Genomic DNA, 460,427 nt, shown 5'->3' on the forward strand with positions numbered 1-460,427 from the left:
GCAGTTCAGGGAGCAAGTAAGACAAGGCTGCTAGAGCCAGCCCAGCCCTGTGTAACTGGAGCTGCCAGTGTGGGTCCCAATGCCATGACCCAGCCATAACTCTGGGAACTCAGCAGGGCCTTCCTTCCCATCAGGCTGCAATTCTGGGGCCAGGAGACCCACCGCAGATTCACTGCTTTGGACTTTCGCTTCCCCTTTCTGAACCTGTTTCTCTACATGTCACATGAGAATAAAATAATGCCTATCTCACAGGGTTCTGGAGAATATTAAGCGAGATACCTTAAACTTAATGACTAGCACAAAGAAGGTGACCACTAAAATAGAGTTCTTACTCATTCACTCATAATATATTGTGACAAATGTTCAGGGACAGGGGTCAGGTACGGTGGCTCACGCCTGTAATCCCAGGACTTTGGGAGGCCAAGGCGGGTGGATCGCTTTAGGCCAGGAGTTCAAGAACAGCCTGGCCAACATGGTGAAACCCTGTCTCTACTAAAAATACAAAAATCAGCAGGGTGTGATGGTGCACACTTGTAATCCCAGCTACTTGGGAGGCTGAGGCAGGAGAATCACTTGAACCCAGGAGGCGGAGGTTGCAGTGAGCTGAGATCACGCCACTGCACTCCAGCATGGATGACAGAGCAGGACTCCATCTCAAAGAAAAAAAAAGAAAAATTATTCAGGGACAGTGCTAGGTGTTGGCCATTTAATTGTGAACAGAATGGAACCTGGCTCTGCTCTCAGAGAGATCCCTGTTAGAGGGGGAGACAGGCAGTGATAGCAATAACAGCATGGTAAGTGGTGGGGCACCTGGCCTGGGTCTTCGAGGACCCATGGTGGGGAGCCAGAAGCAGGGGGCACTGTGGGCAGAGGGAGCAGCAAGAGGCAACAGGAGGCTGGTCAGAGGTGAGAGGTGAGGCAGAGAGGCAGGGAGGCTGGAGTGGCAGGCTAGAGAGCTAGGCTTTATCCAGAGGATGGTGGAGCCACCAGAGAGTGTAAGGCAGGGTATGGCATCAAGGGGCAACAGAGACACCACTGTACCCTGGGAAGGGGGGATTGGAGCCTGGGCCAGGGCAGAGGCTTCATCCCCAGCATGCATTTTCAGAGCAAGTTTTCCCAGGGGCAATGAGAGAAGTTGAGAGAAGGAGGATGAAAAGGCCTGAATGAGCCAAATACCTCCTCAGGGCTGGAGAGACAGGAAGCCTCCTAATACATGGGAGAAGCTGAGGCTGGAACTTTGCCCTTCCCCTCCTGATCTGCTACTGCTAATGGAACCCTCCTCCCGCCCCCATGGTTCCATTACCCACCTCCAGGGGACCATTACTGTGCCTGGGCCTTCACCATTAGCCTGCCTTGGCTGCTTGGTTCCAGGGAGACTCCCTCGATGCTATTCCAGCCTTTCAGATGGCCTGTTGTGTGACGCTGGCTGTGTCTCAATTTCCGGTTTGATCAATGGTTTTACATTACTTCAGCCACAAAATCTTTCATGTGCTTGCAACAAATTCTTACCAGGAAATGTAAATAAATAAAAATACAAAGGCAAAGGTGCTCAAGTTGAAGTGGGATGGGAGTTCCCCAGGCAGCCCCAGGTAAGGGGGACTCTGTTGGGGGATTTGAAGCCTGCTGGGCTTGATGGCCTCTGAAACCCAGCGATGGGACTGCCTGGGGAGGATGTCAGGAGACGAAACTTCTAGGCCCTCATTGCATGGGATACTAACGCCTTGAGCCCAGACAGCTTGGGATGATGAATAAAACCATGAAAAAAGAATTTAAGGATAGGGTGCAGGGGCTCATGCCTGGAATCCCAGCACTTTGGGAGGCCGAGGCAGGAGGACTGCTTGGACTCAGCAGTTTGAGACCAGCCTGGTCAACACAGGGAGATCCCATCTCTACAAAAAATTTACAAATTAGCCCGGCATGGTGGCATGTGCCTGTATTCCCAGCTACTTGGGAGGCTGAGATGGGAGGATCCCTTGGCCCTGGGACATAGAGACTGTAGTGTGCTGTGATCATGCCACTGCACTACGGCCTGGGTGACAGAGTGAGGCCCTTTCTCAAAAAATTTAAGACAGGCCAGCAAGTGAGAGATTAGTATTACTCCCTTTTGCAAAAGAGGAAACTCAGGCTCAGAGAGGAGTCATAGGACAGGTGAGGTAAGACTGGAATCTAAACCCAAGGCTATGGGGTTCAAGGACTAGGCCCCTTCCTCTGCTCCTCAAGCCTCACTAAGTCACCTGTGTGGTAGCTGAAACGCTGTATGTCTCAGGAATGCAGTTTCCTCAGCTGTAAAGTAAGGGAATTGGGCCAGAGCAGGGGCAGAGCCCTGGGCAGGCCACCAACCAGATTTGCCCGCTGAAGGCTAAGGTCGAGCCTGGGTCCTCAACTTGGCGTCAAAGAAACTTGTTTCTCCTGGGCTAAATGGCAGTGACAGTATAAGGTTTGAAGTTTTGGAAGAGGGGAGAGAAAGAGAGGGTTGGCTGGAGTTCCAGTGCCCAAAGGGTCTTCCCCACACTGGAACCTGAAGGCCTAGGCCCTATAACTCGGGCTATGAGGATACTTAGGTCCCTGGAAGGTGCGTGGCCCAGCTTAGACAATAGGCGCAGGAGGCTAGACAAGGGGCCTTTGTGTCTCCCAAGCAAAGGCCCCAGCAGGACTGCAGAGGCGGCTCAGCCACTATGGGCTGTGTGTCCACTCTGCTACTGCTCCTGGTGGGGCTGCAGCCAGCACCCTTCCTGGCAGCCAGGCCCAGTCAGCTGATATGGAGCCCAAGAGGGCCCAAGGCCCCGAAGGCCCGGGGCAAGTTCCTTGGCTACAGGAAGAGGCCTCCTCTGCACTTGTCCAGCCAGCGGAGCGATTGGCTCCATTTCACAGGAAAGAAGACCCTGCCAGGGAATGGAACTGGGTCAAGGTCTCCCAGAGTCAGTGCTGAAGCCAGACAGGAACCTACACTCCTGATTCCTAGACCAGAAATGAGAGAGAGGCGGGGTGCTCATTCATTCATCCATTCACACCTTCAAGGATTGAGCACCTCCCAGGACCTCTAGGACAGCAGCAGGAAGAAGGCAGACCTGGTTCCTGCCCTCGGGAGCTCACAGTCTCCGAACGGGTCAGACATGCAGCCGGTAGCCCGACCAGGGAAGGCCATTAGAGTGGGGTTGACGACAGAGAAGAGAGGTAAAGCAGCTCAAGATAAGGGGCCAGAGTGGGGAGTTCAGGGAGCTGCTGATAAGATTAAGGCAGGGAAAGTGGGGAGCACGGGAGAGGCGGGATCCTGAGTACCCTGCTTTCCTAACCACGGTAATGGAGAGAGGCACCCCCTTCCCCCACTTTCAAGCAAGGGAGGTACGTCCTTAGCCTGGGGTTCCGAGCAGGTATCTCCCAGTAGGTCCCTTCCTGGCCAGCCGGGCTGGGGCAGGGGCGGGACAGGGGTAGGGTGGCGCGGTGGCTGGGCGCAAAGGTCCCGCAGTGGGCCACGCAGGCACCGGGCTGACCTGGCAAAACTTTGGCGTCTCTGAAAACCTCTGGTAACCAGCTCCCTTCTAGCGTGAGGGAGCCGGGAGGCCTCCTTCTGGCCCGGCAGTGAGAGCGTCGCCGCCCGACCCTCCCGTTGCAGCACCGGTACAGACACGCTGACCCCGCGGCCTTGTCGCTGGGCGGCGTCCCGGAGCGGGTGGCGCGGTGTCTACCCGGGCGGGTTGAGGGCGGTGCCAGGGTCAGTCAAAAGTCCGCCCCGCCCCCTGCCTGGCCCGGCTTCGGGGTTGGGGAACAGCGCAGGGAGGTGGGTAGCCGGGCTCCCAGGCACGTGGGTCTCTGCGGCTGCGGCGGGACCCGGGCACTGGCACCCGGGAGCGGCGGCGACGGCACCCTGAGAGGAGAAGCGCAGCGCAGTGGCGAGAGGTGGGGTGGGGCGTCTGGAGGGAACAAGGCGCTGGGAGAGGCCCGGGGAAGCGGCGGGCCAGACTGGCGCAGGTGCGGACTGGGCGCGGGGCAGGGGAGGGCGCTGTGGAGCGGCTGTCGCCCCGGGGCACAGTTGCGAGCCGGCGTGTAGCGCATAACTGGACGGCTTGAACGCGCCTGTGGGTCCGTGGTTGAACTTTGTCTCCACGGGAGCGTCGGTCTCGGTGAGTGTGGACGGGCGCCCCAGTAGTGAGGCTGTGCGCGTCAGCGTACTGGGGAGGTCTGCGTGTTAGCGGGTGAGTGTGTGCGCCCCTCGGGGCGACTGGCCAAGCCTGCGGAACTTGTCTGTGTGTGCTCCGATGTGAGCGTCCCCGTGGCGTGAGGCGGTGGCCGGTGCCCAGAGACGCGAACCCCTGGAGACCCCCTACCACTGTCCTAACCCCAGGGTCACTCTGGGTGGCCACCTACCATTGGTAATGTTGAGGGGGCAGTTGCAGGGAGTGGGCGGGGGAGGAGGGAGTGGCCAGAAAGGACAGTTAAGCCTCTGTCCCCGGGCTTTTAATCTGGCAAATGGTGCGGTAGAAAGGGTCAGTCAGGAGAAAGGCGATACCCCACCCCCCAACCCGAAGGCTGCCAGTGGCCCTCTTGGGGTCCTCCAGGAGCGCAGCCCAAGGGTTGGGGACTGCTGGAGACCAGAATTGCCAGCTCGGGATTTGTGGGGTCCATGGCTGCTGTTCCTCTCAGCATGGCATCCCCAGCTTCCCAGGACCACAGCCTGATCTGCCTGGTTTGTTTTGGATCTAAGCTGAAATAATTATGAGTTTTGAGGATCTGGGTGGAGACCCAGGCAAGTTTATTACCTGTGGGTGGAAGTGGAAGGAAGAAGATTCTCTGAGCAGACAGGTCCACAAGAGAGCTCTGGAGACTCAGAGATCTATGTTCCAATCCTGTCTTGGCCACTGTGTGGCCTGGGCAAGCCGTCCTTTCTCTGAGCCTCAGTGGCCTCGTCTGTAAGAAGGGACTAATGATAAGGAATTTGAGGGCTGTTGAGGAGCTGATGAGTGTGTCATGTTCAGCACCAGTGTCCCCCCATGGGCAGGCTCACAGCTTGGGGATGGGAAGTCAGTCCCTGGAAGGAGCCTCCCAGAACCAGAATCCCAACTGTGCCCCTCCCTAGGGCACAAGCCTTCCACAGGACCAAGCCTGAACCCTGTAGCCTGGGACTTAAGGTATTTGATAACTGGGGCCTGCCAGCCTTTCCAGCCACCTCTCCCGCCTGACTCTTTACCTTGCAGCAGCTGCCTGGAGTCTCTCATTTCTTGCCCCTGGCCTGTTGCATATTCTACACTCCCTCTCTGATAAGCCCTCCTACTCTCACCTTCCTCAACTGGAGAACTACCCAGACTTGGGACCCAGCTCAGATGTCCTCTCCTCTGGAAAGCCTTCCTTGATCCCTACAGCTGGGTTGGAGCCTCTTCTAGGCCCCTACAGGCCTGGGGCTGACAGCCCTGGTCCCACCTGAACCGTCATGATCTATGTCTGTCTCCTCCTTTCCTCTTCCCAGGTCTAGGGGCTCCTGGAGGGCAGAAACTGGGTCTTATTATTTCTGTGTTGCCAGCACCCTGCACAGGGCTGAGCTGAACTGAGAGAGCAGCAGTGGCGCCCATCCCCTGTCTCTGGCACCAGCTTCTCCAGTAAAGGCCCGGCTGCAGGGGAGCTCCATGTCACTACAAAGAAGGGCAAACCAGAATCTGGTTATCAAAGTGGGTGGCACAGTTTGCCAGAACAGTGTGATCTGGGACACTGTAGGACCTAGAGTGCCCAGGCTAAAGACCTAGAGATTTTATCCTGAAGGCAATAGGGAGCCATGGAAATTTATGAGCAGAGGTGTTTCATGGTCAGAGCGGCATTTCAGAAAGCGCTCTCTGGCTGCAGGATGGAGAATGGATCAAGTATTGCCAAGTGCAGGGAGGTCAGGGCATTTGTGATGTCAACACTAGAACTGTCCCAGGAGTTGTTTGAACCCTAATTGAGCCCTTGCCCCTTGGCCAAACACTTTTCCCTGAGCCTTCAGATGCTCCTGCTGAGGAATTTGGGGACCTGCAATTGATCTCATCCCAGCTCTGTTCCCAGCTGGTTGAATGACCAGTTCCTGCCCTGCCAGGCTCTAAAAGGAGGCCAGAACAAGTAAGATCCTGCATGGGAGAGTATGTGTGTGGGGAGGCTCTGGCACAAAAGGCTTGTCGCTCTTTCTCCTCTTCTCCCTGCCTTGGGCTGTCTTGGAGTCTGGTCAGAGGGGTTGGGGATCCCAGTGGGCAACCCTCAGAAATGACTACCAAGCTTGGGCTGTGGAGTGAGGCTGTGACTCCTCTGTTTCTGTCTCCCTCCTGCCCTGGATGCATGGGGCTCTAAGGCTGTGGATCCCCCAAGGACCAGCTAAGAAGGTGTGAGGGTATCACCAGGGCCTCATGAGTGACCCCATGAGAGCTTTGACTTAATGGCTATAGTCTTTAGAGAGGCCATTGTCCCTCTCTAGGTGTCAGTTCTGCCATTTGTAAATTGAGAATGGTGATCCTTGCTTCTTTGAGAGCAGAGTTGCTACGAGGATTAAGATAGTGACCAGGGAAGAGCTTTATAAGCCTTAAACTGCAGTGCTCAGAGGAGGAATGTGACACTTGTAGACTTAAATCCATTTTGAAGACTATAAGAGAACATGGGTGCAATAGCAAGGGATTGTGCTTGTTATTGAAATTTGATTACTGAATGCCTTCCTCCCCCACCCCCTCTGCAGAGATGGCTTCACTAGTAACGATTTACAACAATCCATTTTGTCTTCCTATAGCCCTGTGAGGGAGGAATTGTATCTCCATTTTGCAGATCAGGAAATAGAGGCATGGATTGTATCCTGCCCAGGGTCACCAAGCTGAGGTGAAACCTGGGGCTCCAGTCCACCTGCCAGCTTAGCCCTCCCCATCTGAGACAGAGCCCTGTTAGGGTTAGGCCTGGTCCTCTGGCTTCCAGGCTGAGGGGAGTTTGAATTCTGCCCTGGGAACCTGTGTTTGGGGCTTTCTTGTGGCCAGATTACCCAACTGCTGATAAGGTAACGCCTGCCCAGACCTGCCCACGGGACCAGAGATGCCTTGTTGATCTGGTGAGGGGAGTGGGGGTTGCCCCTCATGCCTTCCACCCAAACCGCCTCTCCCCAAACTGCTTTCTGTAGGCCTGCTTGCTATACCCTCTGGGCCACACCTCCTCTTGGTTGTCCTTGGGTCCTGAGGCCTGGCCTTCCCTTATTACTGGGCCCTGATAGGAGGAGGCTGGCTGTGTGGGCCACTCTGACCTCTGTACTCATCCAGCGGCCAGTTGCAGGACTAGGCTAGGCCATACCTGCTTTCTCTCTCTGTCCCCATCAGCCACCACAGGTTGGGCTCAGAGCAGCTGCCAGTGGGTCTTTGGGAAATGAGTGGCCAGGCGGGAGTAGGCATGGAGTAGAAGGGGAGGCTTTGCTCCACGGAGTGCCATAGTTGGTTCTGGAGCAGAGGAGTTCCTCCACCCCATCACCCCATCTCCTAGGCCTGAGTCTTTCCTGGTCCAAGATGAGTAGCGGGAGTTTCTGGTAGGAGGGTGAGCAGCCTGGGCCCCGTGGAACAACTCCTTGACCCTCTGCCCTGGTACCTTGTCACTGTCATTGTAGCTCCTGAATGAGAGGCCTGGGTGCTGGAGTGAGGGAAAGGGACCTCCCTCAGACTTCTGGGGCTTTATGTGGCCTCTCCCTCCCCAGGTCTGAGGAGAGCCTCTGGGTGTCGACCTGGCTTCCTGGTGAGTGCCCAGCCACCCAGCCCTGGCTTGTAGGAGGGGGACTCTTGCCATGGCTGGGCTGTTGCAGGAAATCCAGGGCCAAGGGACCTGCTCCTCTCATGGCACCACCGTATGTGTCGTCTCCTCCTTGGTCTCCCTCCCTCCAGACTCCCTGTCCCATCTACCTTCCATGTGGCACCATCTTTGTAAAGGTTGACTCTGACCATGTCCTTCCCCTCTTAAGCCTTCCATGGCTCCTCAGTGTCCTTAGAATAGAGGCCAAGCTTTTCAGCCTGGCATTTGAGCCTTTTCAAGTGAATTCCTCAGGCTCCCACACATTCCATGCCACCTCACCCTCCACAGTAGCCGTATAAGACCTCCCAGCCTTTTTCCAGCAGGTCACACTTTCATCCACCAAGTCTTTGCTCATGCCTCTCCTGCCTTCAGAGCCCTCCTCCCTCTTTGCCCACCTGACAAACTCCTAATCATCTACCAGTTTCCAGCTCAGATGACCCCTCCTCTGCAGAAGCACTCCCTGACCACCTCCCCCAGGCCAGGTAGGAGTTGCTGTGTGCTCCATAACCCCTGGGCTTGCCTTGGTTATGGTTTATTCACCCAAGTGGATTTGGTCCATGTCTGTGTCTTTTTCCTCAGCCTGACTGGGTACTCCTCAAGGGCCCAGCAGAGTGCAATCTGAGTCTGAGTTCACAAGGTCCATCTGAGGCCAGGTGCACCAGAGCATTGGCAAGTGTTTGCTGGGACTTTGTGGTTCCTGGGAATGTGATTTAAGATTTCATTACTCTGAATCCAGACCCCTGTGGCTCTGAGAATCTCAAAACCAAAGGCTATCAGGAGCAACGAGTAATAGAATTGAAGAAACACAGCCTTCACACCCGGAACCAGAGCCTCTTGGAATTAGACTGCGAGAACCAGGGAACTCAGAATCCTGGAGGTACCTGGAGGGGCCATCTCAGAATCAGAGGCTCATGTGGTTCCTGGTTGATGCTTTCATCCCCCTTTCCACCTTGGATTCTCCATCCACCTTCTTTCCTCCCAAGCTGGACCCTTCCTGCTCCTCCTCAAATCTTATCACAGTTCCCCTTCCAGGGACCTTGCCTGACTGCTCTGACCATGACCTCTGTCCCTCTGCTGGGGAACACCTGGGAGGGCCTCCCTACCAAGCAGTGTCATGGGCTCCTGAATTTCAGTGTCTCCCTGTTGTGACAGGCAGACACAGCCTCCACATTAGGACAGTTCATGATTTGCTAGCGCCAAGGTGCACCCACCTGCCCCCTTGTCTTATTCCTCATGAGCTGTCCCATGCAGCAGTGATTCTCCCCATCTGACCACTGAAGAACCCGAGGCTCTGAGAAGGGGGGCTGACTTCACCAAGACTGCACAGCACAGGTGGCTCCAAGTTAGAGCCTGAACTCACGGTTCTTGCCTCTTGAAGCTGGAGGCATTTGGCTGTGATAGGTTGGGGTGGTGTCCAGGACGTTGTGGTTCTGAGCCTGTTTAATTTAGTAGCATGTCTCTGTAGCCCTGTTCTGGGCTATGCTGGGTTCCAGGTGAGATGGGTGGTTTGGGGTCCTGCTCTATGTTGGGGGTGAGGTGGTCAAACCCACACTGACAATAATTGGAACACTAGACCTTGAGTAAGGCCCTTCCTCTTTAGAGGTCTTGGCTTTCTGATCTGTAAGCCTGGTTGATCTGAGACTTACCCACTCTGATGCTGCTCTGAGCTCAGCCTTGGTGAGTGGCCTCCACAGCCAGGATCCTAGGGGGGTCCCAAAGAGGGAGAGAACATCTGGGAGGGGGTAGAGAGCCCAAGGGCCTCCTGAAGGGGGTGCCTAACACCACAACAGCACCGGCTGATAGCATCTGAGGTTACCCCTTAGCCATTTCCTCAGACCGGCCCTGGTGCTCCCGGTGCAGAAGCATGTCAGGCAAGGCAGGGGGCCTGCTGGCTTTCAGCCCCTTGAAGGACATTGGGGAGGAGCCAGCGTGACTTCTAAGCTCCTCAGCCTGTGCACTCTAGCCTTGCCCTCTCCACTCCCCTCAAGCCACCAGGATGATGAGCAGTTCCTCAAACGTGTCATGTCATCTCTTGTTCATCCTCACTCTGCTCCTCTTCTCTCTCCAACCACCTGACTCCTCGTCTTCCAAAATGCAGGTCAGGCGCTCTCTCCTCCAGGAAGCCTTCCCTCATCACCCCTCCAATCCTGTTAGGGGCCTCCTTGGCTTCCTCCAGGCCTGATCACCCTGTGTTATCATCGCCTGTTTCTGAGTGTGCCTCCCCTGACGTTGACAGTGAATTCCTTGAGATCTGACCTACCTCAGAGTCCCCAGGTGCCCTGCCCAGCAGTGGGCATAGATGTGGCAACCTTTGTGAAGGGTGAGCGAGTGAAAGAGTATGGTGGCTATCTGGCTTCTGCTGGGGAATCCCTGGACTGCCTTCCCCCTGAGGATGGCCTTCAGTGTGGGAGACCTGATCTGTGGTTTTTCTGGTTGTGACCTTCCTGTATCCCCTTCCCATAATTCCTGCGAAGCTTCCTGCCCTTCTTGTCTTCCTGAGATAACCCCACCCTCCATGCCTTCTTTACCTGCTGAAATATTCTCTCTTACTATTTCATAAAATAAGCCTAAATCATCTAACTAGCTCAACAACCTTCTGAGGCAGGTACTGTTCTGATATTGAGAGGAAATTGAGATCTGGGTTTTGGAGTTAAGAGACTTGTCTTACCACTGGAAAGAGGAGAACTCGGATTTCCCACCTGCCTAGTGCCTCTCTTGCCCCCTCAATGAGGTTCTGGCACTAGGTCCTCTGTTTTCCCTCACAGCACCCAACTCCTGGCAGAGATAGGCAGCAGGGGTCTCCACAGTGGTGACAGCACATTCTCCCCTACCAGGCTAGACAGGGTCTGCCACCAGCCAGGGAGGCACATTCCAGAGCCACTCTAGTGGAGGGGCTGGAATGTCATCCAACCACCCTGGAAATTCTGCAGTGGCCTGGGAGCTGCCCAGCTCCTCCTCCTGACTTTGGCCTCACTAGCCTAGAACCACAAAGAGAAAGGCCCAGACTGGGGTAGGGGCAGAGCCAGGTCAGGGGGTTACAGGTCTGCATGCTAGGCTTGGCTCTGCCCTTGGCTCACTGGTGACCTTGGGTGAGACCTTGAGCTACCCCTTTCTGGCCTTAGTTTTTCTACCTGTGAGATGGGTGCAATAACCACCCATCTGAAAAGAGTAAATCCTGAGCCCTGCCAATTGGCATTCCTCTGGCAGAGAACTGAGCAGACAGGCAGAGAGCTGTGGGGCCAAAAAGGGATGGTCAGGCAGCTTCCTGGGAGAGGGCCGGGGCCTTGCAGGGCAGGAGGTAGTGGTCAGGGGCACAGCCTCTGAAATCAGACAGCCCAGAGTGGCTATGCCGTTTGCTAATTCAGGATTCAACGAGAGGAGGTATATGAAGCCACCTAACACAGAACTTGGCACAGGGACAGCACTAAACTCTTGTTGTGATATAGGTGTTAGATGATAAGGGAGGCCGTCTCTGAGCAATGATATGACCATGGGACTGCTTTTGTTGTGCCTGAGACAGGAAGATGAGGGCAGGGACAGAGAGGATGGGCTTTCTGGAGGGATGGTGGGTACCAGATCAGCCAGGGCCTGAGTGCCAGGCTGAGGAGCTGGGACAGTTGCCTGAGGGCACTAGGGAGCCACAAACATGGCTCAACAATGTATGGTAGGATTCGTGTTTCAGGAAACTACATGACTGCAGTGTGAAAGGTGGACAGACGGGGCAGGGGTGGAGGCACGGAGGCCAGTGAGGAGGCTGCTGCTGTGGACTGTGGAAGCACAGGCCTCGGGCTGCAGTGTGGGGACCGCGTAGTGCATGTCCGAGGAATTTCACTGGTTGGACTAACAGGGCTTGGTGAGTGGTGGGCTTCCAGCAGGGTGGGGAAGAGGGAGGTTGTCCAGGCTGTATCAGAGGTTTGAAACCTGGAAGGATGGTGGGGGCCCTTCTCAGAAATGAGAACCACTTGTGGAAAGTGATATTCTCCATTTTAGCCTGTTGAGTCAAGGCATTTTCTAAGGAGGAGGAGACAGGGTGTGCACCTGGGTGCAGCAGGGTGAAAAGGCTGACCATCCCTCACCTTGTCATAGTCTCTAGAGTAGATCAGTGGGGAGCTACCAGCCCACCGGCCTTGTCAATCTGAGACCACCAGGCAAGGTGCACTCAGTAAGCAGTGGCCCAGAGGCATTTCCCGTGTGCACCCACGCCCCCCGTACCCAAGCTATTCCTGCAGTGCCCCCATCTCCTCTCCCACATCCCCCCAGCCTTGTACTGCACTTCCAGCTTGGGAACCTGGGCTCAGCTGTCGCAGGCCCACTCCTCCATCCTAGGCAAATGAAGATGGAAAAAGAAAAACTCAGGAGGTGCATGTTCTATTTCTCCTGTGAGGTACCTGAGGTGCTGGTGGAGGGTGGGACCTGCCCACACAGAAGGTCCCCTCCACCAGGCAACTGTCCCCTCCCTGAAACCCTGTGCTTGGTGTGCACAAGGGGCTCCAAGGTGAGACAAAAACCACGGCCAGAATTCGGGAGGGCTGGGCTCTAGTCTTGGCTCTGTCCCTGACTTACTGTGAGGCTTGGGCCTCAGTTTCCTCCTCTGTGAAACAGGGTTTGACACAGGAGATTTCTTTTTTTTCTATATATATATACTTTAAGTTCTGGGTTACATGTTCAGAACGTACAGTTTTGTTACACAGGTATACACATGCCCTGGTGGTTTGCTGCACCCATCAACCCATCACCTACATTAGGTATTTCTCCTAATGTTATCCCTCCCCTAGCCCCACAACCCCAACAGGCCCTGGTGTATGATGTTCCCCTCCCTGTGTCCATGTGTTCTCATTGTTCAACTCCCACTTATAAGTGAGAACATGCGGTGTTTAGTTTTCTTATCTTGTGATAGTTTGCTGAGAATGATGGTTTCCAGCTTCATCCATGTCCCTGCAAAGGGCAGGAACTCATCCTTTTTTATGACTGCAAGTATTCCACGTTGTATATGTGGCACAGGAGATTTCTAAATGCCATTTTAGGCCCTGATGGTCTAGACTGTGTGTGTGTGTGTGTGTGCATCCGTTTGCGTCCACTGCATGTACACCTTAGTGTGACTCTGCATGCCTCTGTGTATCCGTGTGTCTTGGTGTGTCTGTGCCAGTGTGTGTTCAGGTGTGGCATATGTGTGTTTATAACACCTAACGAGGAATGCTTAGAGGTAGGAGTGGGGAGGAGGGGGTCTCTAGATAGAAACCTAGCTTGGGCAAAATTGTATTGGCAGAAGGGCAAAAGTGTGTTGGCAGAAGGACAATAGAATGCACACTGGGCAAAGAGGGTATTGACTTTTCCTGCTATGGGGCCAAAGCACAGAACCAGGACCGAGGGAAGGGACACTGGAGGCTTGGAGGCTTGGCTCAGCTGTACAGGACATGGGGGAGACCTTCCTCCAGGCAGGGCCACCCCTCTGTGAAAGGCGGCCTGGGGAAGGGGGTTGTGGATAACCCATTCCTGGAATGCATGAGCTGGGGTTTGGGTGTACAGAAGGCACTCAGACCAGGACAAACACCAGGCCACCTCTCTGCCTCCTTCTGGTTAAGGTTACCACAAAGGAGGTGGCCCTGGGGGGGATTGACCTGGGTAGGTTTCCATGACCCTGAGACCGCACTTTCTCTACCTCCCTCTGTCTGCAGGAGCCCCTTGTGGCAGCAGCACTACCTGCCCAGAAAAATGCTGGAGGCTGGGCGTGGCCCCAGGCCTGGGGACCTGTTTTTCCTGTTTCCCGCAGAGTTCCCTGCAGCCCGGTCCAGGTCCAGGCGTGTGCATTCATGAGTGAGGAACCCGTGCAGGCGCTGAGCATCCTGACCTGGAGAGCAGGGGCTGGTCAGGTACGTGGGGTGGGGGTGGGGGGGAGCGGGTACGCTGGCCGGGAGGTGAGGGCGGGTGTGCTGTCTTGCCTGTGTCTGCCCTGAACTGGCTTAGATCAAGCGGATCTGAAGGCAGGTGCCCTGCCCTGCTCCCCCATCCCAGGCTGTGATGAATTCAGGCTTTGAAGCCAGATAGCTCTGGGTGTCAAGCCTAATTTTTCCAATGCCCGGCAGTGTGACCTTGTACAAATAGCTTAACCTCTATGGCAATATCTACCAAGGGATGGAGGTGGGGGATGAAGATGCTGTGTGAAAGCTGCTCAGCCCAGGTCTGGCCCTTACAAAGCAGGGTGGGTAGAGAATCCTGATCAGACCTATTGAGGTCCTGAGCCAGGCCTCAGACAGCCAATCCATCTCCAGAGCGCCCATGTCCAATCCCCTCCCACTGGCACTTCCCTGACCTGTCCAGAGAAAGGCAGAGTCTCCTGGGCTCCTGTGGCAGTTGAAGGAGAGACAGTCTAGAGACATAAGCAGGTTCCAGGTGGACCAGAACCCCTAGAGGGGCTGGGTTGTCCCCTGGTTACTTAGGGTCAGCAGCTAAGAAACCTTTAAGCATTTTTGTCCTTGAGAGGCCCTCAGAGGAGCAAGTAATTTGTAAGTAACTTGATCAAGGTTACACCACGGGGGATGGGCTGCAATTCCTATTCAGGTCCATCCCACAGTGGAAGTGGCTGCAGGAGGTAGGTAGTGAACTCCCTGTTTATGGGAGTGTGCAGAGGCTGCAGAGGGCTTGTGCCTGTGTGTGCCTCCTCTGGGCCCCCATAGCCTCTTGTGCTTGCTTCATTCATTCATTCATTCATTCATTCATTCTCTCATTCCTGTAATACCTCCTGTGGTCAGGCCTCCTGCTGGATGATAGGGACAGAGAAAAGCATCAGATGGACCCAGCCCTCAAGGAGCACCTGAAATGTGTTGGGGTAGAGGATGGAAGGACAAATTACCAACTGGCTGAGAAACGTCCTGAGGGGTGATGGAAGGGAGAACTTCAGAGATTAGAAGATCCTTTGGGACCTACAATGGGGTGCAGTGTGGGTGGGTTCGGGGAAGGCTTTCCAGTGAGAAAGAACAGCATGAACACAGGCAGGGGAGCCTGGAAGGGTCTTACAAGGCTCACATCTCCCCTCCAGACTGGGAGCTCCTTGGGGCAGGGCCAGCCAGACCAGGGCGCAGCGGGGCTGGTGAGCGTTGGATAGTCAGGTGGAGCCGTCTCTAGTCCCAGGGGCATCAGGGTCAGGAGAGGCAGAAGGGAGACTTAAGGGAGGGGGCTGGGGACTTGGCTGTCCCTCTAAGGCAGGGGCTGTCCCTCTAAGGCAGGGCTAGGAAAGATATACTCACAGGTTGGTGAGCCAGCCTGTAGAATGAGAGGGCGGGAGGGGTGAGTCTGGCCCAGGGCCACGGCGATGGAGTCCCCAGCTGGCCTGGGAGGGTGGGGGCCAGGGTGTCTTAAAACAGGCGGAAGGGGCAGCTCTCTTAATTCAAGGGAGACAGGGAAGTCTCCACCCCTCATCTCAGTGTCAGAGATTCCACTGTTAGGGATTAGCAGGAAACTCTTCATGCAGGGTGATGAGATGTTTATGTTGACTGTGAAGGGAAGTCAGGCCTCGGCACGGGGGCAGAAACAGAGCAGTGGCGTGAAGGGGAGACTGGGTGTGTGTGTCTGCATCATGGAGGAAGCCCCCTCCCTGTCCAAGTGGGGCAGAGGACCTCCCGGGGATATTTTGGGGCTGCAGTTCTCAAGGCTGTGGGATTTGACTAGTGTCTGAGACTTGGGAGGGAAGGAAATGCTTGATGTCACCTGGCGTTTTGTGGCAGAGCTAGACTCGAACCTCGGCTTACTGATACCCAGGGGAGGCTCTGTCCTGGGAAGGAATGTGGCCTCTCCGTAGCTCCTTAGTCTCGCAAGGGGGCCTCTCCTTGCTCCTCCTGCAGCTTCTGTGAGCCAGCGACTCTCAGCTGGCCTTCCAAAGCTCCAGACCTGAGGGACCCAGCCTGTGCCCATCCCCATACTTGCCATGGCTGACACTGCATTCCTCCTCCCCACCGTTCCTCCATCAGGGAACAGTCTCCAGAGCCTCCCTCCCAAACATCTCTCCCCTCACAGGGCCCAAGGCCTTCCCCTGCTTGGCTCTCAGTGTCACTCCCCTGGCTCACCACAATCACCTCCACAGCCTCCAGTCCCACCTCCACTGTGGCCAAAGGTTTCTGGAAAAGGCCACCGCTAGCTGAACCTTGGCACTCATAACACCACCGTGGGCCTACTGTGTGCCAGGCTCTACTCCAGACATTTTATGCAAATGACTCGACCCTCACAGCAGTCCCATGGTGGAGATTCTAGTAATTGTCCCATTTTACAGCTGAGGAAACAGAAGCAGTCTGGCTCCAGCGCCCAGGTTCTTAATCACTGGGTTCTCTGCACTGAGGGATAAAGAGCCGTGAGTTTAACAGGTGGAGACGAGGGCTATGAATGAACTCCAGGTAGAAGAAGCAGCAGCAACTAAGGCTGGGAGGGGAGAGTCTTGGGCACATTCAAGAAACTGCAGGTCACAGGGGTTGGGGCGGGTGAGGTTGGCAGAGGCTCAGTTATGAAAACCTCAGGCACCAGACTTGAGGGCTGGGCTTTCTCCTGAAACAGGGTAGGAGCGGCAGGAGGATTTCAAGTAGGGGGATGCTTTCTTTGAGAAAGGCCACTCTGGATTTTTGTGGGTGGGTGGGTGGGGGTGGCGCTGGAGGAGGGAAGCCAGTGCAGTGGTTCCAGCAACAAGAGGTAGAGCCTGGAACGAAGTTGGCAGCAGGAACTGTCCTGACCCTGGGTAAGACGGGTCTCAGCCACTTGACCTGCCAGAGCCCCAGCATCTACCTGTCTCTTCTTAACTTGGCACCACATAAGCATCTCCCGGCCTCCTCGCCCTGGTTTTGCCCTGGCTCCTGGGGAGCCATCTGTGTCCATGGCAGGGGGAACAAGGGTGCAGGCCCCCTTCCTTCTGAGTAAACATTTGCTGACAATAGGAGAAAGAGAAGATCTGGGAGTCTTGGTGAAAGAAGGGAAACTGGCCAGGCGCCATGGCCCACACCTGTAATCCCAGCACTTTAGGAGGCCGAGGTGGGTGGATTGCTTGAGGTCAGGAATTCGAGACCAATGTGGGCGACATGGCAAAACCCCATCTCTACTAAAAAATACAAAAAAAAAAAAAAAAAAGCTAGGTGAGGTGGCACACACCCGTAATCCCAGCTACTTGGGAGGCTGAGACATGAGAATTGCTTGAACCCAGGAGACAGAGGTTGCAGGAAGCTGAGATCACGCCACTGCATTCCAGTCTGGGTGATGGAGTGAGAATCTGTCTCAAAAAGAAAAAAAAAAAAGAAAGAAAAAAAGAAGGGAAATTGAAGGATCTCTACACCCCCCAGCACCCCTAATCTCAGCCTCTTGGGCCTTGAACTGCCTCCGGGAAGCCAGGGCTGGAAAAGCAGCTCAGGGTCTATGGGAGTAGAGGTTGCAGGCCCTGCAGAGTCCCCCAGTCCCTTAGAACTCCAGGATCTAAAATAAAGGGAATTATTCCAGGCATGATGGCTCACACCTGTAATCCCAGCACTTTGAGAGACTAAGGCGGGCAGATCACTTGAGGTCAGGAGTTCGAGACCAGCCTGGCCAACATGGTGAAACCCCATCTCTACTAAAAATATAAAAATTAGCCAGGTGTGGTAGCATGTGCCTGTAATCCCAACTACTCAGGAGGCTGAGACAGGAGAATCGCTTGAACCTGGGAGGCAGAGGTTGCAGTGAGCCGAGATCAGGCCATTGTACTCCAGCCTTGGCAACAGAGGTGGACTCCGTCTAAAAATTAAAAATTAAAAATAAACAAATAAAATAAAATAAAGGGAATTATACGGCCCCAGATTCTCAGGATGAGGAGGACTCACTCTTCATCTGCCCTTTCCACCCTCCCAGACACACCCCCACACAGGCACAAGCCCTTCTGCAGCCTCTGCTAGAGAGCCACTTGCATACTCCCATAAACAGGGAGTTCACTACCACCCTCCTACAGCCACTTCCAGGGGCTGGACCTGGACAGATATTGCAGCCCATCCCCAGTGGCATGACCTTGACCAAATAACTTACATGATCTGTATCTTAGCCTCTTGATTGGAGAACTGGGGATGGTGACTTGGCCCCCAGAACACATCATATGGATAAAGTGTAGTAACTTTTTTTTTTCTGAGACAGAGTCTTGCTGTGTCACCCAGGCTGGAGTACAGTGGCATGATTTTAGCTCACTGCAACCTCCACCTCCTGGGCCCAGGTGATCCTCCCACCTCAGACTTCCGAGTAGCTGGGACTACCACCACACCAGGCTAATTTTGTGTGTGTGTATTTTTAGTAGAGACAGGGTTTCTCCATGTTGGCCAGGTTGGTCTTGAACTCCTGGCCTCAAGTGATCCACCCGCCTCAGCCTCCCAAAGTGGTGGGATTACAGGTGTGAGCCACCGCGCCCGGCCTAAGTGAATAACTTTTAGAAAGCATGCTTAGTAGTAGGGTTTGAAAAATGTTAGCTCCTCCTGCCCCTTCACACTGCTAGAAAGTGCTTTTTTGTGTTTTTCTCAAACTTGCCCACCCAGGACTTCTGCTATGATTTCCAACCTGCCTCCTGGGACGTTAGGCACGTCTTTGTCTTCCAGGCCGGGATGTCTGTCCTCTACCTCCCAGCTGCGAGAGAGCTCTTAATTGGTCACCTGGGTAGGGGTAAGGAGGAGAGGGAGGGGACAAGCTGCTCCCTGGGCACTCACTGTCTGTTGGATGGTCAGTCCCCATGGGTGTGTTATATGCTCAGTGGGGACAAGGTTGGGGGGGACACCATGATACTGACGATATGCAGAGAGAAACTGGATAGGCATGGAAGAAGCTGCATTTACCACACAAAAGAAGATCCCTTGGCCCCCTATCCCTATCTCCAACCCAGATTTCCCTGGACTCTTCACGGGGGTTACTTCAGGGGGATTCCCTGGTAGCCTCACAGGCTCAGGGGCAGGACTGCTGTTGATAGATATAGAAAGTGCCAGAATAGAGGAAGATGTAAAAAGTGAAGGAATAACTGAAGAAGGAGACCCTTGGAAATACTTCCTCAAATACCAGAACACTAGGCATGGGCCCAGAGCCTCCCAGAGAGTGGGAAAATGAGCTGGAGAGAACTCTGTAATGCCTGCAGGGGGCTGTTGGATGCCCACTGGCCAGAAATGCCTCTGCAGGCAGTAGGCATTGGGTGTGAAGCAGGGCCAGCCAGCCTCAAAGGCCCCTTCCCATGAACTCAAAATTACCTGCTCTGGCACCCCCAGGTCCTCAGATTCTAGAGCTCAGAATCCTAGATCTAAAACTCTGATCCTGAGGTTCTAGAGAGGGGTAAGAAAACTTCAAGTAGCTGGGACTACGGGTGTGTGCCAGCATGCCTGGCTAATTTTTAAAAGAATTTTGTAGAGATGGGGTCTCACTTTGTTGCCTAGGCTGGGCTTAAACACCTGGTTTCTGCCTTGGCCTCCTGAGTGGCTAGGATTATAGGCATGAGCCACCGTAGCCAGCTTGAGCTAACTTTTTTTAAAGGTCAGATAGTGAATATTTTAGACTTCACAGGCCATATGGTCTTTATCACAACTACTCAACTCTTTGTAAACAGATGGGCACCGTTGTGTTCCAACAAAGCTGAATTTACAAAAGCAGACTGGATCTGGCCTTTGGACTATAGTTTGTCTACCCCTGTTCTCAAGTTTGACAATTGTGTGATCCTGATATTTATTCATTGATCTCATGCATTCTCAAGGTTCCAGAGCTTGGAGGTTCCAGGTCCAGATCCAAGTCAGATGGCAATGAAAGCCCTGGTCAGGTGGCTGTGTCAGGTCCCCTAGGGGCGCTCCGGCCACAACCCTGATGGCCCCACCCCTCCCTTCCCTGCAGGGCGATGGCAGCAGACCTGGGCCCCTGGAATGACACCATCAATGGCACCTGGGATGGGGATGAGCTGGGCTACAGGTGCCGCTTCAACGAGGACTTCAAGTACGTGCTGCTGCCTGTGTCCTACGGCGTGGTGTGCGTGCCTGGGCTGTGTCTGAACGCCGTGGCGCTCTACATCTTCTTGTGCCGCCTCAAGACCTGGAATGCGTCCACCACATATATGTTCCACCTGGCTGTGTCTGATGCACTGTATGCGGCCTCCCTGCCGCTGCTGGTCTATTACTACGCCCGCGGCGACCACTGGCCCTTCAGCACGGTGCTCTGCAAGCTGGTGCGCTTCCTCTTCTACACCAACCTTTACTGCAGCATCCTCTTCCTCACCTGCATCAGCGTGCACCGGTGTCTGGGCGTCTTACGACCTCTGCGCTCCCTGCGCTGGGGCCGGGCCCGCTACGCTCGCCGGGTGGCCGGGGCCGTGTGGGTGTTGGTGCTGGCCTGCCAGGCCCCCGTGCTCTACTTTGTCACCACCAGCGCGCGCGGGGGCCGCGTAACCTGCCACGACACCTCGGCACCCGAGCTCTTCAGCCGCTTCGTGGCCTACAGCTCAGTCATGCTGGGCCTGCTCTTCGCGGTGCCCTTTGCCGTCATCCTTGTCTGTTACGTGCTCATGGCTCGGCGACTGCTAAAGCCAGCCTACGGGACCTCGGGCGGCCTGCCTAGGGCCAAGCGCAAGTCCGTGCGCACCATCGCCGTGGTGCTGGCTGTCTTCGCCCTCTGCTTCCTGCCATTCCACGTCACCCGCACCCTCTACTACTCCTTCCGCTCGCTGGACCTCAGCTGCCACACCCTCAACGCCATCAACATGGCCTACAAGGTTACCCGGCCGCTGGCCAGTGCTAACAGTTGCCTTGACCCCGTGCTCTACTTCCTGGCTGGGCAGAGGCTCGTACGCTTTGCCCGAGATGCCAAGCCACCCACTGGCCCCAGCCCTGCCACCCCGGCTCGCCGCAGGCTGGGCCTGCGCAGATCCGACAGAACTGACATGCAGAGGATAGAAGATGTGTTGGGCAGCAGTGAGGACTCTAGGCGGACAGAGTCCACGCCGGCTGGTAGCGAGAACACTAAGGACATTCGGCTGTAGGAGCAGAACACTTCAGCCTGTGCAGGTTTATATTGGGAAGCTGTAGAGGACCAGGACTTGTGCAGACGCCACAGTCTCCCCAGATATGGACCATCAGTGACTCATGCTGGATGACCCCATGCTCCGTCATTTGACAGGGGCTCAGGATATTCACTCTGTGGTCCAGAGTCAACTGTTCCCATAACCCCTAGTCATCGTTTGTGTGTATAAGTTGGGGGAATTAAGTTTCAAGAAAGGCAAGAGCTCAAGGTCAATGACACCCCTGGCCTGACTCCCATGCAAGTAGCTGGCTGTACTGCCAAGGTACCTAGGTTGGAGTCCAGCCTAATCAAGTCAAATGGAGAAACAGGCCCAGAGAGGAAGGTGGCTTACCAAGATCACATACCAGAGTCTGGAGCTGAGCTACCTGGGGTGGGGGCCAAGTCACAGGTTGGCCAGAAAACCCTGGTAAGTAATGAGGGCTGAGTTTGCACAGTGGTCTGGAATGGACTGGGTGCCACGGTGGACTTAGCTCTGAGGAGTACCCCCAGCCCAAGAGATGAACATCTGGGGACTAATATCATAGACCCATCTGGAGGCTCCCATGGGCTAGGAGCCAGTGTGAGGCTGTAACTTATACTAAAGGTTGTGTTGCCTGCTGAGCTGTGCCCTATTGTGTGGTCGGGGGATGAGGATATGGCAGGGAAGCTTTCACCAGCCACACAAGGGTCCTTTCTCCAATCCGTTCCCTTCTGCCACCTGCCTTCTCACTAGCTGTCTCAGGAGTAGTCTCATATCAGGGATCCTCTCTCCAGGCCCCAGGTCATCCCCCACTGTAAAGCCAGTTGGCTTCTGTGCCTGACTCTGTGCTGAGCACAGAGAAAAGTCAGGTGCAGTCCCAGTCCTTGAGATTTCCCAGTTTAGGTGATGGCCAGTCATGTGCTGGTAAATGTTAAGCCATTTAACTGGAGCTCCGATTTAACTGGGAACCCCTTCTTTGTAGAACTGCCCATTTCCATGGTGCAAAAACTCTTATGGCCAAATTCAAACTATAAACATGATGTCAACTTCCTTGTAAAATTCCTGAAAATTTAACAATTGGTTCTTGCAAGCAGGTACAAGTCACTCTAGCACACCACTGGATAATGCCGAGTGGCTGGGGCTGTGAGCCAGGGGGTCAGGGAAGGGTTCCTGGAGTGGGAGACTCCTGAGCTGTAGCTTCTGAGAAAAGCAGCTCACCGGAAGAACATCCACACACAGGATGCATCCCAGGCAAAGACATGGGGCAAGAGGGCAGGGTGTGCATGAGCCATAAGCAGGCTGGACAGCTGACTCCAGGCTCAAGGCAGGGTTGGGGCTGGGTCACAAGGAGGCCAAGTTAGGGCTCCCTCCTTGCCCTGACCCTGAGGCTTCCTTTGCACTGGGGGTAAATATGAAAGAGATTCACTCCTCCTCCTGTCCATCGTCTGCCTTCTGGGAAAATCCCAGAATGGCAGGGTGGTGCTCAGGCTGGGTCAGGACTTAGTATGGGGGAGATGGGTCTCACCTATGATAGGTTCTGAGTCTAGCCAGGACCACTCTGGGCTGACGTGTGGCGCTCAGCTGGACAGGGCCCCGCCCTAGCCTTTGGAAAGGGACAGGGCAAAGCTGACAGGCCTCACTCTTGATCTCAAGGACAGGGACTCCCTCCTCTCCCTCTGGGAGAGCCCTCGCCCTGTGGCCCACTCTGCCTGCCCCCTCTGACCTCTCCACCCTTCCCACTCTGCCTTGTGAAAGGCAGGACATCCCCAAAGCTTGCTGTATTTGGAGCCTGACTCCACAGCGCCCTCATGTGACAGAGACCCATCACAGACCATGACCCAAATGATTACTCTGTACTGTGCCAGGTGGGTGACCTGCCCAGAATAGTGTGAGCTATTCACCTCTCACCTTCTAGGTTCTATACTTCTGTTAATGTAGCCGATGTCCTTCTGAGTTTTTTTTTTCTTTTTGAGACGAAGTCTTGTTCTGTCACCCAGGCTGGAAGTGCAGTGCTGCGGTCTTGGCTCACTGCAACTCTCTGCCTCCCGGGTTCAAGCAATTCTCCTGCCTCAGTTTCCCAAGTAGCTGGGATTACAGGTATGCGCCACCACACCTGGCTAATTTTTGTATTTTTAATAGAGACAGGGTTTCGCCATGTTGGCCAGGCTGGTCTCAAACTCCTGACCTCAAGTGATCCACCTGCCTCAGCCTCCCAAAGTGCTGGGATTACAGGTATGAGCCACCGCACCCGGCCCCTCTTGAGCTTTCTTAATGATTGCCTGTTACAAACCACCCTTGAGCCTTTCCCACAGGCCCGAGCCACTCCACAAGGACACAGGAGGGGCTCGTTCACCATCTAATCCTGTGGCAGGCACAGGTGGGGGTGGATACTGGAGACCCTGGGTGAACCAGGGGCACCTCTGGAACCCAGTTGGACTGCCTGGCCCCTTGGTATGCACGTCCCACCTTGCTGCTCAGTGCCCAGGCCACTTGCCTTGTGGGTGAAGTTCCTGCCCTGATGCCTCATGCTATTTTCAGCCCAAGTAAGACCATAATTTTCCACTCCTGGCCCCAGACCATTGTCCAGCAGTGACGTGAGGGGATCTGCCTGCCCTCAAAATATCTCCTATTACCCTCCAATATTCCCTGCCCCCTTCACACCTCCCTAACCTGACATCACTTCCTGGGCTGTTGACTCATGAAGGCCACTGTGAAAGGGCACGTGAGTTGCCCATCCACTGAGCAGACCCCAGGGATTATCCAGCCCAGCTGCAGACTCAAGGCCAGAGATGGGCAGGGCTGAGCCCAAGGTCATTCAGCAGGTCAGCGTGGCGCCTGGATGTAAGCAAGTGCCTTGGTGACGATCCTGCTGTCACTCACACTGCCCAGCTCTTCCTGCCCAGGGTGACTGGGATGGAGCCATAGACCTGAGGCCAGGGACAGGACAGGGATGGGAGGAAAGGGAGGGTAGAGAGTTGAGTGTCAGGGAGTAAATGTCTGCTGATGTGCCTGCAGCAGCTGTTCTCAATGAACTGCATGACATCAGGGCAGGGTCCCTGGCACACAGGGGTCTCTGCCCTGGGTGGCAGGTGTCCCAGGGTCCAGGAGGGATGGAGGAACCCCAGGGTACATTCCCACTTTCACCCCCTGAGGTTAGAAGAGGCCCTAAGCAACATGTTATCCACACATGGTTGCTCCAGGTCAAGTCACCAAAGCTACCTCTCTGTCACCCTTGTCATGGCAGATTTGGGCTGCTCTGTTTAGAATCAGGCACATGAGGGAGGGAAGTCGTGTATTGACCCATGTCCCACGCACCCTCTCATCTATGTTATATGGTGGATGCTTCACAGAAGCCCTGGGAAGTAGATGCTATGATCCTATTTAGCAGATGAGGAAACAGGAGAAGGGCGTGAGAAGTGAGGACTTGTTCCAGGTTATCCAGGCTGTCAGGGTGAGTCAGAGTGAGTCCAGGTTCACCTGATGGCCAGAATCATGCCCTTTATAGTGCCCCACGACACTCACAGCCCTGCAGGGCAGAAGGGTCTATAAGTGGCCCCTCGCATGATTCAAGATGACAGAGGCAGTGTAGCAAGGATGTGAGAACACAGATGCTCCACCCAGACCACCTCAGTGTCAATATTGTCCCCACTTTCCTGGCTGGGGTCTCTTGGGCAAGTTACCTAATCTTGCAGCACCTCAGTTTTCCCATTTCTAAAGTGTGCTGCTACCTTCCATGCAGGGCGTTGAGGGGCTTCCCTACGTTATTACGCACAAAGTCCTCCTCACAGTGCCTGGTGTGTGGTCAGCATTTATATGCCTGGCACCAGGCCGGGGGCTATGGAGGCAAATCAGCTGGGCCCTGCCCTCACAGAGTTGACATCACTTAGTACGTAACCACATTGGGATACATGTTTTGAAGGAGAGGACAGTGTGTCTGGCCAGTGAGCAACAGTGGGCCATACGTCTCCAGGGAACCCCCGTGGGGTGTGGGAGGAGGGAAGCAGGTCTGTCCTGGGGGAATGTGTGGGACCACCTCTGCCCTGCTTGGCAGTAGGTGGATTTCAGGACCATGGGCCTGTGCTGTTTACAGAACCTTGTCCAGGTGCCCAGCTGTGGGAGGGCAGCATGGAGAGGAGGAAGAGGGGGCCCCTAGTAGCAAGCTTCAGAAACTTGCCACTTCAGGCTAGAGAGCTCGCACCCTCCCACGGCAGCAGGGTAGCCATTTCTCCCTGACTGGGGTGTCCACCATGGTGCTCTGCAGCCACCTCTCACTTCATTAAGAGTCCACAGATCTAGGAGCAGAGGACTGGTCTGGAGCTGGGCAAGGGCAGGCAGCAAATGGGGAGTTTTTGCTGTGTGACCTGAGGTCACTTGCCTGCCTTCTCTGGACTGCACTGTAGGGCCTGGAGACCTGTTCCCCTGTTCCAATTTCCCCACCTCAGTGAAGGCACAACCAACAGCTGCTCCCCGGGCATTTCCAAGACCCTCCAGGCCCCCAGCTCTGAGGACTAGGGTGGAGGCAGTGTTTCTCCCCAGCATCAAGTGACCAGAGAAGTGAAGTGACCCCACTGCCGCCACACAGAGCCACACAGTGCGATGTCTGGAGCTCCTGCCTCCTGCAAGGTGGAGGGTGGGGCTTGGCCAGGAGTGACCAGACTACAGAGTGAGGGGTGTGCTTGTGGGGGTGAAGGGTTGGGGTGAGAACTGAGCCCGAGTCGAACTCATCCTCCTCTGCCCTGATGCACTGTGCAACTTGGGGGAGTCACTGTCCCTCTCTGGGCCTCGCTTTCCCCATCTTCGATAGGACTTGGCTCTGCCTGGCCACTCCTCCTCCAATGGGGGAATTCCTGGGCTTGCCTCTGTCTTGGCTCCAGCTCAGGTGTCAGTCTCAGCCCTGTCCCAGCCAGGAACAATGGGCCAGGCAGGGCCAGTCACCCCCTGTCCCTGGGGGCTCCACCCACGGCCCTGGACTATTTTCAGCCCTTGCAGATGGAGTCAGAAGAGGATTTTCCACTCCCAGTACAATGACTGCCCTGGACCATTGTCCAGCAGTGACGCGGGGGACCTGCCTGCCCCAAAATATCTCCTGCCCCTAGTTTCCAAGCCTCTTTGCCCTGCTCCTCACCTCCTGGCCCTGCTCCTTACCTCCCCACCCTGATGTCATTTCCTGGGGCTCTTAACTCCTGAAGGCCATTGTGAAACATCACGTGAGACTCCTGGGAGACACAACCAGTTGGAATGAGTTTTCCCTCCTGGCAGGGACCCCAGGGATTGTTTGGCTGCTTAGTGGGACTGGTGGCCCAGAGAGGGCTGTGCCTTACCCAGTCACACAGCAGTCAGTGTGAAGCTTAGGTGTAAGCCCAGGGCTCTTTGGCTGCTCCCACTGCCTCAGCCAACTTCATTAGCTCCAGTCTGTGGCTCCTGGACTGGAGCTACAGTGGTGAGAGCTCACCACTGAGCTTCCTGGGATGGGCACCTGGGATAGCAGCCCAAGTGGTGTGGGTGGAGAGGTGCAGCTCATGCTCTGACCTTGGAGTGAGCCCAGTGCAGGGGCCTGACCTTAAACCCTTTCTCCCCACTGAGTCCCATTTTTACCAAATGTGGCTGTTAGGAACTGAATGTTTGTGTCCCCCGCCCCACAAATCCATATGTCAAAATCCCAACTGCCAAGGTGATGGTATTAGAAGGTGGGGCCTTTGGGAAGTAACCAGGTCCTAAGGGTGCAGCCCTCATGAATGGGTTTAGTGCCCTTACAGAATGGACCCCAGAGAGCTCCTCACCCTCTTTCCACCATGTGAGGATATAATGAGAAGTTGGCAGTCTGCAACCTGGAAGAGGTCCCTCACCAGATCCCAACCATGCTGGCACCCCGATCTTAGACTTCCAGTCTTCAGAATGGTGAGAAATAAATGTCTCTTGTTTCTAATCCACCCAGTCGGTGGCATTTTGTTATAGCAGCCCACGCTGACTGTGACTGAACTCAGGGTGACAGAGCAGCAGCTCTGGGGCAAAGGGGAGGGTGGGGGCCACAGGGCAGCTGATGCAGGAGCAGGGCTCTGGCACAGTTCAGCCATCACCAATTCTGGGACTGCAAATTCAGTTTCTTCATCTGGAAAATTGAACTGGTAATACCAATACCTCTTTTCCCGGTTTACTAGACAGAGACAATGCAGTGAGGCACAAACATGCAACTGTTTGATTTTCCTCCCACCCATGCTCCCTGCTCAGTGACGTGTGATTTTCCTTTCCCATCCATAAACTGCGCATTTGGCAAACTCCAAACTTTTGAGTCACTTTTGGGTAACAAAGTCAGGTTTAAGATTTCCATCGCCTGCTTAATTGAATGCTCACCTGTCCTCTTCCCCCATGCTGTGAGGACCTTCATCACTCCTCTTCTGGGTCCCTCTCTCCTCTAGGTGTTGGGGCAGGGTGGGGAGGAAAGGGACCAATGTGTCTTTCCTGGTGATGCTACAGCCCTCTCTTGCTGACCTTGCTTCCTGGGCCATCAGTGCCCCCTGCACAGAACTCTCCAAACATCAGTCCACACCTTTGTAAAAACAGTCTCTCCGCTAAGCTATCCCAAAATGACCTGATTAGAGTGTGCAACGTCTTTCCTGCTGGGACTCTGACTGATACCCTGGTCTCCCTGAGTGATTTTCCTGCACACCCTGCTGGGGATGTGGAAGCCTGTCCCCCTCCCACCCCACACCCCACACTTGGCTGAGATCTCACAGTGGCAAAGATGTCTTTGAATCCATGGTGCCCAGGGTTCAGCGTGTAGAGTGAGGTGGGGTGTGTAGAGAGCTGGGGCAAGGAACCCTGAGAAGATGTCTTACCCCAGTTGTTTCCAGGTTTCTTTAGAAAGCGGGCTATTTTACCCCATGTGTCCTCAGATTTATGTCCTGGAACCAAATTCCAAATCAGCAGCCACATGAAAAGTCCCCTCCTCTCTGGCGTGGAATTAAACTGTTAGACCTGCCTTTGTGACCAAAGCAATTGTAAAACGTGGGGGAGGAAATTAAAAGCCTGCCACCTTAGTCCACACAGTGTGTGCTGTCTCTGTGTGTGTGCACGTGTGTTTATGTGTGTGTTGAATGATCACATGTTCCAGGGAGGATGGTGAGGGGCGAGGGGCAGTCCTGGCAGGTACCAAGTGGACACTCAGAGACAGAAGGGCTGCAGGTGGGCAGCCAGGCCAGAGGGGGGCAACAAGGGGCTGCCAGGAGTCAGACTAAACCCCGGAAGTGGAAGTGGAATGGCAGGAAGAGATGGGAATGGAGAGAGGGTCCAGCTGCCAGCTCTGTGGCACCCCCTCTCCTTCCCTCCCTCCCACTCTAACTCCCTTTCCCTCCCCACTCCCCATCACCCTCCCCTTTTGCTCCCTGTCCCCAGAATCCTTGGGAGCAAAGGGAGGCGGACAGGGACAGTCCACTCTGTGCTCTGCCCTGGCTGTTTAGTCTACGAAGGGCCCCAGGTTGGTTGGTGCTGCTCTGCTTCCCCCTGGTGGCCAAAGCTGGCAGCAGTGGCAGGAAACGGGGGCTGGGATCCAGACCTTCGCCTATGGGGTGATAAGAAAATGATCCGGCTGCAGCCAGGCTGTTGAGTGTGAGGGTCCGGGGGGAGAGCTGACAATTGAAACAGAGAACACAATTTGCATACAGTGACTTGCCAACATGCCCTGACTTGCCAACAAGGTGACGGTGCCTGGCCCAAACCATGATGTCCGTCTCCTGCACCCCAGCCAGGGGTAGAGATCATTCCCTGCTGAGCAATCCCTTTTCCTGTGGAAGACCACTCTTCACAGGGTCCTGCGCCTCCCCAGCTCAGACTCAGGGACACAGCACATCTGCCTAGGGCAGCCGTGGAAGGACATGGAAGGGTGTAACCATGCTCTTTCCAAAGAATGGGCACCCCTAACTCTCTCTTCTACCCCACTCCGGTAACCCCATCCTCACCAGAGACCCCTGCCCTCCGCACGCCCCTAGAAGTCCTTGTCTTCTCACAGGACAGCCTTCAAAACTGCACTCCATGCCCCGGAGAAGTGTGACTAGCACAGCCGGTTCTCCCAGGAACTCCATCTGGGAAGAAGTTGGGGTTCATCCACCACACCTGAGATGCCTGTAATTTGGATCCCACCAGCATGTCCGTAGGTAAGATGTGTCTGACTCCTGTGGAAGTCATGTGGAAAGGGAGGCCTGAGTTCGGGGTCCTTGTGTGGATCCAGAAGCAGAGGTAAGATGGGAAGCCTCAGCCAGCCTCCTAAGCCGTCCTCTCAGATCTCTGCACACCTCTCACCCACAAGCTTTTACTCCACATAAACCCAGATGCCCTCATTCACAGCACAGAAAGCACACAAATCCTGGAGTCAGAGGGACTTGCGTTTGAATCCCAGCTCTGCCACTCATCAATCAGGCGACCTTGGGTACCTGTTTTCTCATCATAAACAAAGGGGGTAACTGGCCGGGCATGGCAGCTCACACCTGTAATCCCAGCACTTTGGGAGATCGAGGCGGGTGGATCACTTGAGCTCAGGAGTTTGAGACCAGCCTGGCCAACATGGTGAAACCCCATCTCTACTAAAATACAAAAATTAGCTGGGAATGGTGGCACGTGCCTGTAATCCCAGCTACCTGGGAGGCTGAGGCAGGAGAATTCCTTGAACCCGGGAGGCAGGAGGCGGAGGTTGCAGTGAGCCGAGATTGTGCCACTGTACTGCAGCCTGGGCAACAGAGCGAGACTCCATCTCAAATTAAAAAAAAAAAAGTGGGGGGGGATGGTAACCATACTCACATCATAGTTTATTTATGCTGTTTCTCCTTGCTAGAATGAAAGTTCCCAAAAGGCAGGGATCTGTTTTGGTCACTGCTTTATCCTCCGTGCCCATCAGTGCCCGGCACATTCCTTTCCTTTGCAAAGGAAATAAATTAATTATTTTACAAGTTTCACAATGGCCCTTTGAGGCAGGAACCTTATTATCACCCACTCATTCATTCATTTATTCAACAAATATTTAGTAAGTACCTACTATGTGCCAGGTACTGCTCTGTGTAATGTCCGTAAATCATCAGTGAATTAAAAAAACAAAGACAGCCAGGTGTGGTGGCTCACGCCTGTAATTCTAGCACTTTGGGAGGCCGAGGCAGGCAGATTGCCTGAGCTCAGGAGTTTGAGACCAGCCTGGGCAACATGGTGAAACCTCGTCTATACTAAAATACAAAAGAAATTAGCTGGGTGTGGTGGCAGGCGCCTGTAGTCCCAGCCACTCGGGAGGCTAAGGCAGAAGAATTGCTCAAACTCAGGAGGCAGAGGTTGCACTGAGCCGAGATCATGCCACTGCACTCCAGCCTGGGAGACACAGCGAGACTCTGTCTCTTTAAAAAAAAAAAAAAAAAAAAAAAAAGACAAAGACGATGCCCTTGAGCTCACATTCTAGTAGGGGGAGAGAGATAATAAGCAGTGAACATAATAGAATGTAAATTATATGGTGTGTTAAAAGGTGACAAGCTCTGTAGGAGGCAAAAAACAACAGGAAGAGGGATTGTGAGGACATGAAGGTTGCAATTTTAAATAGGGTGGTTGGGTGAAAAGGAGGCATTTGGGCAAATACTTGAAGGAGGTGTGGGAGTTAGCCAAATGGAAAAGAGCTCCCAGAAAGAGGGACCAGTAAGTGCAAAGCCCTAGGGCCTGCAGCTGGGGTGGAGTGGGCCTGGAGGGGAGGAGGGGAGGCCAGAGGTCGGGGGAGATCTGGTAGGACATTGAATGAGAAGGGAAGCCATGCAAGGTCTGAGGAGGAGACAGAATCTGACTTACATTTTAGAAGGATTGGTCTGTCTGCTGTGCTGAGAATAGACCACAGTGGGGCAAGGTCAGAAGTAATGACTACAGGGAGGAGCTGTTGCAGAAATCCAGGTGAGAGCTCAGGCTGAGGACTGGGACCAGGTGGTAGCAATGGAGGTGGGGAGAAGTGGACCAATGCCAGATGTATTCTGAAGGAAGAGTGAATGGGATCCTTTATGGATTGGATGGAAGGAGGTGATAAAAGAAGAGGGGGTGCAGAGGATGCCTACAATGTTTTGTAGACAGTGACCCTGAGATCTAGAGAAGATGTAGTGTGAGGCCACACAGCTAGTCAGTGGGTGGGGGTGGAGGAGAGGAGGATGGGACCAGGGTGGCGGGAAGGTCCTCAGGTCTAGGACAGCATCTGGGAGAGGATAGGGGGAAGGACTCTGGCATAGCTGGTCACAAACCAGCCCCAGGGCAACTGAGCATTGATTTGATCAATGGCTTTTTCCTCTTCCCTTGAATTCCCCTATGATGGCCTTTTAATTGGGTCCATTTGTTCCAAGGCCGTGGGCTGAGCTGAGCAGACGCCAAATGATATGCCTATTATTAAATAGATTAGGAAATGGCCCTACATCTTGGGCGGCCAGAAAAACCAGAGTGACTGAACAGTGTCCCTGAGGAGTAACACGTGTATTGTGGAATACTGGATGTATTGCAGAATCCCTTCCAGGCACCTTGCCTTTCCTATGCTGTCCCTGCGTCTACAGAATCCTTCTGACTTCCTTGCTCACCTGAAATGTGTCTCCTCCTCCAAGATTCACTTCAAATCCCCTCCTCGGTGAAGGAGCTGAAGGAGCGCGCTAATCGCCACCCCTCCCTCAGCCTGCCTGAGCTACTGCCACAGAGAACTCACACATCTGCCTGGCAAGAGATCCAACCTGAATTGGAGGGTCTGCCCTAGGGGACACTGTCCAAGTCAGGGTTGTCCAGGGAACAGGATTACCCAAAGAACATTTAAATAACAATCCCACTTCAGTAAAAAAAAAAAAAAAGATGTCTCCATTTCCTGAGCTGGAGTCAAAAAGGGTGGCTGGGAGGCAGCAGAGAAGAGGAGTGAGTGTAAATTCCGTGTGATGGAAATGAGTGGCAATTTAAATTCGACTGGAGAAAAAGAAAACTTTCATGTCAGTATCAAACTCAGACCATTTTTAAAAATCGGTTTCTTCCATTTTAGACATTATATACTGGTTTCCTTTTGTGAAATGAGGCTTTAGTTCTCTTCCTTCTCTCATTCTCCCATTGCAATTTTTGATTAAATATTCAGTGCTTCCATTTTTATGATGTCAAAAATGTTGCTCACAGTGACATCTTAGGGCATTCTATGTTTATATTTTCTTTCTTGCATAACTTTTTGTTTTTCCTGGAATTAATAACTGCCTCACTGTACATTCCTAAGAAGGACATATTCTAAGGACAAAGAGAACTAACTCTAAAGAAATCTGAAGCAGTCTTTGTAATCATATTACAAGTACGGTTACCCCTGAACATCATGGGCTTGAACTGCATGGGTCCACATATATGCAGATTTTCTTCTGCCTCTGCCACTCCGGAGATAGCAAGACCAATCCCCACCTTCCACCTTTTCCTCAGCCTACTCAATATGAAGATGAGAGGGATGAAGAACTTTATGATGATCCACCTCCACTTAATGAGCAGTAAATATATTTTCTCTTCCTTATGTTTTCTTAATAACATTTTCTTTTCTCTAGCTTAATTTATTATAAGAATACAGTATATGATATATGCAACATACAAAATATGTGTTAATCAACTATTTATATTTTCGGTAAGGCTTTGGTCAACAGTAGAATATTGGTAGTTAAGTTTTGGGGGAGTCAAAAGTTATATGTGGATTTTCAACTGCGTGAGGGGTTGACATCCCTAACCCCTGCACTGTTCAAGGGTCAACTTTAATACTATTGATGGTGTTAGTTTGAAACTATTACATGTAGTAGGATATAATGAAAATCTAATTATGTTAATGTCACTGGAAACCAACATTTTCAACATAAGAGAAAAGAGATACGAATATAAAATCAAAGAAGAAAAAACTACTATCAGTATAGTCTTGGATTTGGAAACATCTGTATAAACTCATGATGCTTTTTTCTCTTTAAAAAGTATTCTCTATTTCTAACTTCTAAAAAGGCCTGGGAACAATAACTAGCCCTGTGATGCTGAGCACCTCTAGTACCCGCTTCAAAGGTTCTAAATGTATTTCCTATTAAAAGGAACAAGGGCTTCTTGGAGAAATGGCTGATTCTGGGTTCGTGGCAGGAAATGCATAAGATGGGTTCAGAATATTTTGTCATACAAAAAGCAAGTTGTCAGCACTACTAACGTTGTGTTTAAAGGACATAAAAACCAACTTGAGGACTGTGCTGCACAAAGATGGGGTATTTTAAGTATCAAAAAGAATAATGCCTACGATGGATTGAAACATACAAATCTGAAACTTGTGTTTCAATCTATGAGTTTATAATGATACTAAGAGCAAACAAACAAGCAAACGTGTAGGTCTGTTCTGTAGGTTGGTAGCTTATCAATGTATTATTCTGAAAGGCAGGTTAAAAGGAAAAGAATCTGTCTTTCCTATACAAACTGTATTTCAGAGTAACTAAATAGACACCGAGGAAAATTCTTCTTTACTGAACTCCAGCCAATAAATGAAGAAGGTATCACAGAATTAAATATCATCATTTTGCATGCCCTAATCAATTAATGCCTGTAGGCCTGGGGTGTCCAATGTGGCAGCCACTACCCACAAGTGCCTACTGAACATTTGAAATGTGGCTTATCGGAATTGATATGTGGTATAAGTGTAAAATACACACTAGATTTTTGAAGACTTAATACAGAAAAGAAAGATTGTAAAATATCTTGGTTTTTATATAATATTTTTGATATAACAGATTAAATAAAATATATTATTTAAATTAATCTCAGTATTTCTGATTACTTTTTTAATGTGCTTACTTTAACATTAAAAAATATACCTATATGCTTTGCTTTCTATTTCTACAGGCAAGTCTGAGCAGTAATCATCCCAATGGTTGCTAGTCTGATAACACCAGAACCCAATGGCCAATATTAACATCACAAAAAAGAGAGAGAACTAGACATTATGTCCTGCTTTATGGGGTACAAAGAAGTACACACCACCTCCTATGAAGAATTCATAGGTGAACCTGAATTTGATCAAACCTCTAGATCTAACTACCAGTTTTCAGAAAATACAGGTGACTGAGGAAGTTGAGATAGCAATAGGTGATGAAATTAACCAAATCCAGAATTTGAGAACCTTTATAGGATACACGACTCAGTTTCTTTAATGGCAAATTAAAAAAAAAAATAAGTGTGGAGGAGGAGTAGACATCAGAATGGAGGTCAAAGCCAAGGTTCCATCTCTTCTCCCTGCTACAGAGATATGAGGCCCCAACTCCCTAAATACTCAGAAGCCACCTCAGAGGAAACAGGGAGAAAATCTGAAACAGAAGAGAGACTGGACAACATTTTTCTCCAGCCCTCTGTGGGGCAGGCACACATGAGAATCAGCAGATCTGTTACAGGCAACAAAGGAGCTGTGTTTTCTTGGGGTATATATTCCCAAAGGCGATGCCTGCTGGAAATGACTCCTCTGGGCCTGCATTTACTCTTGCTAGGTTGACAAGTTGTCTCCATGGTGGGGAACCTGGCCTTGATTGCTCTAATTGGCTGAAATTCATACCTTCCCACCCCCAAGCTCTGTTTTCTTTCACCCAGTCCTTCCCTGATCTCTATTGTCCTGTTTGCACCCCCAGAATGCTCATGACTTTTGTATCAAAGAAAAACATCTTCTATGTCAGGTGCATGACTCAGCTGTTTTTCTTTTTATTTTAAACACTTTCTTTAAAGACAGGGTCTTCTTGTTCTGTCACCCAAGCTGGAGTGCAGTGGCACAATCATAGCTCACTGCAACCTTGAACTCCTGGCTCAAGTGATCCTCCCACCTCAGCCTCCCAGGTAAGTATGACGATAGGATACCACGTAAAACCACACCTGGCTAATTTTTTAAATTTTTGTAGACATGAGGTCTTGCTATGTTGCCCAGGCAGTCTTGATCTTCCGGACTCAAGTGATCCTCCCACCTCAGTCTCCCAAAGTGCTGGGATTACAGGCGTGAGCCATCGCACCCGGCCTCGCAGCTTTTCTTTCTCTTTATTGTCCTCTCTATAAATACCACGTGTTGATGTTCATAGCCTGTGGTTGCTTTGTGGCCATCTACAATCCATCATTGCATGAGGTCACCATGTCTCCTCAGGTGAGAGAGAGAGAGAGACTGGATTTGCTGGAACCACTCCCACACAGGGCACATACTTAGGCCGACCTTTTGTAGTATTGATGTCATCAACCATCATCTTATGACAGCCTCTTGGTCCTCTAAGTTTCTTGTACCAGCACCTGTGCCAATGAAGTAGTGGTTTTCACTGTGGTGGGTATTAATAGTACAGTATCCAGTCTTTGCTTCTCTTACTTTCATTTAACTTGCTCAAGGCAAACTAAAACCTTTCAGCACCTGCAGCTTTCACGTCAATGCCATTTCTGTTTTCTTTGAGTCAGTGGCATTCATGTATCTCAAATATTTTTCTCCAGGGTCTATGAACCAGGAGATGTTGCTTTCTGTTTTCTGTTACAATTTGAGGTCTGTGCTGAACTCCCTGTTTAAAGCCTGAGGAACAAGAAGAATGCTGGTTAAAAATCCAGGAAAGTGGTGATAATGTAGGGAGATCTGTGATGGTTAATTATATGTGTCAACCTGACCGGGCTAACGAATGCCCAGATGGCTGGTAAAACATTGTCTGTGAGAATGCTTCTCAAAGAAATTAGCATGTGAGTAGGCGAACTGAGTAAATCAAATGGCCCTCCCCAAGGTGGGTAGTCATCATCCAACCCATTGAGGATGTGAATTAAAGAAAAGGTGGAGAAAGGACAAATTCACTCTCTCTTTCTCACTCTCTTTTTTTTTTTTTTTTTTTTTTTTTGAGACAGAACCTTGCTCTGTTGCTCAGGCTGAAGTGCAGTGGCGCAATCTTGGCTCATTGCTGCAAATTCTGCCTCCTGGGCACAAGTAATTCTCCCACTTCAGCCTCCTAAGTAGTTAGGACTACAGGCGTGGACCACCACCCCTGGCTAATTTTTGTATTTTTTTGTAGAGACAGGGTCTTGCCACATTGCCCAGGCTGGTCTTGAACTCCTGGGTTCTTGAACTCCTGGGTTCCAGCAATCTGCCTGCCTTGGCCTCCCAAAGTGTTGGAATTATAGGTGTGAGCCACTGCACCCCACTTTTTTTTATTTTAGAAACAGATGCTCTGTTTCCCAGAGCGATCATAGCTCACTGCATAGCTCACTGCAGCCTCGAACTCCTGGGTTCAAGCAATCCTTCCACCCCAGCCCTTGAGTAGCTAGGACTACAGGTGTGAACCACCACACTTGGCTAATTTAAAAACTCTTTTTTATAGAAACAAGGTATCGCTTTGTTGCCCAGGCTGGTCTCGAACTCCTTGACTGCAGTGATCCTCCCGCCTAGGTCTCCCAAAATGTTTGGATTATAGGCATGACCCACCGCACTCAGCATGCTCTCTTTTTGAGAGGGAACATCCACCTTCTCCTGCCCTTGGAAATTGGGGTTCTGGTCCTTGGGCCTTCAGACTTGGCCTAAATGACACCAACAGCTTTCCTGGTTTTCCAATTTACAGACAGACAGTAGATCATGAGACTTCTCAGATTCCATAATCCTGTGAGCCAGTTCCTAAAGTAAATAAATAAATAAATATGTAATTATTTCCTATACTTCCTTCAAATATAAATATATAATATATATTTTATATTTATATATTTATATATATAAATATATAATATATATTATATATTTATATATATAAATATATAATATATATTATATATTTATATATAAATATATATTATATATTTTATATTATATATTATATAAAATATATAATATATATTTTATATTATATATTTATATATATTTTATATTTTTTATATATTTTTATATATATAAAAATATATATATATTTATATATAAAATATAATATATATAATATAATATTATATATTTTTATATATAATATATAATATAATATTATATATTATTTATATATAATATATAATATTATATTATATATTATTTATATATAATATATAATATTATATTATATATTATTTATATATAATATATAATATTATATTATATATTATTTATATATAATATATAATATATTATTTATTTCTATAAAATATATAATATATTATATATTATTTATATAAACTATATAATATATTATATATAATATATTATATATTGTATATATAATATATGATATATATAATATATAATATATAATATATATAATATACTATATATTATATATATTATATATTATATATTATATATAATATATAGTATATTATATTATATATTATTTATATATATAATATATTATATATTATTTATAGATATAATATATTATATATTATTTATAGATATAATATATTATATATTATTTATAGATATAATATATTATATATTATTTATAGATATAATATATTATATATTATTTATAGATATAATATATTATATATTATTTATAGATATAATATATTATATATTATTTATAGATATAATATATTATATATTATTTATAGATATAATATATTATATATTATTTATAGATATAATATATTATATATTATTTATAGATATAATATATTATATATAAAATATATATTAAAAATAATTAGGCCGGGCACGGTGGCTCACGCCTGTAATCCCAGCACTTTGGGAGGCCGAGGCAGGGCGGATCACGAGGTCAGGAGATCGAGACCATCTTGGCTAACATGGTGAAACCCCGTCTCTACTAAAAATACAAAAAATTAGCCGGGCGCGGTGGCGGGCGCCTGTAATCCCAGCTACTCAGGAGGCTGAGGCCGGAGAATGGCGTGAACCCGGAAGGCGGAGCTTGCAGTGAGCCGAGATAGCGCCACTGCAGTCCGGCCTGGGCGAAAGAGCAAGACTCCGTCTCAAAAAAAAAAAAAAATTAAATATTTTGTATTTAAATATTTAAAATATTTAAATATATATTAAAATAATTAAATATATATGTAAATAATTAAATATATATTTAAAATATTTTAATATATATTTAAAATAATTAAATATATATTTAAAATAATTAAATATTAAAATAAATATTATATATTATGTATTTTATGTATTATATATTTTATATATAATTTTATATATATATAATTGTTTCTGTTTCTCTGGAGAGCCCTAATACAAGATCCCCACTTTTTTTTTTTGGTGTTTTTTCATTGCAAGATTTTGTTTCTAACTATATTTATTCTTTAGATGGAAGAATGTTCAGTCTCTCTTCAAATAGGGTCTTTTTATCACTTCCCTAATAGGTAATCCTGGTTCATTCCTTGCTTTCTCACCTCCTGAACATCTTGCAGACAGCTTTTACTGGGTTGTTGTTCATACAAGGGACCTAGACACTTTTCATTATAGTTTGGGACCCCTCCGTCTCCTGCTCTTTTCCAAATCCTAGGCATATACCACAAGTCCATAAGTTGCCTGGAGAAAAGCTGGGCGCCAAAGTCTGCTTACCTAAACCCAGAAGTGCCAAGTCCTTTGGAAGGGGTCTCTTTCTTTTCAGTTTTGTTTCTGCAAGAGGCAGCAGAATTTCGATGAAGTGTCTCCCTTCCAGCCTGTGACAGCTCCAGGTGGACCTAAACCACCTCAATCTCGTCCTTTTGTATTATTAACCTTACTGCCTTTGCTTTTGTTCTTCTGGCCTCTCTTGTCCCCTTCTGAGAGTGACAAAACCTAAGAGCATCTGCCTGCCACATCCTCAAGTGGTGACAGGTGGAAGTGTTTCCAACCAAACCAAGCTCCCTGGTGAGGAAGCACACTTGTGGCCCTCTCCACAAGACAGAAAGAAGTCAGGGCTTTTCCCTTTGAGATAAGTGTTACATTCCCTTATTCTAAAACATTGGGAAAAATAATAATAATGAACTGCAATGAACAATTCTGCTGTTTCTTTTTTAATTTAAATTTTTATTTTTAATTGACAAATAATAATTGTATATACTTATGGGGCACAATGTGATATATTTTTTATGTTGGTTTTTGTTTGTTTGAAACAGGGTCTCACTCTCCCACCCAGGCTGGAGTGCAGTGGCGTGAAGGCTCACTGCAGCCTTGACTTCCTGGGCTCAAGTTATGCTCCTGGCTCAGCCTCCCAAGTAGCTGGGACCACAGGTGCGTGCCATCATGCCTGGATACATACATACATACACATATATATATATATATATATATATATATATATATATATAGTAGGGATGGGGCCTTGCTATGTTGCCCAGGCAGGTCTTGAACCCCTGGGCTCAAGTGATACTCCCACCTTACCCTCACCACAAGATGCTGGGATTTCAGGCATGAACCACCATGTCTGGCTCAGTGTGGTGTTTTAATATATGTGTACACTGTGGAATGTCTGCTGTTCCTTACATGATAATTTTTAATGAAGTTCATCACTAATCTGTTACTATTTTTCCAGTCTGCGAATTGCCAGAAGCCCAGTCTGCGAATTGCCAGAAGCCCAAAGTGAGTATCATGTATGTCAGTACAATTAATCATTAGATAATGAAGAGAACACATGGCAGTGCCACCATTTTGGCACCATTAATGCCAAAAGCAGCATGGATGCGGGATGATTGGAGGAGAACTGGATATGTGCCTCTGTTAGGGTGGAACACAGTTGGTGATACAAGTTATGCACAACGTCATTTAAAATGGCTTCAAATATTCTGAAAAAAACAACATTTAGTTCTTACTGTGAATTTTGTCACGTATTGAAAACCACTGCACATAAAATTGGATGAACAATCCATCTGCATTTTAATTTTACAATGAGGTTAGCATAGAAAAATAAACTGAATATTGACAGTAATAAACTGTATTCCTAGAAAGGCTGTGTGGGCCTACTTAAAGGTTGTCTCACCAATAAAACCATAAGCATCTTTTAGGGCAAAGGTGGTTTCCTATACTTCCTTCAATTCTCCAATGCTTCTCCTCTTCTTAATTTATGAGGCAGGCATATAGGGAATTCAAGAACTATAGGGAGTTCAGTTGAATTAAAATATCTGGTTCTGCCGGGAGGTGGAGGTTGCAGTGAACCGAGATTGTGCCACTGCACTCCATCCTGGGTGACAGAGTGAGACTCCATCTCAACAACAACAACAACAACAACAATCTCGTTCTGTTATTTAAAGAAAACACTTCAACAGTTAGAAATTTTGATTGTTTGTGGCAGGCACTGTACTGAGAGTTTTACATACACTATTCCAGTTAAAACTCAAACCACTTGGGAGGACAGAATTATTATCCCCGTTGTACAGGTGACCAGAGCTCTGAGAATGAAAGGAACTTGGCTTGGCCACACAGCTATGAGTGGAAGAGCCAGAATTCAACTTAGGCCTGTCCCTGCCCAGGGTGTGCTTGAACCCCTGCATTAGCCCAGGGGTCTTCCTGGGTGGACTCTGTTCTGCGCTCTCCTTTGTTCCTGTGGTCGGGCTCCCAGATTCCATCCAGGACCAGCTCCTTTACTTACAGATGGGGGAGCCTTGGGCAAGACCACTGACCTCTCTGAGCCTCAGTTTCCCCCTCTGAAAAATTGAAATAATCAACTGTCCCTAATAAGGCTTAAGAAGGTTAATATCTTTTTTTCTTTTTTTTTTTTTTTTGAGACAGGGTCTCTGTCACCCAGGCTGGATTGTATTGGCACGATCTCAGCTCACTGCAGCCTTAATCTCCCAGGCTCAAGTGATCCTCCCACCTCAGCTTCCTGAGTAGCTGGGACTACAGGCATGTGCCACCATGCCCAGCTAATTTTTGTATTTTTTTTTTTTTGTAGAGATGGGTTTTTGCCATGTTGCCCAGGCTGAAGAAAGTTAATGTCTAAATTTATGCACAACTACTTAGAAAACAGTAAATCCCTATATCAATCTTTGTTGATAAAAACATTCCATTTTTCTCATCATTGGAACCTTGTCACGCCTCAACATTTGGGGCACCTTTACTAAATGTGACATCTTGATTTTTAAAAGTGATCTGTTTCTTTTTCATTTAATTTTCAACTAAATAATGTATTCACTTGGTTCAAACAAACAAACAAAAAAAGGTAAACAGTGAAGGATCTCCCTGTTATTGGCCCTAATAAGTAACCCAGTCAGTGGTTGCTTCTTTATGTTTCCAGGTAACTATATGTATATACAAATCCTAAAAGTAGTGTTTTTTTTCTTCCTTCATACACAAAAGTTTGCATACTACTACATACATATTTCTACACCTAGCTTTCTTCTGAAAATTCCTTTTTAAATTTATTTTTATTTTATTCTTTTTTTTTTTTTTTTTTTTTTTGAGATGGAGTCTCCCTCTGTCCCCCAGTCCGGAGTGCAGTGGCACTATCTCTCCCGGGTTCAAGCAATTTTTCTGCCTCAGCCTCCCCTGTAGCTGGGACTACAGGCGCGTGCCACCACACCCAGCTAATTTTTGTTTGTTTGTTTTTTGGTGTTTTTGTTGTTGTTTTTGTTTTGATTCAGAGTCTCGCTCTTGTCGCCCAGGCTGGAGTGCAGCGGTGCGATCTAGGCTCACCACAACCTCCACTTTCCGAGTTCAAGTGATTCTCCTGCCTCAGCCTCCTGAGTAGCTGGGACTACAGGCATGTGTCACCATGCCCAACTAATTTTTGTATAATTTTTAGTGGAGACAAGGTTTCACCATGTTGGCCAGGCTGGTCTTGAACTCCTGACCTTGTGATCCCCCTGCCTTGGCCTCCAAAGTGCTGGGATTACAGGTGTCAGCCATCACGCCTGGCTATTTTATTCTATTTTTTTAGAGACAGGGTCTCACTATGTTGCCCAGGCTGCTCTTGAACTCCCAGGCTCAAGCGATCCCCCTGCCTTGGCCTCTAAGTGCTGGAATTACAGGCATGAGCCACCATGCCTGGCCCTGAAGTTTTCTTAAAGGTCTTTCTACATAAAAACTCCCCTGTTCTGTTTTAACAACCATGATTTATTTAACCAGTTCCCTATGAATAGACAGGTCATTTCCAATATTTCAGTTTTGATTTGTTGATTTCTTAAAGAGCTGAAATAAATGAAAACACCAACTTTTTCTTCATTATGAACATAGTTTAGACTATTTACTAGACAATAATGTCTGCTTGAATCTCAGATTCAGTAAATCTGTTTTAAAATGGACAGGGATCTGTTGGTACCAAGTGAAAGAATTGCCCCACTCCCAAGGGTTGACTCACATTAACTTGGCTTTTTTAAATTTTATTTTATTTTATTCTATTTTGAAATGGAGTTTCGCTCTTGCTGCCCAGACTAGAGTGCAATGGCGCAGTCTCAGCTCACTGCAGCCTCCACCTTCTGGTTTCAAGCGATTCTCCAGCCTCAGCCTCCCCAGTAGCTGGGATTACAGGCACCAGCCACCACGCCTGGCTAATTTTTTGTGTGTGTTTTCAGTAGAGACGGGGTTTTGCCATGTTGGCCAAGCTGTTCTTGAACTCCTGGCCTCAGGTGATCCGCCTGCCTCGGCCTCCCAAAGTGCTGGGATTACAGGCGTGAGCCACCGCGCCCGGCCTAACTTGGCTTTTTGTTCCATGTGTTGGTTTCATCACCCTCTCAGTGTCCCTACAGTCCCAAGGGCAGCAGGCAGTGTTGCAGAGGTCACAGGGCTCCACAGGTAGTGTGAGCAGCAGATCTCTGTGGACTATCACCTCCTCTGACATAGGCACTATGCTCCTTTATATACTGCCAGAAAGTATGTTAACATTTATAGCCAGGCATGATGGCTCACGCCTGTAATCCCAGCACCTTGGGAAGCCGAAGCAGGTGGATCACAAGGTCAGGAGTTCAAGACCAGCCTGGCCAACATGGTGAAACCCTGTCTCTACTAAAAATACAAAAAATTAGCCGGGTGTGGTGGAACACTCCTGTAATCCCAGCTACTCAGGAGGCTGAGGCAGGAGAATTGCTTGAACCCAGGAGAAGGAGGTTGCAGTGAGCCAAGATCATGCCATTGCACTCCAGCCTGGGCAACAGAGAAAGACTCCGTTTTGAAAATAAATAAGTAAACAAACAAACATTTGTACCAGGAGCAGCGCTGGTGGGCATGGGTCTGGTAGGAGGGAGCTAAATGGAGTGTCCCATCAGTGTGCTTAGAGGCAAGAGAGGAATCCAGAGCCCTGACTAAGAGCTGCCAGGGCAGGATTCCTGGCTCATGAATTTGTGAATCAACACTTGGTTGGGCAGCTGGAATGTGGTGGGAATGAGAAAGAGGCAAGTTCCAGGAAGAGGTTCTCCTGTTCAGAACAAGGGCTAGCTGTGGCTGGTGGACTGACAGGGCAAAGGGGAGCCATGTGGGGGCTCCTGGACCTCAGGAAGGAGGCTGGGGTCTTAGGACTATGGCTGGGGCTAAAAGAGCAGCCCCGGCCCTGAGAGGAGGCCACAGGGACACCAAGGCCAGGGGCTGACAGGGGGAGGGGATATCTCAAAAGTTGTTGGAAATGCCAGATATGGCTCATCCAGTGCCGGATCTTGCTGGGCACCTGCCAGCTGCTAAGGATTGTGAGGCCATGGCTGAAGCTGGGAGGGAGCGGAACAGGAGGAAGCAAATTAGCTGCCGGACACAGTTTAACCAAGGGCTCCTTGACCTCTCCTGGGGCCAGTGGGGGTGGGGCCTGGCTCCCAGGCCCAGCTCTGAGCCTGTGGCCTCCCTCCTTCTTCCAGGCCCATCTTCCCTTGGCCTGAGTGACACGGCACTGACCTGCTCCTGCTCTTACTGCTCTGGCTGCCCCCTACAGTTCCACTCCTGGGCATCTCTTCCCTCCTTTAACTGATGGCTCCATCTTAAAGAGAGTAGAAGTGACTTCACCCACCCTATGGCCTAGAGGCCCAAACATGAAGCTCCTGGGCAACAGGATTTGGTTTTATTAAAGAGCTGCCAAGTTCCTTTGCCTTGATGTGAGTATGGGGATCAGGCGGCCTGGCTAAGCTGGTCAGAGGGAGCATTTCCAGAGGTCAGAGCACAGTCTCCATGGAAACCAGGGCTCTGCATACCCAGGAGGACCCAGGGACAGCAGGAGGACCAGTGAGAAAGGTGGAGTGCTGAGGAGAGAACACTGGGGTGCAGGCAGGGCCATCAGGTTGAAACCCACCCCCACTTCCCCAACTCCTACACAGAGTCCCTCCTCCACCCAGCTGGGAGAACCAGAGCTCAGCCTACAGGGAACAGACAGGGCTCCTTTCATCCTGCAGCAGATGCTGTGCCTCCTACGCCCCTCCTGGGCCTCAGGAAGGGGGCTGGGGGTTCTAGGGCTATGGCTGGGGCTGAAAGAGCAGCCCCGGCCCTGAGAGGACCCACAGGGACACCAAGGCTGGGGGCTGCCTGTGCCACTTAGCACTCTCATCCCCACACCTCTGCAGCTTCTCACTGTGGGACCCTGGGTTTCTGCCCTGGGGTTTCTCTGGCCTTTGGAGCACACTTGGCCAGAAGTGCCAGAAAGTTTGAGGATCAGCCTTTAACCGATGACAGCTGGAGTTGGTGACCAACTGCTCCAGTTTCCTTGCCTTTTGGGTGGGACCTCCCTGTGGCAGGTTCTGCGCAGTCTCCCACGGGTTCCCCACAGGACTGACCCACAGTGATGACCTGCTCGGCAGCCACCATGGCTTTCTTCTTTTCCCTGGATCACCTCTGAAATAAATGATTTGTACTTAAATGTTTGCCTCAGGATCAGCTTCTGGAGGAACCCAAACTGAGAATCCCCTCTCTCTCCCTCACATTCGCATCCAATCTGCCTGATTCTGCTGATTCTACCTCCTTAAAAAGCCCTCAAGGCCAGGTGTGGTGGCTCATGCCTGTAATGCTACCACTCTGGGAAGCCGAGGTGGGAGGATCACTTGAGCCCAGGAGTTCAAGACCAGCCTGGGCAACACGGCAAAAGCCTATCTCTACCAAAAAAATTAAAAAAATAAAAAAATAAAAATTAGCCAGGCATGGTGGCATGCATCTGTAGTCCCAGCTACTTCTCGGGAGGCTGAGGTGGGAGGATCACCAGAGCCCGGGAGGCAGAGGTTGCAGTGAGCAGAGATTGTGACACTGCACTCCAGCCTGGGCAACAGAACCAGACCCCCATCTCAAAAGAAAAGTTCTCAAATCCACCTTCTAATCATCTCCCATATATCACTCCTCCTCCATCCCCACTGCCCTGGCCACCTGCCTGGACTACTGGCCCAGCCTCCTCACCGACCCACTGCCTCTGCACATCAGCCAGCATAAGTCAGCTTTCTAAAACACACCTCTGGGCCTCTCCCCAGGTCCCACCCTGCTTAAATCCTACCATGGTTCCCATTGCCCTCAGGATAAACCAAGCTTCCCAGCCTGGCATCGAGACCCTGAAAGGACTGGTCCCTGCCCTCTCTACAGCTCTCTTATGCCACTCCCCTCTTCCACTGGACTGCCCAGTAGGACTGAACTTCTTGAGGTTCTCAGAGTTGGCCATGATCAACCCCACCTCCTGGTCTTCACAAGCTGTCCCCTCTTGTAAACAGGAACATCTTCCTCCTACTTTACCCAAACAATTCTAGTTGTTCTTGAACACAGCCTAAGACACAACTTGTGCCTTAACCACCCCTGTTCTCCCTGCTCTAGGGCTGGGTGGGCTGGGGGTCCCTCAGAGCTCCTATGTATCTTCATGTCTCTCTGGCCCAATGCCCACCAGGTTCTGGTCTGTTCTCCTCCACACTGGGCATTTCTGAAGGACACTAGCCATGAACAACTCATCTTTTTTCTTCCCCGGGCCTAGGCACATAGCAGGTGTCAGAGAATAAATGAGTGATGATGATGACTTTAAATCTCCAAAGAATTATGCCCTGGAAAAACTCCTTGGCTGGTGGAGGAGAAGTGTGAAGAAAAACAACACCAGGCCAGAGTGATCAGGGTGTTACAAAGGCCAACACTTGGACTTGGGAGCCCAGAGGAGGCCTCAGCCCTGACTGGCAGAGAGGTAGCCAGAGAAGGCTTTGGAGGGGAGGTGGCTCCTCTGTGTGCTGGCCCTGCCCATCCTCTTTGTCTTTGCAGAGTGTGCTAGGGAGCTGGGGAGTCAGGAGGGAAATAGAAAGCAGCATAGATCCCACACAATCTCACCCCTTCCTTTTCCTCAAAGGTGACCTCTACCCTGGTGGTCATTCTTACACATGCCTTTGTATGATTTCTACATTATTGTATAGAAATATACAATAATTAAAACTTTATGTGCATAGTCTCATACTGTGTGTATCCTATATATTTCTTTTTTGGTCACATTATGCTTGTGTGATTTTAGCCTTCTTGATGTGGTTGCTCAAGTTTATTTTTTGTCTGCTATATAGTATTCCATTTAAGAACATACAGTCACTTTTACTGTTAGAATATAATTCATTCCTATAATCCCAGCACTTTGGGAGGCCAAGGCAGGTGGATCACGAGGTCAAGAGATCAAGACCATCCTGGCCAACATGGTGAAACCCCATCTCTACTAAAAATACAAAAATTAGCTGGGCACGGTGGCGCGTGCCTGCAGTTCCAGCTACTTGGGAGGCTGAGGCAGGAGAATCGCTTGAATCCAGGAGGCAGAGGTTGCAGTGAGCCGAGATTGTGCCACTGCACTCCAGCCTGGTGACAGAGCGAGACTCTGACAAAAAAAAAAAAAAAGAATATAATTTATTTCTGATAACAAATTTGTGAATAGTGAAAGCTTATATTCCCAGAAATTTAAAAAGGAAAAATGTGTCACCAGCTCATCCTAAGACCCTAATTTTCCCCAAATGCCATTAAAATTTTTAAAACTATTAACACTCAGCAATGATTTCTGCACAGTATAAAACTACACTATCAAATATGATATCTGTTAGTCACATAAGGCTATTTACATTTAAACGTAAATTAATTTGGAGTTAAAAATTCCATTCCTCCGTTGCCCTAGACACATTTCTACATGTGGCCAGAGGCTACCCTACTGGACAGCAGATATAGGATATTTCCATCATCACCAAAAGTTCTAAAGCATTTAAAATACTGACTACTTCATTATCTAATAATGAATGTGCTGCATTTTCTCACTCACAGAAGCGCTCCCACATATGGTGGGTGAGGATGAGTCTCACATCTCTCACATAAGCCAAGCTTACATCTTTCACTGTCCAGCCCTCCCAATGAGCTTTGTTACATCCACATTTTCTTCTAATAATAAATAGGCTTTTCTAGGTCTTTCAGGCTCAACTACTTTCTTCTCAGGCCTTTCCACTTTCTTAGAAGACAACTATACTTAATAATGAAGGGAAGAGGCTGGCATGGTGGCTAACGCCTGTAATCTCAGCACTTTAGGAGGCTGAAGCGGGTGGATCGCCTGAGGTCAGGAGTTTGAGACTAGCCTGGCCAACATGGTGAAACCCCGTCTCTACTAAAAATACAAAAATTAGCCGACGTGGTGGTGGGCACCTGTAATCCCAGCTACTTGGGAGGCTGAGGCAGGAGAATCACTTCAACCCAGGAGGCGGAGGTTGCAGTGAGCCGAGATCATGCCACTGCACTCCAGCCTGGGCAACAGAGACAGACTCCATCTCAAAAAATAAATAAATAAATAAATAAATAAAAATAAAAAGATACAGTGCTGTGATGTACATCTTTATACATGTGCAGGGGTTTCTCCTGATTATATGCCTTGAAGTGGAATGGTTCAGTTTTAAGCTATGCATTTTCACTTTTCCTAGATATTGACAGATTGTTCTTCAACTTGGTTGTGTTCCCAGCAGTATGTAAAAATTCCTGCCAATTCAAACAAAGTGCGTTTGGTTTCAACCAAATAATTGGTTTCAACGTTTGCTGAATAACCAATTATTGGTTGAAGCCAAGCCAATTTTGTTTTAATTGAGTAGAATCAGCAGAATCAGGAGCACTTCTGTATGTGAGAAAACGCAGCACATTCAGTGTTAGATAATGAAGTAGTCAGTGTTTTAAATGCTTTAGAACTTCCTGTGATGACGGAAATATCCTATATCTGCTGTCCAGTAGGGTACCCTCTGGCCACATGTAGAAGTGTGTCTAGGGCAATGGAGGAATGGAATTGGTTTCAACCAAACCAATTATCAAACTTTAAAAAGTTTGATAATCAGATATGCATGAAATGGTATCATTTCATTTGGTTTTAATTTAGATTTCCCTGGTTGATAGTCAGGTTGAACATATTTTCTTATGTGTATTGGCCATAATTGCTTTCTTTTCTGTGAAATGCCTGTTCATGTCTTTCAATCATTTTTCTGTTAGGTTGTTTAGCTTTTTCCTATTGACGTATAGGAGTTATTTTTATATACTGGATAATAATCCTTTGTTACATGCATTGCAATAATCTCCAGTCGGTAGTCTGTCTTCTTGCTTTTTTCCTTTTTTAGTGTTTTTGTACAAACATAACTTTTTATTACTCTGAGCTTATTAATATTTTCCTTTACAATTTTCTTTGTTTTTGCTGTTGTTGTTTAAAAAATTGTTCCTTAATCCTGGCAGATAGTGGAAATCCAACATTTGCTGAATAAAAGGAGAATAAGGAGAATGAGTGCCTTCCCCAGGGAGAACGTGCAGAGTGAGCAAGAAAAGGGTGGGGCAGAACCCTGGGGAGGACAGAGACAGAGCTACCTAGGGAAGAGTGTGAAGTGGAGGAAGAACAAGGAAGGGAGCTGTACAGCCCACATGGGGAATTTTGAAAGTGTCCGGTGGAGTGACTAAGATGTGTGCATTGCTTCAGAGACATGGAGGTCACTGGATACTTGGCAGGGCCGTCTTGTAGTTGCTACAGGAGCTGAGACCGGATAGGTGGGCAGGGCACTGCAGAGAAGAGTCCAAGAATTGTCACCTCTCTCAAGAACATTGACAGTGAAGGGAAGACCTGTCCTGTCTTGGGGCCTCAGTGTACTTTCTGCCTAGGATTCTCTTCCCCTTACCTTCACCTGGCTAAGTCTAACTCCTTCTCCTGGTTCAGCTTAAATGTCTCTTCCTCTGGGAAGCCTTCCCAGATCTCTCAGTTTAAATTAGATGGCCTCTTTCCCCATGACAGTCTTTCATCCAGTTCTTGACTTTTCCTTCTTAGCAGTTAACACAATATGCAACTATGTATGAAATTTGTGTGACTATTTGTTTGATGTCCGTGTTTCCCACTAGATTACCAACTCCACAAGGCCTGCACTGTCTGGAATGTTGTTCCAGTGCACCCTCAGTGCCTAGCACACAACCTGGCACAGTAATTGTTGAATAAAAAGCCACAATGGGGGCTGAGAGGAGGAGCTGGTTTGTATCTGGGGACAGCAGATCCAGGAGGTTTCAGAGATGAGGGAGTCAGAGGTCCCTGTCCACCAGCCAGATTTTAGGCGATAAAAGGGAAAAAGGGAAGGAGAGTGACAGTTAGGAGGAACACTGACATTGATGAGACACCAACTGTGTACCAGGCACTGTCCTGACACCATCCTGAGCATCACTCCCATCCCCACTCCCATCTTTAGTGTGATGTCCCACTAGCTGAGTGACCCAGAGCAAGCTAATCTCCCTGAGCCTCAGTTTCCTCATCTGTAAAATGGACTGGTAACACCAAGCTCCTGGGATTGTTATGAAGAGGAGGAAGCAGGGTATGGTGTGGAAAGTGTTACAAACCCACGCTTCAGGGGTACTTGGATTCTGGAGTCAGACCACCTGGCTTCAAATCTCAGGTCTGCCACTTACCAGCTGTGTGACCTTGAACAAGTCACTTCATTTCTGTGCCTCAGTTTCCCTGCCTGTAAAATATGAGTAATAATACCTCCAGAATTGCTATGAGGATTAAATGAGGTATGCATTAGAACACCTTAGCACAGTGCTTGGCACATAGTAGGTGCTCAAGGAAATAATAATTAAAATTATTCCTCCCTCCTCCCCACTATCCCAGAACTGCAGAATGTCAGAGCTGGAAAGATGGGAGAAATCACCATTTGATACCCAGCCCCCCCCCACACACATATCAATACAAAGAGGGAAACTGAGGCCAGGGAAAGGTAAAGTCGTGAAGGATTCTGGACTGGAGTCCACCGGTCCCAGGTCCCAGACCAGGAGCGGTCCCCAGAGGCCTGCAGCCTCTTCCAGACATCACCTCCCCGTCATCCCACGAGGGCGGGCCGCTGGGCGGGACTCCAGCGGTGCGGAGGCCGCTTGGCCACAGCCCCTCCCTGCCGCTTTGCTCTGGCTCCTCTGGGTTCCAGGGACGCTGGGGCCGGAGCTGCTGCCGCCGTCTACACGGTCCCCTCATTTGACGGGTTCGCCTCCTAGCAGCGCCTGGGCGAGTGACATCTGGGCCGGACCAGCTGGTGCTGCGCGGCGCAGGTAAGGGCGTGCGCGGGCAGGGACAGGGGTAAGGGGTGCCGGGGCGCGGGGATACAGGGAGGCCTGCCCACTCCAGGGTCGCGGCCAGTCAGGGCGGGTGCCGGGGGTGAGTCCCTGCATATGTGTGTAGTGTGGGCAATGTGTAAATGATTACTGTGAGCGCGATCTGCACTCCAGCCTGGGCGACAGAGCAAGACTCCGTCTAAAAAAAAAAAGAAATTACTGTGAGCAATGGGTTAATGGGTTGTATGCGGTTAGTGTGCGGTATGTGCAAGGTGTGACCCATGGATCACAGTGTGTGTCTGCCTGCAAGAAGTGTGCATTGCAACTCTCTATAGCTCTGAGTGACTGTGCTGGGGTAACACAGGGGTCCACGGTGCATGTACACTCTGTGGCGGGAGCCATGGCAGGGTGGTGCACTGGGTGTGCGTTGTGTGAATTGTGAGGTGTGTGTTTTGTGTGGCACATCCGTGGCCCCTGTGGTGTGCTGAGCTGGGTGATGGAAGGTGGGGCACATTTGTGCAGGGGTGACACTGACAGAATGTTTTCCGTGGTGGCTCTGCCTTTTCCACCCAGTGCCCGGGAGGGCTTGGGAGAGTGAAAGCTCACCCGGATCTGGGTGGAGAAAGTATGACAGGTCCCAGGCTCACCCTCTCACACATACAAACACATGCACATACAAGAGAAGCTGCTCCGAAATCTCATTTTTTTATCTTCCAAAATTCCTGTGGATTTTGCATTCTTCTATAATATTTCTGCATATAAAAACACTGTTCTGATAAATTACCATCCAATGAGTTGGCTCAAGTCTTGGAGGTAAGCTGGGTTTATCTTGTGGTGGGAATCCCCTGCCTGTCTCCCAAACTGAGATGTAAGAACTTGGACTCAGCAGGAGTGAGGCGGTGATGTTGGGTATGTGGTGTGTGCTGCAGGGCGGGGTGGGGGGGAGTTGTTTGGGTCACTCCTGGGGCAGGGGCAGGAGAGCTGGGCTTCTGAGGAGGAACCCTGACCATCAGTGAATTTCTTGCCTCTTCTCCACTGCCTGGGCAGGAAGGGGCTGCAGGACCCTGGGGACCACGAAGAAGGGGGTTCCCCTAGCAGGCTGCCTCCTGAGACAGTTAGGTGTTTGTGTCATCCAAGCTTGGTTCAAATTTGATTTAAGCAAACGCAGAAATATTAGAGAGGCTTCAAAAGGGCTCTGGCACTTTATCTGCAGAACTTTGGGCAAAACCTCACTGTGTCTCAGTTTCTTCCTTTGTAAAATGTAGATGTGGATAGTATTTGCCTCATAGGTTATTTTTAGGACTGACTGAGTGCCTGGATATTAAGTGGCTGGCACAATCTCTGATACATAGAAATCCTAACAGCTGGTGACAAAACTATGATGATAGTAATGGTGACCCCCACACAACTGGGTCCCTGCCCACCCCAGGAACTCTCAGTTTTCACAGAGCCAGTGATTCCAATAAGCTGTGTGGGTAGGAATCAGAGAGTCCCTATTTGAGTATCTCTGAGGGATCCTTTCCCATTCCCAGACTGAATCCTTGTTGAATTCTCAGTGACCACCTGCTTCCTGGGAAGATGCAGTCTGGGAGAGGACAATGCAGGTCTCTGTCAAAGCCTGGGATGGAGCGTGGGAGAGAGGTTGGGGGAGAAATGCAGGGGCAGCCATGGGCTTGGATGGAGGCTTCTCAGTCCTGACAAACCCTGGAGGAACCGAAAAATGCTGGCCCTGTGTATGTGTGTGTTTGGGAACTGGCAGGGGCAGGAGCCTGGGTTGCCCTCTGCCTGGAATGAGGAAAGTCCAGTACAGGATCAGGAATATTAGTCCCTGGACCAAGACAGGCCCTGAGAGCTGAAAGGGAGGCTGTGAGGTCAGCATTGAGCTGCAAGCAGAAGTGGACCAGGAGGCTCCCCGCAGGCTGAGCCTTGTTTCTGGGGCTAAAACTTCTGCATTGGCAGAGCAAGTGCCCCTGTTCCTGTTGACTTCATTGAGTCAGTTTAGAGGAGTTGCCCGGAGGCCTTGGAGGACAAGGGGACATAAAAGGCAGTGTTGGGAGCTGTGGAAACATCTGGGGAGGGAACCTAAATATATCTCATGGTGACGGGGTGCCATGATGGGCCAGTGCAACCTCGGGCACCACAGAGGCAAGCCACTGTCCCCACTGTCCCTAACAGGGAGTACTGCTGCCCCAGAGGCCCTGAGAGCTTCTCTGGAAGGTCTGGACAGAGCCCTCCTGGGGAGAAGGAGGCCTGGCCCAGCCCTGACTTTCTGAGTGATAAGGCCAGCTGTCTTCTTAGCTGTCAGGGAGGTGGGACCAAGTGATGCTGTCGTCACTTCTGGCCCTGATTTCCTTTAATCCCCAATTCTGGCTATAATTGTTTATAATTCCACACCCCTAGCCCTAAGAGTCTATAATTACTCAAACATTCTAGAAGTCTACAATTCGAACTCCAACTTTCTACACTCCAAAGCTGTAACATTCCCCAATTCTGGCTCCAATGTTGGAGGATTCTGGCCCTGGCTTTGGCAGTCTGACTCTTGTAAACTTATAAACTCCCAAGGAAGAGGTTACTTCAGCAGAATCATGTGAGAAGCCCCAGAAAAGGTCTCCTCCCTGCCTAAGCCAGCCTGGAGTAGAGGCAGGTGCCTGGTAAAATGGCCATATGCTCTCTGGGGTGGATGACAGTGAACCCAGAGGCCCCTCCTCATCAGAGCAGCAGAGTTGCTGGGAGTACCTCACAGCTCTCAGGGGACGGTGGCCCTAGAGCAGAGAAAGGTTCAGATCTTGGATTGTAGGCACCCCTCAGGATGAGGGAATTGTGGAGTCACTGGGCACCTTGCAAGGCCATCAAAAGGAAGGAGAGAGAGAACAAGAAATGGGGCTGAAGAGACCTCAAAGGCAAACCTCATTCTCTCTGAGAGACCTCAGGTTGTAGAAAAGACTCCTGTGGAGCCAGCAGGAGCAGCATCGTTGATGCACAGCCATGTCTGAACTCAGCATAGGCTGGGGGGTGGAGAGCTCCAAAATTCACAGTGATTAGCTTAAAACCTTGCCTTGAGCTGGCGACAAGCAGGACTGGTAGCTGACTGAGCAAGCTGGGGACAATCCTCCCATAGAAACCTTTGCCTACTTTCTGTGAGTATTCTGACCAGGACTTATGTGGGATGGCTGAAGAGGGTGAGCCAGACAAACCATCTGTGTTCTTGGGGAAACCTGTTAGCTTCTCTGGGAGGGGCAAAGGAAGGGCTTGGGCATCCAAGGACTCAGCTCTTCCTCTCCCATCTCTTTCCTGGTTATGAAAGCTCTTCACATGCAACTTGCTGCTGAGCTAAGCTAGAACACTATGTAAGCTGGCTGGAAGTGGGTCCATGCATGTGATGGTGCCTGCGTGCCTGCCGTGGGTGGTGTGTTCCCAAGTGTGGCAGGTGCCAGGGCACGTGTGCATATGTATGTGTGAACCTGTGTGAGTTATGTGGAGCTGTTTCCGGGGCTGGGTGTGCTGTGCATGCACCAGTGCAGAATTGCACCCACAGGCATGTGCTCCTTACAACTCTGTTAGGTCTCTGTGGCCTCTCTGTGGTTTCCTATGATGGAAGGCAAACAGCAGACCCCAGACTCTGGACAGTATGAGGGGCTCAGGCTGCAGAGAGGGAAAACCTCTGTGGCTCAGCAAGAAGGCCTAGCCCTGGCCAGACATGGTGGCTCACGTTTGTGATCCCAAAACTTTGGGAGGCTGAGGGAGGAGGATCGATTGAGACCAGGAGTTCGATACCAGCCTGTGCAAACTAGAAAGGCCCTGTCTCTACAAAAAAAAATACAAATTTAGCCAGGCGTAGTAGCTTATGCCTGTAGTGCCAACTACTTGGGAGGCTGAGGAGGATCATTTGAGCCCAGGAGGTCAAGGCTGTAGTGAGCTGTGTGTTTGCACCACTGCACTCCAGTCTGGGTGACAGAGTGAGACCCTGTCTGGAAAAAAAAGATGTCCAGTCTCCTCCTGTCCAAGGAGACCACCAACCATGCTTCCTGCAAGCTTGAAGTGGGCCAACTCTTTTTAGGATCTGATCTGAATCCCAGAGGGACCACATCTCCTCCCACGGACCAGGGCTAGGCAGCCTCCTGTTTCAGTCAAGAGGGCTGAAGGTGGTGTTTTCCCTCCTGACTCCTGGGAGCAGCAAGGGGCCAATGGGCGGTGGCCAGGGATGTGCACGAGACCATTCCTGCCTGCCAGGGGCCTCATTACAGGCTACAGAGACCCTTCTCAGCCCTTGACTCATGTGGATCGGAACAGCTCCATTCCACAGCTGAGAAAACCAAGGTTCAGGAAGGGGTGAGACCCACCCAAGGGAGTAGCCAGTACTGAACTGTGAGCCCAGCCCAGAGCCAGGAAGGAAGACACTAGGACTGAGCTAGCAGTGGCTGCCTGGCGGCAGGGCCTCGGGGGTAGGACGTGAAGGTCAGCCTGGCCAGCTAGTGGTGAGCATCACCCAGCAAGGGCATGTGGGGTGTAAACTGTAAAGCACCTGATTTATTGTAAAGGACCCAGGGGCTTCCTGCTGGTGACTGAGTGCAGGAGGGTGGCTGTGGAGGGGTCAGTGCCCACAGGCAACGGAGGGTCTAAGGGGCTTCAACCTTGGGCACTCCTCCCCTCCCCGTGAGGAGCCTACACCCTGGGCTGAGCTGGGAGAGCCTGCGCCTGAAAGTTAGCCCCTAAGGCTTCCTCCTCATCTTATGTAACTGCTTTTATTCCTGGGGAAAATCAAGAGCCTGGGAACCCCACAAATCTCCCGTGACATCTGGGACAGTTTGAAGATTATGATAAGGATTTCGGAGCCTGGGAAAATAAGGCCTGTGGACTAGGGGTTTGCGGGGCTCCCCAGGAGCAGCATGTGTGTGGAGCACATGCAGAGGCCCGGGCCTGGGCAAACAGGTATGTGAACAGGTGTACACACTCCAGAGCCACTCACAGAAACACACACACACATACTTAGGCACAATTCCAAACACCTGTGCCTTGTGAATGCATGCGCATCTTCCAGCACAGGTACACATGGCTGACAAGCCCCCAGGCAGACACTGTGCAACCAGCATTCATGTCCTCCCCCAGCCTGGGGGCCTGACTGGGGTTGGTGGCTCTCAAGGCTACCTCAGGGCTATGCCTCTGCCTCCCGGAACAAGCTTTCCCAGGCCTCCTTCCCAGCCTTGTCTCTTTCCCGTCTCTCCCCCCACACCTTCTTACCACAAGGACAGAGGAGGGGCCCTTCCTGTCAGCTGGCTGGGAGCAGAGGTGGCTTTGTCTTTTCGGAAGAACTGGTTCTGTGGAATTTGTGCTTATTTCCCATCAAGGATCAAGGACCTGCTCTGGGGCTACCTCAGGGCCCCACAGGATGAGGGGCTGGTTTTCAGATGAGTTTTCTGCTTGCCTGTCATCTGGATAGTGTCTAAAAATTTGCAAACTGCCTTCTTGTCAGTGTCTTGCTCATTCTTCATGACACTCCTGATATGTAAGTGCCTTCACTTCCTCTATTTGGCAGATGAGGGAGCTGAGGCCAGAGAGGGATGGGACTGCCTGGACTGCCTGAGGTCACACAGCAAGCTGAGGCAGGGTTGACCAAAACTCTCATGAGCTGGGGTTGCAAGGAAAATGCCTTCAGCTTCCTGGGGCTTGGGGTAGGAGAATTTGGCTGTCAGAGCCTGGAGGGTGGGGCAGGCTGGCACTACCAGGTGGGCCTGCCACAGAAACACCTCACACTCCTTTACCAGGAGCTGACGGGGGGCACAGCCAGCCCCTCACAGGCCAGCACTGTGCTGGGAGGCTCACCCCTGAACCTACCTTTGTGGACATGCCAAGAGAGGGCAGGAGAGGGAGCTCTGCCTTGCTGTGTGACCCAGGCAAGTCCCGACCCTCTCTGGGTCCAGCGCCCTCTCGCCTACTGGGATATTGGGATTGGGGATTGGTTGAGGGATGTGCTCCCTCTCTGGACCACAGAGGAAGCAGAGAGCTTCCCCAGGGCTGGGAGTGGGGCACAAGCTCGGGATGCTCCCTGCCAAAGCGTTGGTGGCCCTGAGTTGCTGCCTGTGCCCAGGGAGTCCCAGTCTTCGCACTAGCCTGCTGCTGAGATCCACTGAGGCAGAGCCTGGCACAGAGTGGGGGCTTGGGGCCTGGGGGAGGGTCTCCTCCAGGCTAGGTGGCTGGGAGAGGGTGATCTGGCAAATCTAGATGGGGCCTGTCCACCTGTCCGAGGCTGCAGCCCCCTAGCTCTCCGCCCCTTACCCTCCTTTATGTTTCTATATCGCTGCTCTTATCACTATCTGGCCTGCTATATATTTACTCATTAACCAAAAGAAACTAATCTCCCCTGCTAGACTACAGGTGTCTCAAGGGCAGGACTTTGTTTTTTGACCTCAAGTGCGTTGAACATTACCCGAACAGAGTAGGTGGCCAATAAGTACCTGTAAGAAAGAAGAGGAGGAGGAGGAAGCAGGAGAGTCATCTTACAGACGGGGAGGGCCCACCATGGGCCCAGGTAGAGCCGCCCGGGCTGCCTTCTCCTCATCAAGCCCAAGCTCAAGGATGGATTGGCGCTGGGGAGGGGAGGATTGCCTGGGGTCAGCCTTTCCCCCCCGGCATCACCCTCCATCTTCGGTGCTGTAGCAGGACGAGCCGCGGACAAAACCCTTCAGACACTGAGATAGTGAAGGGAGTGGCTTTAATCAGCTGGGAGCATCGGCAGGCTAGCATCTTAAAATCTGAGCTCGTCAGGTGCTCAACTTCTGTCCCTTTTAAGGGCTCACAGCTCTAAGGGGGTCCACGTGAGAGGGTCGTGATCAACTGAACAAGCCAGGGGGTACATGATAGGGACTGCGAGCACCGGTGGTCAGAGTGAAACAGAACAGAACGGGAGGTTTCACAATGTCCTTCCATACAATCTCTGGAATCTATAGATAACAACAGCTGCTAGGTCAGGGGTCGAATTTTAACTACCAGGCTTAGGTCAGGCAGGCCCAGGCCTGGTTTCGGGTCTGGTTCCTTGGTTTCGGGTCTGGTTCCTTGGTTTCAGGTCTGGTTTTTAGGCGCCGGGCTACCTGCCTTTAGTTTCGCTTCTCTTTCCTTTTCCGAGTATAAAACAGTATGAGAGGGTCTCTCTCCTCCCTCAGTGCCATCCTCATCCCTGGGTGGGAGTTGTCTGGATCCATAGGGTTGGAGCCACAGATAACAGAGCCATTAATCTCGGGGTCTCAGCCTCTCTTAACGGACCTTCCAGGCACTGCTGAGAAAACCAGGTTAATGGTTTCCTGCGGCAGCAATGAGCAGAAGCAGGGCCATCTCCAGACTCCAGAGAAGCCAGGAGAGGGCTGGGGTGATAATGGGGAGGAGGATAAAAAACAGCCACCCAATGCGTGCCTTCCCTGTGCCAGGCCCTTGTCCTGAAATGTTATCTCACTCCATCCTCCCAACAGTCCCTTGGGCTAAATTGGTGATGCTGCTTGTTTGAGTGAGCAAACAGAGGGTGAATGAAGTGACTTGCGGGCAGCTGGGTAGAGGATGAGTCAGCATTGGTGTAAAGGACTGGAGCTTCAGGGTTCTCGGGATTCGAGTCCTGGCCCTGCTGCTTGCCAGCTCTGTGCTGTGGCAAGTTACTTCCTCTCCCCAGGTCTCTCGGTTTCCTCATCTGCTGCCTCTCCAGACTTCTGCCAGAACATTGCACGCGACAGTTTCAGGCACAGAACTGACTGGCAGCAGGGGCTGCTCCACGAGTGGGAATTTGCTCCAGCACTTCACGGACTGCAAGCGAGGCACTTGCTAACTCTTGGGTGAGTTTTCTGGGTCCATGCCTGGAAGGGCTTGCGCCCCTCAGCTCCCCTAGGAGCTTCCTGAGTAACTGCAGTCCACTTGCAGCCACCGAGGCTCATCACAGGCAAGAGTGGCAGTAGGGCAGGCACTGGGGTCCTCCTCCTTCCTCCGCCTGGCTATGCCTGGAGCCTGCAGACTGCACAGCATGGAGGGACGAGGCACCGCAGGACGGGGTCAGTGGGGGCGGGGAGGAGATGGACACATTGGTGCTGCGCCGTGCCTTGCTGGAGAAGTGGAATAGCTCAGTCAGGATTCGGAGCCACAAAGGTCTTGGTTGGAGTGCAAATGGCTGGCAAGGGCACTTTTCCTCTCTGGGCCTCAATTTCTTACTCTCTAAAATGGGGGCAACCGTGGTCTCTCCCTGCGTATGTGAACACTGCTAAGTGTAGTATCTGGAGAGGGGTCCTCACGGAGGAGGCTGGGCCCTGCCCTCAGAGCTCCCCAGGAACTTTGGTTGAGGGAATGAGTAGGAAGGATTAGTGATCAAATAATTGTCCACAGAGGAGGCCCTTGGGAAGCCTCTCACCTCTGCCATTCCAGCTAAATCTTAAGACAGCCTGGAGCTGGCCCCGTGAGAGTGGTTTGGAAAAAAAAAAAAAAAAAGTCCCTGAGTCCAGGTGTGACTTGTTAAGGGTGAAAGGGCCTATCTGGGAGAGCTGGGTTAAAACTTTTCCAGAGTTTCTATTGCCATTCAGCTCTGCTGACACCGACACAGAGAAAACAGGCAGCCCAGCCCATGCGTTCAGCCCCGGCCTCTTGAAGATATTTGGGACTCTCATCTCTTGCCAGCTCTAGAATGGGTCATATTCAGGGAAACTCTCCACCCCTCAGTATCAATGAGATGAAAAATGAGAAGGCCCTTTGCAAACTATAAAGTGTTGTGCCCCAGAAGGTGCATCTGTGTGTGTGCCAAGCCCCTGGGTGTGTACGTGAGAGTGAGAATGCCCAGCTTCCAGTGTATGTGTGTGTGTGTGACTGGCTGGGTGGGTGGAACTCTACACTCCCCTCGACTCCCTGTGTGGCTGGGACTCTTCTAAAATTCTTACAATCTTTTTTTGCATTTCCTCACTGTTTGTCAGTTTATCAGAAAGGGAGGGGGCCATGGTCCAGAAACCTGGAAATCGTTTCTGAGCCTGCCGACTCTTCTCTCCTGCCCTTGCCTTATCCTGTGGCTGTCTCTGGAGACCTGACTGCCGGGAGCTCCCAGCATGGCCTGTTCTGCCAGAAGCTTGCCTGGCTTCTCTGTGCAGCCCATCCACCACCTGTTTTTCCATCTGTGGCTATGCACTGGCTGTTTTCACACCACTGTCCCACTGACGCTTTTTATTTTGGGATTTTTATTTTTTTTAAGATAGAGTCTTGCTCTGTCACCCAGGTTGGAGTACAGTGGCACTGTCATTGCTTACTGTAACCTTGAACTCCTGGGCTTAAGCAATCCTCCTGCCTCAACCTAAAAGTAGCTGGGACTACAGGCATGTATCACAATGTTCAACTAATTTTTAAAAATATTTTGTAGAGATGGGGTTTTGCTATGTTGCCCAGGCTGGTCTCAAACTGCTGGCCTCAAGTGCCACTGACTCTTTATAACATCCCAATGCCCTCCAGAGATGGTATTTACTGTTCCCATTTTACAGGAGAAGAAATGGAGGCTTGTTGAAGGGAAATGGCTCTCCCAGAGTTATCCAACCAACTAGCGGCAGTGCTAGGGTTTCAATTCTTACCTAACTCCAAAAACTTTATTAACTGTTGTGGCTTACCTAGTAGGTGTGTGTTGGCTCTTTGGCTGAATGAATAAATAAATGAAATAACGTGAATAAATCATTCCGTCAAAATTGAGCTGAAAGAGAAAGTTAAGCAATAATAGCAAGGTCTGTCATTGACTGAGCAACTACAATGTGTCAAGTGTTTTACACAAAAATGAAAGCATCAGGAGGCTGAGGCAGGAGAATCATTTGAACCCAGGAGGCAGAGGTTGCAGTGAGCTGAGATCATACCACTGCACTCCAGCCTGGGTGACAAGAGCGAGACTGTCTCAAAAAAAAAAAAAAAGAAAGAAAGAAAGAAAAGAAAAAGAAAAAGAAAGCAGTCAGAATTATTGTTATTCCTATTTTGCAGCAGAGGAAGCTAAGGCTCAGAGAAATTAAAGGATCCTGTCCAATGTGGGAGCTGGGACTATAATTTGTCAGTGTCCAGGCCCCAGAGCTCTGAACCTAGCTTTCCTGGTTCCTTAGTGTTAGAGTGAGTCGGCAGAACCTGGCAACAGGTGCCCATTACAGCAGAGGACCCGGGGCCTGTCGAGACTCTCAGGAAGCTGGGTGCAACAGCCCACCCTGCCCCCTCCTGCCTTGGGACCATTTCCCCATTTGTCTCTGAAATAGGTTTCTATTTCAGGCTGGGGTGGGGATCCGGCAGCCCAGGCTCTGGCTCTCCCTCTGTGACTGTTGGCTTGTCCAGTTAGGGCCAATGCCCCGGCATGGGGTGATATATTGCTGCTTCCCCTGTCCCAGGGCTGGCCCTGTCATTAATAGCTCCATGGGAGGGCAGGGTCTGAGCAAGACGCAGTCATTTGGTCTACGGAGATGGCGTAGGCTGGGTCAGTGGCTTCTGTGCCCAGCCCTGTGTGGATTCCAGGGACCCAGGGGCTAGTGGGTCCAGCTCTCCCCTTAGGAACTCAGGGGCTGGGTACTGAGCTCCAGGAAGACGAACTCTGCAGTAGCTGAGACAGAGCCTGGCATCCTGACTCCCAGGGCAGTGCCGGTTTTCATGGCCTGGGACGGAGTGGTGGCTGTCCTGTGGTACCAGGAGGCAGATCTCAACTCAGAGTGAGGGATAACCTTGTTTCTATCATGCCAGAGGGATGGGAACCAGCCTTTCAAATCAGCCCACAGTTCCTGAGTGTCCTATCCCTTCTATTGAGGGACAGGGGCATGACAGGGACAGACCTGCACAGGAGAAGGAGAGCCCATTGTCTAAGGGAGGAGAAATTCCCTCAGGCAGCGGCTAATCTGATGGTTGAGGCAAGAGACAGACTTGGAAGTGCCAGAACCTGTCCTGCAGATTCACTAGTACTTGACAGCATGGTGCAGTCTCATTCCTCATGCCTTCGCATTGTGGCCCGCCACGCTCCTGAGAAGGACACACCTCCATAGCATGGAGAGGAAACAGAGGCACAGAGAGGCTAATGTTTGGCACAGAAATGCCTCTGTTGTAAGAAGTTGCTGGAGTAAAGCAGGTTATAGATTAAAAGCTAAACAGTCCCCAGCCTAGGTATCCTCCCAGGCTGGAAATCTCCCCTTCTGACTCTTGGATTCATTGGTGAGATTCATGGAGGACTTGCTTTGTGCCAGGCCCACTCAGGGGATTTATTATAGATTTATCTTATAATAACAGCAACACCAAGAGCGGTTAATACTATAACTCACATAGAATAAGTGGGGAAACTGAGACTCAGAGAGTTAAATAACTTGCTTGAGGTCATATAACTAGTAGATGCAGAGGGGATCAAACCTAGGACTATCTGTCCCCGAAACTCATGACTCTCCCACTCCGTGGGGTACTTGTTCCACAAGATGTCAGGCCTCAGAGCATACCATTAAATGGTAAAATATGAATGACAACATAAGAAAAGGAGCAATTAGGGAAATGCAAATCAAAACCACAATATGATACCACTTTACACCCATTAAAATGGCTACAATGAAAAAGACAGACAATAACAAGTGTTGCCGAGGATGTGAAGAAATTGGAAATCTCATACACTGCTAGTGAGAATGAAAAAGTATACAGCCATTTTGGAGTGCAGTTAGGCAGCACCTCAAAAGTTTAAACATAGAGTTACCATATGACCCCCTGGTTCCATTCAAAGGTGTATACGCAAGGAAATTTAAAACACAAAAACTTCTACACAAATGTTCACAACAGCATTATTCATAATAGCCAAAAAGTGGGAATAACCCAAAATGCCATCAGTGGATGAACAGATAAACAATTATGTGGCTTATCCATATAATGGAATATTATTCAGCCATAAAAATGAAATTTTTATTTATGCTACAACACGGATGAACCCTGAAGACACGCTGAGTAAAATAAGTCAGACACAAAATGATACATATTGTATGATTCAATTTGCATAAAATGTCCAGAACAGGCAAATTCATAAATACAAAAAGGAGATTCGTAGTTTCCAGGAGGATGGGGATAAAAGGAATGGGGAGTAACTGCTATTGGGTACAGGATTTCTTTCTATGGTTATTAAAATGTTCTGAAATTGGATAGTGACGATGGTTGCACAATCTTGTGAATATGCTAAAAACCTCTGAATTGTCCACTTTGAAAGGCTGAATTTTATGGTATGTGAATTATGTCTTAATTTTGTTTAAATCCGGGAGCAGGAATATAGAAACTACATAGAAGCTTGAGATGAATGTTGGTCCTCAGGTAGGTGAAAGGGAAACTTCACTGTGAGTTTCCTGGCAGCTGGAGTGAAAAGGGAGAAGCAGCCTCCAAAATGAGGAAACCAACTCTTCAGGGGCTTAGGTCCAGGGCAAGATTCCTATAAACCCAAGTTGGCCCACTGCATCACTGCATCATAATGTCAGAAATACAGATTTTTTTTTTTTTTTGAGACACAGTTTCACTCTGTCGCCCAGGCTGAAGTGCAGTGGCACAATCTCAGCTCACTGCAACCTCTGCCTCCCAGGTTCAAGCGATTCTCCTGCCTCAGCCTCCCAAGTAGCTGGGATTACAGACATGCGCCACCACACCTGGCTAATTTTTGTATTTTTGGTAGAGACAGAGTTTCACCATGTTGGCCAGGCCAGTCTCAAACTCTGCCTCCCAAAGTGCTGGGATTACAGGCATGAGCTACTGGGCCCAGCTAGAAATACAGATTTTTATTTTCTCCCACCTGAGATTCCGATGCAAAAAGTATGAAGAAAGTGGGAAGGGCCTGTAATTTGACCACATTTCCAAGCCAATGAGTTGGCCTGCTACAGTTTCATAGATGCTGGCAGAAGACGCAAGACTTCTGGTTAAAGATAAAGAACTTTGTTCCTCACAATAGGATTAGCCCAAATATCAGCATTTGTCCCAATTCCTGCAGGACAATGCAAAGGGGGCCAGGTAATACCTTCACATGCAATGGCTTGCATGACAAGGTAAGGAACCTGGAGCTTAGGCAATCCGCATCTTTTATAAGGGGCAGCAAACCTACCTGAACTTTGCCCCAGAGGAAGACATCATATTTGTTATATTTGTTATACCAGACAGTCAATAAACCTGGTTTTGGCTCCAGAAGGGGACACTATCTCTATCTTTATCTTCCAAGGCTGTCTGCTCTACAGATATCCTCGAAAAGATCATCTGGAACAAAGGCAGTCTGTCTCTGCTCACAAGACTTGCAGAAATCTGAGTGGCCCTTGGAGAATTGTCTCCCAATACAGTAGATGTGCTGGTCAAGGCTGAGTTTTGTTTGTTTGTTTGTTTGTTTGTTGTTATTTTGTTTGTCTTTTATTATGATAAAATATACATAACAAAATGTATGATTTTAATCCTTTTTGATTGTACAATTCACTGGTACTAAGTATACGCACATTGTTGTGCAGCCATCACATCACCACCATGCATCTCCAGGACTGTTTTATTTATTTATTTATTTATTTATTTATTTATTTATTTATTTGAGATAGTGTCTTGCTCAGTCACCCAAGCTGGAGTGCAGTGGTGCGATCTCGGCTCATCGCAACCTCTGCCTTCCAGGTTCAAGTGATTCTTCTGCCTCAGCTGGGATTACAGGCACACACCACCACGGCCAGCTAATTTTTGTATTTTTAGTAGAGACGGAGTTTCACCATGTTGGTCAGGCTGGTCTCAAACTCCTGACCTCAGGTGATCTGCCCACCCGCCTAGGCCTCCCAAAATGCTGGGATTACAGGCATGAGCCACCGTGCCCAGCCCTCCAGGACTTTTTAAAGTCATCCACTGAAACTCTATGCCCATTAAATAATAACTCCCCATTCTCCCACCCTCTCAGCCCCTGGCAACCCCCACTCTACTTTCTGTCTCAATGAATTTGACTTTTCTAGGTACCTTATATAAGTGGAATCATACAGTATTTGTCCCTTTTGGACTGGCTTGTTGTACTTGGAATAAGGTTTCCAAGTTTCATCCACGTTGTAGTATGTATCAGAATTTCATTTTTTAAGGCTGAATAATAATCTATTGTATGTATATATCACATTTTATTTATCTATTCATCCATCTACAGCTGTTTGGCTTGTTTCTACCTTTGGGCTATTGTGAATAATGCTGCTATGAACATTGATGTATAAACTTCTGTTTGAGTCCTTGCCTTCAGTTCTTTTGGTTGGAATTCTAGGAGTAGAATTGCTGGATCATATGGTAATTTCATGCTTATTTTTTGATAAATAGCCATAATATTTTTCACAGAGACCACATCATTTTACATTTCCACAGTAATGCAAAGGTTTCCAGTTTCTCCACATCATCCCCAACAACTTATTTCCTAGGTTGGCCTTTTTTTTTTTTTTTAATAATAGCCATCCTAATGGGTGTGAAGTGTTATCGCATGGTTTTAATTTGCATTCCCTATTGATTAGTAATGTTGAGCATCTTTTCATATGCTTATTGGCCATTTGTATATCTTCTTTGGAAAAATGTCTAAGTCCTTTGCTGATTTTTGAATTGGGTTGTTTCTTTTGCTGTTTAGTTTGTAGGAGTTCTTTATACATTCTAGATATTAATACCTTATCAGACATATGGTTTGCAAATATTTGCTCCCATTCTGTAGGTTGCCTTCCAACTCTGTTGATAATGTCCTTTGATGTACAATAGTTTTAAATTTTGATAAATTTCAACTTATTTAATTTGCTGTTGTTGCTGTTCTTGCCTATGCTTTTGGTTCAGGGTGGTTAGGGATATTTTGGTTACAAGATACAAATGCAACTAGCTTAGGCAAGAAAATGTATATCAGTTTATATAAATAAAAAGCCCAAGGTAGACCTAGATCTGACATGGCTAGATCCAGCAGTTACAAGGATGCCATGAACATCTCTCTCCTGACTTTCCACTGGGTTCCTACATTCTCACTCAAGTTCCTTCCAGAAGCACCAGTCTTCCATGGTCTGCACAGCTAATAATCCAGGAGAAAAAGAGTGAGAGTCTTTCATGCTGGTTCCACAAAATTCCTGGGGCAAACTCTAATTGGTTGCCCCTGAACCAATCACTGGTGAAGGGTCTGGATGGATCCTGGGTCTGGTGACCACCTTGAATGAAGAAAATTGCCACTGAATGGGGCGAGAGTCTCCCAGTAGGAAGAGATGCAGGACAGGCAAACATTCCTCCCCAGAAAGAGTCCAGGAATCTGATGGGCAGCCAGGGTTGGGAAGCTCTGCTTAGAAGGGTGTCCCTTACCTTAGGCTTCCTGTGAGGGGCCTGGGAGAAGTAGAAGGAATCCTTCTATTTGATCACTGAAGATTTCCTAAAGGACGCAGCATTTATGAGGCCCTGTGACTGATGGAAGGGCAAGGCCAGGGCAAGCTGGGCCCCAGGCAGGTTGGGTCAGAACAGTAGAGGGACTGGATTTCCCTGCCACCTGAAATCCTTCCTACCCCAGTCCTGCTCTGTTGTAGGGGCTAAGAATATGCACTCTGGAACCAGGCTGCCTGGGTTCAGACTAGCCCAGGAGTCATTCTTTCTTCCTGTGCTACCTTGAGCTAATCTTTGTGGCTTGGTTTCCCCACCAGAAGTATAAAATGAAAATAATAACCAGTCCCACCTTGCGGGGTCCTTATGAGGATTAAATGGGGCAATGCACATCTGGCACACACTAAGGCTTCAATAATTGTATTATCATCATTATTAGTTTGGGCCTCTTTTCAAGCACATCCAGAGCAGCTCCAGCTCTGTTCACCATCCTTCAACAGGCCTCTCACAGACTCTGCCTTTTGCCTCTACATACACTTGACCATTTCACTGCCACCTCCTCACCAAGCCTTCTCTCCTGTGGAACCATCCCTCCATGCCTGTGTTCTGGTAGGACTCTGGGGCACTGACTCTGGGGCTTTGGGTTATAGATCTTCAGGTAGATGTCCCTTGTCCCCACTGAACACCTGTGGGCAGGACCTGGGCCTCCCCTGTCCCTGAGTTTACAATGGGAGTTGGCCAGCCACAGATGTGGGGAGAGGGAAGTCCAGTGGTGGAAACAGCACTGACGAGGGGCAAAAGAAGAGCAGGAACTGAAAGTAAATCAGAGTCCAGCAGGTCGCGTGCAAGGGGCAGGAATGGGAGCTGAGAGTGGAGAGGTCAGCAGGGACTGGGTTTGCCTTTATCCTCAGGCACTGGGAAGATATAGAGAGGGCGTAGAAAGAGAAACAATGAAGTCAGACTTTTGCTGAGCCAGGGTCCATCTGGCCACAGAAAGGGGCTGGAATGGCCCTGGAGATGGAAAACCAGAAAGCATGAGAAGGATGTGGTCTAGGTTGGGGGAGGGGCCGTGGGGTGAGAGAAGAGGAGTTTGAAATGTGAAAATGGAGCACAAACAGGGCTTGGTGATTGACATGAAGTGGGACCTCAGTTTTTCCACCAGAGAAATGACAAGTCCTGCCCATCTGGCCTCTCCAGGTGGGATTAGAGGACAGCGGGCTCTTGGCACTGACCACTCTAAATGGCCAGTAACTATGTCTGCTATATCAGCTCATCCGCGCCCTCAGCCCATCCTCATGCCCTGGTACAGTCCAGGTCAAGCACAGACCAGACACTCAGGGTGCTAGGTCAAGTCTGTAAGCTCCAAGAACCAGAGTTGGGCTTCACCACCCAAGCCCACCCTGGGAAAGCCAGTGGGGCACAGACTAGCTGAGCTGTGCTGAGGACATCTGGCTCCCTTGGGCAGGGTGGGGCCCAGGGTCCTCCATCCAAGAAGGGACCAGCCCACATTCACAGTGATCTGGAGCAGATGGCACACAGTTCCTTCCTGTTCTATTCTGCTCAGCCATGGCTTACAGACACAGGCTAGGATGGAAGGGAAGTGACCCCTGGGAACTGTGCTGGGCACAAGGGCCAAGCAGGAGCCAGACAGTGGTGCCATTAGAACTCCACCCCTCACCAGCTGAGTGTCCTCGGGAACTGTGAATCCAGCTGCCCAGGGGCAAGGCCAGGCCTGGGAACCAGGTACTCTGTCTCCCACAGCTGACATCCCATGTCCAGATGACTGTGCTATCCCAGGAGCCGAATGTCTCTCCTCTCTTGGCCTCAGTTACCCTCACTGCAAAATGGGTGCAAAGGTGAGGAGAGAACTCTGGAAGCTCTAAGGGCTCCCCTCCCCAGTCTGTCTGATGGAGGAGGGCCTGCATGGGTCTGGCAGTTGGAGCAAGTCATCCTTCTACTCCTCCAAGTCCCCTGCAACCAAAGCCATGCCTTTGCTGCCCCTGGCTGGAGCATCAGGCTTGATGACTGGACACAGAGATGGGAGGCTCCCCACCAGCTCCCTGCAGGGCTACAGCATCCTCTTGCCTGCTCTGGACCTCAGCTTTCCACCTGTGACCTGCGAGCTGGTGTGGAACATCTGTCTTTCCACTACTCTGGCTGTCAGGGCTTGTTAGGGGGCAGGGGAGACTGCTGTGAGCCTGCCATTTGAGACTGCTGTGAGCCTACCACTGGCTGGTCCCTGGAGCCTCCCCATCCCACGGCCACAACCCCATTTGAGGCTCTATTTTCTCTGAATCTAACCACAACCAATTCATCCTCCAACTAGCAGCCCAAGGGACCTTCTAAGTCTCAAATTTGATCATGCCTCTGCCCTGCTTTAGAAAGGGATCTCCCAATGAGGACTTTCTTCAGCTGGCACCCTCAATGCAGAGGCCACGTGTGTAGCCTGGCATTTTGAGGCCTGTTGGGCCTGGCCCTAATGACCCCACAGCCTTACCTCCTGCAAGGCCCCTCAGCACCTGCAAACACAAACACTTGCAGGTACTCTGAGGTCCCACATCTCCAGCAGGTCTCTCTGCCTGGAGCACCTGCCTTTTTCTTTCCACACTCCACCAAAGAATCACCTCCTCCAGGGAGCCTTGCTTGATACCACAGACAGGGTTAGAGGCCTCCTTTGTCTTCCCAGAGACCCATGTTTCTACATCTTCATCTGTCTTTTCCACTAATGGGAGCTCCTCAAAGGACAGAGCCCAGAGAGGTGCCTGCATATTGTAAGACTCCTTGTAAATGCACGGCAAATGAATGAATGAATGGAGGAGGGAGGGAGGGAGGAAGGGAGCAAAGGTTGCAAGGGAAGTCATTTCTCATGAGTTTGGCTGGTCTATGATAAAATTATGGGTGATAATAGAAGCCCCACTGAGCAAATACTTCCTGTGCACCAGGTATTGGGCTAGGTGATCTAGATCCATTATTTCATTTGAGCCCCCAGTGATGCTGTGACTGTTGACAATACTTAAAATTAAGGACTCAGAGGCTCAGAGAGGTAAAGTCACAGCTCATAAGCTGCAGAGTCAGGACGGGAACCCCCAGGTCTGTTGGGTGCCAAGCTTTGCAGAGGGAACAGTGATGGGTGACAGAGGGGTACAAATGCTGGGATTGGGCATTTGGATCTAATTCCATGGGCTGGGATTTGAAGAACTCTGGGTTTTCTGGGGAGCTCTGAGGAGAGACCTGTTCCAGGAGTGAATCCTCACATTTTGTATCCCCAGGGGCAGTAATCTGGGGAGCCCTGTACCCCAACCCTCACCTACTCCATAAGCAACGACCCCTCCTATTCTGTGACAGAAACCATTGATGTTTTCTCAAACCAGTGTCACAAGCTATGCAAAGGTATCATCCCAACCAGTCACCTCCCTAATCCCCTGCTACACAGATGTCCTGGAGGTGCCCCTGCCGGCCCTGATCCCCACCCACCTTCCAGGCAGAGTCCAGGCCCTTTCCTGGAAGCCAGAGAGGTGGCTCTCCTCCCCTAGCCCTGCACCAGCCCTGGGTGGTGCTCAGGGACGTCAAGCCCAGTCATGCTCAGTGGCCTGTTTTCTCCCCGAGGCCTGTGTTTTCAAGATCACTTTGGAGATTTCCTTGTGGATGGAGCTCAGACAGTTGCTGGCTCCTTGGTTCCATCTTGCCAGCCTCACCCAGAAGACAGAGTGCCCACTGCTCTTCCCGGAGCTGGGCTCAAAGGCTCCTTGCTCTGCCCTGGGCCTGACTGTAAGTGTGTGAGAAATGGGTGCAGGGAGGCAGGGCTTGTGGGTGACTCTTCCAGAAGCTTGATTGCGCAGGGAGGAAGAGGAACAGACGGAGAGGCACGAGGGGTCAAGGAAGACATTTTGCTCAGATGAGAGAGGGACTGGGGAGTGGGAAGTGTTTGGGCTGAGGGGAAGGAACCAGCAGATGCAGCACAGGGAAGGTGCTGAAGAGAGGGCAGGAGGTGGTACCTGGAGTCCCGCGGGGCTGTGGATGGGTGAGGAGAGAAGGTGCAGACACACGGGTTTATTTGGACAGTGGGAAGCTGAAGGCAGCCCCTCTGAAAGGCTGTCTGCTTTGAAGGAGGAGTTGAGGGCTGGTAGAGTTGAGGGTATGGGGCTGACAAGAAAGATGGGGCCAAGGCTTAGAAGACAGAGGAGGGAGGATGCCCTAGGACAGACAAAAGGTTGGGGACCCAGCCAAGTGGGGCAGTGACAGGGTCTGCAGGGCCTCAGGCACTCAACCAAGTCATGTCCTCCAGCTCTACTCAGCCCCACAGTGCAGGATGGAGCAGTCTGGTGTCACCATGAATGAGGGACACGAATTGACTTGTTGTGTTCATGGGAATCCTGGGTCCTGGTGGGGAGGCCTAGGCTGGCAAGGGGAGGGAGAGAAGCCAGGAAGATCCTTGGCCGGGCCCTGGTGCAGAGGGAGTGATCCTGTGCAGGGAGGTGAGAGTACCAGAGAAAACCTCAGGCAGGGCAGGAGGGAGATGCAGGCTGCCTAGCCCTGCCAGGCGAAGTTCTATTCACCCGTCTCAGCTGGGACTGTTCACAGCCCAAATCTCACACACACGGCCAGGCAGAAGCAGCCCCAGGGCTGGCTTAAAGGCCTTTGGTGCTCACGTTTAATCTCTATCTGCTCCCAATCCCCAATAAACACATACTCTTAAGTACAAACTACAGCTTGCTACATGAATAGCCTCAAGCCAAGACCCCCGTGCACCCAGTCCTCTCTGTGTAGACATAATTGAACCACGTCTGGAATTTATTTGTTCATTCACTCAACAAATATTTATTGAGAACCTACTATATGCCAGACACCGTCCTAAGTACATGCAGCAGTGAAAAAAAAACACGAAAACCCCTGCCCTGGTGGAGTTTATGTTCAGTCATGAGAGAGAGACAATAACCAATAAATAAGTAGAACAGTGTATTAAAAGATTTTAAATGCTAAGGAGAAAAATATAGCAGAGAAGGGGCGTAGGAATCACACATGCACATGCGTTGCGTAGGGGTTTATAATTTTAGCTTAGAGTGGTAGGAGAAGGTCCCATGGAGAAGGTATCATTCGAGTGACCACCTGAGGGGGTCTGTCCTACGTCCCTTTTTTGAGACAGGGTCTCGCTCTGTAGCCAAGGCTGGAATGCAGTGGTGTGATCATAGCTCACTGCAGCCTTGGCCTCCCAGGCTCAAGCGATTTTCCCACCTCAGCCTCCCAAGTAGCTGGGGTTACAGGCACACGCCAACACATCCAGTTAATTTTTAAACATTTTTTGGTAGAGACAGGCTTTCTCTATGTTGCCCAGCCTGGTCTCGAACTTCTGGGCTCAAGTGATCCTCCCGCCTTGGCCTCCCAAAGTGCTGAGATTCCAGGCGTGAGCCACCACACCCGGCCTGTCCTGTGTTCTTCATGCACACTCCACAGCAGGAGCCACTGTTGCCTGCTGACCTCCTACATTGCACTCTGAATGAGGTAGTTGCCCCTTACTTTGATCTCTTCCTCCCAGGCCACCCCTTGGACACCCACAAAGTCCTCTTCCTCCCACACTGGACTGGCCACAAACAGGCCAGTTTGAGGGTGAAGATTTGGGGTTTGGCGACAGGCAGTCCTGCTGATTGGAAGATCACTGACGGATTGGTGGCCCTGGCAAGTAACTAAGCTGTTGGGGGCCTTAGTTTCCTCCTCCCAAAAGAAGAGACTATGCCCCCCTTACAGGCCCCAGGCAGGCAATGAAACAGGACAGAGGGTAGCAAAGGGTTTTGTCTTCAGGTTTGAAAACAGCCACAGACCACGGCCTCATCCTTGAGGATCCACCACTAGGTCTCCTGGGACCTGGACATGTGCCTGAAATTGCCTGGTGAGAATGAAGACCAATAGATGGATGGTCTTGGGACAACCTCTGCAGGGTGTCCTGGGGCAGCCAAGCTATATGGCCCCAGAGGCAAGCTGGACTGGTGTGGGAGAGCAGTCACTAGGGACAGATCTTGGGGCTTGGTGTGACAAAGCATATCTCCCAGTGAGCTTTCTCAAGGTGGAATGCAGTGGCCTAGGAGAGGAGTGAGCTCCCTGCAATGGGAAGTATGCAGGCAGGGGCCAAACAAGCCCAGTCAGGGAGGCTTCAGAGAGCCCCCTTCTCTGAGGGGATGATGGGGAGACCTCTGGGTCAGGTGACCTTAAGGCCTCCCTAGCCCTGAGGGTCCAGAACTCAGAGGCCTGTCATTGACCCCTGGGTCCAGCTGGACGTCTTATCACTGCCAGGTGGGCTCAGGCCCCAGGAAGAGCTAGGGATGATCAGAACAGGAATCAAGGCAGGGGCTGCCTTTCACGGGAGGGGAGGAGTTCCCTGAGGCTCCCCTTCCACACCCAAACCTTACCTGTACGAGTTGTGGACAAAACTGCCTACCTTCGGGCCTCAGGGTCTGCCTGGGAAATGGGCAGGATCATAACCCACAATAACCACTTGGCGGGGTTAGTGGTCTGCCTTTCCTGAGGTGGGGACTGGGGGACCCAAGCAGTCTCAGAGGTGCTACTCCTGAACCCATTACCTTCATTCTCCTTGACAAATCTTCTCTGTCATCAGTCAAGACAAAGATTTAAAAAAAAAAAAAAAATGGAACCAGGCAGCACCGAGGACAGAGCCCCGGCGCTCATCTTTATAGACTGGATCCAGTCATCCAACATTTCCCAGTGCCTCTTGGGCCAAAGCCTATACTGGTCTCTGAGGCTCCAGAGGCAAAGCAGACCTTGTCCCCTGTTCCTAGCAGAGTTAGAGAAGGAAAGGGAGGGAGTCTGACACCGCCCCTTCGACTGGTCTTCTTCTCTGCCCTGACTCTTGACCTCCATTTCTTTGTCCTTTCTTAAGCCACTCTTCCTGAGAGACAGGGTATCATGGTGGATTTATAGTGCACTTTGGGCAAGTTCCTAACCTCTCTGGCCTCAGTTTTCTCGTAGGGAAATGTCACCTGTCTTCCTGGGCACAAGGTGCAGATCTACAGGCAGGACTCCTAGTTTCAAGTGACAGAATCCTAGGTTAAATGGATTGAGGCAAAAAGGGAGTTTATCAGCTCATGACACCAAAGGTAAAACCTCAGGCACAGCTGAAACCAGGCACTCAATGCTGTTCTCAGGAAACGATGCATCCCCATCTCTCATCTCTGCCATTCCTTGGCTTTCTATGTGGATAGTCTCCTCCCTGGTGGCAGTATCTCCGTCGCCCAGGACAATGCCTGGAACTTAGTTCACTTGGCTCCAGCAGCTCCTGCCTCACTTTCTACTAACTTTGCAAATATTGTGGAAGACCTGTCTCCTTCCTGATGCCCCAGTAAAAGCGCCAGAATTGACTCTGAGGCATGCAGTGAAGGTCACTCCTCCACCCTGAGCCAGTTACAGGCCTGAGGGGCCCACTCTTCTCTCATTGGTAGGCTTAGATCACAGACCCATCACTCCCAGATCCCCAAGACTCTAGAGGGGAGAAGGGGGATCCCCCAAAGGAAAATCAGAGGGCAGCGTCGTCATCATAAGAGGGGGTCTGGGAACTGGGTGGGAAGAAGCTACAGAGGGGCTGAACAATGACTGCCAGGCTAGCCAGGTGGCTGGACCTGGGCCATCTCTCCCCCCACGGACTGGAGCCTGGTTATCTGGGAGGATGGGCGGATCCTGAAGGCACTAACTGTGGCCATCAGCCAACTGCACTACTTGCAGCTAAGCAGCAGGTTCCTTCTCAAAGGGAGAACCAAGTGGCCTCTCCCACAAGGAGACAAACAAATGGGACAGCCTGGTTGTCCAGGCAAGGCACAGAGAGCTTCTCCCACTAGCTCCAGGGGAGAGTTTTTTAGGAGGCCCTGGGGATCTCCTGGAGCACTGGGTGGGAGGTGCAGTGGCCCTATAGGCGTGGACTTATACAGGCTGGGCACCACAGGCCGTCCCTCTGCTCACCGGGGGCTGCCCTGTCACAGCTGCTCCCTGGGCCTCTGTGCTATCCACACAGTTCCTCAGTCTCAGGGCTGCCCTTGACCTCTCAGCCCTGTGCCCACCGGGGCCGCGTGGTCTCTAACCCTCTTCATTCACATTCCCAAGAAAGAACCTCTTGCTAACTTTGCTATGCCTCAGTCACCTCATCTGTAAAGTGGAAACAGTAGTTGTGAAGAGTGAATGAGACACGGCACATCAAGCATTTTGCACAATGCTTGGTGCATCGTTAGTGCTCAATGAATACATGTGTCCAGGTTGTGGTGGGACTTGTGGGTGCACTCTTCGGCAACTGGGGCCCCTCATACATAGTGGGGTCTTGGGAGATGCAAGTTCCATCTTTGCTAAGCTTGAAGAGGCTGGAGAGAAACCAAAGGAAGCAGCCCCAACCCTCAAATTCCCCAAAGCTGCAGCTTCCTCTTCCTTTCACTGAAAATGGCTGTTTCAGTTTTAGCTTTAATTCCTGTTGAGTGGGAGGTTGAGAAGGGGAAGTGGGAAAGGAGTAGAAAAATCAGGGTCCCTGCCTTCCACGTTCCCTTCTGCCAGGTTTGTCCTTCTGTAGCCAGCCAGATGCCACAGGTAGGACCAGAACTCCTCCAGGTGAGAGGACTCTGCTTCCGGCCCTCTGTCTTCTGGGTGCCAGGGAGGCACTGGCTTTAGGAATCTGGCCTCAAGCTGGCCTCAGGTGGGCTCCAGGGGCAACCCTGCTTCAGGCTAGAGGCTGCCCAGAGTCAGGATTGGGTTGATGACTGGGGCACAGAGGGTATAGTGACCCTGTATAGTAGGTAGGTACCATAAGTAGCCCTGTTTACCCAGGCTCAGAGAGGGTAGGTGGCTCTCCCTAGGTCACACAGCAAGTTGGTGGTCGATCCCAGCCTGTCTGACTCCTCAGGGGAAGGAAGCGAACTCTTGACCCCTGACATCCTGTGCCCTTTCTGCTAACTCACCGGCCAGGGGCCAAGCAAGGGGGTTTCCAGGCCTTTATTTCCCAGCAGGCAGGCAGGCCAAGGTTAGGAAGCCTCTTCCACATCCAGCCTGGTCTGAGCTGGTTCCTGCCTCAGCTGGCTGGCAGACAGTGACTCAGGCTTCCAGCTCCTGCCTTTGGCCAACAGGTCCCCTCATCCATGCTAGATATGAAGGCCTCAGGGGATTGGGGAGGCTGTGGGGTCATGTAAAGTTTATCCTGAGACCATAGGATCTACGCAGCCTGAAGGGCTAGGCCCCTTGTCATTTCTTCCTATGTCCATACTGAGTCGCTCCTGCTCTAGAACTGACCCCATGGTTGTCGCCTGAACTGAAAAAAGGAAACTGGAAGAGGCTGTCTCTGCTGTGAGGGGAGGGGCTGCCGTGTTTTGCCAAAGGTGTACCCGGGTGGAGATGGGCGGTGGATGCTTGAGGCCAGGGCCTCTATGTCAGACAGACAGGGCGTGGTGCTGACCCTGTCGTCCCTGCCACGTCCCCAGTGGCTCCTGTGACCACATCGACCAGGGTGAGGACCTGAGAACGAGAGCTTCAGCTCATCTGGGGAGGGTGAGTGGAAGGAAGGTTGGAGAGTGGGTCAAGAGGAACTGAGACTGGAAACCCAGTCCGGAGGCTGCTCAGTGCCAGCCCCGAGGGGAGGCCCCCCACTGTGGGCAGACCAGCCTTGCCCTCACCCCTCCCTGGCTGTGTGACGGAACGGGGCTGGCTGTCCTCTGGCGCCATCTCATGGCTACAGGGTCTCAATGCAGGGAAGACCTAACTCCCCTGGGAATCCCCTGATCTGAGCATCCAAGCTCCGATTTTGGGGGGAACAATGGAGAAGGGGGCCTTAGGGTCAAGAAGAACATGTTGAAATGCCACCTGGCTGGGATAGCTTGGAAAACTCACTGGCCCTTCCTGAGCCTTAGTTTCTTCGTCTATAAAGGGGAGGGAATAATCCACCCCCCACCAAATTGCCCAGAACTGCAGATAAAACATCTGGCACAGAATAGGCATTTAAGAAACAATACTGGCCAGGCACGGTGGCTCACGCCTGTAATCCCAGCACTTCGCGAGGCCGAGGCAGGTGGATCACCTGAGGTCGGGAGTTAGAGACCAGCCTAACCAACATGGAGAAGCCCCATCTGTACTAAAAGTACAAAATTAGTCTGGTGTGGTGGCACATGCCTGTACATCCCAGTTACTTGGGAGGCTGAGGCAGGAGAATCGCTTGAACCTGGGAGGCGGAAGTTGCAGTGAGCCGAGATCGTGCCATTGTACTCCAGCCTGGGCAACAAGAGTGAAACTCCGTCAAAAAAAGAAAGAAAGAAAGAGAGAGTCAGAGAGAGAGAGGGGGAAAGAAAAGAAAGGAAGGAAAGAAAGAAAGAAAGAAAGAAAAGAAAGAAAGAAAGAAAGAAAGAAAGAAAGAAAGAAAGAAAGAAAGAAAGAAAGAAAGAAGGAAAGAAAGAGAAAGAAAGAAGGGAAGGAGGGAGACTGGCTGGGCACAGTGGTGCATGCCTGTAATCCCAACACTTTGGGAGGCCAAAGAGGGAGGATCTCTGCCAGAAGAAGGCTCTGCCTTGGAGGTTCATGATGGGCCAGCCCCTCTCAGGCCTCCCATCTGAGGCCCCCTCTTTGCAGAGCTCATCCATTGCTCTGGCTTCTGTATTTATTTATTTCTCACAGAGGTTAAGCTCATTCCCCACTTCTGTGCCTTTGCCCACACTGGGCCTCCTGTCTGCGATGCCCTCTTCAGCCTTGTTATGTGTCCAGGTCCCTCTGGCCCTTCAGTGCCCAGCAATGGACATGCTTTCTCCATGAGCTTTGCAGGTTACTCCCTCCCAGGTGCACCCATGACCCCTCAGACCTGAGTGTTCCCTCCCGGGCCCTGCCCCCTCCTCTAGGCCTAGCCAGGTCCATGGGCAAAGCTAAGGCCCGGTGAGAGCAAGGCAGTTCCTTGGCTCCGATTCAGTCATCCTTAGATTCTTTGAAGTCCCAAGCCCTAGGATGCTGTGGTTCCAAGGTCCTGAGGGCCCTCAAACCTAGACTCTGTTAGGAAGGCAAAGAACTAAAAGGCCGGTGGGTAATGGGTACTCAGTGGTTGTTGAGGTGCCAGGCCAGGCCTCTTGTATGTCCTTGAACCCCTGAGAAGAGGGTGAGGAAGGGGCAGCTGGCCTTAGTTTCTTTCTCCATCTGTCAAGTGGGACCCCATGAGCCTTTCCTTCCCCTCTGAGGTTAGTCCAAGTGCTCTTATCTGAGCAGAGCGGTGGGATTAGGGGTCTCCAGATCTGCACGTCTGGGTGGATAAGGCATGATAGGGACAGCTTTGTGTTTCCCATCCATCCAGGTTGCAGGGACTGAGACCACTTAGGCTTCTTACCCAAGCCTTGCCCTGCCCTGCCTTGGGGCCAACACCTCCCAGGAGTCCTCAGAGCTGTTCCCATTCCTGGGACAGTGACCCGCCCTGCTGGGAGTGGGTACGGGAGGTTGTCCCAGGGACCCAGCAAAGGACTGGCTGCTGAGCTGAAGGCCACCTTGCTCTCCTGGGCCACAGCACAGGTCAAATCCAACCAGGAGGTCCACACTCAGCTGGCAGAAGTGACCTCTTAGCACAGGCCTGAGCAAGCACTAGGTGCTCAACCTGTGCACAACTGACCAAGTGTTTACCAGAAGTTCAAACCTGATTTTTCTCAGTGTGATCCAAACTTTGGGTTCCCACTCTGTTCCTCAATCCCCTTGCCTGTAAAAATGGCTTTGGGGTGAGATCGATGCCTTTAAAGGCACCTTCAGCTCTGATGCTCTAGGCTCTAGGAGTCTCCTCTGCACCTCCCAGGGTAGAAGATGAGCCACCCTGAGTGGCACTTCATCCTCCCAGCACACTGGTGATCAGTATGACCATATTCTACCGAGGAGGCTCAGAGAAGGGAAGGGGCTTATCTAGTCAGTGATTGGGGGCAAAGGTGGAGTAAGAACCTGGGCCTCAAACTCCCAGGGCAGCATTCTTTCCCCACACCATCCTCCCATGCCACCTGCCTTGCTGCCTCAGCTGCTCCAAATCAAAGCCCACCTCCTCCAGGTCGCCCTCTTGGAATGCTGCTTCCCCCTCTGGAGCTGGCCTCCCTGGGACAGTGAGGAGCCACATCCCCTGCTCTGGTCTCCTAACAGCTCTGAGGCCAGTTTGGTGGTGAGGAGGGGCTGGGGTGGATGAGGCAGCTGGGTCCTCAGGGGCATCACATCTATCTCCACAGCCCACGTCCATCACTCCTCATGCGCTCTGCGCCTGCCGTGTGGAAGGGGCAGTCGCTGTGAAATGGGGGAATGTGGGAGGATCTGGTGACACATAGTAGGTACTCGATAAGTGTGTGTGGAGAAAAGAAGAAGAGGGAAGCGGGGGGAGAAGGCGGCTGAGTAAGTTTGTACGTAAGTGGATTGCCACATGGAGGGATGGGTAGATGGACATGTTGGTGAGTGAGCTATTGAATGAGGGAAGGCAGGCTAGATGGGTGAGTGAATGGCTGGGAGGAGGAATGGACACCCCGTGGCTCTGAGTGTTATAGCTAAAGGAGGAGCCATGAGCTCTCTAATCACTGCCCTACCCATTTGACAACTGAGAAGACTGAGAGAGGGCTGAGCAGAAAGAAAATTCCTGGTTCTGTGGGGCTGGCAGCCTCTGGTTCTCCCCTACCCCTCCTCCTCTGCCCCCATCCCCCTCTTTCCCCTGCTGGGGTAGGGGAGTATTCCGGGAAGGACGCCTTTTTTCCACCTCCTTGCTCCTCTAAGCCCAGTTTCCGCCAGGCACTAGGCGTGGTGTTGGGGATGGCAGGGAGCCGGTGGCCCCCACAGGGGCTCTTTTAGTCAGAGACAGCCCTGCCAGGAAACAGAGGAAGCTGCTCACTCTGTCAGAGAAGTTGCAGCCTAGCTGAGGGCAGGAGAGTGGGGAGCCTCAGGTCTGGCTTCCCTTTGCCCCAACACACTTGGGACCACCAGCGTGCTGCAGGGACAGGAGGCTGCCTGTGAGTGTCAGTGCATCTTGGGGCCATGGGCCAGTGCAGGGGTTGCGGGGGGTGGGGGGGGGAGGTGGACACAAGGAACTGTGACTTCGGGTAGGTAGGCTGGGTTCAGCATTGACTTAAAGGAGGGCCACAGAGTTAGGAGGCCCAGAGGAAGGGATTCCACCCAGCTGGGGGGATAAAAAAAGGAAGAAGCAAGGTGAGATCTGGAGCTAGATAGACACTTAGGGTTTTGATGAATGGAGATTAGTTGAATGGCATTTTGTGTGAAGGGAACAGTGGAGATGGGGAGGCTGGAAAGGGATTCTGGCTCTCTGGCTGCCACTGGCTGTGTGGGAGTCTCCATGTCTTGGGAATGTGTGACAAAAGAGGAAGGGGCAAGGGCAGAGTGGCCCTGGCGTACTTCAGATAGGACTGGAGGGCTTGGCAGGGGTCTTGAATGTCAGGAAAAGGGTTTGGGCTTTTCCCCCAAAGGGCAGAGGGATGCAGAGAAGGATGTAGTCAGAGCCACTTGTTAGCAAGCCCCCCACCATGGGCAGAGTCCAGCCCAGGAAGAGGCTGGGGTCTAGCCTGGTCCAGGACTTAGGACCCAAAAGCTAGTGACAGATGTCAGCGCCAAGGTCAGCTGCTGCCTGGAGGTGGGAGCCAAGAGCACCCTCCTTGAGGCCGGCCCCTGCCAGGAACTGGAAGAACAGCTCACCTCTCCTAGGTCCTCAGAAAGTAGACAAGAGAGCCCAGGCAATGGCCAGGTCTGTCTTTCCTGACACAGCCCTGAAGGTTTTCCCAGAGAGCTGTGCACCGGATCCCCTCCTGCAGCCCCCTGCCTCCTTCCAAGAGGGAGGGGAGGGGGTCCCAGGAGGATCAGTCTCACCAGGGTGTGGGAGCGGCACACTGCAGCCCCCAGTCATCTGAGACAGAGGGCTGTCCCTGGGGGTGGGATCTGAGGGTGCAGGCCTCCCAAAGGGAGGTTGAGGGATGCAGCACCCCTCTAGCATGTTCTCCTCCTCACCACAACCCTCTTCCCTTGCAGACTGGTCTCCTCAGACCCTGTGTGAGGAGAGGGGTCAGGGAGGGGCAGAGGCTGCCTCTTGAAGGCCAGCCCCACCGAACCAGCAGTTTTCTTTCTCCTCAGATTTCTTTGTCAGACCCTGTATGAGAGGAGATCAGTCTGCAAGGACAGAGGGTTATGGTGACGAGGGGAACATGATAGAGGGGTGCTATGTTCTTCAACCTTCCTCCTCACCCGGAGTGTCCTTACACCCTTTTCCACTCATGGAAATCCTCCTCAACCACCCAGGCCTTGCTCTGTCTTTCATTCTGCTCTGAAAAGTCTCTTCCATCAGGTGGCTCACACTGGTCTCCTCCATCAGACTAGCATATCTGTATCTGTATCCCCATATCTCCATGTCCACCTATACACTATGCCCTCATGTATCTAGCTGGCAGGGAGGACTCCGTGAATCCCTGTCATGTGAAAACAAGAGAATGAACATGTGAATGAGAATGGCCTGAACCAATGAATGAAGAGATGAGTGGACATTCTCTGCCTGTGCTAATCCTGGCTTCCTGGCTATGCTATGGTGGGCTGCTATGTTTCTTCCTCTGGCCTCCCCATTGTGCCTACCTTGTCCTAGCTGGGCACCCAGCACCCCTAGCATATGGGCTAAAGTCCCACAAAGAATCTTTGATAACTGAGAGTGACATGGGATGTGGGCTGCAGACTATAGAATCCAACATTATCATTTTGCCCAAAAATGGGATAAAATAGCTCCACCAAAATGAAATTGCAAGTTGGGACAAATGTATTTTTCTCTAATATAACTTTAAAAAATCCCATAACCTTACTTAGTAGGTACAGTAAGAACAGCAAACACTTGGCCCCATGCCAGGCACTGATCTTCACAACAATCTTATAAGGCAGGTACTATCTCATCTCATTTTACAGATGGGGAATCTGGAGAACAGAGGTTAACTAGTATGCCCAAGACCACAGAGCTCATCCATGGCATAGCTGGGACTTGAACCTGAGCATCTGGATCAGAGTCCATATACTTTGCCTGAACCCTTTACCACCCACTGAGTGCATTTGCAGGACTTCATATTTTTTCTGGGCTTCAGTTTTTCCATCTGTAAAATGGCAAGAGAGGAGGATTAGATTCACTATCTCAAAGGCCCATTGGATTTAAGTTGCAAATTTTCTCTAGACACCAGTAATATGGCAATGTCAGTTTCGAGGTGAGTGTCTAGGAGTCAGACTTACCCCATCAGGGAACCCCTTAGGGTATTTGTGCTGCTGGCTCTCCCAAAACCCAGCCCGAAAGAATGAGAGGAGGGACAAGATGTAGAATGCAATGGCATGGCATTTATTGAGCACTACTGAATGTCATCACCGCATATTTCACTGATGAGGACACTGTGACATAACCTGCTTCACACAGCATGGAAGTGGGGGAGCAACATTTAAACCCAGGCCTGCCTAGCTCTGAAGTTGGTCATGTAACCTCTACATCCCATGTCTGTGGGCTACACTAAGCTGTCTCTTCTGGATTGGGCAGTTGGGTTCTGGTTCTGACTCTGCTCTGAGTCACGAAGAAAGAAGGAGCAGTCCCTGCCCCTCACTGTGCCTGGATTTCCATCTCTGTAAACAAACGGTTGACTCGGTCCCTCACCCATCCGCCTTCAGGGACGCTGTTTTCACTCTGGGCACTAGGAGGCGCTGTGTTGTCAGAGGCTCTGCCAAACCTGCCTTTGTAGCCTCAAGTGGAAAGAAGCCTTGGGGAACTGGGTATCACCTCCTTCCCCTATTTTACAGATAACAAGACCTCTGCCAGAAGAACCATGGCTTTGGAAGGCGGAGTTCAGGCTGAGGAGATGGGTGCGGTCCTCAGTGAGCCCCTGGTGTGTGGACCCTTCGCATTGGTTAACTAAGAGTTATCAGGGCCCTTTTCCGCCCCAGACCCTGGGCGAAGATGCAGAGAGACACCAGACCTGGCCCCTGTTCTCAGGCAGGTCTCAGTCTCTGAGAGACATGCAGATCCACCATGACCAGAGTCTCCACACCCCAGTGAGCCCCTGGCAGCCCTGCACAGCATGATTTAGTGCTTCTAACCTCGTGACATCCCTGAGAGGCAGGTGCCGCATTCCCCCTTTTCTCGGGTGAAATGAAATCACCACCTCAAGGTCATATAGCAAATGCATAACAGAGTTGGGATTCAAACCCAAGTCCATCAATCTCCACTAACAGAGAAAGAAACATATGATCAGGGCTTTGAAGGATGAATAGAAGTTCACTAGGAAGGCTGAAGGAAAAAAAAAAATATATATATATATATATATATATAATATATAAACAAAATGAATCAGATTGCTCCCAAGAGTTAGCTTTATTGTATCCCAAGTTTTCTCAAAGTGAGGGCTCTGTGGGGCTTCACGGGGTGGTTAGAGTAGCCGAGTTGACAAAGTTAGTGCCCTCACTGTTCAGACAGGGAGATCAAGGCCCGAGGAGGGGCAGGGCCTGCTGGGTGGTGAGTGAGCATGTCACTGACAGGCTGTGTATTGCTTTCCCAGCCTCCCTGAACATAGGAAACCCACCTGGGCAGCCATGGAATGGGACAATGGCACAGGCCAGGCTCTGGGCTTGCCACCCACCACCTGTGTCTACCGCGAGAACTTCAAGCAACTGCTGCTGCCACCTGTGTATTCGGCGGTGCTGGCGGCTGGCCTGCCGCTGAACATCTGTGTCATTACCCAGATCTGCACGTCCCGCCGGGCCCTGACCCGCACGGCCGTGTACACCCTAAACCTTGCTCTGGCTGACCTGCTATATGCCTGCTCCCTGCCCCTGCTCATCTACAACTATGCCCAAGGTGATCACTGGCCCTTTGGCGACTTCGCCTGCCGCCTGGTCCGCTTCCTCTTCTATGCCAACCTGCACGGCAGCATCCTCTTCCTCACCTGCATCAGCTTCCAGCGCTACCTGGGCATCTGCCACCCGCTGGCCCCCTGGCACAAACGTGGGGGCCGCCGGGCTGCCTGGCTAGTGTGTGTAGCCGTGTGGCTGGCCGTGACAACCCAGTGCCTGCCCACAGCCATCTTCGCTGCCACAGGCATCCAGCGTAACCGCACTGTCTGCTATGACCTCAGCCCGCCTGCCCTGGCCACCCACTATATGCCCTATGGCATGGCTCTCACTGTCATCGGCTTCCTGCTGCCCTTTGCTGCCCTGCTGGCCTGCTACTGTCTCCTGGCCTGCCGCCTGTGCCGCCAGGATGGCCCGGCAGAGCCTGTGGCCCAGGAGCGGCGTGGCAAGGCGGCCCGCATGGCCGTGGTGGTGGCTGCTGCCTTTGCCATCAGCTTCCTGCCTTTTCACATCACCAAGACAGCCTACCTGGCAGTGCGCTCGACGCCGGGCGTCCCCTGCACTGTATTGGAGGCCTTTGCAGCGGCCTACAAAGGCACGCGGCCGTTTGCCAGTGCCAACAGCGTGCTGGACCCCATCCTCTTCTACTTCACCCAGAAGAAGTTCCGCCGGCGACCACATGAGCTCCTACAGAAACTCACAGCCAAATGGCAGAGGCAGGGTCGCTGAGTCCTCCAGGTCCTGGGCAGCCTTCATATTTGCCATTGTGTCCGGGGCACCAGGAGCCCCACCAACCCCAAACCATGCGGAGAATTAGAGTTCAGCTCAGCTGGGCATGGAGTTAAGATCCCTCACAGGACCCAGAAGCTCACCAAAAACTATTTCTTCAGCCCCTTCTCTGGCCCAGACCCTGTGGGCATGGAGATGGACAGACCTGGGCCTGGCTCTTGAGAGGTCCCAGTCAGCCATGGAGAGCTGGGGAAACCACATTAAGGTGCTCACAAAAATACAGTGTGACGTGTACTGTCATCAAGGGGTATGCTCCATGCTTTGAGTCACCAATGAAGCGGGTGAGGGAAGATGAGAGGGGGAGGTGAGAGCTTCTGGGAAGGGGCATTTGAGCTGGGTTTTGAGGGATGATTATGAGCTCTCTGGAGAGGAGTGATATTCCATTTATTTAGAAAGCCTTTACTGACACCTTGTGCTCAGGCCTGTGTTGGTTCTGGGGCCCTAGAAGAACCAGTCCTAGCCCTGGTCCATACGGGCTCCCAACTGCTGGAAGTACAGACTGGCACAGCAACATCAGGGTTGTGACAGAGGGAAGCATGGCTGGGGGGAGGGGGTACACAGACAGTGCCCATGACCCAGTCCAAGGAGTCAGGAAAGAGCTCTCTGAGGAGGGAGCATCTGAGCCAGATGTTGAGGGCTGAGTGGGAACTTGGCAAGCAGAAGTGGGGAGCACTTTAATGCAACCCAGGTATGCTCCATGCATATCCAGCTGGGCCAGCCTCGTGCTGGGCTCTGCCCTGGGCAGACAGGCAGAGGGCCAGAGCAGAGGACACATGGCCTTGCGTGTGTGAAAGCTGAGAAAATGGGAGCTGTGCTTCAGCTACCCTCCAGACAAGGGCAAGAGTTAGCCAGATGCTCCAGGCAGTGGGAAGCCAATGGAGGGATTAAGCGGCGGAAGCTTCTTAGAAGAGGCAGGGGGCGAAGTGCAGTGGCTCATGCCTGTAATCTCAGCAATTTGGGAGGCCAAGGAAGGAGGAATGCTTGAGCCCAAGAGTTTTAGACCAGCCTGGGCAACACAGTAAGACCCTGTTTCTACAAAAAAATATAAAAAATAGCCTGGTGTGGTGGTGTCTGACTGTAGTACTAACTACTCAGGAAGCTGAGGTGCTGAGTTCGAGATTACAGTGAGCTAGGAGTGATCCAGTGCATTCCAGCCTGAGCGACAGAGGGAGACACTGTCTCTAAAAAAATTAAAATAAATCGGGAGCAGTGGCTCACATCTGTAATCCCAGCACTTTGGGAGGCTGAAGCAGGTGGATCACTTGAGGTCAGGAATTTGAGACCAGCCTGGCCAACACAGTGAAACCCTGTCTCTACCGAAAATACAAAAATTAGCTGGGCATGGTGGCTGGTGCCTGTAATCCCAGCTACTCGGGAGGCTAAGGCAAGCGAATTGCTTGAACCTGGGAGGCGGAGGTTGCAGTGAGCCGAGATCACATCACTGCATTCCAGCCTGGGCGATGGAGCGAGAACCTGTCTCAAAAAAAACCCAAAACAAAACAAAATTAAATAATAACTAAGAAAAAAGAAAAGAAAAGAAGAAGGGATCAGCTTGAGCCAGGAGGAATTCAAAAAGCAGAGTGAAGCAGCTCTGGAGCTACTCCCAGTAGAAGGCATGGGCGTGATGTGTGCAAAACCCAGAGTTAGAAATGATCTGAGGGGCTGGGCATGGTAGCTCACACCTGTAATCCCAGCACTTTGGGAGGCCGAGGCAGGCAGATCACTTGCGGTCAGGAGTTTGAGACCAGCCTGGCCAACATGGCAAAAACTCATCTCTACTAAAAAATACAAAAATTAGCTGGGTATAGTGGCAGGTGCCCATAGTCCCAGCTACTCCAGAGGCTGAGGCATGGGAATCACTTGAACCTGGGAGGTGGAGGTTGTGGTCAACTAAGATTGCACCACTGCACTCCAGCCTGGGTGACAAAGCAAGACTCTGTCTCAAAAAAAAAAAAAAAAAAATTGGCTGTAAAGCAACAATGAGTTTCGATTAAATGGGGGGTAGGCGGGGTGGGGTGGGGCCTGGGTGTGTGGAAGGGGGTGGCCAGGAAAAGAGCTGGGTAGGGCCAGAGCATTCAATGCTAGGATGAGCCCCTGATCCACCTCTCCTTCATCTACCTCTTCAAGTGTGGCTCTTTCAACCTTAGGGTATCCTCTGTACCTGGGGTACCTCCACCAGGCCCCTAAGTGAGGGGAAACAACTGTTCAACATTGCTTCATTCTAAATGGAGGAGCCAGCAGCTTGAGAGCCTCAGGGCCACCAGGAAGCTGCTACATGGAGGTCCCACGGCTGGAAGCCTACTGACCAGTCTCATGACAGACTGTTCCCGCCGTGTTCCCCTCCTGCCCTCTCAGGCCCATCGTTCTGACGTGGGTACCCAGAGAGCTGCCTTGAGGCCATCTCATAAGGAGGCATGTCAAACGCAGATCCGAGCCTTTCAAAGCCTTGGAAAGGCATCTTTACCGAAGGTCCCTGGAGGAAGCAGCAAAGGGGACTGGTAGCACACAAGACCCCACACCCAGCCAGGTGTGGTGGCTCATGCCTGTAATCCTAACACTTCGGGAGGCTGAGGCAGGCGAATCATGAGGTCAGGAGATTGAGACCATCCTGGCCAACATGGTGAAACCCCGTCTCTACTAAAAATACAAAAATTAGCTGGGCATGGTGGTGGGCGCCTGTAGTCCCAGCTACTCATGAGGCTGAGGCAGGAGAATTGCTAGAACCCAGGAGGCGGAGATTGCAGTGAGCCAAGATTGCACCACTGTACTCCAGCCTGGGGACGGAGTGAGACTCCATCTCAAAAAAAAAAAAAAAAAAAAAAAGAAAGAAAGAAAGAAAGAAAAGAAAAGAAAAAAAAGACCCCACACCCTCCACCAAATCCTCTTCCCCTCCCAGAACCACCCCTCAGCCACTCCTTTGCAGCTCCTCATTCTCTCTGCCACTTTTTTTTTTCATTTCTTCTCCCCCTCACTTCTCCTCCAGTCCTTGTGCCCTCCTCCCAGATCTGTTTTTCTTATGTAGAACAATCTAGCCTGCCCTTGGCTGCTGGTGCACCATACAGAAACTGTCTTTTTGGAAGGCAGAGCAGGGAGGGGAAGGACTGTATAACTTATGCAATATTTTTCTTTTAGCCCCACCTAGTCCCCAAGCTGCTGGGCAATAGGGTCATTCAGAGAGGGGCAATGGAGGAGTTAAACACCATGGTAATGTCACAGGTGTGCTTGCAGCTGGCTGAGGAAGTTGGAAACCCAGGCCCAACCCACCCTGGGAGGCCATTCAAAGTGTCCTTGCTGGAGAGGCAGACCATTTGGACAGAAGGAACTTTGACTTGTGACCACAGCAAGACTGATTTATGTTAGAAGACAGAGGCTGGTTTTTATTCCCTGTACGGTGCCCCGCCGTGCCAAGCGGGGCACATAGGACCCACCTTGCATCTAGCTTTGAGTCTGAGACCAATCTTCTCAATTGCCTGGGATGGGGGCTAGGGGATAGTGAGAGCAAGGGCAGGGGACAGGGCCTCTGCTCGTAGCCCACCTGAGCCCCTGTAGAGAGTCCCAGATGACTGTCCCAGCTGACCTCCAAGAGCTGTGACCCTTTGCTTACTCTTCCAGGAGTGGAAATTGTGACCCACAGGTAAATTCCATTCCAAGCTTCCCTTTGTGAGGCCAAATAGCATGGAAGGTGCAGACTCCAGAGCCAGACCATCCTGGCATATGTCCTGGCTCTACCATTTACTAGCTGTGTTATGCTATGCAAGTTATTTATTTATTTTTTATTTTTAGTTTTTTAATTTCTTTTTTGAGACGGAGTCTTGCTCTGTCGCCAGGCTGGAATGCAGTTGTGCCATCTCAGCTCACTGCAACCTCCACCTCCTGGGTTCAAGCGATTCCCCTGCCTCAGCTTCCCGAGCAGTTGGGACTACAGGTGCGTGCCACCACACCTGACTAATTTTTTGTATTTTAGTAGAGACAGGGTTTCACCATGTTGGCCAGGATGGTCTCTATCTTCTAATCTCATGATCTGCCAGCCTCAGCCTCCCAAAGTGCTGGGATTACAGGCATGAGCCACCGTGCCTGGCCTATTTTTTATTTTTTATTTTTTTTGAGACGGAGTTTTGCTCTTGTTTTCTAGGCTGGAGTGCAATAGCGTGATCGTGGCTCACTGCAAAACTCCACTTCCTGAGTTCCAGCTATTCTCCTGCCTCAGCCTCCTGAGTAGCTGGGATTACAGGCACATGCCACCACGGCCAGCTAATTTTTATATTTTAGTAGAGATGGGGTTTCACCATGTTGGTCAGGATGGTCTCGAACTCCTGACCTCAGGTGATCTTCCCGCCTCAGCCTCCCAAAGTGCTGGGATTACAGGCATGAGCTACCGCATCCGGCCTGGGCAAGTTATTTCATCTCTCTGTGCCTCAGCTTCATTATTATTCCCATAACATTATTATAAATGTCTATCTTTTTAAAGCCACTAGTTTTGGGGGGGCTTTTGTGACCCACAGCCAAAACTAATACCTTTACTTGGGTTCCATCCTGGGATGGTGGACCTTAGGTGCAGGCGAGGCAGTGACCTGGACAGAGATGGGGCCAGGGTCTAGGCTGGAGTGGGAGCTAGGAGCCAACAAGGTCTAGGGACACCGGGAAGGCTGCTTAGAAAAGATGCAGAGCCTGGGGAATGGTCAGCCCCAAAGTGGCTTGAGCTCAAGTGGGTGGGTGGGCTTCATGAAAGAAAGAGTGGGAAGAGGGGAGTCGTTCTGGGAACTCCAAGATTAGGGAGCTGAGGAGAAGGAGCCACAGACGTGGAGGGCAGGAGCCCAGGGGTCTCTGAATGATGGTGGTATGAGGGGAGAGTGGAGCTGGGTGAGTGAGTGAGAGGTTTCAGGGAAGGAAGTAGGGGTAGTAGGCGGAGAAGAGAAGAGGGAGAAAGATTCCAAGAAAGGCCAGGCCCAGGGATGGAGTTTCCAGGACAAAGTTGTTGCTGAGAGTTGGCTGGTGGCAGTTGAGGGCAGAGAACCCGGGTGGGGTGGGGGTGGGGAGGTAGGAGCAAGGATTGGGAAGCTAGAAAGTCGGGAATCAGTGACTGTCTTGGGGAAATTTCCATTCCAAACAGGAAAAGCCCAGGAGCATTTGATCTGTCCTAGCAATGGACAAAGCTGGCCTCTTCCTCCCTCATTCATTTGTTCAATGAATATTGACTCTGTGTTTCTGAGACGAGCTCAGGTCCAGGCCCTAGTCTTGGGAAAGAATCCAAGGGGTTTGGGATGCAGACAAGGAAACAGTTCATCCAGTAAACAATACTTATTGGGCACCTCCTATATGCCAAGCATCATGCTGGGCCCTCAGGGAGCCCCTAGTCTGATGGAGGAGACAGGTAATAATGAAACATATACAGACCTGGATCATTACAGCTGGGGAAGAGAGCTCAGATCATAAAGAGGACCCAGGCAAGGAAGGTATCACTAGGGAGATGATGAGCTCCTGGAATGGTCCATGGCCAAGAAATGCTAAATACCAGAGGGGCCCTGACCTAGTTGAGGGGCAGAAAATGTATCTGAGTGAGGCCTAGAGCCTCAGAAGGCCTCAGAAGGCATTAGCTCAGTGCAGAAGGGCTGCAACAGAGTCTGTGACTTTGACCAAGCACCTTCACTCCTCTGAGCCTCTGTTTCCTTACCTGTAAAATACTAGACCTTCCTAAGCCACCAGGGATACCGAGGAATAGAAAAGTTAGAGCAGAAATTTCATAAAGTACTAAACATACTATAACCCAATAGAAAAATGAGCAAGAGGCACAAATAAGCACTTCATATGAAAGGAAACACAAGGCCAGGCGTGGTGGCTCATGCCTGTAATCCTAGCATTTTGGGAGGCTGAGATGGGCGGATCACAATGTCAGGAGTTTGAGACCAGCCTGACCAACATGGTGAAACCTTGTGTCTACTAAAATATAAAAATTAGCTGGGCGTGGTGGCATGCACCTGTAATCCCAGCTACTTGGGAGGCTGAGGCAGGAGAATTGCTTGAACCTGGGAGGCAGAGATTGCAATGAGCCAAGATCACACCATTGCACTCCAGCCTGGGCAATAAGAGAGAAACTCCGTCTCAAAAAAAAAAAAAAAAAAAAAAAAGGAAACACAGATGATTAAAAAACATAGACGAGAAATTAGATCCCAGCTTGACAATGCTTCCCAATGTTGATCAATTGCCTGCCCTATGCCCAAGCACTTCTGTCCATGTGTACCTGGAGTCATGCACAATGCTCAGCAAACACCTGGAAACACCCAAATGTGCATCAGCAAGACACTGGATCAACACACTGTGATATAGTCACACACTGAAATAGTCCACATGGCCAGAATGGAGTATAGAGGCATGCAACAATATGGGTAAATCTTTTCTTAATATTAAGAAAAAAGAAGTCCCAACAAATTTTGTAAAGCAAGAAACCCCCCTCCTTTTTTTTTTTTTTTTTTGAGACAGTCTTGCTCTGTTGCCCAGGCTGGAGTGCAGTGGTGTGATCTTGGCTCACTGCAACCTCCACCTCCTGGGTTCAAGTGATTCTCCTGCCTCAGCCTCCCAAGAAGCTGGGATTATAGGCATGCACCACCACGCCTGGCTAATTTTTGTATTTTTAACAGAGGCTGGGTTTCACCATGTTGGCCAGGCTGGTCTTGAACTCCTGGCCTCAAGCAATCCACCCGCCTCAGCCTCCCAAAGTGTTGGGATTACAGGCGTGAGCCACCACGTCCAGCAGGATGCCTTTTTTTTTTTTATAAAGTTAAGAACAACTAAAATGAAAAGATATAGTTTGAAGGAATATATAGTTTGAAGGAATATGTTTGAAGGAAAGCAAGAGAATGCTGAACACAGGATTTGAGATGATGATTTTCTGATTTTCTGTGTGGTGGGACAGCAGGAGGATGGGAGCAGAAGAACTGTATAATGAGATGTGAATTATTTTAAAGGTCCTAGTTGTATTGTTTTGTTTTTTGGCGAAAGCCAATTAAATAACTGATGAGAATGTATCATTATCAAAATATTATAAAGAATTTAATCCTGTGTGCTTAAGGTCTAATTATATAGGAAAGGGGGCAATCTCAGATAGTTTCTATTTGGCTTTGCAATGGAGTCAGAAGAGTCAGATTTCCCCCTAAGACAGCTCCTTCATGGAGCTCATTGCTTCTTGTCCCCGCACTCATCATTTCTCTCCCTCTTAAGTACAGTTGCTCCTCGACTTACGATGAGGTTACATCCCAATAAACCCACTGAAAATATTATAAGTCAAAAAGACATTTAATACACCTAGCCTACCAAACATCAGAGCTTAGCCTAACCCACCTTAAACAGGCCCAGAACACTTCCATAGCCTAGAGTTGGACAAAAATCATCTAACACAAAGCCTATTTTATAATAAAATGCTGAATATCTCATGTAATTTATTGAATACTGAAAGTGAAAAACAGAATGATTATATGTGTGCTCAAAGTATGGTTTCTACTGGATGTACATAGCTTTTGCATCATCATAAAGTCAAAAAATCATTAAGTTGAAATATCATGAGCTGGGGACTTATCTGTACCCGAAGCCCACCAAAGCCCATCACTGGCCATGACCTGTGACCTTCAAAACCTTCCCATCTTGATTTCCCCAAGGGATTCCACGGTCCTCACCTCACTAGATCACCATGACTCACTGGGTAGATGGGCTATTGTTTTCATTACCCTTTCATAGGTGAGGAGCCTGGGGCCCAGAGAAAAGGGGGTGAGCTGCGGAAGGTGAGCCTGGCTTCAAAACCCCAGCGTAGGGTTTCTCTCCACTCTGGTGCCCAGTGCTCCCAGCCCCCTATCAAATAAGTCTTCTTGGGGCTAAAAATTGCTGTACATAATTACCAAGCACCATTAAAATTCCAGATCTCTTCTGTTCATGGAAGATAACTTTGTCTTATACTGGATCATAAGGAGCTGGGGGTGGGAGGGTTCCTGAAGCACTGGAAGCAATCAAGCCACTCTCAGATTGGGTGAGCTTCCCTTTGGACAGAGACCCAGTCTAGATCCTTAAACACCCCCCTCCCCACCAAGGGGATTCCTGAGCCAAAGGCCCCAGCCAGCTCACCTCAAGGCCAAGCCACAGGACTCTGGGAGCCCATGACCTGAACCTCCACTCCTCTCTATCCACTTGCCCATCTGTGATATGGGATAAGGGTTTCTGTCCCAGAACTGACAGGGAGGTGGAAAAGTACAAATTTCAGATAGTAAGAGTCATCATTATGGGGGGAGAGAGTGACTCCTGGGATGAGAGTCCTGTCCCCCACCCCTCCACAACCCACCCCTCCACAACTCACCCCTCCACAACTCACCCCTCCCCAACTCACCCCTCCACAACTCACCCCACAGCACACACCAAAACTTGCCCCAAAGAGCAGAAAGAAAATACTAAAGGAGGTGAGAGTCTGACATCAAATGCCAGAGCCAGAGAGGGCACTCTTGGGGAACCTGAACCACTCCTCACTTTTCAGACACCCCACTCCTCACTTTTCAGACACCAGCAAGTGCAGGGATTTACCCAAGGTCACAGAGTAAGGCCGAACAGAGAGGCACAGGCCAGCAGGGCTCTCTTTTATCAATTTCCTAGAGAAAAGGGAGAGATTTACTCCTTGGCCCCCTTGAGGCAGAGCTGAGATGAGGTTGAGGTGAGGGACTCCCTGGATGCTGGTCTCAACACAGAGAGGAAGCACTTTCTTGCTACAGAGATATTCCACAACTCAAGAGGCTGCCCAGAGAGTGGAGAGTGACCTCCTCATCCTGTGGGGTATATGAGTAGCAAGCAGGTTCTGGAGTCCCGGCTGAGTCCTCTCTCTCTCATTCGGTAGTCAGGCAATCCCTGGGTGTCTACCATCCTTTCCTATCCTCCTGCCTGCCCCTCTCCTCTGAACCCCGTCTCCTAGCCTAGTCTGGCCCAGCTACATCTCCTTGGCTGGACCTGGTGGCAGTGGGGTTGGCTGGGTAATGCACAGACTGCTGACCTAACTATGTGTCCCCGAGGCCTTGCTACTGGGGGTTGGAGGGGCCAGGGCAGTTTGACCAGGCCTGAAGAAGGCTGGGCAGCGCTGGAGGGGCATGGGTCAGACCAGGTTATCCTCTGTTCCTGAGGAGAGTGAGCTCAGGCCCAAGGAGGAGAAGGAGGAGACTGGGGGCTCAAAGGAACGAGAACCTCCTTCTTCATCAGGATTTGGGGGTGCATCTCAGAGCTGGCTGGAGGAGCATGGTGTTTGAAGCCCCTGAAATCTGAATTTTAGCAGGAGCTGCTATTTCCTGACTTGCATAGTGGTCAAAGTTACTTCTCCTTCACGGTCCACAGAGAAGGGGTAATAATATTTGTCCCCAAGGGTGGTTTGTGGATTTTAAAAAATAAGTTAAATAATATTGCCCATACATTATAGGTACTCCATACATTTTCATTCGTTCGTTCATTCGTTAGTTGGGCCGGGAGGATGAATGGGATCTAGAGGCAGGTGGGAATGCGGAAGGGGATGATGCCCCAATACCGAGAACAATGTGAGACTCAGACGGAGGCAGGGGCGGGAGGGGAGCTCAAGCGAGGGATCAGCGTGAAGCCAGAGAAACAACCGACACTTTTCCTGCCAAGAAGGTGAAGCAGCTGCGGGTAAGAGTATAGGTTTGGCAGTGGGAAGTCGAGGGCGTTCCCGTCGAAGCTCCTTTTGTGTATAAGGCCTAAGAAGGGGCAGTGCGCTTTGCGAAGGTCTGAAAAAGACTAAGGGGATTAGGTAACGACTGAAAGGAAGTTTTCACAACTCTCCGTTTTTGGGGGATGGGTGCTGCTTTATCCGTCCAGGACTCCGTGCGTTGGGAAAATCACGCCGCGAGGGGGCGCAAGAGCCGCGTACTCCAGAGCAAGAAGAAAAGGCTCGGGGATCCAGGCGGAGAGTCCAGGAGAAGAGCCGCCAGACTGCAGGGGCAGGTGGAAGGCGTGGCAGCTGGAAAAGTAGGGGTGGGGGCGCGGTCGTGAAGGGTGGGACTTCTGGAGCAACGCTGGGCGGGTTGGGGGCCGGTCGGAGCCGGACAGGCGGCTGGGAGGTGGGATGGGCGGGGCGCTTGGGAGCGAGATGGGGGGACAAGGGCGTGGCTACAGCTAAATTCGCCGCAGAGGGCGGGCGGGGAGGGGGAGGGAAGGGGAGGAGGCGTGGCCTGGGCGGGGAGTAGGGCGCGACGGACCCTTCAGTTAGCCCGCGGCTCCCCGGGCTCTCCCTGGCGCCGAGTCCCACCCCTTTCCCGGCCCAGAGAGTGTGCGTCTGCGTGCACCTGAGTGTCAGTGTGTACGAGAGTTTGTGAGTCCGAGGTTGCCATGTTGGAGCCCCTGGGCAGGAGGTGTTTCCGCGCGGAGGCTGGTGGCCCGCGGTGGACGCGGCGCCCTGGCTGCGAGTCTGCGGAGCTGAGCACGCTCAGCGGTTGTGTGTGTCTCAGCGACTCCCTGGGGGCAGCTCGGCCTGCTGGGCTCCCGAGGGACCTCTCTGGAGGGCCAGAGGGTCGCCTCAGTCTGCAAGTCCTCCAGCAGGCTTTTTCTTCTTCGGCTCCTCCCTGATTCCCTCCCACCACGCGGTTCCCAGGCTCGCGCACGCCCGGAGCCCACCCCCTCTTTTGGGCGCGAGGCCCCGCCCCCCGCCCCCTTGCCTCTGCCGCAAAGTTTATTTGCAACAAAAGGGTGCCAGGAGCGAGCAGCCAAGGGCGTTGGGCAGGCGGACGCAGAGTCGAGGAACCAAGCGCTGGGATCCCGCCCAGGCGGTGCCGCGGTGCCCCTGGTCGCTCCAGCCGCGGCGGGGGCTGGGCCTGGGGGTCGGCGCTGAGGCGGGAGGGGCCGCCCGGGATGGAGACGTTGCGGCCGGTGGCCACAGAAACTTGAGCCGCGGCAGAGAAACCTCTGCTCCGGTCTCTGCGTCCTCTTCCCACACTCCCGTGCGCTGCTTTCGGCGTGGGCCGCTGCGCTCCTAGGGAGTGGGGGCGCAGGGGGGGTTGGCCGCGGCTGCCCGAGGCCAGCCCCCCCGGAGTGAGTTACGCCACTATGGCGGACGGGGCACCCCGGCCCCAGCTTTACCGCAGCGTCTCGTTCAAGCTGCTGGAGCGCTGGAGCGGCGGCCCCGGGCTGAGGGAGGAGGACACGGACACCCCCGGCTTGAGGCGACGCGCCTCGTGCCGGCCGACCACGGCTGCCCGGGGCCAGCCCTCTCGGCGCGTGTCCAAGCTGGCGTCTGGGCCCCTGGCCGCCCCCGCGCAGCCGCGCCCGCTCCGCAGCCTCTCGCCGTCGGTTCGCCAGCTCTCCCGGCGCTTCGACGCGCCGCGTCTGGACGACGGCTCCGCTGGGACCCGAGACGGAGGCGTCTTACCCGCGGCCGCGGAAGAAGCGGCCGAGGGCCCAGCGCGAGGAGCCTGGCCCAGCGTCACCGAGATGCGCAAGCTCTTCGGCGGTCCTGGCTCCAGGAGGCCCAGCGCCGACTCTGAATCCCCAGGAACGCCCAGCCCCGACGGTGCCGCGTGGGAGCCTCCGGCTCGGGAGTCGCGGCAGCCACCGACGCCACCCCCTCGGACATGCTTCCCCCTGGCGGGTCTGCGTTCGGCGCGGCCCCTGACCGGGCCGGAGACCGAAGGGAGGCTGCGCCGGCCGCAGCAGCAACAGGAGCGGGCGCAGCGTCCAGCGGATGGTTTACATTCTTGGCATATCTTCTCCCAACCGCAGGCCGGGGCCCGGGCCTCCTGCTCCTCCTCCTCCATCGCCGCCTCCTATCCTGTCAGCCGCAGTCGTGCTGCCAGCTCCAGCGAGGAGGAAGAGGAGGGCCCGCCGCAGCTGCCTGGAGCCCAGAGTCCGGCCTACCACGGCGGCCACTCCTCGGGCAGTGACGACGACCGAGACGGTGAGGGCGGCCACCGCTGGGGAGGGAGGCCCGGGCTCAGGCCTGGAAGCTCCCTATTGGATCAGGACTGCAGGCCTGACAGTGATGGGTTAAATCTAAGCAGCATGAACTCAGCAGGGGTTTCTGGGAGCCCTGAGCCCCCAACATCTCCAAGAGCCCCTAGAGAAGAAGGACTCCGGGAGTGGGGTAGTGGCTCTCCGCCCTGCGTCCCAGGTCCCCAGGAGGGACTTCGGCCTATGTCTGACTCTGTGGGAGGAGCTTTCCGTGTGGCCAAGGTGAGCTTTCCCTCGTACCTGGCCAGCCCCGCAGGCTCCCGCGGTAGCAGCCGTTATTCCAGCACGGAGACCCTCAAGGACGACGACCTATGGTCTAGTAGGGGTTCTGGGGGCTGGGGCGTGTACCGCTCCCCTAGCTTTGGAGCTGGGGAAGGGCTCCTGCGGTCCCAGGCTCGAACCCGTGCCAAAGGACCTGGAGGCACCTCTAGGGCATTGAGGGATGGAGGATTTGAGCCTGAAAAGAGTCGACAGCGGAAGTCCCTGTCAAATCCAGATATCGCCTCAGAGACCCTGACGCTTCTCAGTTTCCTGCGCTCAGACCTTTCAGAGCTGAGGGTCCGAAAACCTGGTGGGAGCTCCGGGGACCGTGGAAGCAACCCCCTAGATGGCAGAGACTCACCATCCGCAGGTGGCCCTGTGGGGCAACTTGAACCCATACCCATCCCAGCCCCAGCATCACCTGGCACGCGCCCCACACTCAAGGACTTGACAGCCACTCTGCGGAGAGCAAAGTCATTCACCTGCTCTGAGAAGCCCATGGCCCGCCGCCTGCCCCGCACCAGTGCTCTGAAGTCCAGCTCCTCCGAGCTCCTGCTCACAGGCCCTGGTGCCGAGGAGGATCCGCTGCCCCTCATCGTCCAGGACCAATATGTGCAGGAGGCCCGCCAGGTTTTTGAGAAGATCCAGCGCATGGGTGCCCAACAAGATGATGGAAGCGATGCCCCCCCTGGAAGCCCTGACTGGGCAGGGGATGTGACCCGAGGGCAGCGGTCCCAGGAGGAGCTCTCAGGCCCTGAGTCCAGTCTGACAGATGAAGGCATTGGGGCAGACCCTGAGCCTCCTGTTGCAGCATTTTGCGGCCTGGGTACCACAGGGATGTGGCGACCTCTTTCCTCATCCTCGGCCCAGACGAACCACCATGGCCCTGGGACTGAGGACAGTCTGGGCGGGTGGGCCCTGGTGTCGCCTGAGACCCCTCCCACACCAGGTGCCCTCCGCCGACGACGCAAAGTCCCACCTTCAGGTTCTGGTGGGAGCGAATTGAGCAATGGGGAGGCAGGGGAGGCCTACAGGTCCCTGAGTGACCCAATTCCTCAGCGCCACCGGGCTGCCACCTCTGAAGAGCCTACTGGGTTCTCTGTGGACAGCAACCTCCTGGGCTCACTGAGCCCCAAGACAGGGCTCCCTGCCACCTCAGCCATGGATGAGGGCTTGACCAGTGGTCACAGTGACTGGTCTGTGGGCAGTGAAGAGAGCAAGGGATATCAGGAGGTTATTCAGAGCATAGTTCAGGGGCCTGGCACCCTGGGGCGTGTGGTGGACGACAGGATTGCTGGCAAAGCCCCCAAGAAGAAATCCCTGAGTGACCCCAGCCGCCGTGGGGAGCTGGCTGGGCCTGGATTCGAGGGCCCTGGAGGGGAGCCCATCCGAGAAGTTGAGCCCATGCTGCCTCCATCCAGCAGCGAGCCCATCCTTGTAGAGCAGCGGGCAGAGCCAGAAGAACCTGGTGCCACCAGGAGCCGGGCACAGTCTGAAAGGGCCCTACCTGAGGCTCTGCCTCCCCCTGCCACTGCCCACCGAAACTTTCACCTTGACCCCAAGCTGGCTGACATTCTGTCCCCGAGGCTAATCCGCCGAGGCTCCAAGAAGCGCCCAGCTCGGAGTAGTCACCAGGAGCTTCGGAGAGACGAGGGCAGTCAGGACCAGACTGGCAGCCTGTCTCGGGCCCGGCCCTCCTCCAGACACGTTCGCCATGCCAGTGTGCCCGCCACATTTATGCCTATTGTGGTGCCTGAGCCACCAACTTCTGTTGGTCCCCCTGTGGCTGTGCCAGAACCCATAGGCTTCCCTACCCGAGCCCATCCCACGTTGCAGGCACCATCGCTCGAGGACGTCACCAAGCAGTACATGCTGAACCTGCACTCCGGTGAGGTCCCTGCCCCAGTGCCAGTGGACATGCCCTGCTTGCCTCTGGCTGCACCGCCCTCTGCTGAGGCCAAGCCCCCTGAGGCAGCTCGGCCTGCAGATGAGCCTACCCCTGCCAGCAAGTGCTGCAGCAAGCCACAGGTGGTGAGTCCTTTGTAGGGGCCTTCAGATTGGGGCCAAAGAAGGGCCATGGGCACCGACTTCGGTTGGAGCCTTTTGCATTGTATTCACTGGTCAGGTGCCCAGGTGCCAAGGGTGCTTTTCTGGTCCTGGAAGTGCCTGTGCAGTTTTAAGAGTTGTTAATGACACAGGGCTCCTGTCTACTCAGGCCCTGTAGAAGCTTCAGTTTTCTGCTGGTGCTAATGGCAAAGGGTCTTGTCTGCTCCAGGTGTTCTGGGTGGTAATTACAAAGGATTCTTATCTTGTCCTTTGGATGTTTCTCAGGGACTGGTTTTGGAAATCCCTGTGTGGTTCTTTGTTGGAGGGATGAGTGTGATGGCACCCAGCGCAGGCTCAGTCCTTTCTCTGAGGCTTGCTACTCTGTTGGCCAGACCCTTGATAGGATGTTTGGCTCAGGGGCCACAGTTGACATGGGTTTGCCCTTCTTCGTGTGGCTTTCCTGTGACAGGTCAGAATATAGATGTGTTCCTGGGCCTGGGAGAATTGGGGAGGTACAAGGCTTTACTTTATGGAGGAGCAGAGGGGGCTCAGGGTTCTAACTGCAGTTCTGTTCTTGCTGTGTGACATTGGCCTTTCTCTGTGACTTAATCTCCCCAATCAGGGGAGATAGGTGGACAAACTAGTGCCTATGTTTCCATCCAGCTGGTACTGTGCAGATTTGGGGGAGCCTGCGGTTTTGAGTTGGGGACTCTTGGGGCCTGAGTTCTGCCAGAGCCTCCTCAGATGAAAAAAGCTTCTAGATGGGGGCTTCTAGGGGAGGATAGAGGCAGGGAGGGGGCTGCAGAGGCTGGGCAGCCAGGGCCCTTTAGAGAGGTCAGGAGTGGTTCTGGGCCCCATATTCAGGGCTGCCTCTATGGGTCTGGGGGGTCGGTTCTTGTTCCCCCATCCTGTCTGCTTGCATCTTTTCCCCACTCTACCCCCTTCTTGGTGACTCTGAGATGCACCCCGTTTCTGCCAGACCCCCAGCCCTGGGGGCTCACTCTCCCTGAGACCCCTCCTTCTACCTTCTGGCTTCAGCTATCCCTGGAGTTTAGGCTGTGGATTCAGATGGGATCCAGATGGCATATGCCCTGGCATCTGGGTTGGGAGCTAGATTCCAGGCTGTGGATTCTGAGCTGAGCTCAGCGATGGCCAGTGGTTACTTCAACTGTGGCCTGCGCTCCCACTGCGCTCCCTGACTGTGTGAGAAGCCTGGAAATTATAAACCCTGGACTGATTCAGTCACTCCCTTTCCCAGCACTCTCATGGCCCCTCTGAACTCCCTTTCTCTTTGTTTCTCTCTCCTTGTCTCCAGTTACCCCTGGTCCTGGCTCTGGGGTTTCTCATGGAGGCTGCAGAGAGAGCAGGCAGGGAGTGGGGAGCGGGGCGTTTTGAACCTGTCCTTCCTTCTGAGTCCCAGTGAGGGCAGCTCCGGTGCCCCTGAACTCCAGTGCCAGTTCTGAAGGTGGGGGAGGGGAGGAAGACAGCAGGTCCAGTTCTTGTCAGGGGTCTCCTCCCCAGCCTCCTTTCCCATATATCTTTTCTGGGAGCCTTGAAGGCTCAAATGGGGGAGAGGACAGGAGTAAACCAAGGGACTCAGGGAGACTGAAGGTGGGTTGGGGGTGCTTCTAAGAGAAGGCTTTGAGACCCAGAGAGGAGGTGGGAGTTTACAGAACTTCTCCTGCCCCACCTCCCTTCACATTCTCCTCTACCCCCCACCCCTTTCTGGAGCTCTGAGGCGGGACAGATCTGCCATAACATGGGCTTCTCCCTGCCACGAACAGAGGCCTTCTCTGATCTCCAAGCTTTTGCCCACTCCAGGCCTCTCACTTTTCCAGGCCCAGCTTGATGTCCCCTTAGGGGGAGGTAACTGGTGAGTCTGTCATTAGAAGAGCAGGGTGTGAGCCTTGCTCTTCTGATCCCTGTGTGGCCTAGGATCCATCATATCCCTGCTCTGTGCCTCACTTCCCCCTTCCATAAAATGGGGGTAATGGCCTCTGCCTGGCAGGCTGTCTCTTGTGGTGAATGGGTGGTGTGATCATTTCCTCTCTGGTAGCAGGAAAGAAGAAAAATGGAGGCTGCACTGCCCAGCTGCTTCTCAGCCACCAGGCTTGGCTTGTGAACACAGGGCTGGGTCCTCGGGGGCCTCAGTATAACCTGGTGGACTGCAGTAGCCTCTGAGAACATCCATCATCCTCCAATTTCCCACACCCTCATAAAGCCTGGAAGTTCTCCCATCTGCTAGCTTGAACCCCTCCTGCTGTCCCCTTCCTTCTGGCTCCCAGAATATGGGGAGCAGCTGTCCACCCCCTCCTGGTGGCCTCTGTTGAGGAGACAATGTTCCCTTGTTTCAAGCCTGAGGCTCCAGTCATGCTCCCTGGGCCGTGGGTGGAGATGGCGTGGTATGGACTCCAGAATAAGCAGAGACGAGAGGAGCTGTCATTCTTTGCTTCTGGCAGTCCCTGGGGACTAAGGGGATGCCCCCCGCCCCCCAGGCTGTAGGGAGTCCTTCACCCTCAGGTCCACATTCGTGCTCTGTGTGGTGTTGCCCCCATTGCCGGGAAGTGGGAGGCCTGGGGCCAGGCCTGGCTCAGCCTTTGACTCACTCAGACCTGGACAGAGTCATCTTTGTCTCTCAGTTTTCCCATCTGTACAGTGGGAGGTTAGACTGCCTGGTCTGTGAGGCTCAGAAGGAGGGAGTCAGCCTGCAGGGGGTGTCAAGTGAAATGGGAGGAGCCAGCGGTGTGGCTGGAGGGGAGAGAAAGGCAGCTGTCTGCAATAGCTGCATGAACCCAGGAGAACAGGGAGTAACAGTAGCTCATGGGTCATTTATTCCAGGAATGCCTGTCTGTGTGCCGGGAGGTGAGGAGGCAGAGCTGTCAGGCCTCCCTGCCCCGCCCCTCCCACACTCTTGTTACCTCCACTGAGGCCCACTGTAGCCTGGTTGGTCAACAACTCTTCCTGTGAGGGAGAGCTTCCCCCGCCCCAGCCTCAAAGTGCAGAGTCTTGCAGTCCCACCTTCTGCCCTCAGGTCCCTGATACCCGTTTGACACATGCCACAACTGTAGCCCACAGCAGGGGGTGACTTGTCTCTCAGCATCATAGGCAGATGAACTCACGAAATTTTAACATACTGAAATAGCAGTAACAATGACGAACATTTATCAAGTGCTTGCTATGTGCCAGACACTATCTGTTTCATTCTTCAACTGTGAAAGCTGTGGATATCTTACAGTGCAGACTTAGAGTCGAAGACTGTTGGATTCACCCTGAATCCTAGCATATCAGTGTCTTAGAGGTGAGGGGTCCCAAGGAGATTGGCCTGCCATCTGAGTAGCGGGGACAAGTCAGCAGACAGTTGGGAGTGTCACCTCCACATCCCCAACAGCCTGAACACTTTCATAGTGGTTATTTAATTCACCAGGGCCTGGGGTTGGGATGGGAAGAACTTTGAGACCCAGAAAGGGAGAATGCTAGGTCTAAGGTCACACAGCAAGGGCGGGCAGAACCAGGCCCATGCACCAGGACCCTGGCCTTGTTCCTCTCCACTCAGACCCCCTCCCTACCCAGCCAGCTCCCTGCCTTGCTGATGAAGGTCTGGCAACAGCTCTTCTAGTCACCCTTCTTTCTCCCCTTTTGGCGGGGAACCTGCGGGGGTGGAGGTTCTCTCCTTCCCCTCCTTGGCTCTTTGTGTGATTTTTCCATGGAAACTGGTTCTGGGGGGAAAGGAGGAGGTGATTAGGACACTTGGAATTCTGAGCGGTACCAAATATCTATAATTAAATGTCTTGTCACCCAGCAGGAGGGGGTGAGATGAGGGAGGACAGGCAGAAGGGCAGCCCCTTTCCTCTGTTTATTCCTCACATCTCCTCCCAACTCCTTCCTAAGGGCCTGGGCTCTTGGGGGGAACACTGTCCAGGAATGAGTCCTCCCCAGCGAGGAAGGGTTGGGGGATGGACTAGAGTTGAGTCTGACATTTTCCAGCCCCACGTTTCTGGGACCAGCTGGGTTTGGGAGGCGGAGAGGCTGCTGCTAATCCTGTCCCCAGCCCCCTCTCCCCGTGTAGGGACTTACCCCTCCTGCTTCCCTCCCACCCTCCCATCTGTGATCTTTCAGGCTACACATTGCTGCCCCAAAGCAGGGTGGAGGCACCCCCAGGCTTCCTGGGAGCCGAGGCACACAGAGTGTAGGATCTAGAAGCCAACTCGAAGGGGCTTAGGATGTTGAGGGACTAGCCTGGAAACTGGCCGAGGGACTTCCTAGAAGAGGCTCTGCCTAAGCTTGAGCTTGAACACTGAGCAAGAGGGAGAGGCTCTATGAAGAGGGCACAGCATGAGCAGAGGCTAGGAGATGGAAAGAAATATGGCAGGTTGTGTGCAGTAAAAGTTTGTTTCAGAGACTCAGGTGGCCTTTGATAGGGTAATGCATTCATCCATTAAACAAATACTGTCTGAGCAATAAGACATGTCAGGCCTTCTAGGCCTGGGAATACAGCAGCAAACAAAACAAAAGCCTGTCCTTGTGGAGCTTCCAGACTAGGGAGGAGGCCTGTCTGTAAATGGAGATATTCTGTGTCAGGGAGTGGTAGGGTCCGAGAAAAAAATAAAGCAGGATAAGGGAGTAGAGAATGACAGGGTGGGGTACTTTAGATCAAGAGATCAGGAATGCCTGTCTGAGGAGGTGACATTTGAGCAGAAGCCTGGAGGAAGTGAGGGAGCAGGTCAGGTGGCTGAGGGAAACAGCATTCTGGGCAGAGAGGAACAGCAGATGCAAAGGCACTGAGGTGGTTGAGAAACAGTCAAGAGAACTGTATGGATGGAGCAGAGAAGTAGAAGATCAGAGGTGGGTTAGGGTGAGGAAGATCATGTAGGCCAATAGGAGGACTTCAGCACATACTCAAAGTGAGATGGGGCAGGTGCTGTTGGAAGGTTCTGAGTGGAATAGTGGCCTGGTCTGACTTAAGCATTCACAGGTCTGCTCTGGCTGCTCCATGTGGATAGATTGCAAGGGGCCAGGTGGAGGCTGTGAGGCCAGTCAGAAGGCTGCTGGAATAATCTGGACAAGAGATGATGGTGGCTTGGGCCCAGGCAGAGATGGTGGAGTGGTGGGTTTCTGCTGCAGCCCCAGGGGCTCCTCAAGGGCCTGGACCCCAATGTTCAAGGTGAACACAGAGCTACAACTTCTCACATGGCTGGGCAGTGTGTGAGGGGTCACTTAGGGTGGGGAGGTGGAGTTTGAAAAGTCCCCAGGGTGGACTGGGCTTTGCGCTACACTGGCCACCCCCTGCAGACCCACATTGGCTTGGCTGAAAGGCTAGGAGAGTGGAGCCGCCACAGGGTCCCAGTGAGGCAGGTGACAGGGCCATATCCCACTGGTGTCTCCTCTGCAGCCACCATGACACCCATTTAGCTCCAGCGTGCATGTCTCCTGGGACAGGGAGCTCATGCCTCCCCCTACCCCCCAAGGTAGCCCCATCCCTCCCATCTGATCCTCCAGCTACGTGGGCATTGCCATGGCTCCAATAGTCCAATAAAGAAGCAGGCTCAGAGTGGGCAGGGTCTGCCCAAGGCCCCAAAGCTTGAGTATGGGATTTGGCTCCCAGTGTCCTGACTCCCAGACCGTACATTGGTCCCACAGAGTTCCCACTAAGCAGAGTTGGCAGGGATGGCGGTAGCAGGGTGGGGGAAGGGGGAGCCAATGTTTCCCAGAAAGGCTTGAAGCCCTGGCGTACTTACTGGGAAATGTGCCCAGGCAGCCTGGCGCCTTGCTGGCAAGCCCTGAAATGGGGGCCCTGGGTCCCCTGGGAAGCAGGAGCCTATTGGAGCTGATGTCTCCCCATGGGAGTTGATTCCCCCCATGATGTCCTCCCTCTAATTCTCAGCTCCCAGGGTCTCTGGGGCATTCTGGGGGTTGGGAGAGACAGACACAGAGGAAAACTGTCAGGCTGCTGGGCTCTGTGCAGTGAGTGAACCTCAGCCCATGAGATGCAGGGGTTTGGGGCCCCAACCACAGTGCCTGAGCCCCTGGAGGGACTTCCAGGACCCAACCCTCCAGTAGCTCTAGGGTTCACTAGGGACAGCCTGGTGTCTGTACTAGGAGTCAGGAGATCAGCTTTGCCTCACCACCTTCCTGCTGTGAGGCCTTCAATAAGTTCCATCCCCCTTCAGAGCCACAGAGCTGTCCATGCTCTTGGGCACCAGGATAAACCTCCTCCCAGGGCTGTTGGGAAAGGACCCAGTTCTAAGGAGGATCTCGGTTGCAGAATGAAGTGCTGGCAGGCAGGGACCCACCATCCCACTAGGCTGCTGAGAAGGCAGGTTCAGAGTGGTGCCGGGACTCAGGCCTGGGTCTACCCGCTACGTGCTTTCCCCACCATCGCCTCCTGCTCTAGGATCCCCCCCACCCCCAGATAGGGTCTTTTTCCACACTTGTGGCAGGCTGTGGTGCTCACTGTGGGGCCTGTCCAGAAGTGTGATGTTGCAGCTGACGGGACAGTAAACCTTTATCTGGGCCGGGCGTGGTGGCTCACCCCTGTAATCCCAGCACTTTGGGAGGCTGAGGTGAGAGGATTGCTTGAGCCCAGGGGTTCGAGACCAGCCTGAGCAACACAGGGAGACCTTGCCTCTACTAAAAATAAAAAACAGGTGTGGTGGCACAGACCTGTGGTCCCGCTACTCGAGAGGCTGAGGTGGGAGGATGGCTTGAGCCCAGGAGGTTGAGGCTGCAGTGAGCTGTGATTGCCCAACAGCACTTTAGCCTGGGCGACAGAGTGAGACCTTGTCTCAGAACAAAAAGCAAGAACCAAACAAACAAAACTTCCTATGGTTTCTTTCCAGTGGAGCTTGAAGAAGCCGCCAGGCAGGAACAGGGTGAGAGGGGAGGGCAGAGCACACCCGAGGTGGGAAGACCTGTGCTGATTGCAGAGGTCTAGGTGGTGTATTAGTGTCCTGTTGCTGCAGTAGCAAACTACACACATCTAGTGGTTGAAAACAACACAGATCTCCTACTCTCCAGTCTGGAGATCAAAAGTCTGAAGGGTTTCACTGGGCTAAGATCCAGGTGCTGACAGGCCTGCCCGCCTCTGGCGGCCCTGGAGAGATCAACGCCTCTGCCTTTACCATCCTCTCCTGGCTGCCAGCACTCCTTGGCCTGTGGCCCCTTCCCCCATCTTCCCCAGCATCTTCAAATCTCTTGCTCACCCCGTACCTCCTTCCTCCGTCTTTTTTTTTTTTTTTTTGAGACAGAGTCTTGCTTTGTTGCCAGGCTGGAGTACAGTGGCACGATCTCAGCTCACTGCAACCTCCACTTCCCGGGTTCAAGCAATTCTCCTGCCTCAGCCTCCCAAGTAGCTGGGACTACAGGCATGCGCCACCACATCCAGCTAATTTTTGTATTTTTAGTAGAGACGGGGTTTCACCATGTTGGCCAGGATGGTCTCGATTTCTTGACCTCGTGATCCGCCTGCCTCGACCTCCCAAAGTGCTGGAATTACAGGCGTGAGCCACTGCGCCCGGCCTCCTTCCTCCTTCTTTAAGAACCCTTGTGATTCATTGTGTTCTTAAAGCCTACCTGATAATTTGATAATCTTCCCATCTCAGAATCCTTAATTACACCTGCAAAGTCCCTGTTATTATGTAAGGTGACATATTCACAGGTTCTGGGGATTAGCATGAGGATGTAATGCCAGGGCCATTATTCTTTCTACTGCACAGATAGGCAAAGGACCAGGCTGTTGGTTCCTGATATTCAGAGTCCCCAGCTGGTGCTGGTCCCGGGGCAGAACCTTCGAACTCAGGCCCACTGCATTTAACTTGCTATTTCTTTCCATGTTCATTTGTCATTCATTCATTTAGCAGTCAATCATTGAGCTCCGTGTTGGGCAGTGGGGACACACGGGGAAAACTTGGACACCATCCCTCCTTGCCAGGAGCTTTCACCAAGGATCCTAGCCTCCTGAGGTGGGTGAGGTCCAGAGGCAGGCAGAGCCCAGGCCTGGTGGGGCAGGGGCAGAAGTGCCAATGTGTTCCTGGGGCCAGGCCTGGCTTCCAGAGGTGGCAGGCCATAGTTTTGCTGACTAGAAGTGGGATGAGGCCGCTCCCAAGAAGGGCAATTGATAGGAGAGTTTAAATCCAGGGCAAGGAGGGAAGGTGGGCACCTAGGGAGGGGGTGGGAGTCACGTCTCTGCCAGGCTGCCCCATCTGAGGGCAGAACTGAGAGCCCAGCGGCAGAAGGAAAGAAACCCCATGTTCTGGGAGCTCCATGTGGGAATTGGTGGCATTGGTGCTGTCTGACCAGAGGAACTGTCAGGTCCCTTCATCCCTGAGAGGCCTAGGGAGGCTTCAGGGAGGTGGCATGTGGAGGGTAAAGGGTGCTGTCCAGAATGCTGTCTCCCCGCACGCTGGCTTTCAGACCCAGGCAAGCACTTACCTACTCCCCCGAGGCTGTAGTCGATGGGGGCAGTATCCCCTCACTCCACAGAGGATTATTGTTAAGATTATTTTGTTTTTCGGCCGGGCGCTGTGTCTCATGCCTGTAATCCCAGCACTTTGAGAGGCCGAGGCGGGCGGATCACAAGGTCAGGAGTTCAAGACTCAGCCTGGCCAATATGGTGAAACCCTGTCTCCACTAAAAAAAAAAAAAAATTAGCAGGGCGTAGTCCTAGCTACTCAGGAGGCTGAGGTAAGAGAATTGCTTGAACCCTGGGAGGCGGAGGTTGCAGTGAGCCGAGATTGCACTACTGCACTCCACACTCCAGCCTGGGTGACAGAGCGAGACTCCGTCTCAAAAAAAAAAAAAAAAAAAAAAGATGATGATGATTTTTTTTTTTTTTTTGAGGCAGGGTCTCACTCTCTCAACCAGGCTAGGGTGCAGTGGGTCAATCATGGCTCACTGCAGCCTTGACTTCCTGGACTCAAGCAATCCCTCCCACCTCAACTTCCCAATGAGCTGGGACCACAGGCATGCGCCATCATGCCTGGCTAATTTTTTTTACTTTTAGTAGAGGCAAAGTCTCACTATGTTGCCCAGGCTGGTCTTGAACTCCTGAGCTCAAGTAATCTTCCCGCCTTGGCCTCCCAAAGTGCTGGGATGATGGACATGAGCCACCGCACCCAGCCTACTGCTGAGATTAAGTGAAAGCATGCCAAGAGGGCTTGGCACACAGTAAGTGCTCAAGAAATGTTACCTCCTCCCCTCATGACTGAGATGCTAAGGTTTTATGATTCTAAGATTCTTGGCTGCTGGGCACCTCTTTCCAGCCGTGAAGCAGAAGACAAAGCTCTAGACAGGAAGGCAGGTTGGGGCCTGGCTACAGTACCCACATAGTCAGTGGCTCCGAGCCTGGTTCTCTGGAGGTGGGGAGGAGGGAGAAACCGGGGCTGGAGGCTGAGCCACATGCCCACTGTCCTTGCTCCACTCACCAGCTCTTCTCCTTTTGTTACCACCAGCCCCACCCTGTGACATGTCCAGGATAGCTCAGCCCACACGGGGAGGAGAGCAGAGGCAAAGCCCTCTCTGCATCAAAGCTGCCCCTCACTGGAAGCGGCCTGTGAAGTGGGGCTCAGTGAGTCTGAGTGTCTGTATGCCTGGTGGGCTTTGGGTTCAGACTGATAAGGGTTAAAATCACAACTGACTCTGACCCCTTGCCGGGTGATATTAACAAGTCATTGGATCCCAACTCTGAGCCTTAGTTTACTGCTCTGTAAAATGGGGGCACTAAGGCGTTATTATGAGGGCCAAAGAGAGAATGCTTGTGGAGCGCTCAGCCCTGGGCGCTGGCTCCAGACAGCTCTCAGAAATGTGGCCACTTAGTGTATGCTTTTGAGATTGTCATTCTCAGAGTCTAGAATCCTGTGGTTTCAAGATGAAGGATTCTGGGTTCTTTTCCAAGAGTCCAGACCTCTTTTTTATTTGTGATTTTGAGATTGTGACTTCTTGGTTCTGACATCCTGTGATCCTGAGACTCTGGGGTCTGGAGAGGTGCAGCAGGTCGGGGGCCAGTGGGAAGGCAGTGGGGGCAGTGTGATGGAGGGGCCAGCCGAGGGAGCAAGCACAAGGTTGGTGTCTGTTTCCTGTTTATTGGTTCCCAGGGGGTGAGCAGGCCCTGCTCCCGCACAGCGCTGTGGAGCAGGAAGCGGGGAGGCAGAGTTCCTGGCTGCCAGCCAGCCCCACAGCCGGGCCTCCAGGGACTGCTGGGACCCCACTCCCCAACCTCCTGGACAAACATTCAGTCCTTTCCCAGGACAGGGCACTGGAGGTTAAGGAGCAGATGTGGAAGGGAAGGGGTGGATAGATGGGGAGGGACGCCTTCCCCCAATAAAGGTCCCGATAGCTCCATCTTTCTTAGCTGCCTGAATCACTGAGGTCTCACTCTGGGTTTCTTGGTATCCCCCGCCTTTCCCTGTCTCCCTGGGATGGGGCCTGGTGATGAGATGTCCAACTTCTGGGCAGGCCAGAAGGGCAGGAGGAGGAAGAAAAGGGCCAGGGCCTTTAATGCCAGAACTGTCTACCTGGAAAGACTCTTAGAAACCAGCCATGTTTTCTAGCCTTCCTCACCCCTGCATCATTCAGATGGGGAAGCTGAGGCCCAGCAAGGGGCCTTGCCCAAGGCCACACAGTAGTGGACTAGAGCCAGAAATCCCCCCCATGCATCTCACCATTGCTCCAGCCTCACACTGTAAGGGGTCACTGAGAGTTCTTGAGAAGTGCAGTGACGTGGTTCACCTGGCATTTTAGGGAACTTGTCTGAGCCAGGGCAGGAAAGGGAAGCCCCTGTATGTGTCTGAGGCCAAGAGGGGCAGGGAGGTCTCAGTTTGACCAGAGCACCTGGGGAGAGGCTCTGTGTGGGCAGGAACCAGGTTGAAAGCCTCAAGTGCCGAGTTAAATGGCCTGAGCAGAGGGGCTCCCCTCTGCCAGCTCCCCTCTCCCTTTCTGGGAGAGGAAGGGCTGGGAGCACTGCCAGCTTTGCACATCACAGTATCCTCTGGTTGTGAGGTGATGATCTGACATGAGGGTGCGGGAACATGAGTAGCCTGAGCTTAGGTAGCAGAGGATGTGGAGCTGGCGAGGGGAGAACTGACTGGGAAGACAATTTGGAGGCAGAATCTGGGAATTCGAATTTAGGTTCAGGGGTTATATCAGAAACAGGGTTGGGGGAGCGGGACTCACTTCTTGTCTCGGCAGAAATTTCCTCTGCATTCTGAAAGAGTGAGGTGGCTGTGAGCCCTGCCTCTGTGCCCAGCAAGCCTCCTGTCTGACCTCAAACCCTCTGCTCCAGTGGAAGTGCCCTGCCTCTCAGGGGGGTCCCTGAAGAGCCCCAGAGCTCCAGGCCACACCTGCAGTCTGGCCCTCCTGGGAGAGGCCTAATGGAGGGAGCATGGAAGGGAATGAAAGAGCAGGCTTGGGCTGCCTTGCTGGCTCTAACCTAAGACAAGTCCCTCTGCCTTGGTTTCCCCATCTGTGAAGTGGGAGTCCTCCAGAGTCCAGCAGAGCTCTAGAATATGCAGGCTTTTGGGAACTGAGGGAGAGGGACTGGTAGGTCCACAGGCAGGCATCCTTGCCAGCAGCCCTCGTGGTGGGTCCTGTAGTCAGAGACAAAGAACCTTGTGATATTTGTACCCTAGATCCTGAGACCAGTGCTATTCTGTGGCCCCGCAGCCCTGGAGGCCTTCCTGAAGAAGAGGAGAGCCGCGCTTTAGGGAGAGGAGTGCCTCACACTGGGGGCCTGAGCGGAAAGCCTGCTTCCCTGTCAGATGCCTGAGCGCCCTCCCAGCTCCTGCCGCTCCTGGGCCCCTCCTCCCCTCTGGCCTGGACCCGCCACTTCCAGGCTTCTCCCCAAGGCCAGCGGGGGCGTTGCCTGGGGCGGGTGAGGAATTTCCGAGGGAATGGCTAAATTCAGCCCCAGCTAAAAATAGTCCCGGGCCTGGCCCCAAGGCTGGTGGAGGAATAGGAGAAGGGTGGGCCCGGCCTGCCCCATCTCATCACCTGGACGTGGTGCCTGGGCAGTGGAGGGTCTCTGCTGGTCCCCTGGGCATCTGTGTCTTTGTTCCAGCCACTCGCACCAGGACTTCCTCTCATGGAGGCTCCCTGCTTTCTTCTCTCCTTCTGTCCTCTGTCCTTCTCCCTGTTCTCCTCCCTGGGTCTTGCTCCTCTTCCTGTCTCTCATCTCCTCTGACCATCTGTGTCACCCTGCCTCCCTTTAGAGAGCCAGACAGAGACCCCTGGCCAGGGACTGGTCTTAGGAAAACGGCCGTGTAGGGCAGAGTCCCCCTCAGCTTCCCAGCCCAGGTGTCAGGAACCGCCTCTGTCCCAGGATACACAGTGATTGCAGCTCCTCTCTGCTTCGGAGGTAACAGACCTCTAAGGCTCTGGGATGTGGAGATGTGGGTGGGAGCCCCCAGTTTGCCCCGTGACCCAATGCTTGATTCTGGTCGGGTGGATCCACCCATGCCAAGCCCTCCTGTTCCTGGCACGAGGTGGAGCCTGGGTACACGTTTATTAAATAAATAATGTGGGGGAGGCAGGAGGAGGACAGCTGAGCCCTGCCCTGGGGGAGCGCCCAGGCTCCTCTCAGCTCCCCTTACCACCCATGCCTATGCCTAGCCCTATGTTGCTGCTGTCCTGGGGACCAGGCAGGTGGAAGCTGGCAGATGGGCAAAGGGTGCCGTCCCGAGTCGGCACTGATTGGGGGTGGGATGGGAAGCAGACACAGGCCCAGAGAAGGTGAGGGTGCTTAGCTCAGGTCACAGAGCCCAGAAAGAGAGAGGTGGTATTCAAACCAGGATAGTCTCACTGGGTTGGAGTTCAGACCCAGATGGTCTGGCTCCAGAACCCGTGCTTAGGCCCCTGGCTTTCAGGACTGCCTGAGTTGGGGGCAGTGCCATCATCAAGGTGGGCACAGAAAGAAAGGGTGGATTTTGCTTTGGACATAGTGATCCTACTGGATTCACAGTCCATGGTCTGAGTCCCAGGAACCAGCACATAGTAGTTGCTCAGTAAATATTAGTTGAATGGCTCAGTTGCACTTGAGAGGCCCTTGGGGAGTGGGAGGAGGTGACAGGCACAGAAGGAATGAGTGTTTCCTCCCTTTATGGGCCCAGGGACCCTTCTCTTGGTGCTGGAAAGCAGCTGAGGTGGGTGCTGGGCTTTCTGCTGGCGGAGAGAACTCAGCCCAGGAGTTTGGGAAGGTGGAGAGATGGGCCACGGGCAGGTGAAGGGGAGACAGGCAGGCCAGGCAGTGCAGTGCAGTCCCGTTTGCAGTATCTGGAAAGCAGATCTCTTGGGCCATGGCCGGCGTGACTCAAATGGAGACAAAAAAACCTTCCATATTTGGACAAAGAGCCCAGAGAGGCCCAGACCCGCAGCCAGCCCAAACCTCCCCCACCCCCAGCCTCCTGCCCTGTCTCCCTCTGGGCCCCTAGCCCTGAGTCCTGTCCCATGAGTTGAACTCTTGGGCCTCAGTCATCAGGTCGCTTCCTGTGTGGCCAGGCCTGGGCTGTGGGTGCTGGGGAAGAAATTTCGTTCCAGGGCTGGGCCCTGTGCTTGGGCTGGAGATGTAGAGAGGAGCCCTGCTGGAGCCTGCGGGCTGGAGGGGAGCACACTGAAACCAACAGTTCCCACACTGTGGGGTAAGCTGACAGCAAACCCCCACCCATCTCAACACAGGCAAAGCTTGAGGAGCATCGCATATAGGCATTGTACACACACACTCTCTCTCTCTCTCTCACTTTCTCACTTTTCAATCCCCAGCAGATTTCCATACCCACAAAGACATCTGTACAGATATCAGGAGTGAGGACCGAGCCTGAGACCTTCCCTGGAGCAAGCTTTGATGACAGCAAAGTTGGAGTAGATTGGGGCAGCCAGATGTCAACAAGTAACATAAACAGGCATTATCCATCTGGAGAGATGTGAACAGAGCAATTTGCTCCTGTACCACCCTCTGAGTGTCCAGCAAGGGGCGGGGCTGGGCAGTGGATGCCAGAGCCTGGTGAGTGGGGAGAGGGCCTAGGCCGCTTCCTGCCTGGGAGCAGACCTTGCTCCCATGGGACAGCCCAGCCATTTGACTGAGAACCGGGGTGTTCACTGTCATTGGTGGATTGACTGAGCCCTGACTGCACAGATGCTTCTACCTTTTCTAACTAGTCTTGGATAATTAACGCTGAAATAAGCTCTGAGTGGCGGGTTGGGGGAACCCAGGGGAACCTTTAAAATTCAATTGCACTGTGGCCCACTGGTGCCTGTATGTGCAGGGTTAGCATGGGGGCCGCAGGGTGAAGGAGAAGGGGTTCCTGACCCAAGAAGCCCCATCTGAGAACTGGGGGTCGAAGGAGGCCAAGAAGGGTGAGGGCAGGGAAGGCTAACTTAGGGCAGTGGCTGGAATCTTGAAGGACTAGCCAGACCTTGACAGGCAGAAATGAGCCAAGGCCCTTCAGGGAGAGAGAACTGCAAAGGTAGAGGCCTGTGATGGAGAAGCCCTGGTGTGTCTGGGGTACCATGAAAGCTCCCTGGTTCTGGAGAGGTCAGGTGGGCCCCGGGAGTTCCTAAAGGCCAGGCCTAAAAGCCTGGACTTGATCCCAGAGTGGTAATTTCCAAGCTCACGGCTGTAATCCCAGCACTTTGGGAGGCCGAGGTTGGGAGGCCGAGGAGGGCGGATCACCTGAGGTCAGGAGTTCAAGACCAGCCTGGTCAACATGGTAAAACCACATCTCTACTAGAAATACAAAAATTAGCTGGGCCTGGTGGCATACGCCTGTAATTCCAGCTACTCGGGAGGCTGAGGCAGGAGAATCGCTTGAACCCAGGAGGTAGAGGTTGCAGTGCACCGAGATTGCACATTGCACTCCAACCTGGGCAACCAAGAGTGAAACTCCGTCTCAAAAAATTAAAAAATAAATAAATGAATAAAAATAAAAATAGTGGAACCTTTTCTTCTAGAGGAATCTTGACACAGAAGTATAAAGCAGGCTGATCTCATTGATTTAAGTGAAAGTAGGGTCATGTCTGCCCCCTGGACCACATCTCACGCCATGTATTTCCATGGAGCTTTCAGGACTCAGTCAGGAAATCTCTGTTGTGGAAAGAGGGAAGCCCTCCCTGATGGGAGGCGTTAGAGTGAGACAAGCCTCTCCCTTCAGTGTCTCTGCAGGCTCAGAAGGGCAACCAGCCAGGCTCCCTGGGCAGGGGTAAACTCTGTTGGGGGCCAGGTCTCCAGACGCAGCCAGGATGATGGAGCATACCACCCATCCTTGGTGCTCCTATGAGCAGGCAGCACCTCCCACCCGGGGCCTGGAGCTGGCTGGGCCCCACTTGATCAGAAGGACAAACTGTTGGAGTGGTGGGAAAATCCTGCCTGCCCCCTGCTGACACCTGGAAGGACACAGGCCCTTTGAGGGAGGTAGGAGCTGGCAACCAGCTACGCTCCCAGAATGTGCACCCTGTCTCAGCCCAGCTCAGTCACACTGACAGTGGACAGGCAGGAGCACATTCTCTAGAGGTCCAGGAATCGTCCTGACTCCTGTAGGATGAGTGAATTAGGTTAGAATCAGGAAGGAATTCCCCAGAGTTTGTAGTGTGTAAAAGGAAGAGTATGAACAAGTGTTGGCAGGAGAAAGACTGAGCTCTGAGGCTGGCAGGTCTGAGGCCCTTCAGGACCTAGGCCTTGCCCCGCTTAGTAGACCAGCCTGCCTGGTCCACCATACAGCCTAAGCTCCCACTTCTTTGGCCACGAAAAATGTAGAATGAGTAGGAAGTTGCCAAACATAGACATAGGAAGCCACACCTGGCAGAGAGACCAGCATGTGCAAAGGGCCCAGGGTGTAACAATGCGATGGGTTGGAGGAACTACTGTGGCCAGAACATGATGCAGCCAGACCGTGGTAAAGGTGGGGAAATTTGATGCTGGTGAGTCAGCAAGGGCCAGGTCATTGAGACTCTCGGGGGACAAGTACTTGATCTTACATTCAGCTGGGTTAGTGTAATGGTTAGAACAGACTGAAGCCAGATGGCTTTCTTCAAATCCTGCTCTTCCTCTTAGTTTTGTGGATAGTCCTGGGTAATTATTCATTGGAAAAGCTGAGTACTCACGTGTTAGTACTTAGTCCCTCTGTGGCTCAGTTTATGTACCTGTAAAATGGGGATGATGATGATGGCACCTATTATAGGGTTATGGTGAGAATTTGATGTGATTATGTCTGTGGTGGCTGGGCTGGACCACAGACCACTGGGGATCAGTGGGAAGCCGTAAAACAAGTTGGAAGGGAGGGAGGGAAGTGACCTAGCTGGCTGAGGAAGAGCCCCAGGGATGGAGAGAAGAGGATGGGGTCACTGAGAGTAGCCCAGGTAATCCTCTTTGGTAGGGGGATGAGCTGAGCTCCCTGAGGGAGGCTTGGAGTTCCCCACGGGCAGCTGTCCAAAGGAAAAGAGTGGGGCTATGCAGGAGGGATGGGACTCTGCAGGCTGGGGGCTCTGCCGGAGTTTTGCTAGCAGAAATCCCCACCTTGCTTTAAAGTTGCCCATCACTGACTCTGGAGCAGCTGGTCTGTGTTCCTTGCCATACAGATGGGGGCCCAGAGAGGGGCAGGGTTGCCAGAGTCACCCAGTGACTTCTGACCCCAGGACCTTCCTCCAGGCTGGGGACTCACTTTGAAGCTCAAAGCCCAGCCCTGAGGTCGCTCTACCCAAGGCAGGGGTTGAGCGTTTGGCTTGAAGGAGGAATTGGACAGTTCTACCCCAGTCTGAATGTGATTTGGGCAGGGAGGGCTTCCTGGAGGAACACCACATGTGAGACTGGAACTGTCCCAGAGGAGACCAATGTGGAAACAGAAGAGGGAAAGCAAAGACAAAGGCTCCAAACTTGGGGCTCCAAGGCAGTGCCCCCTGTTCTCTGGTGCAGTCTTCATTCAGTGGGAACCTCGTCCTCTGTATGTAGGCTGGGAACACAGGTGGTGCCCCAGCTATGAGGAGGCACAGACTGAGACAGGAACATCAGGCCTGTGTCACCAGGGCAGGGTCCGGGCTGGGGCAGAGATACTCCGAGGCCAGGGGAGCCCAGAAGGTCTAGGAGAGAGAGTCATGGAGGGAGCCTAGAGAGGCAGGATGGAGAAGGAAGAAGAGGGGTGCAAAGGCTGTTCAGAGATGAGACGTGAGGCTGGAGTGGGCAGCAGGGGCCTGATTGCAAGGTGAATTTTTTAAATTAAATTTATATATTTAATATTTTGAATAGATGATATATTCACATGGTTAGGAAAAATCCAAAAGGATAAAAAGTCTCCTTCCCACCTGGCTGCCTATTTCCTACCCTGCCTGACCCCAGGCCACCCAGCTAGTAGTGTCTTTGTGAATCCTTTTATCTGCAAACACCAGCAAATTCATCATCTGTTCCCTTCCTGCACACAGATGGTAGCACACCGCTTTGCCCCTTGCTCGTTACACTTAATGTCATTTGCAGGTCTTGCCTTATCAGTATTTTGAGAGCTTTCATATATATATATATATATATATATATATATATATATATATATATATATATATTTTTTTTTTTTTTTTGTATTTTGGGTTTTTGTTTTTTTTTTTTGAGACGGAGTCTCATTCTGTCACCCACGCTGGAGTGCAGTGGTGCGATCTCAGCTCACTGCAACCTCTGCCTCCCAGGTTCAAGCAATTCTTGTGCCTCAGCCTCCCGAGTAGCTTGGATTACAGGTATGCACCACCACGCCCAGCTAATTTTTGTATTTTTAGTAGAGATGGGAGTTCACCATGTTGGCCTCGCTGGCCTTGAACTCCTGACTTCAGGCGATCCGCCTGCCTCAGCCTCCCAAAGTGCTGGGATTACAGGCGTGAGCCACCGCATCTGGCCTCATATTCTTTTTTGTACTGCATGGTGTCCCATTTTGCAGAATACCAAACTATGCAACCACATATTAACAGGTATTTAGGTTTTTTCAGTCTTTTGCTGTTACAAACTGCTGCAGTGAACAAGCTTGTTTGTAGGTCATTTCTTAGGAGTGCTAGGATACAGGGTAAATGTGATTCTCATTTTGCTGCTGTCCATGGGGGTCTGCCATCAGCAGTAGGTTAGAGGCCCATTTCCCCACAATCTCACCAACTCAGACCTTTGGGTATCTTCCCAATCTGATAGGTCTCAGTGTATTTTAATTTGTATTTATCTTATAATGAGTAAGGTTGAGCATCTTTTTCTATCTCCAAGAGACATATGGATTCCCGTTTCTGTGAATGCTTCATATCCTTTGTCTATTTTTCTGTTGGGTTGTTGGCCTTTTGTTTTTATCAGTTTCTAGGAACCTTTTAAATATTAGGGAAGTTAGTTCTTTGTCTGGCATATGAGTTGCAAATATTTTTTTCCTGATTTGTCACTTGACTTTTGACTTTGTTTATATTTTTACTATGCAGAAGGTTTTGTTGTTATGTGTTCTACTTTATCAAGCTTTTATTTTATTGCTTCTGGATTTGGAGTCATAGTTAGAAAGGCCTTTCCCACTCCAAGATTATAAAGTAATTCTCTCATATTTTTTCTCTGCTATTTTCAGTTTTCTTGTTTTATTTTACATTTAATTCCTTGATCGGTTTGGAATTTATCCTGGTGTGTAGTATGAGTTATGACTGCAACTCTTTTTTTTCTGGATGGTTGGTTTTAAGGTGAGGAATGACTTGGTCAGAATCTTTCTAGGGTGGGTGTGAAGGTCAGCTGAGGGGATCGAGGCTGTGGCTGTGGAGGGGCAGGGGCAGAGGGATGAACAGAAGGGCCTGGAGTGGCACCAGATAACTTGCTGGGCCCTGGAAGGTGGCATAACATTCCCAAATTCCTTGTCTGTACTGTGTGACTTTGGGCAAGCCCCATCCCCTCTCTGGGCCTAGATTATCATAGCTGGAAGAGGCCCTGGACATCGCCCTGGCTGTCCTGGAGGTGGAGGCAGAGAGTAAGACTGTGGAGCTAGCGCCCACTCAGGCTTGGCCCAAGAAGATGGAGGGCTGGCAGCAGAATTCACTGTGTTCCTGGAGTGGGCAGGCAGGAAGGAGGAGAGGGGCAGGCACCCATTTAAAAATGCCCACTGCAGCCTGGCACAGCAGGTGGGGGTGGGGGCAGGCCCTCTGCCAGCCCTCTGGATCCAGGAAGGCCAGGGGTTTCTAGGGGTGGGCACATTACCTGCTGTCTCAGCACTGTGGGCCCAGCTATTACCATTCTTGGGGATCCTCTTCTCCCTACCGTGAGGCAGGCACCCTTGTCCTCTCCTTTAGAAAAATAGAGAAGCCAGAGTGGACAGACCACATCCCCCAGAACCTAGTCCTGCCACTACCCTGGACTTGCTGTGTGACCTTGGATTGAGTCCCTGTTCCCTGGGGTCCCTATCCATCAAAGGGAGCACTGGCCTTGTCCTGGCTGTGTCCCATACCCCTAGCCCTTACCCATGTCTCGATTTGGATTAGAGGTAGAGAGATCTTAAGGCCCATGCCTCTCTCTCCCTCTTTTACAGATGGGGAAACTGAGGCCATGGAGGGGACCCTGGACCCCTGCCCTGCATTGCTCTTCTTGGCTTTCCTGGGCCCCTGGACCTTCCTCCCTGGCCCCAGCGTAGCCTATACCACCTCCCCTCCCCCACTCCTGGGCCCCAGTGGTCAAATTCCAGGGCTGTCATTGCCATGGCAACAGCCAGTTCACAGGGCCCCTCCTCTGGGGTTCTCCACCAGTCCTGTTGTCCAGGGAGGAGGCAGAAAGGGCCTCCCACCCCTGGGGGCCTGGAGGGTTGGGCGAGGGGGAGTGGGGGGGTGCGGGGGGAGGAGGTCAGACTCAGCTGGCTTCTCATTTGTTTTCCAAAGGAGAAAATGGAAAAGGCACAAAGTGCTGCCAACAAATGCTACTCTGTTGTCCTGGAGAGAGAGAGGGATAGAGGTGGTCACCTGGGCTGGGGACAAGAGAGCCACCTGGAAAACCTCTCCCAGCTCTCACCTGGAGAATCACCCCACAGAAGCATCAGAGCCCAAAGGATTTTTGAATGGGAGGTGGAGGAAATTTCTTCCTGAGGTGACTGCTGTCCATTTCTAAGGCCACCCAGAGACTGAGGGGTCCAGCCCAGCATGGCTTTTTCTCAAGCAGACATGCCCATAGTGAAAGGAGCTACCATGGCCCCATGGGAGGGGGAGCTTGTCAGCCCTGCGGATATGCCAGCGAGGGCTGCCAGGGAGGCCTGCCATGGAAGGAGGGTGCTTAAGCCAACCACTGACCCCTGAGGGGACCTGCCCTCTGAGATTCTGGTTATTCATAACAGCCAATATTTGTTGAACTCATGCTTTGTTCTGGGCACTGTGGGAAGTAAGCCCTCTATATTCTCTACTTTATAGATGGGGAAACTGAGGCACAGATGTGGTCTTCTGGAGGTCGGGAAGCCATCAGTGGAGAGTGGTCTCTGGCTCTACCCCTCTACCCACCTTTGTCCAGGGCCCCTGCCCACTGTTAATGTTCTGGTATATTTCCCTCCAGGCTTTTTCTCCGTGTGTGTGTGTGTGTGTGTGTGTGTGTGTGTGTGTGTGTGTGTGTGTGTGTGTGTGTATTTTAAATAACATTGAGATGGTGCAGAATGTATGCTTCTTGCTTCTTTCATTTGATGTTATACCCAAATACTTCTCCATAGCATTTCAAAGATTTCAGTAAGTGCATGAATCTCTGGGCTTTCCTGTGGTTGGACCTTGAGGTTGTCGCCAGTTTTCCCTGCTGTGGAAAAGGCTGAGTGGGCGAGTGGGCGTCCTCATGCTGGGAGCCTGGGCTGCTCCCGGGGTCACTCCCTTAGGCTAGAACATGCTCCTCTCTCCGGGTTCCTAGATAATCCCACACCTCTTCCTTCTGGGGTTCCTGGGGGGCGGGAATCCTGTCTGCTTGAGAGACCTTGAGCAAGGTACTTAACTTTTGAGCAAGGTCCTTAACTATGCCTCATCATCTTCCTCTGTAAAACAGGGTAATAATAGGGCCTACCCAGGAGGCTTATTGTGAGGTTAAAATAATACCTGCAGAGCGCTTAGTAAGCAGCGCAGAGGAATCCCTCAGGAGATCTTCTCCTCCTGGTTTATGCTTTTGCTCTCTTCCTGTCCTCAGGCCCAACGAGGTTGTGTAATTTGCTCACAGTCCCACAGCAGGTCAGTGCCGGCACTGAGATTTGGGCCCTGGCCCCACCAACCTCTTTGTCTTGAGAACCTAAGCACACATGACTTCTCACTGAGCCTTGCTTTACCCACGGAAGAGCTCATGAAATTAGGCCCTGGAAGTGTTTTGTAAACTCTAAGGTACTGGGTGGTTCCACTTATTGCCAATAATAATGACAAGACTAGAAAGACCCTGAGTTTTAAAGGCCGAAACTCTAGAAGTTCAGAGGAGGGGAGTGGGCAGGTCTGTGCTACCAGAAAGACTTTCTGGCGGTGGTGGCCTTGTCCTGGGCCTCAGGAGAGTATACCCTGGGTTTGGCTCAGGCTGACCTTCAGCTGTGAATCTTATCCACTGCGCACACTTGTGCACATGCACGCGCGCGCGCACTCACACGTAACTATCGCTGTCCAGGCATTAGGGCTGGTCACCATTGGTGGATAAATTCAGTAAGGCCTAAAAGCCCAAGCTGCTGTTGGTCAGCCAGAGGCAGAGACCACTTCTTCCAGAGGCTAGGGTGGAGGGATAATTGAACGGGCATGGTCACTGCCCCTGGACATCCTGACCACCCTATGCTTGCCTGGTGTGATGGGAGGGGGCTTCCCTCGGCTCTGGGTTATGCCAGAGTCCCCAGGGGCAGGGCTGGAGTGACCGACTGATGGGTAGAACTTACTCTCCCCTCAGAGTGTCACCCGGGTCCTGGAACAGGGTGGGAGTAGGGGAGGTAGGGGCCACAGTGCAACCCAGCTGGTTGGGCCTCTCTGGACAAGCTACAGTGGGAGAGCTCCAGAGGCCTGGTCTGGTCTGGTTCTAGCTCAGCTGACTGTCTGCCACCCTGGGGGTCATGAGACATTTCCTCTTTGAGCCTCTGTGCCCATATATCAAATGCGTAGAAATGGTCCCTTCTCTGCCTCCCTCCTTCAAGAGAGGATTGAACATGGACATTCTAAACTAATCAGTGCACATTAATTACACTGATACTTGCTTTCATTCATCCTCAAATTCACAAATGTGAACTGAGCACTTAACTGTGGGTCAGTCTCTGTTGTAGGCATGGAAGCTGCTGGAACAAGGCAGAAGTGCACCCTCCCTTTTGGAGCTCACAGACTTTGTTATATGTCCCTTAGTACCTGGGCAGCTTGCCTGAGTGCAAGCCTGACATATAGTAGGTCTTTCAATATGCCAAAAAGGAGGCTGCTGATTGGGGAATTAGCACCAGGCAGTTTGGTCAGTGCCCTGGTCTATAGCAGGGATAGGTCAGGGAGGGTGGAGGACTTAAAAGAAACTTCCAGGAAGAGGCAGAGCATAAAAGTTAGATGGCGTTTAAACAGGGCCAAGAGCAAGGAGGGCAGCCCAGGCAGAGGAGCAGTCTACACAAAGATGGAGAGGTGGGGAGGAGACTGGGGTTGGACAGTGGTGAAGAGACCAGCCTGGCTAGAGGAGAGGCTGGGAGGTCACACACGTAGGCTGCTGGGGGCTGATTGCACTTCAGGCTTCCCTAGGTCTCTGGTGGCATGAATAGAATTTCTGGCACTATGGTAAGTGGGGAAGACAGCCTCTTTTGGCTGTGGGGCTTCAAGAGCCCCCAGGATTTATCTTCAGCCGAGGCAGGCTCTGGCCCCCTCCTTCCTGCCTCAGCTCCTTGGGGCTCTGGCTGAGGCTGACCTGGCCTTTCCCAGGGTGCCTGGCCCACAGCCCAGTGAGTCATCTTCTGCACCAGAGGCAGGACACCCCATCCCACCGACAACACATGACTGCAGCCCTTCCCCCTGCTCCTGGGTCTGAGGGAGGGAGAGAACAAGAGGGGCTGGAAACAGACCCTGGATAACTTCCGTTCCCACGATCCCAGCCCCCCTGCAGGCTGGGGAACTGGGTGGAGGATAGGGAAGGGATCCCTGCTTTCCAGTGCTCTGTGCAGGTCAGGAATCAGAGGCTGAACGGTGGTGGTCCTGGGCCACAGGGCCTGATTCCCTGAGCACTGGTCTGGTGCTGAGCCAGTGTTAGACATTTTGAATGAAATAACTTTTAGAGCTGGGAGAGGAGGGCCCCTGGAGGTCATCTCATTCATAGGTTTTAAGCCAGGGCTGGGACCACAGGCCAGGCCAGTATGTAGGCAGAAGTGTGCATAGGGGAAGGTGGGTGCATTTCCTGGGAGCCCTAAAGCAGGAGTTGCCAGATTTAGCAAGTCCTACCTACCCTAAGGCCTCATGGGATTACCAGTGGGGTCCTTCTCGACTGCCAAGGGCAGGGCAACCTCCCCTGCTCAGACTCAGATGTGGGACCCAGAAGATCTGGGTTCTGGTTTCTCTGCCTGTAAAATGGGGGTGACAGTCCCAGCCTCTTGGGCTGAGAGGATGATTGCATTCAAAGCTTCTGAGCTCCTAAGATGTTTTTCACATCTGTTGGGGGTCTGTCTATCCATCTACTTCTCAAGCCCCACCTCCTGCTTCCCGCTATTATCCATAATGAGAAACTTTTCCTTCCCAGCCTGGAAGGTCCAGCTGTATCTTCTTGAAATTGGGAGGGAGGGGGGCGGATCTCAGAGAAGAAAGAAAGGGAAAAAACCCACATTAAAAAAAAAACCCACCAGTTAAATTCAAACCACATGCACCACAGCCCCTGCCATGTGGGCCTCTGCTGCCACCTGTGGGCGTCTGGTGGAAGTGCAGTTCTTGGGGCTTCAGCTTCCTCACTGGAGCCATAGGCTTAATCCTGAAGCCTGAAATCAGGAAGGAAGGTCAAGCTGTCCATCCTCCACCTCTGAGCATGACCTCACCCCCACCACCTCTGCTGCCAGGAAGCCTGGTGGGGAATTTAGAATCCATCTACACCTTCCCTTCTCCCCCATTTGTTTACAGAGGGGGAAACTGAATCCCAGAGTGGAGAGGAATTTGGCTAAAGTTGCAAAGCAAGACAGTCAATAGATAAGTATTGTACACCTACTGTATGTCAAGAGACCTGGTCTCTGCTCTTATGGATCTTCTGGTTGTGGAAAGCAGGGAGCAGACATTGAGACCGTCCTATTTCCATCTAACTCCCAGCCATCCATGGAAGAGAATACAGCCTCCTACCTTCTCATTCAAGGTGCTCTGGGCTTGGCTTGACTTCTTGTTAATGTGCTCTGTGACCCTGGTGAGGTCACTCAGCTTCTCTGATATGCCAGTTACTTGGGGTCAAATCCCAGCTTTGCCACATCCTGACTTCATAACCTCAGGCAAGTTGCTTTGCTTCCTGGAGCCTTTGTTTCCTCATCTGTAAAATGGCCATAACAGGAATACATAACTCAGAGGACTGGTGTGAGGACTAAATGAGATAATACATGAGAAACAGTGCCTCACTAAACATTAGCCAGCTGTATACATGAGCTCCCACCAAGGATACAGTGAGCACACCTCATTCCCAGAGGTCTAGGAGGGGGCTGGGAGCGCAGTGGGTACGGGGGTCCCTTCTGGGCTAAGAGTGCACCAGCAAGGTTCAGCAGTTAGAAGTCGGGCCTGAGTCCCAGCATAAGGAATGAGGGCTACCACCTCCATCCTCCTTTCAGCCAGCAGGGACAGTTTCTGGAAGGAGTGGTGAGGTTGGAGTCCCAGCTGGACCCCTCTGGGGCAATAGATGAAATCTAGCCTGTGCAGAAATCATCCCCTTCCTTCATTTCTCCTGTCAGCATATGAAGGACCCTGGGTTCACATTCCGTCTCTTCCACTCACTGCCTGTGTGACCATGGCTCCTCCACCTCCCTGATCCTCAGTTTCCTCAGCTAGGCACTTCTCACTGAGAGTCATGCAGTGTGGTCGGATAGTGCTGGGCTGGAATTACCTTGAAGGCATCCTCACTCACAAATTGGTGATTAATGCTGGCATTTGGCTGGACCTCATCTGGCCTGTCAGCTGGCATACCTACACATGGCCCCTGCATGTGGCCTGGGCTTCCCCACAACGTGGAGGCTGGGTTTCAAGAATGAGCAAGCCAAGAGAGCAAGATGGAAGCACATGGCATTTTTATGACCTAGCTTTGGATGTCACATAGTATCATTTCTGCTGTGCTCTGTGGTCAAGGCAGTCACAAAGCTTTACCCAGCTTCAAAGGGAGGGGACCTGGACCTCGTCTTTCTGTGGGAAGAGTCAATACCACATTGTAAGAAGAACATGTGGGCCAGGCGCAGTGGCTCGCGCCTATAATCCCAGCACTTTGGGAGGCCGAGGCAGGAAGATTGCTTGATCCCAGGAGTTCAAGACTAGGCTTAATCTCTAAAAAATATTTTTAAATTAGCTGGGCGTGGTGGTGCGCACCTGTACCCCCACCACTCAGGATGCTGAGACAGGAGGATCGCTTGAGCCCAGGAGTTTGAGGTTGCAGTGAGCTGTCACGCCACTACACTCCAGCCTGGGTGACAGAGTGAGACCCTGTCTCAAGAAAAAAAAAAAAAAAAAAGCATGTGAGATGATAGCTATCTTCAAAACATACAGTCTACCTGAAGATGATTATGAGGAAAACAGCTCATTGTAGCCTTGACATCCCAGAGCTCAAGTGATCCTCCTACTTCAGCCTCCTGAGTAGCTGGGACCACAGGTGTGTGCCACCAGGTCTGGCTATTTTTAGTATTTTTTGTAGAGATGAGGTCTCCCTGTGTTGCCCAGGCTGGTCTCGAACTCCTGGGATCAAGTGATCCTCCTGCCTCAGCCTCCCAAAGTGCTGGGATTACAGGCGTGAACTACCACACCCAGCTATTTTTTATTATTATTGAAGTGACCCCTTCACTTTCAGTCTCTGCCATTGAACCCTATGGACCATCACCCTCACCAGTTGTGCAGTCACATGTCCACAGAAGACCCCAACAGGAGTGTACACAGACACACAGAGGAGTCCACACAGAGAGGACACAGGTCGTGTCACTCATAATCCCACCCCAGGTGCATACACGCACCCACCTAAGCAGGGCACTGTCCCCATAGCAGGAAGATCCTGAGGCTCTAAGGAGCTCTCCTTCCCATTCCCAAAGCACATTCCCCAGAATTATGGAGCCCACCCTGAGCAGCCAGTCCCCAGGGAGCCCTGTGGCTTGGACACTTCCCTTCTAGCTGCCTCAGAGGCCTGGGAACTCTGTGGAGCCTTGAGAGGCTCCTCTTTCCAGAAGAGAGGGTCTCTAGGAAACAGGACCTGACCAGGGAAGGCAGGGGGAAGGGAGGAGAGGAGAGAAGATAGGGGGATGGGAAGAAGACAGAGTCCTCAAGCAGGAACAGATGGAGAGACTGAGGCCCCAAGAAGTGAAGTGTCCTGCCCAAGGTCACTTCCCCAGTAAGTGGCCAAGCCAGGATTTGGGATTGAGCTTTCTGGCTCCAGGGCCTGCCTTCTTAATCTCTCTACCCAAAAAGTCCCTCTTTTGGAACTTTCATCTCCTTGATGAACTGAGCACCTGAGGAAGGCAGCGGCTGTCAGGGAAATGGATAGCCCATTAGGTTGGGAACATCCCGTACCAACCCTATGCTTGTGGACTTTGGTGGGGTCAGGAGCATCAGACAGTCTGTGTGGGCCATTCGCCAGGGCCGAGTTCCCAGGGAAGAGGATCTTCTTTGACTCTAGCATTGCCTGTGGATGGCAGTTTGTTTACCACCTAAACCTTCAGGAGAATCTGTTCATGTCACTGTCTTGGAACAAAGGAGGCTGAAGAAAGGCAACCACCACACCAGGGAGGTGGGGGTTGGGGGAGCCCAGCTGTGTGCACCAGGCCAGGGGAGGTGGAGTGGGGCTCTCCCCACTGGGGAGAGGGTGGGGTTTAGGAGCCTGGGCCCTGGAGGTGGCTGGTAGAACTGGGTTCTACCTCTTACCAGCCAGGTGACCTCTCTGAGCCTCAGTTTCCTAGTTTGTAAGAAGGGAGAGTAATAATAATAGAGTTCTTGATGTGGGGCTGCTGTGGGGATTAAAGGAGCCAGGACGTGTAAAGTGATGGTAGGGTGCCTGGCCCCTGAGAATTGTCCAAACAGCATTAGTGGTGTGGCAATTCTGAGATTATGGGGTTCCTAGTCTTCCAGTTTGGGCAGCTCTGGGGCCCAGGCACTCTCTTGACAAAGATTTAATAGGGTTGTGCCTCCACTCCCAGGAGCCTGATGAGGCCTGCTGCCCCAGTACCGGCATTTCTCCTTCACCACCTGCATCATGCTTGCCATTTCTTTCTCAGTTCCTGTCTTCCTGTGTAGACTGTGGTGCCCAGTAGGGCACAGACCTCTTTCCTTACCTTTAAATCCCCAGCACAGTGCTTGGCATCTAATAGGTGCTCTATAAGTATTTATTGAACTAATCAACTAATGAATAAAATAAAAATGCAATTGATTACTCATGCATTAAACCATGTATCTGTGGATTCATTCATGTATTCATGACTGTCATTGATCTGTTCATCCATTAATTTATTATTTATTCATTTATCATGATTTCATCCTTTCATCCTTTCATTTATTCAGCCATTACCGGTTATCTGTCCATTTGTTTGTTCATCCCTGTGTCTAGCCTTTCTCATCATTGGTCCCATTTGGTCCAGCACCAGCTGGAGGACCAGGTGGCCCCCAGGTGGACAGTGCCCAGATGCAGGAGGTATGGGTGGGCTCAGACTGGGTGGTGTGTCCAGAGGCAGGTAGTCAGGGTATTGGGATTCCCTCAGAGATGGGGAAGTTGTTAGCAGATTGGGCAGAAGTAGGGAGGGTTAGGTGCTCCCCAGGGCTGGTAGAAAGGTGGTCCCACAGACTTGGGACCCCCAGCCTGCCCCTCCTGGAGTGGGGTGGTACTCTTGTAGAGCAGAGCCCTTTTTCCCCCTCTCTGTCTTTCCTTCTCTGACTAAAGAGCAGGTGAGAGTGTGGCTCTTTCATGGGAGAAGAGGTGTTTATGGTTGGGTGTGGGGTATGGAGAGGAGGGCTGGGTAGGCCTTCACCAAGCACCCTGTATACTTACAAAAACTCTTCTGAGCCACACTCATTCTATACAACTGCACATACCCCAAAGGAGATAAAATCAGCACTCAGAACAGGAGCTCAGAGGAACAATAGCAGAACCAACCTGCATAGGGGTACCGTGGCCCACCTGGTGCCCTCAGCCCCCACCCCAACTGACCTCATCCTGAAGGGCTCTGATGCCTGTGCTGTTATGGGGCCCTCCCTGGACACCCTGCCTCAGCGACCAACCCATGTGCTCCTGTTCCTTCTCTTTGCTTCCTTTCATCTCCCCGAACCACCAGCCCCACTCCATTGCCAAGACAATAGGCTTGGATCTAATTAGTCATCCTTAATGAAGCAGCAGCAGCAAGCAGTGCCTTTGGCACCAAGTCCCGCCCCCTTCTTGGGGGCAGGGCCTTTCAGTGAACTCTGTCTTCTGGGCACCCATATGCCTGTGGATCTCTCGACCTCAGGACCTTGTTCTTGCCATGCCTCCTCCAGGAAGCCCTCCCTGAATACTTTCCCCTGAAGCAGCAGTGACTCCCTCTGCTGAGCCCTATGAGAAAAAGCCCTGTGTTGTCTGGGAGCTCCTGGAGGCAAACAAGGGTGGACTGATCTCTGCAGGGCCCCATCCCACTGGAACTAGTGAGGGAATGGATGCACGTCTCTAAATCCTGAGCCACACACTGCCTCTCAGCCACTCAGAGGAAGCTGATGCCCAGGGTTGTGTAGCTTGAGAGGGTCAGATGAGGGACGAGGTGCCCTGAGAGAAAGCCAGATGTGGGTTAAGTATCCTCAGTGACCAAGCAATGAGCCAGGGATGGGGCCTTCAGACCACCACTCTGCATGTGCTGTGGGACCTGGATGTCTGGACTGGATCACAGGCCTGTCCATCCTCCCTTTCAAGCCACCACTCAGTCAATTGGTCTGGCTGTTCCAGACCCCCTGCATGCCCAGCCCTGGGAGGAGGAAGAGGAGGAGCAGGCTCCATCCGCAGGGAAGCCCACAATCCATCCAGTTGGGAGGGTAAGAGGCAGAGAGCTATTCAGGCTGGTCTGCCTCTCAGTCAGTAACTGCTGGGCATGTGGGGAGAAGGGAGGAGGAAGAGCTATTGGGGGCTTGTTTATTAAGCCAGCCTTCCTTATAAGTGCCCTGGCTTACAAAAGGGACAAGGACGCTGCCCTCAGGAAGCATATAGTCTCCTGGGAGGAGACGGGCCTCAATCTAGTAATTGCTTAAATGTATATTTACGAACTGCCATACATGGTTAAGGTAAGGAAAACTGAGAGCCTTTAAGAGCAGAAATTAGATGCACATGACCTAATCTGAGGATCAGGGAGGGCTTCCCTAAGGAGGTGACATTTGCACTAAAACTGGTATTTTTTCTTTTTGAGATGGAGTTTCGCTGTTGTTGCCCAAGCTGGAGTGCAATGGTGCGACCTCAGCTCACCGCAACCTCAGCTCACCTCAACCTCCGCCTCCCGGGTTCAAGCTATTCTCCTGCCTCAGCCTCCCGAGTAGCTGGGATTACAGGCATGCGCCACCACACCTGGCTAATTTTGTATTTTTTTTTTTAATAGAGATGGGGTTTCTCCATATTGGTCAGGCTGGTCTCGAACTCCCAACCTCAGGTGATCTGCCCGCCTCAGCCTCCCAAAGTGCTGGGATTACAGGCGTGAGCTACCGCGCCCGCCCGAAACTGGTCTTAAAGGAAAAGAAAAAGCATTACTAGGAGAGGGAAAAGGCATGGGCCAAGACCCTGAGGCAGGAGAGGGCATGGTCAGTTTCTGGAAGTTAAAACGGAAGTGGCTGGAGCACATCAAGCAAAGAGATGAGAGGAGTCGACAGATGGGCCTGGCTTGAGCTATGGGGTCAGGATGTCCACTGTGCAGGAAACTCAGGGGAAAGCAGGTTTGGGAGAAGGAGTCAGCTGGGGGCTTGGTGAGCGTGGCAGCGTGCAGCACACTAAAAGGCATGAAGTTGGCCAGGGCTGAGGCACAGCTGCAGGGTGCTTCAGAGCCCCCCCATCTTGCTGGGTGGGAGCTGGTGCAAAAGCAGGTTGCTCGCCCCCACCCCTCAGTCCAGATTGAGTCTAGGATAGGTTCTGCTGTCACTCTGGGCTTTCAAGCAGCACGTTATGAGGATCCTGCTTGGAGACAGTCTAGGGGTGCACAGTCTAGGTACGGGAGCACAGTCTAGGGGTGGGAGCACAGTCTAGGGATGGGAGCACAGTCTAGGGGTGGGAGCACAGTCTAGGGGTGGGAGCACAGTCTAGGAGTGGGAGCACAGTCTAGGGGTGGGGCGGATGGACAGGGACAGGACTGGAACCCTCCAAGATGGTCCCAGGTATAGGACACAGGACAAGCTGGATCCGGGCAGGGGTAGGGATGATTCAAGGTGGGTGATTTGAGTGATAGCTGCCCTCCTTCAGGCCCAAGAGCTCCTCCCTTGGGTGGAAGACCAGGGATGTGTATGTGTGCACATCTCTAAATGTCCGAGCCTGGACATATGTGCCTGTTTCTGCTGGCAATAGTTATGTAAACACAGAAGCACTTGTCTGGGCGCAACGATGGATCATGTTCGTTTCTGTCAAGGTTCAGGTCTGTAAGGGACTGTGTTGATGTGGGTGCACTTGGCCTGACCCCCTTGTGCATACGGGTCCAGGCCTGAGGGCAGGTTTCCATGAACGTGGCCTATTCCGTGTAGGTGTGTTCGTGCCCCTGTGTGTGTCCCGTGCTCCGTGGCTCCTCGGTGGGAAGCTGCGTTCAGCGTGTGCCGGCGCTGGGTACAGGTGCGGACGGAAAGTACATGTCGGCGCCTTTGTCCACGGGTGTGCGCCGACTTGTGTCCTGGGGCGGGGGATGGGTCCGTGAGCGGACGCTGCCGCGTGGGGGAAGGGGCGGGTGCGAGGGCAGCCCAGAGCGTGCTGGGGGAGATGGGGCGGCGCGGAGAGGGCGGGGACCCTCCTCCCCACAACGGGGCCGCGCGCGCCTGGCTCGCCGGGCGCACTCCCAGCGCGGAGGAGGCAGCAGCGCCGCCGGCGGCCGGGCCGCAGCGCTCAGATCGACGCTGGAACTGACCACCGCGACCGCCACTGCGGCTGCCGCCGCGGCCGGGCTGAGCCCTTAGGGAGCGAGAGTGGGAGGCGGCCCCTGACTCCGCGCTGACCCCCGCCCCCCGCCCCGCCGCCACCCCGGCGCCCCCGCCCCAGCGGCTGGCCGGCCGCATGCTGCAGATGGTGAAGACCCTGGCCCAGTTCACCATCGCGCTGGAAGACATGCGCGATATGGGCCCAGCCGCCGCCTCCGGGGAGCCTGCCGGGGGCAGCAGCACTGACGCCGAGGAGCCTGGGGAGGCCCAGGTACGGGGAGGGGGAGGGGCAGCCAGGGACCTGGGCCATGGCCTAGAACTCAGCCGACCCAGGAGCCAACCCAGGAGACGGTGGGGGGAGGGGAGGCATGGGGCGCAGGGACTCTCTGTGACCGGGGATGGAGACCTGGAGATTGCCGGTGAGGAACCCTGGCAGGCGGTGGTGTGGCTGGCAGGGCGCTGAGGGTCAAGGCCTGGTGGCACTCCGCTTGCAGAAGTGCCTGTAGAAGCTGAGGCTGTCGCCAGTGTTATCCTGGGTCCACAGGCTCAGGAAGGAGAGGTTTTCCCAGCCCTCCTCTTAGGCTTGAGGTGGCCCTGGTGTATGTGTGTGCTGGAAAGTAGAGTCAGTTTTGCACCCCCACTGCCATCCTCTCCCTGCCGCTGGGCCTGCTGGCCCTTGGAGGAGTCATGCTGCGGTGGGAACAGCAGCGTCCCCGTTCTCGCTCAGTGTGTGTACCCCTGCAGGGGAGGGGAGGCGTCTTGGGGCTGTTTCCCTGTCTTTGTGTGTCTCTGGGCCTGGACTCTGTGCCATGCTCCCGGCCCCAGTGGGGGCTGTAATTCTGTCCCCTCCCCGTGCAATGATGTGTCTCTCCACAGCCTCAAGTCTCTGAGCTGGCGGGCCTGGTTCTCAGCTGCGTGACCTGGCTGCGTTTTTTATTTCTGTGTGGGGCGGCTTGCCTTTATGGCGTCTCTGTGTGCGTGTCTGTCTTCACACTGTGCCCGTCAGGGTTTCAGTCTTTGGGTTGTGATGCCCCAGTCATCCCAGGAGTGGCCCCCTCTGTCTTCCTGCTGTATCCCCCAGTGCCCACCTCAGTGCCCGGTGTAGCGAAGGTCTGGGGATGGGGCTGGTGAGGGATGAGGGGTGCTGTGGGGAGGCTGGGTGTGAAGGGCTGTTCTGCCTGGAACAGGTGGGCCTGCTGTTCAGGCTGACAGCTGCGCTGTCTGCCTCCTGCCTCCCCTGTCCACCCCCGCAACCCCCGCACACTACACCCGTGGTGGGCACGTGTAGAGGGCTGCTCGCGCAGTGACAGGGAGCTGGCCTTGTTTTCTGTGTCTTTACCTGACAGCTGAGTGACAGGCCGCTGTGCTCTGCCGCAGGGAGGAGGCTGGGAGAGGCGGGCATTTGCAGCGTCAGCCTCCCCGTGTCACCCCAGCCTCCCGGCATCAGGCACAGCGCCAGCCCTGCCTCTCAGGAAGCCTCCCTGACCATGACCATTGTGGTGCCCGCTGGGCCTGATGGGCCGTTGTGTGGGCGGGGGAGTGTGGCTGAGGGGCCCAGGGCCGCGCCTGGCCTGGCCCTGCTGTCAGGGAGCTCCCCACGCCGTCTCACTGAGGGGGAGAAAGGGTGGACACTGGTGACCTGCTGCGTGTGGACAGAGCTGCTCTGCTCGCTGCCGCCTTTGCCTTCACGGTGATGGGAGGGCGGGGTTATTAGCTCCATTTCATGGAAGAGAATGTGGAAACAGGGCCATTAGGTGACACCACAGTCACACAGCCAGTAAGGGCAGTGCTGGGGACCTGTGGCCCGTGGCTGCCCAGTCAGTCTGGGCGAGAACTCCAGGGGCTGGGGCCCTGAGAGTCATGAGGTGGCTGAAGAGACCCTGGTCCTTGCTTTGCCACTCACAGGCTGTGTGATCTTGGACAAGTCATGTCACCTCTCTGACATGACCCCTCACCTGTGCAGTGGAAATGGCAACACCTGTGTCACAGAGCTGAGTGTGAGGCTGAAGCAAGACCATGTCTGTGGGGTGCTGAGATGTCCCTGGCGTGGGGTAGGGCAGGATTAGGCATCTGGGCCTGTCCTCGGGAGGCCTTCCTGGCCCTCCACGCTCTCCCAAGTCTCCATCCTACAGTGAGCCTTGCTCGCACTGCCTCCTTCTGGAAGCTGCCCTGGTTTTTTAGAGGTCACAAGAGTACCGAGGATAGATGGTCTGCTTGTCTCCAGAGGCTCTGAGGCTCTGGTCTGCTGTTTCCGGAGGCCCTGAGGTACCTTCCCACCCGTCAGAGCCCAGGGCTGGCAATGGTGGGCTGGCAAGGATGGGGAGAGCCAGCCCCCCTTCCTCCCTGCCCCAAGGGGTGTCCTTCACACCCCCACCACTGAGTTCCTAGCATGGGAGCTCACTTTTCTGAGTGTGCTTCATTATAGGACACTGTGGGGACAGGCCTTGCCCCTGAGTCCCTGGTCAGAGGGCAAGGGATCTGAAGTGGGTGTGCCACAAGCAGAGGGGGAGCAGTGGCTGGGTCAGGCAGGACAGGCCTGGGCTCAGGTCCACTAAAACATGAGCCCTGGGCATAGCAGTGACCAGGACAGCCCCACTGGTTGAGTTCCTACCCTGAAGGACTAGAGGTGGAGGCTGGAGGGATGCCACAGACATGGACACCCTGGCATTGCCATCTGCACAGCACTTGCTCGAACCAGTAAGCCTTGATGGCAGGAACCCGAGATACGGTCCACAGATGCTCAGGCCAAGCCGAGACCTGGGAGGGGAGGGGAGAGAGGAGAATAACCCAGAGATCTGGAGCCTAGAGGAGTTAGGGGCCTTGCCCAGGATCACTCTAGGGCTTTAGAGGGGTCAGGAGTGGAGTCTAGGGGTCTAGGGCTTGGAGTGGAGTCTCTGCCAGAGAAGGGAAGTTGTTGGGGCTGGTGCTATCTGGGAAGGCTTCCTGGAGGTGGGGATTTTGAGGGGAGAGGTGTAGGGACTGGTGGAGAGGAGCAGCAGGTAAGTTCAGTCCCAGGGGCTGAACACAAGGCATCCCAGACAGGGATGAGCACCCTGTGCCTGGGGGTGTGGGTGCAGAGGCTGTGTGACCCCTTGGGGACTCAGTAATTCAGGTCATCAGATCCATAGGTTGGAGGCATCGGTGTCTGGGTTTCCTTTTTCCCCTCCCTAACATGAAGAGAATAATAACATATACCTCACAGGGTGGCCAGGATTATTGAATAATATGTCATGCTTAGAACAGTGCCTGGCGCATAGGAGGGCATAGTTAATGTTTTTAAATGACAGAATTGGGATCCAGCCTTGTCTGAGACTGGCTGAACCCTGATACTGCCCAGCTGTGTGACCTTCAGCACTGACTTCCCCTCTCTGGTCCACAGTGTCTTCCTCTGTAGCAGGGTGATGGTGTCTACTCTTAGGGATGGTGGGCAGCCCAGCCAGGTGGGCATGTCCCCATAGCACTGAGCCTGAAGTTGGGGTCTTCAGAGATGGCAGCTGGAGTGGGTGCTGGCCTGGAGGCATTGTTCTTTGCAAATGTGAAAGGTTATTGATTTTTTTAAAGACCCTTTTTCAATAGCCTGGCAGAGGAGCCAAGAAGTGGGTGGATGGGGCAGGGGCAGAGGAGTGAGTGCCTAACTGTGCAAGGCCACGTGTTTGAGGTGTAAGTCGGGGGCAGGGGGAGCAGCTGAGCAAAGACCTGGCAGAGTGGAGGGCCTGGGGGCCTCGGGGGAACAGCCCGGAGCCCTGGGCGGCAGGAGGGAAGGGCCAGGAGGGCAGGGAGAGGGTGTGGGCGGGTTCTCTGGGCACCATGTGGCTACAGGTGATGGGGTCTGGGGGGAAAAAGACCCCTGTTCACCCTCTGCTCCTGTCCCCACAGGACATGCGGAAGCACGTGGCCATGACCCTGCTGGACACAGAGCAGTCGTATGTGGAGTCGCTGCGCACCCTGATGCAGGTGGGGCTCGGGGCCCACTCCCCTGAGAATGGCCTTTCTGAGCCTAGGAGGCTGTCAGATGGGTGTGAGCAAACCCCTTTCATGGACAAGGGACTGAGGCCAGAGAGCCGTGTCCCTGGCATCCGTCGCCTTTCCATGAAGAACCCCCAGCATGGCCATTCCAGAGAAGGAGGAAGGCTTCTCCCGGGCAAGAGAGAATGCAGAGGGGCCAGGCCACCCCAGGGCAGGCGTCCCTACCCTGCTGTTCTTCCACGTCCCCCTGGCAACCCTGACCCTGAACTTAGATCCGTGAACTCCCTCTGATGTGCCGCCTCCATTGTATTCACTGACTGGGAAGTATGAGTTGAATAGAGTTCAGTATTGAGCACCTGCTGTGTGCAGGCCCTGTTCCAGGTGCAGGAGACACAGGAATGAATAAGAGAGCCCAGCCCCTGCCACAGGAGCTCACCGCCCTGCTGAGTACGTAGTGGAGTATACGGGCACTCTAGAAACATCGAGGGGCACCTGCTAAGCGTGGGGTCAGGGAGGTTTCCTGGAGGAGGTGCTCACTTCCACCATGACCTGTCTTCTCAACAGCAGGAATAGCACATTGCAAAGCCAAGTGAGGCCTGGCACATTCGGAGGTCTACGTGGCCAGCACAGAGCACAACGCGCTGGTCCCATAGCTATGCTGTCGGAGTCGGCAGAGGCCACGCTGTGGGGGCCTAGAACACCAGTTGGAGGCAGTAGATTCTGCCAGGGTCCGTGGATGATCAGCGAAGGGCTTTGAGCAGGGGAGGTGTGTGGCCTGATTCATGCTTCATGAAGTCTGTCTGACAGCTGGGAAGGTGGGTGGCAGAAGAGGAGGTCAAGGCCATTGAGATCCGGCAAGGATAGAGGTTACAGGAAGGGAGTGCTGGGGACAGACACTCAGGAAGTGGACTGGTCAGGCCAGGCGTGGTAACTGGTTGGTTGTGGGGGGCAAGGTGGGGAAGCCCAAGATGATGTCTGGGCTCCTGGCCTCGGATAGGTGGGGCCCAGGGGAGAAGCACAACTGGAGCAAGGTGGTGAGTTCAGGCTCAGACATGAACCTGGGAAGGCCCACAGCCTGGATGCACACATGGCCTGGGGCTGGATGAGTGTGGACCTGAGCTGAAGTGGGGCCTGGCAGTCACCATTGAGGATGAATTTGCCCAAGCTAGCTGGGCAGAGTGACAGCAAAGGGTAAAGGTAGAACCTTCACCCTATGGAAACATCCAGAGCATTCACTCACTCACCATTCATTCATTCATTCACTCACTCCACAAATCCACGGTGAGCCCCTTCTGCGCTCCAGGTAGTGTTCTCTGTGCAGGGGCATTAGTGGTAAGGGCCTGTCTCCTGGAGCTCACGGTCTATGGCAGAGACTGACAGTGACCAGCCAGACATCAACACACAGTGGCATGTGGTGATGCAGAAGTGCACACACAGAGAACCTACACACAACAGGGATACGCCTTAAAAGGAGGGAAATTCTGACATCCTACAACATGGATGAGCCTGGAGGACATGATGCCAAGTGAAAGAAGCCAGTCTCAAAGGACAAGCACTGTCTGATTCCACTTGCATGAGGTTCCTGGGGTAGTCAGACTCAGAGATGGAAGGTAGGATGGTGGGTGCCAGGGAAAGGGTGCCAGGCTGGGAAAGGAGGGAATGGGGAGTTACTATTTAATGGGTGTACAGGGTTGCAGTTTTACAGGATAAAAAGAGTTTTAGAGCTGGATGGTCACACATTATGAATGTATTTAATACCATTGAACTGTACATTTAAAATGGTAAATTTTATATTATATGTATTTTACCATAAAATACAATGCGTTTGTTTATTGTTTTTAAAAAGTGCATGGGGAGATGAGAACACAGAAGGGGGCCTACCCTGGTGTCGGGGTCAGGGAGGGCTTCCCTGGGGTTGGGGTATTTAGCTGAGACCTGAAGGGTGAGTAGATTTCAGCAGAAAGAGCCCGGAGGGATGGCTCCCAGCAGAGGGTATGTCAGGGACAAAGGCCAGGAGGCTGGAAGGAACCTAGAGCAGCAGGGAACCAGAGGTGGCCAGGTGGCTGCAGGAAGGAAGGCTGCTGGGCATGGAGCTGGGCTTTCCTGTGCACGCAAGGAAGCCATGGGAGGATGCAGCCAGAATGCCAGGCAGGAGGAGTAGACATGGCAGGGGCCTGAGGGGGTCCTTTGCCATCCCCTAGATGAGAGTTGGAGGCATTAGGGTCAGACAGTCCAGGGTTGAAGTCACGTGCGTCCTCACTGGGTGATACTAGCCTAATCACCTCACCTTCTCTGAGCCTCAAGTTTGCCTGCAAAATGTAGCTAATCTACCTATCTCCCATCAAGAAGACTTAAAGGTGAGCCAGGCGCGGAGGCTCACACCTCTAATCCCAGCACTTTGGGAGGCTGAGGTAGGCGGATCACCTGAGGTCAGGAGTTCAAGACCAGCCTAGCCAACGTGGTGAAACCTCATCTCTACTAGAAATACAAAAATCAGCTGGGTGTGGTGGCAGGCTACCTGTAATCCCAGCTCCTCCAGAGGCTGAGGCAGGAGAATAGCTTGAACCCGGGAGGCAGAGGTTGCAGCGAGCCGAGATCCTGCCACTGCACTCCAGCCTGGGTGACAGAGCGAGACTCTGTCTCAAAAAACAAAACAAAACAAAAAAAACAAAAGGTGATGACGGCACCCATGCCTGTTCACAGGCAGGAGTCAGGAGCAGTGGAGAGCTGGGAGCAGGCAGGGCTTGGGCATGTCTTTCTACCTCCGCCAAATCTCCCAGACCCGTCCAGGGCTGCACTTGGGAGAGGGTGCAGGACCTGTGGGTGGAGGAAGCCAGAATGTTGGGTGAGCAAGGTGGAGGTGGACAGGAGGGTGTCACGTGAACCCAAAGACCGTCCCTGGAGGCAGCCCTGGAGTGTGGGAGGAGGACTGAGGTCTGGCTCCAGGTCAGGAGTATGACTCTGGAGCCAAGCCACCAGCATTCAAACTTGGCTCCATCTCCTGGCCAGCTGCATGACCCGGAGCATGTCACATAACCAGTCTCTGCCTCAGTTTCCTCATCTGTAGAGAGGGGATAATAATAGACCTGCCTTGAGTGCAGTTAATTAGAGACACATGTTTATAATTTAGCATACTGCCTGCAGCTCTGCAAGCATGGTAAAAAGTTGCATTTAATCTTTGTATTAACCTTGTGAGGTAGATATTATATTCTTTATACAAAGAAACGAAGACTCACAGAGGTTAAGAAACTTGCCCAGGGTCATCCATCTAGTGAGTGGTATTAGTTGACATTCACTGAGTGCCCACTATGTGCCAGGCACTGTTCTGAATGCTTTAGAACAGTGAGTAAATTCATATAAGCCTGACTATAAACCCCATTTTGCAGATGATGCAGCTGAGACACAGAGAAGTAAAGCTGCTTGTCCAAGGTCACAGAGTTAGGAAGTGCCACACCCTGGGTTGAAACCCTGTCATTGTGACTCTGGGTTCTCCCTGTCACCCACTAGTCTACACTGCCTAGAGCACAGTGGTATTCAAATTGAGATTGGACTCCATAGTCCCAGTGTTAACTTCGAACCATCACTGCCCTCACTAATTGATAAGTGTTGTTCCTGCAGGCCAGGTGTTCAAAATGAACAAAGAAGTTAAATAGAAGTTAGGAGCCAGAAGGAGGGAGGATTTGAAACTAGGTCCTAGGGCTACATCCCTTCCTCAGTGTCACCCTCACCCTCTGAGCCTATTTTCAACTCTGACACTCGAAGCTAACAAACGCCCCTTCCCCTGACCACCCTGACGAGTCCCCCTCCCCTTGGCACCCTGATCCCACTTCTCTTTTCCGTAGCACTCACTGTCTTCCACCATGCTGTATAGTAATTTACGCATTTATCGTGCTTCTTTCCTGCCTCCCACCACTCATGTGTCAGCCCCACAGGGGGTCTGTGCAGTGAGATGCCCCAGTGCTGGGCAGGCTGAGCATTGGTGAGTGAATGGGGCATTGGCTTGTGCCAGGTTCCGTATTGGGCTCTCAGTCATTGTTTGTTCTTTCCTCCTGCTGTGTGCCCGCTTCTGTGTGGGGTGCCGGGACCCTGAGGTGAGCGGTTTAGCTGCTGCTCCTGCTCCTTGTGGAGCAGCGGGCCCTGACCCAGCCCAGGAGCTGGCTCACCTGTGGGCAGGAGACTGCCTGCCTATCTCCTCACCATCATCCCGGCCTTTTCAGAATCCCCAGCCAAGAGAGAGGATTCTGTTGAGCTTTACTTTCTCAAGCTTGTTTTACAAAACAAGCCAGATTTTTAAAAATGTTTAATATAAATGTTATTGCAACATCACATATGCTTTTTCAAACAACACCCTCCTGTTTTTTTTAGCCTGCAGTTACAGCGTAGGGCCAGTAGAGGGCGACCTCTCCACAAGCGCACCGGCCCCTGAGCTGGGCTATTAAAGCTAGGGGAACATCTTTGCACGTAGATTTGACGTAAAATAACGGGAGTTTTAGTCACAGACTGGCCAGCAGGTCTGAAATCTGTATAACAGCGTTCAGAAAGTGTCAATAAGAGTCTCCAGTAACTTCCCATGTGGTCTCATGATCTCCCACGACCCTCCCTGCTCTATCTTCACACCATTATCGCCTTATTTATTTATTTATTTAGTCCTCAGGCTGGAGTGCAGTGGCGCGATCTCGGCTCACTGCCACCTCCACCTCCCAGGTTCAAGCAATTCTTCTGTCTCAGCCTCCCAGGTATCTGGGACTACAGGCGCACACCACTAGGCCCAGCTAATTTATTGTATTTTAGTAGAGACGGGGTTTCACTGTGTTGCCCAGGCTGGTGGCGAACTCCTGAGCTCAGGTGATCTGCCTGGCCTCGACCTCCCAAAATGCTGGGATTACAGGCTTGAGCCACCGCGCCCTGCCGCATTATCGCCTTTTAACTGACTACGAGATTTCCATATGTCATCCATTCTGAGACTCGTGGTCTTCGCGTTTTAATATCCCTAAATCAGGGTTCATTCTATAATTGGTAGCATATCATAATTTAATTGGCAACCAGTTTTTCTTAAATATAAAATAATGGCTGGGCGCAGTGGCTCATGCCTATAATCCCAGCACTTTGGGAGGCCAAGGCAGGTGGATCACTTGAGGTCAGGAGTTTGAGACCAGCCTGGCCGACATAGTGAAACCCTGTCTCTATGAAAAATATAAAAAACTAGCTGAGTGTTGTGGCGCAGACCTGTAATCCCAGCTACTCGGGAGGCTGAGGCAGGAGAATCACTTGAACCCGGGAGGCGGAGGTTGCAGTGAGTTGAGATCGCACCACCGCACTCCAGCCTGGGTGACAGAGCAAGACTTCGTCATAAAATAAAATATTTCTTAGATTTGATGAAATATGATATTTTAAAAAATTTCTTCCGTTTGTGTGTTTCATCAGACTAGATCCTAAGCTCTATCAGGACAGGGATTGTGGTCTTTCTTATACATTGCTGTCTCCCAATTCTTAGAACAGTGCCTGGTACGTAGTAAGTGCTCAGTAAATCTTTGCTGAGTTAGTGGTGGGAGGTCTTTCAAGGAGCCCCATCTTGCTTTCCTCATTCCAAGCTCTGTTTGTTCATACATTAAACAAACCTCTTCCTGAGCGTCCTTGCTCCCATCTTGTGCCAGGCCCTGGGCTCAGCGATGAGGGCATGAGCTTAGATCTTCCCATCTCCCTCCTGGAGCTCTTGGTCTCATGAGGGAGATGTGGAAGGCAGGGCGCTGAGCTGCAGGCCCGGGTGATTCTGTGTGCACTCACACAGGGGCCCTGTGTAGGTGTGGTGGGGGCGGCATCTCTGAGGGAGTGTGCACCGACCCTGTGGGTCCTTCAGGGCTACATGCAGCCGCTGAAGCAGCCAGAGAACTCCGTGCTCTGTGACCCTTCACTGGTGGACGAGATCTTCGACCAGATCCCCGAGCTCCTGGAGCACCACGAGCAATTCCTGGAGCAGGTTCGGCACTGCATGCAGACCTGGCATGCCCAGCAGAAGGTGGGAGCCCTGCTCGTCCAGTCGGTGAGTGGCCCCGCTGCTGCCAATTCCCACAAGCACAGGCCCTCCTGGAAGGGGCTGGATGTGGCCACGGACCCCACCCCCACCCATCCCACCTGGATACTGACTCTGTTTCCAGATCTGACCATAGAACTTGGCTAGACATTGGTACTTACCCCAGCCCCTGGGTGGACCTGAACTTGGACACTCCCCTACCCCAAAGCTTGGCCAGACTCTGGCACGGACTCCGACCCCAGCCAGACACTGACTCTGATCCTGGACCCTACCCCGCTCCTGGCTGGCACTGACGTGACTCTAGTCCTGACCCCAAGCTGGTGCGGACGCTGACCCAGACCTCAGATGGATGCTGGTACTGACCTCCACCCTATCTTTACTGGAACCAAAATAACTGCCCTGGTCCTGACCCTGGACTTGGGCTGGATGTTGATGCTGGCTGAGTCTTGACTTTTTCTCCATCAGATATTTTCATCATAATAGCATACCTGTTTGCTAGGCATTGTTCTAAATGTGTTGTATCTATCAACAGCCCTGGTAGGAGAGTGCGTTGGTTACCCTGATTCTAAAGATAGTGACTGAGACATGGAGAGATTGGTAACCTGATGAAAGTTACAGTTAGGAAGTGGTGGAGGACTCAACTCCAGAAAGCCTGGTTCCAGTGCCCCGGCTTCCCCTACCCCATACTGCCTCTCACCACAGGCCAGATCTCCACTGTACACTTGTCAAGCTCCCACAATAGCGAGTGAGATCTTAGAAAAGGTATTGACTTCAGAATTCAAAAAGAACATCGAAAGCAAAACCAATAAGCATTTAATTAAATGCCTGTAAAACATAGCATGCCATTTTCATTCATTGTTAAATTTAGTATTTATAAGAATTTAATTACATTTGAAAAACTTCCAGTTCCATTTTATTTTGCCAGAATTCCCAAGAATACACCATGATGACTGATAAATCATAGCCAAATGCAAACTAAATGGTTTCTCAGAGCCACATAATTTCAAAAGCAAAATTGTAAAAATTCTTGCAAAAATTTTACAAGTGAAAAATTATATCTATTTCTGTGGGATGTATGTTTCAATATATTTGCTATGCTGTGGGGTGGGGCCTTGAACCATCTTAGAATGTCCTTGCTGACCCAGAAACTGATGGGACCAGACAGGGGTGATGGGGTTCCAGCTTGGATTGAGTGCTGATGTCTCCAGCCCATCATCACTCTCAGTGTCAGTAAGCTCAGCCCCCTGCCTGGACCTTGATGCTGACCATGGACTACGGCGAAGCCCTGGACCCGGAGGGGTCAGCACAGGATGCTGTGTCCCAGGGTGGGGGTGGTTGGTGAGGGTTGTCTTCCTCCCTTTGCTTCTTCACACCCTGCCCTGTTCTGTCCAGAGGCAGGGGCACTTGGCACCTTAGAGGGACAGGACTCTGGCCGGGCGCAGTGGTTCACGCTTGTAATCCCAGCACTTTGGGAGGCCGAGGCAGGCAGATCATGAGGTCAGGAGTTTGAGACCAGCCTGACCAACATGGTGAAACCTCGTCTCTACTAAAAATACAAAAATTAGGTGGGCGTGGTGGCATGCACCTGTAATCCCAGCTACTCCGGAGGCTGAGGCGGGAGAATCGCCCGAACCTGGGTGGCGGAGGTTGCAGTGAGCCGAGATCGTGCCATTGCACACTCCAGCCTAGGTGACAGAGTGAGACTCCGTCTCAAAAAAAAAAAAAAAAGACAGGACTCTGAGGGGTACAGAAATATCACTAATGTGGTCACGTAGCTTATCCACAGTACAGTTGAGACAGGAACCCAGGTTTCCTGGTTCCCAGACAAGGCTTCTTACCAATAACCTCCATATTTAGTCCGCCATCAGCATCAAGCAGGTATTAGCCACCAGCTGTATGTCCTGCCCTGAGCTGGGCTTTACTGTGGGTGGGATGGGAGCACTTTTCATGGAGAGGGAGAACTTGTCCTAGGAGATCAGGAGAAGCCAGAGGCCAGGTGGCGTACCAGGCAGAGCTCTAGTCAGGGAAAGGAGTACTTCCGAGAGGAGGCAGAACTGGAGCACAGCCCTGAGGCGGGGCGAGATTTGGATGAGGAAGGGCATTCCTGGTGGGGGGATCTGCATAAGCAAAGGCCAAATGGCTAGAATGAGTCTGTGTCACTCAGAGAATGGGGAAAGGGAGACCTGCCTGGCTGGACTTCGTGAGGGTGGAGGTCTAGGGATGGAAATGCCCAGTTGGAAGTGAGAGAACCAGGTCTGAGCTCACAGGATACATTCAGGTCTACATATGTGCATACATGAACAGTCACACCCAGATAATATGAGCACTCGTATATCCATGTGTACACATGCACATACGCCTAAACACGACCACACTTAGAGCCACAGGACATGTGCCTGATCCCTTAGAGATTGTATCATTTCTAGTTGGAGGGAAAAGATGGTGACTCATGAATCAGTGAAAACTAGGACAGGGTGAGGTGGGGTGAGGGACACCTTGAGGGTCCCCAACCTGCCTCCTCCTCCACAGTTCTCCAAGGATGTCCTAGTAAACATCTATTCTGCCTATATCGATAACTTCCTCAATGCAAAGGATGCTGTGCGTGTGGCCAAGGAGGCGAGGCCTGCCTTTCTCAAGTTCCTAGAGGTACTGTGGGCTAGGGCAGGGGGATGGAGGTGACCCTCACCTTGGGCCAGCTTTGAGGGCCCCAGGAGCTCCCAGCGTGGGTACCATAGTCCCAGCCAGTGGGCCAGCCTCCGCTCTCAGGCTGAGCTGGAGAGGCTTGCTGGGGACCTGTCCCTGGACATAGTCTTCCTGGCATGTCATTCCTCACATGATGCCCATCCATGGGTTTCAGCAAAGCATGCGTGAGAACAAGGAGAAGCAGGCGCTGTCTGACCTCATGATCAAGCCTGTGCAGCGGATCCCACGCTACGAGCTTCTGGTGAAGGTGGGCATGGACCTGGGTGGGCAAGTGGGCAAGGCCTGGAAGCATGGGGGGATACAAGGAGGTCTAAGGCCCCTGCCTCGTTGAGCCTGACATCAGGGTCCCTAGGGGACAGGTAGGAAAGATAGTCCTCTTTGGTGTCTACCCATAGTCCCTCCTGCTCCAGCAGTCTGGGGCCCCAGGGGTAGCTAAGCAGTCAGGTCTGCTCCCCATTCCCACCCCAGGACCTCCTGAAGCATACACCTGAGGACCACCCGGACCATCCACTCCTGCTGGAGGCGCAGCGGAACATCAAGCAGGTGGCTGAGCGCATCAACAAGGGTGTGCGGAGTGCCGAGGAGGCGGAGCGCCATGCCCGTGTGCTGCAGGAGATAGAGGCTCACATCGAGGGCATGGAGGATGTGCGTGCGCCCTGCCCCACCCCACCCTACCCCACCCCACCCACATCTGTGTCCACTCGGCCTCTGTGTGCATCTGTGGCCACCTGGAATCGTGGCTGTGTCCATGTCCGGAACCACAGTGTGTTTGCATCCATGTCTGCCAGCCTCTGTGGCCACACGTCTCCACCTGTCTGTTCTTCCACGTCTGTCTCTGACCTTGGGTCCTGTGGCCTGGCAGCACAAGGGCATTGAGGGTGGGAAGCATGCTGCTTCCATTGGCCTAGCCCATGGAGTGGGGCCGAGGGATCACTGGGATTTTTGGAGGGGATAGGGATTAATAACTGGCCTTCGAGATGCCTTGTCCCTCCTGTCCCACAGCTCCAGGCCCCTCTGCGGCGGTTCCTGAGACAGGAGATGGTCATTGAAGTGGTAAGAAGTGTCCCAGTATCTGTCCGGCTGTCCCCACCTCCTCACTTTGTCCTCTCTTCTGCTCACACCCTCTACCTGCAGGTCTCCCTGCTCTTTCACCCCGAGGGGAGCCCTGGTCGAGTCCCCACTCTGCTCTGACTCTCTGGGAAGCTGGGGAAGAGCCCTCACTCTCCCTGGGTCTCAGTGTCCCCTTGGGCACTATGGGCAGGGGGGTGGGCTTCTGGACTGTGTCCACCCAGCCTGAATTCTGCCTTGGGCTCCACAGAAGGCGATCGGTGGCAAGAAGGACCGGTCTCTCTTCCTGTTCACGGACCTCATCGTCTGCACCACTCTGAAGCGAAAGTCAGGCTCCCTGCGGCGCAGCTCCATGAGCCTGTGAGTGGCTGGGCCGGGGTTTGGGTGGTGCCAACAGGGGGAGCATTTGTCCCTCTCTGAGCCCCACTCCCCGACCCTGGCCAGAGCGCCCCATTGGCTCCCCACAGGTACACGGCAGCCAGTGTCATTGACACAGCCAGCAAGTACAAGATGCTGTGGAAGCTGCCGCTGGAAGACGCAGACATCATCAAAGGTGGGTTTGATGCTAGGGGTTCTGGGTGTTGGGGTCTTCCTCTGAGAAGCCCTCCTGGAGGGTCTGAGCTCCAGCCAGTCTGGCTGCCTGTCCAGCTGCTTTTCCACTTTTGGGCCTCGCTCTCTCATCCAGTGCAAGGGGGCTGGCATGAAGGACCCATTTGGCACCCATGGAGCCAGACAGTCTGTCCATGTACACTTCCTTCCAACTGGGCAGGGACCTAGGCTGGCAGCGGGAGCTGGGTGGGGGTGGTGCACACAGAGCAGCATCACTGTAATTAGCCATTGATTCATCTGTGCAAAATCATTTGAGCGCCTAATATTAGATGATGTTGCACTGTCTGGTTCAGCGGTTTCACACACAGGGAACAGACACTCGCTTGAGTTACTGCAAGCAAAGGGTTGATTGGAGCCATCCATGTTGTTCAGGGCTGAGACTGTTGGGAGCTGAGGCAGCTTCCAGGAGCCGCTCCTCCTGCGGCGTCTGTCTTTCTTCCCTTCTTGCTGAGTCTGCCCTGTTCTCACTGCTGTTAGCTTTCCCTGCTTCCTCATAACTCCCGTGATCAGACCCAGGCTGGCTCCTGGCTCAGCTGGAGGGGAGCTCACCTGGAGCTTGGCCCTCAGGGTAACAGACAGGTTTGCTCGGCCCCTTGGTGAACCCAGGCCTGCCCACTATGTAGGAATACCAGCTGATTATTACTCTAATTGGTCCAAGTCAATAGAATGACCACCTTTAAGTTAGGTGCCCACTCCTGGTCCAGTCAGCTGTGAGCAAGAATGGGGCAGGGTCATATGGAAGAAAACATGGCTGCCCAGGTGGTGAGGGTTGGGATGGGACAGTTTCTGTCAAAAGGAGTAGATCGGCTTCATCTCTTCAGGCTGTTTTAACAAAAATACCACAGACTGGGCAATTTATAAACAAGAGGAATGTATTGCTCACCGTTGAGGAGGCTGGGAAGGCCAAGATGAGGGTGCCAGCAGAACTGCAAGGGGCCTGTGCCTCACAGAGGGTGCCTTCTATGTGTCCTCACTTGGCAAACAAGCTCCTTCAGGCCCCTTTATCGGCACAAATCTCATTCACGATGGTTTCCCCCTCATGACCAGGTCACCTCCCAAAGGTCCGCCTCTTTTTTTTTTTTTTTTTTTTTTTGAGACGGAGTCTCACTCTGTTGCCAAGCTGGAGTGCAGTGGCACGATCTCGGCTCACTGTAACCTCTGCCTGCCGGGTTCAAGCAATTCCCCTGCCTCAGCCTCCCAAGTAGCTGGGACTACAGGTGCGCACCACTACGCCCGGTTAATTTTTTTTTTTTTTGTATTTTAGTAGAGATGGGGTTTCACCATGTTAGCCAGGATGGTCTTGATCTCCTGACCTTGTGATCTGCCCACCTCGGCCTCCCAAAATGCTGGGATTACAGGCGTGAGCCAACACGTCAGCCAGGTCCGCCTCTTAATACCAACACACTCAGGATTCGATTTCAACCTGTGAGTGTTGAGTGGACACAAACATTCAGGCAACAGCAGAGCTGTTCCCAGCCTCGGCCTGGCAGGAAACTCCACTGCCATCCACCGGGCACACACTCTTCTTCCCGTAGACACAGTGAGACAGCCTCCCTGTCCAGCGTGACTCCATCTTACAGTTACAAAGCGTGCCCTCCCCTCCTCAGCAGGCTGCCTCTCACCCCCACGGGGTTCTTGGTCACAGGGCCACTTCAGACAGGACTTGCCAGTCTCAGGTTCCATGTCTCTAGTGCTGTCATGACCCGTCCAGGGCTGCCTTACCATTCTGCAACCTGTGGCCCAAATATTAAATTTATATACACCAATAACACATTCTATAAACTAGATTGGAGAAAAACAGGAAAAGAAACTCATTTAGGAAAAAGCAAAAAGACACTTCTTTTCCCTTGATTTCAAGACACATGTGTCCTGGCCCAAGGGTGGAGGGACAGCTCCATGTATGGACCACTGGTCCAGAATGTGCGTCCCAAGCCTTGGGTTGAGGGCGGCAGGCCGTCTGCAGGACCAGCTGCTTGGCAGTGTTCAGGTATGGGATAGGACCATAGAAATCCAGGGCACCATGCACTGCCCCCTCCTTTGTGGGGCGATGAGTCTCTTGGTCAGCACATTTGACTGCCTGGGGCTCTGCCTGCTCTGTCAGCACGCCCACGGGAGGCTGCAACGCCGCAGCAGTTCCGTGTCAGCCAGGGCCTGTGTATCGCAGAGCCAGCCACCATTTCATACTCCATGCTCTCCTGGGAATTCTCCGTGGGCCTGACATCCTGCGCCACATGGCTCTGAATCAGGCCTAGTCCCCAGCTCACAGGGCTGGGGTTCCTCAGGGAGCTGCCTGTTAACTTTTTTCCCAAGAGCTTGGGGTTTCTATGCTTTCGGTTTGTCAGGTCTCTCCCCGGCCCAGCTGCAGGCTATGCAGTGAGGGAAGGAGAGTCTGTCCCAGCCTGACCTTGTCTGTCTCTGTATCAGTCCACGGCCTTCCTCTCTCCCTCTAGGGGCATCCCAAGCCACCAATCGGGAGAACATCCAGAAGGCCATCAGCCGCCTTGATGAGGACCTCACCACCCTGGGCCAAATGAGCAAGCTCTCTGAGAGCCTTGGTTTCCCCCACCAGGTCTGTGCCCTCTGCCTGACACTGGGGAGCCAGAGGGTGGGAGGCTTCTGACCCTGTCTGAGAGATAGACAGCCCTGACATTTGCCTGAGGGAAGAGACATCCCTTTCCCTCATCTGAAGGCAAAAATCGCAGCCTCCCTGCGTATGGGGGAAGTAACATGTTCCAGGTCTGAGGGTGGAGACATAGCTGCATCCCCATCAGAGGGTGACAGAGGCCCCATCCCCCATATATCAAAGGAATCCAGGTCTGAGGGAGGAGACAGTCTCACTTGCTGTCTAAGGAGAGAGGCAGGTCCCCACACATTAAGGGCAGGTGCAGGCTCTGGTGAGATGCTGGGGCCTGAGGCCTGGGCCCTCTTCCCCACAGAGCCTGGACGATGCACTGCGGGACCTCTCAGCTGCCATGCACCGGGACCTGTCGGAGAAGCAGGCGCTGTGCTACGCGCTTTCCTTCCCGCCAACCAAGCTGGAGCTGTGCGCCACTCGGCCCGAGGGCACCGACTCCTACATTTTTGAGTTCCCTCACCCTGACGCCCGCCTTGGTTTTGAACAGGCCTTCGATGAGGCCAAGAGGAAGCTGGGTAAGCCAAGGCACATGTTGGCCCTCTCCTCCTAGAGCTTCCAGGCAGGAGGCCAGAGGCATCTCACAGCTGTCTGTGACTTCAGGAGCCAGAACCGCAGTGCCCTGTGCTCCGGCTCCACCTGGTGGGGAGGGGGGCTTCTGCAGTGAAACATCAGACTGAATAATAGCTGTGGCCTCCCTGGCAGGGAGGGGATTCCATGGATAGGGTCTCACTGTCTGCTGGACCTGCCCCATAGTGGGCACCGATAGCCAAGACCCTCGCCATACCCTCCCTACACACACTCTGAGCAGGGCTGGATCAGGGAAAGCGATTGATCAGGGTTCATGGCTTAGAAGATCCACAGAGACCTCTGGGTCTAACCCCAAGACAATACACATGGGAAAAGATTGAGGCCAGGAGCAACTGCCTTATTCTAATGTGGCTGGGATCAGGCCTTCCCCTAAAGAGACCCTGAGGGGCAGGGGAGGAAGGGGAATGGGGCAGGGGCAGGACCAGGGTGAGATGGATGCTATGCTAAGCAGGGTCCGTCTGTCTGTCCATCTCCACTACAGCATCCAGCAAAAGCTGTCTAGACCCTGAGTTCCTGAAGGCCATCCCCATCATGAAAACCCGCAGTGGCATGCAGGTATGTCTGCATCTGGGTCACTTGGGTACATGTTTTCAAAGCCAGCAGGTGTTCATGAATTTTTGTGTACGACATTGTGTATATGCCGTGAACATTGCTATTGCTCCTTATGTCTTGGAGAATTCAGCTCTCTGTACATGTGTGTGGGTGCTGCATATGTATTACATGTACACATGTATATGGGTATGCTTCGTGCATATCTGTATCTGTGCATGTGAACAAAGGTTATATGAATGATGGGAAGTAGCTTCATTTATGTGCTTGTATGAGGCTGCATACATATGTACAGAGGTTACCAGCATCACATTTTTTCTATGCATGTATCCATGATTATATCTGGGGATATGTGTGTGTACATGTAGGCATGATGCCTGTATCCCATAGGCATGAGTGCATTTGATGTGTAGAGGGTCACATGGGCAAGGTGCGGTGGCTTACGTCTGTAATTCCAGTACTTTGTGGGGCCAAGTTAGGAGGATCACATGAACCTAAAAGTTCAAGACCAGGCTAGGCAAGACCCTATCTCTACAAAAAATTCAAAAATTATCCACGTTTAGTGGCGCGCCCCTGTGGTCCCAGTTACTTAGGAGGCTGAGGTGGGAGGATTGCTTGAGCCCTGGAGGTCAAAGCTGCAGTGAGCCATGAACCCACCACTGCACCCCAGCCTGGGAGACAAAGCAAGAACCAATCCAAAAAAAAAAAAAAGGGTCCTGTGCCGCGTGTATGTGTACGCGTGTGTAGAAGGGTGTATAGGGCATCCACACACACACACCCATGCAGGCCTGCCTCCCTCCATTCTGCCGGGGTTTCCCAGGAGTGGGGAATGCTGGCAGCAGTTCCTCCATTCACCTTCTCCTGTCCATTGGCGCCTCCTGCAGTTCTCCTGTGCGGCTCCCACCCTGAACAGCTGCCCGGAGCCCTCGCCTGAGGTATGGGTCTGCAACAGCGACGGCTACGTGGGCCAGGTGTGCCTGCTGAGCCTGCGCGCCGAGCCGGACGTGGAGGCCTGCATCGCCGTCTGTTCCGCCCGCATCCTCTGCATCGGGGCGGTGCCCGGGCTGCAGCCTCGCTGCCACCGGTGAGGCCTGGGCGGCGGGGTGGGCGGCACCGCGGGCCTGGGAGAACCAACCCCTGTCCCAGCACACTCTCAGGCCGCCCCGGCGTGGTTGTGGGCGGGGCCCGGCGAGTGTGGGCGGGGTCGGTGGGCGTGTCCACCACCGGGGCCCCGTCTGGCTCGTAGCTGCTGTCATCCTCACTCCGTCTTCTCGCAGGGAGCCTCCTCCGTCGCTGAGGAGTCCTCCAGAGACGGCACCGGAGCCCGCCGGGCCGGAGCTGGACGTCGAGGCCGCTGCAGACGAGGAAGCCGCGACGCTCGCGGAGCCGGGGCCGCAGCCCTGCCTTCACATCTCCATTGCAGGCTCGGGCTTGGAGATGACGCCGGGCCTCGGCGAGGGTGACCCCCGCCCAGAGCTGGTGCCCTTTGACAGTGACTCTGACGATGAGTCTTCGCCCAGCCCCTCGGGGACGCTGCAGAGCCAGGCCAGCCGGTCCACCATCTCCTCCAGCTTTGGCAGTGAGCTTTGGCCATCTCCTCCAACTTGGCCTTGGCAGGCAGGGTGGACTGCCCAGAGGAGGGGGAGAGGAGGGACCAGTGTAGGGCAAAGGCATGGCGTCAGACCTCAGGATGTTAGCACACAGAGCAATGAGGGCAGGGGATGTGACACCAAGGATCCAGAGGACAGTGGGACAGTCAGGCGGGATCATGAAGACCCTGGAGCACTCAGCTAAGGAAGATGGGGTGCTGGTGGAGTGGGGACCCACGGTGTGGCCACTGGGTCTGAGGGGCCAGGCAAGATCAAGGATTCTGTAGTGCTGAGCTGTCGGTGAGCAGGGCAGCAGGGCAGCAGACCGGAGCAGGCCGGGGAAGAACAGCTTTGAGAGGCCTTCCGGAGGGGCATGGCCAGGAGGGATGCATGGCCTAGAAAGATATCAGGTCCCAGGCCTGGCAGAGGGAAATGGAGACAGAGACCTTTGTCTCCCTCAGATGAGGAGACCCCGAGTTCCAAGGAGGCCACGGCAGAGACCACCAGCTCAGAGGAGGAGCAGGAGCCAGGCTTCCTGCCACTGTCTGGCTCCTTTGGGCCTGGTGGTCCCTGCGGCACCAGCCCAATGGATGGGAGAGCCCTTCGCCGCTCCAGCCACGGCTCCTTCACCCGGGGCAGCCTTGAGGACCTGCTGAGTGTCGACCCTGAGGCCTACCAGAGCTCCGTGTGGCTGGGCACTGAGGATGGCTGGTAGGGACAGGGGAGGGACTAGGGACACAGTGCCAGAACTCTGAGCTCCCTGCTCTGGAAATCATGTGGTCCCCTGGAGCCAAGGCAGGAGGGCTTTGGGTCACACCTCAGGGGTACTGCTGACCAGGGATGTCAGTGGGTCTGACAATCCCAGGGAGGCTGTGGGACCTCAGTACCTTGGGCAGGCACCCAGCATTGAAGACGTGGTGCTAGGGGCAAAGAGGTGGAGGGATGACTCCAGGGGCTGGTGTGCCCCAAGCATTTGTCCCAGGTGCATACCCCGATCCACAGTGTCCACGTGTACCAGTCCTCCGACAGCATCCGTGACCGCAGGAACAGCATGAAGCTCCAGCATGCGGCCTCTGTGACCTGCATCTTGTAAGGCCCCAGGGTGGCCCTTCCTATCTAGACTCTTCTCAGCCACACGTGCAGGCCTCCTTCTGTTCATCTGGTCCCCCTGCTCTACTGTCCCTCCTCTGTGTGGAGGCTGGAAGCCAGAGGCCTGGCCCTAGGCTAGCTGTGCCTCTTACACACTGTGTGAGCTCGGGCAAGTCACCCCCTTTTCTTAGCCTCAGGCAACCCCCACCTGGAGAACAAGGGGTGGGAAGAGGTGGCCTCTCGGGAGCCATACCCATTCTATCTGTGGTTCCCCTGGTCCTGGGTGACCCACTTTGGCTGCCTGAACTCCCTTACTGCTTCCTCTTTTCCCTACCCAGGTATCTGAATAACCAGGTGTTTGTGTCTCTGGCCAATGGAGAGCTTGTGGTCTACCAAAGGGAAGCAGGTGAGTATCTGCCCTCCCCCACACCCTGCCCCTGTCCCCTTACTGGTGTTGGGGCTCTCTCCTGGAGATGTGGCTTTGGGCAACTCCCAGGCCCTCTGTGGGCCTTGGTTTCTTTGCTTATAAAAGGGGAATGTTAACATCTCATTTCAGGGGAGACCGAGGCTCAAATTTAGAACTGGAGTGAATTTCCTGTTTTCTTTACCCCACTCCAGGCCATTTCTGGGACCCCCAGAACTTCAAATCAGTGACCTTGGGCACCCAGGGGAGCCCCATCACCAAGATGGTATCTGTGGGTGGGCGGCTGTGGTGTGGCTGCCAGAACCGAGTCCTTGTCCTGAGCCCTGACACGCTGCAGCTGGAGGTAGCAGGGGGTGGGGGAATGGAATTGGTGCCATGGGATGAGCTAGGTCCGTGTGACAGGGAGATGGAGACCATGGTAGGGGCATAAGCAGCATCCAGCAGAGGGCTAGGGCCTTCCTCTGACCACAGAGTGACGCTGGCCAGTCCCTGTCCTCCTTCGATCCTCATTTCTTCTGTAGCTGATGAGGAATACAGTAAGTGTCCCATATACATTAGGAATCTTATTCATCCTCCTGCCCACCCTATCTCTCAACTCAGGTTTTAGGGTCCTTTGGGGATAGGACAAGAGTCCTTTCTGATGTCAACATCCATTAGCATTAGACTCTGGCATTTATTGCTGCACATGTCACTTGCACACATGTCAGAAGTATCCAGGGGCAACGGGTTCCCTTAATTTCCCTCACTTATTCCATTGTTGGCTGGGCAGGAGTCCAAAGCCCTGGGTTCAGGCCCCAGCTCTGTGACTGACTTGCTGTGTGACCTTTCCCTTCTAGGCTTCAGCTTCCCCACCTGTCCAGGGGGAGGCCAGTGACTGATTTTAGAACCCTTTAAGCATTGAAGTTCTCTGATCCTTAAATCACTCAAGTTTAATGGGGAAAAAGCACCTCCATTGTAATTCCTGAGAACTAAGTTGGGAGGTGCTGGTGAAACCAAGCTTCGAAAGGTTAATCAGACCAAGGACCAACGCTAGTGTGAGTTGTGAGGGATGGACACTGGTGAAGCTCCAGGCTAGGGTGGGCCAAGGGAGGCAGGCCTGCCAATGACCCATCTTCTCCCCCGCCTTCCCCAGCACATGTTTTACGTGGGTCAGGATTCAAGCCGCTGCGTGGCTTGCATGGTGGACTCCAGCCTGGGTGTGTGGGTGACATTGAAAGGTAGTGCCCACGTGTGTCTCTACCATCCAGACACCTTTGAGCAGCTGGCAGAAGTAGACGTCACTCCTCCCGTGCACAGGATGCTGGCAGGTACTGACCTCAAACTACCACAGCACCCTCCTTGGAGCCTTTCTGCCCGATCGTAGAGGCGGCTGAGCCAGGGCCAGAATTCAGCCCCAGCTGTGGTCTGTCTCCCACCCCAGGCTCGGATGCCATCATCCGGCAGCACAAGGCTGCCTGTCTGCGAATCACAGCGCTGCTGGTGTGTGAGGAGCTGCTGTGGGTGGGCACCAGTGCTGGTGTCGTCCTCACCATGCCCACTTCGCCCGGTACTGTCAGCTGCCCACGGGCACCACTCAGTCCCACAGGCCTCGGCCAGGGACACACCGGCCACGTCCGCTTCTTGGCTGCAGTCCAGCTGCCAGATGGCTTCAACCTGCTCTGCCCAACCCCACCACCTCCCCCAGACACAGGTGGGTCAGTGCATCATACCCCAAGCTAGGGATCATGGACATTTGGTTTAGGACTCCCCACTATCCTGCCAGAAGAGCTTTCAAGAGGGAGGAAAAGTGTCACATAGAGCTGGAGGTGGCATATGTGACAGGAAATACACCACGGAAGTGTCCAAATGAAATCTAGGATAGTTGTGTGTGTGTGTGTGTGTGTGCGCACCTGCATGTGTTGTGTGTATATAAAGTTCTATCCAGAGAAATGTCATGAGAGACAGGGAGGGAACTATAACCTAAGAGGTAGAATATGTCACAAATAGAATATGTATATAGAAAATATGTCCTGTTGTATATATTTCCTATATGCACCAGGAAATAGCACAGGACTAGAAATGATATATAGGGCAGGAAGTGGAATCAGGAAGTGATGCACAGAGCAGGAAATAGAAATAGCAACAGAAAACAACATAGAATGGCACTAGCACAGAAAATGGACTGATAATTAGAAAGTGAAACAGCCGGGTGCCAGGCGCGGTGGCTCACACCTGTAATCCCAGCAGTTTGGGAGGATGAGGTGGGAGGATCGCTTGAGCCCAGGAGTTCAGGACCCAGCCTGGGCAACATGGTGAGACACCATCTCTACAAAAAATACAAAAATTAGCCATGTGTGGTGGCACACACCTGTGGTTCCAGCTGCTCAGGAGGCTGAGCTGAGGTGGGAGACTCACTTGAGCCCAGGGAAGTCGAGGCTGCAGTCAGCAGAGATTGCACCACTGCACCCCAGCCTGGGTGACAGAGTGATACCCTGTCTCAAAAAAATAAAAATAAAAATATGGCCGGGCGTGGTGGCTGACACCTGTAATCCCAGCACTTTGAGAGGTTGAAGGGGGTGGATCACCTGAGGTCAGGAGTTCGAGACCAGCCTGGCCAACATGGTGAAAACCCATCTCTACTAAAAATACAAAAACTAGCTGGGTGTGGTGGCGGGCGCCTGTAATCCCAGCTACTCGGGAGGCTGAAGCAGGAGAATCACTTGAACCAGGGAGGCGGAGGTTGCAGTGAGCCAAGAGTATGTGCCATTGCACTCCAGCCCAGGCAACAAGAGCAAAATTCCGTCTCAAAAAAAAAAGTGAAACAGCAGGAAATGAGGTACATCAGGAGGCCACAACCAGAAAAGTCTTGCTTTGGCAGGACAAGAAATGATATTCCCAAGAGGAAGTGGCTGTGGAAATCAGGAAGCAATAAAGCCTCGGGTCAGGAGTTGTCTGGGTTCACAGAAGACTTAAGCTACCTGGGAAAGGGCTGTTGGAAGTAGGAGGCTTATTTAATGCAAGGACGTTGCGTGCAGTAATCAAGAGAGATAGAAAGTGGCATCTTACAGGGCACTTACATTGTAAAAAGAAAAAAATCAGAAGTGGCGTCACCTTGGGAAATTATGTGACTCCTGACTAGAGATTACAGATGGGACATAAGAAGTCTGGCTGCCAAGAAGTGGGCATTTCTTTCTAAATAAGTTCCTAGCTAACAGAAAGTGGGATTCCCCCATAGGAAGTGTGCACATCTTCCTTCCTATCTTCTGGGGTGTGGGAATTCAGGCCCCGATGGGACAGTGAAGCCTCCATTCGCCCCCAAGCTGACAGATCCTCCCCTCTGCCCCCAGGCCCCGAGAAGCTGCCATCACTGGAGCACCGGGACTCCCCTTGGCACCGAGGCCCCGCCCCTGCCAGGCCTAAAATGCTGGTTATCAGTGGAGGTGATGGCTATGAGGACTTCCGACTCAGCAGTGGGGGCGGCAGCAGCAGTGAGACTGTGGGTCGAGACGACAGCACAAACCACCTCCTCCTGTGGAGGGTGTGACCCTGTCTGCCGTGGCCCAGGACTCGCCCGCCCACCTGCCTTCAGCCTGCTTGCCTCTCCCTAGCCCACACGCAGACTTTGACCAGGAGTATCCAGCCAGGGGCACACATGTGCCTGCGTGGGCTCTGCCTTGTCTTCGCGGAAGCATTCCTGATGGAACACCCACTGGCCAGCCAGGCCATGGCTTCTCCCGACCCTCTGGCTGCCCCGGTGCTTCCAGTCATGATCGGGTGGGGGACATGTGGGCTGACCAGGACCTCTGACCCTGGAGCTTCTACCAAAGACACAGCTGGGTCTGGACCCCACGGGGCTGGGGAGGGCCATGTGCAATATTTGGAGGGTTTTCTGGAGGGCAGCAGGAAGGCTGGGGAATTCCCCATGTACAGTATTTATGTTTCTTTTTAGATGTGTACCTTCCCAAGCACTTATTTATGCAGTGACCTGGTCACCTGGGGTGGGGGTGATTTGAGGAAATGACATGAGGAAAAGAAACCTATTCCTGCCCTGGGGACCACCCTGGGACTCTAACCAAGCCTTCCTGGAGGGACCCATGCGCCCCTGAGCCCCATTCCATTCATACAGACACACACGTACGCACACTGCATGTCCAAGGCCCTAAACATTGCCCGTTGACATAAACTTTCCAGGGCCCCAGCCTGATGGGGCTGCCCTCAGTCCTCTAGATCAAGATGCTGACTATTAGGGGGCAGTGATTGCCATCTGGGGACCTGTCAGGCTTTGTCATTTCCCAGTTTGTTGGTGGTGCCTTTAGTGGTTCCCTAATTTGGGAACACTGATGGGGCCTTGGACAGGGCTTTCTCTCAGGTAGGAGAAATGGGCCCATGATCTCCTCACAGTCGCCCCCAGTCCTTGGCCCTGCTTCCCTGTGTCTCATGCACTGGCACATATGGTCACCTTGGAGGGCAGACCTAGGAGCCCCTCTGACCACTGAATCCGTCTCCACACCCCTTCTGCCAAGGGAAGCCCCTTCAGGAAGGACCCCCCAAAGCTGAGGGGCTGAATGTAGCCTTTTCAACAGAGAAGGCTCCCACTTGAGAGCAGCCTCTACCTGACCCCCTGGACCACAGAGAGCCACTCTGACCCTCAGCCCCCTCGCTTCTTCAGCTAAAACTCCAAAGGTTTGGTTTCAGATGGGGTTTGTTTTGTTCTGTTTGGTTTTGGTTTTGTTTGGGGTGGGTGGGTCATTGCGGTCTTAGATTATGTTTCTCTTGCTACCAAACAGTCATGTATTAACTCTCTTTGGATGATGAAGTTTAAAGAGTCAATAAATAGAAACACCAGATGACTGCATTGGTGGCCACAGTGGCCTCCTGTCAGCAACCTCAGGGCTCAGTCTCCCTGGCCACATGGGCCTTCCGACGTCCACACACTTGGGAAGAAGGGAGGCCTTGGAGACCCAGAAGAGTGCTGGACGGCGAGGTTGCCACGATTTGCTGTGTTACCTGGGCAGGTGGCTGGGCTGCAGTTTCCTCATCAGGAAAATAAAGGGGTTGTACCAGTTCAGTGCTTTGTAACCAGGGTTACATGGTAGAATCCCTTGCAGATGACATGTAAATGCAGAAACATGATTCGTAACTTATTTACGTATTAATTGAGAGCTTCTGAGTCAGTGGGCCTGGATGGAGCTTGGGAATCTGAAGCTGACATGCTCCAGGTAAAGAGCCAGGACCCCTGTTGAGCCTGTCTACGGCTCCTCCAGGAAACAATGTTCTCCAGCAAAGCCTCAGCTGGAGAACCCTGATGAAGGCCAAGGCCCTGCTCCAACCCTCTGAAGTGTTTGGAGCAGGGATAGAATCCAAGTCTGTCTGATTTCTGGTCTGAAGAGGTCTGTCATTAAATCAGACACAAGAACGCACAGGCCCAGCAACATGGGACTATTCTGTGCAAGGACAGAGAGCCCTCCAGACCAGAGTGCACCTGCAGAACTAGAGGTGGCCATCACTAGAAGGCATGTCGTGCCTCAGCTCTGCTACACGCACGAACGTTTCCAGCCTAAATGACTGACTTTTGAGTCAGCCCCTGAAGGGGCATGCAAGCTCATGCTCTGCAAACTGGCAGCACACCTCTCAGGGGTCTGCTGGGTCCTCAACACCACAGGACGGGCATGGACCGTCTCCGTGCAGCATCATTTTACTGGGGCTATCTGGGGAGGAAGGGATTCTATTAATAAGCACAGATATATTATGGAGTAGGAGGCATCATTCATGTGGAATATATAACGAAACAAAGCATTAGAAGAAACACAGGCTTTGAAGCTGGACAGACCTTGTTTGAGATCTTGACTTTGCCGCTAACTAGCTATGTGCCTTTGGGCAAGTTGTATCCCCTCTGAGCCTCCATTTCCTCACGTGTGAAATGAGGCTGATGATCCCTTCCCGAACAGGACTGCTGCTTGGCGTGCACAGGTCTTTGGATTGCAAGAAAGAGATTCATTTTGCTTGTGAACTAGAAGGGTGCTTATTAGTGAAGATGTGAGCTGGCAGCAAGGAGCTGTCACAGGGCACTGTGGCCCAGACATCAGAGCTGCATCTCAGGACATCTGGCCTCTCCACTTGAGTCGCCAGTGCCTCCCACACTGCCAGTCAGTTGCTGTTCCACTGCTTTCCAGCTTCTGCTGCCTCAGGGCCTCCGCCTCCTCCACTCGGAGGACCCTGGGCAGACTTCAGTTTTAGCACAAGATACCCAAGACCAGATCCTCACCACTTCCCCGACTCAAGTGCCTCAGTAAGAATGGGCTTGGCCCAGCCCACTGTTACTTAGAGGCCCACATTCCAGGGCACTGGCCAGCCTGTGGACAGCCCGGACCCCATCAGCTGTGGGCAGGGAGGCCCTGGAATGAGCATCAGACCCCAGGCTCCCGGCCCAGGGGAGGCTCCTGGAAGGATTACCTCCTCTGAAGCAGTGGTTCTCAGCCTGGGATGCACATTATGATCATGAGGGCCTAGGCCAATTCCAAGCCAATTAAATCTGAACTTTGAGGGTGGGACCCAGGTGTCTATATGTTTTTCAGAAACCTTTAGTTGAAGTATAACATTTATACAAAAAAGGACATAAAAAAGGACCCAGCGTGATGGGTATTCATAAAGTGAACACACCCAGGTCAAGGAACAGAAAATCTCATCACCCCAGAAGCTCCCCTTAGACCTCCTTCTGGTCTGCCCTCCAAGGGTAACCACCACCCCGGCTTCTGACACCATGATCTAGCTTCACCAGCCAAGGTAGAGAACTGCTGCTGTAAAGGGAATGACTATGGTTAGCCACTGGTGTGGGGGAAAGTGGGGCTTGGGTTTGATGTTAAGAGGGAACGCCAGCCTGGCCAACATGGAGAAACCCCATCTCTACAAAAAATACAAAAGTTAGCCAGGCGTGGTGGCGTGCACCTGTGGTCATAGCGACTTGGGAGGCTGAGGCGGAGAATTGCTTTAACCCAGGAGGCCAAGGTTGCAGTGAGCCGAGGTTACACAGCACCCCATCCTGGGTGACAGAGGGAGACTCTGTCTCAAAAAAAAAAAAAGAACAGCTCAAACCAAGGCAAGGAGGGGTAGAGGAGCCTGGTGCAGGCCCAGGTGGATGGGGAAAGAGGAAAAGGCAGGGGCGCCTAGATTGGGAGCTCCGTGAGCGTGGGATTTTGTTCTTTGTTCCATCCCCAGGCCTGCCACAGTGCGTGACACACAGTAGATGCTCAGTAAATATTTGTTGAATTAAATCTGGAGAATTCAGGTGAGAACCAACTCTAGGTCTTGAATGCCACGAAACAATAAACCCAGCTTCCACTTAGTGTTTGCTGCAAGCCAGGAGCATGGATCATCTCGAATCCTCACAATGGTCCTGGGAGGTTGATACCATTATTACCCTCCTTTTCAGATGAGGAAACTGAGGTTCAGAGAGGTTAGATGCCTTCCTCAAGGTCACCTAACCACTAATTGATAGAACCTGGAATCTGTCTGCTCAGGTCTCTGTATCTCATGGAAGAGGAGGGCTGGCCTGGTGTGGCTGGAGGACAGGAGAGACAGCCTGAGCACCCAGAGTCACATGTAGTCACTCATGAGGCTGGACTAATGTTCCTTAGACCAGCCCTGGGAAGGGGATCCAGATCCCAGATGAGTGAGGAGAGTCAAAGCCAGAGGCCATCTCCTCTTCAAGGGAGTTCTCCAGGTGGTCCCTTGGGTTTGGGACAGGGGTCAGGGTTTAGCTAGACCATCTATCTAATGGAAAAGATGAGGCACAGAGAGGGTCAGGAACTTACCTGAGGTCACACAGAAAGGCAACATTGAGGCTGGGGGTAGCTGGGGAGGAGAGCCCAGGCAGGAAGGTTTCCTGTGGTCAGAAAAGCCAGGAAATGACCCTTAAAGCCAGGGGAGGCAGAAGGCTAGACGAGCTGGCCTCCAGGGGCCCCGTCACACACCTCAAACCAGCCTCAGCACTGGGCTGGTCCAGAGGGCTTGGAGGGAGCAAGTCTGGCTAAGGCCTTACCTTAAACCTTCTGGGCAGGGCCTGGGGAGGGCATGGGGGACCCCAGGGCTTGAACTCAAGCTCCAGCCCAGGCTCTCGGCACTGTGTGATGCCAGGCGAGTGTCTGTCCCTCCATAGACCTGGATGACCTCTGTGAGCCCTTTACATCTTCTGCATGCCTGCCAAACACCAAGTCTGTGTCCTCACAGACCTTAAGCCACAGGCCAGGTTGCAGGAAACGGCAAGGGGAAGTCTATTTTAGGCCCAATTATAGCCAATGAGGAGTCCTGCCTGGCAAAGGCAAGTGAGCTGGCATCCCAAGCTGGGTCAGAGGTAGTTTGCTGGGCTGGACTGGGGAGGGAGATAGTGAGCAGGCATCAGGGATAAATCGGGCAGAGCCCCTGCTGCCCAGGGCAAACAGTGCACCAAGGGAAGGGAGAGGAGAGAGAGCTCCTGAGCCCAGCGTCCTGGAAGAAGCTGGTGCCCCCGATATGAGGTCTCAGCAGATCCTCATAACACGCTTGGATGGGCGAGTTCTCAGAGAGGTGAAGTCACTTGCCTAAGGTCACACAGCCTGGCAATGGCAGAAGTGGGACTTAACCACTATCCATGTGACACCAAAGCATATATTCTTCCATTTTCCCCTAGATTTCTCTTCTCCAGGCTCCTTAATCTCAGATGCTTCAGCAAGCCACCTGCCTCCCTGGGCTTGGCTCACACTCCCTAGCTCTTGACCTGCTCATGTTCTGGGCCCAGAGGGTAACTGGACTGCAAGTCTCACCCTGACAGTCCCCAGGGTCCCCACCAGCCCCATTGTCTGCAGTTCATGGCTCTGGGTTCCTCTCTCAGACTCACCATGGGAACAAGAAAACCCTACACTTGCCTCCCTGAGCACCAGTCAGGTGGGCAATAGAACCTGGGATGGATGGAACTGAGAGTGCTGGGCCTCCCATGAGGGAGCCAGTGAGGCAGTCACCAAAGACTTGACACCTCCACCCCAGTGGGATTCCAGACCCAGGCCAGGGTCTGGACCTAAATGCAGGTTGAACCTGGTCCTCAGACCCAGACAGCCCCAGCTCAGCTTCTGGCCTGGCCCCAGGCTGAGCCCTATCCTGGCCTCCTAGCCTCAGTTTCCCCTCAGACTGAGCCCACCCTCCCCTGGAGCTAAGACACAAACACAGGACAGCAGCCCACCTTCTTAGGGTTAGGACTTGGCCCGCTGGGGGTTAGCCTAGGATGGAGCATTGAATTTTATTTTTTTTTTTTTGAGACGCAGTCTCGCTCTGTAGCCCAGACTGGAGTGCGATGGCACAATCTTGGCTCACTGCAACCTCCACCTCCCGGGTTCAAGCAGTTCTCCTGCCTCAGCCTCCCAAATAGGTAGGATTATAGGCGCCCACCACCGCACCTGGCTAATTTTTTTTTCTTTGTATTTTTAGTAGAGATGGGGTTTCACCATGTTGGCCAGGCTGGTTTACAACTCCTGACCTCAGGTGATCCGCCCACCTCGGCCTCTCAAAGTGCTGGGATTACAGGCGTGAGCCACCGCGCCTGGCCTGGAGCATTGAAATTTAAGTATGAGCCTGCTGTTCCTCCAGGCTTGTACTGTATGTACTTCCTTTTGGAATTCTAGCACAGCCAGCAAGCAGAGTGGCACCCACTACCTTTGGTCCATGACTCCAAGGCAGTCATCTACTCAGACCCCTGCATACAGCCACACTGTGGTGGCTCTGATTCTGTGACCCAGGATCCCCACCCCAGGCAGGGCCTGGCTGGGGCATGGCACCTGTACCCCTGCCTCCAGGTCCCCATCACAGCTCGTCCCAGTTTACTGGGACCTTGTGCTGTGTACCTACAATGAGGTGCACACATTCTCTGGGCCCACTTGCCCAGCTGTACCATGTGAAGTTCAACAAGATGGTCTCTGAGGTCCCTGAGCTCAGGGATTCCAGTGCTGACTCCATGGGTTCAGTTGAGATGCCAGGATTTTATAAAGCCTGTGATTCTGAGAGTCCTTTGTTCTCAAGCCTGTGGTTCCCCAAGCTCCATAAAAAGCGAGTCTAAATCTTTCCTGTGGCTTCCACAACTCCTTCCCTGTCTACTCACTGTGGAGCAACCCAGATGCTGGTAGACTCTCAGGGAGGAGCCCACGTCACAGTGGTTTCAGGGTCAGAGCTGGCTGCAGGAGGAGCTGGCGCATCCACCCAGCAGTAAATAATAATTAGGCTCCCTCCTAACCTGGGGGTTGCAGGAGCGAGAAGTGTTTGGGCTGTGGCCCCAGGAGACCTACTCTATGGAGCTGCTGCCAGGGCAGCCAGGTAGCCGCCTCCCACAGAGAACTTCAGGCAACATGTCTGGCACCCCAGTTTTCAGATGAGGAAACTGAGTTGGGGGTGGATTTGATGAAAACCTCACAGAGAGCTGGTGGTAGAGAGGGGCCTGGACCCTCTCTGGGATGTCTGATTAATAGCCAGTGCTCCAAAAAGCATTTCCCCATTTAGTTTATTGATTGAGACAAGGTCTCACTCTCTCACCTAGGCTGGAGTGCAGTGGCACGATCGCGGCTCACTGCAGTCTCAACTTCCTGGGCTCAAGTGATTCTCCCACATATTTTTGTAGAGACTGGGCTTCATCATGTTGCCCAGGCTGGTCTCGAACTCCTGGGCTAAGTGATCCTCCCAACTCAGCCTCCCAAGGTGCTAGGATTACAGGTGTGACCACTACACCTGGCCTTCCCCATTTGGTTTATTGAGTGACGACACCTGAAATTGCCACCATTTGAACTCTAGAACCTAGAGCTGGGGTGTAGATGGTCCCCTTACAAAGAAAACATTTCCAGGAGTGGAGGCATTCTGGATGCTCTGGCCTTCCGTAGGCTGGGATGTGGGACCCTGGAAGAACCCCTGCCCCAGCCCTGGAGGTCTCCATTGACATATGAGGGTGCTGATGTCATGATCCTGACATCAATGACCTGTAGCTCCTTATGCCCTTCCCCCACAACCTGAGCATGACCCAGGGAAATGAAAACTCATCCCCTGCTCCCCTCCCCATGCGGTGTCCAGTTCGCCTCCTGGAATCTCCTGGACCCTGGGGACCTGACCTTTTCCGTCTCCTAGCCCCTGGGTTCAGATTCTATGACTGTTTAGAACCCCACCCCCAGCCATCTATCCCCAGCTGACTTATTTACCTTCCTTTCTCCATCTCTGTCATGGGCTGTGATTATCCTGACCCCAGCCAGGCCTCTGGCCCAGCACTAGGTCCTCCCTGGTGTCTCAGTCTCCCATCAGCCCTACTGTCCCAGGAGGACCGCCTGAGATCCCCTGAATAGTACTGAGAGGGGGAACGGGCCACTGAGCTGCTCCCTCCAGTCCTGGCACACCCTGTAGCACAACTCCAGGGGACACGATTCGGAGTCGGAATACAGTGTGAATACTGCCTGGAGTTTGTGATGACTGGCATTGGAAACTGGCAGGGTGGGATGGCTGTAGTAGGGAGGGGGGCACTGAGTCACCTGTCCTGCTGGAGGGAAACTAACTACCCTGGCACAGAGAAGTGGTGCGGGGAGTAGGGGAGTGGAGGCAGGAGACGCCTCCTGGAGGATTTCACTAGGCCTTGAAGGATGTGCCGAAGCCCACCGTGTGGGCTTCCTTTATAGACTCACCTTCACCAGGCCTTTTCGCCAACTAGGTGAGGGTTTCCAGGGTTGGGCCTGGGCCTCGTCAACAAAGCAAAGTGAGGTTATTCTTCCTGGCCACCAACTGGCAGGAGGAAGATGAAGCCCAGAAAGGGGCAGAGGTGGCTCTAGTTACACTGGCAATGCTGAGAGGACCCAGAGGAGTATCTCAGTCTCCAGTCTCTTTATCTTGCTTCGCACAACTCCTTGCTTGGTTCAGAGCCTTGAAGAGGCGGATACAAGAGGCCCTCTGGGCACCGCCGCCCAGTCCCGCGCAGCCCCCTGCAGTTCCCAGGGGCGCGAGAGAGGGCGACGTAGAGCAGCACCGCCCAGCGGCAGAGCGGCGAGCCCCTCCGCGGCTCGGGGTGAGTCGGGCGCGGGGCGCAGACCGCGCTCTGACGTCGGGGGCGGAGCGGCCGTGACGCGCGGGGGCGGGTCTGCGCACCTTCCCGGCCCAGCCGGCGATTCATTCAAAAGGCGCGCAGGCTGCGCGGCTGTCCGGGCGCTCGCCGAGCCGGGCCGCGGCGCCGAGTCGAACGGGGAGCCGAGCTGGAGCTGCCGCGGCGCAGCCAGGTAAGGAGGGCGCGCGGAGCGCCCATCCAGAGTCTGCTCTCCGCGGCCGGGCCAGCGGGATACGGACCCTAGTGGCGCCCCCTGCCTCCCCGTGTCTCTGAGGAAGTTCGCGGGCTCGGCGGATGCGGCAGCCCGGCCGCGCGCCCCCCCACCCCACTCCTCCCGCCTCGCGTCCTGTCCCGGCGCCTTCCGCGCACCGGCCACCGCCAGTCTCCGAGCCCCGTGACCTGCAGGTCCTCCGGCCGCGACTCCGGGCCGGCCCTGCGTGGTGGCTGTCGGGGGGCGCGCGGGGAAGCAGCGGAACTTGCGGTGTGAGGGGCCGGCGGGGCCCGGAGCGGTCCCCGGCCCGGGAAACTTGGACCGAGACCAGGTTGTGGTGCGGGCTGGACGGCGGCGCCTCGGCGCGGCTGCGGCGCGGGGCGGCCAAGGGGGGGTCTGGATGGTGTCAGCCCGTGACTGTGGGTGACACGGCGCGTGAGGCGGCCTGGCCGGGCGAACGTGTGGCTGGGACACTGGGCGGTGACGCCGGGCCGAGCGGGCGACACAGAGGGGCTCTGTGTGTGGGAGACAGGCAGCGTGTGTGCGTGTGTTGTGTGAGGGAAAGACCCGGGGTCACTGGGGTCACGAAGTGCGTGGCTTGGGGCGTGACCGGCGCAGGGCCAGGGCCACCCGTTACTGTGAGTGTGAAATAGAGGGAGAGGAGCCCAAGTGACTGAGAACGAGCCGAGCTCGCTGGCGCCATGGTGTGCGTGTGGGGTCAAGTGGTGTCAGTGTGTGTGTGTGTGTGTGTGTGTCTGCGCCTAGGGTGATGATGAGTAAGAGGCAGGAGGAGGAGGGACCGGACCTAGGACACCTTCCGGCAGATGTGGGGCGATGAGGAAGTTGGGGAGCCAGGAGACAAGGGTCTCCAGGACTGTCCCCACGAGGGCACCCCTCAGGAGTTCAGCTTGGTGAGGAGATGGACCCTGAGGGATAGGCCCTGGCTGAGGGAGAAAGCCGAGGCTGGGCAACATCTGGTGGGGTGGCCCAGATGGCAGCAGGGTAGGGGCCCTGTGGTAGTCTCAGCTTCCCCCCGCCCACCTGCATCCACACACTCACGCATCGAAGTCCCTACACCTGGCAAAGTTCTGCCCCTGTGTAATCTGTATTCTCAGCGGACCCGGACACAATCTTGTTCTCAGACCCCCCCGCCCCCCTCCCCCGCGCAGGCCTCAGTCTCCCCATCTGCACACTGAGGTGCTGGGCTTTGAATGGACTGTGAATCATCACTTTGGGATCCTCTATTGTTTTGGGTCAACTGCCTGTGTTCTCCCTTCCCTTCAGGCAGAAAGACTGCAGTGGGGGGTGGGGGCAGGCTTCTCCTGGGGACACAGCGGCCCAGGGGCTGCACTCAGGGGCTACTGATAGGGTTGGAAGCACAGCCTTCTCCAAAACTGGTCAAGGAAACGTTAGCCTCCCACCCAAAGGCTTCCTGGTCCTCTGTCACGAAATGGATCCATAGACAATATGGATCCCCAAATCCATAGACATTCACTTCTCTGCCTGGGTGTCCTTTCTTCAGTTCCTTGGGTTGGGGGAGAGTGGGGAGAGACTTGTTCCCCAGGAGTGGTCTCTGGTCTGGGAGGCTAAGTTCTTGCTGGAGAGCTGGAGCGGTACCCTTTCGCCATCTGGGCAAGACCCTTCTGAGGCCCCTTCTCCCGTATGAAGGTCTGTGGGGTTCATGCAGGGTGGGGTGGAAGCTGAGCTCCCTAGTCTAGGAGAGGGTGGCACTTGCTGTAGAATCTGGAAGTTCTGTCTTCTGCTGTCGTCCTCTGAAAATGCTGATTACATTCTAGGGGTGGGGGACAGGGTGGGGGACAGTGTCAGGCACTGTTCTGAACACTTCATGGTGTTCTGTCTTGTTGAATCTTCGCAGTGATTCTGAGATGTAGTGACTGTGTTTCAGAGAAAGGAACTGAGGATCAGAGAAGCAAAGTGACTTGGCCAAGGTCATACAGAGTCAGGACAGTGCCAGGACTGGAATTCAGGTCTTCTGACCCCAGAGACCAGTGAGATGCTGGGAGAGAGGATCACCCACCTTCCTAATAACTGCTCATGGCTTTCCTGGACTTCTGTCTCTCAAACTTGGGCTAGTAGGCGTGGCCTAGCCAGGGCATTACATTGTGAGTTCTAAGTATGATGTGTGTGTGTGCACACATGTCTGGAACACTGGGGATGGGTGGGTTACATGGTCTTCCTGTTCCTCCCCAGACTTCACTCCCAACCAGACATCACCAGAAAGTCCTGTCCCCTGCCTTCTAGAGCCTGGACCTGGCTTTGGGGGTGTCCCCATGGCTTTGAAGAGTGTATGGAGTTAGCAGCACAGCCTAGGGGTAGCAGGGAAAATTGAGAGTCCCAGGTGACCTTCATCATACTTGAGAGGCCCCCTCCCCTTTGCAGTTGCTCTAGAGGCATTTCCCCAAATCCACCTGCATGTTATGGTGGGGAGCAGACAGGGAGTGACCTTGAGCTGGTCCCTACTCTCTCTGGGCCTCGGTCTCCCTGTTCTTCCCAGAGACCCCTTTTGGCTCTGACCACTGTTGCCACTTGGCCAAGAACTGGAACTGGGGATCAGGGTGTCCCTCGGTCCTCTCTGCAATGACTGGAGCTGTGCTTCTTGGGGCTGATGAAAATAGCTGTCGTGGTCTCTAGGGGCTGAGCCGGAGTTATTTCCATCCTCAACAAAGAGGTGGAAATAGCTTAGGGCCTGGGAGGGGGAGCAAGAGGAGAAGGGTTAACTTCTCCTTATCCCAGCCTTAAAGGAGGCCCCCAGCCTCAGCCTGTGCCCTGGCCAAGCCAAACCTTTCTGGGAACTTGGGCCTCTGGGGATGACAGTGGGGCCAGGCTGGGTTTCCACTTGTGACCACAGTTGGGACTGGTGTGATAGCTGCTGGAGGGAGGGCCCTATGTCTAGCCAAGGAGGGGAGATATTGAGGGCCAGTCAGCACCTGCCCCTACTCATAGGGTCAGGCCCAATCTCATTTCACAGAAGGAGAGATTGAGGTTCTGAGAATTCAGGGACTTACCCTAGGACTCCTAGAACCTTCACCTTCCAGACGCGGTACCTGCCTTCTGTCCTGAGTTTGTCATTCTGTGTCCACACTTTCCCTGGCGGCTGGAGGTTGGCCAGCACTGGAAGCAGGCCCAAGACACACCTTCTGGACGTCGGCCTGCCTCATATTCCAGCTCTGGCCTTGCCATCCCTGCCCAGGCTCTGGTTCTAGCTTCTGTGCTTCCACGTCGGCTCTCCCGCACACTGCCAGAGTGACCTCCATAAAATAACTTGCTTTTCGCCTACAAAGTGTAGTTCAAACTCCTCACCTGGCAATGAGGCCTTTCCTTCCAAGGCCTTTCAGAATTTGCATCTTTACCCTCGCCTCTCCTTGCCAGATGCCTTGTCTGCCTTGCCTTTGCTTTTAAAGCTTCCCTCTTTCTAGAACCCTCTTGGCCATCCAGACTATAGCCCCAGCTCCACCTCACCCAGGAAGCCCTCCTGGCCCGAAATTAGTCTCCCTTCATTGTTGTGGGCCACCTGCCAGGTGTCCTCCCTCACTGCTGGGGAATGGGCACAGGTTTGGGGCACCTGTGGGTACCGCATGCTCAGCTTGGTGGGGCCAGCGTGGCCAGTAGCCCACCCCCTCCCACTGCCGTCTCTGTGCTGACGAGACCTCTTCCTGAGGAAGGGCAGCTGCTCTAGGATCCCAGCACCTGTGTGCTGGGAGGCACCGGGAGATTTGCACCCAGGTCTCTGGTGCTCACCATGACCTGAGGCAGAATGTGTGCTGGCGGGTGGGGGCAAAGACTCACGGCCACTCCTGTGGGTAGGGGGCAAGTGTAGTGCTTGTCATGGTCCTCGACATCTTGAGCCAGTAGAGGCAACTGTCCCTGCTCAGGCCCTGTAGTGTGCCAGGCTCTGGGCCCAGCATTTCCTCACAACAGCACTCACCCGGGCCCTCTCCTTTCCAAGTTGGTATGGGGGAACCTCGACTCAGAGAGCAGCCCTAGGCTGAGTCACGCAGCCACTTGTGTTGTAGTCAGGTACTCCAGATCCTACCCAGCCCCCAGCCTGGTCTCCAGGCAGGAGGTGAGGGTCGAGGGGTTTGTCTGACAATTCTAACATTAGTTTCTCAAGAAGGGCCAGGCTGGTCAGCACCCAGTCTGGCTGGGCGGGACCTGACTACTTCTGTTATGGGGCCAGCCCTTCTGCCAGGTCAGCAGGAGAGAGGACCAGAGAGGAAGGGGTTTTGCCTGAGGTTACTCAGCAGGGTGTGTTTGGCGCCATTCCCCACTCAGGATCGATGGGGGAGCAGGGATGTGGTCTCTGGACAGGGAGAATACCCACTGTGTGCTGAACCCGTGTCTTTCTGGGCCTAGGCTTGGTGCTGCTGAGTGGGGCTGGAGTGGCAGAGAGGACAAGAGCCAATGCTGCATCCCTACTCTGCCCATCCGTGGGATTATGGCCCGGGAGGCTGTCACATCCTCAGCCTTATACTCCTGGGGGTCATCATTCCCTCCAAGCACAGGCAGGGAAACCAAGGCCTAGAGAGAGGAGGCACTTGCCAGGCCCCAGTGTCACTGGGATCCAAACCCAGGTCTGCTGGCCTTGAAGACCAGAGTTCTTTCCTAGGCCACTCTGGGAAAGATGAGAGCTCTATAAATAAGCTGCCCATGTGGCTGTGAGCAAGTGCCCTGGCTAGTTGTCACAGACAGAGGGGGACAGCGGGACCTCTACAGCCAGTTAGAGTCAGGGTCTGAGTGTGCAGGTAGAGAGAGGAGTGGGGGCTTCCAGAGGGGGGACCTGCGCTTAGCCCAGTGCATGCACTGTGAGGAGGAGCAGTGAGAGGGGAGGACCTTGGCCACCCACACCACCAGCCTGCTGCATGCCTGGCCTCCTGCACAGACCCTTTCCCTCCCTCCCTCAAGGAGCCTCACCCCTTCTCGAGGAATCAAGGGAGACTGAAAACTGATGGCAGGGGTGAGGGGTGGGGGAGTCTGGAGAGGAGAGGGGGCCCTCTTGACAGGGAGGCTGGGGAGGCTTCCTACAGGAGGGGATGCCTGGCCCAAGGCCTGATTGTAAGAAGAGCCCCTGTTGCCTGTGAACGCTGAGTCCTCCACCACACCATGAGGTCAGCTGCACTGGTGTAATTGGGAAACAGGCTTGGGAAGTTGGGGCTGGGTTCCTGACTGCTGAACTACCCCTTACATTCCTGACCATGGCCCTGGCTGGTGTGGGAGCAGGTGGACGTAGGCCTGTACAGGGGCTGGGACATGGGCACCCAGGGCCCTCCCAGAGAGGCCGAGGCCCCTCTACTTGTGCTGCCAGGGTTTACGTGGAGTTCCCCAAAGCACTCTTGCCACACCCAAGCCTCTGGGTGACCTCGGCTGGCTGTTGCTTGGTCCTGAGCTTGGGTTCCTCTGGCCCTCGTGGAGCTGTGTTGAGAGCCCTCAGTATCCCATGAGGCAGGGACTAGCACCCCTGTTTGCAGAGGAAGACCCCGAAACTCAGGGAGGGTAAGTAACCTGCCCAAGGCCATCGATCTGCGAAGTGACAGAGCCAGAGTCTGAACCCTGGTGGGTTGCTCCAGGGCCCAACCTTGTCTCCTCCCTGCTCCACCACTGCACTTGCACTGACCCCAGTCCTCAGCGTAGCTCCACTGGGTAGGACCTGACCTGGGATGGCCCTGGGGGCGCCTCTTTCCCCAGCACCGCAAGTCTGGGGAGAGTTGGAGAATGGGGCAGACCAGGGCTGTGGTCTCCCCCAAGTCCCTCCCAAAGCCTCTGCCCAGGTCTTCCAGGTCAGGGTGATTGGGGGCAGGGCCCATGCTGAGCACATTAGGGACTTGGGATCAGTTTTATGGCCGGGGCAGGTGGCAAAGGTGGCTTCTTGGAGGAGGTAGCAGAGCATGAGCCGGGGCTGCAGTGAGGTGTCCTTCAGCACCCCCAGACCCGTTGCTGTCCTGTCTCAGGGCCAGGGTTGGCAACACAGGGCTGTCTGTGGTGCTGAGAGGTTGACGGTGGCCAGAAGCAGTGGAGATACCAGGCCTGGGTGGCTCAGGCAGGGGTCGCCTGCCAGTTGCCCCTACTCCAGGGTAGGTAAACTTCATCTCCTTCAAGGTGAAGTTGTTACAGGCTACCACTTGACCTCTCTGAGCCTCAGTTTTTTCTGTGTGAAGCATGGAACACTGTCTTTGAGGGGTTCAGTGAGACCCAGCTTAGAGTGGGAAGGGGACAGGCAGTAGTGCTCAGTGAGGAGGGTTAGGGAGCCTCCTCTCTGCCCGAGATAACTGTCTGGTCTCAGACATCCCTCCTCTAGCCCCAGACTCGGCCCAGGAAGTGGGGCAAGGATTGCACCTGTACCATACCCAGACTGGGAGGAGCTGGGTGGGCCAGGTGTGGCCACCTCAGCCCTTTTCTTGGCCTCAAGGGGCCAATTTAGCCCCCTTAGCCTCAGCCCCACCCCATCCACCTGAGCCACTGAAACCCAGGCCTGGTGGCAGCCAGGAGGTCTGAGGTGCAGAACCATGCCCAACTTCTGGGGGTGTTGCTGAGAGTGGGCTGGGGAGCAGCTGCTGCCTGGCCTCGAGGTGCTCCCCAGCCCTTGAGGGACTGGTTTATACCCCATCGTGGTGACCTGGGAGCTCATGGCTGCCCAGGGCTGTGGGAGGGGGCAGGAGTGGAGCACCTGTCTCACTGAGTGGCCCTGAGCCAGCCTCTGCACATCTCTGAGCTTCCAGCAGCAGCCCTAGTAAGCTGGGGTTCCACCCTGGGACCTCTTTTTCCCCGCTCTGGGAATTCCCAGACTTCCCCGGTCTTCCTGCCTCTTTCAGTTCACAGCTCCCTTTCCTGCCAGAGCTGGCACAGACTAGAACAATATGCAAATGAGTATAGATGCAGGCAACTCCTAGAGGCCCCATGGGATGGCGGTGCAGACAGCACCTTCTCCTGGGGCCCTCCTGGGTCCTTAGTAACAGACCCTCAGTTGAGCCACCTACTGGGTGCTACTAGCTTGCTAGCCTCCACCATCAGGTTGGCAAACACTGCAAGGACATTTACTATGTGCCAGGTCCTGGGCTAAGTTGCAGGGCAAAAGGAGGCAGAAAAGAGACAGTCCTGGGCTCCATTCCTGCTTCATCTCTTACTGGCTGTGTGACCCCCGCCAGTGACCTCCCCTGACCTCAGTTTGCCCAGCTGTGAAACAGGAATGCTCACTTCTCCTGCAAGGAAAGGCAGCAACCCAGGATGAGGGCCCGGCCTGCACAGGGCTGGGGTCCATTCCTTTCCCTGTGAGTGTGGAAGAGGGAAAGCCACTCAGCGTGGTCGCTGCCCTACTTCAGCCCCACTTGCCAGGGAACCGCTGGGCTCCTTGCTAACCTGGATTTCTCTGTTGATGGGTGGCCTTTGTCTTCCTGCCTTGGGTGTGGCCACCGCCAAGGGAGGCCTGTGTCCAGCTGTGTTTCCAGGCAACCCTAGCCTCTGGAGGCCAGAGGGAGGTCCACAGGCTCAGGAGCCACTATCTGGGAAGCAGAGTAGCTGCCTCCCTACCTGCCCTCCTCCAGGTGGGCACCAGCCCCCACCTCCATCTCCCCCAGTGCGGCCTCTCTTAGCAGGCAGCCTGGGGAGCCTGCTGAGACCGAACTGTTCATTCTTCTCCATCCCTTGCTTAACCCTTCCTGGCTCCCATAGGCCCTAGGGGGAAGTGCAGGCTTTTTGGCAGGCAGCTGAGCCTTGGTGTGACCTGAGCACTGCCCACCAACCTTCCCAGACTCCTCCAGACTCCTCCCGTCTTCTCCGCCCTCCCACCCTCCAGATTCCCACCAGGGCGAACCCAGCACCGCCTGTATACCAGACTCTGTGCCAGGCACTGAACGTAAATAAAAGGTTTGTGCCCTTCTCCTCCACATTCCACACGTAGGGAAACTGAGTCACAGTGAAGTGTGGGGAATGCTTACTCTGTGCCAGGCCTGTGCTGAGTACTTAATGTGATTCTCTTCTTTCAGCCTTACCACAGCCCTCTGCAGGCAGGCCACAGAGCCAGTGCAAGACAGAGCAGAGCAGGACTGCACCCCATACTTTGTATCCCCAGGTTAGCCCAGGGGTTCAGATCTGGGTTCTGACCCACCCCAGCCTCTGGGCTCCTTCCCCCTCAGCCTGCTCACTGGCTCTTCTAGCTCGGCATAGCTGGGCTCTCTACCAAGAGTGCCTTTTCTGCCTTCTCCCCCAAATCAGCCCATACCCGCCCAGGTCGGCACTGGGCATGGAGCAGGCAGCTCGTGGTGGGGAAAGGGCTGGGTAATAGGATCTGCATGGCACCATGAATGCTGAGGGGGAGGTGGGGGAGAGGGTACTTCCAGGAGGAAGTGACTTCGAGCTGAGCTCTAAGGAAGAGTGGGTGCTGGCCAAGCGATGAGGGGAGAGCAGAAAGCAGGTGCAGCGTGTGTGAGGGTGGAAAGCACTCAGCGTGGCAGGCGTGTGGGTGGGGGAGGTTGGTGGGGGCGCGTCACGACGCCATCCTGAGGGTGGTGGGAGCTGGCCCAGGGCCAGGGCCAGAACTGGGTGTCAGGGCACCTAGGCTGCAGGGCGGGACTGACCTGGAGGCCAGAGACAGGGCAAGGGGGCAAGAGCAATGGGCGCAGGCCTTGGGAGAGCTTAGGGACTGTAGGGAAGGGGAGGGCCCTGCCTAGGGGAGGGGGAGTGGCGTGGCAGGGCCCGGGTGACCCCAGCGAGCTTCAGTTCTGGGAAAGGGGAAGCTGCCTGTGGCCTGGGCTGGTGGCACAGCTTCCTCTTTCTCTGAGGCCTCCAGGCTGCACCTCCCTGGGGCTCCACCATCTGTGGCCTCAATCGTGGTCTGGGGCCCTCAGCTTGGGGGTCTGGCCGTGGCCTTTGCTAGTTGGCTTTTCTCCAGGGAATTTCTGGTTCTCATTGTTCGGGCATTTTTTTGGAGAGCTGAGTCTGAGGAAACCCTCCCCGCCTCGTGAGCCTGCTTGGAGGCCTCCCGCTTCAGACATGGGGCTGGGTGTGGAGTTTTGTGGCAAATAAAACAGACGTCCCTGCCCTCACCACTGTCTGGTGGGGGAGCAAGGAATAAACAAGTAAGCAAACAAATACTTAATCACAGCCCTCTGCCAGCAGGGCAGAGGAGAAGGGCTGTGGAGAAGGAAATCCCATGACCTACTTTAGCTTCATTACCTCCTTTAAACCCCATGACTGGCTGGGCACAGCGGCTCACACCTGGAATCCCAGTACTTTGGGAGGCCAAGGCGAGAGGATCGCTTGAGCCCAAGAGTTGGAGACCAGCCAGGGCAACATAATGAGACCCCGTCTCTACAGAAAATAAATTTAAAAATTTAGCCAGGCATGGTGGGGCATGCCTGCAGTCCTAGTTACTCAGGAGGCTGAAGCAGGAGGATCACTTAAAAGTTCAAAGTTGCAGTGAGCTGTGATCGTGCTACTGCAGTCCATCCTGGATGGCAGAGTGAGACACTGTCTCAGAAAAAACAAAACAGAAATTCCCCAAAAACTTCGCGACAGCCATGCCAGCAAGATGAACGTCCCCATCTCTGTAGATGAGAAAACTGAGACCCAGTGATGTGAAGGTCCCAAAGGGAGTTGGTGGCAGTGGAGACTGGGCCCCAGGCTAGGAGACATGGGAGGAGTGGCCTCTAAGCCAAGTTCCTTCTCTGCTACCCCCCTGGGGCCCCTCCTCCCCATCCAGTGTGGCTGGGTGTGGCTCTCCTCTGTCAGGCATCGGAGGCTCTGGGGCCTCACTGACTGCCCAGCCTTTAGGATGAGGCAGAGACGGATATGGGACCTTCAGATATCCCCTCCCAGCCGAGGGGGCTTCCATCTAACTGTTTTTTTGGTCACGGTTCCAGGGCCGTTTTAGACAGTGGAGGCCTTGTGGGGCAGGGTGTGAGGGGTGCTGAGCAGCAGGTGTGGACATGTGTGTGCACCAGGCCTTTCTACCTGACCGGGCAAGTCCAGTGGGGGCTCAGTCTGGGCTGAGTGTGGGGGCCGGGCAGCCAGACTGGAGTAAGTGCTGGTTTGGGGTAATGAGAAGGTGCGTAATTAGAAGGTGCAAGGCCCTAGGTGGCAGTGTCTATGCGTGTGCTGGAGTGGGCCCTCGTTGGCTTTGAGTCTGGGCCTTTGGACCCCGCTTTCTTCCTGGAAGGTTCTAGATCACACAGCTCTGCGTCTGTCTGCAGATGAGCAGCTGCACAGCTGCTCCCTGTGGGCTCAGGTCACCTAGCAGGTGCCACCCAGGGTTGGGGTGGTTCTAGGGCTCTCTGCTGTGGTTGCTTGGCCTCTTTTCACCCCCGCATCAGCCCTCTGGGCCTACCTTGGGGACATGGAGGGCTGCTAGAGCTGGGGGCTGGGCTGTTGGGTTGGTCACGGTTCCCCCTGGCTTTGTCTTTTTTTTTTTTTTTTGAGATGGAGTCTTGCTCTGTCGCCCAGGCTGGAGTACAGTGGCACAATCTCGGCTCACTGCAACCTCCACCTCCCAGGTTCAAGCGATTCCCCTGCCTCAGCCTCCCGAGTAGCTGGGATTACAAGTTGTACCACCACACTGGGCTAATTTTTGTATTTTTACTAGAGACGGGGTTTCAGCATCTTGGCCAGGCTGGTCTTGAACTCCTGACCTCGTGATCCACCTGCCTCTGCCTCCCAAAGTGCTGGGATTACAGGCGTGAGCCACCATGCCTGCCACAGCCTGCCCCCACCCCCAGCATCAGGCTCTGTCTTGCGTAGTCAGGCCTAGTGGGGAAGTGAAGCCTGAGGACTTGGGGCTCGTGGTCAGGTCTGTGGGTTAGATCCCTCAAAGGACAGAGGAGGGGCCATGGGGAGACAGGCTCGAGGTGGGAGCTGGGCCCTGACAAGGGCACAGGACACTTTGGGGCAGAAACTGGAAGGAAGACTTGTGACCAAATTTAAGGAGTGACAGGGGACCCTCCCCAAATAGCCTGGGGGTGCCATCTGTTGGGTGTTGACTGCCAGGTGTGGCCTCCACCCTATACTGTGGCCCTACCTTCTCCTGTCCCTGGCTTTCCCCTGAGCTGGCCTGGGACCCAGAGTGGCTGCCAGTGACCTGGAGAGTCCTGAGATGATGTAACTGCTGCCCACTCCCTCCCCTGAGTGTAACTCAAACCCTGGGCCCCTCTGAGATCTGCCAAGAGGGAGGGCGGGTGGACAGATCGGTTTCCTGGGCTGCTATTCTAGGTGGGAGGGCCGGGCTGCCTGCAGGGAGAGGACTCTGAGTGATTTGGGACTACCACAGGAGGCGCTTTTCTCACCTCACCGGCCTTGGAGTCACAGCGGGGGCCTCAGCCGCGGCGGCCCTGAGCCAGTGGCTGGGTTCCCAGGCTGCCCCTGGGCTTAAGAGGCTGCGTGTGGCCTGAAGAGCACGGCTTTCCTCAGCCTCGTGCCCCTGAAGCCAGGCCTCCAGGAAGTACACAGCGGACTTCCTTGCTCTGCCACCTGTCCCTTCTGCTGTCTGATGTGAATCCTTTGTCCTGCTGTGTCCGCCTCGTCCACTGGCCGGAGGCTTCTCCAGAGCAGGCCACCGTCTGGGCCTGGGGGCCTCAGTCTCAGACCGGTGGGCCGTGACGCCACCATGGATATTTCTCTGAAGTATCACACACTGCACTCCCACTCTGCTTTATTTCGTTTCTTGGCACTTACCACCAAATGGCAGGGGCACCTCTCTGTTTGCAGTTGGGTCTCCCCTGGGATGGAGCTCCCTGCAGACAGGGACCTTGTCTGTCTTGTTCATACCGATTTCTCCAGTGCCCGCACGCAGTAGGTGCTGGAGAGATGACAAAGACAGAGCACTGGCTGCCGTGACCACCCCAGCCCCATAGGTCTGCCAGGGGAAGAGCTGTGGCCAGACATGTTCCAGCCTCAAGGGAGGAGTCAGCCTCCCTGGAAGAGGTGTGGACAGTGGCCATGCAGAAGGACCAGGACCTAGATGGGGTGGGGAGCTGTGGGAGCCAGACCCACTTTGGGGAAAGCTTCTAGAGAAGCTTCTGGAAAGAGAGGCCTTCGTGTTGAGCTTTGAAGGGTAAAGGAAAAGGCCTTCCTTGGACCAGAACCAGCAGGAGTGAAGGCAGAGGCCGGGCATGCTTGCAGACCTGTGAGGAGGAGGCGGGGGGAGCCTGAGCCTGGAGCGCTGGGCTGGAGTGTGGAGGCCGGGCTGGGGTGTTGGGTGTTGGTTGCAACCCTGTCATCACGGACACAGGCCGCCACACGCGCTTCCTTCCCCTGCTGATGCCTCGGGGCACCTGGCAGTTTAAGGAAGGGGAAGGAAGCCCTTCCTCCTCTGGGAAGCCTCCCAGCCTGCAGAGCCTTCTTCCTGCCTTCCTGCCTGTGCTGCCCCGTGAGGCCGGCTCCCAGGCAGGGCAGCCCCCTCTGCTTGGGCCTGTGCTTGCGGGTGTGGAGCCGGCCTCCCCGGGCTCTGCCTGCCCAGCAGCACCTTGCCTGCTCCCCATGAGTCCTGTCATCCTGGAAGTGGTGCTGAGGGGACAGCAGCTGCCTGCCTGTCCCTGCCGCTCTGCCGAGCCTCCTCTCCATCTGCCCTAGGCCGGCGACCACCAGGGGCCTGAGGATGAAGCCAAGTCTGCTGTGCCGGCCCCTGTCCTGCTTCCTTATGGTGAGCTGGGGATGGGCCCTGGGAAGGAGAAAAGCCGCACCCTCAGCCCTGCAGCCCTCCAGCAAGAGGGTGCAGACACTCCCGGGGAACCCCCTGCTGGGCAGGGCTCAGTTACTCAGCTCGTCAAGAATCTGAGGCAGCTGGACCCTAGGAAGCACCTCTGGGCCCACCCAGGCTTGTCAGGGAGATGGAGAATGAAGGGCTTGCTGGCATTTATGGGCAAGGCAGGCATGGCTGAGGGCAAGATGCCCATTGGCACGCAGGCATGAGAACGGAGCCCAGCCCAGAGGGTATGCTGGGCACCAAGAGGAAACTGGGCAAAAGAGGCCTGGGATTTGGACCCTGAGAGCCATAGCACCTCAGGTGCTGGGGTTCAAGATCTGTATTGGTCTGGGGGATCCCAGATTCCAGGTCCCAGGATCACAGGATCAGGCCAGCTGCCCGGAGCTGCAGGCAAGTCCACATTACAGACTTGCAGCATCTTGGGGTCTGCCCTGGGGCCCATCTTTCTGCTGTGACGCTAGAAGCTCAGGGAGGGTGAGACTTGGCCTTGGGCCTTGCTAAGGGTTGCTCCATGTACAGGAGGCCTTCCAGCCTTAGCAGGTGCTGGGAGCCGCTCTGGGGTCTGAGGAGATCCCTATTCCATCTCCAGGGCAGCTGATGGTAGCCTCATCCAGCCTAGGCCAAATTGGGGGACTCTAGGAGGGATTCAGGAGAGACAGTTCATTCCTAAGAATGGGAAGCAGAGAGAACTCCTAGTGAAATGGGCTGGGGACACACACTGAGAAGATGGAGCTTTCTTTTGGGATGCGTCTCCCTGTTTGGGTGTGTGGGTGTGAATGGGGTAGCCTCGCCTTGAGGGAAGATTGCAGAGGAGGATGTGGTCCTGGAGACTTTCGCTGAAGGGAGAGCCCAGAATAGGAAGCGCCACCTGCAGACTTGGCTCCAGGGATTATAAATGAGGCTGGTTAATGATATGCCCAGCTGTGATGGGGCCAGGGATGGACCCAAAGTAGGAGGAAGTGGGGGCAGAATACGAGAGAGGATTCGGAAGCATTTCCTCCTCATCGTTCTGGTTAGCTGGAAGGGCTTGAGATCCTGATGTGGCCTTATCTGGGGCTTTCCAGCACTTTCCAGAGCCAGATGTGGCTCTCTCCTTGCCCAGGTACTGGTCTTGCAGCAGGTCTGGGACAGGACAGGTTTTCCTCAGTGTGAGGGATTGAGGTTAGAAGAGTGTGTCCCTGAAGCCCGGGTGGGGTAGTCAGTGGTCCCTACCACTGGGGTTTCAGGAAATAGGTGGGGGATAGATGACCCCAGAGACCCCACACCCAGCACTTTCTGCCTCTTTCAATGCCTACTGTTCTTCTAGCTGCTGCCCTGGCCTCTCGCCACCCTGACATCAACAACCCTTTGGCAGTGCCCACCTGGGGAGGAGCCCGACCTGGTGAGCATTGCCCTGCTCTCCTGCCTGTCCTGGGAGGGCCCTGAGGGCCAGGGGCAGAGTCCTGTGCCTGGCCCCCAAGGGTCCTCAGGCTTGGCTCCTGGCCATGCTCTCACCCTTTACCTCCCACAGGACCCAGGGCAGGGCACATTATGCAGGCCCTGCCCCCCAGGCACCTTCTCAGCTGCATGGGGCTCCAGCCCATGCCAGCCCCATGCCCGTTGCAGCCTTTGGAGGAGGCTGGAGGCCCAGGTGGGCATGGCAACTCGAGATACACTCTGTGGAGACTGCTGGCCTGGGTAAGCCAAAGGGAGTGCGGGGAGGGCTCCTGGCTGGGTGACCAGGACTCTGGATCCTGGGGCCCCAGCCTTATTGTACCCTGAGCAGGCCTCATTCTTCCCATCTGTGAAATGGGATGGGGCAGGACCACGGAGGGTGCCTGGTAGGAAGGAATCCAGCCTCTCCTAAGGATAGTGTTTGGGGAAACTTCTGGGCCTCAGTGGTATCTTCCCTCCTCGCAGGTGGTTTGGGCCTTGGGGGGTTCCCCGCGTTCCATGTCAACCATGTTCCTGGGCACCTCTGGGTACTCATGGCTGTGATGGTGAGTGGCAGACTGGGGCTAGGACTGGTGCAGGGGTATGTGCGGGAGGGGCCAGTGAGTTGGAGCCCAGCAGCCTCTGCAGTGTTCATGTGGGGGCAGTGGGGTCCTTCTTCCAGCCCAGGGCAGGGCGTGCAGCCAAAGGGTCTCCAGCAGGGCACAGTCAGCCGCTCCCCTGGCTGTTTCTGCCCACCATGCTTCCGAGTGGCAGAGAGTGTCCTGCAGATGGCAGCCACAGCTGGGGGCTGGGGACTCACATACTGACCTGTCCCCTGTCCCCATCCCTTCAAAGAGATTCATGCCAGCCAAGTGCAGTGGCTCATGCCTGTAATCTCAGCACTTTGGGAGGCCAAGGCAGGAGGATCACTTTGAGACCAGCTTGGGCAACATAGCAAGACCCTGTCTGCAAAAAATAAAAATAAAAAATTAGCCGGGCGTGGTGGTGCTACTCGGGAGGCTGAGGCGGGAGGATTGCTTGAGTCCATGATTTTCATGCTGCAGTGAGCTGTGATCGCCCCACTGCACTCCAGCCTGGGCAACAAGTGAGACCCTGCCTAAAAAAACCCATGCAGATGAGTGTGCGCATGCAAACACTCACATACCCACACGCACCTCCTCCCGCCACTGAGTCAGTCACCCCCTGAGGCACTAGATTCATGGCCAGGCCACAGGGAGGCAGATCCCACGTCCCTGTGCCCAGACATGTGTCCTGTGTGCCATCTCTTCACCCCCTGACCCCAGCGTGAGGGGAGGGTGGGGCTGGGTGTCTGGCCGTCCTGAGGAGGCCTTGTTCAGGACAATGCTTCGATGGCCAGAAGGGAAAACAGGAGGGCAGTGGGTTGACCTTTGCATCCCCAGCATGGCGGGGAGTGGGCTCCCCTGGGCACATTGGCTCTCCTGCAGCCCCCACTGACTCGGGCCCTGGGCCCCTGTCTCTCTGTGTTTGTGTCACTCTGCTTTTGTCCTGCCTCCATCGTCTGTGATGCTCAGAGTGGGGGCGGCGGGCCCGACGTGGCGTGGAGGTGGCAGCAGGGGCCAGCAGCGGTGGTGAGACACGGCAGCCTGGGAACGGCACCCGGGCAGGTGGCCCAGAGGAGACAGCCGCCCAGTACGCGGTCATCGCCATCGTCCCTGTCTTCTGCCTCATGGGGCTGTTGGGCATCCTGGTGTGCAACCTCCTCAAGCGGAAGGGCTACCACTGCACGGCGCACAAGGAGGTCGGGCCCGGCCCTGGAGGTGGAGGCAGTGGTGAGGCCCAGCTGGGGTCCAGGTGGGAAGGACGGGGGCACGAGCCCAGCCCCAGCTCCACTTGGGGGCTGCCAGCGGAATCCTGCCTGGCCTCTGGGGTCTGAGAGGGAGAGGCTTGGGAGGTGATAGCTGCAGACTGACAACATGGGAGGAAAGGTAAGGGGACGAAGGTGTGGCCGTGGGGGCAGAGCAGAGGTGGCACAGCTGGTCAAGTGGCTTCAGTGGATCCTACCCTGGGTGAAGCCTTGCCCAGATGTGGGGATCTGGACTCTTTGGAGGCCACAGTTGTGTGTATGGTTCCAGGGTCGGATGGTGGCCTTGGAGTTACTCAAGGTGACCTCTGACCTCTGGCCTGGAGTAGCAGGAGTGCCCTGTGGCAGGAGGGCTGGCAGGGCAGCTGTCCTGTCCTGGGCAGGCACCATAAGGGGCTCGGGTTTTGGTTCCAGGCTGTAGTTTGAGTTACAAGGCCTGGAACCGGAGGGACAGGCATGCGCCACCACCTTCACCCCCAGGGCCCCGGGCCCCTTTCCTTCTTCCCCACACCACTACTCCCCTGCAGGGCAGGGGCCCACTCGCACACACCCTGCCCTGGGCCCATGGGAGCCTGTGGCTACCTCAAGAGTGAAATGGCATCTCCCATGCTAGCACCCTCGGCTGTCTGGGGCTGGCATGGGAGCCAGAGACCCTTCTAAGTCCTGACACTGAAGTCTGGCGGGGGCAGGAAGCGGACAGGAGCAGTAAGCCGGCAGGAGGAAACGTGGTGACTCAGGGCCATTTTGCCTGGGACTGTGCTTGTTTTCCTAGAGACTTCCCTTTAACTGCTGGATGCTGCCTGGGTGCAAGTCCTGGGAGCTCTGTTTGCTGCTGGGCCCAGGGCTGATCATCGTGGCCCATTCTCACACCCTTGAGATTTGGGCCCAAAGCTGACTAGGGGCACTCAGTTAAATTGTTACATAGGGCACAGTAGAGAGGCCATGGAATAGCAGTTTGCTGTAGATTTGGGGAGTTCTGGGTAGGGTGGCAGCCCACAGCTCCTTGAGGCTGAGGAGGAGACAGTGCAGACCCAGAAGACGCTGACGCACCGCCCCCTCGCCCGCCCAATTCAATGACTGGAGTTCACGTGGCCCTGAAGCCTCTATGCACCCGGGCTGTTGGGTGCAGGAAGCACTGGTGTTGAATCATGAAGGTGATATGGGCTTCTCTGAGCCTGGATCCCACATTTGCAGGGCTCTGGGAGGCTTGTCACCTAAATGCACATGCTCAGGGCCCTTAAGAAGGCCAGGGTTGCCCTCTGCTGGCAGATCATGGTTTAGCTCAGGAGTGCGGCTTCCCCCTCTTCCCCAGGATCAGGGCCCTTCTCTTCCCCAGGAATCAACCCTGCCTACCGGACTGAGGATGCCAATGAGGACACCATTGGGGTCCTGGTGCGCTTGATCACAGAGAAGAAAGGTGAGGAGAAGGTCTGACCCCATCCCAGTGCCCAGGAGAGGAGGGTTTCCTCCAGGAGCCTGTGAGGCAGCCGCGGTGGGCAGAGTCTTGCCCTGCTCTGCCTTCCCTGCCAGGGTGCCTCAAGCAGCCTGGTGCTCTCTGACCCAGGAGTGCACACCTCTGCCTCCCATTCTTGCCTGATGAAGTGGGAGGAAAAGGCGCACAGCCCAGGCTGGGAGTGGTGGTATGGAGGGTAGGTGGGGGGTTCTCTGCTGGGGCAGGGGGTGGGAGGTGTGTCCCATATGGCCACAGTGAGGGTCTGACTGCAGCTACCCACAGAGAATGCTGCGGCCCTGGAGGAGCTGCTGAAAGAGTACCACAGCAAACAGCTGGTGCAGACGAGCCACAGGCCTGTGTCCAAGTGAGTGGGCTGGTGGGAGATAACGGGGCCAAAACCTACATTAACCAGCCTGCCTCCTGGGGATCTCCCACTTGGGTCTCCCTCAAGTCACCCTGTTCCCTGCTGGGGTCTCCTGCCCCTGGCCTGGCCTATGGCCACTTCTGCCTGTGCCCCCTGCAGGCTGCCGCCAGCGCCCCCGAACGTGCCACACATCTGCCCGCACCGCCACCATCTCCACACCGTGCAGGGCCTGGCCTCGCTCTCTGGCCCCTGCTGCTCCCGCTGTAGCCAGAAGAAGTGGCCCGAGGTGCTGCTGTCCCCTGAGGCTGTAGCCGCCACTACTCCTGTTCCCAGCCTTCTGCCTAACCCGACCAGGGTTCCCAAGGCCGGGGCCAAGGCAGGGCGTCAGGGCGAGATCACCATCTTGTCTGTGGGCAGGTGAGATGGGCACAGATGCAGCAGGGGCAGGTAAAGACGTGACAGCCTGGGGGCCGGGAGGGGGAGGCAGGGCCCCAGCTTGGGCCCTGAGCACCCTGCTCAATGGGAGCCCTGCCCTTATTGGGCCTCTCTGGGCAGTGGAGGCGGCCAGAGAGATCAGGACTTTCCGGTTATGTTGTGTCTCACATGGAGCCCTTGCATCCCTAGGGCAGCATCTTGGCCCCCATGGCACCCGGGCCTCTCAGGCTAAGGCTCTGGTCCATGAACTTGCTGTGTGACCCCGGGCACGTGCTGCCTTCTCTGTGCCCCGGGATCCCCGCTAACGGGGATGATTGCCCCACTCTCCTCACAGGTTCCGCGTGGCTCGAATTCCTGAGCAGCGGACAAGTTCAATGGTGTCTGAGGTGAAGACCATCACGGAGGCTGGGCCCTCGTGGGGTGATCTCCCTGACTCCCCACAGCCTGGCCTCCCCCCTGAGCAGCAGGCCCTGCTAGGAAGTGGCGGAAGCCGTACAAAGTGGCTGAAGCCCCCAGCAGAGAACAAGGCCGAGGTGAGAGTCAAGGAGAAAGGCATCTGTTGGCACCTGGGCCAACCCTGACCGAAGACGGGGCAGGGGTGGAAGTGCAGCGGGCCCTAGGCAGGGGCCACTTTCCTGGAGCCAGAAGCCAGCCCCTGACTCAGCTCTGACCCCTCACCCCTGCCCACCAGGAGAACCGCTATGTGGTCCGGCTAAGTGAGAGCAACCTGGTCATCTGAGGGGCGGTCTAGTCTAAGGACACTGCGGCCCTGCCCTGGGAGGTTCCGAAGGCTTCCTGGAGGAGGTGGAGCTGCAGCTGGGACTGTGAGGACCGAGAAGCAATGGCCCAGCAGACGAGACAGCAAAGACCAAGGCCTGGAGGTGGGAGCGTCTGCCCCAGTGAGGAGGCAGGTGGCCGGCGGGCACTGTGTACAGGAGCAGGCTGAGCCCCGCCCCTGGCCCTGCTGCCATGTTGCTCCCCTGAAGGATGCCCCGACCCCCGTGCCTGCCCTGGCTGGATCCTAGGAGCCCACGGGATTCTCTGTATCATCAGAGGCTGGGCTTGGCAGAGGGGAGGGGCCTGTGCCCGTCACCCCTGGCCCCATTCCTTGGTAATTAGCCACACCCTTGCCTCTGTACAGGGCCCTAGAGCAGATGTGCGTCCCCCTCCTCTTCCAGCAGGTCTATAAAGGGAAGGGGTAGCAGAAAGTCCTGGGCTAGGAGAGTGAGTCCCTGGGTTCTAATCTTGGGCACATCTGTGGCCATCGCTGGGTCCATTTTTCTGACTGTGAAGTAAGGAGAGACGTCTCAGTACCCAGGGCCTCTTCAGCTCTTTGTAGGTTCTGGGCTGGGTTGTGGGGGACTGGGGAGCTGGGCTCTACCATCCCTCCCATTAGTAGCTTTATCCAGCCCCGTTTTTGCTGCTTCCAGGGCCTCTGCCTTCAAGGCCCCCATGGGGCTGTCCATCCATGGCTCTGCCTACGGAAGGGGCTTAATGCATGTGCCTGCCCCTCCCCCAGCTGTTTTTAATGAAACTGAAAAAATAGACTTGATCCCGGCAGGACTGTGATACAGAGCCCTAGCCTGCCCAGCCAGCCCCAAGATCTCAGGAGCTTTAGGGAGAAGACTTGGTGGGGCTGGAGCACACCTTGGGCCTCAGTGGTTTCTGTGTCCCTGTGGTGCCAGTGCTTCTGGGCAGTGCAGGCGGCTGCCAGGCCCAGCCCTGACTTCCACTCTGGCTCAGCAACCTGGTTATTTATGTGGGGCCGTGCAGGCATGGGCCCACTGCCTGTCCATCCTGTTTCTCTTATTTATTGAAACTCACCATTGCCCTATCCTTGTGTCTCCACCCCCTTCCATGTGTTGAATAATAAAAGGTGGGAAAGTGCTGTCACGAGGAGCTCCTTTTCTCTGTGCCCTTCCCAGCTTATCCGCCTGTTCCACTTGTACCTGTCCAGCCCTGCCCTGTGTTGGGCACCGTGACAGGCTGCCCTCCCCTCACAGTTCCTGCACCTCAGCAGCCAGGGAAGCAGGGCCCAGAGGAGACCCATCAACTCATCTGGTTCTCACCAAAGCCCCTAGCTAGAGGCAGGGCTGTCCCACAGAAATAGTGTGAGCCACATATGTGACTTTAAATTTTCTGACAGTCACATTTCAAAAAGTAAAAAGAAGCAGGTGAACTTAATTTTTTTTTAACCCAGTCTATCCAAAATATTTTCATTTCAATATAAAATCAGTATAAAAAGTGTGAATGAGCTGTTTTTGCTTTTGCTTTGAAATCTGGAGTGTATCTTACACATCTTGATTGGAACTCAAATATTTCAAGGGCTCCATAGCCACGTGGCCAGCAGCTACCACACTGGTCAGCGCAGCACCTGAGGAAATGCACTGTGTGGAGCCCGGGAGGTAATTGGGGGTGAGGAAGATGTGCGGGCCAGGGAATGTGTTCCACAGAGAGGGACAGCATGTGCAAAGGCTGAGCACCAACACATAGTGGTCACCTGGGCCTTATGCCCAGGGAGCCTCCAAAGCATTCAGCTCCTGCTTGGCCAGTGTGGAGAGGAAAGGAGCCACAGGAGCGGGTGCTACACCCGGCAAGACAGAGCGTCTCCATCTAAAATTCCTAGGGCAAGCTTCCAACCCGGCCCAAGGGCCGCATGTGGCCCAGGATATGGCTTTGAATGGGGCCTAACACAAATTCATAAACTTTCTTAAAACATTGAGATGTTTTTGCTTTTTTCTTTTCTTTTTAGTTCTTCAGCTATTGTTAGTGTTAATATGCGGCCCAAGAAAATTCTTCCAATGTGGCCCAGAGAAACCAAAAGATTGGACACCCCTGTGCTAGGGTTTGGTAATGGGAAATGGGTCGGGGGCTTAGGGCCAGCTGGGTGGGGCAACAGGAGCAGTCCTGGGGGCACCTGTGACACAGCCATGGAGGATGTCCCATGCCATCCAGATGTGAAGGCCCAGAGCTCTCAGGAGACAGACCTGGAGACAAGAAGACCTACAGGCACTCAGGTGGGTGTTTAGGCCAGGACTGGGCTGGGAGGAAATGTCCTGGGGACGATGCCTGGGCTGCTCCAGGGCACCACAGAGAAGGCACTGCTAGGGAGGCAGGAAAGAAACCAGGGAGGGCAACGTCCGTGGCAGTGTCCTGGCAGCCAGGGGAGGGGTGGGCGCAGGGTGGGCTGCAAGGCCAGGTGCTGCTGGGGGGTGAGGAGGACTGCTCTGTGCCCTGGTGAGTGGCACAGGAACTTGGTGGGATTCGCCTAAAGGGAGAGGGGAGACCAGGGCCAGGGCCAGGTGGATTGAGGGAGACAGCTCCCTGCCGAAGCCTGGCAGGCCATAGCTGGGTGGGGCCTCAGGCTCTGGGGAGAGACAATTTTCAGTTAATTTAGGGTTTTATTGTTTGTTATGTTGTCTAAAGACGGGAGAGAGGGACACATTTAAACTAACGGCCTCAGAGAGAGGCTGAAGAACAAGAGTGACACCTGATGGAACCTGGGGAGGTGTGGAGAGGACCAGCCTGTGGGAGTCCCCGGCCTGTCTGCAGCAGGCACAGGGCAGCTATGGGGCGGCCATGCTGGGGCTGTCGGGAGGCCTGGCTTCACAGGGGGCAGGGGCCTTTCTCCTGAGCAGAAGCCAAGCTGGGGGCCTCCTCCTACCCTGGGCAGATGTGCTTTGGGATTTGACTCTCCTTGGGTACCTAGGGCACAGGTGTCTCTCTCCAGGGCTTTTCAGGTGGGCAGGAAGGGGAGGGACACCTCTGAAGATCCAGGAGATGTTTCACCTGCACCAGAAGAGGGGAAGGAAACAGAGGCTGGACATCAGGAGGGATGTTCTGGAGCAGAAAAGGATGCCAAAGTGTAGGACAGGGTGTCCATTGTAGGGGACTAGCAGGCATCACCAGTGTACCCAAATAAGTATTTCCTGCGGCTGCCAGAGTGTGTTTGGAGTCCCTATTTGCCAGCTGCTCAGCTGCATCTCAGGGTCTGGCCTCTCCACCTTGACTGGCCCTCAGCCTCCTTCCCCAGGGGAAGGCTGGGCTGTGGGGTCTAGATGCCCTCTCCACAGCCTGCCTGTCTCGCCTGGGCAGAGGTACATACACATGCAAGCCAGGGTGCACCAAGGCTGGGTGCAGGCTTCCAGGCCAGGGCTGAGCGCCCCCTCACAGTAAGCACTGTGCTCTCCTCCAGACTCCCCCTCCCCAATTTCTGCTTGCTGAAAGGTGTGGCCCTGGCCTGTTTCTTCACCTGTCCCTTGGGGTATTGAGGCTAGCTTGCAAGAGTGGGATGAAGAGCTGAGGGCTCAAGTAGGAGTGTGTCTGATGCCCTTGGTCTTCAGGGTCCTTACCCTCACCTGGAAGCTTTTCTGGCTTGTTCCATCTAAATCCCTGAAGCTTTGTCAGCGCTTGAGTTCAAGAGGCCCACGCGGAGGTGGGAGCTGGAGGACAGGGTGGGGTTCTGGGCTGACCACTGAGGGGAAGAGTTCTGAGCTTGACCTCTGTGCTCCACCCCTCTTCCCTATGGGCCAGAATGGTAGGGGCTGGGACCCAAGTCTCCACCTCCCCTCCTGCTCCTGGCCCTCAGCTCTGCCACTGTGACCTGGAGCTGAGCCTCCCTCTGGGAGAAAATCCCTTCCTGCACCGGAGAAACTGACTATGGTGACTCAGCCCCAACAATGCCTGTGGCCAGAGGTGCCCCCTCGGACACTGGGGGTGGGTTTCATATTGGATCAAGGACAGGAAGGGAGGCTGGGTGGAGGCACACGGTGAGATTTGGTGAGAGGCATTAGAGAGTAAGGAGGCCTAAAAGTTTTCATTTCAGCTGCAGTGTGAGCCAAGCTACTTGGCCTCTTTTGGCCTGTTTCCTTTCCAGGTGAGGAGGCTGAGTTCTTGGAGGTATAGCTATGGGGATGTGGAGCATGAACTGTAGGGGCCCGGCCCTGGGAAGGAATGGTGGACAGATAACCCAGTAAGAGAAGCCTGGGCCTGGGCTAGGGCAGTGGCTTCACCCAGAGGGGAGATAAGAGATTCAGATGATGTTTAGGAGGCAAAACTGATAGCACTTGATGGGACTGCTTTGGATGAAGGCGCCAGAGCCTCCCTCAGCTGTCCTTTTTCTGTAACCACAAACCACCAAGTGCCCCTTGGTTTCCCATCTGACAAATCCATCTTTTAAGAAAGCTCAGGGCGCTGGGTTCAGTGGCTCACACTTGTAATCCCAGCACTTTGGGAGGCTGAAGCAGGCAGATCGCTTGAGCCCAAGAGTTCAAGACCAGCTTGGGCAACATGGTGAAAGCCCGCCTCTACAAAAAAATACAAAAATTAGCTGGGAGTGGTGGTGTGCGCCTGTAGTCCCAGCTACTCAGGAGGCTAAGGTGGGAGGATCACTTGAGCCCAGGAGGTGGAGGTTGCAGTGAGCTGAGATTGCGCCACTGCACTCCAGCTGGGTGAGAGACTGTCTCAAAAACAAAAACAAACAAAAACAAAACAAAACAAACTCGGGCCTTGCTTGCTCTGAGATGGGCAGAACATGGGGCTTGGTGCGTGGGCTATGGAGCCAGAACAAGTGCCAAATGTGAGTTCTAACTCTGCCTCTCACCAGCTCTGTACCATCGGCCAAGGTACTTACCCTCCTCAGCTTCCCCATCTAAGATGGTGCTAACAACAGGGCTCACCTCACGTGTGCTGTGAGGACCGAATGCCTTAACAAACATGAGCAGCAGGCACCAGCCACACAATAGATGTCAGCTTTATTGCGCGGATGGCTCAATGGATTTCAACTCTGAATGGCCTCACTGTGCTCCCACATCACACACTTAGGGTGGGTGCTGAAGTTGCCACTTAAAGCTCCCCAGCAGCTGTGAGACCCTTAGGGCAGACCCCTGTCAGATCAGCTGTAAGATGTACCATAGGTTTTTCTTGACTACTGAGAACAAATTTAGCATCAACTTGGGGAGACGCCCAAGGGACTCACTGGCCCAGGACAGTCCTCTGTGCCTCCCTCCCCAAGAACCACTCAGTCTAGTCACCTAAGACTTTTTTTTGGGGGGGAATTTTTTTTTTTAATAGTTATTGAGTGTTCTACAGCTTACAGTAAATACCATAGTTACAAATTCTTGGCTTCAATCTTTCAGAGTGATCACTGTCTGATCTTCAAAACAAAACAAAAACCCAAAAGAATCCAAAACAACAAAACAAAACCAGATTTACACTTCATACACACAGGCAAGGCCATGGGGCTTTCCAATCTTTACACTCCGGACTGTGTTTTGAAAACACCTATAAATTCTTTGATCAAACTACTTGGAAGACACTGGTCAAAGGTTTATTATTATTATTATTATTATTATTATTATTTTAAATTTTATTTCTTTTTAAAATGTGAGTTCCAATAAAATTTAAAAATTAGATTCCAACCTGTAGATTAAAATGAATTAAAAAATACAAAATCATATACAACGCTCTCTTCACAGGGATGTTACATGCCATGAGAACAGGTTTCTCTGTCATGTGATATGAAACAGGGAAGCAGATGCCTTTAAGTCAGGATGGGGACAGGCCCTTGGGCCTTTCAAGATTATTACAGACAACTCCAAGTAGCTAGAGGCCTGGCCTTACCCCCCCTGGGTAAGGAGGAGCTTGAGTCACACCATAGATCCAGACTATCTGGCTGACCCGAGGAGAAGGTCTCTGGGACAGTCTCCTCTCTTTCCCTGACTCTCTTAGGCCTGAGGAGAAAGGCTGGGGTCTGGAGATGCTGGTCTTGCTGGGGTCAGGCCCAAAGCTGATCTCACCCATTTGATTCCTATGGGCCGGTACTTTGCAAAGCTGTTACATCTGTTCTCCTTAGGAAGGAAAATCCCCCTGCTATCAGTGGCTGGAATGGGTAGAGGACCTCTACCACAGCAAGGATATCCAGGGACTATCCATGTGGCCATAGGGAAGCAAGTGCTGTTTTGTCCCTTTCTAGCTTTGTGGCAGCCAGTCCCAACTCCTGTGTGCCTCGGTTGGCCTTTGGGTTGGACTCAACAGCATGCACCACAGAAGATATCCACTGGAGAGACTGAGGGACTGGGACCCAAGTCTGGCTTAGGCAGGGCTGGCCATGGAATGTTGAAGCTGGCCTGCCAGGAATTTTGAAGGCTGGGTCCTGGAACCATATAATGCCTAATTTCAGAAACGAGGAGTTTTCTAGGAAAGGGGCAGATAAGTAAAGGACAAACCCTGCAGCCCCCTTGGCATGCCTGCCTGTGCGCTCAGAGGCTCCGGTGTGGAATCCCATCAGTTAGTCTGGCGTGTTTCTTCAGCTCTGCGGGTGGGTCCCAACTGGCCCACTCTACTACTGCCCCTCTCTGGATTCCCAAGCTTGGCAAGCAGCGGGGGCCGCACAGCCAGTAGTGATGTGGGAGAATACAGGATGGAAAAGCAGACTTCCACGTATTTTCACTTAACTGCAATTGAGGAGGAATTCTGATACAGATGGTGATATATAAGACAAAGTTCACAGGGCCCAGAATGGGGCCCACCCCCTCTGGGCACAGAACAAAGCTGAGGAATTTGATATGGAAGCTCTGAGCCTCGCTTAGTCAGTGCCTCGCTGGGAACCTGGATGAGTCCTATCTGTATGAGGAGCCAAAACTTGGTGACCAAGGGGCCTGTCCTTTTATACTTCATGTGATTCCTTTCTGAAGGCCATCAGAACAAAGCAAGCCCTCCAAAGAAGGACCCCCAGATCTCTGGGAACGGGGTACCTCAAACTTGGAACAATTCGGGTGGCCAGGGGTAAGGATGCTCAGAGTCTGGTTCTGGTCCTCACCCATGGGAAAAGCAAGCCCAGGGACTTCAGTCTGTACGTTTTGTACCAACTCACTGGATCTGGACAGTGGGCAGGCTCTCAGGGATTAGGAAGCCAGGTGTGCAGGCTTACCAAGGACATGGGTCTCCCAATAGAAAGATGCCTCGTGCTGTCCTTGAACATGTCTTCGGTCCTGGGCATTGTGACCCCAAAGTGTTTTGTCCAAGTGAGGCCTTTAGTTGCAAATTCTCATCCTCCTTGTGCTGCCAGTTAGATGTGCCTCTGGGTCCCTCCCCAGGGCTCATTACAGGTCCTGGCCCAAAGCAGTTCATACAAATCTGCTCAGCTCAGAGACTGGGCTTCCCAGCTCTATAAAGTACAGTTAGCCCCTCCCTCCATGCTTGCCAAGAGACCCAGCAGGTGGCAGCAGAAAGAGCAGAGGATTTGAAGAATCACTTCCAAGCTGTGTGACCTTTTAGCAAGTCTCAAGCCTCCTGAGCCTTAGTTTTTTCATCTATAAAATGGAGGACTTTGGCAACCAATGTCAAAGTACTTTGCATACCAAAAACGCTCTGGACAGGTGTGTGTGTCTCTGCTAAATATTCAGGAAAGAGGATATACATTTTAGGGTCATTGCCAGGTAAGAAAGAACAGCAACTGTCCTATCTCATGAGGAAGAAATTAAATATGCATTTTTTTTCAAAACATGGCAAACCATTATGTTTCAGGCTTTCACTATTTGCAGGCAATCCAGCTCCCAGACTCAAACTTCTTGACCCCAGGCCAGTGAGGAGAGGGGGTCAGGTAGAAGTAGAAGAATTCAAAAGGGTTGGCTGGTAACGAGCCATCTGTACCCCTGATCCTGGCCATAGGTGTTGCACTTGGGGAGAGGCAGTGGCATGAGGAGGAGAGAGGGGTTTGCATCCTGGGGCCAGTGCTGTAGCTCACTGTCAGGCGGCTACATCCCTTGTCCTCTCTTGCTTGCCTGCCTTCAATGAGACGGCCCTTCCAGCTCTGACTTTTTGTCTAGCTTGACCACCGTGCCATCTAGAATCTTTGGAGGTATCTACCTATGGTACCTCCCACTAGATCTCTGTGACCTTACCAGTAACTGTGCCCATCCTACCAGAGGCACATGACTGTCCCCGCTCTCCTGGGCTCAGTCCTTTTGCAGTGACTCCCCAAGCTTGGCTAGGCTTGTGGATCTCCATCACAGCAAGAGGCTGAGGCCGGCTGAACTGGGGCTCATACTGAAAAAGGGGTGCTGGACCTGGGCTCTTCCAGACCACAGCCTTTCAGTGCCTTATTTTCACCTTGGGGCCCCCCTTTGCTCTTGAATTACATAGTAGGTGCTAAGATAGGGCACAGAGCACAGATGCTTCAGTACGTGAGCCTGTGTGGGGATCAGATGGAGGGGAACGAGACAGCAGACAGCCTGGGATTCGAGTGGCTCTGTCACTTATTAGCAAGTCACTTGACTTTTCCAAGCCTTGATTTCCTTATGGATCAAATAGGAGAAATAACCTCTATTTCATCGGGTTAAACCAGATAATTTATGTTCAACTGTTCTGTGAACTGTGAGGTCCAGCTGTTAGTTTTACTTACTGGTGTTGAAAGAACAAAAGTTACAAGGTCATTCCTAGGTCTCCTCTTCTTCCTTTCTCCTCTCTGTGGTTCCACCCCAGCCCACATGGAGGCAGCAGGGTTCTGGGAAGCCTAGCGGATACCAGCATGCTGCTCACTGTGGGCCTGTTCCCTTCCATAACCTGTTTCCTCATTTGTCAATTGACTGTAATAACTCTAACCCTGTCCCTCTCAGGGCGAGTACATGAAAGGCCGTGAAGTGCTTTGACCTCTGTGATGCACCTGACAAATCCAAAGGTTTCTATTATTATTATCATTATTATTATTTTGGCATTTTTCAAACACGTATGACATAATCTAGAACAACCTTCACCCACCTTTACAAAACCAAAGAGGGTGGAAGGAGGTATTTGCAAAAAGTGAATTAACACTGGAAAACTTTCTATTGTTTTAAAGTGAAACCTCATCAGCACCCAGAACAGATAATTTAGAACAGCTGAATTTTTTCTTACTGGTCCTAAAGTTCCTTGGAAGCCCAGGAAGGTGGGCCCCCAAACTCCTGGCTCTAGGCCAAGGAGGCTGATGGGCTTTACCCTCCTGGGAATGGCTAGACAGCTTCTGAGCTCCTTCCAACCCAAGGGTTTCCTGATTTTTCCCTCCCTTAGGGAGACATGGGAGGTTGGGGTAAGGATATGTCCAAGTTTGCATGAATTTTAAATGAAAGCAGTTTTTTAAAGTCCCAAATGTTGTCAATGATCCCATTTTTTACAATAAAATGTTCGTGCCCCACCCCCAGAGGGGCTGCTGGCCCAGCCAAGCGCTGGGTGCCGGAGGCTGCTGCTGGGCAATCCAGGCTCCTGGCTGAGACTAGCAGGGACCTCCTCGTCCCAGGGGTCCCTCTTCTCCCAGATGAGCCTGTCTCCTGGGCCTCATCCTCATTCTCCTCTCCTGATGACTCCCACTGTCTTCCTCCTCTTCCTCTCCTCTCGGGATGAGGGGCTACTGTCCTAAAAGCATGGCCTCTCCTTTTCGGCCAGTCCACCTGCTCCTTCTCCTGGAGGTGGAGTCAGGTACAGGACGGAAGTTCCAGATGTCTTCACAGAATTTCCAAATGCTATTTCTTCATTTGCAATTTCTGTTCCTGCCATCCGCCCCCATGTAGCCTCTGCCCAGTCTTCAACCCCCGCCTTTGGAGTCCGTGGAGGAAAAGAGCAGAAACAGGAGCCCAGAGACCATTCCAGACTCACCAGGTATGGGCGCTGCCGACTTAATTTTTACAAAACCAAGCCAATCCGTCCCTAGGTAAATTTTTGTAAGCAAGGTGCCCACTAGGTAGGAAGGCTGCATTTAATGCTAATTTACTGTAAGGTCTAGGGAAGTCCTTTCCGCTTCTCTGGGCCTCAGTTTCCTCATCTGCCAAATAGGGAAATGGATGAGATGATTGCTAAGGTCCCTTCAGTTCCATGAGTCTATGAAATGTTTATTGCTATTGCTTTTCCTTCACTATCCTCACCTTCAGAGCTGCCAGCACCCACCTGGAATGTGGTTCCTTCACTTGGGCCATGAATGGCACAGGTAACCAAGAGCTTGGCCTGCCTGCAAGCTCTATGGTCAGACAGGTGAGTCCTGGCACTGGGAAGGGCAAAAGAAAAGGGAGAGAAATGCCCTAGGTTCCCACTCCAATCAGGAGGAAGCTCCTCATCAGAGTGGGTCCATGACAGCTCAGAGGCTGAAGTCTGGATGACACAGGGCATCCGGCCTTCCAAGGCCTCGGGATGCTGGGATCCTACCACCCTGCAGCCGCTTGGCAGGTCTAAGGACAAAATCACCTTTTGAGGAAGTGCCAGGTCAGTTAACATCACTGTGCAAATCAGAAGGTCCAGGGCCAGATGCTTTGGCCAGAGACCTTTCAAACCAAAGCCATGAGGCAAGCACCGCTCCTCCCTTCTTCCCTCTCCTTCCCCACAATGCCCTCCCTCCCCCCACCCTCCCCCAAATTCTAAAGACTTTTTTCCCCAGGTTCTCAGCCTGGGGTATTAAGCTGCTAATAACACGCCTACATACTCAGGTGGTTTTGTTCTTGGTCTGTTGCAATGGTTCTCAGGAGACATTTCATTTGTGTCTGGGACATGGGAATGTCCTGAACTAATCTTGCTTAAGAAAAAACAACCAGAACACTCCCCTAGAGATGTAGCCTGCTCAACAGCTCTGAGTTCCTACCCTGGACCACATCTGTTTATGCTCTTCAAATGGAATCCAGCCTTCAGATGAACCACTGCAATAAACCCTACTCTCTGCTTGCCTCTAGACTGGGATCCCCAGGGACAGGACACTTAGGGAAGAGCAGAGAGGACATGGCCTGGTCAGGTAGGAGGAAGGGGATAGAGCTGGAAGGGCAGGGGCTAAGAGGGGGACAGTTGGGGAGAGGCAGGAGATTAGAAAAAGCAGCTTTTACAAAAACCAAAAATAAAAATCAAAACCATTAAAGATGCATAAAGTGACCCTTGCACTTCCGTTGTCTCTTCTTGCAAATAGAGGTGGTGCTGCTAGGGAACTGCTCCAGCACCGGTGTAAGACTTGAGTAGTTGCATACAATGTGTGACTCCAGATCTGCAGAGGGAAAGGGGAAAGAAACAGTGTCAGTGATATTCAGGAGGCTTCTCCCCTCAACTCGGGAGCCCGCTGTGCCTTCCTAGTGAAGCTGCCTGCCTCCCGCCTGTGGAAGTTGTTGTGCTCTGGTGCCAAGAGCCCTGGAGGAGATGGGGGAGGCCAGATGATGTGGGGGGCCAGAGGATTTCAAAGTGACATCCCTGGAGCCCTATGGTTCACTGTCACTGCCTCAGGAGCTGCTGAGGGGACCAAGGAAGCCAGAGGTCTGGGTCAGCCCAAAGCCTCCAAATAGCTCCAACCAAAGCTCTTAACATATGATCTGGGCAAGAGTTCATTTGAAGAATGGGGCCCATAGTTAAAAGAAGTCCGAAGACCATAAGGTAAATGGCACAGAATTTAGTACTAGAGAACTGAAGTTTAAGCCCTAGCTTAATTTTTACTGGCTAAGTGATATTTAACTACATATTTATCTGTAAAATAGAGCTAATGATCCTTATTTCACAGAGCAACTATAAGGATTATGAGATAACATAAGCAAAGGGATAGCTATTATTATTTCTGTTATTATTTAGATTTCAACAAGCAGTCAACAGAAGTGATAGCTATTATTAAGAGTGATATTATGGACCTTGGAGCAGGAAAGCAACTGGTAACTTGACAGCTGTTACCTGCCCTAGCTGACACCTGTGCTCCAGACCCAAACCAGGGACTTTGAGGCAGTTCCTGTATGTATCCCCCTCCCACTTCTCTCACCCTGGCCACACTCACTTGGATGGGCTGCAGGCTTTACCAGTGTGGGGGCACGTAGCTGTACGCAGGGGTTCCTTGGGCCCTATATGTTGGCATGGAGACAGGGTGTGCCCCAATCGCCGTGTGCTGGGGTGTAGTCAGCAGGGTACCTGAGCATCCAGAGAGAGAAGAGTAACCTGACGAGGCTGCACCAGACACAGGAATGAAGAGGATGAAGCTACAGTCTTTCACATGGCTGCTCCCTCTGCCCAAATCCCCCATCTCCCTCGCCTTCCTGATGACCTGTTTTCTGCCCTTCTCCACCTCACCAGGCTTCACCTCCTTAGGGGAATTTTTTCTGATGCTTGAGGACAGAATCAATGACTATTCTAAGTCCTCCTTTTCCTTTTTTCTTTGAGACGGAGTCTCGCTCTGTCGCCCAGGCTGGAGTGCAATGGCGCGATCTCAGCTCACTGCAGCCTCTGCCTCCTGAGTTCAAGCGATTCTCCCGCGTCAGCCTCCTGGGCAGCTGGGATTACAGGTGCCCATCACCACACTCGGCTGATTTTTTATTTTTACTAGAGATGGGGTTTCACCATGTTGGCCAGGCTGGTCTCGAACTCCTGACCTCAAGTGATCCGCCCACCTCGGCCTCCCAAAATGCTGGGATTACAGGCATGAGGCACCACGCCCGGCCTTCCTTTTACTTTTCTTTGTATGCTTCTCTTATTGCACAATCATACTGAGTAGTAATTGTGATGTCTGTGGCTGTGTTTCCCACACTAACCTGGGTGTTCCTTAAGGACAGTGTTCTGATCTGATCTATTGATATTGGGTTCCCAGGACCTGAACAAGGCTGGCACTGAGTAGATATCCAACAGTTTGCCAACTTGATCTGAGGAGTAAGAGGCCTCAACCATACCCTTACGTTAGGGACAGAATAAAATCCAAATGCTCACTCTACCCCTTGTACTTTCTTACCTCAGATGGTATCCTAGCTGGTTCTTTAAAAGTTGGGTCTCTAGGCTAGGCATAATGGCTTATATCTGTTACCCCAGTATTTGGGAGTCTGAGGTGGGTGGATCCCTTGAGCCCAAGAGTTCAAGACCAGCCTGTGCAACATGGTGAAACCCTGCCTCCACAAAAAAACACAAAAATTAGCTGGGTGTAGTGGCGCATGCCTGTGGTCCCAGCTACTTGGGAGGCTGAGGTGGGAAGATCACTTGAGCCCAAGCAGATCAAGACTGCAGTAGGCCAAGATCGTGCCACTGCACTCCAGCCTGGGTGACAAAGCAAGACCCTGTCTCAAAAAAAAAAAAAAAAAACCTAACAGTCCTTGGGGACTTCTGCTTTTGTCATCCCTCATAATTATTATAATTATTGCACAGGTCCTTAAGCTCCTGCCTAATAAAGAACATTGCCCCTGTGTCTTCTTTTTTGGCGCCCCTGCTGTTACTGGAGTGCTAGCATCATCTCTCTCCCCTAAAGTACACTGACAGCCTCCTCACTGACCTACTTGCTTCCAGATCACCCCTTCTAATCCTGTCTCCACTCTGCAGCCAGAGAATGTTTAAACCTAACCACATCCCTGCCCTGCTTGACCCCCATTGTGTGCAACAGAGGTACCACAAGGTATTCAGGACTTTCCACCATCTTATCCTTGCTAGCGATCCAGCCACCTTCCAACTCCAAGCCCCTATTTCCGAAGGGCCTTGGCTCCATTCCTCCATTCTGTGAACATGCCATGTTCATGTTCTTTCTGCACCACCCTTCCCTCTTTCACTTCTCTAGTTAGCCTGTGTTCACCCTTTAAGGCCTAGCTCGATACGTCCTTCTTGGTGAAATCTTCCTCATCCCCATAGACAGATTTAGAGGCTCCTTCCTCTGGGTTCCCAAGCCCCCTGGCACAGGATCTCTTGTGCTGTGCTGCAGCCAATTCTATGACTGTGTTCTCTGCTCCGTTTTGAGTTCCTAGAGGAAAGGGATGGACACTGATGCAGATGCTGCCCTCACCTGCTGACATTGCCATGGTGGTGCCTGCCACCATGCCCATGGCCACACCGTTGGTCCTCGGGGCGGCAACAGGTGCTGGGTAGATAGCAGAGGGAATGCTGTTGGGCTGGACGACCGTGGTATGGTGGATGACATGAGGCTGGGCAGCATACACCGGCTGTGTGTAGTAGGCTCCCTGGGGGAAAGAGGCTGAGGTCACATAGGCATTTGGAGAGGTAGGTGGGATATGGAGAGAGCAGCACTGGCTGAAGGACACAAGGTCCGGACCCCAGCTGGGGCTCTGCTTGTCTTACTATGTGACTGTGGTCAGTGCAGTGCTGGGCTCAGCTTCTGGTCTGAAAAATAAGGCTCTAATCCTGTCCTGCCTTGCTCATAAGGCTGCTATGATGATCTAATGGGATAAGAGCTCTACTCCCTTAACCTTGGTTTTAGCATTTTAAAATGTTTTATCTTACTGCAATGAACTTTTATAAGCTGCCTAAAATTTAAAGTTAGGAATAACAATCAATCAGTTACCAAGCATGTGAACAGGGCTGGTAAACTCCAGAACACATACACAAAAGGATAATTAGTAGTAGTATCATAATGGTGTAAGTGCATGTTGTAAAAAAAAAAAGTACATGTTGAAAAAAAATGGCGGCTGGACACAGTGGCTCACGTCTGTAGTTCCAGCACTTTGGAGGCCAAGGCAGGCAGATCACTTGAGGTCAGGAGTTCGAGACCAGCCCGACCAGCATGGTGAAACCCCATCTCTACTAAAAATACAAAACAATGAGCCAGGCATGGTGGCACATGCCTGTGGTCCCAGCTACCTGGGAGGCTGAGGCAGGAGAATGGCTTGAACCCGGGAGGCGGAGGTTGCAGTGAGCTGAGATCACGCCACTGCACTCCAGCCTGGGTGACAGAGCAAGACTCCGTCTCAAGAAAAAAGAAAAAAAAAAAAAGGCATACATGGATAGCATTTTCCAGGATGTCTCTTAACTAGCTATTTCCCTTTAGGTAAAAAGGTAAGGATGAAGAAGACAGTGGTCCAAGGTGACTCCCAATGCCTGAATCACATGGCTGCTTCCTGCTGCCACAATCCACTGGCCCACTGACTTGTAGGGGAAGTAAACAGGAGCCCCTGAGATCATCTTAATTCAGAAATCTTCAAATGTTTCTACTAAATGAGATTAAAAAAAATAAAACAAGAGGCTTGAGATCAATTTAAGTTTTGTCTTCTACTCTAAAATATAGCTGTTTTTTAAACTAAAAAAGTATTCTCCTCACCACTTATGTTTCCTATAGAGTCACTCCAGAAGAATGTGTCATGGGTGTGCTAGAGCCCCATATGGTCCCCTCTCTCATACCAATCCTGGAATGCATACATCTTCTAGCTGAAGGAGCCCAGAAAGGCCCATCAGGCACAGAAAGAGAGGGTAACTTGTCCAAGGTCACAGAGGATACTGGTGGCAGGGCCTGTGTACTTTCCTCCTCCCCACTCAGCTCACAGACTGAGGAAGGGTAGATGTGGGGGTTAGGGAGAAAAGACTAAGACGTTGGGGTCTCACCTTGACCAACCAATAGCTCGTGGTGTAACCTTGGACAAGTCATTCCCCTCTTTGGGTCTCAGTTTCCTCACTTGTTTAACAAAGGAGTTGAGCTAGAAAATCTCTGAGGGCCTTTGTCCTCTGACATTCTGGGCTCTGTTAATCTAAATGACTTCATGCCTACCCCCTCTAGGGGCTGAGGTGGAGTGAGGGAGTAAGCAGACTGCAGGGATATTGCTTCAGTGATACAACAAGGACGGCTAGCCAGAGCCACAAACCATCCTCTCCTTCCCTCACTTCCTCACCCTACCCCACCACACTGCACCCAGGCTGAAGGCTCCTCTACCTGCAGAAGAGGTGGCTTTGACATGTACCTACCTGGGCATACAGATTCTGCTGGGGGTAGGCACTTCTGATTGGATACATGGCCGTCTGATAGGGGTTGGGTGATGGGGAGTAGGGGGGTGGAGCAGTGTTACTCTGGGTCGGTGGGACCTTGTATGGTGTCCCCGCAGTATATCCTGTACCAAGGCAATAAGAGAGACTTCCAGTTAGTTGGCAGAAAAGCATTGCTAGAAGGCAGCAGGTCCCAGTCACGACTCCCCAGACAAAGATGGGCTGAATCCAGGCTGGAAACAGAGATGAGAACAAACAGAGAACAGGGCTCCACCCAGAAAGCCCTGGCCCCAGAGGCAGCTCCCTCAGTCCTGGTGCACAGGGCTGCATGGATGATTCTGGGCATCTTTTCTTTCTCTGGGTCTCAGGGCTCTCATCTATAAAATAAGAGGCTAGAACCACATGGTCCCTTTTAGCTCTGACAGCCTGGGATTTGGAGCTGTCTGTGTGAAATGGGCAGGTGCACAGAGATGGAAACCCTCAACTCACTTGCTCTTTATTGCTACTCTACTTGCTTTTCTGTCTTCTCACACAGAATCCAGGGTATCTTTTTGCTGCTGTTTCTGTCTTTCTCTCTTTTGCTCTATTTCTTTTTCTCCTTATCTCTCTCTCTCTCACTCTCTTCTTGGACTTCCCTCCATCATGTTCCCTCCCCTCCCCACCAAGTTTGAAGGTGAAAACCCCATACAAAACACCATTCGGAGACCCTCATCTTCTGGGATGCTGACCATACAAAACACCATTCGGAGACCCTCATCTTCTGGGATGCTGACCATACAAAACACCATTCAGAGATCGTCATCTTCTAGGATGCTGAAAAACTTTGCTCTGCAGAGTTGGCTCCTCCTTCTCTCCTGGGCTCTAGGGGAAGGCCACCTCTGCCTGAAAATACCTGAAGTCAGGGATCACAAAGATTCACATCAACCTGGAACCTGGGCCATGTCTGTCCCTCAGCAGGATGGACAAAAGCTGGAGCTAAGAATGGGGCTGAGAAGTCAGGCCCCAAGAAGCTCACAATTGCCCATGTAAATAAACTGTGCTGCCTTTTAATCCTCCGGAAAAGAGTGACAGATCCTTTGTTCACAGAAAAAAACTTGAAACATGAGTCATTCAGGAACAACACTGTCTCCTTTTAGAATCACAAAATGGAATCGTTCTACGGAACCCAAGTGATCATCAAGGGACTCCAATCCTTGGACTTTACACAAGGGGATCCTGGGCTCAGAAAAGGCAAGTCTTTTTAATAACTTCTCCTAAAGACTCTAAACTCTTCTAAGTTGAAGGGACAGTGCCTGAGGACCTAGGCTTTGAAGCCCTGCTGGGGAGGTGCTGAGGTGGCTTCTTTCCTGTGGTTCCATCTTGGGTAAGTCTAGCAGACCTCACTGAACCTCTCTGGGCTTCAGCTCTTTCACCTATAAGATGCTCACCAAGGACCCTTTCAGCTCCGAGGTGCTGTTTCTATCATATAATAAGGGACTAGGGGCAGAGTGGAGGGAGTGCTTTATTGGAAGAGAAGACATCTAGTCTTCAGTCCTGGCTTTCCCCCTAATTTTTCATGACAATTGTCAAGTCTTTGGGCCTTAGTTTCTTATTTTGTAAAATCAGGTGGCTAAGAATGAAGATCTCTTCCTAAACAAAAATTCCATGGTTCTAAAGATCCTGGGTCTCTTCTACCTTAACCCCAAGTAAAAGCAAACTACCACATGGTCACAAATCTTTCTCAGTCCACATCACACCTCTTTGGCTTAGCACCCCCCTGCCCCTGATGACTCAGGAGGATAGGAGAGCTGCTGCACAGCTGCCACAAAAGTCAGCCTGTTCCTGGATTCACGTCATTTATTTTTTCACCTGCAGATCCATAGTTTTTTCCATAGTTTTGTGATCAAATATGCTTGGGAAATAAGTAACAATGAGGATAGAATGGAAAGTACATATGAAAGAGAGGGAAGCATGTTAAAGAGAAGTAGAAACTAACTGGAAGTGCAACTATGAGCTGAGTGAGAAGTCTAGAGCAGATTTCTCAAAGTTTCTAGATTATGGAGCTAATGATGAAATGTGGTCATAGGAGGAGAAGCAGATACTGTGGGGGAAGACAGGGAGACTAGCTTTGCAGATGTCTAGAAGGAACCATCTGATGTGTACGGAGACACAATTTACTTATCTATAAAATAAAGGGGTTTTATAGATAAACCAGAGATAGACATTTCCCAAATGTGGACAACGTACTATAGATCCCAAGGGATCTTAATAGTTGTTTTTGCCAAAGAAAAGGAAACAAAAGAGTTCTATAGTCCCATATGTAAAATAGAGATAAACAGTTAAGATTTTGTTTTTATTCCATGACCCTGAGAAGTTTTTAAAACAATAGGATGGGCTGGATGTGATGGCTCTCACCTATAATCCCAGCACTTTGGGAGGCCAAGGCAGGAGAAGCACTTGAGACCAGGAGTTTAACACCAGCCTGGGTAACACAGACAGACTACATCTCTAAAAAAAGAAAAAAACTTAGCCAGGCATGGTGGCTGGTGTAGTCCCCAGCTACTTGGGAGGCTGAGGCATGAGGATGGCTTGAGCCCAGGAGTCTAAGGCTGTTGTGAGCCATGATCACAACACTGTACTTCAGCCTGGGTGACAGAGCAGGACCCTGTCTCTTAAAGAAGGTGGGGAGGTGAACTGTGAATCTCTAAGATGGGAGTATGTACAAGACTGTATTTTCCAAATTAATTTTACCACAGAATCTTTTATTCATACTATAAACATTTAAAACAATTAAATTTCAGCCATGTTTTTTGTAATTGAAGCTAGTTTTGGTAAACAAAGTTATATTGTAACACATCCACATCCATTCATTTACATATTGACTAAGGCTACTTTCCTGCTACAATGGTAGTCACTGACAGAGAGCATATGGCCTTTTTAAAAGCCTAAATATTTGGCCCTTTACAGGAATGTTTGCTGACCCCTAATTTAAAGGAATATATCAAGGTGTAGAGAAACCTAGCAGAGCTGAAAGCATCCCTTTTCTATGCAGGAGAGTAGGACACCCCTGAATCAGAAGGTGCCTGTTTCTGAAAGCTCTGTAGCACAGAGCCATGGTTATGAGCAGTCTGGAGACAGACTGACTGCCTGGGTCCAAACCCCCAGCTCTGAGACTTAATAGCTATAGGATACATCAGTCTCGCGTGTGATATGGGAACAGTAATGGTACCTACTTCATTGTGATAAATACATTAACTGTTAAGTAAAAAGCACTTAGAACAGTACCTGACATATTAGAAGCACTTTATAAAGATCAGCTATTATTATTTTCTCTCTCACTTTATAGGGACAGTAAGCTTCTGTCCTAAGGGTATGCAGGCAGAGCCTGGTCTGAGAGACTAAAGCTAATCTATGACTACTATGGTCTGTCCCAGCTTGGAACACAGACTCCAGGATTCTAAGATTCTAAAATGTTATGGCTTAAAATGCCATGATTTTATGATTCTTTAAAGTTAACAGGCCAAAGATGCTGATGACTTTCCTTTATGCTCCTGGAGAATGTGCTCTGGAATTTTTCTCTTCCCTGGGGAAGCTGGATTACCCACTGTATGCCACAAGGACAGCCATATTACAAAGTGGTGAGACTATCCCTCTGAGGAAAATCAAAAAGCTCCAAGAGACTGCAGTAGAATTTGGTTCCCACATCTAAGAATAACCTTGTCTGAGAATGTTTCCCTTTCTTCATGTTATGAAATGAGACACACACATACTCAGAATACAAATCAGTAGCCAAAACACCCTTGGCAGCCAAAGAGATGATGCTGCAGAAGAAGGCCTTGCTTGTTTGTCCAGACAGTCTGAGATAGAAGCAGAACTGCAGAGCTAGAAGACTCAGAGATCATTAAGACCAACGTAAACATTTCACAGATGAGATAATGAGTAGTTGCTGAAAGAGAGAGCTGTTTGTGGGGATCTAAGACTCAGTGCTACTTCCTCTAACCACAGTGGTTCTCAAGGTTACCATTTGTCAGGAGGATCTTCATGAGGCTGGAGAAACTGCCTGGGGGCCCTCATCCTAGGTTCTGTCAGTAAGTCAGGTCAATTCCTCTCAGGGAATATCCTCATTTGGACTAGACAGTATCAGAGAACTTCTCTAGTGCTGACATTCTAGGTCTCTGAGTATTTCAGAAGACTTTCATGAGGAAATCATTTCAGAGGACTTTCCATAATTTACTAGTGGTCCTGTCAATACTCTTGAGGAACACTGAAAATTCCCCTGGAGCTATAGCCTGAGCTTGGGTGACACAAAAATCAGGGTTTATTACTTTATGCATCTAAGTAAAAGAAGCTGTTGGGCTTGTTGCAAAAAAGTCTCACAGATTTTGCCCAAATGAACTTAGACTCAGTTCACTCACTGGAGGCCTGGCTATCCTGAAAGGAATTCTAAGTCTGAAGGTCACAGAATTAAGACTTTGGAATGTTGTGCCTGAAGGACATTAGAGGTTTATATTCAACCTCCTCCTTTTCCGAGAAAGAACCTGGAGCCCAGAAGGACAGATTTTCCCCAAATTGTACAGCACATCAGTACACAGCTAGGCCCAAAGTTCAGGGCTCACCCTGCCCTAGGCAGAGCTCTTGCTGAGTTAAAGTCTCTGTAGTCCAATCTTGGGCATTTAATATACTGGCCTTTGTTGTCCCCATTTCACTAAAGGCAATATCATGAAAGAAAAAATGAATTAGATCACTCGAAGTCCCAGCTCTGCCTTATAAAAGAGGCTTTGTTTATGATGTCCTATTCTTTCTCTTAGGTTCCTAACCATAATTTTAGAATCAAATGGGATAATAAAAAGAGTATGTACATTAACAAGATAAAACCTTTTCAGCGCTTTCTGCAATCCTTTTTCACTGTCATAAATCTTTTTCAGTTGTAGAAGCCCTACCACCTTCAAAGGCTTGATCCTTGCATCACGGATGCCTTTTAGACTAATTGGTTTATTGATCATCAGATTTATATGTCTGGACAAAATAAAGCTCTATGTCTGAATCTTGCTTTGACCCCTAAGACTCCTTGTTGGTAGCCAAGTGAGACAGTGATGAATCAGCAGGAGACCTAATTACAAACAGGCTTAGCAAGTATCAGTGAAATTGAACTGAATTTGTCAAAGTGCCCTGAATTTTCTGTGGTACTAGAAGCCACAAAATCTGAATGCTGGGAGGAATCTTTTTGAGTATGGGAGGGCCAGTCAACCCCAACTGCATTAAAAAATGGCACAGGTTTATACATTACTTGCTTGAAACAGAGGTAGGCCAGGCATGGTAGCTGGTGGGCAGACAGCTTGAGCCCAGGAGTTCGAGACCAGCCTAGGCAATGTGGGAAAACCCCATCTCTACAAAAAATTAAAAAAATTAGCTGGGCATGGTTTTGCATGCCTGTGGTCCCAGCTACATGGGAGGCTGCGGAGGGAGGATTGCTTGAGCCTAGGAGCTTGAGACTGCAGTGTGACGTGATTGTGCCACTGGACTCCAGCCTGAGTGACAGAGCAAGACCTTGTCTCAAAAAAAAGGTGGGGGTGGGTACATTTTGGTCTTTTTCAGGGACTGTGATAGCCTGTCTGGGAGGGAACAGTGGGATGTGGCTGCTGGACACTTAATGGGATTTCAGGAAGATTTCAACATAGTAGAAGGCAAGGCCTTCTGTTACTCAGACTTCCTGTGGAAAGGGTTGCCTCTGAAGGGAATGAGTACTCCATTTTTGGAGATGGTTTGTTGGCCAGCTAAGGGCAGCTAGAGAGGTGGTCCCTGTTGGGGTGGAAGACGCTGAGTACACATCATCTTGCTGAGAGATAAGGAGTCTAATTGCAAGAAAGAACCTTGGAGATGATTTAGTTCAGTTCCCTCATTTTGCAGTTTGAAAAATCAAGGTCCAATGCATGGACATCAATTATCCAAGGTTACACAGAACCCAGTCTAGAATTCAATGCAGCTTCCACTCCAGGCTGCTTTCTGCTACACTACAGTAGGTGTGCCTATATGCGTCTATATCCAGATGTTTAGATGTAAGAGAGAACATGTATATCCCTATTTTTATATATATATAATCTTACGTATGTTCATTCATTCTACCTGAGGTATCTGGAGAAACTCCTTATGGCTGACATACCTCTCTCTCTTTTTTTTTTTTTTTTTTGAGACGGAGTCTCACTCTGTTGCCCAGGCTGTAGTGCAATGGCGCAATCTCGGCTCACTGCCAGCTCCGTCTTCTGGGTTCACACCATTCTCCTGCCTCAGCCTCCCGAGTAGCTGGGACTACAGGCACCCGCCACCATGCCTGGCTAATTTTTTGTATTTTTAGTAGAGATGGGGTTTCACCATGTTGGCCAGGATGGTCTCGATCTTCTGACCTTGTGATCCGCCCACCTCGGCCTCCCAAAGTGCTGGGATTACAGGTGTGAGCCACCGCGCCTGGCCTGACATACCTCTCTTAAAGAGTAAAATCAATCTCATGAGAAAAGTCAGTAACTGAATCTTAACCTGGGTGATACCTTTTTCCGGCTGTGCTGCTTACTAGCTGGGTGGCGTTGGACCTATTACCTTTCTAGGCCTCATCGTTCAAACTGGGATGAAAATCCACCTAAATAACTTAGTAGACTGAGTGTAATGTAGATTAAATGAAAGGGTGATTATGAGACTATATTTTACAAAAGGTGAGTTACGTTGTATAAACATAAACTGATGTTGACATCTAGGGGCAATGAAAACTTGAGAAAATGACATTGGATGTTGATATGGTTTAGATGTTTGTTTCCTCCAAATGTCATGCTGAAATGTAACCTCCAGTGTTGGAAATGGGGCCTGCTGGGAGGTACTGGATCACAGAGGTAGATCCCTCATGATGGCTTAGCACCATCCCCTTGCTGATGAGTGAGCTCTGATTATTTAGAGTGTGGCACCTTCCCAGCCCCTTGCTCCCTCTCTCACCATGTGATATGCTGGCTTCCTCTTTTGCCTTCCGCCATGACTGTAAGCTTCCTGAGGCCCTCACCAGAAGCTAAGCAGGGGTTGGTACCATGCTTGTGCAGCCTGCAGAACCGTAAGCCAATTAAACCTCTTTTCTTTATGAATTACCCAGCCTCAGGTATTTCTTTATAACAACACAAGAACAGACTAACACAGATGTTTTAAAGAAAAGAAAAAAATACAATGAATTCTTCTAGTCTACTTACTTAGTAGATTAATAATTTGTGGAACCACACACTATCAGGCCTTGCCTGGAATATCCCTTTGAGGGCTTATCCAGCCCTCACAACTTAAGAGAGAAGTTCTCACCACATCCAAAGTCAGTCATTCCTCTATTGAACAGCTCCAACAAGACACAAAGTTCTTCCTTATATGGAGTCAAAATGCCACTCAGTAATTTCATTTTTTTTTTTTTTTTTGAGACGGAGTCTTGTTCTGTCGCCCAGGCTGGAGTGCAGTGGCGTGATCTTGGCTCACTGCAAGCTCCGCCTCCCGGGTTCATGCCATTCTCCTGCCTCAGCCTCCTGAGTAGCTGGGACTACAGGCGCCCACCACCATGCCCGGCTAATTTTTTTTGTATTTTTAGTGGAGACAGGGTTTCACCGTGTTAGCCAGGATGGTCTCAATCTCCTGACCTCGTGATCCGCCCACCTTGGCCTCCCAAAGTGCTGGGATTACAGGCATGAGCCACCGCGCCCGGCTGCCACTCAGTAATTTCTAAACATTGGTCCTCATTTCCCCAGTGGAACCACTTTGTGTTAAAAATTAGATGTGACGGTGACAACATCAGTTACCCTACTGAGCCTCAGGATGAATATGACCAGTCTGACTGGCTAGCTGGTTTCTGGCCTCCCTGAAGACTCCTCATACACACCTTGGTCCCACAGTGCAGCTTGCACTAGGGCAGTGTTTCTCATACAGAGGGCAATTTTGCCCCATAAGGGACACTTAGCAATGTTTAGAAACATTTTTGGTTGTCACAATGAGGCTTTCCTACTGGCATGTAGGGTAGAGGCCAGGGATGCTGTTAAACATCCTATAATGCACAGGACAGCGCCCCCACAACAAAGAATTATTTGGCCTAGATGTCAATAGTGCTGAGATTAAGAAGCCCTGTGCTAGAGGGGGGAGCCCTCTCTGTCCAAAGACCCACAGACCTTCAAAATGTGCCCTCTGTCCTTTCCCCCTAAAATGCAGTAACAGTCCTTCCCCAATCAACTTGTTGGCCAGGTGAGTATTTCCTTCTCCTTCCCTCAGTGCTTTGTGTTTCCCCAAAGCTGAGTGCATGATCAAAGAGAATGACCTTTCCTGAATAAGGAGGGGTAATTTTTTGCCTGGGTAAAAGAACCTCTTAAAACATTATTTATCTCATAAATGTCATTTTAAAAAGCTCCCTTTCCTTTCTTCCTAAGAAACAAATCAGTCCCAACCAAGGGGAACAAGGAAATGAGACAGGCTGTATTTACTGAAAGCCGCAGAGGATGCTTGGTAAGTTCGGTTCTCGGTCCCGGTGTCCACTGGGAGGTGGAAGGTGCCTTCAGTGCCACAGGAAGACGAGTTCTGTGGCCAGGCCTGTTTCATCAGCAGAGTTGCTTAAGGGAAGACACAAGAATGGCATTAGACAGAAATAAGAAGTGGCCACCACCAATCACAGACACAAAGCAAGGGTCTTGTGCTGGACAGAAACATACAACCCAAGGGGCCTGTTCAGACACATGGGATGGTCAGCCTTTCTGAGATGGTTGAGTGGGTTAGGAGGAGTGCTGAAGTATGTTTCCAAATGATTTGAAATCAAGGAAATCTGAACTTACACTAAAAGAGTCAGGACTTTCTACCTACTACTAAAACCACAAAGATGCCCATGAATAACCATCTCCTACTACCTGACACTGTGGCCTAGGGCTCTGGTATATTCCTCAGCCACTTTCTCATTAATGTGTAACAACTTGGGAGCCTTTGTGTGTCACCAGATCAACTGAGCACTCTTTGTTGTCTGAAATATCATCTGGAGGTATATTTATAAGCTGCTTTCAAAGACAGGCCCACAAATAATGACCACATTACATGAACCTTGCTGGACTACCATCTCTTCTGAAGGGACTGAGCTGTGGCCATGGTAGCTTAAAAGGCACTGGGCACTGTGCCACACCGAACCTAGTTAGCCAGTGGGGCACTCCTTGCTAATAACTCCTTCTCCTGTACACCCAGCTGAGGCCAGACAGACATACTTCTTGCATACCCCTGAATATCTCCTACTGAGGTGTTACTGGGTGCCCCACCTGGGATATTTCCTCATGAATTAGAGGTGGTCCTTTGGGCCATTAAGAAAGCACATATGAAATTTGGGGTAGGTAGGAAATATAGATGAGGCCCAGTTTAAGATCTGCAAAGACTTCCCAGGCTGACTCAAAGCTCAGCTCGAGACATCTGAAGGATGATACTTCATATGTTTTAGAAATGGGGAGTGACTCAAAAAACTTACCTTCATGGTGTCCTGAGGGAAGGAGAAGAGAAACAGAGTTCTGAAGTGGGACTTGCCTAACTTTTTAGACATTTTCCTTATTATAATTTCAAACACTAGAGAGGAAACATTCTTGACTCAAATTACTGTTTATGGTAAAACGAAGAATTTTAGCAACATATTTTCCACTCAAATAAAGTCTTGGGGGGGGGGTCATGGATATGGGGTGCTATATAGTATATTAGCAGAAGGTGGGGCTGCATTGGCAATACTTAAAACATTTAAATAAGAGGCTAAGACAGGGTGTTATGAGAATAAAGTATGCCTATACACTCTCTAATTCCACCAGGACAAGGACATTCTACCTCTAGAGAGATCCCGTAACCCCCTCTGCCCATTCAGGTAACAGGTAATGCCTCTGGTTCCTTCGATCCCAGAAGTACTGGGGCCAGAGAAGGTCAGGGACTGTGCTGTTTTTGTTGAACCAAGGCTAGAATTATGGCTATTGTAGGCTGACTCTGCATTTGCATTAATGGCCAGCAATATATACAGCAGATGCTGAGAAATGAGAAGGAAATCATGGGCAGGAAAGTCACACTAAAAGGAGAATTCTGATAAGAGAAATGGAGACCCAGCAGTACTCCATGTAGAGCCCAGGGCCTTTCCTGGACATGAAGACATGGCTCTGCAGACAATGCAGGAGGAGGAGAGTCTGTTTTAAACAATCATTTTGCGTTTCTTTTCTTTGGGGGGGTGGGAAACAGGAAAGGGATAAAGAATCCAATTAGTGTTAACAAATCTTATCAACATGTCTCCAAATTTAGACTCTGCCACACATGTGGCTGGAAAGCAGTGGCCACCCAAAACAACTCTCTAAAAAGTAAAACATGTAGCTCTGAAAAGTCAGATAAAGCAAACCCATGCCCTCAAGACCCCGCAGGAATGCCATTAGGGGGCAGGAGGCCTGAATTTGGCTGTAGGAATTTAGAGAATTTGGAGGTTCTCTTCCATTCAAATTTTTTCCTCCAAGTGGTATATACTTTACCATAATTTTCATCATAAGCCAAAAGTCTGACATTAGCCTGAAGGACTGTGTGACCATTAAAGTTAGTAAATTAAACTAACTTATTCTTTACAAAAGAGTAAATCATTCTTTTATCCAAAGAGTGACTGAGGTCTACACTGCACTCAGCACTGAGGGGAGCGCCACGGTGGAAGGGAACACACGTGGGTCACAGTCACCGCACACAAGGTACTTATGGTCTAGCTGGGGATGCAACACAGCCACACGCCAACCAGGGAGTGAACAAGACAGCATGATACATAGTAAAATAATGTTCCAGGTTAACCAGGAAAGAAGCAAGTGCGACTGTGCCTTTGGTTACTATGTCTTTTCCAACTGATGACATGAACTATACTGTATATTTTTCTGAATAAAAATATTTTTCTTTATTTTCTTCTGGTTTCTTTACAAAGAAAATGAATTAGTGTTTTCCGTACGCCTCTGTATATTTGAATCCTTATAATTTACATAACTAGATAAATGTGAAAACACATCAAAAAAACAAATATTAGCTGTCAACTTGACCTCCCCATTAGTTAGTTGTACCATGTGATCCAGCTCCTCCATATAACGATTCTAAAGTCACCCATTCTATTGGTGGGAGCGATTCAGAGCTCAGTTGTGGGATGAAGACAATCCCAACTGAAGCTTTTAGAGGCATGGTCACAGAGGAGGCTGCTCTGAATGGCATGCCTGCCTTTGGGTGCTTGAAAAGTACCACTTCCTAGAGATGTTTTGTATTTTGAACTAAGTGGTAGTTAAATATAGGCATATACATATGTAAAGACATTATTAAGCTGTACACTTAAGTGTACTTTATATACTTTGCCGTCTATATGTTATCCCTCAATTAAACGAGAGAGAGAGAGAGAAAGAACCCTTGGCAGTGAAGGGCCATGGGCCCAGTCACAGCATGCTGCCCACATCCAGGTGCTGGGTTGTTCACTTCCCTGGATACGGGGCCCTCACGCCCTCTGACAGTTGAACAATCTGTTTAGCACACTTACAAGGAGACGAGGCAGCAAGGGACCATCATCCTGAACAATGTACTGAGTCAGGAAATCTGAGTTGTAGCCTGGGCTCTGCCACTTATTAGCTATGGGACCTTGGGCAAGTTACTTAACCTTTCTAAACTTCAGTTTTGTTGTCTCATAAAATGGCAATAATCATCACTCCTTGATTGCTTCATAGTACTGATGTGAGGGTCAAAAATAAAGTGTCACCCAGTCTTATAGTTTCTAGTTCTGGTTTCTGTCCCCTCTTCCATCTCCAAAGTTGTAGGCTACAGCTCTAATTGAAGCTCTCATCGTCTCTCATCTGAACTACACTACTGCAACTGCTTCCTCATGTTAAATCTGCTGCCCCCAATTTTCAAGCTGCACTCAGAGCGATATACCTAAGACCTAAACCTAATCATAAAACCCCCTTTCTTGAAAACATTCCATAGTTCTCCACTGACTCTAAGCTAAAGTTTGAACTCCTGTGTAGCATTCAATGCCCCACCATGATCATCTTGTCCCAATGACCTCTCTAGACTCTCTCATTGTTCTCAATCTCCAGCCCATACTACAGCCACAGAAACTGCTTATCATTCCCAGAATATGCCAAGGAGCTTCACATCTCCATGTTTTTGTCCACACTGCTACCTCTTCTGGCATGTATCTCCCCAAACTCCATCTGGTAATATTAATTAATCCATCAATCATGAGCTGAAGACTCACACCTACTACGAAGCCTTTCCTTCTCCCCACCCCTTAACCACAGCTCTCTCATGCATACCTATAAACTGACTATCCCAATCCCTATGATTCTTGGAAGCACCTGTACTTGATGGCATGTCTTCTCTCCACTAAACTGTGAGCTCCTTGAGAACAAGCCCCTTGTCTTACTAGTCTTCGTATTTTCAAAGGGCCAGCTTAGAGCCTGGCACAGAATTTTATAAAGTGAAGAACTGCATCCGTATTCTTTATGCAGATCTATTTCAGATGCTATAACTGGAAGGGGAAGAATGAAAGCTTCTCTAACTTTTTATGCACCCTTCTGTCCAGGTTCATATATCCTGAGGCAAACAAAAAATGACTACATGAGAAACAGGTCTGCAACTAACAAAATTGAAGTAATAAAATTATAAGAGGACAGTGTATTAGCATTTAAAGGGACCTCAGAGATCATGTGAAATTAAACAATTTATCTATGGCCTGGAGACAGTAGTAAATTGCCCAAGATCACACAGCCCACAGCAGTGGCAAGGAGAAATTTCACAGCTCATCTCCTGACAGATGCGCGACACACAAATTCAATTTCCAGCATCCAAATAATTCAAGGTTAAAAGTTGAGAAAGGGTGCAGAAATTTTACAAAAACATTTTCCTGAGCAGCCCAGGTGAGGGTGGTGAAAGTTGCAAGTCCCTCCCATGGTCCCTTCCTGTCTATGACAAAAAGGACCTAGTCAAGTTATACTGTTGGGACCCTCACAGGTGCCCAGAAGTTCCCGTGGTGCCTTGGGCCTGGAGTCCACACTGTCCAGAGAACCCAGTTCTGGTCCCTCATTTATCAGCACGCTGCCCCCCCCACCTCTCACCATCTTCTAGGAAAATGAGCCCAGAGCTCAAGTTCTGGGCTAAGGGAACATATTGTATCTAAAGTCAACCAGGTCTTCAAACATGTCAGACTGCCGATGGAGATGGAAAATCTGATCCTGGGGCAGACTAGTTTTTTGGGTTCTAATAGGCATAATCCAGGTACTCCTTCACAGAGGCTACCACAAAGCCAACTGAGGAGCTGCATACAGGCCCTGGAATTTTTATTCATTTGTTTGTTTGAATTCGGCAGCCAGGTTAGGTTGAGAGACGCCTTTTAGTGCCATGATCCTTTGCTGCTGCCCTAGGGACGGTTCATGTGTGTCTCCAACCCATGATTTTTGCACCATCAGACACGTTCCTGCATGCTTTAGGAACTGCTGCTGAGCCACCTGGGGGGAGCCCAAGCCTAGGGGATGGGATTTGGGGAGGAGAGGAGAGGGGATCTACCATTGTTACGAGAGAACACATTCATAGGCTGTAATACAGATGAGGAAAAATAGCTTTCCTACCATAAGCTGAATGCAGGAACTGAAACTCTGTTGGATAGAAATGTTAGTTGAAATTACCACTAAGAATTTGTGCAAAGTTGTATACATTGCAGTTACATAAACAGACTTTGTTTTGCAATAGCAGTTTCCCCCCAGCTTCACAAAAGCAGTAAATAAAGATGTAAAACACCTTTACCCTAGAGAGGGTGACAGACATGTCATCTGGGAAAGTCCATTCAATGCAGAGAGCCCCTCCCTGGATGCCATAGTGTCTTCCAGACAGCTGACCCAGAGCTGCCGGATGTGAACAAGCCCAAGTTCCTGCTTTTTGCTTGTCTGTTATAAGAATACATTTCAGTTCTCCCAGGAACTGCAGAGGGATTTCACATATGGCAGATGTGTTAGAGGAAGTGAAGGTTCAGAGACAATATCACCATCTTTGGCCTCTAAAGAGCTGTCTGTAAAACCTCTAAGAGATAGGACCAGTGCAGAGGCACTCCATCCCTGAAGCCTCTGGGTCACTGTGGTGCTATAGAAGGAGCACAGGTTGTAGGGTCAGACAAGTTGGGTTTGAATCCCAGCTATACTGCCTTTTTTGGAGACAGTGTCTCACTTTGTTGCCCAGGCTGGAATGCAGTGGTGCAATGATAGCTCAATGCAGCCTCCGGCTCCTGGGCTCAAGTGATCCTTCTGTCTCAGCCTCCTAAGTAACTGAGACTACAGGTGCATGCCACCAAGCCTGCCTGTTTTTTAAAATTTAATTTTTTGTAGAGACAGGGTCTTACCATGTTGCCCAGGCTGGTCTTGACCTTTGGCCTCAAGGGATCCCCCCGCCTTGCCCTCCCAAATCTACTGGTTTTTAGCTGTATAACTTTGGGCAACTTATTTAACCTGTTTGAACAAAGTTGGAGGCAAGAAGCCCCAACTCACAAGACTAAGGTAAAAATGAATGTTTGTAACATGACTTGTGCAGGGCTTGGAACAGGGCAGCTGTTCAGAAAGCACAAATTCCTTTTCCCTACCCTTCTCCAAGTTTGTTGTATGTAAAATGGGAATAATGTATTTGTACTTTATAGGGATGCAGTGAAATCAAATGAGACAATAGGGGAAAATGTTTTGTCAAAAGATTCTCATGAGGAGGTTATTTTATTTTTATCTGTATTAGTTAACCTGTTTATCCGTCCCTTCATTTATTTTCAAGCCAGATTACCATTAATAGGTCCCTCGATTCTGAAAGCCAAGTCTTGATTGGCTCCTACCTCTTGTGGGGCCAAAGAGTTCTTAAATAAGATCCCTGAAATCATTAAGAGCTTGGGAAAAAGCTCCAAATACCCACATTGCTTTCAGAACCAATGAAAAGAGTGAAATGTTTCCCTGCATCCTGGACAGATGACATCTCAGGGTATTCAGAGCTGCTAAAAATAGCTCTCTCTCAAGCAACTTCTGGGTCTCCTTAAAGCAGCTGAAAGAAATTTAAACCTAAGAGCCTGGTTCCTTCTGAAGGCACCTCTGTGCATCACAAATGGCTAGCTCTGGCAGGAAGGTGAGAGTAACCTACACTGTCCTTTCTGACCTTGAGCCAGCTTCTCCATGGTAGGAAGTCCCCCAGTCAGGAAATCTGCACTGTGAATCCAGAGGCCAGCATTCCAAAATATGCTGTGTGTGTGTGTATGTGTGTGTGTGTGTAGGATTCCAAAATATGCTGTGTGTGTGTGTGTGTGTGTGTGTGTGTGTAAGTAACTCAAAGGGAAAGGGATCTTCCCAAGGTTGCACCAAAATCAGAAGCAAAGTTAGTGCTACAATCTAGGTCTTTCAACTCCGAGTTTGGGGCCTTTAAATACAATACTCTAACGCTACCCTCTCTTATGGATTTTGTGTGTTTTTGAGAAAATAGTCTGGGTGACTTTAGTAGAAATATGTTGACTTTTAAAAACAAAATTGGGGACAATCAAGTTAGATGAGGGCTTATTTTTTGTTTGGAAATATGTTTTATTTATTTATTTTTTTTGAGATGGAGTCTCACTCTGTCGGCCCAGGATGGAGTGCAGTGGCGCAATCTTGGCTCACTGCAACCTCCGCCTCCCGGGTTCAAGCAATTCTCCTGCCTCAGCCTCCCGAGTAGCTGGGATTATGGGCACGTGCCACCACGCCTGGCTAATTTTTTGTATTTTTAGTAGAGACAGCGTTTCACGGTGTTAGCCAGGATGGTCTCTATCTCCTGACCTCGTGATCCACCCGCCTCGGCCTCCCAAAGTGCTGAGATTACAGGTGTGAGCCACTGCGCCCAGCCTGGAAATATGTTGACTTTTAAAAACAAAATTGGGGAAAATCAAGTTAGATGAGGGCTTACTTTTTGCTTGTTTTAAAATTAAAGCTGAATAACATGCCAGGATGTACTCAATCTCAATCTCTTTTTTTCCCCTACAGTTTCAGCCTCCTCCTATCTGCACTCCTTTCCCTCTTTAGCCAGTCTAACGCCTTAATTTCTCTCTGGCCCACTGATGCAACCACAATGTAGCAGTTAAGAGCTCATGCAGCACAGTGGCAGGGTGCTGGGGCTTGGATCTTTGGGCTAATTATGTAACTTCTCTAAGCTTTAGTTTTCCCATTTCGGAAATGGGGATAATAAGAGTACCAACCTCAAAAGTTTATTGCAATATGCAACAAGCTAATATAGATAAAGAACTTCAAATAGTTCCTGACACATAGAAAACATTCAATAAATAGTAGCTATTTATTCCATGTCTTTCCACTTATTGGCAAACTGATCCGAAACAATCCCACAGTCTATCACCAGAGGTGCTGAACATTATGAGAAAATAGCCCAGTGCTGGGGATGAGAGCCTGGACAAATTCACAGCCTCCACCATTCAGATGGGCCCCCCAATGTGACCCTGCTCTGTTATCTTTTGGTAGTTTCCAGTCCTACTCCTTCCTGTGAGGCTCTCACATCCTGACCTCCCTGGTTAAGAACCCTCCTTGATCTCTACTCCCCTCTGTCTCAGCAAATCAAGGTCATTAGATGAGAATTCTCCACTTTCCACTGGGCAATTTATTCTAAGCACATCTATCTGTGACCTTTCCTTTAGTCTTTCCTTTAGTTGCCCTCCTGCGTGAGGCACCCTGTCTCCACCTGCTACTCAACTTCCCAAACCAAAGAAGAGAACTGAGCTCCAGATTTCCCACCCCTACAGCAGCCTCTGTGGAGGCCCGGCTCTGATTGGCACCACCTCTCCTGTATCTCTGACTTGTCCTCTCCACTTGCACCTTCCTATCAGTACCCCACACTCATACCTGAGAAAACCTTCCTTCAACCCTACATTCACTTCTAGTCAGTGTCCTTTTGTTTTTCCTTTCCTGGTAGCTAAGCTTCTAGTAAGAATAGGCTATATATGCTAAATCTACTTCTTCACTCCTGATTCACTGCACTCTGGTTTCTAGCCTCACCACTTCACTGACAATGCTTCCAATGAGGCCACTGATGGCCTCCTGACTAGAAAGACAATGAATCTTCTTCACTCTTGATCTTACTTGACCTTTTGCAACAACTCATTTTGTTTCTAGACAGTTTACAAAGTCAATTCACAGATCTCATAGCACTTAAATTTAAGTCATTTATATATCATGATACACATGATCCTCAAAGCCATTGTAGTTAAGATAGAACTTACCAAATTTGATTATCAGAGAGAATTTCTGTAGCTTTTATTGTTTTTGCCTTCTATCATAGATCTTAGGGAAAATATTATATGTCATATTGACTAAAGGTAAATATGAAACCAGTGCTGAGATACCATTATAGAACTTTAGCCCATGTGTCACTGCTCCCTTCATAAGCTTTCCAAAGGCAATGACTACAGCTTCCTCAAGTTTGAATCATCTACAGGGTCTTCCAAAGTATCTTGGGCATAACAGAGTGGGTCAAAATGTCTGTGAAATGACACATCTATGTAAGCACCTTAGGGGATACCATAGCCTATTTACATAAAATAGCTCTTGTTTGTCCAAAAAACAGGGGCTGTCTGATAACTTCTTGGTGTGTGTGTATAATTATGACATGATTCCTACTTAGAGATGGGGGAAATGAGGTTCTGATAGGTCAGGTGACTCTAAGGTTGCGAATCTAGGAAATGACACAGTGAGGACTCAAATCTAGGTCTTCAGACAACCTGTATTCTTTTCTCCTTTAAGTAAGCCCCAAGAAAGAGAATGACAGTAGAATAAATACTAGATTGGCAGAGAAAAGCATAGGACGAGAGTCAGGAGATCTGCCAAAGATTCTAGTCCATATGTGGCTGCTGACTCACTGGGTAACTTGGGACAAAACACTGCTTTTTGATTCTCCTTTTTCAAGAGAAAAGGTTGAACTGGACGATCTCTAAGGTCTTTTGAAGCTTTCTAATTCTATAATGATAAGTGCTAAACAAGAAAATGGGCGGGTATTATCAAGACATTCAAGGCCTCTCCAAGTCAGCCCTTGTATATCTATAGTTCAGATTCATCTAGCTGCTCACAGTTTAGCCACTCCCCTACTTCTACGTTCCTCACAGTGTCATGTTCTCACATCTCTAAGCCTCTGCCCATGCTCTACTCTGCCTGGAATGCCCACTATTCCTTTGTGTGCTTAAAGAACAGCTTCTACTTCTTCAAATCTCTGTTGTTCTCCACTCTCTGAAGCTTCCCCTACACTTTCACCCCCAGGCAGACCGTTGTTCCCTCCTCCTTCCATGTATTCCTTTTTACAATACTTAGCACATTAGTACTGCAGTGAGTTTATATGCCAGGCTCCCAAATGGGAGCTACTTCAGGCAGGCAAAGATGGCATCATTTAATTTTTCTATTCCAGTATGGAAGACATTCAATACTTATTGAGTAAATGGAACTTACATAAAACCATCCACAACCCTGAGGCAGGTAGTCACATTTGAATCTTAGAGAGGTGAGGTGACTTGCCCAAGGCCTTACAACTAGTGAGTTGGGTAATCAGGATTCAAACCCAGGACTTTCTAACCACAGAGCCCATACTCTTTCTCCTGCTCTTGAGTATTAGAGCACCAGCTGAGCATGAGTGTTAAGATCAGAACTAAGACCACTGCAATGATCCAAGCCCAAAATGGAATAAACCTTTTCAACATTTTCAAACCCATTTCAACCTCAATCCGAGTGTTGGGCCTTTATTATTTTTGAAAAACAAGTAGCTTATCTCAGCTTGAAAACCATCTCTTTGCCCTCTGGTGGCAAGAGCATGTGTGTGTGTGTGTGTGTGTGTGTCCCAAGGTGTGTGTGTGTGTGTGTGTGTGTGTCCCAAGGGGTGTGTGGGTGTGTGTGTGTCCCAAGGTGTGTGTGTGTCCCAATGGCAGCCTCAGGGAAAACTGAGCAAAGAATGAATTTGGACATTGCTTGGGAGAGCAGAAAAGGTTCTATGAGGAGGATGCAGGTCTCAGACATTCCAGCATAGGACAGATGAGCCAACCTTAAGTCCCAGACAGAGTGGAGGAGATTCTATTCCCGCCCCTACCCTGAGGCTGATTGTCCCAGTTCCCAGAAGGGACTCCCAGGAAAATCCAGCCTGGAGAGGCTGCGCCCGGAGCAATTAAGAACAGGAAAAGGCCAGCAAGTGGTTTTGCTTTTCCCAAATAGAGTCCCCCTTCCCACTCCATTCGCCACTGCTGTCCCATTTCCTCCTTACCTGGAGCATAACTGGGACTATTGGTGGGGTACAGGCTGGGATTGTAGGCAGGGGCAGCTGCTGGATAGGCTGTGGGGTAACCTACAGAGAGATAAGAAAAGGCTTATTTAGTTAGGCAAAAAAAACAAAACAAAACAAAACAAAACAAAAAAACACCCAGATTTTTGAGGAAATAGAATCCAAGTCCTAGGTTTGGCGTTCAGTCTCTCCATGGGCTATTCCAGATAGTATATGTGACCAGCTTTCAGCCTCTCAAGAGAAAAGTTACCAATACCAAAATCCCAATATATGCAGACTTTTTGGTCTATTTTTTAAAAGCAATACAAGAAATATTCTATATGCTCACTATTAAAAAGAAAAAAAAAAGTAAGTGGCCAGGCACGGTGGCTCATGCCTGTAATCCCAGCACTTTGGGAGGCTGAGGCGGGTGGATCACGAGGTCAGAAGTTCAAGACCAGCCTGGCCAAGATGGTGAAACCCCGTCTCTACTAAAAATACAAAAATTAGCCAGGCGTGGTGGTGGGCGCCTGTGGTCCCAGCTGCTATGGGGACTGAGGCAGGAAAGTCACTTGAACTCGGGAGGCAGAGGTTGCAGTGAGCTGAGATCATGCCGCTGCACTCTAGCCTGGGCGACAGAGCAAGACTCCATCCGCTGCCCCCCACACCCCCCCGCCAAAAAAAATGGAAGCAACATTGAAGTTTACACTTTTTATGTTCAAGTTTACTTTCACATTCCTGCCGCACTACTCTCCTCCCCAGAAGTAACACCATTAACAGTTTGGCATCTATCTTTCCAGATGGCTTTCTACACATTTTTATATACATATATTCAGTGGTGTGCTGGTAAATATTTAACAACGGGCTCGAAGGGGTTGGAAATGAGAGCTACTTTGCAACATTTGCCAACTGCCATGGCATAAATGCTTCCACTATGACCAATTTGATGCTATCAACATCACTGAATGAGTAGTTCGGAAGAAGTGCCCACAATCAGCTCTCAAGAGTTTACACAAACCAGCTCCAGCTCACTACAGTATACTATATTCAGTTTGGGGGATTTTTTGAAATTTTTTTTATCATGGTAAAATACGTGTAATATAAAATGTGCAATTTAACCATTTTTAAATATATAATTCAGTAACATTAATGACATTTACAATGTTATGCAACTATCATCACTATTTGTTTCCAAGACATTTTCATCATCCCAAACAGAAACTCTGTAACCATTAACAATACATCCCCCAATACTCAGCCTGGTAACCTCTAATCTACTTTCTGTCTCTCTGAATTTGCCTATTTTATGTAATTATTTTATGTAAGTGGAATCATACACCATTTGTCCTTTTGTGTCTGGCTTCTTTCACTTAGCATAATGTGTTTAAGGTTCATCCATGTTGTAACATGTACCAAAACTTCCTTCTTCTTTATGGCTGAATAATATTCCACTGTGTATATGCCAGACTTTCTTTATCCGTTCATCTGTTGAGGGACGCCCAGGTTGTTTCTACCTTTTGGCTATTGTGAATAATGGTACAATAAACAATGACATGTAAGTATCTGTTTGAGTACCTGTTTTCAAATCTTTGGGATAAATACCAAGTAGTAGAATTGTTGGGTCATATGGTAATTCTATGTTTAGCTTTTTAAGGAACCACCAAACTGTTTTTCACAATGTCTGTACTATTTTACATTCCCTCCAGCAATGCATGAGAGTTCAAATTTCTCTACATCCTCAACAACCCTTGTTTTATTATTATTATTATTATTATTATAGCCATCCTATAGTAAGTGTGAAGTGGGATCTTAGTGTGGTTTTGAATTGCATTTCCCTAACGACTAACGATATTGAGCATTTTTCATGTACTTATTGGCTATCTGTATATCCTCTCTGGAGAAATGTCTATCCAAATCATTTTCCCATTTAAAAATACAATTATTTGGCCGGGCGCGGTGGCTCATGCCTGTAATCCCAGCACTTTGGGAGGCTGAGACTGGCAGATCACAAAGTCAAGAGATCGAGACCAGCCTGACAAACAAGGTGAAACCCCGTCTCTACTAAAAAAATAACAAAAATTAGCTGAGTGTGGTAGCGTGTGCCTGTACTCCCAGCTACTTGGGAGGCTGGGGCTGCAGTGAGCCGAGATGACGCCACTGCACTCCAGCCTGGTGACAGAGTGAGACTCCATCTAAAAATAATAATAAAAATAAAATAAAACAATTATTTGTTTATTTTTTAAGAGACAGGGTCTTGTTCTATTACCCAGGATGGAGTATAATGGCAGGATCATAGCTCACTGTAGCTTCCAACTCATGGGCTCAAGCAATCCTCCTGCTTCAGCTTCCTGAATAGCTAGGCCTACAGGTGCGTGCCACCACGCCCCGCCTTTTTTTTTTTTTTTTTTTTTTTTTTTTTGTAGAGACGGGGGTCTCATTATGTTGCCCACACTGGTCTCAAACTCCTGGCCTCAAGTGATTTTCCTGCCTCGGCCTCCTAAAGTGCTGGGATTACAGGGCATTTTCCCATTTTTTCATTGGGTGGTTTGTCTTTTTGCTGTTACACTGCAGAAGTTCTTTATATATTCTGAATATTAAACCATTATCAGATGTATTACTTACAAATATTTTCTCCCATTCTGTGGATTGTCTTTTTACTTTCTTTATAAAGCCTTTGATGCAAAAAAAAAAAATCAATTTTAAGTCCAATTTACCTATTTTTTTCTTTTCTTGATTATGCCTTTGAGTGTCCTATCTAAGAATCCACTGCCAAATCCAAGGTCATGAAGATTGACCCTTACGTTTTCTTCTAACAGTTTTATGGTTTTGGCTTATATTGAGATCACTGATCCATTTTGAGTTAATTTTTATATATGATATGAGGTAGGGGTATACATAGTTATATATTCTACTTTTTCACTTTAACATTATAAACAATTCCTCATGTAATTACATATTCTTCAAAAGGCTTATTTTAATATCTTTATGATATTCCGTATGTAGATACATCATTTAACCATTGCCTGTTTTAGTTGTTTGAAAATTTCATTTTTATAATAGCTAACAAACTAAAATAACCTAAGTAAATCTCTGACTGATTATTTCTTTAGGAATGAATTCTAGAAGTCAAATCTCTAGGTCAAAGGGTAGGCCCTTTTTTTTTTTTTTTTTTTTTTTTGAGATGGAGTTTCACTCTGTCGCCAGGCTGGAGTGCAGTGGCGCTGTATTGGCTCACTGCAACCTCTGCCTCCCGGGTTCAAGAGATTATCCTGCCTCAACTTCCCAAGTAGTTGGTATTACAGGCACATACCACCACACCCAGCTAATTTTTGTATTTTTGGTAGAGATGGGGTTTCACCATGTTGGCCAGGATGGTCTTGATCTCTTTATCTCGTGATCCACCTGCCTTGGCCTCCCAAAGTGCTGGGATTACAGGCGTGAGCTATCGTGCCTGGCCAGGTAGGCCTATTTTTAAAGTTTATCCATCCAACAAACAATCTGAGTATCTACTTGGTGCCAGACACTGGTTTAGGGACTTTTGTCAGTGAACAAAACAAAGATTCCTGCCCTTGTGGAGTTTATATCCTAAGAGGGTGGGAGAAGGCACCCTTGGATAAATATTAAACATAAAGTCTTCAGTGCTATGGAAAAGAGAAAATGGGCAAAGTAAAGGGAACCAGAAGTGCCAAAGTGTCGAGGGTAAGGGCACTGCAATATTAAACATGATAATCAAAGTAAGACATATTGAGAAGGTATTATTTTTGCAAAGGCTTAAAGGAAATGATAGTGTTAAGCAGATAGCTGAAGGAGTGTTTTAGACAAAACAGTCAGTGCAAAGGCCCTAAGGTGACAGCATATGGGACAATGTTGGAGGAACAGCAAAAAGGCCAGTGTGGCTGGAATGGAACAAATGAGGGGGCAGTAGTAGTAGAGTAAGTCAGAGAGGTAAAGGGCTGGCCAGTTCATGTAGGGCTTTACAGGCCACTGTGAGGACTTAGACTTCTATTCTGAGTGAAATGAGAAGACCTCATAGGGTTTTCAGCAGAAGAATAACATGCTTTGACTTATGTTTGAAAAGGGTCACTCTGATTGATGTGTTGAAAACAGACTATAAGCGGGTAGAGAAGCATAGCAATCAGCTGAGAGGCTACTGCAAGCTCCTGGCAATAGATGTGGGATTCAGGGAAATAGTGGAGGTTTGAAGAGACGTGACATCCCAAGAACCTTCACATACTTTGCCATACTGTTTTCTAGAAAGACCATCAATTTGTACTTGTTCTAGCAGTGTATAAGTGCCTGTCTCACTGCTTCCTGCAGTTGTTAAATGCTCACTGGTATTCTGACTGACAATGAAAAGCTGGTTTTAAAAGTCAAAGATTAAATCCCTAAATCCCTAAAAGCTTCTTTGGGATTTGTAAATACTGGAGCTTTAATAATGTATCTTTGTTAATATGCCTTTCCCTAAATCCTTTCCAATTCCAAAGAAAATTCATCTCTTTACCCCCTGATCATTTTCTGATTTTAGAACTGAGGTAGCTAACTTGTTGATTAATTAGCAATCTGGAGGTGTGCTACTTCTCAAGAAGAAAGTCAGGGGTCTAATCTGGGAAGCCAGGTGATCCAGTCTCATAGCCAAAATCTGTACTCAGCTTCATGTGAGAAATTGTGCAGCCACAGGTAATCACACTCCTGTTTTGTCATTTCAGATGTCTTTCACTTTAGGGGCAATTATAGGATGTTCCTTCAATGTTTCCAAGTGGAATTATTTTTAATTCACTTGAATTTGGCAGATATTATATAATGGCAGCATTACAGGGAGCTTTATTTGGTCCTCCCTCCCTCTCTTTCCTTCCTTTCTTACTTCTTTTCTTACCTTCCTTCCTTCCCTTCTTACTTTACTTATTTATTTATTTATTAATTACAGGATCTCAAGCATTGCCTGAGTCCAGGAGTTTTATAACTGTTAATACATTATGTCTGGTCAGGTATGGTGGCTCACACCTGTAATCTCAACACTCTGGGAGGCTGAAGTAGGAGGATTGCTTGAGCTCAGGATCTCTACAGTCTTGTGACACATGACTGTACACTGAGTTCTTGAAAAGACATACCGTCTCTATTTCACTCATTTCTCATACAAAAGATATTTTCGCATTTGCTTTTCATTTGAGCCTCAAATCAATCCTAATGTGATTTCTCCCATTTTATAGCTAATCAAATAGAGGTTGAGAGGTGAAGTAACTTTCTGGTTAAGATTATTCAGCAAGTCAGTGGTCGAATTGGGAAGGGAATCCCAAAAGCAATGCCTTTTCCACACCTACCAAATAATTATCACTTTGTCCTTAGAAACAAGCCTGCCCCTTTTGTATTTGTATTTTTTGAAGGTCAAGAGTGAAGAGAATAAATGGACACAAGTTAGCTTTTTTCCTTTATATCCTAAAGGCTGCAGTAGTGATCAGGTATTCTGGGATTTTGATGTGTACATTTTAATTGCTTTATAGATGTCAATACAATCTAAGCCTCTTTTCTTGTTGGTACTAGGATTAGGACTAAAGAAATGTAAAGCTATTTTTTGATTAATATGGAAATTAGAAATTACTTTCAACAGAAATCAGGGGACTATTTCTGAAAATACTTTACCTTTAGGAGCTTAAAATAGCAGAGTATCAAAAGGCCAGAGGAAGACAAACTCCCTGGCTCAGAAAGACAAAGAGGCTTACTTCTTTGTGAGCAGGAGAATACTTAGGCAATGAAGACATTTTAGGTCTGAAGCTCACAATTAAAAAGAAAACTGCCCTGCAAATGACCCCCTAGGGTGATCAAAACCAAAACAATGACCAAAAAAAAAATCTTTATTCTCTCAAGATAATAAAGAAGAGGGCAAGAGGAAGGATGTAATTTTGAATCTGTATTATGTTCTGGCCACTGTGCTAGGCACTTCTATATCTGATTTAATCTCTACCCAAAGTCAACAAAATATATTACTAGTTCCATTTTAGAGAGAGGATATTAAGACTTCTCTTACAGAGCTAATAAGTAGAGAGTGGAGACAGAACCCATTCCTACCAACCTCCCTGCCTCTCCTCAAAATGAGTCTACTCAGAGAAAATCTCTGGATTTGGCTGCCATTTACTTTGCCAAAATTCTTTTACTTTATCTTCAAAACCAAGGAAAAAAGGAAATTACTCTGGAGAGTCAATTTGGTCAAAGATGGCTGTGTTTAAGAAAAGAAATAAAACAACAACTACTGTTTCCACTCAGTGGAAAGGTCATGGTTGTGTTATTGAAAAGTATCACAGGCACTGAATTATAGAGTTGGAAGGGGTATTAGAGGTGATTGAGTCCAACTTGTCACTCAGCACAGGAATACCCTTTATAGTGGCACACATGACTGGCAGCATAGCCTCTGCCAGCATACTTTTTTTTTTTTTCCAAGACGGAGTCTTGCTCTGTCTCCAGGCTGCAGTGCAGTGGCGCTATCTCGGCTTACTGCAACCTCCGCCTCCTGGGTTCAAGCAATTCTCCTGCCTCAGCCTCCCAAGCAGCTGGGATTACAGGCACATGCCACCCCACCTGGCTAATTTTTGTATTCTTAGTAGAGATGGGGTTTCATCATGTTGGCCAAGCTGGTATTGAACTCTTGACCTCGTGATCCACCCACCTCGGCCTCCCAAAGTGCTGGGATTTACAGGTGTGAGCTACCACGCCCGGCCACTCTTTTTTTTTTTTTTTTTTTTTGAGACAGAGTCTCACTCTATCGCCCAATCTAAAGTGCAGTGGTGCGATCTCAACTCACTGTAACCTCTGCCTCCTCGGTTCAAGCAATTCTTCTGCCTCAGCCTCCCGCAGCATACTCTTCTAATGATGGTATGCTCAGAACCTCTTCAGTGAGTCAAAGCACCGACTGGAGAGCTCTGAAGTTAGAAAATTCTTCACTCTGAGCTAAAAATCTGACTTATTAAGAATCTTACCCTGAACATTTTTTCAGCCACTGGAGTGCAGAGGCTGAGGCAGGAGAACTGCTTGAACCCAAGACACAGAGGTTGCAGTGAGTCGAGATCGCACCATTGCACTCTAGTTCCTGGTCCTAGTTCTACCCTCACAGAACATGTCTGTTTCCTCTCCTCCTGGACAGCTTGCTAGAGATATGAAGATATCCATGATTCCTCCTGAATTTTCTTGTGTTCAAATCCAACAGACCCAGTTCCTTCAATCTTCCCTCATCCTGACTGCTCACCTGTGATCAGACTTCAATTTACAAATCCCCTTCCCTTAAAACAATTCAATTTTTCTTCTTGCCTCGTTGATTCCTCTGCTGATAGTTTTTCCCCAATTAAAAAAAGATAATTAAGCTGACATAACAAGACTATGGTGATTGTGGTCAGTGAAGGCCTAAAGTGACTGCATCCAGATTTCATCATCATCATCATCATCGTCATCATCATCATCATCACCATCATCATCATAGCATCTGGCAAATACTCTGTGGCAAGCAGGGTGCTAGGTTCTTTACAGAGCACTTACAGTCTAATGGGAAAATAATATAGTTATTTAAATTAATCTCTAGCAGTAATATATGTAAGATATAATCAGAGAATGCTGAAAGTGTTATCAGAATGCTGAGGAGGAAATGAAGAACATGTTTAGAATAGTTGGGAAAGGCTTCTTAGAGAAATAAACATTTTAGTTGGCTTTGAACAATGAATGGGAGGAGTTTGTCAAGGTGCGGAGGGGGCAGGAACAAAGAAATATATACTGATTCCATGCATGAAGGTATGAAAGTGCATACCACATTAGGGAAATGGCAAACAGTTAAGTACAGTTGGAATTTACTGCGTGCGGGGAAAAGTGGCAGGAAATAAAGATAAAAAGGTAGACTGGGGGACAGGCTGTGAAGGGATTTGAATGCCAGGCTAAGGGATGGAATTAATCAAAAAATAACAGGAAAACATTGGAGGGTTTTAAACTGGGGGGTTTCATATGTATGTCTTACAAAAACTACTCTGGCGGCAGAATGAAAAGGAGTTCAGAGTGGTTAAGATCAGAGAAGGAGGAACACGATAGTAAGTCACTACAGTAGCCCAAAGGAAAAGCTAAAACACTAGCAATAGGATGAAGAGAGGAGGGACTACAAAGATGTTTAGGAGGCAGAGCCTACAAAATCTGATCCTGAGCACAAAACCCCATTTTAGTCCTGTGGGCTAAGAAGCTACAAAGAATGACGGGAAACACTCTAACTGCAGGGTTTGCAAGTACTATCCCCCCGCCTCACCCCCCCTTCTTTTCTTTGATAGGCAGAAGGAAATAAAATAAATAGACCCTTGAATCTGTTAGCTCCAGAAAAATGCATGAATCTGAATTTCTCTTACTAGCTGGGAGGCTTGACTGCTGAGAGTGCTATACTGGTGAAAATGTAGGTCAGCCCAAGCAGGCAGCAGTTCTGTAGTGCTGGCTCTGAACCTGTCCACCAGACCTGAATCTAAGATAGCCTGTATATTAGATTCAAGGCCCAGCCACCCAGCCTTCCACTGGCGAGCTGCAGGGAATTGTAAAGGGTGTGAACTATAATAAATGAGGCACTGTTCTCATCTAGGGCAAGGCAGCTCCTCCTGAGGTAACAAGACAGGAGGAAATATCCAGTAATCAATTGCGCTCTGAGTTGTGCTGCATCTTCAGAGAAAGCATACCTATCCAGGTTAAAGGCCAGCAACCTCTGGGTCATTCACCTAGGCTGAGCCCTAGCACAGAAAGGCTGCTAAAACCAGATCAGCCTTAACTTCCTATGTTATTAGTGTACAAACAGTATCAACAACAAAAAAGATAAGAAAATAAGTTGCTTAGACGCTAGTAATATAACTGCTCCTACGTAAATATATAAGGCCAAGAGTGTGCTGTTGCCTCAGGACAATTTTTTTTTTAACAAATCTAAAAATATCTCTGCAGTTCCCTATCTGCTGGTATAGGAGAAATTTTAATGGGAAGCAGATGGCCTATTCTCTCAATCCCCATTCTAGGAGTGTGCTGTTGCTTCTTTTTTCTCCTACATTTATAAGGCACTTGGGAGGTACTCAACACTTTAGAGGTTGTTTGGTGTCTCTGACCTCTGTGTGTTTATCTTCTAAAACAGATCAAAGAGCAAGGTGAAATTTTGTGAATCGATAATTTGGTCCATGAATACCTTTGTCTCTCAGGTCACTTTTTTTTTTTTTTTTTTTTTTTGAGTCGGAGTTTTGCTCTTGTCGCCCAAGCTGGAGTGCAATGGTGTGATCTCTGCTCACTGCAACCTCTGCCTCCCAGGTTCAAGTGATTCTCCTGCCTCAGCCTCCTGAGTAGCTGGGATTACAGGCGCCTGCCACCGCGCCCAGCTAATTTTTGTATTTTTAGTAGAGACGGGGTTTCGCCATGTTGGCCAGGCTGGTCTTGAACTCCTGGCCTCAAGTGATCTGCCTGCCTCGACCTCCCAAAGTGCTGGGATTACAAGTGTGAGCCACTGCGCCTGGCCCACTCTTTTATTCTACTGTTCCATTTAAAGAGATTTACTGAAGGGAAAAATCTTGCTCAGATTCAACAAAATATATTAGAACACTTGTTTTCCATGTAAAATAATAAAATTAGACACCCCCACCCCACACCTCACACTTCTCCAATTCTAGAAAGACCAAAGACTTTAAAATAAAACAGGCTGGTCGTGGTGGCTCACTCCTGAAATCCCAACACTTTGGGAGGCTGAGGAAGGAGGACCGCTGCTTGAGCACAAGAGTTTGAGACTTGCCTGGGCAATGTAGCGAGACCCTGGCTCTACAAAAAGCGGTGGTGTGTGCCCACAGTCCCAGCTACAAGGGAGACTGAGGTGGGAGGATCACTTGAGCCCAGGAGATGGAGGCTGCAGTGAGCCGTGACTGCACCACTGCACTCTAGCCTGGTGACAAAGTGATACCCTGTCTCAAAAGAAGAAAAAGGAAAAAAAAGAAAAAGAAATAGGAGAATATCAGAGTCCCAGAGAATATCAGTATGACCTTGGGATTACAAAGTGTTTCTTAGATGATACCAAAAGGGAGAACCACAAAAGGGTGAAAAAATTAACTAATTAAAACATAAAGTTCTATATGTCAGAAGATGCCATAAACAAAGTTAAAAGGCAAGCACAGAGAAATAAAAGACATTTGTAACATATGTAACATTGGACTAGAGGCCAGATTAAAAAACTCATATCAATCAAGAAGAAATGAAAATAAGCCAATAGAATCTAATCAGGCAACAATTCACAAAAGAAACCATACAGCTGACTGGGGAGAAACAGAAAGATGTTCAACCACAAGAGTAATCAGCAAAATGCACAAAAAAGGAATGTTATATCATTTCATACCTATCAGACAGACTTTTTTTTTTTTTTTGAGACAGAGTCTTGCTCTGTCACCAGGCTGGAGTGCAGTGGCGCTATCTCAGTTCACCACAACCTCCGCATCCCGGGTTCAAGCGATTCCCCTGCCTCAGCCTCCCAAGTAGCTGGGATTACAGGCACATGCCACCACGCTTGGCTAATTTTTTGTATCTTAGTAGAGATGGGGTTTCACCACGTTGGCCAAGATGGTCTCGATCTCCTGACCTTGTGATCCGCCCACCTCAGCCTCCCAAAGTGCTGGGATTACAGGCGTGAGCCACCACACCCAGTCTAGGCAGGCAAAAAAATTTTAAAGTGTAACAATATCAGGTGTTGGATAGGACCCAAAACAATGCTCCTATTTTGTTCTGGGTTTCTACATTTGTATTCAAATGGGTTATTGGTCTATCTATAGTTTTCTTGTGATGTCTTTGCCTGGTTTTGGTATCAAGGTAATGTTGGCCTCATAGAACGAGTTAGAAAGTGTTCCTTTATCTTCCATTTTTTCAAAGAGTTTGTGCAGGATTGGTGATAATTCTTACTCAAATATTTGGTAGAACTCACCAATGACGCCATCTGGTCCTGGGCTTTTCTTTGCGGAAAGTTTTTTGATTACTAATTCTCTCTTATAGGTCTAGTCAGATTTTCTATTTCTTCACGAGTCGGTGTTGGCAGTTTCTTTCTTTCTAGGAATTTGTCTATTTCACCTAGGTGCCTAATTTGTTAGCATACAATTGTTCACGGTCTTACCTCATATTCCTTTTTATTTCTATTAAAAGTCTGTAGTAATGTCCTCTGTATCATTCTTGATTTTAGTAATTGGAGACTTCTCTCTTTTGTTCTTCATCAGCCTAGCTAAAGCTAAAAAGGTTTGTTGATTTTGCCAGTCTTTTAAAATAACCAACTTTTGGTTTATTGATTTTCTCTGTTTTTCTCCATTTTATTTCACTGATTTCTTTATCATGTCCTTTCCTGTACTTGATTTAGGCTTCATTTGCTCTTTTTCCCCGCAGTGTGTTAAGGTGAAAGATTCAGTTATTGAGTTGAGGTCTTTCTTCTTCTTTTTTTTTTTTTTTTTTGAGACGGAGTCTCACTCTGTCGCCCAGGCTGGAGTGCAATGGCACAATCTCGGCTCACTGCAAGCTCCACCTCCCGGATTCACGCCATTCTCCTGCCTCAGCCTCCCGAGTAGCTGAGACTACAGGCGCCCGCCACCACGCACGGCTAATTTTTTGTATTTTTTAGTAGAGATGGGGTTTCGCCGTGTTAGCCAGGATGGTCTCGATCTCCTGACCTCATGATCCGTCTGCCTCAGCCTCCCAAAGTGCTGGGATTACAGGCATGAGCCACCGCGCCCGGCCTCTTCTTTTTTAATGTAAGCACTTACAGCTATAAATTTCCCAGACATTTTGGTATGTTATGTTTCATTCATCTCAAAGTATTTTCTCATTTTCCTTGTGATTTCTTTTTTGACCCACTGGTTATTTAGGAATGTGTCATTTAATTTTCACGTAACTGTGAATTTCTCAAATTTCTTTCTGTTACTGATTTCTAATTTTGTTCCACTGCAGTCACAGAACATACTTTGGTATGAGTTCAATCCTTTATACGTACTGAGAGTTGTTTTATGGCCTAGCACACTGTCTATCCTGAAGATTGTTCCATGTATTCTTGAGAATTATATTCTATTATTGGAGTGCCCTCTAGGTGACTGTTGGGTATACGTGGTGTACAGTGTTGTTCAAGGCTTCTATTTCTTTTCTTTCTTTCTTTCTTTTTTTTTTTTTTGAGACAGAGTGAGTAAAGATGCTGACAGTAAAGGAAAGGAGAGGAAGTGACAGCTTGAGGAGACAGAAGAGTCCACAGGAATTTTCCTTTATATATACAAAGGATATATATATATATATATATATATATATATATATATATATATGCCAAGCCTTTTTTCCACCCTTAAAAATGGAGGAAATTAGGAGCACATAACTAAAGGCATCTTTGTTTACATTTACACTCAGGTTGCTAAAGTTCACTTTTATACTTATTTTATCATCCCAAAGCCTGTATCCTACAACCTTTCTTAGCCCTTTCCCAGTGCTATAATTAGTTGTAGGCTGGAAAGCCAAAAATCCATGCTTTTTAGAATTATGTATACATTAAATGTTAATACTTGAGCGACTGCCTTCAAAAATAAGCCAAGTGCACAAACTTTGGCCAATTTAACTAAATAAATACTTATTTGAGCACTTAATGTGTGCTAAGTGCTATAATGAATGCAAAAGGAAGACATAATTCTTGCCCTCCGTGAACTCACCATCTAATGAGAAAGACAAGCAAGAACATAAGTAACCCTGATATTAGGCTGCCAGGGACAAAGGCCATCACAGAGGGAGATATAAGCGTTGTGAGAGAAGAGGGAAGAAAGACGAAAAGACTTTTAATCTGGTCTGGCTTCTGGATTGGAAAGGTTGCTGCAACTCCAAGTTAGTGACAGGAGATACCTTAAATAGAGTGTTACCTGTGCTCAGGTCATGTCCCCTTCCCTACTGTTGTGGACACTGACAGCAGGTGTCAAACTGAGACAACCTGTAGTGTTATGCAACAGTGGCGCTTCATTTATAGGCAGACCTAGGTTTAAATTCCAGCTCTTTTACTTTTTAGCTCTGTGACTTTGGGCAAATCACTTCAATTTTCAAAGCCTGGGTTTTGATATTTTAAAAAATAGACACAATCAGTTAACTTACTTATTGGTAAATAATTTTTGAGTATCTATTCTATGTTAGCACCAGTGTCCTTTTTTCCTTCTCCTGTATCTGCATGTGGGCCGGCTTGGAAGGTGAGCAGGGCCAGGCCAGAGTAAGTTCAGAGCAAGCCCTAAACTTACTTCGTAGAGACCCATCTAAACATTCTTACTGTGAATCAAAAGAAGATATTTCCTCCTCTGGCTATCCTAAAGGAGCCATCATAGTCCAGTGGGAAGAACGGGGGTTCTGAAGGCAGGCAGTGTGGATTCAAAAGTCAGCTGTACCATTTACCAGACATAATATCATAGAAAAGTCCCTTTACCTAATCCTCATGAACACAAGGATATCCTATACTGCAGGCCAGAAAATTATAAAAGATGGCATGCAAAGCAACTAGCATAAATACTTGGCACAGAACAGTAAGTACTTCAGTAAATAATAGTCTCCCACCCATGCCCTTTTCATTAAAAGTTCCCTGTTGGAAACAATTGTGTTTGCCCATGGATTTTAAGATTGTTTGATGAAAAATCTTCCAGATCCTCAATCATGTGCCTTATCACCCTGCCTTTCCCTCAACTCTCACATGGCTCCAGCTGGTTAGGCCTATTATTGTTTGACCAAGCACAAGCTGGACAAAAGCAAGCTTCTAGTCAGCATGGCTTTTTGTAGAAACAGTAAACCAGTCATTCTCTGAATACAGGTAATTTTTTGTATACTGTTGTGAGTATGTGTATTTACAATCTTTTGTGCATTTTAAAACATTTTTGTCCCTCTTTAAAAAATTGTAAATGAAAGTGTCCCCACATTTTTGCCTTTTTATTTGTAATTTATTTCAGTCTATTATTTCTGCTTTATGCTACTAGCTAATAGTGAAAGTTCAAACAACCTAAATGTCTACCAACAGGGCATTAGCTGAAACAAATCTAAACCCAATCTAGAATTCCTTAAGTAAATTAAGGTGAGTTATACAACAGTACATAGCATATACTCTCATTTTTGTTGAAAAACAATGTATGTATGTTCATTTTAAAAGACCTAGAAAAACAGATATACAATTATTAGTGTTCCTCTATGTTCTTCTCATGTCAGTATTCTCTATTTTTTCTAAAATGAGCATACACTGTTTTGGAAATAAGGTAAAACAACAAGAGAAGCCATAAAATGATTATATTGGCTGGCCGCGGTGGCTCACACCTGTAATCCCAACATTTTGGGAGGCCGAGGTGGGTGGATCACCTGAGGTCGGGAGTTCAAGACCAGCCTGACCAACATGGAGAAACCCTGTCTCTACTAAAAGTACAAAATTAGCTGGGCGTGGTGGTGCATCCCTGTAATCCCAGCTACTTGGGAGGCTGAGGCAGGAGAATCGCTTGAACCTGGGAGGTAGAGGTTGCGGCAAGCCAAGATGGCGACATTGCACTCCAGCCTGGGCAACAAGAGTGAAACTCCATCTCAAAAAAAAAAAAAAGATTATATTATCGGTCGGACATTAGATATTTTCAATTAATCTCTTATTGTTAGACATGTCATCTGTTCCAAATAACTGCCACTCATACTTCTGGCAGAGCCAGAACTAGAATACAAACACCCAGTAGATATATGTAAAAATGTCTCTTTTTTTTTTTTTTTTTTTTTTTTTTTTTTGGTAGAGACAGGGTCTCAATATGTTACCCAGGCTGGTCTCTCCTGGCTTCAAGTGATCCTCCCTCCTCAGCATCCCAAAGTGCTGGGATTACAGGAATGAGCCTCAGGTCCAGCCTTTAAAAACTCTTATTGGGCCCTAAAAATTTAAAGGGTTGTTGTTTCCAGAGACTTTGTCAACAGGCTGGTGAGGTCCTAAAGGAAGTAGGTGGGAAATGTGTGCAACATGCACACCAGGACAGGATTTTCAAATAAAGTGAAATGGAACATGTCTTAGGTCAATGATCTCTAGAAAATACTACCATTTCAACACCTTTTTGTTTAGAGCTACCATTAGGTTACTATATGACCTGGGCAAGACACTTACAGCCCTTATCAAATATTCTATCTCTGTTTCCTCATCTGCAAGATAGTAACAACAGCTACTATTAAATGAACATCTCCCATAATGTTTTACAAGTGGGAAAACTGGGGCTCTAAGAGGTTAAGTAATTTGCTCATGGTTATGTAAGTGACAGTTAAGATTGAAACCAGATCTGACAAAAGAGAATGAAGGTAGGGAAATATCTGGCTCTATTTCTATGAGCTATTTTATTTTTTCCTTTTAACATTAAGGAGGTATCAGCAGAACTTTCTTTGTACAATGCAAATGACACTGTGTACTCTGTGGGATTGAATTAGAAGGTACATTGAATTACAATTAACTCAGGCCTCATCTTAACAGCTGAGTAATTAGATCAATCTAATCTTCTGAATTTTACTGCTTGTTTTATTATGACCTATAATCAGTTGAAATTATAACAGGAAGTCTAAAAGTCTTATACAAAGGCAACATGCTGCAAAGGAAAGAACATTTCCTAACTCTCAGTAGCTGGATGATTCAAGGCAAGTTACTTAACTACTTTGCACCTCAGTTTCCAAATCTATTAATATAAAATAGGAAGACCACTGTCCCACAATTACCAAGGTATACTGTTTAGAAATGCCCAAGAACTAGAAAAAAGAGGGATTCCTCAAGGGATATGAGAAAATTACCTGAGCAACATCTAAAAGGAAAGGTCTCTGACACACACTCTGGCCTCAGTACCCCCAAGAACTCAGTGAAGGTCATGCCCATGCAACCTGTCACCTTTGCTGGAGGAAGCCTGAGGTAAGTCCAGATTCCTCCTCCTCCCTCACTCCCTAAGTCCAACATCAAGTCCTAACTTATTCATTCATATTCCACAAATATTGAATGCCTACTGAAAGCTAGACACTGTTCTCTCTAAAAATGTCTCAAACATGTCCCCACCTCTGCATCTCAAATACAGCTCCTAGTTCAGGTCTCTTGACTGAAGTATCAACACTCTCCTAACTGGTCTTCTCCTTTTTCCCTCTCTCTCCAATCCATCCATCTCATTACATCCAGAGAGATCTTTCAAAAATGCCAACCTATCCATCATGCCTAAAAGTCTCTGGCAGCTTCCCACCACCAAGGATAAAGTTCCAAACTTCTTATCACAGCATAAAGACCAGCCAAGTCCAGCTCTTGCACATTTAGATGTCCTATTTCTTCTCTTGCCACGCCGGGTCTGGCATTTTACACTTCAACAACAACATACAGCTGTTCTAACATTTGATTATTCTATTTTCATGTCATTGTTCAGGCTCTTTTCAATGCTCAGATAGTCCTTCTCTTGTTCACTTCACCTCCTTCTCCAAAATGTCTTCCTTGACCTTCTCCCCTTCAGACTAGATTAGGTGTTCCTTCTGGTTATTATTCCCTTAACTAGTTTTTCTTATATTCCTTATCAAATTACATTTCCAGTTTTCTCAAATATTGCTGGGCATGGTGCCTCACACCTGTAATCCCAGTACTTTGGGAGGTAGAGGAAGGAGAATTGCTTGAGCCCAGGAATTTAAGACCAATCTGGGCAACATAGCAAGACCTCATCTCTACCAAAAATTAAAAAAAAAAATAGCCAGGCACAGCAGTGCGCATCTGTATTCCCAGCTACTTGGGAAGTTGAAGTGGGAGGATCACTTGAACCCAGGAGATCGAGGCTGCAGTGAGCTATGATCATCACACCACTGCATTCCAGCCTGGGCAACAGAGTGTAAGACCCTGTCTCAAAAAAAAAAAAAAAAAAAAATTCACCCCCCAATTTGTTAGGTCTAGTATCAGTCCAGTGATGGCCCCCTACGTTGTGGTTCTCTGTGTTCTTATATGTCCCACATGGGAGTTTCTGCTTGGGCTCTCACTGCCCAAACCTATTTTTTTTTTTCAGTCTTTCTCCCTTTCTAATCCCTCTCTAATCACCAAGCCTTGTGGCTGATAAGACCCCTTGGCCTGGGTCTATCCAAGATAGACCCATCAGCTAACTACCATTTCCCTACTGATTCAACTTCCACTGCAGAAAAAGCTGCATGGACTTCAGATTCAGAGACAGACTCAAATCCTAATTTTGTCATTTCAAACTATAAATTCAGGCAAGTTACTTCCACTCACTGAGCTTTAGCTATCTCTTATATAAAACGGGATAATAATCACTTTGCAGAGTTGAGATGATAATGCTAATAATAAAATCCAGTATTATTACTTATGTGTCAAGTTACTTTTTGTTTGTTTGTTTGTTTGTTTGAGACACAGTCTCGCTCTGTTGCCAGGGTGGAGTACAGTGATGTGGTCTTGGCTCACTGCAACCTCTGCCTCCTGGGTCCAACCAATTCTCCTGCGTTAGCCTCCCAAGTAGCTGGGACTACAGGTGCATGTCACCACGCCCAGCTAATTTTTGTATTTTTAGTAGAGACGGGGTTTCACCATGTTGGCCAGGATGGTCTTGATTTCTTGACCTTGTGATCCGCCCGCCTCAGCCTCCCAAAGTGCTGGGATTACAGGTGTGAGCCACCACGCCCAGCCCCATGTATCAAGTATTTATGCTAAGCGCTTCACATTAATCCCATCTAATCCTCACAACCCTTTCATGAGGTAGGTCCTACCATTACCTTTATTGTATAGATGAGAAACCAACTAGAGAAGCTAATTTACTTGCCTGGGTAATTGTGATAGACAATGGGCTCACTAACCCAATGATCATTCCCAACACCCTTTGCCCTTACCAAATGCTTTCACTACTGAGTCTGGAAAAGCTAAATACTCACTTTCCCAGCTTTCCTAGCACTTAGGAATAGCCACGTGGCCCAGTTCTGACCAATGAGATGTACACAGAAGTCTGCTGGGGATATTTGGGTCTTTGCTTTCCTAGGAGAAGAACAGACATTACTCGTGTTCCTCTATAACCCTTTTTTCCTACCTCCATCAGAGACATAATGACTAGAGCTACAGCAGCCATCTTAGAGCAGGAGGAAAAGGCCAAAGAATCATAGAGATATTGGTCTTGTACTCACTGACCTAATAAATCAATGTCACCTGCCACTGACCTTCAGACTTCTTTTTATGTAAGAAAAATATACCTCCTATTTACCTATTTATTTAAGCTCCTGTTTTGTTTTGTTTTTTTCTCTCTCTCTCTAACTCTATCTCTATCTTTCCTTTCTTTCTCTTTTTGAGATGGGGTCTTGCTGTGGTGCCCTGGCTAGAGTGCAGTGGCATGATCATGGCTCACTGCAGCCTTGACCTCTTGGGCTCAAGCAATCCTCCTGCCTTAGCCTCCTGAGTAGCTGGGACCACAGGTGTGCGCCACCTAATTTAAAAATTTTTTTTTGGAGAGCCAGGGTCTCTCTATGTTGCCCAGGCTGGTCTCCAACTCCTGGGCTCAAATGATCCTCTTGCCTCAGCCTCCCAAAGTGCTGGGATTACAGGCATGAGGCACCGCACCTGGCCTAAGCTACTGTTAATCAAGTCTTCCAGTAGCATATTCTGGCATTTATAACTGATGCATAGTGAGTGATAAAACAGCGGAGCTGAGATTCAAACACAGACAATTCTTAACTACTAAGCTACATGAAAAAAAAAATCTGGCACTGGATTTACTAGGGAATGGGTACTCAAATGATGAAAATAACTATAATAATATGAATCACTCGGCCTACCTTCTTAAGGCTCCAAGCTCCTCTGGAAACTCAGGATGGTTAGTAACCTAAATTACAACAGAACTACTTAGGATCAGGTCCCCTCTTTGGACACTGTGCCCAGCCCTCTTGTCTGCATTTCAATTCAGAGCTCCCAGCTGGGGATCCACACTAAGGCGGGAAGAGGGTAGGAAGGTTTGGAGTCAGGTCTTGACTCTTTGCCCATCCCCACCTATCTTATGGTACCACGAAGATTTCAGGCCTCCTGCCATGCAGGCATAAGGCAACAGAGTCCAATGAACTCAGCATAAACTTACAAATTGTGACAGCACTTGTGGTAACAGTGAAGGCCAAAGCTTCTCCTTGGTAGACAGAGACCTTTGGAGGTAACAAGAAGTATGGTTTTGTAGCTTAAACAAGACCAAGGACTACTGATTTTTCTGCATCTTCTCCTGCTGACAGCAGTAATAGCAAAAATCTGATTTAGACACTTAAATTCAAGTACCTTCCCCATCAGCTGAGCAATTTTCAAGTAATCACACTTTTGACCTTACTCAACATGAGTCCTTTTAAAGCCAATTTTAGGGGCCAATTATTTAGTTTTCCTAAAATGTGCAAGGGAAAAGAAAATTGTTGGCTATCCTGCTGGAAACTGGCTTGCATCCCTGTGTCCAGGGTTTAGGACCACCCAATCTGTCTTGAGAAGGTGCCAGCAGCCCCTCCTGTCATAGCTGACACATGTGTGACATTTGACACATAACCTGCTTCTAAAGCTGTTTTGAACTTGAAGGAATTATGACATTCATGATGGCAAGATTCCTAGACAAGCTCACAAAATTGGGAGAGAAGAGGAAGACTATGGAACATTTACTAAATGGGAGATAGGTCCATTAGAATCATCCAGAGAGCTTGTAAAAACACCGATTTTGCTGGGAACCACCTCTAGGGTTTCTGATTCTGTAAGTCTGAAGCTGAAGCCCAAGAATTAGCATTTCTAGTAGGTTTGTAGGCCCAGGGGTTACATTTAGAAAATCACTGCTATAAAGTATAAATCAATTATTAGTCACAGAGACTTTGGAAACTGACAATTGGGCACCTCCAGATGCTGGAAAAGTTTCTCCATCCGTAAGAAAAGGTTCACTGTATCAGGATATTCACCTAGCTTATGGCCTTTTTTCCCTCCCAAAAACAAAACGACCCCCCTTCTCCACTCCCCTCCCCCCAAATCTAAACAGCAATAGTGACAGGTTTCAACTGGTTTCTTTTTATGGACCAGACAGACCCTGAATGCTCAGAACATAGGGAAATGCCTGTGGGTTTTCACAAGGCAAAGCTGTCTCTTAAAAAAGATGCTTTGAGTTCAGAAGAGGAATTCTCCTAGAAGTTCCAGACAATATACCCTGAAAGAAAGGACAAGTCTACAGTGGAGGTTCTCTAATCTCCCAAAGTATGCATATACTACTACTAGCTGCTACTAAGAAAAAAACTCTTAGACCAGCTTTTTCCACAACATACCTGTGCTTATTACCATAGTAAGAACCAGGAATGAATAGGTGCAAGGATGGAGACGAGTGTGTGCATGTGTGATATATATTAGGGGTTGGGAAGACAAACATAAACTAGATAATTCTGAGAACCCCTTCATGGCAGCTTAGGAGCTATCTAAATGGGTTACAGGTTGAGTTGAGATACTGATTCCTTAAGCTCTTAGGCTGTCTGGGAAGAAGGTGAGGCATAAGAGCTCCTGGGCAGCTTTGTCTATCTATCCAGAGTTCCCTATAAATAATGTAATTTTCTGTGTGAAAGCACTGGCTTAGAGCTAAATGTGAATTACTGTTTAGAGAAGACCCTCGGGACAAAAAGCCTATTCCAAACTCTCAGGTCAATTTGCCAGAGAGATTTATGGACCTCTGAAAAGGCTTCGTTATTAGAGGTTTGATCATTCAGTCCTTTATTCACTCAACTAACCAATATTAATTGAGAGTTCACTTTGTGTTAGGCACTTTGTGTTAGCACTGAGAACACAATGACTGCCTGCAATAGCAATGGGTATTACTAAAGATATAAACAATTATAAGACAGTCTACAGTCATATGCTGCATAATGACAGCATATATGAAGGTGATCCCATAAGATTATAATACTGCATTTTTACTGTACCTTTTCTATGTTTAGATACACAAACAACCATTGTGTTACAATTGCCTACATTATTCAGTGCAGTAACATGCTGTACAGATTTGTAGCCTAGGCTATACCACATAGCCAAGGTGTGTAAGTAGGCTGTACCATCTACGTCTGTGTAAGTACACTCCATTATATTTGCACAACAACAAAACTGCCTAATTGTTGCATTTCTCAAAATGTATCCCCCTTGTTAAATAGTCCATGAGTGTAAGTTAACTATGTAGCTTAGTGGTTAAGAGCATGAAACATCCGAACTTAGGCTTGATTCTGGCTTCTCTACTTCCTGGCTCTGTGACAGAAACAAGTCCTCTCATCTTTCTTGATTTGTGTCTACACCTATTAAAACTTGGATAATACAGATTAAGTAAGAGAAACCTTGCAGCACAGCTGCCACCACTGCCACCACCTTGAGTCAGGAGAACCAAGCCCAGGCTGGGGTGTTGGAAGTCTGGGGATTCCAGCCTCAGTCACTATGGACAGTTTTTTCTTCATCTGTAGCTCTCTGGCCACACCCACTCCTTTACATTCAAGGTAGAGGAAGAAGATAATATGAAGCATGTGCTGGCATTAATTATGCTCTGCTTCACCAAGGGAGCTAACAATGAGTGTAATGTGATAGAAGGTGTAACCTGGAACTGTGACCACCAGGAGATTACAGTCCCTCTGGCAAACCTCAAGTTATCCTGTCAACCCAAGTTACAATACGCAATGATGTTTCTGAGGAAGAGGAGGGAGCTGAGTTGTGCCCTGTCCTTCCTGCCAAAAAGCAGTGGGGATAAGCCCTAACCCTCACTGTTTAGCTAGCTGCCTGCTACATGTGCCATATACCATCTTCATGGACAAGACTGAAGAATTCTGAATGTCTCTTCTCTGATGAAAAGGAGAGTCTGGGGTGAGGGGGTGAGTGGGAGGCACTTGGGCCAGTGCTAGAAGAGAAGGAGGCCTGTTCTCCATAGGACCCTGGTGTTCTGGTCCTATACCATGTCTAGGGCTTACCTTTTCTCTAGGGGTGGGAAGCACTCTGAACTTCTATCCTGACCCTCTCTCTCCATCTACCTATGAAGATTGGAGGTCAGTATCCAAAGCTCAGGACTACACATTTTTAACCAGTTTACATTTTTGGATGAAAGTTGAAATAAAATGGTGTGGAATGTTTTGCAAAAAAAAAATAATAATAATAAGTAAAATAATGACATAATTCTCAAACTGGGTACAGGAACTCCTATGGTTACTCAACACTATGCTGCAGGTTACAAAAAAAAAAGTACTGAATAAATAGGCGCACCTTCCTGGGGTGTTAATTTTACCAGACGGTAAATAATTTGAAGTGTTTGTTTTATAGAAAACAAGTATGACTACATAATGGTGCCTTAAGGCAAAATCCTTATGAATTCTGAAGATAAGACATAGACTTCAAATACATTTTAACCTTGGAGTGGCTGCTGTGGGCTATTCACTCCTGCATCAATCCAGAGATGAATTCATTCTCCTCTGATAGCAGGTACACTTTGGTAGAAAAGTTTCCAAAACACGGTGTATGGCCCATAAGGGCCCTCAGCAAACAGCAACCATTACTGTTATTCATAGATAGCTGTTATAATAAACCCATCCACTAGAGGAACAAAATGGGTGGGGAAAGGGGTCCTCTCTACCCAGACACCATTTTTTTCCCAAGCTCTGGACCTATCTGGTTCCTGACCAGAATCTCTGTGATTCCATGGGAAGTAGAACTCTGGGAAGCTGGCCAATTCTGACCCTAAATGCCAAGGAGTTCTCTTCGAAAAAGAGATCAGCACTAGTAAAGTTACTAATCTCAACAGCCTCCTGGGGACCCAGCCCGCAAGCAGTTAACCCTCAAGATAAGAAAAGTCAGTACAATGATCAATGCGGCTCTACCCATGACTAGATCTGTCACATTTAAAAGGTTCTTCCAGATCAATTATCTCCTTAAAGTCTCACGAATAAGTGACAGATAGGGTAGATACTATTATTCCTACCTTTATAGGAGAGGAAACTGAGGCCATTGGAAGTAAAGGAACTTATTAAAGTTTTTAGAGGCAGAGCCAGGAGTCAGACTCGGGTCTTCAGACTTCAAGAACAGGCTCTCCCCACTACATTACGCAACAGAAACCATTCCAATGAGAATCTATGCAGCACAGCCAAAAGCTCTTCCAGTCCTGTGTCAACATCCCACTGATTTTCAGCTGTATTCGAGGCCACAAAAATTATATCACCATTGATTAAGGACCATACATAACTAATAGAAAGCTAAATTAAATTGCATGAGCTTAATTAGCAGGGAAAGGGAAGTCACTCACTGGTGGTAGCTATGGCTATACCTGACCTTTCATAGGATACTTATGGACAGGCTGGCTTTCATGGTCTATTGAGCTTGCCCAAGAATGTCAGAAGCTCCAGAGAAAGAAGCCCTGGACTGTCACTGTAGGAGAGGGCGCTGAGTAAGGGTACTGAGCTCACCTCATCTTAATCTGTTTCTGAACCCTTCATTAACACCAGGGATTCCAAGAAGGAACACAGAAAAATTGCATTTACAAGAAAATGCAAAAGAAATAGACTAAGGGAAGGAGTCAGCCAGCTGATTTATAATAAAAGAGATCTAACAAAAATTTAAAGATTAATACCCAGATTGTTAGAGCTAACGGAAACTACTAAACAACTCACATAAGCCCCTCATAGCCTAGATGGGAAAGTGAAGGCAAGGGAAATGGGTGGAACTTGTCAAGTGTCTCCTAGTTGTTAGTAGCAGAATCAGAATTACAACTTAGTAACTCCTCTCCTCTCATGCTTCAAGATTCACGCTTGCCTTCTCAGAAGGCTTTCCTGACACCAACCTCTTGATAGGGATAGGGGGCAGAGAAATTCTTAGCAGAAAAGAGCAGGCCCCTGGCGAAACCCCACCCTCAAGCCAAAAAGCCTGAAACCGCGGCCCAAAGTGAGAACTTATATCTCTGTTTTCCTGCTCAAATGTTGCCTTTTCCTAAACCACCCATGGTCCCACCCCATCCTGTGCCTATAAAAACTCCAGATTCAGCTGGTAGACGGGACTATGGCTGGACATTGGAGAGAAGTGGCTTGACTTCAGAGGTACAGCTTGACAGCAAAACTTCGAAGAATCTGGCTGGAGACAGCTGGACTTCAGGGGAAGATTACCTACCCAACCCGTCCCCTTTTCAGCCCCTCTTCCCACTGAGAGCCACTTTCATCGGCAATAAAATCTCCTGCATTTACCACCCTTCAATTCGTTTAGGCTACCTCATTTTTCCTGGATGCCAGACAAGAGCTTGGGAGCCACGAGTGTGGATACAAAAAGGCTGGCACACTGGCCCTTTGCACTCGCTGGTGGAAGGCAGCCTCACACAAAAAGGCAAAGAGCCCACTGGGCTGTTAACACTTAAGCTGTTCATGGACAGCAGAGCTAAAAGAGCACTGTAACACGCCCTCTGGGGCTTCAGTAGTCACAGGCACCCCCACCTGGACACTGCCTTGGGGCCCGCACAGAGTTCACTGATGCCAGAGCCCAAAAGTGGCCGGCTGGATCCTGTACTCACTTGCCTACTGCTCCCTTCCACAAAGGGTTGAGCATGGCGAGCTGAGTAAGCAGAGTTTGTTCCTGCCAGCGCCCAAAAGCACTTGCTCTAGTTCCTGCACTGGTTCGCTCACACGCTCTGTCCCACAAGGGGTAGACAAGGGTGGACTGAGTAAATGAGGCACCCCTGTCGCAAGTCCAGCAAAGGGGTCAAGAAAATATCCTGATTCGCTCTGACAGTGTTGTGGCCCTCCTCTATATACACCATGCTTCCACAGCAATTTGTACATTTATTTATTATGTTAGGCTTTTGGAATACAGTGGCACATCCCTCTGAGATAGTATTTGTCTCAGTGTATTCTGTCTTCTTATACTTCTGTTTTTCCATTTCTTACAGATCTGTGCTGGTTAAGATGGAGAGTCTATGGAGGTACCATAAACAAAGAACACACAATCACTGTGTGTATGAGTCTTTATAAAACTGGTAATCTTGCAATTTAAAGAACAGAGTATATAACAAAATTGGAAGGTCAGAATTCATCCAGTCCAGTCATTTAGGCCCCCTCCTATGGCAGTAGAATCCTTCTCACCTGGATGCCTAATCTATAAAATAGGCAGGAGCAGATCTCTACTGGAGGGGAAGAGAGCACCTATGTGGCTTACTGCTTTCTCTTTTAACAGCTCCTAGGCATCCTGAGGTGCAATCTCCCAATTTTCTGAATAAGGAAACAGCTAAAATAAAGGAACTTTTTACTTCTAGGCTCTCCCTTCATTCAGCATGAACAAAGAAAAAAGTAGGGCCTTTAGAGCCAGGCAAACTGTAAGGGAATCTTCTATGACCTTGGAAAAGTCATTTGACCTCTCTGCATCAGTTTTTTAACTGATCAATTTTTTAACATCTATCTTCTAGGGATGTCATGAGGATTAAATGAAATAAAATATATAAAGCATGGATGCTTCAAAGATTGGCTTACCATAGAAAAGATGTGATCACCAGCACCCCTGGAGGGTGGCAAGGCAGGTTTAAAATACCTTGATGCAAAACCTTAAATAAAATCTCTCCAGACATAAGCAGCCACCTAAATGTTAATTCAAAACTCTCAGCATGGTAATGAGTAAAGATTTTTCCCCCTACCAGGGCAGAAGACAGGTAAGAAAGTGAGCTATAGGACAATTTTCCACCATTTTATAGAAATTTACCAATGACTGAATATACTGCTATGTCTTGAGCTAATTGTGAGAACCCATCACTGTGAACAGATACATGGAAAGCATGTCTCTCACTGTCATGCAGGGTGATGACCATTCTTTATTTGCAAAGAATACTGTGATATAGCAAGACTTTAGCCAGAAAAAGAAAAAAAAAATCCTTACTCGATACTTTCTTTTATGCAATGCTAACAAACTACATGACACTGACAGTTTTTCATTGTTATTGTTTTAAGGATACCTACATTGGGAGCTCTTTTGCTATTCTGCCTTTGTCCATAGGAATCCTCCACATAAACAACTACTGAGCCAGCAGAAACTATCTGAAGTAACTATTTTGGAATTCCAGAGTCTAATCAGAACACTTGCAGTATGCAGAGGGAGAGTTTAATGAAGAGGCTGGTAAAATTTTCAGAGAATTTCAGCCTTTTGCCCAGTGGCTACCATCCTCCAAGTCCCTGGTGCAGATTGCTGGAGCTAGATGGGCAGTAAGGACCTTGGCCTCCAAATATGGGGGTTATGTGTTCTGATTGTTAGTTTTGATCACTGAGAGGCCAGCACAGAGGCTGACAGCCATGGTTTCAACCTCTACTGGCCAAAGCAGATTCCAAGGCATTTACAAGAACAGATGAATGAATAAATAAATATTGTATGATTCTACTTATATGAAATATCTAGAATAGGCAAATTCATAGAAACAGAAAGAGCCAAGTACAATGGCTCATTCCTATAATCCTAGTGACTTGGGAGGCTGAGGTGAAATGATTGCCCAAAGCCAGAAGTTTGAGATCAGCCTAGGTAACAGAGAGAGATCCCTTCTTTAATTTTTTTTTTTTAAATTAGCCAGGCACAGTGATGTACACCTGTAGTTCCAGTTACTTGGGAGGCTGAGACTGGAGGATCCCTTGAGCCAAGGGACTTCAAGGCTGTAGTGAGCTATGATCGCACCACTGCACTCCAACCTGTGGGACAGAGTGAAACTCCATCTCGTTTAAAAAAAAAAAAGAAACAGGAAGAAATTTAGGGGTTACCAGGGCTAGAGGCAGGGCAAAAGATGAGTAAAAGAAGAGTTATTGTTTAATGGTTACAGAATTTCTGTTGATGAAAAAGTTCTGGAAATAGTGGGGATATTTAAACAACATTGTGAATGTACCTAATGCCACTCAATTATACACTTAAAAATGGTTAAAATTGGCCAGGTGCAGTGGCTCATGCCTGTAATCTCAGCACTTTGGGAGGCCGAAGTAAGAGGATCAACTTGAGCCCAAGAGCTGGAGGCTGCAGTGAGCTATGATTGTGCTACGGTACTCTAGCCTGGGTGACAAAAAAAAAAAAAAAAAAAAAAAAAAAGAAAAGAAAAGAAAGAAAAGAAAAAAAAGGCTAAAATGGTAAATTTTGTATTACATATACTTTAGCATAATAAACTTTTCATAAGTATACCCATATTTCACATAAGCTGGCTTTTATAAGCTATATGACCTTGAGAAACTTACTTAACTTAGCTGAACCTTATTCCCTCATATGTAAAATAATAATAGCTCTCCCTTGAAGGATTATCATAAAAATTGGGGACTACGTTTGTAAAGTGCTTGGCACTCCACTGACAGTAATTAGTGGTAGTTATTACTATAATAACAGCAACAATAATATAATTTGTATAAACTAATAATAATTTAATTCAACATATATTTAATGAACTAACTGCCTGCTCTGTTGTGGGCACAAGAAGTACATAATTTCTGCCCTCAAGGAGCTCACAGTCTAGAAAAACATACAAATAAACAACTTTTTGTAGAGAACAGGAAGCCAAGGAGAATTTAGGAGCAGAAAAATAATAACCCAACAACAGCAATACTTCTTTGTTTGGGAGAAAGAGTTATTCTTCTTTACAGAGGTGGGAAATCATTTTGTAACCCAGGAAAGTAAATCAGTCACAAGCAAGGGTGTGTAGCTCAGTGGTAGAGTGGGTGCTTCGCATGTAAATCAGTCACAAGCAAACACATAGTTTAATGTGCATGATTCTTGCCCTGACAAGGTTTAATCCATCTGCTTTTAGCATCACACACAGTATCTGAGACAGATACAAAATCACTGCTTATATGGACTACAAAACCCAGAGAGGACTTGCCTGACACTTCAGTGGAGTGGAAAGAGCTTGGATTTCTGACTCTTTCCTCATCTGTAAAATAAGTGTTCTAATAGAAATTTCTTTCTTTCTTTTTTTTGATATGGAGTCTCGTTGCACTGTCGCCCAGGCTGGAGTGCAATGGTGCGATCTCGGCTCACTGCAACCTCCGCCTCCCGGATTGAAGTGATTCTCCTGCCTCAGACTCCCGAGTAGCTGGGATTACAGGTGCCTGCTACCACGCCCGGCTAATTTTTTGTACTTTTAGTAGAGATGGGGTTTCACTATGTTGGCCAGGCTGGTCTCAAACTCCTGACCTCATGATCCGCCCGCCTTGGCCTCCCAAAGTGATGGGATTACAGGCGTGAGCCACTGCACCCAGCCTCTAATAGAAATTTCTACCTCACAGTGCTTGTTGTAAGGATTAAATGAGATCACAAATCGTAACTTTAAGTTGTAAAGTATTGTGCTTCTTATGTATTATTATATGCGGTTTTGTGAGCCTTTGTTCTCACATGCTTCAGAGAAAATTTGTCCTGGAAAGTCAAACTTTGTTTTTGTTTTGTTTTGTTTTTATAGACGGGGTCTTGCTCTGTCACCCAGGCTGGAGTGCAGTGGCGTAATCATGGCTCACTGCAGCCTCAACCTCCTGGGCTCAAGCAACCCTCCCACCTCAGCCTCCTGAGTAGCTGGGACAACAGGCATGTGCCACCATGTCCAGCCAATTTTTAAATTTTTTTTTGTAGAAATGAGGTCTCACCCATCCTGGCTAACACAGTGAAACCCCGTCTCTACTGAAAATACAAAAAAATTAGCCGGGCGTGGTGGCATGCGCCTATAGTCTCAGCTACTCGGGAGGCTGAGGCAGGAGAATGGCGTGAACCTGGGAGGCGGAGCTTGCAGTGAGCCGAGATTGCACCACTGCACTCCAGCCTGGGCGACAGAGCAAGACTCTGAGTCAAAAAAAGAAAAAAAAAAGGAAAAAGAAAAAAAAAAGAAATGAGGTCACACTATGTTGCACAGGCTGGTCACATTTTGTTTTTAAAAGTCAAATGTCCTGAGCAAAGCAGCTGCCACTCAAAATGAGCTAGCCTAAGGCTGACTACATAGGTAATATAAGAGGTTTGAAGACAACTCTTCATTGCTAAATAGCTCAAAGGAATTGTCAAATTTCAACTATCATTGTTCTAAAAAAGAATAATTGCTGTAAACCAAGTAGGCAAGGAAAGAGGGTCTCTTGTTTTCTCTGAGGGTCTCTGCTCAGTCTCCATAAGACTCAAAAACAGAAAAGTCTCCCTGTTCCATCTGGTCTATCCAGAGGGGTTGACCAGTCACAACAGATAATCCAAATGAATTTTTTTTTTTTTTTTTTTTTTTGAGACGGAGTCTCTGTTGCCCAGGCTGGAGTGCAGTGGCACAATCTTGACTCACTGCAAGCTCCGCCTCCCGGGTTCACACCATTCTCCTGCCTCACCCTCCTGAGTAACTGGGAGTACAGGCGCCCACCACCATGCCTGGCTAATTTTTTGTATTTTTAGTAGAGACGGGGTTTCACCGTGGTAACCAGGATGGTCTCGATCTCCCGACCTCGTGATCCGCCCACCTCGGCCTCCCAAAGTGCTGGGATTACAGGCGTGAGCCACCGCACCCGGCCTCCAAATGAAATTTTTATTCACCTACAAAGCAGAAAAAAATCTCTCCCGCACTGGCTACCTGTCCCAGACTCTCCTTGCCATATCAGAGGGCTACTCATTAGCAAGGATAGACAAATCACAGGAGTCTTTTCCTCAAACCCATCTCATACTTCTCTGCTGTAACCTCCTTCATTCATTAGAGTCTCATCTCCTTCCCTTTATTTCTTTCTTCTCCCCCCTTTCTTCCTTCAAAATTTACTGAGAGCCAACTCTGTACCAGTCACTGTGCTAGGTACTGGGGATATAATGATGATGAATAATAAACAAAGGCTACTAATGCTTTTTTTTTTTTTTTTTTTTTTGAGACAAAGTCTCACTCTATTGCCCAGGCTGGAGTATAGTGGCACAATCTCAGCTCACTGCAACCTCTGCTTCCTGAGTTCAAGCGATTCTCCTGCCTCAGCCTCCCCAGTAGCTAGGACTACAGGAATGTGCCACCATGCCTGGCTAATTTTTGTATTTTTAGTAGAGACGGGGTTTCACCATGTTGGCCAGGCTGGTCTCGAACTCCTGACTTCAGGTAATCCACCCACCTCGGCCTTCCAAAGTGCTGGGATTACAGGCGTGAGCCACTGTGCCCAGCCCCTCAAAGCACTTTTGAAGTAAGCAGACACTATTATCCCTACTTTATAGAAGAAACTCAGAGAGGTGGGAAATGACCGAAGATAAGAGAGTTACCTTGTTTAAAGAAATCTAACTAAGTGTGTTGGAAATTAAAAAGCAGCTATAAGGTGAGCAGAAAGAGAACTAGATTGGCTGCCAGAGGTCTGGGTTCTACTTCCAGGTTTGACATCTATCTGTCCATCCATTTGTTGAAAAACTAGTCAATATTCATGGCATGCAGGGGCCTAGCTGGGTATTAGAGATACAGGAGTAAATCAGATACTGAATTCATTGTCAATCTTTTTTTTTTAAGACAAGGTCTCCACTCTTGTCACCCAGGCTGGGGTGCAATGGTACAAGCATGGCTCACTGAAGCCTTGACTTCCTGGGCTCAAGTGACCCTCCCAACTCAGCCTCCAGAGTAGCTGGAACTACAGGCAGGTGCCACCACACCCAGCTAATTTTTACATTTTTTTATAGAGATGAGGTCTCGCCATGTTGCTCAGGCTGGTCTCAAACTCCTGGCCTCAAGAGATCCTCCCCCATCAGCCTCTTAAAGTGCTGGGATTACAGGTATGAGCCACGGCACATGGCCCACTGTGAATCTTAAGTGCTTTCCTTAGGCACTTATTAGACCTCAGGTTTCTCATCTAAGAACAGGGTTGGATTTGATGGTCTCTAATCATCTTATAATTCTAAATAAAAACATAATACCAGCCACCAGATGGACTGAGAATATAGATAAATAGGATGAGCAGGAGATGGGCTGGAGATACCTGAATGGTAAGGTCATAAAAACTTTCTATTGCAAGCTAAGAAGTTTGGACTTTATCCAAAGGACAGTGAAGAGTCATTGAAGGGTTTTAAGCATTGGAGTGATGTCAAATTTTCAAGAGAGAAAAACGATTATGGCTATGTTATGTAAAGAACAGACTGGGGACAGGGGTATATGAAAGGAGTTAGGAAGTCCAGTTAAGAGGCAACTTAATCCCAGAAAGAGTAATAATGACCTGAATGATAACAGTGGAAAGATAGGGAAGAAAAGTCTAATCTAAGAAAGGTAAAGGAGGTTTTTTAAAAATAAAAAGAACATTTCATATCCATTATGATGGCTATTATTTAAAGAGAGAGAGAGAGAGAAAACAAACATTGGCGAAGCTGTGCAGAAACTGAAACTTTTATAAACCACAAGGGAGTATGTAAAATGCTGCAGCCACTAGGAAAACAGTATGGCAGTTCCTCAAAAAATTAAAAATAGAATTACTGTATGACCCAGCAATTCCACTTCTGGATATATACCCAAAAGAATTGAAAGCAAGGTCTTCAAGAGATATTTGTACATCCATGTTCATAGCAGCATTATTTACAATAGACCAAAAGCAGAAGCAACCCAAGTGTCCACATACCACTGCATGCGGCATATACATAAAACAGAATATTATTATTCAGCCTAAAAAGGAAGGAAATCCTGACACACGGATGAAACCTGAGGTCATTAGGCTGAGTGAAATAAGCCAGTCACACAAGGACAAATACTGTATGATTTCATTTATATGAGCATCTAGACTAGTCAAATTCATAAAGATAATAAGTAGGTTGGTGATTGCCAGGAGCTGGGGGGGAGGGTGAAATGAAGAGTTATTGTTTAATGGATATTGAGTGTCAGTTTTGCAAGACGAAAGGAGTTCTGTGAATCAATAGTGACGACAGTTGCAAAACAATATGAATGTACTTAATGCCACTAAATAGTACACACAAAAATGGTTAAGATGGCTGAGAGCGGTGGCTCATACCTGTAGTCCCAGCACTTTGTGAGGCCAAGGCAAGTGGTTCACCTGAGGTCAGGAGCTCCAGACCAGCCTGGCCAACACGGTGAAACCCCGTCTCTACCAAAAATACAAAAAGTAGCCAGGCATAGTGGTACGTGCCAGCTAAGAAGGCTGAGGCAGGAGAATTGCTTGAACCTGGGAGGCGGAGGTTGCAGTGAGCCAAGATCGCACCACTGCAATCTCTGGGCTATAGAGAGAGACTCCAAGTCAGAAGAAAAGAGAAGAGAAGAGAGGAGAGGAGAAGAGAAGAGAAGAGAGGAGAGGAGAAGAGAAGAGAAAAGAGAAGAGAAGAGGTTAAGATAGCAAATTTTAAAAAAATTATTTATTTATTTTTTGAGAGACAGTCTCACTCTGTTGCCCAGGCTGGAGTGCGGTGGCATGATCTTGGCTCACTGCAACCTCCACCTCCCAGGTTCCAGCGATTCTCATGCCTCAGCCTCCAAAGTAGCTGGGATTACAGGTGTGCGCCACCACATCTGGTTATTTTTTGTATTTTTAGTAGAGACGGGGTTTTGCTTTGTTGCCCAGGCTGGTCTGGAACTCTTGGTCAAGTGATCCACCTGCATCAGTCCCCCAAAGTGCTGTCATTATAGGTGTGAGCCACCGCGCCCAGCCAAGATAGTACATGTGTTTTACTGCAATCTTTTTTAAAAAGGCAGGACTTAATAACTGGCTTTAGAAGGCAAAAGAGGCAAGAGTATCAAGGATGATGTTTTCTGATTTTAGGAATAGGCAGATAGTGGTATTAATCACAAAATGATAAAAAATGGGTTACAGGGGAATGATAAGATAATGAGCTCAGTTTTAGACATAATAAGTCTGAGCAAAGCATGAGACATTCATGGAGGAGATGTTCAGGAGACGGCTGGATAAACTAGTCTGAAGCTCAGAAGAATGGTTTGCCACAGCCCTAGAGTTTATGAATCATCAGCCTATAGACAGCAGCTGAGGCTAAGGGAGAAACGGAGCCCTTGTGAAACATCAACTTTTAATGGATGAGCAGGGGAAGAAAATTCTGAAAGGAGACAAATTCAGGAACAGCTGGAGAAGAAGAAAGGGAAAACAAACAAAAATAAACAATTATGGTCAATGAAAATTATGGAGGCAATGAAAGCTTGCTTCAAGAAAGGGGTCAGGTGTCAAATGATATAGAAGAGTCAAATTAGGATAAAGGCTAAAAAGGGTCCACAAGGAGATTATATTCATGAGAACAGTTAATAAGAATTCTCTTTAGATGCTCTTCTTCAACCATAGGTGAAAAAGTAATTAAGTGACCTTGGAGTTCTCTCCTGAGGAGAGGAGATCAGTTTGAACATCAAAGGGGGAGTTGTGAGAACAGTTTCAGAAATTAAAATCCATTTTCCAGGCTCATCTGAGATCCTAATCACTGTACCGTCCAAGACATAGCCATGTATGCTAGAGCCCTAAAAGCACCTACTTTGTAACTGGGGTTAGTTTGGCCTCTGCTATACAGTGTGACCTTAGAGAAGCTTAATTTCATCTGGAAAATAAAAACTATCTTCCAGAATTGTTATTAAAAAAAAAAAAAACACATACGAAGGGAAAAATCCCACAAAAGTTCTTTGCAAAGAATAAACAAAGTACAAATGTCAGTTAATCAAAACCTCCAACAGGTGATCCTTACAAAGTTTTAAGCAAAAACAGCAATCTGGGGGTGGGGGGGAAAACAAACACTGGTTTAAAAAAAAAAAAAAAGATGGTAGTCTTTGAACAGATTAATTTCCTAGCCTTCTAACCTTGAGAGTTGTATCTTTTGTTACTGTATTTGTAGCATTTAGACCTATGTTTTCTACTGGCTGAAGCCAGGATATTCATTAAAGGTCAACACAGGAGGAGTCAGAAAGAGCTCTTGAACTGGAGTGGGCTAGCAGAGGAATGTGAAGTGGCCACAACGGAATGAAGAGAAGGGAGAACACTTGTTATTCTGTGGTAGAGAGACAATGAATACACAGACCCAGATGGGGAGACATGGGTTCCAGACTCAACCCCAACACTTTCTTCAAAACACTTCTTATACTCCATCTTTTCACCTATAAAATGATGGATTCATTTAAGGGCTTCATCTGTTCTCCCGTTTTAGAATTATTTTCTAATTGTGTTTTGGAAACTTCATCACAAGTCAGTGGCTAGCCCTGTTACATTTATTACTCTCAGCTGTCGTGTGAGGAAGGCATTCCTAACCCTGTTTTATCATTTTTTTTTTTTAAAACAAATGATAGATTGAGGCCCAGAAAGCTTGATAACTTATCTGATGTCATATAGCTCTTAAGTGGCAGAATAGGGTCTGTAATCTAAGTCACTAACTGTATGTCCCATGCTCTTTTCCCTGTAGGTGTATACTCATTGCTATGCATTACAACAACCATTAATTGAGTGTCCACTATGAGCCAGGCACGACACGAGAAGCTTTATAAACATTTTCACCGACTACAAACCAACCATCTGTATAGGTCATTATTCCATTTTACAGTCAAGGAAACTGAGATGCAGAAAGATTACTCAACCAAAGTTCCATAGCTAATTAGTGACAGAGACCAGATTTCAGCAGAGATCTGACACACTCCAGAACACATACTAGATAGACCCCTGGGTGATGCTTGGACACTGACACAATCAGAACATTTTAGAAAAGAAAAGATGAGAAGAATGTTGAGGTCTTGACTACACTCCAAAATTCTAACAGAAAAACCTTTATGAAGCTTTTGGAAAAAGAAATGCCCTGGTCTATAAACAGCCCACTGTCATGGTGAATCTAGGTAAAGGGTATTCAAGTGTTCACTGCACTCATTATCTGTCCTAGTCAGCTTGAGCTGTCATAACAAAATACCAGACTGGGTGGCTTAAACAACAGACATTTATTTCTCATAGCTCTGGAGGGTAGAAGTCCAAGATTAGGGTGCCAGCATGGTCATGCTGTGTTGTTACACAGCAGAAAGAGCTCTGGTGTCTCTTCTTCTAAGGGAACTAATTCCATCATGAAGGTTCAATCCTCATGACCTCATCTAAACCTACAACGGTTCAATCTCCAATTACCATCCCATTGGGGATTAAGGGTTTCAACATACAGATTTTGGAGGGACACAAACATTCAGTTCATAGTATATAGTCTATGCTTAAACATTTGAAAGTATATGGCATATTACATTCTCTAAATTCACTCTGCCAAAATATATAAGGAACTAGTTATAACCACATTATAGATTGCTGCAAGTGTAAAAATAGGTATTTTCTGTAAAATACTGAGCTCAGGTTTTGTCACACAGTAAGTACTCGGTAAAGGGGCTTTAAAAGGGAGAGAGAGAGAGAGAGAGAGAAAGAACACTGTCAATTGGCTAGAAGACAGCTGCTTACTGGAATACTGCACCACAAAACTATATTTTATTTCCCATCTTCAGACTTCAAGAGAATTTCAAACCAGGAGTGTTTCCAACTCCTCTGTTCCCTGCAGCCACCATCCCATTTCCTCTGAAGCAGATGACAGTACAATGGACTTGACCCCCTGTACTTTTGCCCTCCTGAGGCTACCCCAAAATGCTGGCCAGGAACAGGATTCTAGCTCCTCAAAGGGAAGCTTTCCTAGCCCTAGAAATGGAAAAGACAATCCTCATCTTTAGTTTATCATGGGGAAGAGAGAAAGCAGCACATATTTTAAGACAGATTAGCTTACTGTAACAGAAAGCACATATACTTTGAAACCACAAAGAACTGAGTTCAAATATTTTCTCATCCCTTAGAAGCTATATACATTAGTCAAGTCACATGACCTGAATTAAACTACCATAGTTTTTTTATCTATAAAAACTATAGCATTTATGATTAATGAAATTATAATTAATATATAGTACCTAGTATGTTCTTACCAAATGATAATAATTTTAACATAACCATATAAATGCTTACTGTAATGCAATATATTTGGCATTTGTTTATAAATTATCTTTACTTAGATCTTCCATCTCCAGTAATACAGAAGAAAAATAACCTGAAAATCTGCCTACTGCATAATACCTAGAAAAGCTGGTTATGAAGTATAACAAACATTGTATTACGTAGAGTTGAGATTTTAAGAAAGAAAAAGAAATCCCTATTACTCAAAAAATGAAGAGGAAACTAAAAATCAGGAAGTCTATGTAGTAAGCTGATATTGGGATGCTTTGGGGAGATTTTTTAGTCTAGGCACTCAAAGGGCTTGCTTTTTACAGCCACCAGGGGTAGGAGATAGGCTGTGGGCCCTGGAACAGCCAAGAGCTGCAACTCAAATTCCCCTACATAAAGTTGGGACCTTGGAGGAGTCATAGTGTCAGTTAAAAAAAGAAAAAAAAAATCCAAAAGTACAGAGATTCAACAGCCAAGGTTGGGTTAAAAAATAAAAGTCTCCCTACAAATTTGAAACTTTGGCCTGTATGAAGTCTGAATTTATACTACTTATGTGGAGTTTATACTATCTGTGTGGTCCTAGAATCTACAGCAGGGAATTAACTTAAAACAGTTCCAGGCTCATAATATTCCTTGGTGATTAATAGAGACAAAAAAAGATCCTCCTTTCCTCTAGAGGAGTACAAATTATCTTGTTTGATTCTCACAACTGTCCTATGAAATGGATAATATTTTGTCCCATTCCCAGAATTATCTAGTATGAAATAGATAATATTATCCCAGTTCATCACAGAAATTAAGTCTGGGGAGGTTAGGGCAAGTTGTCCAAAGTCACTCAGCTATTCTCTGACAGAGCTGGGATTTGAACCTGGTTGTTGTCCAGTCAGTCAAAACACATTACCGAGTCCTACTATGTGCCAAGCAGAGATAAAGTCTGTTCCCTTTCCAATTTTGGAAATTTGGAAAATTTGACAAAGTCAATTCCCCTTCCAGATTTACAATGTTTAAATCTTGATGCAAATCAATAGATAAATGCAACTGTTCTCTTCCTTCTCTAGTTTAGCAACTTAGTAAGAACGAAGGCAGCCAGGATCAAAGCAAATAGGAAACCAAAGCCCCACAGGGTTCCCTTGGGCTCCGTCTGCCAAAGCAGTTCAGTTCCCTCTGGCAGAGGAACTTAAGTTGCTGGAACACTCTGAACTGGAAAGGGGAAAAGCAACAAGCTCCATGAGCTAGTAGGGTATAGGGTACTGCCCCATGAGTCCTGGTTACTGGAAATTAATTTTGTTAGAATAAATATACAAATACAAATTCAAACAGAAAATATTTACTGTTAATTTAAGTAATAAGGACAATGAAACTGTTGTGATAAACACAAACATGGGAAATAGAAAGTTAGTGATAACAGTTACAGTTATATCAGGCTGAAACTCCAATATATTTCTGAATGTTAATTTGGTTGCATAGCATTGAGAAAATCCTGATTTAAAAACATAAGCAGATATAAATGGTAGCATTTTTTAAAAAAATTAACAGGCATTCTTAGAAGCTTAACACACTGATCATCTAACACGTATTCATGTTTTATAAAAATAGTTCTCAATATTTTAAAATAATCAAATCAAATGTTTGCAGACTCTCTAAAACACTCTCCTGGTATTATTGTAGAACAAAGTTGGGAAACAACCACACAACAGGTTCTCTGAGATCTTTCCGCTGGACCTCAGACATATCTTCTGCATGTTCCCAAACTTTCCCAAGACTTTTGGAGGTATACGTTAGGAGGAGGAGCAAGTTATTTGGTAATATCCTTAACCACCATTTCTCAAAATGAGAGCCATTCTCACACTACTCACCCGTGTAGGCCATGTTCTTAGGGTTGCCATAAGGAGCCCCAGGCTGCACGGGGCTGTAAACAGGGTTCATTGTGGAAGACTGAGGATCCTACAGAGAAAACAAAGAAAACAGCACTGATATTGATTGTTCATTCTTCCTGACATCAGCTTCTCCTCCATAATCTTCAGTTTTCCCTGAAAGGAAAGCATCAGGGTGTAGTGGAAAGAAGACTAAACAAAAAAGCCAATTTGCTTGTAGTTGGCCCTATGTTAAATACTTTCCCCATTTGACAGATGAAGATAGTAAGGAGCAAGGAAGTAATATAACTTGCCTAATGTCAACCTAGGCATTTTGGCTCTCAGCTCAGTGTTAGTCCCACTATCCCACAGACAGCTCTGGCACTAGAGTACTATGTGGCATTGGCCATGTCACTTCCCCTGTCTGGACTTCAATGTCCTGATATAAAATGAATTAGTTTAAGATCTCTGAGGTCCTTTCTAATTCCAATGTTGTTAGTCTAAGAGTTGGAAAAGGATAAGCTTTCTACGGTTCACTAGAGGAGCTTGGTGTCTGGTGACGAGCAAACAGACTGCTGGAAGGAAAAGCAGTGTCTCATCCGCCCCTTACACCTGCAGAGGACAAGATACCAGTTACCAGCAGCTTTAAAAACAGAAAAGGGAATTTGTTGCCACTGATAATTTTAATGCAAACAAGGAAATATGGCTAGGATTTCTCTCCAAATTTATTCAAGGGAAAGAAATAAACTTGGAAATTTGTGTGCAATAAGTATCACCTGCACAAGTGCTCTGTTAATTATCTTAATGAAGCACATTCTCCATTCTGATTAATGGAAAATCTGTCATTAAGCTCTATTAGCCAGCCAATTTGTCCCACCTTGTTTAGGGAGCCTTTCCTTACTATATAGCCTGACACATTTGAAAATGTGTCTCCAAATATATTATTTACACATCATAAAAATCAAACAATTCCTTCCTAACTAGGTTCACAAGATAGATGAGCAATTTTTTAGGTCATTAACTTCTCTTGTATCACTTCAAAATAGGAAACAAGTCAAATGTTGAAGGCAGGCAGTGAACAGCTGGCATGATGACAACTGCTCTGTGATTAGTCTGTCTAGGGTTCAAAAATGAGATGTGGAGAAAAGGTGGGCTAACAAGGAGAGGAAGCTGGGACCATCAGATAAGCAAAACGGAAAATGCCATTGGCCAATTTCAGAGGACAGAATGTCCTAAAACATACGTAATGTGTAGCCCTGGCAAACTACCCCAGGGCAACGAGCTAGATAAAATTACCATCAGCCAACAAACTGAAACTAGAACAACTTGAAGATGAAAGTTAAAGGAGTTATATATATATTTCAGTTAAACTTAAGGGAAAAAAATATTCTCACAGCCAGAGTTATCTAAAAATATACCCAAGTAACATACACTCTCTCTCTAAATAAAAGCACTCTCCTCGCAGAGTATTGAGACATTAATAATGAAAAGAGATCATAGATTTTTTGTTTTTGTTTTTGTTTTTTTTGAGACGGAGTCTCACTCTGTTGCCTAGCCTGGAGAGCAGTGGGGTGATCTTGGCTCACTGCAACCTCTGCCTCCTGGGTTCAAGCGATTCTCCAGCCTCAGCCTCCCGAGTAGCTGGGACTACAGGCACGTGCCACCATGCCTGGCTAATTTTTTGTATTTTTAGTAGACAGGGGTTTCACCGTGTTAGCCAGGATGGTCTCGAACTCCTGACCTCGTGATCCACCCACCTCAGCCTCCCAAAGTGCTGGGATTACAGTCGTGAGCCACCGCGCCTGGCCGATCATAGATGTTAAAATAAGTTGCAAACTGTCAAGTGACATGCAAATGTAAACAATGATGATGTGGCAATGTTGCTCATGTGACAACAACAACACAGAGACTACTTGTACTCCTTCCAGCTTTGGGTCTCTCTTCTACCCAACCAGTTCTCTGCGTGGTACATCAGGATGAGAAAGACTGATAAAGTGCTGCAGTGGTTTGAATGTTTCCCCCCAGAAAGCACGTGCTGGAAGCTTAATAACCATTTTAACAGTAATTAAGATGTGGGACTGTTAAAAGGTGATTAGGCCATGAGGGATCTGCCCTGATGAATGAGTTAATGCCATTATTACAGGAGTGGGTTTTATCATGGTGGGCGTGGGTTCCTCACAAAAGGATGCGTTTGGCCCCCTCTTGCTCTCTGTCACCCTCTTTTGCCCCTCTCTCTTCCACCATGGGATGACACAGCAAGAAGGCCCTTGACAGATGCTTGTACTCTGATATTGGACTTCCCAGCCTCCAAAACTATAAGCCAATACATTTCCATTCATTATAAATTACCCAGTCTGTGGTATTCTGCTATAGCAGCACAAAAAGGACTAAGACAAGTGCTAAGCAGTACAACTTACCTGTAAACATCTGAGCACTCTCCTACTGAGAAGACACTCTGTGTTGCTGATTGGACAAAGTACAAAATTGCTTTTTATAATCAAAGAAACTCATCAGCTTTGAAACTGGTCTCCTGCTGCTCCAAAATGAGGGCCACTGCCACAGGAGGAGATCATGCCTGGGGTAGATCATGCCTGGGGTAGCACTCCATGATAGCACTCCATCAATTCCAATCTCAATTAATGACTGACAGAAATGAGATCTGCCAGGGTTTCAAACTTTAGAATATGACAGCCACTTCTAGGGAGCTGCTCAAGGGTAGATGGGATTCCCAGCTTCTAAAGGAAGGTTGGCCTTTTATAACAAAATCTATACTGTAAATAGTTTCAGGGACAGGCTAAAAATGAGTAGGAAGATCATAAACTCTACAATCAGGCAGATTTAGGTTCAAATCCTGGATCTGCCACATACCATGATGGGATCACAGGGTAGTCCTTTAACTTCTGAGTCTCTGTTTCCTCTAACCTCAAAATGGGAAAAAAACAAAAAACATAATTTGTAAAAAAAAATTTTTTAATGACAGGTTCATTAAAGTATAATTTCCATATAGTAAAATTTTACCTCTTTTAGGTATATAGTTCTATGAGCCCCTGAAAAACGTATTCAGTTGTACAAACATCACCACAATCAAGATATAAAATATTTTCATTACCCCAAAAAGTTGTCATACATTTGTAGTTAATACCACCAGCCTTCTTCAAAAGCCTTATGAATAAAATCCAAACTCTTTCACAGAGTATACAAGATCCTTGATGCTCTATCTGGGATGGGGCTCAGAAATCTGTGTATTTATGTTCCTAAGGAGATTTTGTTGCCCAGTTTGAGGACCATGCCTTAGCCTTTCTTTCCCAAATGCCATTTCTCTCACATAGGCTGTCTAGAGGAATTGAGATACAGCAGAGAACAAGAACAACAAAAATTTCTGCTTACATGCTAGTTGGGAGGGGGAAGAAAGAGAGATTTTTTTTCAAGTGAAAGATATATCAGATGGCAATAAAAACTGTAAAGCAGGGGTTCCCAAGCCTGGGGCCATGGACCAGCACCAGTCCATTCCATGGCCTGCTAGGAACCAGGCAGCATAGCAGGAGGTGAGCAGCAGGCAAGCAAGCATTACCACCTGAGCTCACCTCCTGTCAGATCCGAGGAGGCGTTAAATTTTCATAGGAGTGTGAACCCTATTGTGAACTGCACATACGAAGGAATCTAGGTTGTGTGCTCCTTGTGAAAATCTAATGCCCCCCTCTCCCCGCCCCATCTCCACACATACCCCTGGTCCCTGGTGCCAAAAAGGTTGGGGACCGCTCCTGTAAAGAAATCCACTCAGGCTGCTTAGGGAGTGCTAAGGGCAGGTTGTTGCAATTTTAAATAAGATGATTCGAAAAAGTGTCATTGAGTGACATCTGAGCAAACACCTGAATAAGTTGAAGGAGCAAGCCATGGAGATCTCTGAGAAGAAACTGTCCAAGTAGAGGAAACAGCAAATACAAATGCCCCCAAAGTAGAAGCATTTTTGAGAAAGAGCTTAGAGGCCAGTTTAGCTGAAGTGGAGTAAATGAAGGGGAAGAATAGCAAGTAAGATCAGACAGGTAATGAAGGCCAAATCATGCAGGGCCTCATAGGCCACTATACAAACTTTGTTTTTATTCTAAATAAGATGGGAAGCCACTGGACTGTTTTACAAAGAAGAGTGAAATTATTTGTCTTCATTTTAAGAAGAGGTAGATTGTTGTGCTGAGATCAGACAGCAGGAAAGCAAGAAGAGTAGTAGGGCAATCGGGAGGTTTTAGAAACAGTTCAGATGAAAGATGATGGTGGTAGTAGCAGTGATGGTGGTGGTGGAAACTAGTCATGTTTTTTATATATTTTGAAGATCAAGCTGATAGGAATTGCTAATGGATTTAATATAAGGTATGAGAGGAAGAAAGACATCAAGAATGATGCCAAGGCTTGAGAAACTGGAATAATAAAAATGCCATTTACTGGTGAGAACTATGAGAGGAGTAGGTTTTGGGTGAAGAACAGAAATCTGGATTTGGACTTAGATTGGAGATGCCTAAGAATTTTGCTCAGAACAATGTTTGATATACAATCAACACCCCATAGAAGGTTAGCCATTAGGACTACCACAAACATTACCTCTTTGGTGGTTCTGTGGAGGTTAAAAAAAAAGGAAAAAAAATAATAAATACTACCCCTACTACCAGCAGCTACCATTTACTGAACACCTACCATGTGACAGGTACTGTGCTAAGGACTTACTAAGTCCCTGTCAGTCTTATAATACTTGCAAACTAAGTATTATTTTTATTATATTACAGATAAGTAAACTTAAGTCCAAAAAAATGAAGTGACTAGCCCAAGATCTCATAACTAAGAAGTAAGGAAAAGCCAATTTCAAAGCCAGGTCTGTTTGATTTCAATGTCCAAGTTACTTTCACTGTACTAGATGAGGCTTCCAGGCTCTCTAGTCAGCTACCCCAGTACTAGGTTCGCCTCTGGAACAGTAGGCCTCAAACCCTTGTTCAACTCAAGAGCCTAAGTGCTCTGCTTGGACCCTAACAGATCACAACAGGGAGGCAGTTCATATCTACCACAGTACCTGGCACCTGCTGGGTCACTGCTGGGCACCATGGGCAGTTATAACTATATGATATGGCCTGATGTGCCTACCTCTCTGGTTGCAACTTCTACCACTATCTTTTTGTTTTCTTCACTTCAATCACAATGACTTCCTTGTTGTTCCCTGAAGACACCATGCATGCTTGTGCCTCTGGGTCTTTGCACTTGCTTTTTCCCCACACCTAGAATGCCCTTTTCCCCAGATATCCAAATGGCACAGCTCCTCACTTAATTCAGGTCTCTGTTCAAATGTCACCTTATCAGAAATGCCTTCCTTAACCAACTTATCTAAAATAGGTCCTCCACATGCTGTTATTCTCTGTTCTCTCATCCTTTCTTACTTTTTTTTTTTTTGAGATGGAGTCTCGCTCTGTTGCCCAGGCTGGAGTGCAGTGGCGCAATCTCGGCTCACTGCAACCTCTGCCTCCCAGGTTCAAGCAATCTGCCTCAGCTTCCCAAGTAGCTGGGATTACTGGCACCCACCACCACACCCAACTAATTTTTGTATTTTTAGTAGAGATGGGGTTTCACCATGTTGGCCAGGCTGGTCTCAAACTCCTGACCTCAAGTGATCCACCCACCTCGACCTCCCAAAGTGCTGAGATTACAGACATGGACCACCGTGCCCGGCTTACTCTTCTTATTGATATCTATTTTAGTCTGTTTTGTGATGCTATAACAGAATAGCTGAGACTAGGTAATTAATAATGAACAGAAATTTATTTCTCACAGTTCTGGAGCATGGGAAGTCCAAGATCAAGGGGACGGCATCTGGCAAGGGCCTTCTTGCTATATCATCCCATGGAAGGGCAAGAGAGAGAATCTATTCCTGAAAGCCTTTTAAAAAAATGATTTTTTTTTTTTAAAGATATGGGGTCTTACTGTGTTGTTCAGGCTGGACTGCAATGTCTATTCACAGGCACAGTTACGGCACACTACAGCTTCAAACTGCTGGGCTCAAGTGATCCTCCTGCCCTAGTCTCCCAAGTAGCTCCCTGAAAGCTGGCTCCTCAAAAGCCTGTTAAACAGACATTAAGCCCACCCCTGAGGACAGGGCCCCCAGAACCTAATTGCCTCTTAAAGGTCCCACCTCCCAATACTATTACATGGGCAATTAATTTTCAACATAAGTTTTATAGAGGACAAACATCCAAACCACTGTAACACCTATTACTGTCTGACATATTTTCTTGTTTATTCTTTCCCCCATTAGAGTAAGGTCCATGAGAATGAGATTCTGTTTATCTTGTATCCCCAGTGCACAGAATATTACCTGGCACAAAACAGGCACCAAATACATATTAGTTGAACAAACAATGAGCCATCTTTCATGCTTCTCCAAAATAAAACTGTGAAAAAAGCTTCAAGATGTTTGGCATTTCTTGGCATATCCCAGTCAACTTCTTGGCTCCCTATCTCTCCAGCAGCTACTTCCAATGCCCAGAGAAGCCTCTACTAGGAGCTCATCTTGGGCAAAATAGGCAATGGTAAGGCCCAGCAGTTGCATGACATGTGAGAGAGAAAAGAGAGGTGCTAAAGATTCCTCCTGGTGAAGCTGATTTTTCACTTCTAGATTCCTACCCACTGTTCTACAAATGGCTTCCTGCTACCCTCAAAACATCTCAACTATTTCTTTCAAAATAACGAAATATATGACCATTAAATGACAAGCAAAAAAGCCCAGAGATTAAAGTAATATTTACACAACAGGTTGCAGTGTTTAAACTTAGTGTTTTAGTTTGCAAACTACTACACTTTGCAAACTAAAATGGTAAAATTCTTTGAAAAATTTACCATTTGAAAAATGGTAAAAATGGTAAATTTTTCAAATAATTTTACCACTTACACAGTGCTTTAGACTTTACAATGAGATTTTAACCATTATCTCACTTGGTCCTTTGAAGTAAGCAATGCAAAGATTATTAATTTCATTTGACAGACCAAGAAACTAAAGCTTAAAGGTTTAATGCCTTCTGGGATAGATACTGTTGGGAAAGGAAAAAGATTGTGTTTGCCCAAAAGAGGATATGGTCTACCTAGGAAAGTTTAAAAGTTAAATAAAAATTAAAATGCCAAAAGTAATAGAAGGAGGTGGAACTTCTGGAACAAAGTGCTTACCAAACCCTTTCCCCCAAAAGCAAAAATAAAATGAGATGAAATGTTAAAAAAAAAACCATTTTGGGCCAAAGTATGAAATGTCTATTCAAGAAAAACTTCTGAACCACATTAAGAACAGTGAAAATCCATGGCATTTTACCCTGGGGCTGCCCTTATCCCAATCCCAAGCTCTGTAGGGGGCCTGCTACTAGGGCAGGCTAGACCAGGCTAAAAGGACTACTGCAACCAGAGTGGGCTGATTTAATTTGAAACTGAGCATAGAAAATCCAATGCCCAGAGTCATTGTCAAAAACAATAGTGAGGCAATTTGGGGAACAACAGCAAATAATCCAGGAAGGCCACTAATGCAGCTACTCTGAGGTCATACTAGTTGGTGCAGGCAACAGACCTGCAGATAAGCCAGAAATTTTAAAGGGAGGTCTGGGGAACACAACAACCATAGTGGGTCTTGATAAACTTTCATAGGATCCCTAGTGGTCTGTAAAGAAGGTCTTCTGTATCTGCTGATCCTGGGTGAATTTAAGGCCTTGGACATAACAAAACTAAAAGTTAGAGCATAACTGTAAATTGCCTGAATTTTGAATGCATTCCCCAAACCACATACAGATCCACTGGTAAAGGGTGGAAGCCTTCCTGGCCTGCGTTTAATCAGAACTCCTGATCAAACATTGGATGGCCACTAATCTATGCCAACCCAGGGGTGACCTTTAGGAAGCCAAGTTTAAAAATTAAAATAGTAATTAAAAAAATATGGCCAGAGACATCAGAAATCACACTGCAAAGGAGACAGACTCTACAGAAGAGTCTAAGCAAGTCACTAAACAAAAAATCCCAGCAACAACAACCTCCTGATGGTGGGGTGGGGGTGGGGTGGGTGGGTGGAATCCGAATCAAGAATTGCTACAATATATTATCTAAAATATGTAGTTTTCAGCAATACTGACAAAATCATGAAACACGCAAAGAAACAATAAAGTATGTCCCATTTGTGGGGGAAAAACAGGTAACAATAAATTTTGTTCTTGCAGGAGTCTAGATATTGGAATCAGCAGATAAATATTTCAAAGCAGCTATTACAAATGTTAAAAAAAAACTAAAGAAAACCACACTTAAAGAATTAAAGTATGATAATAACTTATCAAATAGAGAATATCAATAAAAAATATAAAAATTGAAAGAGTCAAATGGAAATCGTATTCTGAAATGAATCATTCAAGAGAGGCTCAGAAGCAAACGTGAGCTGGCAGAAGAAAGAATCACTGAACTTGAAGACAGAGCAATAGAAGTTATACAATCTGAAAAACAAAAAGAAAACAATGAAGAAAAATAAACTGTGAGAAACTAGCAAGCAAACCAAAATACAAGCATGAGAGTCCCAGAAAGAGGAGAGAAAGAAAATTAGGTGGGAAAAATGGGAATACTATGCCATTAAAAAAATAAAACAAAAAACAAAATCATGTTCTCTGCAGCAACATGGATGCAGCTGGAGGTCATTATCCTAAGCAAATTAACCCAGGAACACAAAACTAAATACCACAGATTCTCACTTATAAGTGGGAGATAAACATTGAGTACACATAGACACAATGATGAGAACAATAGACACTAGGACTTACTTGGGCAGGGAGGGTTGAAGGAGGGTGAAAGTCAAAAAAAAGTCAGGTACTATGCTCGCTACCTGGGTGATGAAATCATTTGTACACCAAATCCCAGTGACACGCAATTTACCCACGTAACAAATCTGCATATGTTACCCCTAAACCTAAAATAAAAGTCAAGGGGGAAGAAAAAGAAATTATACCACAAATTGAAAAAAAAAGAAGATATAATGTCCAAAAACTTCCCAAATTTGATTAAGACAACAACAACAACACATATTAAACTACACATCCAAGAAATACAATCAACTTCAAGTTGGATAAACACAAAAAGATCCATAACCGGACACAATATAGTAAAACTTCTAAAAGTCAAAGAGAAAATTTCAAAAGTGGCAAGAGAAAACAACTTATCTGATAAAAGGGAATAACAATAAGATTAACAGCTGACCGGAGGCCAGAAGACAGGAGGTTGGTATATTCAATGTGCTGAAAAAACAAACAAAAAACCTGTCAACCAAGAATTCTAAATCCAGCAAAACTATCCTTTGAAACTGAAGTCAAAATAAACACATTCCCAGATAAATAATTGAGACAATTCATTGCTAGCAACCTGCCTTTCAAAAAATACTAAAGAAATACTAAATATTTATGACTGAAAGGAAGTGATACTAGACAGTAATTCAAGTCCACACACAAAAATAAAGAGCACCAGGAAAGCTGATATGTAGATAGATAGATAGATAGATAGATAGATAGATAGATAGATAGATAGATAAAACAAGGTATAAATATTTTTCGTGTTAACTGGCTTAAAAGACAATTGCATAAAACAACTATAAAACTGAATTGTTGGCCTTATGATATATAAAGATACCATTTACATAAAAACAAGAGTCCAAAGTAAGGAAGTATGGGAATGCTGCCATATTGGAGCAACATTTCTACATTTTACTGAATTACATTAGTTTGCATCTGAACTAGACTGAAATAAATGCAATAAGTTATAATAAATTAAGATGCATATTTAATCCCCAAAGCAACCAGTGAGAAAATAAATTTTAAAATGTTAAATATCGACAATATCAATAAAAAGGAACAAACTACTGATACATGTCACAACATGAATTAACCTTGAAAATATTATGCTAAGTGGAAGAAGCCAGGGCAAAAGAACACATATTGCATGATTCCATTTATATGAAATGTTCAGAAAAGACAAATCTGTACAGGCAAACAGTAGATTTTTGATCATCTGGGACTCAGAGCAGGAATGGCGATTGACTGCAGATAGAAGCAAGAGATTTCTTTGGTGTGGAAAAAAAGTCTAAAATGATTTTTGGTGGTTACAAAATTCTGTAAATTCACAAAAAAACACTGTACACTTAAAATGAGTACATTTATCATATCTAAATTATACCTCAATAAAGCTACTAAAAATACAAATTGTTGATTCAATAGTTACAAATTTTTAATAAGCTAAAAGAGATTAAGTCATTTACTTCAGCACACTCATTTTATATAAACTGATACTTGCTGTGCCAGGCCATGCATAAAGTGTTACAGATTCAGGGGTAACAAGGCACAATTTCTGTCCCTGGGGTATTTATATGAGGGAAACAGCCTTGGAATTAACAGCAATATAGTACTGTTGTTATACTGAAAGCTAGAATTTAAAGAAAAAAACAACTAAAGTGGGGTGATGGGGGAGCAGGTGGGCAGTGCTGTGACTGCCACTAGATGGCAACATGCTCAGTTAAAGGATTCTATTTCCCAACTTTCCCAGGAATAGTTAGGTGTGGCTATCTGATTAGTTTTGCTCATGAGATGTAACCGAAATACTCTGTAGAACTTCTGAGAAGGCTGCTTAAAGGGAACTCTGTTACCTGGGGAAGGTGCCCTTTCCTCTCCCCTTACTGATTCCTGCTATCTAGAATTAGGACATGATGATTATAGCTCAGCAGGCTTCTTTTCCATGAAGTGACCTTGAGAATGGAGGTCTTAAACTGAGAAAGGTAGAAACAACCTTGATTTCATGGAACAATCATTTCAGCTCTGCTATACATACCTCTGTGCTTCTTTTACATGAGAAAATAAAACTATATTTTAAAACCACTATTATTTTTTATTACTGTTATATGTAGCTGAACCTAATCCTATTTAATTGGGAGGATAATACAGGTTTCAAAAAAAATATGTCATTTGATCTATGTTTTAAAGGATGACAGGAATTCTACAGAGAGAGGAGGAAAGGCCATTTGTGAAATTACACCGTGAGAGGACAAGAAAACATTCAGAAAATATCAAGTAATTTGGGAAGGTTTGAGCATGCAATCTGAGGGAAAACACAGCAGGGATTTTATTCCTGTCCCCATTTCTCAACTGAGTCCACTTAGCTCTTAGAAAAGATCTCAGAAAGCCAGACTGTGCATGGCTACAGGTAATTTTATGATCCCACAGCTCTCTACACTTCTATGTTATAAATACTTCTTGCAACTGTAATTTGCTTGCCCAATTATTTTCTTCTTGCTACATTTTAAGCACCATGAGATCAACAAATTACCTCTTTTATTTACTCTGAATTCCTGGAAAAGGGCCTGATATTAAAGCAAGGTGCTCAATAAACATTTGTTGACTAGATGAATGAATGGATGGATGGATGAATAAAAACAGTTTACTGGAATTCAACAGCTTAATTTCCCTTTAGAAAGTATTTCTTCTTACCAAACAACTTTAAGAAAACTCCATTTCAGTGGTTTTTTTCTTAATTCTATCAATACGATATATAAGAAAGCCATTTTTATAGTAGCTGTCTGCTTCTTCATATTGCTTGCCAAATATAATCAGACAACACATTAGCTTTCTACATTTTATAATACTGTATATAATATTTCATCTCAGAAAATGCTTCAATTTAAAAATGAAATGGAGGAGAACCCTGATTTCTAGGAATCTGCCAGAGAATCTCAATATCTGAAAGGCTTCCACAGTTACCAGAAAGATCTTTCATGCAAAAGCTCAACACCCAGCTTTGTGCGTGCCTGTAAATGAGATGCTCATCTGCAAAATGTCACATTTCAACCACCAGAGCATTCAGCCCATTAAAATACCTTTAAGAAAATGGCTTTTTAGCTAATCAAAACCACAACAAAATTATCTCTACAGCAAATGCTTACAAATAATAGAAAATTTCTCTCTCTCTCTTTTTTTTTTTAAGAACAAATTTCAGAGAACACCTGCCTAAAGAACCCAACTATTCATTAAACCACACAAGTACTCGGACCTTACTATGTGCCAATTCTCTGCCCTTAAAAGAACTCATCTTTTAGTGGGGAAATAGTTGTATTTAAGATTGACTGTAATACAAGGTGCTGCATTAGAACAAAGTGCTTGAAACAGAGAGAGGATGTCATTTTTCTTGGTAGAAGGGTCAAGAAGAGCTTTCACAGTATAGCACTTTTATAGCTTATGAAGAGAGTGCAAGAGTTAACAATGACCATTTTACAAAACAAACAAACAAACAAACAAACAACAACAACAACAAAAACAGAAGTTAAGTGATTTGTTCAAGGTCCCATAGATAGTGGGATGCCAGAAACTCAAACCTGGGTCTACAGACACCAAGTCCAGTGTTCTTTCTATGATATCATGCTGTTTCACAATCCAGATGTATTATCTAAAACGGATGTAATTTTGAAATAGCATTTTTCTGCCTTCACACTCTACAATACAGCAGACTTGATATTTTGAGTTCCCTTGAACATGCCATACTCTCTTGTCTCTGAGTCTTTACACATGCTGTTTTGTTTTTAATACCATCGTTCTCCATCATTTCTGGTTTCTCTCACTCATCTTTCCTAGCTCCTTCCCTCTATCCCTCAGTCTGGATAATTCTTCTTCTTCTTTGAAGATGCAGAGTATCACTATATTGCCCAGGTTGGACTCAAACTCCTAGGCTCAAGTGATCCTCCTGCCTCAGCCTCCCACGTAGCTGGGACTACAGGCACGTGCCACCATGCACAGCTTCTGGATAATTCTTACTCTTCTTTTTAGGGTTCAGTTATGTGCAACTTTCTCTGGGATGTTTCTGTAACATTTATCACACTATAATTGTATCCCATCCCTGACTGTAAACCCCATGAGAGCAGTTTTGTCTTGATCAGACTTTCATCCCTAATACCTAGCACAGTCAGGCACAGAGTACCAGGGTTTCACAACCACATCACACAATGGCTTTAAATTATCACATATCTCTGAAGCAGAATTATAATTTGCTAGAAATGGATTGCTGCAGACAGACTTTCTATAACACCCCCACATATTAAAAATTGTGATCAGGGATTTCTAGAGAGACAATAAATCAGCAATCCTCAGAGTCTCTCTTTAACGGTTACTTACAAGAGGTTACATTTGCAATGCAAATATATAAGCTAAATTTTTATCTCCTTAGTCCAATAAAGGCCTGTGATATAGTATAAAAATATTGGGGCTCCTCTTCAAAAGTACAAACTGCCATATTACCTATCACATGTAGTTAGAGAGAGCTAGCTGGAAGAGGTCTGTGGCATGGCATCTGCTATGGTCTAAATATGTCTCCCAAAATTTATGTGTTGGAAACTTAATCCCAAATGCAACAGTGTTGGGAGATAGAGCCTTCTGGGAGGTCTTCAGGTCATAAAGGCTCTGCCGTCATGAATGGATTAACATCCTTATAAAAGGGTTTGATGGAGGAAGTTCATCCTTTCATAGCCTTTCCACCTAGAGCCATGTGAGGACACAGCATTCCTCCTCTCCTCTGGAGGACACAGCATTCAAGGTGCTGTCTTAGAAACAGAGATGGAACTCTTACCAGACAATGAACTTGCCTTGATCTTGGACCTCCCAGCCTCTAGAATTGTAAGAAATAAATTTCTGTTCTTTATAAATTACCCAGTCTCAGGTGTTTTGTTACAGCAGCACAAAATACACAAAGACAACATCCAACAGCCTTTTTTTTTTTTTTTTTTTTTTTTTAAAGGGGGAGAATACTGAGGCATAGAGAAGGGAAGGGACTACCCTAGAAATGCACAGAAAGTCATGGTTGTGGACAGGGCTCTGAGCAAAACCCAAGCCTCCTGACTTTAGATTGGAGGCTTTCTACCATAAATCATCTTGATACTCTTCTCTGGATGGACAGATGAACAACTGGATAGAAAGACCGACAAATAAATATATAAACTATGTGAAAGCATACTTCCAGGAAAGCCCCTCCCCACCTTTTGCTGGTCATAAGTCTTCCTGGGTATTTTAGATCTATCTGTCATGAGACATAGGATACTGAGGGAATGTGAAGAAATACAGGTGTTTGTTGAAGAACCCACAGAGTCAAGGGGTTCTACCAGAATATATTAGTTTTTTGAAGCAAACCTATGAGGCCCACTAGATTATAAATTCTCAACAGCACGTTTATAGCATGCAAAATAATCACCTTCCCTGAGGAAGCAATATGTGTGAAATGTCACCTAGAAATTTCATATAATGGTTAAGAACAAGTTTTTTTTGTGTTGTTTTGTTTTTTTCTTTTGAGACAGAGTCTCGCTCTGTCACCCGGGCTGGAATGCAATGGCGCAATTTCAGCTCACTGCAACCTCCACCTCCTGGGTTCAAGCGATTCTCCTACCTCAGCCTCCCAAGTAGCTGGGATTAAAGGCGTGAGCCACCACGCCCGGCTAATTTTTTGTATTTTTAGTAGAGACGAGGTTTCACCATGTTGGCCAGGCTGGTCTCCAACTCCTGTCCTCAGGTGATCTGCCCACCTCAGCCTCCCAAAGTGCTGGAATTATTTGGCGCACCCAGCCAAGAACAGGTTTTTAAGCCACAGTTAACAGCTGTGAGGCCTTGGATAACTTAATCTCAGTTTCTTCTTCTGTGTAGTGGGAAATACTAGTGGTATCAATATTCCAAGAATGTTGGAAAAATTAAATGAAATAATATATGTTCTGCCTGAGCACATGTAAACACGATAAATTGTGGTTTTTATCATTATTTTGCCTAGAGGAACATCCTCATCACATGCAACTGTCAACAACCAAGACCTACAGTGTCCATAGGGACCCAAGGCACTGGACTGTCCCTTTCCCAGGTCTAGGGCTTTAGAAGGGTAATTACTGAGCCTAAAACGAGTAAGGAAAGTGTTCATTTCACCTTGAGGCTATCTGCCACAGGAAGACAATTACCTCCTCTATAAAACAGAAATACTACCACTTAATATAAAGAATTGCTATGAAGATGCTATGGAGGATAAAAGTAACAAAGTAATATAATCATATCTGTGTTCTAGAATAATATTTCATGGGAAGATGAAGGATGGGTTAGCAAAGGAGAAACAGAAAGTCTTAAAGCAGCTATCCAGGTTAAGGAAATGAAGATCTGAACTAGAAAGGAAAGCTAAAACGGAAAAGAAGGAAAGAATATAGGAAAATATTTTGCAGTCGGAACTGACAGAATTTGAAAATTCTCTGTATGCAGGGCTTGAAGAGGGGAAAGTCAGAGGTTTCTGAGGTAAGCATTCAAAGATGGTGTTCATTTGGAAGAAGTAGAGACAAAGATGTCCAACAGACAACTGGGAATCTGGAAATACTGATTTGGGAGATGATGGTTGCTGTGAACTAATTACCCACCAACCATTATTTTTATTAGCTTAGAGGTTAGCAGAAGAGTCCAGCAAGAGTATAAAGGCAGTAAGGAATGAAGATTGTATGGGGGAAGTATAATAGCACAAGAGAATATTGTCAGATGTAATAATTCAGAGCCAAACAGGGCTCTCAGAAAGAATGTCTTTTGAACCTTCTCAGTCGTTAAAGAAGCAAGCCTGCTTGGTTCCCAATGTACTTTCTTGCTGCTTCCTTCCTCCCTCCTTATCTTCAGTCAATAAACCTTTACTGGGTCTTTATCTTATGCCACTTCCAGCATCAGCGCTGAGGATACAGAGTACGTTATATACCATAACTGTTAACATCTTTAATTTTAACAGATGTTTAATGTTAACATCTTTAATTTTCACAGTAACTTTATTTATTATCCCCGTTTTAAGGATGTATAAGCTGAATAGCCCAGCCTATGAGGAACACTCTCCTCTGAGCTTTCATAGTCCTTACAAATTTTATATCACATAGTACTCTGTATCATCAGGTTTTCTTAAATAACCATAATTTATTCATATCCTTTTCTTCCCCAGGGTACAGCACAGGACCAACTACACACTACAGGTATTCAGTATTTGATGATTGTATTATTCTGGGTTCTCTAGAGGGGCAGAACTAAGAGGAGAGAGAGATATATATAGATATATATATCTATATATCTATATATCTATCTATATCTATATATCTATATATCTATATATCGATATCTATCTATATATCGATATCTATATCGATATATATCTATATATAGATATCTATATCGATATCTATCTATCTATATATAGATAGATATAGATATGTATCGCTATAGATATATAGATATAGATATATATAGATATATATATAGATATATATCGATATATAGATATATAGATATATAGGAATTTATTAAGTAGTATTAACCTACAGGATCCTAAGATCCTACAATAGGCCATCTGCAAGCTGAGGAGCAAGGAAGCCAGTCCAAGTCCCAAGCTGAAGAACCTGGAGTCCGATGTTCAAGGACAGGAAGCATCCAGCAAGGGAGAAAGATGTAGCCGGGGTAAGTCAGTCTGGCCTTTTCACATTTTTCTGCCTGCTTTATATTCAACGGTAGCTGATTAGATGGTGCCCACCCAGATTAAGGGTGGGTCTGCCTTCCCCAGCCCACTGACTAAAATATTAATCTCCTTTGGCAACATCTTCACAGACATACCCAAGATCAATACTTTGCATCCTTCAATCCAATCAAGTTGACACTCAGTATTAACCATCACTTTTATTTTAACAACCATCATGTTGTTAAATATACATAACACATCTAAAGGACTGTTTTAAAGTCATTCCATTGACCAAGTTTTTACATGAGATCCTAAAAAGTAGTAATTTCTTACTAATTCATTCAGCAAATCCCTAAGTACTAGATCTGAGCTAATCACTGGTACTGGATCTAGGAGAAACAAATCACACACAGACCCTGCCATCAGGTTTATTGTGGCATCCACTAATGTCACCTATTGTTTATAATGAGTTCTACTTCCTTCAGACATTAGAACCAGAGATACACGTGTCTTTTGAATATTCAAACACTTAATAGGAATAAACTATCAGCTGAAAGAATACGTGAATGAATGATAGACAATCTGAACCTTGGACCAGGCCTTGGTCTGGTCACCGGAAAGCTGAGCGTTCTTAGCAATGAGCAAAAACTTCTAGTACTAAATTTACCCCAGCTTTTTTACTAAATTTACTATATTATCCTATTTCCCCTTCACTGATAATCTGTTTGTTTTTCGTCCTATTTTATTACGTGTATTTTAAAAATTCATTCCCTTTAGGAAAAAACCATAGGTATACAGAATGTAATCAATCAACCTGAAGATGGTATAATGAGTCTCCTACTTTGTCCAGATGCCCTGCTGAAGGTTTGGAGTCAAACCAGGCCCAATGTGCAAGTCAGCAGCAAAGTCAGTAGCTACTACTACCTAAGTTTAATAAAAAGGGTCTCTGGTGGAGGAACTGTGTTGCTTCAGAGCAGCCAGGGAACTCTATTCTTCAAAGCCCACCCTCTTCAAGTTTTCAGCCCCCGCATTTATAAATAGGGAAGTTCTGGAACTAGACCATGGAGGACTACATGTGTATCTCTATCCCTGATCTACCAATACCTTAGAATCAGCTTCCTTATTTATTCTTATCTACCTACTATACAAATGTAAAGTTTGGGGGAAAACGGCCCATTATTGGTAATACAATATGGGTATGGTTGACTTAGTTTAGACAAGCAGTCCTGTAAGCACTGAATACTCACAACACTGGAGGGTTTTGCTTGTTTTGTTGTTACAATATACATAACACAAAATTGACTACTTTAATCATTTTAAAGTGTACAGTTTTGAGGCATTAAACACATTCACATTGTCATGCAACCATCACCACCATCCATCTCCAGAACTTTTCATCTTCATGAACTAAACTGGACTCTTCATACCCATTAAACACTAACTCCCCATTCTCCTCTTCCTACCCAGTCCCTGATACCACCATTCTATATTCTGTCTCTAAATTTAACTAAGAACCTAATTTAAGATGAATTATACAATATTTGTCCTTTTCTGACTGGCTTATTTCATTTAGCATAACTTCTTCAAGGTTCATCCATGTTAAAGCATGAAAATGCTGGTTTTCAATAACATTCCAGACTTCCCATTTCGGATAAAGATAATCACAAACTGTAAGTCTGACCATCATTTATTAGCTTTTAGAGATAAAATTAAAAGCTCACTGTAGAATTTTTCCCCTCCTGTGCCACTGAGATTTCCAGATTGATTTATAATCTGGAACAAGTATTTCCAAATAGATCATTTAGATGGAGCATCCTGCTACTTGAAAAATAAGTTCTAACACATTCATCAGGAAGCAAAATGGCCCTCAATAGAAAAGACAATGTGGTATCAATGTTTGAATAAAGATTAATGCTTAGCATAAGCTACTCATCTGTTTTGGTATCCCTAAACATATTTTCTTGCAGGAGAACAAGTGTGCATCTGTCTGGTTTTCAGAATATATGTACAAATATTTCTTATTACAAGTAGTATGTTTTCAGTATTAATAAATTTATATCATCCACATTGATGAGCCATGGATTATTTTTTAACCAGCAAGACCAATGTGAATAAAATACGAATGATCTTACTAAAAACAAACAGAAAAGACCTCTTCCTTCTCAGCTGGGGATATTATTTTTTTGTTTGCTTTTTTCCTTTTTTCCAACTCTCATCTTCCAGACTTTAATCCTATGTGGCTCTGTACATTCCATGCTCCAACTCTCATCACTCTCCCCACTTCATCTCCTGATCTTTTTCCACTGTATTCTCTGGAACTCAAGGTTAGCAAAATCCTCTACAACTTCAACCTCTCCTATGAATGTCCCCTGCTCTAAGTGAAATCTGGCTGTCTCATATAATAATGCTTTCCTGTGCAGCACTTTCAAGCAGGGGCTGATTTTCTCTCACTTCTCACCTTCCCCTAGGCCTTGAACCACTTACAGACCCTTCTCCATAAAAACATTCAGTTCTGAATCTCACATCATCAGATTCAACATCATCCCTCTTTGTAGCCATTTACTGCTTCCAAGTAACTTTCCTCTTATGCCTTAAAGATTGTGGCTCCTAGCTCACTGTCATTCTCTCTAATATATTCTTATCATAATTCCTGGTAATTTTAATAACTATATAAGTAATGATTATAATGCATTGCCCTCTCAGTTATCTGATCTCTCCTCCACTGATCTTGACATTTCCACCCAACCTCAGCCTCTCATTTCCATGGTTATAATCCTTGACCGTGTTATTACTAATAACTGAAACCTTTTTTCTCTAATCTTAATTTCAAATATCTCATTCGCCAAACACCATCTCTTAACTTTCTAGTTTGCTCTCTATAGTACACCAATTCTAACAATCCCTCAACCTATCAGGACATTCAATCTACTAATTCTACCTATATTTCATTGTCCATCACCCTCCTCGTACCCTCACCTCTCTCCTAACCCTGGCTATCCTAAATTCCTTGGTCAATTTTTTAATAATCATTCCCTTGCCCCTCTATCACTTGTATTGACACTAGTTTGGTTAAACCACAACCCTGGTTAAATTCAGTCACCGTCTACTCTCTGCCAACACTGGTATAGGTCTTGGGAGTAGGAAAACACACAATTATGTTTACTAAAGTTAAAATTTAACTTTAAACTCATGATCACTATTTTCATGTGGGGCCTTTTTTTTTTTTTCTTTTTAGACGAAGTCTCACTCTATTGCCCAGGCTGGAGTGTCATGGCACGATCTTGGCTCACCACAACCTCTGCCTCCTGGGTTCAAGCAATTCTCCTGTCTCAGCCTCCCAAGTAGCTGGGATTACAGGCGCCTGCCACCGTACTTGGCTAATGTTTGTATTTTTAGTAGAGACAGGGTTTCACCACACTGGCCAGGCTGGTCTTGAACTCCTGACCTCAGGCGATTTGCCCACCTCAGCCTCCCAAAGTGCTGGGATTACAGGTGAGAGCCACTGTGCCCAGCCTCATGTCGGTTCTAAATGAAATCTGACAATCATTCTATATTTGCCTCGTCCATCCTATACTGTTTCATGCTTTCTTTGCTCCTAATCTCACTCTCAACTAGTGATTTTGCTTATTTGTCTAAAGAAAATTAATCATCGAAAAGAGAGTTTTCAAGAGCTCCCACCACATTTACCTACCAAACTGCACCTGTACCCACAGACTCTTAACTTCTCTCCTATCACCGTGGATGAACAGTCCACGTTCCAACCTTCCAGTGGTACACTAGATTCCATTCCCTTACCAAACAAAGGACACTACTTCAAGTCATTTCACCCCTCTTTCTTGAGCATTATTAGGACTTCCCTTCTCTGCAGGATTATTCATATTAACATACTGTTACTTGTCTCACATAAAATAAATACATAAAATAAACAAAAAGTTCTGTCTTGATTCCATCTAACATACTAGCTACCATTTCTTTCTTTGTTTTTTTCTTGAGACGGAGTCTTGCTTTGTCACCTGGGCTGGAGTGCAGTGGTGCGATCTCAGCTCACTGCAACCTCCGCCTCCCAGGTTCAAGCAATTCTCCAGCCTCAGCCTCCCGAGTAGCTGGGACTGTAAGTGTATGCCCGTCTAATTTTTGTATTTTTAGTAGAGACAAGCTTTCACTATGTTGGCCAGGCTGGTCTTGAACTCCTGACCTCTTGATCTGCCCGCCTTGGCCTCCAAAAGTGCTGGGATTACATAGGTGTGAGCCACCGCACCAGGCCCCAGCTACCATTTCATGTCTCCTTCCCTTCATAGCAAAATTCCTATAAAGAGTTGGGTTATTTTCTTCTTTTAACCCTCCTGTATTGAGAATTCTAGAAAGAGCTGTTTTATACTGTACTTGCTTTCTCTCATCTTTCTTCCTATTCTTTTGAACCCACTCCAATCAGATTTCCATTCCCACCACTCTACCACCATGTTCTAATCAAAGTCACCAGTGACCTCCACTATGCTAAAACTAGTGGTCAATTTTCAACCCTCATCTTACTTGACATGTCAGCAGCAGCATTTAACATAATTGATCATTCTCTCCCCCACACCCCATCCCCCACTTTTTTTTTTTTTTTGGATATCGGGTCTTTTGCTCTTTTGCCCAGGCTCAAGTGCAGTGGCACAACCACGGCTCACTGTATCCTCAACTTCCTAGGCTCAAGCGATCTTCCCATCTCAGCCTCCCGAGTAGCTGGGACTAAAGGCACATGCCACCACTCCTGGCTAATTTTGTTTTTGTTTTTGTTTTCATAGAGATGCTGTGTTGCCTGGGCTGGTCTTGAATCCCTGGGCTCAAGTAATCTGCCCGCCTCAGCTTCGCAAAGTGTTGAATTACAGGCATGAGCCATGGTATCCGGCATCTCCCCTCTTTTCAATACTTTCATCACTTGGCTTTTGGACACTATACTCACCTGGGTTTTGATATGTTTGTTTTATTTTTCTCCCTATCATTCTGGCAGCTCTTTCTCAATTTCTAAACTTTGTGGTGACCTAGGCCCCTTCTCTTTTCTAAAGTCTCCATACACTCTCAAAGCCCCCTTATCTAATTGCATAACCAAATACCATCTACATTTTTATATTTACCACCTCCCACTCTCCTAAAATCTGTTTCTCCTGAAGTCCTCCCCAGTTCACTGAATTGCAACTCCATGCTTTTAATTGCACAGATAAAAATTTTGGTGTTGTTCTTGACTTCTCTTTTTCTCATACCTTAACAACTAGTCCATCAGCAAATCACTTTCAGCTCTGTCTCTAAAATATATTCAGAATTCAATCAATTCTCACTACCCTCACTTCTACCATCTTAATCTAAATCACTATCATCTCTCACAAGTATTACTGCCCCCCCTGTTTTTGCATTTACTCCTTCTTTTGTCTATTCTCAACACAGCAGCCAGAGTGGCTCTCTGAAAACATAAGTTAAATCAGGTCACTCATCTAATCCTCAGTGACTTCCTACCTCACGCAGTGGAAAAGCTAAGTCTTTACTAGGATCTAGAAAACCAAACAAGAAATGAATTTATAATGCCACACATTATAAATTACCTTCTCAACCTTTTGACTCCTGTTACTCTCCTCAACTTCAGGCACTTCACTTCAGCCATCCTGTTCCCTGTTCCCCTGCTATTCCTTAAAACATACCAGGACTGGCCTCAGGGCTTTGGCATCTATTCTCTCTGCCTGAAATGTTCTTCCTCCAGTTCATTCTCTCACTTACTTCAGGTCTTAATTTAAAATCACCTTCTCTGTGAGACTTTCCTTGGCTCCCTACCTAAAAGTGCAAACCTTTAACAAACTCAACATTATAGTTATCTTCCTTGCTTTATTTTTCCTCTTTCCCACATATCTATTGTACTTAATATTTTATTTTTTATCTTGTTGTATGTCTTCTCCCCCCTTCACCCAAAATGTAAGCTCCATGGTGATTCAGATTTTAATCTGTTTAGTCTACTGTTGCATCCCCAGTGCTAGAACAGCATCCAGAATATTGATCACTCTTCTCCACACTTTTGAGGGAATAATTTGAGAGGTGCCCCTGTTCTATGACTCAGATGATACACAGATTATACATAATGAAAGCTCCCATTAGTCAGTGCCTACTGACAAATACTAATTTCAGTTGGCCTCACTGAAATTATTATATTTATTCCTCATAATAATCCTGAGCCTTCCAGGACCAGCTGTTGACAAAACACACATATATACACATACTCCCCAGACAGCTGGCCAGAGAGGCAGGTTAGGAGCTGATGGGAGATGAGAAAAGAGCCCATGGAGAGGGGAAGACCACAAACAGAAAGGAGACATGATGGGAAGTTACTTATGGTAATACCACTCCAGCGGGAAGGAGACTTAATGTTTGGTCATCCATGGTGGAAGCCTGCATGTCTGCATAATACTAACAACCAAAAGACGCTCTTACAAGGCATAATTCTTCTCTCTGGACTGAGAGTTCCTAGAAGACTCTCCTTTCACTTCTGAAACTTCAGAATCCAGCTAGCACAGAGAAGACTCCCATAAATGTTTGTTAAATTGAACTGAATAATTATTGAGGTATTTATTCTGTTTTTACTCAAGACAAAACTGAGTTTTCAACAGTATTATGTAACATATTCAAGGAGGATGCATAGTTTCTAAGTAACAGACCGGGGACTTGAACTCAAGTTCCCTATTCTTTCTCCTGCACCACACTGTTGTTGTATAAAAACGATAATCTCTAGTAGAACACTGACTCTCATCTCATACGTGGGATGCAGACCTGTTAACCCAGCTATAGTCTAAGATGTCATAGAAAGAATCTTCACAAAGCAAGCCAGATCTCCAAACTGAACCACATAAGCTTGCAAGTCCAACATTCATAATCCCCAATTCTTTTCCCCATCTACCTCCTTTGTTCACTCCCTTGTTTCTTTGTGTTCATAACTGCCTGACCAATAAGGTGTGTAAAGTCCTTGGAATACAAAGGCCAAGTATGATTCTTCTTTCCATTCCTCCAGCACAGGGCTAATTATATCAAAGGTACTTTGTGAATGTTAGTTAAATTTAAAATGCTAAAAACCAAAGAAATAAAAAGATAGCTTTATGATTTCCATAGTCTCCATGGAGAGTCAGGGCTGGTATTAGCATCTACTTTACAAATGAGAAAAGCCTAAAAGGAGAGAAGCAACTTGCCCAGACTTTACCCTGACTCCTCACACGCCAAGCCCAATGTTCCTCCCATCATGTCATAAGGTTCACCGTATTTCTTAGAGCCAAGAAGATGGCTGAGGCAAGAACGAAAGATCAAGATAGACAAAAAAGAATGCCACACATTATAAATTAATCACTTAACAACATAACCAGCACATCCTGAAAAAATAAGCAAATATGACATTCATATCAGAGCAAAAGACTTGGTTTAAAATAAACAAACTCAGCCTGGCATGGTGGTTTATGCCTATAATCTCAGCACTTTGGGAGGCTGAGGCAGTGGATCCCTTGAATCCAGGAGTTCAAGACCAGCATGGTGAAACCCCATCTCTACAAAAAAAATTTCAAAAAAATTAGCCGGGCACGGTGGCGTGCACCTGTAGTCCCAGCTACACGGGGGGCTGAGGCAGGAGGATTGCTTAAGCCTGGAGGTCAAGGCTGCGGTAAGCCGAGATCGCACCTCTGCACTCCAGCCTGGTGACAGAGCAAAACCTGTCTCAATAAAATAAAATAAAATAAACCATATTTAATGATACTCTGCTCTGGATTATTCATTATGTAAATCACTTAGAGGTGGCACAGATGATAAGAGAATAAGATACGGTTTGCCCTTAGAAGCAGATAGTCTAATAGCAAAAATGTGACTCAAATACTCAGAGTTCAAAATCCTGGTGGCAATGGAACACAATGCAGCCATAAAAAGGAACAAAATCCTGTCCTTTGCACCAACATGGATGCAGGTGGAGGCCATTATCCTCTATTCATTCTTGCAAATGAATGCAGAAACAGAAAATCAAATACCACATGTTCTCACTTATAAGCAGGAACTAAACATTGGGTAAGCATGGACAAAAAGATGGCAACAACAGACCTTGGGCTCTACCAAGAGTGTGGAGAAGGATGGACTGAAAAACTACCTATTGGGTACTACGCTCACTACCTGGGTGACAGGATCATTCATACACCAAACTTCAGCAACATGCAATGTATCCATGTAACAAACCTGAACATGTACCCTCAAACCTAAAATGAAAGTAGGAAAAAAAAAATCACAAAGTGAAAAAAAAAGTCCTGGTGGCAGACAAAATGAGAGAAGTAGCTTGAACTCATAGTTCCAAATAATAAAAGAAAGGCAAGATAACAAGTGCTAAACGAACTTTACAGGTAGCCCGTAGACCATACGTATACAGTTATTGCAGGGGTTCAGAGAAAGGAGGAAAGGCTCACTGTGTCTGTGTATGTATCTTTAGTTTTTAGGGTCTTTTTAAAGGTTGTTTTGTTTTGTGTTTTTGAGACTGGGTCTCACTCTCTCACCCAAGCTGGACAGCAGTGGTGCAATCTCAGCTCACCGCAACCTCTGCCTCCTGGGCTCAAGTGATCCTCCCAAGGCCTCAGCCTCCTAAGTAGCTGGGTCTACCGACGTGTGCCACCATGCTAGGCTAATTTTTGTATTTGTTTTGTAGAGACAGGGTTTCACCATGTTGCCCAGGCGGTCTCAAACTCCTGGGCTCAAGCAATCCACCTGCTTCTGCCTCCCAAAGTACTGGGATTACAGGCATGAGCCACCATGCGCAGCCTTGTTTTATTTTTATTTAAGGAGGAACATAACTTATCCTGAAAACTGTCCCAGAGTTTAAAAAAAGACCAGGTTTGGGAATTCACACGGAGATGGAGAGAGGAAAGAACAACAGAACAGAGGTGAAGACAAGACCAAAGACTCAAACGCTGTCTCCTACATGAAGCTTCACAGACCCTTCCAACTAAAACTAATCACTATCCTCTATCCCAAAAATACATGGTGACAGTGCCATTCTAGAAACACTTCATGTTAGAAGATTTAGTTGTTTATGCAACTGCTTCCCTCCTGGACTATGAGCTCTGAAAGCAGAGTCTATTTTATTAACCTATGGAGTGCCCCACTGGCTAATAAAGAGCCAAGAACACCAAGACATGTACATTATGTACAGTATGGACATGTACATTATGTACAGTATGTACATATACATGTACATGTATGATTAACAGAATTGAACCAAAGAGTGTTAGAGCTTGGTAGGACCTCAAAGATCATTTAATTTAAGCCCTTCATTTTGCAACTGGGAAAACAAAGACTAAGTGACTCACTCAAAGTCACAGAGCAGGTCACAAATCCAGAACAGGACCTCAGGCCCCTAGAGTCCCAGCCAAAAGAGTGGCAGTGAGGCTGCTCTTCTACTCAAAGGACAAGAGATCTCCTGTGCTTATTGGTTAGTTCAAAGACACTGAGCCATTGCAGTGGGAGGTCTAAGGCTCTGAATCAGGAACTGTTACATTCCAAGCGGTTGACACTCTGAATACCAGGCCAAGTCCTTTGTCTCAGGACAGAAGGGCTCAGAAAAACCTGGCAGAACCACCCTTGTTTGATGCAGAGGCCCCAGAACATTTTAGGCTGCAGCCTTGGGCAAAGAGCCAGGAAGAGTTTTATTGTGATGAAGACGTAGAAAAATTGGGGAAAAAATGGAGGATGGGCACAATGAAGAGGTAGATTCCTAGCAGCACCAACGCCAGGAAAGCACTCTTGATGGAAAAGGAAGTACACTTTTAGAAGAAGTTAGGTCATGCCTGTAATCCAGCACTTTGGGAGGCCGAGGAGGGCGGATTACTTGAAGTCAGGAGTTCAAGACCAGCCTGGCCAACATGGCGAAACCCCATCTCTACTAAAAATACAAAAATTAGCCAGGTGTGGGGGCCCATGCCTGTAATCCCAGCTACTACTTGGGAGGCTGAGGCATGAGAATCACTTGAACCCAGGAGGCAGAGGCTGCAGCAGTGAGCCAAGATCATGCCAATGAACTCCAGCCTGGGTGATGGAGTGAGACTGTCTCAAAAAAAAAAGAAGAAAAAAAAGAAGCTAAAGGCTCAGAAAATGGAAGAGAGGGTAATTTCAGGACTCAGTAAAGACTCCCCAGGGAATTGCCTGTCTAATTTGAGGCTTAATGGTATAGACGTAAAAAAAAAAAAAAAATCAAACTGATCCCGTCTCTGCTGAAAATACAAAAAATTAGCCAGGCATGGTGGCAGGCACCTGTAGTCCCAGCTACTCGGGAGGCTGAGGCAGGAGAATGGCGTGAACCCAGGAGGCAGAGCTTGCAGTGAGCCGAGATCGTGCCACTGCACTCCAGCCTGGGCGACAGAGCGAGACTCCGTCTCAAAATTAAATAAATAAATAAATAAATAAAATCAAACTGAAGAGTGTGTGATGTCAAGAATAACCCAATCAAGAACAATGCAGTTTGAGCAACCAAGCCTCCTCAATCTCCATCACCACTCCATCACCACTGCTGGCCCACTCACCACCAATCTCCATTGAAATCACTGGGGTGCTCTTCCAGCCTCCTTGAGTGACATCTCCAGGCATGGGAGCGAATCAGATGGATAGGGGTACTATTTAAGACATAGAGTTTTACAACTAATACAATTTAAAAATGGATAAAGAACTTGAACAGGCATTTCTCCAAAGATATACAAATGACCAACAAGCGTATGAAGGTATGTTCAACATCATCAGTTATCAGAGAAACACAACTTAAAACTACACCAAGATACCACCTCACACCCATTAAGATGACTATTATCAAAAAAACAGAAAATAGCAAATGTTGATGAGGATGTAGAGAAATTGGAACCCTTATTTAAAATTTGGTGGTAATATAAAATGGTGTAGCCACTATGGAAAACAATACAGAGGTTCCTCAAAAAATTAAAAATATAATAACCATATGATCCAGCAATTTCACTTCTGCATATACATTCAAAAGAATTTAAAACAGGATCTCAAAGAGATATTTGCACACCCATGTTCATTGCAATACTATGGACAACAGCCAAAGAGTGGAAGCAACCTAAATGTCCACTGATGAATGAATGGATAAAGAAAATGTTGTATACACACATGCATACACACAACCCGCATACACACAACCTGCACCCACACACGCATGATGGAATATTACTCACTCTTAAAAAAGAAAATCCTGCTGTATACTACAATATGCATGAATCTTGAGGACGTTATGCTAAGTAAAGTAAGCTACTCACAAAACGACAAATACTGCATGATTCCACTTATATGACGTATCCAAAGAAGTTAAACTCTTAGAAACAGAAAGTAAAATGGTGGTTACCAAGGTGGAAGGTGAAAAGGGAAGTTGTTGTTCAACGGATATATTAGGTTGGTGCAAAAGTAATTGCGGCTTTGACCATACTTTCAATGGCGAAAACTACAATTACCTTTGCACCAACCTTTAGTTTCAGTTTTGCAAGATGAAAAAGTTCTAGAGATCTATCACACAATGAAGTGCATATAGTTAACACTACTGTAGTGTATACTTAAAAATAGTTAAGATGGTAAATTTTATGTTATTTTTTGTTTGTTTGTTTGGTTGGTTGGTTGGTTTTTTGAGACGGAGTCTCACTCTGTCGCCCAGGCTGGAGTGCAGTGGCGCGATCTCGGCTTGCTGCAAGCTCCGCCTCCCGCGTTCACGCCATTCTCCTGCCTCAGCCTCCCGAGTAGCTGGGACTACAGGCGCCCACCACCATGCCCGGCTAATTTTTTGTATTTTTAGTAGAGACGGGGTTTCACCGTGTTAGCCAGGATGGTCTTGATCTCCTGACCTCGTGATCCACCCACCTCGGCCTCCCAAAGTGCTGGGATTACAGGCGTGAGCCACTGCACCCAGCCCTGTATGTTCTTATCACACACACACACACACACACACACACACACACGCACACACACGCACACACACACACAGTTTTAGGTCTAACACCAAAACTACTAAATCAGGACACCTGGGAATCAGAATTTTACACAAATTCCCCACGTATTTTTGAAAAATGGCCGAATTCAGAAAACACTCGCTTCAAAATAAAGTCCAAATTTGATTTCTGCATCGAAAGCCCTGCGTGATCCCATCCCTTTTTATCTTTCATTCTCACCACTTGCTCTTGCCTCAGGCCTCACTCTGTTTTGGCCTCTGGCCTGCGTACCAGGAGGAACTACTGTCGGCCAGGCACGGTGGCTCATACCTGTAATCCCAGCACTTTGGGAGGCCCAGACAGGCAGATCACGAGGTCAGGAGATCCAGACCATCCTGGCCAACATGGTGAAACCCCGTCTCTACTAAAAATACAAAAATTAGCCAGGTGTGGTGGCGCGCGCCTGTAGTCTCAGCTACTTGGGAGGCTGAGGCAGGAGAATCACTTGAACCTGGGAGGCGGAGGTTGCACCACTGCACTCCAGCCTGGCGACAGAGAGTGACTCCATACCCCCCCTCAAAAAAAAAAAAGACATACTGTCCAGCTGAACTTTCTATAATGATGGAAATATTCTAGTATATCTGTGCTGTCCAATATAGTAGCTATTAGCCACATGTAGCTACTAAGTACTTGATATGTGGCTATTGAACAGCACAGGACTAGAGCAATAACTAGGTCTCTAGAAGAAAAAGAGAGGGCATGGTTAAAACTCAAAACAGAAAACCAAACACCACACGTTCTCACTCATAGGTGGGAACTGAACAATGAGAACACTTGGACACAGAGCAGGGAACATCACACACTGGGGCCTGTCGTTGGGTGGGGGGATGGGGAAGGGATAGCATTAGGAGAAATACCTAATGTAAATGACAAGTTAATGGGTACAGCAAACCAACATGGCACATGTATACATATGTAACAAACCTGCACGTTAGGCACATGTACCCTAGAACTTAAAGCATAATAAAAATAAATAAAACTCAAAACAACTCCATTTAATTTTTTTCTCACATATTATTGATATGCATTCATTCATTTAACAAATGTTTATTGCTTACTACATGCCAGGCACTACTCTAGATACTGGTGAAATAGCCATGAACAAAACAAACACCCCTGCCCTCAAAAAGCTTATGCTCTAATGAGGCCGACTAGTACAGCAGCTAAGAGCAGTGACTCTGGGGGCCAAGATGGCCAACTAGAAGCAGTGGCGTTTGGAGGCTCCCATCGAAAAAAAACATAATAAGTATGTGAATCCTTCGCCGGCCACCAAGGATCTAGGTTCTCTCATCAAAATTGACTAGAAGGCTGGCGTGACCCATGGAGAAAAGGAAGAGCAGTGCGGTACAGCAGCCCACTCAAGAGCTGCACAGGGAAGGGGACCCCCCCTTCCCCCCAGCCAAGGGAGGCAGTGAATGAGCACGCTACCCAGCCAGGGAGAGTGTGCTTTTTCCACTCAACTTTGCAACCCACGGATCAGAAGATCCCACTAGCAAACCCATGCCACTGGGACACACAGATTCTTACAGCCTCTTAGCTGGAATCTGCTTAAGCCTACTGAACTCCCTGGGGGAGGGGCGACCAGCACTGGGTTGCAGTGGCCCACTGTCTAAGCCGTTTGAGCTCCTTGGGGAGGGGCAGCAACCAGCATTGGAACTCGCAACTGCCTGACATGCTAAGCTCCCTGGGCAGGGTAAGGGCAGCACCCATTTCTATAGCTCCAGGCTGTGTTTTTCCCCTGCTGGAGCCCGGGAGGCTGAATGGCTTGGTCCCAAGACTTGTCCCACAGCCCAACACACAGGCTGTGGCAGTCTGTGGGCAGAGTGCCAGTTCAGGTCTAACCCTGACCCATCCTTCTTCAGTGAGAGGGGCTTCCCTGCAGGATCTCCAATAACTCCAGCCAGAGGCTCAGGGATGGAATTTGGATCTCCCTGGACCTGAGCCCCTAGCGGGGACGGGTAGCCATAGTTTCTTTGGACCAGCAGGCTTAGCCTCTCCTGGTAGTTCTGAGGAATCTGGGCAGCCCAGATGAGTGGGTATCCCCCCAGCGGAACACACCCTCTCCACCAAGGGACAAAGTGCTTCATTAAACAGGTGCTGCTCCCCGTGCCACCCAAGACCCTTCGACAGGGTTGTCAAACACCCTATACAGGAGCAATCCTACTGGCATCAGGCTGGTGCCCCTCAAGGTCAGAGGTCCCAGAAGAAGGAGCAGGAACCCATCTTGGCTGCTCTTCCAGCCTCCTTCAGTGACATCTCCAGGCATGGGAGTGAATCAGATGAACAAGACCTGAAGTGAACCCCCGGCAAACTGCAGCAGCCCTACCTACAGAAGAGGGACCTGATTATTGAAAGAAAAACAAACAAGCAGAAAGCAACAACAACAGCATCAACGACAACAAAAAAAGGCTCCCACAAAAACCCCATCCAAGAGTCAGCAGCCTCAAAGACTGAACTAGACAAACTCACAAAGATGAGAAGAAATCAATGAAAAAATGCTGAAAACCCAAAAGACCAGAGTGCCTCTTCTCCTCCAAATGATTGCAACGTCTCTCCATCAAGGGCACAGGACTGGACAGAGGATCAGATGGACGAATTGAGAGAAGTAGGCTTCAGAAGATGGGTAATAAAAAACTATGATGATCAAAAGGAACATGTTCTAACCCAATGCAAAGAAGCTAAGAACCTTGATAAAAGGTTGGAAGAATTGCTAACTAGGATAACCAGTTTAGAGAGGAACATAAACCACCTGATGGAGCTGAAAAACACAGCACAAGAACTTCATGAGGCACACCCAAGTATCAACAGCCGAATCAGCCAAGCGGAAGAAAGGTTATCAGAGTTTGAAGACCACTTTACTGAAATAAGACATGCAGACAAAAATAGAGAAAAAAGAATGAAAAGGAAAGAACAAAGCCTCCAACAAATATGGGACTTCATAAAAAGACCAAACCTACGGTTGACTGGAGTACCAGGAGATGGAGAGAATGGAAACAAGCTGGAAAACACACTCCAGGATATTATCCAGGAGAACTTCCCCAAACTAGCAAGAGAGGCCAACATGCAAATTCAGGAAATACAGAGAACACCATTAAGATATTCCACAAGAAGATCAACCCCAAGACACATCATCATCAGATTCTCCAAGGTCACAATGAAGGAAAAACTGTTAGGGCAGCCAGAGAGAAAGGCCAGGTCACCTACAAAGGGAAGCCCATCAGTCTAACAGTGGACCTCTCAGCAGAAACTCTTCAAGCCAGAAGAGATTGGGGGCCAATATTCAACATTCTTAAAGACAAGAGTTTACAACCCAGAATTCCTTTTTTTTTTTTTTTTTTTTGAGACAGAGTCTTGCTCTGTCACCCAGGCTAGAGTACAGTGGCATGATCCCAGCTCACTGCAACCTCTGCCTCCAGGGTTCAAGGGATTCTCCTGCCTCAGCCTCCCAAGTAACTGGGACTACAGGTGCCTACCAGCATGCCCAGCTAATTTTTGTATTTTTAGTAGAAGACAGGGTTTCACCATGTTATCCAGGCTGGTCTCGAACTCCTGACCACATGATCCACCCACCTTGGCCTCCCAAAGTGCTGGGATTACAGGCATGAGCCACTGCACCCAGCCTCAACCCAGAATTTCATATCCAGCCAAACTAAGCTTCATAAGCTAAGGAGAAATAAAATCCTTTCCAGACAAGCAAATGCTGAGGGATTTCATTACCACCAGGCCTGCCCTGCAAGAGCTGCTGAAAGAAGCACTAAATATGGAAAGGAAAAACCAGTACCAGCCACTGTAAAAACACACCAAAATATAAAGACAAATGACACTATGAAGAAACTGCATCAACTAGTATGCAAAATAACCAAACAGCATCATGATGACAGGATCAAATTCACACATAACAATATTAACCTTAAATGTAAATGGGCTAAATGCCCCAATTAAAAGACACAGACTGGCCAATTGGGTAAGGAGTCAAGACCCATTGGTGTGCTGTATTCAGGAGACCCATCTTATGTGCAAAGACACACACAGCCTCAAAATAAAGGGATGGAAGAAAATTTACCAAGCAAATGGAAAGCAAAAAAAAAAAAAGCAGGGGTTGCAATCCTAGTCTCTGACAAAACAGGCTTTAAACCAACAAAGATCAAAAAAGACAAAAAAGGGCATTACATAATGGCAAAGGGAACAATTCAACAGGAAGTGCTAACTATTCTGAATATATATGCATCCAATACAGGAGCACCCAAATTCATAAAACAAGTTCTTAGAGACCTACAAAGATACTTAGACTACCACACAATAATAGTGGGAGACTTTAACACCCCACTGTCAGTATCAGACAGATCAATGAGACAGAAAATTAACAAGGATATTCGGGACTTGAACTTAGCTCTGGATCAAGTGGACCTGGTAGACGTCTACAGAACTCTACCCTAAATCAACAGAATATACATTCCTCTCAGTGCCACATGGCACTTATTCTAAAATCAACCACTAATTGGAAGCAAAACACTTCTCAGCAAAAGCAAAAGAACTGAAATCATAACAAACAGTCTCTCAGACCACAATACAATCAAATAGAACTTAGGATTAAGAAACTCGCTCAAAACCACACAATTTCATGGAAATTGAACAACCTGCTCCTGAATGACTCCTGGGTAAATAATGAAATTAAGGCAGAATCAAGAAGTTCTTTGAAACCAATGAGAACAAAGAGACAACGTACCAGAATCTCTGGGACATAGCTAAAGCAGTATTAAGAGGGAAATTTACAGCACTAAATGCCCACATCAGAAAGCTAGAAAGATCTCAAATCGACACCCTAACATCACAATTAAAAGAGCTAGAGAGGCAACAGCAAACTAATCCAAAAGCTAGCAGAAGGCCGGGCGCGGTGGCTCAAGCCTGTAATCCCAGCACTTTGGGAGGCCAAGGCGGGCAGATCACAAGGTCAGGAGATCAAGACCATCCTGGCTAACACGGTGAAACCCCGCCTCTATTAAAAGTACAAAAAATTAGCCAGGTGTGGTGGCGGGCGCCTGTAGTCCCAGCTACTCAGGAGGCTGAGGCAGGAGAACGGCATGAACCCCGGAGGCGGAGCTTGCAGTGAGCTGAGATTGCACCACTGCACTCCAGCTTGGGCGACAGATCAAAGCTTTGTCTCGAAAAAAAAAAAAAAAAAGGCTAGCAGAAGACAAGAAATAACTAAGATCAGAGAAGAACTGCAGGAGCTAGAGACACAAAAAACCCTCAAAAAAAAAATCAACAAATCCAGGAGCTGGTTTTCTGAAAAAATTAACAAAATAGATAGACTGCTAGCTAGACTAATGAAGAGAGAAGAATCAAATAGACAAAATAAAAAATGACAAAGGGGATATCACCACTGATCCCACAGAAATACAAACTACCATCAGAGAGTACTATAAACACCTCTACACAAATAAACTAGAAAATCTAGAAGAAATGGATAAATTCCTGGACACATATACCCTCCCAAGACTAAACCAGGAAGAACTCAGATCCCTGAATAGACTGATAAGAAGTCTGAAATTGAGGCAGTAATTAATAGCCTATCAACCAAAAAAAGTCCAGGACCACACGGATTTACAGCCGAATTCTACCAGAAGTACAAAGAGGAGCTGGTACTGTTCCTCCTGAAACTATTCTAAACAACTGAAAAGGAGGGACTCATTTTATGAGGCCTCATTTTATGAAGCCATCATCATCCTGATACCAAAACTGGGAAGAGACACAACAAAAAAAAGAAAACTTCAGGCCAAATATCCCTGATGAACATCAATGCAAAAATCTTCAATAAAATACTGGCAAACTGAATCCAGCAGCACATCACAAAACTTATCCACCACGATCAAGTCGGTTTCATCCCTGGGATGCAAGGCTGGTTCAACATATGCAAATCAACAAACATAATCCATCACATAAACAGATCCAAAGACAAAAACCACATGATTATCTCAATAGATGCAGAAAAGGCCTTTGATAAAATTCAACATGGCTTCATGTTAAAAACTCTCAGTAAACTAGGTATTGATGGAACATATCTCAAAATAATAAGAACTATTTATGACAAACCCACAGCCAATATCATACTCAACAGGCAAAAGCTGGAAGCATTCCCTTTAAAAACCAGTACAGGACAAGGATGCCCTCTCTCACCACTCCTATTCAACATAGTATTGGAAGTTCTGGCCAGGGCAATCAGACAAGATAAAGAAATAAAGCATATTCAAATAGGAAGAGAGGAAGTCAAGTTGTCTCTGTTTGAAGACAACATGATTTTATATTTAGAAAACCCCATCATCTCAGCCCAAAAACTTCTTGAACTGATAAGCAACTTCAGCAAAGTCTCAGGATATAAAATCAATGTGCAAAAATCACAAGCATTCCTTTACACCAACAATAGGCAAGCAGAAAGCCAAATCATGAATTAACTCCCATTCACAATCACTACAAAGAGAATAAAATACCTAGGAATACAGCTAACAAGGGATGTAAAGGACCTCTTCAAGGATAGCTACAAACCACTGCTCAAGGAAATAAGAGAGGACACAAACAAATGGAAAAACATTCCATGCTCATGGATAGGAAGAATCAATATAATGAAAATGGCCACACTGTCAAAATAATTTATAGATTCAATGCTATTCCCAAACAATTCACTGACATTCTTCACAGAATTAGAAAAAAACTATTTTAAATTTCATATGGAATCAAAGAAGACCCTGGATAGCCAAGACAATCCTAAGCAAAAAGAACAAAGCTGGAGGCATCATGCTACTATACTACAAGGCTTCAAACTATACTACAAGGCTACAGTAACCAAAACAGCATGGTACTGCTACCAAAACATAGAGACCAATGGAGCAGAACAGAGACCTCAGAAATAACACCACACATCTACAAACATCTGATCTTCAACAAAGTTAACAAAAACAAGCACTGGGGAAAGGATCTCCTATTCAGTAAATGGTGCCGGGAAAACTGGCTGGCCATATGCAGAAAACTGAAACTGGACCTCTTCCTTACATCTCATACAAAAATTAACTCAAGACGGATTAAAGACTTAAATGTAAAACCCAAAATAATAAAAACCCTAGAAGAAAACCTAGGCAATACCATTCAGGACATAGGCATGGGCAAAGACTTCATGACAAAAATGGCAAAAGCAATTGCAACAAAAGCCAAAATTGACAAATGGGATCTAATTAAACTAAAGAGCTTCTGCACAGCAAAAGAAACTATCATCGAAGTGAACAAGCAACCTACAGAATGGGAGAAAAGTTTTGCAATCTACCGATCTGATAAAGGTCTAATAGCCAGAATTTACAAGGAACTTAAACGTATTTACAAGAAAAAAACAAGCAACTCCATCAAAAAGTGGGCAAAGGATATGAACAGATGCTTCTCAAAAGAAGACATTTACGTGGCCAACAAACATGAAAAAAAGCTCAACATCACTGATCATCAGAGAAATGCAAATGAAAACCACAATGAGATACCACCTCATGCCAGTCAGAATGGCAGTTATTAAAAAGTCAGGAAACAACAGATGCTGGCGAGGCTGTGGAGAAATAAGAACGCTTTTACACTGTTGGTGGGAATGTAAATTAGTTCAACCATCGTAGAAGACAGTATGGTGATTCTTCAAGGATCTAGAACCAGAAATACCATTTGACCCAGTAATCCCATTACTGGGTATATACCCAAAGGAATATAAATCATTCTACTATAAAGACACATGCACATATATGTTTACTGCAGCACTACTGTTACAATAGCAAAGACATGGAACCAATCTAAATGCCATCAATGATAGACTGGATAAAGAAAATGTGGTACATACATACCATGGAATACTACGCAGCCATAAAAAGAAATGAGATCATTTCCTTTGCAGAGACATGGATGAACCTGGGAGACATCATCCTCAGCAAACTAACACAGGAACAGAAAACCAAACACTGCATGTTCTCACTCATAAGTGGGAGCGGAACACTGAGAACACATGGACACAGAGAGGGGAACAACACACACCAGGGCCTGTTGCAGGGTGAGGGGTGAGGGAAGGGAACTAAGAGTACGGGTCACTAGGTACAGCAAACCACCATGGCACACGTATACCTATGTAACAAACCTGCACGTTCTGCACATGTATCCCATTTTTTTTTTAGAAGAAATCTTTTAAAAAGAAATATTATGCATACACATAATATGGCCATTTTGCCAATAACATTCTGATTAGTTCAAAAGTGAAAATTAAAAGTCATGGAGTTTTGCAAAAAGGAAAAAAAAAAAAAAGAGCAAGGACTTTGGAGACAGAGAGCTCAGGTTCAGATTCTGGCTCCACTGCTAACCTTCTTGTGTTCTTTGAAAATCACTAAACTTCTCTATAACTCAGTTTCTCACCTGTAAAATGACCATAATAATAGTACTATCTAACAGGGTTTTTATGAGGATTAAATAAGAGCTAACATATGTAAAGTGTTTAGAACAATGCCCAACATATAAAAACTAGCTATTATCATTATCATTTTATTTTGTTGTTATTATTATGAATGGAGAGGAACACAATTAGCAAATAGCAAAAAGTAAGGACTATTAGTGATATAGGAGAAAAATAAAAGAAGGGCAAAGGGAAGAGAGTACCAGGACAGAAGTTACAATTTTTAAGAGGACAGTCAAGGAAAGTCTCACTGAGAAGGTGCTACCTAAGAAAAGACCTAAAGGAGGAAAGAGAACAAGCCAGCAGGTATGTGGAGAAGAACGTAACCCCTTTGTGAAGTACTTGGTGTACTTCACCATTTTATAGATGGGAGAACTGAGTCTCAGACTAAGGAAACTGTTACATGGCTGATAAATGACTGACCTGGAGTTGAATTCAGGACCACCTGATTCCAATCCCTTCTCCCTTGAGACACTGACTTCCATTCTTTTCTGGACCAAATCAAGATCAAAGGACCCTTTTCACATCAGCTTCTGCTATTGGAACTGAGATTTATAAATTCAATATGACTATACAAGCTCTCTAGGTTAATGGATTAACCAAATAAGTTAAAGGCATAGGCTGTTAACCCACTTGCCCACTCTCACACGCACTCTCTCTCACCCACCACTTCCTAAGAAGTTCCACACCAGGACCTCCATGTTAACTGCAGGCAGGGCACAGAAAACAGGCATTTATCAAAACCAACAAGCCTCAAATACCAAGAAGAAGAGGTAAATTATACATCAGAAACAAAGGCCACTTCTTCTAACCAGGCCTTTGAGGGGAAAAGCTCTGCTAGATGTGGGCTGTGAAGAAACTTGGATCAAAAGTGAGGTTCAACCTACTGAATCTGATCTAATCTAACCTTGGTATACAAGATCTATAGAAATAAGAAGAAAGGAGCTCCAGTGGCGCAATCAGTTAGCACATGGTACTTATGTGAAATAAGGAGAAAAAAAAAAACCCTCCATATCTCACCTTAGCTTTAAAGAAGGCAGTGATTCAAAATACTTTCAACAATATTTTCTCTGTATGTTTTGCCTGTGCTCATGAAATCCCTGTGAAAATATTAGAAATCTATTACAGGAAATCATTAGTGCTTCCAGGAGCAGTAGATTCTGGTCCTCCTCTACAACTTACTAGAAAAGTCACTTCAACTTCTGGGCCTCAGTTCCCCCATCCATTAGAAGCAGAGAATAGACAAGATATTCTTTAAAGGTCCTCCATCTTTAACCCTCTATAGCATACTATGTTAATATGATAATGTATAACACATTTAATATACTATATATCACATACATAATAATGAAACAGTATTCTGCACCTTCAGACTCAGACCCAAAATTCACTGATTCAATAAACATTAAGTACTAATAGTAAATCAGGCATTGAAAACACAGATATGCTAAATGACAAATTCATAAAAAGCTTCATTCACATATATTGCTTTCCCCACTCACATATATAATCATTTCAGAGTTAAGTTCCTACTAAAACAAACAAATAAAAAAACTTGACTCTAAGATTCTGTAGGTTTTTAAAAAATCACACTTAAGAGTGTTGCAAATCTTTTATTATCATATATTATACTTAACGACCCTTGAAAAGAAAACACACACACAACAAAATCCTCCCTATTAAAACATAGCTCACACTGATATTTCCTGGCTAAATCACTTATAGTCTGAACTACTCAGTTAGAGACTTTTGTTTTTTCCCCACGAACTATATGGTGGGAGCACGTGTAATTGTGTTCATATCTTTTTCTTACAACCAACCATTAGGTCCTTGGGAACAGACCCAACATCTTATTTTTCTTTGCCTCCCCAGTAAGACCATTTTATAATTTATTTATGATCCATCCAAGACTCATCCAAAAACAATGTGAAGTGGTTCATCTTATTAAGATATAAAAATAAGACAGTTAAAGATAAAAATAAACAAAACCCATCTGGGACAAAGTCCATTCTAAATTAAATAATCAAAATTCAGGTCCTACAAAGAGGGGAATAACAGACACTGAGGCCTACTAGAGGGTAGTGGCTGGGAGGAGGGAGGGGACCCAAAAAATAACTATTGGGTACTGGGGCTTAATACCTGGATGATGAAATAATCTGTACAACAAATCTGAGTTTACCTATATAACAAACCTATGTGTGTAATCTTGAACCTAAAAAAAAAGTTAAAAAAAATTTCAAGTCCTGATAATATCTACCATATACATGCCATGTTATTATTGGTAGTTTACTCATTTGTAAATGAACGTGCAATATTAACAACTGACCTCTGAATAATATTACAGGTTTGAAATGTACTGATCCACTTATATGCCTCCCTCTGACCCCCTGACCAAATATGGATCACAGGATGCGAAACCAGCATATATGAAGGGCCAACTTTTCATAATCAAGGTCCTGCAGGGCTAACTGCAGGACTTGGGTATGTGTAGATCTGGGTATTCACAGGGGATCTTGGAATTCAATCCCCTGGGTATACCGAGGGACAACTGTACTTCACAGATATAATACAATCAGCTGTTAGGCCAGACACTATTCAGTTCAAATCATAGCTCCATCACATAATTAATTGTGTAATCTTGGGCATAGTTACTTAACCTCTTTGGGTCTTAGCGTCATCTCTCTTAAGTGGTGATAATAACATTTTTACAGCTGATGTAAGAGTTAAATGAAATAGTAAAGCCATTTAGCACAATGTCTAGCACATAGTAAGTACTCAATAAAAAGGAGCATCACCTCTAGATTGTTTATTAAAATATTTTAAATAAGTGGGGGAAAGGCTCTGAAGTTTAAAGTGCTATGAAATGTTCAGAATGCTTATTACTATTACTCATATCCAAAATTAAGGAGCAAATTAATAAAAAAGGAAAAAAATATTCAAAGACAGTTGTCTTACACAACATAGTTCTCTCTTTTGCATTTCTAGCCTCCCTTCAAACATCTTTAATACACAATAAAATATGAGTGGAAATAAATGCAAGCTATGCATTTTCAACTGTCAGAAAGGTGAGGCCTGGGGCTTTTCCACCAAGTCGGAACAAAATTGCTACGTCTCCTACTTCTAGCCCTGCAGGTAGGTGCGTGCGTGCATGCGTGGGTGCGTGTGTGTGTGTGTGTCCCTGAGAATACCAGGGGTGGGTAGGGGTGTGTGGGTGTTTAGGGGTGTGTGCATATGTGGGTGTGTTTCCCCTGAGAGTACTAGGGGTGTGTGTGTGTGCACGCACACATGCCCTAATAGTACTAGACCACAGTAGTTCTCTCAGTCTGTGACCTGCTCTATAGGATGACAGGGGGTACAGCCTCCTGGCAGCAGAGGACATAAGACAACCAAAAAAGGGTAAGACAGAAGAAAAATACTCAAAAAGCCAGTGTAATATGATCACCAATGGGAACTAGTTTGTGCGTATATGTTGAATAAGCCAGTATGTGTGTAGTCACTGATCATTATGTTTTATTGCATTAAAACATAATGATGGCTTTATAAAGGGCAGTTCCCCTGCACATGCTCTCTTGCCTGCTGCCATGTAAGACATGCCTTTGCTCCTCCTTTGCCTTCCGCCATGACTGTGAGGCCTTCTCAATCATGTGGAACTGTGAGTCCATTAAACCTCTTTCCTTTATAAATTACTCAGTTTCAGGTATGTCTTTATTGGCAGTGTGAGAACGAGCTAATACACCAGTACAGCATCATTGTTATTACAGATATAGTAACTAAGGACCAGAGAGGGAAAGCAGCTTATCCATGATCACACAGGCAAGTCAAGGAGCAGAGCTGGATCAGAACTTAGGACAAGGCTGATTGTGAACTTGAGTATAAAGTGTGTTAGGAAGGGAGTCTGTTAAAAACCTTATCATTTGTTAACAAATCTCCAAGGATGGCTTAAGAATTCCCACAGTTACAAATCCTGCTATTAAGTGGGAGTCACTAAGTAAATCCTGCTAAGTAAATAATTCCCATCCACCACTGCCTTGTTGAATGTTTTTCAAACGTTCACCTCAGAAAAATGGGAAATTATGACATGTCATGGACCTTTGAAGCTGCTCAAGAATAGTCAAAGCACCACATATTAAGTACATCAAAGTGAGATGTCCACCACAAAACCCCAATTTGTAAAGGGCAAAAAGGCAGACAGTTCTATACCCAACTGCTGTACAGGGTTCCCATAACTAACTTTATAGAGGGATCAGTGGTATTAATAGAAATAAAAATTAAATCCCCAAATCTAGAATTCTAGGCTTTTAAGACCTATCAGCCTCCACTCTCCAGCACTTAACAATGTTCTAGGCAAACTGAACAGGTGCTTGGCTTTCTAAACTGTATAAAGAGGAAGAGAAGTATGTGTTCACTTTCCCTCCACAAATTTTATGCCATCTATGTAAATTCAAATCCTGGCCATCCTTCAGGCCTAGTTCAAAGCTCCCAACTCTGGGAGGCTTTCCCTAAAAAGCCCATAGTACAGAGATCCCCTTTTCACCTTTTTCCTCCAGCATTTCTCACTGCTTTCCCTTTACCGCCATTCACTTAATTCAACTTGTGCTCTGGCCATATTAGTCTAATTGCTTCTCTCCAAGTGCAGCTAACACTCACTGCCTCCAGAGCTCTGCTCCGTCTGTTTCTCCCCCATGAAAATCATACCAATCCACTCATAGTGTACTAGAAAGAAGACTAGACAACTCAGATTCAGAATATCTGAGTTGGAACCTTGGATCCATCTATTCGTAGCTAAGATCCTCCATCCAAGCCTACCTAGCTCTTTCAACTAGGCAACACATCCCCATTATGCAAAACCTGATAATAACCACTAATTTAATAAACCTGAGAGGTTATTAGGCATATCTTTGAGGGATAAGAGATAAGGCGTAATCTCTGTCCTCTAAAGAGCACGTGACCTTATGTGAGTAGAAAATTAGGAGGTAGTAGAGCCTCGTAGGGAGAAAAACTGGCCTGGAGTCAAGGCATCAAAGTCCTAGTCTCACCTCTGCCACAGAATATGTGGGATCTGGGTAAGTATTAGGTTAGTGCAAAAGTAATTGCAGTTTTTTGCCCTTACTTTTGCACTAACCTAATACTTTCACTTTATTGGGCCTAAGCTTTCTTCCTCTGTAAAATGAGCAGGGATTAGAGGCTGTCTCAGCTTTGATATTCTGTGGAAAATAACCACAGTACTAGCCCGTTCATGAGGTAAGCCAAAAGGGGGTACATCCTACCAGGATTCGGAATAATTTCCCATATTGTAACTTATTACTCCGGAAAAAAAGAACCATTTGGATATATAGGTATGGTCTGAGCTATGATATCAATTGGCTTCCTAGGGTTTATTGTGTGAGCACACCATATATTTACAGTAGGAATGGACGTAGACAGATAATGCCTAATGTAATCAGAAACAAGCTGCTGAATTCAATGGAAGCTGCTCTGTGACCACCAGATCCAATGGAACCTCAAAGCGGGAATGGAAAAGTTGAAGCCAGATGATGAATGCATCTGTTGCTAGGAGGTCATGGCTAATCACAGGAACACTTCTCATTCACAGGAAGCTCCACACAAACCCTCCATTCAGGTCCCAAGGTCCCTTCCCACAAAAGGAACCTCGTGGCCCAGAAAAGGAAAGGTACCAGTCAGGAGCCTGGAGACACAGACAACGGACAAAGCCAAATGGTGCAGAGCCCATTCAGCCCAGAGCCAAGGCCACATCTTGGGCCTTCTCAATTGTCAGGTTTTTTTTTTTCCTCCCTCGGGTAAAGGGAGCAATAAGCTCCAGTAGCACTGAATTTTTCTTTTTTTTTCTTTTTTTTGAGATGGAGTCCAGCTCTGTCGCCCAGGCTGGAGTGCAGTGTGCGATCTCAGCTCACTGCAAGCTCTGCCTCCTGGGTTCCCGCCATTCTCCTGCCTCAGCCTCCCAAGTAGCTGAGACTACAGGCACCGGCCACTACGCCCGGCTAATTTTTTATATTTTCAGTAGAGACGGGGTTTCACCTGTGTTAGCCAGGATGGTCTCGATCTCCTGACCTTGTGATCTGCCCACCTTGGCTTCCCAAAGTGCTGGGATTACAGGCATGGCCACCGCGCCCGGCTGAATTTTTCAAAATATGTAATGAATCTTAAGCTGTTTTAGCCAAAAACAGTTTTTGCTTTGTAGGACTTATTTGCAAATTTCAGAGAAATAGCAGCAAATTCTTTCTGTAAGCATCAGAAAGAGTAAAAACACAGGTTTTGCACCTCGTCAGAGTCAGGTTCAATCTAAGCTCAACTATTTAATATCTAGATGATGTTGTGCAAGCTATTTAACATCTCCGAGTCTTAGTTTCCTCATCTGTAGTAATGTGACTAAGGATCCCCACACTTCACAGGATTAGCCTGAGAATCAAATAAGATACATGAGAAGCACATTTCAGCCACTCTGTGTGTTCCTCTTTCCTTCTTGCTCCCATGTCACAGTGTATTTATTTCTACTACAGCATTAATCCTAATATAAAGTATGATCTAGCTATCTATTAGTATCTTTACATACTCTTTATCTGTCTCTGTCATGAGATTGCGAACAGCTTGCAAACAGGGGAAGTATTTTAATCCATATTTGAGATCCCCTAAAACAATACCTGGCACACAGTAGAACCCTTAGGAAACTGGATAAATGTGCCTACCATGTGTCCAGTCCTATGCTAGGTACTATATAAGGAATGAAAAAATGATCACAATAATATTGAACATAATAAATGCATAACAACAAACACATATAATTTACTTTGTGCTAGGCACTAAGCCCTTTAACTCTTTCCGTGCTCCCATATCACGCTTATAACTACCTGATGAGTAGGTATTATTATACCTACATTTTTTATGAGAAAACTGGGGCACAGAAAGGTTAAGTAGCTTTCCCAAGTCCAAAAGAGGCAAATCCATAGAGAAAGAATGTAGATTATTGGTTGTCAGGGCCTAGGAAGAGGAGAGAATGAGAAGTGGCTGCTAATAGGTACAAAGTTTATTTTGAGGGTGATGAAAATATTCTAAAATTAGATAGATGTGATATTTGCACAAGTCTGTGACTATACTAGAAACCTCTGAATTGTGTACTTTCAAAGGGGGATAAGGGTGGATTTTACAATATATGAATTATATCTCAATAAAGCTATTTTATTAAAAAAGAAAAAAAAAACCAACCTTGCCCAGGGGTCAGAGAGCTAGGAATTGGCAGACCCAGAATTCTGACCCTTAAAATCTGTGCTTTTAACCACTATTCTATACTGCACTATTCTATACTAAAAAGTTAAAATCTAGTACTATCTAGTTATTATTATTTACATAAATATAATACAGCTAGCTAGCTAGCTAGACAGATAGAAACACAGAGGCTATAGATACTGGAAAGAAAACAAGGCCTGGAATTGCAGATGTTCAATAATATTTAGTTGAATTGAACTGAAAAATATGCCCATTTATTAATTTAATCCCTGACCTCAAGGCATTCAGTATAAAACATGGTCCAGACACACTAGCAAACTCGTCCTAATGTAAAGCTGGAAGGAAACATGCACTATGTAAAGATATTGCCCTAGGGAAACATCTGCCGTAAAGTAGTCTGGCAGGGATATTCAATATCACTGACTATCCATAAGCTCCTCAACAGTTTCCAGTTCCATGTTTTCTCTCTTGTAGTTAGCACCATATGACCAGTTTTGGCCAATGTTCTATGAACAGAAATGACATGTCTCACTTCCAGGTCAAAGTTTTGTTTTTTTTTTTAATTTTTTTTTTTTTTTTTTTTTTGAGACGGAGTCTTGCTCTATCGCCCAGGCTGGAGTGCAGTGGCGCGATCTCAGCTCACTGCAAGCTCTGCCTCCCAGGTTCACGCCATTCTCCTGCCTCAGCCTCCCGAGTAGCTGGGACTACAGGCGTCCAACACCATGCCCAGCTAATTTTTTTTTTTTTGTATTTTTAGTAGAGATGGGATGTCACCATGTTAGCCAGGATGGTCTCGATCTCCTGACCTTGTGATCCACCCACCTTGGCCTCCCAAAGTGCTGGGATTACAGGCATGAGCACCGCGCCCCACCCAGGTAAAAGAATTTAAAAGCTAGTATATGACTCTTCTGCTCTCTCTCATCTACAAAGGCACCCTAGAAATCTCATGTTGAGATGGCAGCATCATAAGACTGAAGCAGCCTAAATACATTAGACGTCACATCCTGGAGGACGACGGCCCTCCAGAGTCACCTGACCTGCACTGGAATTCATAAGCAAGAATTCAACAAATCGTTTTTATATTAAACCACTGAAATCTTGGGGCCAATAAGTTACCACAGCATAATTCTGCCTGTCTAATATAACAAAAAACAAACCCAGAATATGTGAATTCAAATCTGTACTCTACCACTTACATTTTGGCTATGTTATTTGAACTTTCTGGCCCTTGGTTTACTCATCTTTAAAATGGAGGTAGTGGCCAGGTATGGTGACTCATGCCTATAATCCTAGCACTTAGGGAGGCCGAGGTGGGCAGATTGCTTGAGCCCAGGAATTTGAGACCAGCCTGGGCAACATGGCAAAACCCTCTCTCTATAAAAAAATACAAAATTTAGCCCAGAGTTATGGTACATGCCTGTAGTCCCAGTTACTCAGGAGGCTGAGGCTGCAGTGAGCCATGATCACACCACTGTACTCCAGCCTGAGCAACAGAGTGAGACTCTCTCTCAAAAAATAAATAAAATAAAAAGAAGGTAGTGAGCAGGCCACTGTACTCCAGCCTGGGCAACAGAGTGAGACCCTCTCTCAAAAAATAAAACAAAATAAAAAAAAGGTAGTGACAACACTGTCCTTTCAGAGTTGTTATGATAGTTAAATGAAATATATAAACGCACCTGGCATAATACAACTGCTTTTGAGAAAAAAAACTGAATCTGGTGCTTGATTGAGAAATTCTAATTGAATTTCTATGTTGTCAAAAGCAAGAAAGGACATACATAGTGTTTGAGGGAAATTGTGCTTTAACTAGTTTAGAAAGAACAGTTAATTGTTTCTCTAGGGGAGAAAAAAACAATCCCAGACTTCTGTCTGTACAACACTTTATTTGTATGTCCAAAATAACCTCCCTGTGAGGTGCAGTGGCTCACATCTGTAATCCCAACACTTGGGAGGCCAAAGCAGGTGGATCACTTGAGTCCAGGAGTTCAAGACCAGCCTGAGCAACATGGCAAGACCCCTGTCTATACAAAAATACAAAAAATTAACCGAGCATGGTGGTGTGCTCCTGTAGTCCCAGCTACTCAGAAGGGTGAGGTAGGAAGATCACCTGAACCCAGGAGGTTGAGGCTACAGTGAGCCATGATTACAGTACTGCATTCCAGCCTGTGTGACAGAGTGAGACTCTGCCATCCATCCATCCATCCATCCATCCATCCATCCATCCATCCATCCATCCATCACCTGTACACTACTACATTTGATCTTCACAAGGGTCCAGGAAAGCAAAGATCCTTATCAAAGAAAGATTAACACAAGCCCCCAAAGCTTAATCTACACCTACCCATGGACCAGTGGGAAGAGAACAGTGTCCTTTTAAAGCAATGGAAAGGAAAAGTACTTAACCTATCAGTAGCTCCCCACAACCACCTCAAGGAGTGATAGAGGTGCCATAATTTGTTCTGCCCCAAAATAGCTCCCTCTGGCCCATTTATAGTGCCTAAGATTCCTTCATTAAGATACTCACTCCAGGAAGGGATAATACAGCATCAACAATTAACACATAAGTTCTTATAAACCAATGAAACGGCCAGGCACAGTGGCTCACGCCTGTAAGCCCAGCACTTTAGGAGGCCAAGGCAGGCAGATCACCTGAGGACATGAGTTCAAGACCAGCCTGACCAATACGGTGAAGCTCCATCTCTGCCAAAAATACAAAATTAGTCGGGTGTGGTGGCAGATGCCTGTAATCCAAGCTACTCCGGAGGCTGAGGCAGGAGATCACCTGAACCCGAGAGGCAGAGGTTGCAGTGAGCCGAGATTGTGCCATTGCACTCTAGCTGCGGTAACAAGAGCAAAACTCTGTCTCAAAAAAAAAAAAAAAAAGAAAAGAAACAACTATCTATTAATTAATTTTAAAAGGAAAAGAAAAAGTACCATTACCAATCTATCTCATTAACAACAACAAAAAAATTTCTAGGGGAGATATAAAAAAAACTATAATCATTCATAATATATAAATTATAAAATCCCATGACCTAACATAGGGGCTCAATTGAACTGGCGCTAATCAAGAATAGAAATGTCATAGAAAGAATGAGGTTGAGGAAACACTTCTCACAGGACAAGTATCATGAAAGAGGTAACATTTTGGCTCAGTCTTAAGGGTCTTAAGAATCAGAATCTTCTGGCCAGGCTCACACCTGTAATCCCAGCACTTTGGGAGGCTGAGGCGGGCGGATCACAAGGTCAGGAGATCGAGACCATCCTGGCCAACGTGGTGAAACCCCGTCTCTACGAAAAATACAAAAATTAGGTGGGTATGGTGGCATATGCCTGTAATCCCAGCTACTTAGGAGGCTGAGGCAGGAGAATCGCTTGAACCCAGGAGGCGGAGGTTGCAGTGAGCCGAGATCGTGCCACTGCACTCCAGCCTGGTGACAGACTGAGACTCTGCCTTTAAAAAAAAAAAAAAAAAGAATCAGAATCATCTTAGAAAACTCCTCAAAGGCATTAAGATTTCTGGCTCTTTGGGGGAACATCTGGGAGCTCTATAAAATGAACTTAGAATATAATATAAAAGGCTTGTAGTCAAAAGACCTAAATGTGTCCTGGCTCTGTCCTTTATTAGCTGTGTTACCTCATGAAAGTTACTTAACCTCTCTGGTTTCAATTTTTTCATTTGTAAAATGGAGAATAAAACCACTTACTTTACTGGATTGTCAAAATAATTAAATGAGAGAAATTGTTGAGGAAGTGCCTGATAAACTGAGATTGTTAACAACACTTAACTCTAAATGAATATCCTTGGGACTAATACCCCTCCATCCCTATACTATGATAGAATCAAGTTTAAGTAATTTTCTACTGTTAAATTATTGCTGGAACTGAATGCTGTTACATTTCTAATAATTATACTTCAAACTAAGCCCAATTAAAGTTTACTTTTAAATGTAGAGTCCTTACCTCCTTCTCTAGGTTTCTGCAGAACTTCATGTTAAACTTCTAATATATATATTTTTTCCATGTCCACCTCTTCTCATAGATTTTGAGTGTCTCTAGGCAGAGTGTCTCATGGGCAATTCACTTCTAATTCAGTGCCTAGCAGGAAACGTCTGTTGTGTTGTCTACAAATGAGTCAATGGACCTCTGGTACTTTAAAGAATGTCTGCATGTTAGAAAACCCCTCATTCATTCATCCAAAAATATTTATTATGCACTTTCTATGTGCCTGCTCAATCTTACAGAAGCAGCAATAAACAAAAGAGACATTATCCCTGCCTTCATGGAGTTTACTATCTAGTGGGAAAGACATATATGAATCAAATAATTTCAAGTATACTAATAAATTATTTTTTAAAATGCAGATTGCTATGGGAGCTTACAGTAGACAAGAGCATGTAGTAACCAAAAATTTGTAGCTGTAATTACGGCATTTGCGAGACCACTGATTCTACATACTTGCAGTGGCACAATCACAGCTCACTATAACTTCGAACTCCTGGGCCCAAGCAATCCTCCCACCTCAGCCTCCCGAGTAGCTAGGACGACATGTGTGCATCACCACACTCAGCTAATTTTTAAATTTTTTGTAGAGACATTGTCATGTTGTTCACACTGGTCTTAAATGATCCTCTCACCTCGGCCTCCCAAAGTGCTGGGGTTACAGGTGTAAACCACCACACCCAGCCTCTACATACTTTTTAAAAAGTAACTGAGTAGTAAATCATCTCCCCCATCCCAATTTCCACCCCCCTTCCCCTCATGCAGCTAGTCGAGAATCCAGATTACCTGACTGCTAGAAGCTATTTGCTCTTTTTACTATTCCAATTCATAGATTTCTAAGTCCAACAGAAAAAGATTCTATATTATTAACAGTGAAAGGGTACTGTTTCGGCGGGGGCGGGGGGTGGTTAATACATGACGTGGTGGATTGTGATTGTCCATTAGTTCTTCGGAAGGTACACTCCTAACATGCAGAAATAAATACTTCTGTCTCTTAAGAGGATCAGGGAAAAACAATAACTCAGAAGTGTCTTTTATACTATACAACCTTGTTTATACTATACGACCTTGGCTCAGGAATACCAATTACTTTTTGAAATACCCAATATGACCTTCAGTGTTTTTTAACACGAAGGCAGATACTGTAGCTTTTTAACATAAAATAGGAAGCATTTGCCATTCATACAAGGGTCAATTACAGAAGCAGAAGATTTGAAACCAGTCCTTTCAGCGTTATGTCACAACTCAATAGCAAATGTCTATTCAAAAAAAAAGGAGTGGGGACTGTCAATGATTCCACTTACTGCCTTGCAGGCAGGAGCAAAGGCAATCTGGTTCACTACTGCATTCTCAGTGTCTAACACAGTGTCCAGGTCTTGACACATACTAGTACTTGTTGAAAGCCTGAAAGAATGAAGAAACTACATTTTTAAACAGGTTTTCTTTTTCTATCACTAGTAAGTGACAGAACCAAGCTCTGAACTCCTGACTTTTACACCGTAGTGGTGACTATCCAGGGATATTAGAGAGTAGTATATAGGCCTATAACCAGGCTGAATCAATCTCCCAGGGAAGATATGCAGTACCCAGCTAGGAATAATCTCTTGCAACAGATTGTATTTTCCAAAGATGGTCACAATAACATCTCTGCTATAGTTTGGAAATCTGACCTTCCAAACCTCATGTTGAAATTTGATCCCCTATCCTAAGTGAAATAAAAGAAATTTTAAAATATTAAAAAACATTAAAAATTAAAAATTAATTAAAAATTAAAATATTTTCATATTAAAATATTTTTTAAAAAGAAATCTGATCCCCAGTGTTGGAGGTGGGGCCTAGTGGGAGGTATGTAGGTCATGGAGGCAGATCCCTCATAAATAGATTAATGTGGGGAGGGGGCGTGGAATTGTGGTGGGGGAAAAGTTCTTGCTCTGTTTGTTCCCTCCAGTGCTGGCTCTTAAAACGAATTTGGGCCAGGTGCAGTGGCTCACACCTGTAATCCCAGTACTTTGGGAGGCTGAGGCGGGTGGATCACGAGGTCAGGAGTTCGAAACCAGCCTGGCCAACATGGTGAAACCCCATCTCTACTAAAAAATACAAAAATTAGCTGGGCGTGGTCGTGCGCACCTGTAGTCCCAGATACTCAGGAGGCTGAGGCAGGAGAATTGCTTGAACCCGGGAGGCAGAGGTTGCAGTGAGCCAAGATTGCGCCACTGCACTCCAGCCTGGGAGACAGAGTGAGACTGTCTCAAAAAAAATTGGCACCTCCCTCAACTTCCTCTCTCACCATGTAATTTCACTGGCTCCCCTTCCCCTTCTGCCATGAGTGGAAGCAGCCTGAAGCCCTCACCAGAAGCAGATGCTGATGCCATGCTTCCCACACAGCCTACAGGACCATGAGCCAAAGAAGCCCCTTTTCTTTATAAATTACAGTCTTAGGTATTCCTTTATAGCAACACAAATGGACTGAGACAATCTCCCATCCCACATGCTCTACCACAATGTGATCTTGCCACAACTCCATCAAGAGGTAGATACTATTTCTCCTCCCCTTGAATCTGGGTGGGTCTGATCTTATGAATACCATTAGAATGCAGCTTTTGCCTGGTTTTCATGGGATGCTTCCTAGGAAGGAACCATGAAAAAAAATGTAAGGGTCTCCTTCATTCATTCAGGCTTTCAACAAATATTTGTTATGAGTTCCTACCATGTGTCAGGCCCCAGACATTGTGTTAGGCACTGAGAATGCAATTATGCATTACTCAGCCACTGCCCCATCCTCAGAGTTTACACTCTAGAGGAGGAAAGAGATGAAGGACAAGTGGGACAGACTAATACATCCTATAATTACAACATGTAACAGAAGCTTATAAAGAAGCAAAAAGAGATTTGCTTGAGGATGGCAAGTCAAGAAAGGGCATTCCAAGGCAGTGACAATTAAACAAGCCATAACAGAGGAGTAGTTAGCCATGATGGAGAGAGGAACAGGCAAATATTTTAGGAAAAAGAACAGCATGAGCAAAGTCACTGAAGGAGAAAAAAGCTTGACAGGCTCTCAGAGGAGCTGAGAGATGATGAGGATAGCTGGAACACAGAGAACAAGGGAGAGAGCAGCACAAAGACCAGAGCATGTATGTGTGTGTGTGTGTGCGTGTGCGTTTGTGTGTGTATACATATATATATGTATATTTTTTTTTTCAAGAGATAGGGTCTCACTATGTTGCCCAGACTGGTCTCAAACTCCTGGGCTCAAGTAATTCTCCCACCTCAAACTCCTGAGTAGCTGAGACTACAGGTAGTGACTCTGCCCAGTACATAGATTTTTGAAGCAATATTGTTGGGTTAATCACAGGTCAAGAAGTGTAGCATATCAGATTCACCTCTTAAAATTATAATTTTATTATTATTATTATTATTTTGGAGGCAGAGTCTCACTCTGTCACCAGGCTGGAGTGCAGTGGCACAATCTCGGCTCACTGCAACCTCTGCCTCCCTGGTTCAAGCAATTCTCCTGCCTCAGCTTCCTAAGTAGCTGGGACTACAGGCGTGCACCACCATGCCCAGCTAATTTTTTTTTTTATTTTTAGTAGAGATGGGGTTTCACCATGTTGGCCAGGATGGTCTCGATCTCCTGACCTCGTGATCCACCCGCCTCAGCCTCCCAAAGTGCTGGGATTACAGGCGTGAGCCACCGCGCCTGGCCTAATTTTATTATTGTTTTAAAGCTAGCTTTATATAATTTCAGATATAAAACAAAATAACTCAAGTAATAAATGCTGGTACTGAATACTGTATAACTAGATGTAGTCACATAGAAAGCACATTATGCAAAAATGGGACTGTTTCCAAGACAAAGGAACATATGGTTTGAAGGCCTTCCTGTAATTAACCTCTTTAGAATTTCAGGGCACAGAAAGACAGGGCTGACTTTCTCATTGCCTCATTAATGGTGCATTACATAAATCACACCTGATTCGACCTAATTTTGTTAGCAGTCATCTCAAAATGTTTCACTGAAATTATAATCCTTGAATGAAAAGGATAATCAATGCTGTCACCAAAGGATGCCCTGTCTAAAATGAAACTCAGCCCCTTTATATATTCAGAACATCAATGAGGCTCCCTACATAACCTGTCCAATGGCTTTGTTCCTCTCTTATCAGGTGTCAAGCCATTCAAAAAAAAAAAAGATGTGGTTATATATTATTTTAAACCACTGTCAAACATCTGTTCAATCCCCCAAAGAAAATGGAAATAAGCAGCTAAAAAAAAAAACAGTACTGGTAACGGGTTCCAGGAAACCACCTCACAAGACCAGGGACCTTCCAACAAACACTACCTTAAAGTGTTTTGATCTAGAAAACTGTCTTTTACATTTGTTGAAACCAGTAGGTTCCAAGTGATAAATGAGCTGATAAAGTTTCATTGTGATAAAATAGTTTCAGGAAATATATGTGCTATCATTTTAATAAGACTGATTATAGCCTTATAATTTGACAGGATTGGTAGGTTGTTCTGCATGTGCGACCTAGCCTATGAATGTTGATTATCTCAGTAAGTGCCACAGTCCTTTCCAGTTAGCCCCATAAAAGAAATCTTTTGGCCCCCTCTCCAGGGAAGCCTGAATAACAGGACACACACCCTATACTACTATTGTGTGTACTATTGTTGCAACTGAAGGGACTGTTCCTCAGGGACAAGAGAGCTGAGACACAACCTACCCTACTACCCTACCCACCCTCTCATCATGGGCACTTGACCAAGCTGAGGGGCCCCCTCTTCCATTCCACTGAGCCCAAGGGTGGAAGGAGATTAGAAAAAAAAAACAAAAAAAGAAGAAGAAAACTCTGCTCTTCTTTTTTGTTCATATCTAGTTAGAACTTTTGCTCTGGTGGAGATGGAGAGGTAGGGGATAACTGCTCCTAATTTCCTCTTTAGAACTAGGAATTAGTCTTTACCTGGATAAAACAACCACAGATTATCTTCACTAAGCAAAGAAAACACAGGGAGCTTGCAGCTAATGTCTGAGAAGAAGAATGCTTTAATGGTAATAACAACGGGGAAGGGGACAATCTAGTATTTGATGTAAACCACCAGGATACTGACTCATCCTGAGGCCCTCATTCTGGGCTTGAAGCTGTTAGTTGGCAAATGAGGGCAAAGAATGATTCCCCAGCACTAGACAATGGGACTCCTCACTGAGAATAAAACTGTCACACATGATGGATGAGTGACAAATTATTTACAGAAGTAACCCAAAAGACTACATGAGGCACAGCAAATTTGGGAACAGTAGAGTTCAACAAAGGTGTTAAGGAGGGAATTCTCAAGGAAGTTGAAACTGTACCCTAGAAAAGAAGATATCCTACTTTACTAAAAGGAGGAAAAAAACCAAGGAAAGTAATGGAGCATAGCTTGCACTCAAGTTCTCTGACTTCTAAACTCTGGCTGTGACTTCCCTCTTACCACAGGGGTATTTTGTCAGGGGCCAGCAATCAACTTTTAAATTGAAGAGCATGGATCTATGTAATTCCTATAAAGGGGTATCTCTAGTCCACCAAAAAAAAAAAAAATGGACATGGCTGCAGAACTGACATTTTGGAAAGCAATTTTATGTTAATTTATTAACACAGAATCAGCTACTCAGGAACCGGGGTCATCAGGACTCTGGGTTTTTTTTGTTTGTTTGTTTTGAGACGGAGTCTCGTTCTGTCGCCCAGGCTGGAGTGCAGTGGTGCGATCTCGGCTCACTCCAAGCTCCGGCTCACTGCAAGCACCACCTCCCAGGTTCACGCCATTCTCCTGCCTCAGCCTCCCAAGTAGCTGGGACTACAGGTGCCTGCCACCATGCCCAGCTAATTTTTTGTATTTTTAGTAGAGATGGGGTTTTACTGTGTTAGCCAGGATGGTACCAATCTCCTGACATCATGATCCACCCACCTCAGCCTCCCAAAGTGCTGGGATTACAGGTGTGAGCCACCACGCCTGGCCAGGAACTGGGGTCATTAGGACTTTTACTGGCTATGTCAGATACTTTGCAGTGTCCCAAATGCGGAGGTTGTAACAGCCAATATAAAAGACAATGAGGCCAGGCATGGTGGCTCACGCCTGTAATCCCAGCACTTTGGGAGGTCAAGGAGGGTGGATCACCTGAAGTCAGGAGTTTGTGACCAGACTGGCCAACATGGAGAAACCCAGTCTCTACTAAAAATACAAAAATTAGCCAGGCATAGTGGCGGGCATCTGTAATTCCAGTTACTTGAGAGGCTGAGGCAGGAGAATTGCTTGAACCCAGGAGGTGGAGGTTGCAGTGAGCAGAGATAACACCACTGAACTCCAGCCTGGGCAACAGAGCAAGACTCTGTCTCAAACAAAAAACAAAACAAAACAAAACACACACACACACAATGAGAGGAGGGGGCTGCTGGAACCACAGGTTTACTCATGTGAACATCACCAGCAAACACTCCAAAGAAGGTTTCTGCTTTCTCTAGAGCAGAAAGGGCAATGGTGAGAGTCAGAGAGTCAGAGCCAGAACTGGAGTTTCAGCTTCTCTAGTAACTCATTCTAAAAACCTTTGGTCCCCTAATTCTACAGGCCTTATTTCCATGTATGGTAATAACGCTTTACTTCATATGTTTTTGGGGAGAAGGAAGGCATAATGATCATTTATAATTTTATTTTATTTTATTTATTTTTTAAGAGACAGGGTCCTGCTATGTTGCACAGGCTGGCCTTGAAGTTGGGCTCAAGTGATCCTCCTACCTCTGCCTCCCCAGTAGCTGACACTATAGGCACACAGTGACCGCCTTAATTTTACATTTGATTAAAGCTAATAGATTGATAGTTTCACAAGTCAAACTCAATACTATAAGGCTTATATCAAAAAAGCAGCAATCCCCTATCTTACCTTTGACCTCTGCTTCCCAATGGTAATCACGTTCAACTTTTAGCACCATGCCTGGTTAATTTTTCTGTTTTTGTAGGGACGGGGTTTCGCCACGTTGCCCAGGCTGGTCTCAAACTCTTCCTGGACCCAAGCCATCTTCCCACCTCAGCCTCCCAAAGTGCTTGGATTACAGGTGTGAGCCACCATGCCCAGCCCCTCTTCCTTTTCTATCTCATTTAGGTATATCAAACTACCAAGTTTCCTGAGATAGCACAGGTAGGAGATAAATCTTTTGAGATACTGCATATCTGAAAATGTCTCTTTTCCCCTATTTTTTTTTTTTTGAAGAGAGAGCATCTCACTCTGTCGCCCAAGCCAGAGTACAATGCTGTGATCATAACTCACTGTAACCTCAAACTCCTGGGCTCAAGCAATCCTCCCATCTTGGCCTCTCAAAGCACTGGTATAGGTAGGAGCCACTGCCCCCGGCCCCTACTCTCATAATTAATTGTTAGTTTTGACTGGGTATAGAATTATAGCTTGAAAATCCTTTCCTCTCAGAATGTAAGATAATTCCTCCACTTTCTTCTAGCTTCCAATACTGCTTTTGAGAAATCAAATGCTTTTGTATATAACCTCTTAATTCTCTCTGGAAGCTTTTATATTCTCATTTCGAAATTTTATGGTGTTCTGAAATTTTATGGTGTTGTGTTTCTTTTTTCATTCAGTGTATTGAGAATTGATAGGGTTTTCAATCTAAGCACATGTGTACTTAAGTCCTGGGAAAAGTATAATTTCTTTGATGATTTCTTTCACTTCATAAGCCAAAACCTAACTATGAGGAGATCCAAAATCTAACTATGAGGAGTTTCTCTAACTAGAGAAACTGGAGAAAAGAAAATCATTAAAAAAATAAAATTAATATTCTTAAATTTAAATCTTTTAAATTTAAATAAATCTTAAACTGATCCTCTAATTTATTTCTTTCCTCTTCTATTTTCTACTTGTTTTCATTCTACCTTATTTTTGATATTATATACATATATATGTGTGTGTGTATATGTATGTGTATATATATATATGAAATAGAGTCTTGCTCTGTTGCCCAGGCTGGAGTACAGTGGCATGTTCTCAGCTCACTGCAACCTCCGCCTCCCAGACTCAGGCAATTCTCATGCCTCACCCTCCCAAGTAGCTCGGATTACAAGCATGCGCCACCATGCCTGCCTAATTTTTTGTATTTTTAGTGAAGACAGGGTTTCACCATGTTGGTCAGGCTGGTCTCGAACTCCTGGCCTCAAGATGATCCACCTGCCTCGGCCTCACAAAGTGCTGGGATTACAGGCAAGAGCCGCTGCATCCAGCCTACTTTCAATACTGTATTTTTAAGTGTTCAAAAATTATTTCTTGCTGACTATTCCTTTTTCAAATAGGACCTTATTCTTGTTTCACTAAGGTAATAACTTTTTTGATCTGAGTTTTTTGCAATTTTTTTTTTTTTTGCTCCTACATTGTTTCTCTTGTGCTTGTATGCTTTCCCTTTCCCTCAATCCTTCTCCCCTCTCCATTCCCTCTCTTTTTTGGGGGGTAGGGTTCCTTCTATATGTTTCTTTTAGTTTCTGTCATTCATGCTAGACGTTTTTCTCAAATATCAGGTGATCTTTGCCTATTCTTTCATATTTAAGACTAAGAAACATACAGACACGTACGAACAGTAGAGCATTTTAATTGCTAAGTTTCACTGTAACAAGACAAAATGCCATGCCAATTTTTTTTAAACTGGGGAAAGGGACGTTCAAATGTCTATGGGTCAGTTTCTCAGCAATACATCCTCCAGTCTCCTATCTGAGGAGATTAAGTTTGACTACCTATATCTGGGAACTAAGAACTGAATGAAGACCTTCACTAAATCCCTGTTTTGGGAATGTCACCTCTCAGCTGAGTCTAGCATCCCCAAGTACAGGTCCTGCCTGATTTTATTTCTCCAGAAAATAAACCTCCAAAGTTCTGCTGAGAAAGGATGTGGGAGTTTAATTGTTCCTTATATAACCTTTGAACTAATCCTCCTCTTTTCACAGCTCTACCTCTCAACATTTGAGAACCTCTAATACCTAGGCTAGGGTCTGTACCACAAAATGACTGTTGATACTGACATTCCTCTGCAGCCTAAGTTTTCTGCTTTCTGCAACTTGCTAAATTGTTCACAACCTGCACCTCTTTTCCATCTTCCAAAATCTTGTTCCCTCTCATTTACTATTATCTCCTCTCCTATCTTCTTAGCCCTTGCGAAATACCAGTTCTGTTCCATTTCAATGTTTTTGAAAAGATATAAGATGTACATGTTCAAATTACCTTATTTTAATTGCAAGCCCCCTCATGAAGTTCTTGAAAGGACAAAAGACATAAAGAATATGAAAGTTTCTTGGAAAACTCAGAAAATAAATTTTAACTGGTAGTGTTAACAGGGGTAGTAGTATGCTGTTTTTTTGAACAGTTAGCCTAGTATAAAGGACTATTTTCTTTGGTGCTCTAGGGATGCACAAAGTTTCATAAATAAAAATCAAAAATATTTGCACCATGTATATCAAAAGAATTAATACTCTTAACATACAAAGAGTCTCCACAAAAGTGATGAGAGATGAAGAACCCAGTATAAAATGTATAATAAATGACACAAAATTCACAGAACTATAAATGGCCAATAAATATTTAAAAAATTAACTTCACTAGTAACTAGGGAGATAAAAATTAAAACAATGAGATATTTTTCTTTCAATGGGTTGGCAAAAATTATAGAGTGATAATATCTAATGTTGGCAGGGTGTGCAAGGTGTGACGATGTTCCTAGTGAAAATCAGAAACCTAAAAATAAAAGGGCTTTCTTGTGCCTGAGTTCTAATTCTAACCCTGCCTTTGACTCGATAGGTGTCTCTGAATTAAGTCACCTCTTCTCTGGGCCTCAGTTTCCTCATCAGCTAAAAACAATAACAAAAATCATTAAGAGTAGCTAACTTGCTTATCTTATAGAAGTATTATGAAGAAAAAATGCAACACTGGCCATGAAAGGACTTTGAAAACATCATAGCTCAATATAATCTTGCAGCATTTATGAGAAGGAAAACCGGTGAATATTCTTGAAAACAAATCGCTTATTGTTGGCTAAACATCTTGTGAAATAAACAACTAATTTCCCCAAAGAACTACAGGAAGAAAGTTAAAAGGAAGAAAGCTAGGTTCACCATATGACTTTAAACAAATCCTCTAATCTCTGTGTTTTGGCTTTTGAAGATCTCTCCACTGCACTCCAGCCTAGCGACAGAGCAAGACTCCATCTCAAAAAAAAAAAAAAAAAAAAAAAAACGGAGAGAAATGAAACAAACTGAAACAGTTGGAATTCAAACTTGCCAGAGTCTCTGGCTTGAAAAGACTAAGTAGATCACAGGTTAGCTTTGCGGGGACATCTAGCTTCTGGCCCACAAATATTTTTTACTGGCCAGCCCTCCTTTGTGGTTTGGTATAAAGAAATAGCAAAACTAACAGCATGATCACACCTCCTTAAAGGACCATAACAAACACTCCTTAATCTTGTGTACTGACCAGACCCAGAAATACAAAGTATTGGAGGTTTTGAACTGCAACTCAGCCTTTCTCATCCACTAACAGCAGAAATAGGACTAAAAGTTTGGAAGGAAACTCATGGGGAAACGACTCCATGGTTCCATCTAGATACATGAATACCAGCAGACCACATAAAACTGCCCCTAAAGGAAATGACAAGAGCACCCCACTGAAAGAATTAATCAATGAGTATGTATTAAGCCCTGACCCATCCCACAGGAAATAACTACCTTTAATGATCTCTTTCTTTAGGTCTTCTAAAAACAATGGGTCATAATCACTTATTGAGCACTAGCATATGCAAAGTCTATGTACCAAACATGCCAGTAGACATTTCCATTTAAATTAGCCAATTTATTTCTCAAACCAAACCTATTGTTGAGGAATTATCACATCCATTTTACAGATAAATTGAAGTTCATGGAAATTAACAGACATGCAAAACCATGGATTGCTATTGTCATTATTATCATTATTCTCATTTTAATGAGAAAACTGAGGCTCAGAAGGGATAAATAACTATTAAGTTATTAAGTAGCAGAAGGGGGTTTTGCCCAGGTGGGTTCTAGAAAAGCTCATACTAATACCACTACACCACCTTTCCTGTTCTATGCTAAATGACAAAACGAAAAAAAAAAGACTTCAACTTATATAGAGTATGCAGTTAAAAATAAGTGACACATACAGGCTCTTTCAGCTCCTACCAAAGAATAAATGTCATCACTTCTGAAAAGCAGTTAGGCAGCAGTGTTCACAGCCAGGAAAACCAAAGAGGAAGGTGACTATCCTAAGATTCCCTCAATAATGATAGTACCAAAAGAAACTAAGGAAAGATGACATTGATCCAAGGACTTCTCACTCTCATCATGAGAGCACACCTTCATGTCAGCCAGTCTCTGTAGCCATGCAGTGGATAATCACAAAATAAACAGCTAAATAATTTGATTAGCAAATCCTGACATTACTGGCCTCATCCAATACTTTTGATGAAAACTGTCTCCTAGAACAGAATCTCTCCCAGGCCATGTGCAATACTCTTGTCAGAGGCGTTCGAACCAGAGCGACTCCATTTTGAATGAGGGCTAGGAAAATGAGGCTGAGACTTGCTAGGCTGCATTCTCAGAAAGTCAGGCATTCCTAGCCTCCAGATGTTTACGGTTAAGGGAACAAATTAATAATGTTTACTAAACAGACCCACACTTGGGAGTGTACAGATATCCCAATATCCGGAAAACAAAGTAGCATTCCTAATTTTGCTTTAAAGATAATAGTATCAATTCGTGAAAAATATAGTAATTAAGAAAATTAATCCTTTATCACAAACCCTTGTAGCAGAACACATCTCCTCATATATATAAATATTGTACCTAGAGTGGATGTGTTCCTCCTCTTACTTTCAGGAATGTCCTATTCTGTCTATGCAGTAGCTGTCCTTTCACCACTTTACTTCCTTAATAAACTTGCTTTCACTTTGCACTTAGGACTCGCCCTGAATTCTTTCTTGCGTGAGATCCAAGAACCGTCTCTTGGGGTCTGGAACCTGGACCTCTGTCCTGTAACACTCTGACCCTGCAAGTAATGAGACCAGGGTCCCCACTTGTGCCTGGATGATGACCTGGGAAAGGCATAACTGACTCCCAATCCTAAATACTTTACTGAGAGTCTTTGTGTCTGTTGGCCCAGGAGCAACAACATCAGCCTCATAAATTTTGCTTCCTAATAATAATTAAGTGGTCTACCTAACTTCAGCCCCCAAAAAAGGAAAGAAACCTGCCAGAGCAAGAAAAGAGACGCTTAATATTGCAGGGAATACATCTGCATTCTTTTGTGAGCTGCTAGTGTGGGATTTAAAAAAAAAAGTACCCTGCTGCTAGGTAGCAACTGTTTCACAAATCAGGTGTCTGAAGCTCAAGCTCTAACTGGCTTATTTAAAAGGTCGATTATTACCAAACATTATCACTGCAGCTTGCAAGTGCTGCTATTGTGCATTGTTGTTGCTTGCCCAGCCCCCCAAACAGCTAGGAAGAGAAATCACTTCCACAGATTTCTACTGCTATCAGCTAGCAAAAACTCTATGCTTGCCTTCATAAGCTGGGAGAAAGGAAGGTGTTGCCTGTTCAAATTTTAGAACAGCCAAACCTGGGCTCATGTCCTAGCTTTGCCTCTTACTTTCTGTATAACTTTGCATAAGTCTCTCAACCTTTCTGAGCCTCAGTTTCACCATCTGTAAAATGGATTTTAAAAATGGGCTCCAGAAATGAAATAAACTATTGTAAATGACAGATAATGTTTGTCTCTTTGCCCTTCTGAGGAGTACACTATGTGCAAAGCACCTACCCTAGATTTCAGATGGTCACCCTTTAGGAAAGAGGATATGTTTAATCTCAGAGTATATTAATATCAACAATAGAATGTTCTCCTTACCTTCTCTCTAGCATCTAACACAAGCTATGCACATGACAGGCACAAGAAAAATGACATTCAATAAAGCTTTAACTTACGTTAAGAACAGAGCTTCTAGGGAGGATGCCTATTCCAGTGGTCCCAATCCATTCCAAGAAGAATCAGAATTAAGCCAACCTAGAGAAACACCTAACTTTCCCTATCTTCAAGAGACATTCCTTCATTCAAACAACTTTTTCTTCTTTTTTTTTTTTTTTTGGAGACGCAGTCTTGCTCTGTTGACCAGGCTGAGAGCAATCGCAGCTCACTGAAACCTCCACCTCCTGGGTTCAAGCAATTCTTCTGCCTCAGTCTCCAGAGTAGCTGGGATTACAGGCGCCCGGCACCACACCCAGCTAATTTTTGTATTTTTAGTAGAGACAGGGTTTCACCATGTTTGTCAGGCTGGTATCGAATTCCTGACCTCAGGTGATACATCCACCTCAGCCTCCCAAAGTGCCAGGATTACAGGCATGAGCCACCACACCTGGCCCAAACAGTAATTAATGATCAACTTTTTAGTGCCAAAGTCACTTCTGGGACAATGCAGATATGGAGACAAATCAGACTGTTCCAGACACTACCAAGTTCATGGTGCAATAAGGAAGACATATCAAAAACAGACAATTATAATACAGAAGTTAAATTATTGCCTTACAGTTCCAAACCAATTCTTCATTGCCTTGCTCTGTGATACGAGACTAACCTAGGCTGACTACATTTCTCCTTTCCCAGTGGAGCGAGTGGCTATTAGGTTCTGCCGATAGAGGGTGCTGGAAGGAGAATACAAAGCCAGTTGCAATGCTCAGTTTTTCACAAAGTAGCAAGTAGATCAGTGTGCAGGGGAATCTTGGTACATTTCAAAGCAGCGACTCTCCAGGTTCTGAGGTGAGTGCCCTCCAGCCAGTTTCTTCTTCACCACAGCAACAAGCAGCATACTGCCACAGCAGCCATACTCTCCTCTGAGGTCTGAATCTCAGCCTTGTGGAGCTCTAAGTTCCTTCCTTTTTCACTTTTCCCTCAGCCTTAGGTACAGCAATCTTTTTCTGCAGTTACTATCTCTATTATACCTTAGAATTCTCTTTTATCTCTTTTAAGTAGTTAAAAACCTTTTACCTAAACAATTCTTAATATTAAATTTTATCTATTTAAATTATTGATGGCATTTCTGTCTCCTCAACTGGATCCTGACTAAGTAGGATAAATGTTATGATCCTGGTCATAGAGTGCAGCCCCCATATTTTACAGATAAACTGGAGCTCCAAAGATTGGAGTGACCTGCCCAAAGTCACACAGTGGTAAACCTGGGATTTGTAGTCCTGTTCCCAACTCTCAATAAACAATAAACATGTAGCAAACACCTATTCTGCATCTGGGCTCTATGTTGGCTGTTGAAAAAAACGAGATGAACTAACAAATCCCTCCCATCAGGGGAACCTACTATCTAGTAGAGGAGACAGACACTGAAACCAGAAGGAGTTCTAATGGAGGATGACAAGCACTAAGACAAACAGAATAGGAATTACTAACTCTGGGAGAGTGGGAGAAGGCTTCCTAGAGAGTCTCATTTCACTACACTTTACTCCCCAATCTGAAAGATACCTGAGTTGAACAGAGGGTTAAACAACTTCAAAATAAACCTGTAGCCAAGGCTTAAGAAATGCAAGTAACCAAACAAGAAGCCTCAACTCTGGGCATAACCAGAAATATCACTAATGGCAAATCCTAAAGTAGAAAGCAATACAGAAACAAATTATGGATGAACACTCATCAGTATTAACTTAGGAGATGAACTGCACTGGCTCACAAAGAGCAATAGATATCAGATGAACGACAACATCCTGGAAGGCTTTTGAGAGGAGAATATAATTATGCTAACTAAGCTCTGAAGAAAGCCTGGCAAGACTGCAGAGGAGATGCAGCCTGTTTCAGAGAGCACTTGCACATGAGTAAGAATATACCTATAATGAGCAGACACTGGTACAGAGTAACAGGAAGAGATCTTGAGAGCCCCAGACCAGAGAGGAGACCTAGGTTACCTTACTCTCCAATTCTAACTGAATCAAGCTTCTCACTGCTTCTCTTAAAACAACAAGCTCTTTCATATTTCTGTGATTTTGCATATACTGTTTTCTCTGCCCACAATGCCTTTCATTCCCCTTCTGTCTAAAGAGCTGACCCATCCTGCAAAGCACAGACCAAGTATCACTTTTTTTTTTTTTTTTTTTTGAGACAGGGTCTCCCTCTGTCACCCAGGCTGGAGTGCAGTGGTGTGATCACAGCTCACTGCAGCCTCAACCTCCCAGGTTTAAGTGATCCTCCCACCTCACCCTCCCAGGTAGCTGGAACCACAGGCGCACACCATCATGCCTGGCTAATTTTTTTTTTTTTTTTTTTTTGGTAGAGAAAGATTTTCACCATGTTGCCCAGGCTGGTCTCAAGCTCCTGGACTCAAGCAGTCTACCCTCCTTGGCCTCCCAAAGTGTTTAGATCACAGGCATGAGCCACCATGCCTGGCCCCAAGTATTACTTTCACTGTAAACTTTTCTCCAGTCATTCCCTGCACCCTTGATCTGGGCAAAATTAATGATTATCTGTTTAGTGCTCTTTATACATCTCTCATTATAACTTATTATGCTGTAATGTAATTATTTGTGTGTCTCTTTCCAAACAAACCATGAGATTCTTATCAGGACATATACCTACCCCACCCCTGCCCAGTGCCTGTTATTATTCCTAGTACACCGCAGGAGTAATGTATATAAAATTGCTCTACTGAATTGCCTGGATAAACTCAGCCTTTAAGCCTAAGAATGAATGGATCCTGGAGCCCTAAGATTTCCCAATTCATGACAAATCCTTCCTGGGGTCTAGAACATTAGGCTGTACTAGAAATTCAGTAAATATTTGTACTTGAGAGCTTAAGTATTTCTTTGTGCCAAACCAGCAATGCAACTGTATATCTTTAGAGCTTCCACTAAAGGAATCAGTTTTTTGCAAGTCCAAACACAACAGTTCTTTATCCTCCTCCTCTACATAAATTGGAAAATAGACTGAGAATTCCAATCAGCTGAAACCTTCCCAGAGAAGAGGACTTGGTTGTTTACTACAGTTCAAACCATTGCTATCTAAATTTCAATGTTGGTGGCATATTTTTTCTTTTGGCAGCTCATTCTGACTTAGGGCGGATGCATCATGCACCGCAATCAGAGAGCAGGAGTTGGAGTCAAAAGAAGAGAATGAGTCCCAGACACTGTCATGCCTTATTTTTTCAGGTGAACTTGGACAAGTCATTTAATCTCTCTGAACTTCAATTTTCAGCTGGGAAAGAGGAAAAATGCTACCTGTCCCACCAGGCTACTACAGGATCAAATGAGAAGTATTCCTTACTGCATTGCTCTCTGACCTTAAGAATTTGACCTTCTCTGTAGAAGTCCATATACAAAGGCTAGAACAGAGAAACGACAGAGCAGTAAGGTTCGAATCAGACAACCTGAGATTAGTCCCAGCTTACCACTCAATTATGTGATAGAGCAAGGCATTTAATTCTCTGAACTTCAGATTGTCCAATCTATAAAATGGGGATAATCCCACCTGCCCTACTTACCTTATAGAATCATTATGAAGCTTTAAAAAATGAGATAATATAGATGAAAGCAATTTATTTGAGAAATCATGAAGTTTCATTATAATATGTCACTTACGTGGAATTCAGCAACCCAATTACCTTGTCTTTCTGGAACACACAGAGAACTAGGAAGCAAGCAAAAAAGGTCTCTCTAAAGCCAAAATAACTGTCTTTAATTCTTCACACTTTACTACTAGTAGAGTCCCTAGGGCCTTACTCTTCCTTTGAAAACACATCTAATAAACCGTAATTTGGGAGCACCACACAGAGTAGGAGAAAAGTGACCAAGTAAGAAAGGAGAACCATATTCTCTGTTGTGTTTCACCAACAGCAAGGAGAAAAGGCCAAAAAAAAAATTCAAAACAACCACAAAAATCTAAAAAGCATAGTATTCACACCAAAAAGTGGCTTTTAGCTTTTTTGTTTTAAAGTACAGTATTAGGGTATTTAGTATAAAATGTATTACTGTAACATAAAAAAGCAGACTAGCTGATGTTCAAAATAATTAACTTGAACCTCAAGAAAGATTCAATAATGTTCTGACTATTCTGAAGAGGGTAATATATAATGTTTTTAGGGAGAAAATTCACTCAAAACAGTAAACTTTTGGGGGGAGTGCTTAAATGAATAAAGCATCAACTGTCAAGGTAAGTTAGTCATCTGGTGGGTGCCTCTACCTAATTTGCTAATGGACATAAAAATTTATTGGTGGAATTATGAATAAGTGCCCTAAGGTCACACAGCTTGTTAAGCAATAGATTCAAAACCCAAGCCTCTCAGAATCAAAAGCCCATACTCTTCCCAGTGCAAATAGCTACCTTCAAACATGGTAATACATGATTTCTTCACCTGTCAAACAGGGAATGAAATGCTGATACAGACATCTTCATAGAGTTGATAAACTGAATAAATGTCCTCTCCTTAGACCCTACTTTTGGATTTTAAATGAAGTGTAAAACCATAAAAACAAAGAGAAATGGAGACGAGCAATAGCCATAAAATACTGAAAGCTAGAAAGCAGATGGATGAGCAGAAACTGACTTATTAGATCCAAGGAAAATGAATACTAAGTCAGCAGTGGGAAAAAACAAAAACTAACTCAATTTTACCTGTAGAAGCCACACAAGGCTCAGAAACTGGCAGTATCATGTATTTCTTTCTTTCATTTTTTATTTTTATTTATTTATTTTTTTTTTTTTGAGACGGAGTCTCACTCTGTCACCCAGGCTGGAGCGCAATGGTGCGATCGCAGTTCACTGCAACCTCCACCTCCTGGGTTCAAGCAATTCTCCTCCCTCAGCCTCCCGAGTAACTGGGATTACAGGAGCCCACCACCACGCCTGGAAAATTTTTGTATTTTTAGTAGAGACGGGGTTTCGTCATGTTGGCCAGGCTGGTCTCGAACTCCTGACCTCAGGTGATCTGGCCCCCTCAGCCTCCCAAAGTGCTGGGATTACAGGGTGTAAGCCACCACACCCGGCAGTACCATATATTTCTAGAAAGAAAGCATGCTAAAATCAGGGGAATTGATTACATGAAAATCTGTCTGAGAACCAGTTAAAGACCAAGATTGCCTCCCCTAGTATAGAAGACTAAAGGTTTTCTTTTCCCTCTGGAGAGAGTAAAACAGAGAGGGTCTCCAGACAAAGAAATAACAGGCACAGTTGAGGGCAGGGTTACTATACAGCAAAGAAGACTGTAAGTGAAATGAATATTGAGGATCCCCCTACAGCCTTGTTCTCCCACTTAGCTTCCAGACCACAGGCAGCCAGGCCTCCAACTTGTAGGAAGGAGACTAGAGGATTCTTCCGGAGAATCTGACCAGCCCTAGTGGAAAAACCTAAAGATACTGACATGTAGTTGCCCCACACATAGCCCAGGCAAATCATCACACAGAGAAGTCCACACTCAGTAAGCCCAACTCATGTATTTAAAACCTTTTTTTTTTCTTTTTTTTACAGACAGGGTCTCACTGTCACCCTGTCTTCACACTTTACTACTAGTAGAGTCCCCTTCTTTGAAAACACATCTAATAAACTCAGTAATTTGGGAGAATCACACAAGGCTGGAGTTTAGTGGCACAATCACAGCTCACTGCAGCCTTAAACTCCTGGGCTCAAGGGATCCTCCCACCTAGCCTCCCATGTAGCTAGGACTACAGGTGCTCACGACCACATCCAGCTATTTTCTTTCTTTCTTTTTTTTTTTTTTTTTTGAGACAGAGTCTTGTTCTGTCGCCCAGGCTGGAGTGCAGTGGTGTAATCTGCAGCTCACTGCAATCTCCACCTCCCGGGTTCATGCCATTCTCCTGCCTCAGCCTCCCGAGTAGCTGGGACTACAGGTGCCCGCCACCACACCCGGCTAATTTTTTGTATTTTTAGTAGAGACGGGGTTTCACTGTGTTAGCCAGGATGGTCTTGATCCTCTGACCTCATGATCTGCCTGCCTTGGCCTCCCAAAGTGTTGGGATTACAGGCGTGAGCCACCGCACCTCACCCTTCTTTTTTTTTTTTTTTTTTTGAGAGATGGGGGTATCACCATGTTGTTCAGGCTGGTCTCAAACTCCTGGGCTGAAGTGATCCTCCCACCTTGGCCTCCCAAGGCACTAGGGTTGCAGGTGTGAGCCACCACATCTGGCCTGCACTTAAAACATTTTTTTTTTTTTGAGACAGGGTTTCACTCTGTCACTCATGGCTCACTGCAGCCCCAACCTCCCTGGGCTCAGGTGATCCTCCCACCTCAGCCTACTGAGTAGCTGGGACTACAGGTGGCACACCACCACGCCTAGCTAATTTTTCTATTTTTTGCAGAAATGAGGTTTCAGTGTGTTGCCCATGCTGGTCTCAAATTCTCGTCTCAAGCAATCTGTCTACTTCAGCTTCCCAAAGTGTTAGGATTACAGGTGTGAGCCATCACACTCGGCCAGCATTTAAAACTTCTAATCAGCTTTTTAGTATTCCACTTTTAACAACGAACAGACAACCAAGAATCACCAGATATACAGGAAAGCCCCAACATAAAAGACAGAATTCAGATCCTATTTATACCAGAAGAAATTTGGGACCACAAATAAAAAGTTATTTGAAAGAAAGCATAAACATGCTTGTCTTCATCAAAGTTTGTCAATGGTGAATCATATCAGGTGAACCTCAGCCATCAACCTGAGAATAAATAGGCCTCCCCAGGCCAAGCGCGGTAGATCACGCCTGTAATCCCAGCACTGTGGGAGGCCGAAGTGGGCAGATCACGTAAGGTCAGGAGTTCGAGACCAGCCTGACCAACATGGAGAAACCCCATCTCTACTAAAAATACAAAATTAGTTGGGCGTGGTGGTGCATGGCTGTAATCCCAGCTACTCGGGAGGCTGAGGCAGGAGAATCGCTTGAACCCAGAAGGTGGAGGTTGTGGTGAGCCAAGATCATGCCATTGCACTCCAGCCTGGGCAACAAGAGCTTAACTCCGTCTCAAAAAATAATAATAATAATAGGCCTCTCCAAACCTAGGGTTTGTTTTATTGATGGTTATTCACTTCATAGGGGCAAGAGGTACAATAAAAAATAATTTGCTGAGTCCTGCAAGATGCTGCACCGTATCTGCATTTATTTTCCTGATTCCAAAGATATCTGTTGTGAACGGATCCATATGTGGATAAATTGAGTGTTCCAATGAAGGCACTAAAATAAAGAAACTAATGGGTCATAGACAAAGCATTAAGAGATGCATCACTGTGTTTACTAATCATTGATGCTACAACATGTAGTTAGATTTTTGTATGAGGAAGGAGGTCTCTCATGCCATAGCATTTCCCCTTCAGAAGTCAGGGAGAACTTCACACAAAACATGGTGCTTGAGAAGAGTTTTAAAGAAAGAGTAGAAGTTTGTCAGGCAAAACAGAGGAACAGAAAAGAGGGGAAGTGTAACATAAAAGAAAAACTACCAAGGGCTAGTCTAAATGAGCACAGAAGAGTTGAGAAACTGCAATTAATACAGTATTGCAAGAGCAGTAGGAAGTGAGGCTGAAAAGGCAGGCAGAAATCAGATCAAGAAACACTTTGTAGGCCAGGCATGGTGGCTCACACCTGTAATCTTAGCAATTTGGGAGGCCGAGGCTGGCAGTTCGCTTGAGCTCAGGAGTTCAAGACCAGCCTGGGCAACATGGCGAAACCCCGTCTCTACTAAAAATACAAAAATTAGCCGGGCATGGTGGCATGCGCCTATAGTCCCAGCTACTTGGGGGACTGAGGTAGGAGGATCGCTTGAACCCGGGAGGCAGAGGAGGCAGAGTGAGAGTGGCTATAATCTTCCAAGCTATGTACTAGCTGTTCCCAAAAGGCAATTCTCATACTTACAAACTCCAGGTTCCGTTCTCAGCTTATTGTGAAGCAAATTATTCCATTTCTAAGAGAACAGTGACTACCAGAGACATTCTAATGGTCCCCCTAAGGAAATCAGCAGCTCAAGGCCTCTACCCTCAGGTTCTTTCATTTTTCCTCCTGAGGTCTTCTTTAAGCACACAAACATTGTGTTATGTTAGCTTATCAGAAAGTATTTCTCAGTCTGGTTTCAAGGAAGACATGTATCTGCCCCAAGCCTTCACTTCCCAATTCCCAATGATGGTGGCAAATTCCAGCCACTTTTTAGAACTATATTAAACTAACACATGTACACACACACTTGCATAAATGTCTGACTTCCCCATGTATACTCCTTAAGGAGATAGGAAGAAAAATAGAAGGGAATAATTAATGAGCACCAACTTAACACTTGATCCTTTCCTATATATTCTCTCATTTAATACTCACTGTAACCTTGGGAAAGGTGATATCTATAACTCCATTTTCAGAGATGAAAAAACTATGGCTCAGAAATTAAATGACTTACCCAAGGTCTGAAACTTGAAGCCACATGTTTGGGTTGACTAACACTTTTCTACTACCTCATGTTAGGTTCCCCATATCTTATTTTATTCATTACTAAATATTCACTCAACACAGTCTGCTGAATTGCATTATACTAAGCCACTCACTGAACAAATTAGCAACCAGGAAAAGCAACTGAACAGAAAAATAAAGGACAAATTAAAAACTTGGACAATGGATGCAGGTTCCAAAACAAAAAACAAAAAAAAAAAAGAGAGAGAGAGAGTGAAGTAGCAACATCAACCCCAACAAGCTCTTCAGAGCCCTGACTAATACTGGCAAGGATTGAAATAGCCAAAATGCATGTTGATAGATCTCCATTCCAGAATTTTATCTCCTCACCCAGCCCAGCAGAGTCCCTGGTAAATTACTGCCAGTCAGGCACACATCACAAATGAATTACAATAAGCAGATGCAATCTCTCCCTGTAGCCTTCCCACTCTCACAAAACCTCTAGGAACTAAAGAAATCTTTTGTTCTCCATCTGAACTGCCCTTGCTGGTAACAGGAAATTGGGTTTGAGAAGCAGATGGCTTGTCAAAGAGCCTAAAACCTAAAGTGAAAAGGAAGTAATTTACTAAAACCAAACATTCCAAAAGAGAAACCAAGCTTCTCTGAGGTGACAAAGAGTGTCTTCATTGTCATGGCTTGCCCTCTAAACAGAGCGTCCCCAAATCACCTTGTAGGAGGGGCTGAGGCAAAGACTCAGACTAGCTCTAGCCACATTCATCTAGATTTTTCTAAAAGTAAGCATCATTTGTTTGTAGCAACTATGTTTGGTTATGGAGATTTGACTATCAAAGTATTTTGTTATGGAAGAAAAGTACTACTACAGTAGTTAGATCCTCAATATAAGAAGATGAGACAAAAAGGAACTTACAGGTTAAATAAGATAATGTTAAGTAAAGAACCTAAGAACAGAGCTAGCACAAAGTAGATGATTAATTTGGCTGCGCATTTCAATCTGCTATGCAACTTAGGTCCCTTCCCCTATCTGGGTCTTCATTTTCTCAATTCAACAGTTAAATGGTACAACATTTAACTTAAAAAATCAATTGAATTAAATGATCTCAAACACTCCAGGAATATAGGATACACAATCAAGACTCTTTATTTTTATTTATTTATTTTTTTATTTTTATTTTTTGAGACGGAGTCTCATTCTGTTGCCCAGGCTGGAGTGCAGTGGCACGATCTTGGCTCACTGCAACCTCCGCCTCCCAGGTTCAAGCAATTCTCCTGCCTCAGCCTCCTGAGTAGCTGGGACTATAGGTGCATGCCACCATGCCTGGCTAATTTTTTGTATTTTTAGTACAGATGGGGTTTTACTGTGTTACCCAGGATGGTCTCGATCTTCTGACCTCATGATCCACCCGCCTCGGCCTCCCAGCGCTGGGATTGCAGGTGTGAGCCATCGGGCCCAGACACAATCAAGACTTTACTAGACAAGAAGCTCTTACTGCTCCTTCTAGCTACACTCTCAGGACTAAGAGATTACCTCTACCTGTCCATCAGCCACTTCTAAGCCAGGAGCATCCTTTACAGTGCAGTTCACCATCTGTGCTAGATGCTTCATTAAGTGTAAAGCTGATACTGTACTTTGTTAGAAAGCTAGTGCACAAATGTTACCTAGAGATGAATAAATCATTCCAGTTGTGTTGGGCTGCAATTGCAAGGGCAGCATCTGTGGGTCTGAAAACAGATGGTCTTATAAGGATGGAGGATTTGGCTCTTATCTGAATTTCCCAAGGCAAGCAGGTTTGGATCAGCAGGAAGCCTGACAGGGAAGCACCAGAGTAGAGCTAGTATCCAGTGATGAGGAAAGATGACAGAATTGCACATGCAGTTTCTTTCCATAATAAATGAATATATCGGAGGATGCAATTACCAAAATCCCAAGCTGCTATTTTTGTACCTACTCATCAACTTCTAAATCATTTTCTTTTTTGTCCAACACTTTCTTATTTCAACACAAAGACATGCTCAGAGAAATTACCTAGTAAAGCCCTGGCATAAAATAAGAACTTTAAGATCTACTGACTAAAACAAACTGAAAAAACAAAGAAAAACAAATTAAACTGATTTGATAAAAGTAGAATAAATGCCTATTATACTGTCAACAATAGTAGGTATACATTAAACATGTTAATGTTTGAGGTCTAGGGATTTTACATACATTCTCTCGTTCAATTCTCAAGGTAACCTTTATTTTATTATCTCTATTTTATAGATAAGAAACTTAAAGTTCCAAAACGTCAGATACTCTGCCCAGAGTCAGATACCAAATTACCTAATGGAAGTCAGAACTAACCCCCACTCCCACCCCTACCAAGGGCTAAATGACTCCACAACTCTATGCATTTTGTCTGCCTCCTGCCCAACCAATTGCCTTCTTACTATTCCACAAAATGCACCTGGCTCATTCCTACCTCTGGATCTTTCTACTTGCTGTTTCCTCTGCTGAACTCCCTTCTATTATATCTTCTCATGGCTTACTACTTAAAATCATTCAGGACTCTGCTCAAATGCAATCTCTTCAGAGAGGCTTTTCTTGATCATCATCCCAACATATGGTGTTTCCTTATCTTGCTTTATTTTTTATTATGGCCCTTACATTATATTCTTTATTAACATGTTTGTTTACTGTCAGTTTCCCCCACTAGAATGAAAGACTTATGAGGGCAGGAACTTTGTCTTGGTTACAACTGTATCTCCAGCACTTTGAGCAGTGACCACTAGAGCAGGTGCTCATCAAATATTCATTGAATAAATAATTAAATTAGTCCGGGTACGGTGGCTCGTGCCAGTAATCCTAGCACTTTGGGAGGACAAGGCAGGAGAATCACCTGAGGCCAGAAGTTCAACACCAGCCTGTCCAACATGCTGAAACTCCCTCTCTACTAAAAATACGAAAATTAGCTGGGTGTAGTGGTGCGTGCCTGTAGTCCCAGCTACTCGGGAGGCTGAGACAGGAGAAGCACCTGAACCTGCGAGGTGGAGGTTGCAGTGAGCCAAGAATGCATTACCGCACTCCAGCCTGGGTGACAGAGTGAGATTCCATCTCAAATAAATAAATAAATAAATAAGCTCACAATCACAGAGCTCTATAATATTAGTGTAAAAAGGTAGTTGCTATATAATAGAAAGACCACAGGCTTTGAGATCAGGCAGAACTGCATTCAACTTTCTCACTGATTATGATAGTGTAACTTTAGACAAGTGCCTAAACTTCTTTTTTTTTTTTTTCTTTGAGACAGAGTCTCACTCTGTCATCCAGGCTGGAGTGCAGTGGCATGATCTTGGCTCACTGCAAGCTCCTCCTCCCGGGTTCACACCATTCTCCTGCCTCAGCCTCCCGAGCAGCTGGGACTACAGGCGCCTGCCACCACACCCGGCTAATTTTTGTATTTTTAGTACAGACAGGGTTTCACCACATTAGCCAAGATGGTCTCGATCTCCTGACTTGTGATCCGCCCACCTCAGCCTCCCAAAGTGCTGGGATTACAGGCGTGAGCCACCGCACCCGGCTCCTAAACTTCTTTAATCTCCTCATCTGTAAAACAGGTATAAATATCTAGGTCCCATAGATTTGTTATGATGATTAAATGAGATAAACTTATGAAAATGCTTTGTGTAAACTATAAAGTATTATAGAATGTTTATGATGTTTATGATGATGATAGGAGAAAGTTTAGAGACAATCTACTTAAGCCCTTCACTTTAGAGATCACCCCAAGGCCCTAAAAGGTAAAGTGAACTATCCAATGTCCCAGTTATTTAAAACCAAACCATAATTAGACTCTAGGACTTCAGATGATCACACTAGGAGACTTGCTTGGCATTACCCAACACAGATTACCTGATCTCTGGTACTCCACTTTCTCTAGGTTCTTCCTCTACCTCACTGGCTACTCCCTTGATCTTTTCAACTTCTCTATGTTAGAGTGTCCAGAGTTTGGCAGTCCGATCTCTTCTTTGCTCTAAGTACACACATTTCCTAGGTGAGCACATCTACTCCATGGCTTTATATATGCTAATTACTCCCAAATTTATTATCTCCAACTTGAACTTCTCTGAATTTCAGACTTGTATATCCAACTGCCTGAGATCTTTTGGTTATCTAATAACCATTGTAAAAATGTAATATGTCCAAAACCAAATGTCTAACTCCTTCCTGCAAACCTGCTCCTCCCACTGTTTCCCAACTCTATAAGTGGCAATTCTAATCTTGTAGTTGCTCAAGGCAAAAACCTCCGAATCTCCTTTGACTACTTTCTTACTTTCATAATCCTCATCTAATCTATCAGCAAATTCTGTCAGTTCTACTTTCAAAACACATGCTGATTCTAACCATTTCTTGCCATTACTACACTGACTCAAGTCTTCATTATTGTTTTTAACTATTGTAACAGCCCCTGCTTCTATCCTTGCCATCTGCTTATCCTGTCTCTCTCTTCCCAGAAGCCAAAATGATCCTTTTAAATAAAGTTTGGAGCATGTAACTCCACTCTGTTGAAAACCCTGCAATGAGTTATCATCTCAGAGTAAAATACAAGGTCATTACCATGACTTACCAGGTAATCTAGCTCCCTTTATCTAATCTTACCCCATAGCACTCTCCTCCTTGCTCCATACTACAGTAAAATTAAATTTTAGCATCAACATTTGTGTTGTTTAGAAACCATTCTGAGGGGGCCAAAAGCACAGACACCAAGAAGAATATGCAAGCCTTGGATCGCTTAAGCTGAACAACGGGAAAATTCTCCTCTTCTCGTTATTCTTTGAAAAACCAAGTACATTCTCACTTCAAGGAGTTAGTACTTACAGTTCTCTCTGCCTAAAGAATTCTTCCCTCAAATTATCAATATGACTTGCTCCTTTATTTCATTAAGATCTCTACTCAAATTTCACCTCATCAGCAAGGCCTAAGTTAACTGATTATATCTAAAATAGCTCCTACCCTTTCAATCACACCCTTTTCCCATACACTGCCTGTTTTTTTCTATTACTAGGACACAATTGAAAGCACGGACTTTATTTTATTCACTGCTGTATCCCCGGAGCTAAGATCATATTGTAAGTATAATCAATACTAGTAATCAACTTCAGCCATTAATTGTTCTTTTTTTTTTTTTTTTTTTTTGATGGAGTCTTGCTCTGTTGCCCAGGCTGGAGTGCAGTGGCACAATCTCAGCTCACTGCAACCTCCGCCTCCCAGGTTCAAGCAATTCTGCCTCAGCCTCCCAACTAGCTGGGATTACAGGCACCCGCCACCATGCCCAGCTAATTTTTCTATTTTTAATAGACACGGGGTTTCGCCATGTTGGCCAGGCTAGTCTCAAACTCCCGACTTCAGGTGATCCACCCACCTCGGTCTCCCAAAGTGCTGGGATTACAGGCATGAGCTACCGCGCTCGGCCCATTAATTGTTCTTTAACTATATCTTAAGTCTTCAATCGGGTCTTCCTCTAAACAGACTGAATATTCTTTGAAAATGGCCATTTTCTAGATATGCTAACTGAGTACTTTCAATTTAACCTGATAGAAGTAACCAAAAGAAGGAAAAATAATAAGATTAAGCTATATTTATTTCCTCTGGGACTCTCTTATAATCAACTAACAAATCAGTATTAATAAGCTCTTTTGGGTGCAGAGTACCATCTTAATAAAGAAGGATATCACCAAGCTAGGTAGTAAAGCACAAAGAGATACATAAAGTGGCTCACATCTATAATCCCAGCACTTTGGGAAGCCAAGGCAGGAAGATCTGCTCAAGCCCAGGAATTAAGAGACCAGCCTGGGCAACATAGCAAGACTCTACCTCTACAAAAAATAAACAAAATTAGCTGGGTATGGTGGCACATGCCTGTAGTCCTAGCTAGTTGGGAGGCTGAGGCAGGAGGATCACTTGAGCCCAGGAGTTTGAGGCTGCAGTGAGCTATGATCCCACCACTGCAATTCAGCCTGAGTGACAAAGCAAGATTCAGTCTCTTAAAAAAGAAAAAAAATAGTAACAAGGTGAGCAATGAGCTAATGAAAGATGTTCAGCATCATTAGCCACCAGGGAAACGCACATCAAACCAAAATGATATACCATTTCACATTGAGTAGGTTGGCTAAAAGAAAAAAGACAAATAACAAGTGATTACAAGGATGTGGAGAAGAAAATGGAACCTTCATACACTGTTGGTAGGAATGAATGTGAAGTGGTACAGCCACTGTGGAAAACAAGTCCTCAAAAGGGTTAAACATAGAGTTACCACATGCTCTAACAACTCTACTCCTAGATGTATACCCAAGAGAAATAAGAAACCTATGTCCACATAAAAACTTATATGCTAATGTTCACAGCTACATTACAAATAATAGCTAAAAGTGGGAACTATCCAAATGTCCATCAACTGATAAACAAATAAAAGGTGGCATATACATATGATGAAATATTTAGCAATAAAAAGGAATGAAGTACTGATACATGTAACAACATGAATGAACCTTGAAAAAATATATACAATTACATATATTATATATAATTATATATAATTATATATTTTATATGTAATTATATATAATTATATATTTTATATGTAATTATATATAATTATATATTTTATATGTAATTATATATAATTATATATAATTATATATTTTATATATGTAATTATATATCATATATAATAAATTTATTATATATAATATATATTAAATATATAATATATAATATATAATTATATATATTATATATAAAATATAAAATATATTATATAATATATATTATATATAATATAAAATATATTATGTAATATATAATATATTATATATAATATATATTATATAATATATTTTATATATAGTATATATAATATACTATATATATAGTATATATAATATATATATATTTTTTGGAGACAGTCTCCCTCTGTCACCCAGGCTGGAGTGCAGCGCCACAATCTTGGCTCACTACAACCTCCACCTTTTGGGTTCAAGCAATTCTCTTGCCTCAGCCTCCTGAGTAGCTAAGACTATAGACATGCACCACCACATCCAGCTAATTTTTGTATTTTTAGAAGAGATGGGGTTTCACCATGTTGGCCAGGCTGGTCTCTAACTCCTGACCTCAAGAGATCCACCCATCTAGGCCTCCCAAAGTGCTGGAATTACAGACGTGAGCCACCACACCCAGCCGAACCTTGAAAATATTAAGCTAAATGAAAAAAGCTAGCTATAAAGGCCACATATTATATTATTCCATTTATATGAAATATCCTGAATAGGTTAGTGATTGCCTAGGGCTGGTGGAGAAGGGGACAACAGAGGGTGATTGCTAAAGGGTACAAGTTTCCAATAGGTAACGAAAATATTCTAAAACTGACTGTGGTAATGATTATGCAACTCTATATATACTAAAAACCACTCAACTATACAATTTAAATGAGTGAATTGTGTGGCATATGAATTATATCTCAGTAAAGCTCTTTAACTTTTAAAATATAATCTTGGGCTTATTTTGGATTCAACTTAACATTTATTGAATACTATATACTTTTTTTTTTTTTTTTTTTTTTTGGAGACAGAGTCTTGCTCTGTCACCCAGGCTGGAGTGCAGTGGTGCGATCACGGCTGGACTCAAACTCCTGGGCTCAAGTGGTCCACTTGCCCCAGCCTCCCAAAGTGTTGGGATTACAGGCATAAGCCACGGCGCCCAGCCAACATACTCTTTATTTTACTTAATATTCACAACAAAAAAACCCTGTGAGATGAGGGTTAGCAATTCACCCATCTTGCAGACAAAACACCTACATCTCACAGAAATTAAAAGATTTAAGGTTTTTTAGAAAGTTATCAGAGCCAAGAGTTGATTCTACATTCACTACCTCAATCTAGGGCTCTTTCTTAGCTCTTCCCACTTCTTACTACTGAGCATACTTAAGACCTAGCTGTAGTTCTTTTTTTATAAAAGCTTCTATGGATTAATAAACCAAAGACTAAGATCATAAGCACACAGATTGACAACCACAGATTGAGAGAATGTTTGCCAAAGTTATATATCTAAGATCCTATATCCCTGCATTTAATTATTTGGTCAGCAGTAATACTCTGCTACATGAAAAGAAGGGGCTAAGTCTGATTCCCAAGTTCACCTATGTGGGGGGCGGGAAGTGGGGAGAAAAAAGTATAGAGTATACCCCAGCAAATCAATCAAGAGCCATAAGCACCTTGGACTAATTTACAACTGACTAACCAATTTTGAAATAAGACAGCTTCTCAATAACACTACTGGAAAGCACCTATTAAAAAGCTAGCTGTTGGGCTGGGCACGGTGGCTCAACACCTTGTAATCCAGCACTTTGGGAGGCTAAGGCAGACAGATGACCTGAGGTCAGGAGTTCAAGACCAGCCTGACCAAAATGGTGAAGCCTTGTCTCTACCAAAAATACAAAATTAGCTGGGTGTGGTGGCACATGCCTGTAATTCCAGCTACTCAGGAGGCTGAGGCAGGAGAATTGCTTGAAACTGGGAGGTGGAGGTTGCAGCGAGCCTAGATCGTGCCATTGCACTCTAGCCTGGGCAACAAGAGCGAAACTCCATCTCAAAAAAAAAAAAAAAAGCTAGCTGTGATGAAGATGATTTTTAGGTAATGGAACTGTTCTATATCTCGACTGTGGTGTGGTGACAGTTACAAAAATTACATATGTGTTAAAATTAAAAGAATTTTATTACAATTTGATTTTACTGTTGTTAATTTTAAAATAAAATTTAACAAAAACTGCATATGAAAAAATAACAACAACAACAAAACAATTACAATTTTAAAATGTGCAAAGAACTTGAATAGACATTTCTCCAAAGAAGATATACAAATGGGCTGCGCACAGTGACTCACACCTGTAATCCTAGCACTGGGAGGCCAAGGTGGGAAGATTGCTTGAGCCCAGAAGTTCAAGAAAAAAAAAAAAAAAGAAAGAAAGAAAACAAAAGGAAGAAGAAAGAAAAAGGAGGAGGAGTAGGCAGAGGAAAAGGCGGGGGGGAGGAGGAGGAGGAGGAAGAAGAAAGAAGAAGAGAAAGGAGGCAAAAAGAAGGAAAAAAGAAGAAATACAAATAGCTAACATGCATTTTAAAAGACCATTAGAGAAATGCAATCCAAACCATAATATCACCTCATATCCATTATGATGGCAGGTATTAAAAAAAAAATCCAAGACAAAATAGAAAATAAGAAGCGTTGAGGATATGGAGAAACTAGAACCCTTGTGTGCTGTTGGTGGGAACATAAAATGGTGCTGCTGCTATTGAAAATAGTATATCTGCTTGCAGGAAGTAACAAAAGAAAAAGAAAGAAAATAGTATAAAGCTTCCTCCAAAAATTAAAAATAAGCCAGGTGTGCTGATGCACACCTGTAGTCCCAGCTACTTGGGATGCAGAGGCAGGAGGGTCGCTTGAGCCCAGGAGTTCGAGGATAAGAGTGTACTATTATCATGCCTGTGAATAACCGCTGCACTTCAGCCTGGGCAACAGAGTGAGACTCCATCTCTTAGAAAATAAAAATAGAATGACCATACTATCTGGCAATTCCATTTCTAGATATACATCCAAAAGAACTGAAAGCAGAATCTTGAAGACATATTTGCATATCTGTGTTCAGTGCAGCATTATTCACAACAGCCAAGAGGTGAAAGTAAACCAAATGTCCATCATTGAATGAATGGGGAAAAAAAAAAAAACACATGGTATATACATACAAAGGAATAGTATTTAGCCTTAAAGAAGAAGGAAATCCTTTCACATGCTACAGCATGGATGAATCTCGAAGATATTATACCAAGTGAAATAAGCCAGTCACAGAAAGGCAAATATTGTATGATTCCACTTACATGAGGTATCTAAAGTAGTCAAACTCACAGAAACAAATAGTAAAATTGTGGTTGTCAGGAACTTGGAAGAAGGAGGAAGGGAGAGTTGTTGTTCAATGGGTATAGAGTTTCAGTTTTGCAAGAAAAAAATGTTGTAGAGATCTGTTATGCAACAATGTAAATTAGTTACTACTACTAAACTATACACTTAAAAATGGTTAAGACAGTAAATTTTATGTTTTTCATCACAATTTATAAATAAATAAATAAATAAGCAAGCAAGCTGGGTATACATGGTAGTATGAAATAGGAAGTAAGATGATAATAATAATAGCTAACATTTTACTGAGTGCTTACTATAAGCAAGCACATTATTTCGCCCAACTGTGACTAAGGTGGGGACTATTATGACCTTTCTTTTATAAATGACAAGGCTCAGCCTAGAAAAGTCAAATCACTTGCTCAAGATCAAACAGCCAGGGGCTCCAAGACAGTGTAATTCTTTAAGCTGCATATGTGACAACCAGTTATATCTACTCATTTTTGAAGACTCATAAAGATATAATACTTTCTTGAATCCCTCTCCCCACTCCCAGAACTGACCTAATCCTAGAGAGAACCCTAGATATATTTCTTTCTTTTTTAATTTGATTTTTTTGTGTGTGTGTGAAAGCGTCTTGCTCTGTCATCCACACTGGAGTGTAGTGGTGCAATCATGGCCCACTGCAGCCTTGACTTCCTGGGCTCAAGTGATCCTCCTGCCTTAGCCTGCTGAGTAGCTGGGACTACAGGTGTGCGCCACCAAGGCCAGACAATTTTTTTTTGTAAAGGTGGGGTCTCCCTATGTTGCCCTGGCTAGACTTGAACTCCCGGCCTCAAGTGGTCCTCCCTCCTTGGCCTCCCAAAGTGCTGGGATTATAGGAGTGAACCACCACACCTGGCTCCATAGACATTTCTCTTTTTTTTTGAGACGGAGTTTTGCTCTGTCGCCCAGGCTGGAGTGCAGTGGCACAATCCCGGCTCACTGCAACCTCCACCCCCCGAGTTCAAGCAATTCTCCTGCCTCAGCCTCCCAAGTAGCTGGGATTACAGGCATGCGCCACCATGCCCAGCTAATTTTTGTATTTTTAGTAGAGATGGGGTTTCACCATGTTGGCCAAAGTGGTCTCGAACTCCTGACCTCAGGTGATCCACACGCCTCAGCCACCCAAAGTACTGGGATTATAGGCATGAGCCACCATGTCTGGCCTCCATAGACATTTCTATCATAGTACCTACTACACTTAATTGTACTTGCTTATTTACATGTCTGTCTCTCCACTGATCGGCACCTCTAGATCTGTGCTTCCAATAGCCATTAACCATTCATAGCTGTTTAAATTCAAATTTAAATTAATTAAAAGTAAAAAAATTTAAAATTCAGTTATTCAGTCTCACTAGGCATATTTCAAGCACTCAAGACCCACGTGTAGCTGGTGACTACTGTATTGGACAGCATGGATATAGAACATTTCCATCACTGCAGAAAGTTCTGCAGGACAGCGCTATGTCTAAATTCTGTGTGTTCCCGGAGGCACAAACAGTCTAGCAGGCAGTCTGGCAGGAGCTATGCCTAACTCATTTCTGTATCCCAGCACCAACCTTTAGTAAACCTCCAGTAAGTGTTTCTTAGCAATGACACGGGGTAACACAGAGCTTGTTCTACCTTATTATCACACACCACTCATGATTTAAGTTCCATACATTCAATGTCCCTTACAGGCTAGCATCAGTGTAATAACCCACCATCATCCCAACTTGTGGAAAGAGGCAGGAATCACAATAAGTAGAGCTAATCGGAAAGTCTTTGTCTAGTCCTTCACCCCAAACCGAAGTTCCACTACTTAATGTGAGACTTGACTAAGAAGAGGGCTTATTTCTTGCTTCAGGTTTGGTATGTAATTAAATTACAGGTGTTTCTAGAAGGAATTTCTTTTCCAAATATTGGAACAACCTCACAACTTGGCAGAAATAAAAATAAGAAGACTGGTTAAAATTTATCATACTTTTTATCATATCGTTTCATACGCTATGAATAAATATATATGAATGAACATATCCTCAGAATGCTCTTTATATTAAAAAACATAGTCACTTGACACACATTTTCTGAGGAACTATAATAAAGAAAGAGAGATAAATAAATTGCGTTGGTAGACAGAAACTTAAATTGGAATAACAGAAAGTGGTAAGAGCTCTAAGATAGAGAAAGAACTGCTAGGAACTATGAAGACCACAAAGGAGGGTCAGAACCCAGTAGTGAAATGGAATAGAAGGTGGGGAAACCACAAAGGAAGCTACTCAGAGATAAATCCCAATTAAGTTTTAAAGGGTAATTAAGGCCAGGCTTGGTGGCTCATGCCTGTAATCCCAGCACTTTGGGAGGCCCAAGGCAGGCAGACTGCTGGAGCCCAGGAGTTCAAGACCAGCCTGGGCAACATGGCAAAACCCTGTTTCTATAAAAAATACAAAAATTAGCCAGGTGTGGTGGCAGGTGCCTATAGTCCTAGCTACTCAGGAGGCTGAGGTGGGAAGATCACCTGAGACTGGGGGGTCGAGGATGCAGTGAGCCATGATCGTATCACTGCACTCCAGCCTGGGTGACAGAGTCAGACTCTGTCTCAAAAATAAACAAACAATAAGTAAATAAATAAATATTTTTTTAAAAGGAGGGTGAGAGGGTGTCCCAAATAGAGATAAATGTCATGGATGAAGATACAGGAATATGACCTGGACAGCAGGTGAAAAGTAGTTCAATTTGGCTGGAACAACATATGAAAAAAAAAGGAGAATTTGGCCAGGCATGATGGCTCATGCCAGTAATTCCAGCACTTTGGGAGGCCGAGGCAGGCAGATCACAAGTCAGGAGATCAAGACCATCCTGGCTAACATGGTGAAACCCTGTCTCTACTAAAAATACAAAAACAAAACTAGCTGGGCACGGTGATGGGCGCCTGTTGTCCCAGCTACTGGGGAGGCTGAGGCGGAAGAATGGCATGAACCCAGGAGGTGGAGCTTGCAGTGAGCCGAGATCGCGCCACTGCACTCCAGCCTGGGTGACAGAGCGAGACTCTGTCTCAAAAAAAAAAAAAAAAGGAGAATTTGGGCTAATGAGGCAAGCAGAGGCCAAACCATGAAAGAGCCTGCAAGCTAAGTTAAGGGGTTTGAATTTTATCCTCCAAGTTATGAAAAAACCTCTGGAAGGTTTTAAAGCAGAGAAGAGTACAATCTGTATTCAACAAAGCTCAGGAAGAAGCAGTAGGGAGGACAGATTTGGTGGAGGTGAGACAGTAGGTAGGGAGACCAGCCAGGAAGTTGTTGCAGAAAGTAATGAGACAGGAAGTATCTGATACAAATAGTTTTAAACATACCCTATCTTAAATGGGTCTCTCTCCATTCGTCTATGCCTCTCAAAGCTGGAACACCATGATTCAGCTATATAGCACAATTACAAAAATAACTGTTAAAGTCAATTCTATAAACTAAAAATTTAACTGCACTCCTTTATTCAATAGCCATTCCGGATTTCGAACTAAAACTGCTCATTCTTCTCTTTCCCACTGCACACAATTTTGGAAAAACATTTCAGCCAGACGATCACATCTGTGCAGTGTGCAACAAGTGTAAACAATTTAACAGGAGTTTAATGAAACATTTCCTATTCAATTGGAGAAAAAGATTAGAAAATTCTAACATGGCAACACCAGGTTGCAAATTGACATTTTTTAATTAGCTTTTTTAAAAAATATGAACATGCCAATTTTAAATCCCATCTGGTTGCATGTTGCAGCTGCCCTGAATGAATTTCCAGTTATTAGGCACTTGCCTAAAGCATTCAGAACTGCCATGTGCTATCAGCAGCAGCAGCCACAGTACAGTACTTAGGAAGTACTTAAATACCCATGCTGGTACAAAAGGATTTCTTAGTCTGCCCTGGAGAGAAAGGAATATGTGGGGAAAAGGAAGGAACGATCTCACATTTTTAAGAAAATATCTTTCAGTTTTACCTCCTCTCCTCTTCAAAAGCAGTGGACTTTCTTATCTTTGACCTCACAGTGCCTTAGCCTGGAGAGTTTTACCTACCCTTATGCCTTGTATAAACAAAATCCTAAGAACCAAGGATTTGGAATTGGACTAAAACTGGGTTCAATTCCAACTCTACCTCTTACAAACTGTGAACTTGGGCACATTTCTTAATCTTCCTTAGACTCTATTTCCTCATGTTTAAATGATAATGCCTAACCTTGAAGAGCTGTGGGGAAGACGAAAGAAAATGTATATAAAATATCTATAGAATGTCTAGCTCATATGGGCATTCAATACATGGTAACATTTAACACTCTCCTTTGTATTCCACTATAATTTACACTTTACAGTAATTATGCACCTTCTTTAAAAGTTTAAGAATTAAATGAATTAATTTAGGTAAAGGCTTTATAACAGTGCCTGGCACATAGTAGGCAAGCATTAAGTATTAGTTGTGGTGGTTGCTACTATTACATACCAATATCATAGTATGTTTCATAGTGAACTACAGTTTCTTTATTTGCTGTTTTCCTTTCTATCTAGTACTTAGCATAAAACCTGGCACGAAAGAGGTACTCAATTAACATCTGTTGACCAGTTGAATAAATAATGGATGAGGCCAGGCGTGGTGGCTCATGCCTGTAATCTCAACACTTTGGGAGGCCAAGATGGGTGGATCCCTTGAGGTCAGAAGTTCAAGACCAGCCTGGCCAACATGGCAAAACCCCATCTCTACCAAAAATACAAAAATTAGCCTGGTGTGGTGGCACACAACTGTAATCCCAGCTACTCGGGAGACTGAGGCAGGAGAAACACTACAACCCAGAAGGCAGAGGTTGCAGTGAGCCGAGATCGCGCCACTGCATTCCAGCCTGGGTGACAGAGTGAGATTCTGTCTCAATCAATCAATCAATCAATCAATAAAGGATGCATGACTGAAGGAATGAATTTAATTTATCATACAATTTTACAAAGTAGCCATTCAATAATATATTGTTTTATAAATTAATTAATCCTATCAAGCCCATATGATAAGAAAGGGAGTTATTATTATGGCCCTTTTTACAGATAATAAACAGAGTCCCAGAGAGATCAAAGGTTAAGGTCAGCCAGGTAGAGCAGGAATTAGAATCCCTTTGGTCTCTCAGAAACTAATTCTAGATTTTTTTTCAACGAGACCTTAATCCCTCCCACATTTTAAATATTACCTAAGGGATTGGTCAAGTTTTTCAAGTCTCTATGGTTTCAAGAAGGGCCCTCAAAGTCAGAAGATGCTACCAATAAATGATGGAAGGGTGAAGAAAGACCATGACCAAATGAGAAGTTCAGTATCTCTTCTTTGGGAAAGAAGGAATAAAGACCTGATTTCATCTGGCCTGAGCATAGAGAAAGCAATTAAGTCTGACTAATAAGAGGATAAAGCCCTCACTGTAAACAAATGAGGATGGAGGACACTGAGAGGATCAAATATGAAAGGCAGTATGGGGAGTTAGAGCCACTCGTCTACTCCTGTAAAGAGCATGACTACTCACAGTCTTTCTAGCGGGTAGTCACTCTTTCATTTAACAAATACTTAGTCCCTGCAATGATCTAGGATAATAACTCAACAGTGTATATCAAGAGCCTTTAAAAAGTTATACCTGGCCGGGCGCAGTGGCTCATGTATGTAACCCTAGCACTTTGGGAGGCCAAGGCAGGCAGATGGATTGAGCCTAGGAGTTCAAGACCAGCCTGGGCAACATGGTGAAACCCTACAAAAAATAAAAATAAAATTAAAAAAAATTAGCCAGGTGTGGTGCCGTGCACTTGTAGTGCCAGCTATTCAAGAAGCTGAGGTGGGAGGATAGTTTGAGCCCAGGAGGCGGAGGTTGCAGTGAGCTGAGATTGTGCCACTGCACTCCAGTCACTGCACCCCAGCCTGTGTGACAGAGCCAGACCCTATCTCAAAAAAATAAAAATAAAAATAAATTATACCTTCACTCCAATTACCCTATTCCTATTTATCCTAAGAAAACTACCAAAAAAATAAAGACTGAGGCCAGGCGCAGTGGCTCACACCTGTAATCCCAGCACTTTGGGAGGCCAAGGTGGGAGGATCACTTGAGCCAGGAGTTCGAGACCAGCCCGGGCAACACAGGGAGAACCCATCTCCACAAAAAACAAAATTTTAAATTAGCTGGGCATGGGGTGTTCGCCTACAGTCCCAGCTACTTGGGAGGCTAAGACAGAAGATCTCGAGCCCAGGAGTTTGAGGCTGCAGTGAGCTGTGATCACGCCACTGCACTCCAGCCTAGGTGACAGACCCAGACCCTGTCTCAAAAATAGAAAATGCTTATGATATAATGTTAAATTAAAAAATACTCCAAAAGACTACCTATAGTATGATCTTAATTATATAAAATAAATAGAAAAAAAACTTCAAAAAAGCCTAAATGCTGAGTTTTAAAAGTAATCTCTGCATGGCAGAATATAGAGCGATATTATTTGCCAAGTTTTCTAGTTTTTCCATAACAGGCATTTTTCCAAAAAACAAGGTGAAGGAGATTTTAGGACAAAAAATGAATATATAAAATGCCATCAGGATTAATTAAGATCATTAGAATCTCTGCTAGGTGAGAAACATATTAGAGGCATATTATTTTTACACAAAAAGATTATGTTAATCCTACTGAGAATTGACACAAATGCAAGGGTGAAATACAATGGGAGAGCAATAAAGAGGAAATCCCATCAGACTCCCAGGAGGTCACTTTCATTTCAGAATGTCTGTCATCAGCAAAGCCAAGTTCAATGAGTAAAGAGAGAAATGAAACTTGATGGGTGAAGAAGATGGCAAGCTAAGACCCACTGCTAAAATCCATAAGTTCCTCAAGATCATGGAACCTGTCAATTACCATATAGCGTGACAAAGGCCATGGAAGGAAGGCAGCAGCAGGAATGTGGCAAAGTCAAGAGAAGGTCAAGGTAGCCTTTGTTGAAGATGACTAATTTAAAGGAGAAAGACATTAGCCTAGAGGAAAAGGGCATTCTAGGAAAAAGGGAGAGCCTAGAGAATAGAAACAGCTTAACATGCCTTGGGAAATGACATGTATTTCAGTGTTGCTAGAGTCCAAAGTGCAAGGCAGGCTGTGGTGAAAGATGTAGTTGCAAAAGTCATCAGGGGCCTGTCTCAGAGGACCTGAATATCTGGTCTACCATTAAGCCAAGCAGCTATACATGAGTCAGTCAACAAGGGTACCATTCCAGTAGAAGAGAGAGTTAGGCAGCATTATAATAAAGATAAGTGATGGGTGGTTAGAGCAGAAGAGGAACACCCAATCCAGCCTGGGGGCTCATGAAAGGCCTCTAAGAGAAAATGCCAAAGTAAGGCACAAAGGAAAAATGGGGCTAAGGTCCCAGCACTTTGGGAGGTCGAGGCGGGTGGATCTCTTGAGGTCAGGAGCTCGAGACCAGCCTGGCGAACATGGCGAAACCCCATCTCTACTAAAAATATAAAACAAATTAACTGGGCGTGGTCATGGGCGCCTGTAAAACCAGCTACTTGGATGGTTGAGGCAGAAGAATTGCTTGAACCCGGGAGGCAGCGGTTGCAATGAGCCAAGATCTCACCACTGCACTCCAGCCTGGGTGACAGAGTAAGATTCCATCTCAAAAAAAAAAAAAGAGAAAATGGGGCTAAGGGCTGCAACGTCCAAAGTGAGGACACACAGTTGATACCTGGCCTAATCATAAACTCAGCAAATCAGAGAACTAGTGCCTGGCAAGGCTTCCAAAGAGGGAACCATTCTTATCAACAGAATGTAACCTCCAAGGACCTTGTTAGTCTTGTTCACTGCCAGGCTTCTAATACTAAAAATAGTGGGCATAAAGAAGCTGCTCTATAAATATTTGTGGAAAAAAAGAAAAAGAGAAAGGAAGGCTTGCTGTTATATTAAAAAGCAATGGGGCTGGTAAGCTCCAACCCAGTGTCATGCCAAAGACAAAAGAACAACAAAAAAAGCAATGGGGCTGGGTATAGTGGCTCACACTGTAATCCCAGCATTTTGGGAAGCAGACGCAGGAGGATCATTTGGGCCAGGAGTTCAAGAACAGCCTGGGCAACATAAGTGAAACCCTGGTTCTACCAAAAAAAATTTTTTTAATTAGCCAAGTGTGGTGATACATGCCTGTAGTCCTAGCTGGTTGGGAGGCTGAGGCAAGAGGATGGCTTGTGCCTAAGAATTCGAGGTTGCAATAAGCTATGATCGTGCCACTGCAGTCCCTCCTGGATGACAAAGTGAGAATTGTCACTTTTAAAAAAAAAAAGGCAGTGAGAACCCATTCCCTCCATCCCACCACTAGCAAATTAATAATAATAATAATAATTTAAATAATTAAATAAAATAAAAAGACAAATCCTATATGATTCTACCTATATGAGGTACTCAGAGTCATCAAAATCACAGAGACAGAAGATCGAATGGGGATTGTCAGGGGGGTAGGGAGAATGGGGCAATAGGGAGTTTGTGTTTAATGGGTAGAGAAATTTCAGATCTGTAAGATAAAGAGTTTTAGAGATAGTTGACAGTGATGGTCACACAACATTATGAATGTATTTAATACGCTAAACTATACACTTTCAAAAAATTGAGATGATAAATTTTATGTTATATGTATTTTACTGCAATAAAAAAAAATTGAGGGCCAGGTGCAGTGGCTCACGTTGGTAATCCCAGCACTTTGGAAGGCCAAGGCAGGAGGATCGCACAAGGCTAGGAGTTCAAGGACAGCCTGGCCAACATGGCAAAACCCTGCCTCTACTAAAAAAAAAAAAATACAAAAATTGACCAGGCATGGTGGCACGCACCTATAATCCTAGCTACTTGGGTGGCTGAGGCACAAGAATCACCTGAACCCAGGAGGCAGAGGTTGCAGTGAGCCAAGATCACACCACTGCACTCCAGTCTGGGCAACGGAGCAAGACACTGTCTCAAAAAAAAAAAGAGGAAAAAAAGCAATGGGAAATTCACAACCGCCAAAAGGTGGAAGCAACTCAAGTGTCTGTTGATGGATGAATGGATCAAAAAAATGTGGTATATACATACAATGGAGTATTATTCAGACTTAAAAAGGAAGGAAATTCTGACACGTACCAAAACATGATGAACCTTGAAGATATTATGCTAAGTGAATTAAACCAGTAATAAAGGACAAACACTATTATTCTACTCATATGAGATACACAGAACAATCCAATTCATGGAGACAAAGTTGAATGGTGGTTGCCAGGAGCTGGGGTAGGGGAGAAATGAGAGTTACTGTTTAAGACAATAGTGCCACCACTCCTGGCTAAGTTTTTTTTTTTTAATTTTTAGCAGGGATGGGGTCTTACTATGTTGCCTAGGCTGGTCTTGAACTCCTGAGCTCAAGCGATCCTCCTGCCTTGGCCTCCCAAAGTGCTGGGATTATAGGCATGAGCCACCATCTCTGGCCAAAATTAAGTTATTAATTTAAAAATCCTGTATTCATGAATTGGAAATTTTAATATTGTTAAGATGTCACCTCCAAAGCAATCTACAGATCTTATCAAAAGTCCAAAAACCTCTTTTTGTAGAACTGGAAGAGCCAGTCCTCATATTCACATGGAATTGCAAGAGGCCACAAACAGCAAAAATAATCTTGAAAAAGAACAACAAAGTTGGAAGACTCACACTTTCCAATTTCAAAATTCACTATAAAACTATGGTAATCGATACAGCATGGTACTCGCATAAGGACAGGTATATAGACCAATGGAACAGAATCACAAGTCTAGAAATAAATCCATACATCTCTGGCCAATTAATTTTCAACCAACATGCCAAGACTAATCACTAATCAATGAGAAAAGAAAAGTTTCTTCAACAAATGGTGCTTGGACAACTGAATATCTACAGGCAGAAGAATGAAGCTGGACCCCTACCTCAAACCACATATAAAACTTAATTCAAAATTAAAGACCTAAATATAAGGGATACAACCATGATAAATCTTCATGACCTTGGATTTGGCAATGGATTCTGAACTATGACAACAAAGTAAGCAATCAAAGAAAAAATAAACTGGACTTCATCAAAATTTAAAATTTTTGTGCATCAAACGATATTATCAAAAAAGTGAAGAGGCCAAATGTGACAGCTTACACCTGCAATCCCAGCACTTTAGAAGGGCCAAGGTAGGAATTCAACATCAGCTTGGGCAAATAGCAAGACACTGCCTCTACAAAAAATGTAAAAAAGAAAAATTACCCAAGCATGGTGGTGCACATCTGTAGTCCTAGCTACTTAGGAGTCTGAGACTGGAGGATCACTTGAGCCCAGGAATTCAAGGCTGCGGTGAACTATGATCATGCCACTGTACTCCAACCTGGGCAACAGAGCAAGACCCTGTCTCTAAAAAAAAAAAAAAAAAAAAAAAGTGGAAAGACAACCCACTGAATAAGAAAAAATATTTGGAAATCATATATTTGATAAAGGTCTGGAATCCGGACTATATAAGGAACTTTTATAATTCAACAACAAAAAGGCAAAAAAAAAAAAAATTTTAATGGGCAAAGGACATGAATAGGTATTTCTCTAAAGGTATACAAATGGCCAACAAGTAGATGAAAAGATGCTTAACATCATTTATTAATCATTAGAGAAATACAAGTCAAAACCATAAGATATATTATGCCATACTCATTACAATAGCTATTTATTTTTTAAAAAAGAAGAAGGAAATAAGTATAAGCAAGGATGTTAAAAAATATGAACCCTCAAACATTGTTGGTGGGAATGTTAAAATGGTGCAGCCATTATGGAAAAGTCTGGCAGCTCCTCTGCTAGTTAAACATAGAATTACCATATGACCCAGCAATTCCATTCCTAGGTATACACTGAACTAAAACAGGTACTAAAATAAATACATCTACCCACATGTTCATAGCAGCACCTTCACAATAGCGAAAGATAGAAACAACTCAAACGTCCATCAGTGGACAAACTGTAGCATATCTATACAATGTAATATTACTCAGCCATAAAAAGCTTTAAAAAGTAATGAAGTACTAGCCGGGCGTGTTGGCTTATGCCCGTAATCCTATCACTTTGGGACGCCGAGGCAGGTGGATCACCTGAGGTCAGGAGTTCGAGACCGGCCTGGCCAACATGATGAAACCCTGTCTCTACTAAAAATACAAAATTAGCTGGTCATGGTGGCAGTCACCTGTAATCCCAGTTACTCGGGAGGCTGAGGCAGGAGAATCGCTTGAATCCAGGAGGCGGAGGATGCAGTGAGCCGAGATCGCGCCACTGCATCGAGCCTGGGCAACACTGGCAGTGACCCAAGATCATACCACTGCACTCCAGCCTGAGCGACAAGAGTGAAACTGTCTCAAAAAAAAAAAGTAATGAAGTACTGATACATGCTACAGCATGAACATCAAAAACATTATTCTGAGTGAAAGAAGCCAGATGCAAAAGGCCACACATTATATGATTTCTTTTATATAAAATATTTACAATTGGTAAATCCATAGAGATGAAAAGCAGATTAGTTGCCGCCAGGGGCTAGGAGGGAATAGGAATGGGAATGACTGTTTAGTGGATACAGAACTTCTTTTTAGGGTGATCAATGTTTTGGAACTAGACAGAGATGGTTGTTGCACAACACTGGGAGTGTATTAAATGCCACTAAATTGTTCACTTTAAAGTGGTTAATTTCAACAATGATATATAAATTTCACCTCAATCCCTCAGTCAATAATGAGAATCCTCCCTTCACACAAACTTCCCAAAAATTGTTTTGTTATCTTTCTTCTTCCCATTGCCAAGTTGTAATCAAGCATTGCTTGATTCTTGGCAGGAAAAAAAACAGCACTGAGGAGTTGCCACAAATGAGAACAATGTAAACAAAATCCTCAGTACCACTACTGCAGCATTAAATAAATCCAAGCAGTTATATCCACAGAATTAGTCTCACTTAAGAAAAGGCCAATGAAGGTTTTTTTCTTGTTGTTGTTTTCTGAGACAGAGTCTCACTCTGTCTCCCAGGCTGGAGTGCAGTGGCATGAACATGGCTCACTGCAGCCTCGACCCCTCGGACTCAAGCGATCCTCCCAGCTCAGCCTCCTGAGGAGCTGAGACTATAGACATGTGCCACCATGACCATGCCTGGCTTTTTTTTTTTAAAGAGATGGGGTCTCACTATGTTGCCCAAGTGGTCTTGAAATTATGGCTTCAAGCATTCCTCCCACCTCAGCCTCCCAAAGTGCTGGAATTATAGGCATGAGCAACCATGCCCAGTCTCCAATGAAGGTACTTTTGCTAAGGTGTGTGAAGATACCTGTTGCTGGGATCAGGAGACATGAAAAAACTAAGAAAAAAAATACTGAGAAAAGTTTTCAATAGCTTTGTAAGCCTTCAGAATGTAAAGTACATTAAGAAATAAAAACTTAAATGCAGTGGGTACAAACATGGCAAATCTGAAAGCTAAACCTGACTAAGGCTATCAACCTGCCATGTGCTAAAAACAAATGTACTCACTCAGAAAAACTGAAAGAGGTACTACATACCTATTAAAACAGCTAAATTTAAACAGTGATAATACTAAATGCCGACAAGTATGCAAAGAAACTGGACTTCTCATACATTTCTGGTAGGAATGTAAAATGGTACAGACACTCTGGAAAATAATTTGGCAGTTTCTTATAAAACTAAACATGCAGCCAGGCATCGCTGCTCACACTTGTAATCCCAGCACTTTGGGAGGCCAAGGCGGGCACATAGCCTGAGACCAGGAGTTCAAGACCAGCCTGGCCAACCTGGTGAAAATGTCTCGACTAAAAATACAAAAATTAGCCAGGCATGGTGGCACACACCTGTAGTTGCAGCTACTCAGGAGGCCGAGGCTGGGAGAACTGCTTGAACCTGGGAGGCAGAGGTTGCAGTGAGCCAAGATTGCGCCACTGCACTCCAGCCTGGGTGACAGAGCAAGACTCTGTCCCAAAAAAAAAAAACAAAAAACAAAAAGACCGGGCGCGGTGGCGGTGGCTCATGCCTGTAATCCCAGCACTTTGGGAGGCTGAGGCAGGCGGATCACCTGAGGTCGGGAGTTCGAGATCAGCCTGACCAACGTGGAGAAATCCGTTTCTACTAAAAATACAAAAAATTTGCCAGGCGTGGTGGCATGTGCCTGTAATCCCAGCTACTCAGGAGGCTGAGGCAGGAGAATCGCTTCAACCTGGGAGGTGGAGGTTGCAGTGAGCCGAGATCACGCACCATTGCACTCCAGCCTGGGCAACAAAAGTGAAACTCCATCTCAAAATAAAAAAAGTTATCCTTCTCTCCTAGGCTTCCAAGAAATTCAGGGGTAAATTTGTAGTTCACCTATAGCAACTGGGGAGACATATATATATATATATTATTCTATTTTCAATAGTACTCAGGGTTTTTCTTTTTTAGGTTATTTTATTAGATTACTTTTGTAAACTACTCTCAATCCCTTGTGGAATAAATACAAAGACCACACAAACGTGGTAAATGCTACTCTGTCCCTAATAAGTACATTAAAATTATTCCATAGAGAACTAGAAATGGCATAGCCATTCACTCTTTTTTTAAGCATCTGATCATATAAGTAGAGTCATTCACTTTTTTGTTTTTTAATTCACAAACCAAGATCTTTATGAGGCCTCCCTTCTTTTACTGAAATAACTTTTACTTTTATATCTGTATCAACTAAGGGGTAAAAGTGACACTTTAGTCACTTTGGACAATAAAAATAAATTTTTAGATAATTTTAATACCCTTTTATCCCATACGATTCTTGATCTTGAATTTCAATTCTGCAATCTTAGGACTGTGGTTTAAAACATTACAGGAGGATTTTCTTTTTTTTTTTCCAAAGACTGAGTCTCACTCTGTAGCCCAGGCTGGAGTGCAATGGTGCAATCTCAGCTCACTGCAACCTCCACCTCCCAGGTTCAAGCAATTCTCCTGCCTCAGCCTCCTGAGTAGCTGGGATTACAGGCGCACGCCACCACGTCCAGCTAATGTTTGTATTTATAGTAGAGATAGGGTTTCACCATGTTGGTCAGGCTGGTCTCAAACTCCTGACTTCGTGATCCGCCTGCCCTGGCCTCCCAAAGTGCTGGAATTACAGGCGTGAGCCACCGCACCCAGCCTACAGGGGAATATTTACAGCTGTATGACCTCTCTTCATCTCTCTGACCCTCATCATAAATGAGGATAGTAACACTTACGCTGAAAGGTTCTTTTGGGGATTATATAATATATGCAAATTATCTAGCAGGTCCTTATAAACAGTATCATTTGACTCAGACCTTGGTCTACAACCTAGATCTCTTGCTTCAAGGAGAAAGTGTTTTCCATCACAGAATGAAGCGTATAATGCTAGTTAGACTTTTTCATTTGATTTCTTGCTTAATCTAGAGTCTGAGTTTAACATTCAATAAAGAATAGAAGGTTGGCCTGGCACGATCGCTCATGCTGGTAATCTCAGAACTTTGGGAGGCTGAGGCAGGCAGATCACCTGAGGTGAGGAGATCAAGATCAACCTGGCCAACACGGTGAAACCCTGTCTCTACTAAAAATACAAAAATTAGCCGGACATGATGGTGGGCGCCTGTAATCCCAGCTACTTGGATGCTGAGACAGGAGGATTGCTTGAACCCAGGAGGTGGAGTTTGCAGTGAGCCAAGATCGCACCACTGCATTTCAGCCTAGGCAACAGAGTAAGACTCTGTCTCAAAAAAAAGAATAAAAGGTTACCTACTAACAGGGTGGTTCTGCCTGAACCTGAGCAAAACGTACCCTGAGTACCAGCTGAGCATATTTAGTAAGGCATCAATTCACACGGGCCCCAGAGAGGGGACATTCACTGTAATATTCAATGGGACATCACCATAATATATAGTATCCTCGTGACCAGTATTTCTAATGCTACTACTCTCTGTATCTTTTATTATTATTTAATAGTGATGCAATGGATTAGTGAAGTCAATTAAACTACTCCAAGAAAAGACTCGAAAAATAGCTTTTCAAGCAATTCCAAACCAGGCCAGGATTTCATCCCCATCAGGTATTTACTTGATGTTCACCTCTATCATTCACCTAAGGCAGACATCTCAAACATTCCTGGTATATGCTTTGGAAGGCTCCATCACATTTATTTTCCATCATAACTCAACCAACAATTTCAGCTCTCCCGTTTGTTAGCTAAGCAACTATCCTCTGAGGACAATACTGCTTATCTAATAATAGCTATCTAATACTGCTATTAGCTGAGGTTTAGAGATAATTTATGTAGAATGCCTACACACTATCTGGCCCAATAAACGTATGCAATAAACTGTAGCTGCTATTGTCATCACTAATAAATATTCACGAGTGCCCACTATTTTCCCAACACTGTGCTGAGCAGTAGGAGGAAAACAGTAAGTATGTAAGATGCCATCCATTCTAAGGGGGTACACAATCAAGTTGAAAGAAAAAAAAAATTATACAATGGTTATATGTAATTGTATAATTAAATGGTCAATTGTTTGGTATAGACTAAGTTCAGAAGGGGAGACCCAAAAGCTTTTCCTTCTATTAACTCACAACAACCCTTTGAGCCAGGCAGGCAGAAATTATCATTCCCATTTTACAGAAAAAGAAACTGAGACTAAGAAAGACTAAGTCATAGAGTTCAATCATTTACCCAATTAACAAATACTAGGCTATGAACTATGCTTAAGTGCAGAAGAGAAATAGATTAGTTAGGACTCTTGGTTGTAAATGACAGAAAACAAACTGGTTTAAGCAAAAAGCCTAATTACTGACTTAATTAACTGAGGCCCAAGATTAGGGTAGACTATGGTGGAGGCTCAATTCAGAGCTCAAAGTCACTGCCTCCACCTGTTTAGCTTCACTTCCTCAATGTTGGTTCTATCATAAGCCAGACTCTCTCCTCCTAAGGTGGCAAAATGGCTATAGCAGCTCCAGCCACACACCTCTGTAGTGTAGCAGGACTTGGAGAAGGTCTTCTATAGCGGCTTACAAAAGTCCTGAACATTCAGTTTAGACCAGCTTAAAACACATTTACCCCTAAACCAATCACTATGGCCGGAAGAATGTGATGCCTTGGTTACCTTGAGCCTGGTTCACATAACACTAGAGCTAAGAAATTCCTACCCAAACTATATGAAGCAAAGCAGGGGGGAGGTGTGGTTCCTAAAACCAACATCTGAGGCCATTGCTGAGATAAGAAGGAAGCTACAGAAGCAAACTACAAATGTCCACCTCAAGGAACCCTGTGACTGTGCTCTCACAGAATATACAGTTTGGGGCAGTGATTCTCAAGTGCAGATGGGCTGGTAGTAAAAAGAAGGCTAGAGGTGGCCAGGCGCAGTGGCTCACGCCTATAATCCCAGCACTTTGGGAGGCCAAGGTGGGCAGATCACAAGGTCAAGAGATCAAGACCATCCTGGCTAACACAGTGAAACCCCGTCTCTACTAAAAATACAAAAAAAAAAATTAGCTGGGCATGGTGTCGGGCGCCCGTAGTCCCAGCTACTCAGGAGGCTGAGGCAGGAGAATGGAATGAACCCAGGAGGCAGAGCTTGCAGTGAGCTGAGATCGCGCAACTGCACTCCAGCCTGGGCGACACAGTGAGACTCCGTCACAAAAAAAAAAAAAAAAAAAAGAAGGCTAGAGGTATAGCTCTAGTCTAAAAGAAACATAATTGCAGAACAATGTGGTAAGTGCCATACAGCCAATACTTAAAACAACGTGTCAGAGTGTCCAGGAAAAAAAAAAAGGAAGGCCACCCTAAGACTTTAGGGAAGTCTTCAAAGAGGTGGTACTGACCAAACTTAGTCCTGAAGAAAAAGGGTCAGTTAGCAAATCACCTAACTACAACTATAGCATCAAAGTTTCCTGATTCCCTATCAAGAGCTCTTTCCACTACTAGGGTGGAGAGGAAAATGGGCACTGAGGCCTCAAGGGAAGTGACTGCCACAGAAGCTCATTTAAACCAGCTGTCAAAATTGCTCAGCACTTAAGTACACTGTAAAGGACTTGTCCACACTGCAGCAGGACCACAAAGACCCTGACAACCTTACAGGAGGATGTTTCAGTTAGATAACAGTCATGATCTAAGCATGGAATGGGATATTCTGTCATTTCCCAGCATTTTGGCTTCCTCACCTACTACCAGGCTGCTCTTTCCACTATATGCGTAACGGCTGACAGTTCAAACAGAAAAGTACCAAACACAGTAAGCTAAATTGAGACCACATTATAAGTTAAAGGAAAAACCCACTATACTGATATTTCCACACATGCAGTTTATGCTCATTGAGACAGGAGGTAAATAAAGGGTTTGCATCGGTAGGTAGGGTTTGCATCTATCTCTACCACTTACTAATTGTGTGACCCTGAGCAAGTCACTTTTCTGACCCTCAATTTCCTCATCTGTAAAATGGGAAACATTATAATACCTTTCTTGGAGCTACTATAGGAATTAAAACAAGATAAAAGGAAAGCACTTGGTCAAATTGTAAAGCATCAGTAAATATTAGTTATGTTCCCTAACTCTTTAAGGAGAGACATTTCAAAGTACTATATGACTTCTAACTTCATAAAGAGCAGAATCCTCAACACTCCATTCCATTTGGACTTGAAACAATAAAAAATCTTTCCAGGGAAGGCTTTTAAAAACAATACCATATTAAACATTGGTGATTTGTTTTAAAAGCTGCAATTAAGAGGATTCCACTGTTTCACCAGGCTCTTGCGGCATCCAATTAAGTAATAACATGAGAGAGGAGCTCTTAATTATGGAGGAAAACTTCCACAAGCCAGTGGCAGGTGTGCAGGGCTCAAGCTGAGATCAAAATAGTTGACTACAGCATTAATTCCCCCCTTTCCTTTTTCCCAAAGACACTTAAGTTTGCATGCAATTAGTTGAAAAGTAAACCAGACCAAATGACTGCCATATTTCAAGCTTTATTACCTTTTATCATGTTAACATCTACCAATTGAGTTTTAAGGGATTAACACCAGAACAGATGGTTTAAATGCACAATAAGTGAGCTTCAGTGATCAGAAATGGTAATAGCCAAGCTGAATTTACACTTACACTGGGATGTTAGCATTTTTCCCTAAATTGTGTCTATTGTAAATTAAAGTTATTCCTTTTCTATTTTCACATATATACTTTGTAAATAATATTAAAAATAAAACCCTCTTCAAGGGGATGCATTTTTTTCTAATTTGCCTGCCTTCCCTCCAAATGTAAAGCAAACTTCTTTTATCCCTTGATGTAATCAATAAAAATTAAAGCCAAACATCCAGCATTTACTTATTTTGCAAGTTACAGACAATGGTTTTAGCAGCACCTACCAAAAAAGCACACCCCCAAAATCCACATGGAAAGACAATTAAGCATCCATTTGTTGAAATAGCCCTTTTTAGGGCTACACTTGATTGCCAATGAAAAGAGCTCCTGGAAAGTCAGACCTCCAAATTTGGTGTTGGGAAGCAACTCAGGAAATATGTACACACTTACACAGGATGAGCCATCATGATAAGAAAAACACAAGATTTGGATTCAAGTCCCAGTCTGTCATACACTCTACTCATTCAAGCAATTACAGAGTAGCTGTTTTCTATCAGGTACAATATTGAATGCTAATGATAAAAAGCAAGACATATTACAAATTATTACTATAAAATGTTACAGGTCCTATAACAGGCATCAACACAGGAGAAGCATGAGGAGAAAACAGTCAATTCTACCTGGAAAAGAGAGCAACAACTTTACAGTGGAAGCAATGTAGGTGGTAGATTTTTAAAAATAAAATAAGGCCATGTTTGCCAAGTTGAGAAGGGAAGAGGACCATTTGAGTAGAAGAAGCAACACGAGTAGAGATTTGGCAGTTTAACAGCGTATAGTTAAGTCCCAAGGATTGCAAGTGGTTTGGCAGGGTTGGGCTGAGAAGAAGGAGTCACAGGAGGTGACCCTGGCAGCAGATGGAAGAATGGAGGCTGCCGTCCACACAAGAGCTGCTGAGAGTCTGAGCTAAGGCAACAGCTGTGGGGATGGAGAGAAAGGAATAGATTCGAGAAATGTTAAGGTGATAGTATCTATACAACTTAGTGACTGAAGGAATATGAGAAGATAAGGAAATCTCAAATTTCCGGCTTGAGTGACTGAGAAAATGGTGATGTCATTCACTGAGATAAGAAATACAAAGAGAAGAAGGTATGGAGGGAAAAGGATAACGAGTTCGGTTTTGAGCCAGACTTGTGACTTTAAACCAGTCACTTGATACCTCATAATCAGTTCCCCAGTTAGCAAAATGGTTATACCACTTACCTCAAAGAAATTCTCAATGTGGTGAGAATTAAGATAATAAATGAGGAAAAGGTTTTATTATTTTTACCCTCTACCTATGACTCTGTGGAAGAAACTGCTAATAGTATCCATTTTCCCTTGCTTCCTTTTAATACAGACACTCCCCTACCACAACCCTCTGCCAAAATAACTGAGCACATGCAACCGAGTTGGAAACTACATTTCCAAATGTTATTTATAACTTGATATGTCTTGTTTCTAAAGATAATGAATGAGATGCTGGGAAAATTGACATATAGCTCACTTTTTTTTTAAGGCAACTATGTGTCCTCTACTCTCTCTTCTCCCTTCTCATGGACTTATTTCAAGGTAGATGTGTTAATAAGCTATCATTGAGAATGCAGATGAGGGCATCACCCCCGGACAACAAGATAGAAGGAGCCTGGATCTCTAGATGATTTCATGGAGCAGAACCTCTGCCCACTGTGGTCATAAGAGACTTACCCCTGAACTGTTTTATAAGAGATAAATGTCCATCTTGTTTGAGCCACTGAATGTTTGGGTCTCTTTCAGCAGCTACCCTGTACTCTAACTACTCACCTTTCAAGCTTGTAAAATCTGTAAGGAAACTGAGCAAGACAAATTTTAGGGCCCTAGAAATCTACTAGACGTTGGCGGTACCTTTTAGATTGGAGAGAGGAACATCCATGAGTATATATGCACATGCACAACTAACAGACATAAAATGAGAATAAGAGTTGGATTGATGTGTGCCAAGCAACAAAGCAGGCCCAGGACTGTAGCCAACTAATCAAGGCTGAAAATTCCAATTTCTTATCTCATATGGCTTCCACATTAAAACAATTAATTCTTAAAAGATCCTGTAATATGTAAATTACTACCTGATACTCAAATCTACAATCTGGAACAACGGAATCAATTATGACACTCTTAGGTGAGGGGTTAATTTACCTGAATATAACAATCTCAGACTAAAATAAGAAAAGAAGCTTAGGAATTCTTAAATATTTTGCACTATAATAATACACAAAAATAATGCAGGGCAGGGCACATGGAAAACCAAGTAGCTATGCTATGACATGACTGTATTTGAATGTGATATAACCTAGAAGCTAAATGAAGTATAATGGCTTCTTCTCAAGGGTCAGGAAGAAGGCTATTAAGAACTAGACCCTTGGTCGGGGGTAATGGCTCACACTTGTAATCCCAGCACCTTGGGAGGCCAAGGCGGGCAGATCACAAGGTCAGGAGTTTGAGCCCAGCCTGGCCAACTGAGTGAAACCCCGTATCTACTAAAAATACAAAAATTAGCTGGGTATGGTGGTGGGCACCTGTAATTCCAGCTACTCAGGAGGCTGAGGCATGAGAATTGCTTGAACCCAGGAGGCGGAGGTTGCAGTGCACCAAAATCCAGCCACTGCACAAGCGAAACCCTGTCTCAAAAAAACAAAAAAACAAAAACAAAAACAAAACTGAAAAACTAATTTGCCACTGTCATATCTTATTTATATAAAATACAAAAGAAATCTGACAAGGCAATCAAAAAGAATTCAATACAATTAAGTTCACCTAGACATCAAAAAAATTGTTTCTTCGGTGTTACAAAATGCTTAAGTGTAATCCCTCTCTTATATGAAGGCTCTGTTATAGACAGTTACCATATACTGGCTCAACTATATTTAATGCCACTATATTAGCACTGTTGTAATTCTCAAACATAATCAATTAGTGACTAAGAACGAAGCAATCAGGAGAAAGCATAGGATATAAAAATAAACTAGCAATTTTAGTATCGCCACTCTTTAATACTAGACACAGCATCAACTTTTTCAGTCATGCATTCCCTCAGCAATCATTATGGAAAACACACTGTTGCCAGCTACTAAAACAGAGATACACAGGAACACACACACACAGCGGTCTTATCCACCTTCAAGTAGCTCTCAACAGTCTGTCTACCATGGAATTTTGCTCGTTGGATTTGAGAAAGAAAGACGCACAGAAAGATTTTTAGGGTTACCTCTTACCTTCAGTTAGTATAAATGAAAGTATCTATTTTACATACGAAAAAGACTATTGTGTATTCCTAAGAAAACAGATGTTGGCTGGGCATGGTGGCTCATGCCTGTAATCCCAGCACTTTGGGAAGCCGAGGCGGGCAGATCACGAGGTCAGGAGTTCGAGACCAGCCTGGCCAATATGGTGAAACCCTGTCTCTACTAAAAATACAAAAATTAGCCGGGCGTGGTGATGCGCACCTGTGGTCTCAGCTACTCAGGAGGCTGAGGCAGAAGAATCACTTGAACCCGGGGGGATCGGAGGTTGCAGTGAGCTGGGATCATACCACTGCACTCCAGCCTGGGCAATAGAGTGAGACTCCACCTCAAAAATAAATAAATAAATAAATAAATAAATAAATAAACAAAATAGATGTGAAGCTCTAATCAACAGCTAAAAGTATTACAGCAGGGGAAAAAAATATGAGATTTGGAGTCAGGAGACCTGGGATGGTGGGGTCCAGATTCTGTTACTCAACAAATGAATGATCTTGTGTAATTAACTCATCTTACTTTTCCTAACCTATAGAATGGATATGAAAAGCATAATTAACTGCTTCACAGAGTTTTAAGACTCAAATAAGAGAGATAATATCTTTCATGTATACCTACATATTCATACAAGCTGTTTCTGAGAAAATATAAGGGTTAAGTACATAGCTCTGAAATCAGATTGCTTGGGTTCTAATCACAGCTGCATCCCTTCATTAGCTGTGAGACTAAGCAAGCTACTTCCTTTCTCTGAGACTCAGTTCTCTCCTCTATAAAACGGGGATAATGAGGATTAAAACAAATACTGCACTTGGCACAAACCCGGCATAAAACACAGTGTTAGCTAGTATCATTATGATTATTCTTAGCTCAGTCCTAAATAAAGTGAGTACAAAGATGAAAAAAAATGGTCCTCCACAAAAAGAGCTACCAGTTTAGTACAAGAAACATATTAGTAAAAAGAAAAATTTTAGACTGGACACAGTGACTCACACCTGTAATCCCAACACTTAAGGAGGCCAAGGCTGATGGATCACTTGAGCTCAGGAGTGTGAGACAAGCCTGGGCAACATGGTGAAACCCCACCTCTACAAAAAATTAGCTGGGCATGATGGCATGCACCTATTGTCCCAGCTACTCAGGAGGCTCAAGTGTAGAGATCACTGGAGCCTGGGAAGCTGAGGCTGCAATGAATCATGATCACGTCACTGTACTCCAGCCTGGGTGACAGAGTGAGATACTGTCTCAAAAAAAAAAAAAGACAAGACAAGAAAAGAAAAAAAATATTTAAGTATCATAAAAATACCTTACAAAGAATTATGCAAATATCAGTTGACATTATTATATATAAAGTTAATATGATAAAGTAACTCAGGCTGATTCTGACTGGGGCCTATGGAAACCCATCTCCTTACTTAGTCACTGTATTATGTTCATACTAGCAGACCAAGAACAGAGAAGAAAGATGCCTAAGTATGTTCTTATAGGCAAATAAAACACAGACTTTGAAACTGTCCTGAACAACAACTATTCTACTGTAATACTTAATACAGAAGACAATGATCCAGACAACATAATGCAGTTACTTGCAATGAAGAAAAACTGACATCCCCCTGGAAAAAAATGAATAAAATTAGTGTAGTACCAAAACTCACAGCCAGAAGCCTCTCATATGGAAAAATGCTTAACTAATACACTGCAGCATTCAGATACATCAATAATTAAACTCTCCCTCTCCCCCTCCCCCTCCCCCCCCCCTCCCCACAGTCTCCCTCTCCCTCTCTTTCCACGGTCTCCCTCTGATGCCGAGCCGAAGCTGGACTGTACTGCTGCCATCTCAGCTCACTGCAACCTCCCTGCCTGATTCCCCTGCCTCAGCCTGCCGAGTGCCTGCGATTGCAGGCGCGCGCCGCCATGCCTGACTGGTTTTCGTATTTTTTTGGTGGAGACGGGGTTTCGCTGTGTTGGCCGGGCTGGTCTCCAGCTCCTAACCGCGAGTGATCCGCCAGCCTCGGCCTCCTGAGGTGCCGGGATTGCAGACGGAGTCTCGTTCACTCAGTGCTCAATGGTGCCCAGGCTGGAGTGCAGTGGTGTGATCTCGGCTCGCTACAACCTCCACCTCCCAGCCGCCTGCCTTGGCCTCCCAAAGTGCAGAGATTGCAGCCTCTGCCCACCACCACTCCGTCTGGGAAGTGAGGAGCGTCTCTGCCTGGCCGCCCATCGTCTGGGATGTGAGGAGCCCCTCTGCCTGGCTGCCCAGTCTGGAAAGTGAGGAGCATCTCTGCCCGGCCGCCATCCACCTAGGAAGTGAGGAGTGCCTCTTCCCGGCCGCCATCCCATCTAGGAAGTGAGGAGCGTCTCTGCCTGGCCACCCATCGTCTGAGATGTGGGGAGCGCCCCTGCCCCACCGCCCCACCGCCCCGTCTGGGATGTGAGGAGCGCCTCTGCCCAGCCACGACCCCGTCTGGGAGGTGAGGAGCGTCTCTGCCCAGCCGCCCCGTCTGAGAAGTGAGGAGACCCTCCGCCTGGCAGCCGCCCCATCTGAGAAGTGAGGAGCCCCTCCGCCCGGCAGCCACCCCGTCTGGGAAGTGAGGAGCCCCTCCGCCCGGCAGCCACCCCGTCTGGGAAGTGAGGAGCGTTTCCGCCCGGCAGCCACCCCGTCCGGGAGGGAGGTGGGGGTCAGCCCCTGCCCGGCCAGCCGCCCCGTCCGGGAGGGAGGTCAGGGGTCAGCCCCCGCCCGGCCAGCCGCCCCGTCCGGGAGGGAGGTGGGGGGTCAGCCCCCGCCCGGCCAGCCGCCCCGTCCAGGAGGTGAGGGGCGCCTCTGCCTGGCCGCCCCTACTGGGAAGTGAGGAGCCCCTCTGCCCAGCTACCACCCCGTCTGGGAGGTGTACCCAACAGCTCATTGAGAACGGGCCATGATGACAATGGCGGTTTTGTGGAATAGAAAAGGGGGAAAGGTGGGGAAAAGATTGAGAAATCGGATGGTTGCTGTGTCTGTGTAGAAAGAAGTAGACATGGGAGACTTTTCATTTTGTTCTGTACTAAGAAAAATTCTTCTGCCTTGGGATCCTGTTGATCTATGACCTTACCCCCAACCCTGTGCTCTCTGAAACATGTGCTGTGTCCACTCAGGGTTAAATGGATTAAGGGCGGTGCAAGATGTGCTTTGTTAAACAGATGCTTGAAGGCAGCATGCTCGTTAAGAGTCATCACCACTCCCTAATCTCAAGTACCCAGGGACACAAACACTGCGGAAGGCCACAGGGTCCTCTGCCTAGGAAAACCAGAGACCTTTGTTCACTTGTTTATCTGCTGACCTTCCTTCCACTATTGTCCTATGACCCTGCCAAATCCCCCTCTGTGAGAAACACCCAAGAATGATCAATAAAATAAATAAATAAATAAATAATTAATTAAACACACTGAAAATTTAGGTTGATGTTCCACTTAGGAAAAATTTCATCCACATTACTGAAATGCTGTAAACAGAATCAATTTTCAGGTAAGAGATAATCTGAATAAGCCTCCATAAAATTAAGCATTCTAGCCGGTGGAAGCAGATCCCCCATTTGCCAGCCACCATCTGCACCTCTTTAAATGAAGATACATCAATGTGCTCACCTGAGAGACACCACTGGATTCATGCACAATAATCGCAAGACGCACTTGGAACTTTCCCCTAAAAATGGACACACTTAACTGTTAGAAGGTAGAAAGAGGAATGAAAAAAAATCTATTTTAACTTCTGTACATACTCCTAGAAGGCTTAAAACCAGGATTTCAACTTGAGTGTCATCATGACGGAAGCTACAGTTGTTACCTCTATCCCTATTCCTCAACAGTTCTCCACACACTACCCTGTGTCCTAAGTTTTTCTAATCAAGGAGCCTCCCACTTCCTTGTTCTAGGGATCAAGATTAGACCAAGATCCAAATCTCAAGTCTAAGCTCTTCTCTAAGTCCTCTGGGCCTGCCTCACAGTAGTACCACACCCCATTTTCTCATTTCCACTATGCAGTTACATTCACTCAATACTTTATCTACCCAGAACATCATTCTGGCCTCTTTTCTTCTGCTGTCCCCAAGGACTACCATAATAAAACTCATCAAAATGTCTTTATATAGTTCAAGGGAAATTTTAAATTTGCCTCTTAAAATAGCAGTGAATTCCGACGGGGCACAGTGGCTCATGCCCGTAATCCCAGCACTTTGGGAGGCCAAGACAGGAGGTTGGCTGGAAGACAGGAGGTTGGCTGGAGGACAGGAGTTCGAAACCAGTCTGGGCAACATAGAGACCCTGTCTCTACAAAAAATTCAAGAATGAGCCAGGCATGGTGGTACATGCCTATAATCCCAGCTACTCAGGATACTGAGGTGAGAGGATCACTATGTCCAGGAGTTCCACGCTGCAGTAAGCTATGAGCGGGACTCTGCACTCCAGCCTGGGTGACAGAGCAAGATTCGTCTCAAAATACCAAGGGGCAGGGGTGGGGGCAGGGCATGGCGTTGCACACCTGTGGTCCCAGCTACTCAGGAGGCGAGGCAGGGGGATCACTAAGCCCAGGAGGTGGAGGCAACAGTGAGCCATGAGCCCACCACTGTACTCCAGCCTGGGTGACAGAGCAAGACCCTGTCTCAAAAAAAAAAGTAATTAATTCTCTAAGCCCCACTTAATACTAATTATGAATGTCACATAATAGTTACTATCTTGGCTGGCATTTTTCCAATTTAAAAGGCATTTTCACATTCATTATCTCATTTGATCTTCACAACAGATGGGAAAGTTGGCTATTATTATCTCTATCCCAAGTTTCAAACAGAGAAAGTCAGTTGTCCCATGAAACTTAGCTAGTAAACAGCAATGCTGGACCTCCCACCAAGTTTGTATAATCACAAATCCAATGCCCTTTCCACATATGCACTCACTCTCTTGACCAAGAGAGTATAAAAAAATACATCATCTATCTAACTGCCCCTTAAACAAATTACCTAGATGGAACAGCAAGTTCCTGGAGAAAAATCAGCTCTATTAGTTTAACAGCATCACATGAAAATATAACATAATGGCACTTGAAGTTGGCCATCTTTTTTTCTGAGATGGAGTTTCCCTCTTGTCGCCCAAGCTGGAGTGCGATGACATGATCTTGGCTCACTGCAACCTCTGCCTTCCAGGTTCAAGTGATTCTCCTGCCTCAGCCTCCCAAGTAGCTGGGATGTGCCACTACACCTGGCATTTTTTTTTTTTTTTTTTTTTTTTTAGTAGAGAAAAGGTTTCACCATTTTGGCCAGGCTAGTCTCAAACTCCTGACCTCCAGTGACCCGCTCATCTCAGCCTCCCAAAGTGCTGGGATTACAGGTGTGAGCCACCGTGCCCATCCGATGTTGGCCATCTTTTAATAAATCCTGAGGCCAATGATGAAAGCACCAAATTATCCCCTGATACTCTACTAGCAGTAGCATTACTCAATAAAGGAAACCAACATATTACAGTCATATACTAGACCCCACCACATACATTAACCCTAACATCCCTGTAAAGTGTGTATCATATCCCTATTTTGCAGATGAGCAAAATAAGGCTCATACAAGAGTAAGGGTTATCCAATGATGGTCAAAAGGTTTATCCAAGATAACCCAATAAATGGCAGTGCCAAGATTTTGAAACCCAAGTCTGAGGCTATTTCCAGTGACTACGCCATGCTTTGGAGCCTTTTAAAGAATTCTTAAAACAGGATTATGCCTAGAAGTCCTTTAATTTTGGTGAGATAATCAAAATATTCCATGTATGTTACTGCTGTAAAACAAGATTAAATGACAGGAAGAACAATCAGATATATACATCTGATGATAGGTATTAATTCACATATAATATTATTTTTGAGCCAACTGCTGTAATATCTAACAGTTTAATTTCAACTTGAATGTATCTTCAGAATGTCTTACCCTGTAATTGAAAGCCTAGGATAAGCTTTGAATCTGGTAAACTGTCTGCCACTAATTAGCTGAATCCCTTAATTTAGTTACTAAACGTGTCTTAACTTTTTACATGGGTAACATGGAAACAATACCTACCTATCAGAGTTCTCATTAAGATTTAGAAATGGCCGGGTGTGGTGGCTCACACCTGTAATCCCAGCACTTTGGGAGGCTGAGGCAAGTGGATCACCTGAGGTCAGGAGTTTGAGACCAGCCTGGTCAACGTGGTGAAACCCTGTCTCTACTAAAACATAAAAATTAGCTGGGTGTAGTGGCAGGAACCTATACTCCCAGCTACTCGGGAGGCTGAGGCAGGACAATCACTTGAACCTGGGAGGTGGAGGTTGCAGTGAACCGAGATCGTGCCACTGCACTCCAGCCTGAGCAACAAGAGTCAAACTATGTCAAAAAAAAAAAAATTAGACATAATGTAAGTAAAACACCTATGGCAATGTCTAGCATGTGTAGCTATTATCAGCCTCTGCCCTCTGTGGATATTCCCTGCCAAAACATGCACATGAAAATTTAAAACTCAAACATAGGATATTCCAAATATAATGGGTTGTTTGGTGTCATGGAAAACAAATATTCAGATGAATTAAATTTCAATTTTCATCAAATATTTTGGTATTAGATAATTTTTTAAATCCCAGATAATCAAAACAAACCTGGGTATTTGCCTTGAATCCCTAAGCAGAGTTTCTTCTCCATTCAGAAGATCTTCTAGTTACCTAGTAACCACCTGCCATCCCCAAACTGAAAAAAACTGGCTCTGTTCTGGGCTAATTACCCAACCAGCATGAACAATCTAAATCGAAGTGTAGAATAAAGGGAATTGTCAGCCAGAATGTTAGCGAAATTATTCACAACAGGAGACCTGAGAATCCAAATACCACCGGGCAGTTATTTCCATGAGAATAAAATCACAATTTATGAACCCTGCAAATTATACCATTATTAAAACAAACATCCCATTGAGGCTACAGCCATCAGATAAATGGTTTTATTGTCCCCATTGTTTCATCTACTGCAGCAAAGAGGTGAAAACTGAATGAGCGGTTACCAGAAGCAGTAATTTCTAGGAAATTACAATGCAGACCTCCATCTTAAAGCTCCCTTTGTGTTGGAGTGTACAGGCTCTGGAAATGAAGACGGAAATGGGGAATCAACTGTTTTCTACATGCCCCCCAACTCAAAGATCCTGACAACTTTACAAGCAGAACTCACCAGTTTTCTCCACATCTTCCTATTTCTTTTCTTGCCCAGTAGTTCGATCCTGGGCTCACCCAGGAGGGAAGAATCTGAACTCAGCAAATCTACTTTATTCACTAGGGAACTTTTAGACAATCCTCCAACCCAAATAAACACAGAGAGACAAGAAAATGGCCCCTGGTTTCCCTGGCTCTCACAATACAAAGTATCTCTAGCTAGACAGAGCAATGAGAATTGATGAGAAAGTACAAAAGCAAAGCATAGGTGCCTCCCATTATTTAAAAAAAAAAAAAAAATTCCTTTGCAATAACTGCTAGCACCATAAAGCTCAAATGACATTTACAGACTTGAATGGGAAACCTGAGACACTACCTAACAGCTAACCTGTGCTGAACCGCATCACGGAATAGAGAAGGCAAAAGTCATCCCTTCAGGAATAGTTCAACGAATCCACAAATCTACCAATTTTGGAAATGGAAGGAATGAAGCTAGCGTCACTGGGCATCTGCTATATGCCAACTATGGTACACATATTATTTCTAATCCTCCCAACAACCCTCTGAGGTAGAACAGATATGCCTTATTAACAGGTGAGAATTTAAGGCTCAGAGAAATTAAATAACTTGTCCATGGTCACACAGCTACTTAACTAATATCTGAATTAAAGTTTCTCTGACTTTAAAATGGAAGCACTTTTAACCTTGAGCAAATAATTTCACAAATTATTTATCTGTTGTTATTTATTTTTGCCACTTTATTCTATTAGCAGAGCCCAATTTAAAATACTTATATTAAAAACCTGTAAGATATCAGATTTAAATGCTGCCTGATCCTTTTACAAAGTTCTGACACTGTGAGGCAGTCATGGGAGGATGCAGATGAACTATAACCTCATCATACAATTCACTTTCAGAATTCTCCTTTGATCCTCTCAACAAACTTCTGAGGTATGACTCCACCACCACCACTTCACACTGAGAAAACTGAGGCTCAGAAAGATTTTATGATTTGCCCAAGGCAGAATAGGAACTAAAACCCAGAACTCTGACTACAAACTCATTGCTTATGCAGCTTGATCACAATGCCAGACTTAAACATAGGCATAAAGAATGCAAAAACCTGCTGTGGAGATCTTTGCTTATTTTTGAAGAACATCTGTTCATAATTAATAGCATGTGTAACACTGGGCATGAGGGAGGGAAGGTAGGAGCAACAGAACGTCCCTTAGGGCCTTAAGCTGCCTAAATGTAAATTTTCCTGTTTCAAAAACACTGGAAGCCCATTCAGTGGAAGAGAACAGGAGCTCTAAGTGACAGAAATGCATTTTGGCACTCTGAACTCCTAAATGTACTCTAGACCACCAAGTGAAAGCTTGCTGGTAATACTGGCTTCCAGGGACTGAGGGCCTACTATGCAAGAGACATTATGCTAGGCTCTTTATACACATTAATCCTAATCTTCTCCAATGGTCCTTTGGGAAGATGGTAGAATCCCTGTTTCACAGACGATCAAACTACAGCTGAGAGGTGAACTGACTGAATCCTGATTGATCTGACCATTGTTTAATCTATAGTGATAGAAAAGCCGATAGGTGGTTGCTTAAATGGGGGGGATATGAGGAGAATGAGGAGGGAAAGACTTCAAAGGGGCACCAAGAAACTTGGGAGGTGATGGATATGTTCACCATCTGCTTTGTGGTGATGGTTTCATGGGTGTATATGTATGTCAAAACTTAGCAAATTGTACATAAAATTTGTATCACTTACTGTATGCCAATTTTACTTCAATGAAGCTGTTTAGGAGAAAATACACTCACACACAAACACACACACACAATTTTCTTTTTACTAACCACTGACTACCACCCCAGAATATCTGCCCTAAAACTGTCTGATCACAGGGAGGCCAGGCCAAAGATTTCTTTCCCTAACCAATTTAGTTTCAAGTTTATGTAAACGGTTAGTAAAACATCACTGAAAGTTTTAAATACCCAAGAATAACAAATTACTTCCAAGCACTCTACAGCATTTCAGAATACGTTTCCATACAAATGAAATGTTAATTACAAAATGTAGCCTGGTAAAAGAATAAACAGTAAAGTCTTTGGCATCACACAAACCTGGATTGAATCCCATCCTTGCCTCTTACTATGAATCTAATCAGGTTTCTAAATCTGTATTCACCTTCTCATTTATAAAATGAAAGTGACAATAGCAATGCTATCCATCTTAGTCAGCTCAGGCTGCTGTGTACATAACAGAATACCACAAACATTTATTTTTCACAGGTCTGGAGGCTGGGAAGTCCAAGATCAAGGTACTAGCAGATCTGGTGTCTGGTGACAGTCAGCTTCCTGGTTTGCAGATGGCCCTCTTCTCACTGTATCCTCACATAGTGGAAAGCAGAGAGAGAGGAAGTAAGCTCTCTGGTGTCTCTTCTTATACAGGCACTTATAGAGCTCCATCCTAATGACCTAATTACTTCCCAAAAATCCCACCCCAAACATCACACTGAGGATTAGGGTTTCAACATATGAATTTTGGTGGGATACACTCAGTCCATAGCACTACCATTTTCTGAAATCATACTATGTGCCAAACACTGAACTAAGCACTTTAGTTACTTCCTAACAATTATATAATGTAAATACCATTATGTCTCCATCTAATGGATAGAGAAAATAAGTTATAGAAAGATTAAGTAACTATATAATATAAATGCCATTAATTCTCCACCTAATAGATGGAGAAAATAAGTTATAGAAAGATTAAGTAACTTTGAAGGTCACACTGCAAGGAAGTACAATAGCTGAGATTTAAACTCACCTTACAAAATTATTGAGGAATAACTGGAAGAAGGAGGTAAAATATCATCAGTGTCAGTAAAGCATAAATAACAGAATTCCCCCCACCCACCATTTAGAGCAAGTTTCTCTAAAGAAATGTAATTAAATGGAAATTTGTTTAATATTCCATAAATTAACTTTTAACTGATAAAAGCTAGTGGTAAGCAATTTATCCAGTTTATTCCTAATTCACAGTCTACAAAGTAACTATTATTTTTCTCCTTTACTGATGGAGAAAATGAAACTCTGAAATGTTAAATAACCTTCAGCAGCACAGACATAAGTTGCATCACTTGGATGCAAGCATAAGTCTTCTGACAAGAAATGAGGCTCTTTCTAGTTCAGCTGGTTGCTATCCAAGCCACTCAGAAGCAAACTCAATAATTTTTCAGATACCATTCATTTAGGTACCTTAAGCAGTATCTTGTACAATAGCACAGAATCAAAGTTTCATGGATCTGAACTTTAAAATATTTGCCTTGATACATGTTTATAGTGTTAGCACTTCATAAATGATGTCTACACACTAATATACTCAATATTTTCCTCACTTATTTCTGGTTTGGGTAAGAAAACTGATGCTACAATCTGTCAAAATATAATTGTCAATGAATAAGTAAAAAACAAAAACCAGAAGAAGAGGTGAGAACGACCCCCAGACCAACCAAAGCCTGTGCTCCGCTGCATCCCACGCCCAGTGCCTACGTCCCGCTGCCGTCACTGTCGCCGCCACCATGCCCAAGAAAGGCTGAAGGGGATGCTAAAGGAGATAAAGCCAAGGTGAAGGATGAACCACAGAGAAGATCCACAAGGTTGTCTGCTAAACCTGCTCCTCCAAAGATAGAGCCCAGGCCAAAAAAGCCCCTGCAAAGAAGGGAGAGAAGGTACCCAAAGGGAAAAAGGGAAAAGCTGAGGCTGGCCAGGATGGGGATAACCCTACAGAAAATGGAGATGCCAAAACAGACCAGGGACAGAAAGCTGAAGGTGCTGGAGATGCCAAGCGAAGTGTGTGCATTTTTAATAACCATGTACTTCTGGTGACTGTACAGTTTGAAATACTATTTTTAATCAAGTTTTATAAAAATGCAGAATTTTGTTTTACTTTTTTAAGCTATGTTGTTAGCACACAGAACATGTCCTTGTTGTTTTGAGAGGAAGGGGCTTATGTCACTAATAAAATGTCTCCAAAGCTGGATTGATGTGGGGAAAACACCTTTCCCTTCCAGTTTTGAGAGACTTCCTCTTGGCTCCCAGGAGCAGGGATTCCCTGACTTTGACACACATGGCCACCTTGGCACAAAAGCTTTGTGGTATGGAAAAACAAATTTGTTTTTATGTCCTCTTCTCCCTTTCTACCTTTCAGCTAGACTTAACTCCCTTAAACCCAGACATCTGTTGGGACCTGACCCCTAATCATTGGTTACCAGTGTGTCAGGCAATCTGGACTTTCCAGTGATGCCACTGAGATGGCACCTGTCAAAAGAGCAGTGGTTCCGTTTCTAGATTGTGGATCTTCAGGTAAATTCTGTCACTTTCACTTCACTTCCTGAAAGTCAGGGTCAGCTTATGAAAAGTTGTTAAACAACATGCTAAATGTGAAATGTCAACCCTCACTCTAAACTTTCCCTGTTCAGAGCATCAGATGAAGACTTCATTGGGTTTTATAGTGGCTTTCTGATTTTTGGTAGGCCATTAAAGAAGGGAGTTTGAAAGTTGTTGTATACTGTTAACGATTGTCTGCACATGTCCTGTCTGAAATGCCATGATTGTTTACGGACAGTATCTTTAATAAAGCTGGATACAGTTTGGCTTGGAAAAAAACAGAATATAATACTTGTATACCACATTTATGAGCTAAAAAACAGAATACTTGTATATCACATTTATGAGCTTCTTTCAAATGTATTGAATTTCAAAGGTGGATATAGATATGACTGTCCCCACTTTACATGGGAAAAAACTGAGATTCACAGAGTACTTAAACAACCTGTCCAAGTCAGACAGCTAGTAAGTGGCTAAGCTGGGGTTCAAATTCAGTTCTTCTGACTCCATGTCCAGAATTGTCCACACATAAGACCTAGTCTTCTTTCAAAAATAAGCTCAGGTTACTCTTCCTCCAAGAACTCTTCCCTAAAAAAAGGTTTGAATACCCTGTCTCTGCTACTTATTTTATAACATCTATAACATTGAACTGTAACTTGGTTTTTGTTTTTTTTTTGAGATGGAGTCTCCCTCTATTGCCCAGGCTGGAGTGCAGTGGCGCAATCTCGCCTCGCTGCAAACTCTGCCTCCCGGGTTCAAGCGATTATCCTGCCTCAGCCTCCTGAGTAGCTGGGACTACAGGCATGCGCCACCATGCCCAGCTAATTTTTGTATTTTTAGTAGAGACGAGGTTTCACCACGTTGGCCAGGATGGTCTCAAACTCCTGACCTTGTGATCCGCCCACCTCGGCCTCCCAAAGTGCTGGGATTACAGGCATGAGCCACCGCACCCAGCCAACTTATTTGTTTATACCTTGTCTCTATTGCATCTGGAGCTCCTTGAAGACAGCAACTACACCTTACTCATCTCCGTGTATCATCAAAACCAACCTAACATAGAGGCTGATATCCATGTTGACTAAAATAATGCATAGATGCATAAGTGATTATTTTTGCTTGCTACAAAGACTCTAATCAGCAAAATATTTTGGGGAATCCTAATTAAAATTGCCTGCCAGAGGCCGGGCACCGTGACTCATGCCTGTAATCCCAGCACTTTGGGAGGCCAAGGTGGGTGGATCACGAGGTCAGGAGATCGATACCATCCCGGCTAACACAGTGAAACCCCATCTCTACTAAAAATACAAAAAAAATTAGCCAGGCGTGGAGGCACACACCTGTAGTCCCAGCTACTCGGGAGGCTGAGGCAGGAGATTGGCATGAACCCAGGAGGCGGAGCTTGCAGTGAGTCGAGATGGTGCCATTGCACTCCAGCCTGGGGAAAAAAAAAATTGCCTGCCAGAAACTACTAATGGCTTAATAGGGTAATTAAAAACCCACATTTCTTAAAGTCTCAATCTTTCTACCATCAAATAGTTAAGTCAAGTCTTATATTTCAGTTGTAAAAATCAAATACACAAGCATTTGATACAATTTGGTTTTATAGCATTCATTTTATATTATCTACAAATTAAAACTGACCAAAGGTTAATAAAGAGGAAACTTTGAAGCAGAAAAAAGAACTCTAGACTGAGTCAGAAAAGCAATCATAAGGTCCCGTCTTCTCCATTTACCAATGTGATCTGCATTCATTCCAAGTGAGATTCCAGGGATCCGTCATAAATCAAGTTCTTTCTGAGTCTCATTGTGTCTACTGTGTACACAGCTCCACTGACCCAGCTATGGGCAAAGAGTAAAGGAAAGCTACATGAGAGTGGGCTAAAGTAGAGTAGAGACAACACAACGGGCAGGGAGCAAGGGGCAACAACAATGATAGAAGACACTCTATTAAAACTCAGCCCAGGCCAGGTGCAATGGCTCATGCCTATAGTCCCAGCACCTTGGGAGGCCAAGGCAGGCGGATCACGAGGTCAGGAGATCAAGACCATCCTGGCTAAAAGAGTGAAACCCCGTCTTTACTAAAAATACAAAAATTAGTTGGGCATGGTGGTGCATACCTGTAATCCCAGCTACTCGGGAGGCTGAGGCAGGAGAATTACTTGAACCCAGGAGGCAGAGGATGCAGTGAGCCGAGATCACGCCACTGCACTCCAGCCTGGGTGACAGAGCAAGACTCTGTCTCAAAAACAAAAACAAACAAACAAAAAAAACTCAGCCCAGAGCAACATGGAGTAACTGACTCATTGGGAAATTACAGCTGTTAATAGGCCAGTTTGAAATGATGGATTCACCTGACATGTCTTTACTGATGCTTATTCTGTACAAGGTCCCAAGATGGGCTCTGAGAATAAAAGGATGATCAGATACAACTCCTGTCCACTGCAAGTGGAAGAGACCAACAAATAATAAATGGATAACCACAATCAGAGTAACCCAGAGATGGGGTACCCAATCCCAACCTAGGAAATCACGGAAAACCTTCTGGAAAAGGTTATCTCCTAGGCTGAGTCTTAAAGGCTAAGTCAGAGTAGACCAATTAAGAGTAACAAAGAGATATCTAGGCCAAGAGAACAGCACGTGCAAAGACAGTGAGAAAAGAGGCACTGCACATCTGAAGAACTGCAGACATAGTACAATGCAAACTTCAGGAGTACTGGAGGTAAAACGCACAAGCCAGGAGGAGAGACAATAAATGACAATGGTGAAGAAGTTGGGGAGAGGATCTTGAACTACCTCAGATACCATATTGGGAAACCTGGACCTCATCTCAAAGGTTTTAAGTCAAGAGTTTAACACTAACTCCTATCTAGGAGACAGTGTCCCTACAATGACACTTGGTTGAAGGGCAGGCTTTCAGGCATGCTCATTTTAAAGGGTGTTGGTTTTTCCCTTCATAATTATACAGCCTGATCAAAATGTAAGTAAACACAGAAATATATTTTTAAAAACACTCCTTTGCTTCTGGGGCAGGGGATTATGGAGAAATACTGTACCTCCTCAATGATGATTGATCTAGTCAGAAAAAATTTAGAAAGGGGTGTTTTTTACATTCACTGACTTTTTTTTTTTTGAGACATTGTCTCACTCTGTCACCCAGGTTGGAGTGCAATGGCATGATCAGTGCTCCCTGCAGCCTCGACCTCCTGGGCCCAAGCGATCCTCCCACCTCAGCCTCCCGAGTAGCTGGGACCACAGGCATGTGCCATCACTCCCAGCTAATTTATTTTTATTTTTTTGTAGAGATGTTGCCCAGGCTGGTCTCAAACTCCTAGTCTCAAGTGATCCTCCTGCCTTGGCTTCCAGAAGTGCTGGGATCACAGGTGTGAGCCACCATGGCTGGCCCACTGACTTTTTTTTTTTTTTTTTTTTTTGAGACGGAGTCTTGCTCCGTCACCCAGGCTGGAGTGCAGTGGCGCAATCTCGGCTCACTGCAAGCATCGCCTCCCGGGTTCACGCCATTCTCCCACCTCAGCCTCCGGAATAGCCGGGACTACAGGCGCCCGCCACCATGCCCGGCTAATTTTGTTTTTGTATTTTTAGTAGAGACAGGGTTTCACCGTGTTAGCCAGGATGGTCTTGATCTCCTGACCTCGTGATCCGCCCGCCTCAGCCTCCCAAAGTGCTGGGATTACACGCGTGAGCCACCATGCCCAGTCCACTGACATTTTTAATTGAGAAAAAACTATCAACCTCAGTGAACTCTCCAGAACAATCCAATCTGTTTCAACCAAAAACCACAAAGTTTAAAAAGATGATAGAGTCCGAGCACTCTGGGAAACCAAGGCAGCAGAGGATTGCTTGAGGCCAACAGTTCAAGACCAGCCTGGGCAACATAACGAGACTTCATCTCTACCAAAAAAAAAAAAGAATGATGGAGAGTCAAAGGTCATACCATACCTCCACTGGTTCACCAAGAAATCCAGGCAAATAGCCAAAGTTTGATCTCTGTTGCAAGAAGAGACCAAGTAAGCTACAACCAGAAAATAGGTCCCAAAATACAGAAACCAATAAAGTCAGCGCTTAATTTCTCTAATAAAGGTGTTTTAAAAGACAAAACATTATTCCTTCTTCATATACTGAAAGTCACAATAAATTCCATACTTCTACTCTAGAAAGATAACATTAATAACAGCTACCATTTGTTAAGTAATTAATATTTGCCAAGCACTGTAGTAAGTTCTTTATGAATTATCTCATTCAATCCTCACAACTACATAGGAATTATGTACTATTATTACTACACTTCCCTTTTAAAGGTTACAAAAATGAAACACAGAAAAGTGTAGTAACATACCCAAGGTCTCATAGCTATTAAGAGAGTAAGCCAGAACAAAGTAGATGCAGTATGTATTTCTAAAGAGATAATTAACAATCTAGGGAAAATTCATCCCATTAAATTTCTTAGACTACTAAATATCCAAATTATTTAAATAGTTTTACATTTATCATCAAGAAGACTGACCCTGGCCAGGCGTAGTGGCTCACGCCTGTAACTCCAACACTTTGGGAGGCCAAGGCAGGAGGATCACCTAAGGTCAGGAGTTTGAGACCAGCTTGGACAACATGGTGAAACCCCACCACTACCAAAAATACAAAAATTACCTGAGCATGGTGGCACGCGCCCGTAAACCCAGCTACTCAGGAGGCTGAGCCAGGAGAATCACTGGAACCAGGGAGGCAGAGGCTGCAGTGAGCCAAGATCATGCCACTGCACTCCACCCTGGGTGACAAAGTAAGACTCCATCTCAAACAAAAAAAAAAAAAAAAAAAAAAGAGATTGACCCTTTCCCCATAGCAACAAATGGTGACCAGATCCTAGTGTGCAAAACCACTGCATTACTCTATACTTTGTAGTACCAACATGCACATTAGCTCAGAGTGGGTGAGTTATATCCTGCTCTGTAAAAACTGGTTCACTCACTTAGCACTGGCTCAATCACTCCACAAAAATGTACTAAGCCCCTGCTAAGTTCCAAGTATCAGGGATATACAAATAATCAGTGAGACACTGTCTCTGGAAGCCAGCATGTCACATAGGAAAAAGCACTCATAGGTTTTGGAGGCAGAAAAGTCTGGGGATTAAATCCCACCCTAGTCACTTATTGGCTGATGGGCCTGCATAGGCTCAACATCTCTGAGCCTCTGTTTTCTTACACATAAAATAATTATGACCACCACAGCAGGGTGCAATGACATACACCTGTAGTCCCAGCCATGCAGGAGGCTGAGGCAGGATGATCACTTGAGTCCAGGAGTTCAAGACCAGCCTGGGCAATATAGCAAGACCCCATCTCAAGAAAAATAAAAAATCATCATCATCATCTTTTTAAATGTCTAAAACTAAAAAATATGGCCACATACACACAGAAAAATTGTCAGGTTTAAGTAAGATAAGAGGGCCTAGCACAATGTCGGTACACAATGAATGTTAATTTCCCACCCCCAGAACAAAGGTTCCAGGCTATACAGGGGTGTTAACTGGAAGATAAAATAATGTTTAGCACTATGACTTGTCTAGACTACTTCTTTCTCCATTCTCCTCTGTCCAATCACAGTGAAAAACCAAAGTCATTATACAAGATTATTTGCCTATGGCTACATCTGTACCTTTGTCTTTTTCTACTGCAAATGTACCAGGCTAAGGGTAGGGAGACCTAATATACCTTAAAAACCACTCTTATGCATAGCTATGGATAGTTCTCTAAAAGCCATTTCACACCTTTCCTTAACCACAAAGTGGAGAAAAGTAAGCACCAAGCCCAATTAATTTTCTAACATCCTGACAAAATTGTGAAACTGTTCAACTCTAAAGTTTTTTTATTCTACTAAGGCAAAGAAAAAATTGCATTCACATTGGCTTTCAAAACAGTATTTTTAGTAAAGGTTTGACAACATCAGCCATTCCCCCAATAAGAAATAAGTAAAGCCTAGAAACATAATAATATCAACAAATAAAAATACGTCATTTTATACTGAATCAAGGCAGTGACACCAAACTGTAATAGTGTCATTGCATTCTTCATGGACATGTTAAAAAAAAAAAAAAAAAAAAAAAAAACTAAGTTTCAGTTTCATTAAAGAATGTTCTTGCCAGACGCAATGGCTCACACCTGTAATCCCAGAACTTTGGGAGGCCGAGGTGGGCGGATCACCTGAGGTCAGGAGTTCGAGACCAGCCTGGCTAACATGGCAAAAACCCCGTTTCTACTAAAAATACAAAAATTAGCCGGGCATGGTTTCGGGCACCTGTAATGGCAGCTACTTGGATGGCTGAGGCAGGAGAATTGCTTGAACCCAGGAAGCGGAGGTTGCAGTGAGCCCAGATCGCACCACTGCACTCCAGCTGAGGTGACAAAGCGAGACTCCGTCTCAAAAAAAAAAAAAAAGGAATCTTCTGGAAGTCGTAAAAACTATTAATTTTACCCAGGCACAGTGGTGCAGAGCTGTAGTTCCAGCTACTAGAGAAGCTGAGGCAGGAGGAGCACTTGGTGCCAGGAGTTCAAGACCAGTCTGGGCAACACAGCAAAACTCCATCTCAAAAAAAAGTATTAATTTTACTAAATCTTAATCCTTAATTATACATCTGTTTCATATTCTATGTGAAGAAATGGAAAAATGGAATGTACATTTAAAGCATTTTTTTTTTTGAGATGGAGTCTAGTTCTGTCGCCCAGGCTGGAGGGCAGTGGCGCAATCTCGGATCACTGCAACCTCTGCCTCTCTAGTTCAAGAGATTCTTCTGCCTCAGCCTCCCAAGTAGCTGGGATTACAGGTGTGTGCCACCACGCCCAGCAAATTTTTGTATTTTTAGTAGAGATGGGGTTTCACCATGTTAGCCAGGCTAGTCTCAAACTCCTGACCTCAGGTGATCCACCCACCTCGGCCTCCCAAAGTGCTGGGATTACAGACGTGAGCCACCGCACCGAGCCTCACATAAAGCATTTCTGCTGCATATTAAGGTACAAGAATTGTCTCAAAGAAAAGCACTAAAGCACTTGTGCAATTGAGTTGCAAACTGTACTGGCTGCTTTAATAAACACCATTTTTACTTGAAAAAACGACTGGCAGAAAAACTATGATTATTCAGACTTGGATGTTTGGCAGACAATTTTTTGAAAATGAACAATGTGAGACTGTCACTTCAACGAAAACAACTGTCAGTATTGGTTGCCTATGATAAAATTTGAGCTTTCAAATGAAAATTAGAAAAGATTTGTCTGATGAGATGAGTGGTGATATTAACAAATGTGGGTTCTTAAACATTATACAGTTCAGAAGATCTGCACATGGCCAGGTGCGGTGGCCCACATCTGTAATTCCAGCACTTTGGGAGGCTGGGTCAGGGGTATCACTTGAGCCCAGGAGTTGGAGACCAGCCTGGGCAACACAGTGAAATCCCGTCTCTATGAAAAACTACAAAAATTAGCAAGACACGGTGGCCTGCACCTGAAGTCTCAGCTACACGGGAGGCTGAGGTGGCAGGATTACATGACCACGTGAGCCCAGGAAGTTGAGGCCAAAGTGAGTCGTGAATGCACCACTGCACTCCAGTGTGAAACCCGGTCTCAAAAAAGATGCTCCACAATAACTCAATAATATAGACTGAACTGCCTCCCCTCAAAATTCATAAATTGAAGCCCTATTCCTCAATGTGATAGTATCTGGAAACACATCCTTTGGGAGATAATTAGGTTTAGATGATTTATAATTAGGTTTAGATTAGGTCATGAGGGTGGGGCTGCCATGATGGAATGAGTGCCTTCAAAAAGAGACACCAGAGAGCTTGCCTGTCCACTCGCACTTATTCTTTCTCTCTCTTCTCCCTCTCCAATCCACCATGTGAGGAAACATCGAGAAGATGGCCATCTAGATGCCAGTAAGAGAGCCCTAACCAAAAACTAACCATGCTGGAACACTGATCTTGGACTTCTTTCTAGCCTGCAACACTGCGAAAAAATAAATTTTTGTTGTTTAAACCACCCAGTCTATGGCATTTTGGTATGGCAGCCAGAGCAGACTAAGATATTCAGTGAACCAATATTTTCCAAATGACCAACGCATAATGCTACAAAAATTATGCACGGGTAAAAGATCTAACAAAGTACGAACAGACCAATGGTTTTTCTTGGAGAAATAAGCAAATTAAAAAATAATAAAGAAAAAAACAGACCAATGGATTTTAATGTAACAGAGCATGAAAAGCTCAGTGATATGGTTCAGACTGTACAAGGCAATGAACCTTAACAAACTACCAATTGTCAAGTTTTGGTGTAACATGGGCGTCCAACCTTTTGGTTTCCCTGGGCTACACTGGAAGAAAAATTGACTTGGGCTTCACATAAAATACACCAACACTAACGATAGCTGATAAGCTGAAAAAAAAAAAAAAAGAAAAAAAAAGTGTGTATAATTTTCATGATATCCACTACAGATAAGCAAAAAAGTCCTCACATTCAAAGGGCTGGACATGACTGGTGTAGTATCAAAGAGGAATATCCACAATTATATAAAAACATTCCTCCTTTCGGCTGGGCACGGTGGCTCACGCCTGTAATCCCAACACTTTGGGAGGCCAAGGTGGGTGGATCATGAGGTCAGGAGTTCAAGACCAGCCTGGGCAAGATGCTGAAACCCTGTCTCTACTAAAAATACAAAAATTAGCTGGGCGTGGTGGCGCACGCCTGTAGTCCCAGCTATTTGGGAGGCTGAGGCAGGAGAATCACTTGAACCCAGGAGGCGGAGGTTGCAGTGAGCCGAGATCCTGCCATTGCACTCCAGCCTGGGCGACAAGAGTGAAACTCCGTCTAAAAAGAAAAAGAAAATTCCTCCTTTGTGGGACTGGATTTTCTTTATATTCCATGCAAAACAACAAACTGCAACAGACTGAATACTGAGGCAGATCCAATAAGATACTAAAGAGATTGTTTTAAATGTAAAATATTATTCTAATTTTTTACATTTAGAATAATATACTTATTTTCATTAGAATATGCTAACACAGCTGAAGGCAGTGGCTCATGCCTGTAATCCCAGTACTTTGGGAGGCTGAGGCAGGAGAATTGCTTGAGCCTAGGAGTTCAAGACCAGCCTGGGCAACTGAGCAAGATCCTGTCTCTACAAAAAAAATTTTAAAATAACCAGGCATGGTGGCACATGCCTGTAGTCCCAGCTACTTAGGAGGCTGAGGATGGAGGATCACTTCAGCCTAGTAGGTCAAGGCTGCAGTGAGCCATGACTGTGCCACTGCAAGCAAAAGTTCTTTGGAGTTGTCAATAAATATGAATGTGAAGACACCAAAATGTTTGAGAAACTGTTGCTACATAGCAATAAGCAAGAACACACTACACCTACATACAAGAATAAATGAGTCTCACAAATATATTATATATGAAAAGCCAGTCACACCTATGAAACGTCATAAACAGGCAAAAATAATCTACATTATTAGAAGTTGTTGGTTTCCTTGGAGGAGGAGATAATGTTCCCTTTCTTGATCCGAATGCTGGTTATACATTTTGTGCATTTTTTTCTACATGTTATACATACCTCAATATAATTTATTTTTAATTTATATTTTCCATATAAATATACACACATCTGCCTTATGCTCACCTACAGAAGTTTTGTTAACACTGGTCGAGAGTAGAACTGACACATATCTTTTTTTTTTAAACAGCTCCTCGGGTGATTCTAAAGAGTAGCCAGATACTACCTGTCTAAATAGGTTGAAGACTACTGATTAGGCTGGGTGCAGGCTCACGCCTGTAATCCCAGCACTTTGGGAGGCCGAGGCAGGCAGATCATCTGAGGTCAGGGGTTCAAGACCAGCCTGGCCAACATGGTGAAATCCCATCTCTACCAAAAATACAAACAATTAGCCGGGCATGGTGGCACGGGCCTGTGGTCCTAGCTACTCAAGAGGCTAAGGTAGAAGAATCACTTGAACCTGGGAGGAAGAGTTTGCAGTGAGCAGAGATCGTGCCACTGTACTCCAGGCCGGGAGACAAAGCGAGACTCTGTCTCAAAAAAAAAAAGAAGACTACTGATTTAACAGCTTAAAACCAGGAAGATTTATATGCAGTACAACAAAAAGAACAATGGCTCTGGAGCAAGGCAGATCAGGTTTTTAAATACGAGCTTTTCTTCTCTTACTAGCTATGTAAACAAATGCAAACTAGTTAATCACTATATGCCTCAGTTGCTTCAGTTTCTTCTTCTGTAAAATGATCACAATTCCTTATACGACACAAATATGAGGATTAAATTCTATCTATAAGGAAAAGAAAGCACCCAGCATACTGCCTGCCATAGACACTCAAATGTTAGGTACCTTTTGTCTTTCCCTGCTAATTCCCTACTTGTCTTATGGCCTAAGACAAATTACCCTCTTGAATCTTTTTATTCATTTATTTATTGAGATATAGTCTTGCCCAAGCTAGAGAGCAGAGGTATGATCATAGCTCACTGTAGCCTCAAATTCCTGGGCTCAAGTGATCCTCCCACCTCAGCCTCCAAAATAGCTATGAACAGAGGTGCACGCCACCACATCCAGATAATATTTTTGTTTTTTGTAGAGACTGGATCTCACTATGTTGATCAGATTGGTCTTGAACTCCTGGGCTCAAGCGATCTTCCCACCTTGGCCTCCCAAAATCCTGGGATTACAGGTGTGAGCCACTGCACCCAGCTACCCTCTTAGAGTCTTAATTTCTTCATCCTTAAAATGAAAATAATGCCACATGACCAACCTAAGAACTATATATAAAATGGCGCCATTATATTTGCATAAGTATAAATAGCATAGCTGTTATCTACTGATAGAGACATTTGCTATCAACTCAAAATAAAAGATAGAGGAAGACACATTAGAAAACTAAAATACTTAGAAAAATTATAAAACAGAGGCTAGAAAAGAAATACAAGTTAGCAGAAATCGTCAAGCTTGAGCGACATGATCAGAAGGCAAATCAAGATCATAATCTCAAGTAGCCAAGGATTGAAGTTTACTGTGAAAAATATATCATCTCAGGGTTCCTTCAAAATGTCTATATCTAAGAAAAAGCACAACCTATATCATCATAAAATAGGCATATTCTGAAAGGACCCAGACACCTGCCTAACTGGCAGGAGGAGGAGGTGTATTGGAACTTTATAAACTGAGGTTTTCTCAGAGTGTCTTCATACAGAAAATAATGGCTCATTTAATAAAATGTTAAACTTTTAGATAAACATAATTTGACAAAAAAATTCTATACCATTGTTTTCAATACTAAAGATATGCATAACTGTCCAAGGAAGTAAATTTAACAAAATAGAGAAAGAAATATGAACTTGGTTTAGTCTCTTTCCTCTTCAATATTTTACAACTTTGAGTTGATTTCTGTTAACGTACCAGGGGTCGGCCAGCTATGGCCCGCCCATGGCCTATTTTTGTATGGCCTGTGAGTTTTACATTCTTAAAACCACATAAAAGGAGGAGAAAGAGAAGGGGAGGGAGAAGAAGGAATGGGGAGAAGCAAGAGGAGGGGCTTCAGGAAGGAGAAGAACGGGGAGGGAGATGGGGAGACAAAAAGGAAGGGGAGTGGAAGGGAGGAGAAAGAACAACAGAGGCCATATGTGGCACAAAATATTTTCTACAAAAAGCATTTGCCAGCCAGGCATGGTGCCACATGCCTGCATTTGTAAGCACTTTGGGAGGCCGAGGAAGGAGGATCACTTGACCAGGACAACATAGCGAGACCCTGTCTCTACCAAAAAAAAAAAAAAGTGTTACTGGGTAATAGGACTAAAAACAATACTTATGCTTCTTTTTACTTTTTGTAATTTCTAGTTTTTATCATGAGCACACATTATTTAATGGTGGAAGAAATAAAGCTTTTTTAAAAGTTAAAAAATAAGAATAAGAATAAAGCAAGTCAGAAGAATATTTATCCTATAATTCTATTTATAAAAAGTTGCAAAGGTAAAAAATATACTGTTTAGGGATATGCACATATTTGGTAAAAGTATAAAGAAAAGCAAAGAAATGATTCACATAAAATTTAGGAAACTGTTTATCTCTGAGGGAGAGAGAAGATGGGAGATTCAATCAAGTAGGACCTCACAAGAGGCTTTAAAGGTACTAGAAATCTCCTTTTTGTTAAGCTGGGTAGCAAGTAGAAAAGCCTTCAATTTGTTATTCTTTAAGTTGTGGGTTTATGTTAAATATACTTTTATACATATGACATATTTTACAATTTAAAAAAAGGATATAAATGGGGATGACAAATTAGAATTTGGGGGCTGTAACCCAGACTTTTCCACTGACTGTGTAACCTTAAACAAGTCATTTAACCTCTCAGAGCATAATTTTTCTTCTTATTTTATTAATGAGGAAGCTAACAGCTAACATCTGTTTAGGACTTTGGCATTTAAAGAACTGTTTAAAGTTCCTAGACTGTAAACATGCAAATATGCATGAGATCATAAAACAAAATCATACCTCATTAATAAATACCACAATACTAAGAACTCATTGGTAGGGCACACAAGGCTATTCACCATTCTAGCCTCTGCCTATCTTTCTAACAATAAAGGCAACAACTAATTTTTTTAATGTGTACTATAAAACATATTGTGTGAAATGCTTTCCATTGATTATCTTATTTAATCCTCAAAACAATCCTATGATGTTAATTCTATTATTCGCACTTTACAGATGAGCCCATTGTGCCCAACGTCACACAGCTAATAGTAAGTGGTAGACAGACTTCAAAACCCACATTTAACCATAGCATTCATTTTGCCTCACTTTTCTCACCGTATTTGTCTATCTTTCCCATGACACTGAAAGCTCCTTGACAACTGCTTTCTGTTCATTTTTATTTCCCCTGGCACTTAGCAGACATTCATTAAATAAATAAATAGTGAACAGATATTTCATATATGTACAGTGTTTTCAGGACATGAACTGGTTTGTTCCCCTTGACAGCCTTGTGAAGTATGAAAGTTTGATTGTGTGACAGGGTCTCATTCTGTAACCCAGACTGCAGTGCAGGGAAGCACGATCATGGCTCACTGCAGCCTTGACCTCCCTGGCTCAAGCAATCCTCCCACCTCCCTCCTGAGTATCTGGGATTACAGGTATACGCTACCACACCCAGCAAATTTTTTTTTTTTTTTGTGGAGACGGGTCTCCCTATGTTGCCCTCACTGGTCTCGAACTCCTAGGCTCAAGCAATACTCCCAGCTCAGCCTCCCAAAGTCTGGGATTATGGGCGTGAGCCACTATGCCTGGCCAGTTTTTTTGGTTTTTGAGGTTTTTTTGTGTGTGTATTTTTACCTTTTTAACCAAAGTTAAGTGTACAATTCAGTGGTATTAACTATGTTCACAATGTTTTGCAGCCATTACCACTAAATATGAAAGGTTTTTTGTTTGTTTTTTGTTTGTTTGTTTTGAGACAGAGTTTCGCTCTTGTTGCCTATGCTGGAGTGCAATGGCGCAATCGTGGCTCACTGCCCACCTCCCCAGTTCTAGCAATTCTCCTGCCTCAGCCTCCCAAGTAGCTGGGATTACAGGCACGTGCTACCAGCTAATTTTTGTATTTGTAGTAGAGATGGGGTTTTGCCATGTTGGCCAGGCTGATCTCAAACTCCTGACCTCAAGTGATCCACCCACCTCGGCCTCCCAAAGTGCTGGGACTACTGGCGTGAGCCACCACGCCTGGCCATCTGAAAGGTTTTTAATGACTTGACTGAAATCACTCAGCTTTCAAGTAGTAGAACTGGGATTTGAATCTGGGACTCAACTCCTAAACTCATGGGCTATTCGTTCCACAAAGGCTTCTGTCTATCAATACCTCCATCTGCTCTCTTCTCACCAAGATATCGGGAGGATCAAATGAGGTAAAGATACAAAAACACATTACTACTACACAGGTAACCACGGCTGTGGAAAAAAAAAATCCACCAACACATTTCTCCCAGGCACTTTTCATTTTGGGCTTTCAAAAGCTAGGGCTTTAATATAAACATCCCACCTCTAGACCAAGCCTGCAGATCTGCAAAAACAACGTCTAGACCTCAGAGTAAAGTTATGAGAGAAATGCTCACATTAGATTACAGTCTCACTGAATTACAGGTAACTGCTCAAACCTGATCTTTATTATAATACAGAAAGCTTCCTCATTACAAAACACTTTCAATTCAAAGGATAAGTCCAACGTTCCATCATTCTGCCCATTTTGGAGCTAAAAAAAAAAGATTCTAAATGGTATTTTTATATGCTCAATCGTGAAAGCCAAGGAAAATGGTTTGTTTGCGAGCTAAATTCTGAAGCTTGAACAAAAATAAAAAGAATTATTTCGATCCCAATGGTGCCAATTTTATCTTCTTTACATCCCTCCTCATTTTTTTTCAGTCTGAGCTCTAATCAACAGCCACTTTATGTTTAACATATTATCACAGTTAATGCAATTAGGTCCATAGAACTGTTTCTCTAAAGATGTTCCCTCCATTTGCACTCCTGTGTACCTTCCATTATCATCGTTCTGCCCTAAGAATGAGCATATCGCTAAGGTTTAAATCGAATTTCTGATGAATAGGTGGAGATGCTGTTTCTGTAGTTAATACAATGCGACTACATCAACATCATTCCCCAAAAAATAAAATAAAAATGACTCAATATGCTTTATTTATTCACATCTGACAGAATTCTGATCACCTGAATTCCTTTGGAAGAAAATTCAATCTTTAGAAATACAGTCCAATTATTCTAAATCTTATCAATGTCAAAAGACAATCATATGAAAAACTCCATCAGTACCAAACCATCTCACCAATGAATATTTATGACATTTCCATATTTCCTGTCTTCTCTGTTTACATAAAGCGGTGGTGCCAAGACTCATCTCAGGATTATTAGCCTGCAATACAATGATGGGCCTAATTGCCTTGCAAACCAGGACACTAACAAATGGCGTCTTCAAGCAATCAATTTAAAGAGGGGGTAAAAAAGGCCCAAGCTCTTTTTGCCTATGTGCTTGTTACCTACCTACAAAATAAATTCAGTCTCATATTTTTCAGGCTCACTCATTAGTTCTCAAGCAAGGAATGCACCCTTAACAATCTCAAGCTCATCAAATCTATTTAAATTTCAAAATGCCTGGCTAGTTTTTAAATACACCAGGAGGAGAGGGGAAAAGAAAAGGCAGAGACATCATATAGAAAGATATCCATTACATTCCAGTTTATCTTCTCCCACCTTTAGTTTGGAAGTATGCTTTTTTCCCCCAACTTACTTTTTATGATATACAAATAACAGAAGACACCCTCCCCTCCTTAATTCTACCTTAACTAAATCCCCTTTCAACTTTACCCTTTGGGCTGACTTGACTTCCAAATTTTACTAATATAAATAAAACAAACAAAAACATCACCCGAACAGATTAAAATGGCCCCTAAGAATGAGAAGGTCTCTTCCGTGTCCCCTGCAAAGTCCCCTCTAACAGCCTTACTGCCTCTCACCCAACCACAGCCACCAAGGCTGTTCATTTAAGTATTCCAACCCTTAACCCTCATGTGTCTCTTGGAGGCCACCCCAATCCTTCACCACCAAAATAATCCAACCCAATTCCCCCCTGCTCTCCAGCACAGCTCACTGTCCCTCTCCATCCTCTCTGCCCCATCCATACCAACAGCTCCAGGTCTCCCATTCCTTAAATTTCCCCTGTGCCACCTCACCATCAGCAACCACCTCCCCAGGCCTACCAGCTCATCTCCGAAAGTCCTTCTCCAAAACTCCCTCTGCCACCTTGGCCAAGGGATATTTTCTTCAAGATACCATCCCCCAACTTTGCTCACCCCTGCCGCTATCCTTTCAATGAAAGCAGCCCAGTGATGTTTTATGTGCCCTCTGCCTTGACTCTGCAACCAAGGAGCCACCATGCCCTTTCCAGTGATTGTAAGATCACCCTAAATCCAACCCACTGTGCCCCACACTCCATTTCCATCCCTGTCCTCCCATTTCGGGCCTGACTTCCAATGTGGCCCCTTCCTGCCAGCTCACCATCACACTCCCCTCACTGAATGTCCCACCTCCACCAACTCCTATTCCAACCTCCATCAGCCCACCCCAGGAAACCCCCAAATTGCACTCTTCTGCTCTATCCTAACCCATGCTATTCCATAAGTCTCCACAAATTCCACCAGCCCCAGATGACAAACACCCACTTCAAGCTTGGGTCTCAACCCATGCCAAGCCCCTCACCCCCAACTCCTGCCACCTCCATCATCCTGCCCCAGGTCCACCCCAAATTCCACCCTTCTGAATTAACACTACGCAGGGCCCTAACCAACCCTGTACATGCCACTCACTCTCCGTTGAAATCATTCCCCTGCCCCTCACCCCAGCTCAGATCCCAAGCTGTCAACTGCTCCAGGCCAAACCCAAATCACCACCCTCATTCAGTCCCCTCCCCCATTAAAAGCCATCCCACCCTAGTCTCATCTTCCACCTCGCCCCAAGACCATCCCGAATTCCAACCCGACGCCCCCACCCCACTCTCCTGTCCCAGGTTGGGTTATTCTCCATCAAAAGTCCTCCTCCCTTGTCGCCCGCCCCCCAACCTGCTTGGGTCCCACCCTCACCCCACCCCCGGCCAGCGCCTGGACAAGTCTCCCCCGCCAGCCCGCCGTTCCATCGCGACCTCAACCCCCTCCCCCCAACCTGCACGGGGGCTCCGCAGCCTCCCCTCTCATTCTCGCCAGCGCCACCGGCCCAGACTCAGGACCAGCGGACCCTGTGGCGGGGGGAGTCTCCTCACCGGTGAGCAGCTGCAGGCGAAAACGGCGGCGGCGGCGGCTGAGGCGGCGATGCCCTTGTCTTCTCCGGAGGCTACGGCGGCGACGCTCTCGCCCGTGTCCAGTAGGGTGGCGGATGGCGCGCGGGGACCGGAGCCTCCTCCTCAGCGACTCGGCTCTGAATCCTCTGCAGTAGCCGCCGAGGAGCCCGACGGGTGGGGGGAGGGGACGCTCGGCTGCGGGCGAGGGAGGAGGAGGCGGAGGGAGGAGGCGGGGGACCGCTCAGAAGGGCAGGGAAGGAGGAGCCGGCGCGGCGCCGCGACACGTCCCACAGCCTCAGAGCGCCGGGACCACAACTCCCGGCATGCCCTGCTTTAGCCCGCGCGCGGCCTGCGCCTCCCGCCGCGAGCCCGGTGCAGAGGGGCCGCGCCCTCTCCGGTCACGGACAGTGGAATAAAGCCAACCATCCGCTGGCGAATTTTGTAGACTCAAAGACCACCTGTGAGGAAAGTCAGGTCGCCCGAGGCCCCATCCCCAAGGGGCCGTACTCGCAGCGTCTCCATCCTCTTTGCATAGACACCCCCCTCCCCCCGCCCACACACACACACACACTCTCTGTCTCTCCCTCTCTCCCTCTCTCCCTCTCTCCCTCTCCCTCTCGTCTCTGTCTCTGGACTACACCTCCCAGCATGCCCCTCAGCTTCCTATTCTCCTTCCGGACCCTTCTCAGACCCGGTACTACAGTTCCCAGGGAGTGTGGTCCCTGCGAAATGCTGGGAGATGGAGTTCTCGGTTCTTCCTCCATGTTAAGAAAAAGAAGTGAAAGAGAGGCAAAAGGGAAGGAATACGCCAGCCCACCGAGGATGGGCCTTGATGGGCTAGATCACCTGTGATTCTGTTCATCCCTCGCCATCTCCGTTTCAGCTGTCTCTCACCAGAACTAATGCCGGAGCTTCCTCGCTGGTCTCCCTGCAAATTTGAGGACGATTCGGCAACTTGAATCCAAACGACAAAGGGCATATCCTCTTCTTGACCCAGCTCCATTACTTTTAAGAATTTACCTTAAAAAGATGATCGAACAATTTCGAAAAGATGAATGCACAAAGTTGTTATATGACGTAGTTAATTATGAAGGGAGTAAATGTTCATCGATAGGGTGCTGCTTAAATAAGACGTGACATATACATACAATGCAATACTAAGGAGCCATTTAAAATGATATAAATCTATTGACATGAAAAGCTATTCACAATTTATTCTTCGGGGAAAAAGTTGATTACACAACAGCATGTCTACACGAGTGCATTTATGTGAGGTTTGACACAATATTCTACAAGCATGGAGAGATTTCAGGAAAGAGGTTCGCCAAAATATTAGCAATGATTATCTTGGGGGAAAGGGTGTCAGATTGCACGTAGGTTTTTTTTGTTTTTTGAGACGGAGTCTGGATCTATAGCCAGGCTGGAGTAAAGTGGGGGCGATCGCAGGTCACTGCAACCTCTGCCTCCCGGGTTCAAGCGATTCTCCTGCCTCAGCCTCCTGAGTAGCTGGGACTACAGGCGCGCGCCACCACATCCAGCTAATTTTTGTATTTTTAGTAGAGATGGGGTTTCACTATATTGGCCAGGATGGTCTCGATTTCTTGACCTCCTGACCTGCCCGCCTCAGCCTCCCAAAGTGCTGGGATTACAGGCATGAGCCACAATGCCCGACTGTAATTTTTGTTTTCATATTGTTTGAATTGTTTAAAAGGAGCACATAACGACTGTTTTTTGTTTTCTTTTTTGTTTTGTTTTAATTGTAAGAGACGTCGTCTCACTATATTGCCCAGGCTGGTTTCAAACTCCTGGCCTCAAGAGACCCTCCTGCCTCAGCTCTCAAAAGTGCTGGGATTACAGGTGTGAGCCACACTACACCTGGACAATTTTTTAAGCTGTGCTACTTCCAAAAAACATAATTTCCAAATCTAACAACCTTTCTTTGCTGCCTAGATGCTTTCCATGGCTTCCCATTGTCTCATTCATGCTTCAGCACTGTGCCTGCCTGGTTTTAATAGTTCCACTATTAAAACAAATAATAGTAGTCACTTCCAATTCATAAAGTTGGAAGGGAGAATTTTCTCAATTTTCAATGCGTCTTCTCAAAATTTTTCCATTTCTGGTCTTTCCACACCCATTTTCTCCTTTTCTCTTACTCATTCTTCAAACTCAAGCCAAAGTCCTACCTTCCCTAGAACATATTTTAGACACACTGGTTTTCCTTATATCTGAATTCTTTTTTGTTTGTTTGTTTGTTTGTTTGTTTGTTTGAGACAGAGTCTTGCTCTGTCAGCCAGGCTGGAGTACAGTGGTGCAATCTCGGCTCACTGCAACCTCCGTCTCCCGGGCTCAAGCAATTCTCCTGCCTCATCCTTCCGAGTAGCTGGGATTACAGGCATGTGCCACCATGCCTGGCTAATTTTTTTTTGTATTTTTAGTAGAGATGGGGTTTCACCATGTTGGCCAGGCTGGTCTTGAACTCCTGACCTCAGGTAATCCGCCTGCCTCGGCCTCCCAAAGTGCTGGGATTACAGGCGTGAGCCACCGCTCCCGGCTTATCTGAATTCTTATAGCAGTGGTTTCTAATCTGTTGGCCAGAGATCACGGTGGGGAGAGGAAGTGAAGAGAGAGGTACAGAGTTATTGTAAAGGGCCTATGCAGCTCTGCCTACACAAAGCTATATGTCTTGCACTTTAAAAAAGTTTTTCTCTTCTTCTGACCCTTGTGTCCAGCTCTTCTAGAATACAGAATGTAGTATCAGATTATTTTTGATTTCACGATTTTTTTCATTTAAGCCCTGTTTGACTTGATATTTTCTTCTCTTTTTTCATTTTTTGAGACAGAGTCTCGCTCTGTCGCCCAGGCTGGAGTTCAGTGGCATGATCACAGCTCACTGCCGCAGCGACTCCCTGGGCTCATGTGATCCTCCCACCTCAGCCTCCCAAGTAGCGGGGACTACAGGCACCACCATGCCCGGCTAATTTTTCTTTTTTCTTTTTTTTTCTTATAGAGACAGGGTTTCGCCATGTTGCCCAAGGTGGTCTCAAAGTCCTGGACTCAAGTGATCTGCCCACCTCGGCCTCCCAAAGTACTGAGATTACAGGCATGAGCCACTGCGCCCAGCAGAATTTGATATTTTCAATTTTATATGCCATTGTTCCTTGGTGTTCTGTAAGAACAACTAGGACACTTTAGCTCTGCTACAGGCCTACAGGAAAAAGCCCAGGTTGCTTAGCTCAGAGGATGACTTAGTCCCCATCCCGCTGCAGCGTCTCTAGCTTCACCCCACCTCACTCTAGTTAGACTCCTGTCCCTCAGGACTCACTTTCCCCAAATACATCAGGCACTCTCTTTTTCAAACTGCCCATCTCCCTTTACATCCTATTCTCCCAGCCTTAAAATCTCAGCCCCTCTTCTCCCTTTTCTGAGAATAATGAGAAAGATACCTATCATATGTTGGTGATATGTGACAAACAAGTCTCTTCCTCTTAGTGTTACACTGACCTTGCCCTCTTCTAAACCCCATCTTCTCCTCTTCCATTTCCCCACTTCTTTCTCCTAGTGGCACAAAGTAGGGGCTAGGCGGTCTACCTAGTAGGGGCTAGCTTGGTCTATCCAGCAAGTAAAGCATTGTCTGAGTTAGGAGAATAAATAGGTATGAGAAGCTTACTGGACTAGTAATCTGAGAATCAGATCCTAAATTAGAACTTGCCATAAACATGATGGGTGACATTTAGTAAGTCCCTTAACTTTTCGAAATCTCAGTTACTATAATACATCCGCAAAATGGAAGGAATGAGTCCCGCCTGCCCTGCCACCTCATAAGGTTATTAGGAGAATCCAGTGAAAGAATGGGTGTGAAAGTGCTTTAAAGACTGTAAAATACCACTTACAGTCCAAACCCTTCATCTAACCATTTGAGAATTCTCTCTCTAAATCCCTGCAAAATCATGATATGTAAACTTTCAACTCTGATTTATATCAACATTAATGAATTTATGAAAGTTTTAAAGAAATGAACTATATTAAACCAATTTAATTCCTGGATAAGTTTTTGATATAGCACAGTTAAGTGATTTCTAACTTTTAAAAATATTTTTCTATACTGAATTTTTATCAAGAGATATATATATATACTTTTTTTTTTTTTTGAGATGGAGTCTCTCTCTGTCGCCCAGGCTGGAGTGCAGTGGCGCGATCTTGGCTCACTGCAAGCTCTGCCTCCTGGGTTCACGCCATTCTCCTGCCTCAGCCTCCTGAGTAGCTGGGACTACAAGCGCCCGCCACCACGCCCAGCTAATTTATTTGTATTTTTAGTAGAGACGGGGTTTCACCGTGTTAGCCAGGATGGTCTCGATCTCCTGACCTCGTGATCTGCCTGCCTCAGCCTCCCAAAGTGCTGGGATTACAGGCGTGAGCCACCACGCCTGGCCTCAAGATATATTATTTAGCAGCTCGGTGCTGTGGCTCATGCCTATAATCCCAGCACTTTGGGAGGCCAAGACAGAAGGATCCCTTGAGGCCAGGAGTTCAAGACCAGCCTGGGCAACACAGTGAGACCCCATCTCTTCAAAAAATAGAAAAATTGGGCTTAGCATCATGCCTCACGCCTGTAATTCTAGCACTTTCGCAGGCCGAGATGAGCGGATCGCTTGAGGTCAGAAGTTTGAAACCACCCTGGCCAACATGGTAAAACCCCGTCTCTACTAAAAATACAAAAAATTAGCCAGGTGTGGTGGTGCGCACCTGTAGTCCCAGCTACTCAGGAGGCTGAGGCAGAAGAATCACTTGACTTGAACCTGGGGGTCAGAGCCTGCAGTGAGCAGAAATCGTGCCACTGCACTCCAGCCTGGATGACAGAGTGAGACTTCATCTCAAAAACATAAATAAATAAAATAGAAAAACTGGCTGGGTGTGGTGGCACGCACCTGTAAGTTCTAGCTGATCAGGAGGCAGAGGCGAGAGGATCACTTGAGTCCAGGATTTTAAGGCTGCAGCGAGCCATGATTGCACCACAGCACTCAAGCCTGGGTGACAGAGCAAGACTCTATCTCTAAAAAATAATAAAAAAAGATATATTCTTTATGAATTTTACAACAAAAAAATTTGATTCACCCAACAGTTTTATTTTTATCTATTTTTACTGATTATTGGTGGGTTATAATGAAATTTCTTTGTTAGTCATTATTTCTACCAAGTCCACCTTTTCCTGACAGTAATTTGAACCATTGTTGGATTTATCTTGTATTGATTATTTCTAAGTAGAATTTTCCCAGGGAACAACTTTGCAGATTGCAGTGTTACCAGCAAAGATGGGATCATTCAGTTTGCTTTTTTATCCATAGTAAATTTCATCATGTGTAGATTTAGCCATTGTCAGTTTAATTTTGTGTTGATTATTTCTACCATAATTTTTTTCTGCAACCCCATCAAAACAAACTCGAAGTCAAAATGACAGTGTCAAAACGCTATCCTTTGCCTGTTACTATCTGATTAACTTGTACTTTGCAAGGGTTTTCTCCCAGCTGTGTTAACATGCTTCTTTGCCACCTCTTTCTCAAAGCATCTCTTCGGGAGCTTTGGCACATATGCGTCAGCTTTACTTTAAGAATTGCTCTAGGCCAGGCGTGGTGGCTCATGCCTGTATTCCCAGCACTTTGGGAGGCTGAGGCGGGTGGATCACTTGAGGTCAGGAGTTCGAGATCAGCCTGGCCAACATGGCAAAACCCCGTCTCTACTACAAATACAAAAATTAGCTGGTAGCACATGCCTGTAATCCCAGCTACTTGGGAGGCTGAGGCAGGAGAATCGCTTTAACCGGGGAGGCGGAGGTTGCAGTGAGCCGAGATGGTGCCATTGCACTCCAGCCTGGGCAACAAGAGTGAAACTCCATCAAAAAAAAAAAAAGAATTGCTCTAGAATCACAGGAAAATGGACATTAGAGATCATGCTAGGAGAACTGATCTTGAATGAAGCAGGTATTATGCTGGTGTCTTAAGATCCATTATCTCATTAAATCTTTCAGCTTAAACATCCCTCACATGTCCATTTTATAGTAGAGGAAATTGAGACCGGGAGAGAGGAAGGGATTGGCCACACTAGGATTAGAACCAGGCCTTGGTTTAATCCTCAGTGCAATTGGAATGATTATAAATTCCAAAGTTATCTCATTTAATTTAAAAACTTTTGTAATGATCTTATTGGAAAATTAAATATAATTTTTCAGTTTAGCTAAGACTTAAAACAAGAGAAATCACATGAATATAAACAGAGCACTCTCAAAGAGCTTTTTGTCACAGCAAATGAGACAAGAGGTGTGAAAATGTTTTGTAAATGACCCAACACTGGGCAAATGGAAGTTATTGCCATTTATGCTGAAGACTATTATATAAACCTGCTATGCCTGCTTGCCAGAGTGTTAGAAAGCTAACAGCATACCATTAATATCGACAGATGAGTATCAAATGCCCATCCTAATATTTAATTATAATAACCAATATTAAAAGCAGAAAATTGCATCCTGCTTATCCTCAAGACCTAATTCAGACATCAAAAAGCATCTGCTGACCTCTGGCTAGGTTAGAAGTCCACTCTGGGCTCCCACAGCTCTGCTCACATTCTGCGATCATTGTCTATATGCTGCCCCCAAGGACAAGGCTTAAGGTGGTCTGATCCACCTCTGTGGCCCAGAGCTCAGTCCAGCTCAGGGCTTCTCACAGGGTAAGGGTTCAATAAATGGTGGTTGAATTAATGAATCAATCAATTAACATGACAAGTATATAGACTATATAATCAATTAGAATGACAAGGGAAAAGTACACATTAAATAAAGTTAAGGGCAAGAGTGAATCACGAATCTGCATGAACTGATTACAGACACTGAAACTCTTGTACAGCAGCAACTATACAAGGAAGGAGCCTTGATGTTCTAGGTTCAATTCCTGCCTCAGCCACTTCCTAGCTGGGTGTCCTCTGTCAATTCACTGCCCCGGATGTGCCTGTTTCCACATCTGTAAAATGATCAACCTGGCCCAGTGCAGTGGCTCACACCTGTAATCCCAGCACTTTGGGAGGCTGAGGCAGGCAGATTGCATGAGCCCAGGAGTTTGAGACCAACCTGGGCAACACAGTGAGACTCCATGTCTACAAAAAATACAAAAATTAGCTGGGTGTGCTGGTGTACATCTGTAGTCTCAGCTACTCAGGAGGCTGAACGGGAAGGATTGCTTGAGCCTGAAAGATTGAGGCTGCAGTGAGCCAAGATCATACCACTGCACTCCAGTCTGGGCGACAGAGCAAGACCGTATCTCAAACAAACAAACAATCAAAAGCCAACCTTGGAGACCTCCTAGGGCAGATAAAATTGTTAACTAAGGTAATAGATGCTTTGCATGTCATGAAGAGCTGATAGAGTGAGAATTGTTACTGACAAAGACCAGAAGATAATCTGGAGGGAAATGGTTGGAGTATAAGTCTAGCAGGATCCTTTACATAAAATCCCTCAAGTTCATAAAGTTGGGAAAAAAAAGTATACCAATTGTAGCAGGTTGAATTGTGTCTCCCCAGAAGATATTGACCAAGTCTTAACCCCCATATTTGTGAATGTGACCTCATTTGAAAGCAGGGCCCACGGTGGTCCGATGCATCTCTGTGGCCCAGAGTTGGTCTAGGTAGATATAATTAAGAAAGGATCTTGGGATGAGATCCTCCTGGATTTAGGTGGTCCCTAAATCCAATGACCGATGTCTTCATAAGAGAAAGCTCTGTGCCTGAGACATAGAGCAGAAGGCTATGTGAGAATGGAAGCAAAGATCAGAGTCAGGAAGCCCCAAGCCAAGGAATGCCAAGAATACTGGCAGCCACCAGAAGCTGAGAGGCATGGAACCGATTCTTCCTCAGCACCTCCAGAAGGAACTAATCCTGCAAACACCTCGGTTTCAGACTTCTGATCTCCACAGCTGTGAGAGAATACACATCTGTTGTTTTAAGCCACCCAGTTTATGGTAATTTGTTAAGGCAACTTTAGGAAACAAATACACCAATTAAGTTGGGTTAGGAAACTAATACACCAATTAAATTGGAAACCCATGAAATCAAATAATTAGCAAGTATTTTAAGCCCCAGATTCAGAGGAGCCTGTTTTGGTAAATGTTCATCAGTTCTGGGCCGGGCGCGGTGGCTCACGCCTGTAATCCCAGCACTTTGGGAGGCCAAGGTGGGCAGATCACCTGAGGTCGAGAGTTCAAGACCAGTCTGACCAACAATGGTGAAACCCAGTCTCTACTAAAAATACAAAAAAAATTAGCCAGGTGTGGTGGCTGGCACCTGTAATCCCAGCTACTCAGGAGACTGAGGCAGGAGAATCTCTTGAACCCAGGAGGCAGAGGTTGCAGTAAGCGGAGACTGCGCCAGTGCACTCCAGCCTGGGCGCCACAGAGCGAGACTCCGTCTCAAAAAACAAAAACAAACAAAAAAAATGTTCATCAGTTCCATTTAATTTGTCATCCCTAACAGCAGCTATGGAAAACTGATGTTAACATTCATTGTCTTTGAATCTGTGCCTTTTCTCTTTTTAAGTCCTATTGTACTCTTAGTTCTTGCCTTGTCTCCTGGGATAGCCAATATTTCTAATTAATGTGTGAAAAACTCTGATGTCATACAAAGTGCACAGAGACAGGGAGGCCAGACCTGGATTCATACCCCACCTGAGTAACTTACAGGCTGTGACACTGGAAAAATATCTTCTCCTTACTGGACCTCTATGTCCTAAATTGTAAGATGTGATTATCGTTATCTCCTTCACAGGATGAAATGAGTTAATTCATGGAAAACCCAGTGCCTAATCCAGGACTTTCATAACTTTGCCTTGTACAGAGAGCAAGAGAGATCTGGGGGCAGGGGACAGGAGGAGGTGGTATTTGCTTGTTTGTTTCTGGAGTTATGTTTGAATGATGGGAGATAGGGAACAAGGGAGCCACCAATTTTCATTTTAGCTAGAAGGTGGGAAGTCTCTCCCAAAAAAGGGTCAGAACTGAAGGGCTTTTATTCCCAGAAGAGCTGAGTTTCCTCCAGCTGGAAGGTGATGAACAACATTGAATATTTATTCATTTTTCACTCAGCTTAAAGTACGAACCAGGTCTTTTGCTGGTGCCAGGGGCCTAAGGCAGACTCAAGCGTGGCTTTGTCTCCAAGGAACTCACACTCTAAGGAATACACTGACACAATTACATCCCAGCGTAATCAACGCCGTGGCAGAAGAGAGCGAGGGGCTGCAGGAACCCAGAAGAAACACCAGGCCAAGCCCAGTGTTACCACCTGCACATTCTCCTCCAGCTGCTGTAAACTCCACAATGGCAGTGGCTCACACCTGTAGTTCCAGCACTTTGCGAGGCCAAGGTGCAAGGATCGCTTGAGTTTAGGAGTTGGAGACCAGCCTGGGCAACGTGGCAAAACACTGTCTCTACAAAAAATAAAAATAAAAAAATTAGCCAGGTGTGGTGGGGCACACCTGTGGTCCCAGCTACCCAGAAGGGAGGATCACTTGAGCCTGAGAGGTCAAGGCTACAATAAGCTATGATCGCACCACTGTACTCCAGCCTTGAAAACAGAGTGAGACCCTGTCTCAAAAAAATAAATAAGTAACAAGATTTCACTGCCAATTTAAGTTTGACTGCCAAAAGTTTATTGTAATGATGAGCACAAATAATATTTTGAGATATCTGCAACAATTGTGATATGAAAACACCTGTGATTTCTGTTAGTGACAAAGTCACAAGTACTGTGGCACTGCAGTTTGACTGTGGTTTGTTATGTATATTCAGAATTGGAGGAAATACTAAATTTCTGTAAATATAAATGAATGTAAAAATGTAACTTTCCCATCCAAGATTGTGGAGCCCCTGAGTTCTCTCTGTGGACTCTCAGATAGGTTCCAGGTAAAGAATCTCTCTCACAATTAGTTGGACAAGAGCAGGGTATCTGGGGAGGAATGACAAAGATTGAGGGTTTGTGCCTGTGACAGTGATTTTTAATCAGGTGTTACATTGAAGAGGTAGTGGGATAGAGTTGGCAGAGACTAAAGAGCCAGACAGAATTTAATTCCAATCCTCCTCCCAGTCTGTCCTTGCACCAAACCAAGCTATGTGATCTTGGGTATAAGTCATTTCACCTTTCTGAAAAATGCAGAGACTGACATATAACCTCATTTAAGAGAGTCCAATGTAAATTTCTCATCAACTCTAAAGCTCTGCACAGAGACAAACAAGACACAAATATTTTGTGTTTTGTTTTATTTTGTTTACATTTGTATTGTTTTGGTTTTTATTAAGGAAGTAAGCTCTAGAAATGTTGGCAGGAGGCACTTAAGGATGTCAGGGTGGAGTAGAGCAGAGTGGACAAGATCAGGAGAAGTTGTCTCAGGATGGAACAACCTAGCACTTCTCAGAGAATATACTCTAAGTAAGCAAAACAGTACAGAGAGCGGGGCTGAGGCAGGAAAGCCTCCCAGAGGGAAAAGCTGGGAAGCTGGAGCCCCCACAAAGGCCAAGGCTGTGTCCAAATACCTGTGTTGTTTTATGTTCTTGTTCATAAAATCCAATAGATAGGCCAGGCACAGTGGCTCACGCGTGTAATCCCAGCACTTTGGGAGGCTGAGGCAGGCAGATCACTTGAGGCCAGGAGTTCGAGACCAACCTGACTAACATGGTAAAACCCCATCTCTACTAAAAAATACTAAACTTATCCGGGCGTGATGGTGCGCACCTGTAGTCTCAGCTACTCGGGAGGATGAGGCACAAGAATCCCTTGAACCTGGGAGGCAGAGGTTGCAGTGAGCCGAGATTGCGCCACTGCACTCCAGCCTGGGCAACAGAACAAGACTCCGTCTCAAAAAAAAACCAAAAACCAAAAAATAAATAAAATAAAATCCAATAGATAGAAAAGTTCTATTAATTCCTAATGTTTTGCAAGAGTACTTCATTAAAAAAATATAAAACATTGCAGAGTGTTGAAAATCTCTGTTCCTCTGTATCCTGTATTAGCTGTAAATTGATAATTAGTTCAAGAGACTTGATTAAGGCCGGGCGCGGTGGCTCACACCTGTAATCGCGGTGGCTCACGCCTGTAATCCCAGCACTTTGGGAGGCAGAGGCGGGCGGATCACGAGGTCAGGAGATCGAGACCACGGTGAAACCCTGTCTCTACTAAAAATACAAAAAATTAGCCAGGCGCAGTGGCGGGCACCTGTAGTCCCAGCTACTCGGGAGGCTGAGGCAGGAGAATGGCGTGAACCTGGAAGGCGGAGCTTGCAGTGAGCCGAGATCCCGCCACTACACTCCAGCCTGGGCGACAGAGCAAGACTCCGTCTCAAAAAAAAAAAAAAGAGACTTGATTATTCTCAAGTATAATATGGGGAAAAGATACCCCATATGGTGTAGTATACTTTCATCAGAGGCAAATAATGTGAAACTGTTTCTGTCTTGAGGATGTTATCGTTCACTGATGATGATTCCTAGATCCAGTAATCTATTAAATGTTTCAAAATGGTGACATTATAATTCTATCATCTCCTCTTCCTTTACTAGCTGGAATTTTTCTTCTCTTCATCAACTATTTAATTACCCTGAAGTATGTAATTCATTCAGAAAAGACTACAATAAATGCTTGATACTTTCCTTTATTTGCCGATTTTCTGAACAATTAGTTCATAGCATTCTCTAAAGGTGACCAATGAGTTTTTGTTTTTGTAGTATCATTACGAATTCCTGGATTTAAATATGTGTAATGTATTTTCATCCACTGCAGTTAGTATTCTTGGCTCCAGCTAAGCTTAGCGGGAGCTTCTTCAATGTGGCTCCTGACACAACCCCCAATGGCCTTTGACAGATTCCTTGATTCCTGGTTCAGCAAGACCTTCCAAGCTCACTTTGCATTTCCTTCCCTGAATATAGAATCTAAGTAAGCAAAACAGTAGAGAGAGCGGGGCTGAGGCAGGAAAGCCTCCCAGAGATAAACCAAGAAGCCCTGGTTTATTTAATGGCACTTACAGTCTAGGTCTAAGTGCTTATTGTTATTGGTTAGTCATTGTTTCTGGGCTTTTCTTTTTAGTGGATGAAGTTGGGAAATAACTTGTTTTTTCGGCCGGACGCGGTGGCTCACGCCTGTAATCCCAGCACTTTGGGAGGCCAAAGTGGGCGGATCACGAGGTCAGGAGATGGAGACCATCCTGGCTAACACGGTGAAACCCCGTCTCTACTAAAAATACAAAAAATTAGCTGGGCATGGTGGCGGGCGCCTGTAGTCCCAGCTACTCGGGAGGCTGAGGCAAGAGAATGGCGTGAACCCGGGAGGCAGAGCTTGCAGTGAGTGAGCTGAGATCACGCCACTGCACTCCAGCCTGGGCGACAGAGTGCGACCCTGTGTCAAAAAAAAAAAAAAAAAGAAATAAAGAGAAATATGTAGAGAGAGTCCATTCTCTGTTCTTTTTTTACAGCTGCATCATATTGCATTCTATAGATGGATTTTTGCTAATTTTGAGAGTGAGAAATTGTTTCTCAGTGTAGTTTTACTTTGCGTTTCTCTTATTATGAGCAAGGTAGGTCGTCAGGTCGTCTTTTCATAAGCTTAAGGATTATTTGCATTTCTTTCTCGATAAACTCTGTTTCTGGTCTTTTTCCTTTTTCTTTTCTTTTTTTTTTTTCTTTTTTTTTTTGAGACAGAGTTTCACTCTGTTGCCCAGGCTGGAGTGCAGTGGTGCGGTGGCGCAATCTCGGCTCACTGCAACCTCTGCCTCCCAGGTTCAAGCGATTCTCCCGCCTCAGCCTCCCGAGTAGCTGGGATTACGGGCACCCACCACCACACTTGGCTAATTTTTATATTTTTAGTAGAGATGGGGTTTTGCCATGTTGGCCAGGCTGGTCTTGAACTCCTGACCTCAGGTGATCCACCCACCTCAGTCTCTTAAAGTGCTGGGATTACAGGCGTGAGCCACCTCACCTGGCCTTCTATTTTTTTGGGTGGGGGTGGGGGTGGGGATGGGGGTGGAGACAGAGTCTCGCCCCATCACCCAGGCTGGAGTGCAGTAGCACAATCTCAGCTCACTGCAACCTGTACCTCCTGGGTTCAAGCAATTCTTGTGCCTCAGCATCCTGAGTAGCTGGGACTACAGGCATGGGCCACCACACCTGGCTAATTTTTGTATTTTCAGTAGAGACTGGATTTCGCCAGGTTGACCAGGCTGGTCTCAAACTCCTGTCCTCAAGTGATCCACCTGCCTCAGCCTCCCAAAGTGCTGGAATTACAGGCATGAGCCACCACGCCTGGCCACTTGCCCATTTTTTTTCCTAAAGGATTGCTGCCATCTTTTTAAAGCTTTTTAGTCTGAAAAAATAATATACTTGAAGAAAGCTGCAAAAATAGTACATAGAAAAAAATAAACATAAGAATAAATAGTACATAGAGTCCCATGTACCCTTCATCCAGCTTCCACCAATAGTGACATCTTATATAATGGTAGTGTAATATCAAAACCAAGAAATTTACATTGGTAATTTTTTTTTTTTTTGAGGCAGGGTCTCATTCTGTTGCCCAGCATGGAATGCAGTGATGCTATCATGGCTCACTGTAGCCTCAATCTCCTGGGCTCAAGCAATCTTCCCACCTCAGCCTCCTGAGTAGCTGGGACTACAGGCACGTGCCACCACACCCGGCTAATTTTTAAATTTATTGTAGAGACAGGGTCTTGTTATGTTGCCTAGGCTGGTCTAGAACCCCTGGGCTCACGTAATCCTCTTGGCGTTGGCCTCTCAGAATACTGGGATTATAGTTGTAAGCCATCGTGCCTGGCCAGTAAAATATTTTTAACTAAACTACAGACTTGGTTAAGTTTTCACCATTTTTCACGTGCATTAATTTGTGTGTGTGTGTGTGTGTGTGTGTGTGTGTGTGTATAATTCGATGAGATTTCTTACATACAAATTCATGTACCGCCACCACAGTCAAGATACAAAACTGATCCATGCACTACAAAGGAACTCCCTTGTGCAGTCCCTCCTCCCTTGTCCCCTGGCAACTACTAGTAAGTTCATCTCTCTGGTTTTGTCATTTAGGAAATGTAACCTTTTGAGATTGACTTTTCATTAAGCACAACCCCCTTGAGATCCATCTAAATTATTACATGCATCAATAGTTCATTCTTTTTGATGACTGGATAGTATTCCATCATGTGGATGTCCCAGAGTCTGTTTAGCCATTTACTCATTGAAGGATATCTGGATTGTTTCCAGTTTTTTTTTTTTTGTATTATGAATAAAATAAAGCTCTATGCACATTCATGTATAGGTTTTTGTGTGAACAAAAGTTTTTATTTCTCTGGGATACATGCCTAACAGTATGATTGCTGGGTCATATGATAAGTGCATGTCTAGTTTTACAAGAAACTGCCGGCCAGGCGTGGTGGCTTACGCCTATAACCCCAGCACTTTGGGAGGCTGAGGTGGGTGGATCACCTGAGGTCAGGAGTTTGAGACCAGCCTGGCCAACGTAGTAAAACCCCATCTCTACTAAAAATACAAAAAACTAGTCGGGAGTAGTGACGCACGCCTGTAGTCCAAGCCACTTGGGAGACTGAGGCAGGAGAATTGTTTGAACCCAGGAGGCGGAGGTTGCATAGAGCCAAGTTCATGCCACTGCACTCCAGCCTGGGTGACAGAGCGAGATTCCATCTCAAAAGAAAAAAAAAACTGCCAAACTGTTTGCCACAGTGACTGTATCATTTTATGTTCCCACCAGCAATGCATGATGATTCAATTTCTCTACATTCTCATCAGCATTTGGTGTTATCACTTTTTTTTTAAGTCTACCTGTTCTAATAGCTATGTCCCGAAACCTCATTGTGGTTTAAAGGGTTGTTCTTTTTCCCTCTATTTTCAGAAAGTCTTTATATATTGTGAACAATCACCCTTTGTCAGTCAAAACTGATTTCAAAGAGGGTAAGAAGTCTGTGTTTCAGGCCGGGCGCCATGAGTCACAACTGTAATCTCAGCACTTTGGGAGGCTGAGGCTAGTGGATTTCTTGAGCTCAGGATTTCAAGACCAGCCTGCGCAACATGGGGAGATCCCATCTCTACAAAAAAAAAAAAAAATTCAATTTGTGGGGCATGGTGGCATGCACCTATTGTCCCAGCTACTCAGGAGGCTGAGGTGGGAGAATCACTTGAGCCCAGGAGATCAAGGCTACAGTGAGTTACGATCTCACCACTGCATTATAGCCTGAGTGACAGAGTGAAACCCTGTCTCAAAAAAAAACTTATACGCTACATAATCGACAGAAAAAACAAAAACTGAAAATGGCTAAATCATATACAGTGAAATTACTTATTGACTAAAAGTTGATGGAAAAATCAAAAAAATGTTGGCTGGGCGATGATGGCTCATGCCTGTAAACCCAGCAAGTTGGGAGGCTGAGGTGGGCAGATCACCTGAGGTCAGGAGTTCGAGACTAGCCTGATCAACATGGTGAAACCCCGTCTCCACTAAAAATATAAAAATTAGCCGGGCACAGTGACGCATGCCTGTAATCCCAGCTACTCAGAAGGCTGAGACAGGAGAATTGCTTAAACCCGGGAGTCGGAGGTTGCAGTGAGCCGAGATCACACCATTGCACTCCAGCCTGGACAACAAGAGTGAAACTCTGTCTCAAAAAAAAAAAAAAAAAAATCTTGACAAAGTGCAGATTTGCAAAATTCATCCCAGAAAAAGTGGACCTGATAGAAGATAGAAATAATGACCACAGGCCAGACGTGGTAGCTCACACGTGTAATCCCAACACTTTGGAAGGCTGAGATGGGCGGATTGCTTGAGCCCAGGAGTTCAAGACTAGCCTTGTCAACATGGTGAAACTCTGTTTCTACAAAAAAATACAAAAATTAGCTGGGTGTGGTGGCACACACCTGTAGTTCCAGCTACTCAGGAGACTGAGCTGGGAGGATCGCTTGAGCCTGGGAGGTTGAGGCTGCAATGAGCCATGATTATGTTACTGTACTCCAGCCTGACAGAGTGAGGTGAGACCCTGTATCAAAAAAAAAAAAAGACCACAAAAGATAACTTACAATGGCAAGAGCTATAATTATTAAGCTGTGACATAGATTTTTAAGATTGATGGATGACTCAAATAATCATAAAATTTATATTGAAAATCATTTTTCAGATGAAGATAATTGAGTTCAAATTAAATGAAAATGGATAAGTCAGAAATAGATTTCACAGGCTATGTAGAAAATCAAAGGTATTGAACTGATCTAATGGCATTTGTTCTGGTAAATATTCTCAGTGAAAAATAATCAATATGATGTAATTCTATCTAAAAGCCTATATTCATAAACACAAGACAAAAACATCTGTAGGGTCAAAGAGGAATTCAAATAGCCTGACACCCTGCTGGAACTCCAAAGAGAAAACAGAAATGGAGACAGTGGCCAAGCATTTCCTGATTTATGTTTTGTTTTGTTTTGTTTTGTTTTGTTTTGTTTTGTTTTGTTTTGTTTTGTTGAGACAGGGTCTCACTCTGTAACCCAGACCGGCATAATCTTGGCTCGTTGCAGCCTCAAGCTGCCTGGGCTCAGGTGATCCTCCCACCTCAGCCTCCTGAGTAGCTGGGACTACAGGTGTGCATCACCACACCCAGCTAATGTTTGTATTTTTTGTAGAGATGGGGTTCCACCATGTTGCCAAGGCTGGTCTGGAACTCCTGGGCTCAACTGATCTTTCCACCTTGGCCTCCCAAAATGCTGAGATTACAGGTGTGAGTCACTGTGCCTGCTGATTAATGTTTTGTCAAGGATATTTATTTGATTATTTCATCAAAAAAACTTTCACTGTATGCAGTTTTACTGTTGTAAGTTTCATTTTTTTCTGTTGATTATGTAGTGGTTACTGCTTACCTAGTAAAGGCCCCTACCTTGGGGCCCCATGTTTTAATACCTCCTTTGTCTATTCATCTCTCTGTCCATTCAGCAGATATTTAGCAAGTGCCTACTCTTTGCCAGGCCCTGGCAGAAGAATCAATCCAAATCCATGCCCTCAACTAATAACAGTTTTACTTACTTATCGATCGATTGATTGATTGATTGATTGATATGGGGTCTCCCCCTGTTGTCCAGGCTGGAGTGCAGTGGCACAAACATATTTCACTGCAACCTGAGGTCCTGGGCTGAAGGCATCCTCCTGCCTCAGCCTCCTCAGTAGCTGGGACTACAGGCGTGTGAGACACCGTGTCCAACTAATTTTCATATTTTTTGTAGAGACAGAGTCTCATTATGTTGCTTAGGTGGTCTCAAGCTTGTGGGTTCCAGCGATCCTCCTACCTCGGCTTCCCAAAATGCTGAGATTACAGGCACGTGTCATCATGCTGGGCTATTTGTTTTCTTTCTAATTCTACATCTTTTTTTGTCTCATTGAGGAGAGCCTCAAGTACAATGTTGAATAGAAGTGGTAATAGTGGGAACCCTTTTTCATTCTTTTCTTAGGTGTTTATCTCACCAGTATGATGTTTGATGTAGGTGTTTTGTGCAAGCTGTTTATTAGATTAAAGAAGTTTCCTTCTATTCTTAACTTGAAAAGAATCTTATAATAAATAGGTGGTGGCTGGGCATGGTGGCTCATGCCTGTTGGGAGGCCAAGTTGGAAGGATCACTTGAGCTCAGGAGTTTGAGACCAATCTAGGCAACATAGAGAGACCTCATCTCTACTAAAAATCGAAATAAATAAATAGGTGGTGAATTTTTTTTTTTTTTTTGAGATGGAGTCTCACTCTGTTGCCAGGCTGGAGTGCAGTGGCGCAATCTTGGCTTACTGCAACCTCTGCCTTCCAAGTTCGAGCGATTCTCCTGCCTCAGCCTCCCGAGTAGCTGGGACTACAGGTACGTGCCACTATGCCCAGCTAATTTTTGTATTTTTAGTACAGACGGGGTTTCACCATGTTGGCCAGGATGGTCTCATTCTCTTGACCTCGTGATCCACCCGCCTTGGCCTCCCAAAGTGCTGGGATTACAGGCATGAGCCACTGCACCCAGCCAGTGGTAACTTTAATCAAATGATTTTTCTGCATCTCTTGAGATGATTCTATGATTATTTTAAAATTTATTCTGTTAATTTGGTAGACTATGTTGATTGGTTTTCAAATGTTAAACCAACCTTGTATTCCTTGAATAAACACAACTTGGTTGTGTAGTATTATCCTATTTATAGACCTTTGGATTTGGTTTGCTGATATTTTGTTTAGAATTTTGCATCTTTGTTTGGCCTGTTATTTTTCTTCCTTATAATGTTCTTGTCAGGTTTTCGTATCAAGGTAATGCTGAACAGATAAAATGAGTTAAGAAGTATTCCCAGTTTTTCTGTTTGCTGGAAGACTTTGTATAAAGTTATTATTATTTCTTCCTTAAATGTTAGAAAGAACTCACCATTAAAACATCTGGACCTGGAGTTTTCTTTGTGGGGAGATTTTTATAAGTAACAGAATCAATTTCTTAAAACAGGACAATTAAGTAGGCTGTTGTTCTAGAATATGGTTGTTTTCTAGAATATAGTTGTTTATAATATCCTCTCACTATAGTTCAATAAATGTAGGCTCTGTAGTGATGGCCTTATTTCCATTCCGAAGGGATAGTTTTTTGTGTCTCCTTTTTCCTTCATCACTCTTGCCAGGAGTTTATCAATTTTGTTTTATTTTTTATTTTTATTTATTTCTTGAGACAGAGTCTCCCTCTGTTGTCCAGGAGTGCAGAGGCGCAATCTCGGCTCACTGCAACCTCTGCCTCCCAGGTTCAAGAGAGTCTCCTGCCTCAGCCACCTCAGCGTGCCACCACGCCTGGCTAATTTTTGTATTTTTAGTAGAGACAGGGTTTCACCATGTTGGCCAGGCTGATCTCGAACTCCTGACCTCTGGTGATCCACCCACCTTGGCCTCCCAAAGTGCTGGGATTACAGACGTGAGCCACCACACCCAGCCAAGTTTACCAATTTTAGTAGTCTTATCAGCTAATTACCTTTTGGTTCTGTTGATCCTCTCTTTCATATCTTGGTTTTCTGTTACTAAATTCCTCTGTCATTTTTTACTACTTTCATCCTTCTACTTTATTTGGACTTAATTTCTGTATGCTTTTCCTAACTACTTGAGGTAGACAGTTCGATAGTAGATTTTTCAGCCATTTTTTATTTCTAATATATGCATTTAAAGCCATAAATTTTACTCTAAGCATGGCTTTAGCTGCTTCTCACAAGTTTTGACTTATTGTATTTTCATTATTATTTGATTCAACTGGTTTTAAATGTTCACTGGGGTTTGTTTTTTGACCCATGGGTTATTTAGTAGTATACTGCTCAATTTCCAAACATTTTGGGATATTCTAGCTTTCTTTTTCTTTTTCTTTTTTTTTTTCCGAGACAGAGTCTTGCTCTGTCACCCAGGCTGGAGTGCCATGGCACGATCTCAGCTCACTGCAACCCCTACCTCCCGGGTTCAAGCGATTCTCCTGCCTCAGCCTCCCGAGTAGCTGGGACTACAGGCGCCCACCACCACACCCGGCTAATTTTTGTATTTTTAGTAGAGACGGGGTTTCATCATGTTGGCAGGCTGGTTTCAAACTCCTGACCTTGTGATCTGCCCACCTTGGACTCCCAAAGTGCTGGGATTACAAGCGTGAGCCACCACACCCAGCCGATATTCTAGTTTTCTTTTTGTTTTTTATTGCTAGCATAATCCATCTGTGGTCATTGAGTATATGCTATATTATATATTTCAGTTCTTTGAAATTTAGTGCTATTTACATTGTGGCCTAGCATATCAATAAGTATTCCAAGTGCACTTGAGTATATGTTCTATAGTTGTTGGTTTCAATGTTCCATATATGTCAATAATAAGGTCAAGTATGTTAAATGTGTTATTCAAATATTCTTTGCCCTTATTGTTTTTTTAATTTGCATATTCTATCAGTTACAGAGAGAGGTGTGTTAAAATCTCTCACATGTTATCATGGATACGTCTGTTTCTTCTTGAGAAATAGGTCCTGCCCTAGAACCTTGCACAGATGAGTGTGAGGGACTGACACATAATGAGACAATAACTGTGAGAATGTTTAGACATTCTGGCAGAGAAAAATCCAGTAAACACTCAAAGTTTTGTTCCTACTGAACTCCTGGAAGTTCCCTGAATGCAGATTTTGTTTTTCCCTATAAGACTATGGTGGTTGCTGGGTGCAGTTGCTCAGGCCTCTAATCCCAGTACTTTGGGAGGCCAAGGTGGGCAGATCACTTGAGGTCAGGAGTTTGGGACCAGCCTGGCCAATAAGGTGAAACCCCGTCTCTACTAAAAACACAAAAATTAGCTGGGCATGGTGGCACACACCTGTAGTCCCAGCTACTTAAGAGGCTGAGGCAGGAGAATTGCTTGAACCCAGGAGGCGGAAGTTACAGTGAGCCGAGATTGCGCCACTGCACTCCAGCCTGGGCGACAGAGTGACACTCCATCTCAGAAAAAAAAAATGACTATGGTGGTTAATTTTATGTGTCAACTTGACTGAAATAGAGGATGCCCAGACATTTGGCTAACCATTGTCTTGATGTAGCTGTGAGGGTTTCTGGAAGAGATTAACATTTGAATCCGAAAACTAAATAAAGCCCTAATGTCGGTGGGCCTCATACAATCAGTTGAAGACCTGAACAGAACGAAAAGGCTAAGTAAGAGGAAACTCCTCCTGCTTGACTACTTGAGCTGGATGGGTATCAGGTCTTTTCCTACCTTTGGAGACAGGCTGAAACTTCAGCTTTTCTTGAGTCTCAAACCTGCTGGCTTTCAGGCCACATTGGTGCTCCAGGTACTCCTGGGTCTTCATGTTCTGACTGCGGATTTTGGGACTTCTAAGCCTCCATAAGAGCATGAGCCAGTTCCCGTGTGTGTGTGTGTGTGTGTGTGTGTGTGTGTGTGTGTGTGTGTGTGGTGGGAGTGGTTATCAAAATGGACAGCAGAGTCAAAGCAGCAATGAGAATAGTCTGATGTGCACAGATCTATGGCGTTGGCTAGCTGAGCATGGTGTTCCTAGAAGTGAAATAGATAGGAAGCCTACTAAATTCTTACTTGATCTGTAGAAAGCAGAAAAGTACTAGGTTAAGTGGACAAAAGTCTAACTCAAATCATAAAAACAGAGAGCTGCAGAAGCTCAATCAATTCCCAGGCTTAAGCCAGTTTATAAGCCCAGAACCCCTTAAATGGAGGGGAGACCAGGTTCCCTTCAGGAACCTGAAGCCTGATATACAGCCCCAAATTTATACTGTCAATCTTTTATTTTCTTTTTCCCAATACACAGTGACCGTGGTGAAAGGTGAAAGTGACCCTTTCACCAGGGTCACTGTGTGTTGGGAAAAAGAAAATAATCAGACCTTTTGGGGACTCCTGGACACTGACTGAACTGGCACTAATTCCAGGTGGCCTAAAATGTCATGGTGGTCCATCAGTCAAAATAGGGGCTTATGGATGTCAGGTGGAATTTTAGCTCAGGTCCGTCTCACAGTGGGCCCAGTGGGTCCCCAAACCCATCCTCTGATTATGTCCCCAGTTCTGTGCATAATTGGAGTAGACTCACTCTGCAGCTGGCAGAATCCCTACATTGGTTCCCTAACCTATAAAGTGAGGATTATTGTGATGGGAAAGGCCAAATGGAAGCCACTAGAACTGCTTCTACTTAGGAAGCTAGTAAAACAAAAGCAATACCACATTCCTGGAGGGACTGCAGAGATCAATATCTCAATCAAGAACTTGAAAGATTAAGGCATAGTGATCTTCAGGGGTGGAGGTACCCACCAAATCCCCATTCAACTTGCCCATTTGGCCTGTGAGGAAGCCAGATAAATCTTAGAGAATGATGGTGGATTATTGTAAACTTAACCAGGTGGTGACTCCAGTTGAAACTGCTATACCAGATGTGGTTTCATTGCTTGAGCAAATTAACGTATCCTATATGTGGTACCTGGTATGCAACTATTATCTGGCAAATGTGTTTTTCTCTATCCTTGTGAATAAGGACCACCAGAAGTAGTTTGCTTTCAGCTGGCAAAGCCAACAATACACCTTCACTATCACACTTCAGGCGTACATCAACTCTTCAGCTCTATTTCATAATTTAATTTGCAGGGATCTTGATTGTCTTTCCCTTCCACGAGGTATCACACTGGTCCAATACATTCATGACAATATCTTGATTGGATCTAGTAAGCGAGAAGTAGCAACTACTCTAGATTTATTAGTAAGACATTTGCATGTCAGAGGATGAGAAATAAATCTAACAAAATTTCAGAGGTCTTCTATTTCAGTGAAATTTCTAGGGGTCCAGTGGTGTGGGGCATGTCAAGATATTCCTTCTGAGGTTAAACTTGTTGCATCTGGCCCCTCTTACAATGAAAAGCAAGCACAATGTGTAGTGGGCCACTTTGTATTTTACAGGCAACATATTCCTCATTTGGGTGTGTTTGGCCCAAATGAGGGACATTTACCAAGTGACCTGAAACACTGCAAATTTTGAGTGGATCCCACAATGAGAGAAGGCTCTGCAACAGGTTCAAGCTGCTGTGCAAGCTGCTCTGCGCTTGGGCCATATGAACCAATGGAACTTCAAGTGTCAGTGGCAGATAGGGATGCAGTTTGGAGACTTTGGCAGGGCCCTGTAGCTGAACCACAGTGCAAGCCCTTATGATGTTGGAGCAAAGTACTTTCATCCTCTGTGGATAACTACTCCCCTTTTGAGAAACAGCTCTTGGCCTGCTACAGGACCTTAGTAGACACTGAACACCTAACCATGGGCCACCAAGGTACCATCCAAACCGGGCTGCCCATTACGAATTGGGTGTTATCTGGCCCATCAAACCATAAAGCTAGGCATGTGCAGCATACTCCATCATCAAATGGAAATGATATATATAAGACTGGCCCTGAGTAGGCCTTGAAGGCACAAATAAATTAGACAAGGAAGTGGCCCAGGCAGGGGCGTGGTGGTTCACGCCTATAATCCCAGCACATTGGGAAGCCGCAGCTGGCAGATTACTTGAGGCCAGGAGTTTGAGACCAGCCTGGCCAACAAGGTGAAACCCCATCTCTACTAAAAGTACAAAAATTAGCTGGGCGTGGTGGCACACGCCTATAGTCCCAGCTTCTCAGGAGGCTGAGGCAGGAGAATTGCTTGAACCCAGGAGGCAGAGGTTGCAGTGAGCCAAGATTGCGCCACTGCACTCCAGTCTGGGCAATGAGAGCAAAACTCCATCTCAAAAAAAAAAAAAAGTGGGGGGGCCCAATGCCCAAAGTCCCTAGTATAGCACCTTATCTCTCCCAGCCTTCACCTATGGCTTAATGGGGCATTACCTACAATCAGTTGACAGAAGAAGGAAAAACTCAGATCTGCTTAAGAGTGCCAGAGCTGGTGTCCATGTTCATAATGAAGCATCCTAACTGATGAAACAAAAAGACAAGGCTGGGTGCGGTGGCTCACGCCTGTAATCTCAACATTTTGGGAGACCCAGGCGGGTGGATCACCTGAGGTCAGGAGTTCGAGACCAGCCTGGCCAACATGGTGAAACCCTGTCTCTACTAAAAATACAAAAAATTAGCTGAGCATGGTGGCACATGCCTGTAATCTCAGCCACTCAACAAGAGCAAAACTCCATCTCAAAAAAAAAAAAAAAAAAAGAAAAGAAGAAAAGAGAGACAGTAAGGAGAAGAGAGGAGAAAGTAACTCAGAGAAAACAAATCCACTCTGAAGCCGTTCTGAGAGTAAAGTAAACGCTCATTGAGTTTTTTTGTTTTTGTTTTTTGGAGACAGGGTCTCACTCTGTCACCCAGGCTGGAGTGCAGTGGCGCGATCTCCGCTCACTGCAACCTCCACCTCCCAGGTTCAAGCGATTCTCCCACCTCAGCCTCCCAAGTAGATGGAATTATAGACACACACCACCATGCCCAGCTAATTTTTGAAATTTTTTTTGGTAGAGATGGGGGTTTCACCATGTTGGCCAGGCTGGTCTCAAACTCCTGACCTCAAGTGATCTGCCCGCCGCGGCCTCCCAAAATTCTGGGATTACAGGTGTGAGCCACCATACCCACACCCAGCCCTCACTGAGTTTTGAGGCAACACATGGCATTTTTGTGGCAACTGACTAATATCAGCAATAGGAAATTCAGGAAAAGAAAGAGAGGATGTCACTGGGGAGGGCACACAGGGCTTCAGAGTATTAGTAATTCTCTGTTTTTCAAGCTGAGTAGTGAGTTCATAAGTGTTCATTACATACATCATTATTCTTTAAACTTTAGACATCTATTTTACATACACTGTTATTTTTTATTTTTTTAGAAAAAAGGTCTTGCTTTATCACCCAGGCTGGAGTGCAGTGGCACAATCACAGCTCACTGCAGCTTCAAACTCCTGGGCTCACACTGTCTTCTTGCCTCAGCCTCCCAATTATACATACTCTGTTATTTAGTAATTTTTTCAAAATAATAAAAAAAGAACGAGGGAGAAGTCCAGGCACGGTGGCTCATGCCTGTAATCCCAGCACTTTGGGAGGCTGAGGTGGGCGGATCTCTTGAGGCCAGGAGTTTGAGACCAGCTGGCCAACATGGTGAAACCCTGTCTCTACTAAAAATACAAAAATTAGCTGGGCGTGGTGGCTCATGCCCCGTAATCCCAGCTACTCTGGAGGCTGAGGCAGGAGAATTGCTTGAACCTGGGAGGCAGAGATTGCAGTGAGCCAAGATCACGCCATTGCACTCCAGCCTGGGCAACGAGTGAGACTCTGCTTAAAAAAAAAAAAGAAGGAGAAGTTTGGGACCCGGTGCTGAATGGAAGGTGGTTTGAGACAGGTGGGCAGATTTCAAGGGCTGGTGCAGAACAAGGATGGAAGGGCTAGAGTACAAAGATGGATAAAACCAGTGCAAAGTGGGTAAGACAATAGTTGGATCCAGGTGGTAGAATCTGAGGGGATTTTATTTTCTTCTTCACCTTTTTCTGGGCTTCCCAAATATTCTATAATGAACATACATGACTTCTGTAATCAGAGAAAAGGACAAAAAATATTATGATGGACACTATTGGTCACTTCCCAACAGGCATTTTCTTTCTTCCCTGTTGACAGCATGAGTCATGATTGGTCTAATCCAGCCCTGGTAGTAGTCTCCTTCCTCTGTCGTTTGTTAAGTGGTGTCTTTGGGTCCCAGTTCTGACCAATGAAATGAAAGGGCAAGTCTGCTGAGGGGCAGGATTTTAAGAAAGATTTTCTTACTTGAGAAAAAAAAAAGAAAAAGACAAAAACAGGAGAGACAAGGCAGGAAGCTCTTCTGATATTCCCATCTAGGTTTCGGGTGTTGTCAGGTCATGATATGATATTTGGATCTGCAGCCGTCATCTTGCAACCTTCAGGGAAGATGTTGCCACAGTGAGTGGCTGAGGGGAGAGATGGCCAGGCCCTCGATGACAGGTTGAGCCACTGAGTCAATCCAAGGACTATTCTGCTAACTTCTTGTTAAGCAAGGTACAAAACTTCAATGGCTCCAGTCACTTTTGGTTAGAAAGAGTCAGTTACAGCCAAAAATGTGCTACTTGACACATTTTTTTTTACATGTGAGAAGAGATACATCTGGATGTCCTTAGAAGTCAGTTTCACCTCCCCAGACTTCTAGTTCGGCAAGTCTGAATTAGCCCAATGGAAGAACTGGCTGCTGTTATCAGCCACTGGGTTCCAGGGGCTCCCCTTTCTAACAAGGTCACTCTTCTACAAGGGAGCTTCTAAAGTTACACAGTCACACAGCTGTTCCCTCCCCTCTGCTGATCCTATTTATAAGTTCCTTTTTCTATCATTCATGTCAGCAAAATATGTTCCTTCCCCATTTCAGCATTACGGAAAGTGGGGTAATGAGCGTTCCAGGGATTGCTTGTGCCCTACTTCTCTGCTTGCTCATTTCTCCCTATTAGATCCTATTTTATATCTGCACCACTGAGCAGAGCTAGTGGTGCAGATATATAACCTCTTTGCATGACAAAGTGCTATACAAAGAAGAAACCTTGGGATAGAGACAGCAGAATAGAAACAAACTCGAACTGACCAATGTCAATATCTGCTGATTGCAACTGGCTCTGTCCTCTCAACCAGATATGCTCCTCAGGATGCTTGCATGCATGCAGTGTGATAGGCAGGGGAGGGGCAGGGTCTGTAGCTCCAGCAGTGCCATCTACTCAGGAGTCCTCCCCAAGGGTCCACTTTCTGTGGCCCTTCATCCACCATGGCTCATCTCAAGAAATTAGCAGTCCCTCCCACCTCCCCAAAGAATGAGCTTTTAATAACATGATTCAGGCTAGGCATGGTGGCTCACGCCTGTAATCCCAGCACTTTGGGAGGATGAGGAGGAAGATCGCTTGAGCCCAGGAGTTCAAGATTGCAGTGAGCTATGATTGCACCACTGTACTCCAGCCTAGGTGACAGAGTAAGACCCTGAAAAAAAAAAAAAAAAGAAAAGAGAAAGGAAAGAAAGAAAAACAGAGAGAGAGAGAGAAAGGGAGGGAGGGAGGAGGGGAGGAGGGGAGAGGAGGGGAGGGGAGAGGAGAGGAGAGGACAGGAGAGGAGAGGAGAGGAGAGGAGAGAAGAGGAGACTTTAGAGGAGAGGAGAGGAGAGGAGAGGAGAAGAGAGGAGAGGAGAGGAACAACATGAGTCACATCATGTCAAACTCTCCAAGGCTTTCCATTGCAGTCAATATGTGTTTGCTCCTGTCTTCCTCTCTGTGCTTCCTCACACTGGTGGGTCACAGCCCGTGATCTCCACGGTACCTGTGGCCATGCCCCTTCCTTTTTGTGTTTTTTGAGACGGAGTCTCACTCTGTTGCCAGGCAGGAGTGCAGTGGCATGATCTCGTCTCACTGCAACCTCCACCTCCCGAGTTCAAGCAGTTCTCCTGCCTCAGCCTCCCGAGTAGCTGGGACTACAGGCACGTGCCACCATGCCCTGCTAATTTTTTTTGTATTTTAGTAGAGACAGGCTTTCACCATGATGGCCTGAATGGTCTCGATCTCCTGATCTTATGATCCGCCCACCTTGGTCTCCCAAAGAGCTGGGATTACAGGTGTGAGCCATCGCGCCCAACCTTGTCCCCTAGTTTTTATTGAAAACCCACATATGACACCTTCTCCAACAGTACCTGAGAGGAAGGAGAGGCTCTGGAGAATCTGGACTTCAAGACTTCAGCCATATGGGCAGGCCCAAGGTCCTCCCAAACACTGAGTTTTGAGAATGCCAAAGCCACAATCTGTAATAGCTGGTTGTTGGAGGGAACCTTCAGCTGCCCCTCCCCACTCCCCATCCAAACCCATCTCCTCTCCATGAAGGACAGGCTGTTGGTGGAAATCATCTACCAGGCACAGGGGTGACTTTATAAGTTCTAGCCAGGCTGGGGACTGTCAGATTACTTGGTCTGAAGAGCTGCTCTAAAATGCCAGCCCAGGGCCGGGCACAGTGGCTCACACCTGTAATCCCAGCACTTTGGGAGGCTGAGGCAGGCGGATCATGAAGACAGGAGTTTGAGACCAGCCTGGCCAACATAGTGAAACCCTGTCTCTACTAAAAATACAAAAATTAGCCAGGAGTGGTCACAGACCCCTATAGTCCCAGCTACTTGGGAGGCTGAGGCAGGAGAATCGCTTGAACCTGGGAGGCAGAGGTTGCAGTAAGCTGAGACCGTGCCATTGCGCTCCAGCCTGGGCGACAGAGTGAGACTCCATCTCAAAAAAAATAATAAAATAAAATAAAATGCCAGCCCAGAAGGAGCCTAGTTTATCTAGTTCTTCACCTTGGCTAACGCATTGTAAAGTCCTACCTGCTGGGTGCCTGGCTTGAGTGCAGCAACCAAATATGGCCACAAGGGGGAAGTAATGCCTCTCGCCTGCGGCAGGGGTTTGGCTTCAACCAGGAATAGCTAGATATTTTTATCCTATTAAAGCAGAAGAGCCAGATGGAGATCTGGGGGTGCCCTGGTGAAGACAAATAACTTGATGTACCATTAAAATAACATTCTTGGCCAGGCGTGGTGGCTCACGTCTGTCATCCCAGCACTTTGGGAGGCTGAAGTCGGGGGGTAGCTTGAGTTCTGGAGTTTGAGCCTGGGCAATGCAGTGAGACAAAAAAATTTAAAAATTAGCTGGGCGTCGTGGCGTGCGCCGGCGGTCCCAGCTACTCGGGAAGCTGAGGCGGGAGGATTCCTTGAGCTCGAGGCTGCAGTGAGCTGTGATCGCGCCACTGCACTCCAGCTGTGGTAACAGTGAGTCCCCCATCTCAAAAAAATAAATAAGTGAAATAAAATAACATTCTTTAAATACTCGTTCAAATGTACTTAGTGGGGACGAAATGAATACTTTTCTGTTAATACAACAGTATATTTAAATTAAAAACAATAACTGCAAATACATTTACTGTATGTAAATATATACAGTGGGGTTAGCGGTGGGTTCCAGGACCCCCATGGACACCAAAATCTACAGATGCTCAAATCCCTTATATAAAATGGCATTGGCCAGGCGCGGTGGCTCACGCATGTAATCCTAGCACTTTGGGAGGCTGATCACCTGAGATAAGGAGTTCAAGACCAGCTTGGCCAACATGGCAAAACCCCGTTTCTACTAAAACTACAAAAATTAGCCGAGAGTGGTGGAGGCATATCCCTATAATCCCAGCTACTGGGGAGGCTGAGGCAGGAGAATCACTTAAATCCGGGAGGCAGAGGTTGCAGTGAGCCAGATCGTGCCACTGCACTACGGTCTGGGCGGCAGAGCAAGACTCCATCTCAAAAAAAAAAAAAAAAAAAAAGTCAATGGTAATGATGGATCACTTAAAAATTGCACTCTTTATGTTCAAAATAGAGATGTATTTTACGCACTGAATGTAGCATACTTTTTTGAGGAGAATAAATAGTTAATACATTCACAAGGTTTAAAATTCAAATGATACAAAAGGGTGAATTAAAATCTCTCTCCTGGTCAGGCAGAGTGATTCATGCCTATAATCTCAGCACTTTGGGGAGGCTAAGGCGGGAGAATCACTAGAGCTCAGGAGTATGAGACCACCCTGGACAACACAGCAAGACCTCATCTCTACTAAAATAAACAAAATTAGCCAGGCATGGTGGCACACACCTGTAGTCTCAGCTACTCAGGAGGCTGAGGTGGCAGGATCGCGTGAGCCTGGGATATCATGGCTACAGTGAGCTATGATCCCACCACTCCACTCCAGGCTGGGTGACTGAGCGAGACCCTGTCTCAGAAAAAAAAAAAAAACTCCTCTTTCCCATTCATATTCTCCAACCATTGAAACCATTCAGTTCCGTCCCATAATAGTTATCTATTACTGTGTATTAAACCAACCCAAAACATAAAAGCATAGTGGCCTAAAGCAACAACCTTTTAAAAAACATTTTTTTTTTCTTTTGAGATGGAGTCTCACTCTGTCGTCCAGGCTGGAGTGCAGTGGCGCGATCTTGGCTCCCTGCAACCTCTGCCTCCCGGGTTCAATCAATTCTCCTGCCTCAGCCTCCCAAGTAGGTGGGATTACAGGCATCCACCACCACGCCCAGCTAATTTTTATATATTTAGTAGAGATGGGGTTTCACCATGTTGGACAGGCTGGTCTCAAACTCCTGACCTCAATGATATTCCTGCCTTGGCTTCCCAAAATGCTGGGATTACAGGCGTGAGCCACCATGCCCAGCTAAAAAAAATTTTTTTAACAGCCTTTTTTTTTGCTCAGGATTCTGTGGGTCAGTAATTTGGGCTGGGCTCAGCAGAGTGGTGCTTCTGCTTGTCTTGCCTGGGGTGAATCATGCTGCTTCAGTCCTCTGATAGATTGGTGGGGATACACCTACGATGGCCTCACTCACTAGCGTGACTGTTCACACTGTTCACGCTGGCTGGCTGCTAGGCCCCTCTCTCCCTGTGGTCTCTCATCCTAAGGCGGGTAGCCTGGACTTCTGTATGTGGCAGTCTCAAGGCAGCAAGAAAAAAAGGGTGGAAGTTGCAGGGCCTCTTCAGACCTAGGCTCAGAACTCTGACATCTCCCTTCACTTGCCTTCTGTTGGTCAAAGTAAGTCACCTGGTCAGCCAAATTTGAGGATGAGGAATAATATAGACTCCACCCCTGAAGAGAAAAGCAGCAAAGTCATATTACAAAACTCTGCTCATAGAGGGATTTTGTGTCTATCTTTTGCAATCTACTATGCCTCCCATGGAGTTTCTTAGGTGTCCTTCTATAAATATTTTGTACATATTTAAATATTCACAGACAAATGACTCCACTTCAAGCCAGAAACCTGAGTGTCTTTCCTAAATTCTCCTTTTCCCTCAAGATCTACACCCAATCCATCAGCAAGTTAGCAAAATCTCCAAAATGCATGCAAAATCCATCTATTTCTCACCATCTCTGTTGCCACCACCCCCCTTCCAAGTCACATCCATCTCCTGCCTGCCTCCTAGTCTTCCTGCTTCCACTGTGGTTGCACTTAAAGCCATTCTCACACAGCAGGTAAAGGGAGCTTAAAAACAGAAATCACATCATGTTATTTCTTTGCTGAAAACTCTCCAAGCCCTTCCATGCATTCAATATGTGTTTGCTCATGTTTTCCTCTCTGAACAATCTCATTCCACTCTCCCCCTTTCTTTTTGAGATGGACTCTCGCTCTGTTGCCAGGCTGGAGTGCAGTGGCATGATCTCAGATCACTGCAACCTCCGCCTCCCGGGTTCAAGCAATTCTCCTGCCTCTCAGCCTCCCAGGTAGCTGGAACTGCAGGCACACGCCACCACGCCCAGCTAATTTTTGTATTTTTAGTAGAGACGGGGTTTCACCATGTTGGCCAGGATGGTCTCGATCTCTTGACCTTGTGATCAGCCCGCCTCGGCCTCCCAGTGTAGGGGTTCAATCAGGATGGTGGGAAAAATTGTAAAATAAACACAAACCTTGGAAGGCCAGAAGGTTTTTGCAAAAGCCTCAGGATAGAGTTATGGCTGAAGGCAGCCTAATCCTCTTTGAGCTATAGCAAGGGTAATTAACATAGGAATGTAGAGGAGTCTATTTAAATAGCTTGTTTACTCATGTGGTCCTAAGACTAACCTTTGACCATCCACGGGTCCATGATTGCTGTCTACTCTGGGGGTCAGCAATGGTAATTACCTTCTAGTGGTGTTTACTTGAGACTTTTGTCATTTAATGTGTGCTGAATAAATGCTGGGAGGGCCAACGAGTAGGGGCCGCAGTTGCAACTCTTTACAGCACTCTCCTGGGAGTCTGTAAGCGGCCCAGACTCTCAGCCGGACTGACAAGCATAATATCTGTGTCAGTGTATGTTACTCATTCATCATTGGGTTAGGGTCTGCAGGATGGACCCCCACATCCCAAAGTTCTGGGATTACAGGTGTGAGCCACCGCGCCAGGACACTCTCCCCTTTTTTATTCACGAAGGTACAGCCTCTTTGCTCTCATTTGAGAGCAGGCTCTTCTCTGCCCCAGGGCCTTTGGAACAGCTGCTTCTTCAGACTAGGCTCCTCTTCCTCTTGGGGTTTCACTCCTTTTTTTCTCCTTTGTGCAATTGCTTAGATATTATTCCTCAAGAAGGGCTTCCCTGACCATAATTTCCCCTGCCTACTGTACCATCATTTCTATTACAACATGCTGTTTATTTCCTTTAGTATTCATCATATTATCTTGCTTAGGTATTGGTTGTCTTCTATTTTTCCTCTCTCCTCTTTTCAGAACTTAAGGACTTTGTCTTTTCACTGATGGATACTCTGCACCAAGTATAATGTCTAGTATACAATAAGGGTTCAATAAATGCCTGTGGATGGAATGAAGATTAAAGAAGACATGAACGGCTGGGCATGGTGGCTCATGCCTGTAATCCCAGCACTTTCAGAGGCCAAGGTGGGTGGATCACCTGAGGTCAGGAGTTCGAGATTAGCCTGGACAACATGGTGAAACTTCGTCTTTACTAATAAGACAAAACTTAGCCTGGCATGGTGGCATGCACCTGTAGCTCCAGCTACTCAGGAGGCTGAGGCATGAGAATCGCTTGAACCTGGGAGGCGGGGGTTGCAGTGAGCCGAGATTGCGTCATTGTACTCCAGCCTGAGTGACAGAGAGAGACTCTGTTTCAAAAACCAAAAAAAAAAAAAAAGGAGGACATGAACAGTGACATTACCTTATGGTATAATAAAGGGAAGCCCTTGACTATGGGAGCCTGGAGGAAGCTCATAGCACGGGCAGAGAACCCTGGGGATTCTGGCAGGACTTCCTGGGGCTGTGGTGTTAGAGCTGTGTTCAAAGGGATGCATCTGAGGATGTTGGGCTGCAGGCAGTTGGGATGCCAGGCAACCTCCAGAAAACAGGGTCGCTTTAATAAGTGGAGCAGATATCATAGTGCTTATGAGCACCAACCCTAGAAAAAGATATTTTAGGCCAGGTACAGTGGCTCACACCTGTAATCCCAGTGCTTTGGGAGGCCGAGGCAGGAGGATCACTTGAGCCCAGGAGGTCAAAACTACAGAGAGCTATGATCGTGCCACTGCACTCCCAGCCTGGGGGACAGAGCAAGACTCTGTCTTTTTTTTTTTTTTTTTAAAGAAGAAAAAGAAAAAGAAAAAAAAGGGGGGCATTCTAATGTGGGATCCACTGACTCATGTAATTATGAGGTCTATGAACTTGGATGGGGAAATAATTACATTTAATATTCTCTAACCCTTTTCAACTTAAAAAAGAAGAAGCTGAGGCAAAATGAGTAGAGAAATGGGCCAAGCTTGAAACTCGGGAGCATAGATTAAAGTTGCCCTGAATACACACTCCAATTAGCAGCAGTTACAAGTGGATTTTTTAAGGCAAAAAAAGGGGACAGGAAGTGTGCAGATGCAAAGTTGTTTGTCAGGAATTCTCATTGGATTACAGAAATAACATCGATTAGCAATTGGCTATACATTGTTAAGCTATAGGGTGTGGGTTACAGGGTCCAGTGTAGTATTATTAGGTTAACTTCTAGCTACTTGTGGCAATAGCAAGCAGTTCTAAGAGATGAATACATAGCTCAAGGGGGAAGTAGGATGAGATTCCTGTCTCTTTCTTTTTTTAATTTTTGTGGGTACATGGTATGGTTTTTTTTTTTTGTTTTTTTTTTTTTTTTCCTGAAATGGAGTCTTGCTCTGTCACCCAGGCTGGAGTGCGGTGGCGCGATCTCAGCTCACTGCAACCTCCATCTCCCAGTTCAAGCGATTCTCCTGCCTCAGCCTCCTGAGTAACTGGGATTACAGGTTTGCGCCACCATGCACAGCTAATTTTTGTATTTTTAGTAGAGGCGGGGTTTCACCACGTTGGCCAGGCTGGTCTCGAACTCCTGACCTCAAGTGATCCGCCTGCCTCGGCCTCCCAAAGTGCTGGGATTACAGGCATGAGCCACCATGCTGGGCCTGCTGTCTCATTTTAATGTCTCCCTGGATCTGATAATTTAAAAGGACTCACATTCCTCAGATAAAAGTTATTTTCTTTTCTCACCTATAATGAAAATTAGCATTTCCTTCGATTACGAATGTAGACAACTGCAGTAGTATTAGTAGTAACTGTGACTATGTCATTAACAGAATTCACAGCTATTTTCACACTACATTACAGTTGTTCCACATATCTTTAAATATCCTTCATTCTCATTATTCCTTCAAAATTAGGATTTATCAGACCTGCTGCTAGGTCTGGTTGTTGAACGTGTGAAGGAAGAAGCACATATATTACTATATCTCAAGTATGCTTTTAAAAATAGCTTGATAATTAAATTTCAGTCATATTAGTTTTCTTTTGTTGAAGTCAAAATAAAAATGTTGAGACGGCCCAGGCTTGGTAGTTTATGCCTGTAATCTGAATACTTTGGGAGGTGGCCAGAGGATTGCTTGAGCCCAGGAGTTTGAGATCAGCCTGGGCAACACGGGGAGATCTTGTCTCTACAAAATAATAATAGTAATAATAACAATAATTAATAAATAAGTAGAGACAAATCTCTAAATTTAAATTTTTATTTGAGAAAAAAGAATTGCAATTTGGGGCATGCATGCAGACTGGGTGCTCTTTAGTACGACCAAAGAGCAAACAGAAGGTTGGAGGTTTTATAAAAAAAGAGAAATGTTACATATTGCTCTCTGAGAAAGTTCCTTGGCACGAGGAAGGTTCTGGGGAGTTGGCAAGTTCTGATTGGTAAGCGATGGCGGTGGGCAAAATTAGTCCTAGAGTTTCAGGAAGTTATCTCAGCAGTTATAGATCAAACTGGTCTCAGGTTATAGCAGGCAGTTTCAGCAGCCAGGCTTGCAGGAAATTATATTCTACTGCAATGTAATGTGTCCTAAATGTTTTCTCCCCCTGGCTTCTTGACTCTGTTTTAGTTGGGTCTGATGAGAATGACCCAATTTGCATGATCAACTTCCAAACTTTTTAATCCTATGGTTTTTCATACTTAAAGACATGCTTCTGGGCCAGGCATGGTGGCTGACTCCCATAATCCCAGCACCTTTGGGAGGCCAAAGTAGGAGGATCCCTTGGGCTCAGGAGTCTGAGACCAGCCTGGGCAATGTAGTGAGACCCACGTCTCTACTAAAAATAAAAAAAATAATAATTAACCAGGCATGGTGGTACATGCCTGTAGTCCCAGCTACTCAGGAGGCTGAGGCAGGATGATCACTTGAGCCTGGGAGATCAAGACTGCAGTGAAGCTATGATAGCGCCATTGCCATTGCCATTGCATTCTAGTCTGGGTGATAGAGTGAGACCCAGTCTCAAAAACAAAACAAAACAAAGCATTATTCTGAAGAGGGGTCCATTGATGGACACTTGGGTTGCTCCCAGCTATTGGCTATTGTGAATAATGCTGCTATGAACACGGGTGTACAAATATCTGTTCAAGTCCCTGCTTTCAACTCGTGTGTGGGTATCCCCAGAAGTGGATTGCTGGATCATATGGTCAATTGTTTTATCTCTGTTTTATAGCAGGGGTTTTGACATATCTCTCTTGGTCACCAGACCTAGAATTGTCCAAGAACTCTGGAGGCGTATTTCACACAAAGAGGATAGTCCTGCTCCCAAATTCCACCAAGTGCAAGGATCCCTGGACCATGGCTGATTCACAGCCCTGAACAGACCACAGGGGCTCTTCCAACTCAGGCCCTCCTGCCGAGTGCTGCCCCCAGCCAGATAAGCAGGCTGGATTCTCTGAGTTCCTTTCTCCTGTTCAGTCACTGCATGTATTCTCAAAACATAGAAATTCATTCTTTCTGGAGGGAGCCATGAGCTGAGCATAAGCAAGGCTATGTTTCCAGTATTCCTTACAGCGAGAGACTTTGAGGCCTTTCGCATCTTTTCCTGCAGGCTCAGCTAGTACCAGATCAACCAAGAATGTTATAAAAATATGACCTCAATGTTTCTGGGAGGCTCACTGGCTGAAACGTAAAGTTCTCTACTTCCTTCCCAGGGACCAGATCAATGGGTAAGAGGAAAGGTCTTCTTTAAGACACCAGAGGCCTGTATCACCCTTCTCCCAAAACACCGGTATCAATTTATGCTATATTTACATAACCAAAGTAGCCATTCAAGTAACTCCTCAATAAAGTTCTGCTCCCTGGAGCCTTGCTGTCTCTGCTCAAATGTGTAGGCTATTGTTTAAGTCCCCCCAGCAGCCCTTCCTCCCCTCCTACCCTTTTGTAGGAAACAGGACCTGCCCATTGGCTAGAAGATAAGCACATGACAGACTGGGCAAGGTGGCTCACACTTGTAATCTCAGCACTTTGGGAGGCAAAGGTGGGTGGATTACTTGAGGTCAGGAGTTTGAGACCAGTCTGGCCAACATGGTGAAACCCCGTCTCTACTAAAAATACAAAAATTAGCTTGGCATGTTGGCACACATCTGTCATCCCAGCTACTCGGGAGGCTGAGGCAGGAGAATTGCTTGAACCTGGGAGGCGGAGGTTGCAGTGAGCTGGGATTGCGCTATTGCACTCCAGCCAGGGTGACAGAGCAAGACTCCATCTCAAAAATAACAACAACAAACAAACAGAAGATAAGCACATGACAGAAGCTGGGCCAATCAGTATCCTTCTGTGGGATTTTTTTTCTCCTAGGGCTGGTAGGTAGGAGAGAATGAAGCAGACACAGGAAGACCAGGGGCAGAGAGAGAGAACATACTTTTTGCTTAAGCGAGACCCAACTTCCTGTGTGTACAACCAAAAGCCCTGCTTGATACAGGCTGTTTCTGAGAGTTCCTCCTGATCAGGCATATTTATCTATAAAGAGTTGGGATTTGTGCCATGTTATGACCTGAAGACTAGAGTTCATGTCTAAATTATTCATACCCCTACTTTTAAAGCATAAAACTAAAAACATAATCTCAAACATGCTTGCTGTTATCACCAGTCATTGATGTGGAATGGGTTGCTTGGGTGGCACATGGAGTTTTTTGCACTGTGTAAAAGGGCCATGCATGGGCACAGTGGCTCATGCCTGTAATCCCAGCATTTTGGGAGGCCAAGGCAGGAGGACTGCTTGAGCCTAGGAGTTTGAGACCAACCTGGGCAAAATAGTAAAACTTCATCTCTACAAAAAAAAAAAAAAAGTTTAAATAAAAGATTAGCCAGGCATGGTGGCACATGCCTATATTCCCAGCTACTTGGGAGGCAGAGGTGGGAGGATCACTTGAGTCTGGGAGGTGAAGGCTGCAGTGAGCCATGATTGTACCACTACACTCCAACCTGGGTGGCAGAGCAAGACCTTGTCTCAGAAAAAAAAGTAAAATAAAATAAAAGGGCCATGGCTTAATAGATTGCAAGCGACTGCCTTGCACAGTCCAATCTTGGGGATAATCTGTCTGAGGACACCAGGGCCATGAGTCCCTCCAACCCATGCAACCTATTTAACCAGTGTATTAGCAAATGTCAATGGCAGACCCAGATACAGGGATGAGCTGGGAAATCCAACAAAGCTGACATATCTAGGACATAGAAGGAAGCTGGTGCAGCCAGGATACCCAGAAGTGAGATCAACAACAGCGGGAGAGGTGGGGCCTTTGGATCCCTTCAAAAGGCTTCCCCAAGGAGACACAGCTGTGGATGATGAGTCTGAGTGGGTAGGGGTCCTACCACCACCCCCTCTAAACTCTCAGCTGTTGCTCCTCCCTTTACAACTGCAACCCCAGTACTAACCCCATGCCTGGTACATGGAAGCATTTGGTTAAACTAATGAGTAAGTCAACAGTCCTCACTTAATTCCTAGATGGGCCACATTGCTGAGAAGCAGCACACAAGCCATCCATGAAGAATGTTCCCTTCTTGGGAAATTCACAGGCACCCAAGTTCACTTACTGCTGGGGCAGGTTTGAGAGCCCAAGGAGTGTTTTGAGGGTTGAGCAGTCACAGGCTCTTGCAGGCAGAGTTTGGGGTTTCATTGATAGCACTATTCCTTCAAAAATGTCATAGGCCTTTAATCCATTTTGTTCTGGTCAGTTCCAACGTGAATAATTGTAGCCAAAAATCTTATCTAGACATGGTTTCCAAGCCTGAAAACTCTGATCTTTTACTTACCAGCCATTCCCCAAACTTAATGATGGTTTTCTTCAAGCCATCTGAAACAACCGGCTTGAGTGGGAAAGCACCATCCTTAATTCCTTCTTTGCCAACAGGCTCACAGCTTTTCTAAAGAGGGCACCAGTCTTAATTCCTGCTAAGGCTACCACTTTGCAGTTACCACTTATAACTGCTTCGGTGCAGAAGCAATGGCTTTTTCAAGTCTGCAGAACTCAAAATTACAGGATTCTCAATCAACCCAGATTATAGGTTATAGCAAAGACTTCCTCCCTTGGCAAAGCTATGCAAAGAAGCTAACTCTAGCTTGATTTTCTCTCTCACAGGACTTGCTAAAAGTAGCAAGAAGAAGCCAGAAAACAGGAACATTCTGAATTTCCGTATCATTTATTTTTTATTTTTTTCTTGAGACAGAGTCTCACTCTTGTTGCCCAGGCTGGAGTGCAGTGGCGCAATCTCCGCTCACTGCAACCTCCGCCTCCTGGGTTCAAGCAATTCCTCAGCCTCTGGAATAGCTGGGATTACAGGCACGTGCCACCACACCTGGCTAATTTTTGTATTTTTAGTAGAGATGGGGTTTCACCATTTTGGTCAGGCTGGTCTCGAACTCCTGACCTCAGGTGATCCACCATCCTTGGCCTCTCAAAGTGCTGGGATTACAGATGTGAGCCACTGCACCCGGCCCTGAATTTCCTTATCATTTCTACATGGCTGCATTGCATTGCTACAACCTCAGTCAGTCCATGATCTGCCTTCCAAGGTGAGGTAGCTATTGTCTGAAGATTGTCCCTAGAGAGCCATGTCACCAGTATTCACAGCCTTGTGTAGTATCCTCCCTTTACATCTGGGCTGGGCCTGTGACTCACTCTAACCAATAGACTGTGGCAGAGTGACACTTGCCGGTTCTAGGCCTAAGCCTTAAGAAGGTCTTCCACTTTCGCATTCTTGGGATCCAGCCGCCATGTTATGATGCCCAGGCTAAGCCACGTGGAAGGAGAGGTCACAGCTTTTGGCCATCCTGGTGCCACACATGTGACACCAAGGAGGTGTCAACTTGCATATTCATCCCCAGCTTCAATCTGACTGTAACCTCATGAAATACCCCTGTGAGATCCAGAAGAACCACCCAGCTGTCACCGTCAACCCACAGAATGGTGAGAGGTAATAAAACACTTGTTGTTCTAACCTATTAAGTTTGGAGGTGGTTTGCCACACAATAATAGTTAACTGAAACACAAGGTTTTGATCAAATGTTTGACCACTGCATAACAAGGATCACAAGCTTCCCAGTCAGCAATGTCTGAGTCTTTGCCATCTGCCACCCACCTGCATTCATTAATTAAGCATTTAGGTTCTGTCACTTGTAGTAGTCTTTTTCCAGGTGCCAAATTTTATATCAATTAGAATCAGCTTTGCCTGTGATTGACAGAAAAAATAAAGTAATAGTGGCTTAAACTAAATAAACGTTTATTTCTCTCTCTCATAAATGAAGTCCAGAGATAAGTCCTGTGTCTCTTCCACAGTTTCAGGGACCCAGGCTCCTTCTGTCTTGTTGTTCTTCCACCATCAACATATAGCTTTTCTCTCCCAGTCCAAGATGGCTGCTCCAATTCCAGCCAAAATGGCTGCTTTCCAACCAACAGAAGGTGAAAGAGACAAAGAAAGATGTCTCTCTCCCTCTAAGGACATTTTCTGAAGTTGCACAGGACACTTCTGCCAGTATTTCATTTGCCAGAATTTACTCACATAGCCACACTAAGTTCAAAGATAGGCTAGGAGATGTGGTCTTTATTCCAAGTGGCTATGTACCCAGATGTAGATCTAGGGTTCTAAGGAAGAATGAATACTGAGGATAGACTAGCAGTCTCTGCTGTCAATTGCTCTGATTACACTGGTTTTCTGATCAATCCTGATTTCTGGAGAACAGGTCTCCTCCTCTGTTCTTATTTTTCATACTTTTGACAATTCTTTTTTTAAAAAGAAATTTATTAATATTCTAGCTGGAACTACATGAAATTTATATAGTAATTTTAAAGAGTTTTTATGAATTTATATCTTTTCATACAAAAACATGATGTGTCTTTTCGTTCATTCAAATCTTGTTTTATGTCTTTTAATAAGATTTTGCGGTTTTCTTTTTTTTTTTTTTTTTTTTTTTTGAGACGGAGTCTCGCTCTTTCGCCCAGCCAGACTGCAGTGGCGCTATCTCGGCTCACTGCAAGCTCCGCCTCTCGGGTTCAAGCCATTCTCCTGTCTCAGCCTTCCGAGTAGCTGGGACTACAGGCACCCGCCACCACGCCCAGCTAATTTTTTGTATTTTTAGTAGACATGGGGTTTCACCGTTTTAGCCAGGATGGTCTCGATCTCCTGATCTTGTGATCCGCCTGCCTCAGCCTCCCAAAGTGCTGGGATTACAGGCGTGAGCCACCGCGCCTAGCCGCGGTTTTCTTTTTATGGGTTCAATACTCTTCTAAAGAAAATGTATTCTGAAGTATTTCATAGTTTTGGTTTCTATCATAAGTATAATCCCCACCACCATTTTGTTTCCTGGTATTCATTTTAAGAGTAAAAAGAGACTGACACTTTTGCTTCCAAGTATAATACAGCAGCCTTTGGCATTGAGTGCTCCTGCTGAGAACGACAAGAAACGCCAGATAAAATAGCCTCTCACAAGAACCCCACACCTTGTCCCAAACCAAATATATAAAGGCAATGAAGATCTGCTGAACCAACCAGGCCTAGGGGGCCAGTGTTCCAGAGGAGGGAATGGAGGGAAGGGGAGCTAACAGTCTGCAGCTGCTTTTTATTCCTCATTGTAAAGTTTTCTTTAAAAACAAACAAACAAACAAACAAAACAGGTTTTTCGCTTTTTTTTTTTTTTTTTTTTTTTTTGAGACAGAGTTTCACTCTTGTCGCCCAGGCTGGAGTGCAATGGCACGATCTTGGCTCACAGCAACCTCCACCTCCCAGGTTCAAGCAATTCTCAATTCTCTTGTCTCAGCCTCCCAAGTAGCTGGGGTTACAGGTGCCTGCCACCACTCCCAGCTATTTTTTTTTTTTTTTTAGACGGAGTCTCACTCTGTCACCCAGGCTGGAGTGTAATGGCACAATCTCGGCTCACTGCAACCTCCACCTCCTGGTTTCAAGCAATTCTCCTGCTTCGGCCTTCCAAGTAGTTGGGACTACAGACACGTGCCACCATGCCCAGCTAAATTTTTGTATTTTTAGTAGAGATGGGGTTTCATCGTGTTAGCCAGGATGGTCTCGATCTCCTGACCTTGTGATCCACCTGCCTCAGCCTCCCAAAGTTCTGGGATTACAGATGTGAGCCACTATGCCCAGCCCTAATTTTTGTATTTTTAGTAGAGACGGGGTTTCACCATGCTGGCCAGGCTGGTCTTGAACTCCTGACCTCAGGTGATCTACCCACCTCAGCCTCCCAAAGTGCTGGGATTACAACCGTGAACCACCGCACCCAGCCGGTTTTTTGCTTTATATATTTATCTTATATGCAGTCACCTTGCCCAATTCTTTTATTAATTCTAGCAGTTTTTACTAGAATCTCTTCTGTTTACTAGACATATTATTTCTAGCAGTAAAAAGAATTTTATTTTATTTTTTTAAGTTTATAGCAGCTATTTTATTTTCTTATTTTCGTATTTTGAGATCTGGCTCAACCTGGGTAAAATAACCAAACATTTGACCAATAGAAAGAGTTGCTGATGTCTTGGATAATGGAATAAAGAAGTTCACTAAAAGGTAGTGAAGCCCTTACCTGCTGGGCTCTGTGTCATCCTCCTAATCCTCCCAACACTCACATGAGGAGGGCAGTGCTCTCTCCACCTACAGAAGAGGAAAGGAGACTTAGAAGCGTTCAGCAATTTGTTCAAATCTCATAGTGGGGGTGGCAAGAGTGGGTGTGGGGGGTGGGGCAAGAGGGAGAGAGGAACCCAGGCCAGAGTTGCCACCACCTCGTCTTCTCTCCACCGTCCTACACTGAGTTCTGAAAGGAGTTTTAAGTTTTCCTAAAAGAATTATCTGTCAATTCAACAAAGTATTATATGTGAATCTTCATAGATGACAAATGATGGCTTCATTCACTCCCTCATTCATTTGTTCTTTTTTTTTTCTTTTCTTTTTTTCTGAGATGGAGTCTCACTCTGTCGCCCAGGCTGGAGTGCAGTGGCGGGGTCTCGGCTCACTGCAACCTCCACCACGAATCTGTACCATGGACAAACCTAGAAGATGCTGCAGCAGAGTTCTTTTTTTTTTTTTTTTCTAATGAGACAGTCTCACTTACTCTGTTGCCCAGGCTGGAGTGCAATGGTGCGATCTCGGCTTGCTGCAACCTCTGCCTCCCAGGCTCAAGCAATTCTCCTACCTCAGCCTCCTGAGTAGTCTCCTGAGTAGCTGGGATTACAGGCATGCACCACCACGCCCAGCTAATTTTTGTATTTTTAGTAGAGACGAGGTTTCATCATGTTGGCCAGGCTGGTCTCAAACTCCTTACCTCAAGTGATCCACCTGCCTCAGCCTCCCAAAGTGCTAGGATTACAGGCATGAGCCACCACCCCTGGCCCACTGCAACAAAATTCTATGGAGAAGTATCTGACAATGTAAGACTAAGATTTACTCTCCTGGGGAATTAATGGGAGAGAGTTAATGTGTGTTGTGATACTACATGTGTTAATAGTAATCTTGGTTTGGGGCAGAATTTTTCTGTTTGTTTGTTTATTTATTTATTTTGAGACAAGATCTCTTTTGCTCAGGTTGGAGTACAGTGGCGCTCTCATAGCTCACTGCTCCCTTGAACTCCTGGGCTCAAGCAATCCTCCTGCCTTAGCCTTCCCAGTAGCTAGGACTATAGGTGCATACCACCATGCCTGGCCTAAAGATAAAAGATGTGATAGCTTCCCTTGGAGAAGAGAACATGGGTAATAACTTAGAATCTGCAGGTGAAGAGAGTATTTATGACCAGACAAGAGGAGCCAGGAAGAAATTAATGTTGAAAAGTCAAGTGTACATTTAAACATCCCAGATGGGAGAAAAATCAATTCTACATCAACATTGCTAAAGAAGAAAACAGAAAAGCCAAGACAGATCAGGTGAAAAATCTTCAGGCTGAGCAAACCTCGACTGAAAGTGCAGATCAAAATCTTCTGCAGAGAGGAAATGAAGTGACTGAACTTTGTCAAGACAAAGCAGTGTCGTCTCTTGAGAAATGATCTGTCTGGGAAGGTCATTATTGGAGCAAGAGGAAGAAAGTTCTGAAGCAAATGCCAAGATGAGCCTGTTATAAAGAGCTGAAGACCTTCAGAAAGCAAGTCAAAGACCTTGTAGCACAGTGCAACAGGATCATTTGTTCTTCTCAAAACCAAGTTATTTCCCTTGAACTAAAAGCTCATGATTGTTAGTTGAGAGTACAGGAGGCTGAAAGAAAGCTCCTCATCTCAAAACTAGAGATCACAAAGATGAGATAAAGAATAAAGAGGCTGGGCATGGTGGCTCACACCTGTAATCCCAGCACTTTGGGAGGCCGAGGTGGGTGGATCACCTGAGGTCAGGAGTTCAAGACCAGCCTGGCCAAAATGGCAAAACCCTGTCTCTATTGAAAATACAAAAATTAGCCAGGTGTGGTGGTGCGCACCTGCAGTCTCAGCTACTGAGGAGGCTGAGGCACGAGACTCACTTGAACCCAGGAGGCAGAGGTTGCAGTGAGCCGAGATCGCGCCGTTGCATTCCAGCCTGGGAAACAAAGCAAGACACTGTCTCAAAAAAACAAAAACCAAAGAATAAAGAAAACAGTGATTAAACTTGAGCTTCTAGAAGTCCTTATTCATCTGATGATCCAGATGGAGTATTGTTCAGGTAACATTTTCACCACCTCCCATCTCTAGACATGGGGTACCGTTTCCTCTAGACGGGAGGCTCTCAACACCCTCCCCTCAGATCTCCTTGTCTGCCAGGCCTTCCTCCTTCATTCCCAAACCTGGTGTTTCCAATTGATTCAAATTGGGAGTTAATGGAAGGAAGACATCCTCTTCTTCCCTGCATTAGTCAGGGCTCTCCGGAGCAACAGAAATAGTAGGAGATATATACATATACAAAGAGATTTATTTTAAGGGATTGGCTTATATGATTGAGGGGGCTGGCAAGTCTAAAATCTGCAGAGCAAGCTGGAAACTCTCAGGCTGGGGCTGAGGCTACAGTTCAATCCACAGGCAGAATTTCTTCCTTCTCAGGGAAACCTGTTTTGCTTGTTAGACCCTTCAACTGATTGGTGAGGCCCACCAATTATCAAAGATAATTTCCTTTACTTAACTTCAAATGATTGTATAGGTCAACCAAATCTACACAATATTTTTACAGCAACACCTAGATTAGTGTGTTAGATTGAGTAACTGGGGACTATAGCCTAGCCAGGTTGACACATAAAACTAACCATTACACTTCCTGGCTGGAGTGCAGTGGTGCATTCCATCTCCTGAGCTCAAGCGATCCTACCACCTCAGCCTCCTTCGTAGCTGGGACCACAGGTGCATACCACCACGCCCTAGCCTTAAAAAAAATTAGAAAAATATTTTATTAGTTTTAAAAACTTTTTACATCTCAACAACAAAAGCCAAATAACCCAATTAAAAAATGGACAAAAGATTAGAATAAACATTTCCCCAAAGAAGGTATACAAATGTCTAATAAGCACATGAAAAGATAACCAACATTGCCAGGCGCGGTGGCTCACGCCTGTAATCCCAGCACTTTGGGAGGCCGAGGTGGGCGGATCACAAGGTTAGGAGTTCGAGACCATCCTGGCTAACATGGTGAAACCCCATCTCTATTAAAAAATACAAAAAATTAGCCGGGCGCGATGGCGGGCGCCTGTAGTCCCAACTACTCAGGAGGCTGAGGCAGGAGAATGGCGTGAACCCAGGAGGCGGAGCTTGCAGTGAGCTGAGATCGCACCACTGCACTTCAGCCTGGGCTGAACAGAGCGAGACTCCGTCTCAAAAAAAAAAAAAACAAGATAACCAACATCATTCGTCATTAGGGTAATGCAAATAAAAAACACAAGGAGTGAATACTTAAGACAGACAATAACAAGTGTTGGCTAGGACATAGAAATATCGGAACTCTTAGAGGTTGTTGATGGGCGTGTAAAATGGTGCAATCACTTTGAAAATAATTTGACAGTTCCTCAGAATGTTAAACGTAGAGTTACCACATGACCCAGAAATTTCACACCCAAGAGAAAATAAAGCATATATATGTCCACACAAAAATGTGTACACAAATGTTCACAGCAGTATTATAATAGCTAAAGAGTAGAAATCACCCAAATATCTATCAACCAATGAATAGATAAATAAAACACGATATATCCATAAAATAGAATATTATTCATCAGTAAGAAGGAATGGGCCAGGCGCAGTGGCTCAGGCCTGTAATCCTAGCAGTTTGGGAAGCTGAGGAAGGAGGGCTGCTTGAGCCTAGGAGATGGAGACAAGCCTGGGCAACATAGCGAGACTCGGTCTCTGCCAAAAATACAAAAATTAGCCAGGTGTGATAGCATGTGCCTGTAGTCCCAGCTACTTGGGAGGCTGAGGTGGGAGGATTGCTTGAGCCAGAGAGGTTGAGGCTACAGTGAGATCGCACCATTGCACTCCAGCCTGGGTGACAGAGTAAGACCTTGTCTGAAAACAAAAACAAAAACAAAAACAAAAAACAAGGAATGAAATACTGATAACATGCTACAACCTGGATAAACTTTGAAAACATTATGCTAAGTGAAAGAAGCCAGTCACAAAGGGTCACACATTGCATGATTCCATTTATTTTTTAAAACTATTTATTTATTTAGAAACAAGGTCTCACTCTGTCACTGAGTCTGGAGTACAGCAGTGCAGTAACAGCTCACTATAACCTCAAACTCCTGGCCTCAAGAGATCCTCCTGCCTTCACCTCCCAAATCACTGGGATTATAGGTGTGAGCCAACTGCGCCTGGCCCATGATTCCATTTATATGAAATGGCCAGAATAGGCAAATCTGTACAGAAAGAAAGCAGATTAATTTTGCCAGGGACTTGGGGGGAAGACAGATTGGGAGTAACTGCTAAAGACTATAGGGTTTCTTTTCTTTTCTTTTTTTTTTTTTTTTTGAGATGGAGACTCGCTCTGTAGCCAGGCTGGAGTGCAATGGTGTGATCTCGGCTCACTGTAACCTCTGCTTCTCGGGTTCAAGTGATTCTCCTGCCTCAGCCTCCTGAGTAGCTGGGATTACAGGTGCGCGCCACCACGCCCAGCTAATTTTTGCATTTTTAGTAGAGACAGGGTCTCACCATGTTGGACAGGCTGGTCTCGAACTCCTGACCTCAGGTGATCCGCCACCCTTGGCCTCCCAAAGTGCTGGAATTACAGGCGTGAACTACCATGTCTGGCCTAGGGTTTCTTTTTAGGGTGATAAAAATGTTCTGAAGGCCAGGTGCGGTGGCTCACACCTGTAATCCCAGCACTTTGGGAGGCCGAGGCGGGCAGATCACGAGCTCAAGAGATCGAGACCATCCTGGCCAACATGGTGAAACTCCATCTCTAAAAATACAAAAATTAGCTGGGCATGGTGGTGCACGCTTGTAGTCCTAGCTACTCGGGAGGCTGAGGCAGGAGAATCACTTGAACCTGTGAGGCGGAGGTTGCAGTGAGCCGAGATCACACCACTGCACTCCAGCCTGGTGACAGGGCAAGACTCCATCAAAAAAAAAAAAAAAAATACCCACTGAATTTTTTACTTTAAAAGGGTGAATTTTATGGTAGGTGAATTACATCTCACTAAAATTATCACTTTGGCCGGGCGCAGTGGCTCACGCCTGTAATCCCGCTCTCAGGGAGGCAAGAGGCGGGAGGATAGCTTGAGCCCAGGAGTTCGAGACCTGCCTGGGCAATATGGCGAGACCCCGTTCTCCAGAAAAAGGAAAAAAAAAAAAAGACAAAAAAAAGCGTAAAATTATCACTTTAAAGTGTTTTCTTTTCTTTTTTTTTTTTTTTTTTTTTGAGACGGAGTTTAGCTCTTGTTGTCCAGGTTGGAGTGCAGTGGTGAAATCTCGGCTCACCACAATCTCTGCCTCCCGGTTCAAGCAATTCTCCCGCCTCAGCCTCCCTAGTAGCTGGGATTACAGGCATGTGCCACCACACCCAGCTAATTTTGTATTTTTAGTAGAGATGGGGTTTCTCCATATTGGTCAGGCTGGTCTCGAACTCCCGATCTCAGGTGATCTGCCCGCCTTGGCCTCCCAAAGTGCTGGGATTACAGGCATGAGCCACAGCGCCCGGCCATTTAAAATGTTTTCATAAGCACTTTTACTTTTGCTCAAATTGCATCTTGATATAAACTTCAAGTTTTTTAAAATAAAGATAATATAAATTATTCTCATTATATTATACTCTCTAGAAAATGTAAGTAGTAAATTTGAATTTGATGAGCCAGTCCACTATTTCCTAAACAATGTATTATCTGTGGGCTGTTCATTCACCAGGGACACTTGAAATGGCAAAATCTTTTCCTCTCTGCCAATGGTTCTGTGCACCATAGCCACAAAGAAATGTAAAAGTTACTTGTTGGCTTATTAGTCTCAATAAGTTTTAGTTGATTGAACAAACAAAGTCTCTCACAGCCAGGACTGCTGCGGCTGGAATTCCTGACATACTGTCATACCTCTCACTCGTCAATCTACACTCTCCTCCCATCTACACAGCTCTGGAAATTAAAAACAATCCAACCATGACTATCATGGCTTCAGAGGTCTATGAACTCCCAGGAATTATACGCAGATTTTTTCCTGAGGACAGTCTACACTTCCTTATTGGCTTCTCAAAGAGGGTCACTGACCAGCTTTTAGAGACATGGGCCAAGTCCGGCTACGTTTAGATTCGGTAGTAGTGTCTGTGGTTTTAGTTTGCCACGTCCTTTCCTCTTTTTTTCGTCATAGTGCCCGCTCTTTGGGAGGTAGGGGAGAGTCTTCCCCTGAAGTCTCCACTGCTGCTGGAGAACCTTCCTTTTTCATCTGGTTGCTAAATCCAGAGAATGAAATCTAGGAGATGATTGCACCGTCCCCGCCCCTCAACATGAAGGATGCCCCACTGCCCATCGGGGAGGGGAGCAGGGAGAGCTGGAGAGAGGCTGGGTCGGGGCAGGACCCAGGCGCAGATCCTCCGAGGCCAGCTGCAGCCCTACCTACCTGCCTTCCCGTCTTTCCCCTCCCTTCTTTTCTCCTTCTGTCTTTCCTTCCTTCCATATCTCTTTCCTTGCCTCTTTCCCCCTCCCACTGCTTCCTTTCTTCCTTCCACTGTGGAGGTGGAAAATTTAGCTAGGAGAAGCTGGGACTGGGACGTTCCAGGAACCAGACAGAGAGTGAGTTAAAGGCACAGAGATGAAAACGCGGTATGGGAGAGCTGGTTCTTGAGTCGGCTAAGAGGGGATGAACTCAATGGTTAATAGGATTGGCCATGGCGAATCCCTCAGCAGGGCACGCACCGCACAAAGGGCCGAGGAGCGAGGGTAGCTCGAGGTCAGGATTACAGAGACTCAGGAGCAAGAGAGGAAGGCTTAAAGAGCCAGACTGCGCAGCCAGGACTGGGGTGATGGGCGCTGTCCTGCCAGGCCAAAGAATGAAGATGTAGCCCCGCCCCCAACCTAGGGAGGAGGACCAGCCCGGTTCCTGTCCTGCCCCCGCAACCTCGCCCCGATTCCACTCCGGGAACCTCGGCGATGCTGAGCCAAGACCACTTCTGAATCAGGGATGACTTGTCTAGTGAACCTAGGGTCAGAGCCATCAGTTGGAAAGGCTGGGAGGAGCCTGGAGAAAGAGGGCGACCTTCCTTGGGATCTGTGCGCTCCCTCCTTGCCTCCCCCTCCAGCCTCCCACTTGGTAGCACCTTCCTGATCCCCTTATCTCTAAGGCGCTCAGGGAAATGCCCCGCTGCGGGAGCCTTCTGGGAAATGCTGCCCTGGCCACCCAGGAACCATGAGCCCTGCAGCCCCGGTAAGGAAGAGTTCTCTGGGACAGGAGGAAGGGCCCAGGGCAGGGTGGGCACCCTTGCCACATAGGGGACGGGACAGAAGTCTTTTAGGCCCTGACATCCTCTGGTCTCTGAATGACATCCTGTGGCTGCTGGTAGGTGAGGGTTTGCGGGGCTGAGCTATTGAAGGAAATGATCACAGTCCGAGGTGATAGATACAGAAAGTCTTCCTTTCTCCAGGTGGGCTCCCGCCAGTCCATTCTTCACTGTGCCCTAGAGGGGCCTTTCCGACCCCCTAATCACACACCTCACTCCTCATCTTGAAACTCCCACCCCCAGCTCCAGTCACTGCGTCCTAACATCCAAGCTCTCCGCCTGTCATGCAAGGCCTCTGTGCTATTTCTTTCCAAACCCTGCAGCTCTATCGCCTGACACTCCCGATGCCCTCCCCACCCCTGCGCTTTATGTTCTAGACACACGGAAATGCTGGGCACTCTTCAACATCCTGACAGTATTCATAGGGGAAATTTCGGGTCGCCTAGGAAACTGCCCCTCATCCTCCAAGGCCCCTTTCAGCCTCCTCTGGGAAGCCTTCCTGAACCCCTTGAGAAAAGTCAGGCTCATCTTTTCCATTGTTAAATCACACCTTGTGCTCCAATTGTGTGTTTCCATGTAATCTCCCTCACTAGACTGGAAGCTGGGGATGGAAAGGGGAAGCATCAAAAAAACATGCAAAACTAGGAGCTTGGCTTCTCCTTGCAACTTTACTTTTTCTTTTTTTCTAGGAACTGAGTTCAATGATTCTTAAGAAAAAGTATTTCATGATAAATGAGTGAACAAATGTCTTAATAGAAAAGTAAAATTGCAGGCGGGGCTGCTTCTGCCCAGCTCTACAGGGGTAGACTACAAGTCCCAGTACGCCTCGGGTCAGCATCTCTTCACGTCACTCCCCCTCCCTGGGGTGGGCAGGTCCGGAGGGCGGGGCCCGGGGGCAGCTGGGCTCTCAGGCGCTGCGGGAGGAGAGAAATGCCCCAGGCTCTCCGGGGCACACAAAGCGCAGGCGCAGCGGGTTGGGTGGCAGCAGCATCGAGTAGCGGCCGCTTAGGCAGCAACATCCGCAACAAGTGTAGACAAGGTGGGTGCATCAAGGGGAGGGGCTGGAAAAGGAGTCTGCACCTGACCCTCTTGTCTGATCTGTGTCAAGACCGTGGAGAGGGGAGGGAGCGGCAAGAGGAACAGACAAGGCTGGGCCTTCCAGCCCAGGTGTGCCAGCCCTTGTTACGCAGCAACAGGTGTGAGCAGGTGGGGGAGGGGCGGAGGCACCCGCTGGCAAGTGAGTCGCCCTCAGGAACAGAGGGCACCTACCTGGATTCCAGTGCAAGCTACATCATGTACATGGATGAGTCATTTGCTAACCCTCAGTTTGTCCATCTGTAAAACAGGAGTAAGGATTCCCTTCCTAACAGGGTTAGAGTGGGGACAAGGTGAGGGAGTAGAATGTGCGGTGACGTCCAAACTTAGCTGTACATTGGAATCATCTGAGGATCTTTGAAGAGTATCAGGGCTTGCCTCCTGCCCTCAGACATTCTGATTTAATTGTTACGGAGTGTGGCCTGGTATCGGAAGTTCTCAAAGCTCCTGCCGGCATAACGGTTTGAAGCCAGGACTGCTGGGTGTGAGTCTGGGCTCCATTGCTTACTAATCAAGTGGCCCCGTGCAACTGACTGGACCTTTCCGGCCCCCGTTTCCCCATCTCTGAAATAGGAATAATAAGGACTGCAGGGAGGCTTAAATGAGATAATGGATGAAAGCACTGATAGGGGGTACCCGGACAGAGTGCTCGGTCCATCACAGCTGCTGTTGAACTGCTCTTTGAAGCACTTTGTAAACAGCTCTAGTGGGGTCCAAATAGGAGGGAGCTTTTCCCTCATCCATTGCCGTGATTCTAATATTCTGCACTTCCACATTACAGAATCCCAAGGTTTCTAATACTTTAAGAGTCTCATGCTCCACCGACTGAGCTAGTCAGGCATATTCTAATGTTTCAAGAGCTCCTCCCTCCAGCCTCTGCCTGCCTCACAGACACACTTCTACAGATCTAGAAACTGAGACCAGGACAGAGGGCCAGGGAGGAGGGATATGGCCAAAGTTACCAAGCTGAGGCTGGAATCCAGGCTCCTGGTCCCCACCCCCACCCCACACCAATGGCTGCCCTGCTGACCCCACAGTGACAGTGCTCCCATTCTCTTCCTGAGCAGAGAATGGGGAGGAGGCCGAGGCCGCCTGGCCCTTGTTTACTAACCCTCCCTCAAACGTTTCCTGGGTGGCTCCCCAGGGACGGCAGGGCTGGGGGCTTCTCTCCAGGGAGCTGCTGCTGAGGCCTGTGTCTCCCGTGGCTCCTCTGACAGGTCCCGCCTGACTCCGCTCTGGAAAGTCCTTTTGAAGAAATGGCCCTGGTGAGGGGCGGCTGGCTGTGGAGACAGAGTGAGTGATCCTGGGCCCCTGGTCCTGGGGCAGGGTGAAGGAAGTGGCTTACTGGGCTTGCCACGGGGAACACTTCTCTCAAGAAACCAGGACCTTTTCATCCTTCCCTTGTTTGTCCATGCTCTTCCCTCTGCCTGAAGGTCCTTCCCATTCCCGACTACATGGTTTAAACTTCTATTTGTTCATCACGACCCATCTCAGATGGGCCCCTCTCTGAGGAGCCTTCTCTGGCTTTTCCTCTGGCCCCCACCCCTGCTCCTGCAGTAGCGTCAAGCTGGATTAGAGGCTCCCTCCTCGGTTTTCACGGCGCCTTACAGTGATCTCCTTAGAACAGAACTGTCTATCTGTGGGTATCCCCACTCCCTGACCCCAGACTGGCCCCAGTCTGCGAACTCCTCAAGGACAGGGGCTGGGTTTGACCCTCTGTGTGTCCACAGTCCCCCAACCCCGGGCTGGACACAGAACGAGGCACAGAACAAAGTGAAAAATGCCTTTGTGCTTTGGAATCCACAAAGCCCTAAGAAGCTCTCTTATGTCTTTGCCCTTCCCTGTTAAGATTTCCAGTTGCAAAATGTCAGAAGCTCGGTCTCGGGCTTCTAGACCCACCTCTGACCAGAGTCATGACCTGAGCAAGAGCTATCCTGGGGACCCCTGGGACAAGCAGCCCCATGCCCCATACCCCTGCCCATTCTCAGTTCATTTAGTTCAGCAAACACTGAGCCAGGTCTCCCTGGGTGCCAGGACCTGCGTGGGGAGCCATAGCCCCCAGAGTGGTACAGGAGGCAGATGCTACACAAATAACCATCACACAAGTCAGAGATGAGAGATAAGAGGCCGGGCACAGTGGCTCATGCCTGTAATCCCAACACTTTAGGAGGCTGAGTTGGGAGGATTGCTTGAGCCCAGGAGTTTGATACCAGCCTAGACAACATGGTGAGACCCACTGTCTCCAAGAATACCTACCTGGCTAATTAAAAATTAGCCAGGTGCAGTGGTGCGTGCCTGATGTTCCAGCTATTTGGGAGGCTGAGATGGGAGGATCACTTGAGCCCAGGAGGTTAAGGCTGCAGTGAGCCATGCCTGTGCCCCTGCACTCCAGCCTGAGTGACAGAGCAAGACCCTGTCTCAAAGACAGAGAGAGAGAAGATGCAGGCTTAAGGTAGGGAGAGGTCTTTGCCCTTGAAGAGACCTGGGGCTTGGCCTTAGAAGCTTCCAAGTAATGGGCCCAGTCACTCATTTCCCTGTTCAGCACGTGTATCGAGCTTCTGCTATGCATCAGACCCAATGGGAGGCAGGAGGTGAACAAGACAGAAAGAGGTCCTGCCCTCATTTCAGGGGGTAGACAAGAAAAAGGTGGTTGTAACACTAGGGACTGAGGCTGAGGGGACTTGGGAGTCTGTCTGGGGCTTCTATTCCCAGCAGGCTCTGGGATCAGCCTGCCTAGTGCATCTGGAATATCGTACAGGCTCCATCCTCCGCCGCTGGAAGCGGAACTGGTTTGCCCTGTGGCTGGACGGGACCCTGGGATACTACCACGATGAGACAGCGCAGGACGAGGAGGACCGTGTGCTCATCCACTTCAATGTCCGTGACATAAAGATCGGCCCAGAGTGCCATGGTGAGCAGAAGCCCCTTCCTCTGTGGCACCGTGACTGTGGGCAGAGCCTCCCGCTGTCTCCGAGAACACTTGCTGTTGGAAGTCTTTTTGCAGCTTTCAGAGGCATTTCACAGACATTGCTTCTGAGCCTCTGTCAACTCCAATTCAGTTTGGTGTGAGTTAAGAAATAGGTCCTTGGCTGTGTGTGGTGGCGCATGCCTGTAATTTCAGCACTTTGGGTGGCTGAAGCGGGCGGATCACTTGAGGTCAGGAGTTCTAGATCAGCCCGGCCAACATAGCGAGACCCTGTCTCTTAAAAAAAAAAAAATTGGTGAGATGCGGTCACATATGGCTACTGGGGAGGCCGAGGCAGGAGAATTGCTTGAGCCCAGGAATTCAAGGCTGCAGTAAGCTATGATCCCAGTACTTTGAGAGGCATGTAGATTACTTGAGTCTAGAGTTCAAGACCAGCCTGGGCAACATGGCAAAACCCCGTCTCTACCAAAACAAAAACAAACAAAAATTAGCCGGGCATGGTAGTGTGTACCTGTAGTCCCAGCTACTTAAGAGGCTCAGGTGGGAGGATTGCTTGAGCCTGGGAGGCAGAGGTTGCAGTGAGTGTTCATGGCACTGCACTACAGCCTGGGGGACAGAGCTAGACCCTGTCTCAAAAAAAAAAAAAAAAAGAAAAAGAAAAATCAGTCCTTTAGTGCCTTTCTCCTCTGTGCTGTCTCAGAGGTGAGCCAGGCACAGTTCCTGCCCTCCAGGCGCTCGGTACTGGATGAAGACGAAATGAAATTAGGAGGCCCAGAGAAGCGAAGTGGCCCAGAGTCACAGCAAATCTCCACATTCCTCCACCAAGGCCCAGGCCACAGTTCTAACAGGGTAACTGGGAGGTGTGCTGAGGGAAGCCTCAGCATGGAAAGGTTGGAAAGGTTGGAAACGTAGAGTGGAATCCCTCAGAGAGTATATGGGATCAGAGGAGGTTGGCAGTGGCCAGTAAACAGAGCCCAGAGAAGTCAATTCCTATTCCTGTCCCTGCTTTACTGGGGGGACCTGGGGCTTGTGCCTGTGGAAACCCATATATGTGTGTCTGCTTCCAGATGTGCAGCCCCCAGAGGGCCGGAGCCGAGATGGCCTGCTGACTGTGAACCTACGGGAAGGCGGCCGCCTGCACCTCTGTGCGGAGACCAAGGATGATGCCCTGTGAGTCACTCCCAGGAGAGGATGGGGTGGAATCTCGGGGAAAGTTACCATGTGCCCCCTTCTCATTGGGCCTTCTGGTTCTCTGACCGTAGGAAGAGGGCACTAAGGCCAGTCAGCAAGGGAGTCTTATTGGAGGCGGGTGGAGTGGATTTGAAGGGCTTGTGGTGACTGGCATGGCACACAGTGAACTCCTCATGTGGTCTACAGTGAACTCAGGATTGCTGAGGGGGAGGTGTGCACACCTGCCTCAGGTATCTGGTTCCTGGTCTTTAGCGGCCTCTGAGGTGAGCCCTCACCTGAGGGTGATGCAAAGCAGCAGAGCAGCCTAGTGGCACCCTTGCTCCCTTCTTAGAAGATGCCCTGGTGGGGGACTCTGATCTGAGGGGTAGCCCTGGACCTGCCTACAAAGGCAGTCAGCTGCGTCCCAGGCAGGGGCACCCCAATGTCAGATGCATATCCACGTGGCCAGCCTGGGTGTGTCCTTCTCAGGCACCATCTGCTGGCTCACATTCCGTCCCTTCCTACCCTCTGGCTAAGGGGTACATGGCCTTTGCGCTGGAGGAGAGTGAAAGAGATGGGTGTGTGGGAGTGGGGGAAGCTGAGCTCCAGGCAGACAGCACAGAGCCGCCTTGTCCAACCCAGCCAGGTGCCATGGCAACCAACAAAGGCCCCATTGTCCCGTGTCTGCTGGGCCTTCCTGAGGCTCTGGGGTCAGAGCTTTGGGGAAGTGTTTTGTTTGTAGATTTGGGATGTGGAGGGGGACTGGGCTACAACACCCACCCAAGAGTGTCAGAATCTGACATCCCCTGAGAGACCACCCAAGCCCAACCGTCCACTGTATAGATGAGGAAACTGGAACTTCTAGAGGGGACGAGAAGAATGAATTAGCCTAACTTAGTGCTCCATCCATGTGACTGGGGCAGGGGAGGGGTCACTTTTGTCTTCCTGAGGGAGACAAGAGATCTCTCCTTTCATGAGAGACTTGGGCTTGAGGCTGGGTTGGAGAGGAAAGTCTAAAATGTGGGGGCCCAATTCACCCACCCCCAAACTCCCTCCTCATGGTCTGGTGGGATTTGCTTTGCAGAGCATGGAAGACAGCACTGCTGGAGGCAAACTCCACCCCGGTGAGTCTCCCGTTCTCTCCCCCTTTCCCCACCACCTCCATGTGCCATGGAATCATGAGTGACTCAGACTCGGTCTCCACCTGCCAGAAGTTCTCAGTCTTATGTGGATAGGTTTCTGCAAACTCTGATGCCTGAGTCCCAAGTGTTCGGGGAAAGGATAAGGGAGAGCCAACTGGTGCTCAGAGGAGAGAGAGAAGCCTCCATGGAGATTTGCTGGAGGGAGTGGCACATGAGCTGGGGAGAAGGAACTGTCTTTTATCGAGCAACTATTATGTGCCAGGTGTGGTGCAGGTATCATTCCAGCTGCTCCTCACAACAGTCCTGTGAAGTTGGGGTTATTGTTCTCTCTCTGCAGATGATAAGACTGAAGCTCATTCATCCGCACAACAAATATTTACTGAGCTGCTACTATGGGCCAGGTGGTGTGCCAAGTGCCAGGGATCAGAGGTGAACCAAGGAGATATGGGCTCTGCCCACCTGGACTCAGCCTAATGAGAAGCCAGACATGGAACAACTAATTAATTATTCCATTTCAATAGTAATAACAGCTCTGACAGAGATTTGCAGTGTCTGGCCCTTTCATCCAGGTGGTAGTTCAGGCAAGGCTTAAACCGAGGACTGAAGGATAAACAGAAATTGACTGGGTGAAAGGTGTGGGGATCGGGTAAAGGGCACGGCATTCCAGGCAGAGGGATCAGCATGTGCCAAGGCTCTGAGAGAGGTTAAGACATTTGGCAAGTTGAGGAACAGAAGGACAGCTGGGGTGGCTGGTGCTTAGGGAGTGAGTGGGTAAGGAGGGAAGGAGGGTTGGCACGACCAGGTCTTGTGGGCTGTATGAAGGATGTTGGTTTCTGCTAAGAGCACCAGGGAGCCATGACAAGTTTTTGAACAGAGGGATGGCATGATCAGATCAGGTTCAATTTATATTTTTAAAAAGATAATTGTTGTAACGTTGGGGCATGTAAAAAAAAGGGGGTAGTCTGTCAGTTTATGAAATTTTGTTGTAGAAAAAAGGAAAAAAAAAAAGATAGTCTGGCTGGTAGGTAGGGAATGGATTATAGAGGGTAACTGCAGACACCCAGAGGCCACTTAGGAGGCTGGGACAGTGTCCGGGCAACAGACTGGAGATCTGGATTAAGGCCTTGTTGGCCGAGACAGGCTGATGAGTACAGGACATATTTAGGAGATGGAGTCAACAGAGCTTGTGACTGATGGAAGTGGCGGTTTGAAGAGCCGCCCAAAGCCCAGCTTGGCCTCCACCCCCATCTGCCTGACTCCAGAATCTGTGCTTGCTCTTTCTCTGTATGGCACAATGGAGCCCCCTCTCACCTATAGAGAAAGTCCGTTGGGAAGTAGCAGGGGAGACCTGGATGCATTTAGAAACCTCCTCAGGCATCCACGTCCTGAGTGCCAGGCATCATGCTAAGCCCCTGGCAGCAGTGACATCATTTCATCTTCCAACAACCCTGGCAGGGCAGCTGGGTGGGGGTTGGTATTATTAGTCCCATTTTACAGATAAGGAAGCCGAGGTTCAGAGAGGGGAGGTGACTTGTCCAAAGCTTATACTCTTAAGTCAGTGGAAAAGCCTACCATGGAACCTAGGTCAGTGAGATTTTGAGAGGAGGGCGTTATCTGCAGAAGTAGCTGCATGAGCAGAGACAGAGAAGTGATGTGTGCACATGTGTGTGTGCACAAGTGCTTATGCACATATGCATGCGTCTAAGGGCCCAGAGTCTGCCTGGCTGGAGAGCAATTCATGAGGCGAATGAAACAGGAGAGATGACCTCTGAGGTCATCGGGGCCAGCTCATGATGGGCCTCAAAGTCCAGTTGGAAGAAATGGACTTTCCCTGAGGCCTGTAGGGAGCAATAAAGGGCATTCAGCAGCGAGGGCTGTGGTCAGATTTTGGGGAGCAGACTCAGGCTTCCAAGTGGCGGGTGAATTGGAGAAAGCTGGGAGTAAGGAGGCTACAGCAGTAGTCTGCAGGGTGGAGGGACCCAGGTCAGGCTACCCTGGCTCTGAGCTCCAAAGCCTCTTTATGTGGGGCAAGTCAGTTCCACCAAAGAGAGGCGGAGGGAAGGAGGCAAGGGTGACTGTCTGCACTCTGTGACTCTATGAAGCGGCCTCGTCCTTCTCTGCCTGTCCATCTCCTGTGGCTCTGCTGACCCTTCTCTCTGCCCTGGCCTCTATTCTACCTCCCACTACTCCACATATACACGTCCTTCTGTGCCCGGGCTTACTAGAGTCGGGGTGTATTTGTGCCTGTGTCTACCTATCTTTGTGTGTTCACCTCTGTTTATGGGCTTCTCTCTGTAGCCTGTGTGGGAATGACCTGCCCTTTGTCCTCCGACATGCTGGAGTTCATACCTCACTCCAGGTGGAGGCTCCAGGAGCCCCTAACACCAGCTTTACTGGGAACACAGGGCCTGGGGGCACAGCTAGGGACGAGGCTGGGGTGAAGCGGACCAGGTGGGCTAGAGGACAGAAGGGAGTCGCCCTGTCCTCCCTGGAGACTGGGAACCCCAGCAGGATGAAATAGGGGAGGGTGGGCTAATTCTGGAAAGAGACTACTTGTCCTTCTTTTCTGCGTAACTTTGGCAGTCATCAGCATTCTCTGAGCCTCCCCCGTTACCATGAGCTGAGGAGAAAGAGGATGCTCCCTGCCACAGCCCAGCTGGCGGAGGGCTCTGGTAGGGTCTGGAAAGAGCTCTTGAGTCTCTTTAGGTGTAGAGGGCCTCTGACACCCCCTCCCTCCCTCCTCCTTCTTGGGTTTCTGTGGCTTGAGCAGGCCCCAGCTGGAGCCACCGTCCCTCCCAGGAGCCGCCGGGTTTGCTCCAAGGTCAGGTGTGTGACCCGCTCGTGGAGCCCCTGTAAGGTTGAGAGGCGGATCTGGGTAAGTGCTGGCTCGGCCCTCCCTGCCTCCATACTGGCCACCAGGATGAGCCTCCAAAACCAGGCCCAGTCCATCCCTTCCCTGTGACAAACATTCCATGGCTCCCTATCACCCACAGGACACAAACCAGCTGCTCTGCTGTACCCTCTGTCCCCAGCCACACCAGACCTTTTCCCTCTGCCAGCCTTCGCACATGCTGTTCCCTCTGCTGACAAGACCTCAGTTTCCTCATTCACCTGACAAACTGATGCTCATCCTGTAAGGCCCACCTCAAAGGCTGCCTGCCACCTACTCAGTGGGGACTTCCTAGACCACTAGGCATCGTCATTCCCTCCCTCAGCCTAGCGGCACCAAGGCTTAGTGCTTTCTTCATTCTGCCTGGTTTCAGAGCTGGTTTATTCCTGTCTGTGTAGTCTTCCATGAGGCCTAGAACTTCCTCCAAGGCAAGAATGAGGCCTGATTGCGCTGCCTCTATGGAACTTGGCACAAGGCTAGGTAAATGGCACATGCTCAATTAGTGCTCGATGATGGGGAGTCTATGCTGACCTTTCTTACACAGTGGGGCTCAGGGAATGTTCACTGAGTGAGCAAAGGAAGGAAGGAGGGAGTGAAAAACTTCCTTTATAGCAATACTACTACATAGTCTAATTTAGTCTAGGTCTGTCTCCCCTCACCCTCAATGTTTCTTGAAGGCAGGATCTGGCCTGAATCTTTTCTCTGTCCCCAGAACTCAGCACAGGGCCTGGCATGGGGTGGGTGGCAGGAGGGGGCTTGAGTGAGAGTACCTGTGATCTTATAGTCAACTCTGAGCTCATCTTACACAGTGGTGCTCAGTGTGGCTATGTATCAGGATTGTTTAGGAACTTACAAGCACTAATAACAAGTATTCATGTTCCACCTCTGGATGTTTTAATCTGGCATGGGGCCTAGGCCTAGGAAACCTGTAGTTTAAACCTGTCTCCTGGCCAGGCCTGGTGGCTGACACCTATAATCCCAGAACTTTGGGAGGCTGAGGCGGGCAGGTTGCAAGGTCAGGAGTTCAAGACCTGCCTAGCCAACATGGTGAAACCCCATCTCTACTAAAAGTACAAAAATTAGCAAGACATGGTGTAATCTCAGATACTCAGGAGGCTGAGGCAGGAGAATGGCTTGAACTCAGGAGGCGGACGTGGTTGCAGTGAACCAAGATCACCCCACTGCACTCCAGCCTGGGCAACAGAGTAAGACTCCATCTCAAAAAAAAAAATTGTCTCCTGATGACTCTGATGTGCAGAATCACTAAGCCTAGAAGTGCCTGGGCCACCAAATTGTATAGATGTGGCACTGTTAGATCCTCAGTGGCTTGGAGAGGTTACCTAACTTGATCAGGGTCACTCAACTCATCAATGGCAGGTCTGGGACTCCCAGCCCATCGTTCTGAGGTATTTTCCATGCCCAAACTAGGATGCAAGTTTGTTTAAAGTGGGGATGTCAAAAACTAGGATTTAACAGACTGTAAACCTAATAACACAACAGCTCAGCTAAGGGGAGTCATTTGCATGTGACCCCCTGATTGGTCAACACTGGTTGTACCCACAAAGTAGCTGGGCCTCTGGAGAGGGAGAGGCAGGTTCAAACCCTCAGGTTCTGCCCATGGGTCTCTGGGCTGTCCCTATTTGTTGCCAGGTGACTTATAGGAGTTTACTTCTGGGCCTCCCAGACGTGGAGAGTAAAAACAGGTGCCCTCGAGGGATATGGGGTGCTCCACCCTCTCCAGGGCCTCCCAAGGCCACTGGCTCACTGTGTAGCAGCAGGGCAAGGTGGAGGCTGTGGACCTCAACTTCCCCACCAATAAAATTGGACCTGAGAGCTTAGATCCCTCCAACCCCTTTTGGGCCTGGAGCCTGGATCTTGGCACTGCCTACCAGAAATCCCTATTGGATCACTGATGGGGAGGGAGCACCGTAGAGTTCACTGACTTACGACATTGCTTGTCTGAGCCTCTTGCATTGTCTTGGGACTATATGTTTTCCCTGACTTGAAACTGAACTCAGAGTTGGGCAACCTTAGTTCCAGTCTGGCCCTGTATTTGATTCACTGGAATGAATTCAATAAACATTTATTAGGTACCTGCCATGTTCCAGTCAGATCTGATTAGACCCAGTCTCTGCCCTCAAAGGCATCTCCAAGTCTGATGGGAGAGACACAGGGAAACAACGTGAAGACAGCATGATCGGTGCTGTGATGCAGGGACATCCAAGGGCTGTGAGTGTCCAGATGGGACCCCAACAGAACCTGAGGTTCAGGGAGAGTGATGCTTGAGTTGAGTCTGAAAGACAGGTTGAATGAGGTGAGAAGCATATCCCTAGCAAAGGAAAATGGCATGGAGATTTGAAATCACAAGGTGTGCTTGGAGACCTTCCCCTTACCACCAAACTTCTTGAAAGAGATGTCATGACATGGGGATTGCATCCTTCACCTCTCAGCCTTTCTTCAACCCTCCATAGCTTGGCTTTTCCTACTCAGCAACTCCTCTGAAAAGTTTTTTCAAGGTCACTCACAACTTCCAAGTTGCTAAAACCAGTGGCCTATTATCTTGGAATTGGCCAAAAGAATGGGCAGAAGAACACATTTAGAAGATAAAATCACGAGACCTGGTGGCTGATGTGTGGAAAGCAGATGTGTGAAGACAAGGGCAACAACCTGCTTTCTTTCCTTCTTTCTTTTTCTTTCTTTCTTTCTTTTTTTGAGACAGGATCTCCCTCTGTTGCCCAGGCTGGAGTGCAGTGGTGCAAACACTGCTCACTGCAGCCTCGATCTCCTGGGCTCAAGTGATCCTTCTGCCTCAGTTTCCCAAATAGCTGGGCCCACGGGCATGCATCACCACACTCAGCTAATTTTTTAATTTTTTGTAGAGACAGGTTCTTGCCATGTTGCCCAGACTGGTCTTGAACTCCTGCATTCAAGCAATCCTCCCGCCTCAGCCTCCCAAAGTGCTGGGATTACAGGCATAAGCCGCTGTGCCTAGCCTTTCTTGATTTGAGTGCATGGTGATGGCATGTACTGAGAGAAGCATTTATGGGGCTGGGTACTTTGGGAGGCCAAGGCGGGCAGATCACCTGAGGTCAGGAGTTCAAGACCAGCCTGGCGAACATGGTGAAACCCTGTCTCTACTAAAAATACAGAAAAATTAGCCAGGCGTGGTGGCAGGAACCTGTAATCTCAGTTACCTGGGAGGCTGAGGCAGGAGAATCGCTTGAACCCGGGAGGCGGAGGTTGCAGTGAGCTGATACCATGCCATTGCACTCCAGCCTGGACAACAAGAATGAAACTCTGTCTCAAAAAAAAAAAAAAGATTTATGGGAAAAGCAACAGTTTTAGCAGATGGAGAAATGTTGCAATCATCTTGAGATGAGTGGAGTTTGAGACACCTGGACTTCTAAGGGGAGCTGGACTGTTCAGGTGTGAATCCCAGTTAGAGAGAGATACAGGGTGGAATGGGGCTAAGAGGAAAGATCCAGAAGAGAAGGGGATCCTGACCCCTCTCCAGGTCTGCTCCCCCATGGGTAAAATGAGGGGTTTGGAGTTTCCATTTAATTCAGCACATAGTTCTTGGTTCCTGGTATGCACTTGGCCCTGCTGGTGACACAAACAAATCAGAGTCCTTGTCTACAAGCAGCTCACATTTGGGCTGCAAGAAAGGCCAGGAGAAAGGATAGCAACAAGAGGCACAAGCAAGATCCACAGAATTCAGGGAAAAAAAAAATTCTTCCTGAGACCAGGAGAGCTTCCTGGAGTGGAGTGGGTGACCGTTGAGCTAGGCTTTGAAGGGTTGGCAGAAATCTAATGGGAGAGAGGGGAGGGCAGGGAATGCATTCCAGAGAGAACACTGACCATTCTCTGAGCCTCAGTCCCCAACCCTATGGTCATGTGGAGCTAATACCTGCTTTAAGGATTAGAGGTGGTGTAACACACGTGATCACTTCCTTCAGGACCTGGTACATAGTAGGTGCTCAATAATCGTTACAGCCTAGTGCAGCCTAACAATTTTGGGTCAATGATGGACCACATATACAAAGGTGGTTCCATAAGATTATAATGGAGCTGAAAATTTCCTATCACCTAGTGATGTTGTAGCCATGATAATGTCGTAGGGCAATGCATTACATTTTCTACATTTATATATGATTAGTTAGATAACAAATACCATTGTGTTACAATTGCCTACAGTATTCAGGGCAGTAGCCTGCTGAACAGGTTTGTTGGCTTGGAGCAATAGGATATACCATATACTCTAGGTGTGTGCCACCTAGGTTTGTTTGTAAGTACACTCTATGATATTCACATAACTAAAATTGCCTAAGGACGCATTTCTCAGACTGTATCCCTGTTGTTTAAAAGACGCATAACTGTATTTTAGTTACTTCTCATCCCTATCCTTCCTTTCCCTTCCTTCCTCCCCAACCCCTGTTTATTTCCTGGGCCTGGGGCTTGGCCATGTTCCCCTCCTTGTGACTAGTAGAGCTGGGTCTTTCAAGTGGCATTATTGTAGAGCTGCTAGCAAATATTAGACTACCTATAAGGAGAAATTGGGAGCCATAGAGAATTTTTTGAGCTAGGTGGGAGGCCAGAGTTGGAGAATGGGTGTCACTGGGAGCTGGATGTAGGGCAGAAGTTTTAGAGGACCGTGGACCTTGTGGGGAGGGCAGGGCCTTTCTCCAAGAGCTTGCTAGTGGCTGGAGGCCCATTTCTAAACTTGGGGAGGTGGCTCCATGGATCCCAGAGAGGCCTGTGCCAGGCGTGGGGGTAGGGGACCAAATCCGGGCCAGGGAGTTCCTGGGCACCTGACATGGTTGGATTCCCCAGGTGCGCGTCTACAGCCCGTACCAAGACTACTACGAGGTGGTGCCCCCCAATGCACACGAGGCCACGTATGTCCGCAGCTACTACGGACCGCCCTACGCAGGTAAGTCTCCAGCGTGCCCCGGGGCTTGCCTCGATCCAGCACCGATTCAGCGCCAGGCCCAGCCCACGGTCCGTAAGTCCGGACCAGGCTTCATCCTTTTAGCGTGCACGGATTTTCCCAGGCAGAACTCTCCGCAAGCCCCTCTCCATCCTGAGACTGGGAGAGCTCTGGAACCAGCGTTCGTCTCGAGCTGACCTCACCCTTCTGGGATGGCTCCTCAGCCCTGCGGTCGGCAATACCCATTCCTGAGCCGGTAGCGGCCCCTGGTGGCTACTGCGGGAATGCTGCCTCCTCCCCGCTCTGGGGCCTGGCGGTTGGGAATGCCCATCGTTAGGCGCCTGGTGGTTGTGCTTAGCGATCTCAGGGTTTCCTCGCTGCTCCGCCCTAGCCTGCCGTAGCGGACCCGTAGGTTCCGGGACATCCGTAGCCGATCCAAGGCCTGGGAGCCGTAGGGTGGAGCTCTTCCCGCGTCTAGATCTGTTCTTTGACTGGGGAGCAGGAGAGTGGGTTCGGCGCCTTACACTGGGTTGGGCTGGAGTGATGCAGGAAGGGTACGAAGATCACTCTACTCCCTCCTAAGTCGCTGATCCTCATGGGCTGTCTCCCTCTGCAGGCCCTGGCGTGACGCACGTGATAGTGCGGGAGGATCCCTGCTACAGCGCCGGCGCCCCTCTGGCCATGGGCATGCTTGCGGGAGCCGCCACTGGGGCGGCGCTGGGCTCGCTCATGTGGTCGCCCTGCTGGTTCTGAGCCCTGGGACTCGGAGCACTGACCCCTGCGCTTGGATTGCTAGACTCCTCTTCCTCCTGGACCCCATCCTCTACCATCCAAGCCCTGTCCCACTTTGGCCCTATCCTCTCCATTAGCTCCTTCCGGGTTTGGACCATTCCCCCCACTCCCTACCCTTAATCCCCACATGGGAAGAAGCTATCATCACAGGTACAAACATCGCTTGAAGTCTTCACATCTACCACTAGACACCCCCAAAATCTGTTATAGACATTTATGGATACATTTCCTCTAAACACAACAGGGCACAGCAAATACGACTTCATTTGGCTTCGAGTTCCCCAGGCGCTGTAGACACAACATGAATCGGGCTCTCTGCTCTCTCCTTAGGGAGCTCGAGTCCTGGTGGGGAGAACAGGAGTAAACAAGGACTTGACAAAGCTGAAGAGTTATCAGTCCTTTGACAAGGACAGGTGGGGCAGGGAGCAAGACAGGTAGGCTGGAAGAACAGTTATTGGCAAGTATGCAGAGCCGTGAACGTCATGGCATGTCCAAGGAATTAAATGGGAGTTCATTTGGGCTGGGGTGGAGGCTGGGATCAGACCGTGGTGGGCCTTCAAGCTAAGGAGCTTCCTAGGTGAAAGGGGAGATGTGAGCCTTCTCTGGAGGGAAGTTTCATGATTGCATCTATAATGAATATATTGCCTGTTTTGTGAATACTGACACATGTCCATACCTAAAACACTCCTGAGTCAAGTCCCATCCTTCCCACAAACAGCTTCCTGGCTGGTACCCATGATAACAATTGAGCTGAACCTGGGGACCCCTGGTTGGGGAACAGGTGAGTTCTATTTGAGACTTCCAGCCCTAGAAAGCTGCCTCCGTCCAGAAATGCCTCTCACACCAGGAGCTCGGCCCTCTCTTTGTAGCTGTGACTGTCACCCTCTCAGGCTTTGTCTCATCCTTCATTCTGAATAAGATGGCAGTGTTCTCCTCTGGGGCCTGATCCACCTCTACACCAGCCCAGGAAGCCCCATCTGTGCCTGCCCTCAGGTGGTCCACCAGTCTCCCCCTTTGGTTCCCTTCCAGTCTCTTCCCCCTTTCTATCCCAATCACCAATAGAAATGCTAACATCCCTGCCTGGTAGCCAGACTAGCCCACTAAAGCTCCCCTGTAAATGGGGGCTCCATTAGTTCTGCTGCCGAGACTAATAAAGATTTGGTTGGCTCTAGCAGTAACTGTGGCTTGCTTTGTTCCCCCAGAAGGCCCTGTTTCCCTCTCCATGATCCAGCAGCTACTAGTGCCTTCACTGGTCTAGTGAAAAAGAGTGTGGATTCTGAGATCAGTTGGAACTGGTGACAGCATATTAGCTGAGTCATTTGGGGCAAGTCACTTAACCTTTCTGGATTTTGTTTTCCCTACACTTAAGGTAGCTGGTTGAAGTTGACCATTCCTGAGGGCTCAAGAGGAGGGACTGCCTTGGAGTCTCTGTTGTCTGAGCTGATGGATGATCCAAGCCAGGTCCTGCCTGCTTTCTGAGAATCCTGTTCATGTTGGAGTCTTTTCCAGTAGGTTCCCATCCTTCTAGAGTTGAATCAATGAATTGTTCTCATAGAAAACCAGGTGGTCAGGAAAGGAAACACCATCATCCTGCATCAGGCTTCTTGGGGCTGTCAGATAGAAACTCCCTGTTCAAACTGATTTAAGCCAAAGGGAAAAGGTTAAGCCACATAACTGAGAAGTCCAAGAGCTGTGTGATCCAGGGGCTCAAAGAGTGTCACTTAGACTTTGCTTTGTTTCCATCTTTACACCTGCAGGGCTGGCTCATTTGGAAGCTGCAGTGATGTTCAGCAGCTCCAGGCTAATGCCCTCCTGAGTTCAAGTCCAACCAAGAGAATTTCTCTTCCTCTAACAGTATGACTGAAAGTCCTGGGCCTGGTAGACATCAGTCTAAATTGGGTCCTGTGGCCATCCCTGCATCAACCCCAGTGGTCTGGAAACGGATGGTCTAAAATAACAGGGCTTACAGCAGGGGTGGGATGGTGTCCCAGAGGAAATTCAGGGCACTGTTCCCAGAAGTAGGATGAATAGATGAAAGCTGGTTGGCAAAAATATCAGGTATTCACCTCAGCCACAGTTCCAGAGACACCAACTTAGAGGTGAGACATGTATAAAAACAGCAATGATTGAATGAAGTTACAGAGGAACGTGGTGCAGTTGGAGCTCTGAAGAGGAGGCATGCAACTCTGCCAAGGGAACTAGGGAAAGCTTTGGGACAGGAAGTGGAAATTTATTTTGAACCTTGAAAAATGAGTAGGAGTTTGCCAATCTGAAAAAGTTGGGAGAGCTTTCCACACAGAGAACAGATGGAAGAAATGGTATGAGCAAAGGCATTAGAGGCTTGAGAGCACCCTGAAGTTCAGGAACCAGTCTCATGCTATAGCAGGTCGCATGGTGAGAGGTGGTGGATGAGGTCAAACTATAAGGAACCTCTTGGGCCAGGCTACTGAACACAGGGCATAGTCCAGTATGTGGCCCCGGCTTAAGGACAAGCATGGATGCAAGAGGAGCCTCTTGAGAAAACCAAGGTCTGTTAGCATTTGTGCAGTCAGAGGTTACATACCCTGGGTATCCTAAGGCCTGTACTGTGTTCAGGGGACCCAGCAGTGCATCAGACCCAGTCCATGCTTTGGAACTTCAGCCTTAATTTTTTCTTTTGTTTTGCTCCCCTCCTTTCTCCTCCTCACAGCCTTAATTTTTTCTATTTTTGTCTTTCCTCCTCCCCTCCCCTCCCTTCCCCTCCCTTCCCCCTCCCTTCCCTTCCCTTCCCCTCCCCCCCTCCCCCTCCCTTCCCCTTCCATTTCCTTCCCTTCCCCTCCCCCACTCCCCCCTCCCCCTCCCCTTCCCCTTCCCTTTCCTTTCCTTCCCTTCCTTTGCAGCAGTGAGAAGTGGGGAGAGAGAACAGAGTTTGATCTGTAACTGACTATGAACAGTCAATTGAGATAACTCACTACCTTCAGCCCAGCCTCAGCCTTAATTTTCTCCCAGATGGACCCAGTTACCCTGTCAGTCCTTTAGTGGCATCCCCATTACGCCATCTCATTAGAGGGTGTCCTGCATGCTCCTGCAGGGACATCTCTGAGTTTGGCTCTGGGAATGACCTTTCCTCTTACTCTCCGGCACAGTCTCAGGACTTTTAGAGATCAATATGTAGGAAGAGCCCAAGCTATCTAGAGTCCTTTCCCAAGAATGTGGGTTAAACAAGGATCAGGGAGCTGGCTGGGCAGGGCATTTGAGATCAGACAGAGCTGGGGACATTGCCATTCATTGCCCAAAGCTTCCCCTGCTTTATCTCATAGGTCTTTGCAACAACCCCATGGGCCTGGTGTTACTATTCTTATTTTACCTACAAAGAAACAGATGCAGAGAAGGAAAGTAGATTGTCCAAGTCATGCATGCTGTGTCAGAATCTGGATTCAAATGCAGGTCACTTGACCTTGTCTACCACACCACACTGCTTCTGCACTATAAATCCTGTGTGGCTCATTACCTGGCAGGAAAGTAATTCCCAGAGAGGAGGTCAACTGTATAACACAAATATCTCTTCTCTTTTCCTTTAGCAAATGCTTTCCTGAGAAGTTTTGTTGGCAGACAGGGCTGAGAGCTGGGTACTGGAAGATGAATGAGATTTGGGCCCTACATTCAAGGAGTTTGTGCATGTGCGTGCGTGCGTGTGTGTGTGTCTGTCTGTCTATCCCAGACATGGGCACAGACTATGACAACATGGGCTGTGGGAACTGGTAGCCCTGAGGCTGTAGGGTCACAGAGAAAGCAGCCCTTAACTCAGGTATGGGTGGAAGTGTCTTAAGCTAGATGTAAAGACAAATGCTCTTCCAACTATCGTCTTGTGGGAGTTGCTAACTTAGATGAAGAGGAAACAAGAACTAAAGCAGCACTCAGTGCCGAGAGTTCTCTGGGTGAGGCTGGATCTGCAGTGTGATGGGTGGAAACGGGGGTCAGCAAGGTCAAACCGTCAGGGGCCTTGGATGCCAGGGAAGGAGCTTGAACTATATACTAACTTCCAGGCCATGGAATGCCTCCAAAAAATTTGAAGCAAAGGAAGGACATGGTTGAACCTGGAAGTTCGATCTCACACACACAAAAACAGACATTCATTCTCATAGACAACATGGTCTCAACCCAGACAAAACCATCTCTGCAAACTGTCTGAGCAGCCCAGGTACTGCCTGGCCACTCATAGCCAGCTCACTGGGGGTGCTCAACTCCACATCCATTCCTGAGACCACCTGCCTCCATCAGCCCCTACTAGAGGAGATTCTGTAGATAGCAAGGGTCTGTGGCACTCTGAGCATCCTGGCAGTGAGCACTTCTCCAAAATCAGGTATATGACTCAGTCTCAGAACTAGAGCCCTACATTCAGAATACCTGGCTGGATATGACCCTCGATGCCCTCTAAAATGGATTTGTCTCCCCTTTGCCCCACCTGAAAGGGACCATGCTACTGCTTTCTGCCACCCATAGGGACTGGGAGTACTCTTACCCTTTCCCTTTCCTGCCCTTGTGGGATAGCTCAGTCTGTGAGACCTCCTTCCTCAGGAGTTGAGATCTACCTCCTGAGAACTCCCAGGGTTGGGTCCCAGATTTACTTCTGACCTCAGATCAGTGTTCCCCAACCTTAGAATTTCCCACAGAGGTTTGCAGATATCTTAAGTGGTCATCAGGAGACTTCATTGTCAGAATCATGGTCCAATCAGTCTATCACCCTTAAACCTGAAGCACAGAACCCTGAGGTTTGACCCTTTCTAGGTTGGTCACAAGCCTTGGGGATGGAGAGGGGTAACAAGCTAAGGCCAGGATATGCTTAGGCAGGAACATATACTGAATATAGAAAGAGTTCCAACTACAAAGCAGATGTCAGCCTCTGTCCTCTCAGATTGTCACCATCTGGCTGGGTGTGGTGGCTCACGTCTGTAATCCCAGCACTTTGGGAGGCTGAGGCAGGTGGATCACTTGAGGTCAGGAGTTCAAGACCAGCTTGGCCAACCTGGTGAAACGCTGTCTCTACTAAAAATACAAAAATTAGCCGGGTGTGGTGGCAGGCACCTGTAATCCCAGCTACTGAGGAGGCTGAGGCAGTACAATCGCTTGGACTCGGGAGGTGGAGGTTGCAGTGAGCTGAGATGGCGCCACTGCACTCCAGCCTGGGCAACAGAGTGAGACGCCTTCTCAAAAAAAAAAAAAAATCACCTTCTTCTAGTATATCGGGGAGGAAGGAGGCCTTCTCCACTGGCCAGCTGCTCTCCCCCACACCTTAGTCTGTCTGGACCCACTGGTTACCATTTGAACATCTTAGTGAGATTCTCTCACATGGATGCCTGTTCTCTCTACCTGGACACCAATTATGGGATCAATGTGGGGTGGTTTTCCTTTACTGCCCGAGTTTTCATTCTCCATGTCATCACCAGCCCCAACAAAGCACGTGCATCAGACTTCATAGAAATGGTGGAGTAACAAAGGAAAAAGAAGGAAATGAAAAAATAAAATGAAATTACTCTTTATCCCCCCAGTAAGGGGACAGGTTTTTAGTTCACTTGCAGAAGTTCCTACTTCCTCACTTCAATCCCCTGTCCTCTGTTCTGGCTTTCTCCAAAAACCTCTCCACATTTGTGCTTTCCAGTCACCCCAATGAACAAAGCAATGAGTGCAAATAGATGTTCCCGATGCAGTTTGCTTCAAAATCTCTCCACTAGTAGGACTGCAACATGAATTTTTAATTCTTCCAGCTGTCCAGTAGACAATTTTTAAATTATTCACACACACATTAAGACAGACATTAATCCTCATAGACAAAACACTCTAATCTGGAGGTGGCCTATGGACGACATCTGGCTCACAAATTGTTTTGTCTGGTCAGCACATAGTTTTTAAAAAGTTTTGAATTAAAATGGGCAAAGATGAAAGAGACAGATGACATTAAGTACTGACATGGAGTCTCATACACTTCTGGAATAACTGTAAAGTTAAACTGGTACAATTGCTTTGGAAACTGATTGGTAAGGCCAAGTATATGCATATATTATAACGAATCAATTCTACTCCTAGGGTGCACCCAACAGAAATGTGTACTTACCTTCACCAAAAAGTAGGTAGAAAAGTGTTTATAACAGCAATGGAAAAAACTTAAATTCTACAGGATAAATCTACTGGTAATATTCACAAAATGGAATAATAGTCAACAGAATTAATTATTCACAAGTATATGCAAAATTATGAATGTAATAAAAAATACACCAAAAAAGCAGAGAGGACAGGGAGTGGGGGTGGGACAGTAGAATGATACTCTGGTAAATTTCCTTTCACAAAATACCTTATGTGAAGTAGTACAATATTAAGTATATGCTGATAAGTCAAAGATGCACATTGGAGTCCCTAGATCAACTGGAAGCCAGGTTTCTCAGTGGTGAAGTAGAAATTTACAGATAAGCAAAGGGAGGAAGCTAGAATGATTCATGTGGTAATGGATTACAGTTGGAGACATCAGTATGAACTCATGTCTAGCTTGACATAGAGACGGGATTATATACAGAAATATTTACAGATATGTGTATATACACATCAGTACATACATATATTTCCTTCATCTGCCAGCTGAGAGAGCCTCAAAGAAATGAATACACCTAGGCTGGGCACAGTGGCTCACGCCTGTTATCCCAGCACTTTGGGAGGCCAGGTGGGTGGATAACCTGAGGTCAGGAGTTCAAGACCAGCCTGGCCAACATGGCGAAACTCCATCTCTACTAAAAATACAAAAATTAGCTGGGCGTGGTGGCATGCGCCTGTAATACCATCTACTAGGGAGGCTGAGGCAGGAGAATAATTTGAACCTAAGAGGCAGAGGTTGCAGTGAGCCGTGATCGTGCCACTGCACTCCAGCCTGGCTGACAGAGCGAGACTCTGTCTCAAAAAAACAAAAAATAGCCGGGTGTGGTGGTGGCACGCACCTATAATCCTAGCTACTTGGGAGGCTGAGGCAGGAGAATCACTTGAACCTGGGAGGCAGGGGCTACAGTGAGCCGAGATCACACCATTGCACTCCAGCCTGGGCAACAGAGTGAGACTCTGTGTCCAAAAAAAAAAAAAAAAAGAAAGAAAGAAAAGAAAGAAATGAACACACCTAGCCCCACATCTTTTGTGTTTGTTTGTTTTTTGAGACGGAGTCTCGCTCTGTCACCCAGGCTGGAGTGCAGTGGCATGATCTCAGCTCACTGCAACCTCCGCCTCCCGGGTTCAAGCAATTCTCCTGCCTCAGCCTCCTGAGTAGCTGGGACTACAGGCACGCACCACCATGCCCAGCTAATTTTTGTATTTTTAGTAGCGACGGGGTTTCACCATGTTGGCCAGGATGGTCTCGATCTCTTGACCTCGTGATCCGCCCGCCTCAGCCTCCCAAAGTGCTGGGATTACAGACGTGAGCCACCACACCTGGCCCCACATCTTCATGTCTAATACCAATTCTCCAGTCAAAGAAATCAGCGATCCTTGGAGAAATGGCTGATTACAGGACTGGATAAAGAAGTATCCATGATGAGCCTGGAGCATCATATACTGCCATAAAGAAGAACTCAAAAGACCAAAACAAATGCACATCGATGGGGGTACATCGAAGGGGCAAAAGAACTGAAAGAGCTGGAACAATCTGGGCAACCAAATAAAGTAGTATTAGATTATAACCCAACGTATAAAATAAGTATCCATGAGTCCATACTGATATAAATTACTGAACATTTGAATAAATAAATGGGGGAGAAGAGACAAATCTCCCTTGGAGAATTACAAACAATTTACATAGATATTCCCCCCTAAAGAAGAACAAATCCCAACTCCTTAAGTATGGACTGCACATAGAGATATCCTTTAAAGAACAGAGATGGAGGCCGGGTGCGGTGGCTCACGCCTGTAATCCCAACACTTTGGGAGGCCGAGGCGGGCGGATCACGAGGTCAGGAGATCGAGAACGTCCTGGCTAACACGGTGAAACCCCATCTCTACTAAAAATACAAAAAATTAGCCAGGTATGGTTGCAGGCGCCTGTAGTTCCAGCTACTCAGGAGGCTGAGGCAGGAGAATGGCCTGAACCCAGGAGGTGGAGCTTGCAGTGAGCCGAGATTGCGCGACTGCACTCCAGCCTGGGCAACAGAGCGAGACTCCGTCTCAAGAAAAAAAAAAAAAAAAAAAGAATAGAGATGGAAATGCAGTAGGTGAGAAGGTGACTTTTTTTTTTTTTGGAGATGGAGTCTCACTCTGTCGCCCAGGCTGGAGTGCAGTGGTGTGATCCTGGCTCACTGAAACCTCCGACTCCCTGGTTCAAGCAATTCTCCTGCCTTAGCCTCCGGAGTAGCTGGGATTACAGGCACGTGCCACCACGTCCACTTAATTTTTGTATTTTTAGGCGAGAAGGGGTTTCACCATGTTGGCCAGGATGGTCTCAATTTCCTGACCTTGTGATCTGCCCACCTCAGCCTCCCAAAGTGCTGTGATTACAGGCATAAGCCACCGCGCCTGGCCTATATATTCACCTTTTAATGGGCATTTGGGTTGTTTCTAGTTCTTGGCAATACTAGCTACTATGAATTTTGTGTACAAGTTTTTTTGTTTGTTTTTGTTTTGAGACAGGCTGGAATGCAGAGGCAAAATCACAGCTCACTGCAGCCTCGATCTCCCAGGCTCAAGCAATCCTCCCACCTCAGCCTCTCAAGTAGCTGGGATCACAGGTATGTGCCACCACACCTGGCTAATATTTTTATTTTTGTAGAGATGGGGTCTCCCTATGTTGCCCAGGCTGGTTTCAAATTCCTGGGCTCAAGTGATCCTCCCGCCTCAGTCTCCCAGAGTACTGGCATTATGAGCATGAGCCACCACGCTCAGCCTGTGTACAAGTCTTTGTATGGACACATGCTTTCATGTCTTGTGGGTAAATATTGAGGAATGGAATAAATGGGTTATATGACAAACATATTTAACTTTAAATGATGTCAAGCAACTTTTTTTTTTTTTTGAGACACGGTCTTGCTCTTTCACCCAGGCTGGAGTGCAGTGGCCTGATCTCGGCTCACTGAAACCGCCTCCCAGGTTCAAGCGATTCTCCTGACTCAGCCTCCTGAGTAGCTGGGACTACAGGCGTTCGCCACCACGCCTGGCTAATTTTTGTATTTTTAGTAGAGATGGGGTTTCACCACGTTGGCCAGGCTGGTCTCAAACTCCTGACCTCAAAATGATTGAGCTCCACTGCACTCCAGCCTGGGCAACAGAGCAAGACTCTGTCTTAAAAAAAAAAAAAAAAATCATCCCTCAAAGTCTTAACTCTTCTAGCATCAACTCAATCAAAAGTCCAAAGTCCATAGTCTCTTCTGAGACTCAAGGCAAGTTCCTTCCTCGTATGATTTTCTGTAAGATCAAAAACAAGTTATTGGCTCACACTTGTAATCCTAGCACTTTGGGAGGTTAAAGCAGGTGTACTGCTTGAGCCCAGGAGTCCAAGACCAGCCCAAGCAACATAGTGAGACCCCATCTCTACCCAAAATACAAAAATCAGCCACGCATGGTGGCACGTGCCTTGGTCCCAGCTACTTGGGAGGCTGAGGTGGTAAGATTGCTTGAGCCTGGGAGGGAGAGGTTGCAGTGAGCTATCATGCCACTGCACTCCACCCTGGGCGACAGAGCAAGATCCTGTCTAAACAACCACCACCACCACCATCAACCACCCCCCGACCAAAAACACAAGTTATTTACTTTGAAGACACAAGGGTGGTATAGGCATTGAGTAACATTCCCATTCCAAAAGGGAGAAATCAGCCAAAAGAACAAGGCAATAGGCCTGAAGCAAGCCTGAAACCCAGAATGACAGACATTAAACCTTAAAGCTCCAAAATAATCTCCTTTGACTCCATATCCCACATCCAGGGCACATTGATGCAAGGGTTGGCCTCCCAAGTCCTTAGGCAGCTCCACCTCTGTGGCTGCTGTCACAGGTTGGAGTTGAGTGTCTGTGGCTTTTCTAAACTCAGGGTGCAAGCTACTGGTGGCTCTAGCATTCTGCAGTCTGGAGGGCAGTGGCCCCTCTTCCCACAGTTCCACTTGGCATTGCCCTGGTAGTGACTCTTTGTGGGGGCTCCCATACCACATTTCCCCTCTGCACTGCCCTAGTAAAGGCTCCGGTGGGGGCTCTGCCCCGTGGCAGTCTTCTGCCTGGGCACCTAGGCTTTCTCATACATCCTCTGAAATCTCAGTGGAAGCTGCCAAGTCTCCTTCACTCTTGCATTCTTCACAGCTGCAGGCTTAACATCACATGAAAGCCACAAAGGCTTATGGCTTGCGCCCGCTGGAACACCGCCTCGAGCTATATCTGGGGCCCTTTGAGCAGTGTCCTGAGGCTGTGCAGGCCCTGGGCCTGGGCCCTGAAACCATTCTTTCCTCCTAGGTCTCTGATGGGAGGGACTGGCCCAAAGACTTCTGAAATGGCTTTGAGGCCTTTTCCCACTGTCTTGACTATTAGCACTTGGCTCCCTTTTAGTTATATAAATTTCCCTAGCAAGCTGTTGCTTGTATTCCTCTCCTGAAAATGCTTTTTCCTTCTCTACCACAAGGCTAGGATATACATTTTCCAAATTTTAATGCTCCTCTTCCCATTTAAATATATCTTCTAACTTTAAGATATTCCTTTGCTCCCATATCTGATTGTAGGCTGTGAGAGGCAGGCATGGCACATCTTGAATGCTTTGCTGCTTAGAAATTTCTTCAGCTAGACACCCTAGCTGAAGGTCATCACTGTTTTTTTATTTTTTTGAGACGGAGTCTCACTCTGTCGTCCAGGCTGGGGTGCAGTGGCACGATCTTGGCTCACTGCAACCTCTGCCTCCCGGGTTCAAGCGATTCTCCTGCCTCAGCCTCCCCAATGAGAGTAGCTGGAATTACAGGTGTGTGCCACCACACCCAGTTAATTTTTGTAGTTTTAGTAGAGATGGGGTTTCACCATGTTTGTCAGGCTGGTCTCGAACTCCTGACCTCAAGTGACCCACCTGCCTTGGCCTCCCAAAGTGCTGAGATTACAGGTGTGAGCCACCATGCCTGGCCAGAAGGTCATCACTCTTAAGTTCAACCCTCCACAAAGCCCTAGGACATGAACACAATGCAGCCATGTTCTTTGCTAAGGTGTAACAAGGGTGATCTTCACTCCATTTCCCAATAAATTCCTCATTTCCATTTGAGACCTCATCAGCCTGGTGTTCACTGTCTATATTTCTATTAGCATTTTGGTCATAACCATTTAACCAGTCTCTAAGAAATTTCAAAATTTCCCTCATCTTCCATCTTCTTATGAGCCCTCCAAACTCTTTCCCAACCTCTGCCCATTACCCAGTTAAAAAGTCTCTTCCACGTCTTCAGGTACATTTATAGCAATGCCCCACTTTTCAGTACCAATTTTCTGTTAGTACGTTTTGCATTGCTATAAAAGAATATCCAAGGCTGGGTAATTTATAAAGAAGAGGTTTAAGCTGGGCGTGGTAGCTCAGGTCTGTAATCCCAGCACTTTCGGAGGCTGAGGCGGGCAGATCATTTGAGGTTAGGAGTTCGAGACCAGCCTGGCAAACATGGTGAAACGCTGTCTCTACTAAAAATATAAAAACTAGCTGGACGTGGTGGTGTGCGCCGGTAATCTCAGCGACTCGGGAGGCTGAGGCAGGAGAATCGCTTGAACCTGGAAGGCAGAGGCTGCAGTGAGCCGAAATCACACCACTGCACTCTAGCCTGGATGACACGGCGAGACACCATCTCAAAAAAAAAAAAGAAAAAAAGAAAAAAAGGCTGGGCATGGTGGCTCACGCCTGTAATCCCAGCACTTTGGGAGTCCGAGGCAGGCAGATCACGAGGTCAGGAGATTGAGACCATACTGGCTAACACGGTGAAACCCTGTCTGTACTAAAAATACAAAAAAATTAGCTGGGCGTGGTGGCAGGCACCTGTAGTCCCAGCTACTTGGGAGGCTGAGGCAGGAGAATGGCGTGAACCCGGGAGGTGGAGCTTGCAGTGAGCCGAGATCGCGCCACTGCACTCCAGCCTGGGCGACAGAGCAAGACTCAGTCTCAAAAAAAAAAAAAAAAAAAAAGAAAAGAAAAGAAAAGAAAAAAAGGTTTAATTGGCTCACAGTTCTATGGGCTGTACAAGAGGTATGGTGCCAGCATTTGCTTCTGGTGAGACTTCAAAAAGTTTACAATCATGACTTACAATCATGGCAGAAAGCAAAGGGGGAGCTTTGCCCTGCTTTTTGTCACATGGCAAGAGGAACAAGAAAGCTATTTCTGTTTTCCTTTTTTTTGAGACGGAGTCTCACACTGTTGCCAGGCTGGAATGCAGTGGCGAAATCTCAGCTCACTGCAACTTCCGCCTCCCCGGTTCAAGTGATTCTCCTGCCTCAGCCTCCCAAATAGCTGGGACTACAGGCACGCACCACCACACCTGGCTAATTTTTTGTATTTTTAGTAGAGACGGGGTTTCACCGTGTTAACCAGGATGGTCTCGATCTCCTGACCTCGTGATCTGCCTGCCTCCGCTTACCAAAGTGCTGGGATCATAGGTGCCTGGTCAGCTATTTCTGTTTTCTGATGAATGAGTTCCTCAATTTCATGTTCCAGCTTACCAACTCCATCCTAACTAACGGAATCCATTCTACCATTTATCTCACCTATGTGTTCCTTATCTTTCCTTTAAGAAACAGGGTCTTGCCTTGTTGCTCAGGCTGGAGGGCAGTGGTGCGATGAGAACTCACAGCAGCCTTGAACTCCTGGGTTCAAGCAATCCTCTCCCCTCAGTCTTCTGAGTAGCTGGGACTGCAGGTGTGTACCACCATGCCTGCCTAATTTTTAAATTTTTTTGTAGAGATGGGGTCTTACCATATTGCCCAAGCTGGTCTTTAACTCCTAGGCTCAAGCTGTCCTCCCACGTCGGCCTCCCAAAGTGCTAGGATTACAGGCATGAAACACTGCACCTGGCTGTGTTCCTCATTTCAACAATTAAAAACTTTTCACACTTAATTTATGATTCCAAATTGTTTCATATCTTATCTCCTTAATATTTATCATGTCATCCTTAAATTATTCGTTCTTTCCCAAAGTATTTCTGCTTTAGATATTTACTTTTACTTTTGAGGCAGTTTTTAGGTATTCAACTATATTGCTGTGTGAGTTCAAATTCCCCTCAGGGTATAGGCTACTAGTCTGGAAGGCACAAGGGACAAGACTGTCAAGGAGAGGAGGGGACAAACTTTGGGGCAAAGAGTTCTAGGAACTATAAGCCCACATGTAAT

General features: G+C 47.2%; 6 protein-coding genes, 4 long non-coding RNA genes and 3 pseudogenes across 51 annotated transcripts, besides 68 other annotated features; 10 read left to right on the plus strand and 3 right to left on the minus strand.

The window, feature by feature from the left end:
* Window positions 1–320: 320 nt before the first annotated feature.
* Window positions 321–3,658, minus strand: LOC124902709 (uncharacterized). Of its 2 annotated transcripts, XR_007062773.1 has the most exons (3): window positions 3,492–3,658; window positions 1,308–1,504; window positions 321–653 (listed from the first exon to the last, which is right to left on the minus strand). It is a non-coding gene; the product is annotated as an uncharacterized LOC124902709 (long non-coding RNA). The 2 variants fall into 2 exon arrangements; XR_007062772.1 differs by having other exon boundaries at window positions 1,308–3,658.
* Window positions 3,580–4,298: an enhancer, noted in NCBI's record as "H3K4me1 hESC enhancer chr11:72929160-72929878 (GRCh37/hg19 assembly coordinates)". NCBI's record gives its function as "activates a minimal SCP1, AML or CMV promoter by ChIP-STARR-seq in primed H9 embryonic stem cells {active_cell/tissue: H9 hESC(primed)}" and the evidence as "EXISTENCE:reporter gene assay evidence [ECO:0000049][PMID:30033119]".
* Window positions 3,657–3,866: a silencer, noted in NCBI's record as "silent region_3736". NCBI's record gives its function as "represses an Ori minimal core promoter by ATAC-STARR-seq in GM12878 lymphoblastoid cells {active_cell/tissue: GM12878}" and the evidence as "EXISTENCE:reporter gene assay evidence [ECO:0000049][PMID:35858748]".
* Window positions 3,746–27,892, plus strand: P2RY2 (purinergic receptor P2Y2). Of its 3 annotated transcripts, none has more exons than NM_176072.3 (3): window positions 3,746–3,897; window positions 13,446–13,640; window positions 19,487–27,892. In NM_176072.3, the coding sequence occupies exon 3, from the start codon at window positions 19,625–19,627 to the stop codon at window positions 20,756–20,758; it is 1,134 nt and encodes a 377-aa protein (NP_788086.3). In that variant the 5' UTR covers window positions 3,746–3,897; window positions 13,446–13,640; window positions 19,487–19,624; the 3' UTR covers window positions 20,759–27,892. The 3 variants fall into 3 exon arrangements, with proteins under 3 accessions (NP_788086.3, NP_002555.4, NP_788085.3); NM_002564.4 differs by having other exon boundaries at window positions 19,621–27,892; NM_176071.3 differs by lacking the exon at window positions 3,746–3,897 and adding an exon at window positions 4,027–4,121 and having other exon boundaries at window positions 19,621–27,892.
* Window positions 4,299–5,017: an enhancer, noted in NCBI's record as "H3K4me1 hESC enhancer chr11:72929879-72930597 (GRCh37/hg19 assembly coordinates)". NCBI's record gives its function as "activates a minimal SCP1, AML or CMV promoter by ChIP-STARR-seq in primed H9 embryonic stem cells {active_cell/tissue: H9 hESC(primed)}" and the evidence as "EXISTENCE:reporter gene assay evidence [ECO:0000049][PMID:30033119]".
* Window positions 22,674–22,723: an enhancer, noted in NCBI's record as "active region_5227". NCBI's record gives its function as "activates an Ori minimal core promoter by ATAC-STARR-seq in GM12878 lymphoblastoid cells {active_cell/tissue: GM12878}" and the evidence as "EXISTENCE:reporter gene assay evidence [ECO:0000049][PMID:35858748]".
* Window positions 23,309–23,603: an enhancer, noted in NCBI's record as "tiled region #2548; HepG2 Activating DNase matched - State 5:Enh". NCBI's record gives its function as "activates a minimal TATA promoter and a strong SV40 promoter by Sharpr-MPRA in HepG2 cells {active_cell/tissue: HepG2}" and the evidence as "EXISTENCE:reporter gene assay evidence [ECO:0000049][PMID:27701403]".
* Window positions 25,787–26,537: an enhancer, noted in NCBI's record as "H3K27ac-H3K4me1 hESC enhancer chr11:72951367-72952117 (GRCh37/hg19 assembly coordinates)". NCBI's record gives its function as "activates a minimal SCP1, AML or CMV promoter by ChIP-STARR-seq in naive H9 embryonic stem cells {active_cell/tissue: H9 hESC(naive)}" and the evidence as "EXISTENCE:reporter gene assay evidence [ECO:0000049][PMID:30033119]".
* Window positions 27,936–28,682: an enhancer, noted in NCBI's record as "H3K27ac-H3K4me1 hESC enhancer chr11:72953516-72954262 (GRCh37/hg19 assembly coordinates)". NCBI's record gives its function as "activates a minimal SCP1, AML or CMV promoter by ChIP-STARR-seq in naive H9 embryonic stem cells {active_cell/tissue: H9 hESC(naive)}" and the evidence as "EXISTENCE:reporter gene assay evidence [ECO:0000049][PMID:30033119]".
* Window positions 28,328–28,567: an enhancer, noted in NCBI's record as "active region_5228". NCBI's record gives its function as "activates an Ori minimal core promoter by ATAC-STARR-seq in GM12878 lymphoblastoid cells {active_cell/tissue: GM12878}" and the evidence as "EXISTENCE:reporter gene assay evidence [ECO:0000049][PMID:35858748]".
* Window positions 34,258–35,457: an enhancer, noted in NCBI's record as "BRD4-independent group 4 enhancer chr11:72959838-72961037 (GRCh37/hg19 assembly coordinates)". NCBI's record gives its function as "activates an origin of replication core promoter dependent on BRD2, P300/CBP, MED14 and CDK7 cofactors, and independent of BRD4, by STARR-seq in HCT116 cells {active_cell/tissue: HCT116}" and the evidence as "EXISTENCE:reporter gene assay evidence [ECO:0000049][PMID:35650434]".
* On the plus strand, window positions 34,781–35,334 carry OR8R1P (olfactory receptor family 8 subfamily R member 1 pseudogene; annotated as a pseudogene).
* Window positions 34,853–34,902: an enhancer, noted in NCBI's record as "active region_5229". NCBI's record gives its function as "activates an Ori minimal core promoter by ATAC-STARR-seq in GM12878 lymphoblastoid cells {active_cell/tissue: GM12878}" and the evidence as "EXISTENCE:reporter gene assay evidence [ECO:0000049][PMID:35858748]".
* Window positions 34,973–35,032: an enhancer, noted in NCBI's record as "active region_5230". NCBI's record gives its function as "activates an Ori minimal core promoter by ATAC-STARR-seq in GM12878 lymphoblastoid cells {active_cell/tissue: GM12878}" and the evidence as "EXISTENCE:reporter gene assay evidence [ECO:0000049][PMID:35858748]".
* LOC105369382 (uncharacterized) lies at window positions 38,810–44,454 on the plus strand. The gene is made up of 3 exons (XR_950296.3): window positions 38,810–38,924; window positions 39,226–39,272; window positions 43,466–44,454. It is a non-coding gene; the product is annotated as an uncharacterized LOC105369382 (long non-coding RNA).
* Window positions 49,515–50,052: an enhancer, noted in NCBI's record as "H3K27ac-H3K4me1 hESC enhancer chr11:72975095-72975632 (GRCh37/hg19 assembly coordinates)". NCBI's record gives its function as "activates a minimal SCP1, AML or CMV promoter by ChIP-STARR-seq in primed H9 embryonic stem cells {active_cell/tissue: H9 hESC(primed)}" and the evidence as "EXISTENCE:reporter gene assay evidence [ECO:0000049][PMID:30033119]".
* P2RY6 (pyrimidinergic receptor P2Y6) lies at window positions 49,971–84,090 on the plus strand. 16 transcript variants are annotated; one of them, NM_176796.3, is made up of 4 exons: window positions 49,971–50,114; window positions 57,772–57,931; window positions 81,195–81,280; window positions 81,950–84,090. In NM_176796.3, exon 4 carries the CDS (start codon window positions 81,984–81,986, stop codon window positions 82,968–82,970), a length of 987 nt encoding a protein of 328 aa, NP_789766.1. In that variant the 5' UTR covers window positions 49,971–50,114; window positions 57,772–57,931; window positions 81,195–81,280; window positions 81,950–81,983; the 3' UTR covers window positions 82,971–84,090. The 16 variants fall into 16 exon arrangements, with proteins under 16 accessions (NP_789766.1, NP_001264134.1, NP_001264136.1 ...); NM_001277205.2 differs by having other exon boundaries at window positions 57,805–57,931; NM_176798.2 differs by lacking the exon at window positions 49,971–50,114 and adding an exon at window positions 55,359–55,620.
* Window positions 55,455–56,248: an enhancer, noted in NCBI's record as "H3K27ac-H3K4me1 hESC enhancer chr11:72981035-72981828 (GRCh37/hg19 assembly coordinates)". NCBI's record gives its function as "activates a minimal SCP1, AML or CMV promoter by ChIP-STARR-seq in primed H9 embryonic stem cells {active_cell/tissue: H9 hESC(primed)}" and the evidence as "EXISTENCE:reporter gene assay evidence [ECO:0000049][PMID:30033119]".
* Window positions 55,825–55,874: an enhancer, noted in NCBI's record as "active region_5231". NCBI's record gives its function as "activates an Ori minimal core promoter by ATAC-STARR-seq in GM12878 lymphoblastoid cells {active_cell/tissue: GM12878}" and the evidence as "EXISTENCE:reporter gene assay evidence [ECO:0000049][PMID:35858748]".
* Window positions 56,249–57,041: an enhancer, noted in NCBI's record as "H3K27ac-H3K4me1 hESC enhancer chr11:72981829-72982621 (GRCh37/hg19 assembly coordinates)". NCBI's record gives its function as "activates a minimal SCP1, AML or CMV promoter by ChIP-STARR-seq in primed H9 embryonic stem cells {active_cell/tissue: H9 hESC(primed)}" and the evidence as "EXISTENCE:reporter gene assay evidence [ECO:0000049][PMID:30033119]".
* Window positions 74,182–74,231: an enhancer, noted in NCBI's record as "active region_5232". NCBI's record gives its function as "activates an Ori minimal core promoter by ATAC-STARR-seq in GM12878 lymphoblastoid cells {active_cell/tissue: GM12878}" and the evidence as "EXISTENCE:reporter gene assay evidence [ECO:0000049][PMID:35858748]".
* Window positions 74,783–75,349: an enhancer, noted in NCBI's record as "H3K4me1 hESC enhancer chr11:73000363-73000929 (GRCh37/hg19 assembly coordinates)". NCBI's record gives its function as "activates a minimal SCP1, AML or CMV promoter by ChIP-STARR-seq in naive H9 embryonic stem cells {active_cell/tissue: H9 hESC(naive)}" and the evidence as "EXISTENCE:reporter gene assay evidence [ECO:0000049][PMID:30033119]".
* Window positions 80,822–80,871: an enhancer, noted in NCBI's record as "active region_5233". NCBI's record gives its function as "activates an Ori minimal core promoter by ATAC-STARR-seq in GM12878 lymphoblastoid cells {active_cell/tissue: GM12878}" and the evidence as "EXISTENCE:reporter gene assay evidence [ECO:0000049][PMID:35858748]".
* Window positions 84,091–92,975: 8,885 nt separating the features above from the next.
* On the minus strand, window positions 92,976–94,826 carry ARHGEF17-AS1 (ARHGEF17 antisense RNA 1). Its single transcript, NR_147696.1, has 3 exons — window positions 94,137–94,826; window positions 93,347–94,029; window positions 92,976–93,021 (listed from the first exon to the last, which is right to left on the minus strand). It is a non-coding gene; the product is annotated as an ARHGEF17 antisense RNA 1 (long non-coding RNA).
* Window positions 93,113–93,252: a silencer, noted in NCBI's record as "silent region_3737". NCBI's record gives its function as "represses an Ori minimal core promoter by ATAC-STARR-seq in GM12878 lymphoblastoid cells {active_cell/tissue: GM12878}" and the evidence as "EXISTENCE:reporter gene assay evidence [ECO:0000049][PMID:35858748]".
* Window positions 93,653–93,982: a silencer, noted in NCBI's record as "silent region_3738". NCBI's record gives its function as "represses an Ori minimal core promoter by ATAC-STARR-seq in GM12878 lymphoblastoid cells {active_cell/tissue: GM12878}" and the evidence as "EXISTENCE:reporter gene assay evidence [ECO:0000049][PMID:35858748]".
* Window positions 93,653–94,730: a biological region, named in NCBI's record as "H3K27ac hESC enhancer GRCh37_chr11:73019433-73020310".
* ARHGEF17 (Rho guanine nucleotide exchange factor 17) lies at window positions 93,741–154,853 on the plus strand. The gene is made up of 21 exons (NM_014786.4): window positions 93,741–97,295; window positions 132,348–132,425; window positions 138,295–138,477; window positions 140,998–141,114; window positions 141,326–141,418; window positions 141,640–141,816; window positions 142,174–142,224; window positions 142,490–142,599; window positions 142,707–142,792; window positions 145,299–145,417; window positions 145,785–145,998; window positions 146,553–146,626; window positions 147,505–147,704; window positions 147,898–148,199; window positions 148,671–148,920; window positions 149,212–149,298; window positions 149,637–149,704; window positions 149,917–150,065; window positions 150,855–151,029; window positions 151,143–151,412; window positions 153,049–154,853. Exons 1-21 carry the CDS (start codon window positions 94,104–94,106, stop codon window positions 153,243–153,245), a joined length of 6,192 nt encoding a protein of 2,063 aa, NP_055601.2. The 5' UTR covers window positions 93,741–94,103; the 3' UTR covers window positions 153,246–154,853.
* Window positions 93,853–94,730: an enhancer, noted in NCBI's record as "H3K27ac hESC enhancer chr11:73019433-73020310 (GRCh37/hg19 assembly coordinates)". NCBI's record gives its function as "activates a minimal SCP1, AML or CMV promoter by ChIP-STARR-seq in naive H9 embryonic stem cells {active_cell/tissue: H9 hESC(naive)}" and the evidence as "EXISTENCE:reporter gene assay evidence [ECO:0000049][PMID:30033119]".
* Window positions 94,213–94,432: a silencer, noted in NCBI's record as "silent region_3739". NCBI's record gives its function as "represses an Ori minimal core promoter by ATAC-STARR-seq in GM12878 lymphoblastoid cells {active_cell/tissue: GM12878}" and the evidence as "EXISTENCE:reporter gene assay evidence [ECO:0000049][PMID:35858748]".
* Window positions 94,736–95,556: an enhancer, noted in NCBI's record as "H3K4me1 hESC enhancer chr11:73020316-73021136 (GRCh37/hg19 assembly coordinates)". NCBI's record gives its function as "activates a minimal SCP1, AML or CMV promoter by ChIP-STARR-seq in naive H9 embryonic stem cells {active_cell/tissue: H9 hESC(naive)}" and the evidence as "EXISTENCE:reporter gene assay evidence [ECO:0000049][PMID:30033119]".
* Window positions 99,815–99,994: an enhancer, noted in NCBI's record as "active region_5234". NCBI's record gives its function as "activates an Ori minimal core promoter by ATAC-STARR-seq in GM12878 lymphoblastoid cells {active_cell/tissue: GM12878}" and the evidence as "EXISTENCE:reporter gene assay evidence [ECO:0000049][PMID:35858748]".
* Window positions 106,219–106,872: an enhancer, noted in NCBI's record as "H3K4me1 hESC enhancer chr11:73031799-73032452 (GRCh37/hg19 assembly coordinates)". NCBI's record gives its function as "activates a minimal SCP1, AML or CMV promoter by ChIP-STARR-seq in primed H9 embryonic stem cells {active_cell/tissue: H9 hESC(primed)}" and the evidence as "EXISTENCE:reporter gene assay evidence [ECO:0000049][PMID:30033119]".
* Window positions 106,873–107,525: an enhancer, noted in NCBI's record as "H3K27ac-H3K4me1 hESC enhancer chr11:73032453-73033105 (GRCh37/hg19 assembly coordinates)". NCBI's record gives its function as "activates a minimal SCP1, AML or CMV promoter by ChIP-STARR-seq in naive and primed H9 embryonic stem cells {active_cell/tissue: H9 hESC(naive and primed)}" and the evidence as "EXISTENCE:reporter gene assay evidence [ECO:0000049][PMID:30033119]".
* Window positions 107,526–108,178: an enhancer, noted in NCBI's record as "H3K27ac-H3K4me1 hESC enhancer chr11:73033106-73033758 (GRCh37/hg19 assembly coordinates)". NCBI's record gives its function as "activates a minimal SCP1, AML or CMV promoter by ChIP-STARR-seq in naive H9 embryonic stem cells {active_cell/tissue: H9 hESC(naive)}" and the evidence as "EXISTENCE:reporter gene assay evidence [ECO:0000049][PMID:30033119]".
* Window positions 110,792–111,443: an enhancer, noted in NCBI's record as "H3K4me1 hESC enhancer chr11:73036372-73037023 (GRCh37/hg19 assembly coordinates)". NCBI's record gives its function as "activates a minimal SCP1, AML or CMV promoter by ChIP-STARR-seq in naive H9 embryonic stem cells {active_cell/tissue: H9 hESC(naive)}" and the evidence as "EXISTENCE:reporter gene assay evidence [ECO:0000049][PMID:30033119]".
* Window positions 116,169–116,463: a silencer, noted in NCBI's record as "tiled region #2623; HepG2 Repressive DNase matched - State 5:Enh". NCBI's record gives its function as "represses a minimal TATA promoter and a strong SV40 promoter by Sharpr-MPRA in HepG2 cells {active_cell/tissue: HepG2}" and the evidence as "EXISTENCE:reporter gene assay evidence [ECO:0000049][PMID:27701403]".
* LOC124902710 (uncharacterized) lies at window positions 117,082–124,801 on the plus strand. The gene is made up of 2 exons (XR_007062774.1): window positions 117,082–117,348; window positions 117,666–124,801. It is a non-coding gene; the product is annotated as an uncharacterized LOC124902710 (long non-coding RNA).
* Window positions 118,733–119,446: an enhancer, noted in NCBI's record as "H3K4me1 hESC enhancer chr11:73044313-73045026 (GRCh37/hg19 assembly coordinates)". NCBI's record gives its function as "activates a minimal SCP1, AML or CMV promoter by ChIP-STARR-seq in naive H9 embryonic stem cells {active_cell/tissue: H9 hESC(naive)}" and the evidence as "EXISTENCE:reporter gene assay evidence [ECO:0000049][PMID:30033119]".
* Window positions 136,019–136,520: an enhancer, noted in NCBI's record as "H3K4me1 hESC enhancer chr11:73061599-73062100 (GRCh37/hg19 assembly coordinates)". NCBI's record gives its function as "activates a minimal SCP1, AML or CMV promoter by ChIP-STARR-seq in primed H9 embryonic stem cells {active_cell/tissue: H9 hESC(primed)}" and the evidence as "EXISTENCE:reporter gene assay evidence [ECO:0000049][PMID:30033119]".
* Window positions 147,513–148,019: an enhancer, noted in NCBI's record as "H3K27ac-H3K4me1 hESC enhancer chr11:73073093-73073599 (GRCh37/hg19 assembly coordinates)". NCBI's record gives its function as "activates a minimal SCP1, AML or CMV promoter by ChIP-STARR-seq in naive H9 embryonic stem cells {active_cell/tissue: H9 hESC(naive)}" and the evidence as "EXISTENCE:reporter gene assay evidence [ECO:0000049][PMID:30033119]".
* Window positions 147,669–147,963: an enhancer, noted in NCBI's record as "tiled region #4120; K562 Activating DNase matched - State 4:PromP". NCBI's record gives its function as "activates a minimal TATA promoter and a strong SV40 promoter by Sharpr-MPRA in K562 cells {active_cell/tissue: K562}" and the evidence as "EXISTENCE:reporter gene assay evidence [ECO:0000049][PMID:27701403]".
* Window positions 151,811–151,980: an enhancer, noted in NCBI's record as "active region_5235". NCBI's record gives its function as "activates an Ori minimal core promoter by ATAC-STARR-seq in GM12878 lymphoblastoid cells {active_cell/tissue: GM12878}" and the evidence as "EXISTENCE:reporter gene assay evidence [ECO:0000049][PMID:35858748]".
* Window positions 161,584–161,893: a silencer, noted in NCBI's record as "silent region_3740". NCBI's record gives its function as "represses an Ori minimal core promoter by ATAC-STARR-seq in GM12878 lymphoblastoid cells {active_cell/tissue: GM12878}" and the evidence as "EXISTENCE:reporter gene assay evidence [ECO:0000049][PMID:35858748]".
* Window positions 161,864–182,939, plus strand: RELT (RELT TNF receptor). Of its 14 annotated transcripts, none has more exons than NR_189152.1 (11): window positions 161,864–161,964; window positions 174,577–174,646; window positions 176,016–176,090; window positions 176,220–176,386; window positions 176,609–176,688; window positions 177,676–177,933; window positions 179,302–179,382; window positions 179,691–179,782; window positions 179,942–180,199; window positions 180,552–180,750; window positions 180,909–182,939. NR_189152.1 is itself a non-coding variant. In NM_001425248.1 (11 exons), exons 2-11 carry the CDS (start codon window positions 174,602–174,604, stop codon window positions 180,954–180,956), a joined length of 1,317 nt encoding a protein of 438 aa, NP_001412177.1. In that variant the 5' UTR covers window positions 161,864–161,964; window positions 174,577–174,601; the 3' UTR covers window positions 180,957–182,939. The 14 variants fall into 14 exon arrangements, 12 of the variants coding, with proteins under 12 accessions (NP_001412177.1, NP_689408.1, NP_001412179.1 ...); NM_001425248.1 differs by having other exon boundaries at window positions 179,278–179,382; window positions 179,701–179,782; NM_152222.2 differs by having other exon boundaries at window positions 179,701–179,782.
* Window positions 161,924–162,213: a silencer, noted in NCBI's record as "silent region_3741". NCBI's record gives its function as "represses an Ori minimal core promoter by ATAC-STARR-seq in GM12878 lymphoblastoid cells {active_cell/tissue: GM12878}" and the evidence as "EXISTENCE:reporter gene assay evidence [ECO:0000049][PMID:35858748]".
* Window positions 162,304–162,383: a silencer, noted in NCBI's record as "silent region_3742". NCBI's record gives its function as "represses an Ori minimal core promoter by ATAC-STARR-seq in GM12878 lymphoblastoid cells {active_cell/tissue: GM12878}" and the evidence as "EXISTENCE:reporter gene assay evidence [ECO:0000049][PMID:35858748]".
* Window positions 162,549–162,843: an enhancer, noted in NCBI's record as "tiled region #2034; K562 Activating non-DNase unmatched - State 1:Tss". NCBI's record gives its function as "activates a minimal TATA promoter and a strong SV40 promoter by Sharpr-MPRA in K562 cells {active_cell/tissue: K562}" and the evidence as "EXISTENCE:reporter gene assay evidence [ECO:0000049][PMID:27701403]".
* Window positions 164,930–165,009: an enhancer, noted in NCBI's record as "active region_5236". NCBI's record gives its function as "activates an Ori minimal core promoter by ATAC-STARR-seq in GM12878 lymphoblastoid cells {active_cell/tissue: GM12878}" and the evidence as "EXISTENCE:reporter gene assay evidence [ECO:0000049][PMID:35858748]".
* Window positions 170,576–170,815: a silencer, noted in NCBI's record as "silent region_3743". NCBI's record gives its function as "represses an Ori minimal core promoter by ATAC-STARR-seq in GM12878 lymphoblastoid cells {active_cell/tissue: GM12878}" and the evidence as "EXISTENCE:reporter gene assay evidence [ECO:0000049][PMID:35858748]".
* Window positions 171,639–172,588: an enhancer, noted in NCBI's record as "H3K4me1 hESC enhancer chr11:73097219-73098168 (GRCh37/hg19 assembly coordinates)". NCBI's record gives its function as "activates a minimal SCP1, AML or CMV promoter by ChIP-STARR-seq in naive H9 embryonic stem cells {active_cell/tissue: H9 hESC(naive)}" and the evidence as "EXISTENCE:reporter gene assay evidence [ECO:0000049][PMID:30033119]".
* Window positions 172,589–173,536: an enhancer, noted in NCBI's record as "H3K4me1 hESC enhancer chr11:73098169-73099116 (GRCh37/hg19 assembly coordinates)". NCBI's record gives its function as "activates a minimal SCP1, AML or CMV promoter by ChIP-STARR-seq in naive H9 embryonic stem cells {active_cell/tissue: H9 hESC(naive)}" and the evidence as "EXISTENCE:reporter gene assay evidence [ECO:0000049][PMID:30033119]".
* Window positions 172,589–173,615: a biological region, named in NCBI's record as "H3K4me1 hESC enhancer GRCh37_chr11:73098169-73099116".
* Window positions 173,456–173,615: an enhancer, noted in NCBI's record as "active region_5237". NCBI's record gives its function as "activates an Ori minimal core promoter by ATAC-STARR-seq in GM12878 lymphoblastoid cells {active_cell/tissue: GM12878}" and the evidence as "EXISTENCE:reporter gene assay evidence [ECO:0000049][PMID:35858748]".
* Window positions 173,537–174,484: an enhancer, noted in NCBI's record as "H3K27ac-H3K4me1 hESC enhancer chr11:73099117-73100064 (GRCh37/hg19 assembly coordinates)". NCBI's record gives its function as "activates a minimal SCP1, AML or CMV promoter by ChIP-STARR-seq in primed H9 embryonic stem cells {active_cell/tissue: H9 hESC(primed)}" and the evidence as "EXISTENCE:reporter gene assay evidence [ECO:0000049][PMID:30033119]".
* Window positions 174,320–174,429: an enhancer, noted in NCBI's record as "active region_5238". NCBI's record gives its function as "activates an Ori minimal core promoter by ATAC-STARR-seq in GM12878 lymphoblastoid cells {active_cell/tissue: GM12878}" and the evidence as "EXISTENCE:reporter gene assay evidence [ECO:0000049][PMID:35858748]".
* A 3,012-nt stretch (window positions 182,940–185,951) lies between the features above and the next one.
* FAM168A (family with sequence similarity 168 member A) lies at window positions 185,952–383,577 on the minus strand. Of its 5 annotated transcripts, XM_047426650.1 has the most exons (10): window positions 358,573–367,228; window positions 253,870–253,957; window positions 216,155–216,235; window positions 210,487–210,513; window positions 206,355–206,366; window positions 205,339–205,464; window positions 196,859–197,001; window positions 194,952–195,126; window positions 192,978–193,108; window positions 185,952–192,209 (listed from the first exon to the last, which is right to left on the minus strand). In XM_047426650.1, exons 2-9 carry the CDS (start codon window positions 253,937–253,939, stop codon window positions 192,996–192,998), a joined length of 747 nt encoding a protein of 248 aa, XP_047282606.1. In that variant the 5' UTR covers window positions 253,940–253,957; window positions 358,573–367,228; the 3' UTR covers window positions 185,952–192,209; window positions 192,978–192,995. The 5 variants fall into 5 exon arrangements, with proteins under 5 accessions (XP_047282606.1, NP_001272979.1, NP_055974.1 ...); NM_001286050.2 differs by lacking the exons at window positions 206,355–206,366; window positions 358,573–367,228 and adding an exon at window positions 383,388–383,577; NM_015159.3 differs by lacking the exons at window positions 206,355–206,366; window positions 210,487–210,513; window positions 358,573–367,228 and adding an exon at window positions 383,388–383,577.
* Window positions 214,655–214,855: a silencer, noted in NCBI's record as "peak1349 fragment used in MPRA reporter construct". NCBI's record gives its function as "represses an SCP1 promoter by STARR-seq MPRAs in K562 erythroleukemia cells {active_cell/tissue: K562}" and the evidence as "EXISTENCE:reporter gene assay evidence [ECO:0000049][PMID:32103011]".
* Window positions 214,885–215,085: a silencer, noted in NCBI's record as "peak1350 fragment used in MPRA reporter construct". NCBI's record gives its function as "represses an SCP1 promoter by STARR-seq MPRAs in K562 erythroleukemia cells {active_cell/tissue: K562}" and the evidence as "EXISTENCE:reporter gene assay evidence [ECO:0000049][PMID:32103011]".
* Window positions 240,631–241,130: an enhancer, noted in NCBI's record as "H3K4me1 hESC enhancer chr11:73166211-73166710 (GRCh37/hg19 assembly coordinates)". NCBI's record gives its function as "activates a minimal SCP1, AML or CMV promoter by ChIP-STARR-seq in naive H9 embryonic stem cells {active_cell/tissue: H9 hESC(naive)}" and the evidence as "EXISTENCE:reporter gene assay evidence [ECO:0000049][PMID:30033119]".
* Window positions 279,775–280,293: an enhancer, noted in NCBI's record as "NANOG-H3K27ac hESC enhancer chr11:73205355-73205873 (GRCh37/hg19 assembly coordinates)". NCBI's record gives its function as "activates a minimal SCP1, AML or CMV promoter by ChIP-STARR-seq in naive H9 embryonic stem cells {active_cell/tissue: H9 hESC(naive)}" and the evidence as "EXISTENCE:reporter gene assay evidence [ECO:0000049][PMID:30033119]".
* Window positions 280,294–280,811: an enhancer, noted in NCBI's record as "H3K27ac hESC enhancer chr11:73205874-73206391 (GRCh37/hg19 assembly coordinates)". NCBI's record gives its function as "activates a minimal SCP1, AML or CMV promoter by ChIP-STARR-seq in naive H9 embryonic stem cells {active_cell/tissue: H9 hESC(naive)}" and the evidence as "EXISTENCE:reporter gene assay evidence [ECO:0000049][PMID:30033119]".
* Window positions 337,105–337,645: an enhancer, noted in NCBI's record as "NANOG hESC enhancer chr11:73262685-73263225 (GRCh37/hg19 assembly coordinates)". NCBI's record gives its function as "activates a minimal SCP1, AML or CMV promoter by ChIP-STARR-seq in naive H9 embryonic stem cells {active_cell/tissue: H9 hESC(naive)}" and the evidence as "EXISTENCE:reporter gene assay evidence [ECO:0000049][PMID:30033119]".
* Window positions 339,165–339,389: a silencer, noted in NCBI's record as "fragment chr11:73264745-73264969 (GRCh37/hg19 assembly coordinates)". NCBI's record gives its function as "represses an EF-1alpha promoter that drives an FKBP-Casp9 reporter gene in an ReSE screen in K562 erythroleukemia cells {active_cell/tissue: K562}" and the evidence as "EXISTENCE:reporter gene assay evidence [ECO:0000049][PMID:32094911]".
* Window positions 351,929–352,223: a silencer, noted in NCBI's record as "tiled region #14801; HepG2 Repressive non-DNase unmatched - State 23:Low". NCBI's record gives its function as "represses a minimal TATA promoter and a strong SV40 promoter by Sharpr-MPRA in HepG2 cells {active_cell/tissue: HepG2}" and the evidence as "EXISTENCE:reporter gene assay evidence [ECO:0000049][PMID:27701403]".
* HMGN2P38 (high mobility group nucleosomal binding domain 2 pseudogene 38) lies at window positions 365,617–366,217 on the plus strand (annotated as a pseudogene).
* Window positions 382,911–383,639: an enhancer, noted in NCBI's record as "H3K27ac hESC enhancer chr11:73308491-73309219 (GRCh37/hg19 assembly coordinates)". NCBI's record gives its function as "activates a minimal SCP1, AML or CMV promoter by ChIP-STARR-seq in naive H9 embryonic stem cells {active_cell/tissue: H9 hESC(naive)}" and the evidence as "EXISTENCE:reporter gene assay evidence [ECO:0000049][PMID:30033119]".
* Window positions 382,911–383,660: a biological region, named in NCBI's record as "H3K27ac hESC enhancer GRCh37_chr11:73308491-73309219".
* Window positions 383,531–383,660: a silencer, noted in NCBI's record as "silent region_3744". NCBI's record gives its function as "represses an Ori minimal core promoter by ATAC-STARR-seq in GM12878 lymphoblastoid cells {active_cell/tissue: GM12878}" and the evidence as "EXISTENCE:reporter gene assay evidence [ECO:0000049][PMID:35858748]".
* Window positions 383,791–384,020: a silencer, noted in NCBI's record as "silent region_3745". NCBI's record gives its function as "represses an Ori minimal core promoter by ATAC-STARR-seq in GM12878 lymphoblastoid cells {active_cell/tissue: GM12878}" and the evidence as "EXISTENCE:reporter gene assay evidence [ECO:0000049][PMID:35858748]".
* Window positions 411,126–411,642: an enhancer, noted in NCBI's record as "H3K4me1 hESC enhancer chr11:73336706-73337222 (GRCh37/hg19 assembly coordinates)". NCBI's record gives its function as "activates a minimal SCP1, AML or CMV promoter by ChIP-STARR-seq in primed H9 embryonic stem cells {active_cell/tissue: H9 hESC(primed)}" and the evidence as "EXISTENCE:reporter gene assay evidence [ECO:0000049][PMID:30033119]".
* Window positions 411,643–412,157: an enhancer, noted in NCBI's record as "H3K4me1 hESC enhancer chr11:73337223-73337737 (GRCh37/hg19 assembly coordinates)". NCBI's record gives its function as "activates a minimal SCP1, AML or CMV promoter by ChIP-STARR-seq in primed H9 embryonic stem cells {active_cell/tissue: H9 hESC(primed)}" and the evidence as "EXISTENCE:reporter gene assay evidence [ECO:0000049][PMID:30033119]".
* Window positions 425,947–426,502, plus strand: LOC100419713 (MIA SH3 domain ER export factor 2 pseudogene; annotated as a pseudogene).
* Window positions 431,611–432,529: an enhancer, noted in NCBI's record as "H3K27ac-H3K4me1 hESC enhancer chr11:73357191-73358109 (GRCh37/hg19 assembly coordinates)". NCBI's record gives its function as "activates a minimal SCP1, AML or CMV promoter by ChIP-STARR-seq in primed H9 embryonic stem cells {active_cell/tissue: H9 hESC(primed)}" and the evidence as "EXISTENCE:reporter gene assay evidence [ECO:0000049][PMID:30033119]".
* PLEKHB1 (pleckstrin homology domain containing B1) lies at window positions 432,046–448,284 on the plus strand. Of its 7 annotated transcripts, none has more exons than NM_021200.3 (8): window positions 432,046–432,091; window positions 434,477–434,552; window positions 436,018–436,170; window positions 437,253–437,355; window positions 438,440–438,479; window positions 441,268–441,372; window positions 446,218–446,317; window positions 446,931–448,284. In NM_021200.3, the coding sequence occupies exons 1-8, from the start codon at window positions 432,074–432,076 to the stop codon at window positions 447,065–447,067; spliced, it is 732 nt and encodes a 243-aa protein (NP_067023.1). In that variant the 5' UTR covers window positions 432,046–432,073; the 3' UTR covers window positions 447,068–448,284. The 7 variants fall into 7 exon arrangements, with proteins under 7 accessions (NP_067023.1, NP_001123505.1, NP_001123506.1 ...); NM_001130034.2 differs by lacking the exon at window positions 432,046–432,091 and adding an exon at window positions 433,119–433,203; XM_011545192.3 differs by lacking the exon at window positions 432,046–432,091 and adding an exon at window positions 433,719–433,743.
* Window positions 432,905–433,124: a silencer, noted in NCBI's record as "silent region_3746". NCBI's record gives its function as "represses an Ori minimal core promoter by ATAC-STARR-seq in GM12878 lymphoblastoid cells {active_cell/tissue: GM12878}" and the evidence as "EXISTENCE:reporter gene assay evidence [ECO:0000049][PMID:35858748]".
* Window positions 433,165–433,324: an enhancer, noted in NCBI's record as "active region_5239". NCBI's record gives its function as "activates an Ori minimal core promoter by ATAC-STARR-seq in GM12878 lymphoblastoid cells {active_cell/tissue: GM12878}" and the evidence as "EXISTENCE:reporter gene assay evidence [ECO:0000049][PMID:35858748]".
* Window positions 445,746–446,590: an enhancer, noted in NCBI's record as "H3K4me1 hESC enhancer chr11:73371326-73372170 (GRCh37/hg19 assembly coordinates)". NCBI's record gives its function as "activates a minimal SCP1, AML or CMV promoter by ChIP-STARR-seq in naive H9 embryonic stem cells {active_cell/tissue: H9 hESC(naive)}" and the evidence as "EXISTENCE:reporter gene assay evidence [ECO:0000049][PMID:30033119]".
* Window positions 445,746–447,433: a biological region, named in NCBI's record as "H3K4me1 hESC enhancers GRCh37_chr11:73371326-73372170 and GRCh37_chr11:73372171-73373013".
* Window positions 446,496–446,667: a silencer, noted in NCBI's record as "fragment chr11:73372076-73372247 (GRCh37/hg19 assembly coordinates)". NCBI's record gives its function as "represses an EF-1alpha promoter that drives an FKBP-Casp9 reporter gene in an ReSE screen in phorbol 12-myristate 13-acetate-treated (for megakaryocytic differentiation) K562 erythroleukemia cells {active_cell/tissue: K562(+PMA)}" and the evidence as "EXISTENCE:reporter gene assay evidence [ECO:0000049][PMID:32094911]".
* Window positions 446,591–447,433: an enhancer, noted in NCBI's record as "H3K4me1 hESC enhancer chr11:73372171-73373013 (GRCh37/hg19 assembly coordinates)". NCBI's record gives its function as "activates a minimal SCP1, AML or CMV promoter by ChIP-STARR-seq in naive H9 embryonic stem cells {active_cell/tissue: H9 hESC(naive)}" and the evidence as "EXISTENCE:reporter gene assay evidence [ECO:0000049][PMID:30033119]".

The sequence above is a fragment of the Homo sapiens genome, chromosome 11 (genome assembly GCF_000001405.40).
Source record: "Homo sapiens chromosome 11, GRCh38.p14 Primary Assembly".
Taxonomy (NCBI): domain Eukaryota; kingdom Metazoa; phylum Chordata; class Mammalia; order Primates; family Hominidae; genus Homo; species Homo sapiens.

Excerpts from the sequence above, each read along its gene's own strand:
- PLEKHB1 (NM_021200.3), top strand. Across the intron at positions 436,171-437,252 it reads GATCGGCCCAGAGTGCCATG|ATGTGCAGCCCCCAGAGGGC; the intron begins GTGAGCAGAAGC and ends GTCTGCTTCCAG. Across the intron at positions 441,373-446,217 it reads AGGTTGAGAGGCGGATCTGG|GTGCGCGTCTACAGCCCGTA; the intron begins GTAAGTGCTGGC and ends TGGATTCCCCAG.
- RELT (NM_001425248.1), top strand. The coding sequence starts at position 174,602 with ATGAAGCCAAGTCTGCTGTGCCGGCCCCTGTCCTGCTTCCTTATG. Across the intron at positions 176,091-176,219 it reads CTGGGGAGGAGCCCGACCTG|GACCCAGGGCAGGGCACATT; the intron begins GTGAGCATTGCC and ends TACCTCCCACAG. Across the intron at positions 180,200-180,551 it reads ACCATCTTGTCTGTGGGCAG|GTTCCGCGTGGCTCGAATTC; the intron begins GTGAGATGGGCA and ends CTCTCCTCACAG.
- P2RY6 (XM_011545076.3), top strand. Across the intron at positions 57,932-81,949 it reads AGGCACTTGCTAACTCTTGG|CCTCCCTGAACATAGGAAAC; the intron begins GTGAGTTTTCTG and ends TTGCTTTCCCAG.
- FAM168A (XM_047426650.1), bottom strand. The coding sequence starts at position 253,939 with ATGAACCCTGTTTACAGCCCCGTGCAGCCTGGGGCTCCTTATGGCAAC. Across the intron at positions 197,002-205,338 it reads AGCATCCTCTGCGGCTTTCA|GATATACTGCGGGGACACCA; the intron begins GTAAATACAGCC and ends GCCTTGGTACAG. Across the intron at positions 195,127-196,858 it reads AGCAGAATCTGTATGCCCAG|GGAGCCTACTACACACAGCC; the intron begins GTAGGTACATGT and ends TCTTTCCCCCAG.
- P2RY2 (NM_176072.3), top strand. The coding sequence starts at position 19,625 with ATGGCAGCAGACCTGGGCCCCTGGAATGACACCATCAATGGCACCTGG.
- ARHGEF17 (NM_014786.4), top strand. The coding sequence starts at position 94,104 with ATGGCGGACGGGGCACCCCGGCCCCAGCTTTACCGCAGCGTCTCGTTC. Across the intron at positions 141,817-142,173 it reads ACATCGAGGGCATGGAGGAT|CTCCAGGCCCCTCTGCGGCG; the intron begins GTGCGTGCGCCC and ends CCTGTCCCACAG. Across the intron at positions 142,600-142,706 it reads CGGCGCAGCTCCATGAGCCT|GTACACGGCAGCCAGTGTCA; the intron begins GTGAGTGGCTGG and ends GGCTCCCCACAG.